The sequence below is a fragment of the Dasypus novemcinctus genome, chromosome 26 (genome assembly GCF_030445035.2).
Source record: "Dasypus novemcinctus isolate mDasNov1 chromosome 26, mDasNov1.1.hap2, whole genome shotgun sequence".
Lineage (NCBI taxonomy): Eukaryota > Metazoa > Chordata > Mammalia > Cingulata > Dasypodidae > Dasypus > Dasypus novemcinctus.
Window position 1 is genome coordinate 24,302,460 of NC_080698.1, and position 576,716 is coordinate 24,879,175.

The 576,716-nt window shown below is 40.1% G+C and overlaps 3 protein-coding genes and 2 pseudogenes across 4 annotated transcripts; 3 read left to right on the forward strand and 2 right to left on the reverse strand.

The window, feature by feature from the left end:
- Positions 1–11,670: 11,670 nt before the first annotated feature.
- Positions 11,671–359,079, forward strand: SYNPR (synaptoporin). Of its 2 annotated transcripts, XM_004482455.3 has the most exons (6): positions 11,671–12,472; positions 12,577–12,642; positions 227,337–227,461; positions 293,566–293,764; positions 351,052–351,243; positions 357,397–359,079. In XM_004482455.3, the coding sequence occupies exons 1-6, from the start codon at positions 12,455–12,457 to the stop codon at positions 357,652–357,654; spliced, it is 858 nt and encodes a 285-aa protein (XP_004482512.2). In that variant the 5' UTR covers positions 11,671–12,454; the 3' UTR covers positions 357,655–359,079. The 2 variants fall into 2 exon arrangements, with proteins under 2 accessions (XP_004482512.2, XP_004482513.1); XM_004482456.5 differs by lacking the exons at positions 11,671–12,472; positions 12,577–12,642 and adding an exon at positions 186,432–186,930.
- Positions 297,300–299,349, reverse strand: LOC139437649 (complement C1s subcomponent-like; annotated as a pseudogene).
- A 35,026-nt stretch (positions 359,080–394,105) lies between the features above and the next one.
- SNTN (sentan, cilia apical structure protein) lies at positions 394,106–410,361 on the forward strand. Its single transcript, XM_004482458.4, has 4 exons — positions 394,106–394,234; positions 396,168–396,202; positions 406,018–406,157; positions 410,153–410,361. Exons 1-4 carry the CDS (start codon positions 394,125–394,127, stop codon positions 410,309–410,311), a joined length of 444 nt encoding a protein of 147 aa, XP_004482515.1. The 5' UTR covers positions 394,106–394,124; the 3' UTR covers positions 410,312–410,361.
- Positions 410,362–467,980: 57,619 nt separating this feature from the next.
- Positions 467,981–468,079, forward strand: LOC111761642 (U6 spliceosomal RNA; annotated as a pseudogene).
- Positions 468,080–468,566: 487 nt separating this feature from the next.
- LOC101435925 (cadherin-related family member 3) lies at positions 468,567–575,776 on the reverse strand. The gene is made up of 19 exons (XM_058288236.1): positions 575,666–575,776; positions 564,753–564,949; positions 556,875–557,046; positions 552,729–552,817; positions 534,188–534,282; positions 531,730–531,837; positions 530,754–530,950; positions 528,654–528,831; positions 526,952–527,114; positions 515,360–515,462; positions 511,577–511,675; positions 504,649–504,881; positions 495,134–495,305; positions 493,653–493,897; positions 475,998–476,197; positions 474,540–474,559; positions 474,380–474,444; positions 473,896–473,944; positions 468,567–469,111 (listed from the first exon to the last, which is right to left on the reverse strand). The coding sequence occupies exons 1-19, from the start codon at positions 575,709–575,711 to the stop codon at positions 468,954–468,956; spliced, it is 2,589 nt and encodes an 862-aa protein (XP_058144219.1). The 5' UTR covers positions 575,712–575,776; the 3' UTR covers positions 468,567–468,953.
- Positions 575,777–576,716: the final 940 nt, after the last annotated feature.

Consider the following 576,716-nt stretch of genomic DNA (forward strand, 5'->3'; position numbering starts at 1 on the left):
CATACGAGGTCCCAGGTTCAATCCCCAGAACCTCCTAAAAAAAAAAGTTGGTGGATCTGGATATCTGGGTGGGGACCATGTTGGAGTTCTCTGTATGGGTTTTACATCATCTTTGCAACAATTTTGTAAATTTGAAATTGTTTCAAAATAAAAATTGCATTTTAAAAAAATTGATTTACAAAGCTATAGAGTATACTGAGCTCATTAAAAACCCATAGATATGAAAATGGAGCTCAAAATGTGCCCCCCCCCCCCACCATTGGAAAAAGTGAGCTGATGTCGAGCTCCATTCTGGGAAATGTGCTGGGCTTAGCTAGTGGTGGACAAGACAAAGGGGAGCTGGAAACTTTGGGTAACCTGCTCTCTCAGAGTTTGCTGTGAAGAACGATTCATGAGTTTTCCCCATGGACCACCTGTGGGCCACAGGTAAAGGAGCTGTGAAAGGGCCCTCTTTGTTCCCACTGTGTCTATAGGACCTCAACAGAAGGGAGCTGAGAGAACTGCCGGATTCCTAAGCAGCTGTAAAAGGAGGCAGTGGCCAGCTGAAGCAGAGGCACATTTACTGAGGTAAAGGAGATGCAGGTGAGTGTTTTCCAACAGTGGGAGTTGGGAAAGTCTTTCTGAAGAAGAAAATTCTTCCAGACACGAAGAGAATGAAACCAGTTTTTAACAGGATTGGTCAAGTAAGGGCTTCCCTTGCTCCAATGCTTCTTCTTTCCTCTCAGAAAGCTGCTAGCAAGGGGGAAAGGAGGCACATGGAAAGAAAAGAAGCAAACCACACCACCCTCTGCCATGCATAGGCTTTCTGGCTGGGGAATGAGATATTTCACTTTTAATCACTTTCACAATTTTGATTATTAGGAGGGACTAGGAATTATAAATATCCAATTTGAAATTGTATTTAAAAACTTAAATGACCTTAGAAATTTTTATTAAAGGAATTGATCCAAAAAGTCATATCTGAGGTTTCTTTCAGGGGCCTGGGAGAGATTTCCCCACTGAAAAAATTTTCAAGAAGACCACAGGAAACCAAGCCTACCTAAAGAAAAAAATAGCAATTTATTTCCATCAATTCACTAATTTCAGCAAAAATACTCTGAAATCCGAGTAATAATTTCAGAGATGGCTTCACAAATTCAGATTTCCCATCACTTGGAGAGTCCTCATTTCAGAATATGGAATAATTGCTTTTCATATAAACAAGCAAATAAAATGAGAACACAATTTAAAACATGATTCTACCTGCCAAGGCCCTTATGAGGGGGGAAATCCCTCCAGGACAGCCTTTATTAAAGAAGAAGGTGCAAGCCAAGGCTAGCATGTGATCAGACAGGTAAAGAAGGGCCCTGGGTGCTACTGAGGAAATGGCCATTTCATATTGTGGATCGATGATCAAACCAATCAGTCCATTCCTGAAATGTAGAGTGTGTTTGATTGTGATATTGTGTAACAGTATTCATGAAAGAGATGGAATATTTCAAAAATTTAGAGAACGTAATCTCACACCCATTTTAGCATGGAAGAGTTGAATGGAATTGTTTTAGTACTCAAAATGAATGTCCCAAATGTACTATTTTTGAAAATTTCTTCACTATGTCGATTTCTGTCAATTCCTACATAATTTCACTTGTATGAAATATTTGTGGGAAGTCTTTTGTATAGCTTTTATAATAATACTAAGAATAATAAACAACCAAGCCATTTGTATATTTAAGTATTCCAAATACATATATTTCCCAAATTATAATTTCCTAATAATGTAAGGATATGCTTTGCTTTGGGATTAGAAAATTTAAATGCTGGATTTTTCTTATAACAGCTTACCATGGAAAAATGGGGTTGAGGGTTCAAGTAGAAACTAAAATGCACATGATTGCTTTAAGGAGACCCATCTTAAACACTTTCTTTTCTGGATGCTATTTTTCACGACCAATAATCATTTCTAAGATATAAAAGATCTTAAAATATGTTTCTTAGTGGAAGCAATGCCAGATAAGCCTTCTGTCAGGCTGTTCTTGACCAAAACTATCTATCGACTGCCCTGTACAGAATTGATATTCCAAACATCGCATCCCATCTCATCCCACTCAAACCCAATCTGTTCCATTGTACATCCATTGGCCACCTAGTAGGTGCCAAACACTGAATTTAGCATGGAACAGGCTACAAATATGAGTAATCTAGTTTTCTACATTCAGGGGATCATTTATTCATCCCAAATAAATGCTGTGTGCTTATTATTGCCAAGTCTTTTATGGGGGTTGAAGATGCAGTTACCAAAAAGGCAGCTCAAGTTCTTTTCATGTGGAGCTTGTGCAGTAAGTGGGAAGATAAATATTGAAAAAGTAATGTTAAGCACAGTTGTTATGTAGAAGTACAGGGTGCTATGGAAATATATGACAGGGTCACCTAACTTAGTCTGGAACATTAGATAAGGTTTCTATGGTGAGAAACAAAAACTAAATTAAGATAACTGAAAATTAGAATATAAGTACCAAAAGAGACCTTTTCAAAGTACAAAGGACCAGTTCTGATAGCTTATAACCAAATCTAGAAGTTTTCCCAGAGCAGATACCATCTGATTTGGGCAATGTATTAGAGTACAGTCTAACATATTCTTAAAACAAAACCCAAACAAACCCCAAAACATGAACAAAGTACTACCTTGTAACAGACCGACTCTCTCATCCTCCAGGCATGACTTTCATCTCTGTCTCCAATGTGGCTGCTCCTGTTCCTGCCATTATATGTCAATTCCAGCCAGCAGGAAGAAAGGCAAAGGGAGCGCAGTCTCAACCTTTTAAGGGCATAGCACAGAAGACACTTCCCACAGATCAGAATCTATTATCGTTACGTGGTGAAACCTAACTGCAATGGAGATTAGACATTGTAGTATTTATCTGAGAAGCTACATGTCTGGATAAAACTCAGGATTTTATTATTAAGGAAAGAGAAGAATGAATACAAATAGACTAGTAGCAGTTTCTGTTACAAATATCATTCCTTAAAGAATGTATATACCAAAAAAAGGAACTGTCTCCCATGGAGAAACATGACATTGAATATTGGCACTTTCCATTTTTAAAATAACATTTATATTTTCAAACTTTTAAGTTAATTGTGCAATATAGAAAACTGAAAAACACAAGAAACAAAGAACATAAAAGACATCCAGAATCACAAGCAGTTTACAGTTTGACATATCTGTCTAGTGTCTCTGTGTGTATACACACAACTGAATATACATTTTTGTGTGGTTAAGATCACACAGAGTGTATCATGTTTTTTCACACATCATGAACATTTACCAATTCAAAGCCCCAAAGCCATGAGAGCACTTTTTGCATCCAGAAATTGTTTATGAAATTTGATGAGAATAAAGGTAGCCAAAGGCTATCTATCAAAATGTATTCTTTGACCCAATGAAATAATTCCACTTCTAGGAAATTACCTACAAAATCTTGCATGAGTGTAGACATATCTATATTTACAAGGATGTTCACTGCGACATGAAAATAGGTACAATCTCAAAGTATGACAACACAGGTTTGGTTAAGTATTATGGCCCATCTAAATAATGATGAAATACAGTGCCACAATTGAAAATAACGAGGGAAATTTGCATGTAATGACAGGGAAAAATGACCATGATATAATGTAAAGTTTTAAAAGCTGGTTGCATAAAAATATGTATAGTATTATCTTATATCTATAAAAATAGCATGCTATTTTGAATATATTTGATATATTTGTTTAACGTATATATGTGTGTTTATATGCACCTATGTGTGTGTCTACATATACACACACTTATCTCTACATAGGAAATTGGTTACCTCTAGGCAATGGAAGGAGGAGACAGGGAAAAAGGACTTTTACTTTAAACAGTTCAGTATTATTTGAAATTTTATATGTATTATTATAAATATTTAAAAAAATAAGTACAGCAGAAAGGATACCATAAAGTGTTAATGTGCTTATATTTTCTCCCCACAAACACAAACACATACACTCACTAAACCAAAAACCATTACCTTTTAATCTTTATATGAAGATAAAAAATCATGCAGAAGAAAATCACCTTTTCCTCTTGGTGAATTTATGAGTCAGGCTAAGGAAAAAATTAATCCAATATTCATCCTAGATGAAAAATTTCATCAATATGTTCCATTTATACCTTTGAGCATAATGGGTCCCTGGCTAGGGAAATAAGAGAACTAAGTAGTGATTAACATTTTATAATCATTTTTCCGTCACCTCATTAGTATGTAATGTTTTATAAAATTAAGGTAAGAAATATTTTAGATGATGATATCTGCTGACCATGCTCTAGGGAAAGGATTTTTCTTTCTTCCACCCCTCCCTCCTTTACTTCTTTCTCTTTCTCTTTTTTATTTAACTTGTCTCCTATTTCTGGCAAAGAATCTATGTAATTGTACCTTTCTTCTGGGTATTATTTGCCAAGCAGGTGTAAGAGTGCAATGCAATATAATTTAGTTAAAACCTAATTTTAGGCATTGGACTTGTGCTATCTCTATGCGCATGGATCTAGCAGCATCCTCACACAATCATCAAGCTGTGTGCAAGCACTTAGGCAGACAGAGAATATGACAATGGAGTACCAAGGGAGCCACTTTTTAGTGTCCTATATTTGAATTAATTTGAGACTTTTTTTTAACTTAAAGATTGTGATTAGGAACTAATAAGTAATAAGTACTTATAATTGGTGAACACGATCAGGTTTTTGCTTGACTTCATTCAGAGCAGACGCAAAAGTCATTCTGTCATACTGAAGCCCAAGGTCTAAAGACCATCTGGAGAATTTGATAAAGTGAAAAGCGTACAGTGAAATTTGAATTACATACTGTCATTAAAGATATGGTAGAGTGCATCTCATTGTTCCCACCTTGATCATCCATAAGTTTTTCATCCATAAATATTTCTGCTTTGACACAAGAATAAAATTGTTAGAGATTGTAAATGTTGTCAAGTAAAACTATCTTTAAGAAAATTAAAAAATCACTGCCAAAGCACTACTTATAAATATCGGAAAAATAAGGTCTATTACATTTTGTACTGTATTATCTTAGGAAATGTATGTGCATCTGGAAGTCTCCAAAAGGATGTTTTGAATGACCCTGAAGTCTCATAATATTCTTTCTAAACTCTCAGGAAAATACTCAAGACAAAGTAGGCAGGGGGACAGGAAGAAGGGAGAAGAAGAATTGAGGGGAAAAGAAATGAGAATTTTGGAAAGAAGTGGTAAGGGAAATAGAAGGAAATAATTTATTTTAAAATGTGTTTATTTTGAATATAGACTGTGTGATAACCACTTTGAGTGCTAAGACAGACCATCTCCTTAGTGTTTGTGTAAGTCATAGTTCTTGGCCTTTTAGTACATATCTAGAATAGCTTATCTGGTGCCAGATACTCTTCTGTGTACCTTACTTGTATTAACTCATTTATTCCTCCTTACAAAGTGCTGGGGGTGGTACAGTTAATATCTCCAGGGAAGCAGACTTGGCCCAGTGGTTAGGGCGTCCATCTACCACATGGGAGGTCCGTGGTTCAAACCCTGGGCCTCCTTGACCTGTGTGGAGCTGGCCCATGTGCAGTGCTGATGCGCGCAAGGAGTGCTGTGCCATGCAGGGGTGTCCCCCGTGTAGGGGAGTCCCATGCGCAGGGGGTGCTCCCTGTAGGGAGAGCCGCCCAGCGCGAGAGAAAGTGCAGCCTGCCCAGGAATGGTGCTGCACACACGGAGAGCTGACGCAACAAGATGACGCAACAAACAGAAACACAGATTCCTGTGCCACTGATGACAACAGAAGCAGACAAAGAAGAACACACAGCGAACAGACACAGAGAGCAGACAAGGGGGCAGGGGGGGATGGGGAGAGAAATAAACAAATAAATCTTTTTAAAAAAAAATCTCCATTTCACAGATAAGGAAACTGGGTGACCAGAGTTTAAGTGACTAGCCCAAGGTCACACAACTAGGACGTGACAGAACCAGGACATGAACTCAGGCAATCTGATGCCAGCGCTTGAGCCACCACCTAGTCTGCTAGACCCCTTCCCAGGGAAGACTTTAGGCAAGATATCTCCAATTTTGGGGTCTCATTTATCTCACTCAAAAATCAGAGTGGGTGGGGTGCTATTAACTCAAAGCTGTTCTGCTCCATGAGTCTATGAAAACATGGGAGTGATCCAAGGAGAACATCAAAAATAATGAGCATTTTGGAAAATACAGCTAATAATGAAAGACAAAAGTAATTCAAATGACTGAGCCTTTGGGAAGGGGAGGGCTTCTTCCAATTGCGTTCTAGTATGTTTAGGAATAATAGCAGCAGCAGTTTTAATAGTGCTAGAAAATGGCACCCATCTTTACTTCATTTCTCTAGTGAAATTTTGTTTATATTTCAGCAGGAAAAATATTTTGCCTAAAGCCTGTGACATTTTCAAATTTGCAATTGAAGCTGTGTTATCTTTTCCTTAGAAAGTTATGAGAGTGGGAGGAAAATTTTGACTCTGCTATTTACTACCCATAAAACTTTATTTGGAGGAACAGATGTTACTCAAGCGGTTGAGTGCCCGCCTCCCCCATGCGAGGTCCTGGATTCAGTTCCTGGTGCCTCCTAAAGAAAAAACAAACAGACGAGTAGACAATGAGCAGACAACAAGCAAAGAGATGAGGGAATGGGTGGGGGGGAGGGAAGAGGGGACCGACAGGAGGTGAGTAGATGGAAAAACGATAATAAAGATTGTTGTCCACTAAAAAAAAAAACTTTATCCATACTAAGGGGGCCATGCTAGGAGGAAGCCAAGCCATGCAGAGGAGCCCACACATGTAGGCATCCCATCTGCCATCTTGGTCTCTTAGTCACTCCAATCCAGTCACCAGAGTGAAGCTGTCGAGGACCTTCCAGTCACACTCATTCACCAGCAGAATACCTCTGAGTGACCTCAGTTCTTACCACAAAGAGCAAAAGAATTCCCCAGCAGAGCCTCAGGATCTGTGGGGATAACAAACGGGTTGTTTTAAACCCAAAACAAAAGAAAAACCAAATATTACCTTATCCAAGATTTTTTATTTCTTTGAGCCTATGTTCTTTTCCTCTGCACAATGGGATGAAGCACATACTTAAAAACTTGATGGAGGAGGCAGATGTGGCTCAAGTGATAGGGCTTCTGCCTGCCATATGGGAGGACCCAGGTTCGGTCCCTGGGGCCTCCTGGTGAAAAAGAAGAGAAAGTGTGCACACATGGCAAGCCGGTGCCCACAAGGCGGACCAGTTCCTGTACAAGTGAGTCACACAGCACAATTACGACACATCAAAAGAGAGAAAAGGGGAAAGTCAAGGTAAAGTGCAGCAGAAACCAGGAGGTGGCGCAAGTGACAGGGAACCTCTCTCACCATCAAAGGTCTCCAGAATCAAATCCTGGTGAATCCTAGAGGAGAGAAAATGAGAAGAAAAGACAACACAGACAGCAAAAACAGCAGGGTGGGAGAAGGGGAAGGGGGGGGGTGGGCAGTAAATAAAGAAATCTTAAAAAAAAAACTTGATGGAGAATTAAACAAATCATGCCTACAGAGACACTTAGCATTCTATGCAGCATCTATTTAATACTTAATGCATTGCAAGAGTTATTATTATGATTATTATTATTATTGTTCTTCTCTGGGGTCAATGGTGAACCCTTTGACATTATTTTTGGTCTTCCCGTTTGCATGCATACAAGCCTGGCCATATTTAGGCAGATGTCTTTGGTTTAAAACAAAGATAGAACTAGAGTTAGTGCATTAGAATTAGCATTTTGTGATGAGCATCCACATTCGCCATGATTGTTAATTAAGAATGATCCTATATGAATCTGAGGAATTCCCATGGGAAGCCTATGGAATTTTATTTTGTGATGAAGTTTTAAACCAAATGCACACACAAACACACATTTTATTGCGGCCTCCCAAGACAAAACATGAGAAAGTTATAATAGCTTTATTGATCTTTGGGTTGAGAGATCATGCTGTATTGTTGTAAAATTAGAGTTCTTGAAAATATTCCCATACTATCACCTCTCCTATGCAAAGCAAACACAAAAACAATTACACGTTATTGGCCTTTTATACTCACTCACTTGAGATTTGGAAGGTTCAGGAGAGCAGCATGAGCAGTGAGTTACACATATAATATTTTGACTGACTCCCACTCATTACTTATTTCCAGTATTTTAGATTTCAAAACATATGGGCAGTGTTTCCTCCTCGGTTAGGTTGCTATGGATAAATTTTTAAAGTACTTCTTCCTCTTTACCACAAGAGACAAGGGAAGGCAGAAACCAGGTGTCTATTTCATTGAGAACAATGAATAATGCAACCCTTTTTATTGCAGCCTTAGTACTTGGGTTTGTCATTTTGATTCAAGTTTACTTCTCTGAGGTTCAAAATGTTCGGTTTTTTTGAAACTCGATTTTTATTTGTTTTATTTCAGAAAGTATTGAACTGCAAGAAATTAGGCTTAAAGTATTTCACACTACAATGTATACTCTGAAGACATGAATCTTGCCAATCTGCTTACAGCCCATCACTAGTACCTAAGCAGGTGCTAGCACATACTGGGGACTCCATTCTTGTTCAGGATTTCTCAACATTAGCACTACTGACATTTTCCAGACAATTCTTTGCTGTGGGTTAGACTATTTTTCTGCATCACAGGATATTGGATGGCAAAACTGTCCTTTACCCATCAGACTCTAGGAGCAGATCCCTTCTATTCGTGACAATCAAAAATGTCTACAGACGTTCCCAAAGTCTCTGGGATGGCAGTGGCAGTGAGGGGGTGGGAAAGGTAAAGGGTCAAATCACCCTCTATTGAGCACCAGTAGAGTAAATGAATGAGCTATCTTGGCATGCCAGAAGAAATCTACATAGCTATGAGCCCCTGGCCCAATGCAAAAGAAAATTCAGAAGTTTTTTGAGTCACATAATCAACGAAGGCCTTTAAAATGGATCATTTATGCCCCAAGGAAGTCAACAGGAGCTATAAGCCCTTGAGACAGATTTTTATGGTAACATGGAAATGATCTTTTGTCATCTAAGTATAGAAGAGAAGGGATTACCTTCAGCCACTGATAGTGATCTTCTGACAGTGTCTACACCCTCTCCTACCCTTCCCAACTTAGTTCTTCAGGGAACCCAGAGTTATTTTCAAGTCTACAAAATACTTAACAATGCAAAAATGTGATATGGAACTCTGGGTTATTTTGGTGATGCAGCTGTTGGAAGCGCACACATTTCTGGAACATGAAAAGCATCCTCTGACAATGTGCAATTGTTGTCTAAACTATTGCATTGCCATTTGCCACAATTCTGGCTTCCTTCACATGGTGTTTGGAGAACTGGGGAAAAATGCCATGATATTAGGAAGAAGGAATGTTAGATGTGAGGAGGAACCTAAGGAAACAGGTTCAGGAATTACCCTTCATCTGTGCTGAGTTCTCAGCTCAAATGATATGCAAATGAACAATATTTTAAATAAATCATTTCTCTGCCTAAAGACATACAAATGTTTAAATGACCTTGGGCAATTTATTTAGCTGTTCTAAGCCTGGATACACTATCCATAGAATAGGAGATGTTGAAATGATATATGTAAAGTACTTAGCACAGTCCCTGGCATAGAGCAGGAACTCAACAGATATTAATTATCATCATTATCATCATTATTAAAATATGCAGAAGATGTTGTAACCCATAATCTAGTTGACTCTGATAAAAAGAGCAAGGAAGCAAGGACACTGAGGTCATATAGTCTCAGGGTAGAATCTTGGTTCCACCACTTACTAGAGAAGCAAACTCTTGTATCAGTCAGATTAGGTTTTTGTTTTGATCTAACAAAATAACCCCAAATCTCAGTAGCTTATAACCCAAAGTGCATTTCTTGCTCAGCACCAAGGCCACCACAGTGTGGTTGTAGCACTGCTCCATACCATCCTCATGCCAAGACTCGGGTTGACAGAGCAGCCTCTACACAGAGTCTTGCGTTTTTCATGGTAGAAGTAAACAAGGGAGATGGCAAATCATGTGCTGGTTCATAAAACTTCTGCCCCGAAACATACATATTAAATCTAGCCACATTTAATTGATCAAACCAAGTTGCACGGCAACTCCTGAGTTCAAAAGGGCAAGAAGGCAAAGGGAGGGCAGGTACTGTAGAGTGATGGGATGGTGATACAATCCACCACACCCCTGAGGGGGACCTCGGAGCCTTTGTCTTGACTTCTACAGAAATTTAAGAGTTGAGAAATGCACCTAATCCATGTTGAGAGACTCTAATGTGCCCAGGCTCTGTCCTAGATATTTCAGCTACAAAATTTCATTGAGTCCTCAAAACAACCAGCTAAGGTAGCTATTATTGGCACCATTTTACAGATAAAAAACTGAGGGCTTGAAGAGGTTAAGTAACGTCAGCCATAAGATCATAAGCTCACTTTCAGGGCATACATGAAGTGCTTGATAATGTTCGTTCTCTCCCCCTCCCCTTGTAGTTAAATAGTGGCATATTTTTTAAATTGTTCTAATTGTTTTTGACTCTCTGTACATATAGAAAGAGCAGTAGGAGCAAAACTGGCTGTCTGCAGATGGTGCAACTGGCCCCTCGGATTTCCTACTCACTAAATTTCTAGTTGTTCTCTAACAAAGTCCATGGGCAGGGACATCCTACACTGGAAGCTCTATTTCTTATCCAATTTTGATCTGCCTCCTGCCCCCGCCACCCCACCCCCCATCCACATTGCACACTGCTCTTTCCACCCTTCTCCCCTACTCCTAAATATTATACACACACACACACACACACACCCCACACACAAACTCCAAACCTTTTTGGCAAACCTTTGTAGTAAACAGATGGACTAGCTGTGTTGCTGGGAGACCACTTCATGCACGGAATTCAGTCCAAAGGGAGTGAGAAGGCAACACATCAACTACATGGTGTAGTGGCTGAAGACGCTGATTTTTTTTTCGGACTCCTTTTTAAATCCAATTCTGGCTTCATTATCTGCTAGCCGTGCAACCTTGAACAGGACACCTCTCTTCCAAAAGCCTCATTTTCTTCATCTCTAAAATGGGAATAATAATATTACCATCCTCTGGGGGTCTTGTTAGGGTTTAGTGAAATGATGTTTGTAAAGCACTTAGCACAGTTTCTGACTCATAGAAAGAACTCACTTGTTTTGTTGCTGTTATTATTATCATTTACTCCAAGGTTAGCAGACTAGGAGAGGAAAAATTATGAACCATGGTTCAGTAAGAGTCTGAGTAACTAAGTAAGAGTCTGCAGGTGGGGAGGGGGAGTCGGTGCTCTATTTATGAACCCTAATTTAATTTTATGAGGCTTAAATTAGAGTCCTGATTTAATTTGGGGAGCTCTGATCTTAGATGATCTCAGTAGAAAGAGCATGCGCTTTATAGGTGTCTGAATTGTAATCCCTGTTTAGCTCCTCGCCAGCTGTTTTACCTTGGCGAATTCAGCCTCACTAGATCTGTTTTCTACTTTTAAAATAGACATCATAACTTGCACCTGACAGTACACAGTGGCAGTGAGGATGCTCTGCCTGGCACATAGCCCCAGATTCAAGATTAATTTGTCTCTCCCTTTCCCCTCCAGAACCGTTACTCTCCGTCCTCATCCTCTCCAGGCTAAGTTGGATGTCCCTGCTGTGGGGCACACCTGCGCTCACCCGCTGTTACCCCTGTCCACCCCACCCCCGTTTGCCCCCTGGGAGAAAGCGCTGTGCTTATCCTGTTCTTTAACGTATCCCCAGCACCTGGCACTGCCTGGCCACGTGGAGGACGTTCCACAAAGGTTCGAGGACCCAGCAAGTCGACAAATACTCCTGCGGTGTTCAGAAGTCAACAGAACTCACGCACCTGCCGCATGTACGGTGCGGGGCCCTCTTCCTTATCTGGAACCCCCTTCTTCAGGGAAGGGGCTAGTCCGCTCTGCCCCAGCCCTCAGCCCCGAAGTTCCCCCGGAGCCCGAGCGCCCCGGGGCGCGCGCGGCCGAGCCTGCCCCACCGGCTGCCTGCTCTGCCTCGCCCACCCCTCGCCCTTCCCTCCGGAGCTCGCGCCCGGCCAATTGCAGCCTTCCCCTGGCGGCCTGGCTTTCTCCGCTCCCCGCTCGCCTCTCCCCTACCCCAATTCTTCCCTCCCCGCCCCCGGCTGGCTCCGCTCGCCTCGCCGGCGCGCTGGGCTCCCGGGGCGCAGAGCCGAGCGTGGCGGCGCTAGCGCCGGGCGGCTGCTCTCCCAGGCCGCGCGCCCTCGCCTTCCAGCTCCGCGGCCTCCCTCCTCGGGGCTGTTCCTGAAGGGGAGTCTGGACCTGAGGACGGCGACGGGGGGCAATCGAACTGCATTTAAAGGGAACGCGAGGGTGAAAAGACCGAGCGAGAAGGCGCTATGGACCCTGTGAGTCAGGTAGGACCGAACCGGAGGAGGCGGCTGAGGGGCTCGGCGGCTTCGGACGTGCGCCCCCAGCCCCTTCCTCACGCTTTTTCTTTCTCTCTCTTGTTTGTCCGAAGCTGGCCTCAGCGGGCTCCTTTCGGGCACTGAAGGAGCCCCTTGCCTTCCTGCGAGCCCTGGAATTGGTGAGTAGCCCTGGGTGTGAGGGGAGGGGGCCCGAGGCGACGAACGCCCGGGTGGGGAGAGGTCGGGTGGGGTGCTGGCTGTTCAGCTGAGCTCAGAGCCGGGGATCCAACCCCTCACTTCCATCCGCCCCACTCCCGGAGCCGAGATGCCGGGTCAAGGTGGCGGGGAAAGGATCGGGGATCCCGCGTGGAGGCGGGAGTGTGGACGAATTTTTGCAGGCGCGTAGACGAGGTGTTATCTCACCTCGCCGCTGCGAATGCGCAGGGGCCGTTGAAAGGAGCGTCCTCGGGGGGTGGGGAGGGGAGCAGATGGAGGATCGGTAGCCAGGCTGGGGCCCCCTCACCTGCGCCTTCGCGGGGCGGAGAGGGTGAGAGCTGGTACCCAGGGCTGAGCGCGGGAGCGGGAAGCGCCGGGCCACGCTCCGGGCGTAGGTAGCACTGGGACAGCTCCTCGCCGGGACGGGCACGCTGGAAGTGCTGGAGTCAACTACTCTGCTGGGACACGCTGGGAAGATTTTTAGAGATGTTTGGGATAGAGAAAACATCGCTGTTGTAGTTTCTCTTCTCTGACCACTCCTCCATGACTCTTCTAAACATCCCTAGAAGAACCCACCAGCCTTCCTTCTGTCGCTTTCTTCAGCGACTAAGATTTAGGCATCTATATTGTTCTGTTTTGTCCCTTTTTAAAAACCGCCCTGACAGGCCTATGCTAACTTGTCTCTGGGCAGAGGAATGAGGCACGAAATGGTTACTTCAAGCGGGTCAGCAGAGCGATGTCAGGGTTGTTGGCTTGGATGATGGTTATTCAGAGTGAAATCTGCAGGTCACACGATCCCTCTTGCTAGGAGCTCTGAAGGGCTAGCGAACCTATCTGAACAGAAAGTTTGAAGCCCGTCATGTAGCATTAATCACTGACCCTAACACTGACTAGCTGAGAAATTACGTAAGAGCGTGTTCTGAGCTTCCAGCTCTCAGCTCCAAGGGCTTGTAACTGTCTTTTGCTATACAACTGTGGCTTATGTTTACGTGGATGATCTACAGGATAATCACATTTCCCTCGTTTATAGGCCTGGGTAAAAATGCATCAATATATTGATTTGATACACAACAAGGTGGTGTTTGGAAGACTTGAACTAATGGTTCTGGGTTGCCTGTTCTGAAATTGTTTTCCTTGCAGCCAAATTAAACAGAGCAAGATGTACTCCCAGGAAATTTTCATTTGGTTTTCTCAGAATTCTGCCCACATTCATTCATGCCATCATTCAAGAAGTATTTTCTGTCAAAGGGTGGGTTTTTTAAATCAAAATAATATCGCCATTGCCCAACCATACTCTCTAAAAGCAAAGTTCAAAGATCTGACATCATCGTGTGACATAATCTCTTATTGATTCCCATTATTGCTCACCTGAAATATTAGTATATGTTCTCTTCAGTCCTGTTGCTAGCATTATTTCTTGCCACACTTGCCACACAGCCTCTATGGATATATTTCAAAGTGTGGTCAGCCGGAACCCATTTAAGTATGGACACCAAACAAGACTACCATATCAAAATATTGGGAAGGTGGGTGCCCATCAATCTGTGTTTTAAACACGATCCTTGGCTAATTCTTATGCACGTTCAATTTGGAGAACCACCAAACTAAATTCTGCCAGGTCTCCCCAAAACTCAAAAGTGCTTTTTTACCTTAATGCCTTTACTATTGTATGCTGTACAGATTGCCCTCATACTCCAAATCTAGAAAAACAGAAGTTTGTTTTTTAACCTCAGTTTAAATATTACTCAATGCAGACTTCTCTCATATTTACTCCTTCTCCTTTCCTCTACCCAAACTTTATTCACCCAATTATTTGGGATTCCATGTCATTTTATTCATTCTATGAGAATAGTATTTATCACATGGCATTATAGGTGCTTTTTTCTCAGTGTGTGTGTTGGGGTGGGGAATAAAAGGAAAGATTATTTTTTAAATATTTCTAATCTTTCCTCCCTTTTTTCTAAGCCTCTAAAGAAGAAAGAGTTTTTACTTGTAAATCAGTTATCAGATTCTCATTTGTGGAATAAAACCTGAATAATGGACAAAAATAACTTAAGCCAGAAAAACAAATTAGATTATCTACATTAAAAAGAGCAATGAAGCAGGGAGATAGAAGAAGGCTAATTGTTTAGAAAGTTTGAACTAGTGGAGAAAAGGAAAGAGAATATATTTTATATGCATATAATGGGTTGGGGAGCCACTCCCAGGTATTGTTCTCTGTAGCAGAGATTGACAGAGTGAAAGTGAGGATTTTTTAAAAAGGGATTTTAAAGAAGTTTTGTGGTATGTTAACAATACATTTTTTACCTTTAGAAATTTTCATGAAAACTAGAGAAATATTTGAATTCCTTTCTGTCATTTTTGTTGTTGGGCTGTTTCTTATCATGTAATTCCATGCTGGGATGCTGATATTGGACCACATGGGAATCTATATTTATACAGGTTACACTTGTACAGTGTTTGTACCACTCAGTTCTTGAGACAGGAAATTATATTTTTATCATTTTGTCTGTAGCACCTAGAAAAATTCCTAGCACATCTATCTACTCATGAATGTTATATGTACTGAACAAATTTCTGTCTTTAACATAATCACTAACCAATTTTTAATGCTTCAAAACTGAGGGATTCCTATACTGAAGTCAATTGGTCTTTGTCATGCTTTGGGTACAACCATTCCTCAAGTGTTAAAGTTCAACTCATTTTATATAATTTTTAAATATAGCTGCATCGGTATAACTCAAATGAAGAATTGAATAAGCATCCACTGATTGTTACTAGCATACAGTATATAATGAGGGAATATTGTCCTTATGATATTATCCAGGTTTCCCCTTTTTAGTCTTAGAAATTCTTTGGACATATATACCTACACACAATGAGATAGAAATCTCATTCATTCAAAAAGCATTCGTCAACACATAGTATCTTCCAGGCACTGAACTGTATTCTGTGTATACTATGGTGATCCAAAGTGACCTGGTCCTTGCCCTACAGAGCTTACAAACCTCCAGGTGAGAGGGAGAACTTCCCATGGTAGGTTTACCAAAAGGATTCTTTGGTTAGATATTTGAAAGTGATATTTTTAGTCTAGATTTTCTGGTTAATGGCCTCAGATAATAGCCATTGTTATCTTTTTTATATATAATAAAGAACTAAGACAGAGGCATTTTACTTTGATTTTTTAATATATTTTTCTACACTTTGCCATAGAACAGCTGAATTTGTAAAATTTTCAGAAAATTTCAGTAAGTACAGGTAGTAGTTTCAAGGAGGAAAGAGATGAAGAATAAGTTATATGGTAACGTCCACTGGCAGATCTTTTGGGGCAGGGGTTTGTGATGTGACAATGAGGGAATGGCTAAGTCCCTGATTTGTATTACTTTCAATACCGGCCCTTCAAGCTAAATTGCGAGTTTGATCTTCTAAGATCATGTCTTTAAACATGAAAGTTTATATAGAAATGAAATCACATGAGACTGTGATATAAAGAAACGTGTTTTACAAAACAGTTTTAGAGCTGAAGGGAAATGCTAGATTCAAACTCAACAAGCATACTAAGCAGCAACCTTGTATAAGACTTTTTAAGGCCCCTCGACAGCAACCCTTTCAGTTATCCTGTAATGTGGAACTGGTCAACCCCATCCTTCAGATGAGAAAAATGGAGCCCCAGAGAGAAGTTCCAGATCACAAGGCTAGCAAATGTAGAATTTAAAAATTGTGTTTCATAGGGACACTCCTAGTCTATTTTCCAATGCACAGTTCAACTGAGCCCAGAAGTTTCCTTTTATAGATGATGAAAATGAGACCTAAAGGGATTAAAGACTTATGTGAGTAGTAATTTTATTGACTGCCCCACTTTTGTTTCCTTTTCCTAACTTTCTCTAGACAAGTTTCAGGTCATAAAGGAACTTGAAGGCTTCTGTGAAGTCTTACTGAGTCTGTTTTTGATGGATATTCATTGATTCTGGCTATCATCTATGTCTCCACTTAAAATTAAGAATTTGACTGCTTAAAGCTAAGAATAAAAATTGATATACCATATATTCTAGAATGTGCTTTGAAACCAAAAGATACTTTCTTGACCTCAACTGCTCTTTAACTCCCTTTCTTAAATTGCATGTGATCATGGTTCACTGTTGAATTATATCTGAATTCTGAGTTCTTCCATAATTCCATGGGATATAATTCATTTCTGTGGCTAAAGGTGCCATGATTCTGGTATTTGGGGTTCTCTGCTTTAACTTATTCTAAATTTATCTATACTTTCAACATTAGAATAATCATGGAATAAAGCATGCTGAGTTTTTTGGATAGTGATAAATACTGCTTTTGGTCATTCTATGCAGAGGTAGTAGGATGACATGCACGTGTTTTGGGTAAAAGTATACTGGCTTCAGAAGTGTACAATATTCAGGTATATAAGAAGCTGTATGAATGGCATGAGATAGTCGGGCCTATTAAAAAAAATGACTGGAGTACTTGGCTGTATGTTATGTCTATATCTCCTTTAAGAGTGTGATTCCTTAGATGGCAAAACATCTGTCCTATTTATCTCTGTGTTCCCCCCTAGTGCCTATCATAGTGCTTGGTAAACAGTAGTGATCAGCAGAAATTTTAAATTGAGAGTGACAGAGTCCTAAAAATATCCTGATTTCTAACATTTTCAGGGAAGTTTTCCAAAGTAATAGAGAACGGCTTTGAAGTTGGTCTGGGTAAGGGTTTTAAGCTACAATCCTTTTTTTCAGTATTTATGCTATAGAAAGAAAAGTGTATGCTTAGATACATGTTCACAGATGTTTATTGTAACCTCATTTGTAGAGGAAAGAACTGGAAACATGTCCATTAGTAGAAAAATTGTTAAAGTGTGATTCATACCTATTAGGAAATACTATACTGCAACGAAAAAGAATAAGTTAAATTAATATGCATTGGCCTGAAGTACAAATACATGGAATGTTATTTAAGAAAATTATTATGTGGCAAATATTGATTTTCATTCTTTTAATCAGCATATGGAAATTTTTTCAGTTTTCTAAGTAAAATATAGAGTATAATACTATTTTGTATAAAAAGAAAAATATCTCTGCATGTGTGTGTATGTGTATTTGTATAAGCACAGAGTAAAGTATAGATATGCCACTGAGATGTTAAAATTGCTTTTTTAGAAGAGTATAATTTGAGGTGTGATGGGGAGAGTAGGGGAGAGGGTGAAGCAAAGTCACGGTATGCGTAAGGAACCACAGGCATGTCACTCACTCACCATTGTAGACATGAGGAATTCCTAAAAGTAACTCATATTTTAAGTTATTTCCTATGGACTGACCACACAAAACGATATTACCTCTAAAGGTATCTTCCACTTTTGAATATTACAGCTTTAAGGGGGGAAATGTACTTTATTTATGAGTTCTTGCCTCCAGAAGGACTCATGGGCACAGTAGATTTAAAGTCTAAGTCTCATAAAAGTAAAAGTCAAGCTTTAAGGGGAAATCTCTAGCCAATTTCAAGGACTTCCAGGCAAAACTCCCAAATTCTTAAGCTCTCCTTAAATGGGGTCAGGGTACTTTTTAGTATCTTTTGGGTCAAAACAGATATTCAGGGCATAGCACTGACTCTCGTGATTGGTTCCATTTATTCCCTGATAATATATGGCCAGCCAATCTCTTAAATCATCATTTGGAAATGGTGAAAAATATTGAGTTTACCACATTTCTCAGACTCTGTAATACTAAGTTGCTACAGTGCTCCAATCCATTGAGCTCTGATTGTTTCCTTCTGATATTGCTACTTCAGAACTTTCCTAGTGGGCCCTTGATTTGCTTTTCCTCTTTTTCTTAAAAAATTTTTTTTACCACATCCTTTCTTTTCTCCAATATGTACAAGGCTCTGGATTTATAACTGTGTGTATATTTATGAGTAATGGAGTGTGGGGGACCAGAATCAGGATTGGTACTGACATAAGGGCCTCAAAGGACTTAAACTGGAGAGTGGATTTTGCTCAAGTGGATGAGCACCTGCTTCTCATGTATGAAGTCCTGGGTTTGATCCCCAGCACCTCCTAAAAACAAAGCCAAACGAAAAAACAACTTTCACTGGGGAGCAGATGGCCCTCATTTATTGAGCGCCTGCTTCCCATGTATGAGGTCCTGGCTTTGATCCCTGGTATCTCCTAAAAACAAAACAAAAAAGGACTTAAACTACCCAAGATGATATTTGTTTGGCTTACATAATCCTCTAACACAAAACTGCAGGTCTAGGTCCTGCCCCTGGGGAATTACCTGCTTTGTCAAATTGCTGCCTCCTCTGATTCTGTTTCTTTGACATCCACCCGCAGTTTTGCTATTACCATTTCTACTATAAACCCAGGACTTCACATTTCTACCTGCCTTTCCTTTCTTCCTCTCTGTCTTTCCAAAGGAAGCCAGCCAGAGATGGCAATGTGTCTAACATGAATATAGGTCTCCTTGATTTAAATGGAGACTCTAGCATTTATATACTCTTCATTCCTGAATCTAAATTCCGAGCTGTTTCCCAAGTAAACATCATACTGCTTACTTGACATCCATGTTGTTGATAACAAAGCATTTCACTATAGTATCAATTAATAATAGTTACCATTTTCAACTCCTAATGAGAGAAGTAACGATTGCTGCCTTTGTCAAGCACTTTTCAGATGAAGCACTGTATTAAAATGCTTTCCATACATTGTGTTGAATCTCTATGGCTCTAACATCCCCATCTCACTACAAGGGTTAGAGATGTTAACTCACTTATCTAGGACAAAACTGTAGGAAGTGGCAAAGACAAGATTTGAATGGCCTCACTTCAACCTGCATTCTCTTAAATGCTACACTCTTCTTTCACCAATATTGTAGGCACTGTCATATCTTATCCCTTATCCTCAAAGAAACTTTAAAAGGCCAGTGTTATCCTTTTTTCAGTGTTTATCTCATCTAATAAATACATAGTTGAGGCTTTTTCTGAAAAATGCCAAAGAATGTTTGTATTTAGAGATGAGTTGAGTAGTCATCTGCTATCATCCAATATTCAGCTTTCTGTTAGTTATTAATTAACCGAGGTAGAGAGGTTCCAATTAAAAAACAGCATCTTTTCATTTAAAATATATAGAATAAGAGTTTTATTGTAAAGCCAGTTATTTCATTTAATATCATTTTATGATTTTTCACTTTTTTGTTAAAAAACACAGCTCTTTTTTTCCCCTAAGTATAAACAAGCCAGGGAATTCTAACATAAAATTTATTTAAATCATGAGTAGCAATCTTCCGTTGAGGGTCTGATGGAATTTCAAAGCTCCCTTAATGCAGGTTTAATTATAACTTTCTAGCCTCTTAATTAGTGACAAAAATCATATGCAATTGGAGTATGAATCAATAAATATACTTCTTGGAAAAGAGCGACTCCCCTGTGTGCTAATGGAGCCATCACTTACTGCTTTTCTGGGATTATTAAGCTAACTGATGCTTGGTTCCAAAATTACAGAAAAGAGGAAAGAAGTGTCTGGAATATTTCTTATGGAATTGAATCCAGATTTTATCCTTTACTACTTTGGTGACCTTGAGCAACCTCACCAGACTTCAACTTTCTCATCCATAAAATGGAGTTGACGACAGTTCCTAGTCATATGATTGCTGTAATGTTTAAACGAGATAATCCGTGTAAAGTACCTTGTACAGTACCTGGGCTCAGGATATGATTTTAAAAGTGAGGATAAGGATCTTGTTGACGTAGCAGGTGATTCGGGTGGTAATGAAAAAGGACAAAGTGAAAACCCATCAAGGAATAATTTAGAAAATTAAGGCTAACTTCTTTCAAGTTAGAGTTGTGGTGAAATGGTGAAGTAGACAATCTATATTTGTACTTGCTCAAACTTCTTTTCAGCCCTCTATCTCTACCCCCTATTGTGGAGGGTTGTCATACTGCCAGGGTTGTTTTTACCGTAGATGAGTGACTCTCCAACTAGTTGTTTCTTGGAGTATTCGTATTTCAATAAACGTCCTAGAGAGAGCAATGCTGAACCTAAAGGAGAAAGTCTAATGGAAGAAATGCACACTCTTGATCCTCAGGATTTTTTGTTGAGTGAGAAAAGAATTTTCCTGCCTTTCTCAAATCACAATTTAGAGACAATTGCTAACTCTTGAAAGGGTTACAGTTCTTCAGGGTGTAGGTTATGGTTCTCAGAGGGTCAATTGCAAGCATGCATTTACCTCATCCTAACACCCAGGGGCCCCTAGGAGTCTCCCCGCTAGGGATACAGAAAGAACACTGGACTCATGGCCAAGGATAGGCAACATCCTTGGTTCTTTGTCCCCCAGAGAATTCATCTCTCTCTCTCTCTCTCTCTGTGACTGAGGTATATGGGGTACAAAGAGAATCATATGTCAGTAGAAAAATAGTACTAGAATGTCTCTAAGGAATGTTTACACAGAACCATGATGTTCCTTCAAGTCTTCATCTTCTGCAGGCATGTATTAGGTCTTGCCAGTATTTGTCACCATTCTATGAACTTTGCTTTCCTTTGAGAATGTCAGTTTCTTCACCTGAAAATTGAAGATAATAGCCCTTGCCTACCTTTCCTAGTGTTGGAAATTTTAAGGGAGACCAAATATGTAAAAGCACTTGTAAACTACTCAGTGTCCTACAAAAGAAAAAACTAATTGTGATCATGATGATGGTCTAGGTGACTCAGGAAACATAGGTGTTTCTCTTGTCTAGAAGAGGGTAGAGTGAGGCATGCAGTAAGTATGCCTCAGCTCCTCAAGGGGCTGAATCCTCCTTCTCAGTAACTCCCCACTCTCTAGTCTCAGCCCCATTATCTTTGGCCTCTTTAGAACCTATGACAAAGAAGGTTCTCTCCAGCATAATGTAATGAATCTTTACCCCTTCTAACTCTCATACTGAAAGCCACTTTCTTACTCTTTACATGTTTCACATTTCCTTGGATGCTCTTGGGGCCTTGGGTAGTTTCTTCCTGGGTAGATGGACCTTTGCATAGGCTGCTTCCTCTGCTTAGAATAGTCTCCGTCCATCCTTTCCCCTAGCCCTGTTTAACTGGCTAATTCCTCTTCTCCCTTCAGGTGTCAGCTTAGATGCCATTTCTTCTGGGAGGATGTCCCTGAATAGGGAGGTCCCACTCAATGTGGTCAGCCTCCTGGTGGCCTCTAGAACATAGCCCGTAATGCCTTATTCACATGCTAGCTCTTCGACCAGACTTAAAGCTCCATTAGGACAGGGATCTTGTCTTGTTCATTGGCATTTTAGCATCTAACACAGTAGTTAGCATCTAGTAAGGGCCAGCGCTAGGCGTTCACAAGTCCCCCAAACAGCCAGGCAAAAGGTGCTTAGTGAGTATTTGGAAGTGAGGGGAAAAGGGTGGAAGGGAAGAGAATGAAGAATGAAACGAATCCTAGAGAATGCATTAGATGTGGTGTAAATTCCCCTTTCTGGTCCCCATTGAGAAGAGGTGTTATAAGGACTCCCTAAGAGACAATTGGTTACTCATTAGTCTTGGCTGTTGGCAGAGAAACTCACATGGGCTACCTCAAGTGTCAAAGAAGAGGACTCTTGTAGGGTTGCCAACAGCACAATAAAGAAGGTAAACTCTTACAGGAATAAAAGTGTAAGGACCGAAACAGATCCAGGCCACATGTCTTGGGGTTCAAGGCAGTGCTTAGAACTGCCTTAGCAAGAAGGCCACCGTTACTTTGTCTTGACCGTTGTTTTCCCTGCTTCTTTGTATGCTCTTCTGCTTCCCATGTGGCTTATTCCTTCCATGATTCTATTCTGACATCCTAAGAAAGAATGTGTTGGTTCACCTAAGAATTGTTTTAGTGTGGACACAACTATCAACCCTGTTATGTATCCATAGCCAAGTTATGGGACTGGCTGACCATGGATCAAATGCCCACTGCCAGTCCTATCACTTATGGCCTAAAGTAAAAGGTTCTTGAGATTCAAAACATGCCCCCTACTCTACTAATTCAGCTGGAGCTGTGGGAAGGAGAATCCTTAAAGTCACAGGCATGCCAGTACCATGCTAGGTAAACATATTTGGTGTAATAAAAATGATTTTTTCACCAGCACTTCTTTGATTAAGGAAAAACTAGTAATTGTCTCAAAGAGAAAATATTGTACTTTTGAGCTTTTAGGATCAGAATTTCTGGAATTTTCTCTGATTTGGTGATCATTTGATGGATTTTCACTGATAACTTTAGCTTAGGGTGTGCAGCATTGGCTCTGCAGTGCATGGCACTCTACTCACATGCACCTTCTTTGCCCATCAGCAGAAAAGTCTCTTCCTGAAGAATGGTGGGATTTTGCCGAATAAGACAGGCCACTTGAGAATAAAAATATATTGCCTCAAAACTGAATGTTTATTATTTGACTCAATTTATATTAACTCTAAATATGAATAGATTCATAGAGATGGAATTGGATTAGTAGATAGATATAGCAGGGGAGGAATAGAAGGATGAGAGGTGACTGCTGAGGGATAGGGGGCTTTTCTTTTTGGAGTGATATGTGCTCTAATATTGATTACGGTGATGAATCAGAACTCTGCGATTATACCAAAAGCCACTGAATGTACAGTTTAGATAGATTGCATGTATGTGAATATATTTCAGTAAAATTGCTTTTAAAAAGTCAAACTCACTCCAGGAACTGCCAAAGTGGATACAACCCCAGGTACTGGTTCTCTTTGAGGTCTACAGAGACCCACAGGGATCTGGTCATGGCAGATGGCTCTGGAGCTCAGTACCATGTCAGTGGGCCCTACTTTGGAATTTGGGTCCCTGAGTGTGATGGAGATGGACTCAGATATGACCTTTCTATACATGCCTCTTCTGTCACTTTTAATGAACTTTTGGTTGGTGCTAGCGTTGATGTATACCCAGGAGACTTGAATCTCTGGACTACTCATGTGCCAGCTGGGCCCTGAGCCTCAGCAGAGTTGCTCTCTGGTTCATTGGACTTGTGCAGATCAGCTAACAGGGAGGTGAAGATAGTCAGTCACCACACCAGGGAACTGAGAGTGCCTATAACTGCAAGCAGGAGAGTTGCATCCATCATCTATGTGGAATCTAAGCCCCCTCTCGATACAGAGATGGAGTGAACATCACTATCCCAGGGCCCACAGAATGGAGGAATAAAATATGGATTAGAGTGGGGAAAAAAACCATTTTACGGTAGTTCAGATTTTTTTCTATGCAGATTTATAAAATTGAATTTTACTATATATTATATTTGTTTTAATAACTGTATTGTTGAACATAATTCCCTGTTTATATTTCTACGTCATATTTTTAAGTGGCTATCCAATGTATGGATGTTTATTTAAGATCTGATTTATTTTGAAAAAAAAAATTCTCTGAAAAAAAACTATAGGCGTTGGACTTGGCCCAGTGATTAGGGCATCCGTCTACCACATGGGAGGTCCGCTGTTCAAACCGCAGGCCTCCTTGACCCGTGCGGAGCTGGCCCATGCGCAGTGCTGATGCGCGCAAGGAGTGCCGAGCCAGGCAGGGGTGTCCCCCGTGTAGGGGAGCCCCACACGCAAGGAGTGCGCCCCGTAAGGAGAGCTGCCCAGCGTGAAAGAAAGTGCAGCCTGCCCAGGAATGGCGCCGCACACACGAAGAGGTGACACAACAAGATGACACAATGAAAAGAAACACAGATTCCCAGTGCTGCTAATAAGGACAGAAGCGGTCACAGAAGAGCACACAGTGAATGGACAGAGAGAGCAGACAACTGGGGGGCGGGGGAAGAGGAGAGAAATAAATAAATAAATCTTTAAAAAATATATAGAAAACTACCTTTAGAAAAAAAATTATTTCAGTATCTCTGGGGATATTAAAAACACTATTTCAAAAAAAAGTCAAACTCATCTGACTAAAAAAACTGAATGCACTTCACCCTTGTTCATATATTGGTAGGCTAATTCAGCTCTGATTTTTAATGTTAGAAGAACTAAATTACTAGGTTTATTATGTTTTGTGTTTTTTAATTGTTAAAGATGATATCCACAAATACAATCATGCATTCATAAAATTTCTAACACAGTAGAAAAATGAGATTTGCTCAATACTGTTGTAGTTCTCTATTTTTAATTCTGTCTCCTCTTTTGGTAGGACATTGCGAGATCATCTTAAGTATATACAAGTAGTATTAATACTAATACTTAGAGACAACCTTTTCACTAAGAGCTATACGTAGATTGTTTCATTTAATATCACAATTACCTTGTGAAAGACTAAACAGTCTGTTTTTTTGTAGGTATGGAAATTGTAGCCTGTGAGGTCAAACTATTTGGTTTAGGTCACATAGCTAGTATGTGAGAGAGCCATGATTTGAACTCAGGCAATTAGATGCTAGACTCCATGCACTTATCATTTCTCTGCAATGCCTCTTGTTAATATTGATTACTCCTTACCCTTATAGGTCTTGGAGTTAAATGGCTTCTCCAGTGAAAACTGCAGAGACAATATATAATTTCTTCTTAAAATCATGTCTTCTCATTCCTAATTCAGTTCTCTTTCTACTATTTCATGCTGCTGAAGCACAAAGCAAAATTTAAATGCCCCCATAACAGTAGCGATGTCAGATCCTTCTCAGGGATCCTCTTAATACTCTTACAATTCCTTGAGATAATTTTACTGATCTATGTCTCTTTTCTAACAAAATTTTCATTCACTGGTCCATGTGTAAAGAAATGCAAGTCTAGGAACGTGCTTTTGAAAACATACCTATAAATAGATCTGTAGAGTTCAGGAAGGATCTGGATATTTAACAAGATTATAAACACTAAAATTCCTTTTAGATGCCTGGTAAATTACTTAAGACAGACAGGTCCTATCATGGATGCAGGAGAAGCAAATAAATTTTGTCTGCTCACTGTGTGTGTGTGTGTGTAGTATGTGTATGTAGCTGTTCTTTGATTTTTTTTTTTTAATTTTGAAGGATTAATGTGCCAAATAAGTAGACACATCCCCTGTGGTTTTAACAGGAAGGACTCATACAACCATCTGGTCTACTGTGAGACTGCCTGCCTGTGCTTTCATGCCCTGACTTCACCTGATAGTTTTGCTTGCACTTGACAGTTGGTTTTCCCCCTTCCCCCCCACACACAAATTCTTCTTGAAATTGGAATCCAGAAGAATTGAGAAAGTAGAGACTTAGATTGGAATAAGGAATTTTATCAGGAAATTATTAGGCATAAACCCATGCTCTGAAAGAAGATTGTAGATCCTGGGAGATGTTTAAACTAGAAAAGAGGTTAAACTGGATGAGTAGGGATTAGGACTGTAATTTAGAGCATGTTGACTGTGGAGTCATACATACTTGCGCTAACTGCTGACCTTGGAAATGTTCTTGAACAAATCAACCTCACTGAATCTCAAATTCCTCAGTGATTTTATCTATATCAAAGATGTGTTCAAATGATAAAAATGAATTAATGATTGAGAAACCTTGGAGAAATCCCTTTATCTCTCTGGCTCTCAGTTTCTTAAAACATAAAATGGAGATAATGTTATCTTCAACACAGAGTTGTGGAATAAAATGAGCTAAAGTACATTCTGGAGCCTTCTGGATTTCCCACCAGAAGGCTCAGTTAAATGTTGATGGTCTTGAATCTAGAAAACTGAATCTCAATTATCTGAGGAATCTTTCCTATAAATACAAAACCTGATGTGCTACCTTTAATATTCATCTGTAGCTGAAGACTATTTTCAGTTGTTTGGGAAAAGAAACTAGATATATTTTCATGTTTCATAATATCTACTAGAGTTTATTTAAGAACTTTGTCAGTCTCACTATTTATGAAGCAGATAAAGTTGAAGAATGATTATTATGCAATCACTACAATCATCCAGGATATTTATTTGAAATTTACTTGAAAGACATGTGCTTTGTTCGTTAACTTAAAAAACTGAATACTTGTGAAATTGTTAGTGACATTGAACTCTACCTATTTTGAGGAAAAGGCTATGTTTACCAGCAACAGTAGGAAAATTCAAAATGTTAACATTGCAGTTTTTCTATTTAAAATATTTTTTTAGATCACTGGCTGCTCTTTGTAAAACATTTTGCATTATTCACTATATTCCCACCATTTGATAATAGAATGTTTGCGTTTGACTGTCAGCTCTACTGCTACCAACAAGCTGTGTGATCTTGAGCATATTACTTAGCCTCTCTCAGTCTTTCACATTTATAAAGTGGGGATGATAACTAGCACACAGAACTATTGTTTTCCTTAAATGAAACATTTGCAAAGAGTGATGGCACAGAGAGAGTATTTATTATACACTTATTTCCTTTTTGTCCCCCCCCAACAGTTTTTACTTTAAGTGTATCAAAAAATTAATTGGAAAACACAAGATTTTTTTCTCTAGATGTTCTCTTCCTCTATTTTCTCTCTCTCCTATCTCTCCTTCCTTCCTTCCCTCTTCTTATTCTCTCTCTCTCTCTGAAAATCACACACACAAGTGCAGAGACACATGCATTCTTTGTCCTAAAGGTCATAAAGAGCAAGTCCACATACCCCAAATGAATTTGGGCATATTTAGGCAGGTCTTGTTGGCAAGGAGAGAATAGCTAGACTGAAGTGCCAAGTCCTAGATCAACGTCCCGGTCTGCCGGTAGGATTTGGCGAGGTGACCACAGATTTGTGAAGCTGTTTTCTAGGGAGACTAAAGTACTTTTATATTTTAGAAAAGACGAAACGCCCATAAATCGCGCATGTTTACTATAGTGGCTGTAATTTAGTAAGAGTTTGCCTGTTTTAATTTAGTAAGAGTTTGTTGGTGCTACCTACATTATATGCATGGTGTCATTCAAACTTTACCATGACCCTTGGGAGCTGCGTTTGCCCAAAGTTACACAGCTGGTAAGTGAGAAGGGTATGAATTTCAAACCACATCTGTCTGACCCAAAATCTCTGGTCTCAGTCTCTCCGACCTCCTTTCTTTCCAGGCCATGCTGACAAACATAGCGAGTATGTTTGTATTTGGGTGTGGGGTTTTTGGTCACGCTATTTAGTGCCATTTTTGTGTGTAAGTAATGTCTGCTTATTGTAAGAAAATGACAATAAAATAAGCAAAAATTAGTAAAAATTACCCAATGTCCTTTTACCAAGAGGTAACTAGCATTGATATTTTGTAAAATATACTTTCAGACATTTGTATGTGCATGAATCTTTTTTCTTGCAAAAATGGGTTTTTAGAATATAAGCTATTTTTTCACCTGTGTGACTTGTAATAAATTGTGAATGTATTTCCATGCCACTAAAACCAACTTTCTCTGTAATTTCAATGGCTGCATATTATTATACTATACATCTGTTCTGTAAATTATTTGCCTCTCCCTCTAATTTGGGTAGTTTTCAAATATATATTACAGTATTAAAAAAAAAAAACCTGTAAGGAACTCCTCCTAAAAGATAATGGTGACTCCACCACTATAATTACTTAGATAAGTTTCTAGAAGCAGAATCGCTGACTCAAAAGTTTATACCTTTTTAAGATATTTGAAACAATTGCCAAATTACCCTCCAAAGAGGTGGTATTGGTGTGGATGCTACCAGTTGAATGTTTTTCCAAATTAATATGTGGGAATGAAACCTTGACTGAATTTGTACTTCTTTAATTTTGTAATGAGATTCCACTATTTTCCTAAGATTGTTGATATTCTTATTTTAATTTGGAAATGTTTTAATGAACAGAATGAATTCATAAAGACATGGCTGCCAAACTCCTAATGCTGTTCACATGGACCTTTTATGTAAGCTACTGCCTTGATCTTTCTAGGTTATGTACTGCTTCACCATTTGGAAATTATTTAGATTGCTCTTCTCTAACTTGGGTAGAGAGGCAAATACTAAGTATTCTTTCTTCTGAATCATTGTATAAGAATAGACTTAGGTAAATTTTAAAATGCCCAAGGTAATTATTGTTTTAAGTCTTTATTAAATCATAATCATTTTCCCATTCTGTTTGTCTTTTATTTCTAACATTATATATTAAATTTATTTATCACAGATATCTTATTTTACTTTAAATAATACTCATATGTCTTGGTCCATATTCAGTGCCTTCCTGTAAAGTGAAGCTCATGTGTATATGTATGTAGAGACTTACGTATACAAATGTATACCTACTTCCAGAATGGACTTGAGACATTTGGAACTTTAATATTTCTTTTGAGGCATATCTGGCTTTTGATTATAGAACACTCTTATCTGTGATATAAAATGAGCAGCTGCCTGGTGCCAAGGGCATCTGTTCTCTTTCTTGGATCGCGTTCCTGACCATGCTTGCTCTTAAGAGAGATAACATGAATGCACTCTGCCTCTGCCTTACAAATTGCTATTTCGGGCTACATTTGCCTCTCTCTGAATTAAAATAGGAGTTGTTAACAGTCATTATAGAGTTACTGTACTGTGGGCCTTTGCTAAGTGTGTTCTTCATGTGATGCCATTTAATTCTAACGACTCTTTTAGAATGTATGCATCATATTTTTCTCCCTTTTAGGCAAGTAATCTGAGAAGGAATCTTAGAAAAATAAGGAATGTTTAAGTTTGTCCAGTTGATAATGGCAACCTTGAGATTTGAACTCAGGTCTACTGGGCTTTCAGGAGATCCCATGTGCCTAACCCTAGCAGTTGTTAAGAAAAAAATTGATTCACTGCCAGGGACCTGATCCCTATGTGACAAATCCCCCTAGCCAACCGGCCTGCTATCCATGGCTCTGAGTGTAACCAAGGCTGGTCCTGAGGGACACAGCGTAACCATTCAGTCAGACAACTGGTACCTGTCAGGGCAAAATCAACCAAGGTGGTGGTTTGGCCAAATCTATATTATTTGTTTCAACTATCTGACAAATTCTGTCACAATGATCTGCAAGCAGAGCAAAATTCTCAAGGTCTCTCTGCAGTTTTTCTTTAAAAATTTTTTATTATGAGTACATTTGAAAAAAAAGCAGTCAAAGCATAGTTTTGATTTTATTTGATCATATTTTATTTGAATAAATCAGAACCACAGTTGCCTCTGCAAACTATGGAAAGTTCTTAGGGCCATGGGATTGGATGTTCTCTGCTTTTTCTGTTTCAGTGAATTCTCTTGCATCCTTCACCTACCCCTCCCCATCTATACTTCTGAAAATGCAAAATTCTTGAGTTTGTGAAATTCTCCTTGCATTGTCTTGTTTTGGGAGACATTCCGCTTCCTCCCTGTATTGGTTACCCTGTTTTTGAAGACAACGCATAACAGGCCCAAGGCCACTGAGTGAGGAAACATTGGAACTAGAATGCAAACCCAGGTCTGCTGGGGGCCAGGCAGGTAAGACATGAGGAAGCAGGCCTCTAGAGGAGGTAATCCTAGAGTTAAGAGATAAGGCGCATTGGAGCATGGATTTCTGCCTATAGGAGGAGATGCTTCTCACTCCAGCCAGTTGTTACTGAGCAGCAACATAAGCTTGATGTGGTCATATGTTTCCACTTTTCTCCAGAAACAGAAATACAGATTTTGTGTTGATCTTGGGAGGTTTTTATACTAGAAACATTTTCAATGTTTCATACATTGCAGGGGCCCATTCTTTGCAGAATAAGCAAAGCATGGCTGAAATCTGGATATGGCCCACAGTCTCCAGCTTTATCTGGATGTACCACAGCCTCCTGCTACCTGGGGATTTGTCTCAGACCCCCAAGGACCTAGCCCAGTTCCCATGCACAGGAGGTCAGTGCATAGGAGCAGCCATTTGTCTGATGAATGAAAGAGAAATTTGGTGTTTGGAGATGAACCCTAGCTTGGTTTTTGAAATGATGCCTTCCTTCAGAAGAAGTACATTTTTTTTTCACTAGACATCTAGGAAGCATGAAATCATAGGGAGTATGTCTTGGGCCAACGTCCTCAATGGAAATAGAGACAAGGGCTCATATTGGGATGTGGAGTAAGTTAGGAACCCAGCTCCAGGTACCTGTTAAAGCAATGAGAAGAACTGAAGTTCTTAATCAGCCATTAACTAGACTATTAATTAGGCTATTAGACTATTAATCAGATTATTTAAGAACAATAGTCTGTTCTTAAAAACTACAGTTTTCTTCTTTGTAGTTTAAAGAAATAATATCATCGATGTGGAGACAGTGGCCACAGAAGGTGCTGAAGTCAGGGAGAGGGAAAAAGTATTGTGATATGGGGGCATTTCCAGGATTTGGATTTGAGCTGAATGACATTGCAATGATATATCCTGCCATAACATGCAGAATTGAGTAGGAGAGAGTATAAACTACAATGTAAACTATAATCCATGCTTAGTGGCAATGCTCCAAAATGTGTTCATCAACTGCAATGAATGTACCACACTCCTGAAAGAAGGTGTTAATGTGGGGAAAAGTGGGAGGTGTGGGGAGTGGGGCATATGAGAATCCCTTATTTTTTAATGTAACATTTTATATAATCTAAGTAACTTTTAAAAATAAATAAAAAATATATTTAAAAAAAGAATCAATAACTAAATGACTACTAATGGAGAGGGGAAAGGAGAGGAATCCTAAATATTTATCTAGCATAGCCCTACCCACAAGAAACACATTCTACAATAATCAAATATTCTCTTTCTATGCTGCCCAATATAGTAGCCAAAAGCCATATGTGGCTATTGAACACATGAAATGAGGCTAAAGTGACTGAGGAGTTGAATTTTTAAATTACTTATTTTTAATTAAGTTAAAATAGCTGGTGATTTTAATATTGAAGAGTGCAACTGTGAAGAATTGCCATGTCCATCTGACTTGTAAGGGGAGTATGCTGAATTTCTGGAAATAACTTAAATGGTGCCTAGCTACCATGTGATAGAAAATATTCATTGTATAGTTGCTCTGTTCTTCAGAACATTCACTTTTACAGCTTTGAAGTAATGAATGTCGAGAATGAATAAAATGATTTAAACAGAAGTTCAGTTTCTGCATTCTGCATTTATTTGTTCAACACACATTCCACAGGGTTGGTGACAGAGAGTTTTTCAAACCAACTGCTAGAAATGTATAGATCCAAGATTTTACAAAATTTACCTTTTTTTAAATTTACATTTTTATTTTATACGTGGAAGTAAAAAGATAAAACAAACTGATACCCTTTCCTATTTACCCCTGATATGAAGAGGTCAGTTATGAAAATTGGTACTAATTCATTAGCACAGGAATACTACGTAATAATAGTTTTTATTTTTTAATGATATGCATTTCATTTGGGAAGCACAGAAAAAGTAACAAAGATTGCTCAATGTAAAATAATACAAAGAAATTAGTTTTTTCAAGGTTTAGCTAAGCAACAAATCATGTTGAGACATTTATTTATTCTACGATTAGCAAGGTATTCTGGTAATGTTTTGACAGTAGCCACATGAGCAGTGCCATTAGCATGCAAATGCATATTCAAGGAGAATAAGAGAGAGTACTCGGAGTACAGAAAGCAATAGTGATACTGTTACATCGTAGTGCCAGTCATGAAGGAGACCTGGGAATGTGCAGTTCTAAGTGTATCCTCCATGTTTCAGATAGTCACAGATATTGTGGAATTTTAGGGATGGCTGAGTGTCCTAGTTATGCAGTATGTTGGTCTGGGTTCCCCTGAGAGTAAAACGTAAAAGCTTGTATTTTATTGGATAATTTATTGAGAGGTGATCCCAGAGAGGCAAGAGTGAGGAAGCCGAGAAGTGAAATGGGAAAGGAGGCAAGACCAGTACAAGGGTGAGGTGGTAGTTTAAGTTATATACCCCAATTTAGACATGTTCTTAACCTTAACCCATGTCCCTCTGGGGGTGAGCCCATTGTAAAGAACCTCCTGAAGACATATTCTTTAGTTCAGGTGTGGCCCAACTGAATGGGGGTGGGTCTTAATCTGGATTATTGGAGGCTTTATAAGGAGGTAGCCATAGGAAAGAGCCAGAAGCCTCCAGTCAGTGGGAATCTAGAAGAGAGAGGAGAGGACTTCACCATGTAATGCAAAGCAAGATGCAAGCTAAGGAACCGCAAAGATTGTTAGCAAGTCAGTATCAGAATGTTATAAACTTTGGAAAGAAAGCTTTGCCTGCTAATGCCTCAATTTAGGTCTTCTCCTAGCCTCAAAACTGTGATGCAGGAAGTGGCTCAAGCAATTGGGCTCCTGTCTACCATAGGAGGTCCAGGGTTCAATGCCCAGGGCCTCCTGGTGAAGGCAAACTGGCTCACATGGTGAGCTGGCCCATGCAGAGTGCTCCCCTGCACAGCAGAGAGCTGGCACAGCAAGATGATGCAACAAAAAGAGACACAAGGGAGAGACAATAAAGAATGCAGCAGATCAGGGCGCTGAAGTGGCACAAGAGAATGATTGCCTCTCTCCCACTCCGGAAGGTCCCAAGATCGGGTCCAGAGCCACCTAATGAGAACACAAGCAGACACAGAAGAACACGCAGCGAATGGACACAGAAAGCGGACAAGGGTGGGATGGGGGTGGGAGTCGAGAGAATAAATAAATAAATCTTTAAAAAAAAACTGTGATGCAATAAATTCACTTTAAGCCAACCCATTGTGTGGTATATGTCATAGCAGCCTAGCAAAGTAAGATTGGTGTGGTATGGAGTTGGTCACCATTGCGGGAAATAGATGGTCAAGCTTATGGATCCTCCTGAGCAGCCTTATGCAATGCACCTCAGAACTGTAGCACCAACAAAGTGTCTCTGTGGACAGTGATAGTCATTTAAGTGTTCGGGATGCTAATCTTCAGACTATCTCCTGTGCAGCAGGATGAGACTTTCCATATTTTGAATGCAGTATCATTGAATTCATTAATCATTAGAGGTGCTTGGTATTAAAATTAGCAGGAAATGAGTGTCCTTGATTGCAGAATCAGGATATGTTTTTAACTTGTACTAAAAAATGATTTGGATATGTTTTGATAACTGCTCCAAGTTTCCCTGCCACTTTCAAAAGAGCTCTTCACAGACTGGTGGGGGTGCAAATATGGGGATGGGGAAAAGGGAAGGACTATGGCTTGCCTCCAGATGATACCTTGGCTATTGATGTTTCTTAGATCCCTTTTCTCAAATGCTGCTTATGCTGCAAGTTGTGTGTATGAATTCTAGAAGACACATTTTATCCATCACTGATAAGGACCTGGTCTACCAGCTTCCCATCTGCACTCCAGCGCTTGCAATTGTGCCTGCTTCATGGTAGGCACTCAAATGTTTCTTGATGAATGAATGTATGAACAAATGAGTAATTTTCTCACCAAAAGTGCCAACCCTCACCAACAGCTTCTGTTTTGTAATTTTCCACCCTATTGAAATTTTACCAATGCTTCTAGAGCCATCTCAAACTCCCATGTTATTCCTCTACTTATTTGAGCTCTGATAAAAGAAATTCCTCCCTCTGCTTTGGGAGAGTCATGGTTTCCTTGTCTGCCTTCACAGATTAGGCTGGCATTTCCCAACATAAACTAGGCTGGCACTTGGAAACTGTTCCCATTCTCTATCAACCAGATGATTGGGAAGGAAACTAGACTTTTTAGAGCATTTTCTTCATGCCAGGCAGTACATAAAAGGTTTCAGGGTTTTTTTTTTCTCCTAGGTCATGTCTGTGATATTGCTATTATTTTATAGATTATGAAACTGAGTTCTGGAAATACCATTTTTATGGAGTGAGCTATTACAATCTGTGCATCATGGGATGACAGGTTCAGGGCACAACAGAGGCTTTCAGCAAATGATTCCTTTATTGCACGAACAAAAAGTCCAGAAGAGCAGAGCTGGGGAGGAAGTTCCATCACAGCCAGTCTCCTGGGGTGACCAAAAACTCCTCCAGGTTGAGGTCAATAGATGGCAGCTCCACCTGCCCCCTCAGCACTGGAGAAGAGACAGATCTCTACTGTTTGAGTGTGGTCCACAGGGAGGCTAGGGTGCCCTGCCACTGAGCATTCCAGTTCTATTAAGCATCCGGTATTGCTTGTTCTTGGTTTCCTGGTGTAAGGTCTGGCCAGGCTTTCTGTTAGGCTTACCGTCTCCCCAGGTTGTGGAATGGAACACAGTAGAAGAGGAGGTGGGGCTAGATGAGGACTGCGCCTTGAACGTCACAGGTGTCTTGCTTTCTTTAACAATGTTGTCCGAAGCCACACGGCTAAGAAGTTGGAGATCCAGGATTCACATGTTCGTGTGCCTGACTCCAAATTCAATATGCTCTCCTCCATAGCATTTTACTGCTAGGGCACTCAAATAATTTAGGTATATAATATATTCTTTAGTAAAAGAGAAAATTTTTATTTTAAAAATTATATATTTATATTCATGGTTGAAATAAAGCACAAATCATCCTGGCCACACTGAATAAATATACATTATTTATCATATTCTTTTAAAAATTTTATTTTCTCTTTCCTGAATACACATTAGCAATAAGCATAATCAAAAGTCATTTTCAGAAAAATGTATCTTAAGAGGTGATCTTCATTTTACAAATTTGTAAACACTTATGTGAAAATACTGGCTTTGGAAATATTCTAGAAAAATATCTGAGAATAAAGTGCTGTTTTATAACCTTATCCCTTCTAAACATCACTGCTATTTCCCTTGTGTCCTGTTTGCAAAGGTCCCTTTCAGACAGGCTGGTATAGAGGTGGGGGAATTGAGTCTGGATCAGAAGACCTTTGTCTGGGTCATACAACTCCCACTTACTAGCTGGTGAAATCCTGGGCAAACCACTTTCCAGGTCTGAGCTTCAGGTTGATCATCTGTAAAATGAGCACATTCATATCTGCTCAGTCTCTTCCCAGGTTCTGGAGGTCTAATAGGGTGCTAATGCCTAAGAAAGAGTAACTCATCATATGCACAGAAGGTGATATGGGGTCAGCCAGAAGTTTGAGCTCAACTACTTCTTATGTGGGCAAGTTAATTAATCTCATCTAAAAATTAGGATAGAAAGGCTTACCTCATAAATTTATCATGACCATGAAATTTTTAAATGTTTGTAAAATATTTAGGGTAAGACTGACTCTTAATCAGCACTCAGTAAAGGATAGCTCTTCCTCCTATGAAGAGTTCTGGAAGGCACTGAACATGGACTTCAGTTTCTTCTTTTCCCTTTTTTTAAAAATTTTTTATTATTCATGTTCACTTAATACACATAATCTGCAAGACTCTATCAGCAATTTGTGGTGAGATTTTTTAACAAGCGACATCATGGTTTGGTGTTACCTGATTTTCTCCCATGAAACAGAATGGTCCTGGGGAGCATATGTGGCTCAAGCAGTTGAGCACCCACCTTCTACATGGGCGGTCCCAGGTTCAGTTCCTGGTGCCTCCTAGGAAAAAAAAAGCAACCAGCAAAACAAACGAGGGGGCCAACTCAGGGGAGCTTATGCGGCTCAGTGGTTGAGTGCCAGCCTCCCACATATGAGGTCCCGGTACCTCAAAACAAAACAGAACAGTGGTCCTTTTGAGTTTTGCCAAGAGAGCTGAGTCATTCAGAGACACTGGCCATCACGAACCACTGTAGGTATTAAAAGCCACAGGGCACTGCCTGGTTGAGGTGCTGTGTCTTTAATGAAACTCTCCCAGGGGTTATTTTGGACAGTTGAGGACTCTTATCTCCAAGGGCTGTAGAATGGATACCCTCTAGCAGGTGGAGGTGAGGATGGAAGAGGGGGAGATATCTCTTCCTGGTAGGCTCAATGACATTATTATGAATACAAACCAGGTCTCTCTAATTTTGTTGAACAAATTATCCCTGTTTCATAGAATAAGTACTTGATATTAAGTGAAATGATGCCGGTTCTTGAACCTACTTCGATTTTTTTTGGTTAAACAGGTTACATAACTTTCCTTAAGTTTCAGTTTCCTCATTTAAGAAATGAATGCCAATTAAACCAGCACTGCCCACTTGCCTCATGAAAACAATCCCCTGGGGTGCTTGTTAAAGCCTGAGACAATGAGCCCTGTCTCCTGGGAAATTCAGATCCAGGAGGTCTGGAAACCAGTGGGAGAGAGGCATGAGAGAAAGGAGGATTTAATAAGACTTCTATGGGATTCTTACCTACAGGTAAGTTTGGAAAACACCTTCTTAGATGGTTTTGAGGACCTGCCCTGTTCCACCCCAGTTTTCAGAACCCAGATTTACCTGGGAACATCCGATGAATGCTTCAAGGAGAGCTTTTGGGTTTCCTTACCTCCTTTTTCTATTCTAGGACTGTTCAGAAATGCTGTTCATTTCCCTGTTAGTGATGACTTCGTAAAGGCAAATAAACCATTGGGTTAATTTTATGTGGTGTTGGAAATGGCTATCAGCAGATACTTTTCTGCAAGAGTTTCTCTTATAGGGGAAAACATTTGGGAACTAAAGTGAGAGAGAAAGACATCACTGAATGGAGAAAGAGCTGCCTAGACCAGCTCCAAAAGAAGTAAGACCTTCAATCACCTTGAAAATCAGGTGAGCAAGAAAAAGAAAAGTGTATGTGTGTGTGTAAAAGATATTTTAATCTACTGGTCATATGGATGTAGTTTTCCTCTTTTTAAAAATGTCTGAATTGCTGTGAGCATAGTTAAGACCAGGCCAGGAAAGTGGCATAACCTGAAGGAATTTATCCTCTAAATTGCAAGGTATGTTACAACCTTTCATTTCCTAGGAAAAGATTGGTCTTTCCCTCCCAGCATTTGAGTTGGAATTTTATGATATAAAAATAACACAAGTGAGAATCATATGAATGACTCATGCAAAAAAAATTTTTCTTTTTCTTGGGACTATCACAACCTTTTCTTTAAAAAATAAAACTAGGCGTGTCTCACTGGAAGAAAGGGAGAGAATTTGTGACGAAGTATGGCCTTTTTTAGAAATTCAATTGATATTTTTAAACTTTATTAATTTAATATTAAAATTAAATATAACATTAACTGTAAATTGTATTGTTTAGTGATTAGATAAACCTTGTGTCTCAGTAAATAAACATTTAATATAATACTTTGTATTCAATGCCTTTTATGAAGGAGACTAGCATGGTGGTTAAAAGGTTTTGCACAAGCTGAGGATAGGACCTCTGTGATTCTGCCAGGAGTTGCCTGTAGAACAATGGGAAATTGAGTCTTTCTGAGCCTTAGTTTCCAAATCTATGTATGAGTGCAGCCTGGGAAGGATATTATGTAGTAGATAACCAGCCCCATTTGAGCCTTGAGATGACTGGAGCCCAGCCAACAGCTTGGTTGCAACCTCTTGAGAGACCCTGGGCTAGAATCCCTCAGCTAGACTGCACTTGGATTCCTGATCCTCAGAAATTATGTGAGATGATAAATGATTGTTGTTTTAAGCATCTAAGTTTTGGGCTAATTTGTTATGCAATAGTTCATAATTAATATACATTATATTGCAGGAAAAAAGAGTTTATTCTTCATACCGTAACAGTTGAAGGCTTGTTGAATATTTAAGTGGTTAAGTTTATCAGATTTGCCTTTTAGATTTTTTTTCCTAATACAAACCTTTTGTTGTCTGCCAATTTTAAAACTATCTTGTAATGAATAAGCACCTGAAGACTTGTTTGAAAAGTAGACACTTGGATCCCATTGAAATTTAGTAAGTCAGGGGTAGGGCGCAGGCGTTTTTTATTTTTAACAAGTATCCTAGGGGATTGAGATGCAGGTGACCCACCCACACACCACCTCCCAGTCCATGAGCAGTGCTGATGTGCAAAGAGTGCCGTGCCACGCAGGGGTGTCCCCCGTGTAGTGGAGCCCCATGCGCAAGGAGTGCACCCCGTAAGGAGAGCTGCCCAGCAGTGGCGCCGCAGACAGGGAGAGCTGATGCAGTAAGATGACACAACAAAAAGAGACACAGATTCCTGTGCTGCTGACAAGAATAGAAGCGGACACAGAAGAACACACAGTGAATGGACACAGAGAGCAGACAACTGCGGGGGGGGGGGCGGTGGTGAGAGGGGGAAGAGAAATAAATAAAAAATAAATCTTTAAAAAAAAAAACTCCACCCTTGGCAAACTGAGCTGTTGGATACTCTCAGAAACAGTTCCAGCTCTTCTTGCATATATTTTAGGTTGATAGTGCATCCCACTTTTCCCTGGACTTTTCCAGTTTCAACACTGGAATTCCTGCATCCCAGGAAACCCTCAGTCCTGCACACTGGGATGGTTGATCATTCTAGTTTCTCTGTGTTCTATCTTCTGCAGCTTGAGTGCCCCCTTCCCCCAATCTCTGTATCTCCACCTGTGAAGTCTGCCTGGCCCTTCAAGGTGTGATTCAGATGCCTTCCAAATTCTCATCAATTAGCTTGAGAGCCTTTGGATTCTCAAAGCACCTTTTCTTTTACAGTATCTTTTAAGAGTAACATTTGTAGCTTCCTTATCCCTTGTAAATCCCTAGCCAGGAAGTCTGCTCTCTTAAGTCTTAACCATCTCATAATTGAATGTCAGGTGTTCAGACTTGAAGTATCGGTTCAAGTTCAGGTGCAGCCCGAGGAGCAAGCCTTTGGGGGAAGGAAAAAAGCAGCTCTCTTTCCTGTGGTTTCTCAATATGCTCCCTTTCAGCATGCTTGAATATAAAGCAATCATGTATTCCTCCTTCCCAAAACATTCAATGGCATGACCTCACTAAAGCTGGTGACTTCCTTTCTGATAGCTGATAGTTCCCCATTTACAGAGCGGGCTGAAAGGTTTCTAGGGACTTTTACCCCACCTCTGTCTATCAGATTTGTCAATGATGAAAAACAATACAAAATTAGTTTGTAGATGGCACATTAAAATTTACCAGAGTTCATTATAATGATAAAGATCAAAGGAACAAGGAACTTGATATGCTTAATTATGACTTCAAATGCAAAATTAGTCAAAACTCTCTCTCCCTCATCCCTGGAAAGGATTACAGTTTTCTTTGCCCAATTTCAGATAGATTCCATGCAAATGAAAAGCTTTGCACTGAGAGACATGTGATTTTAATCACAGGGTTAACATGAACTTGGTTTAGACTTGAGAAAGGCAGATGCATTCGGTTGTTCTAGGGAAGGGAGGGAGGGTTCTTTCAAAGTTCATCATTTAGAACAAAATATTCTAGTACCATGTATACAATCTAACATTTTTCCTTTTAACCGCATTCAAACATGTTATTCGATGTTGTTAATCATATTCACAATGTTGTGTTACCATTGCCACCATCCATCATTTTTATTGTGCTTGTTCTTCTAAATTTTAAAATTCACTCTTCATGGTATGGGCAGAATAACTGGAAGAAATTTCTGAGTAATAATAATAATGGTTGTCATATATTGAATACTTAGTCTATGTTAGGCCTTATGCTAAGTGGTTTACATGTATTATCCAACTTAATTTTTAAAGTAATCCAAACAAGGAGATGTTATTATTGCTTCCCTTTTTCCAACAAGGAATAGGAAACTTACAAAGAATTTAAGCTACTCATCCAGAATCACATAAAAGTTAAATGAATGAACCAGGGTTCAAACCCAGAGAGTCTGACTTCAGGTCCCAGGTACTTAATTACTGTATTATGTTCCCCCCAACCCCACCACTACCTTGAATAAGAGGCTTCTTTCTATTCAAACCATATTTCCTCTTGAAAAATCACTTTAAAAATGATTACTAATATATTAAAGTGTGGAGTTTAATTCTTTGCTCTTAATATGTTTCTTTCTCCAGCAGAAGTGTTCCCAAAATTTGTGTCCTAATATATTAATATTCCAACACAGACTGACATCATAATTTGAGAAATGTTTTTACCTTTCTCTCTCTTTGCCCTTTAATTAGAGCTTCTTCAGCCTCCAGCTGGCAGTTTTAATCTCTCCTTTTCCTGCCATCCCCTGGCCTCAGAATTTCCATCAAATAATCTTTTTGTTGTTTGAGTTGAAGGAGCCCTTCATGAAAGTCTTTTCTAATGCAGATAGTCAGCCTTTAATTTACAAGTTCCATAAATTTTGATTTTCATGTATTAAGTTTTCTTAAAAGAGGTCACACATTGAGATGAAGTGAGAAATCCTGTGTTGATAAGATTCCTAGGGGGAAGCTGATTTAGAAAGTTCACTTATAGGAAAAAAAAATTGATTCTGGTCTAATTACAGCTGGTACTAAAGGGCTAACAGAGATCTGATATCATCCTTGAGAAGGACAGAGTTCATAGCTTTTAATCTTGCCCACATTAGGGAAAAATAATGAATAAGGATTTTTACCAAAGTAAAGGACTTTGAAGGACAAAGTGAAAAGGAGTATTATCATACTGTTAGAAAATGTTAAAGAGGAGGGAAAAATAATGAATAAGGATTTTTACCAAAGTAAAGGACTTTGAAGGACAAGGTGAAAAGGAGTATTATCATACTGTTAGAAAATGTTAAAGAGGAGGGAAAAAGAGGGTCTGAGTAAGCAATAAATGCAAGAAAGAGTAGAACCGAATCCTTCATTTTGCTTTGGCATTAAAGTTGAGGGATAAGGAGAAACTTGACTATTTTTTGTTAGTTAATATGGTTTTTTAACTACTAAACTTTTCATTATGGTCTCATTTCATTGTGGTCTACAAGACATCCTAGGACAGGGATTATTCTAATTAGTGTTGATATCCTCAACACAGAAGATTTCAAACATACACTAGATATTCAAAAAATATTTCCTTAAGCAAATTTTATTTACTTACATAATATTTTTAACAACTTTTTGAGATATCACTGATGTATAATAAACCATGTAGTTATTTCCAGTGATCTTCATTCCTGTGCATAGATTCAAATTTCAATCGGATTTCATTTTCCTTCTGTGTGAAGGATTTGCTTAACATTCCCTTTTGTGCATATCTGCTGCTGATGAATTCCTTCAGATTTTCTATGTCTGAAAAAATCATTATATCATCTTCATTTTTTAGAAGAACCATTACATAACAGAGTTTTGCATATTTATCTCATAACTTACCACATTGCTGAATATATTTATTAGCTCTACTAGATTTGTTGTAGTGTTTCAGGACTTTGTATATACATAGGATCATGTCATCTGCAAATAGTAAAAGTTTTACTTCTTCCTTTCCAATTTGGATGCCTTTTATTTCTTTTTCTTGCCTAACTCCTCTGGCTAGAACGTCCAACACAATGTTGAATAACACTGGTGACAGTGGCCATTTTTATCTTGTTCCAGATTTTAGAGGGAAAGCTTTCTGTTTTTCATCATTGAATATGATATGAAATCTGGGTTTTTCATAGGTAACCTATATAATGTTTAGAAAGTTTCCTTCTATTCCTATTTTTCTAAGTTAACAAGAGAGGATGCTGGATTTTTCTAATGACTTTTCTGCATCAGTTGAGATTATCATGTGGTTTTCCCCCTTCATTTTTTTTTATTGTGATGCATTATGTTTATTTATTTTCTTATGTTAAACCATCCTTGCATATCTGGGATAAAACCTACTTGACTATGGCATATAATTCTTTTAATGTGCTGTAGGATTCAAGTTGCAAGTATTTTGTTAAGGATTTTTGCATCTTTATTCATAAAAGACTTTGGTCAGTAATTTTCTTTTCTTTAATATCTTTAGCTGGCTTTGATATTAAGGTGATGTTGACCTCATAGAATGTTTAGTATTTCCTTCTGTTCAATTTTTTGGAAGACTTTGAGCCAGATTGGTATTAATTCTTCAGATGTTTGGTGGAATTCACCTGTGACGCCACCTGGTCTTGGACTTTTCTTTGTAGGGAGGTGTGACAGTTTGAAATGATCTTATGAATACCAAAAAGAGAAAGGTTGTGTTTGTAAATTGATCTGTTCCTCTGGGTGTGATACCCTTTGATTGCATAGGATTCATCTGAAATGTCCTTGATTGGATTACCTATTAAAGATTAGGCTTTTAGATTTGACTACATCAGGTTGAGTCCCTGCCCCCTTGCTGTGTCTTATGTAAAACAGACACACACTCAAGAAGACAAACAGGAAGAGAGAGAGCTCTGTCATTTTTGATCCTGGGGCCCTGGGGAGAGATAGGCCATTTGCCTGATAGTTTGCAATTGAACTTGGGAAGAGAACAGAACAGCTGAGACTGATACAGGAGGTTTGGAAAAAAAAAAAAAATCTCTGCGCATATGTAGCTGAGAGAGAGGAAGCCCAGAGAGGAAGGTTGACCCCTTGCAGAGATCTCCCATCATCTTACTTCATCAGGTGACAGCTGACTTTGGTGAGAAAACACCTATTATGATACCTTGAGTTGGACTTTCCCCTGCCTTGGGACGATAAGCTTTTTACCCCAAATAAATATCCTTTATAAAAGCCAACAGATTTCTGGTACTTGAATCAGCATCCCTTTGACAGACTGATACAGGAGGTTTTTTGGTGACTGATTCAATCTCATTACTTATAATTGCTCTGTTGAGATCTTCTATTTCTTCTTGTGTTAGTGTAGGTTGTTTGTGTATTTCTAATAGTTTTTCCATTTCTTCTAGGTGTCTAATTTGTCGGCATATAGTTGTTCATATTAACCTCTGATCCTTTTTGTTTCTGTGTGGCCAATCCCCCACCCCCCATTTCTGGATTTGTCTTTTCTCTTTTTCACTTTGTCAGTCTAGCTCAAGGGTTCTCACATTTTTGTTGTTGTTGTTCCATGGACCCCTTTGCTGCTCAGGTGAAAACCACAGACCCCTTTTCAGAATGTAGCAGCAGATAGTTTTATGACACTCAACATCAGATGTCAGAGAAAATAAAGGTAATAAGTTGATTTTTTTTCAAATCAAGTTCATGGACCCCCTGAAATCTTTCCACTGACCCCTTGGGGTTCTGTGGACTTCTGGTTAAGGACCCCTGATCTAGCTAAAGGTTTGTCAAATTTATTGATTATTTCAAAGAACCAACTTTTGGATTTGTTGATTTTCTTTATTGTTTTTTAAAAATTCTCTATTTAATTTATTTCTGCTCTAATCTCTTATTTCTTTCCTTCTGCTTGCTTTGTTTACTTTGCTGTTCTTTTTCTATTTCTAACAGGTGTAGAGTTAAGTCTTTAATTTTAACTTGCTCTTTTTTTTTAATCTAAGCATTTAGAGCTATAAATTTCCTTCTCAGCACTGTCTTTACTGTATCTCATAAGCTTTGATATGTTGTATTTTCATTTTCATTTCTTCTCAAGATATTTATTGATTTCTCTTGTAATTCTTTCTTTGACCCACTGATTGTTTAAGAGTGTGTTATTTAACTTCCATATATGTGTGGATTTTCCAGGCCTCTGCTTGTTATTGATTTCCAGCTTCATTCTATTATGGTCAGAAAAGATGCTTTGTATATTTCAACCTTTTAAAATTTATTGAGGCTTGTTCTGTGATCCCCACTATGTTGTCTATCCTGTAGAACAAACCACTTGAGAAAAATGTATTCTGCTGTTTTGGGGTACAATGTTCTGTATGTTAAGTCAAATTCATTTATCATATTATTCAAATTCTCTGTTTCTTTATTGATCTTCTGTCATATGTTCTATCAATAAGAATGGTATATTGATGTCTCCAACTATTATTGTAGATATGTCTATTTCTCCCTTTAGTTTTCCCAGTGTTTGTCTCATGTATCTTGGGACCCCATGGTTAGGTGCATAAGTATTTATAACTGTTATTTCTTCTTGGTGGATTGCCCCTTTTATTTATATATAGTGTCCTTCTTTGTCTCTTATAACAGATTTTGACTTAGTCTATTTTGCCTGATATTAGTATATCTTCCCCAGCTCTTTATTGGTTACTATTTGTATGGTATATCTTTTTTCCATCCTTTCTCTTTCAACTTATTTGGGTCTAAGGTGAGTCTCTTGTAAATAACATATTGTTGGATCATGTTTTTTTTGTTCATTCTGCCAATCTGTGTCTTTTCATTGGGGACTTTAATACATTAACATTCAATATTATTACTATTATTATTACTATTCTTTTACTGTAAAGGCAACACTTCAACCATTTCTTCCTTTGGTTTTTATATGTCATGTATTTTATTTTTGTTTCTCTTTTCCTTTATTGCAACCTCCTTTTCTGTGTAATGATCTTTTGTGATGTATCTGATTGATCCCTTTCTCATTTGTTTCTGTATATTTTTCAAATGCTTTCTTCGTCATTATCCTGGGGTTTGTATTATCTTTAACCTGCTAATTTGAAAAGGTACCAACTTAGATTCAGTAGCCTACATGGTCTCTGCTTCTATGTCCCTCTTTATCCTCTCTTTTTGTTGTTTTTGTCCCACATTACCTGTTTATATTTAGCATGTCCATTATCAGGAAATATGCCTTTTTCTTGTTCAATTGTATTCTGACTCTTATAGGAATTAAAGAGTATGGTTGTATATTGAGGACACAGGACTATTGGGTTTTGCATTTACCCATTTAATTACCTTTACTGAAGATCTTCATTTTTCACAATATTCCAAGCCATTCCCTCCTGCCCTTTCAACCTGCAGAAAACCTTTTACTAATTCTTACAGGGCAGGTGTTCTGATGACAAATATTCACAGTTCCTGTTTATCTGTGAATATTTTAAACTCTCCCTCATTTTTGAAGGACAGTTTTGTTGGATAAAGAATTTGGGGCCGGCAGTTTTTCTCTTTCAGTACCTTAAATATATCATACCTCTGCCTTCTGGCCTCCATGGTTTCTGATGCGACATCGTCCCTTAGTCTTATTAGGGATCCCTTGATTAGTATGTGTCTCAGAGTAGGTCTACTAGGATTTATTCTGTTTGGAGTGTTGTGCTTCTTGGACTTGTATATGTATGTCTTTCATATGAGTAGAGAAGTTTTCAGCCATTATTTCCTCACATATTCTCTCTGCCCCTTTTCCCTTCTCTTTCCCTTCAGGGACACACATGATGTGTATGTTTGTGTGCTTCATGCTGTCACTCAAACTGGAAACAGTTTGATTCTTTTGGGTCTTGCCTTTAAGACATCTTAAGTAGGACCAGAGATGGGTTTAATCTGGTGTTAATTACTCCCCACTGAGTCAAGATCCTTCTGTCCTCGGTACAAGGGCCCCTGAATTAAAGGTTTTCCTTTCTGGTTGGTGAAACCAGGTACTGTTCCAGCCCTATGTGAGCATCGGACACTCTCCCCACTCTCCCTTCAAAAACTTTCAGTTGGTTCTTTCCTCCTCCTTGAATTATTTTCTCACATGCACGTAATGACTAATTCTCTGCTGAATAGCTCAAGGAGGTCCCTCTACAGCTCTCCCTCCAAGGGTTTCTGTGTGTGGTTCTCTCCTCTCCAGTCCTCTGTCCTACAAACTATAGGGTACTTGGTGTCTGTGGAATGTATGTGTGAAGCAAGTAAGTAAGCAGCCTTCTTCTCTCTGAGATGGTATTTGCATGAGAACAGAATTCATTAAACCCTTTCTCTGTACTCACTCTGTAGCCTTTGGGCCTGCTCTTATTAGTGAATGTTTTCTCAAGTAGAAGACCTGGTGGCTAGCCCTTTATGGGAGAGAGCTCTCCACACCTGCCACCTCTCCACTTCCCACTCCCCACTGTCTCACCCCCACAACCTCTCCCCTTAGAGCCTTCTTTTTGCCTTTGGGGTAGGCGAGGCAAAGTTAGCCTTGTCCCTTTCTCCATCTGTCCCTTTTTTTTGGTTTTGGTTTCTTCACAGCTGGCATCAGCATTGAAGAGAATAATAGACTCATTGTTCTAAGCAATTAAAAAATGCAAACCTGTTTATTAGAAAGGTTAATTTATTGGCTTATGTAACTGAGAAGTTCAGGCACAGAGCTGGCTTCAGGTCAGCAGTTCAACTCTTGGTCATGAGAATTGATTAGCTTGAATCATGTGAACTTATAGATACTTGACCATTTCTGACCTTCAAAAAATGAAAAGTTCATGCTTTTAACCTCGTTTTTCCTCTCTCTGTATCTTGGCTCAGCTTTCACCTGTGTTTCTTCCATTTTCCCAGATTCTTACCCATGTTGTCAAGATGGCTATTGCAGTCCCAGCCAAATTCTCCCAGGTCTTAGTCTAGTGGGAAAGAATGTCTCCTGTTGTTTCAAGGTGTTTGCAAAAGATTCAGCTGCCTTTTTGACTCTGACAGGCTCCTGTGTCCATCCCTGGGCCACTCCTGAGGCCAGTGTGGGGCACTTGTTGGCTTATGTCTGGGTCCAGGGATGGAACCCACTAAGCCATATAACGTGAAAGTAGGGAAGCCTGGTTCCCAACGAAATCAGAAAGGAGGGTGTGCACATGCTCAGACCATGGAAGTGTCTTCTCTGAATGTCTTGGATTAAAAACGTTCATGCCAGTGTATTATGAGGATACTGATGAGCTCCACCCTCAGTTCCTCCAGCTAGCTCAAAGTTATTCAGTATACACACAGATGTCAGTTAATGCATTTATCCTTCCCACCTTCTTTTCAGGAAATCACGAATGTAAGATTGAGTATGCAGGAGTGAACGCAATCCAAGAGAAGGTTGTAGTGTTTGTTTTGTATCATGTTGTTTAAAAAATCTCTTAGCTTTCCCTGTGTTTTTAATTAATTCTGGTTTTCCCTTTAACATCTTATTATACAAAGATATGAGATGCAGTTATATTTTATGAATCTCAATTGTCAGTTTGAAAAATTTTATTGTGCCGCTGACAATCACCACCTGGCAGTGGGGATAATGGTGATAAAGAAATCACCTGACTGATTTCTCCTTGGATATACCAGATGTTATATCTGTAAAAAGAGGCCATCTATGAGATAAAAGTAGATAATGTAGATAACTCAATCTAGACTTAAAACTGCTTTTACATATGTATGTGTATGTGCACACATATACCTATATACACATATGTATGTACATATATACCTATATAGCCATATACATACGTACTTTTAAGTATAGTCATCATACAGGATGTATCATTATTTTAAAAGTACCTTCAACACTCATGTTAAAGACAGTCTTCTATGGATTATTTTAAAGTTCATACTAAATCTGAACTCAACATAGCATTGAGAAAAGAACGTTGGATAGGAGTTAGGAGACCTAGGACATGACCCTTTTTAGCAGTTAAATCTGCATTAGACTTTATAAAAGAAACAAGCCCCTTTCTGGGCTCCAGTTTTCCCATCTGTAAAAGATGGTAGGATAAGATGGTCCCTTCCAGATCTTAGAATTCCCTAATTCTCTAAAACTCCCCATTGGTAATATGATATATTCTAGTGCTGTACAAATATGAAATTAATCTAGAAATAAAATAAGTCATACTAAATAATTCAACTAATACAGAAAAAGTATGGATCAAAAATCGTTCAAACCAGAAGGACCTACTCTTTGACATATTGTTGAATTTTTTCTAGACATCTCTTTATGCCTGTGTGCCCAAAGATGTATGCATATGATTTTCCACAAATAAGATTGATTGTACTTGCTGTTCTGTAACCTGCTAGTCGAAGGCTTAATTTGTGGTTATTAAAACTATAAATTTATAGCCTTGTACCTGCTGGGATTTAGATGCTCCCCAGTAATCTCTTAATCACCATGGCTGTTTTTTCTCTGCTGTTCTTCAGAGGGGCTATTTCAAGGTATCCCTCATTTCCTTAAGTTTCAGCCACATTCATCCTCCTTTCTTTATGAGCAGAGGCATGTATTTCCAGAGAAAAGAGAAGCCGCCTCCTTGACTTCCTGAGGCCAGACCAATTTATGTGATATACCTGCTTTCCTGACGTGATGGAAGGTGTTCCTTCTCTGCTCCTGACTGCCTCTGGGTTCCAGATCCCTGCCTCTCCCGCTGTGGCACGGCCCCACCCAACGCTTTTGTACTGAGCTCCTCAAAGCTCTCCCCAGGCCAATACCACCGCTAGCCCCACCTCAGTTCTATGAATTGACCTATCTCTTTCCTCCCTTAGGGTTCTTGTTCTTGACCCTCTTCCTGAAATGCTCCAGAGCTGCCTCCTTCTCATCCTACAGATAGTCATTTCAATATCCTTTCTTTGACAGTTCTTCTCTAACAGTTCCCATATGATGTTTCTTCACTTTGTTAGATTCTCCTTCAGCACCACACTTCTTTCATAGCATTTATCACAGTAGGTGAAATTCAATTCTTCGTTTGTTCCTTTGTTGATTGTCTGTCTTCCTAGTACTCTTGTAAACTGCTATGGTCAGAAACTCTGTTTAATCACAAGTATAATAGTACCTAACAACATACGAAATACTGTGACCGTTTATTGAATGGATGAATTAACTAATTTCTTCCTAGCTTGGATGGCCATTTCAGTTGAAGAAACCTTGACTTGATGAATTTGGGCCAACTGTTTAAATATTTATGGTTAAAACTGTGTAGTATTAACCCAAGGGCTTCACAATTCTAATCTGGGTCCTCTTGAATCATGTTCATTGAATTCTCATAGTCAACCAAATCAACAAGTTCATATGAATATTTTATATGAATTTCTTTCTTTTATTTGTGGTGAGTGGGAAAGTAATATGTAAGAATTCCACCACAATACAGACCAAATTTCATGGATATGGTATTACATTGGAAAATCATGCTGTCTGACATAAGGCTCTATAGACTCAAGATTTGTCACAGTCTGATATAAATGACATAAATATCAGATTTTCACAGGCATATGAATTTGGGGTTTGGAAAAATTTAAACTTGTAAGGCATGTTATTCCTGGTTTTCTTTTCTACTCTATTAAGGGCAATAAGGAAAAATGCATTTGAAAAACAATTGTTGATCAAATTTGGTGATTGCCAGATAAATACTGGCATTTAATTCCGCCACTGAATAAGAAAGAGTACATATACTTGCAATTTATATTTTATATAGCAGTCAAACTAGCACACAATAATGCAGTCATGCAAGCAATTATTGATGAGGTGTTGTCTAGCATTTAGTTGAGAAATTACAAAAAAGGTAAAAAGTTATGTCATCTATATTGTTGTTACAGAAATTTAGCTTTTACTCAATTAGCTTTTCTCATAGAAAGCAATTGTGTATAGTTCTTTGTTTAAACTTTCTATTTTCCAGATCACCAAAATGATACATGCTTGTTAAAATTTGGAAAATGCAGAAAAACAAAAAGCTGAAAATAAATACCACCCATAATTACAACACCCAAAGATAATAGCTGTTTTAAAACATACTGTGTATATAGGTTCTACATAATTGAAATTATTCTGTAAATACTATTTTATAATCTTCTCTTTTCCCTCAGTATATTGTAAACATTTTCCCATATTAATTTTTCTAAGACATGATTTTCACTAATTGCATAGTATTATGCCATATTGCTGTATGATAGTTTATTTAATCAGTCCCTTGTTATAGAGGAATTAGGTTTCTCACTTTTATCTTATAGATAATGCTATAGGGAACATCTTTGGAGATACATCTTTGTGAATTTTAAAAATTATTTCTTTACTGTAAATTCTTCAAGTGGAATTATGAGTCAATGGGAAGTCAGCACAACTAGACTTAGTTCTTTTAAAAGGACAAGAGAAATTAGAAGGTAAAGAATCATAGATTACCACCATATCTTTTGAAAATATTCCTATTCCTTCAAGTAGATATTGACAGCCTAAGCTGAGGGAAGCAGCATTCAATTTTCTGGTGAGCATCGTAATGAAGGCACACCTTGTTCATATTAAAGTAACTCAGTGTAGAGAACCTCAAGATCCAAAAACTTGTTCTGTGGTATACCACTATACCGGGAAGGCAGGGACCAGGTATAGTTCACTTGCTCTCAGGTCTGAAGAATTTAGGGAATTGCTGGGCACACAGCAGTAACTTAGGAGATATTTAGTGAATGAATGAACCATTATTAAATGACTACTGTTAAGAACTTTTAGATCCTAACAGCTCTTCCATGCATTTCAGGAGCTGTGCTTCCTAATTTGTTTACTGACTTTCTGCATAGAAATGGCACCATTCTGAGAAGCAGATGAAAATCTTAATCTTATTTTAGTTTTGTTATTTACTATGTGACCTACTTGTTCTCAGTTTCCTCCATAAAATGAGACTCTAGTAGTCAGTTTTTCTGAAATTCCTATATGCTCTTTCCTCCTCCTTTAAATCTATTAATAAAATAATAAACTAATACAAATTAATAAAATATGCTCTTTCCTCCTCCTTTAAGTAAATCTATTAATTTTGAAAGACAGAAACTTTAGCAGTGCTAGGAAAATGCATTTCAGGAAAGCCAGGGAGAACCAAGAGGCTTGCTTGGATAATAATCATGATAGATGTGGAATGGATTCTCAAGCCCAAATAACTTAATTATTTTGGCTATTCAAATGACAATTTTGAAGTTTCTATCCCCAAGATATTTTTTTCAAATAAAGATAAAAAAACATGTATTTTAGCACTTTTTTTGAAAATATCAATATTTTATTAAAGCATTTCATTTCCTCAAAATATGACTTCAAGGGGCTTAGTCCATTTCTGACCTTTAAATTCAATGCACTTTTTGTTTATCTCCTTAGTATAAAAAGTAAATTGTTTTTTATTGTAGAAAATGTGGATATTGGGGTAAAGTTCAAAGAAGAAAGTGTGTTTTTTTCTCTTCCCAATCTTGCTTTGTTGAGAACTGTGGGGGTCAAATATTTCCATAACAAGCCACTTCTATTTCTGGGAGAGTATTTATTGTGATCACTGTCTTACACGTTATATTTGGGCACAAAGAAGGAGCAATTAATTTTGATCCACTGAAGTATAGGTAGTATGTGTGTCAATATCCCTTGAGAGTCTGTTGGTTCCTTGAAAAAGGGGGCCATGTTTCATTTTCTCTGTTGTCTGAATGTCCACTTCATTGTTTAGTGCATAGTAGGTACTTATTCTTCAGCATTGCATCGGGGAGGAAAAAACTCTCCCTGCTCTCTTCTAGGAAGAAGAGTTTAAAAGGCTAGCCCCATGTATATGCACAGAAGTCTTTCCCTGTTTATAAATACCTCTCCACATGGGTAGCCAGTCTAAACACAAATTCCCCTGGAATAAAACTAGTCCTACATTCCTTGCCTCTCACATTGGAAAGCATCTTGGTGGGTATAGCTAAAACAGCAGCCATGTCAGGCTGGCTGGTAGGGAATTAGCAGCTCTCAGCTCTGAGGAGACGGAAATTGTGGCTGCTTATCTTTGGTGTTTACAGTCCGCCTGTCAACAAAGGAAGGCCAGTGTTTTTACAACCTAATTAGGTTTGTCACAACAGCCAGTGAGGAAAGTAGAATATCTTGCAGTGTCCTTGGTTGGCCAGAATGTTAGGAAAGTAGGAGAGTCTGCACTGTGTTTGGAGCAGTATACACTCTGCCTCCAGTCCTTAGAGCAGAGAGTTTTCACAATATCACTCCCATCATTTATGAGTATACTATTTGTAAAATTCAAAGCAGATGCTGGAGATATAAACATATAAACAGAGAAGGTGAACTTCTGAGGGGCACATATGGACTGGGTACTGTGCTAGGATGTTTACTTTCTCAAACTCCTTCATTTCCCATAGGTTTTCAGGGAACTGCTATTATTTCCCTTTACAGAGAAGGACACTAAGGCTCAAAGAGGTGTAGTCTCCTGACTGTGCTGGACCACTAGTCTGTACTGCTTCCACAAATACAAATTTAATAAAAGTAATACTGATTGTATGAAGGCTTTTATACAGAGATCTTTAGTCTTTAATCTTCACAATGATTTTTGGAGGAAGATGGACTTGTCCTTATTTTACAAATAAAAAAACTCAGGTAAGTGGCCGTGGCTCAACCAATTGAGCTCCCATTTACCATATGGGGGACCCAGTTCCATCCCCAGGACCTCCTGGTAAAAAAAAGAAAAATGGCATCCCAGGCAAAGTGACAAACCAAAAAAGACGATGACGCAACCAGATAGGAAAAAAACAAAACAAAACACAAAAAATTCAAGTGCCAAGAGAGAAAGTCCCTTGCTCAGTGTCTCTAAGCCTTTGAGTGGTAGAGCTTAGATCTGCATGGGACCAAGTGCCTCGCCCTTCACACTCAAGCCTGATGTCCCCCATGCCCTTTAGAACCTCATCTTTGAGATGAACGTAGACAGATGCAAAGAGATTTAGAAGTCCCCATCTGTAATAGCTTGAGATTATTTTTATGAATCCCAAAAAGATAAAGATTATGTTTGCAAACTAATCTATTCTTCTGGGTGTGATACCCTTTGATTGTACTAAATTCAGTAAGGGGCCTCAGATTAAGTTTACTTGACAAAATCAATTTAGGGCTTCTGATTGGGCTATGTCAGCAAGGTGTAACCCAGGTTGAGTTCCCGCCCCTTGGTGGACTGATATAAAAGGACACTCACTCAGGAAGACACACAGGAAGCCAGAGAGCTCTGTCATGTTTGGTTCTGGGGGCCCCGGGGAGAGATAAGCTATTTGCCTGAGAGCTTACAACTGATCTTGGGAAGAGTCGAGATTGATGTAGGAAACCCTGAAAGACAAGCCCTATGCCAGCCTACACCTGCGATCCAGAAGAAACTGAGCTCACAGAGTCTCAAGAGGAAAAGGAAGCCCAGAGGGGAAGGTTGAAACCCAGCAGAGATCATCGGTCATCTTGCTTCAACATGTGGCAACTGACTTTGGTGAGAAAGTAACCTTGAGTTGGACTCTTTAGGACCTTGTAACTGTAAGCTTTTGTCCCAAATAAATACCCTTTATAAATGTCAACAGATTTTTGGCACTTTGCATTGGCACCCCTTTGACAGACTAATACACCATCTAAGATTTCCATATTCATAAAAAGGGACATTTTATGGAAAGACTACAAAATCAACCAGAGAGCAGCCTCTAAGGGTATCTGTGCCATAGAGTATTATTGATACATATGCATTCCCTTGGGGATAATCCTGTGAGAGCTTCAACAGGTAGGCAAGGCAGAGATGGAACTAGAAGATAAGACCTTAAGCCCCAAAGAGGCCTCTTTTTTGAAAACCAGGAAAGGCTTGAAACAGAAGGACTGGCTTAAGCATATTGAAAAAGAATGACAAGTAGCAGGCTCTGGCTGTAGAGCACCTGTGGCATTTATCAGGGAAGAGCTATTGACATTTGCTTCTGGCTTGAGCGGTTTTGAAGCATCAACAATGCTTTCTCTTAAAGACAGAATGCTCAAAACTGGTCCCTGGGGGAAGAAAGAAAGGGCAATTGCAATCCTGGAAATGGATGCATCGCAACAGCCATGCTCACTTTCCAATGGACAGTCCAGCTTCCCTCACTTCACTTCATAGCTTCGGTTCCCAAACTTTGGGGCCCCTTGGCAAAAGAGGAATTGGATGATACTTAGTTACAGGAGCATTTATTGAGCTCCGGACTGTGGAGGTGATAGAAATATAAAATAGACTGAAATCCTGTCCTCAAACATAAATTAGTTGATGAGACCAAACATATGCACAGACCAGAATGTCTTCACTATTGGAAAGGTGCTCCTCTATACTCCCGGAGTAATTCTGAGAAATTGTTTCCTGCTGAGACATGGGGGAAGACTTCCTAAAGGAGGGAAATTTGAGTAGTTGAGCTGGTTTTAAAGACTGTAGAATCTGGAAAGTTGCAAATAGGAGAGGAAGGTGCATAGGGCAGTCCTGGAGTAGGAAAAAAAAAAAAAAGCAATGAAAAAATGTTCAAAAAGAGTTGGGCTCAGTATACTAAGTTTAGCACAAAAGAGAACAGGAGATAATACTCAGCTTTCCTTGAGTACTTTGTTCCAATAATTATGCTAAGTTTTTTTATAGGTATTCTCTCATTTAATATGCACAACATCCCTATCTTCATTTTACTGAGGAAAACATGACATCTAGAGTAATAACTTAATAACTTGCTTAAATCTTACAGCAATGGCAGAGTCAGAATTTAAACCGAAACAGTCTCATAGTGAAGCCTTAATGTTTAACCACTTTACATTAAAGTAGTCCACTGATATTGGAACATTAGCCAACAGTGGAAAACAAAGCTTAAAAAATGATTATTATAACTACTACCTACCTCTAGTGACTATTTTCAGTGCAAAATACTAGACAAATTGCTTTGATCAAACATAATCCCTATAACACTTGTGTAAGATATTATTAGTCCCATTTTAAGATGAGGAAATTGAGAGAGTAACTAAGTTGATATAAAGTTATTAAGTAAGTGGTAGAACTGAGGTTTGATCTAGTACCAGTGACCTCAATCTGCACTTCTCACCATGACTTTATATTGCTTCCCAAGACTGAGACCAGATGATAAAAAAGCCTTGAATGCCAAGCCAGGAAGTTGGCATTTATCCTGTAGCCAACAGGAAAACATTGAGGCTTTATGAGCTGGTGAGGGACAATAAGGGTTTATGATCTGGACTTTGGGATGATTAATCTGGAATTGGTATTGGATTGATTGCAAAATGGAAAATAAGACTAGTGAGACTGATTCTGGGACAGCTGCAACAGCCCATGTAAGACATCCAATCCAGGTGAGATGTGTCCAGGTGAGTGGTCCTGAAAGCCCAATATAGACTATGAGAAGGAGAGAAAGACAATGTATGGCACGGGGTTTATGATTACAAGAGTGCTCTTTGGTGCTTTGAAGTCTAGATCTCTTTCTAGAGGGGAAGGCTGTCTGTAGTGGAATTCCTGGCCAGGCAGCAACTTGAGCTAGCTATTTAGTATGTAGACAACCTGGAACTGTGATTACCAAGTACTGGCTGCAGCTGCAGCCACCAGAATTAGCCTGCCCAGATGGTGACTGGCTGTTCTCCACAGACCTCAAGAGAGAGTACAATAAATATCACAAGGGAGAGGCACATGGTTTCCCATGAACACTTCAGAAAATTTGTTTTCTGAGTTTGGTTCTCCCAAGGCATTTTCCTCTCATACTGCCTCAGTTACATTAGCAGATTGATAATGGTGAAGAATACTTAACGAAAATCATTTCTTTGGGGATGAGGCTAGCTGATGGGTTGTCTGCTTTTATATCTTAATATCTAAAAAGTCCTCCCAGTAATTTAGGAACTGCAAATTTCTCTGTTAATACAGTATTAGTCAAAACTATTTATAGCCTGGCAAAAGAGCTGTCGCAAATACAACTTAATTCTCAGCTGACAAGAGACAGGATGTTAATTAGATCTTCCAGATAATGATAATGACCATTTACTTGTACCAGGCATTTTCTCATATATAACAGTATGAATTCTCAAAATCACACTCTTGGGGTATACAAGAAACATAATCTTAATTATTTTCTTTAATAAAATAATTTGACTTTGATCGCATATTCTATCTAGCGGCCAGAATATATACTTCCAAGAAAGGCCCCAATTCAAAACATCCTTAGTCACTTTAGGTTTAGAATTCATTCATGTGCAGAGTCCCCCTCTCCACCTTATTCCTCTTTTCCACCCGGGGAAGATACTAAGCCCAGGAGGTCTTACTCGGGTGCCAACCAGGTAACAACAGGAATGGTTGTCCACTTTTCCATCTGGGCCCTCTGCTGGCCTCCTACATTCAGTGTAAATTCATCTAACACTTTGACACACCACTCAGTTGGGACTGGACAGTCTACCGGTTCTGTTTGGGCCCCATTAAACCCCTGGCTCTGCTACCCCAAGGAGGGGAATTTCAATTCTTCCCTCAACACAGCTGACGTCTGATACAAACCTCCTTGTCCCCACAACAGGACCCGCTGCAGCCCAAACTATTTCTCCTTCCCAGCTAAATTTTACTTCCCACTCAAGACTTGTGATGTTTTGGATACCCCTCCTCACAATGCTCCAATGCTCTGGGAGACTTGGGGATATAAAAAGTCCTTTGTCTCCACACCCGTGTGTGCCTGAGAAATTGTCATTTTTATTCATTGGTCCATTTCTGAAGAATCCCACCCCCAGGGCAAATGGCGAGCCCCTGTCTGTCCGCCTGAATGTGGGTGAGGTGGAGGAGAATAGAAGTAGACATTGGTAAATACCTCTAATTAGGATTCTGATGCACATGACATCTCATTTAATCTTCACAACACCTCTTTGGCAGTAGGAATGATTTGGTGAGAGAAAGACACTTAGAAATGTCAAGTGATGTTTTAAGAGACCCACTGGAGCCATTGGCAACACAGAAATTTGACCACCTCTGTGTGACCTCATAGCTCTTACCCATCACTCTACGGATAGCAGAGGCTGAAGCCGGCTTCTAGAGCCTCACTTAGAGTTCACTTTTCAGCCTACATTTTTGGCACTGTTTGTAAATCAAAATACCTTGCAACTGATCCATTTATTCTTCTATTACCAGCTATTGGGGACAATAGTTAAGCTGTGTCTCCCTCCTGGAGTTCTCCTTCATAGCATATGCAAGTATGCGGAGATACCAATAGGCATCACCATTTTTTTTGTATGGATTGGAAAGAATTCCAGAGGCCCACTGGTTGGATTCCCACTTTGTTTCTTCCAGATCCCTTGGTGGCCAGTCTTGCCCTGAAGGAGAGAGATTCTGTCATGATAAGCCCGGAAAGCTGGAGCCTAGACTCTGGTCTTTAGTCATCTACCTCATCACAGCCTTGCCCTGAAGTCAGTCCCTTCTCCATCTTCTGTTGATCTTCCCAGCTGTTAAGTAGCTTCAAGAAAGGGAGTTGCAGTTTTAGCTAAAGTTGAGATGTTCAGAAGAAAGCAAAAGTTACTGGCAAAGATTGGACTCAGTAGCTCTTGGTGTAACTGAAGAATTGTCCTTGCACTCCAAATGAAGTATACATTGAGCTATTTAGGCAATGTAATGTGGAAATAGCTCAACTTTAAATGACCATCAGATTTGTTTCCCTGATCCTAAATTTCACCAGGAAAATCAAAGTAATGTTTCCTCAACATGTTAGTAGATTAAATTACTTATAGAAATAAGAGGAACCGTTGACACTTTATTTTTAGATTTTTGTTTTATTTTTTCATTGGCTAGATGTTTATTAATTATTAGTCATGTTAAAGCTGGTCTCCTTAATGCATACTGGGAAGAAAAGTATGGTCTGTGGCTATGAAGAATATATAAGGTAGAATGGACAAAATGGTACCCATTATACGAGAAATGTGCTCCCACTAGAATTACTAAAATGAAAAAGATAATACCAAGTGATAGCAAGGATATAAAGCTACTAGAACTTACTTACACTGCTGGTAGAAGTGTGAATTGATAGAATTTTGAACAACTGCTTAGCAATACCTACTGAAGTGAATATATGTATCTGTTCACATGTAATATAACATGTAATATGTGTAATGTATAGTTATGTATAAATAACATATGCAAGGTATATATGTATGTATATGCTCAATCAATTCCACTCTTGGATATGTTTCTCAAGAGACATAAGTATGTTCATATCAGATTATTTGTAAAATCACAAATGCCCTTCAATAGTAGAATGGATAAATCCACTATGGTGTATTTATATAATGGACTACTATGTGGCAATGAGAATGAACAGTGAGTTCACCCAACATGGATAGACTTCACAAAAATATATTTATTGAACAAAAGAAAACATATGAAAGAGAGGATAGTGTATAATTCCATTTATTTAAAAATAGATTTTTAAAAATATGCTGTTAATAATCAGGATAGTAGTTAAGCTTTTGTAGGAAGAAGGTAGGAAGGGGCATCTGGGTACTGATAAATGTTCTGTTTCTTGATTTAGGTACTGAGCAGATAGGTGTGTTCACCCTGAAAATAGGTTGCTCTGTTTTGCACTTTTCTGTACATATGTAATACATCAAAATATTCACTTTAAAAATGGCAATATGTGAAAAGGATCAGGAGAGGCACAGATGGAAAAAGCAGGACAAACTAGATATTATTAACGAATTAATTGGACATAAATTATAAAATTATATTCAAATGAGGATTGCCACATGCGTTGAATCTAAAATCTGTCACAAGACCAGCTGTATCATCCAAGATGCCCATGACTATGTTTGCAGGTCACCCTCAGAAAAAAAACGTGATATAAACACAAGGAAAGTTCCTTCTCCCTTTTACTTTTACCCTCAGGTTTTAGAAGTTCAGAATCCTCATCTCATCTTCCTCTTTGGGGCTGTCCAGAATCTTTTATTCATGCTGCACAATTCACCACAATTAGGTGACCTGTTTGGCATTCTGAGCTTGAGTCAGCCCATTTCATATCAAATGGAACTGGTCTATATTTAAAAGAAGGAAATCATAATGTACCAGCATGATCTTGGAATTTAATCATTGGGTTGAGTGCTCCAGGCCCCTACTTTCCCTAACATGCCTGTTCTCCCTAGCTTTGACTCACAATCATGAGTTTTAAAAATGGACAAGGGAATGAGCATAAAAGCAAAATTACTGGTGACCAAGAATAGTAGCCAGCAGTCTGGGAAGAATGCAGTGCTCCAGGGCTCAGTGGGACAGCCCTGGATGCCTGGGACCTACGGCCATGTGAAATAAGCATTGGGTCAGAAGACAGATATGACCTCCAAAAATTTGGTGGGCACAGATTGGAGCTCGGCAGAACTGGTCTCTGAATCCACTGTGATTAAATGGACTTGCCACATTTGTTAGCGGCTTGTGTTCCGACACGAGTATTGCATGGTTTAGTAGTAGCAGTGTGCTGAGAACCAACTCAGCAATAGGTTTGCTTGAAGGGAAGGTGACGCAGAACTTACAGAAATAAAGGATAAAGAGAAACATGAGAGAGGAACCAAGGATGGGACCGGGGGCTCGTAGCTTCTGGAACTGAGAGCCTTGACCCTAGTTTCCACCTCGTATTTATTGGAAACTACCAAGCAGCTGTTTGCTATTAGAACTACAACATCATCTACAATAATAGGGAACAACTGCAACATCTAACAACTGCAACATCTACAATAGAACAGGTATAACATTTACAATAAGGAACAGGTAAGCCAGTTTCCCACAACAACAGTGACTTTACTTTTTTCTACCTTTTCTTTATTATGTCCATGAGAGGACAGGACCTGTTTTCTCAAGTTTACTGCCACGTCTCCAGCATTAATCAGAGAAGCTATATGCTTCTACACAATATATACTTGTTATTTGAATGGTTTAACTACAATCTATAATACACAACCAACCTGAACAGTCTTTGAATTCTCCGAGTTCTGAAAATAGGGGCAATCCTCAAGTCCTTAGAGAGTACATAAAGCAATAATTATTACCTGCGAGCCCAGGAAAATATACTGCCTGTTCAAGGAAACCAGTGCAAGTCTTGGACAATTCAGCAGACTGGCTTCAGAGCTCTCATTTTACAACCAGAGATGATTTAAATGTTATAAATAATAGCAATCATTAAGTACTTCCTCTGTATCAGCCCCTATGCTGGACACTTCACCTGCATTATAACTTAATTATCACAACAATCCAATGAAGTACCTACTCTTCTTAGCCCTATTTTACAGATGAGGAAACTGAGGCACAGAGAGGTTAAGTAACTTGCCCAAAGTGGTACAGCTGGTTTGGTGGTCGAGCCGGGATTTGAACGCTGCATTACAAGCTAGTGCTTTAACTTACCTGCTCTGCTATCCTTTTACCTAAGTCATCATGGTATAGTAATTATTATTGGAGAAAGTAGATGTGTTTGTTCCTAATCCATTGAACTTCCTGATTATTGACTAGAAATGAGCTGTCCAGGCATCTCTGGGTTTTATTCGCAAATGTGGTCCTTGCTTGGCTGAGCAGCCACCTCTGTTACCTGCCTCTGACTGGAGGCAGGAAGTAAGTGTCACAGCATGGTCTTCTAAAATCAGATGGCACACAGGAGTTCCCAGGACTCTGATCATCCCTGTAGATATTTTAGCATGCACTAGGGCTAGAGGCTAAAAACATCCTTTGATTCTGGTGTGTTTAGGCTTAGTTTTATCTGGTGTTATCAGGAAGTACAATCGCCCTTTCTAGTCTGAAAATTGTCTCTTAGCCCTCAGGAACCATTTACTCCATGAAAAAACAGTACTATAGCTAAGACAGTCCTGTGTTGGTTATGTCTTTGGTTATGCTGTTCTGGAACACATGATTTCATGGACAGAAATTCTTTATGGCAGTTCAACTTCCTTGTGGAATGTTTAGGGTCTTCCGATTGTGAGTTATCAAAAACTTAACTCAAAACTGGCTTGGGGAAAAAAAACAAATACCCTTAAAATCTAGGTTCAGGTTCTGCTTCAGGTATGGCTGGATCCAGGAATTCAAAGCATATCATTGAGGATCTATGTTTCTGTGCCCATCTTTTGGATTTTCCTTTTTCCTCTATTTGTAGAGGATGTTTCATCACATGACAGCCACAATGATCACAACCACATACAAACTTAGGTGATTTTTCATGGTTAGAATCTCAGAGAAAGATCCTTTCTCTCCTAGTGCACATTTTAGTCCTTAAACAAATACCCTAACTAGACTAAGGATAAAATACATACCCCTGGTTTAGAAGGTGGTAAACACTTAAAAAGTGTTTTCTATGTGCCTCTAACAGTTAAATGCTTTACATGTATTAATACCTTTAATATCCCCATGAACCCACTGAGAAAGGTATTATTATTATGGTGCCCATTTTACAAATGAGGAAACTGATGTACAGAGAGATTAAGTAACTTGTTCAAGGTCATGTAGCTCACAAATAGTGAGCTGATCTTTGAACCCAGAGGAAGTCTCTTTACGCTCTCAACCACCCCACTTTACCACAAAGTCATGGAACTGACAGCCCTCCAGATGGGAAAGAAGCAATTCTTTAAAACAAAACTGGGTAGCACACTCTTCCCACCTATCTTAGGAGGAAGTTGAAACTCAGAGAGGCTAAAAGACTTTTCTAAAGTCACACAGCTAGGAGGTAACAGAATTGGGTCTTGAACCTCAGACTTCTAACAACAAATCAATAAATACTGAGCTTTTCTGTGCCAGACTATTTGTCAGGAGCTGTGGGTTTGGAAGAGGTATAAACAGTGTGCCTATCCTGTATGTACATTGTAGTTGGCAAGACAGGACAAATATAAAACATTGATAGGTAGAAAGTAGTTGCTCCACGAATCCAGAAGTTACCTTTGGCTGGTGGGCAACTCTTTTTTTTTTTTTTTTTTTTGAGGTACTGGGGGTCGGGAACTGAGCCCAGGACCTTGTATGTGGAAAGCTGGTGCCACATCATCTTCCCTGAGTTGGTTTTCTCGTTTGTTCTTTGCTTTTGTTTTTTCAGGAGGCACCGGGAACTGAACCCAGGACCTCCTGTGTGGGAAGCAGGTGCTCAACTGCTTGAGCCACATCTGCTCCCTGATGGGGGCAACTCTTGAAGGTCCTGCTCCCACCTTCTTTAGGATGTGTTCTCTAACAAGACACACCGAGCATATAAATCTAGAATTAAAAGTTTCAAAACAAAGCTATGACCGGGGAGGAAGCGTGAGTTTTCTGATTGGACAGCATGAGCTCTCATGCTTCTTCCTACCTCAGAGATCAGGCTGGAGGTTCCCGGGTGTGGCTTTGCCTACCTCAGGCCTCTTCACATGCCCACTCTGACTCATCCTTCACCTTCAGTTCCACCCTCCCTCCCGCAGGAAAGTGCTCCCCGATGGTCCTCTCCCGCTGCGGGGCTTCAGGTTGGTCCTCCTGGCCTTACATGGCTCACAGCCCCACTGTGCTACACCAGCGACAAAGCTGATCTCTCCAGTCTCATGCTGGAATGTAAACTCCAGGAGGGGCTGAGCATGTCCATCCCTTGTACTGCTGCATCCCCAGCCCTTAGTTCCTTACTTTGCTCAGAGTTCCTATTCAGTGTATGTACTGCAAGAAGGGAGGGAGGCAGAGAAGAGAGAAGGGGGAGCATAGGCTGGGCTTTAATAATCACCAGAAAATTAGACCAGCTTGCATCTGTTGACTCTTCATGATGTCCCAGGCTTCTGATCTCCTTTGATCTTCATCACAACCCTGGAATATATGTTTAACGATCCCTGTTGACTACACGAGAGACCAAAGCCTGGAGAGCACCCAGAGGTTCAGTAACTTGCTCGAAGTCACTCAGCTACTGGGTAATACGTCAAGGATTTGAACTCTGTCTGTCTGGCTTCAAGGTTCTTTTTATACTCTGTTCCACCAAAGACATTTCAGGCTGCACAACCCTTCGTTGCAGGGGGCTGCCCGGGGCATTGCAGGATGTTTAACAGAATCCGTGGCCTCTACCCTCTAGATGCCAGTAGCACCCTCACCCGCAGTGTGAAAACCAAAAATGTCTCCAGAAGTTGCCAGATGTTCCTTGGGCAGCAAAATCATCCCTGGCTGAGAACCACTACCTTAGAGAAATAAGCCACAGCCTACAGAAAGCAGATTAAAATTTACCCCATCTGAAAAACAGGTTTTTTCTAATGCTTTGCTGAATTCAAATTACGACAACTTTCTAATCAGAGGCACTCTGTACTGACTGCCCTGAGGCTCTGGTTAGACTTTTCAGAAACTTGAATTAGTGAATTCCAACCACCCAGGCCCCCCTCCCCACAAGCCTGCTGTGGTCTCCAAATGATCCATTCACTCAGACTTTGAATCTGAAAAGCAAAGAGAATAGCCTTGATTTCAAGGGAAGGCAAACAGCAAAAATAATATCTCAGACTTAACAGGGGAATTTCTTATTGGATAGCAGGTTCTCCCAAGCAGTCACCAGCCCAAAGATAGTTCTCCAACTAAAGTTGTCTTTTCCATCTACTTCATTTTTTTCTCTACTTCATGAAAATAGGAAGTATCTTCTGTGCCATTTATTAAATGCAAAGGGGAGTTTTTAAACGCTGAAACATTTTACTGATGATTTTCTAAACAAACTATACTGAAAACAAAAAGACGGTCTAGAGTAATAAAGAAATTGGTGACACCTGGCGGTGGACCACATAATGCTTGTTACAGTTAAAACGGGTCGTTCTTAACGTTTTTGAGAATAATCTGTGCTATTTCAGTTAAGTACCATAAAGTATTTTTGGCTCACAGCTGTTTTAATGAGCAGGGCAGGAGTGTATAATTGCAAATGGTTTGGCTGTGGAATTCAGAATAGCTAATACATTTTTTTTTCAGCATGTAAAAAAAAAGTCTGTTGTAGACAGGAACAAGGAGCAATGGCAAATCCATATACTTATAGACCTCCATTAAGAACTGGCTTTGGCTCAAGACTTAAAATCAGAAATTAACCTTGGGTAGCTTTACAGAGTGGCCTACCTGGAGAGGGTGAGGCTGGGACCTGAGCTGCTGTAAGGGAGAGCCCTAAGCACTCGAACCTAGTGTGGTAAAGGATTTAGTTAAGAGAAACAGTTATACATAGTAACAGCCCTTGGCTAGCTACCACTGCTTCTTCCTCTGCTCAACCCTGAACTCTTCAGCAGTTGTCTCAATTGTGTGTGCACGTGCACAGATTATGTTGACTAGCGACAACATGGCTAGTCACAGCCACGCAGAATGCAAGCCGGCTGCCTCAGAGGAAAATGCTTCCCCTTGCTTTTTGAAACCCATTACTTGAATTTTGAGTCTTGGGCAGACAATTGATATTGCCCTGCCGTGTTGCAGCCTCTTTGCTGCTGAGCTTTTCCTTTGACTTTTGTAGCGTTGAAATGAGTTCTACTATGAGGATGCTTGTAAAACCTGCTTCTGGAAAATGGTCTAACTGAAAAACAGGAACTGAGCCCTTAGTACGTGCCTTGCACTGACCAAGTTCTATGATACAAGGTAATCAAGACACAATCTCTGGGGTACGAAGTCCAGGGGAGAGGCAATATGTTATTTAGGCGTTGGCTTTGGTGCTATGGAGACACGTGCAAAAGGCAAGAGGGGCATGAAGGGGGCAGGGCCAATCCATCTCACCGAACCTCAGAGCCCAGGAGAATTCCATTTTCCTTGGGCTTGTTTTAAACAGCGTGCTAGGATGACCATGCCTTTGGAAAACTGTCAATCTGAGAGCTGCTTCTTAACCAAGGTATCCTCCTTCACAGCAAGTTTCTCATCCCTCCTTTTCTGGTACCTTCTGTCTGGGCCTTTGTTCTCTATACCCATTGACCCTTTAGCTTGTCGGTCTTCTGGACATCTTTTAAGGTCACTTTCCTGACCCCACTGAACCACGACAGTGTTTTTCCTTATGTCTCATTTAGCAACCAGTAAAAAATATTTAATGTCTGACCACTGGGATCTGGGTAATTACACCACGCAATAATATGCAACAATCAAAAATGATGGCATAGAAAATTAAATTGGGAATTGTCTTGAAAAAACATTTAAATAGTTAGTTAAAGCCAGAAATTAGAATATAAAAGAGTATATATAATACTTCCCAGGGGTCACAACTATGAGTTCAGGATGAAACTAAAAATTGTATTATGGTAGTATAAGGTGTTGTGGGGGCAACATGCACAGTGATATCCCCAACAAATGCACACATGAAATAGAATGATGACATTTTCACCAATGTTAACAGTGGTCACCTCTGAGTAGTCATAAGCATGTATTATTTTAGAGCCTAAAAAAGCTTATTTATAAAACCTAGCCTTCAATAGACACTTTGAAGACTCTCTTCTGATCTTACACCATAGTGGCTCATCATTGCAGCTTCTCTTTCCCTGATCCATCTAGTGACCACACTTACAGAAGTATTCACAAGGAGGGAAAAGGCAAGTTCTAAGAGACGGGACGTCTACATGGGGTCTAGATGCCAGATACCCCAAAATACCAAGGAGGTACCTAGGCAGGAGTGCTTCGCTTTCTTGGTTATTACTCCTCTCTCTGTATTGCTCTCTTTTTTTTTCTAACATCTTCAGATAAAAATCAAGTTAATGGCATAAAAAATAAGTGTCCAAGTAGGAAATCTAACTGCTCTGGATTCAGATGCCTTCTGATGATTTTTCAGATTCTCCAGATGCAATCTCACCCTTGTCAACAGCATAGTGAAAAAGAGCCCATAGAGAGTGGTGGAGCCGGTTCTAATCTATGAATTATATTCACTTGTAGATCTTGTCATATATTCTGTTTTATAGCTGAGGAAAGCAGGGGCTCCAGGGGGTTGAGGAGTCTGCCCCAAGTGCACCCACCTCATGAGCTAGGATTCAAACTCACTCCACGCCAGGACACTCCAGAGACCTGTACTGCACGCACACATACACTCTGTTCAGACAGGCTTCTCAGAAGCAGAGACTTGTTTAGAATTGAGTGATCCCACCTCGTGTCTACAGGTTTACCTTGTCTCAACTCAATCTCAGTGAAGCCCCATTTCTGGCCAAAGTGAAGTGACCATGTTAGTGAATATTGGGATACCATACTCTATCCCCACAAAAAGTAGTACTGGTGTTTTAAGGTGAGTCAGACATTCCATATTCCAAGAACGAATCCCTGCCTGGTATTCCCACTTATAAATTCCTTGAAAATAATGGCATTTCTTAGATTCATCTTGATGACCTGGTAGACTGTCTGGTGCTTAGACTATACTTGTTAAACTTCAGTTTAATGAATGATTGAGTGAATGAATAAATGAATGAATGAATGAATGAATGAAATAATACCTCTGTCAGAGCAGTTATTTCCTGCTAACATGGGGCAGGCAACATTGATTCAACACATATCTACTGAGCACCTACCATATCCCAGGCATTATGATGGGGATTCAGCAGGGAACAAGTCAGACAAGGTCTCTGCTCACGTGGCACTTGCGTTCTAGTGGGAGGAGACACAGGATAAGCACATTAACAAATTATGTACTACTGCATTTACTTTTTTATTTATTGAAATTGTTATTGAGATAACTGTAGATTCTAATGTAGTGATAAGAAATAATACAGAGATATCCCATTTCTCCAGTGGTAACATCTTACAAACCTTTAGTACAAATCCCAACCAGGATAGTGACATTGATATAATCTACCAATTTTATTCCTACTTCCCCTCTTTTACTTGTATTCTGTGTATGTGCATGTGCACATGCTTAGTACTCTATACACTTTTATCATTTGTGTGAGATAGTGTATCCACGACCAAAATCAAGATACTGAACAGTTCCCATGAGGATCCCTTGTGGTGCCCTTTCATAACCTTCGCCACCTCAACCCCTCATCCCTAACTCCTGTCAATCACTAATCTGTCCCCCACTTCCATAATTTTGTCATTTTAAAAATGTTGTATAAATAGAGTCATACAGGACATAAAATTTGGTAACTGGCTTTTTTCCACACAGCATAATTCCCTTGAGCTTTATCCAAGTTGTTACCTGTATTGAAAGTTTGTCCCTTTTATTCCTGAGCAGGACACCTAGTGTGGCGGCACCACAGTTATTTTAACCATCACCTGTGGAAGGACAGCAAGGCTCTTTCAGGGTATAACTCTTATGGTTGACCCTGCTATGGACATTCACACAAAGATTTTTGTATGCATAAATTTTATTTCTCTGGAATAAATGCCCAAGAGTGCAGTTGCTGGGTCATATATAATTGCATACTTATTAGAAACTCCAAACTGTTTTCCCAAAGTGGCTGTATTTTTTGTTTGTTTGTTTTGTGTTAGGGTAGGCAAGAGAGTAAAGTTTATTAAGAAACAAGAAAGTGTGAGAAGTATACAGTCTGAGGCATGGACCGCAGGCATGCTACAGGCGTGCTGTGTTGTTTCACATTCCCACTCATACCAGCACTCTCTCCTTCAAAGTTGTCACGACTTTTTTTAGCTATTTTGATAGATAGGTAGAGGGATCTCATTGTGGATTTAATTTGCGTTTCCCTGATAGCTAATGATGTTGAAAAATTTTCCATGTTCTTTTTTGTCATCTGTAAATCCTCCAATTTGTGAATTTTTCCTAGAATGGATTAAAATTGTGGTGTCAAGTTTAAGAAGTCTTTAGCTCTAGATCTTGTTGATTTATGGTTTTTCCCCTAAGAATTTTATAATTTTACATTTAAGTCCATGTTCTATTTTGAGTTAATTTTTGTATAATGTGTAAGACTTAGGTCAAGATTCTTTTTTTTTTTTTTTGCCTATGGATATCTAATTGCACCATTTGTTGAAAAGACTGTCCTTTCTCTATTACATTGTTTTTGATATTTTCATCAGAAATTGGTTGAACATATTGAATGGATCCATTTCTAGATTTTCTATACTGTTCCAATGACTTATGTGTCTGTCTCTCCACCAATACCACAATATCTTGGTTATTGTAATTGATATTGGGTAGAGTGATTCCTTCCATTTTATTCTTCTTTGTAAAGATTGTTTCAGCTGTTATAGAGACTGTCCCTTCTCATATAAACTTTACAGTAGGTTTTGCCTAGGTCTACAAAAAGCCTTGCTTGGGATTTTATAGAAATTGCATTAAACCATTTGGGGGAGAATTGCCATCTTTACTATGTTCAGTCTTCCAATCCATGAACACAGTATGTCTTTTCATTTATTTGCATCTCCTTTGACTTCTTTCATTACCATTTTGCATCGTTCAGACTATGGATACTGTGCCTGTTGTGTTAAGTGTGTACTTAAGGATTTCATTTTATTTGGAGAGATCATCAACAGCATTGTGTTTTTTTTTCTTTTTTTTTCTCTATTTTTAAAATGTTACATTAAAAATATGAGGTCCCCATATACCCCCCACCCCCTTCACCCCATTCCTCCGCCCATAACAACAACCTCTTCCATCATCATGAGACATTCATTGCATTTGGTGAATACATCTCTGAGCACCGCTGTACCTCATGGACAATGGTCCACACCATAGCACACACTTTCCCACAGTCCACCCAGTGGGCCATGGGAGGACATACAATGTCTGGTAATTGTCCCTACAGCACCACCCAGGACAACTCCAACCCCAAAAATGCCCCCACATCACATCTCTTCCTCCCACTCCCTACCCCAAGCAGCCACCATGGCCACTTTCTCCACACCAATGCCACATTTTCTTCGATGACTAATCACAATAGTTCATGAATAGAATATCAGTAAGTCCACTCTAATCCATTCTCTATTCCTCCATCCTGTGGACCCTAGAATAGCTGTGTCCACTCCACATCTATATCAAGAAGGGGCTTAGATTCCACATGGATGCTGGATGCAATTCTCCTGCTTTCAGTTGTAGGCACTCTTGGCTCCCTGGTGTTGTGGTTGACTTTCTTCACCTCCATGTTAGCTGAGTGGGGTAAGTCCAATAAACCAGAGTGTAGGAGCTGCACATCTGTTGAGGCCCAGGGCCTGGCTATCACATGGTCAGTCCAGCGGTTCAGGTCCCCTGGGTATACATTAAATCCCAGCACCAACTACAGTTCCAGTAAAAGTAACAGGACAGGCTTGTGGACAAATATCACCTCTGAGTCCAGCTCCATCACACAGAAACACAAACTCCAAAGTAGGGCCAACTGACATGGCACTGAACTCCATCTGCCATGACCTTAGAACCTGTGGGTCTCTGCAGCCCTCAGAAGAACAAATACCTGGGGTTGCATCTACTTTTATCTGTCTCTGGAACTCTGCTCAGGTGTGCATAAGGGCAACCCCTCTGATAACCTCCTGGCTCTTTTTGGAGACTCACAGCCATATAAATTCATTTGTCCTTTCCATTTCCCCCTTTTATTCAGGTCAAAAGCATTTTGAACTTCTGGTACTATATGTAGACTGAGATATTCTGCTGGTCCGAGTTGACCCTTTTATTCAAGGTCATTTTCTAGTTACATCATCAGCTGGTACTTGATAGTAATCCCTCGGCGCCAGGGAGGCTCATCCCTGGGAGTCATGTCCCATGCTGGGGTGAAGGCAACACATTTACATGTTGAGTTTGGCTTCGAAACTGGCCACATTTGAGCAACACGGAGGCTCTCAGGAGGTAACTCTTAGGCACTCTGCAGCTCTAGGCCTTGTTCGTATTTCAGGTGCACAGGCTTACAAGTATAGTCATTAGTATCAAGGGCTCATTGTTGGACCTTCCTTCTTTTTTGGCTGTGCCATTGCACTTGGGGGATTGTTGCTCTTCTTTTAGGGACTGTGATAGAGCTCCCCTGGCTAGGAACTCAGCACTCCCTCAATTGTCATTTTTAATTGTAACCACTATGAAAATAGCCAAATATTTTTAAGTACCCTGGATATATGCCCTGGAGAACTCCCTGCCAACCATGTGTCCCCTGCCAATAACATCCCACACCAGTATTCCTCCCCTGCCATTAGGGCAGTTGAGCATATCAAGCCCTCAACACTGTTGCAAGTATCTCTGAACATGGCTCTTCAAGCAATGAAGATTGACTGTCACTGTGGGCCCTGAGGGGAAGGGGAAAGAGGTTTTGAGTAGATGGAATCAATGTAATTATGTGGGCAATAGAAGTGTTCACAAGATTATGCAAGGATGGATATAAGACATGTTAAATTACACCAAAAATGTATAGGAGCTGATAGGCTAAAATGTAAATCATAATGTAAAACATAAGATAACTAAAACTTTAGAAAATTGTATAGTCTAAAATATTAACCACACTGTAAACCCAAATGTTACCTTGTTTGAAAGCTATTATCTCAATATCTGTACATCAGTTTCAGTAAATATAGTATGAACACATAAAAAGATTATTGCTGTGGAAGGGAAAGGGGTTTTAGGTTGGATATGTGGGAGTACTGTATATTGTATATATAAATTACTGTGATCTAAAACTTCTGTGAAGATAAGCTTAATAATTAAGAAAAAAAAAAAAGAAAAAGAAAGGACGAACGCACTGAGAAAAAAACAGAAGAACTTGCCTTGCCAATTTGCATACAGGGCAACACTTATTGCAGTGATGGAAGGCAAAACATCAAAAACAAAGCTTTTGCATTTTAAAATTTTTTGATGCCCCAATTTATTTTTACCTTAATTTTTCTAAATTAATATGTATTCCATAGCATTGTGTTTTTCATTTTAGTTTCTGCATGTTCACTGTTAGTATATAAAAATGCAATTGAATTTTGCATGTCGACTATGTATCCTATAACCTAACTAAACTCACTAATTTCAAGAGTTTTTTGGTATATTCTGTGGGACTAACTGAAGCTAGAGAAGGGGCGGGAACCAAGGAATATGGGCCCTTTGGCTCTGGTAAGTAGCTCAGATGTTATTGAAAGTACAGTGGGGCATTGTTAGTTGGCTTAAACTAAGAATTATGTCTGGATGTATATTTATAAAAGATCACTGTGTGTTCACCAGTATCCATAGCAGCCTTATTCACAATAGCCAAAAGGTGGCAGTAGCCCAAATGTCCATTATGATTTGGAGCTATATGTACCCCAGAAAAGCATGTTCTTAAACGTAATCCATTCCTGTGGGTTTGAACCCATTGTAAGTTGGACCTTTTGAAGAGGTTAATCCTATTACTGCAGTCTTTTATAGCAGAAAGAAATTCAGACAGACAGAAAAGAAGCCACAGAGGGAGCAGTCAGAATCTGACCTTCAAAGGATCCCAGAAAAGAAGGAAGGGCCCAGTAGAGGCCACCGTGTGCATGCCATGTGGCAGAGGAGCCCGGGACCAACGATCGCTGGCAGCCAGCCCCTGCTCTCCTGCCTTCAGGAAGGAAGCATCACTTTGATGAGGCCTTTATTTGGACTTTTCTTTTAGCCTCAAAACGATGAGCTAATAAATTTCCAATGTGCTGAGCCATTGCATGGTATTTTAGGCTTCAGCAGCTAAAGAAACTAAAATATTCATCAACAGAAGAATGGAAACACTAAATGTGGTATATCCATACAGTGGATTTTATTCAGCCATAAAATGGAATGACATTCTGATACATGTTATAACATGGATGGACCTTGAAAACATGCTTAATAAGTAAGCCAGACACAAAACGGCAATTATTGTGTGGTTCCACTTCTACGAAATACCTAGAATTAGCAAATTCATAGAGACAGAAAGTAGGTTAGTGGTTACTAGGGGAGGAGGGAAGGGAATGGGGAGTTACTGCTTAATGCGAGCAGTGTTTCTGTTTGGAGTGATGACAAAGTTTTGGTAATGGATGAGGGAAACGGTAGCACATTGTGAAAATAATTGATGTCACTCAACTATACACTTGAAATGCTTAAAATGGTAATTTTACGTTTCCTACGTGCTACCACAATTTAAAAAAAACAACTCTGTGGCTGCGGTGTGGAGAATGGGTGGTGGAACAGCAAGAAGCAGGGGCCAAGTCATGAGCCTCTGGCAGTCTTCTCTGGGAGACCCTGCAGGAGTGGGCCCCAGGGGCAGGGGGCAGGGGGGAGATGTAAGCAGAGTCAGAACGTGCTCTGGGGGTTCTACTTGTGTCCGGGTTTTCCCTACTGGACTGAACTCTTACCGTTAGGGGCTAAGACCCCAGCCTTTTTCCTTAGGCTTACAGCATGGTCCCTTCTTTGCCAAATCATCTGAGATGCTAATGTTTAAATAAAGTTCAGACTATCCAAAATTCATCCCAGCTATATTTTGGCTTTTCTCCTATGTTACAAATTTCCCTAGATTTTCTTTTGTGAGGGCTGATGATTCGCTGCCCAGCTGTAGAGGGTTTTTGGAGAAGGCTTCGGCCATTTGCTTGATCCGGGGTTGAGGCCGTTGCTCACAGCGCTGAGAGGTAACCAGCGTACAGTTTAATGTGCTACAAATGTCGGGGATGGTGACTCAGGCTTCTGGCAGGAATCCAAGGCAGGAAACCTTGCTGTTGCAATTCGTATTCTCCGCGTCTATGCCGGAAAAGGCTCAAGCTGTAATTGCAGCGTTTATAGTGATGTAAATGCAGCCAAACCCCAAGTGAAGCCTCACAGATGTACATCATTAGAAGCGCCTCTTTCTATGCTGTGCAGAGGCGATTCATTTGTAATCAATTTCAAAGACTTTGTGGATGGGGAGAGTGTTCTTTTATATTGTGTAGCTCAGTTTAAAATCTGAACCTCTGACCTTTTGGTAAAAGTTAATAACCAACCCTCTTGTGTTCAGCAGAATGTGCTTAAAACAAAATCCTGGTATGAAAAGAAAAGAAAAGGGGAATGAAAGGGAAAGGGAAGAAGGAAAAGGGAAGGAAAGGGAGGGGAGAGGAAAAGGAAAGAGAGGAAAGGAATGGAAAGAGACACACACGAAGTCTCAACAGTCTTTCAGAACTGGATTCACCATGTTCCCTCTGACCCAGGGGTCCATGTAGCTTCTTTCTTCTGACATGTTTTATGTAACTTGAGCTCAGAAGCCAGGAAGCCCTGGGTGCAAGTTTCATCGTATATTCCCTAATGCGAAGGTCCAAAAAATTTTTCTGTTCTACTTAAATGTATGAACTTTTAGGAATGTAGAGGAAAGATAATTTAATGATTTATTTAATGTATTGGCATCCCGACTGGGAACAAGTACACACTCAAATGAGGATCCTTTTTAACAAAGGGATTATTAATGAAAGTGTAGGTTGAGGGCAGGTGAACCGTAAGGCTGGTCCGGTGAGCTGGAGTTGGAAGCAGCAGCCCTGGTACCACCTTGGGCTCCCAGGGACACTGGGAGGAGGCAGTTTGCTGGAACCCGGGAGGGAGGTGCTGTCACAGGAGTGTGGGCCTCCAGGGAGGGTGACCTTGTAGGGAGGGGCCTGGGGAACCAGAAGCCTGGCCTCTCCAACCCCTCCGCCATCCTCTGATCTGTTTGGCTTCCAGTGGCTGAATCCAACCCAAGCCAGAGGCCAGAACCCAGGTGCCTTCTGGAGAGAGGACAAGATCAGAAAGGGTGGAAAGTGGATCTGCAGGGACACATGCATCTATTAAGTGGTATATGCTGAAGTAATACATTTATTTTGGAATATTGCCTTTGTTTAATGTAGTACCTCCTGAAACTATTTTATTTGAATGCTTTTCATACATCAATTTCATTTTCATTGCTAGAACCACTTTTGAGTGGTACAGTGTAAAGAGCACTTTACTTTTTAAATACAGACATTTAAAAATCTTTCTGTGATCCCATTACTGGAATTTTCACCCAAGTCACAAATAAGCATTCATATTTATTATGACAGTTTTCTTTTTCTTTCAGATATATGTTTTATATGTAACTGTATAATTTCTTTGTGTATGTGTGTGTCAATATAATCAAATTTTATTCAGCAGTATATGTAAATGGATTATACCACTTCACAGCCACAAAGATGACCATATATATATATGTGTGTGTATATATATACATATACACACACTTTGTTTAAATCATGTAGTACATTTAATTATTTCATGCAATTGTGCCTTTTTTTTTTTTTCCACCATGGAACATTCATTGCATTTGGTAAATATGTTTTGGAGCACTGCTGCACCACATGGATAATGGTTTACATTATAGTTCATACTCTCCCCCAGTACACCCAGTGGGCCATGGCAAGACATACAATATCCAGCATCTGTCCCTGCAGTATCACCCAGGACAACTCCAAGTCCTGAAAATGCCCCCATATCACATCTCTTCTTCCCTCTCCCTACCCTCAGCAGCTACCGTGACCACTTCCTCCACATCAATGCTACAATTTCTTCCATTACTAATCACAATAGTTTCATAGTAGAATATCAGTAAGTTCACTCTAATCCATACTCTCTTCCTCCATCCTGTGGACCCTGAAATGGTTATGTCCACTCCACCTCTATATCGAGGGGGGCTTAGATTCCACATGGATGATGGATGCAATTCTCCTGCTTGCAGTTGTAGGAACTCTTGGTTCCCTGGTGTAGTGGTTGACCTTCACCTCCCTGTTAGCTGTCTGGGGTAAGTCCAATAAACCAGAGGGTAGGAGTTGCAAGTCTGCTGAGGCTCAGGGCCTGACTGTCACAAGGACAGTCCAGAGATTCAGGTCTCCTGAGTATATACCAACCCCAGTGCCAACCACAGATCCAGTAAAAGTGACAGAAGAGGTATGTGTAGAAAGGTCACATCTGAGTCCAACTCCATCACACTCAGGAACATAAAATCCAAAGTAGGGCCAAGTGAGGATGGCACTGAACTCCAGAGCCATCTGTTTTTACTTTAAAAGTGATTTAAAAGGGGGAAGTGGTTGTGGGTCAATCAGTTGGGCTCCCATCTACCATATAGGAGGCCCTGAGTTCACATGATGGGACCTCCTTGTGAAGGCAGGCTTGCCCGGCCCACAGATGCCATGGAGTGCTGCCTGACCCACAAATGCTGCAGAGAGCCAGCTCAGCAAGGTGACACAACAAAGAAGGGAGACAAGCAAAAAAACACAGAAGAGCGTGCAGCAAATGGACACAGAGAGCAGAGAGCAAGCAAGCAGCAAGGGGGGAGGGGAAACATAAATAAATACAGACACAGAAGAATACACAGTGAATGGGTACAGCAGACAGCACACAAAAAGCCACAAGGAGAGGTATTTTAAAAAGTGAGTTAAAAGGTTATGATAGGGAAATGGATGTGGCTCAAGTGATAAGTCCTCTGACGACCATAAGGGAGGACCCAGGTTTGATCCCTGGTGCCTCCTGGTGAAAAAAAAGAAGAGAAATTATGCCTGCATGGCGAGCCAGTGCCTGCGTGGCGAGCCAAGTGCCCATGTGGTGAGCTGAGGGCCCGTGCGTTTAGCCAAGTGCCCATGTGGATGCCTGTGCAGCAAGCCGAGTGCCCACATAGTGAGCCAAGTGATCATGTGAGTGCCCATGTGGCGAGCCGAGTGCCTGTGTGAGTGCCCGCATGGTGAGCCAGTGCCCATGTGGTGAGCCAGTGCCCGCATGGCAAGCTGAGTGCCTGCACAGTGAACCAAGCGCCCATGTGGTGAACCAGTGCCTGCACAAGTGAGTCACACAGCAATATGATGATGCAACAAAAAGAGACAAAGGGGAGAGTCAAGGTGAAGTGCAGCAGAGACCAGGAACTAAGGTGGCGTAATTAACAGGGAAACTCTCTCCACATTAGACGTCCCCAGGATTAAATCCCAGTGAATCATAGAGGAGAAAGATGAGAAGAGAGGGCAAATAAGAGAAACAGATACAGAAGATCACACAGCAAATGGACACAGACAGCAAAAACAGCAGGGAGGGGGAAGGAGAGAAAAAAAGATTATGATATTTGTAATCATCTTTGTAACTGAGAAGACATATTTATAGAAAGCATGAAGGGGAAGCGGATGTGGCTCAAGTAGCTGGGCACCCACCTACCACATGGGAGTTCCTGGGTTTGGTTCCTGGTGCCTCCTAAAGAAGATGAGCAAGACAGCAAGTTGACGTGATGGGCTGGTGCAGTGAGCTGATGCAACAAGATGACACAACGAGATGTTGCAACGAGAGACCCGACAAGCAGGGAGTGGATGTGATTCAAGCAATTAGGCACCTTCCTCCAACATGGGAGGTCCCAGGTTTGGTTCCTGGTTCCTCCTAAAAAGATGTGCAGACAGAGAGCACACAATGAACAGAAACAGAAAGCAGAGTGAGCACAAACTACAGGGCAGGGAGTGGAATAAATAAATTAAATCTTTTTTAAAAATAGCATGATGAAACATGTACTAAATTTCTCTGCCTCTCTTTTTACCAATTCTATTAGCTTACTTTAATAAGCATCTGAAAGTAGAATTGATTGAGGTTGCTTCAGAAATGTTGTGTCTTTCCCAAAAAGCACATTGAGATAGAGTACCCCATAATTTGAAAGACTGTGTAATGGCATGAATATAAGACCTTTTATTTCAAGGATAATTTTGTGGAGGGAAACATTCTTTTGTTCAGGCATATATTAGGCAAAAACTGTCTAGACTTTGGTTTCCTCATCTGTAGAATAAGAATAATACTAGTGATTACCTGACAGAATTATTGGGAAGAATTAACTATGGTATTTTAATTAGCACCATGTTGGGGACACGGTATTTGACTTTATTTTATGTTGATTATTTACAAAGTTTTTAATTGGCCCTAAATAATCCATTTTATTAAAGAACTATCTTAACTGATGATTACTCTTTTTTTTTTTTCAGATAGTAGGAAATAGGTTTATGTTATTATTTGGCAATAACAAAATGCAGTTCTAGTGGTTAAAAAGCATTTTTATCTGGTTGCTGTGACTAAATTCCAGTGTTTCCAGTTTGAATTTCATCAGGTGGCAGACTGATTTCTGGACCACTGGAGACTGTTTATGAAGGCCTATTTCTCTTTTGCCTGAATTCCACATTTAACCTTTTCCTTTTGTAAGCATGCTCTTGCTAAATCTATTCAGATCTTTTCTTGTTGGTTCAAGAACTGAGAGTTTCTGCATCATTTTGAGTATCAGTTCTCTTTGTCCAGTAGATGGCGAGAGTGTAGAAGATTCGGTGCACCTGTCCTGAGTACTAAACAATGCTGTTTTGACTTCATTTTAATTTTTGTTTTTGGTTTCATTTTCCTTTTTTTTCCTTTTGATCTTTTTCATAAAGGTAAAATGCAAACATTTAGATAGCTCACTGTGTTTGTCCAATTACATTAAGTTAGTCAGAGTTTGAGTATAATCTGTTCCTAACACTCTAAAACCCCAGTGTTTTATAGCATCCTATACTAAAACTGATAAGAGGGGCTGTCATGCCATGATTTTACATTTTGGCGTCCTATCCACCTCATTTAAGGAGAGGCTTCTTAGCCATGGAAATTACCTTCTGCATTTATAATTATACTTAGTATAGTTAAATATTAAGGGGATAGGGAATACATGCATATTAATCCCCTCCTACACATGCACCCCCACTCACAGGTACATGCACACAATTATTAACTTCTGAGTGAGGGGGGAGACTTTTTCTTATCTATATAGTATATATTAAAAAAAATGAATTAAAGGGAAACAGATGTGGCTCAAGCGATAAGGCTTCCACTTACCATATCGGAGGACCCAAGTTCGATCCCTGGGACCTCCTGGCGAAAAAGAAGAGAAAGTGTGCCTGCGTGGTGAACCAGTGCCTGCGCAGCAGACCAATGTCCATGTGGCAAGCCAAGTGCCTGCGCGGTGAGCCAAGTGCAGCAAGGTGATGACACAACAAAAGAGAAACGAAGGGGAGAGTCAAGGTAAAGCTCAGCAGAAACCAGGAACTGAGGTGGTGCAGCTGACAGGAACCTCTCACCACATCGGAGGTCCCCAAGATTGAATCATGGTGAATCCTAGAGGAGAAAAAATGAGAAGAGAGGACAAAAAGAGAAATAGATGTAGAAATCACACAGCGAATGGACACAGACAGCAAAAACAGCAGGGTGAAGGAGGAGGGGAAGGGAAAGGGGAAGGGGAAGGGCAGAAATAAAAATTTTAAAAAAATTTTAATGAATCATAAAAACCCAGGCAGCTAACAAACACTTGCTTCTCGTACTCACCGGACCACTGCAAGCCCTATGCTAGGGATGGGAGACAAGGAGTGAGGGAGCCCTGTCTTGTTTCTTGACAAGTGAGGGCTTCAGAGTATGTCATGATGGAGGGAGAAAGAAAAGGCATATTGCTAAAGCTGTGTGTGCGTGTGTGTACATGTGTTTGTACATGTGTGTGTGAAAAGGAGAGAGATTGCATCATTATACAGAACATCCCTAAGGGAGTCTGCAAGGGTGTAAACTCAAATGCCCGTAGGGGCCAAGCAAGTCAAGTCAATGCATGAAGCAGGCTGGCTGTTCTCTCATCGGTGTGCTGAGTGGAAATGCCACTTGCACTCAGAATCGACACCATATGCAGAAGTGAGCATGTGTGTATGGGAGACAGGCATGTGGGCTAGGGCGAACTGGGGAGCCCTGCTCCTTCTGATTAATAACATAACCAGCAGTATGGGGGTGAAACCATGCTGGTAACGTAAGTCTGCCCCAGAAGCCATCAGTCAGTGACTTGTTGACTTCTTGTTAAGGTGCACCTCCTTCGTGCTCACTTCTAAATCTCTCCCTCATTTTACCAATGAGGAATTTGGTCCCATAGGGGTTATATTTAAGTCACATCCTCATTCTCTTGTGCCCCTTTTGAGATACCATCCTCCCTTCTGTATATTTTTTCTGTACTTAGTCCTATTTATTACGTAGACTATCCTAAAGTAACTAGTTATCCTTGATCTTTATTGGTTTTATAAAAAGAAATGTGCTCAATGTCTCAAAAACTGGAATTCTGAGTGATCCGTCCACTTGCTACTAGTGAATCTAACCCTCGGAACAGGTGAGCACTGGGATCACTACTCTTTTATTTGTGGCAGGTCTTGCTCTTTTCATCTGCTTATTTCATCTGGTTTCAGGGATAACAGGACACTCCAAACTCTGTCTAATGCATTTGACAAGTTTTAGTTCAACTTGCAATATTACAAGCATCCAGTAGAGGGCATGTGCGCCTTTCAAATCGAATCTGCGTGTACCGTTAGAGGAAATCCTTTCAGCGAGCTTTCCCCTAATGCTGGAAGAAGCAAGAATTCTTGGTTACTTACTGCTTTAAGAAAATTTAGACCAGGTTTTCCTTAGCTGAGGGAAATTAAAGTAAAAATTATAGCTGTGCTGCTGCTTCTGCTGCTACTGATTCTCCGCCTCCTCCTCCTCCTCCACCACCTCCTTCTTGTTGTTGTTATTATTTACTCTTCCAGGAAATCAAAGTCAAATTTGGGGGCGATAGAGGATGGTGCTGAGGAAAGCATTATCTGATCAGACACATTTCTAAAAGTAAATGTGGCATTTTGGTTTTAATAATTTCAGACTGTTTTTAGACCTTTCTTATAGTGTTCAGTGTGTTCAATGGTTAACATTCACCCATTTCATTTATTCAGCATTATTTACTGAGAAGCTACTCTGGGACAAAGCCTGTCCCTCCTTTCATGGAACTTAAATTCTAAGTGAGGAGAGGTAATACAAGTAAACAAACAAATGAATGCTTCAGATATTAATAACTTCTAAGATGCTGTGGTAGAGAGTTGGGGTTGAGGGGCGATGAAGGACAGGTAATATGAAATGTGCCCTCTCTGCAGGGGGCATTGGAGCTACTGAGTGAAGGGAAGGGGGCAGCCATGTGAAGACCGGGGGGAGGGAGTTCCAGCCAGTGGGGACAGTAGGCAAAAAGGTCCTGGGATAGAAACAGGCAAAAAGGCTGTCGGTGAAGGTGAAGTGTGCTGAGCTGAGGGGAGATGGGAAATGAGAAGTGAAAGATGTGGCCAGGAGAGTAATCATTAAGACTTGAAGGCATTCGCAAGGAGCTCCTGTTTTTGTCTCATAAGATTGTAAAAAATTTAATGTTGGAAAGGACCTTGAAAATCATCCTGTCCAGGTGTTCGTAAAGCATACAAAAAAAAAAATCTTGTGAGGAGCTAGTAAAATATGAAAATTCTACCAGAAATTGTGGTCTAGGGTGAGGCCTATACATTCACAACTTCAAGCTTCATGATTCAGATGTGGGTAGTCCATGGACCGTATTTTGAGAAAATACTGATTTATCAGTTAGGGTTCTATGGTTGCAAGCAATAGAAGTCAACTCCAGTTACCTTAAGTACAAAGGAAATTTATTGAAAGGCAATTGGGGAACTAATGGAAGCAAAGAGGAAGTTGAACAGCAAGAACCAAAGAAGCTGCAGGAGTCTAGATTTACAGAAAATAGTGAAGAATGTTTTCAAGGCTCAGCAATCTAGAGATCAACTCCAACCCACGTTCTGTGTCTCCTGGTGTTGATCATTCACTCATTTCATTAAAGCATCATTTCTGGGCATGTAACAAGTGCCAGGTACTGTGCAAGGCAACATGGATTAATAAGAGAGACCTGCCTGATTGTGCCTTTAAAAAAACAAAAACAAAAAAACAAATGTATCATCCTTTCTCCAAATCCATTTATTTGTGTTTTTTCCCTGAGATGATTCCCTTGTCTGTTTGCTCCTTATTTTTGGCTCATTGGTTTTTGTTCCTTGTCTTTTTTTCTTTTTTTCTTTTTTTCTTTAAGAGGCACCAGGAACCAAACCCAGGACCTCCCATATGGGCTTGAGCCACATCTGCTTCCTGCTTTTTTTAAAATATTTTTTGCTCATTGTCTTGCTAATTGTTTACGTGTTGTTGTTGTGTGTTGTTTTTTTTCATTGAACCCAGGACGACTCATGTGGGAGGCGAGCGCTCAACTGCTTGAGCCACATCTGCTCCCTTATCTGCTTTTTGGGGAAATGTTTATCAGGTAACTACTGTGTACGATGCAGGCTGTGTACAAATAGAGAGGCACAAAACCATCTCAGGAAACTTGTGCTCTGGTAGGAAAGGAACAAATACAAAGTGATAGGAATTCAGAGGATTAAGAGGTTCCTATGAGCCCACAGGAGTCATCCTTATTCCTCCTGCCACGGCCAGGAAGGCTGTCTACAGTTAGAGATGCGACGGGCCACCTCCTGAAATGGCACCTCTGACTCCGGTTTTACACCTGTTGTGTCTTAAGTAGCACACTCTAGCTGATTCAACATCTGAATCATGCTTTACCCATGCACTCCTGAAGTGGAGACTTGGTCATTAGTCAGATAGTTGGATATAGACAGATCAGTGGGGTGATTCAGGTCCTCAGCGGTCACTGTCCTGCTTGACTCAAGTTTGACTCCAGTCCCCCTTGTCTAAGCTCCACTTGAAGCAAACTATCATAATTGAGACAGACTGCTTGATGCTGGGGGTCATGATGTGATGATAAGCCATGGATCTTCTTAGCATGAAGTTAATGCATTTTTGAATGAGAATTTTAATGCAAAAACTAGTTGTCAGATGCTTGTGTTGGTTTTTTTTTTTCACTTATTTGCTGTTAATGCTTTATGTTACATTTAGAAAGACTGACTATATATATTTTTTTAAGATTTATTTTTTATTTCTTTCTCCCTCCATCACCCCACCCCCATTTTCTGCTCTCTGTCATTCGCTGTGTGCTCTTCTGTGTCCACTTGTATTCTTGTCAGCAGCACCAGGAATCTGTGTTTCTTTTTGTTGCATCATCTTGCTGCGTCAGCTCTCCGAGTGCGCGGTGCCACTCCTGGGCAGGCTGCGCTTTTCTCACGTGGGGTGGCTCTCTTTGTGGGATGCGCTCCTTGCACATGGGGCTCCCTACGCAGGGGTCGCCCCTGTGTGGCACAGCACTTTGTGCCTATCAGCAGTGTGCATGGCCCAGCTCACCATACAGGTTAGGAGGCCCTGGGTTTGAACCCTGGACCTCTCATATGGTAGATGGATGCTCTATCAGTTGAGCCAAATCTGCTTCCCCCAACTGACTTTAAATTTGAAGAGCTTTACTTCTTTATAAGGCTGTATGTTAAGAGGTAAGAACGTGGATTCTGGAGCCAGATAATTGGAGTTCACATTCTGGCTCTGATCCTTATTAACTATGAGACCTGGGAAGTTGCTGAACCTCTCTAGGCACCAGTTTCCTCTTCTATATAGTGAGGACTAATAATGTAAGTACCTTTGGGGATGCATCAGTTAGCTACTGCAAACTGCTGCATAATGAGATTTCCTAAAACTCAGAGGTTTGAGCAATGATCATTTGCTATTGTTCACGTGCATATGAGTGAGCTGGGGACCAGTGGATCCAAGCTGAGGTGTGCTGGGATGGCTCTGCTCTCCACTTCAGGTTGGGGTTTGCTCCACGTGCCCTCGCCCTCCCTGGACCAGCATCCTAGCCAAGTAAGCTCTTCTCGTTGGGATGGCAAAGGCACAAAAAAGGCAAGTGGAAGCATGTGCTGTCTCGTAAGACCAAGGCTCAGAACGGGCACACCATCATTTCTGCCTTGTCCTGATGACCAATGCAAGTCTCATGACCAAGCCAAAGTTAAACGGCAGAGAAACATACTCTGCCCATTTAGTAAGAGTAACAACAAAATCACATGGCAGAGTGTTGGGGATTGAGTCATGTTGTCCACAAAAGACACGTTCAAGTTTAGTCCACATTCCTGTGGGTGTGAACCCATTTGTAAATAGGACTTTGGAAGATGTTATTATTTACTAAGGTACAGACTCGTTTGCGAATAGGATCATATTTAGATCATATTCAGATGAGGTCAAATCAAATCAGAGTGGCACTTAATCCACGTGACTGGAGTCCTTATAAGAAAGAGGAAACGTGGAGAAGCCAGAAAGAGAGACCTCTGCCGTCACCAGAACATGACAGACTTTGGAGAAAGCATGGCCTTGCTGACAGTTTAGTTTTGGACTTCCAGCCTCCAAAGCTGTGAACTAATACATTCCTGTTGTTGAAGCCAACAACATAGCAGCCCTGGCAAAACTGAGACACAAAGCGAATGAATACAGGGAGCAGTGAAGAATCAAGACAAATAATGCCACACGCCACAGGGGGTGACTGTGAGAGTTGAAACATTTATGTATGCAAAGTTGCTTAAGAAAGGTGCCTAGCACACAGTAAATGCGGTATCATTGTACTGCTATTACCATTATTTTTTTTCAGATGTCTTCTCAGTCTAGAAAATATTGCAGGAATGATCGTTAGTGCCATGAGACAGAATGGAGCCTGCTTTATAAGCTATCGACATGACTGTTTGTAATAACCACCATCAATATTTGTTGAGTGCTTTCATATCTATTATCTAATTTGATCCTTAAAGTGAAGCTAGGGAATGCCTTTTTGCTGGTGAGGAAATAAAAGCTTATAAATCCAGAGCGACTCACCCCAAGTCACAGGGCAAAAGATTCTGGGGCTTCACCCAAGGTGTGTCTATCTCATATCCTCCTGCAGGGAGATGAGCATCTATTGCAGGACCAGGTCCTTGCTTCCCTGCTCTTTCGAAATTCCAGACTTAGGACAATTGCCATGGGCAGTGGCTTCCCCACTGATTGTCCCACATGTTCACTTGCTCTACTTCCCGATATATTCAGCACTTACCAGTCAAGGCAATCCTTTAAAAATGCAATGTTGAACCTATTACTCTCTCATACAAAACCCCAAATAGCTCACAAAAGCTTTCAAGAATCTTAAGTTCTCAGCATGACCCTGATGTTCCAGGCCCCGTTTTCCTTTCCAATCTACATCCCCTCACAACACTCACACACATTTCCCTTTTCCCCTGCCTCTCCATGTTCTGGCCTCCCAGTGTCCACTCTGGCATGGAGCCTTTACAAATACTCTCCCCCATGCCTGGCCCCTCTCTGCCTCTTCCCCAAGGTCGCTGCCTTATTAAAGTTGACTTGTCTTCCGTGTCTAAGCTGGAAGATCACTTTCTCAGGAAAGGTCACTCTGACCTCCCTGAAGCTGGGTTCCTCATGGCAGGTATCTCTTTACATTGTTCACCAGCCTTAGCACCACTGCTGCTCTCTTTGTATTCCTGGCACTTCGCACAGTACCAAATGTAGAGACTAGGTTGGAGCTTGTTTAACCAAATGACACCATGATTACAAGGCAGCAAGGGTGTGCTAATTGCTCTGGTCTATTTGTCTAACTTCGGTGCTGTTGTTTGAATATTGTTTTAGTGTCACAGGCTGCTTAAAGCAGATACCATGAAATGGGTTGACTTAAACACATGGGATTTTATTAACTTAAAATTTGAGGCCAAAAAATGTCCAAACGAAGTTATCATGAAGGTGATGCTTTCTTCATGAAGACCGGCTGCCTGCAATCCTTGGCTTCTCTGCTACGTGGCAAGGCACATGCAGCAGCTGCTGGTCTCTCCCTTCTCTTCCTGGTTTCGCTGCTTTCAGCTTCTTGCTTCCATGCCTCCCTCCCTCCTTCTCTTCTTCCCTCTCTCTCTTTCTCTTCCTCTCTCTCTCTCCCCATTCCATTTATAAAGGACTCCAGTCACAGGATTAATACCCATCTTGATTGAGTTGGGCCACACCTTAACTAAAGTAGCCTCATCAAAAACTCAGACTTAAAAGGGTTTACACCCACTGGGATGGACTGGACTGGACTGAATAACATGCTTTCCTGCAGTACGTGCAGCTTCAAACCACCACGTAAGTCTTTGAGGAGTCCAGCAATAACAATAACGTGGCATTTGTTGGAAGCTTACTATGTGTCAGACATGATGCTACATGCTTTATAAACACTGTCTCATTTATCTTCACAATAACCTTAGGGTTCTGTTATCATTTTCTTTACTACAGATGCAGGAATAAACTCAGAGGGACAGGTTAAGTAATGTGCCCAAAGTCAGTAAGCAGTGGTGTGTTGCCTGAACCCCGAGTCTGGGCCAGTGACCTCCTTGGTGCTCCCAGGCAGCTCGTGACATTTTCACTGGCGTTACTGCTCTTCTCTACGAGTGGCCTCGCTCACCTTTCAAGCCTCCAGGTCTACATTCCTGTCACATATTAGGTACTCAATTTTTTTTTTTTTTTTAAAGATTTATTTATTTAATTTCCCCCCCTCCCCTGGTTGTCTGTTCTTGGTGTCTATTTGCTGTGTCTTGTTTCTTTGTCCGCTTCTGTTGTCGTCAGCGGCACGGGAAGTGTGGGCGGCGCCATTCCTGGGCAGGCTGCTCTTTCTTTTCACGCTGGGCGGCTTTCCTCACGGGCGCACTCCTTGCGTGTGGGGCTCCCCCACGCGGGGGACACCCTTGCGTGGCACGGCACTCCTTGCGCGCATCAGCACTGCGCATGGCCAGCTCCACACGGATCAAGGAGGCCCGGGGTTTGAACCGCGGACCTCCCATATGGTAGACGGACGCCCTAACCACTGGGCCAAAGTCCGTTTCCCCTCAATTTTTTTTTTTAAGATTTATTTATTTATTTATTTCTCTCCTCTTCCCCCCTCCACCCCAGTTGTCTGTTCTCTGCATCTATTTCCTGCGTTTTCTTTTTTTTTATCTTTATTTTTTTAATATTACATTAAAAAAATATGAGGTCCCCATATACCCCCCACCCCCCTTACCCCACTCCTCCCCACATAGCAACAACTTCCTCCATCATCATGAGACATTCATTGCATTTGGTGAATACATCTCTGAGCACCGCTGCACCTCATGGTCAATGGTCCACATCATAGCCCACACTCTCCCACGTTCCACCCAGTGGGCCATGGGAGGACATACAATGTCCGGTAACTGTCCCTGCAGCATCACCCAGGACAACTCCAAGTCCCGAAAATGCCTCCACATCTCATGTCTTCCTTCCATTCCCCGCCCCCAGAGCCAAGAGTGCCTACAACTGGATTTCATCCAGCATCCATGTGGAATCTAAGCCCCCTCTTGATATAGATGTGGAGTGGACACAACCATTCCAAGGTCTACAGGATGGAGGAATAGAATATGGATTAGAGTGGACTTACTGATATTCTATTCATGAACTATTGTGATTAGTAATCGAAGAAAATGTGGCATTGCTGCGTCTTCTTTGTCCACTTCTGTTGTCAGCAGCATGGAAATTGTGTTTCTTCTTGTTGCATCATCTTGCTGTGTCAGGTCTTCGTATGTGCGATGCCATTCCTGGGCAGGCTGCACTTTCTTTCACGCTGGGCGGCTCTCCTTACGGGGCGCACTTCTTGCGCATGGGGCTCCCCTATGCGGGGGACACCCCTGCGTGGCAGAGCACTCCTTGTGCACATCAGCACTGCACATGGGCCAGCTCCACACAGGTCAAGGAGGCCCAGGGTTTGAACCGCAGACCTCCCATGTGGTAGACGGATGCCCTAACCACTGGGCCAAAGTCTGCCTTCTTAGGTACTCAATTAATGCCTATTGATATGAGATATATTTGCCCTGATACAAACCCAAGAGCAGCTTTAGATATTTTCCAGACAGACCAAGCTCAATAAAACAAAGCAATGAAGTCAGCAGATATGAGCTGGAGCCAAGTGTTACAATGTAGAGGTTACTGGGCAGGCTCTAGAGCCAAAATATATCTGAGTTCTAATCTTGCCTCTTCCTCCTACCTGTGTGAATTTGGGTGAACTATATAAACTCTCTGTGCCTCTGATTCTCCATCTTAAAATACTTGGGAATAATAATAGTATCTCTACAACTCCTTAGGGTTGTTGTGACATTGAAAGGAGTTATGTAGAAAAAAATGCTTAGAAGAATGCTTTTTACATTAAAAGTGCCCTACAAACATTAGCTCTCATTTTTACAAATCTTTGTGTCTTGGCCCAAAAGCTCCGCATTAGTGCCCTAGTTTCTCATGTCTCTGGGATTAGAGTTGGCCCTCCTGGATTTGGCAGCATCCCCAGTGCCCTGCACTGTCGATGCTGAACCTGTGCTGAGCTGCCCCTCAGCTCTACTGCTGCCCCCATGCTCAGACCATTTCTACAAACTGGACCTGTGGGGAGGTGCTTTCTTGCCTGAGACCCAAAAACCCCTCCCACTTTATACTACCTCTGACCAACCGCTCCAAGGAATCTCCATTTGTATCCTGGAACCCGGCTTCTTTCTCTCAATCTTGTTTGCTCTTTTGAAGAGATTTTAATGTCCAGACACCAGGCTACTTTTGTATGAAACTACTTTTCTTCCCTTAAGATTCTCAGCCAGTCACAGGGCTTTCATTTCTCACTGTAGCTAGGGACATTATCTCCCCATGCCGTTCCCCTCCCTCACATCAGAGTCTTTGGACAACCAGGTGAAGCATTTCCCCACGGAGCTCCTTCTCACTAGAAAGCTTTTCAATCACCCACCGAGCCTCCGGAGCCTCATTCCCCACCATGCCGGCTTCTCATTTGGAGAGCACAGGAGGCTCACAGGCTCCAGGACTGGGGTCACTTAAGTGTGTAGGAGAATCACTTGGGAGCTTCCTAAAATATAGAGTCCTAGGCCCCACCCCCTGATATTCAGATTCAGTAAATCTAGTGTGGGGCCAGGAATCTGCATTTTAATTAGCATTTTAGGAGCTTATGATTAAGCTTTTTACAGGTGTGGCTAAATTTATTGACTCAGCTGTGCATCTTCACTTAGTTCTCCAACGTCCTTTATCCAGGGAAGGTGTAGCCATTAATTGAAATTATACAATAAAAATAAGTTTCACCTAAGGTACAGGAAGTCTTTTTTGTTTTGTTTTTACAAAGCAATTAGAATTGAGAGTTGAGGGGTAATTCATTTGCATGAAACTTCTGCTGTGACACCTCCACTGGGGTAGGGGGAAATCATATTCAACTATGAGCTATTGGAGATTGGGATTGGGTGTTGCTCATCTTAATATACCTAGGAAAAAATCAGCAAATGGCTATTGAATAATGTATTAGTTTCGTATGACTGCTGTAACAAATTAACACAAACTTGGTGGCTTAAAACAATACATTTATTATCTTAAAGTTTTGGAGGTCAGAAGTCCTAATTTAAAGTGTTGTTATCAAGACTGCATTCCTTCTAGGGTTCTAGGGTAGAATTCACTTTCTTGCCTTTTCAGCTTTTAGAGGCCGCCCGTAACCTTTGGCTCCAGTCTTTTCCTTGCTTCATTCCAAGCTCTACCTCCATCTTCTCGTCTCTTTCTCTGGCTCTAACCCTCCTTTCTCCCTCTTTTGAGGATCCTTGTGATTATATTGGGCCCACACAGATATTTCAGGATAATCTCTCCATCTCAAGATCCCTAAGTTAATCACATTTACAAAATCCCTTTTGCTCTAGAATATAAAAATTCACAGATTTCAGGATTTAGGATGCACCCATCATTGGGAAATCTCTATTCTGTTTACCACTAATAATAAATGAAGAAACAAAAATGCCTGAGAATGATGGGAGCAGATGTAGCTCAAGTGGCTGAGCACCTGCTTCCCATGTACGAGGTCGCAGGTTCCATTTCCAGTACCTCCAGTAAAAAAACAAACCAAAAAAACCCAACCAAATGAAAAAGCCACCTCTCATTGGGGAGCAGATGTAGCTCAGTGGTTGAGCATCTTACAAGGTCCTGGGTGCAATCTCTAGTACCTCCTGAAAAAAGAAAAAAAACTTGGGAATGAGAATACTTTTCAGTTACAGGGATGTACTGCAAGATTAATTAGAACTAAGATTTAATGAGAACATGCTATTTACCATTCTAGACTTTTTATGTGTAATCATCCATTTAATCCTCAAAACTGAACTCTCCAATAGGGTCTATTATTATCCCCATCTTACAGATGAGAAAATCGAATTCCAGTTGGGTTAAGGAACTCTCCTAACCTGGCATAGCTAGTTTGTAGCTGAGCTAATGGTAACCCAGGTTGTTTGACACTTGAAAGTACTTTAATATTTGTCAATATTAAATTGACAAATATTTGACAAATATTTAATATTTGTCAATATTAAATTGACAAATATTTGACAAATATTTAATATTTGTCCATTAGTTTTTGATGATACTAATCATTTTTTTAAAGATTTATTTTATTTATCCCCTTTCACCACTTGCACTTACTGTCTATTCTCTGTGTCCATTCATGCTCTCTCTATGTCCATTTGCTGTGTGTTCTTCTGTGTCTTCTTGTCTTCTCTTATCATCTTCTCTTTAAGAGGCACCAGGAGCCAATCCTGGGACCTTCTGACATGGGAGAGAGGCACCTAATTGCTTAAGCCACCTCAGCTCCCTGGTTTTTCATGTTGCTCGTTGTCTCTCCTCTGTGTCTCTTTTTCATTGCATTATCTTGCTGCGTCAGCTCTCCACCATGTGGGCCAGCTCACCTTCACCAGGAGGCCCCGGGAACCAAACCCAGAACCCTTCTTCTGGTAGACAGGAGCCCAATCACTTGAGCCACATCTGCTTCCCTTTTAAAACCTTCTATTTTTGTTAAGAAATTAAAATGTTTTCAATGCACTTTATTCAAAGTTACGTATTAAACTTCTCCTGTGTTGGAAGAGGCTGTGGCTCAATCGATTGGGCTCCCCTGTGCATGTGGGAGGCCCTGGGTTTGCATCCCAGGCCTCCTTGTGAAGGCAGGCTGGCCCATGCCCACAGAGAGCTGACAGCCCACGCCTGTGGAGAGCTGGCATAGCAAGATCATGCAACAAAGGGAGACAAGCAGACACAGAAGAATATGCAGTGAGTGGACATAGAGAGCAGACAGCAAGCAAGCCGCAGCGGGGGTGATAAATAAAATAAAAAATAAATCATTAAAAAAAAATTCTCCTGTGTACCAGGGCTCTGCTGGGCTCTGGGAGCACATGAGTGAGAAAGAGAAGCACCTCTTTCTTCTAGGCAATAAGCTAATAGGAGGCTGACCTTCAACAAGGGAATCTTCAGACTTATATTTCCTACTTCATGTAGATAAATCTGATCAGATTCTCCAGGCGAGTTTATCAGCCTCTGAGAAATTGAATATGATTAAATTTCTATACCTAGACACAGGATAACAGCTTTCCATCTCCTTGTCAACCTGAACATTCTACTGTTAAGAGATTGCACATTGCAACAGTGACTCGACGTGAAATTAGAGTTTGCTACTAAAAATGAAAAAGAAAACTCCCTGTTGCTGTAAGATACTTCCTGAAATTTCAGGCTGGTAATGGCTGGCTCTCCCAGGGAGATGCCCTTTTCTCCTTGAAGTTTGTGCCTCTCTCCTGACCATCCTTGCCACAATGAGGTCCTTTGAATAGCACCCCATGGCCCCAGGCCTTTGAAAACTTCTTGCCAAGGACACAAGGAAGGCAGGAGCTCTGTAATTTGCTGACTTTAGAAAGGTAGATATGGAGAAAGTGGCCACAGTAGCTGCTGAGGGTAAGGAGACTAAGAAGAGATATGATGTGGGGCATTTTCAGGACTTGGAGTTGTCCTGGGTGGTACTGCAGGGACAGATGCTGGACACTGTATGTTCTGCCATGGCCCATTGGGTAGACTGGGGGAGAGTGTAAACTACAATGTAAACCATTATCCATGTGGTATGGCAGTGCTCCAAAATATATTCACCAAATGCAATGAATGTCCCACGATGATGAAAGAGGTTGTTGATGTGGGAGGAGTGGGGTGAGGGGGTGGGGGGTATATGGGGACCTCTTATATTTTTTTAATGTAACATTTTTTAAAAAATAGAAAAAAAAAAAAAGACCCGACTTCAAGTCGCAGCTCTGCCCCTTATTCTCTTCGCAATTTTAGTCAGGTTTCTTAACGCCTCTGAACCTCAGTCTCCACATTTGTTGAATAGGGGTAATAATAGGATATATCAGGTCTTTGGTTGCAAGTAAAATAAATTTACTTGGGTAAATGTAAGTGGGTAAAAGGTGGAAAAATTATTGGAAAATTATGAGGTAGCTCATAGAGTCAATGAAACTCTAAGGAAAAAAAGTAATCTGAATCAAGCTCTGGGGATTTATAGAGGGGGAATTAATAAACTAGTCTTATCAGATTTAAATATAAATATCCCTGCTCCTACCCCTTCCCAGAAATCCAGATTCATATATCTATTACCCATGACCTCTCCACCTGGTTGTATAATGTGCATCCTAAACTTAATATTTAAGTTTATATGTACTTAATATTTAAACAATATTTAAGTAAACTTCTTAATCATCCCTCTATACCCCAGCAGTCCCTATCTTAGTAAATGTACCCTCTTTCACCTATTTACTCTAGCCTAATAATCTTGGATATATTTTTGTTCCACACCCCATATCCTTTCTATCAGCAAATTCTTAAAGTTGTACTTTCAGCTTCTATCCTTCTCATCTCCGACCCATCACCACAGATCAAGAAGCCTTCCTATCTTAACCCTGAACATTACAATGACCTCTTTTCTTCTTGCTTCAATTGTTGTCCCATCCCAATTATATTCTACACACAACTTCCAGATTCATTATTTTAAAAACAAAAAACATGCCAATCTTCATCAAACTCTCTAATGACTTTCCATTAAATCAATGTCTTAAACATAGCCTACAAGACACATTATTTGCTCACTGACCACATCTCAAAACTCACAATGTACATTCTTTTCCTTGCTTTCCACACTAGTTTCCTTAATATTCCTTGAATGGACTAAGGACACCACCATCTTAGGGTCTTGGTACTTGCTGTTTCCTCTTGGCTTAAAATGTTCTCCTAATTTTTGCATGGGTGACTCCCTCACTTCCATCTTATACCTCTGAAGAAGACGTTGCTGTCTATCCCTTGTGAAAGAGGCCTCCTACCTCTACTGTATTCTCTATCCTGTACCTTTTTGTTCCTAGAAATTATTGTTATCAAAGCCTGTACAGGATACATGCATGTGTTTGTAGTTTATTGTCTATTTACTCACTAGAATGTAAACTCCATGAAGGCAGGAACTATGTCTATTTGGTATACTGCTGAAATACCAGGTTTCTGGCACATAATGGACAATCAAAAAATACTAGGATAAATTAATGAGTATGGGGAAACGGACTTTGGCCCAGTGGTTAGGGCGTCCGTCTACCATATGGGAGGTCCATGGTTCAAACCCCGGACCTCCTTGACCCGTGTGGAGCTGGCCATGCGCAGCGCTGATGCGCGCAAGGAGTGCCGTGCCACGCAAGGGTGTCCCCTGTGTGGGGGAGCCCCACGCGCAAGGAGTGCACCCGTGAGGAAAGCCGCCCAGCGTGAAAAGAAAGTGCAGCCTGCCCAGGAATGGCGCCGCCCACACTTCCCGTGCCGCTGACGACAACAGAAGCGGACAAAGAAACAAGACGCAGCAAATAGACACCAAGAACAGACAACCAGGGGAGGGGGGGAATTAAATAAATAAATAAATCTTTAAAAAAAAAAATTAATGAGTATGTTAGAGTGCTACCACTGGGGTAAAGAGCTCTAACCACTTTTCCATCATGTATTATTCCACTCAAGTTTCAGATCTCCAAGAGAGTTCCCACAGCCTAACCTGGGGTCTTTTATCCATCCTGTGGGCAGCTTTGTTGTTCCCTGTAGATAATACTTGTCTTTTTGTTATCTGATAGAGCAATTTTATAAATTTGACTTGACACTGCATCTATATTTCAGTAGGAAATTTCAGCCTTTGACCTTCAGATATTTTACTATTTTTTTCCAGGGACTATTTGAAAGATACTACTAATAAAAATGCCTCATGTTTGGCTAGGAGTTTCTAAGACTTTTCCAAGGTAGGTAGCTGAACAAGGAAGCAAATTCAATTCTCCGTATAGCTTGGTTTAGCAGCAGATGAAGTGTCTTCATTACAGGCAGTTGGAATTCATGGGCATGTGTGTTACTCTGACATGGACTTTCTCTGTGATCTTAAGCAAGTCACTAAACTTCTCTGAGTCTCATTTTCTTCATCTGTAAGGTAGAATGATACCTCATGAGGGATGCTGTAGGAATTAAATGTGATGAGCTTCTCTGTATTCGTATGATAATTTATTTACTTATTCATTTAAATATATATGAACCCCACTCCATGCCAAATACTCTCTAGATCCTGAGAACACAGGGCTGAATAAGACAGTCTTTGCCTTTATGGAATGCCCAAACTAGTAGGTTAACAGTGATAGCAGTATAAGTGATAGCAGTATAAGGCTCACAGAATTGTATTTCCTCCTTCCAGGCTCTTTATAATGCCCTCCACAGACACATTGCCTGCTTTAATTAGGAAATCTGTGTGTGCTAATGAGGAAGAGCATTAAATATAAAAAGAAAATTTATCACCACTATCTTATTACTACCATTTCTATTACTCTCCGCAAAGATGTAGGTCCCTTGATTAAGAAGGATGAGAAAATATTAACAAATAGTAGAGACTAACAATAATATTAATATAATATTGAAATATTATAATAATATTGAAATATCAGCTCCAATTTTCACTTTTCTCTGTCAACTACAGTAATCACTGATCTAGATAGGTAAAACACACACATCCTTATCACAACTGATAGTATCCTCATACTGAAGCTCATGTAAATGAGGTATCAGAAATCTAAAATGAGTCCATTTTGTCCTGAATTTACTGACACCTTTATAAAAGATATTGAGAGAGATTCTCAATTTGATCGGATATTGGGATGCTTAGAAAAAGCAAGGAGGGGGAATAGCAGGGGAGTGGAGAGTACAAATGATAGGTTCAGGAGCTTAAAATCAGTTCAATGTCAAAGTCTAGGAAAGGTTATAAAATAGACAGATGGCTTGTGATCACTGAGAGTAAAGGGAGAAGACTCACTAAAAGCATCAACTTCACTGCCTCTTTTTAAAAAAATGGTTATATCAGAAAAATATTTTAAACAGATATGTCTGCAGAAAAATAAGTTTGATGAGGAGAGAGTCAGTGACTGCTTAATTGGTTGAACCATTGGGCATAAATTATGAATTAACGTCAACCAGAGTTCAGATGGCCTGTCTTTGGTCCTGACCTATTCACTCTACCAAACTCTTGTGATACGACTTCAGGGAGAGGTTCCCAAACATCTGAAACACTTGAGGGGACTTGGGGAAAATAGAGATGGTTGGATCTGCCACTGGACATTATGAGATGTGGCCTGAGATGCTCTGTTTTAAAAACATTATGCTCATCAGTTTTGTAAATGACATCAGGTTGCAGGGAAATGAATGCCTGTGGTGGTTGAATCATGTCTCAAGCAATCCAAATAAATGGAAATAAGGGCAGAGTTCAATGAAATAATATTTTCAGTGAGGATACATTTAAAGGTTTACTTTGAAAGGTCTGAAAAACATCTCTACAAATACATGTAAGGGGAGTGGTAGCTTGAGATCTGCAATTACAGAAAATGTTTAAGGGAGGTTATCTGATTGTAAAGTGAGCATGTGCCAGCAGAGGGCTGTGGCTTCCAACACAGCTACTGTGAACTGAAGCATAGGATATTTGCAAAGAGTAAGAGTTCAACTGTATAACTTATAATTTGCTCTGTAGATTCCACCAATGACACCATATCCTTGAGGGTCATGTTCAACAACCAGAATGCCACAGAGCTACAGAATTGAGGGTTTGGAAGAGCCCAGGAGACTATCTAGTCCAGAGATTCAAACAGGGCTCCGTGGATTACCTTGGTTCCACAGAAAGTCTTCCTGACTGGGAGTGGGAGGGAGTTTGGGGTGGGTAAGTGGGGCTCAGCACCCCCCCCAAAGGAAGCTTCTACCCAAGCATTCCTACTATTGTCTGTTTTACATTGTAAGGGTCCACACTGAGGTTCATGTGGAAAATTTTATTTTAAATTTGGTTGATTAAAATTAACATGGAGAGGAGAGCGAATGTAGCTCAGTGGTTGAGCACCTGCCTCCCATGTACGAGGTCCCTAGTTCAATCCCTGGTACCTCCTCAAAGGAAAAATTAAAAATAACATGGAGAATTAGAGCTGAAGAATTACTGACAAGTGGTCATCCTTACAATTTACTATCAAAATTATTACCAGTGTATATTTCCTCAAAAAAATGCTGAAATAGGAAATAAACATATACATTGTTCCTTTCATTAATTTGATGGAAAACTGTTACCCAGGCAAAAAGACCCTGTGTGTATGTGTGTATATATATACATATAATCAGAAAGAACCATTCTTTTATTATATTTTCTATTCCTCTGAAAAGCAATGAAAACATTTTTCCCCTTGGTACCACTTCAGAGTGATGAGTCTGTTCATATGAACATGCCTCATATCCTGATTATTTTTCACATAAAAATGGTGAACAAATGATCTGTGGGAAGATTTTGATGTTCTATTCCCTGATTTCCTTTGTTGCAGCAATACCTCCTTGCTATTTTACATGATACTGAACATTGTCTATGCAATTCATAAATATTTGCATTTAGTAATTATATCAATAAAAGCTTTGAAAGACTGAATTATGCAGAATCCATTTTATTTTCTGCAAAGGAGGCAGAATCTTAAATTAGCTTTACTTCTGGTCCTCATTAACCCATACGTAATCTGTGATTATGTATTGAATTCAAATAGAATCTAAATCTTTTCAAGGCTCTCTTGGGGCAAAAAGGAGGTTTTGTTGTTGTTGTTGTTGTTTTTTCTTATAGGTTTCTTTTCCTTCGAACCTGCTACTTTTCTCATGGGGAAAGAAGGGAGAGGAGGAATATTTATGATCAGAGATAAATTTAGAGAATCTATATCACTATAATTATAGGACTACAAGTGAGTAACTTCAATATGCTCTCAAAGGGAAAAGGCCAAGTAAAGTATAAACTAAAGGAAGGCCACTCTCAGGAACCTGGCTCACAACTTCAAGAAAGCATATCCACTGTTTTATATTACAGTGTTACCTGGTAATTCACCCATCATTATTTATTGAGCAAGCAAATACACAATGGTGTATTTATTGGTTTTTTTTTCTGTATGTTTGTTCATGTGAGAAAAACCAAGTAAATATAAGGCACAGCTCCTTCTTGCTGGCAGCTCATCAGTTTAGTTTAGGAAATGGGAGATGTGTACATTTTGGCACACTTAGGTAACCAAGCATTACAATCTATGTCAAAGAATAATTACTATTGTTGAGAACTTACTCTGTACTGGTGGTGTACTTTGTATGTATTATCACATTAAAACCTCACTACACCTCATTTTGAAAATAGAACTACTGGAGAAACAGAGCGATTAAGAAACTTCCTCAAGGTCAAACAGCCAATATATGGAGTGAGGATTAAACAAGCTAATACATGGAGTGAGGATTAAACAAGCAAGCAATAATCACAGTGCCTGGCATAGCAAGGGCTTCATCAGCATGAGCTGGTAAAGCTGTTTGTGGCAGTGGCAGTAGAAGTAGTATATGCCCATACTCTTCATAACAACCCCATGAGTAATTACTGATTTTAGTCTAATATTCTTATTAAAGAAGCAGTCCTAGAGAGGGTAAATGACTTGCCAGGGGATTCCAAACATTTAAGTGGCAAAGCAGGACTTCAAATCTACACTTTTCTGATAGCCTCCCCAGTTCTGGAGTTTGGACTCCACTTAAATGGACTCACTGAACTATTTCTGAAGAGGAGTGACAGTGATAAATGTGGTATTTAAAGCCTAGTGTTGCAGTATTTGGAAGACATGGGGTAGTGGGAGTCAAGTAAGGTAGAGATTAAAGGCTTCATTTTGGAGGTTATTACATCAATCCAAGAGTGATGTGATAGGCAATACGATTTGGGTTTTGACAGCAAAGAATTTTAGAAAAGAAGAAATGGGCTGAGAGAAGTTTAGAAGGAAGAATCTGTAGAATTTAGTGATGGGATATGGGGCATAAAAAAAAGAGTTCTCCTGGTCCCAGTGCAAGGCTAAAAACTGTGTTTTATTCACCTGGTCTCTTTATTGCTTAGCATAGAGTCTGGTTCCCAGGAGGGGCTCAGGAAATACTTATATAATAAATTTATAAATAACCAGAAATAACTCCAGCCTTGAGCCTGGGCATTCTGCCTTGAAGCAAAGGGAAGGCAAAGGAAAGGAGATTAGTTTGAGGGAAAGATGAAAGTGATTTTGTATGTACTCAGTTTGAGGTAAGATAATTGAAGGTGAAGAGCCAAGAGTTGGATGTAAGAGACCAAGTTCTGAAGCAGTTCAGGTCTGGAGATAGTCACTCAGGGCCACCTACATGAGAGGTAATGTGTAAATTAGTTAGGACAGAGGTTTTTTTTTTAAGGGAAATGAAACCAGCAGAGTGAGACTAGACCACTAATAATACCCAGAGATGAGCAAAAATAGGAGGGGCCAGAAAGGGACAACAAGAAGGAGCTTTACCAAGTGTAAAGTCATGGTCACAAAGGAAGAAGCTCATTTCCAAAAGAGGGCATTGATAACAGTATCTCGTGCTTCACACGAAACCAAAATAAATAGAATGGAGAAATGGTCCTTGAATTTGGCCAAAGGAGTTTATTGATAGCTTTGGAAAGAGCTCTTTTATTTATATGGTATAAATTCAAGTCAGATTGCAAACAGCTGATGAGACAATTGTGGTAAGAAAATGAAAACCATCTTTTGATAGATGTTCAAACATGACCTTAGCCACAGGGTTCCTCAGAGTTGAGAAGGAAGTCTTGTAGGAAGAAGCAATTATTTTCAGGATTAGGGAAAACAAATCATCTAGGCTTATGGTCAGTAAAGGGAGAGTAGGGGTAAGTGTGGGAAGTGGATTTACCAGTAACAGGGGAAATAGTCCTCAGAGGGAAAATACATATGCCAAAACAATAAAGTCAGTTGAGAAATTAAAACAATTAAATGCTTATTGACAAATAACCTAACCCATATGGCATTTCTTTTTTATTTTTCTCAAAATTTTCCAATGTTCATGGAATAAACCAAATCAAACATTAGTCCTAAAATTATCATATTAATGATATTCCAGTCCTTTGAAATTTGCATCCTGGTGTTCAAGATCCCTGAAATCTCACCTCTTTTTCTATTCGTCTGCCTTTTGTTGTTGTTATTTGATAAAATTCTACAGGGTGGTATGAAGGTGAGGAAGAGAGATGTTGCTTTCAAGGCCTTCTATGTCACTAGCTTTTACTTGATGGTAATTGAGATAATTGTGACATCTAATTCCATATTATGCTGATCTTTTAAAAATATTTTTAGACACCTTTCCTTTTGCTTTATCACTGAACTGGTTTGAGAAGACTGTGGTGGTTTAAAGCTGTGTGTTCTCCAGAAAAATATGTTTTAAAATCTAATCTCTGTGGATGTGAACCCATTTTAGGTAGGGCCTTTTGATGAGGTTACTTCAGTTAAGGTAAGATGTGACTTACCACACTCAGGGTAGATCTTAATCCCTTACTGGAGACCTTTACAAGAGAATTAAATTCAAATAAAGAGAGAGAAAGTCATGGAAGCAAGAAGCTGAAATCATTGAAACCTGGAAGAGAAAGGAGAGACCAGCATGTGCCTTGCCATGTGGCAGAGGAGCAAAGAATTGCTGGCAGTGGTCTTCAGGAAGAAAGCGTTGCCTTGATGATGTCTTGATTTGGACATTTTCCAGGACTCTGTAAGCAAATAAATTTCCTTTTTAAAGCAGAACCATTTCATGGTATCTGCCTTAAGCAGACTAGGAAACTAATACAGATTTTGCTACCGGAAGTAGGGTGCTGTTATTGCAAATTTCAAAAATATGGAAACAGCTTTGGAAGTGGATAATAGGTAAAGTCTGGAAAAATTGTGAGGTACTTGACAGGAAAGGCCTAGATTGCTTTAAAGAGAAGGTCAGTAGAAATATGGATGCTAAAGGTACTTCTAGTAAGGCCTTAGGTGGGAATGATAAGTGTATTATTAGAGACTGGAAGAAAAGCAATCCCTTCTTTAAAGTAGCAGAGAACTTGGGGAAAGTTGAGTTCTGATGATGGATGGAAGATAGAATTTGAGAGTGATGAACTGGGGTATTTGAGGAGATTTCTAAGCTAAGTATGGAGAGTGCAGCCTGGTTTCTCCTTGCAGCTTATAGTAAAATACAAGAGGAAAGGGATAAGCTGAGAACTGAACTCCTGGGCACAAAGAAACCAGAAATTGATGGTTTGGAAAATTCTGAGCTTCTTGAAAATAAGTCTCCAGAGAATAGTGCTCTAGGTGAGTGTTTAACTGAACATGAACCCAGTCAACTATTTCAGGGCAAGTCAGGACTGGAGGTACAGTTATCTGGGAAAGGTCTACAGACCTACCATCTGAGGGTTTAGACCCCTGTGTATGACATGCAAAATCAAGATGTGTATGAACTGAACCATTGCCAGCCTGGTCTAAAAGGGACAGAAAACGGTAAGACTGAAGGAAAAATCACTTCAAGAGTAGGACCATGGGAGCTAAGTTCTGGACCAAAGACAAATTCTTGGACCAAGAGAGCTGGCCCACCCATGTGTCTGGAAAGGGGATTGTGGAGAGCCTGGTTACCATCTCAATGCTAGAAGAGGGTAGAATCATCACCCAGTGTTTGGGGAGAGCAGACGACTGTGCAAGTGTGCAAGCACTTGGAAGGGAGGGGTCTTCCACTTCATTAGGCCTAGAGGACAAAATATCATTCCCTAGATGACTCTCAGACCTTGAAATCTAATGGAGTATGCCCTGCAGGGTTTCAGAATTGTTTGGGACCCGTAATCCGCATTTTCCTTCTAATTTCTCCCTATGGGAAGGGGAATATTTATCCATGCCTGTCACTCCTTTGTATATTGGAAGCAGGTAACTTGTTCTCTAGGTTTCACCAGTCCACAAGTTGGAGGGGAATTGTGCCCCAGGACAGACTATACCTATAACAGATTATGATGGAACTTTGTACTAAGCATTGTTTCATAAATTATTTAAGGCTTTTGAGATATCGTGATGGGACGAATGCATTTACATATAGAAAGAACATGTCTTTTGGGGATCCAGAGGGTGGAGTGTGGTGGTTTGAAGCTGTACTGTACCCCCAGAAAACCAGATTAAAGCTAATTCATTCCTGTGGTTGTGGACCCATCGTAAATAGGATCTTCTGATGAAGTCACAGCATTTAATGTATGACCCACATCATTCAGGATAGGTCTTACTGGAGTGCTTTATAAGAGAATGAAATTTAGACAGAGGGAGAGAAAGCCACTGAAGCAAGAAGCTGAAATCAGTGAGAAGGGAGAGACCAGTAGATGTCCCTATGTGCCTTGCCATGTGTCAAGGATCACTGGCAGCTGGTGGTCAGGAAGAAAGCATTTACTTGACAATGCCTTGATTGGGCATTTTCCTGGACACTAATCATAAGGGAATAAATTCCCATATATAAGTCAGCCTATTTCATGGTATCTGCTTTAAGAAGCCTAGGAAACTAAAACAAAGACTAAGGAGAATTTCATTTGTCATCTATGAAATACAAAGATTCAGAAAACTCAGAGCTTCTCCAGCCCCATTTTTTTTTTGTCTTTTTACCATTTTGTTGAAAGGATTTTAGATAAAACCCTTCAAATTAGCTCACTTGAATCTTAATATCTAATACAAAGAATAAAATTTAAGTAAAGGATATTTGCATGGCTCTGAACCCGTGGATTATCACATTGATTTTGCTCTTTGAAAGTCCACATATTCGGGAAGTAGCTAGAAAGAGATGTGTAAATGACTGACATATTTACAGATTTCTACATGAAGTAGATGTGTTAATCCCCCACTGTCCTCTAAAAGCTTCCTGAGTTCTCTGCCCTATGGAAGAAGCTTCCTCCAAATCTAACCCAAGATGGAAACAATGATATTTTACTATATTTGGCAAGATTTCATTTAGAAAGCCAGGGCCTTGGGAGCACTCTGAAAGAATTGACTCTGCTTCTAACTGGGATTTTTTTAATCCTTTGGTCCTTTAGGTGAATTTTAAAAACATATCGACAAACTGTCTAGTGTGCCAATAAAGAATCTATTAGATGTTTTCTTTTAGGAGAACTTCATAATCTCTCTTCTGTAGAAGTTTAAAGAATAGAATTTGTGCTCATCCAAAAAATTATACTGAAATTTACCTGTGGCAATTTCACACTCTGGTGTTTAATTTGGGCCAGATACCACCTGGCCTTTTGTATGTGATTTCTGGGCAAAGCTAGAAATTTCTAAGCCCAAGGAAAAATTTCAGGATGAACTTTTAGCTCTTTGTGGAGTTTAATATATGCATATTTCCTACTCTCCAGCAGTTTAAAAATTGTTGGGATACCATTTAGGCCTATTGTGGAAAGTAAAGAGGAATTTTATAATTTTTTTATTTATTACCTTGAGCTTTGAGTTAATAAGTAAGAACTTGTAAAAATTTAGGATGTTGAGTTGCAGAAAGAATCCTGAATGAACAGTACATTTAGAAGCTCAAAAAAATACCCTCTAAGCCCCATTGTTGAATTAGATCAAAGCACTTTTAGGCCCTTCCCGTTAAATCTTTCAGGGTTTCTAGTTGTACTTATGTGATATTTTTATTATAGTTTGTGAAAATGGAAGAGCCTACCATCAGTTTTGCTGAGGCCTTAGGTTTATAGTTAAATTCTATCCTGCCCAGGCTCCCTGAAATATCTATTATCATTCAAGTGATTTCATTTAGTCTCATTTAAAAATTGCTATCTGCATGACAGTATGTCCAAAATTCCCATCTCCAGGCTGGACTTTATGGTCCTGCTCCTCCAGGCAGATTTTTTAGGAAATGGCACCACCAACTACCCAACTAACAAATACACTTGTGGACACAGAACCTTGGAATACACAGTGGCTTCTCTCCATTCCAATTCATTAGTAAGTACTGTCAATACCACTTTTTTGGGGACATATCTCAAATCCATCTACTTTGCACCATTTTCTCTACTTCTACCCTAGTACAAAACATTATTGTCTCTCAAGAGGACTCTCTCAGTCTCTGAAAACCCCTCTAAATGCCCCTCTAAATCCATTCTCCATACAATTGCAAGAAATTCCTTTTTACAATTTCAATCAGTTCACATCATCTCTCGTCAAACTCTCTGACTTCCCCTTACTTGTAGGAAAAAATGCACTCTCTATGATGACCGAAAGGATCCCATATGATACAATCACTTGTCCATCTCTCCACTTCATTTTTGACGTTTCTCTGTCTTAGTGGCTATTCTTCCACCACCCTCAACTTCCTTCTGTTTCTGTTAAGGGGCAAAATTTCTTCCCACCCCAGTGCCTTTCCACCTACTGATTTCTTAGCCCAGAACAATCCCCGTCTTTTTCCTCATTCAGGAGATTGCTTCTTTTCCTCATTCAGACTTTAGCTCAGGTGCCAAATTATCAATCTCCTTTCTTGATCACCTTATCTAAAGTAGCAACATACATTACCTTCTCTCTATATACTTCACTCCTCACCCCTTTTTTTGTGATTCATGGCACAAGTTACTGTCTGAAATTATTTATTTATGTACTGGTTTGACTATCTTCCCTACTTCAATATAAATTTTTCAAAAACAAGGAACATTTACTATATAACATTCACTACTATATTCCTCATGAATAACTTTTGGTATATATTATAGTAAATGGTTAAATGAAGAGTCATGTCAGTTTTGTATTGTCATCATAGCGTTTTTCACAAAGTTATGCTTAGACTAATCTCCCTCATTAATATTCTCTCTGGGGGTATGGACTATGCAAATAGGAACCATTCTAAATAGAACTTTTTGAGGGTGTTATTTTTAGTTAAGGTGTGAAATGACCAGGATGTGTCTTAATATAGATTACTTCAGACCTTATAAGGAGAAAAGCGTGGGGAAGAGCTGGGAGCTGGAAGCTAAAAGTCAGTGGAACCCAGAAGAGAAAAGAGAGGACTTTGCCATAGGAAGCAAGGAAGAGATACAAGCCAAGCATATTAATCAGAGTTCTCTAGGGAAAAAGAACTGACAGGAGATATATGTAAATAGTACGAGATTTTATAAAATTGTTTCGCATGACTGTGGGGATGCATGAGTTCAAAATCTGTAGGGCAGGCTGCAAGCTTGGAACTTTGATAAAGGTTTTCAATGAATTCTCCAGGAGATGTTGGCTTTTTGACGTAGAGATAGAAATTCTTCTGACAGCTGAAATCACTTTTCTTTTTAAGGACTTCAACAGATTAAGACATCTGCCAATACCGAAGGCAAACTTTTCAGTTGATTATAGATATAATCAGCCATAGATACAATCAATTCACTGATGAGTTAAGTCTACACAATGTCCCCATAGTACAATCAGGTCAATGCTTGCTTGACTAGACAACTAGGCACCATTACCTGGCAAAGTTGACACTTGAACTTAACTGTGATCACTGAAGAATCCCAAAGATCACCAACAGTCAGCACCAGACAGTTACATAGTTTGGATGAAAACATCACTTGGCTGATGCCTTATTTGGACTTCTCCTAACCTCAAAACTGTGAGCCAATAAATTCCTGTTGTTTAAGCCAACCCAATTGTGTGATATTATAGCAACTCAGGAAAACTAAACATACCAAGTACAACTGACGTAGCTATGTAGGAGGTGAGGTGATGGTTTTCATTTTTAAATTGTTAAGAAAAAAAAGGTAAAAGAAAAATTCAGAACTGAAATAATGTAAATAGAGTTGATAGAGTTTGATGCCAATAATAGAGATAGCATTTATGAAACACATCTGATATTAAATGAGTTAAACATTTATTTAACCAACAGCATAAAAAATAAATATTCCATTTACTTTAAAGCAGCAGGGTAAAATATTTTCTATCAAAATATCTCAACAAGATGTGGCATTTTATTACCAGCTTTTTATTCAGTGGTTCTCAAGTCTCCTGAGGTTTAAATAGATTAAGTTTACAATTCTAGGTTTAAAAAGCAACTTACTCCTACGTTAGAAGCCATTTTCAGATAAGAAAATAAGCCTTTTCAAAATAAATATAATTATCTGGTTTAAGTGAAACTGACAGACTGTAAATCTACAACAAAATAGCTTCAGGACAATAGTGGACTTAGGAAAGCTAATGTCAACCTATCATCTTTAAGGAAATCACTGACTTTGAGATAAAGTCTTTGTTTTAGTATACTATAAAATAAAAGGTATAAAAAATCACTAAGAATAAAACAGTAAGGATGAAGCAAACCAAGTGAGATTCATTTTAGATGTTTTAAAAATCTGCTTCATGAAGACATAATGCTCCAGAAAATTATAATCTATGTTATTAAACAAAAACATTAATTATATGGTTTTATACTTAGCAGAGTAGTGTAGCATTATAATACAGAATGTTTTATGTTCCTTGACTTTCTTTCCTGCCAAATTGAATCTTTAATAAAGCAAGTATAATTGAAATTAGAGGACTATAAGAAACAAAGATTGTCAGACTATATGGGCATAAATTTTTTTTCACTAGGACATTAAACAGATTAACTCCACTAAGAAGTCTCATTTGTATTGGTTCAGAAAGTAGAAAATGAAAAATTGTTTTGATTTTTTAGAGTTGAACTGTGGATCCATATTGTATTTATTAAAGAGCACAAAATCAATGCTTTAGAATAAAGAATTGTACAATGCAGTGGAATTTTTTCAACAAAGAATAAATCCATAGGTACTTTTTGTATATAAATTATAGCTATTCACTATATTATTATTATAAGTTGATGGATGCTTACAGTTTATTTAATACAGCATTTCACAATGTTACTTTAAGTGGTCCAAGGTCACAAAATTAATAACATTAAATCATATAGTTCAACTTATTTCTCGCTTTAAAACACTTTATTATGGAAAGAGGGCATCATGGTAGGTAGACAGTACTTAAGTCTCTTAGAAAAACAATGAAGGAAGGGCAAGAGGCTGTCCAAGGGAGCTTCCCTCGGGATCTACAGATCAGGGCTGTGCTGCACATCCTCCAGGAGGATGAGGGACAGAGAGACGAATAAGCCAAAACAAAAATGGTGGGACTAGCCCCGATAACAGGGAATGGTATCCATCCCTAACCATCAAGGTGAACAGCCTGGATAAAACCCATGGCTCACTGCAGCCAACTGAGAGGGGAATGAACATCTTCCTCCCTGGGAAGAGGGAGGTTGTTGTAGAGGGTGAAAAGTGGTTTCGCTTCACTGACTTTGGCCAATAGAGCCTGCTTTGAATTTTGGTTCTAATGAGACCAGAATCATGGGCAAGTGGAAGTTGAAAGAGATACCTCCATGGAAAGATTCAGTGATTGGCACCATCTCCTGGTGGGCCTGGAAACTGCAAGGAGAAAAGCACTTTTTGGTATATCTTGTCCCACACACTTTTGATCAGATGTATGCCCCATTGAAAATCAAAGAACAGTCGTGAAACAAAACCATGGGCAAGAGAGAGATTGACCAGTAGAGTAAATTCACCAACATATTGAGATGAATAGACATCAGCAAAAAATTACAAGCTATACTAAAAAACAGGAATATATGACCTAGCCAACGGAACAAACCAAAAAAAAAAAAAAAAATAGATGAGGCACAGGATTTAAGACAACTTATCAACGATAATCACACAAATCTGCTAAATCAATTCAGGGAGTGAAGGAAAATATGTCTAAAGAGATAAAGAATATTAGGATGATACTGGGTGAGCATAAAGAACAATTTGAAAGCCAGCAAAGAAAAGTATCAGAGTAACAGACAAAATGGATGAGACTAAAAATACACTGAGGAAGGATGGGGACAAGATGGTGGCTGAATAGGGCATTCCAAGAGTCACCTTGTCCTACAGGGCAGTTAGCAATCTAAACAGAGCATCTAAAACACCCATTTGGGGAGCCCAGAAAACTGGAAGATCGTCATGCAACATCCTTGAAAGAATGGAAGGAAGAGACTGGTCACCTCCAATAAGGATTCATAAGTAAAGCACTCCATGCCCATCCTCCACTGGTGGCTCAAGCAGCCTCAGGAGCTGTTCTGTGTTTGGAGTTGGAAGCTTCATTTCCCAAAAATGGGGGAAGAAGAGGCAGTTGGGCACTGGCTTCAGCTACTGATAAGTAAGTTGGCTGGCTAAAGTATACCCCCAAGAATGGCTAAAATTTGAAACTGTCCAAGTCTAGAAGAAGCTGGTAGCTGACATTTTAACCCTGCCCCTGGCATGAGGGGAAATGGGGCTGATTGAAAATTACAGTGACTAGCTTCTTTCCACCCAGATCAGATTTCAGCCCTAGCCTAGGCTCCAGCCCCATCTCTGGCATGGAAGAAGCTGAGGGGACCTGCACCAATCTCTCCAGGCAACTGCAGGGGATTTCGGCCAGCATAGACTGCATAGTCAGATACCTGGGACTCCATCCTCACCCTCCAATAGGGTAGGGGGAGAGCTGTGTTTCCTCAGCCTCTCTGAGCAACTGCAGGCACTTTTGGCCTACATGAACTGGTTTGAGCGCCTTCAATTCCATCTCCACCCTCCCACCCCCATAGGATAGGAGGGGGCTGGGGTTTCTTCAGCCTCTCTGGGCAACTGCAGGCATTTTCAGCCTGCAAAGACTTATACTTGAACACCTGTAACTCCATCCCCCCACACACACACCCCAAAAGGATAGGAGGGGAGCCATGTTTCCTCAGCCTTTCCAGGCAACTGCAGGCATTCAACCCATGCAAACTGGTTGGGTGAGCCCCTTCAATTACACCTTCACCCTCATTTACCCCATAGGATAGGAGGGGCCTGGTGTGTCCTCAGCCTGTCTGGGCAAGTGCAGGTGCTTTTGGCCTGCATAAACTCGACTATTGGGTGCCTGAAGCTCCACCCCCAGCCCCAATAGGACAAGAGTGGGACTGCATTTCTCCAGCCTCTCTGGGTAACTGCAGGTGCTTTTTGAATAGTCAGATACCTGTAGCTCTATCCCTACGCCCAAGTAGGGTAGGAGGGTAACTGGGTTTCCTCAGTCTTTATGGGCAACAGCAGGCATTTTCAACCTGCATGGACTGAACTGTTGGGTGCATGTGAATTCACCCCCACCCCCAATAGGGTAAGAGGGGGCTGGTGTTTCTTCAGTTTCTGGGCAATGGCAGGCACTTTTGACATGCATGGATACCTGTTGGATACCTGTGGTTCCATCCCCACCCCCTAAAGGGTAAGAGGGACAGTACTCTCTCAGTCTCTCAGGGAAACTGCAGGCACATTCAACCCACATGGATTAGATTGTTGGGCCCTCCAGAGGGTCCATCCCCACCCCTGGTAGGGTAGGAGGGGGCCAGTGCTATATCAGTCTTCCTGGACAGCTGTGGTCATTTAGGACCCATATGGCATAGACTGCTATCTGCACCTGAAGCTCCATCCCTGCCCCAGTCAGGGGAGGAAGGGGCATGAAGCTTTAGCAGACTTTCAGGGCAACTACAGATAGTCTTGGCCTGCACATCTTAGTTTTTTGTTTTTTTTTAAATATTTATTTATTTATTTATTTATTTTTTCCTCTCCCCTTCCTGCCCCCCACCCCCGGTTGTCTGTTCTGTGTCTATTTGCTGTGTCTTCTTTGTCCGCTTCTGTTGTTGTCAGCGGCACAGGAATCTGTGTTTCCTTTTTTTTGTTGCGTCATCTTGTTTTGTCAGCTCTCCGTGTGTGCGGCACCATTCCTGGGCAGGCTGCACTTTCTTTCGCGCTGGGCGGCTCTCCTTATGGGGTGCACTCCTTGCGCGTGGGGCTCCGCTACATGGGGGACACCCCTGCGTGGCACGGCACTCCTTGCACACATCAGCACTGCACATGGGCCAGCTCCACACAGGTCAAGGAGACCTGGGGTTTGAACCGCAGACCTCCCATATGGTAGACGGATGCCCTAACCACTGGGCCAAGTCTGCCGCCCCCCACATCTTAAATTAATACACATGGCCATGGCTCTGTCCCTACCCCTGGCGGAGGAGAAAGGTGGGAGAAATTTTATCAGTTCCTGGGTCAACACTGGAAGCTTCAGCCTCCACAGCTCATAGTATTGACTATATCCTTGGCTCCTACTATGCATCCAGCAAAGGGAGAAAGGACAAGAAAGCCCTAAACTAAAAAGAGAAACTGCACCCAGAATAAATACATCTAGTAATCCAGATGCCAAGACACCAATAAAAAATTACAATCCATACTAAGAAACAGGAAGATATGGCCCAGTTAAAGGAACAAACAAGCCTCCAGATGACATAAAGGAGTTGAGACAACTAATCACAGATTTTCAAAACAAATTCTTTAATAAATTCAATGAGATGGCCAAAGAGATTAAGGATATTAAGAAGACACTGGGGGTGCACAGAGAAGAATTTGAAAGCATTCATAGAAAAATAGCAGCTCTTATTGGAATGGAAGACATAATAAATGTAATTTAAAATACAATGGAGGCATATATGGTATATCTGAGGAGGCAGAAGAAAGGATCAATGAGCTTGCAGATATGACCTCTGAAAGCAAACATACAAAAAACCAATGAAAATAATGGAAAAAAAATTGAACAGGGTTTCAGGGAACTAAATGACAACAAGATACATGAAAAACATATGTGTCCTGGGTGTCCCAGAAGAAGAGAAGGGAAAAGGGGCAGAAGGAATATTTGAAGAAACAATTGTAGAAAATTTCCCAACCCTGCTGAAAGACATACCTATCTGTGTCCAAGAAGCACAAAGTACTCCAATCTGAATAAATCTGAAAAGACAAACTCCAGAACACATACTAATCAGAATGTCAAATGTGAAGGACAAAGAGAGAATTCTGAGAGTAGCAATAGAAAGGCGATGTGTAACATACAAGTGAAACCCAATAGATTAAGTGCTAATTTCTCACTAGAAACCATGGAGACAAGAAGGCAGTGGTGTGATATATTTAAGATACTGCAAGAGAAAAACTGCCAGCCAAGAATCTTATATCTGCCAAGATAGTCTTTTAAAAATGAGGGCAAGTTTAGAATATTCACAGATAAACAGAAACTGAGAGAGTTTGTAGCAAAGGCTGGCTTTGCAGGAAATACTAAAGGAAGTGCCACAGCCTGAAAAGAAAGGACAGGAGAAAGAAGCTTGGAAGAGAGTCTAGAAATGACGATTATATCAGTAAAAGTAATTAAAGTCTCAAAAAGTAGTGAAAATAAAATATGACAGATAAAACTCAAAGGTCAAAATGAGTCAAGTAAGAACTGCCTTTACAGTGATAACATTGTTAATGGATTAAACTCCACAATCAAAAGACAGAGACTGGTGGAATAGGTAAGAAAATATGAGACATCTATATACTGTCTGCAAGAGAACTCACCTTAGACCCAAGGATACCAATAGATTGAAAATGAAAGGTTGACCTTTCTACACATGCCTCTTCTGTCACTTTTACCGGACTGTGGTTGGCACTGGGGTTGGTGTATACTCAGGAGACCTGAATCTCTGAACTGTCCATGTGACAGTCAGGCCCTGAGCCTCAGCAGACGTGCAACTCCTATCCTCTGGTTTATTGGACTTACCCCGGCCACCTAACAGGGAGATGAAGAAGGTTAACCACCACACCAGGGAGCCAAGAGTGCCTACAACTGCAAGCAGGAGAATTGCATCCATCATCCAAGTGAAATCTAAGCCCCCTCTTGATATAGAGGTGGAATAGACATAACCATCCCAGGGTCCACAGGATGGAGGAATAGAGTATGGATTAGAGTGGACTTACTGATATTCTACTATGGAACTATTGTGATTAGTAATGGAAGAAATTGTAGCATTGATGTGGAAAAAGTGGCCACGGTAGCTGCTGAGGGTAGGGAGAGGGAAGAAGTGATATGATGTGGGGGCATTTTCAGGACTTGGAGTTGTCCTGTGTGGTACTGTAGGAACAGATGCTGGACATTGTATGTTCTGCCTTGGCCTACTGGGTGTACTGGGGGAGAGTGTAAACTACAATGTAAACCATTATCCATGTGTTGTACCAGTGCTCCAAAATATACTCACCAAATGCAGTGAATGTCCCATGATGATGAAAGAGGTTGTTGATGTGGGAGGAGTGGGGTGAGGGGAGTGGGGGTATATGGGGACCTCTTGTATTTTTTTAATGTAACATTTTTTAAAAAATAGAGAGACAAAAAAAGAAAGGTTGGAAAAAGATATTCCATGCATGCACTAACCAAAGAAAAGGATGGAGTAGCTATACTTATATCAGATGAAATAGACTTTAAAAGCAAAACTGTTATTAGAGATAAGGAAGGACATTATATATTAATAAAAGGGAAAGTTCCCCAGGAAGAAATAACAATCATAAATGTATATGTACCTAACCAGGATGCCCCAAGATACATGAGGCAAACCCTGGCAAACCAGAATGGAGAATGAACTATCTCTGCAATAATAGTTGGAGACTTCAATACACTACTCTCACAATTAGATAGAACATTAGGTCAGAGGATCAATAAACAGAGCACTTGAATAATATGATAAATGTACTAAACTTAATAGGCATATAAAGAACATTGCACCCCTGTGATGGTTAGGCCAGGTAATTGTGCCCAGTTGTTTGGCCAAGGAAGCACTCAGCTAGCTGTAATACAAGGACATTTATGGGTTTAGTCATCAATGAGTTTACTGCATAGCTGGCTGATGACATCTACAATCAACAAGGGAGATTGCTGTCAGCAATGAGTGATGTTTTATCCAATGAGTTCAATGCCTTAAAATGGGAAGTGATTTCAGCATTCAGAGAGAATTTCCCAACTCATCTTTGGACAGCCAGTGTCTCCCAGAAACTCATCAAAGACCTTCATTGAACTTTCATTGGAGCCCCTGGTTTGTAGCCTGCCTGTAGAATCTGGACTTGTGCATCCCCATGGTCACATGAGAGAATCTTATAAAATCTCATACTATTTACAGATATCTCCTGTTGATTCTGTTTTCCTGGAGAACCCTGACTAATACAACCCCAAAACAGCAGGATATACGTTCTTCTCAATCGATTTTAGCTCTTTTTGTTTTTCCTATCAAGCATTCAAAGAAGATTTAATATTAATCTTACAGAAGCTCTTCCAAAAAATTGAACAAGAAGAAATACTACCAAACTTATTCTATGAGCCAATATCATCCAAAGCCAGATAAAGATATGAGAAAAAAAAATTATAGATGTTTTTTCCTAATGAATACAGATGGAAAAATCCTCAACAAAATATTTGCTAATTGCATCCAACAACACATTAAAAGAATTATTCACTCTCTGGTTTGATGGACTTACCCAGGTCAGCAAACAGGGAGGTAAGTATGGTCAACCACCAGACCAGGCAACTGAGAGAGTCTACAACTGCAAGCAGGAGAATCCCATCCATCAGCCATGTGGGATTTTAAGCCCCCTCTCAGTTTAGAGGTGGAGTGGACAGGGTCTTCAGGATGGAGGAATAAAATATGGATTAGAGTGGACTTACTGGTATTCTACTATAGAATTATTGTGACTCTAACAATGGAAGAAATGGTATCATGAATGTGGAGACAGTAGCCACAGGAGTTGTTGAGAGCAGGGAGAGGGAAGAAGAGATGTGATATGGGGGCATTTTGGGGACTTGGAGTTGTCCTGAATGATATTGCAGGGACAATATATATCCTGCCATAACCCACTGAATGGGCTGGGAGTGAGTGTAAACTACAGTATAAACTAAATCCATGCTGTGTAGTAGTGCTCCAAAATTATTCATCCAGTGCAATGAATGTGCCACACTGATGAAAGAGATTGTTGATGTGGGAGGAGTCCGTGGGGGGGGTGGAGTAGAGGTATATGGGAACGTCTTATATTTTTTAATGTAACATTTTGTGTGATCTATGTATCTTTTTTAAAACAAAATTTAAAAATGGGGGCAAGAATTATTCATCATGATCAAGTGGGTTTATACCAGGCATGCAAAGGCAAGAGAATCAATGCAATACAAAGCATTAATAAATCCAAGAAGAAAACTCACATGATCCTATTGATGGATGCAGAAAAGGCTTTTGAAAAAATGCAGCATCCTTTCTTGATAAAAATACTACAAAAGATAGAAATGGAAGGAAATTTTCTCAACATGATAAAGACCATATGTGAAAAACCCACAGCTAGCATTGTACACTATGGTGAAAGACTGAAAGCTTTCCCATTGAGATCAGGATGAAGACAAGTATGCCCACTGTCATCACTGTTGTTCAGTATAGTGCTAGAAGCTCTAGCTAGAGCAATCAGGCACGAAAAAGAAAGAAAAAGCATCCAAATGAAAAAAGAAGAAGTAAAACTGTCCCTATTCACAGATAATATTATCCTATACCTGCTAGAGTTAATAAATGATTTGTGTAGAGTGGCAGGATACAAGATCAATATGCAGAAATCAGTGGTGTTTCCAAAAGCATGAGAAACAAAAAACATGGATAAATGGGACCTCCTCAAACTTAAACATTTCTGGGATTCAAAGGACTTCATCAAGAAGGTGAAAAGGCAGCCCAGTCAATGGGAGAAAATATTTGGAAACCACTTATCTGATAAGGGTTTGATTTCCATTCTATATAAAGATATTATACAACTCAACAATAAAAGAGCAAGCAATCCAATTTAAAAATGGGCAAAAGATTTAAACAGACATTTCTCCAAAGAGGAAATACAAATGACCAAAAAGCACATGAAAAAATGTTCCATATCACTAGCATATTAAAGCAAATTAAAACAACAATGAAATATCATCTAACACCACATAGAATGGCCATTATTAAAAAAACAGACAACAATAAGTGCTGGAGAGGACATAGAGAAATAGGAACCCTCCTTCACTGTTGGTGGGAGTGTAAAATGGTGCAGCCTCTGTGGAAGACAGTTTGGCAGTTCCTCAAGAAGCTAAATATAGAACTGCCATATGATCCAACAATTCCTAGTATATACTAGGAATATATTCAGAAGAACTAAAAACTATGACACAGACATCTGCATACCAGTGTTCATAGTGGCATTGTTCACAATTGCCAAAAGATGGAAACAACCCAAGTGTCCATCCACCAATGAATGGATAAACAAAATGTTTTATATACGTTCAATGGAATACTATGCTGCAATAAGAAGAAATGAAATTGGGACACATGTGATAATATGGATGAGTCGTGAAGACATTATACTAAGTGAAGTAAGCCAGACACAAAAGGACAAATATTGCATGGCCTCATTAATATGAACTAAATATAAATAATAAACACATGGAATTAGAACCTAGAGTATAGGTTTTAAGGAGATAAGAGGAGGGTTGAGAAGAACTATAGATGCTTAATGTATGTAGAAGTTTTAATTAACTTGTCTATAAAAGTGTGGAGATGGATAGAGTTGATAGTAACACATTATAGTGAGTAACAACTGGTTTATAAATGGGATTGTGACTGAAAAAGGTAGTCTGGGGAAGTAAATGTCAATAGAAAGAAAGCTAAAGAATAATCTAGGGACTGAATAACACAGTGAAACCAGAGGCAGCTGAGAATTGTGGTTAAAGATACAAATGCAAGAGAGTCCTTCTGTGAGCAGATATACATCACTGTTGCAGGGTGATGGGAATATGGAGAAGCATGGGAAAACTATGATTGGTGTGACCTACAGACTGTGCTTAATAGCAATACTATAATATTCTTGCATTAATGCCAAGCTATACTGTGTTGATAATGGAGGTGTATGGAAAAAGTGTGCCAAATGTGTGCTATGGACCATGATTGGTGATAATAGTCTGATGATATTATTTTATAATCTGTAATAAATGTACCACCAGGGTGTGGAGTTGTATGGGAAATCTACACATCTGTATGATTGTTTTGCAAGTTCACAATATCTGTAACAAAAATACATTAAAAAAATAGTATGGGTTGGGAGAAAAATACACCAAATGTAAGATAACGACTATAGTTGGTAGAAATATTTTGACGATGCTCTTGCATAGTTTGTAACAAATGTTTCACACCAATGCAAAGAGCTGGTGGAGGGGTGATGTATGAGACCCCTGTGTGATGTTATGTATGTTTATTTTGTAAGTTCACAATCTTTACTATACACTTATTGTTTTTGTGTGTTCATGTATGAAAGATATACTTCAATAAAAAAACAGAGGTGTTTCTATATACTAGTATGCACAATCTGAGGAGGAAGTCAGGAAAAAAAATCCATTTACAATAGCTACTAAAATAATCAAGGATTTAGAAATAAGCTCAACCAAGGATTAAAGCACTTGTATTCAGAAAACTACAATGCATTGCCAAAAGAAATCTTAAAATACCAAAATAATTGGAAGAACATTCCATGCTCATGGATTGAAAGATTAAATATCATTAAGATATCAGTTCTACCCAAATTGATGTTACACAGATTCAATGCAATCCCAATAAAAATTCCATGAGCATTTTTTAAACAAATGGAAAACACAATTATAAAATTTATTTGGAAGGGTAAAGACCCCAAACCTATCTACATATAATAACATGACTTCGGGAAGCGGTTTGACCTAATGTAAGGGGGAAATGGAAAGGAGAAATGAGATTATAAGGCTGTGAGTCTCTAAAAAAGAGTCTGGAGGTTGTCAGAAGGAATACCTCTATGTACAACTGAACAGAGTCTAAGAGACAGATAAGGTAGATACAACCCCAGGTATTGGTTCTTTTGAGGGATAAAGAGACCCACGGGTTCTATGGTCATGGCAGAAGGGGTTCACTGCCATGACAGATGGCCCTTCTTTGGAGCTGGTGTTTCTGCGTGATGGAAATGGACTCAGAGGGGATCTCTTTTCACAAGACTTGCATGCTACTTTATTGGAATTGTAGTTGGTGCTGGGTTTAAGATATATGTAGGGGATTTGAATCTCTGGACTGATAATATGACACCCAGGCCCAGAGCCTCAACAGACTTCAGCTCCTACACTTTGACTTATTGGACTTACTCCACTCAGCTAACATGGAGTTGAAGAAGGTCAACCACCACAACATGGAGCCTAGAGTGTCTACAACTAGAAGCGGGAGGAGTGCATCCAGTACCCATGTGGAATCTAAGCCCTCACTTGACATAGGTGTGCAATGGACACAACCAATCCAATGTCCACAGAGAAAATGTGGAATGGGTGTGGGAACGGTAGCCATGGGGGCTGCTGGGTGTGGGGAACGGGAGGAAGAGATGAGATGTGGAGGCGTTTTCGGGACGTGGATTTGTCCTGGATAGTGCTTCACGGACAATTACGGGACACTGTAGATCCCCCCAGGGCCCACTGGATGGAATGTGAGAGAGTCTGGGCTATGATGTGAACCATTGACTATGGGGTGCAGTGATGCTCAGAGATGAACTTACCAGGTGCAATGGATGTATCACGATGATGGGAGAGAGTGTTGCTGTGGGGGGAGTGGGGGGCGGGGGCGGTGGGGTTGAATGGGACCTCATATATTTTTTTAATGTAATTAAAAAAATAATAATAATAATAAATAAATATTAAAAAAAAAAAAAAAAAGGAATGTGAAATTGTAGGACTTTCACTTCCGAACTTTAAATCATACTACCTAGCTATAGTAGAAAAATAAGCATGGTACTGGCATAAAGAAGAGACAAAAACCAATTGAACTGAAATGGTGGTTCAGAAACAGACCCTCACATCTATGGTCAAGTGATTTTTGGCCAGGCTGTCAATCCCACCCAGCTGGGGCAGAATAGTCTCTTTAACAAATGGTGCTGGGAGAACTGGATATCCATAGCCAAAAGAAAGAGGACCCCTATCACACACCTTATACAAAAAATAACTCAAAATTGATCAAAGACCTAAATATAAAAGCTAGAACCATGGAGCTCATAGAGGAAAATGTAGGAAAATATATTTTTAAAAGAATTTGTTTGTTTTTTAAAAAGGTATTTAGATTACAAATGTTAAATAAAAAATATAGGAGATTCTCATATGCTCTGCTCCCTACACTGCTCACATTTACCCACATTAACAATATCCTTCATTACTGTGGTACAATCATTGCAATTGATGAACACATTTTGGAGCATTGCCACTAAGCATGGATTATTGTTTACATCGTAGTTGGAAAATATTATAGTTGGTAGATGGTGGATTCTTAAATCTAACACTGAAAGCATGAGCAATGAAAGAAAACATAGATAAATGGGATCTCCTGAAACTTAAACACTTGTGGTTCAAAACAAGATGACACAACAAAAAGAGACACAGAGATAATAAGAGATGCAGCAGACCAGGGAGCTGAGGTGGCTCAAGAGAATGATCACCTCTCTCCCACTCCGGAAGGTCCCAGGATTGGTTCCCAGAGCCACCTAATGAGAATACAAGCAGACACAGAAGAACACACAACAAATGGACACAAAGAGCAGACAATGGAGGGAGGAGGGAGAAATTTGAAAAAGAAAAGACTTCATCAAGAATATGAAAAGGTAGCTTGCTCAGTGGGAGAAAATATTCAGAAACCACATATCTGACAAGGGTCTGATTTCTACTCTGTATAAAGAGATCATACAACCCAACAATAAAAGAGCAAGCAATCCAATCAAAACACAGGCAAAAGACTTAAATAGACATTTCTCCCAAGAAGAAATACAAATGGCCAAAAAGCATGTGAAAAAAAGTTCCATATCACTAGTTATTAGGGAAATGCAAATCAAAATGACAATGAGATATCATCTCACACTGCATAGAATAACTATTATTTTTAAAAAAACCAAACAGAAAGCAGTAAGTGCTGGAGTAGATGTGGAGAAATAGGAACACTCCTTCACTGTTGCTGGGAGTGTAAAATGGTGCAGCCTCTGTGGAAGACAGTTTGGCAGTTCCTCAGGAAACTAAATGTAGAACTACCATATGATCCGGCAATTTCTCTATTAGGAATGTATCCAAAAGAACTGAAAACTGTGGTGCAAACAGACATTTACATACCAATGTTCATAGCAGCATTATTCACAGTTGCCAAGAAATGGAAACAACCCAAGTATCCATCAACCAATGAATGGATAAACAAAATGAGATATATACATATGATGGAACACTACGCTGCAGTAAGAAGAAATTGGGACACATGATAACTTGGATGAATCTTGAAGTCATTATGCTAAGTGAAATAAGCCAGACACAAAAGGACAAATATTATGTCGTTTCACTAATATGAACTCAATATGAAGAATAAACACATTGAGTTAAAACCTAGAATATAGATTGTTAGGAGATGAGGAGGGCTGAGAAGGAGTACTGATGCTTAATGTATGTAGAAGTTTTAATTAACTGTAAAAGTGTGGAAATGGATAGAGTGATGGGAGCACATTATCGTGAGTAAAATTAATGCAGCTGGTTTATAAATGGGATTGTGGCTGAAAAGGGTAGTCTAGGAATATAAATTTCAATTGAAATAAAGCTTGACATAATCTAGGGACTGAATAACACAGCGAACCCAGAGGTGGATGAGAATTGTGGTTAACAGTACAAATGTAACTAGAACAGATGTACGTCACTATTGCAGAGTGCTGGGAACGTGAAGAAGTATGGGAAAAATACAATTAAAGTAACCTATAGATTATAGTTAACAGCATACTGTAATATTCTTGCACTGATGCCAAAGATATACTATGTTAATAGTAGGGAGTATGAAAAATATGCCAAATGTATACTATGGGCCATAGTGGTAATAGTCTGATGATATTAGCTCATAATCTGTAACAAATGTTCCACAAAGGTGTGGTGTGTTGGTGAAGGGGTGTTGCATGGGAATTCCACACGTGCATGATTGTTTTGTAAGTTCACAACTTCTGTAATAAAAATACATTTAAAAACCACTTTAGAAGCATTTAACAGCAGATTTGAGTTGATGGAAGCAGAATTAGTGAATGGGAGGAACAACTGGCTGGCTGAACTTGAAAAGAAAGGAGAACAGAAAGAGAGAAATTGGGGGAAAAAATGGAACAGGGTCTCAGGGAATTGTATGACAACATGGCACACAATCATATTCATTATCAGTGTCCCAGAAGGAGAAAAGGGGCAGAAAAAATACTTGAGGAAATAATGACGGAGAACTTCCCAAACCTTATGAGAGACATAGATGTCAATATCCAAGTACAACAAACTGCAAACAGAATAAATTTGAGTTAACCTACTGTGGGACACCTACTATTCAGAATGACAAATATCAGAGATAAAGAGAGGATTCTGAAAAAGCAAGAGAAAATCAATGCAACACATACAGGGGAACCTCAGTATCACTGATGTGGAGGTAGTGGCCACTGGAGGGCTAAAGGCAAGGAGAGGGAAAAACAGATATAATAGAGGGGCATTTTCGAGACTTGGGAATTGTCTTGAATGACATTGCAATGACAGATGCAGGCCATGGTATATCTTGCCATAACCTACAGAATTGGGTGGGAGAGAGCGAATACTACAATGTAAACTGTAATCCATGCTTAGTGGCAAAGCTCCAAAATGTGTTCATCATTTGCAATCAATGCACCTCACTAATGAAGAATGTTGTTAATGTGGGAAAATGTGTAGGTGTGGGGAGTGGGACATATGGGAATCCCCTATATTTTTTATGTGACATTTGTATAACCTAAGTATCTAATAAATAAATAAATGACTGAATAAGACTAAGTGCCAATCTCTTATCAGATACCATGAAGGTGAGAAGAAAGTGGCATGATGTATTTAAGGTACTAAAAGAGAAAAATGGCCAAACAAGAATTCTATTTACAGCAACATTGTCCTTCAAAAATGAGGGTGAGTTTAAAGTCTTCACAGACAAACAAAAACAGAGTATGTTACCAAAGGATCAGATTTATAAGAGATACTAAAGGGAGTATGACAAAAGACAAGGTGAGAAACTTGGAGAAGTGTGTAGAAATGAGGATTATTAATAACGGTAACTTAAAGGGTAAAAAGACAGAGAATAGGAAGATAACAAATGGGAAACCAAAGGATAAAATGAATAAAGTAATGCCTTTAGAGTAATAACATTGAACGTTAATGGATTGAATTCCCCAACTAAAAGCCATAGATTGACAGAATGGATAAAAAATATCAGCCATCTATATGCTGTCTACAAGAGACTCACCTTGGACACAAGTATACAATCAGGTTTAAAGTGAAAGGTTGGAAAAGATATTCCACGCAAATAGTAACCAAAAAGATTTGAAATAGCAATACTAATAGCAGACAAAATAGATTTGAAATGCAAAACTGTTATAAAAGATGAAGAGGTCATTATATATTAATAAAAGGGGAAAGTCATCAAGAAGAAATAGCTATAATAAATATTTATGCACATAACCTGGGTGCTCCAGGATACATGAGGCACATACTGGCAAATTGAAGGGAGAAAGAGATGTTTCAACAATAGTAGTTGGAGACTTCCATACACCACTCTCAGCATTGGATAGAACATCTGGACAGAAGATAAATAAGGAAACTGAGAAGTTGAATATTATGATAAATGAGTTAGACCTAACACACATTTATAGAGCATTACACTCCAAAACCACAGGATATACATTCTTTTCAATTGTGCATGGATCCTTCACCAGAATGGACCATATGTTGCCTCACAATACAGGTCTCAATGAATGTAAAAAGATTCGAATTATACAAAGCACTTTCTTTGATCATAATGGAATGAAGCTGGAAATCAATTACAGAAATGAAAGGGGTAAATTAACAAATATATATAGATTAAACAACACAAATAATCAGTTGGTCAAAGAAGAATGAAAACAAAAACACAACATATAAAAACCTATAGAGGAAAGCAGACATGGCTCAACTGATTAGGCTCCCATCTATCATATAGGAGGCTCTGGGTTTGCTTCCCAGGACCTCCTTGTGAAGATAAGCTGCCCCATGCCCATGGAGAGCTGATGGCCCATGCCCGTGGAGGGCTGTCACAACAAGGTAATGCAACAAAGGGAGACAAGCAGACACAGAAGACCATGCGGTAGATGGACACAGAGAGCAGATAGCAAGCAAGCAGCAGGGGGGAGGGGGTGTGGGGATAAATAAATAAAATAAATCTTTAAAAATACCTATCAGATACAGAAAAGGCAGTGCTGAGAGGGAAATGTATAGCTCTCAATGCTTACATTAAAAAAGAAGAGCTAAAATCAAAGGACTGGAAGAATTAGAAAAAGAACAGCAAACTAATCCCAAACCAAGCCAAAGGAAAGAAATAACAGTGATCATAGCAGGAATAAATGAAATTGAGGGGGGAAAAACAATGGAATTTTTTTTTTAAGTTGGTTCTTCAAGAGATCAAAAAAATTGACTAACCTTTACCTAGACTGACAGAAAAAAAGAGATAAGATGCAAGTAAATAAAATCAGAATGAAGAGTGGGGACAGTACTACTGAAACTGCAGAAATAAGAGATTATAAGAGGCTATTATGATCAACTGTACAACAAAATAGACAATGTAGAGAAAATGGACAAATTTCTAGAAACATACAATGAACACTGATCTTAGAAAAAATAAAAGACAGTAACTAATCACAAGTAAAGAAATTGAACTGTCATTAAAAAAAACTCCCCGAAATGAAAAGTCCAGGACCAGATGGTCTCACAGGTAAATTATACCAATCTTTCAAAGATGTTCTAATACCAAGCTTACTCAAGAACTTAAAAACAAAATGGAATAGGAAGGAATGCTACCAAATTCATTCTAGGAAGCCAATATCACCCTAATACCAAACCAGATAAAGATAATATGAAAAAAGAAAATTACAGACCAATTTATCTAATGAATATAGAGGCAAAAATCCTTAACAAAATACTTGCAAACCAAATCCAAAAGCACATTAAAAGAATTATATGGCATGATCAAGTGGGTTTTATCCAAGGTATGTAAGAGATGATCAATACAAGAAAATCAATTAGCCTGATAAACCACATTAATAAATTGAAGAAGAAAAATCACATAATTCTTTCTGGTGATGCAGAAAAGGCATTTGGGAAAATACAGCATCCTTTCTTGATAAAAAACATTTGAACAGGTAAAAATAGAAGAAAGCTCTCTCAACACGGTAAAGTAGAAATTTGAAAAACTCACAGCAAACATTGTACTCAATGGAGAAAGACAAAATTTTCCTGCTGAGATCAGGAAAAAGACAAGAATGCCCACTGTCACTACTGTTATCCAATATTTTGTTAGAAGTTCTAGCTAGAACAATTAGGCAAGAAAAAGAAATAAAATGCACCTAAATAGGAAAAGGAAGAAGTAAAACCTTACTTTTGCTAATGATATAGTCCTATATCTAGGAAATCCTGAAAAATCCACAACAAAGATACTAGAACTAATAGACTATTTCTTTAAAGTAGCAGGATACAAGATTAATATGCAAAAATCAGCAGCATTTCTATACACTACCAATGAAAAATCTGAGGAGGAGGTCAGGCAAAAAAATTCCATTTATAATAATGATTAAAAGAATCAAATATTTAGGAAAAAACTTAACCAAGGACATAAAGGACTTACATTCAAAAAACTACAAAGCATTGCTAAAAGAAACTGGAGGAAGACCTAAATAAATGGAAAGACATTCCATGTTCATGGATAGGAATTGAAAAAATGAATAATGGATTAAGATGTCAGTTCTTCCCAAACTGATTTACAGATTCAACACAATTCCAATAAAAATCATAACAGCCTTTTTTGCAGAAATTGAAGAGCACTCATCAAAATTATTTGGAAGGTAAGGGGTCCTGAGTAGCCAAAAATGTATTTAAAAAGAAGTACAAAGTTAGAGGACTTTCAGTTCCTGACTTTAAAGCATATTACTTAGCTACAGTGGTAAAAATAGCAAGGTACTCGCATAAAAATAGACAGATTGATCAATATAACTGAGTTGAGGACTCAGAAACAGACTCTCACATCTATGGTCAAATAATTTTTGACAAAGCTATCAAGTCCACCCAGCTGGGCCAGAAACAGTCTAATAAACAAATGGTGCTAGAAGAAGTAGATATCCATTTCCAAAGAAAGAAAGAGGACCCCTATCTCACATCTTAGAATAATTAACTCAAAATGGATCAAGTATCTAAATATAAAAGCTACAACCACAAAACTCCTAGAAGAAAATGAAGGGAAACATCCTCAAGATCTTGTAATAGGCAGTAGTTTCTTAAACCTTATACCCAAAGCATGAGCAATGAAAGAAAAAAATAGATAAATGAGACTCTCTCAAAATGAAATACTTTTGTTTTTCAAAAGACATTGTCAAGAAAGTAAAAAGGCAGCTTACTCTATGGGAGAAAATGTTTTTAAACCACATCTCTGATAAGGATTTAATATCCATGCTATATTAAGAGATCATAAAACCCAAACATAAAAAGACAGGCAATCCAATTAAAAAATGGGCAAAAGACTTGAATAGCCATTTTTCCAAAGAGAAAAACAAATGACCAAAAAGCACATGACAAAATGTTCAACATCACTAGCTATTAGGGAAATGCAGATTAAAACTACAATGATTTTGTGTGATCTATATATCTTTAAAAAAAAAAAAAAAAGGTAAGTCATCTAAAAAAAAAAAAACAGAACTACAATGAGATACCATTTCACACCCTATAGAATAGCTATTCTCAAAAAAACAAAACTACATGGGTTGGAGAGGATATGGAGATATAGGAACATGCCTTCACTGTTGGTAGGAATGTACAATGATGCAGGCTCTGTGGAAGACATTTTGGTAGTACCTCAACAAGCTGAATATAGAAGTGCCATATGATTCAGCAATCCCATTATTAGAATATTTTCAGAAGAACTGAAAGGAAAGACATAAAATGACGTTTGCATACCAGTGTTCATGGCAACATTAGTCACAATTGCTAAAATATGGAAACAGCCCAAGTGTCCTTCAGACAATGAATGGATAAACACAATGTAGTATATACATACAATGGAATACTATTAAGCTGTAAGAAGAAATAAAATTGGGATGCATATGGCATCATGAATGAAGCTTGAGAACATTATGTTGTGTAAAATAAGTCAGACACAAAAGGACAAATATACAGGCTCACTAATAGTAACTAAATACGATAAGTAAATTCACAGGGGTAAACTCTGGAGTATGAGTTACTAGACAATAGAATGTGGGTTGAGAATGGAAGCTAATGCTTAATGTATGTAGAGTTTTTTAAACAAGATTTCTTTATTTACTTTTTATTCTCCCAGATGATTTTCTCATTTCTCTGGTCATAGTTTGCTTGCTTTCTCCAGGAGGCACGAGGAACTGAACCCAGGACCTCCCACATGGGAGGTGAGTGCCTAACAGCCTAACCCACATCCACCCGCCATGGGCTGCAGCATTTGCTGGCTTGTAATGTCTAGCTTGTTGCAGTTTGGCATCTAGTTTGTGGTAGTGCTTGTGGTGTCTGCTCGTTGAGGTCGGTGCACCATTTAGCTCATTGTTCTGGGTGTGGTGACTTCTTTAGGAGGCACCAGGACCTGAACCTGGGACTTCCCCTGTGATAGGCAGTGCCCAACTAGTTGACCACATCCACTTTCCAGTTTGTAGAATTTTTAATAAGTTTTATTGGAAAAATGTGGAAATGAACAGAGTTGAAGGTAACATATTATAGTAGTACAGCTAACACAGCTGATTTGGAAATGTGGTTGTGGCTGAAAGGGGTAGTCTGTGGACATAAATGTCAACTGAAAGGAAGCTAGAGTTATAAGCTAGGAAATACATAATAGTGATTTTGTTGGTGGTGGATGAAGATTGTTGGTAATAGTAGAAATAAAAGGATGTTATTTTACAAATTAAGAATATGGTGATGCATAGGAAAATTACAACTAATGTTACTTATGGACACTCTTTAACAGTAATATTGTAATCTTTTTGCAGCAATGGCAAAGAAGATATCAGTTCTAAGGGACAACAATAGGGGAGTATAAGGGAATATGGGATTTTTTCTTTTGAAGTAATGAAAACGTTGTAAAATTGAAGTTATGACAGCACAACTCTGTGGTGAAAATGAGAGCCACTGAGTGTACACTTTGAATGGATTGCACAAAGCATGGGACTTTATAACAGGGAAAAAACTATTAAGGAATTTCGGAAGCATACACAAGTAGACAGAATAGAATAACAAACAACTATATACTAATCACCTATTTGAGGTTTATTTTGAGGCTTGTTTTTTTGCCTATGCCTATCAAATTACTTTGGCACCATTTGTTAAAAAGACTATCCTTTCTCTATTGCACTGCTTTTGCACCTTTGTCAAATTTCAGTTGATCATACTTGTTTGGATCTATTTCTGGGTGGTATGTTCTGCTGATCAATGTGTCTATCCCTCCACCAATATTGCACAGTCTTTTATTTTAGCTATATAACGTCTTGAGATCAGGTAGACACTTCCTTCCATTTTATCCTTCCTTTTCAAAATAGTTTTTTTAAAATTTTTTCTTTTTTAATTTGGCAATCCCAACTTTCTGGGATTTTGATAGAAGTTGTATTAAACGTATTGACAAATTAGGGGGGAAATGATATCTTCACTATGTTGAGTCTTCCAATCCATGAGCACAGTGTTTCTCTCCATTAATTCAGTTGTTCTTTGATTTGTTTCCTCAGAATTTTGTCGTTTTCAATATGAAGCACCTGTTTATGCTTTGATTGCTTAAACCTATGCAATTATTTTTATAGCAATTGTAAATTGAACTGTATTTTAAATTTTGGATCCATGTATTCATTACCAATATATGTAAATATATACTTTTATATGTTTATCTTGTACCCTGTGGCATTGCTGGATTTACTTATTAGTTCTTGGAATTTTATTGTAGAATCTTGTGGCTTTTTAAAAATAGTAAATCATTTCATCTGCAAATAGAGACAGTTGTGTCTCTTCCTTTCTGATCTGTGTGTCTTTTATTTCCTTTTCTTGCCTAATGGTGCTGGCTAAAATCTCCAGTACTAAGCTGAATAAGAGTGGTGAGAGTAGATATCCTTGCCTTGGTCTTGATCTTAAGGAGGAAAGCATTCAGACTTTCACCATTAAATATAATGTTAGTTGTAATTTTTGGAGAAGCTCTTTATCGAATTGAGAAAGTACCCCTCTAAGCCTATTTTTCTCAGAGTTTTTATCATGAATGGGTGTTGAATGTAGTCAAACGCTTTTAATACATCAATTGATATCATGTGATATTTCTTCTTTAGCCCATTAGTATGGTGATTTGCCTTGATTGATTTGCTAATATTGAACCAGCCTTGCATCCTTGGAGTAAATCTTATTTGTTCATAGGGTTTAATTCTTTTTATGTATTGCTGAAACCTTTGTTAATATTTTGTTAAGGACTTTTCAGTCTATGTTCTTGAGGAAAATTGGTCTTTAATTTTCTTTTTCTTTTTTCAGTACTGTCTTGTATGGTTTTGGTATCAGGGTAATATTAGTTTCACAAAATTAATTGGGAGGTGTTCCCTTCTCTTCTATTTTCTAGAAGAGTTTGGGTAGAATTGATGTTGATTATTCTTTAAACGTTTGGTAGAATTCTCCAGTGAAACCATCTGGGCCTGGAGATTTCTTTTGGGGGAGCTTTTTAATTATGAATTTAATCTTAATAGTTATAAAGGTATTCAAATGATCAATTTCACATTCATTGAGTTGTGGTAGTTTGTGCTATTCAAGAAATTGGTCCTTTTCAGTTTGGCTGTCTAAGTTGTATTTATGAAGCTGTTCATGGTATATTTTACTTATGCTTTTGGTATCTGTGAGGTCTCTAATGATACACTCTGCTTCATTCCTGACCTTTTTCATCTTGGTAGATATTTGTCAATTTTAATTATCTTTTCAAAGAACCAGCTTCTTGTTTCACTAATTTTCTCTATTATTTTCATCGATATTTGTTTTTATTTTTATATTCCCTTCCTTCTCTTTGCTTTGGGTTTATTTTGCTCTTCTTTTTTAGGTTCTTGAGATATATGAGGTTATATTATTGATTTGAGACTTTTAATATTTTTTGAAATAAGTATTTAGTTTTATAAATTTTCCTCTCAGCATTGCTTTTTCTGTGTCCCCCAACTTTTTATTAGGTTGTATTTTCATTTTCATCCAATTCAATACATTTTTTTTCCTCTTGAAACTTCCTCTTTCATAGACATTTCCCCCACTTTCTCTCAGAGTTAGCAGGTGTTATGGAGGTATTCAACACATGCTAGCAAGAAACTGAGACTTTCTCCTTAATGCAGGAGTTCTTAACAAGGGGTCTGTGAGCTTGAATTGAAATTGAAAAAAAAAAACATTCTTCTTGTGGGGAAATGTTGGTGCAGCTGTGATATTTATTAAATAATACACAGTATAGTGTGGACTTAGTAAGGGGTCCATAGTTTTCACCTGGCTGGCAAAGGGGTCGGTGGAACAAAAAAGGTTAAGAATCCCTGCCTTAATGCAATAAGAAATATTGAAAAATAATTGAAAAGGGCATCATTTTGCTGGTGTGATTCAATGTTATTTAGTATTGTATGTCACCTAAAATCACCTTTCTTTCTAAGTATGTGCCCCGCAATTTGAGAAACACTGCCTTCAACTCTTTGAGATTTAGTTTACTAATTTTTAAAATTGCTTGTACTGCCTAAAATGCAAGATTTTTTGTGAAAATCTAATAGAGGAATGGACATGAAAGTGATCAGTAAAATGCAAAGGTCCCTTGCCTCTCTGCTTTCTTAACTGAAGAAACATACTCATAGCTTGACTGTAACATTAACCAGCACCTCCATTTCTTCTCCATGCTACCACTAATTAAAATTTTTTCAAAGTCATCTAGAAAATGTTTTTAAATAATGTAGTGGTTGAGGACTAGGGGTATGTGGTTAGACTTATATGTGAACAAGTAAGAGAAAAATCCTCTATTGCAAATGGGGGGAAACACATGTGGTATTTTTTACATTTTCAATGATAGGGTCAGTCTATGTATTTTAAGCAGCATATGCTATATACTAGGCACTCGATACAGAATAAAACAGATATGGTTCCTAATCTCAGGAACCAAAATGTCTTCCATCAACTATCAAAGCCAAGAGACTCAAGACTAAGTGTTAGCCCTTTCAAGATCTTGGTGGATGAGCACTGACTTACATTTTGAGAATTGTGAGTAAGCAGATGTCCATTTACCTCTCCTTGATCTAGGCCAACACTTACAGGGCCCTTTAATATCTCAGGGGCCTGTAGTCCTAATTATTGTGAAAGCACACACAGCTAACATATACAGAGTGCTTACGACAAACGAGGCTCCAGGATGATGCCTTTGCAAACTCCTCACAGCGGTCTGTTATTAATTCCTAATTTACAGATAGGAAATGGAGGCACAGAGCATGTGTGGTAGATTGAATTACGTGCCCCAATTTAGACATGCTCTTGATCTTAATCCACATTCCTATAGGTGTGATCCATTGTAAATAGGACCTCTTGAAGATGTTATTTTTAATTAAAATGTGGCCCAAGTGAGTGAGAATGTGTCTTAATCCATATCCATATTACTGGAGGCTTTACAAAGAGAAGAAATCAGAAGCCAGAAGTCAGAAGAGCCATAGGGAGAAGCTGCAAGTCAGCAGACACCGGAAAGGCAGACACAAGGGAGGAAGAGACAACCACGTGACGGGAGGCAGAGATGCAAGGCAAAGAACCCAAGGATAGTCAGCAGCCACCACCAGAGACTACACACTCCAGGATAAAGCAAGCTGGGCGGGTGTCTTGATTTTGGCCATCTAGCCTCAAAACCTTCAGCCAAAAAATTCCCATTGTTTAGGACAACCCATTGTTTGGCATCTGTGATTGCCACTCTGGCCAACTAAGACAGCATGCATTTGCTAAGTAGAGGAGTGGGATTTGAACTCTATTCCAGCTGACTCCAAAGCCTGTGCTTTAACCACAAGGCTTATGGTCTCACTCTAGAAATAAATAAAAGAAATCAATTTCTCCTGCCCTGTAAGGAGTCCATGTGTTCCAATGCTGCCTGCCATCTTAGAAAGCACAGGGCAGTGCCGAGTTCTGGAGTAATGACAAGGTGTCTGCTTCCCCGTTAACAAGCTTTGTTTGAGCCGTTTAGATGGCATTCTTAATGTTCTTGAAACCTGCTTCGTGTTTGTTTAATTATAATATAGTCTGGCACTTTGACATTTAATTTTCTTGTTTGGTTGTAATTATCTTCCGTGAGACTAAGAGCAGAGTTAGATTATATTTACTTCCTTTCTTCCTTTCTTTTTCTTTCCGTGACTCATTGTGTTCCAATGAGCCTCAGTTCTGGGTGAGTGACCTCGGAGCAGCCTTAAGGGATGTGGCTCTGCCACCTATGGGGGCCAGCCTGGTGGGAGCCAGAGGCTGGTCATCACTTCAAGGAGTAGAACACGGCATCGTCTTGCTGGCAGTCAGCACATTAGGCTGTGGCAGAAAGTACACTGTCTCCTTTACTGGTCTATTGGTACACCATGGATCAGCAGGAAGTGTCACCAGGACAGCGGGGACCCAGCTAAGTCGTCTCTGCTCTTCTTCCCAGATAATTAGGATTTTTCAAAACAAATGGCTGTGGGCCCTCAAGACTTGAGTTATATTCGACCTGGTAGTCCTCTTAAGAAAGCTGCCATCTCTTTAAATTGTGACTACCCTTTAATAGATTGTGCAATGCTTCAAAGAGTATGACAAATGTCTTCTACCCACACAGAGTTTTTGTGCTTGCATAATGATCTGACTTGATCCCCACAATATCCCCATAAGAAAGTGTTTCTGTACTTCAGTTATTAGTCCAACACCCTTTGCAATTTTCGTGTCCATGGGCTACCTTATATCCAAACCCATGACATTTTTTCTTAAAATAACTATCTTGTTTAAATACCTATAAAATGTATCATACATTTATGTTAAACTCTACAATCTTTAGAGGACAGGGTTGTTTCATAGGTGAACTTCATATCTCTTTAATATTTGGGTCTTTCACTTGTCCTTATATTCAACTTGATATCTAAATCATTAGTCACCATTGCCCTCATCTCTTTCTACTTTTTGATCCTATGTTATTGGGCTAACTTGATATTTCATCCTATGTCTTCCTCTTCCCTCTAGCCAGCCAAAGAATCCTATTTCTAGGCCAGTTTTAGTGGGTAATGGGTACAGAAAAACAGAGTGAAGGAAGTTGAGAACACATAATCAGGAAGCAAAGTAGGACCACATAGCAAAGAGCTGGGCCAGGATGAGGAGTGGGGAAAGTTGGAAGAAAGACTGTATTGGGCTGGGGCTATTGAGAACGTTGGGAGGTTAGTGAAAAGGTTGTAGAGCAGATATGGCATGTGAGAGAATCAGGGGCAGGGAAATGCATTTGGGATGCCTGCTGTGGGTCACAAGTTGGGTTGCCAGGAAGCAGACACTGAGTCAGAGACTAGTTTCAGGAGGCTTATCAGGGCATGTTTGCATCAACCCTTGGGAAGAGGAAGGGACGGAAGTAGGATGGAGCAAAGGGAATGAACTACAGTGCAGGCAAATGAAAGATCTCAGCCATCCCTGTGGGAGTTCTGAAGGTGGCATTACTCTTCAGAGGTGTTCTGAGTCGGGATGAGAAGGCAAACCTATGTACCCCATCATCAATCACTGAATGCAGGTTGTCCCAGAAAGAGGACATGGCTTTGGGTGAAGGAGCCCTCTTCAGCTGAGGCAGACTCTAAAGGAGCTGGCAACCAAGGCCATGACCAGAAGCTGGGTTAATATGGCCGCTATTCCTGAAGGGGTGTCTGCACAGCATGCTGTGGCATCTACCACACTGCGGGTGAGGAACCGGCCCCCATGATATTTGTCATGTAAAGTTTGGAGTTAATTTTTAAACTACATGTATTTTTGAAGGTGGGCTGAGCATTTAAAGTGTGACTGTGCAAGGACTGAGAGCCACATGAGGGCCTGGGAATTATTAGGTCTATACCCAGAAATTTATTAATAACACAGTATTCCCCAAACCGTTTATATTGATAGCTGTTCATATGAAGCAAATTACCATAAATACAAAAAAGTGTGAGAAGGAAAAGCACCATTATTATGTTTTAAGAAGGCATTTAATAAAACCTTCAAAATTAGATCTTTTTGGCCTTTGCATGAAGAGATTTAGAATTTAGGCTACATCTGGGCTTTTATTTTTACCAAATTATGATCAACAAGAGTAATAGAGTGGTGGCCCCTTTGGAGTTGCTGTCAGAGAAATTAAGAATAACTGAATAGGCTTTATTGAACTCTCCCTGTATACAGTGCATTGTGAAACCTGTATTACAATGAATGGCATATGAGTTTGGGCTCCATTTTAGACAGGTATGTTTTGTTCCAAATAACCAAAACCTACCTTAAATGTAAAACAGGAGAGGGAAAGGGGGATCGTTACGCTCAACACAACTGCTACACAGTTCAAATGATACTATCATGTATGTTTCTTTGGGTTGTCTTCATTTTCAGGCAGGCTCTCAAAAAGATGGCATTGGTAGCCCTGGTCTGGGCTTACATCATCTCAGTTTCCCTGCCGAGTGGGAAGGCGGTCTCTCCTACCAGTAGCTCCAGACAACACTGTGAGCCTGATGTTCCTTGCCTATGACTGCTCACCTGGATCATATGCCAGTCCCTGAACCAATCACAGTGGTTGGGGGGTAGGTGTCCTCACCAGTCAGGCACCCACTCTGAAGCCAAGGCATCCCATCAGCCCTCTGGAAAGGTGTGGGTTGAGAGTGAGGAAGAGGAGCTCCCCCAAAGGAAAAACAGGATGCAACACCATTAAAAAAAAAAAAAAAAAAAAAGGATTAATGGATGCCATTCAGACAAAACACATGACACCAACTATCCTTTTAGACCAAAGTGAAAATTCTGCCTCTGCCACTTTTATTTGGCAAGCCACTTGTATTTGCTTTCCTTCAATGTTCTCGTATATAAAGTAGGGCTGATAATTCTGGCTTTGCAGAATTGTCATAAATGTCTACATAAAAGCTCTTTGGCTTATAGGAGGTGCTTGCTAATTAAGAACTATAGTTACAATTAATAGTGAGCCCACTCTGGGATCTATACTGGCATTTCCATGAGTACAATCTCACTTTCAATTATGAAGCTCTGAAAGCCTTTACATTGGACCAAGTGCTTATGATTTTGACCTTTTCATAGGATATTTAAAGCTTTGCTAGCACCATGAAGAGAAAAACGTGATATCTCAGCATTTTCCTCTCTGCAAAAAATTGGAAATGGGGAAATGGTTCTCTCTCTGAAGACCATGATAAAATAATTTTTAAAAAGTGTCTTATAGCCTAATTTTGAATCTTAATCAAAAGATTGAACCGAATTAGACAGAATTCCAGTCAGTTCCAATCAGAGTAGCAAGAATACACCCTCCAAATGTTACCCTGGTGGCTGTTAAATATATCAAAGGCAGGGAACCCAGGAAAGGATGACTGGAGCTATTTGATGAATATGATGTGGAGTTGGGATTCTGAAATTAAAGTGTGATGGGTTTTGATGTGAGTAACCATCAGATTAGAGGTAAATGAGATTGTTTACCTGAAAGAAAGGTATCCGGGCTGACCTTAAAAGAGGACAAGGTGCATCCCTGGTTCCTTCTTTGGGACATATGCCTTCTTTGTCTTGTAGGAACACAATGCCCAGCACTCCTCGAGAGGCAGTAGATCGTGTTCTTGAAACACATGAGTCTTGTGGCCAGATAGGCTAGGGAATGCATTCTCTTCCATGAACTTGGGCAAGATATTTTCTTATCCTGAACATCAGGTTCCTCATTCCTTCACATATCTCACTCATGCTCAGGTTTCAGCCTGTTTAATTCTTCTTTTATTTTATTTTTTAAACTCTCTTAAAGGGTTCTTCTTCCCAAGACCTTCTCCCAAATTGTTCCCTCTGCCTGGAATGCTCATCTCTGCCTTCTCCTGACTACTCAGCTAAGACCTCGTCCTTCTTGGAATCCGTGTCTTCTCCCCCAGGTTTTGTTGTGCTCCTGTAGCTTGTTGAAGTCCTCCATGGCCCTTGGCTATCACTGTGGGGCTTCCTCTTAGCCTGTAAGCCCGATGATGCCAGGAATCAAATGTACTGTGTTCCCAGTTGTTTGTCCAGTGCCAAGGATAGTATCTAGCCATAGTAAGTTCTTAATCTCTATTTATTGAATGAATGAATCATCAAAAGAGTGATTCTAGATTTCATCACAACCTAACTGCTGCTTCATAATAATAAGCTTTGGGGCCTGTTCATGGAGGAAGACATTCAAGAGCAGCTTTCCTAGAATTCTCTTTATCTCTAATCACCGTTCTACCTGCCTTTGAGAAAGGGTCATCTAACAGAGCTTCTTCCATCTCTCACTTATCCTCTCCAGTCCATCCCTAAGTAGGTCAATAAAACTTGCACCAGTGTATCCTTTGTGACTCTCAACTTCGTACAGGTATTTATTTTGACTTTCTGAGGACATTTTTATCTGTTAGTCAAGCAAATAACGGGCATTAACTGAGTATCTACTGTATGCTTCTCACTGGATGAAGAAATCTGACTTTCACCTTTGCCTGAATCTGAAAAATCCTCTTTCTGAAAGGCAATAGTATCAGTAGTACCATCAGTGTCCACTGTCATTTATTAGCACTTAATAGCTACCACATACATTAATAATAATTGCTAGCACCTATGAACATTTATGTGCCAGACACTTATGTGTATAATAAATACATATTAACTTAATTCTTGCAACAACCCTATAATATGGGTACAATTATTGACCTTTTATACAGATGAGAAAACTGAGGCAAAGAAAGATTAAGTAGCTTGTTCACAATTACACAGGATAGTGGCAGAGTTGAGATGTGAACCCAGATAGTCGGGTTCCAGAGTCGGCTTTCTTAACTCCTGTGCTAACCCCACCTTATAGATGAGGAAATTGAAAGCTTTTTTTTTTTTTTTCTAAAGATTTATTTATTTATTTAATTTCCCCCCCTCCCCTGGTTGTCTGTTCTTGGTGTCTATTTGCTGCATCTTGTTTCTTTGTCCGCTTCTGTTGTGGTCAGCGGCACGGGAAGTGTGGGCGGCGCCATTCCTGGGCAGGCTGCTTTTTCTTTTTCACGCTGGGCGGCTTTCCTCACGGGTGCACTCCTTGCTCATGGGGCTCCCCTACGCGGGGGACACCCCTGCATGGCAGGGCACTCCTTGCGCGCATCAGCACTGCGCATGGGCCAGCTCCACACGGGTCAAGGAGGCCCGGGGTTTGAACCACGTACCTCCCATATGGTAGACGGACGCCCTAACCACTGGGCCAAAGTCCGTTTTCCTTGAAAGCTTTTAGAGGTAATTTTACTTACCCCAAAGTCACATGGTTAGTAAATAGCAGAAGTAAAACTCTAATTCAGGTGTGCCTGATGCTAGTACTTCAGTACTTCAAGACTGCTCACTGCCGCTTCCTAAGCTGTGCAGCCTCTTCTCAGATGTGTGGTGAACAGGGCCTTCTAAGTGTGAGCTCATGTTACAAGTAATCTTCAGCTGTTAGTACTACCAACTCTTTGTCTAACTCAAATGCACTGTCAATAATTAGTATTTGTGTAATGACAAATTTATCATGGAGAAGAGAAGAAATACAAGTCAGTCTCAGAAATGGTACCACGCATCCTCCTCTTTCAAGGTCTTACATTAGTATAGTCTTTGTAGAAAATTAGATTGTCTAATTCCAGGCAGTCAAATTTGCATTTTCAGAAATGATACTGCTATCAGGTTGCAGAGGCAAAAATCAAATATATTCTTAGGTCACACCATTTTACACAAACTCTCCAAATTGCCATTTTCTCTCCCACACATTTGCCCAATCAGAATGATGACCATGTACACAAAGGACCCCTAACATAAGGCTAATCACCCTCCTTGAGGAAATGGCATTGTGTACATTTATTTGTATGTCTGGTTATAGAAACTTAGAAATCTCTCATCTTTCCTATCCTCTTGGGTATGATCTGGAGAGTAGCGCTGCATCCTCATAAAGCTGTTGTGAGAATTCAGTGAGTTAATGTATGGGGAAAGTACTTTGAAAACAGCAAAGTGCTGAACAAATGGGTAGTGTTATTATCATCATCATCCCAGGGATTCAGTTACATCCCAGCTGCCTGATGGTTCAACCATAATATCCAGCTCAAGGAGAAACTGACTTCCTTTTCTGGAAAGTGGTGATGATATTCATGTTCATAAGGGGGAATTCTCTCGCTTAGTAAGCAATTAATGATTTTTAATTACAAAAGTAACTTATAAATGGATTATTCTTGGGGAAAAAAACTATATATTAAATTATTATAAGTAAATTTCCAGTTTATCTTAACTCACACCTCAATTCCCACTTGCCCCACCTTTCCTCAGAAGTAAGCACTGTAGTGAGTGTACTGTGTATTTAGCTAAACATCTTTATACTTCGCCATACGTGCATATGGCCCACGAAAACTAAACTGTATGGTTGGGAGACTTTAACATAAATTATATCATTCTGCATACATTTTCCTGCAACTTAGTCTCAACCATTAATCACTGAAAAATGTGTCTTTCATGCTTATTCATTTGTTACATATAAAGTTAAATCACTCATTTGAAGAGTTGCATGATATTGCACAGGATCAATTACACCGAAATTTATTTTTGTTCTATTATTGCCGATTCATGTCTCCTTGTACATGTATGTAAGTGTTATTCTAGTAAAAATACTAAGAAGTGAAATTATTGAGTTACAGATTATACAGGTTCACTCTTAGTAGGTGGTGATACATTGATCTCTAAAATGGTTGCATATTTTATATTAGTTCCTTTCAGTAGTATTAGAAAGTGCCTCTTTCCCTACATCCTCACAAAACTATTACCAACCTTCTTCATGTTTGCTAATTCAATGAATAATAAATGGCATTCCATTGTTGCCTGTCAGTAGAGAGACTTCTCTATTCATATCTTTTGGATTTTTCTTTTTTCTTATTGATTTGTAGGAATTCTTTACATATTATGGCTATTAATTTCTTTGGTTTGTTATATGTATTACAAATATTTCCTTTATTTTTAAGATTTATTTATTTATTTCTCTCCCCACCCTGGTTGTCTGTTCTCTGTATCTATTTGCAGCTGCTGCTTTGTCCGCTTCTGTTGTTGTCATCGGCATGGAAATCTGTGTTTCTTTTTGTTGCGTCGTCTTGTTGTGTCAGCTTTCCATGTGTGCAGCACCATTCCTGGGCAGGCTGCACTTTCTTTCATGCTGGGCGGCTCTCCTTACGGGGTGCACTCCTTGAGCGTGGGGCTCCCCTACTTGGGGGACACCCCTGCATGGCACGGCACTCCTTGCGCACATCAGCACTGCACATGGGCCAACTCCACACGGGTCAAGGAGGCCCGGGGTTTGAACCACGGACCTCCCATGTGGTAGACGGATGCCCCAACCGCTGGGCCAAGTCCACCACCAATATTTTTAAAAGGCACAATTTACTATGATCTAAAATAAAAATAGAATTTTGGCACTATAATATAGGGGACATACTTCCTCTTTATCCTTTATGTCCCAGATCTGATCAGGTGCCTTGTTATACCCTGTCATAATACTCATAAACTGCATAATAAGGTGGTTTTCCTTCATTACATCCGACATAAGGCTAATTGATGATTTGCCTAATCATTAATTTTATATCTGTTTCTCCTGTCAGAATGTAAACTCCTGAAGGATAGAAATTGTTTAGTTTATCTACTACTTTATGCCCAGATCATAGCACTAACATATAATTTTCTGCTTGCTCTTTTTTTTTTCTCATGAAACTTCCATTTAATGAATTGTGCTAACCTTGGTATGTTAAATTTACATAAAAGTGCTTGGCTTCTATTTGTTTTTGTTTCGAGTTTTCATTTTATTTTATTTTATTTTATTTTTGTCTTTATTTATTTTTTTAATATTACATTAAAAAAATATACCCATATACCCCCTACCCCCTTCACCCCACTCCTCCCCCCATAACAACAATCTCCTCCATCATCATGAGACATTCACTGCATTTGGTGAATACATCTTTGGGCACCGCTGCACCTCATGGTCAATGGTCCACATCATAGCCCACACTCTCCCACATTCCACCCAGTGGGCCATGGGAGGACATACAATGTCTGGTAACTGTCCCTGCAGCACCACCCAGGACAACTCCAAGTCCTGAAAACACCCCCACATCTCATCTCTTCCTCCCACTCCCTACCCCCAGCAGCCACCATGGCCACTTTCTCCACACCAATGCCACATTTTCTTCAATTACTATCACAATAGTTCATGAACAGAATATCAGTAAGTTCACACTAATCCATACTCTATTCCTCCATCCTGTGGACCTTGGAATGGCTGTGTCCACTCCACATCTATATCAAGAGGGGGCTTAGATTCCACATGAATGCTGGATGCAATTCTCCTGCTTTCAGTTGTAGGCACTCTTGGCTCCCTGGTGTGATGGTTGACCTTCTTCACCTCCATGTTAGCTGAGTGGGGTAAGTCTAGTAAACCAGAGTGTAGGAGCTGAAGTCTGTTGAGGCTCAGGGCCTGGCTATCACATGGTCAGTCCAGAGATTCAGGTCCCCTGGGTATACATTAAACCCCAGCACCAACTACAGTTCCGGTAAAAGTAACAGGAGAGGCTTGTGAACAAAGATCACATCTGAGTCCAGCTCCATCACACAGAAACACAAACTCCAAAGTAGGGCCAACTGACATGGCACTGAACTCCATCTGCCATGACCATAGAACCTGTGGGTCTCTGTAGCCCTCAGAAGAACCAATACCTAGGGTTGTATCTACTTTATCTGTCTCTGGGATTCTGCTGAGGTGTGCATAAGGGCAACCCCTCTGATAACCTCCCGGCTCTTTTTGGAGACTCATAGCCATATAAACTCATTTGTCCTTTCCATTTCCCCCTTTTGTTCAGATCAAAAAGCATTTTTAACTCCTGGTATTATATGTAGATTGAGATATTCTGCTGGTCCGAGTTGACTCTTTTATTCAAGGTCATTTTCTAGTTACATCATCAGCTGCTACTTGGTAGTAATCCCTCGGTGCCAGGAAGGCTCATCCCCGGGAGTCATGTCCCATGGAAGGGAAGGCAACGCATTTACATGCTGAGTTTGGCTTCGAGACTGGCCACATTTGAACAAAATGGGGGCTCTCAGGAGGTAACTCTTAGGCACCCTGCAGCTCTAGGCCTTGTTCTTATTCCAGGTGCACAGGTTCACAAGCATAGTCGTTAGTATCAAGGGCTCATTGTTGGTTTATTATTTTTTTTAATGCAATGTTGAAACCTAATTTTAACCTACAATTTGGTGTGAATTAAATCTGGTTTTGATTCTGTCCAAAGGATTATTACTAGAAAAGCTGGAAATCCTCACTCATAATAAGGATCTGCTCATTTGGTCCCTAAGGGTAGCATCAACTGAGATTCTAAGTGTATTTAACTTTTTGGTTCTTCCTTTGTTAAAAATTGAGGAATTGCAGTCATGTTTTTTTTTTTTTTACTTCAACATGGCAGTCTCTTACCTTTCAAATAAATTACCCTCAGCTGCTCTGTGGCAGAGAAACCATTCTGCTTTCTTCCAAAAGGAAAATGCTCTCCAGGTTTCATTCTGCAGTAAATATGTTAAATTGCTATATTCCACACTGCTAGGATATAACAAACATTGGATCATTCTATTCAGAATAATTTCTCCAGAATTTTAACTCTGAGAGGATGGGAATATATTCAAAGAAGCAAAAAAAAAAAGCAATCATGCTTTTAAAAAAACAAAGAAATTACCAAAACTAAATATTTACCGTAAACTATTCTGGATCAAGTTTCATTTTATGGGGCAAAATTTATCTCTTAAAAATATTCAGTATAAAATTACCCACACCTCAAGATATGTTTATTAAGCATCTACTATTCTCTATCCACCATATGAAAAGTCGTGTGGTATTGGGACCCACATATGGTGAGTACTAATAGGTTTAAAAGCTTTAAAACAGCATTGCTTCAGTGACTGATCACAAATTATCAAATAACTCTGATGCTTATGGGGACAAAACATACTGGTTGCTGGTTTCTGGCTATAGTTTGCATGTTATTGGTATTTGGGGAGATAGGTATCGGATGACTGGGACACCACACTTCATTGTCTAAACCACAGGGTTAGTGGAGCTAATGCTACTGGAGGCAATTTGAATTTGCTTCTTGCTTCTGTTAGATTCTTTCCTTATAATAAATTTCCAAAAATGGATGTCAGCCTCTTTATGACTTTTGCTATGTGAATTTACCCTAGTGTTTTTCCAAAAGGGTCACACACGTTTTAAGTGCTGCTGGCAAATACAAACGTAATAATAACAACAGTAACACAAGTGCTGGCTTCTGTTTATCAAGTGTTTGGTGTGTGCCAGGTACTGTGCTAAACACTTTACACACCCTATCTTATCTGAACCTTACAACAACCCTGTGAGGTGGGTACCATAATTATGGTCGTTTTCAGATGGAGATGCTAAGATTCAGAGAGTCAGAGAGGTTAAGTAAGTTATGGGGAATGCTGTATCCCCATTACATGCAAAGTAACAATAGCAATAACTGGCAGCAACAGATTACAAGCATTAAATATTTAATATAAACTAAATATTGTACTAAGATATATATATATACACACACATTATCTCTTTCACTGTATGTTGCTTTATCACTTTAACTGCATTAGATATTTTACTTTAAATTTTCTTTCTTTTTTTCTTATGGTAAGGTCCAAAATCATCCTTTAGGATTTAAAAGAATATATGTCTTTTTGTTAATTGTGAAGATGAGCAATATCTATTTTACAACTTCAATCATTAAAATCCTAGAAAGGCAGTGAATCTATCTAAAGCCCAGCTCTCTTGTCTTAGTTAATCTCTCTGTGCTTCAATTTCTTCATAAATTGGAATTAAATGAGTGAAAACATGTCATGCATTCACAACAGCACTCAGCTCAGAGCATGTGGCTATGCTATTGTACTATCAAATAATAAAAAGACAAGCATAGCCAACCATTTCTAGTTAAACTCTTGCCCATAGATGCACACCCACCTTCTTGGGGTGATTACACCTGCATATGGGAGAGTCCCTTGAATGACATCAACTCCACAGTTAATTAATTCTGGAGTTAGCATGCCTTCTCTAAGAAAAACCCTCTAGTTGCTCTTCAATCAGTGATACATCCTTATCACAAGGTTTCTAAAGCTTTTTCTTCTAGGAAATGTTATTAGCCTAAAATGAAAATTTGAGAATACCATTTCTGACAAAACAATTTTACAGAAGTGAAGCCTGAGGATGAAAATTACAAAACCAACTCTGTGTCAATATTCCAAGTCTAGGGGAAGAGAGGGAGGGAGAAGTTCTCAATCACTCCTTTCTGAGACATCCTAAATCAGTATCTCTTTCAGAAACAAAATTGGTTCAGCTATTGCCCCGTTTGCAGCCAATACCTTCAGCTCCCAGATTGACAGCATCCCTCTTCTTTTTTTTTTTTTATTTTTTTATTTTTTTATTTTTTTTAATTTTTTTATTTTTTATTGACTTTGTAATAATATTACATTAAAAATATATATGTGAGGTCCCATTCAACCCCACCCCCCCACCCCCCCTCTCCCCCCCCAACAACACTCGTTCCCATCATCATGACACATCCATTGGATTTGGTAAGTACATCTTTGGGCACCTCTGCACCTCATATACATTGGTTCACATCATGGCCCATACTCTCCTCTATTCCATCAAGTGGGCCCTGTGAGGATTTACAATGTCCGGTGATTACCTCTGAAGCACCATCCAGGGCAGCTCCATGTCCCGAAGACGCCTCCACCTCTCATCTCTTCCTGCCTTTCCCCATACCCTTTGTCCATTATGTCCACTTTTCCCAATCCAATGCCACCTCTTCTATGTGGACATTGGATTGGTTGTGTCCATTGCACCTCTATGTCAAGAGGAGGGTCAGATTCCACCTGGATGCTGGATGCAATCCTCCCATTTTCAGTTGTAATCACTCTAGGCTCCATGGTGTGGTGGTTGTCCTTCTTCAACTCCATCTTAGCTGAGTGTGGTAAGTCCAATAAATCAGATTGTAGGTGCTGGAGTCTGTTGAGGCTCAGGATCTGGCTATCACATTGTCAGTCCAGAGATTCAAATCCCCTAAATATATCTTAAACCCCAACATTAACTGCACCTCCAGCACATTAGCATGAAAGTCTTATGAAGGGAGATCCCATCTGAGTCCAGATTCATCACACATAAACACCATTTCCAAAGAGGGGCCATCTGCCCTGGTAGTTAACCCCATCGGCCATGACCATAACTCCCATGGGTCTCTTTAGCCCTCAAAGGAACCAATATCTGGGGGTTGTATCTGCTTTATCTGTCTCTCTGACTCTGCTCAGTTGTGCATGAGGGCAAACCTTCTGCCAGCCTCCAGACTCTTTTTTAGAAACTCGTAGCCATATAAACTCATTTCTCCTTTCCATTTCCCCCTTACTTTAGGTCAAACAGCATTTTAAAGTCATGGTATTTTATGTAGACATGGATATTCTGCTGATCCGCATTGAACCTTCCGTATAAGGTCATTTTCCAGTTGCATCATCAGTTGGTAGTTGAGCATCCCTCTTCTTAACGCATCCGGAACCCTCCTGGGAAAGACTCCGAGCTGTCAGGTCTTTGGTTTGAAGGGATATGTGATGCTGGGCCATCAGTACTCCCGATCTGACAGTGAGGTAAACTGTCACATTTAAATATTTCATACCTGCTCTTTATTTTGGCTTGTTTCCTGTGAGAGCCCTCTGCCTATGACTTCAGGCTTCTCTAGTACTAGAATAAGGGGGGACAGCCTGAAGCCTTATGGACATTGACGTGGCCCTAGGAAATTTAAGGGTCACACACATTTTCAGTGTTACTGGCAAAATACATGCAGTATAGTTATAACAGAAACAAAAATACTAGCTTCTATTTATTGCGTTCTTATTATGTGCCAGACACTGTGCTAAACGCTATACATACATCATCTATCTGAACTCACAACACTAGAGAAAAGAAAGTACCCTAAGGGACCAACCACAAGGAATCTGGATTAGTTGCTGTTTACCTAGCCCTAAACCAACGACCTCACCTCTCTCCGGAATCACAGATACGGAAAATGATAGAGTTGATCCAAATTGGTGGTTTTCAAACTCTTTTTAATTCAAGACAACCCTTGAAAAAAAACTTAGTTTGAACTCTGTTATTAAACCACATAGAAATTGAGTTGCTCTGGTTAAAATAAAACTGAGGGAGCTTAGAGTGCTACCTCTTTGTCAACTGTTTCACTTATTCTTTCCCTTCTGTTTTCTTCTCCAATCTCTCCCCTAGTCTCCTCATTCTTTTTTTTTTTAATTGATACATCTATGGTAAATTGTTTGTTTTTTAAATTTAATTTGGTAAATTGTTTCTTTTTAAGCATTTAACTTTTTTGCTTTCTTCCCCTCCCCCTCCCCTGCCCTGCTGTTTTTGCTTTTGTGTCCATTCATTATGTGACCTTCTGTATCTATTTCTCTTTTTGTCTTCTCTTCTTGTCTTTCTCCTCTAGAATTCACCAGGTTTTGACTCCAGGGACCTCTGATGTGGAGAGAGGTTCCCTGTCGATTGCACCACCTTAGTTCCTGGTCTTTGCTGCACTTCACCTTGACTCTTCCCTTTGTTTATCTTTTGTTGCGTCATGATCTTGCTGCGTGACTCACTTGCACGGGTACTGGCTCACCATGTGGACACTCACGCAGGCACTCAGCTCACCACATGGGCACTCGGCTCATCATGTGGGCACTTGCACGGGCACTCGGCTCACCATGCGGGCACTTGCACGGGCACTCGGCTCACCATGCGGGCACTTGCACGGGCACTCGGCTCGCCACACAGGCACTGGCTTGCCCCACAGGCACGCTTTCTCTTCTTTTTCGCTGGGAGGACCCATATGGTAGGTGGAGGTCTTATCACTTGAGCCACATCTGCTTTCCCAGCCTCCTCATTCTGTAGGCTTGGAGGCTCCTCTGAGTAACTCTTGGGTCCAGAAGATAATGGTTTGCAAACCACTTTATTCAGTAATCCCTACACTCTTTTTAGCTCTGACATTCTATAATATCAGAAGCCAGGCCACATGGTATAGAAGAAAGACCATCAAGTTTGGAATTAGGCAGACTTGAGTTTTATTCCACGCTCAGCTATTAACTAGCTGTGTTTTTTCTCTACAGAAACCCTCTTCTCGTGTGAAAAATTGGAAAACTTCCTTAAAATATGAGATTGGCTCATGATCAAGTCTATTAATATTAAGTCTCTTCTCTTCAAAGAATTGTCTTTGAAGAAAATGAAAAGTAGCACTGAGATGCATTCAAATAGCACAGTAAAGAAATTGTTCTGGAGTACATAACATAAGGAAAAATGCAATCTCCACTTATCTTTTATAGATAGATACAGATAAGATTAGCTGTTTACTTCTCCAAGGAAGTGGGGGGAGAAATGCAGGTGAAGTTTTCTTAGAAAAACCTAGGATACAAAATGATCGCTTGACCTACTTGCTTTTGGGAACATGACTCACCCCAACTTTTTCTGTTTTACTTGCTCTTCTATAGAGGAAGTCAGTTCCCCCATCAAGGACTCTGCAGTATAAGAGTATTTGCATAACGCATGGGAGAAGTGTCTTAGTGACAGTGAATTAAAAATTTTTAGGATTTTGAGTTGGTAGAAAAGTAAATGGAATCTTAAGCTCTGTTAACAAAAGAATGGTACCTAGGACAAAGAGATATGCCTTCTTTCATTCTTTGCTACTTCAAACATGTATGGAGAACTGTATTCGAAGCTTATCACTTTAGACCAGGGGTTCTTAACCTTCTTTATAGATCCCTTCTCAGAATGAAGCAGTAGATAATTTTATGACACTCAATATCAGAAGTCAGAGAAAATAAAGATAAGTTGTTTTTTTTTTCAATTCAAGCTCACAGACCCCCTGAAATCTTTCCACAGACCCTTAGGTGTCTGTTGACCCCCAGTTAAGAACCCCTGCTTTAGACTATACTTTCAAGGGAATATATCCAGCTCAGAGCAATTAAATTAATGAGGGACTCAAGTCCACATAACATGAGAAACAGTTGAGGGGACTGGAGATGTTTAACTATACGAAGAGGGTAAAATCTGAGTTAAAACTGGCTTTAGATGTTGTATTAGTCAGGGTTCTCTGGGAAAACAGAACCAACAGGAGATATCTGTAAGTAGTATGAGATTTTATAAAATTTTCTCATGTGACAATGGTAATGCACAAGTCCAAATTCTGGCTGCAAACCAGGGTCTGCAATGAAGGTCTTTGATGTTCCCAGGAGACACTGGATGCCTGGTGTAGAGATGGTAATTCTCTCCCTGAATGCTGAAATCACTTCCCTTTTTAAGGCCTTCAACTGATTGGATGCAATGTCACTCCTTAGTTGATTGTAGATGTAATCAGCCATCTATGCAATCAACTCAGTGATGATTAAAATCCATGAAATGCCCTTGTATTGCAGTTAGCCTAGTGCTTGCTCCATCAGGCAAATGGGCACTACTACTTGGCCAAGATGACACATTAGCCTAACCATCACAATATGTCCAAATGTTGTCTAAATGATGTCTAAAGAGAAGCTGTAGCAGTTAGTAATCGCTTGATATAAGCAATAGAACTCACTCTGACTTAAGCAGAACATTTATTGGAAAGTTACCTCTAGCTCACAGAATCAACTGGCAGGATGGAGGTCCCTAGCTTAGAAGCAGGCAGAAATGAAAGCACGGCTCTGAATTAGGAAACAGGGACAAATGACTGCTATTGTCATAGGAAAAGCATCATCAGGACCTTCAGCTGGAATAAATGAAATTCCAAATGTTGGAAGAGAAGGTTTATCCAACCTTACACCATTCAGCTTAAGAGTCAGATCCCTGAAAGGATGTATCTGACTAGGTAAGCTTAGGTCATGTGCCTGCTGTGTTGAGGGTTAAGAAGGATCTGACTTGTGGTAGACTAGATTACTGTGTCAACTCTTCACTCCCTCCCAAGTAACAAAATTATACACGCACAGTCTTTGCTGTGTGATTTTTCAGTTCCTCCCACTAAAATACATTTTCTTGCATCTTGATTTTTTATTCAACTATGTAACTTGCTTTGGCCAATTGAATAAGATGGAAATTAAAGTGTGTCATTTCCTAACCAAAGCCTTTAAAAGGTTTGTATATTTCTAGCTTTTTTTGTGCCTGTCATTTCCATGAGAATAAAATGCCCAAACGAGCCTGTTGTTCAATGAAAATGAGAGTTAAATGAGGAAAGCCATGTAGCTAAGCCCAGTCTAAATGAACCAATCACCAACCAATTCTATAGATGAATGAGCAAGTTTAGCCAAGATCAGCAGAGGCATTCCAGCTTACCTAGACATATGAGAGGAAAAGACTACTAATATTTTATTCAAATAAGATTTTGTGGATCTTACATAGCAGTAGCTAACTGATACATGACTTTCTCTTTCTTGTTTTCATAGTGAGGTGCAGTGTATTAGTTATATATTGTTGCACAAATTACCCCAAAACTTAAAGACTTAAGACAGTAATAGGCATTTCTTATCTCACACAGTTTCTGTGGGTGAGGAATTCAAAAGCTGCTTAGCTGGGAGGAACTCACAGCATGAGACTATATTCAACATATAGCCTGGGTTGTATTCACTTTACTATCTAGATAACCCACTTCCACATTGGCTTACTCACATGGATGGCAAGTTGGAGCTGTCTGTTGGCAGACTCCCTCATTTCCTTGCCACATGGACTTTGCCAGCAGGCTGCCTGTGTGTCCTCATAACATGGCAGCTAGTTCTCCCCAGAGCAAGAGAGCCCCAAGGGAGAGGCTCAAGGAGGAAGCCACAGTGCCTTTTTTTTTTTTAGAGGTTCAATGTATTTTTAGTTTTGTATCAGATTGTAAAAGTAATATATTTACATATAGAAAATCCATAAAATTGTGTTACCCCTAATAATGTACATATTCTGAAGATTTTGGACTAAAACTATGCACAAAGCCTTTTTTGAGAGAGCCTGGAAAGTCACTCACCATCACCATCATGACATTCTATTCATTTGAACAGACACTAAGTTCAATCCACGCTTAAGGGAAGGAGAATTAGGCTCCACCATTTAAATGGAGTGTCAAAGAATTTGTGGAAATAATTTTAAACCAGCACAGACAATTACTAGATAAACTGATCATTGAGTTGAAAAAAGTGTGTGTGTGTTGGGGGGGGGGGGGGGATATCCCTAAAATAAAATAAGATGCTGTGGGAAGGGAAAGTGGAGGAAGAGCAATAAAAATCAAGATAAATAAGCCTAAATGGGGAAATGTCCACTTGAAGTGTCTTATAATGTGGGCTTAGACTCACTTGGTATGACCCAAAGAAAAGGACAAGGGCCAATGTACATAAGAACTATAGCAAGAGAGAACGGCTTGATAAATGGGATGAAAGATCCTCTGAAATTGTCCAGAGAGAAATCAAAATTGGCAGTAAAGCAACCAGTGGCATAGGCAAGGTAGGAACTAGATACAATGCATGATAAAGTTTTAATTATGATACTAAGAAGAGACCCTGTTGAGAGGGAGAGGGTTTATAAAACTTACAGTACTTCAAGACCAATAATGCAGGTGGTGAAAGGAAGAGAGGTAGGGGGGGTGGCATTCATGCACTCATAAAAGTATTATGAGGAAACCTATGAGGGGAGTCACAAGTGAAATGGCAAATCAAGCACCTGAGGAGATAATTAGATTTGCTGATGAAGGAGCTGTAGGTGTGCACACAGTAGATTTGCCACAAGGCAAATGCTTGCTTGAAGAGAACCGTTCGTTAAGAGCATGCCATTGTTATGGTCAGTTTACCTCCAAGTAGAACCATATTGAGATGAGGTAAGGAAAGTGCTACTGACTTCATGTGCCATCCATAGGTGATTAGGACTCACAATCTCTTACCATGTTGTTGGTGAAACTGACCTGAAGGCAAAGAGCAAAGAGGTAGGGAGAAAATGCAGTAAAGAATCGTCATCTGCAGACTGATTTATCCAGGTGGTCTGTGCAAAGTTTTGAATACCAATGACTGTGAGCTTTTTAGGAAAAAAAACATGCAACCCAGAGTAGAAAATAAACTCTAGAGCCAGGTTATTGACTGAAAAAAAGACATAACTACTCTGTCTAGAAAGGACTGCAAATACCTAGTGCTGTGTCTGTGTTCATGGTAAACATCACTAGTTGATTGCACTCTTTTTTTGCAGAAACTGAATGTGGCCTCTGGAGTGCTTATCAAAATGGTGCTCCAAGTAGCCACTATAAATCCACCAGAGTTGTAGTACAAATGAGTCCTATCTGCTAACCCTGGGATCAGCCTCTATGAGAGTTAAGGGATTCTTGGCCAGTAGGAGATGAAGAAAGCAGCCTCCATGGCCAGGCAGACACCTATAGAAAACGTTTTCACCAGTCTGGTCATCCTCAGAGACACACATTGCTCCCTTGAGACAAAGAGGCCCCTGCTGTTCATCCATAATTCCATATCTTCAAGTCTATATGCCCATAAATGAAGAGCACTATTGCAAAGAAAGACACTCTTACTGACTAGTTGAAGATGGAGTCAGAAGCAGGAATGGGTTAGAAGAAATTGAGGGGGAGGGAGTCACCCCCAGTTGAAAACGTCTGCACTAGATGATAAGATCGGAGGACAGAAACCCAGCATGAATTCCAGTTCCCATCCCCAAAACAAGTTAGTTTTTTTATAACTCCGGGTCCAGAATAATAAGAACCACGAAGGATTTGGGAAATACTGTCCCTTCTCTGTTTTATCTGTAGTAACCCTTCTTTGTCTCAAAACCTTGAAGGAAAACTGTCTAGCCTATTTGTGACTATGGGCAGAGACGGGGACATTCCTTCCTGTTCTGATAGCTCCGTGAACGGGTAAGCGGATGGGGGTGTGGATTGTGACATCTACTGAAGGAGAGCAAGCAGGCTGAGCCACAGGCTTAGCACACTCCCACTTTCAAGCCTTTGCTTTAGCTGTTCCCTATGCCTGGAGCCCTCTTTTCTCAGATTGATGTCTGGCCACAAACAGGGCTCCGTTCAAATGTCACTATTTCAGAGGCATTGCCAACCTAAGGTACTGCATCCCCTGAGTCATTCCTTTTTTTTTTTTTTAATACATTTTTTTTTTTTTAGAAAAAGATATTTAGATCACATAAATGTTACACAAAAATACAGGGGATTCCCATATGCCCCGTTCCCTACACCTCCCACATTTTCCCACATTAACAACATCCTTCATTAATGTGATACATTTGTTACAATTAATGAAAACATTTTGGAGCATTGCCACTAGGTGTGGATTATAGTTTACATTATAGGTTACACTCTCTCCTGCACAATTTTGTAGGCTATGACAAGATATGTAATGGCCTGTGTCTGTCATTATAATGTCATTCAGGACAATTCCCAAGTTCCCAAAATGCCCCCATATTCACCTGTTTTCCCCTCTCCCTGCCCTCAGAAACTCCAGTGGCCACAGCCTCCACATCAGTGATATAATTTCTTCCATTGCTAGAATCACAATGAGTCTAGAGTAAAATACCAGTAAGTCTACTTTAGTCCATAGTTTACTCCCCAATCCAGAGGATTCTGGGATGGTGATGTCCCCTCCACCTCTAATTGACAGAGGGCTTTGATCCCATGGGGCAGATGACGGGACTCTCTTGCTTGCAGTTGTAGACTCTCTCGGTTCCTTGGGATGTTGTTTGTCCATCATCATCTCCTTGTTAATTATTCTGGGTGATTGCAATAAACTGGAGAATAGGTGTTGCAACTCCTTTGATATTCAAGACCCAGCTGGCACATGGACAGCCCAAAGATTTAAGTCTCTTGGACACACACCTGTCAAACCTAATACTAATTATAGGTTCACATAGAAGGGTTAGAACAGACATGTTTAGGGAAACCACAACTGAGCTCAACTCTGTCACACGGGGGAGCATAAAGTCCAAAGTAGGGCACACTGGCAAGGCACCAAACTCCAGAGCTATCTGTCATGACTATAGTGTCTAGATGTTTCCAGACCTGAGTCATTCCTTATTCCATTATACTATTTATTATATTTCTTCATAATATTTACTGTCTGAATTTATTTTCTTAGTTTGATAATATACTTACTATATTCCTCCACGCACTCACCTGAATATGAGTCTAACTAGAGCAACAACCTTATTTTCATTCACTACTGTATCCCCAGTGCCTGGCATAGAGTCGTGACTCAAGAAATATTTTTTGCACAAATGAATAAAGCATTGTGCACTCAACTCAATCAGTACAAATGTAATGGGCAAGGGAGTACGGGAGCATACAGCATGGAGACCTAAACTGACCTGGAATGTGAAAGAAGACTTTCAAGAGAAAATGGCCTCAAAATGAGACTAGTGGTCACTGGCCAGGAGAAGAGACCATAAAGTACACATTTATTTCTTAAGCGTTTAATACATGCAAGGCACCATTATGAGTATTTTATATGTATCAGCACATTTAATTCTAACAATAGTCCAACAAGGTGGATACATTTGATACCATGATTATTTAACAGATGAGAAAACACAGGTATTCAGAGGCTAAGATAACTTACTCACAGTCATACTGCTTGTAACAGGGAGAGCTGAGATATGAAAGTTGGCATTCTAGTGTCAGAGCCTATAGCCCTAACCGTCACACTAATGGAGGAAGACAAAAGAGTAGCATGCTTATTGCCCCAGAGGTGAGAGAAAGCATGATGTTGGGCAGCTGGGAGGAGTCCAGGATGCATGATGTGGAGAGAACAAAGAAAAGGGTAGCAAGAGATGAAATAAGAAAGATGGAAAGGAGCCAGATTAGGGGACAAGTCAGAAAAAGGCTATGCGCTGGCAAACTTTGGGAGTCATCCTTGATTTACCATAGCAATCAGCAATCCTGTATATTATTGGATAGATTTCATCTCCTATGACCAAGTCCAATTTTATCAGTGAATAATATTTGGAAAGGTATTCACCATAGCTGTCCTATCTCCAACCACCATTTACAGGCAGAACAACAACAACAACAAAAAAACAACGTTTTTTTTAAACCTGTGCCCAGGTGTTTCTTATCTTGGTTTGTTTTATTTTTTGCAGAAAAGGCAACAGTGCATTAGTTTTTATCCTGGAATAGATGGTTTGTCCAGCTGTAGATGCTGTAGAAAGGAAGCTGAATGTTAATTAGATGTCAACAGTAATTATGGTGATTATGTTTTTTGAATAGCTATTGGGAATAGCTGGATCCACATCTAGAATGTGAAGTGAATGACATTTTAATAGTTTTTAAAAGAAACAGAGAGCAGCCTGTTACTAAGGAAATTACAGTGAATAGGATATAGTAAAATAGATCTCTTAACAAAGAACTGTAACAATGATAATAGTCCCACATGAAGTGCATAGCATATATTGAGGAAAATCATGGGGAAAAAATGAGCAGGACCCCTTATCTGAAAGAAAACCCATTTATTTTAAGTCTTTGCCTCAAGGTTTACTGGATTGTTCTAGGCTATATTTTTAATTTTCCTTAGAACTGGGTCAGATCACAGTTTTTATAAACCTATCATTTTAAGGATTTTTAAATTACATTCTTTTTACCTACTACAAGGTCCCAGGGCCTGCAATAACCTGTATGATCATTCACTCCATAAGACAATTTTTTTGAATTAATTTATGTTGGAAAAAAATCACAATTTGGTATATCACTATTTCATTGACACTTAATATTTAGTACCTTACATTAAGGTACTTATCATATTTTTATGTTGAAAGAATTTTCCTCTTTATAAAGAAATTGTTTCTTGATTCTTTTAAGCTACAGTATCTGCTTCAGGTATTTAACACATTTCACATAAATCTCATGGGTAAGGCAAGATTAACTCGTCCTTTCAAACCAGAATTTAAAATTATATAGAAGTGAGAAGCATTGCACTCACTTTTTAAAAATATATATTTTTAAAGATATTTATATTATATAAATATTACATAAAAATATCAGGGATTCCAATATGCCCACTTCCTACACCTCCCACATTTTCCCACATTAACAACTTCCTTCATTAGTGTGGTACATTCATTACAATTGATAAAAACATTTTGGAGCATTGTTTATAGTTTACATTGTAGTTTAACTCTCTCCTACACAATTTTGTGGTTATGGCAAGATATGTAATGGCCTGTATCTGTCATTGTGTTGTCATTCAGGACAATTCCCAAGTCCCAAAAATGCCTCCATATTTCACCTATTTTTCCCTCCCTTCTACCTTCAGAACCTCCAGTGGCCACAGCCTCCACATCAATGATAAAATTTTCTTCCATTGCTAAAATCACAGTAAGTCTATAGTATAATACCAGTAAGTCTACTTTAGTCCATTGTTCATTCCTCAGTCTGGAGGATTCTGGGATGGTGATTTCCACTCCACTTCTAATTAAGAGGGGGTTTCGATCCCATGGGGCAGATGATGGGATTCTCTTGCTTGCAGTTGTAGACTCTTTCGGTTCCTTGGGATGGTCATTGTCCATCATCACTTCCTTGTTAGTTGTCCTGGGCAAGTCCAATGAACTGGAGAATAGGTGTTGCAACTCCTTTGAGATTCAGGGCCCAGTTGGCACATGGACAGCCCAAAGATGTAAGTCTCTTGGATGTACACCTATCAACTCTAGTACTAATTATAGGTTCAAATAGAAGGACAGAAGAGCCATGTGCAGGGAAACCACAACTGGGTCTAACTCTACCACTCTGGGGAGCATAAAATCCAAAGGAGGGCCCACTTGCAAGGCATCAAACTCCTGAGCTTTCTGCCCTGATTATAGTGTCTGGATGTCTCCAGAGCCCTCATGAGCCCCACTATTTGAGATAGTATTTACTTTGGTAGTCAATGAGATCCTGCTGAGACATGCCTAAGCATAACCCCTGGAATGACCTCCCAACTCACTTTGAAGTCTCTTAGTCATATAAACTCATTTGTCTTTACTGTATCCCCCTTTGGATCAAGGTCTTTTTCTAGTTGCATTGCCAGTTGATGCTTGGTAGTAATTCCTCAGTGTCAGGGAGGCTCATCTCCACGAGTCATGCCCCATGATGTGGGAAAGGTAATGCTTTTATATGTTGAGTATTTAAGCAATAAGGAGGCTCTCAGGAGGCTAAGTTTCAACTTCCAGAGTAAAGGTTCGTAAGTACAGTCAGTGGACCATCCTCCTTCACTAGTCATTGTCCCTGTACTCAGGGGATTCTTGCTGTTCCATTAGAGAATGTAACAACAGTGCACTCACTCTTTGTAATCACAAATCACAAGCCAGCAGTCTAGATGAACATACAATCATTTATTTAATCATTCATTCAACTATTTGTTGAACACCTATCCCATGTCAGATATCATGAGAGTTGGGTGGATATAATAATCCACACCGTTATTTGGTGGCATTCCTAAGGAAAAGAATATAGGTCTTCAGTATTAGTGGCTCTTGACCTTACTCCACCCAAGAGGATTCCTCTCTCTCCATTTTCCCCCAGTTGAGAAACATGACTGATAAGCAGTAACAAACAAAATAGTCTCAGTTGGGTCCATAGCCATCTAACAAGTCTTAAGAATTCAGTGGGCAATTAGTACACAATATGACAAGTGGTCTAACAGAAGAAATGCTTGAAGCTATGAAAGCACATGGAAAGCATGCAACACAGGTAAGGGAAACCTCTGAAGAAACATCTTATAAATGGGTAGGAAGGTGGTACCAATATATCTAACAATGAATTTAATGTATGCATCGTATTCTTCCCACCTTATATAGAGAAAAGAAGATCAAAGAAGTTAATATCTTACCCAGAATCACATTACTAGTAGGTGGCAGAGTTGGGATTTGCACATAGGCAGTTGACTGCAGAACCCTTGTTCTTGCTGGAAATGACTGTTAGAGAACAAAAACTATATTAGTATAATGTCTGAGTCTTGAGGTATGTAGCAGAGTGTAGCTTTTTCCCACCAACACCCTGTGTACCTGTCAGGACCAATGTCTCTATATTTTTAGTGAGATCTGTTATTTTGCTATGGAGAAAATATAGGTTTGGGATAAGGAAGAGAAAAAGAAGAAATCAAGTAATTAATAGTATCACATGGACTATATATCCAGTACTTCTCCATACCAGGTTCTCATCTAGGTGCTTTACTTTTATTCCTCACTGTGCTAAGTGTAAACGATGTATTATTTTTGATATATCAAACCACTCTAGGAGGCAGGTGTATGAAAATAGAAACAGATTCAGAAGGGTCCAGCTTTATGTTTAAGGTCATTTGGTAAAGACAGGCCAGACCCAGACCAACTCTGATCTCTTTCCAGTGCACCCCACAACTTCTCAAGGAGGAAAGGAAGACAGCAATGTAGAAGACAGGTAGACATATAGGCAGAAAGAAATGAGGATGCACAAAGCAGGAAAAGGATGGAAAGCTCCACGGAGCATAGAGTTTAGAGCCAGGTGATCTTACAAGCAGGGTCTCGTTAGAAAGAAGTCGCCTGTCTTATATTGTTACCAAGTTCCTTGATAGCATAAAAGTGTTCTATTAACCTTGACCCACACTGATCTCTACCACAATTAGAAGTCAGAACCAGAACCTAAGTTCCAGTCTAGTTGTTTTTACTGTTGATAAAAAGGGTTTTGGTGCCCTTTGGACTGACACAGATCAGTTCATGTTGAATAATCAAGACTCCAAGGAATGTAAGCTCTCCTTTGAACTCTCTTGGAATAGATGACATCTGGGATTCATCGCTCCCCTGTGCCAGTCCTAGGACCTTATAATTGGAGGCTAGAAAATACCTAACAGGTATTTGCAATTTAAATGATTTATTTTCTCATCTGGGCTCACATATGTACCTGTGGTAAAGCTTGCTCAGAGTTATTTGCAATGTATCCTTATTTTTCATGGGGAAATAAATTACATGAACAGTTTCAGACTGTGGCAGTAATGAGCCACTGCAGCATACGGTGGGAGTGGCTTGAGGGGGTCAGACTGTGTCCTATTTATTTCGATACCCTGTGATTAACACAGAGCCTGATTTACATCAAGCTCTCAAAAATGTTTGAATGAATAACCAGAGTTACGGGCAAGTTATTCCTATAGGATAAAGGAACAGTGTTGCATAGTGATCAGGCCCTATAGATGCTGATTTCAGATAGTCTGGGTTTAATCATCTTAGCTTCATGTTTGAGTTTTTTGTTCTCTCAAGGTCAATTTTCTCATTTATAAAAGATCATACTGTTGCTCAATATTCTACTTAAAGTACTTAATAGGGCCTGACACATAGGAAATGCTCAGTATTAGCTGTTATTTATTTATTAGCATTAATAACCCACAAGTGAAATACCTTACTTTGTAATCTTATATCATTTATCAGAGATTTCCGCTCAAGAAAAAAAGCAATGCACTGTGAAGAAAGCATTTGAGAGGTGGATCTAGAAGTGCAGTCTGGTCTTGTTGGAGGGACAAAACAAATGGTGGCGTGGGTAGAAAGGGTACCATGATGTTAGACTATACCCTAGTGTGGGCATCTCCATTGAACTACCAAGTACAAGTGCTAGGGCTTTCTCTTCAACACCACCATGGATATCAACAGCCTGTCTTTCAGAAGATTAGAGTACCTGAGGCCCTTTGAAAGGAGTGATTTTGTCCAACTGGGTTGGGGCTCCACAAATGTAATGGACATATTTGGGAATACCTTTCTATTCACAGGTGTGTTTAGAAAGCCAGCTAACATGGCTCCTCAGTATGGTGACATGTAGTGCTCTCCAAAAGGCAATGGAAATCTGCAGGCTTTGGCTTGGCTGCCCCTTGGCTGCCCACAGAGCATCTTCAGAGTTTCCATGCTGACTCTGCCCTCCACTTCCCTGTCTCTCCTACCTGACCCCACCAGCCTCCCTCAGCCTTTTGAAGCCTCCTATTTTCTTCCCCCCTTACCTACCTGACCCTGCCTAGTGACATTTGTTTTGTCTCTCTACAGGTGGATCGCTGAAGCTTTCTTTCTTCTCTTTCCAGTATATGGTCATAGCATAAACCCTATGTCCCTCATTCATTCCCCAGGGCCTTCCATGTTAATCCTCAAAAGCCCTTTCTTCTTGAAACAAAACTCCTCATATACTAATAGCAAAAGCCATGACTTTCAGGACTATTGTTTCTAATGTGGGCTTCAAGAACGTATTTTGGAATTCAGAAAAACTAAACCAATTTTTTTCATTCTCTTTACATTCCTGCTATAACAACACTAGTTTTCCTTGAGGCAATGTGAAGCTTCTAACTGACAAGGGGAAGGGTCATAATCACGGACAAGAAGAAAAGAAAAGCCCAAAGATTGGCATGTCAAGATCATATCTTGTTCTACAATATCCATTCGCGGTGAGTCAGCTTTCTAGTTTCAACAAGTTGGCATGTGTCTTTGGCTCCCTGCCAACACTGACCTGACCCCTGGACCCTCCATCTTGCTCCTGTAAGATGCAAAGTGGAAACCAGGGTGGTAAAGTTCCCCTGAAATTCACACTCTTTCTTCATGTCACCATGCTCCTTATGAATTTTCCAAAGGTGAAATATTGCTTCTTAGATATTTATTAGGTGTTTACTGTCTGTGTCCCATTTAGTCTTCTTAATAGCCTATGAAATACGTGATGTTGTCCTGATTTTACAGATGCAGAATCTGAGATTCAGAAAAGTTGAGACTGTCACTACTGCTCTTCATCACATATTTCCCACTCTCCTTTTGACCACTGCTCTATCTCCTTGCAGTTAGGTGAGAGTAGGTATTGCCTTGACAAATGAAATATGAGTAGAAGTGCATATGTCACTTCTGAGTGGAAGGTCTAAAAGCCATTGCACAACTCACCATTCTCAGCCCCAGCCAATGTTCCAAACTGTGTAAGTTCCATTAGCTTGCATCCTGAATGAGGTGATCTTGATGGACAGATAGCAATGTGCAAGAGAAATTTTTGTTGATTTAAGCCATTGAGCTTTGAAGGTTGTTTAACCTAGCTCACCTGACTAATACAGAAATCATTCATTTATTCAATCATTTGTCCATTTATTCATTCAACAAATAATAATTGAGTATCTCTTCAATTCCAGGTCTGAGCTGGGTACTGCAAAAGAAGTCATGCTATTTGATTTTATCACCTCTGGTAACTTGCCCACCAATCCCATAATACTTAATTAAATGATGGAATTAGAATTCAAACTCAGTCTGTTGGATTCTAGAGTTTGTGCTCTGAAATACTGTGTTCAAATGAAGATTTCTTACATATTTTACAATTGGTTTTAAAAATATTCCAAGTTCTGAATCTGTTCTATCTCATACACATAGGCAAAATTCCTTATGAGGTGTCCGTTCATTTTTTTAAAAAATTAATTTATTGAAGTATATCACTCATACATAAACATACATAAACAATAAGTATATAATAATAGTTGTGGACTTTGAAAACAAATATATATATAACATACAGGACTCTCATAACTCATCCTACCACCAATAACTTGCATTGTTGTTAAACCTTTTTAACTAATGATTAAAGAGCATTGTCAAAATATTACTACTAGCCAAAGTATTTTTCCCCCAAATAACCCTATTATTATCTTTATATCATTTATATATGAACATACATAAACAAGTGTATAGTAAAAGTTGTGAACTTACAAAGCAAACATGTATAACATCATTCAGGTGTCCCATACATCAACCCTCCACCAACACCTTGCATTGTCGTGAGATATCTGTTACAAATTATGAACAAATATTGTCAAAATTGTACTACTAATTATAGTCCTTATCTTACATTTGGTGTGTTTTTCCTCAACCCACCCTATTATTATTTTTTAAATATATTTTTCTAACAGAAGTTGTAAACTTATGAAACGATCATGCACAAGTGCAGAATTCCCAAACCACACCCCTCCATCAACACACCACACTGTGATGGAACATTTACTACAGATAAGACAATATCATCTGATTGTTACCATGTACATAGTATATATTTGCCTCACATTTTCCATACTGCCTCATTATCAATCCAGTACATCTTTGGCATAGAAGCAAGAGTATTACATTATTACCGCTAACCACAGTCCATAGGTCACTCAGCTGGACTTTTCCCCTTCTTCTCCACATTCCTAACACCCTGAAATAGTGATGTACATTTGCATCTGTACCATCAACCACAATTCTCATACACCTCTTGGTTTACTGTGCTATTCAATTTCTAGATTATTCTCTAGCAGTCTGTCAATTGGCATTTACATACCTAGACTACCATTTTCAGTCATATCCCCATTTATAAACTAGCTGTTACTCACTATGTGTTACCATCTACTCTATACATTTCCACACTTTTACAGTAAAGCAAATACATTAAACATGTATTAAACATCAGTAGTTCATCTCAGTCCTCCTCTTATCCTCTTTAAGAATCCCCCACCTGCCACCAGGTCTTTAAGATATTTTCCTACAATTTCTTCTAGAAGTTTTATGTTTTTTTTATTTTTAGGTTTTTGATCCATTTTGAGTTAATTTTTGGATAAGGTGTGAGAAAGGGTCCCCTTTCCTTCTTTAGGTGATGGATATGCAATTCCTTCAGCACCATTTGTTGAATGAACTGTTCTGCCTGAGCTGTTTGGGTTTGACAGGCTAGTCAAAAATCACTCAACTGTACATGTGAGGGGCTGTTTCTGAACCATAAATTTGGTTCCATTGGTCTATATGTCTGTCTTTAGGCCAGTACCATGATTTTTCTACCACTATAGCTAGGTAATATGATTTAAAGTCTGGAGATGAGGGTTCGCCTTTCCTTTTTATATTTCTGGCTATTCAGGACCCTTTATCCTTTCAAATAAATTTGATGATGTTGTTTTCAATTTTTTTTTTAATGCTGGTGGAATTTTTATCAGGATTGCATTGAATCTGTATATCAATTTGATTAGAATTAACATCTTAATGATATTTAGTCTTCCAATCCATGAGCATGGAATGTTCTTTCAGTTATTTAGGACTTTTTTGATGTCTTTAATCATTGTGTTGCAGTTTTCTGAATACAAGTTCTTTACATCATTGGTTAAGTTTCTTCCTGACTTTTTGAGTTTTATCTGTCATATTTTATTTTCACTCTTTTGACACTTTAGTTACTTTTATTGATGTAATCTTCATTTCTAGACTCTCTTCCAGGCCTCTCTCTCTTGTCTTTTCTTTTCAGACTCCAGCACACACTTTAGTGTTTCCTGAAGTTCTGGTCTCTTGCTTAGAAATTCAGTTTCTGTTTATCTGCTAATATTCTAATCTTGCCCTCATTTTTGATAGACTGTCTTGCTGGGTATAAGATTCTTGGCTGGACATTTTTCTCTTGTAGTATCTTAAATATATCAAACCACTGTCTTCTTGCCTCCATGGTTTCTGGTGGGAAATAACTATGTAATCTTATTTGGTATCTCTTATATGTTATACATAGCTTTTATCTTGCTGTTCTCAGAATTCTCTCTTTGTCATTGGCATTTGACATTATAATAAGTATGTGTCTTGGAGTTGGTCTATTTGGATTTTTTCAGATGGGAGTACGTTTTGCTTCTTGGACATGGATATCTATGTCCTTTAATAGGGTTGGGAAATTTTCCACCATTATATTTTCATATATTCCTTCTGCCCCTTTTCCCTTCTCTTCTCCTTCTGGGACACCCATGGCATGTATGTTTGCATGCCTTTTGCTGTCATTTAGTTCCCTGAGACCTTGTTCAACTTTTTCCATTCTTCATCTGTTGTTTTGTATGTTCACTTTCAGAGGCCATTTCTTCAAGCTCACCAATCCTTTCTTCTGCCTCCTCAAATCTGCTATTACATGATTCCAATGTTTTTTTAAATTTCATTTATTGCACCTTTCATTCCCATAAGATCTGCTATTTTTCTATGTATGCTTTCAAATTCTTCTTTGTGCTCATCCAATGTCTTTTTAATATCCTTAAGCTCTTTTGCCATCTCATTGAATTTATTAAGGGCATTTGTTGGAGCATCTATGATTAGTTGTCTCAACTCCTTTATGTCATCTGTAGGCTTATCTTGTTCCTTTAACTGGGCCATAGCTTCCTGTTTCTTGGTGTGGATTGTAATTTTTGTTGGTGTTGGCATCTGGTTTACTAGAGTGTTTATTCTGGGTGCAGATTTTCTCTTTAGTTTAGGGCTTCCTGCTCTTTCTCCCTTGCTGGTTGTACAGTAGGAGCCAAGCATGTAGTTGGTACTGCAAGCTGTGTAGGCTCAAGCTGCCCTCATTGTACCTGGGATCGATGAAGCTTCTTCCAACTTTCTCCTTTGCCAGGGGTAGGGACAGAGTCACAGCTGTGTGGAATAGTCCAAGTTGTGCAAGCATAGACTGTAGTGACTGATGAAGCTTCACACCCCTCTCTCCCCTGCTTGGGGTAGGCATGGAGCTACAGGTGTGAGCAGCAATCTATGCAGTGAGGGTCCAAGATGACCACAGTTGCCCTGATAGACTTCTGATTATTCAGTTGGTGCCAACCAAAGTTACCTTCAGTTACCTGGATAGACTGGTGCAGGCCTGCCAGCCTCCTCCCTGCCAGAGGCAGGGCTGAAACCTAGGCTAGGGCTGCAGGCTGATCTGGGCGAAAGAAACCAGTTCCTACCATTACTGTGATTTTCCGTCAGCCCAGCTTCCCCTCAGGCTGGGAGCAGAGTCAAAATGGTAGCCACTAGCCCCTTTCTTGGCTTATTCACACCCCAGCTGTTCCCAGGATTATATCTTAACCAGCGAGTCTACCAATCAGTATCCAAAATCGGTAGCCAAGTGTCTCATCCTTCCCTGTTTTTGGGAAATGGAGCTTCCAATTCCAGCCACAGAATAGCTCCAGGGGTGACTCATGTCGCCAGAGTAGGATAATCACCAGCCTCTGCAGCTTGGCCGGTAATTTCCTAGAGAGGCTGGTGCAGGTCCCTGTAGTTCCTCCCTTCCAGAGGTGGGGCTGGGGCCTAAGCTAGAGTTGCAATCTGATCTGGATGGAAAAAAGCCAATCCCCATCAGCACTGGGATTTTCAGTCCTCCCTGCTTCCCCTCATGCCAGGTGCGGAGTTAAGATAGCGGCTCCTAGCCTCTTTCTGACCTGGAGAAGCTCAAACCTTAGCTGTTCTCAGGATTATACTTTAGCACGCTGAATTTACACATCAGTTATTGAAGTTGGTGCCCAACAGTCTCTTTCTCCCCTGTTTTTGGAAAGTGGAGCTTTTGATTCCAGCCATGGAACAGCATCCGAGGTGGCTTGTGCCTCCAGTGGAGGATGGGCCCTGGCCCCCAGGACATGGAGCCTCTACTCACAAGTCTTGTCTGCAAACAGGTATCTCCTCCTTCCACTCCCCCAAGGGTGTTGCAGGATGCTCTTCTGGCCTCCTGGAGCCCCTAAACAGGTGCTTCAGCTAGCTCCAGATAGGTCTGGGTGTTTGCTAACTGCCCTGTAGCAGGAGCTGAATCTAGGAACTCCTTATTCTGCAACCATCTTGCTGGTTCTCTGTCCATTCGTTTTTGAGAACAAAGGCTGCGGTTTTCTACCAAAGACAGATCAAACAAGATGTCAAAATTTTGGACATCATTTATGGAGTGAACATCAGTCCTGTTTTCTGACTGCCTAGCATCTGTTATATATCTGTTATGTTTGGGGAATTTTCTACTTGGTGGGTTCTACTTTCTCAAAGTGGGAACCTGAAAACTCACTTCCAATCCTTTTGCTGCTAGGATGCAGATGTGACCATAATTTACCAATCAGATTCACCTGGCTAGACTTCAGAAATAGCAACCTGAGGAAAAGGCTTATGTGGAATGCATTTAGCTGGTGAGGGGCAGCAGAAGCCCCTGTTTTGAGGAGATTAGTGATGGCAGATTTGAGTCCCTGGCATATAAATAACATTAGTGGTGGTGCTGTGGTATTTATAATAGCTATTCTGTAGTACCAGTGGTAGAAGCAGCAGCATTCTTTTCATCAGGCTAGTTTTAGAACACGATTTGGGGCATTATTCCTGGAAATTTGGCATTAAGTTTAGTTCTCTAAACCTTCCAATAATTCTATGAGATACTCGCTATCCTTTAATGAACCTCTTTTCTGCTTAATCAGCCGCAGTCAGCTTCTGCTTCTTGCAAGTGAAAACTCTGACTGATGCAATGTAGGAGTTGAGTCAGAAATAGTTTTGAGCCAGCTCCTGAGGAAAGAGAATAGCAAATGGCCAATGTAAAGGGGGTGGTGTGTGGGTGGGCAATAAAGTCAGAGAAAATCTGAGATTGAAGATGGTAAGGGCTGAAAACAAGTTGCGTATCATGTATGTCCACCTTGAACAAACTGGTTTGGGCAGCATCCTTGTGCAGTCCTATCTCTTCTTAATTCTGTTCATTTGGTCATTCAGCAAATATTTATAAAGCCCATATTGCATACCTGGCCCCAGGCTAGGTAATGGGGATATAGTAATGGATAAACCAAGCTTAATCCTAGTCCTCATGCTGTTAGTAATTTCATGTTTTTGGAAATATCATAATCCAGTAATCAAACTAATGGACTCACTAATATATAATTATAAACTGAGATAAGCACAATAAAAGAAAGCTACATCATGTTCTGAGTCATCTAATAAGAGTTGCCCACATGTGGGAGGTCAAGGAAGCCTTCCTGAGGAAGTGATTCTGCAGCTGAGATCTGAAGGGTAAAGAAAAAGCAGAGGGTAGGGAGAAATGAAAGAACATTCCAGGAAGTGTGACTAGTATGTGCAAAAGACCCTGGAACACACAGAGCATGGCACATATGAAGAACTGTAAGGCTGGTGAAACAGATTGGCCAGCGAAAGAGAGGAGATAATGTCTCTGGCCTTGTATATACTGATGGGATATCTTGTAACATTCAAGAGAAGATAACAAGTGGACAGTTGAATATGATGGTCCTGGGGTTCCATGTAGAGGTCCAAACTGCCAATATCTCTCTAATGAACTTAAAATCAGGACCTCTGAACCTAGGCTTTAGTCATATTGAAAAACTCAAGTTTGATTCATTCATCCATTTATTCAATGCAGTTTATTTGGTCATATACTTTTCACCAGCCTGATAGCCTTCCCTACCCATGGTACCTAGGGGTCATCAAAGCCCAGATTGCCTGTGCCAAGGACATTTATACCACCCACCTGGATGTGCCAGCAAGGTCATGGGCAAGACACCTACTCTACCTATGAACCCTGGGAGCACCCTCTGAGTTGGCTTGGTGGGAAGTGGGACAGGCAAGAGACCAGGGAGACTTGGGGAATGAAGAATGGTCTAAGTGGGGGGAATAAATGAGTAAAGAAAGAGCTACTAACTTCAAGGAGTTTATAGTCCATTTGAGAATTGGAAGTGTCAATACACAAACAAAATGTAAGTAATAAATTATGTACAAGATTCTTTTTTTAAAAAAGGCAGTTTTTAATTATTTTTATAGTTGGAACTTCTTTATTATTTTTTTCATTAAAACAGTTGTAGGTCTACAGAAAAATCATGCAGAAAGTACAGTTCCCATAAATTCAACCCACCCTACATACAGTTTTCCCTATTATTAACATTTTGTATTAGTGTGGTATGTTTGTTAAAACTGATGAAACAATATTATTAAAATTATATATAAAAAGGCAGATTTTATAGGCCAGATTTTAAGGTTCAGGTCCAGAAATGAGGTATGTTCTAATAAAGGAAGGAAGATACAAAGGCTCGTGCAAGTTGGGAAAGTACTCACTTCTTAGGAAATCGCTAATATTAAATATGGCAGAAGCAAGGGAGTTGGGGCATGGGGAGTAGAAGGAGATGAGGCTAGAGTTTTAGGTAGAAGGAGCTTATCAGCAATTCATTAAGCAGTTTGAACTTGAACCTGAATCATCTCCACCAGATTTGTGTTTTACATAGATGGATGACTTTTATAAGAGATCTGGTAAGTATCACTCAAAATCCAAGCTTGCTACCTGCCTTTTTAGTTGGTGGATTTTATATTTATCAGTGCCTTCAGTGTTCATTATCTCATTTGTAGCACCGAAATTGGAAAATGCTCCAAATCAGTGTACTTATATTTTATGCTTTTCATGGTTAAATTAGATAATGATCATAAAATGGCATTGGCTTGCTTACTTGTTAGAAGCCATAAAATAACTTTCCCCATTAAATAGCCATTTTCCTGTCACAAAGCAAATATAGAACAAGGTACACTGTGTCTTTAATCACTCTTTAATTGATGTACATTACCTTCCATCATATTCCTTGACTCACCATGTTTTGAATACAGGTGATTTGAACTTATAATGGACTCTTACCTTTTTGACCCAATGGGACCAATGGCCCAGAGGCCAGCAGTCAATGAGAATGTTAAGGTAAAAGGTTTTTTTGGTGGTTGTGTCTTCATTTAAATAATGATGAGTAATTGAGAAAGAATGCTAAGGAGTCCCTGAGGCTTATGTAATGGCTTATTTGGTCCACATATAAAGCAAAATATGAAATTAAATTTTGCTAGTTAGACTGAAGCTATTTTATTTTCTTTCATTAACATGGGTGAAGGGGACACAAATAGAGAAAAAGATCCTGGGACCAGATAGGCTCTCAAATACTGCTTCAGCAGAGAATAACTAGGCTAAGCTAGAACCTCAGACCGCAATGGTATGGATGCTTTCCAAATCACTATGAGGTATTGTTTCATTGTCTATTGCTACATGTACGGTGCTGGCAGCCATAACTGATTGTGACTGCTGCTTGGGAAAGAGGGACTAATAAGAAAGACAGCCCACCAACTGTGTTTTCTATGGTGCCCCGATACTAAAGACTCCACTGCCCTGGAAAGAAAATGGGAGAATTGAAAGTCAGCCAAATAAATGATCTTTTTAAAAAGTGAGGGGCTGCAAGATCATCAAATAAGGTGTGTTTCTCCATTTATTTTCTTAGTAATGACTCAGTGAGAATAAGAATCTCCATAAGAAAAAAAAATTTACATATTCCTGCACTAAAGACAAAGACACTTAGTTGTTTCTTTTTCAGGCAATGACTTGGTATCTTGATTGACAACCTCTGTTATGAAGTCAATATTGTGAATAAAATAATGATTCGTATGTGGGAAGTAAAGCAAAAAATGCTTACAGTGGTTTAATAACAGCTTTCTGCTGGCTAGATATCTGAAAACTTAAAATATAGTTGACAGTAATTAGTTTTGTGTTCCTTTTTCATGAAAACGTAAAACGTTAAATATCATTTTTTTTAAACCCACATACAATAGAGAACCATCTGATAAATTCCGTGCTCCTTAGAGTTTTATTAGACTGAATATTTCACCTCAGCCTGGGTTCTAAGTCTATTCAATTTGAAGAAATGTAAAAAGAGACTTTGAGCAACAAATTGGCAAAGTGCCTTCTTGAACATGGAAACGATAGTGAGATATCAACAATATGCTTTGAAAACCTCTGTCTCTTTTATTGTTGCAATTTAGAAATATTGTGAATATTCAAATTGCTCCAAAAAAATTCAAAACCAGTTCCACTGACTGGAAGATTTACCCACGAAATATTTTTAATCAGTCAAGATAAATCAACCTGTTACTGATTTCATTTTTCTTAAAGCTAAAAAAAAAATTTATTTGAGGGTGGAGCATATGTGAGTCTGATTGCCAGTTGTCTCAAGTACAAGCTTTTCAGCTTAGATAGATTCAAGCAACGTCGTTTGCATATACAATGGAGATAGTCAATATTTTCATGTTCAAATCTTCCCCTCAGGTATATATGCGTATTTTGAAGCTTACTACTTTCTAACTTAGAGTATAGTGGTCTTTGTACTTCCCTTCTATAAATAAACTGCAAAGTTTCCTAAACTAATGATGTCATACAGCAGGTTTGTACTGGCTCACAAGAACCAAATTGCTAAACTTTCAAGGATTTTGCAAGCAGTTGTACAAACATGGCCATTATTAAAAATTCACTTATATAACATAAATGAATAAGTAATGTTAAAGACAAGGATAATAAATACTCAACATTCATCACTTTCTAATTATTTTACATTTTACTATTATCTATGCTCTTAAGATTATTTGCATCTGTTTTATCTGCATGGTAAAAATACTATATAATGGTGTGTTACTGCACATCTCTTCCATGTTCAATGATGTCATGCTGGTAGTTTGAAATTTGTCATAGTAGATGTATTTACACCATGAAAATGGGCATGTGCTACAAAAGACTTTAATGTACTGTTTTGTTGCTCTCTAGACATACCAGAGATTGGAAGTATGGCCTGAGGACCAAAGTCTGTCCCAGTGAGCTAAGAATGTTTTTTAAATTTTTGAAGGATTGTAAAAAACAAAAACAAAAACAAAACCAAACGTGACAGAGAATGTAGGGGGCACATTTTTAAAATAAAGAGCTGGTGATAAATATCAGGTATTGAGGGCTAGAGAGTCTGTCACAAGTACTCAGTTCAGTGATGGGGATACAGAAGCAGTCATAGACAATACATAAACATATGGACATGACTGTGTTTCAATAAAACTTTATTTACAAAAACAACTGGAGGGCCTGATTTGGCCCACAGATGCATGGTAGTTTGCCAGCCCTGGGTCTAAGTAATAAATAAGAACAGCTTAGTCTATGTTCCTTAAGTGTCCTATCAGTAAATAACTCCAATAAAAATCTTTAGGTCTAGGCAGTGCCGTTATTGGATTAAAAGAATCAATGACATTTTCCTGCAGCAAATTGCGACATAGCTCACTTGAATCACATTTCCATTCCATTAAATGGAAAATTCTATCTCTGGAGGCTCTTTGGCCAATCATGTGATGGAAGTTGTGGATTGAAGCCTTGTGGTTTTAAAACCCTTTAAAGTTGCCTAATTTGCTAAGCCACACAGTTAATCCTCAAAAAACAATAGGTTACAAACTAGACACATCTATTCAACCCACTGATCTTTTAAATGATCTAAAGTCATATGCCCAGGATAAGTCACTTAGCTTTCTTGAGACCTGTTTGTGTTGGATCATTGAGTATTGCATTCCAGTTCACATGGCTGTATGTGTTAAGAGGGTTATTATATCGTATTCATACTTTTTTATATGAGTGTGTCTATATGCAGCCACACATACAAACCCATGCACAAAATACAGACCCATGTACAAGAGTGCTTAAGAAACAGATTTTATCTCTATGATCAAACTTTTCTTTCCTCCCAATAATGTGGGGGTTCTAGTCCCAACTGGTCACAGGGTAGGGATTGTAGGCCTATGAGCCACTAAGAATTAATAGGACATTTGGTTTAATAGAGCCTTAATGGTGTGTATGTGTTTTTTATTTCCTCTTGGAAGGTAACACGCAACTGTATGTGCTCCCCACTTTGTCTAGAATTTTTCTATTTCATCCTCAAAATGAAGAGTATCTCAATAGTATCTCACCTGCCAAATAAACTCTTATTTGAGGTCTTTTAGGAAGGATCACTATCTGTCCCTCAAAGGTTTTGCAAATTCATCAGACAGTGTAAAAATGGTAAATCTTCTGGATAGAGACTCGATCCACCTAAGTTCTAGGCCTAGTCTTGCTTGTAGCTCACTGTGTGAACCTGGGCTAGTAGCTTCCCAGCCTCTGCCTCAAAATTGCTACAACTCTCAAAAAAGAAATTGGACTATCCCTTCTAGCGCACACTTTGTGATATCAGATACTTAGAATTATAAAGTATGTCCCAAGAACAGCATTGCTGTCCTGCCCAACCTCATGGTTTAAAGGATTGTGGCCCTAGGGAGAGAAACTAACTCAGAAGACTGGTTACAGTGTTATCCCAAAGGTCAAAACTGGAAGCACTTTATCTCATGTCTTATCAGGTCTCAATCCTGCCTTATTTGCCCTACAGGACATTTCACATAAAATTTTGGATTCTCAACTTTTCTTGAAAAATGAAAAGATCTTACAAATATGGTAAATCTACACTGCCCCCCCCAACCCCAACCCCCAGCCCCACCCCCTGCCCAATTTTCCTATTGCACTGGATCTAGAGCTAGAGCTAAGTAGTAGCTTCCCCCATTAAGTGGCTCAGGGCAGTTCTAGAATATCCATACATTGAATACTAAGTGTAGAAGGTGACTTTCCATTAAAGGCACGTGTAACTTTCATGTGAGGGATGTCTTGATCACGATGAGGTCCACTTTTTAAACACAGATGGAAAAGAAAAAATATCATTTTAGATATAATTTCATAAGCAGTACTGGAATTAGGTTCATTTTCTTTGTTGAAAGTAGTTCATTTGGTGAGATTCCAATTTCTTCACATTATAACTTTCATAGGAAAATAGTTACGATAGTTTGCATAAAATTTTAAGATCATATCTACCTAGGAATAAATCTAACAAAGGAAGTACAAGATCTTTATGCAAAAAATTGCAAAATGTCATTAAGACATATAAAAGAAGACAAAAAATGTTAGATAAAATATGCTAATGGAAGACTCAATATTGTAAAAAATGTAGATTTTCCCAATTAATCTATAAATTCAATGCAGTTCTAAAAAGTACATCAATATATTTCAGGGATCTGGCAAAATTATTCTCAAATTTATGTAGAAGAGTAAAATCTAGGAATGGCCAAGATAATTCTAGAAGAGAAGACAAAAGAGGGAGAAATGTCATAACACACGTGATGATTATTTCAAGGATATTATCGTTAAAACAGCATGATATTGGTTTGGTAATTATCAACTACACTAGTAGATCAGACTAGAACACTGAAAAATATATCTATACATATGTGGGAATTCCTATATTCCCATTCTGAAAATCAATTGAGTAAGGACAATCTATTTGATATATAGAATTGATAAAATTGGCTTTCCTTATAGAACAAGCAATTATATCCCTACCTCACTCACACAAAAATAAACTCCAAAAGGATTAAAGGCCTAAATGTGAAAAACAAAATTCTAAAACAATGATGAAAATTTTAGGAAAATATCTTTATGACCTCAGGTCTGGCAGGGATTTCTTAAAACAAGTTAAAAAAAGAAAACATTGTTTTTTACAAAAGATAAATAGATTATATTAAAATTTAATTTATGACAGGATATCTTAAAGTTAAAAGGCAAGAGAAGACATTATCAATGCATACAGTAGGTAAAGGGTTTGTATTCACAGTATATAAAGAACACCTATCAGGAAGCAGACTTGGCCCAATGGATAGGGTGTCAACCTACCACATGGGAGGTCTGCGGTTCAAACCCTGGACCTCCTTGACCCGTGTGGTGCTGGCCCATGCTCAGTGCTGGTGCGCACTAGGAGTGCCCTGCCACGCAGGGGTGTCCCCCACATAGGGGAGCCCCACGTGCAAGGAGAGCTGCCCAGCATGAAAGAAAGTGCAGCCTGCCCAAGAATGGCACTGCACAGAAAGCTGACACAACAAGATGACGCAACAAAAAGAAACACAGATTCCTGGTGCCACTGATAAGGATAGAAGTGGTCACAGAAGAACACTCAGCAAAAGGACACAGAGAGCAGACAACTGGGGGGGGGCGGCAGAAGGGGAGAGAAATAAATAAAAATAAATCTTTTAAAAAAAAGAACACCTATGAATCAGTAGAGGGAAAAATGCAAATAAACAATAGAAAAATAGGCAAATGATACCGGTGTAATTTACAAGAGAGAAAAAGCAAATAGGCAATAAAATATGAAAAGATAATCTTACTAGTAATCAGGAAAATTCAAAATAAAATCAGAGAAATGAAAACATGTTCACACAAAAGCTTGCAGTTTTATTTGTAAAGCCAAGAAACGAAACCACCCAAATGTTCATCAACAGGTGAATTGATACATAAAATGTGGTATATCCATAAAGTAGATAAAAAGGGACTAAGCACTGATATATACAAAGACATGGATGAATCTCAAAATTCGGATGCTGATATGGAAAAAAGCCATAGAAGAAAGAATATGTACTGTATACTTCTGTTTATTTTGAGCATCTAGAAAATGCAAACTAGTCTATATTGAAAGAAAGCAGATTAGTGGCTGCCTGACGTAGTAGTTTTTTATTGTTATATAATAAATTATAACAAATTTAGAGACTTAAATGAAACAAATTTATTATTTCTGTTTCCATGGGTCTAACATCTGGGTAGAAGTTTATTCCTCCTCTCAGGTTCTCACCAGGCTGAAATCAAGATGTCTGCCTGAGCTGTAATTTTATCTTAGCCTTGAGTCCTCTTCCACACTCAGTAATTTTTGGCCAAATTCAGTATCTCGCAGCTGTAGGACTGAGGTCCTAACCTCCTATAGGCTGCTTGCCCTTCTCTGCTATCTGGTCCTCTCCACAACCCAAGCAGCTTGGGACTTCAAGGCCAGTAAGAAGAGAGTTTCAGCTATGTCAAATATTTGTGACTTCTCTGGCTTCTAGAACCTCCTTTAAAGGTCCCATCTGATCAGGTAAGGCATGCCCAGGAAAATCTCCCTTTTGATTCACTTGAAGTCAAATAATTAGGAATCTTAGTTACATTTGCAAAATCCCCCTACCTTTGCCACAACAAGATCATGGGAGTAATATCCCATCAGATTCACAAGTCCCATCCACACTCAAAGTGAGGAGATTATACAGGCTGTGTGTGCCAGGGAGTGGGAATCTTGGAGGCCATCCTAGAATTGTACCCACCACACCTGGGACTAGAAGTTGAGGGAGAGAAGGATTGCAAAGAAGCATGGCAATGATGGGGATATTCAATATCTTCACTATTAGTTTCACCGCTGTATACACCTGTCAAAACATTAGATCGTACACTTTAAATATGTGCAGTTTATTGTACAGTATATAAATTATACCTCAATAAAATAAATGATTAAATTTCATTATATTCACCCATTATACTGACAGATTTTTGGAAGTCTAAAAATGCTAGTAAGAAATGATGTAGTATAATGAAAATACACATGCACTGCAGGGGCAAGTGTATAAACTGAAGAGAAATTTGATCTTTTCTAGACAAATTGAATATGGTCATACCCTTATGATCAGGCAATTTCATTGCTAGATATATATTGTAGAGAAATTCACTCACCTGTCAAAGAATAAACACAAAGATATCCATTGTAACATTGATTCTATAACAAAAAAATTGAAAATAACCTAAATGTCCATCTTCAGACAAATAGAAAAGCATGGCATATTCATAAAATGGAACACCATACAAGACTTAAAATCAAGGAACTAAATCTGCAGTAGGAACATAGATAGATTTCAAAAATCTAATTTTATCTAAAGAAAGCAGGTTGCAGAACAATTGTTCAGTATGATAACATTCACATAATAAAGTGCAAAATATTGCTGCATGCTATTAATTGACAAATATATGCAGTAAATTTGTGTAAAAACATGGGTGGGGAGAATACATACAAAATTCAGAAACTGAGGAAAAAGGGGGATGAAACATGGAAGGACATATAGGAAATTTCAGTTTTATCATTTCTGTTTTTGATTTTAAAAATTCTGAAGTAAATGTGGCAAGGTATTAAGGTTCGTTCATTCTAAGCGGTGGGTGCGCATGAAGTTTTGTTTTATTTTTGAAACATAACCTTATTTAACCATGGGTGAAAGGTAGGACAAACCCAGATTGAAAGATATTCTACAGAACACCTGACCAGTGCTTCTCAAACTGTCAAGGTCATCAAATCAAGAAAGTCCTGACCAATTGCTGGAGTCAAGAAGAGCCTAAGGAGACAAAGGACTAAATGTAATGCGGTGGGATGGGATCCTGGATCAGAAAAAGGACATTAGGAAAAAACTAAGGAAGCCTGAATAAAGTTTGAAATTCAGTTAGTGATAATGTGTCAGTGTTGGTTCATTCATTGTGACAAATGTACCATAGTAATGCTAACAACAGGAAAACTATGTGCTGGGAATGCAGGAACTTTCTAATATCCTTGCAACTTTTCGGGAACTAAAAAACTATTCTACAGTAAAAAGTTCATTTTAAAAAGCATGTATCACCTATAGTTCCAGGGAAGCAGCTGTGTTGGGGTATAATGTAGAGAAATGCAGCTAAGAATACAGGCATGTCTACAGTGAAATCCTGGATCTAACAACCCACTGGCCTTGTCACCTTTGACAAGTCATGTAACTACTTCCAGTTTCCAATTCCTCTTTTGCAAAATGTGGACAATCTGAACCTTAAAGAATAATTGAATCATTAAATGAGACAATATATAAAGCATTTGGCACATAGTAACATCTCAAAAGCAATTATTATTCTAATTTTATTATAATTAGCATTATCATTAATACTTCAGAAATGTTTGTTTTCCTCAGATAAGAAGGCCAGGAAGTATGAAAAAACTTTATGGAAAGAAATTTTTTTCAAGCAGTTTGAATTGTTTGGTTTTATGATACACTAGGTGCCCTGGGATAGGTTGGCAATCCTCTATTAACAAGAAAATATACTCAGTGTTAGCAGCCTCTTTGACAAAATGGGGCAAGTTGTGTGGAGGGGTACCTAATAGTAAGTTAGACTGCATCTTAGGCTTAGGAAGGAGAATTCTCTCTCCTACTCTTCATAAGTCCAACCCAAATCTTAGATCACAGTACTCTCTAGCCCATGAGAGAAGAGAAGACCAAGTGTGGTGGTTTGGAGCTGTATGTAACCCAGAAAAACATGTTATTAAACGTAATCCATTCCTGTGGGTGTTAACCCATTGTAACTAGAACCTTGTGGTGAGGCTACTTCAGTCAAGGAGTGGCCCAATGGGTCTTAATCCTCTTACTGGAATCCTTTATTAGGAGAATGAAATTCAGAAAGATAGGAGCGAAAGCAATGCAAGCAAATAAACTTAAGTTCAGTGGAACCCAAAAGAGAGGGAAAGGCCAGGAGAGGCTGCCATGTTCATTGTCATGTGACAGAGGAGCCCAGAGCCAAAGATCACCAGCAGCCAGTCCCAGAGCTTCAGTCTGCAGAAGAAAGAATTGTCTTGATGACCCCTTGATTTGGACTTTTCTTTTAGCCTCAAAACCGTGAGCTAACAAATTCCCGTTGTTTAAGCCATTTCTTTGCATGGTATTCACTTGAACAGCGTAGGAAACTAAATACCAATAGATGTGTACACAGGATGGCAATTATCTTCCTCCTTCAGCCAAATTAGTGAGAGGGTCAAAGAGAAAGCAAGACCGCAGTGGGTAAGTTTCTAACACAACGCCCCTTTTTACCATTGTATATGCACTTTCATAATTATGTTAGATCCATCCTCTCAGGGAGTAGAAATGGAAAAGGGCAGATTCCTCCTACCTCTGTCCACAGTTTACCTATAAAATGAAATATTACACTGTTATGAAAATCATGTTTTCAGAGAATAATATGTAGAATGGGAAATCATGACAATTAAGAAAAAATTATTCCCTAGGGTGCCAGGGATTGCTAAAGCATTACAGCTCTGAGGTGTTGCTAGACCTGGTAATAGGCAGAGTGTGCAGAAGGGCTAAAAATAATCAGTTATCTCAAGACTAAGTTCCTTTTGAGCTCAAGGATTTCAGGTGCATCTCAGCCTACTTGACGCATTCTTTTTTTTTTTAGAGATTTATTTCATCTATTTCCCTCCCCTTCCCCACTGTTGTCCGCTGTCTGTGTCCATTTGCTGTGTGTTCTTCTGTGTCTGCTTGCATTCTTGTCATGCGGCACCAGGAAACTGTGTCACATTTTTGGTTGCATCATCTTGCTGCGTCAGCTCTCAGTGTGTAGTGCCACTCCTGGGCGGGCTGCACTTTTTTTGAATGGGGCAGTTCTCCTTGCAGGGCGCACTCCTCACATGTGGAGCTCCCCTATGCAGGGGACACCCCCACATGGCACAGCACTTTTTGCGTGCGGCAGCACTGCACGTGGGCCTGCTTATCACATGGGTCAGGAGGCCCTGGGGACCGAACCCTGGACCCTCCATATGGTAGGTGGATGCTCTATCAGTTGAGCCACAATCACTTCCCTTGATACATTCTTAATATGCTAAATCCTTAAAGGCAAGCCATGTGATGACAGTAGCTACAGTCTCAGCAGAGGATTTCTCATGCATGTATGTGCACAGAGTACTCCTTGGCCAGGGATGGTGTCAGCGCTGCCGTCTTTGAGCTCTTACTGTCAGCCAGGCACACCTCCAAACTCTTGACAGAGAATATCTTATTTACTCAGCAACCTCATGAAGACTCAGCACTCTAGCCTAGGTGTAACAAGTTTAGACTCTGGGATTAGCCTGCCTAGTTTCAGTCAGGCTTTAGCACTTATTACCTGTGTAACTTTGGGCATGTTATTTAACCTCTCTGAGTCTCAGTAGCCACCTATGTAAAATAGGGGTAATAATAGCACCTACATATTATTATAAAGTGCTAAATGAAATAATGGAAATAGGGAACTTAAATTTTCTTGACATAAAGTAAGTATTTGCTGTAATCACCCCCATTATGGATAAAGACATTAAAGCTTAAAGAAGCTAAGTCTTTTTCCAAGGTCACATGCTCTAAGCAGGGAAGCACTCTTTCTCTTCTCAAACTTCAGGCTTTTAATCATTATACATGGAATTGCTTCTATGGCTAAACAACATGTAGCTTATGACTTTAAAATTGACTGAGGTTAGAATTTTTCTTTTGGTCTCAATAAATAAGTTGCTCTAGTCTTGAATTCACTTTCAGAATCAATTTAAAATAATTTTTAAGCAATGCTTAATTTCAAACATTCTAGGTCTGATCAAATAAATATGCTTATTGGGTATGTCCATCTTAAATGGCTACATTTCTTAAAGAAATCGCATGACAGAGAAGGTCCCTTCCAAACATTGAACTTGGAAGAAAAAAAACTCGTGATATTTTTTTGAACGGATGAGTTATATAAAGTGGCAAGTTTTTCATTTAAACTGAAATGTATTACAAAGCCCCAAGGAGACAATAAAGTGTAAAAGAATCTGTTACCTTGATTTTATTTATTGCTTTTTTTGAAAGCTAACATTGAACTGTATATTGATATACAAGATAAACCATTTCTTGATATCCTTCAACTTGTATGAAAGTCAGTTACTTCGGTTACAGTTCAGAGGACAGGTTCTCACAAAGGAATAAAAGATATATTCACATTAATCATTTTATCTGCATATAAAGCATGTATCAACTAGGCTGAGGTAGAGGCTGGCACTGAGAAGAAACCTAAGTGCTTATAACAAGGGTCTCAGCAAGTCCTGACCCTTGACGAATTCAGGATCACTCTTCTGGTTGAAATCCATGTGGAATGTTGGCTTAGAAATCAGGACTAGTTCAAGCTTAGCCATTGACCCCTGAGGAACTTTGAGAGATTTACTTAATCTTTCTCATTCTTGGTCTCCCACTTGTAAAATGAGGCAGGGGCGTAGATAATAACATAGTGGTTTCCCAAACTGGCTGTGCATCAGAATCTCCAGGGGAAGATCTAGAAGTATACAGATTCTTGGGCCCAACTCCAGATATACTGAATCTGAATTTCTGGATACATGGCTGGAGATCAGTGTTCATTACCTGGTTCTTAAACAGCTCTCTTAGTTCTTATCCATTCACTGGTGTTTGGGAAGCAACAGGGTAATGACTTCTGATTTCCAAGGTCTAGTCCAAGTCTACTGTTGTAAACACTGATTCTTTCAGTGTCTCTCACCTCTAGAAACTGAAGTTTACTAAATCCATAATTACCAGTAAGCACTGGTTCCTTTGGATCTATTGTTGTCTGTCTGTACTTATGTGTATTTTATCTCATTCTGAAAATTGTTGGTGGTGCCTGTAGACCAAGTGGCACACTTTTAGAATGCAGTGCAGCAGTGTTTGCTCTTGTCTTTGAGCCAACAATGTCATACTTGGTAATTAATAAATAAATTACAACATTGTTTTTTCTTTAAATGGTATTGTCCATTTATTAATTAACTTCAATGTGTCAGATGATATACTGTTTGCCACATATCATCTTGAAAATTCACCACAGGGAAGTGTCATTATTCCCATTTCACAGATGAGGAAGGAAACAGGTTCATTAAGGTTAATTTGGCTAAATCCACAAAATTTGTTGGAAGAGCCAGGATTTGAAATCATTGTTAGGAGACAAATTACTTGCATTCATTGCACTGCGTCATTGCCTCTCCTAAATAACTATAGACAACTTAAATACCCAACAATAGGAGGAACATTTAAATAAATTTTGACAAATTGGATAGATATTTAAAAACGTGATTTAATGTAACAAAAACACCAGTATGTCAACAGTATGCGTACATATTACATTAACTGTTGCTCCATAACAGACCCCATAAAGCTCAGTACTTAGTGCTCATTGGTCCACAGGTCAATGAGTGGTTCTGCTGATGAGCACCCCTTGGCTGCATTCAGCTGGGCTTGTAGTCAGCTGTCGGGACAGATGCTAACTGGTCTAGGATGGTCTCACACACATGTTCAGGGATTGGCTGGCTGTTGGCTAGGATTAGGGGGAATGACTGAACCATGTGTCTTTTCAGTGCCATCCAGCAGCCTAGCCCAGGCTTATTCACAGGATAGCTTGGAAAATATCCAAGGGAGAGGGTGGAAGCTGACAGATAGCTTGAGGCCTAGGCTCAGAACAGCACAACCTCACTTTCACCCCATTCTCTTGGCCAGAGCAAATTAGGAGGTGAGCCCAGATTCACCGGGTGGAGGCATAGACTTCACGTCTTGCATAAGAAGATCTGCAAAGTCACATTGCAATGAGTATGGTACAGGAAAACAAATAATATCATATTTTGCAATCAGTATACCACACATGTGAACAAGAACTGGAAGGCATATAAAAAATGCAAAGAGCTGATGTTTTGGCAAGTGAGGACTGTGGGTGTTTTTCTTTTCCCTTCATATTGTTTCATGTAGATGGTTACAACATTGTTGGTGCAATTAGCATTTGAGAGCCAAAGGCTGTCAGGCAAGCCATAGTGAGAAAAAGATCAATAGCATCATTATTTACTATATTGAGAGGATTGTATCAGGAAAATGCATATCATAAACCAATATAGCCTTCTGCTCTCCAGAGCATGGAGGTGGGTAACAATGGCAAGAACCTCCAATAATCAAATCTAAGTAGAGCTCTAGGTTCACCTGACAGCCTTAGGCTCAAGTGGAACTTAGCCTTCAGATAACCAGTTATTCTTAGCCTTCTAGACACTCTGCCTATTACCAGGGCTAGCAACACCACAGAGCTGTAACGCTTTAGCAATCCCTGGAACCTTAGGGAACAATTCTTTCTTAAAAGTCATGATTTCCAATAGTTGAAGTTTTGCCCATTTAAGAACCAAAATTTCAGTGTTTTTTTTTTTGTTAAAAGAGTATAACTATTTTGAATAGAAATTGTTCTTTAAAGGTATTGTTCATATACTTGTTTTAAAATAGAGTTGATAGAAAACATTTTAACAGTTCTTGACAATATTGTTCTTTGCCATAAAGCAGTGACATTCTCTGAGCCCGTGGAGCAAGGCAGGGTTTCTTTGCCCTTACACAAAATATTCTGCAAATGCTGTTCTTTCAAAATCTCACTTATTCCTTTGTATTGTTTCTGTTCTTTCTCTTGCTCCCACGAGGCTCTGTGTGTGCCTGCCTCTGATGGGTTATTCCATTTTACTTGGCTTCTTCGAATATGTTGCCATCATAGGAAAAAAACAGGCTTAATTAGAATTATTTGTAAAGTAAGAGTAATCATGCTTTGAGTAAGAACCAGGGTGGAACCACTGCAAGAAGTACGACCTTTAGTGTACAGAAGCTGGGTGACATATCTTTTGGCCAACTATTTCCTGATTCTTGCGTATATTTGGAGATAGACAATAGCCAGATTGTTGGGAATCGAAAGCCTTGACGCATTAGCAGGTGTGAAGAGAGTGCAGACATGAGTGACCTGAATAAAGGAAGAACATTATAAAAGAACTGACTGTGCTCTTGGCGTCGGTTAGTTTTCAAATAAATAATGGGCTTATCAAAGCATTAAGTACTTTATTTTGTTTTTTTTTACATTTTATTTTAGGTTTACTCATTCTATACCTTCATTCATTAATTCATTCCCACACTGAGGATACGTGCACGCATGCACGCACACACACACACACACAAACATACAAGTGATGGAAACCCTGGAATCATGAAATTATATTCTTGTTTGAAGACTAGAAATATAGCTATGTAATTGTAAAATGTTACAATTTTCCGTAGTGGTCAGCCACTACGGAAAGTCAGAAAATGGGGCAGAAAAGGCCATTCTAGACCTCTGACCCGAGTCCCTGTAAAATGTGAATGATACTATCTAACTAACTTAGAGTTATTGTGAGGATTTATTAAGACACTGGATGAGGCCACATATACTCAAAAAAGTTAATTATGTAAAAGACGTGGTGAACAATGTGGACCAAAAGAAAGTTTGTATGATTTGGTGTTCAAGAGACCTGGATCCAAACCTTGATTTCACCACTTATTTGCTGTGTGTGCTTAGCCCCAGTTTCACTGTCTGGAAAAATGGGGCTAACTCCTGCCTTGCAGTATTTTTGGGAGAATAAAATAAAACAGAACAAGTAAAATGCCTCACATGGTTCCTGGTAAAGAGTAAGTGCTCCACAATCATCATTCTTTTCCCTTTTCCTCTTTCCAGAGGGGTTGATAAGTAAGCAGGGATTTGAAGAGTGAGTAGGAGTTCACAAACAAAATTACAAATCCTCACCATGGAAAGAGCTCTTTCAACAAAGCTGGATGTGGAGACTTGCTTCTGAAAATGTGGGATGATTTGTGAAGCTGCTGTCCCCGCCCAGCATAGCCAGCAGTGCTTTTCTATTTCTTTAATAATGTTGGCTCACTGACCTAGTAGATTTGTCAACTCACCTGCACAACCTCACTAATCAAACCTAAAATCAGAGGGAACTAGGAAGAAGCTTGAAACCTCTTTATTTAAAAGAGGTTTATCCACCCATTCGAAAGGCGTTCATTATTTTTCTATTAGCTCCTCCTCTTGCCTGATTGAGAGAGCATGCTCACTGAAAGAGGAAGCTCCAACGCGTGGAAGAAGTATGAGCAGGACTGGCCAACATGAGGCTCATTGACCAGCCTTCCATCCCCACGGCAAAGAGCCCAGCGGGTAGCCCTTCCCCATTTAGAGGAGACTCCCCTCTCTTTTCAGAGCCTTTGTTGAGGCTCCCCTCACAAAACAGATCTCCCCTTTTGTGACAAGCTGTGGTGGCCTTTTCAACTAGAACTTCATCCAAGTACTGGCCTCTGTCCCTGCAGAGGTTCCCTAAAACCCATGCCCTGCCAAATTTATGTTGAGAAAAGGGAGTTGGGAGAGTTGGTAAATTACAGATTTCTAAACTCCCCACCCTCCTGGCTTATGATTTGAGAAATCTGGGTTTGGAAGTGGTAATTCACCTTTTTTATAAGCCACCTGTGATTTGAACGTGCAGCCAGGTTTGAGAACCATGGTGCTAGTTGGCTTTGGTCCCCAAGATCCATATCTCAGGGCATTGTGGTATCATAACACAAAGGGTAGACATTAAATATAGGTATATTCTTTTTTTTCTGAGCAGAGTCTAAGGCTCCGTATACTGCAACTAGTGTCAGAACAAGCAGCATTACAGCCCTTTGCAGGGTGCTTCTGTCTCCACATTTTCACAGAGGAGAGGGGAAAGGTTGTTTTTAGCGTTGAGATAAGTGACATTCTGGAAATATCAGGATGTCCTATTCTTCAGATCTACTCCCTTAATTTTGTCATTTAAAGACTTGTGAATGGTTTAAGAGGGAGCTAACATTTTAAGGAGTCATTGCTAAAGCATTCAATTTAAAAATAGATGCACAGCTGAAGAAGAAAACTGGTTTTTCTCTGTGTGAGTGCACATGGCATTTTGAACTGTTCTAACCAGGACTGCAGTAATAAATAATCAACTATCAGAGGAGGAATAGTTTCAGCTTATGTTTATGGAGAAAGACACTGAGGCACAGAAACTAACAGTAACTCCATTTAGCATTGTACATTTTAGTTCTCAAAGTACTTTGACACAAGCTGTCTCATTTTAGTGTCACAGTCCCCGGGTGACATAGGCAGGGCCATGGCATCTATCTGTGTAGCCCTGAATTCAAGGGTTTGGGGAAAATGTAAATTAAGAATACAAGAGGCATCCCCCACATAAGAGGAATTTTTGTTTAGTAAAATTGTAGATTTTATTGGCTAAATGGAATGCTCATACCTCAGGAATCTAGAAACACTGTGTCAGCCTGAATCATTGAGCAAAAGACAGTTTTTACAATGATTTCAGAAACTTCAAAACAATGTCCTGTGTCCTACCAGTTCCATTCCCTTCCTGCACAGCATCATTACCATACAAATCCCTAAGACGGGTTGAAATGGTAGATGGGAGCAGAGTGGGGAGAACGCATTATGTTGAAATTGTAATCAAGTAGGCCCTTAATATGCTTTTTGGAGCTCCATGATCAAACTGAAATGCTATAAGATCTATGTTTTATAAAATACATGAGGGAAACAGACTTTCATCTTTTTCCCTACATTTGCCCTATTTTATTTAGACCTGTAATTTGGTCTGGATTCTAGAAGCATGTTTTCTTAACCAAGAGACTTTAACTCAATTTGCTGGGAAAGAAAAGAAAATAGGAAAGCCTTTTTGCAAGTGTTTGATTCACAAATATATCTTGTCTTAAGTGTTAGTGGAAAGAGAGACTGCACTTACGTCATTATAATGATCATAAGGCTTCTGTATGTTATTCATTTATAATTCAGCATTATCTTCCCATTTTACAGGTAAAGAAATTGAAGCTTAGAAAGGCTGTGCCATACAAGTGTACACAATTGACTATGACACCTCCTTACCTTCATGGGAAATTGTCAGTGAAAAAATCATGTAATTCAATCTTATTTGCTATTCATTTCTCAGTATACTGAGCAAGGTTATTGGAAATGGTCTCCATGTTTTTCTTTTCTCGCTCTTATTACAGTACTAACAAGATTCATGTAAAAACTGGACCTCTGGGATTTTTTCTGATACAAAGTCTTAATCCTTAATCATAGCAACAACTATTCATCTTCTGGTTCCACACCAAGCTTTAAAAAATATGTGTCAGGAACTGCCAAACTTGTAAGCCATCAATTTGCTGATACAGTTTTTCCTTTTATAAAAATGATAGAAGAAAAACAAAAAGATATGTCTTTGCTGTTTCTGATTAGAATTATGGATGTGGGCCTAAGAAAGGTCATTCATTTTCTCTTCATTATTAATGACTTAGTAGAGACTTATTTAGTACCCACTATGTGCAAAGCAATATTGAGGGCTATGAACGCTAGCAGGAAGAATGAGTCTACTGTACCATGGTTTATGGTAGGACCATTTTTAATCCCCTTCACTAGAAAAGTAGATGTAAACACCAGAAATTATGCGATCAAAATATAGTATTGCTTTTGCTTTCCAGTAAGTGTAAGTTCTAAAAAAGTGATCAGAGATGCAATGCCCAGCTGCCTAGCTTGTGTATGTTAAACCTGCACACATTAACAAGGTTGGGGGAAGCTGATTTGGCTCAACTGATAGAGCATCCACCTACCACATGGGAGGTCCAGGGTTCAAACCCCAGGCCTCCTGAGCCGTGTGGTGAGCTGGCCCATGCGCAGTCCTGATGCACACAAGGAGTGCCATTCCATGCAGGGGTGTCCCCCACGTAGGGGAGCCTCATGCACAAGGAGTGCTCCCTGTAAGGAGAGCCATCCTGCGTGAAAAAAACACAGACTGCCCAGGAGTAGCACCGCACACATGGAGAGCTGACGCAGCAAGAGGATGCAACAAGATGATGCAACAAAAGGAGACACAGATTTGGGTGCCGCTGACAAGAATCCAAGCAGACACAGAAGAACACACAGCAAATGGACACAGAGAGCAGACAATGGGTAGGAGAGAGAGGGGAAAGGGAGAGAAATAAATAAAAAATAAATCTTTAAAAAAAAACAATTTTGGGTAGTGTGAAAAGTTACAGTAAACTGGGCTGTGGCGTCAGAGTCAGCTTCCTCATTTATAAAATGATGATAATAATAGATTTTAGTTCATAGGGCTGAAAGATAATCAAATGAGATAATACATGAACAACGCTTAGACTAATACCCAGGAATAAATATCAGAATCATTAGTGGTATTGGACAGGTCCACAGCAGGAAATCACAACTGTCAAAGTCCTCTGTTAGATCAGTAGTTCTATTTTATTTAGGATGGAAACCTTCTGCTCAAATGTAATCATAATCAGGAGCCTGGGATATAAAGTGGAAAGCAGTGGTATGGGCTGGTTGAAACGGGAAAGGGGTATGAAGTCCTGTCTTCTTATCTGCTCCTTGTTCCTTCTTCCCACCTCCATTGTATGCCATGGAACATCTTCATGGAATTCCTGGTGTTTACTTAAAAGCTGTGATAGCAAGCAGATTGTAAGCTATTTGAACCTGGGTCCTCTTCTCTATATTTACATTTTGAAAATTGCAAGGGTAGGCCAATAAGAATTTGGAATTATACATCATAGTCATTCAGCATTAAAGGGGAGTACACTTAACTACACACATTCTTTCCCCAAATGATTCTATCAGTGTCTTATTCAGCATTATTCACTCACTCAACAAATATGTATTGAACATTATTTCAATACCAAGCCCCGGTAGGTTCCCAGTATATGCTGAAAACTCAGAAAGATTCTAAGTCCTTTTGGGCAGGGACCATGTTTATCTTTTTCATTACTGTATCCACAGAACTTAGCATCTTCTTGGCATATAGCACACATTCCATGAAGCATTTGTTCATCTGAAACTTGTAGGCTAATGAATGAGTGCCCCTTCACTTTGGAAGACTAAAAAGTTCTCATGGATTGGAGAATTGTTCTTTCCCATTAAGGACATGAACCCCAAAAAGCCTTTAGCAAAACCCTAATTTCTCCAGGGTACTAAAAGAGTTCCTAAAGGGATCCGAACCCCTCCATCAGCTTGAACTATTTCATTACAGCAGGAATGAAGGCAGGATGGTAACAGCATTTAATAGATCTGGAGTTACTGCCAGATGTCCAGGGCCCCATGGATGGTCATCAGGAAATCCACAAACTGCATCAGAAAGAAGTAACTTGCAACGGGCATATATTTGCAATATAGGTTGTACTGTGGGTATTCAGAAATGCCAATATTCACTTGAAGAAATATTTATTTGCCTTAAACCATATGACTCAGTGTCTTTTCTATACTCCTTGATACTCAAATGAAGGAAAAACTGCTAAAACAACCAGCTCTTTGCGCTAGAGGAGGAAGGAAAGAGCACATGCATTATCTCTATAAAGCAAACAGACCTGGCAAAGAGTGTCATTACCAAGATTATAACTATCACCAGTATTATTATTTCATTTCCAATGCTTGCTATGTACTTAGCACTTTGTATGCATTATTTTGCTAGTACTCAATTTTATCATTTAAGGGCATGTGGCAAGACGACATAGGTCATAAGGAGCAGAACTGGAACAGGAATCCACTTGTTTGTAAAGTCCAGGTCCAAGTAGGAAACCGCTGGCACAGTCAAACTGAATAATTGAGGAGAATTTGGTAATTGGAAAAATTAAAAAGGAGTAGCCAGGGTTTAAATAAAGCAAAAAAAGGGGTGGTGCAAGTGTTGTACTTTGGGATTAGTAACTGGAAGAAACTGTTTCTACCCCCAGGCCTGAAGAGTCAAGCAGAGAGAGAGAGAAGGGGACTGCGAGAAAGAAAGGACTGTATGGAGAAAGCAACTTCACAGTATTTCTGGCCTTTGCTAGAGGGACATAGCCAAATTAGGGACCCAGCAGGAGGGACCAAGGGATTAAATACCCTGATCAGTCTCCTGCAGCCGTCTGATCTCCCGGTATTACCTCCCATTGGCAGCACCTCCCATTGTGAAGCCTCAGGGAAAGCGAAACCATTGATGTGTTGATGTAGCTCATTTAGGCCAGGACGTAAAGTGGGCGGGAAAGTGGATCTAGAGGGACAAAAAGATGTCCAGTACAGATTAAAGGGGAGTACACTTAACTGAACATATTCTTTCTCCCAATGATTCTATCAGTGTCTCACTCAGCAGATATTTACACTACCCTTGAAGAGCTTGGTCTCATGATCTCTAGAGGATGTACTTGCACATTTTTTACTTGTTTGACTACCATTTTCTCTTGTTTTCTCTCCCAGGGATGGCTATATTTCCACTCAAGTAATCTAACTTTTCTCAACTCTTCTTTCACCATAATCCTTAGCTTCTCTTATTTCCACAAACGTATCCTCTACATTCAGCTTCAGGATAGAGTTGTTTTAAAAGCCAGGCTTGATCTCTGCTGAGAAAAGCTAATGATCTAATAAATGTTTGTATGCTAGTGATATTATTTGATCTCATTAGGTATTTGAAAAAGAAAAGAGCAGGAATTGGAGGAAAAACTATGAGAGGAATAAAAGACAGGAGACCAAGAAATTTCTTCCCTGACTCTATATATACCTGCCCACATCAGAATAAACCTCTAATTGCATTTCATTCTGCTGGAAGCTACACCGAGTCAGAGTAAGGAAGGCACACCATTAGAGATTTCAAGGTTGTTCCATAAATGGATGGAATATGAGTACTCTCGTTGCTATAGCTTAAAAGAGTTGAAATTGTTTTTGGAGCAAAATGGAAGAACCTTAGCTAACTCCCTTGGTCATTATTAGTATGGCCCAAACAGTATTCTTGGCTTTGATTGCCTCCCTTCCCTCATAACAATGGGGAGATCTGCAGGGCTCTGGAAGTTTCCTCTTAGTGTTTGCTAAATGCTTAGAAAGCTAGGCCTCCCACAGTCCAACCCTGAAGCAGGCAGTTCTGAAAGGACCCCTTGTGAGAGGCCAGCTGTTTGGAATTGGAAACTATAAAGGAAGGGAACAGTTGCCTTTACAGAAGTGTGTCCCACAAAGGGGAAATAAACTTCTCAGTACAGAGGGAAAAAAATTGTTGAGTTCCTTCTTCGTTTGAAGTTATCTGAAGTCCATGCTCAGTTGAAAGTTCAGATTTGAAGACATGACCATATTGAGAATTAGCATTGCTAATGAGGTTTTCAGAGAATCACAGATAATTTTAGTCTACTTAACCTTCTCTATAAATGCCTAACTTGGAAAACACTGTACTTCTATTTTTAATAGTCTAATAATGGATAAGTATTATCTTTAAGACAGTGGAAACAATGCTAATATCTTCCAAACAAGAACGATCAAACACTGACACATTGCTTTATTTTTGTCAGTTCCAATTGCATGTTAGCGAGTAGTAGCAAACTGTCTGACAAATGGGAAGGTGAGGACCATCTCAGGGCTGGCTGACAGGACCATTTGTGCTCCAGTGACAAATCAGGTATCCAAATACCAGCTGCTCTAAGTGGGCCTCAATGAACTACCTCCGGGCCTCAATGAACTACCTCCGGGTCCCAAGCCTCCAATAAACATCTGATCAATATGGTTCATAAAAGGAACTCTCCTCTATCTTTGGCATGGCTGACACTTAAATCAATGTGATGCTGAAATCTTCAGTCCCTCAAGAAGTTCCCTGAATGAGGAAATAAAAGCAATCTGTATCCATTGTATGGATGGATTAATCACCATTGTTCATCTGCCCTGGATCGTGGGGCTAGACTCATGTGATAAATGTAGGTTCCTTTACCTTTGTCTCAACCCTAACTTGTTCTTGTCTTGATTCATTGATTCATTTGTATATTCACCAAATATCTATTGGGTACCTACTGTAGTCAGATACTATCCTAAACACTGAGGATATAGTACTGGGCAAAACAAGCAACTTTCCTACTTTGATGGGCTTATCCCCTAGTGAAAGGGAATAATGAATAATTAAATAAACAATAAATAAGAATATATCAGGTAATAATAAGTGCAAAAAACATACACAGAGGAATGAGAAAGAGAGTGACAGGGGAGAGAAATTTTTTTTAGATTGGATCATCAGGAAAGAAGGACACTCACTCTAAAGAGCAGACAGCAAAAGTAAAGCTTGAATGACAAAGAAACAGCAGACACAGATCTGAGAGAAGGAATAGCAAGTGCAAAGGCATAGAAGGTGGCGTGGCTAAAGAGTAGGGAGGGAGGAGATTCAAATGAGAATAAGAAACAAAAAAGGTAGGTGGGAGCAGAATCCCATAAGACTTTGAAGAGCCCAAGAAAGACTTGGATTTTATTTTAAGGCCCCTGGGCAGCTAGTGAAATATTTTAATCGTATATTTTAATCATCTCTTTCTGGCACTCTATGGACAATGAGTTATAGGTATACGAGGGGAAGCAGAGAGACCAGCTTGGAGTCTCTACCAGTGGTCCAGGTGAGAGATAATGGGGGTAGGGTGGTAGCAGGGAGACACAGAGATTATTCATGCTTTATCTGGAACAAAATATGTGACAGGAAAAGCTAACCCAACCAGCAGGTTAGAACCTTGCTATGTCTTAGAACATTATCTAGTCAGAGTTGACCCACAAAGTCCTTTAGAGCCTGTTCAGTAGAAACCCTTCAATTTAAACATGAGACCAACTGAGGCATGGACAAATTAAGGGACACCCTCTTCATTGAATAGACCACTAGCAAACCCAAGATCAAGGCTCACACCTCCTATTTCCCAGGGTATTGAGTAACTTTCCCAAGTCCCTTCTCTGCTTGGTAGACCCTCAGTCTACACCAGGATTCCCAGTCTGTGGGGGTGAATTTGTGCAGTGTGAAGAGCTGGGGAGATACTGCAGAAGTCAGTGTATCCATATGCAAATTAGCCATTCCCTGAATAAATGCCATCATGTGACCTATAGAGCAGAGTGGTTAAGAACTCGGGCCCTGGCATCAGACCATGTTCAAATCTTGACTTTACCAACTATTAACTGAGTACCTATGGATAAGTAATTTGACTCTTTAGGCCTTGGTTTCCTCATCTGTAAAGAGGAATAAGAATGGTAACTCCTCATAGTTTCATAAGGTCCTAGTAAGATAATATATTTTAAAACATTTAATATGTTATTATTATGTGAATCTGTCAATAATATGTGAGCCTGACTTGAACTAGTCAAGCTCAAATCCTTCCTGCAGAATCTCATTTGTAGTACAATTCAAAAATGTTCACTATTATGTGGGAAGACAATTTTTTTTCTTGAAATGGGAGGTCTTAATATTCAAAACCACTGGAATTGCTTACTCTTAACCTTCAACCTAGGGAAACTACATCTCTCCTCTAGGCATATTGCTGGTAACAGCAACCTCTTTAACTCTGCTCAGAAATGGCGGACTTCGGCAGAGGGATGTAATTCAGTCAGCCAGCACTACGTTTATTCAACAAATACTGAGTGTTTACTAGAGAAGTTTGGTGGTTCTAAGCCTTTTCCTGCTTCCACTGACTTTAGTTGCTCGATTTACCCCCACGAGTAGCTTCTTTCATGGAAATGTAGTGATTTTTCAGCAGGGGCACCTCCCTGCAGAAAATAATGGGATCTACAGTTTGAAGAGTTAGTAAGTACCCAGAAAGTTTATACATAAGCTTTCGCATGGCCATTTTCCATTTGTTTCCCAATCCTTCCCACAAACAGTCCTAGGAGGTGTTATTATACCCATTTTACAGGGGCCAAATCAAGGCACCAGAGCTTTCAGGGGCCTCCCCAAATCACATGGCTAGTAAGTGGAGAGCCCAGACTAGGAACTCAGGTCATCTTACTCCTCACCATGTTTTGTTTTGTTTTGTGTTTTGTTTGTTTGGTCCCCCAACCTTCGCTACCTCCCCACTCCCCGGCTACCACTGAGAGTTGTTACTGTTATAGGAGAAGGAGAAAGTGAGTAAGAGAGATGGGGGGACGCGGACTGTATGTGGTGTGGCGTGTGTATTGGTGGTTGTAGGGGTATGTGAGGGTGTGTGTGTGTGTGTGTGAGAGAGAGAGAGAGACTCAAAGAAAGCCCCAGGACAGGTTAAGAATTAATAACCACCTATAAAAATCATGGCCACCCAAGATGAGTATCAGATGGACCATCTGTCACTTGGATCATCACCATCGGCACAAAAGATAAAGCAGAGACCCTCTGGGACAATCTAAGGCCAAAAGTTCCTGCACTGAGTGGGGCCTGAAGTGGGGAAAGTGAGGAAAGAGGTGTATCATTTTCTTTGCTTTTCTGCAACATAGATCCTGGGAGAAATTGCCCTTAGGAAGCCAGTGCTGGGGTGGAGGGCAGCATATCTAACCCGTGGACAGCACTTCTGTGAATTCAGTGCCAATACAAAAAAAAAAAAAAGTTGCCTCAGGGGGCCATGGTTTTTTTCCCTTGAACTGGTCAAGCTCAACTCCTTCCTGCAGAGGCTCATTTGTAGGAAAAGCAGATCCAGGTCATATTTAAACCTCTAAAATCTTTTCAGTTTGAGGTTTTGTAGGAAAGGAGTTTTAAGTAACACTCCTATAATGAATGAGTTGTAATTTGCCCCTTTCACAGTTGCCAGAATCCATAATGTCTGTCTTCCAGTATCATCACCTTAATTATTTATGGGCAGTGTATGAATTTCTCAAACATGGTTCAAGTATAACATCCTGGCATTTCCATAAAAATGAAGGCATTTTTTAAAGCAAGCATATAAATTTTACGTAATCTATGCAAACGTGTTAATAAGGGTTTTGTAAATCTATTGCTTTCCACCTGCACCCCCAACACACAAAACCCTGCCTTCTTTTGATTCCCCAGCTTGTTTTTAAGCACTGTGTTTGAGGGAGGAGGGGGCTTGTGGGGAGATGGTGTTCTCTAGATGCAGCCTGCTCGTGAAAAGCTGTTCTCCACTTAACAGTTGTGAGAAAAGATCCAAGTGAAAGGCTCACCATGCCAGTAACTATCTCCCTACAATACAGCCTTCACAAGAGGGAAGTATCAGATTCCTGCACTTGAGCTGTGGGTTGTCGCCGTCTAATATGAGCATTTTGCCATCTCTCTGCAAATAAGGCAGAAGCTGCTACCTGATTGGTATAACATCTCACTTTCCCTCCGCATTGATTTTCTTGCTCTCTTCCTTTGCTTCATAAAAAGAGGGACAAGTGGCTGGTGCTGTGGACACAGAAGCTTTATTTTTAGTATGAGACAACCTCTATTTTCTTTCAGGAGAGAGAAGTTGGATTATCAATTCTTTTGTAAATGTGTATGGTGATATTTGCTCCGGTAAGTTTATATCTATCTTGCTTTACAGCTGTGGGGATGTGTGTGTGTGTGTTTGCACAGGTGCACCTGGGCTATACTGTCACTTTTATTTCCAAATATTATTTTTGAAATTGCTTTCTTGTATTCGTATGTTTAAACTGAAGAGGCTGTGTGGTGAGATAGTGGAATGCTTTCTTAGCTGTTGAAGTAGATGTCCGGTTTCTTTTAACATAGTAAGGAAACTGTTTAGGCAAACTTATATTTGGCTTTATAAAAATGAAATGTCATTCCACGCCACCCCCCTTTGGTGTGCTTATTGTCTCAAGTACATTCATTGTGCTCCAAACTGCTTCCCATTTTAATTAAAGTTTCTTCGTTTCAGAGAATTTTTTTAAACTCCATGAATAACTATCAAATATTGTGTGCTGTGCCAAAGGGAGTGTGGTAATTTCATGAGGTCGTATCATAAGGTAGAATGAATGAGTCTCCTCTAAGATTAGGTACATGAACCATTAATATAGCTGTATTTATGAAAAGTATTCAGATCACTAAAGTAAATCTCTAGCAGGTTATCTCTTCATTCCATGAAAACCTATAATCGCAAGTGACTGTTGCTTCTCTTCTGTCTTTCTTTGCACTGTGCATTTGTGCAACCATCTGTCAAATGCCCAGCCCCAGTGCTCATGTTTCTCTCTCTGAAGCTGATCAAGACAAAAGTTGCTGTTATTAAATTCAAACTAGTGCAAAATGACTATTAAGGCCAGCCCTGCTAGTAATGTTTTTTAAAATGCGTTACCTGGTTAACTGCTTTTTTTTTTTCCTTCCGGAGAGTAAAAGCTGGTCTGAATTCTTTGTTGTTAATGCACAGATCTGGGAGGAAGTCTATTAATATAATTATCCTAGACTGAGATGATAAAATGATTAAGTAATTGCCTTAATGGAAACAAACTGATAGTTTAATCTCCTCTTTTAGTTATACAATCACTAAATCTGCATTGTCTTACTTTTGGTGAAACGAGCTAGGGAATAAATTATAGTGAAAGTTAAAGGCACAGTTTAATGAGAAGCAAGAGGAGGTCTGACCATATATTTTCAGAGATTTTGAAAGTAAAGTTATGACTATCACATATGCCTAGACTTCATAGGCATAGATTCTTTTTTCAAAATAGCAATTTTTCCAGATCCTAAAGTAGTCTTAGAGCAGCTCATGGAAATAGTACTGAGTTTGTGAATGCACCGATGCTCATGTCTACTCCCTTTCTGGTATTCCCTCTTTCACACACCCTTTGCAAGCTGGAGTCTGACTACTCACTCTGGTAAGCAGAGTGAATGCTGTTGAATCTAGCTCAGCCTCAAAAATAAACAAATTCTCCAAACCCACACGAATTTACATGAACTTGATAGGGATCGCAATAGGCATGTTCCTCTCAACAGCCTTAGGATGCCATAAACCCTGTGGGAACCGAGTGTTCCTTAGCAGGCAGTTTGTTCGTGGGAAAAAACCTTAATTAAAAAAAAAGGCAACACTTTCATCTTTGGGCTTTGGGCTCTTGACAGTTACTGCTAAGTGAACTTAACAGCAGTGAGTATCCCTCCCCCGACACATAACCAATCCCCCAACAAATATTCTCTTAACATTCTTCTTTCACAGCTATTGAAACAGGTTATACATATAGTCATTAGCTGTCAATGAAGTTTATCATCATCTCAAGCTATTTAGTAACATAAATTCATGCAGACGTGATGGGACAGCATCCTACGTGTTTAAGCATCTGTATCTTTTCCTGCAAGTTGCTGGTTTACAAGAATGTTAAGGTTCCAAGCTCCCCTGCACCTCTTGGTATGGGAAGAACAACAAGGCATAGGAATTTTAAAGAGGCCAGGACACTTGGTTTGAATTAGGGTGGGTGTGCACAGTCTTCAGAAGTATTGCGTTTAAAAGTATTCACTTCTGAAAAGTCCAGGTTGCGATAGCCAGAAAAACTGCTGTAATCTATACTGAGAAATAAAAATCTCTGCCATGTTGGGGGAAATAATAAAGGGATTTTTTTTCCTTATTTTACAATGAAATCATTCATCCTTTTTAGGAAATGAAGAACTAATTTCTCCTGAATTTTTAACTCCTTTAACAAGATCTTCTTTGAATGCATAAGTACTTGCCATTTAGTAAATATTTACTGTATGCCTCAATGAGCAGTTTACGTGGCTGAACTCCTTTAATCTTTGCAACCGCTCAGTGAGGTGGAGGATGTTGCCTCCCATTTTACAGATGAGAAAATGGAGACGTGGGGCGAATATGTAACTTGCTTGAGGGAACACAGGGATGGCGATGAGACTCCGGGCCAGGAAGGCTCCTGCCTCCTCTCTGTGAGCCGTTTCACTTCCTCAGAACAATCTACAACAAACTCCTAGGTTGGAGTGCTGTGCAGGGGGCTTCCAGGCAGGTATCACGTCTTGGTTACTGCTTTTCCCCCTTCCGACATCACATAACCTCCTTCCTCTCAGCCTGTGCCTTTGTGACTCCAAGCTAATTATGTGTTTGAAACTGGAGAATGTGTGTTTTATTTCCACTCAACTTATGCAGCTACAAAGATGTGGATGTGATGAAAATGAGCCAGCCTGGAGAGAGATATATACAGGGGTGGCTAAATTAAGGTAGTTTTTTTTAATGGGTTGGAAGAAAAATCTATTCCTTTGACTTTCAATCTTTTGAACATAAAATCAAAATAAAGATGCTGTGATAGCTCAGAAATATTTGAGGTGGAAGAGAAAAAAAAATTCCACCTGAATTGATTTATTTGTGGAGGACATTATAGAATTCTCATCTTCCTTTTACTCATCCCCTGCATGATTTTCTTTCTACTCTTTGACTGGCTGGAAAGGGCTGAGGTGGCACTTCAGGTAGAATATTGCAAACTCTCTGTACCCTCTGGATAATTAAAAAAATGAACACAGCTGCTGATAAGCATGCTGAGATGCATGACAAAGTAGAAATTCACAGTCCCCAAATGCATCCTTTTCCAACTGAACACTGCACTCCCCATTTGAAATCCATTTAGGCCAATAAAATTCAGATGCGTCTTGTAGGGGGGAAATGCAACTGACATAGAATCAATATGTTTGAAATTTCTCCTCAAGTGACAGCTTTTGGACTGGAGGCAGGGCACTCCAGCCGTGAGATGAGTCTGTGAAATGCTGCATTTTCTTTCTTCCTGTGGGAGAGAAAGGACTATGAGTGATAACAATGCTCCTGGAAGACAAAACCTAACTCAGGCACCCCTGCTATATTTTACTGAGAGAAAAAGAGGGGGTCTTAAAAACAAACCAACCAAAAGAGTCAAGTTTTGAAGTGTTAGCATAATATTGACTTGGTGTCATCTGCTGTGCCTAGCTTTAGAGACAACCTGGTATAGACACGCAGTTATTTTAAGAGTTCAGAGTGCAGTAAACAATAAAATGTTTCCCAAATGATAGTCATTTTTGTCAGGAGCAAGGTTGGTAACTCACTGACTCTACATTACCACTTTCTCTCGCTCTTAAAAAAAATAATTGAGTGGTTTAGTCAGAAAGTGTTGCACTAGAGCCAGTACTGATAAAGAAATTTAAATGTCTCCTTTTTCAACAGCATTTATGAAATCTCTAACTATACCAGGAGCCAAGAAAGGAATACTTGTACTTTGAATGAAATATATGGTGCCCAGTCACAATGCTCATCAAATATAGGCCATCTCTGAAAATTAATCTTAGAGACGATTTTATAAAGCTTATCACATTTCATTCCCCAGCTAGAAGATGCTATTTACTTCAAAGAGGTGACCAAATCCAAAATAAATAGCAATAGATGTATTTCATTTTGTCCATATTTCCTCCTACCCTTCTTTTGGCTATGGACATGTGTTCTTAAGCATGTCGATCATTAAATGCTTAAAAATATTCCACTAGGTATGGAGAAAGCAGCTGGTATGAAGACATAATGAGTGTTGCGCTAGTCTTGAATTTGTCAGCAAACATTCTAAGCTGGTGTACAAAGAGAGCAGGTGGTCCTGTTATAACTTGTATAAGAAATTGGAATCAGTTGTGTAATTTGAGTCTGAAACCAGCACATGAAATATGAAATCCTCTAGAAACTCTCTTGGTCATTAGTGCGAATTTAAATGTTTAAGGATTAACATGAGTTGAAAATGGGAATACCTCAGTCTCTCTATTCTGCAGACTAACGGATCTGCGTAATTCATGTATTTGACAGTGATCATTTTTTTAACACAGATTCTAGCCAAAACTACTAACAGAAAATTGTTCAGACACAACTCCAAACACATTCCGTTACAGTTTCTGGAAATCTTATTCCTAACGCAGAGTGATCAGTGCACTGTGAAGCTTTGGATTGACCAATATAAATTGATAATCATGTTGTTGTTACAGCTCTCTGTGGGAAGATATTTTGGACTTACAGGTTTCTATTGGTAGTCCCCATCTGACTTCTTTAGCCTGCTTACAGGATCGCTAAATCCTTTCAAATTACTATATATTGTCTCAGTGTAGACTTTCTAGCAAATATTTTAGGCTTATTTTATTTTTGGCAAAATGCGGCTTTAAGAACTTTTGTGTCCAATATGAATTATAATTGCAAGGACTTCTTAAGTTATCATGTTGACATCAACCTCTCAATGATAAACCCATATATCATTATCTGGCTTTGCATTTGTGTAAGGGAAGAAAATGGATACAATTTTTCAAAACCTATGACTTTCAAACTGCCTTCATATGAAATTGAATGGTTGAGACAAAAAAAAAATTTTTTTTAATTGGGCGCAGATTTGAAGGATGGTTTGGGATGTTGTCTTCACTGAGTTGTCCTTTCATTCAACAAATGTTTATGGATAGTCACCATGTGCCAGTATGAACAGGCATACAGTATCTGCACTCAGAACTAAATGCCTCCATTTGCCATTTTCTCACCTAAACTTGGTTCCTATTTCATGACCCAAGATGTGTCTTCTTAAAAGCAAATTGAACTGTTCTAGTAAGACATTTGCAGAAAATATGTGTTTTAGATCCTATCTGTTCATGCTCAGTTAAGGAACAAGGGTGAATCCACTTATTTACTGGTGTGATTAGTGCTGACTGTAAATGCAGTGGTTTTAAGCGGGGAGCTAGGAGAGGTCTTGCAGTGCTTCTGTCTTATAAGAATTATTTTTCACTTCTGTGCAGTCTCACATTTTATAGGCCAATCCCATTTGGAGATTGGGAGATAAAAGAAAGGAGAGAAGCTTTAACAGGGCAGAAAAGTAAAGAAGATATAAGAGTAAATGAAGAGGATGCACAAAATAAATAAGATTTTCACTGGCAATCTGAATCAGATGTAACCTGCATTATCTGGTTCTCTGTGGATAATTAATCACTCATCCATTTGTTCATCAAATATATAGTGGGTGTACTTTTTATGCCAAGTACTGTACTAGATGCTTGAGTACAAGATTAAACACAATATACTAGTCTTTGATCTCAAAGAGACCAGGGTTTCTCAATCTCAGCACTATTGACATGTTGACAATCCTTTGTTGAGGTGGGGGCTGTTTTATGTATTATAGGACGTTTAGCAGCATCCCCAGCCTCTACACACTAGGTATCAATTGCCCACTCCTGACCTTCCACTTGTGACAACTAAAAATGTCTGCAGACATTGCCCAGTTACCTCTGGTTAAGAATCACTGCAAGAGACTTGGTAATTACCACCAGTTTTGACTGAATATTCCCATGGTCTTCCTACTTTTTTCCCTTTAGGATACTCTGCTGCATTGTTTACCCCCTGAGTTTTTCAGTTTCTTTAACCAAATATTCTGTAGGACTTGCCTAACAAAGACAAGTAAGCCACTGCTAAGTTGTGTGTATTTTTTTTACTGTTATCCTTTACCTCTGTATAACACTTTATCACTTTCACTTAGTTTACATGATCTCATTTGATTCTAGCAATCAACAAAAAAAAGTGATTTTAAAATACTATACATTTGTATAAATGAGTAAATGAATATTTAGAATGATTGTAATATGCCCAAATTCTTGCAGCTAATACTAGATAGAAATTGAATGCACACTCACATTTCTTGATGCAATAAATCCCAGTGCTTTTTTACAAATTACAATATTTGTATTGTAATGTAAAAGAGAGAGGTATGTTTAAGCCACACCTTTTCTCTTTGAGGCTATTTTTTTTTATTTTTATTATTCATTTTTTAAAAATATTACATTCCAAAAATATGAGGTCCCATTCAACCCCACCGCCCCTACCCCACCACTCCCCCCACAGCAACACTCTCTCCCATCATCATGACACATCCATTGCATTTGGTAAGTACATCTCTGGGCATCGCTGCACCTCATGGTCAATGGTCCACATCATAGCCCATACTCTCCCACGTTCCATCCAGTGGGCCCTGGGGGGATCTACAATGTCTGGTAATTGTCCCTGAAGTACCACCCAGGACAACTCCAAGTCCCAAAAACGCCTCCACATCTCATCTCTTCCTTCCATTCCCCGCACCCAGCAGCCACCATGGCCACTTTTCCCACACCAATGCCACATTTTCTCTGTGGACCTTGGATTGGTTGTGTCCATTGCACTTCTATGTCAAGAGGGGGCTTAGATTCCACATGGATACTGAATGCAATCCTCCTGCTTTCAGTTGTAGGTACTCTAGGCTCCATGGTGTGGTGGTTGACATTCTTCAACTCCATGTTAGCTGAGTGGGGTAAGTCCAATAAATCAGAGTGTAGGAGTTAAAGTCTGTTGAGGTTCAGGGCCTGGCTATTACATTATCAGTTTGGACAATAAAGGGAGCAGAGTGATAGACGGAGGGTGACAAGCTTGGCTTTCTTACTCAGCACTGATTAGCTAGGTGGTTTTAGACACCACTTATATGCTCAGAACTTCTTCAGTAGTTCAAGTAACATAGAGTGATGCCCAAGCCACATGGAGCTTAGAGACTAGTCTAGAGGAATGGATGGAACACAGATTTTGAAGTTAGATGAATCCAGTATTTGAGGCAGTGTCCCAGAAAGAAAAAGATGATGCCCTCAAATTTTCTGACCTCCTGCTGATGACTGGAAAACATTCAAACTTTATTTAAGTTAGAAGACTGAAGTCCTCAGAGGTAAGGTGAGTTGTTCAAGGCCTTATAGTAAATTAGGTGTCAACAGCAGAGCTCAATGTCCTTCCAGCTCAATGGGCTGAAGTACCATTTCAAATAGAAGGTCAATTTATGGATCTGGCAAGTACCAGTAATGTATGCATTAATTGTTATAACTAGATGTCTAAGTGCCTATGATAGGTCACTGATTGTTAAATGGGACATACCCAAACATCTTTGGGATTAGTTTAACTAAATTCCAGCCTTATTACAGATCACAGAGTCCTGGGGCTCCTTGATGGATATTGGAAGAGAAATAGGCATGGAATACATTAAAGGCAGGTAGTGGTTTGCAATGGTACTCATCACAAGTGCTCCTGAGCTTGGATAAACAGGAGCTGGAGCTCACACTGTTCATCGGCCCATATCTTTGATCATCTGATGAGTTGGTAAAATGTATCCATTACTATCGAGACCCTTGGCACATTTGCCAAGATAAAAGCCCTTCCTAGCAGATGACTCTTGTAGAATACCCATTGAGAAAATTGTCTTCTGCCTGAATTGCCTTACAGCACTCAGCTTGGACTGAGATGAAATAGGTCCCAAACCTGTCTCTGCCAGTTATGAGTATGCACAGCCTTACGCAATCTATCTGTCCTCTCTGGGCCTCATCTCTTCAACTGTAAAATGGAAATAATGGACCCACTCCCCAGAGCTATGGAGAGGGTTCCTGTCATAGACGACACGGGAAAGGCCTCAGCAACAGTCTTATTGCTTCCTTCCCTCTATAGTCAAAGTCCATTTGGCTATCAGTTTTCATTCCATGCCCTTGATGAGTGCACGAGGTTAGGGGAAATGGTTTTCCCACTCTACCAGGAAAATGACTGTAGTTATGGGATGGGTCTAAAGTAGTCTGGAAATTCCTTGATGGGTAATTCCATCTCAAGGAGAGAGTTATATGCAATTATAAATTGCAGAGCATCATTATTGATGAATATCTATAATAAAACCAAATTCAATATGGATAACGCAATTCCCTACAATCAGCTCATCTTAAGGAATACTTCCCAATTTTTCTCCCTGCTTCCTCAGAACCCTCCCCCCCCCCCCCCCCAACAGTCTTGGCATAACCCACTTCTTAAAATCCAGGGAGGATATTGAAGCAACCTCTTACCTCAGCCCATCATATTCTAATACTGTGTGTCCTTAACCCTCTCCTCCGGTCTCAGGTTCTTAGAAGTTCCTCAGGGGAACGACAAATCATGATTTTTCTCCTCCCTTAGGACTGAAGCTCAGGGAAAGCATTGCATTGCTGGTCCTGGGTTCCTTATTATCCCTTGCTGCGGGAAATTCAGAGGTTTCTCATTTCTCATATTTTATTTACCTCAAAGCATCTTCTGACACATCTGATCAGAAAACTCAGTTAGCTCATATTTTTTCTAAGACCATTATCTGCTGGCAGCCCTCTCACAGACTCCTTCCCCTCAGCTCACCTCTTCTCTCTCTGACTGGTATTTACAAACTCATCATCTCAGACATTTGGAAGGCAGACCCCCTCCAAGCCTCTTTCTAGCCCAGTTGCCCAGTATTTTTTCTTCCTTTCCCGCTGCCTCTACTTTCTAAACAGTGATTCTCAAACTTTTTCTCTGTTGATCTCTTCAGGAAGGCAAGTATGTTCTCTCATTCATTCATTTGTTCATGCATCATTCTTTTATGCTTTCTACTGATATCTGAAATTTATTGAGCAGCTAAATTATGCTAAATTGTGCCAGGCACTGTTAAGCATTTGGGACATGGAGGTTACTAAAACAGATAAAATCTCATCTTTCCTAAGATTTGCAGTCTAATGGGGTAAAAGTCAATTTAAATAATCCCTCAAACATGATTTAATTATCATGGTAGTAAGTGCTAAAAGTAAGAGGTAAGCCATCTTGGGCACTAATTATGTGACAGAAATGGCTCCAAGTGTTTTATGCATATTAATTCATTTAATCCTTATAATAATCCTGTGAGGAAGTTAAAAGAGGAAAGAATTGAAGCCCATAAGATCCTGAAGAGGTTGAACTCCTCTAACAAATCCAGGAATAATTAGAATGATGGTCACACAACACGACAAGATGCTAAGAGTTCATGTAGATGACATTTATGCAGCACTTACTGTTTACCACATACTGTGCTCTACACCTCATATAGACTTGGACTTGGATCATGTAATCATCAGGACAGCACCATGAGGTATCACTATTGTTATTTTAAGGATGAGGAAAATGAGTCACTTGTAAGTGGTGGCTCTGAGATTGTGGACTGGGTGTGTGTGACCCATACCTGGGCTCTTAACTTCTATGTAACCTGTTAAAAGCTAATATGGAACATTTCTCATTCAGCTCATATCCAAGGAAGTGCTGGTAGGAGGGGAAGGTAAAGGACTGTTTTAATGTACATCTGAGTAAGAACCACACTGGTCTCTCCTGGAGTAAAATAGGGCTTTTGGGGGGTGTTGAATCCTTCACCTTGAAGCATTTTCCAAGGAAGACAGCGAGCATCTTCTGTAGCTTCCTATTGTAGGAGTGGGCCGAGGACCAGTAGATCAGCTTCACCTGGGAGCTTGTTAGAATTGCTCTCCTATTCCACCCCAGACCTATTGATTATCAGAATCTCCAATTTTAACAAGCCCCCAGGGGATTCATATGCACAGTTAAGTTTGAGAAACACAGATCTAGAACAAGTTAAAAGTCTGGGCTTCCAGCCCTGCTAGTGATGCTAATTGAACCAGTTTGACTTCTCTGGATTCTATTTGCTCTGCCTCTTCAATGGGAATGGTCTCTGCTCTCTCAGATGGAGTCAAGTCCTCATGCAAAAGAGCTCTGGGTGGTCAGAAAGAAAGATTTTATAGACACTTTTGTAAAAGTCTTTTATCTCCAGAATCATTTTCTCAGAGTGTGTCCCACCTACATCAGAATCACCCAGGGAGTTTATTTAAAATGATGCTTAGGAAGCAGATATGGCTCAAACAGATGAGTATCCAAATCCCACATGGGAGGTCCTGGGTTCAGTTCCTGGTACCTTCTAGAGAAGAAACAAGCAGACAACAAGCAAAAACAAACTAGCAGGGAGCAGGTAAGGCCCAAGCAGTTGAGTGCCCACCTCGCACATGGAAAGTCCCAGGTTCGGTTCCAGTGCCTACTAAAGAAAAACAGATAGACAAGGAGCAGACAACAAGCAAAAAATACTTAAAAACATTGAACTGTACACTTAAAATGTATGAATTACAAGGTTTATGAGCTATATGTCAATAAAATTATTTTTAAAATGATGTTCAAATTAAAAGATTTTTCAAGACAGCAACAAATGCCAATATACAGTATAATATTGTGTGTAATATATACAAGATCTATTGTAATAATGTCTTCAAAGCACTAAGAGAAAATGACTGTTGGTTTAGAATTGAATTATCCCTCCTAAGGTATTTTTCTGCAGCAAAGACATAATAAAGACATTATAAAACAAACATTAAGTTACACTTCATTTTTATGCTTAATGAATCCACTTTTGGAAGGAGCTATCACCATGGAATGTGTACTTTGGATACAGTCAGACTTTGGGTTCAAATTCCGACTCCACTAGCTGTGTGAATCTTATTTGAGTGATTTATGTTTTTGACTTGTTTTCTCATCTGTAAAATGAAGAAACAATTCTCACCATTGGCAAGAGAAAGGGACTCTTGTGAAGTTAATAATCTATGTAAGTATGTAGCACATAGTACTACATTAAAATCATAACTATTCTTAGTGGTTATTGAACAGAATGAAATTTCACAAAATCATCCATCTTAGTTTATCTATGACATAATAAGGGAACATTAATTAGTTGCTGTAAGCAGAAATTTACTTTGAATACTTTTGAAGTGATATTTAATTTAGTATATAGGTCTTGTCACTTCATTCATTTATTCACTCAACAAATGTGTATTAAGTTTCTATTAAGGTCCCAGAAATTTTCCATGCACTGGGAAGGCAGCAGTGTTGTATGCTATTGAGTGGGGAAGGGAATAATAAACAAACAAATACTAGAAAATAATGGATGGTGGTAAAAACTATGGAGAAATATAGACCAGATACAGGGGATAGGCCATTCTTTTAAAGCCATATAAGTTGAGTCAAACAGTAAGTTTATTAGCGGACACTTACATAAAAGTTTTATAGTCAGTTTTGGTATTTTCTCTATAGGTTTTCTCAGAATGAAGAGGCATTCTGTTTGGAAAAGTTTAAATTGGTGTGAAGCTCGATGACCAACTGCTAACACCCTTTCCATCTTTCCACAGAACAAGTGACTCTTGCAGGCTCATGATATTTAAGGCATGAAAAACATCCTTTGTTATTCAAGTGATCCTCACAATAATCCCCAAAAAACAGATTGATTGTTTCTCACATTTTGCCTCAAGTGAGAGAAATGTTGGCTTAGAATGGCCAGTTTCAGTTGACCAGAGTTGACCAATGGTAAGTGGTACTGCTGAGATGCAAACTCAGTCTTCTCTCTACAAATTCAATGGACTCTACCACAGGACCTCGACTTATTGGACAATTCCCAAAAGGCCTCCCGTGAAAAAAGGGCCAGGGCCCCAGGGGAATTCATAGCTCTGTGCAATGTTATTGTTCTGCTTTGTAAAGACTTAGTGAGACTATTTCAGGTTTAAGCTATCACTATTTTACAAATATGATAGTGTTGAAGATAAAAATGGAATAAATGATGTAAAATCAACTGGAATTTTTGAGGCATGGGTACAATTATAGATTCACAAAAAACCCACAAAACTGTTAGACTATTATGGAATTTTCCAAACTCAACTTTACTTAATTTTTAGAATGGTCTTTGTAAGTGTTTTACTTCGAGTAAGCACTGTCTTAATAGTTTCTGATTTAAATTTAGAAACAGTTTTATTCTTATTGGTTCAAAAAGAAATTATATTCCAGTGAATTCTACCAGCTAAGTGTCCAATAAGTACCTTGAACATGTATCATTCCTCTTTTTCACTTTTTTTTTTGCTAGTCCACAAACAATGCTACCATCTAATAATTGGAATATTAGAGGAAATAGGTTAAAAGATAACATATCAGAACTGGATCTAATTATTATGTTAACTCTTCTATCACAATTAGAACATGCTGGTTTCCAACTGAGCAGTGTCCACACCTGGACTCTAAGATGGCCACATTAATTTTCTGGAATTATTAGGTTGATGCTGTCTATTAGTAATAATAATGAGGTTTTCTACCATTACAATTGACCATGCCTTTGTTCCATTGCCTATGTGTGCATGTACATACACATAGACGACACTACATTATTTTTCTCTACCTACTTTTAGAATATGAAATTCAGGGAACAATAGGAAACACCCCAGAATGTTTGGCCATCCTTGATAGTGATACGAACAGCTAAAGAGGTAGGAACAACCGGGTAGATCTTCATCCAGAAGCCTCTCATCTCAAGTATAATTTAAGGTTGTTAGTTAAAAAGAAATTAGTTTATAAACAATCCGCATGATTGGAGGGCAGCCTTCCCCGTAATAATAACTTTAAGATGGTAACATTCTGAAAGCACCTTTCTTTAGCCTCATTCTTTCAGGTTCTCAAAGCTAAGAGCTGTTGTGTATCTCGGGTGAGCTGTGGTGTCTATCTCATGTGGATGGACTGGAGCTGGAAATAGGAACATTTCAAGAGTAGAGGGATCTAATGGAGTTAGAAAGTAATATTTTATAATCTGCAAACCTGACAGAAGCTCTTTAAAATTGTCCACTCAAAAAAAAAAAAGCACAGTTTTTTAGTCCCTCTATTAGAAACAAAACGACAACAACAAAACCAACTTTGTAATACCCACAGCATGTTGAACACTGGTAGAAGTTGGGCACAGCCAAGCCTACTGAATCCAGCAGTTGGGTCATGCTCCCATTGTCCCTGCTATTTTGCCTTTATACATAGGACTGTGTGTATATATCTTCACATGTTCTCAGTGTCTTTTATCCTGTTCCCATTCAATTGTCACCCTGAAATATACCTTGAGTATCAGGACCCTACTCTTTTGGCTTGGAATCCCCATTGTCTAAGACATGGTACTGGCATAGAATAGGCCTCCCCTAAATGTTTATTGAGTGAGTACATGACAACCATTTGAAATCTCAGAAAGCAGGAGCATTCTTGGATCAGTACCTTTAAGCCTCCTTAGGAATACTTGCTAGATGAAGAGTAAAAAGTTTGATGAAATTTGTCAGAGGGATATGAGAATAGGTTGGGAAAGATTGGAATAATAGCTTGCATTCTTTGAGCCCTTACTGTGGACCAGGCATAGCACAGAATAGGTTTAATACAGTGACTCACAACAGCCCTGTAATTTTGGGGATAACACTTTCATTTTATACTGAAGGAAACTGAAGGGTTGAGAGACGTAGGAATTTGTTCAAGGACGTAGAGCTAGAAGTGATGGTACAAGTTTTACTTCCAGGTCTGCTTGAATTCATAACCCTTGCTCTTTTTTTTTTTTTTTTTTTGTCTTTTTTTTTTTTGGTCTTTATTTATTTTTTTAGTGTTACATTAAAAAAATATGAGGTCCCCATATACCTGCCATCCCCCTCACCCCACTCCTCCCCCCATAGCAACAACCTCCTCCATCATCATGAGACATTCATTGCATTTGGCGAATACATCTCTGAGCACCGCTGCACCTCATGGTCAATGGTCCACATCATAGCCCACCCTCTCCCATAGTCCACCCAGTGGGCCATGGAAGGACACACAATGTCCAGTAACTGTCCCTGCAGCACCACCCAGGACAACTCCAAGTCCCGAAAATGCCCCCATATCACATCTCTTCCTCCCACTTCCTACCCCCAGCAGCCACCATGGCCACTTTCTCCACACCAATGTCACATTTCCTTTGATTACTGATCACAGTAGCATAACCCTTGCTCTTAACCACTGCACATATTATTTGAAAAGGAGCAGATCTGATTTATGATCATGGATCTTACCCTTGGTTCTTGCTTCTTCATCCCTCCTCTACTACATTCAGGTTCTCCTTGTTTGTTTCTTCCCTGAAGTCGTTCTGCTCAAATTCATCCTGAGACCCTTTCAGCCTTTCCTTGGTCTTTATAAAGTGGCCCACTTCATCCCAAACAAGAACATACAAAGAAACCAATAAAACTTTCGTTTTCATTTTCTGCCAGAGTCATCGGCCCCATAGAAGCTCACGTTTTTGTTGAGGGGCCCCTCAAATAATATGCTCCCCTGGATCTTAGCTTACTTCTCCCTACAAGGGGTCACCACCCTCCAAACTTAGAATACATTCTCTAGCTCACCTCTAAGTGTCTCTCCAGAAGTTTTCTGAGGCTATGACACAAGTTCATAGCTCTCTTGTTTTTCCTCTCGCAGGATAAGAAGTAGCTTTCTGGTGTACTATTCAGTTGTTTCTCTTTGAGTAAACTCTGACCTCCTGAGGATAGTTTTCAATTCCAGTCAGCTATGTTTTTTATTCTAGTAACTCATTCTATTGAATTCATATTTCTACTTGGAATGATCCTTTTATTAGTAGTAGTATTTTTTTGTTTTTGGTTTTTTTTTTCTCTTAAGGCCTTAACTGGTTATTGTTTTTTCTTCCGGACTTTATAGGACACCTAAGTCTCACCAATGGGCATAATAGAAAAAGCAAAGAAAGTTCCTTTCAATGAGCTCTTCAGCTCATTGAAGCAGTATCTGCTAAAATAAATTAGATCAAAACATGATTGAAGAGAACTTCCAGCACTTAACATCTAACAATCTGATTTTATTATCTATAAAACTGGAAGAGGGGAGTGGATGTGGATCAAGTGGTTGAATGCCTGTTTTCCCACATGGGAGGTGCTAGGTTCAGTTTGTGGTGCCTCCTGAAAATGGAAAAACAAACAAGCAGACAAACGAGGGACCCAGCTTAGGGAAGCCAGTGTGGCTTAGTGGTGAGTGCTGGCTTCCCACATATGAGGTCCTGGGTTCAATCCCCAGCCCTGGTATCTCAAAAAACAGACAGACAGACAAACTGGAAGAAGTGAAAAGAGCCTGCAGAATAGGAAAGTAATTAAACTGCTTTTAATAAAGGATCAGAAGATTCAGTGGAGCAAATTCTAATGTGGGTGACCCATGAAATAGGGAAGAGAACCTCTGAATATCTACCAGGTCCACAGAGCTCAAACTATATATGGACACATTGAATATTTAGGCATCCCTAGTCCAGGAATGGAGAAGACTCTACTGCCTGGACTGGGCTTCTACTTTGCAAGTTGAAGATCACATACGTACCTTACTTCTGGCTGATGCTCTGGGTATTACTGATAGGTTTAGACATGATGAATTTGATATTGATTTATTTATCTAAATGGTTGAATTTTCTAACCCACTTCTTATGAATCACTCTCTCTTTTCAAGACTCTTAATTAATTTTCTTCTTAACTTGTCTCCTCCCAATCCTAGTTACACATACACCATTGATGAAAATCTGGGTATTTGGGGGACTAAACCTTTATTTGCTTTCTATATATGGTAAGATAATTTTGAATTTTTTGAATGAATAAAGTCTAGTAAATCTACAAAGATCAATTATTCCTTGAATTTATGTGACTTACTTTACTAGCACTGTCCTGTACTTTTCTCTCTTGATGCTTTCTCTTAGAGTTGATATATCAGTTAGTTTTTGCTGCATAACAAACCACTCCAAAACTTAATAACAAAACTGTTTGTGTAACTTGTGATTCTGTAGGTCAGAAATTTGGGGTGGGTTCAGCTGGAGGTACTTCTGCTGAAGTTAGTTGGGCTCACTCATGTATCTGTGGTCACTTGCTGGTCAATAAATTGGCTCTGTTTCTGGGGGTTAGCTTGCTTTCATCTGGGACAAGGACAACTGGGCCAGATATTACTCATTATTTAGCAGGCTAACCTGGGTTAACATAGGGTTCCCAGACATTAAGTACAGAAGCTGCAAGGCTTATTTAGGCCTAGAATTGGAACTCACAGAATATCACTGTCATCACATTCTCTTGGTCAAAGCAAGTCCCAAGGGCAGCACAGGTTCAAGGGCTGAGGAAATAGGCTCCACCTCTTGATAGGAGTAGCTACCAAGTAATGTAATCTACCAGTACTCAACCATCATGTCTATGAATATATTCCTTAACTCTCAAGTCCAGTCTTCTTACCTCACTTTCAGAACATGCTCAGTTTATCTCAATTTCATATATAGTGAGACCTCTTCAACACAGGCATAACCAGTGTTTTCCTTTCCTCATGTCCCATTTCTGTCAAAGAAACTGTCATTTTCCCAGGGTCGTAAATGAAAGCCTTGCACTTACCTCACACTCTTTTCTCTCCCCTTTCATTATAGACAAAACTCTAACAAACTTTGTGAGAAGCCTTCTGAAGTGTCTCTCCAGATGTCCTTTCCCACCACTCAGATTTCTCCTTGATCTCCTTGCCTTCAATTTTTCTTCCATCCAAAATATTCACTGCATTCTCTCCCAACTAATTTTACCCATGTTTTCCCTCTTCTACTTCAGAATGTTCCATGGCTCCCCAAGATCAAGTACCCAAAGTTCAAGCTTCTCTGCCAGACATCACCTTGTGATTTTGCCCCAACTTCTCTGTCCAAATTTGCTTCCACTAGCCATCAATTTGGATCATACTTCAGTGAAATGAGGCACTTCTCTGGTCCCAAACACTGTATGGTTGCTTCAATTTCTTTATTCCGTTACGCTGTGTTTTTCCCCATCCTTTTTGCCTTTTAATATCTAATCCATTCTGCTAAACTCAAACCAAGTTCTCCTTCCTCCACAGAGCCAAAAGGGAATAGCCACAATGATTTCTTACTTCTTAATTTCCATTATCTATTTAGTGAACACTAAATATTTTTCCATGTAATTATATTTATTCTTAAGTATTTCCAGTATTCATCTGCAGTGGTGTTGCCTATCTCAGGTAAATGTGAACACTTGGAAAGTAAAGAAACCTATCACATCTTCCTTTTGTGTTCGTCAGTTCCATAGGACAGGGTATGAACAAATAAATATTCAATGAAAATTTATTGAATTGAATCTCTAATTTCATTTAATAACCTCTGTTGTGAAGATCATTTTATTCTCATTTCAAAAAACAGAAAGGATAGTGATTTATCAGGTTAACATTGCCTAATTCTTATGGGGCCAGGATGGAAACACATGTCCATAATCTCCGAACGAATCAGTGTTCTTTACATATACTCTACAGCCTCTCAATCCTGACAAAATGACTTCTACCAAGCCAAGATGCCATAGTTTGCTAGGGTTGCTATGATGAATGTCACAAACTGGATGGCTAAACAACAGGAAGTTATTGTCTCATGGTTTGGGAGACTAGAAGTGCAAAATCAAGGTCTCAACAAGCCGTGCTTTCTCTTGGAATCTACAGCATTATAGTGCTGGTTTGCAGCAATCTTTGTATCCCTTGGCTTACATCTCTGCCTCTGTCACATGGTGATCTGCTTCATTCTGTAGCTTCTGACTTCTGACTTCTTTTGACTGACGGCATCTGAATTTCACCTGCCATGTAAGAATTCTAGTCATATGGATTAAGGCCCGTCCCGATTCAATTTGTCTCATCTAAATAGGATCTCTGATGATCCTGTTCACCGATGAGTCTGTACATTAATAACATTTTCAAGGCTCCTGTTTATAAATGAGTTCACACCCATAGGAGTGCAGATTCAGATTAAGACTTAAACATACCTCTATGGGGGACATGATTCAATTTCCAACGCAAGGATATAAACTGCTATATTCTCTCATGCAACAAAGTCATCCTTGAAGTCTCCCTCACCCACCAACATCCAATTTAGCACTAAATCGTATTCATTTTGCCTCTAAAATATTCCTAAATCCATCTACTTCTCTCTACCTCCACTCTTACCTCCATCTTTCCTTGGACTATTATACCCTACCATAAAAGGTCCCATTGTTTTTCACTCTTCTACCCAACTACATCTTTCTCCAAGTTGTTTTCCACATCATAGAGTGATCTTTTCTATATTCAGATTTGTTCATCTGGCTCCTCTGCTTAAAATCCTCTAGTAAATTCCCATTGCTCTTAGGCAAGAGACCAAAATCTTTAACCAATCCCCATCAAAGCTACTTCTACACATCATCTTTTCCCATATCCCTTTATATTAACTGCTCCACCCAGCTCCTTTCCTCAAATACACTATGCTCCATCCTCCCACCAAGCCTTTAAACATATTATTCCCACTGCCCAGAACTTTCTTCCCACCCTAACTGCCCTTCACCCACTTTTACTTCTCCTTCAGTCAATTCAAATTATTTTGGTGGTTATTTAGTTAATGCCCTCTTTCAAATTATCAGCTTCTTGAAGTGAGGAAGCCTCTTTGCTTTTGTTCTTATTGTTGGGGTGCATATGAAGCACTAAATGAATAATAAATACTTGAATAAAAGGATGAATTTAATAAGTGAATGAATGAATAAATGAATGGACATATGTTTCTACCCTCAAGAGCTTGCACTCTTGGTAGGAGAGGCAGGTGAATAAATTGTTAAGTATACTGCGTTCAGTAGAAATGGAAGGACAGAGGGATCAATTTTACCTTGGGGTAAAGGGGAAAAAGGACAGGGAATGTATATTAGTACCTTATTGCTTTTTTAAACTACAAACTTACTGACTTAAAACAATATAAATTTATTATTTTATAGTTCTGGATGTCAGAAGTCCTGAAGTCAAACTGCCCACAGGGCTACCTTCCTTCTGTAGGCTCTATGGGAGAATCCATTTCCTTAATTTCCCAGCTTCTAGAGACCATCTGCATTCCTTGACTTATGGCTCCTTCTATTTTCAAAACCATCCATGGAGCATCTTCAAATCTCTCTCTCTGTTCCTGACCCTTCTTCTCCCTTTTTCATATTTAAGGATATCTGTGATTACACTGGACCCACCTGGATAATCCAGGATTCTCTCCCCATCTCAAGGTCCTTAATTTAATCCCATCTGCAGATTACCTTTTGTCATACAAGGTGACATATTTACAAGTTTCAGGGATTAGGACACAGACAGCTTTAAGATGCCAATTATTCTGTCTACCACAGATTAGTAAAGGAGTGACACAGAAATAGCTTCATGAAGAAAATGTCACCGGAACTGAGTCTTGAAACACAAAGATGGGGAAGGCACTGTAGGCAAAGACAACAAAATAGGTGAGGACGTGTAGGCAAAGTATGGCCAGGTTTGTTTAGAGAGGTTGTAAGTAATTTGTTATGGCTGAAACACATGAACTGAAGCCTGACTAGAGAGGCAGTGAAAGATGAGGCTAGAGAGCAAGGTAAGGATCTTGCATGCTATGCTAAGGAACTTTGACTTTATCTTATAGGCAGGAGAAAACCACTGAGTGGTGATAAGTAGTGAAGAAGAAATGTCCCAGTCAGACTTGCTTTCTGGAAAGACCATCCTTGCAGCAGTATGAAACATAGATTTCCTGGACAAGGCTGGAGGCAGGTATAGCTGATAGAGACCACACCAGCACTCTTGGCAAGTGATGATGGTAGCCTGAGCCAAGGTAGTAGCAGGTAAATCAAGAAGGGAACATAACTAAGAGCAATATTAAACATGGCAGACCAAGAAAGCTAGGTGACTGAATGCATGCGGTGAGAGCAACGGAGGAATGCAGGATGACTTTCAAGTGTTTGATTTTGATGATGAGATGGAAAGATGTACCATGGGCTGAAATAAGGCGTATCTCAAATCAGTCTCTTCACATGGATTTCTAGGAGACAGCCCAAAAGGAACACAGCTTTTAGATATTCACTAAGCCCAGTGTCTTAATGCCATACTAGGGTAGAAATTCTCAAGGTACTTGGCAAATGGGTTTGTTGTTTCATTTCCAATGTTTCATTGAGCTTGCAGCATTAAGAAATGAGAACACTATAATAACCATAATCATTAAAGAGATCCAATTCCTATGAAACATCTCTATATTACCCAGCTTTTTCTACTTCCCTCTGGCATTTGTCTACCAGTTCTTCCCAGGGGATATAAACATATCAACCACTAAAAACCAAATGCAGTGGCTTCTCCCTTTAACCTGTGCAAGTCTGACACCTTACATCTTTGTTTTGGTTTTTGGACTTGAGTCAAAACATCACCACTTCTAATCCTTTCCCCACAAACCATTGGTACTGTCAAAAATTTGGATCTCATCCCAGCATTGGCCCAAAACAATGGTGAGGCTGAGTGGGATCCAGAGGAGCCCAGGTCCCTCCAATTTCTCCTCAGAAAGCAGATTCTGCTTGTCTTTGAATGGTCCTTTGAGGTTATGGATGAAGTTCAAGAAAAGGAAGGCTTCTCTAGATTTGGCTAAGAGCTCAAGTCGGAGGGTCTAGAATTCAACTTCTGACTTTACCATGTGCTGACTGTATTTTAGAGAAGTTACCAAGTTATAAGCCTCAGTTTTCCCAACTGTGGAATGGATAATACTAATCTTGGAGGCCAGTTGACAAAATCATTTGAGACAATGCATTTAAGGCACTTTACTCAGGGTCTGGTGCATGGTAAATGCTCCCCAAAGGGTAGTTATTCTTTTAATTATAAGTATTTTATTATTAATAATTACTATAGAATGACTCATAAATAATAAGCAGATTTCATGTGATGAATCCAGGCTCCTTACAAGGACCTACCTGGTCTTGCCTCATGCCTCATCTCATACATTCTTCTCTTCAACCATTGCAGCTGCAATAGCTTCCTTTCATTCCCTCAGACATGCCTAGCTCTTTCTCTTCTTAAATTCTTCTGCTTGGGATTTTCCTTTCACCCATGTCCAACTCCTCCCAAGGCTAGTTCTTCAGTCTTTAGCACAGGACGTGTGCATGCCTTCTTCAAAGTTTTCCATGCTCTCCTTCTCTAAAAAGTCCCTACTTTTACCCCCTACCATTGTACCTACTCATTCCCTTAATTTCCTTTATCACAATTTTATATTTATGTATTTATTCATTTATTGCCATTATACCAGATTCTAATGTTCAAGGGAGCAGCCACCATATATATTACACACACACACACACAGCACCTACACAATATTGAGAATTAGTATGCAGTCAGGAAATATTTACATTTAGGAGTGTGGCAATTTGATATTATTTATGAATTCCAAAAAGAGATACAGATTATGTTTGTAAACTGGTCTGTTCCTCTAGGCATGATAACCCTCTGATTGTATTTAGCTGAGATGTCTGATTAAATTATGTTAAGATTGAGCATTGATTCAGCTTTGAGTCCTAGCCCCCTTGGTGGGTTGATAAAACAGACTCTCACACAGAAGTAGATACAACAGAAAAGATACACAGAGGATTCTGCAGCCCAAGAAGAGAGATGAGCCTGATAGTTTATAACTGACCTTGTGAAGAGACCAGAGCAGCTGAACTTGGAAAGAAATGAGCCCCAGCAAGAGAGATGACCCTTATACCAGCCTACAGCTGAGATCAGAAGAAGCTGGGCCCACAGAGCCTTAAGAGGAAGAAGGAAGGCTGTACCCTCACAGACATTGCCCGCCATCTCGCTTCAACACATGGCAACAGAGTTTGGTGAGAAAGTACCTCTTATGGTACCTTGAGTTGGGCCTTTCAGGGCCTTGTGACTGTAAGATTCTACCCTAAATGAATACCCTTTATAAAAACCAACAGATTTCTGGTACTTTGCATCAGCACCCCTTTGGCTGACTCATAAAAGGAGATATTTTTATTTTTATTTAAGAAGAAAGTCCACATACCCCTGATAAAATTGCATAAGGTAAAAGACAGTTCCAGGAACAGTCATATGTCAAATATAACCTTGAATTCAGTGATGTGAATTTCTTTTCATTAACCCATACTTTAGGTCACTGAGTTACACTTCACTCCAAGAGTACAGGGTGCCAGATTCTTAAAATCACTGACAACAGAGTCCACAATAGGTACCCTTCTTCAATGCCACACAGATAGAAAACGAGCTGAGACTTATTTCTTTCAAATGATAATATCTTCTCAGATCTATTATTACCGGGAAGAGATGGAAAACATTAGACTGGAAAATTGTTCTTTGCATACTTCATTGTGCACCCATTAAAATACGCATTTCCACCAGTCTCAACTAAGGAAGTCAAAACACCATAAGGTTTTGATGCTCTCAAATTGGCCTCTTGGGCATCACTTTCGGTTTCCTGTAAGGGAAAGTGTTCTGGTGGGCAGCATCCAGAATCAAGGCCATCAGGGAAATGAATGGAAGTTGAGTTCTTCCATTCCTGTCGGGCTCCTCTGCTCTGCAGACACACAAGTTCAGCTGCCACAGAGCTCCTTGGCTGCCACTAACCAAAGTCCTCAGAGACCTAGTTATTCCATTAGAAATCAATTCAGTGTCATAGGTAATTATTGAGGTCTTGCATGTGCCTGTGGGTTTCCCAGAAGATTCTGCTTCTGTCATCTGTAGTTGAGGGAACAAGCAAGATGAAGTCACTGGCTTTCTGCTTTACTACGAAGCATTTTATAGTTTACCTTTCAGTGAACTGATTTTCATTCCATTTAGGGCCCTTGTAAGAAGCAGCCTGACTCAGAAAATCTCGGTCCCTAGATTTTTGTTAGATGGAGTTTTGGTGCACGTGGGAATGAAACAAAAGGGTTTAAATAGCGACATAATTCCATGATTTATTGTAATCTGTGGACTCAGAAATGTAAGGGAGTTTAGACTTGAAGAGTGCCTTGGGAATAGTAATTACCCAATAACAGCTGTTAAATGAATATGAGGAATACGTCTTAGAGGGAGGCATGGTAGGCCATCACCAGCTGTGGCACCTGATAAACTGGGCAGTGGTTCTTAGCCTGGGGCCCTTAGGCTTCTGGGTGTGGTTTATTAAAGTGCTTCAAGGGGGCTCTGAATACCCTGGGTCTGTATGACAATTTTTAAACATACATGAAGGTGGGAATTTTTCTATGGAGTAAGTCTATAACTTATAGTAGCTTCCCAAAGGGTAAACTAAGGTAAAACACCAGCCTGCAGATATTCACCATGTCATCACATCAGGGCTTTCCGAGATGACCACTATCAAATTTTCCCTAAAACAAGTTCACCTTGTTCCAAACTTCCAAGATGACCTCACATTTTGGAAGCAAGTATTATAGCTCTTATTTATCTATTTTGCTATATTGTTTCTGATTCCTTTCCCTTATGTCTTTAAATTTTATATAGATGCCTTTTCTTCTAACATCTAGTTCTGTATTTATTTATTTTTGGACTCTTTTGAACCACCTTTGGTGGAATCCCTTAAGTATTTTGATATAATCTTGAGAGTTTCTGCCATGTTGGAGCTTGGGAGATGATGTATTTCCATTAATTCAAATCAATATTGAATGTCCACTTTGAGCCAATCTCTGTGCTTAACCTGAAGACGGTTCTGCCAGGTTCATCTCTACCATTATCAAAGTATTTTTCCTCTAATAGTTTAGCTTACTTCTGATGCCTGTCTGACTTAGGTCATCAAGGCTTACTCTGGGTGTACTTTCCTCATTGAGGAGATCATTCAATTTACAGACATGATGAAAGCATTCCCACAGTATGGGAGGTACAGTGATACCAGGATATTACCCCTGCCCTCAAAGAGCTTCCAATCAAGCAAGGAAAACAATTTAATGGCATCCATGCTTCCTTGTAATTCTTAATTGAGTCATCTTTAACTTATTTTCTTCCACCGCATCAGAAATTATTCTACTTTTTTCTACAAGTTCCTCAAATTACTAATCTCCATCAATTCTATTCATTCTTTGCTCTCACTTCTTAGTTTACTAAGATTAATACCATTCCCCATAGGCTTGCTCAACTTTCCTACTTTCCAATACAATATAACTCCTTGGAGCCTATCCAGTGCCTCCATCCTATCTCTTTGAGGAATAATTATCCCTCACATCCATCCAATACATGTTTACTGGTAAACTATTTGAAAAAAATACTTTTCACTTATGCTGCTATTCCCACGCCTTCCAATTTTCTCCAATGCGTGTAAATCTCTTCTTTTAGAATTATATCACTATTTTTCCATAGTTATTTTTGATTCTCATTAACAAGTCAGGTGACTCTGATAGTAACTTTTTTGCCTTTTTAAAAAATTTATTTATTTTAAAGAAATTTTAGATTATATAAATGTAACATAAAAAATATAGGGGATTTCCATATGCCCCAATACCTCCACCTCCCACAGTTTCCACATTAACAACATCCTTCTTTAGTGTGGTACATTTGTTACAATTGATGAACACATATTGAAGCATTGCCACTAACCATGGATTATAGTTTACGTTAGAGTTTACATTCTGTCCTATGCAATTTTGTAATTTATGACAAAATATATAATGGCCTGTATACATCATTGCAATGTCATGCAGTACAATTCCAGAGTCCCAAAATGCCCCCACATTACAGCTATTTTTCCCTCTCCCTACCCTCAGAACCTCCAGTGGCCACTGCCTACATATCAGTGATAAAAGATCTTCCACTGCTAGAATTACAGTAAGTCTATAGTAGAATAATAGTAAATCTACTTTAGTCGTGTGTTTAAAATGTGGTATAATTTAAATTTGGGAGCCAGAAGCTAACATTTTTAGAAAAGGTCACCTTGTATTTTAGTTACAAAATCATTAGTGGCTCCAAATTTGTAGACTCTTCTACAATGCTAGAAGGGATGGGACAGTTTTTATGTCTATGCTTATCAGTATGGTCTATATAAACTCCATTTAACAGTAGTCTTCAGAAACTAAAACCAGTATATTGATCATTAATTAATTTTATATATTTTATTATCTCTCATATGTAATCAATAGAAAGACATTATTGAAAGATGATGGGGGTCTTTCTGTCTTATTATCTAGGAAATAATATCCTTTACCTGGACTGTATAATCCTTTAAGCTATGATGATCTTTCATCCCATTAAAACTTAGTGAGAAAAGGCTGTTCCCCCATTAGGAGGCAGAACTAAATGGGTTCTTATAACAATTAACAGAAGATGATTACGAAAAGAGAACAGGGAAGCAGATGTGGCTCAAGGAGTTGGGTGCCCACCTACCACATGGGGGGTCCCAGGTTCAGTTCCCAGTTCCTTCTAAAGAAGACAAGCAAGACAGCAAGCTGATGCGACGGGCTGGCATGGTGAGCTAATGCAACAAGGAGACACAACAAAGAAACACAATGAGAGAAAAACCAAGCATGGAGTGAAGGTGGCTCAAGTGATTGGGTACCTCCCTCCCACATGGGAGGTTCCAGGACCAGTTCCAGGTACCTCCTAAAAATAAGACATGCAGACACAGAGAACAAACAATGAGCAGACACAGAGAGCAGACAGCAATGCAAACAACAGGGTAGGGAAGAAATAAATAAAATAAATCTTTTAAAAAAAATCTTAAAAAAGCAAAGAGAATCTATTTTTCCTCTAAGTCCTGTAGTATTGTAATAATAGAACACAGTGAGAATCCCTGCTTTTAAATTTTTATTAAGATTATTTTTGAATAACTTTTAAAAACATGAAATTGTTATGTATGTATTACATGAACAACTATATTGAATTTTATTTATATAGGTACTACATAGATTGGTTTATAGTATGATACCAATTTTTTTTAAAAATGACTAATGGAAAATTTCAAGATACATATATATATAAAATCTGAACATAGAACAATATAATGAACTCTCATTTCCTCATTACCTAGCTCCAACAATTATCAACTATTAGCCAATATTGTTCCTTTTCTATTTCCATCCTTATCTTCTCCCCAGGCATTGTATCATTTCTTTCATCAAAAAAAGTGGTGTGTATCTATATCTTTAAAACAAAAACACCACAATATCACATTAAAAATTAGCAATAGGCAAGCAGATGTGACTCAAGCAATTGGGTTTCCATCTAACATACGGAAGGACCGAGGTTCGATCCCCAGGGCCTCCTGGCAAAGGTGTGCCCATGCGTGAGCCAGTGCCTGCACAGTGAGCCATGCAGCAAGATGATGATGCAACAAAAACAAGAGAGACGAAGGGGAGAGTCAAGGAAAGACACAGTAGAAACCAGGAACTGAGGTGGCGCAAGTGATGGGGAACTTTTTGCCACATTGGAGGTGCCAGGATTGACTCCCAGTGAATCCTAGAGAAGAAAATGAGAAGAGAAGACAAAAAGAGAAATAGACACAGAAGATCACACAGCAAATGGACACAGACAGCAAAAACAGCAGGGTGGGGGGAAGGGGGAGAAAAAATTAGCAATAATTCTTCAATATCATCAAAAATCCACAAATTTCCAAAGGTCTCATTTAATCCTGTAATTTCATTTTTTACAGTTTACTTGAATCGAGATTTTTTAATTATACATATTGTTACTGATTGAAATGTCTCTTCAAATGGTGTTTATGTGTGATGAATCTGGACTCAGATGGGATCTCCCTTCATAAGACTTTCATGCTAATGTGCTGGAGGTGCAGTTAATGTTGGGGTTTAAGATATATTTAGGGGATTTGAATCTCTGGACTGACAATGTGATAGCCAGATCCTGAGCCTCAACAGACTCCAGCACCTACAATCTGATTTATTGGACTTACCACACTCAGCTAAGATGGAGGTGAAGAAGGACAACCACCACACCATGGAGCCTAGAGTGATTACAACTGAAAATGGGAGGATTGCATCCAGCATCCAGGTGGAATCTGAGCCTCCTCTTGACATAAAGGTGCAATGGACACAACCAATCCAGTGTCCACATAGAAGAGGTGGCATTGGATTGGGAAAAGTGGACATAATGGACAAAGGGTATGGGGAAAGGCAGGAAGAGATGAGAGGTGGAGGCATCTTCGGGACATGGAGCTGCCCTGGATGGTGCTTCAGAGGTAATCACCGGACATTGTAAATCCTCACAGGGCCTACATGATGGAATAGAGGAGAGTATGGGCCATGATGTGAACCAATGTATATGAGGTGCAGAGGTGCCCAAAGATGTACTTACCAAATCCAATGGATGTGTCATGATGATGGGAACGAGTGTTGTTGGGGGGGGGGGAGAGGGGGGGTGGGGGGGTGGGGTTGAATGGGACCTCACATATATATTTTTAATGTAATATTATTACAAAGTCAATAAAAAATAAAAAAATTAAAAAAAAAAAAAAAAAAGAAATGTCTCTTCAGACTTTTTTAATCTGTAAGATCCTCCCCCCTGCCCCACACACACACCCTCCTACCCTCTTTTTGTTATTTTTCATATATTTTTGTAGTGGTTGTTGCTGTTCCTGTTCTTGTTGAATAAACAATGTATTTTCCCCTGGACAGTTTCCAGGGTCTGGGTTTTGCCAACTTCATCCCTGAGGTGTTATTTAACTTATTCCTCTGTCTCCTGTATTTTTATTTTATTTTATTTTATTTTTTACTTACCTTTTTTTAAAGTTAATAGATCATACAAAAACCTGTGGTTTTTTGTTTTTTTTTGTAAATTGGTTGTTGGGCATATAGACGCAATCAGATTCAGAGTCTGACTTTTTTTTTTTTTGGTCAAAAATACTTCAAGATTGGTTTGGTACTCTTCTCTCAAAGCCACATAGTATCTAGTTGTCTCTTTGTGATATCAACCATCAATGCCTAGATGTATTAATTCATTAAGGATTAAAAAACAATGCTATTCTAATTCTAGCACTCCTTCCTTATTAGCTGGAATATTCTACAGAATATAGAAACTATCTCTTAACAGACTTTTTGGTCGCTTACTGGTAGCATTCATAAAGAAAAGGCAAGAAAAATGCTTGATTCTTTCCTTTTATTTACCAGCTTTCAAAATAATGAGTTTGTTTACTAGCATCCTCTCTAACAGTGACCAATTACATTTTTGTGTCTATTTGTTTATTTTAGTATAATTATGAGCTCAGGGATTTAAACTGTCATTTTCTATCTGTCCCATCATGGATGAGTCCCTCAGTCCCTCTAAACCACAGGTTTCTAGCTCTGAAGTGGGGATAGTGATGGCACCTATCTCACAAAGTTGTGAGATTTGAAGAGATGACGTCTGCTACGCACCTAGCACATTGCTTGATACAAATAGGAGCTCAAAAAGTGGCAGAAATTGTTATTACCATGATTGTAATTACCAGAAAATGTTACTTTAGAATATAGTTCAGACTCTTCTGCTAAAACTTCTACTGCAAACTCTTGTATTTTCAATGTATTTCAGTTTGAACGTTTAAACACAGGCTACCTTTTAACTCCCTATGTGGGATTCGCTTCTTTTCCATTACATAATCAAAATAATAGATTGTAGCGAGTGGCCTGTTGCCAGAGAGGTGATGTGATGGACATGGCATCACACTGAGAGGTTCAGACCCTCTTCTAGGTCAAGAATCTGAGTGATCAAAACTGCTCAACGTATGTCTTGAATTAAAGTATCAGCAGCATGGAGAATATAACTTGTAAGTTTCCATATTCAAAAAAACAGAATATGGAAAGACCTTTAAATCCTATACAGTTATTTACATATTTCAAAATTCTTCTGGCGATAACTGTTCTGTGACTAATTCTGTAGGGAACTGGGTGGCTGCACTTAGGTCATGAGCTTAACTATTATGCCTGCTTATACTCAAGTTTGTAGTTGGGAAGCCCTGGATATTATTCAACAAAGCACAAAAAGGACAAACAAACAAACAAAAAAACAACTCCTATGTTCTGATAACGGTACCCTGTTCTTGTCTTTCATCAAGGTGAAGCTGGATTTAAAAACAAATGTAAGGTAGGGGAGCAAATGAAATAAATGTCTCTGTTAATGGCCCCCTGTTGTTCAATGAAAAGATAATGATTTAATTTAGCCAGCTGATTCTGGACCAGTTTTTTTTTTCCCCAAAGTAATCCTGTGTTATTCTAATTGCTTTATGGGTATAAACTCGGTTCTATTATAGTTGATAAAATAATAAATGTTAATGAAGACTGAATTCAACGAGATTAGAATCTCAGCTTGAATTTTCTATCTATGCAGGGAACACTAGAGCTAGATTTCTGTGCCCTACCCTAAATAATGGAGTTTGAAAGTTGTTCCTCAACTTCAGTTTAGAAAATATCTAATCATTCTAACATTAACAGGAAAGCATGGCTTCTAGCAAGGAAGAGTTCATGGCGTATTCAATGCATATTATCGAACCATAGAACACTGGCTGTGTGTCATGAGCTTATCTAGCTCTAATTTTCATGGCATATTCAATGCATATTATTGAACCACAGAACAGTGGCTGTGTGTCATGAGCTTATCTAGCTCTAATATTCCTATCAGGCATAAGTGCATGGTTAAGATATCCAACAACAATGGTTTTCTTGCTTCTAGAAACAAGATGGTCTTGGTAGGGAAAAAAATTCAGGAAGTCCATATCACTAATTGTCCCAGGAAAAATGTCAAGTTCAAAAATACTACGATAGGTAAGAAACTAATTCAAATGACTCTTTCTAATCAAGTGTCAAGAAGTGGTGTCAATTCTAAATGAGAAACTCTGTTGAATTTTTATTTTAATTTCTTATTCCTTTATGACAGTTATGAGAGAATTGAGCTGACTCCTTTTTAAAAATTGCCCACATTTTAACTGATGAAAGATCAGTTGTACTTTTTACTCCACTAATGATTGGTGCTAAATTTGAGCCATATGCTCCCATGGCATATTTTGAAATATTTTTAATTCAGTTCCAAAAGAGTGACTTTGCCAAAATATTTTATTAAAGAAGCAGGTAAAAAAACTTTATTCCATTTATGTTCTCTGTCAGTGTAAAGATTTGAAAATACTATTAAAGATAATTTCAAATGGAGATGGTTTTTTATGACATTCCTGAATTTGCATTGCTCAGGTAACCAAGGGTTACCTAAATTTGCAATTTTAAGAAAAAATTTTTTTAGATTCAAAAGCAATACATGCTTATTGAAAGAAATTAAAATAATCTAAACACGTTTTTAAAATGTGGTTCTTACTCCAATTTCCACTCCTTAATGTTAAAGACTGATATTAGTTCAGTGTTTAATCTCTCTAGATCTTTTCAAGGTCTGTTAAAAAGTATCTGTGTGTGTGTGTGTGTGAACATTTCCTTTTACAAAAATGCAGCACATGTCTGTCTGTCTTCCTTTTTCTTTTTCTCTCCTCCCCCCTTTCACAAAAGATGTGGACATCTTTTTATAGTGCTGTTCATTCTTTTTGACAATTTCATAATATTCCACTAATTGAATACCTTCTAATTTTTTAATTACTCTATTTTATAGTCATGAAATTGTTTCCAATTTATTTTTACTATTTCAATCATACATTTTATTTTAAAGATTTCTGTCAGTTAGGCTTTGTGTGGAAAATAAAATTTAAGCAGAAATTAATATTTATGGCATTTAATCCATTTAACGTCAATTAAATGGATTTAAATTTAATCCATTGCATATAAAACTGAGGACTTTCTAGGTACCAACTAGGGGAAAGGAAATGACCAAATACCAAATGGATTTGATTATGCTGTCTTGCCTTTATAAAAAGCTTTGAATGTTTGCTTTGCTCCCACTCCCTCTCTCCCATTAGGTCCTATGGCAAACACTGTAGACTGGCTGACCCAACAACCCTTCCAACACTTGTCTCCTTGGCTACTTCTCCTGCAGAGCCTAGGAAAGTAAATTCTCACCTCTTAGACTCCCATGCAGCTGAGAGTGGCCATTGACATAGCAGCTATTTTGTGACCATGAGGCAGCTATCATAAGAACCAACCTGATGTTGGTCATCGATACCAGCAGCCACCTAGCTCTGGATTTCTCGATATGTGTGAAAAATAAATCCCTATTTGTTTACGCCCTATAGTTCAGGCTTTCTGTTACCTGCAGTGCAGTCAAATATTTTACCAATTGATGCAGTTCTCAGGACTTATCTGTCTGTAGGCCTTGAGAAAATGAAAATGAAATCTGCTTTTGCCACATAAATAATTTGGAGTTTTCCTTCTGCAGGGCCTGGCCAAAATTTTCAGGTGATGGTTGAAGTACCAATTATATAAGGCTTCTTTTTCTTGTGAAGGTTTCACACAAATCACAAAGCAGCTAGACTAGCACAGTATCTAATTTTTGACAGGTAGCATGAGATGGAATGCAGTGTGGAACTTACTGGAGCTGTTTAAGAACACAGGTAGTTATATACAATGGACAGGAAAAAACAAAGCTCTATGGGAGGAATTTTTTTGACAATAATTTTCAGTACCTCCAAATAAAATAAAATTAATACTGTTTTCCAGGGACAACTTGCGATTTTTACCTTCACGAAAAAGGCCCATCAGAGGTTTTAACAGGATTGTTCACAAAAGCCTTCTGGGTCAGAGTATAACACCTGTTCCAACAACCATAAACTAATAGCCAAGAAAGTACTCCATCCCTTTCCTTGGAAAATCCAATTATCAGCAGGAAATGGAGAACTGAAAGAAGAATTAGACAAGGATGACATAGAAATGCAACATTACGTTTTTGAGGCATTTATCAGTTTACTGAGGTCTCCTGTGTAGTGAATAGAGTGTGGAGTATAAGAAACTGCAGTTAATCAAAAGCTCTTTCTGTACTAGAAAATATCCTGACAATTTGCGTTCCTCACTTTCCCAGGGCCACTTGGAGGTAGTCAGCTCCAATAAATGCTGTGTTTCCAAAAATACTCTCAGGGGTACTGAGGACAAATGGCTCATCAAACCAAGACACAGTACGAAAGGAGAAAGGCCAAGAGGGGTCCGTTCAGAGAGGTTGGAAGGGGAGGGCTCGGGCCTCTTTAAGCCATAAACTGTTGAATGATGGAGCTGCATGAACGTGATCAACCCCCCACCCCCGCTGTGGGTGGCTGACAGTTAGGAGGAGGGACTTGTCAAGAGTAATTGGCATAACCTCCTCCCATCAAACTTTTCAAACGTTCCCCTCACACCAGACGCTGCCTCCCCTCCTCCTAATGGCCTGTGGTGCTGCAGAGTGAAAGCTTGTGTTGCTGAGGCAACTGCGTGAGCTACCACTAGCATCAAGTTGGATGATCAGAATTCGTCTTTTAGGAGCTTCATTTTGTCCCCACTTGATTTTCTGAGTCTTGATGTGACAGAGAAAGCCTTAACAAGCCCATAATTTAGATTTCCGTCTCAGTCTTTCCATAGGATTCTCTAACTGAGAGAAACCCCCTTCACACTCCTGGGAGAGTTGGGAAGAAAGAAGAAAATTTTAGAGATATGGAGCTCTGGGCCCAAATCATACCTCCTTCACTTACCCATAAACCACTTGACCTTGGACCTGTTGTTTAACCTCAGTTTCATTAGCTATAAAATGGAGGACTATATATTTTTTATGAAGGTTTTATTTTTGAGAGGATTAAGTGAGTTGATCTAGGTAATATACCTACTGAGGAGCGTTGCACATAGAACCCCATGTGGTTGTTTATTAGCACTATCATCATCTTCATCAATCTTCATTACAATGTGTATTGTTTTATTCAGTACCAAAATACCCTTTTCCAAGGTTTTTACCCTCTTATCCTCTCTTGACCATTCATTCATTCATGTAATAAAATTTATGGGCCACCTGCAATGTTTTGGCACAATGAATGATACAAAGTTGACTGAGACTTGGTCCTATTGGCAAACAGTTTGCAGATTGTGGGAAAGTAAGACACTTGCTCAGCCTCCAGTATCTAGTCCTGCAATCCACACGCTCCACTGCAACCAGGATGGCCTTTCCGAAATGCAAACTTGGTCGTGTCCTCCCTTATCGAAAACCCTCAGCTATTACCCCTCATAGTACCCACGTTCCTTAACGTTGGCAAACTCTGTATAGGGACAGAGAGTAAAAATGTTTGGTTTTGTGGTCCTTACAGTCTCTGTCACCAGTGCCCCGCTTTGCTCTTGCAGCGTGACAGCAGCCAGAGAGGATCCATAAACAAATAGATGTGACTGAGTATGGCCCAGGAGCCGTGGTTTCTGGGGCCCTGTCACACCATCCCTGCCACATGCCTTTCTGCCTCTTGGGTTGGATCATTCCCTTCTTCCCACCCAATAGTATACACCATAGTCATAGCAACTACATTGACCAAATGTGTTGTCTCCTTTGCTCACTGTGTCTTTGCCTTAGTGATCTCTCTGCCTAGAGCACTCTTCTTCTCCCACTTACCTGGGTAAATCTGATATGTTTTCTTGGTTTTGGCTTAGCTATACCTTCCTCCAGCAGCCATTCCTCATGTCCCTTCTCTTTGCCTGGAAATATCTACCATGTTTCCCTCGAACGTGCTCCTGTTACTGCCACCATAGTCTAACATTGCCATCGTGCCTGTTCCTTCATTGTCCTTATCCCCAAATAGTCTGCAGGTTCCCTGGATGGGGCAGGGGGAGTTCTTTATTTAGTAAAGTCAACAAGTATTAATGGAGCATCTACTTCCTGCCAGGCACCAAGCTAGGAACAAGAGATTCCTAAAAAAACGAAGAAGGTGTATTGCCTTTACTCAGGAAAGTGGTGAAGCAGAACATTAACAAATGAATAAATAATACCAAACTATTTTTTTAGTGTGCGGATGTAAAAATAGAACAAAACAAAATAAACAACAACAAAAAACAACAGGGAATAACAGGGGCCAACCTGGTGGTGGAGTACGGGCAGGATGCCTCCTTTAGAGAGTACAGTTGAAGAAGTCTTCCTATTTAAATAGAGGAAAGAAAGATGAGAAGGAGCCTGCTGTGCAAAGAGTGCAAGGAAGGAACCTCAGGCATAGGAGAGAGCCAGCACAAAGGCCCTGCAGCTGGAAGGAGTTCTGCTTATTCAACGGATTTGGAGAAAGTGGGAGAGATTCCAATGTGGGAAGCTGGAAGCAAAGAGGCACAAGATTAGGTGGACAGCACGGTATGATTTCCTTTTAATGTGTTCCTAGGGACCACTGGAGCTTCTGAGAAGCAACAGGTGCTTAGTATTTGATAACTGTCTTTGTTGTGTTTCCAAACAGCAGGTACTGAGACGAAAACTTGGGTTCGAGAAGTTTATTGGTAGAGTGTCTGGGGGGTTTCAGGAATGGATGGTAGTGATGTTGGCACAACATTGTGTATGTAATGAACACAACTGAGCCATGGATCTGAATGTGGTTAAAAGGGGAAATGTATATAATGATGTATACGTTAGTATATGTTAGTAAAATAAAAATTAAAAGAAAGAAGAGAAAGAAGGGAGGAAGGGAGAGAGCGAGGGAGAGAAGGAAAGAGGGAGGAAGTGATGATGCCAGGAAACACAAGGAGGAAGTGGGGAAATGAGGCGGGAGGGAGGAGAGTCGGCCAAGGGGAGCTGCCGAGCAGGTGGCTGCTGTGGCAGTGGGGACTTAACCCCGTGGGCACCCACCTCAAACTGTATTGACATTGTCCCCAGAGGGACAAGAGCACTGGCGTTTTCACTCACCACTTTCTTCTCCACACTCTTTGGAAATTAACCCCTGGGGAACTCCAGGCTGGCCCAGGCTCAGGCTGAGCACACGCATGTTGCTGGAGAAAGTCCTCAGCAGACAGACTCAGGAATTGAAGGAGGAAACCTATGGTGTGTCCAAGGACTGTCCTCCTGAAGCTGCAGGTGACCTCTAGGGTGGGCTAAAGGGATATGAGCAGTCTCAGCTGCAATCAGTAGCTAATTGGCAAAGTAGTTGAGTGGAAAAAGTAATGAAGGGATGAATAATTGTACCTGATAGAAGAGGAGAGACTCAGGGAAGTAAACCTAGGTGGCGCAGCTTCTTGCCCAGGGGAGCCTCAGGGGCAGCCCCTGGGAGCAGTGGTGTGCCGGATCCCAGCCCAATCCAAATTCAGGGCTATGATGTTGGTTGCTTGGCATTGGCCATGGTGGGAGTATTTAGACCATGGAAACTAGCAAACGCCATAAATAAGAGTTATAATCCCCTAGAGATCTGGTTGTCAGCACACACAATCTCCCAATCCTTTTCCTGCTCTTTGTGCTTGGGGTTGTGTATCTGGCCTTGGGAGATGCACGCTCTCTGACTTCCCTGCAGACTGCAGACCCCAAGAGGGCCATTAATCAGTCTGATTTCCTGTCCTCCTCCAACCGATTGCTTTGAACTATGCCCTACAAATTAACCAGAAGGATTAACAAGCAGCATTCATTGATAATCCTTGTGTAGTTCAATTAGTTCCAAGGAGGGAGCTGCTTGTCCTCCTTGGGGGGAAACCTGTGGTGTCATTAACGTGCAAAGCCATCATCCCTGCCCTGGGTAATTCTGGTTTATGGATGCTTACCAAGCCAGAAACTGCAAGGCAATTCTTTCTTTCACCTGAATGTGTTTCTAATCAGGCTGCACACAAGGGAAATCTCTGCTGGTTAATTTTGTCCATTTAAGGGTAATTTTTGTTGTTAGGAGCAGAGCTGTAGATCATCCAAGACAGTAGTGAAATAAGAGTTCATTGCAGGAGATTTATTTTGGTCTCCTGAACTCGAGGTCCAGTGGTTATGATATTGATTATCTTAGAATTTGTTAGGCAGTAGGTGTCTGCTTTGTTTGAGGAGAATTGGAAGCTTGAGGAAAGATAGGAACATGAGGTTTTAAAGTTTCATTGGTCGGGTAAATGGATGTTTGCCCCTGCCTCGAATGCTGAACTAGTACACTGCCTTAACCAGAAAGTAGGCACAGCTTTGCTCAAGAGGAACACACAGAATCAGAGTTTGGAGAAACACACACACACCCCATGCATGTCTACATCTCTCTTCCAGTTGTTTGCCATCATTACAGATGGAGATCTTTCTCTGGTTCCTTTATCATCTCTCTTTGCACTCCCGTACACATTATCCCCTCCGGCCTTCTCCTTCCTTATCTGAAAGGAGATGTCAGCTGTCTTAGGATTCGGCTGAAGTCCCTCAGGGTGGAGCATCTACAAGACACACAGACGTCCCCCTTGCTCTCATTAGCCGCCTCTCAGAGCACCAAGAACATCCTTAGTTAGCAAGCTGAGGAAGACTTGCTTTCTTTCCACTGTCTTAACGAAGGTCCTCCACCCCATCCAGGATGAGAAGAGGAAGGAAAGAAGGGGGAAGTGAGGACACGGTACCCATCCTGCCTTGCTAGTGAACTTGCAGATGTGTGTCTTTGAGAAACACCAAGAGAAACTCAGGCCTGTTGGGCATTTCTGAGCAAAACAGATTGGACCATTTGACAATCAACACCTTTCTCCCATGTGACCAAGAGTGGCTCTTCCTGTAGTTCTAGAGCTAATTAGAACACTGACTCAGGGAGTCTGGAAACCAGCATCCTAGGACCAACTCTGCCCCTACTTGAACTGGGGCAAGTGAATTTTCCTCTCTAGTTTTCAGTTTCCTTAACAGAGTAGCAATGGAGGAGGATACTGTAATGATTATTGAGGGTTATGAGCCTGATGCTTTCCCCATGTTCTCTCAGATAATATGAACAACAATCCTGTGAGGGAAATACTATTATTGTTAACCTCCTTCACCACCCAAACTCCTCCTCGGCCTTCCATTGGCTCATTGACCTTATCAAGCTTTTCCTTCCTTAGAACTTTCACATAAGCCATTCTCTCCATCCAGAGGACTCTGCTGCACTTTATTTTTTCGTGTTGTCACCAAAAATTTTATTCATTAAGTATCTGTAAACAAAAATATATGAACAGAATGAAAAATAAATAATTTTTATTCTCCAGAGAATAACAATCTAAAATAAAACTACATTGTTCTGGACAGATACATTGCCTGCCCCACTTTTTGTGAGGAATCTCCCTGTTCATTCTTAAGGTCTTAGCTTAAATGTGGCATCCTCAGGCCTAACTCTGTCCCCTCAGAACACTGAGCACTATTTATCACTATTTCATTTTTACTCCGTTTTGTGTACTCTCTCCCCCATCCAGGGCATTAAGCTCCGTGGGAATGGGGACCTTCTTCACCTTTGTCTTTTTTATGACTTCTTTACTTTTCTGTCCTCAACACCTGGTGCTTAGTAGGTTCCCCATTAATCGTCTGCTGAAGGGACCAATGAATTATTCCGGATTTAGTAGATGTGGGGACTAAAGTTTAGTGAAGTTAAGTTGAAGTGCTCAGGGTCACACAGCTCTAGGACTTGCAGTCAGACTCAGGTCTGCCTGTCTCCCGAAATCCTCTACTCTACTACTGAGGGTGGCGCAGTCTGGCAGAGTGCTGAGGATTTCCAAAGTTTCTTCCCATTCTACTTTTCTCTTGAACCTGAAGAGAAGTGGAACCTCCAGCCCGCTCTCCACAATGCGTCTTGGTATATTCTCATTACAGGGCCAGGCTCTGGCTGATATTCCCCAGAGGAGCTGGCATCACTCCCCCAAATACAGAATCACCCCTCCCTGGAATAAGTTTTTCACTCTGCAGGATTTGACTTTCAGTATAACACTTTCATTATCTGTTTAATCCTTACTACACCCATGTGAATTTGTTTTCGGTCACATAGTATGAGTTCCCTTTAATCAGTGAGGGCTGTGGAGAGGGGAGAGACTTAATCAGAAAGTCCACATTTAAGTCGAGTACAAGGTCTTGTGTTTTCAGAGCTCAAAATAATTTTTAAAAAAATTAATAGTGTAAGTGATTTTAAGTCTGATGCCTCTCTATGCATCTAACATTTTTAACTATTTAAGTACATACTGATCATTCCATCTCAAGTTCACTGCATAATATTAATAATACCTCATTGCATACAAAGCACTTTAATATAAGGTGAAAAGCCAACGGTAGTTTCTTTACAGTATTAAGCATTGAAATTAAGAGTTGTTTTATGCCCTTTAACTCTGGCTTGCTACATTTTAAATGTCACAAGGAGCTTTTTAAATGCAACTGTTTGAAGTCTCAGGCTATCCAGCCCTATCTTTAATATAGAAATATTAAGCTTCAAACACACACACACACCTCACAACATTGTTGTCAAGAGGAAATATGTTCACATATGCTGAGTGCTGGGCACAGTAACTAAACCACAGTCTACCACCACTCCTTACTTCACATGTTCAGGTGCTGAGCACACGCTTGGGACTCTTGTCTCAGAGAACTACATACATGTGACTACCGTGCAAACCTCTGCATGAATTGAGAGGGGGCAGTGCCTAGCTACATGCTGTCTTATTTAATTCTCTCAACCATTCAGGGAGATATAGGGATATCCCTATTTTACAGATGAGGAAACTTGGAGGAAGGGATATCTCCGTAGCCATAGCTCTCAGGCCTTTCCCTTCTAGCGTCTTCTGAGAGGAGGCTTACTAAGGAAGTTATCTTGAGATGGCACAAGGGACTAGAACATCCAGTGCTATATGATGAAACCTAAATGTAAGCATTGGGCAGCTGAAATCACTACCTCCCTTTTCCTACCTATATGGGGAACTGATAGGAAGAGAGCATTTGGTTGTAAGAAGTGAGCAAATCCTTGCCAAAGGGATCAAGACCAGGATCCCTTCAGCTCTGGAGTTCTATGCCTCATCCCCGCATTGCTGAGTGGACTGGAGTGGCTTCTAAATGCCTCTTCAGGTTACGTCAGTAAGGCAAAGTAGGAAGAGCAAACAAAGCAAAAAAAAAGTCAGTTTTCCTGGACTGCTTGGTTACTGGTTCACTGGGGCTGATGGTCATGTAGATTTAGGCAGAAATTGAGTCTAAATTTCCAATGTTATAGCCTGGAACATCTTACCAAGGAGTACATCCACATCTATTTACAGTAATAGTCATTACCACTTATCACATGCTTATCCTGTGCCAGGAGCTGTTCTAAACACTTCACACATATTAACACATTTTGTTCTGAGTACATCTACTGTATCTTTTGGTTAAATTGTTTCCATTTAAAAATATGAATTTTTAAAAAATAACTTAAAATTGCCACACAGACAAAAGAAGTGGTCAACAAACTATTCCTTTCCTTCTGAAGGTTTTACAATGCCTTATTGTTAATCAGTCTTTTCTGTTAAACTTAAATGACCTGTTGAGACCAACAGTTCTGAGACCATTCTTCCATCACTGATTAAGACTGGGATGGGGGGGTTATGGTACTCGTTTAGCCTTCTGAGCTTTCTGGGCAGGCTTGGTGACCTTGCCACCTCCAGCAGCCCTTCATCACTGCCTTGATGATTCTCTTAAAAACCGTTTGTATCAGATCATGAATAGCAAAATGAACCAGAGGAGTATTTATCAACACCATTTTACCAAAGAGGAAACCAAGGTGTGGGAAATTAAGCAACTTTCCCAAGATTATGTTCCAGAACCCATACACTTAACCTCTAAGCAGTAACCCTCCTCACTATACAAATGAGCTAGTGTTCCTAGTAGGAATTCCCAGATACTGCTGAACTCCAAAATTAAAATAAAATAAAATATTGCAGCATGTCTTAGTATTAAGTACATTTGATTGCCATTCTTTGGAAATTAGCAGGAAATTCTTTTGAATTTAGCCCAACTATAGAATGGGGCATTTGATGGCTTCACATTTCAGGGTGCCCCTCCCCACCATCCTTGGCCCCCCTCCCCTCCAAGTATGTCTTCCTTCTTGAAGAGTTCTCTGGGTTCTTGTTTCTAAATTTCAGTGCCTGGTTCCCCCCAGCACCATGTTTGGCAGCAGGATCGACTATGCTATTAACTGGTAACCAGCTGAATCTTTTAATAGTTGACTTAGAAATGGCAACTGGCTGAAAGATATTGAAATATTCTCTGATATAGTACTTCTCAATATCCCCCTACTCTTCCTCAACCCTTTTAGCTCTAGAATTCTCTGACTATGCCTTTTTAAAATTCTGTCTACCTTATTCCAAAGACATATTTCTTGCAAAAAAAAAATACAGGTAAATGAAAAGAATAAAGCAAGGAGACAGCCACCTGCAAATTACTTCCCACCGGCAGATACCTACTGTTAACCCTTGGTGCTTTGCCTTCCAGATCCTTTGACTATGAGATGACCTCTGTACCCCATGAGGCATGACAGCTCTTCACACCCTTGAACACAATTATTTTGTCCTTTTATTTAATTTTCTGCACACAGAATTCCTCTAGCTTGTCAGATTATCCTTTTAGGTACAACTTCCCCACTTCCCACCATCATTTTGCCCTTTATCCTCCAGACTGCACTAAACAAGGTGCTCCCAGATTTCCCTTCGCTGCTCTTCAGGAGGACATAATCACAACATTACGCTTTCCTTTAATATATCTTACTAGATCAACAGCATACTAATAGCTGTCTTCTCTTTGGTTTCTTTATTCTCCACAGCTTTTTGCAATCTTTGCATTTGCAACATGCGGTGGCTATTCCGGAGGCCTGCGGCTGAGTGTGGACTGTGTCAACAAGACGGAAAGTAATCTCAGCATTGACGTAGCGTTTGCCTACCCATTCAGGTAGGGAGCGAGAGCTCATGCTTGCCTACCTCAGGGGGAAGACTTTCTTCCTTCTGTGGTTTATTTAAAAAATACAGTCTGCTGGGGATTCCTGGGTAAATAGAAAGGATTCTTTCTGAGTCCACAAAACCCTCAAACAAGTAAAATGCCCATCCACCATACCAAAGCAGGGGGTTTAATGAATTGTATCTTCAAACCAGAATTTACTCATCCCCAAGGAAATGAGACAAATGGCCCGGTTTGTGGGTCGCAGTTGGTGGCCTAGTAATTTCTTCCTCTCCATCCACGTTTCCAATCTCAATGTCTCCCATATGTAACCTCTAATTTCATATTGACTGTGCAATCTGGCTAATAATGTGTTTAATAATGTTGGTGTATAAAATTATTTCCATATGCTGGGCACTGTGCTTAGCTATTTACCATTTAATCTCATTAAACTATCAAACCAACCCTGTGAGGCAAGTGATATTTCCATCACTATTTTACAAATGGAAACATTGAGTTGCAGATACATTGCCCATATTCCCTTGGCTGGGAAGTAATAGAGCCAGGGTTGAAGCCTAACTGGCCTGAGCCCAGAGTTCATGATCCCTATTGCTATACTTAAATTGCTTAAATAACTCTTTCAATCTCTTTATAAATTCAATATGAAGGATAATGTCTTTATCTGTGTCTGTGCCCTCTCTTTCAAGTGATGATTAGATGCCTTCCAGGGCCTGCCCCAAATGTGATCTCTTGTGATTCTGATCCATAGACCAAAAGTGGACTTGTTTAACTCAATTGTAAAATCATTTATTTCTGTAAAATTCCCAAATTTTGGCACCAAATAACTGGAGTAATTAAAAAAAAAACACTTTCTACATGATATTTTAGCATACTATTAACATGTTTTCTTGTCCCCTTCAATTTAACAAATGTTTATTGCATATTCACCTTGTGTCAGACACTGTGTTGGCTCTGAAATTACAGAAAAGAGTAAAAATTTGTTTCTACCATTTTTAAATAGACAAGTACAGTGTTTTCTAAAATACCTGTGGAGTCCTAGTAATTAATGCTACTAAACAAAAAAGGGAGGGAAGAAGAAAGGTGTAAGGAGAGAAGGAGGATATAAAGAATTACATGACCAAATAAATTCAGGAAATAATTCTTGGCAGCTTTTCCCTTCTAATACATATTTAAAATTGCCAAGAGAGACCCAATGTTTCCCAAATAAGTTTGACCACAGAAATCTATTTATTGAGTATCTTAGAGGATTTGTATATCGTGGAACACATATTTAATGTATTGGTTTAAAGAACTTTTTCAGTCCTACAACAAAAATGCCCCAGTTCATAGGCGGTGAATTATGGGAAAGCGATATTTGTAATAAAATTAATACAGGTCATTATACTGAAGGATTTCTAAGAGCAGAACTGACAAAAGTTACAAACACCCCCACTCAAGTAGATACTGTCCTAACTATCTAATAGGAGGTTCAAACCTCAGAGATATCAATCATATAATCTCTGTAATCTGGTAGATGCTTCCTGTGCTGGTGGAAATGGAAGTGAGGGGTCCTTGATACTTCTGTAAGTTCTGGATGGACTCTTTGTCATCAAGAAGGAAGTTGGCATGCCACTTTGTGCTCATTGATCAACTTGCAGGATCTAGGATAGGAAATAAGCATTGCCAATCCCAGGGTAGCAGGGTAGGTGGGAGATTTGTAGTAACATCAGCCATGAATCTAGTAAGGTTTTCATTGTCTTCTAAAATGACTTTCCACCAAGAAAGGTGGTTACACTAGGTGACTTGAAGGTCACCACTCAGCATATTCCCTAGACTGTCACCATTTCTGCCTACACTTCTTACTATAAGCCCTTTCTCTAGCCATAGGAACTTGTTTGTCAGGGCAGGCCATAAATGCTGGGCAGTTAAAAGTTCGCTGGAGTAGTCCTTGTCCAATGACAAATGGGAGTTGGAGGAAAAATACCCAATGTCTTCACCCAGGATGTGGTAAATTCTAAGGCATGGCATCTCCTAGCATTACCCAGCAGAGCCCAAGTTTCCCACAGAGGAAACCTGGTCATTAACACACCTTGTATTACCTTCTTTACCTTTCTTGCCTCACTTTCTGACTGCCTTCATGTTGTTTCCAGAAATGAACCATCCAAAAACAAGAGCATTCAAATCTTGTTCTCAAGATCTGCTTTTAGGAAATCCAACATAACACAATGGCATTTCTCAAGAGAATTACTCTCATTAAAGATGGATGGATGGGTGGATATGAATAGATGGATAGATAGCAATAGATTCCTATTTCTTCTCCCTCTAGATCATACTAACAGCTTGGTTGGAAATCAATACCTTCAGTTCAGAACATCCCCTGTTGAGGGATAACTTCAGGTCTCATAGAGGAAGCTACAGTTCATTTTCTCCATTCATGGTATTTTAGCATATATGGTAGATATTTTCCAAATGACAGTCATACTAGCAGGTACTTCAACTTCAGTTTCAGATTTTCTGAAAAATAGATGATTGCTCAGACTTGAAGGTGGTCTATGAGGTCTCCAAAATTAATTTGGGGTAAGATATAGTCTATATTTTAAGTAGGTCCATCCCAAATATATTTCCTAAATTTGACAATTAACCTCGTACTTTTTCTCATAGAGTAGCCAGGTAATAAAAACTAAATTATATTAATAGAGCCAAGTCATGGCGATTGCATCCAAATATTAAAGTATTTATTTATAGGTGGTAAGATTATGAGTGCATTGTATATTTTTATAGTTACCCACAATTTTCAAATTTTCTACGATAAAACTGCATTACTTTTTACACTGTCAATCTATTGTAGCAACCAAGTATGGAGTGGACCAAGAATGCCTGGGTTCAGATATCCACACGGCTATTACTAGGTTTGTGATATTGGGAAAATTGCCTAACATTTCTGTTTTTTAACTGTGGAATAGAGACAAAGCTACCTATTTCATGAGATGGTCATATTAAATGAGACATACGGAAAATGCTTAAAACAGGCATGGCATTCAGTATGTTCTTTTAGTATATTTGTTTTTACTTTCATAATCAAATGATAGAGAGCAGAAAAAGATCATTATTCTAGTTAATTAGCAACAATTATCCTTAAGGCAACAAAATTATTTTACCCAGAATGGATGCTTCCCTAACCCTCTCTCCCTCTGTGCAAACCTTAAAAGGTGTGTTACTTACGTAAGCGTCTCACATTTAATAAGTTGCTTTTGACTTACTGTTTTGGGTTTCTCTAGAAGGCATTATTATTATCAGGCCTGTATTTTTTTTCTCACTAAACTAATGGGAGAATGAAATCCTCCCACAGTGACAGTCTGGGAGCTCTCAGTGGCACCAGCGTCAAGGGGTACGAGAATGAGGCTCTGAGCCTCACCCCTGTGACTCTCGAAAGAGAACTCAGTAAGGAGCTGGGCCTGCTCAGCCGGGCACTGACGGAATAAGCCCCGTTCACCATTCTCCTCCTTTGACTCTAGCCACTTGCTCTTTGATTCTCCCACTGCTGTTTGGAACATGGGGACAGGAAAAAGTTGTGGCGTTTGATGCATTATCTAGCAATGCTAGCTCTGGTGGGGGGCAAAAGGATTTTCCCCCTAAAAGCCACACCCTAGAGCAGTGGTGATAATTTTTTTTTTCTGCCATAAGGGCCAAATTGGGGAAAATAAAAATGTGAGGGGCTGCGATTTTTTATGTCTTCTGTTCAGGAAACGCTACATTTGCAATTACATGTAAGCATTCATTTATTGTTTCTCAGTACTGAAGATAACTACAGTATCTTATTTTAATGTATCTTAAAATAAATGTTATATATGATAAGACCTGGTGGTTTTATGGAACAAAGAATACCAGGCTGCTGGCATGAAAGCGATTAAATGGGGGGAAAAAGACAAATCCATGTACTCCACACTTGAAGCCACACTGAACTCTTTTTTGCTGCAACATTTCTCAAAAGGTTAGTGGTGTGAGGAACTGGATAGAATGAGGGTCTTGGTGTGGGTCCTCCCAGAATCACACCCTGGGACAAGGAGTTGAGTGCAAGTCGTTTATTTGGGAGATGATCCCTAGAAGGACCAATAAGGAATGGGGAGGTGAGACAGAGAAGAGAAGAAAGTCAATAGAGTTGGGTTAATGGTCAAGGCACCACCACGGGCAACGGGAACTTCTAGGAAAGCATGGAGACTACCTCAGACACAATCCATCAGGGAGATGATGAAGGTGGGGTCATTATCCACCAACTCCTGCCCGTAATTGATCAAAAGCTGCTCCTGGGAGCATTAAATCCCTGGCACTGCATGCAGAACAAGCATGTGCCTGTAGTTCAAAAACCCCTTAGGCTAATACTCACAGATGCTTGTATTAGGAAGCCATCGTTGTGGATCTTTCCTAGATCTGTGAATGATCCAATGTCTCATTTACTCATTTGTTCAATAAATATTTATTGAGCACCTAAGTGACAGGGACCTAAACTACAGGCACATACTGATTGGTAAACTAAATCTAGCCCTTTCCCTCATGAAATTTACAATCATGTGAGGTTGGCAGGAAGACAGTAAAGAGGTAAGCAAAAAATATAAGAAATACATATATATGGCTGAAGCCAGGACCATGGAAAGAGGAGGTGTTCAGTAGTAGCAGGAACCGAGGAAGAGATGCAGCGACTGCTGGAGGTACTGTCCAAAGCAGCAAGAGAAAGAGGGGGCAAAATACCCTAATTTCTCCCTCCTCCTCTCCAAGTTCCCACAATGCTTCCCATTGGCTGAACCCGACTGGAAACCAGTCGGAAAAGAAACCAGGCCCCTGAGATGCAGAGCTGAGCAGGCGAGGACCAGGGCCTCGATTTGAGAACAAGCAGGTAATGACCAGCCCAGAGCCCCTCTCTGAACCTCAGTTCCCTCATCCACAAAATCAGACAGCTGGATTGATGATGTCTTGTATTAGTCAGCCAAAGGGGTGCTGATGCAAAATACCAGAAATCCATCAGGTCTCCCAACGAAGCCTACAGTTACCAGGCCATTAAGCATAAGTAACTTCCCTCACCAAAGTCTGTTGCCACGTGTTGGAGCAAGATGGCTGCCAAAGTGTGTATGCAAGGGCTGAGCCTTCCTCTTCCTCTTAAGGCTCCATGGTCCCAGCTTCTTCCAATCTCAGCCTTAGGCCAGAATAAGTTTCCTCTCTCTCTCCCAGGGCTTTCTTCTCTCTGGGCTCAGCTGCTCTGCTCTCTCCACAGGCCAGCTGTAAGCTATCAGGCAAACAACTTGTCTCTCTTCCCGGGGCCTCTGCCATATCTATTGGAACCTTCACATATCTACTTCTCTGTGTATGTACTTTCCAGGGTTCCAGCATCCAAAAACTCCAACTAACTCCTCTGCCATCTAGTTTCTCACCATCTTACTAATGTGGCCCAATCAAAGCTTTAATCATAATTTAATCAAGTAAAAATGAAACCGCTAAATCCAGTACAATTTAATATGCCCAGAAGAACAGACAAGTTCAGAAACATAATCCAACATCTATTTTGGGAATTCATAAACAATATCAAACTGCAACACTTCTTAAGAGAGAATTAGACCTCCAATTCAAAGAAAATGAAAGTATATCAATTTCCTCTTCAGGGAAGCAGAAGCACCTGACCTTGACTGGGTACCCTGGTAATGACCAAGCCGCTGCTACTTGAGAAAGAGCAGAAGGAAAAGTGAAAATTCAGTGGGATTATTTTATATAAGAATCTTTCTTTTCAACTTCCTAGGACTTGCTCTGATACTTGTCCTATTTAGGTAAAATCTGAGCAGGCTTTTAAAGACCAGACCTGGGGAGTTTATTGAAAATGATTGTAGGTTATGTAATCAAGGCGGTTGTTTCTGTTGAGCTCCCACAGGGAGGTGACAAGCGGCAGAGATTAAATCAGTGTATGCTGAGTGGGCCTTTTATGTCGTTTTCTGTCTCACTTTGTGTAATTTTCAGAGCAGGCATGGGGGATTGTGGTGGGCAGAACCTTACTACCTAGGAAAAGCTTTATACCCTAGAAGAATGCAAACATAGCTTTCCTCAAAGTTTTGACAATAACTTGTAGTTTTCTTTACATCTGTTTTCTTTCCTAGAATAGGAGAGAGAGAGACTTTGAGTTACCTAGAAAAGGACAAAGAAATTCAGCTACAGTGACAACCTAGGAAAGTCAGAAAAAATACCCCACTCTTGTATCTATATGTTATGACATGTCCCTTGGAAAGGTTAGGCGTCCCCTCCATGGTCCCATTAACCTCGATCTCTGCTTCCATCTCTTCTGCAACCACAGTATTGTTAGAACATTCTTTGCCTCCCCAGGAGCTTTCAAGCAGATGGCCTGGTGTCACACAATGTACTTTATTAGGTCAAGCTGGTGTCAATTGAGTGGTGGGGACCTATGCCCCTGCTCCTTCCTGTGCTCCCTCTCTTTCCCACCCATCCCTGAGAGAATGCACCTTGTAAGCCAGGAGATGAATTGGATTCTGTAGGAGTCATGGGGTCCAACAAAGAGGAGGCAGTTGTTCAAGCTGACTTACTTGCCAGATGCTCAGACAGCCAGAACTGAAAGCTCCTGGCATCAGGGCCCGGGGCATGGAGTCAGAACTGAAAGGTTGGTATTCGCATTCCTAGTTCCTCTCCCATGTTCAGGGAATTCAGAGGCAGGCACTGGTCATGAATAAGGATGTTAGGTTTTCTCTCAGTGTGAGGTTGACAGACCACCTGCCTATGTCTGTACCATGTAGAAAGCTTGTTAAAAAGGGAGATGCCAAGATCCTACCCCAGACCTACCAAATCAGCATCACGGCCAGTGAGGTCTGGGAATTGGCATTGTAACGAGTGATTCTTAGAAAGATGGAAATTTGAGAACTGCTGACCTAAAGGGAAATAGGTAGAGCTTCAATTTGCAATACCCTCAATTTTGTGTTTTAACAGTTATGGACTTTAAAAACAATATTTGGGATTGCATTTTGACTTAGGCAAACACTTGCCTTTATTTATTATACTTAGCACTATAAATAGAAAAAGTACTGTGAATAAGCAAAGGACATTTCTATTTTCTATTATTCTCAAATTTTCTGTATGAGGCATATTTCCCTCTTAGAATGAAAAACAGTGAACTTGGCAGAAAAGTAAATGGTAATTTGAATTTGGTAGTAATAGGCAAACTATAGCAATTTTACTGCCTCGTCATGTTCCTTTGAGTATATCCCCACAAAAGAGGCTGAAGGACTTCTTGCCTTTCTCTCCCAAACCAAGTAGAAATGAGGATAGAGACCAGAAGTGTTTATGTGTGTATACCATTATATATAATGATTGACATTTAGTATGGTCATCATAACAACACTGTAATGGAGGCAGAGCCTAATTGTTGTTATTTCTCTTTGATGGATCAGCCCATGGAGATGTAAAGCTTTATTCAAAGTCACACAGTTAGTAAGCACCAAATCTGGGAGCCTACCCAAATCATCTGAGTCCCGTGGTTATCTCAATGGAAATCATTTCCTTCCTCCCCAAACTCTCTTCCAGGAACATGGAATAATGATGAAGATGGTGATGATGATTATCAAATAAAAACAACGGGTTATTGACCTTTTTATGTATATGAGGAACTGTGCAAAGCACATCATATATAATACCATTTAGTCCTAACCACATCCTTATGAGATAGCTACCTGAACTCCACTTGATAGGCGAGAAAACAAAGGCTCAGTGAGGATGAATGGCTTGCGCCAGGTCACACAGCTACTAAGTGGCCAGGCTGGACTTTAATTATCTAGGTCAGGGGTTCCGAACCTTTTTTGTTCCATGGACCCCTTTACCAGCCAAGTGAAAACCATGGACCCCTTACTAGGTCCACACCATACTGTGTATTAGTTAATAAATAATCACACCTGCACAAACATGTCCCCACAAGGATAATGTGGTGGTGTTGTTTTAATTTCAATTCAAGCTCACGAATGCCTTGTTAAGAGCCCCTGATCTAGGCCAGCTTCCTCCGAAGACCATAGCCACCTCACTCTAAAGAGCAGCAGAGACGTGCTTGAGTTCATCGACCCCCACAGCTGCGGAGACGTCTGCCTCACTCCTAGATTGACAGCCTCCCACAGGCGGGCAAGCCAGGCAGGCAAGGGGAGCTGGGGGAATGGTCCTCAGGGGCACGGGGCTCCTGGGGACTCAGAGCTACTGGTATTTATTTTCCAGTTGATTTCCCAAGTTTAGGCATAAACTGCAGAGGGAAAACGACTCCAGGCTGGAGTTAAAATTATTACCCTTTTTCACTTTTGTAGCCAGCTAGCATCTGCAGTAAATGAGCTGTTGCTGATAGTTTGTAGAACTTCTTATTTCTCATTTTGAAAGATTCTATACCAAAGTAGCTCTGTCACTTGGAGACTGAGTGTTAAGGAGTCACATAAATGACAGGGTTTTCTAAGAACGGACTTATTAGTGCTATGGCAGATTCTCATTTCCCTGTCCAAGGGGTGGATTGTGGAGGGAAGCAGCAGTTGAGGAGCTGAGATACTAATCAGGGAACTTGACCATTTCGATTACGATGAAGGATCATTAGTTATCATGCTGCTTCAGCTTAGCATTGAGCTATCAGAAATAAGTGGAAAGTACAGAGAACTACTTCTCCTAAGTATATACTTGGGGCTTCTTCTGAGCTGTACTTGATTAGCTCTCAGCATCTTTAGAAATTAGCTGTGAATTATGCTCAATAATCTCTACATGCATATTTTATTTTAATATACCTGCCAGGAGTCCCATTTTTCATGCATCCCTCCAACACGGTACATCCAATCATCTAAAACATAGGTACACTTCCTCTTGCTTATAACCACACTTTAAAATATCTTTTTTTAATTAGAATAAGCAATTTACTTTTTCTAAACAAAAAATACTGTCTTATAGAAATGGATCAAGTGGAATATCAGAATTCTCCCTTCATGTAACTTCTTAAAGATAATCATTATCAAGTTTACATATATGTATGTTTATACTTATATATATTTTTTAAATTTTCAGACTTTTTCTCTCAATAAACTCATTTTTGATGCAAAGTGATTCTGGTATAGATACTATTTTGCAAATTAATGTTTATTTTAAAATAGCAATTGTAAACTTCTTTCCATCCCAGCACTTACAAATCTAGAACATTTTTGGCCTCATAGTTATACCATAATTTATTGTATAGCCCTACTATAATTTATTAAACCAATTACCTATTGATGGATTTTTAGGGTGCTTCAGGTTTTCACTATTACAAAAAGCTCAACAATGACACAGTTTTGCAACTTCATAAAATAAATTCCTACAAGTAGGATTGCTGGGGAAAAAGATATGCAACACTTTTAGTTTTTATAGTTTTTGCCATATTTCTCCCCAGAAAGCAATTGGTATAGCTTACAGTAGGACATGAAGAAGTCTGTTTCTCCATTTTCTTCCCAATATGGAATGCTATAACAGTTTAAACCACTGCAAATATTATATATATACAATATAGAGATACATATTTGGGCATGTATCATTGACTTATTTGTATCTATTTTCTTATTAGTGTTGCTGGACATCTGTATTCCTGCCAAAAATGTTGGACAGTTCATCCTTCTTTTTACCCAATGCTGGAATACCCACCTTATCCCTTGCCTCCCACACCAGTTACTTTATTAATTCAACATTCCTCAATGCACACCTATAAGGTTTATTAATTGATGTAACAGACTTTCATTATGGTGGCAGGCTATACTTGGTAATGAGGAGAATTTTAAAAATGAAAAGATTAGACTTTTTTTTCATGGAGCTTAATCTTTTTTAAGAATAGATTGACACTGATGAAATTAAGTTACATGGCTCACCGAGGACCGACAACAGGTCCTCACTTGTACAGAAATTTGCACCAATGTCCCTGAAGTCCTTACCCAATAGAACCATCAAATAAGTCAAAGTGCATATAATTAGAATTAAGACCCTGTTAGTCTTTACTAATGACAAGGAGGTATATAACAAATTACTTAATGAATTAACATTTACACGAGGTGATAGAACTTTTTGAGAATCATACATCAAATTGATTTACATCATAGCGCTCATCTTAACAACCCTCATTAAAGAGAGTCTGCCCAATAGCGGTTACAAAGAAAACTCAATTTTCAAATCCTGTTCCCTCACAGATATTTAAGTATCATGAAAGAATTTATCTTCAGGGTTAATTTTCAAGAATTTGTTATTCTTTATCTCTAGCTCTATTTATTGCTTGCCAAAATCAGGAGAAACTGGTTTTCTGACCTTTCAACAAGTCACCACCAGGCAGTTGTCAAGAATGAATGCCAGGGGTAATATATCACCAAGAAAGATTTTTTTTTTTTATCCTTTTAAGTCACTGTCTACACCTGACATAAACTTTATTTGTAAACCTGAAATTACTACTCTGATGTCTGTGGTCTTAAAAGATGGAATTTTGGTTCTTCTGCAGAGTGAATGTTTCTCAAAGAACAATTATGTTTTGTTTCCTTCATGCAGATTTAAAAAATAGTAAAGCATAAATATTTTGTATTAGAAGAAACAGTGCCATAGACAAAAATGAATGTAAATGCCTTATGATGTGCAAGACTAAATGAAAATGTCATATAAATTACTCTCTAGTTCAGATTCATCACTAGTGCCCAGATGACTGTTTATATGTCATTAGTACATCATTAGCACTTTTATGTTTGCTGGAAGAGAAATAGAGACAGTAGGTAACTAAAATAAAAAGCACACTCAGCTGTTCTTTCAAGTCCTACTGTACATCATCAGGAGCCCTTGAACTTCTGAGTCCTCCCCTTTCGTTCTTTGGTCATTAAATGTGTGCAGAATACATCACCGGAGGAGGGCAGGATGCTTACCCTCTGCCAGGTCCAGCCCAGAGGCAGCCTTGTTTGGGTCTGTTGGGCCTTGCCCACCCCAACCAATAGGCTGATAGGCTGATAGGTGGACTCTGATGTATTAGTTGGTCAACATTCAATGAATGGCTACAGGCTCAAAGAGACACTCATGTGCTCCTTTAACACAATTTAAAAGTATCTACTGTGTGCCAGGCTGTGTTCTTGGTGCTGGGGATCCCGTGGGGAAGAAGACAACTGGGTCCTTCCCACAGGACTCAACACTGTAGTAAGGGGAAGAAACGGAGAAAGTAAACAAGAAAACAAGCACAAGACCAAGGTGCGTCATTAACAATAGCCACACTGACAAAAATTAAACAGACTGATGTGATGGAGGATACTGGAGAGGGGGTAGTTCTAGAGGTCCCCTTTGGAAGGGCCTTTGGAGCTGAGACCTGAAGAGTGAGGATGAACCATATGAAGGTCTGGAGAAGAGAGTCTGTGTAGACGGAACAGCAAGTGCCAAGGCAGGGAGGGGGCTGGTGCAGTAAAAGAAGGAAAGGAGGAGTGTGTGGCCAGAACAGGTGGGGAAGGGGAATATGGGGGTGCACCGAGGCAGGCCACGGCCAGATCAGATGGGGGCCTCATAGATCAGGTTAGGTAGTTGAATTTTATTCTACGTATAATGGGAATCCTTAGCTTAAAACTAGGGGAGTGACATGGTCTGATTTACATATTTTAATGATCATTTTAGTTGCTGTGTGAAAAATATTTTTTTTCAGGGCACAAGGAAACCTGTTCCAAGCTTAGGATAGTTGATCTAGACAAGAGATGATCTTAGATCATCTTAGATCAGGATTTTTGTGGTTTGGAGAGAGAAAACTGGAAAGATTTTGGATCTATTTAACAGATAGTCTGTAGAGCTGACTGATAGAAAGGGGAGAAGGTGAGGCAAAGAAGGAATCAGGGCTTGGGGCTCAAGAACTGAGAGGATGGTGGGAGGAGGGGGGTGGGACCTGGGCCAACTGTAATTTGGACATGTAAATTTGAGATACCTCTTAGACTCAACACATTTTTTTTTCAATAAATTAATGAATGATCTGTTACAGAAAGCTGAGCGAGAGCAATCAAATTCCATTTTTCGGGAGTTTGAACTAAGAAGCTGGAGGGAGAGAGGTAGGGAAGGAGAAAGGGAGACAGCGAGCTGCAGAAGGTCACTGAAGAGATAGAGCCTAGGCCCACAAGGCCATGAAGAGCACCATGGGAGCCAGAATTACTAGGAAGCAGAGACTGAGTCAACAAAGAGTATCAGCAAAAACACCTCAAGAAACCATCAGGGTATGTGTGTGTCCAAATAGGAGGTGAGTTGTTTATCCCTAGAGCTGACTCTTTCTTCCCTTCTAGTTCCTGTCCATTGGTATTCTTCCAAAAATATGCTCCTTTCTTGATGTAACTTGAGTGGGTGTCTCTTTTTTATAAAGTATCCTAATTGATGACTAAAAAGATGAGTAAGACAAAGTCATTGTATTCAAGAAGTTCATAGCTCAGTGAAGACAAAAAGGACTTATGTAAAATACAAATGAGATGCTAAGAGTGTTAAAACACTATTTGCCATTGGGATTACATGTTCTTTTGTAAGCAAACAAAAAAATTAGAACATATAACTTGTCCTTTAGAATCTGCATTAGTAATAGCAAGTTTCTATTAGATAATATGCAGCATTATAGAAGGTAGAGTTTCCTAAATTTTGGTCTTGGTTTTTACCATGTCCACATAGCATCTATACTGTTATTTACTTAATATTTCCATTTTATTAAACTCACTTTTGTAACTTAATTACAAAGTTTAGCCTCATCCTAAGCAATAGCACCCTTGAAATAACAGTTTGTTGCAGTGTTCTTTTTTTTTTCTTTCTAATAACCTTAAAAAATAAACACAGAGTGTGAAATAAAGAGCAGGTGTCCTTGTACCTAAAATCATCTCATAACCACCCGGGCTTCGTGTACCAGATACTTGAAACATGGACGTGGTGGAAAGAGTGCCAGACACAGAAAGTTCTAAGATCTCATTTTGAACTTGGCTCCTTCACCTAGCAGCTATGGGGTGCCGGGTGACTCAATCTTTAGCAATAAAATGAGTATAATACCTGCCCTCCCCACCTTTCAAGGTGATTATAAGGATCAAATAGGATAAAGAATGTCAAAATGTGTTGTAAAAGAAAAAGTGCCCTACAAATGGCTGTTGATTATAAATGCAAGTTGTGGATTGCAGTGATCATTTATGTGCATTCCTAATAGGAGCAACCCTGGGGAGATACTGGCTTTCAGAAGGCAAAAAGAACGTCTTCTCTAAGCTGTGTTCCCAAAATGCTTCACTTTTTTCTAATCTTCTCTAAATTTGACTTCACTTATTATCAGAACCACACAATTTGAACAATGTTCGTTCATGGCTTTTGTGGTGTTTTTTCAATGATTTTTTAAAAGCAAGCATCATCTTCCGAAGTTTATTAGGTAGTATACTGAAGAAGGTGCCTTCTTTTGTCAAATGAGATCATTATAGACTACATACTATAGTATATAGCATGGTGTGAGTAAGGATTTAGTGCCACTTATTGACTAGAGTTTTTGTACAAGGTAATTAATCTCTCTGAATCTATTTCTTAATTTGGAAAATGGAACTAATAGTGCCTATCTTACAAGCTTTTTGTGATTTCTAATGAAATAATGAGTTAATTGCTTAACACAGTGCATGGCCAATAGCAAGCCCTAAATAAATATTAGCCATTATTATTGCATGTGGGATGAGAATTATTATTCACATTGGTGATATATCTGTATTGGGAGTCTATGATTCTAAATATCATAGCACCCACCTCAAAGGATTGTTGTGGGAGTTAAATGCGTTCACATATGTAAATAGTGCCTGGCATATGGTAAGTGAGCCATAAATTAGCCGTTGTACTCATCATCTGCTTTTGTTATCTCAGTGTTTATTATTGTAGAGCTTATTATTGTGTTATGGTTTTTATTACTGGAATAAGTGGTGATGACTTTAAGAAATCTTAGTTGTAGAAAATTCTTCCATTGAATCAATTTATTTTCTAGGTTGTTGTCTATGTTCTGTTGTCCTAAATACTATAAGAATATAGTATAATGTTAGAAAATAATAGACACTCAAAAGATCTAACTTGATGAATTGGAGAGATTACCATTCAATTTGATTTGAATAAGTAAAGCTCCTTGTTGGTAAGAATCTAGACCTGGGCTATTACACATGGACCTTGTGGTTACTGAGCACTTGAAATGTGACTAGTGAGTGTAAAGTACGCACAAGATTTCAAAGACAGCATAAAGAGAGGAATATAAAAAAATGTATTAATGTTTTATTATTAATTACACATTGACATGGTAATATTTTTGATATATTGGTTTAAGATAGTGTATTAGTCAGTGTTCTCTAGGGAAGCAGAATCAACAAGGGATATCTGTCAACAGTAAGAGGTTTATCAGAGTCTCTCATGCAGCCATGGGGATGCACAAGTCCAGGTTCCACAGGCAGGCTGCAACCAGGAGCTCTGATGAAAGTCCAATGAAGATTCTTGACGAATTCTGGAAGATGTTGGCTGTCCAAAGATGAGCTGGGAAATTCTCTCTCAATGCTGGAATCACTTCCCTCTTAAGGGATTCAACTAATTGGGTTAAGCATCACTCATTGCTAGTGGCAATCTCTCTGATTGATGTCATTATCAACAGCTATCTATGATTTACCAATGCAGTAAAGTCAATGATGACTAAAGTCCATATATGCCCTTGTATTACAATTAGCCCAGTGCTTACTTGACCAAACAACTGGGCACAATTACCTGGCCAAGTTGACACAATAGCCTAACCATCACAGATAGATATATTATTAAAATTAATTTCACTTGTATCTTTTCACTTTTTTAATGTGACTACTAGAAAATTTTAAATTATACATTAGGCTCCCAATTGTGACTCCCATTATATTTTTATTGAGAAGCATTGATCCAGACCATTACCTAGTTCAATTGTTGACAAAATACTCTCTCATCTCATAATTTTACAATATCAAGTGACCCATTTGAACTGAGAGCAGTAGCAAAGTCCTTTTCAGAATTTTAATCTCAACTTTTGTCTTTTGAAGCCACTTTCCAAACTTATTGTTTTGTAGCACATCATAATTTTAAGAGAGTAGAGATTGGTCATCTATTTCAGCTTTATTATTTGTTTATATCATATTCTATTAAAAATTTCTGGGAAGCGGATGTGGCTCAGGCATCTGGGCTCCTGCCTACCACAGGAGGTTGCTGGTTCGGATCTCAGTCCCTCCTAAAGAACGCAGTGAGCTGACGTGACAGGTAGGCATAGTGAGTTGACACAACAAAATGGCACAACGAGATGTGGGGAGGAAAAACAGAATGAGAGATACAACAAAAGCAGGGAGTGGAGGTGGCCCAAGTGATTAGACACCTCTCTCCCACATTGGAGGTCCAAGGTTCGGCTCCCAATGCCTCCTAAAGAAACAAGAAAGACGAACAGACTCAGCAAGTAAAAAACAACAAGGGAGTGGAGAGAAATGAATAAAGTAAATTTTTTAAAAAAATATAAATTTCTACTGTAACATTAAAAACTTGGACAGTTGTTTCCACTGAATTAAAGAGTATAGAAGAGCGAAGGTTAGCTGAAATTAGATAAAAACTGCTTTGCTTCATGGAGATCCTGCAAACAATGTTCCAAAATCTTTCTGGCTCCCCAAATAACTTTCTATAGAGAACTATAATGTGCTTTAATTTTGGATTGGTACTTCACAAAATGGAACAAACAAAACAGTGCTTTTTCTGTAATCCCCTCACCTCCACCTTTCTGCTTTACTTTGCGTATTTCTAACAACCTTTCCACCTCCAAATTTCAAAGGAATTGTTTTTCCAAAGTTCATCTGCAGGTCCGTTATTTGCCTCTTGGAGTGCAGTGCATGTTAGATTCCACAGCGGGCCCTCACAAGCTCCAAGCAAAGCTAAGGTGGTATGCATTTACAATGGACAGCGGGAATGCAACGTGATCAGTTAAAAGCAAGTGCAACAAAACCAACTCTAATTTTTAAAATGTCTCTTGAAGATCCATGCTTGATGAAAAACAGTTTCTAATTATCAACTGAAAAGAAGATAGGGGCAGACATCAGTGAACATTCTGAATGCTGTTTTAAGAACTTCCAGGGCCTGTAGAAGTTGGGTGCAAAGGTTCTCCATAGAACCTCATAATAGGTCCAAACGCTGGCTGTCTTATCACTGGCAAAGGTACATCACCCCGCTGCTCTACACTTAGTCGCCATGTGGAGTCTTCTTTAAGGTTCACGTGGACAGAAGAGGGTGGAAGGGACAGGAAGAACTGGACAGAGTAAAGAGAGCTGTGAAATGATTAAGAAGTGAAAGATAGAAAATGAAGCATATTAAAGAGTTTGTATGTCTGCATGAAAGACAATAACTGAACCGGGAACTGAAGGAGGAAGAGCGAATGTGTGGACATACTCTAAGTCAGGGGTTCTTAACCTTTATTATTCCATGGACCCTTTTGCCAGTCAGGTGAAAGCCATGGGCCCTTTACTAAGTCCACACTATATTATGTGTTATTTAATAACTATTTCACACCTGCACCAACACGTCCCCACAAGAATGACATGGTTTTTTTTTTTTTAATTTCAATTCAAACTCATGGATCCCCTTGTGGAAAACCCCTACAAATGATCAATAATACCTGCTTCCTTTTATTGAACTCCCACTACATGCAAGGTCTATTCCTAGTGCGTTACATGTATTTAATTTTCACAATCTAAGACAATATTAGTCTCATTTATAAATGAGAAGACTGAAGCTCAGAAAGGTTACATGTAAGGTTGAACTATATGGAATTTCCTTTTTTATAGATCAAAACCACAGGAAAACTGGCAATTTTATATGGCTCAACCTAATTGTGCCAGGACACAGAACAGTAAGTTTTCGAATGAGGATTCAAATGAACCCATAGCTGGCTCCTAAACACTAATTCTTTCTCTGCTCCACACTGCTGCTTCTGCACAACAGTATTGGAGAGAAGAGGAAACGTGCTGTGGAAGAAGTTTGTGTCAGACAGGACCCCATGCTGGCATAGAGGTGGCGCCATCAGGGAAGGAAGGAGAGTAGGATACACAGCAAAATTGATCGTTTGAATGCAGGGTTATAGCTTCTGTTCATAACTTGGAAATTATCTATATTAAATACTTTATGAGTTGCTTTTTAAGTTAATTGATACAGTGCAGGCCTTTTCTACAACAGCATGCTTACACTGTAATGCGATTTGAATTTAAGGTAGACATTTTATCTCCCCTCACCCTACCAAAGCATGGTTTTACCTGTTACCAATACCTAGCATATTTCTGCAAATTACTCCATTCCAATTGGCTGTAAATTTCAGGAAAGAACAGATAAATGAGTTTAATCAATGACACTGATGTCTTGTGAAGGGCTTTCTTTGCAGAGCTTTTTACCATTTTAAAATTTTCAGGTCCCCTAAAATTTCATCCCTGGGATGAAACCTTTACCCATCAGTAAATGTCTCCATCTGTTGTTCTGAGCTTAACTGTCATTCTTTCTGGATATCGAAGCAGCACAGAGATTATTCCTGTACACATTATTGTCACTCAAACTTAGAACCATGCCTTGCCTGCCTGCCTGCCTGCCTGCCTCCCTCCCTCCCTCCCTCCCTTCCTTCCTTTCTTCCTACCTTCCTTCCTTCCTTTCTCTTCCTGATTTAGCCATGTTGAGTAAATCTGTGAGAGGAATTGCTGATTGAACATGATTCCCAGCTACCTGAATAAGCAATGGGAACGGCCTGAGGTGGCTGGTGGAGAACACCTGCTTCTCTCGATGTTTTCAATTCCTACTTCTTAGCAGTGCACTTGACATTTTTTAAAAAATTAATTGCATGTTACAACATTTCCCTAATGTCCTTTCTCAAATATTTTGAGAGAAACTGTACTGTCCCCACCAGGTGGATGAGTTAGGTCAGTGATCCCCAAGGTGTTTTTGAGGAACATTAGTCCTGTGAAATGCTCTTCAAAGAAAGAATTCAAATATTGTGGAGAAACACTGTTTGCTGGCCCCCTTCCATGAAGAATCACAATGTACACTGGTATAGTAAAGACAATGAGAATTCCTGCAGTAGAGAAATCTGTTTATTCTTGTTTAACCTAGCATTTCCTTTTTTAAAATACAGCATCTATTAACATTATGTAACTAGCCTTCTATAAAACATGTTTAGAAATGCTGGGTTAGACAATAGCAAATTTTCATTCTAACTGCAAAAGAAGAGCTGTACTCCTTAATGGGATCACTTTAAAATAAAATTTAAAACCTCATTTCTCCCCAAGACACATAATCTTTCCAATTTATGAGACTGTCTCTGAGTACCAGGTGATGTTTTATGGGTTAACACATTCAAGTCCATTACATCCATTCACCAGTTAACGCACATATACTGAGCACTGTGGTGGCCTGACTTAATAGCAATGATGAGAGAAGGATATAGATCTGAGAGCTCTAGAGTGCCTCGTGTGACAGAAGTATTGATCAAGTGGAAATAGAAGCAGAGGAAAGGGTCAAGAATGACTCCTGGATTTTTACAGGGAGCCACTAAGTAATTAGCAGGTTATAAATTAGAGTTGAATCTAATCAGGCTTTAATTGCCTTGATTGTAGATGGATCATCCATACGTATGTGGCCAGACAAAATTTACTAATGAGTGGAGTTCACGGACTTATGTCCCAGCACCTCACTCATGAGAAAGCACCAGGCATTACCTACTTTGCTTGGTCCCTCCCCCTTCTCTCTAAGGAGAGAAAGTAAAGAATTTGATTGGTGATCAAGATGGTGTTGACATAAAAACATGGATGAGCTTGAGATCTTCTGATGCAATCAAGTAAATGTCTCCCAAGGAAAAGAAATGGCGATGTTAATCAGAGTTGCTGTTCTGAACCTCATTAAAACATTAGAGAGACTCATGTGTGATAATTGGGATTCCAAATAAGCCATGCTCCTTTAAATCTGATAGACCCTGGGGGCTGGGCTATAAAAGTCCCTGCTTTACTCATATAAAAATATATAACTGTGCTTTTTGAGGCAGTGTTAAAGAGGATGCAAACTCAAACAAGGCCAAAATCCCAAAATTGCTTCAGTAACCATAAATGCAGAAACTCAATTTAATAATGAAAAAGGACTGCACAAAGTGTTTTAGTTGGCCAAAGGGCTGCCAGTGCAAAGTACCAGAAATGGGTTGGCTTTTATAAAGGGGATTTTATTTGGGATAAAGTTTATAGTTCCAAGGCCATGAAATATCCAAATTAAGGCATCAACAGAGATGCTTTCTCACCAAATTCGGGGCCCACGTGGTGAGGCAAGATGGCTGCCATCTCTGCCGGGTCTCTGCCTTCCCCTCCAGAAGCTACCGTTCTTGGAGCTCAGCTGTGGGCAACTAAGCTGAGGGTTTGTCTCTTTTCAGGCCTCCTCTATCAGTCTCCACTGCTCTTCTTCCTTCCCGAGTTCAGCTGCAAGCTATCAGGCATATGGCCCATCTCTCCCTTTTCATTCAGGAAATGAAAAGAAATGATGGAATCAAGAGACTAACACAGTACTGACATACAGAAATATAATATTAGCCATGAATGTGAGCTACATATTTAATTTTTAATTTTCTAGTAACCAAAGTAAAAAACAGGTGAAATTAATCTTTTTTTAAGCTCAATGTCCAAATTTTGATCATTTCAACATGTAATCAATATCAAAATATTAATGAGATCTTTTACAATCAATTTTTTGTACTAAGTCTTTAAAATCTTGTCTCAGTTTAGACTGACTATTTTCCAAGTGCTAGGTAACCCCATGTGGCTGGTAACTGCTATATTGAACAGCATACTCCATCCCCATCAAGAAACATTCTCTATGCATCCTTAATGTCTTTCTTATGAGGAAGTTATCCTTACCTACTAAAAAGGCCACCTCTCATTAATTCATTCATTTATGAGCATTTATATGTTCCAGGCATTCGTCTATGAACAAGACTGACAAAAATTCCTAACTTTTTGGAGCTCATATTCTCAAGAGGGAGCGATTGACATAAACAGTAGCTAAAGTAAACGAATAAATTACATAGCATGTTATACATGGTAAGAACCATGGGGTGTAGTAGAGAGCAGACTTAGGTGGCTCAGACATGCTGGGGATGGCACTGCAACCTCAGATACTGAAGTCTCATTGAGAAACTGACATTTGAGCAAAGACTTGAAGGTAGAGATACACATCTCCCTAATTCACTGCCGGAGAAAAAAGTGGATTCCTCCCAGCTCTAATAAGAAAAATTCTGGGCAAGAAATCTGACTCAGAGGGTTTGGATCATGTGACCTTGTCCTGACCAATCACCAATCACCTGGCCTGAAGGGTAGCAAATAATGATTGACCATGCTGGGCCACTCATCAACCAATCACATAGATGAAGATGGAAGCTGTCATTTGAGGCAGAGGGAAGAAAAACTCACCACCCCTCTCATCCCTTAAAAGGGATACGCTGGGAAGCAGATATGGCTCAAGCAATTGGGCCTCTGTCTATCATATGGGAGGACCTGGGTTTGATCCCCAGGGTCTCCTGGTAAAGGCGGGCCCACGTGGCAAGCCAGGCCTGCACCGAGAATCAGGAAGAGATGCAACAGAAAACAGGAACTGAGGGGGTGCAAGTGACAGGGAACCTCTCTTCATATCAGAGGTCCCTGGGATAGAATCCTGGTGAAACCTAGAGGAGAAAACGAGAAGAGAAGACAAAAAGAAACAGACATAGAAGATCATGCAGCAAATGGATGCAAACAGCAAAAACAGCAGGGTGGGGGCCGGGAGAGAAAAGAAAAAAGCGAAATGCTATTCCCAGAAGAAAGGAGATGAAGCTTGACTAGACCAATCAATAAAATATCCATTCAGAACTTCTTTGGAATTTTAAAAGAGACACCTGTTTCTAGTGTTTTGTGACATACTGCATAAATTCCATGTTTACACTATTCTTAACTTTATATACTTTTAACAGGTAGTAAAGTAAATGGGAAGAAAAGAGAATATCTGGCTAGATTGTCCTGGATTAGAGACTGGCTCTTCCAAGGCCAGCTGTGTGGCCTCAAATAAATCATATACCTTTTATCCTTAGATGACATATTTGTCAAATGACAGTAGGAGTTCTTGGATTATAAGTATCTAATTAAATAAGATAATGTAGGAGAAAAGACATATACATAAAACTCTTCTTTTAGATTCAAAAATATGTCAAAAATAAATCTCTCATATGGAAGTTCTTATATCCCCTTAACATGTGGCTGCCTTTTTCTGAACACATTTTACAATTTCTCTGAATATTCCTTGCTTTTGTTCATTAAGATATCCAGGTTACTCAGAAAAGAAAGGGAAAAAAAAAAAATACACACTCCCAGCTAACACAATCTCAGCTCCTCTGTTATGATACCAAAGGAAAAGTATCAGTCTATTCAGAAATGCTAATAAAAATGAAAACCAATTTTTAAGTTCTGCTTGAATTGATATTTCCAAGAAAGATAACTTTTGGGTGGAAGAAGGTAAAAAGACTATTAAATTTTGAAAACTATATAACAATCTGAAGCAAAAACTTATCATGATATGTGTGAAATCATCTTTCCTAGAAAGGTATTTTTATTAAAACTTACACGTTTTTTTTTCTTTTAAAATGACAACTCTATTATAAAGAAGTTTTCACATGGACTATCTCATTTAATTTTTACTAGTACTATGTAAGACGGGATTTCTTCTTTCTTCTTTTATCCCTTTTTTCCTTCTTTCCTTTTTCCTTATGTCAACTTGTGGTAAATACAGTTCTTTTTTTTAATTAATTAATTTATTTTTAATGTTACATTAAAAATATACGAGGTCCCCATATACCCCCACCCCCCTCACCCCACTCCTCCCATAACCACAACCTCCTCCATCATCATGGGACATTCATTGCTAAATACAGTTCTTGTCACTCTAAACACTGCAGTAAACAAAGTTCTTGCTCTCTTGGGGCTGACATTTAAGGGAGGAGTTGATGGTGGGCTGGGTGGCAGATAGTGAAGAACAAAAACAAGGGAGGGGAACAAAATTAAAGTAATTTAAAAGGATTATGTAATAAAGAGTGGCTGAGCATAATGGTGGGACGACTGTTTCACAGAAGAGGAAACTTCTGCTCCAGTTAGCAAAGTCAATGGTTGTAGTGTAGAAGAACTGAAAAAGGCTTAAAAAGAGGACCCTATGGCAATGCTATGGTTTTTTCTATTCTTCAGTTTCAACATACACTTCTGAAATGGAGGGAACAGTGGGAAAGGAAAAACCATGCTCTTCTTTCGCTTATTTGATACTTAAAAGGGCTAAGTCCAATTCGGCCACAGACTGCTACACTTGACTGCCATTTTCAATGGCAGGTTTGAAGGAGGCAATAACATTGTGAACCACCAGCTTTCCCACTAAACAAAGCAGAAATATGAATGAGCTATCTTGTGATGACAAGAATGTCCTGGCAAAAAATAGAGGGTTTCAAAATTATGCAGCCTACTACAGTTTCTCCACATAAGTTCAGAAAGATTTGATCAATAAAGTTTGACTTCTCTCCCTGAAATTTGAATCATTATCTACAGTCAAATGAATTTAACAAGTTTAAAAATTGATTACTTCTCTCGAGAGGATTGTGAATGTATTTTACTCTCCTTTTCATGTAGTGTGCAATTCTTTGTGTGTTTTTAAAATCATCTGATCAATAATATTTACTCATCTAAATACTTCTCAATCTCTTTTTTGTCACTGTTTATTTTTTAAAAGATACTTCGATTACATAAATGTTACAGAGAGTATATAGGGGATCCCCATATGCCCCGCTCCCCACACCTCCCACATTTTCCCACATTAGCAACATCTTTCATCAGTGTGGTACATTCATTGCAATTGTTAAACACATTTTGGAGCATTGCCACTAAGCATGGATCATAGTTTACATTGTAGTTTATACTCTCTCCCATTCGACTCTGTAGGTTATGGCCAGATATGTAATGGACTGTGCCTGTTGTAATGTCATTCAGGAGATTCCCAAGTCCTGAAAATGTCCCCTTATTACACCTGTATTTCCCTCTCCCTGACCCCAGAACATCCATGGATCACTGCCTCCACAACAATGGTATTTCTTCCATTGCTAGAATTACAAAAAGTCTGTAGTAGAATACTGGTAAGTTTATTTTAGTCTATAGTTTGTTTCCCAATCCTTAGGACTCTAGGATTCTAGCATGGTGATGCCCACGCCACCATTAATTCGATCCCACACCTCCGGTAGATAGGACTCTCTTGCTTGTAGTTGTAGGTACTCTTGGTTCCTTGGTATGTTATTTGTCCATCATCCCATCCCTGTTAGTTGTTCTGGGTGAGTCCATTGAACTGGAGTGTAGATGTTACAACTCCATTGAGATTCAGGGCTCAGCTGGCACAGGGACAGCCCAAAGACTTAAGTCTCTTGGATGTACACCACCACTTTAGTAGTAATTATAGGTTCAAACAGGAGAACAGTAGAGTTATGCATAGGGAAACCACTGCTAAATCTAACTCTGTCACACTGAGGGGCATAAAGACCAGATTAGGGCCCACTGACAAGGGGCCAAATTCCTGAGGTCTTTGCCCTGACTACAGTGTCTGGATGTCTCCATATCCCCAAGGAGCTTCGCTATTTGAGGTAGTATCTACTTTGGCTGTCAGCGAGATCCTGTTGATCAATCTCAATTCTTTATACAAGAAAAGAGTGGAGGCTGGAAATAGGTATGTAATCCTGCACTTCTGTTTTTCAAATTCTGTGATATCTTAAACAAGTTAAAAGGTAGAAGGTAAATCAGAAAGTATGTGACTTTTGCTGTTCTGCAAGTGTGGTCTCTGCATCTAAATAGTGGAGGTGGGATGGGTGCTTGTTGGAATCCAGATTCCTGGGACCAATTCTCCCAGATCAAGGGAGGTGGGCCCAGATCTGCTGATTCCAAATCTTTGGGAGTGGACCCTGGGAATCTGCGTGGCTCCTGAGTGATTCTTATGCCCTTTGGGTATTGAGAACCCTGGACAGTGCCCTGGACCAGAAAGGCCTGACTTGAAATGCCCATGCGCCTGCTCACTGGCTGGGTGCCTAGGGGCCCTTTCTGAGTAAGTGACATTGAGCTGCCCTTGCATGTTGGTGGGGTCTCTGTCTATCAGGCCTTGTAACAAAGAGAGGATGAAGGACATTGGATCCAGCAAACTGTGACCACCACACCTAGTCCAGCAGAATTCTTCAAAGCTCTTAATGATGACATTTTTAAAAACTCTTCTGTTCCCATTTTTTAATGCAGTTGAAGTGGAGCCTGCTTCAGTGTCTTTGTTTTGCAAAAGAGAATGCAGGCATTTGTTTCAGCTCCTTTTCTTTTAACTTGGATCCTTCTAATGCCCTTATTTATAGTCCAGGGAGATAAGAAAGAGAAGCAGGACAAAGTTGTGCTTTTAAGGCCTGCCTTGAGGAACAGGACATGAAGATGCCAGCCTGACAAGGATGAGCCGGCGGGTTCTTTGTCTCCCTGAACACGGGTCTTTTATCATCCACCGACCCATCTAAATAGGTTTTCTTAAAGCATGAAATGTGTTATCAAAGCCTAAGTAACAACTTGTAATTATTGGCTCCAGAGTGGACCTGGGTGCTATTTAAAAGCATCAAATGAAAGAGAAACTGATGAGGTTTTTGCTTCTTAGGTTGGACCTCAGAGCACGAGAGAAATTTACTTTTTATGCTATGTCTCTATTTTTCCTTAATTTCCAAAATTACAAAACAATACATTGTACAATATTCAAAACAAAATATATATATTTTGTCCAAACTGAAAGCCACCCCACACCACCTTCCCTGATTCTATTCCCTGATACTTGGGGTCTGCCCCGAGGAGTGACAAAGTAGACCAATTGTTAGCAAGAATTGGTTCAGCCAAAACCTGCAGGTCCCTAAATTAGCATTTTTTATTTTAGCCTTTCCTCTGAGGTCCTCATGAATATTACCTGGCAGTCTTAGGATGCCTGAAACTTGCTCTCTCCATAGCCTCTGATGTACTCGTTTTCTCATTTAAATTGGATGATGGGGCAGGAACGTGACTGTCCTCTCAGGCTTCCCCCAAGACCATCTGTGATGTATGTTTAATGCTTTTCCTCTGCTACAGAGATAAATGTCAGTAATTCTGAGTGACAGGCCCAATGTTTAAGGCTTTTGGAATTATGTGAGTCTCAGGGTCACAGGAATTTTTCTACGTTCAAATATTTGCAAACTATTGTGGAATGAATGAATGATGTGGGGTTCTAGAAACAGTATATTTTTGTTAAATTTTCCAGCAGCTTTCCCTTCCTCCATGTCTGCTTTCATCATTCTTTTTTTTTCCCCTTCTCTCTCTTTTCCAACTAAGATTTTTACTTTCTGCCCGCACGAACTCTATGAGCTTATGAGATCTCAGAATTCGCGCTAAATTTCTCGTATGGGCACTCTTGTTACTGCCCCTCAGTTGTTTTCATCTCCTCAGTAACTGAAGCCCTCCTCATGCTTCTTAGATTAAATCCCCCCTCTCCTTGCTGTCCTCCTGGCTTTCCTTAATTAGGTAATTTCTGAGACAGCTTTGAAGACACTAGGTGCCATCGCCAGGCTAAGTGGGATTGTTATAATTATCATCTTGAAGCTCCACATCACCTTCGTCAGCTTCTTCTCTCTTATTCTTTCCTCTCTCCTAGTTAGCTGTGTATGAATAATGAAAGCAGTCTTTCCTTGAATGGAAAAATTGAAATTCAGCTTCATTTTTTCCCCCAAATTACCTGTTAATGGAAACTGAGGCATATCCGTGCGTATTTTTTTGCCCTGGAAAAGGAAAAGGTTAAAACATGGCAATGCATGTGCATATTGTGAATGATCATGGTCTTTGATTTTTCTGATTTCCCTTTAAGTGACCCCTATTTTTATTACCAAACCAACACAAAGAATTTGGATAATACAGAAAAGTGCACAGATGAAAATATATATCACCTGTATTTCCACCTTCCAAATCATGTGCATGTGTAGTTCATAGTAATCTTCTTTTCACATGTGAAAAGAGGTCAACCTTGAGCAGACTTAGACTTAATGTACTATGGTCATCTCAATTAAATTTTCTTCACATCCTCATGGCCACAGGGCACCCTGTTACACAGATGGACTGTAATTTTGCCAGTCCCCTATAGGAGAACAATTCGTTGGTTTCTAATAAACAGTTAGATGGTTTCTAATGTAAGCAATACTCCTGACATCCTTTATTCGTGGCCCTAACAGTTATTTCCTCCCCCTCCATGGCTCCCTCATCTGTCTGCTCACTGTTTCTGCTCACTGTGTCTGCTCATTGTGTCCGCTCATTGTCTACTCATCTTCTCCCAGGACCTGCCATGTGGGAGGCAGGTGCCCAACTTTTTGAGCCACATCTGCTTGTTGCATCTGCTCATTGTGTCAGCTCGTTGTGTCTGCTAACTACATCTGCTTATCTTCTTTAGGAGGCATCAAGAACTGAACCCAAGATCTCCCATGTGGGAAGTGGGCACCCAACTACTCAAGTCACATCTGCTACTGACAATTATTTTTAAAGAGTTTTTTTTTTTTTTAAGAAAAAATTATAAAGTTAGATTTGCTGGTTCAAAGAGTTTTAGTGAGCATTGGGCATTTAGAAAGACACTCAAAGGTTGTACTGAATCCTGCCCATCTTAGTTTTAATTAGAAAAGGATACTCTGTCAGGGAGTCTACCAGTGTTTGCTTGTCCTGTACAACAAACATATAGCATCGGCCCTCTTTCTAGCTGGACATGCTTTGGATTCTCAGTTATTCTAAAGAATGTTTATATTCTGATGTTCATTGAGGCTGGTCATTCAAGTCCTGTATCCCTGGGAGATCAGTTTTAACAGAAGCAAGTTCACGTTTAAAGAAATGACCACTCTAAACAATTTATTCCAAATCAGCAGGGAACGCTAACAAAGGAAGAAAGAAAATTAATGCTTATTAATTAATGCCTGCATTTTATCCTCTCAACCATTTTGTGTGATAGATGAGGTCTCACCTTCATTTTTTATGAACATATTGAGCCACAAGGTAGCTGGGGCATAGCAGAATCAAGTCTCAAACCTGAGGCCAGAGCCTTTCCTCCCCTCTATAGTTTGGTTATACTGTGTGACTTCTTAGAACAAAGTTCTGAAGCCATGCAGAACCTGTGTCTAACTTAGCTATATTTATCATGTCAGTTTTTCCTTTCTTTTCTAATATCAGTTTGGTGTATATTTGCCTTTTCAAGTATTAGAAAACAACTGTTACTTTGCTTTACATATGGTTCATGTTTTCATTAGTCCTTAGCGTATTAAAGTTTTCTTCTCTCCTTTTATCTACAAGTTTACTATATATTCATGAGGGCTTTCAATAGTGTTGTATCTGAGATGTCATTTAACCTGCCTCACAAAGTCTATTTTATATAAAAGCAAGGCCTGTTTGTTCACTGAAGTTAACATTCTCACTCAAAAGGAACATAACCTGCTGGCCTCAGAGTGATCTATCTACATGTGGAAGTGGCTCAATTCTTGAGAATTCTGTAATCTCCAGACCTGGATGTATTGTGGCAGGGGACTGAGTGAGGTTATGTCCACTCACTGAGAAGAAGGACAATATAAAATATGGGTTATAATACAGATGGCTTTGGAACCAATCTTAACTCTAAAATAGAAAGGAAAGCAAATAAATGCAGTGCAGTATGGTAAGGGCAACCATAAGTGTATGTTCTGGAAGGAATGAGTTCATCAGATGCAGGGGAGGGGCAGCAAAGATCACGAGAACAGTTCCTACTTAGGTTGATTTCACAAGTGCAGCAGTGGCCTCTGGGTCTGTGGAAACTTAGGAGATGTTATGGTCCAAGTGGCATATGCTACAGCAAAGTCAAAGTTGTAGATCAAAGGTAATGCAAACAATCATGTCCTTTCACACAAAATCCATTGCCCTCATCCATATAAGAGATTGGGAAGGGGAGCTGGTATAGGTGAATGGAAACTTATCTGTGCTTGCTAAGTTTTATCTCATCCATCATAGCATATAAAGTCTGTGATACCCCATGTCAAACCTTAAAATTCCTGAATTCTTGATTCTAAATATACAGTGGAGGAAACAGACATGCTTTACTTCTCCCATCTACAGCCTTGTTCAAAGAGGGTTCAAACTGTACCTCAGGCCAGGTAGCCTGCTTGTTCAGCAAAGGGATTCTGACAAGCAATGGAAGGTGCTAAAAAAGTGTCCTGGCCATTCAAAGCTAGATTGAGATTGGGAGCAAAATTAGAGATTTCTGCCTCTTCCAAACCCATTGCTAGCACTGAACAAGGGAGAAAGGGACACCCAGATAAATCAGATGTGGAGCCAGTCTTCAGAGTAGGGCAGGAGGTGGGGAGGGATGACAGGCAGAGAAAGAACTGTACCGCAAGGTAAAGAGAGCTACCCTTCATTAGAAGGTGAAGGTAATGGGCTGTGGTAGAATAGAGATGAGAGAGAGTGCTTCTAGTTGGAATGATCTTAGAAGACTTTCTGAAGGAGGTGTCCTTCCTTGAAAGACATAGAGAATCTGGACTCAGGTATGGTAAAGCAGAAAGAGTGAATGGCATGCCAGCTATGCAGAAAATAGCTGGAGAGCAGCATATGATTAAAGGGGCTTCACAAAGATTTGTTTTTATAAGGTAAAATAAACAGGGAATAAATCAAATCAACATTTCTGACCTCATTTCTTCTATTCGCCTCTGATTCAAAATTCCTCCAATACTTCTAACTTTAATACAGCCTCAGGGCCTTTGCACTTGCCATTCCCTCTGATATGAACACTTTGCCAAGATCTTTGCTTGACTGACTCTGTTTTGTCTTTTAAATCTCCGTTCAAATAACCCCTCTCAAGGGAGTCTTTCCCAGACCTCTCTGTTGAAGTTGCCCTTCCTCGCCACCCGACTTGTGCTGCCCTATCCCACACACACCTACACCTGCTCACCAATTACTAAGGCAGCATCCCTGTTTGTTTGCTTTTCATAGCACTTAACATGCTCTATGCCTGGTACGTAATGGGCTCAATGCATGTTTGTTGAATGGCTGAATGACAGGAGGCTCCTAGTCTTTAAAATTAATCCTGGCTTTACACTGGCATGACCACGTAATTGTGAAAACATGAGGGAGCCACTCAACCTTCTTCTCCCCCGCTACATGGGATAGCATGATAACGATGAACTTACAGGATTGTAGAAAGGATTGAAGGAGACAAAGTTTGTGAAGTACTTAGCATGTAATAAGTACTCCGCAAATGTGATGTCTCCTTTTATTCCCTGGGTCCTCTTTTTTGTGAGCCAGGTCGACCTTGCTCAGAGCTGTGCCCCTTGTCCCTTCACCTCACCTAATCCATAGCCATTTTCAAGCCCTCCTCTCCCCTGAGCCAGGCCTCGGCAAGCCTGCTCCTCTCTTGTCTTCTCTTGGTTGGACCCATGCTCTCTGACACTATATCACACATCAAAGATTATTGCCCAAATACCTATAGGGGATATTTTGTTTGTACAACTGCATTGCACTATTTCCCTTTTCCTCCTACTTGACTTAGCATCAGTCAAGTGGGAATAAATTAATTTATGATGAATTGAATATAATGTATCCCAAAATAGAGGGCACTTTTTAATAACATTTTGTATTACAAAGATTGAAACATAAGAATTATAGAAAATTTAGGAAAACTCTGATAAGCAAAAAATAAAGTTTTAAATTTACCCATAGCACCACCACCCAGAGAAAAAATAGTCACTTCTAAAATTTTGTCATACCATTTTGAATACCTTTTAAAATCACTTTTCTTGGGTAAAGTTTATATATGTATCTAGATAATGTAAATACATGTACATATTTATGCACAAGACTGGAAACATATGGCATGTTCTATTTTAACCTGCTTTTTTCACAGAATATCATCTATGTCATTAAGTTTTGTTTTGCCATGTGATTTTAATGTATGATCTGGCTTAGGTCATACTTACAACTCATAAAATGTTAGGCCCTTTCCCCTATTATTAGACAATAGGCAGTTTTTTATTTTTTATTTTTTTAGGAAGTACTGGGGATCCAACTCAGGACCTCACACATGGGAAGCGGGCGCTCAGCCACTTTAGCTATATCTGCCCCCCAAGGTTTTGATATATGTTTTTAAAGATTTATTTATTTCTCTCCCCTCCCTACCCCCACCCCAGTTGTCTGTTCTCTGTGTCTATTTGCTGCGTCGTCTTTGTCCGCTTCTGTTGTTGGCAGCAGCATAGGAATCTGTGTTTCTTTTTGTTGCGTCATCTTGCTGTGTCAGCTCTCCGTGTGGGTGGCGCCATTCCTGGGCAGGCTGCATTTTGTTTCGTGCTGAGCGGCTCTCCTTACGGGGCGCACTCCTTGCACGTGGGGCTCCCCTACGCAGGGGACACTCCTGCTTGGCAGGGCACTCCTTGCGCGCATCAGCACTGAGCATGGGCCAGCTCCACACGGGTCAAGGAGGCCCGGGGTTTGAACCGCGGACCTCCCATGTGGTAGACGGACGCCCTAACCACTGGGCCAAGTCCGCCGCCCCAAGGTTTTGATATTTTAACATAAACAGTACTGCAGTGATACATCAAGGGGCTAAGCTGAGGTCTTAGTCATGGAATTCCTGGGTCCCAGACAACAATTTCAATCCACATTGTCAAACGGCCCTCCAGGGCACTCCACCAAGTACACCATCATCAGGGTGATCATCTGCAGCCCCACCCCCCCACCCCCATGACGGCTCTCAGCCCTTCAATAGGCATGAAGTGGCCACATGGCTGGTGAGAGGCAAGGCCTCTCTGGCATTTTTTTGTTGGTTAAAGACCAGTTTTTTGATGGTTAAAGGCCAAATATTTGAACTTATGTGTCGATTTGCATGGGAGTCTGTCAACACCGTCAAAGCCGAAAGAAACCAGGGAGTGGCGGGAGGGAAGAGAATATGCCAGTGTTCTGCTTGGAAAGGTGACGCTCCGCTGAACTTCCCCACTCCTGCTGTATCTACTCCCTCCCTACCCCAGCTTTCTAGAGCGGCTAGACCCCTTTAAGGCAGTGCTTCTTCCAGGGGATTCAGGTACCAACTCTCAGAACCAACTGGGCATCCCCAGCTCTTTAAAATGTAGATTCATGGGACCACTTCATACCCATCAAACTGGATTCTGGGATGACTCCTTGGAAATGTATTGATTGACCTCAGCAAGTGATCACAACATTGTAAGAACCACTGTTTAAAATCCAATGTCTAGGAAAGGGCCTGAGTATTTTTCTGGATCCCAATTCCACAATGGCATGAAAAGACTTGCTAACTTTTACTGAGCCAAGTACTATTATAAACAATTTCACAAATATTAACTCATTGGATGTGCGTGACAGTTCAGTCACCTAGGTGCTGATTCTCTCTCCATTTTAAGGAAAGGTACACAATTCATAGGTGGAAAGTGATAAAGCCAGGTTTGGACCCAAACAGCCTGGACTTGAACCGCTTATGTTAAGCATTTTCTTGAATCTCTGAGGAAGTGCTTCTGCAGGCAACAGGCTGGAAGCACAGTCTAGGAAACCTAGTTTGGACCAGGCTTTGCTCTCTCCACCTGCCACTGCATTAGTCAGGGCCCCGGCAGGAAACCCTTGGCAAACTCCAATTGGGAAACTTAAGGATAATTTAATAAGGGGACTGTTAACAGACGTGTGGACAGGATGTAGAGAAACCTCAAGAATTTCCCTACTGGTATCTGCCGCAGCTCCTTTATCACCCCAAGGCCTCTGACCAGTGCTGCCAATTAGCCAAAGGTAGCCAGAGAATCCAGAGAGCTCAGAGGTTATGGGGGAGCCCACTGGAGCCGTCCAAACCAGGCAGCCTACAGGATAAAGGACAGAGTGGCTCTGGAAGACAAAGGACATGTTCCTTAAGCTCTCTAACTTTTATTATCTGCATATTTAACTTGGAACAAGTTAAACAATGATCCTACATGCATTAGTTGGTTATAAAAGAAATGAGAGGATGACTGTGAAGTGCTTAGCACAGAGCAGGGCACATAGTGAGTGAGCCATAAACATCAGTTACTGTTGTCATTATTATGAACAACATTTGCTCTCAAAAAGCATTTAGGTGAAAATGTAGAACATACTCTTTTATTCCAGTTTCATCACTTCCTAGGTCTTGCTTTATCCAAGGAATTCCCTTCTCACTGAGCCTCAATTTCAGGATGATAATATATTACAAAAAAATTAAAGGACGATGTGATGGGGGCTCTACCTTAGATTGTGAAGTCAGTAAAAACATCTCTGAAGAAATGGTGTTAAATTGAGGCCTGAATGATGAGAAGGTGCCAGCCCTGCAAAAATCAGGGGGTGAGGGCAGAATATGTTTCAAACAGCCGGGGTAGCGTGTGCAAGGGCCCTGAGGCAGAACTGGCACTGACAGTTCAGGGCTCAGCAAGGAAGCCCCTGACTGTGGATGGAACATACTGAGGGAGGGTGGGTGGTCAGGGAGGAAGTCTGAGAGGTGGGCAGAGATAGATCATGTAGGGCCTTGGGGGTCATGGTAAGGAGTCTGGATTTTACTCTAAGAAGGGTGGGATTCCCTTGGTGGAACTTAGAAGGGGAGTGATGACATCGGAGCTATGCTCTAAAAGACCATTCTAGGGAAACGGACTTTGGCCCAGTGGTTAGGGCGTCCGTCTACCACATGGGAGGTCCGCGGTTCAAACCCCGGGCCTCCTTGACCCGTGTGGAGCTAGCCCATGTGCAGTGCTGATGCACGCAAGGAGTGCCGTGCCACACAGGGGTGTCCCCCGCGTAGGGGAGCCCCACGTGCAAGGAGTGCACCCGTAAGGAGAGCCGCCCAGCGCGAAAGAGAGTGTAGCCTGCCCAGGAATGGCGCCGCCCACACTTCCTGTGCTGCTGACGACAACAGAAGCGGACAAAGAAACAAGACAGCAGCAAAAGACACAGAAAAAAAATAGACAACCAGGGGAGGGGAGGGGAATTAAATAAATTTTAAAAATCTTAAAAAAAAAAAAAAAGACCATTCTAGCTGTAATGTGCAAAGCGGCTATGGGAGAGCAAGAGGAGGCAGTTGACAAGAGTCCAGAAAGCAACGGCATCAATGTACAGTCAGGGTGTAGCAGAGAAATAGGAGTGCGCAGAAGCAGGATCTGTTCTGAAGGTTGGAAGACACTGGCAAGTAGGGGAAACAAGAGTAACCTGGGGCTCCGACACATGTGCCGTGGAGCAGGGCTGCTCTCCGTGAGAAATCCATCCCTCTGGCTGAGCGGGAAGCTTCAGGGCAGAGTTACTCAAAACTGAAAAGAGGAATTGCGCTAGGTGCCTTTTCTTTGTCCCTCCAAGGCTTCTCTCCACCCTTCTTGCCTTGTGCCCTGGGAGGCTTTTACCTCTGCCTTCCTGTTGTCTTTGGCTAGTGGAGAACACAGTCAGGACAGAAAAGGGCTGCAGAGAGTGCGTTAAGGTATCCCAGCTCCTCCATGCAGGGTCACTGAGGGCTGGCCGCCTTCCCAAAGAGAGAGCACAGCTCCTGCCCCTTCCCTGACCCCCGGTGCTAGGAACCCCTCCCTTCTTGGCCCTAAGCACCAGGGCTGGTAACATCGGAGCCCTGGCCTGTGCAACACTGGCGCTCCCAGCTAGACCTACCTCACGCTCAGGGTGGCCCACCCTCAGGGGTGCTGTGATGGGAGCCACCAACTCTTCCTTGGAGAGTCGGCAAAGCAAGGGCTATTTCACCTCTGTCTCTTCCAGGCAAAGGGAAGAGTCTTTTTGCTAATATTTGGGGAGAAGGGGGGAAGGAAGGGCCTTAGAATTTAAAAGCGTTGCCCCTGCTCACCATTTTATAATGCACTGCAAGGTGCTTTAGGTTCCTATTGAGGGGACAGTAGTTAGGTGAAGAGCCAGGTAAGAGGGCATGACCGTGGACTCTGCCCTCCTCTTACTGTCATTTACAGTGGACTTCACTTTCCCCACTTGTAAAATGGGAGTTTTTCTGGACTATGTTTCCCACATACCAGTCCATCATGTACCACCTTCCTGATACCTACTTCATCGCTAAATGACTCACTATTGAACTCAATCCCTTGTTAAAGGAACCTTCCAATCACTGCCATGAGTGGAAAGGCAGTATTACTCACTCGCAATAAAAGATGACAGCACCAACAAAAAATCTAAAACTCTACCAAAAGGTAGCAGAATACCACCAATCTCACAAACTGCTCTTTGAGAAACACTGTACTGATGATCTCTAAAAGATTAAGAACACAGCACATCTGCAGGACACATGCTGAACACGTCCCCTGCGACAGTGTCCTTCTCCGAAGGAGGAAATTGGCTGGGTCAGGGGTGTGGATGCGACAAACAATCTCATCATTTATTTTAAATAATCAGCAACTAACTTGAAGCCCAGCATGCTGGACTCCATTTTTGTCTCCTGATGTCTCAGGGTGACTCTGGGCTCTAATTGCTAATTGATGGAGACGTCCCTTTCACCCTCAACCCCTTTCAAACCCTCCATCTGATTAGCAGGCAGAGAAAGCCATCTGCAATCACAGAGGAGTGGGGCTCTCAGCAGCCCCCCCCCACCCCCAAGGTTTTTAGGGTCTTGTTCAGAATGTCCAAAGAGGCTGCTTTTTAAAAAAATTTGTTTTAAGGCTTTTAAATGTCAATATCCATTGCCTTCCTGCTTCTTCCTCCCAGCAGATTACTGGTATGGAGTCCAGAATCTATCCAAATGGAATCATGTATGTGTGCATGTGTTGCCAGCTAATATTTAATTAGATGTGCTGCTTTTGTTGACTGGAGTTGTGCTATATAGGAAGAGGAAGAGGGCAGTAACGTAGCATCCGGGGCTTTGAAGTTAGAAGCTAGGAGTTCTTCCAGATTCCAACGCTAGTGGGACCACAGATGGGTTTGGTAAAATGGACACAGCAGGGCTACTGTGTGGCCTGGAAACACATGGTGGGGACAGATAAATAGGGACAAGCAGTGGTGAAGCAAGCTAGTAATATAGGGAATTAATAGACGAATCTGGAACCTGGCAAAATGTCCACATGGACATCAGTAACCCCCAAGATGGCTGCTGGAAGACCCCCGCCCACAGGATTCTGCTCTCCAGAACAAAGACTTCTTCTGGGAGTGAGGAAAAGCCCCGGATATTCCCAAGGACTTTATCATTGAGTCCTCACTGGGGGATTGATAGGTGGGGTGATGAATCAAAACAGCAAACAGCTGGAACCCCTCCCCTGCCATTAGCAAAGGGGTGGAATAATTAATATAGTTTATAAAGCAAACTACACGGTGCATGCTCCACTCTCTTTCCTCTGGACCCGTTCCTGCCCTCTGCGGGCCGCTCTCACCATTTTTTCCTCCGCTATGTGGTCACACAAGTAAACCTGAAGATTGATAACCTATAATGGGGAATTGTAGTCTGTAAATCAGCACTCTTTATCCCTTTTCAGTCCCTTTCTCTCTATGCGGGACCCCTGCTCTGTTATTTTCTCCCATTTCTCTTCCCTCCCTACCTGAATAAATTACTGGCCTAACTCACCCGACATGCTCTTGAAATTCATTTCTACAGCATAGTCAAAGAACCTAAATGAAATCTGGTAACAGTGGTCCCCCCTCACACTCTAAGGAACTGGTTCCTATTCCATGCCCACCCAGGTAGCAACATCATGTCTGAATACCAGTTTTCATGTGATCTTGGAACATTTAAACCCTTGATTTCCCCTCTGTAAAACTGGAGGTGAAAATGCTTTCCTTCCTTGCAGCTTCCTTTCAAGCAGTGGTTCTCACGTTAGAATCACCTGTGAAGCTTTTACAACCACAGCTGCCCAGGCCTTGCTTCACACCAATTAAGTCAGAATCTCTGCAGGGGGGTGGGGGGTGCAGGCAGGCACAGTGCCCTGAGTAGTTCCCCACGTGCAGCCCAGATTAAGAACCAATGCTTTCGAAGAGGAGTGAGAAGGCATTCGCCTTCCCTCGTATTTCCCTTCCCTGCTTCATGGAAGTCTACTGGCATTTACTGAGCCTCAGCTGTGCTCAGAGCTGTGGAGGGGTAAATGTGATTTAGAATCCAGGCCCATCTTCAAAGGGCTCACGGAGAGGGTCGTCAAGGGAGTAGAAATCAGTCTGCAAGCAATGCTGTAAGAAAGATCCAAGGAGGCCGGAGGAGAGCAGCATTGGTTCCAGAAAGACAATCAGCAACTCCTCCTCTAAAGAAAAGACATTGGAATAGGACCTTGAAGAATGGGAGCCAGGGAGCCAGACAGAGGGGTGATTGGCGAGGCCAGGCAGTGTAGTAGCAACAGATAATTTTAGGAAATGAGACCACAGGATACTGGAAATAATATATGGCCTTGCAGGGAAAACTCATACAGCACTTCCTTTCTGCCTGCTCTCATCTGTCTTTGCAGAGCATCATCAAAACCAGGGGCTCTTAACCTTTTGTGTTCCACGGTCCCCTTGGCCTGTCAGGTGAAAACCACAGACCCCTTACTAAGTGCACGCTGTGCTGTGTGTTATTTAATAAATATATCATACCTGTACCAACATGGTCCCACAAGAATAATGTTTTTTTGAATTTCAGTTCAAGCTCACGGACCCCTGGTTCAGAACCCCTGCTCTAAAAGGTACTGCCAGTGAAAACATCCATGTCCACACGAAAAGTAGCTTCGGGGAGGTATCTCTGTTTCCAAATAATGAACCCCAAATCCTCCCTTTTCTTTGCAGAAGGAAAATATCTGGAAAACCCTCTGCTGTCATTTTCATTGTAAACGCACGAACAGCAATCAATCACTGCCCTGTATTTGCATAAAAGGGATAACTATCCTGGACAAAAACCACTGAGAGTCGGGGGTGGCATTGCTTGCCAGGAATTGCTTCCTCTCCGTCAGCACCAGGAAACCCTTAATGAAGTCCTTCATCTCAAGGGAGAAGACTGTCCTTGACGTAAGGTCTCCCCTAACAGCCTAGTGCACAAGCCTCCCCACGCCGCCCATCACAGGAGCCCCCTGAGGGGTAATGCATGTCCTCTGCATGGCCTTCTCCTGCTCCTTGGCAATACCCGTGTCTCTCTGTGTCAAACTCCTAATTTGAGCATCCATTTTTTAAAAGTTGGCATAATTGAATCTGCTTCAGAATTAATGTCCTACTTAATTTTATCAAAGGTCTTTGTCTTAAGTGACAGCATGGAATGAAAGATTCAAGGAAGGACTTTATGATATTAAATATTGCACAGAGAAATGAACTTCTCTTCTCAGTGGTTCCAAAGCTCCCCCTGGTCCCTCGCTCCCTTCCCACAGGCTAATAACTGATTTTGAAAAAGTTCCCTCTTGGAAGATAACTACAGGAAAGAAAGGATTTCTCACTCTCTTTTTCAGTGAATCAAAAAACAATCCTTGGAGTGAGTCTCCCCGTTGATCCCTCTTGGTCATTAACATCTCATTTTAAATCAAAGCATGTTTCACCAAATGTTAATGGCTGTTATGCAACCTCAATTAGGGTCAAATGAACTCTAGGGAAAACTGAGTTAAACCAAAGTTAAAAAGGTGTATTTACTGAGGGCATGCCCAAGCTTTTAATAGGTGGCTCTGCACTGTTAATATTCAAGAGGGGTATATAGGATGCAGCATTTACCAACTTCATTTTTCCACAGAACTCTTATTTGATGTAGTTTCTTGAGGGATGTGAGTTCACCAACCTTAACCTAGCAGAAAGAGGCCTATCTCTGGAACAAATGTTCCCGTGTCCCCCTAAAATTGCAACTTCCAGGGCACTTACCATTGTCTCCTGAAAAATTCCTAGGCTTGTAACATGAGACTATGGCATAAGTCAGCATTTATTCACTCTAACTCCCCTCTCAGTTTTTATGTGAGAAGCAGCAATCTTTGACTTGCACATGTAGGAAAATTCAGGCCATAGTTCTATTTATTTATATATTTTCATTGAAAATATTAATTCTCACAGCAAGAGAATACCTTTACCAGCCAATATAAGGAAAGCTTTATAGTTTTATTTATTACCGCTTTACCTTGTTTTCCAGGACTGGAGTAGCTGTGGCCCACCCTGCTCAAAGTTCCTGCCCTTACCCCGACAAGGTTATGACCAGAGGCCTCCGCAGGGAGGGGCTGCCCAGGGTTTGGAGTGTCTCTTTTCCCCTCTAGAGCTGAATTACAAGATTTTGACCTCATTTGCACTTTGGGATAGCTGGGGGGTATCAGTCATTACTCGTCTAACAATTGGAGAAGTAACTGACCCACAGAATTGACACCCAAACCAAAGTACCAGCTTTGTTCATGGTAAAGCTGGACTGAGAGGCACATGGCTGCCGTCCACAGCTGCACCCCGGCAGACTGGCCTGCCCAGGATGGCAAACATGAGTTTTGACCACAGGTTTGTTGGGCTCCAGTACCTGTATATTTAATCAGGACATTATTCCGCTACCCTTGTACATACATGGGCTTACACATAGAAAAACTTCTAAAATATTTGTTGAACTAAATGAAGTTCAGAGTATTTGAGGTTTCTTCAGGCTCTGGTGCTGCAGAAACCAAATGACCCTTGAACATGAAAAGTCAGAAGAGATAAGCAAATTCCACTGGAATCTAATCGCAATCCATAGGAATTGAAGCCTTGCCCGATAGCATATAAAAGAGAACTCAAAGTGGAATACATCAGTAGATGGATTTGTTAAAATACATAAAAAAGGATTAGGTAAGGATTTAAACTCAAGGTTTCAGTTTGGGAAACCAACTGTATTTTGAGGGACATGAACTAGGTGACCCCTATGGGCACAAGCTTTCTTTTCTTCAGCATGGCAGTCTAGGCATAAAACGGGAGCCCTGCACATCTGCAGCTCCCAGCCCAGGCACCCCAAACATTAGGGCAAGAAGTCGCAGAGATTTGGAGGACTGTCGGTCCTTCATGGGTTGGGATGGTACAGTGGGAACCAGAGATGCCTGGCTCACTTTCTGGCACAGTTAATAGGTCCTGTAGCTGCAGGGAGGGGAAACCAGGAGCCAAGTCATGGGACAGGTACCTGGCAGCTCTGAGGGTCTGCCCTTGCCCAGCACATCATCCTGTGCACGAGGGAGCTTGGCATTAAATAGCACATAAAAACGTTTTCCCTGCTTTTTGAACATGGGGCTCCATGTTTGCATTTCACGCTAGACCCAGCAAATTCTGTAGCAGATCCTGCCTTTTTTGCTCCTTCACATGGTGGGCGGGTGACTTGCCTCCCAGGAGACAAGGGATGGGGGAGAAGGAGTGTGGGGCACCTGGCAGTTTGTGGGTCGTGTTACCCAAGGAAGGAGCTGCTGCGTGTGGCCACTATCCTCCTGCTCTCCTGCTTCTCCTCCCGGAACTGGGAATTGTGCTTAATTTGGACACAAATTGCGGGAAAGTAGGTCTCCCCGCAGTCTCCAATCTAACTTCACTTCAGTTCTCTCAGCTGTCTGTTGGGGAGTAACAATTCCTATCTGGCAGGAATGTTGATAGTATTGCTGTGTTGACTAAGTTTGTGAAAGTGCAGAAGGGAAGCATGCCCTCAACAGTAGCTGTCTTCTAGGGCAGCTCTTCTCCAACTTTCCTGTGCATACAAACCTCAGGGGAGCTTGTTACAATGCAGAATCTGACTTAGTAGGTCTGGGCTGGGGCCTGAGAGTCTGCATTTCTAATAAGCGCCCATGTGACCCCCTCATGATCTTATTCTCCCTGTCGGAGCACCAAACATTGAGAAGCAATCCACTAGGGGATACAAAAAAGAAAAAAAACACCATCTCTACTTCTTAAAAGTTCAAGTATATGGAGATAAACTAGTCATGTAGTCAGCTAACTAACTCTAATAAATGGACAAGCCAAATACCGGCACAAACTGCTTTGGAAGAGAAAATTATTCTTGCTCACCCAGGCTCTCTGGGGAAGTTTTCACTTGAGACGACTTTGAGTGAAGAACAGACTTTCAGCAGGCCCAGAATCCTGGGTTCTGGTCCTGGCTGTGGGAAAGCACATGATAAATTGACGCTAGGAGTCCTAGGGAGCATAAGGTAGGGAGATGACTGGGAGGCAGGTGTATGGTGCGCCATGAACTAGGAAGTCGGTTCCACCAGTGTTAACTCAGCATCACAGCACAGTCTTGGATAGTTTTAAGCAAATGTATATGCACCCATTGGGTCTAAGCAATCCCCTACGTCCTGTCAGATGGACTTCAGACGTGGTCTTTCCCCATTGAGCCCTGGGAGTAGTTGAAGGGCCATTGGTCTGGAGGCCCTCAGTCTTCTCTGCCATCTCTAAAGTCACCCTTCCCAACTATGCGAAGGGTCTTGAGGACATGCTAGAGGTCACTGAACCAGGACACAGATGGTGGGGGAATGAGGGCAGCACTGAGGTTCCCAGTAAAGCCTTCTCTTCTTTTCCTACCTCTTTCTATAGGAACGTTAGGTCATTCCCAGGGAGCTTCTGGGAATGCGAGCCCCACCAGGTTCCTCCCGAATGTGCTCACATGGCTGGATTCAATGAAATGATGACTTACAGGGTTTTCTTCCCAGTTCTATAAGAAGAGTGGCCTTCCATTCTCCCGCCTTTTCTCTTGCCCAGTGGAACACTAATGAAAACTCTGTCTATAACGTGAATTTTATAGGTTGGTGGAAAGGAGTATTGGACTACTTATTTTATAAAACTAAGCAATCCTCTTGAAAACCTGGAACTTTATAAAAATACATGGCTTTCTCCTTTTCAATTCTATGCTCTCTGGCTAGATAAATGAATTCATTGTCACCTAAGTAGACAACATTATGTGTTCTAAATAACACTGCTTCCTAATGTCTTAGAAGCTATCAGCATGAAATAATAAGTTTTCAAATCAACTGTCAGACTGATTATCCATCCCAGCTTAATTCAGATCATTCTTTCTCTGCTAAAATGAAGAAGAAAGTTGGGAAGCGGACTTGCCTCAACAGATAGAGAGCATCCACCTACCACATGGGAGGTCTGCGGTTCAAACCCAGGGCCTCCTTAACCCCTGTGGAGCTGGCCCACGTGCAGTGCTGATGCACGCAAGGAGTGCCCTGCCACACAGGGGTGTCCCCCATGTAGGGGAGCCCCATGCACAAGGAGTATGCCCTATAAGAAGAGCTGCCCAGTGCAAAACAAAGTTCAGCCTGCCCAGGAGTGGCACTGCACATACAGAGAGCTGACGCAGCAAGATGACACAACAAAGAGACACAGATTCCTGGGCAGCTAACAAGAATAGAAGTGGACACAGAAGAACACACAGTGAATGGACACAGAGAGCAGACAACTGGGGAGAGGGAGGGGAGAGAAATTTTAAAAAATAAATCTTAAAAAAAAAAAAAGAAGAAAGTTGGCCACCTCATGTGGGCAGAAGGAGGGAAGGTGTAGAAATAAAAGAACATGAAGTGAATATCTGTTTTCACGACAGCTGAGCAAGTTGCAAAATTTGTCCTTGCTGCTGTCTCCATTTGGGGAAAATAGGTGCAAGCAGCTAGTCGAAGCTGGTAGTTAATTTTAAACTAGATTTAAAAACTGCTAAGAAACACATAGGCCCCAGTTCAGGCAATGGTCAGCTGTCTTTAAGTCTCACTAACTTCCAAAAGATGCAAATAGCAGGCCCCAGAGACCTTTGGCAGAGACCAGCAAGGTTTGACATCCTTGTTTTCTCAGGCCTGTCCTAAGCAATTTGGTTCATTGCCCAAGAAAGGGTAAGTCTTGGAAACTGTAATATACCATTCTAAGAGAAAATAAACTGCCCTCTACAGGTCAGGCTTCATTTTCTAAACTCCATTTCCTCGAGTTAATTGGCCACAAGAGGATTAGTCGCCTCGAAGTTTCATCACCTCCCCTGAAATCTTCCCCAACCCTTCCAGCCATAGCACTTTATCTGTACCTCAAATATAACACTTACTATAATCTCTCTGGCATTACCATTATTTTTTAGTATTTATCTCCCTTACTAGACTCCAGGCTCTGAAACTCTGTCCTGGTAATCTTTGTATTTCTAATATCTAGTTCAGGATATGTTTTATGCTCAGTAACTTTTTATTGGAGAACTGAAGGATAGAAATTAAAGAAGAGTTTTGTGGTTTTCTCTCCTATTATCAAATGTCACAGACTGCTGTTATGCAAGTTCTCAATCAAATCCTTCATAAAATAATTCTGGAACACTTAAATTCTGGAGTTTAAAAGGAATAGGAGAATTTCAAGAGAACTTAGAGGTGAGCCTTTTAAAAGATTAAAGGAGCTGACAAATAAGTACATATTTTAAGTAACCCTACTTGTTTTTGAGAGTCTGAGCGTGGGAAGGGGTGGAAGAAGACTGTATCACTAAGTCTTCTTGAGGTTACAAGTAACAGAAATTGCCTTTGGGTAACAAAAGAGGAGAAGGAATTTATTGGAAGTATATGTGTAAATTCACCAATCAAAAGAAGGCTGAAAACCTGGACCCAAGAATACGGGAGCTGGGAAAGCTCATGCCATATATACGGTAGAAACTAAGGAATGGTTTCAACTCATTCAGTCCAGGCATTGTTACAGGGATGCTGCAGCTCAACCACTCATCCCATCCTTGCATCATGCCACCCAAGGTTCAAAATCCAAAACAAAAAAAAATCTAGTTGGTCATATGCCCACTCCTTGTCTTGAGAATGACCTTTCAATGAAAGAGATACAATTCTCCAAAAGGAAATGAAGGTGCTTTTAACAAAAGAAGGGAGAACAAGGGCTTGGTGACCAAAACAGCTAATGTCCTCTATAATCTTATCTTAGGAAAATCCAAATTAGAAAACGACTTTAAGGAATAAAACTCATATAACTAATGGCAAATATGAGACCCTGGAAAACTTTTTATTAGATAGATTGGACTAGAAGTTCAAGTACAACACACTGGACAAGTGCTATCAAATAGTTTGTCCACCATTCATGATGCCCATATATTTTTTACTGAATTAAATTGCTTAGGAAGCCATATTTTTAATGGAAAAATTATGATAATTATTAAATCTGAAATGAGATAATGAGGACATTGAGGTAACTGAATTTCTGTCAACATTTTTGTACCTTCTCATGTGGGTATGGAACCAAGCTACAGGTGGGAGGAAAGCTGAACAAACACAGTTTATTGAGTGAAATAAAAAGCTGGGAATTACATTATTGTCAATTTCCAGTTTCTCATTTTAATTAACACATTAAAAACAAAATTTAAAACTTTTGTAATTGAAAGAAATTATCAGGAAATTGAAAAGATAACCTACAGAACAAGAGAAAGTAGTTTCAAACCATATATCAGCGAAGTGTTTAATATTCAGAATATATAAAGAACTCCCAACCTCAATAACAAAAGACAGACAACTCAATTAAAAAATGGACAAAGGACCTAAATAGACCTTTCTTCAAAGATATACAAATGGCTAATAAACGCATAAACAGATGCTCAACATCATAAACTATCAGGGAAACGCAAATCAAATCTACAATGAGATACCACATCACATCCACTAAAATGGCTATTTTTTAAAAAGAGAGAGAGAGAATAAATTTTGGTGAGTATGCAGAGAAATAAGAAACCTACTACATTATTTGTGGGAATGTAAAATGGTGCAGTACTGTGAAAAACAATGTGGCTGTTCCTTAAACAGATAAACATAGAACAACCATATGACCCAACAATCCCAATTCTAGGTATATACCCAAGAGAAATGAAAATATATGTCCACACAAAAGTCCTATACACAGATGTTCTTAACAGCATTATCCATAATAGCTAAAAAGTGGAAACAACCCAGATTTCCATGATCAAATGAATAAACAAAAAGTGGTATATCCATACAATGGAATGTTATTCAGCTATAAAAAACACAATGAAATACTGATAACATGCTGCAGCATGGATGAACTTTGAGAACATTAATTATGCTAAGCGAAAGAAGCCACTCACAAAAGACCACATATTGTATGATTCCATTTATATGAAACGTCCAGAATACACACATCCATAGGAACAGAAAATAGCTTAGTGGATGCCAGGGGCTGGCGGGAGGAAAGTGATGAAAATGTTCTCAAATTAGATAGTAGTGATGGGTGTACTACTCTATGAATATACTAAAAACCACTGAATTGTACATTTTAAAAAGGTGAGTTTTATGGTATGTGAATTAAATCTCAATAAAACCATTGTTCAAAAGAAAACCAGGGCCAGTTGTCTGAGATGGTAAATTTGTGGAACGACTTATGGTTACCCAAACTTACTATTTTCAGACATTTCTGTAATTGTGCATACATACTATCCTTTGCCTAAAACCTCCTACCCATTTTCCCATTCCCCACCCTTTTCTGTCTTGCAAATTTCTTATTCCTCCTTCCTGGGTTGGCTTAAACTTCAGTTCTACTGGGTAGTCTTCCTCTATTCCCAGATGAACCTAGAGCTGCATTTATCTGAAAGCCCAGTTCTTTATATACATACATTGTCATTCCAGCACAATCATACTCCATGGTAATTATCTATTTGTGTCTCTTTCCCCACTAATATGTACTCCTTGAGACATTTCTGTTTGTGTTTTAAGGTCTGGCACAGTGCTGAATGAATGAATGAATGAACGAATGAATGAATGAATGAATGAACAAATGAATAAAGGAATGTTTAAGACAGTAAGCTAAACAAAAGGAATGTCTCCTATTTGAAAGATTCTAGGATAGAGTATTTTTTTCATCATAGAAAGTGTCTTGGATTTAAACTTTAAATACTTTTGTATACTGAATTCAGATGACCTGTGGAATTCAATGCTATAATGAAATGATATTTGCCTTCTAAATGTGAAATTCTAATTCAGTCTGCAGGCATCCCAGAATAAGCTGTACTTCCTAAAAGGAGCAAGAAATTCTTCTTCCCATGTGGAATTTCTTGCAATATTAATCAACTATGTTGCAAGATCATTAAACATTTCACTGCAGTCATCTAGCTTTGGTTGTCAGTAAACCCAAGATATGTTAAGCATTGGACCATGAGCCTGTTGAGGACTGGAAATAGAGCCTCTAGCAAATTTTATCCTGATGACTATCCTCCAAAAAAAAATAGTCCCCTGATGTACAACTCAAGCATGGTTTAAAACATCTAAAGAATATGGCAAAGATAAAAAGTCTTAAGAATTTACAATGAATTTTGATCAAGAAAATATTTTGATGCACAAATCCAAATATGTAAGTAGCTGATGGCATTCTAAAGATGAGAAACTATCAGTAAATAAAGTAGATTAAAAAGTTGTCTTCATAGATTTTACATTATAGCAGGTGGTGAGATATAAGGGAAAATAACTCCAGGCAGAGAAAATAAGTAGTGTAGAGGTGGGCATAAGGTGAATTGAAAAAGGAGAGGCATAGTGAACTCACAGCAATATGATAATCAGTGGTATTCCCTGTGCCCAAGAATTATTGGTCCCAATTCTTCAGCCCCACCCCTGGTAGTACTTTGCAAAACAAGTCACCTTTGCCATGGACTCATAGGGAGGAGATATGTTTATTTCCTTGCCCCACTGATGTTGAGTTTGGCAGGTGAAAGTGAGCAGAGGTGATAGAATGCTGTTTCCCAGATGAGGTCTTTAGAGACATCTCGAGTTCCTGCTTCCCTCCTACGCCTCTGCCATCGCCAGAAGAAAACCTTCTCCATGAGAAGGGCTCACCATGAGAAGGTCTTTCTCCAGGTAAATGTACCCCTTCATCCTTGGCCGCAGAATGAACCTGTGTGAAGCATAGCCAACCTGTACACCCAAGAGCAAGAACAGTGGGTTGTAGTTTTAAACTACAACCCTCTGTTTAAGCTGCAGTTTGAAGGTGGTTTATTATGCAGCATTATCATGACAATAGTTAAATGAACATTCTCCAATGCTAAATTTACACATTATTAGTATATCTGCCTATTTTTCATGTTTTAAAACACATTATTGCACATCAATCTATAGTTGCCATACAATTTCTGGAAACTGATGGACTGTTTATAAATCCTAAATAAAACAAACATGAGGCTAGCTATCTATATTTGAAAGAAGTAAATCTCCTCTGACCAGAATCCTGATTTTTTTTAGCCATTTGTTCAGTTAAAGGAAAGAAAAGACCCTTTCTCTCTTTCCCACTTCTGTTTCCACCTCAGCACCAGGATGTCTATTGTTTAAGTTTGAAACAATTCCATGGTTTGAAGTTTTTGCATCCCTTCCCCGCTCCCCCTCCCCCCACCCCAATATACAACTCTGTAGCCCATGTGCTTCTGTTTTGGCATCTAAATGTGTTAATACTAGTCATTCAATAGATGGGTGATTCCTCAACAAAGTAAAACTCACCAAGGGAAGTATGAGGTTACTTTTATAAATAAACCCAATTTATGTCTCATTTTCACAAGTTCTAATTCCTAGGCTAAATTTTCCAAAAGGAGTTGAGGCTTTATGCATATGTGTCCCAAACTTTAACTTGAACCCAAGAGAAATGCAAATAGAAAATTAATCTCATCAGCGATGGCGAGAAATACCACAGGACTTTCTTTTCTACACTCTAAAAACTAAAGATTTTCTTAAAATATACCAGTTAGTCAGAAAGTAGCTGTTGGGCATAGGTCCATGAAACATGTCAAGCAATATAGAACTATAAAAAAAACAAAATGAGTTTATTCTGAGAAGTGAGTCTAACAATTGAATTTTTTTGAGGGCCTGTCTTAAATTGGGTTGACCCCAAAGCAGACCTTAAGACATCATCTTGAGCACAGGTAGCTTTTATTGGAGGTGATGCCAGGAGGCACAGGCAAAGAAGTAGGAAAAGCGAGATTGGGAAGAGAGAAAAGCCAATAAAGTTTGTCTTAATGATCAGGTTACCTGGAACAACTGGAGCTCAGTGTTGCTGGGGATCCTCTGAGGAACTATGTGGAACATACTTCAGAATCCTACAACTAGAGAACAGGCATTATCACTGCCTACCACCCCACAGTGTTTGAGAGTGACTTGCATCCAAGAGTGCTAACTACCCTATGCTTCCAGTTGGACCTACTGGCAGCAGAGCAAGCTTCCTCGGTGCAGAGAAAGGCCCCCCAGACAGAGAAGAGAGGGACAGGAGTTTAAGGTAGAGGGATCATCAACATTTATGGCAGCTGCCTGACCTCAAGTGGGCTGAGGAAATATGGCACAGGATATCACCCACGTCTACCACAGGAGCAGAGTTGTTTATTTAATCAGTTTTAACAGTAGTTCATATTTACTGAGTACTTAATATGTGCCAGGAACTAGGCTATGCTTTTTGCAGACCTCACCTTATTTAGTCCTCACAAGAACCCTATCAGGTCTATATTGTTATCATCCTCTACAGATAAGGGAAATTAAGTCACAGAGAATTTAAGAAATTTTTCAAGGTAACATAGCAAGTAAGTGTGGGGAATTGAACATGGGCAGTCTGACTGACTGTAGAGTCATGGTCTAAACCATATTTTGCTAATGAAGGGCAAAATGCAGAAAACAAGTGCACTGCTCTTTAAAAGATGTGGAGAATGATGAGGCATGAAATCCTCAGGGAAGGCTTCATGGAAGAGACAGACTTGAGTACTTTTAAGATTGATTAAGTGGAAAAGTGCAGAAAAAGAAATGAGCCTACATGTGATCAAGATGAGGAACAAAGAAGGTGGAAAGGGGCTCTTAACATAATGGGCATGAATTCAGCACCATACTCACATGGGAGGGTACACAGAGGTGGTCTTATTATGGAATCAGGCATATATAATGTGAGATGTACCTCTATGTTTGTTTATTCAACAACTATATATTATGCATCTTTTTCCATTGAGGCATTAGCATTACAGGGCTGCAAAAGATTCTGACATGATCTTCTAGAGGGGAGACTCTTACAGTTCTAGTACTGAAACTCTTCTTTTCAGTAAAGAAACCATTCAGTGAGGTTCATGTGGCACCCCACTGTCTCTTACCCCTCCACCCACATTCACACACCCACACTGGGTACCTGACCACAGCCTGGCCAATGAGAATACCCAATTCTCTGGGCTCAGTGATTGTGTTAGAGATGGAAACGTGACCTAATTTGGATTGTTCTGTGGAAATTGGGAGGGAAGTTGGCCTCTGATGGTCAGAGCTACTGAGCTGGTATAATGTGGGTATGGGCTACCATATTGTCCACATATGAAGAAAGAGTAAAGCCAAACAGAGGTAACAGGATTTGAGGAATGGAGAGTCAGTGTCCCACCAACTTTTTGGAGCTCTTGGGCTCCATCTTGACAGTAAATAGGAGAAAAATATTATCTCCAACTTCTCAGAAGAAACCCTTCAATTGTACATGGAGGGAGGAAGGTATTTTGGTTGGGTAAACTTCTCTTGCAAAATTCTACCAGCCAAAGATGCTGAGTTACAACCCATTTTCCTAGTCAGTCCATAGTCTTTTCAACTAACCTGAATCATCACAATCAGACCTTCTTTATGTAGGTGGGACTCTGAAATTGTTATATAGATTTCAGATGGAAATTTGAACTTCAGATTAGTTTTTTCTTGAAAGAAGAAGCCAAATCTATTGAGTACTAAATACTGATAATCATATTTCTCCTTTTATAAAACTTTCCTCTTCCCACTCACTCCCCTAATCTACTTTGGTTCATATTCCTTGGCTCAAGATACAGACTATGAATGTTGGCATCGGTTGGCCATGTGAAATTCACTTTATAAGATTTAGGAGCTCAGGGAAGCTAAAGATAGAAATGCAAGGTGAAAAATACTTTCAGCAAAGAATACATTTGGCTCATACAACATATCCAGTGCCTTGATATAAAACAACTACCTTCTCATGAGGACACTTAGAAAATAAAACGCTAGAAACGTGATACAAGGTAGCAGCAAAGAGAGAGTAAATAGAAGGGAGAAAAAAAATGGACTTTATCAAACTTTAAGGTGCCAAGAGAGATTTCAGCAGCTGATGCCTGCTCAAGATAAAGGACTAAATGGGCTTCTGTCTTTAATGTAGATGTTCTAGTCACTTGTAAAGAAGCTACTTTAAACTCAGTTGTCTCAATAAGCATTTTTGATTACGTGGTGTTAGAGGATTGCAATAATTAACAAGCTGTAGCTCAGTTTCCCCTGATATGCACTGAGGAAAGGCTAACCCCATCCCCCATAAGGCTACGTATCCAAGGGCATGGCACTTCCCCACAGGTTAAACAAAGAAACCACATAGAGATGAGAATAAAGGAAAATGGAAACCTTCCCTACCTGCATATCAGAGGGAGATAAAATCCCTACAGATCAAAGAAACATCTGCTCCTGCGGCATTCCAAGAAACCATAACTCCCTAACCCACTATCTCCTAGTCACTATCAGGGAAAAATTTTCACCACTAGGGCTTCCTATTGGCCCCTGCACCTCACTTGGACCCTCAATCCCCTCCCACCAACTATCATTTCCCCACCTAGGAAAGTTCTATATAAATTCAAATACCCCCTTCCAGGAGGGGGCTGAAGTCTCTCTTCACACCCCCACCATGCTGGTGGGGGGACTGAAGTCTGTTCTTCAGACCCCTCCGTTGGGAGAGCTTCTCAATAAATTCTTTCTTTGTCTATAGTCATATCAGTCTCCATGTCACAGTAAGTGCCATATTTTTCTCTATCACCTGATATGTGCCAGGCCCTGTGCTAGGTAATAAGGACACAGTAAGGATCTAGAATCTCTCTCCCTTTCTCTCTCTGTCTCTCTCTGTCTCTTTCCATGTTTTCCTCTGGGCTGGCCTCATTATCCTGGAGTTGAATCCCATATATTTGTCTTAGATCTTTAAGCCTCATGGTGAAATATGATATTTGATCAGGTCTAAATCTCACAGTCAAACCTGACAACCAAAGAACTGTTTGAAAAAGGAACAATGGATGCCAAGTAAGCAAAAACAGCAGGTGTTGTTACTAAGATGACAGTTATTAAGATAAATAACATTTGGTCCCATGTTGCAAATGTCCCCAATTTAGGCCTCAGTCTGGGACTCCACTTCAGAGATAAGATGATGAATGGGGAGATAACAATATGTTGGATAATTATCACAGTGGATCTCCTAACTTTGGCCTTTCTTTTCCTAGCTCTAGCCTGAGAAATTTTGAAATGTGAAATGGTCAAAGACTCACCCTTTCTGAGTCAGGCTTGGACAACCAGCTGGATGGAAAAGATCTAAATAGTGATGTCTACAGTTTGGAAACAAAAGCCCTTTGTTCAATATTTGCTGAGAACAGGGAGATGGTACCCCTCCTTGGTTGATGACAATGAAAGCTATTGCTTAGCATGATGGCTTGCATGTAGTAGGCACTTAATAAATATTTGCTGAATGAAATGAAAGTCTATATAAAACAGTGAATCAGGCCATCCATACCGTATTACCTGAATTGCAAAACCTGAGGATAAGAAAAATGAAATAATTTGGGGTGAGCTCGGGGATGAGCCTCCCTGGCACCGAGGGATCACTACCACATACCAGCTGAAGATGCAACTAGAAAATGACCTTGAATTAAAGGTTCAATGCGGATCAGCAGAATATCCCTGTCTACATGTAATAACATGACTTCAAAATGCTGTTTGACCTAATGTAAGGGGGAAATGGAAAGGAGAAATGAGTTTATAAGGCTACGAGTCTCTAAAAAAGAGTCTGGAGGTTGTCAGAAGGAATGCCCTTATGCACAACTGAGCAGAATCTAAGAGACAGATAAAGTAGATACAACCCCAGGTATTGGTTCTTTTGAGGGATAAAGAGACCCACGAGTTCTATGGTCATGGCAGATGGGGTTCACTGCCATGTCAGATGGCCCTTCTTTGGAGCTGGTGTTTCTGCGTGATGGAACTGGACTCAGAGGGGATCTATTTTCACAAGACTCGCATGCTACTTTACTGGAATTGTAGTTGGTGCTGGGGTTTGAGATATATTTGGGGGACTTGAATCTCTGGAGTGACAATATGATGCCCGGGTCCAGAGCCTCAACAGACTGCAGCTCCTACACTCTGATTTATTGGACTTACCCCACTCAGCTAACATGGAGTTGAAGAAGGTCAACCACCACACCATGGAGCCTAGAATGTCTACAACTGAAAGCAGGAGGAGTGCATCCAGTATCCATGTGGAATCTAAGCCCCCACTTGACATAGATTTGCAATGGACACAACCAATCCAATGTCCACAGAGAAAATGTGGCATAGGAAGGGGAAGGGTGGCCATGGTGGCTGCTGGGTGCGGGGAGTGGGAGGAAGAGATGAGATGGGGAGGCGTTTTCAGAACATGGAGTTGTCCTGGGTGGTGCTTCACGGTCAATTAGGGGACATTGTAGATCCCCCCAGGGCCCACTGGATAGATCGGGTGAGAGTGTGGGCTATGATGTGGACCATTGACTATGGGGTGCAGTGATGCTCAGAGATGTACTTACCAGGTGCAATGGATGTGTCATGATGATGGGAGAGAGTGTTGCTGTGGGGGGAGTGGGGGTTGGGGGCAGTGGGGTTGAATGGGACCTCATATTTTTTGAATGTAATATTTTTTTTAAAAATGAAAAAAAAAATTTGGGGTGAGTTAAAAATCATCATCAAGAGCAGCAATTCTCAAACATTAAGTCTCAGAAGTCCTCTACATTCTTAAATATTATTGAAGACCTCAAAGAGTTTTTTATTTATGTGGACTAGCTCTATGGATATTTACCACATTAGAAATCAAAACTGAGAAACTTATAAAACATAAAAACCTACAAGTACACATTAGCCATCAAAACAATGGCAGTGTCCTATATCATGTAGCTTCTGGAAAATTCCACAGTACTCTTGTGAGAGAATGAAAGTGAAAATGACAAATAACATCTTAGTATGGTTACAAAAATAGTTTTGATTTGTGGGCCCCCTGGAAAGGTTAGAGGTCTCCAAACCATACTTTGAGAATCTCTGATCTAGAGTATTCAGAAAGAATAAGTATTTCTGGGAAGCTAAAGAAATAATTGAATATTAATTCTTGCAAGATATTTGTAGCCTCTGCTCACATGGTTTGGACCTTGGTTTTTATTTATCAGAGGAGAAAGCTGGATTTACCTTTTTTTGTCTTCCTTTAAACACCTTATGATTCAAGAAGAAAAATACTAATAGAAGAGAGCCCTTGACCTATAATGAAAGTAGGTTTTCTTTAGACCTTTCCTATGATTAAATACAAATTTCCCTTGTAAAGACCTCTTTGCCCCATCTTTGAATAAGTAATATGTGTCACTGACCTCATTGAAAAATCTCAGGTCTTTCCAATCAAAGTCCTTGCTGGGCATTGTATAAAAGTGCCTTTCACTGAAGAAGGGTCCCAATAGGGTGATTTATTTATTTATTTATTTAATTCATTTTTAAAAATATTACATTCAAGAAATATGAGGTCCCATTCAACCCCACCGCCCCCACCCCACCACTCCCCCCACAGCAGCACTCTCTGCCATCATCATGACACATCCATTGCATTTGGTAAGTATATCTCTGGGCATCGCTGCACCTCATGGTCAATGGTCCACATCATAGCCCATACTCTCCCACGTTCCATCCAGTGGGCCCTGGGAGGATCTACAATGTCCGGTAATTGTCCCTGAAGCACCACCCAGGACAACTCCAAGTCCCAAAAACGCCTCCGCATCTCATCTCTTCCTCCCATTCCCCTCACCCAGCAGCCACAATGGCCACTTTTCCCACACCAATGCCACATTTTCTCTGTGGACCTTGGATTGGTCGTGTCCATTGCACATCTATGTCAAGAGGAGGCTTAGATTCCACATGGATACTGCATGCAATCCTCCTGCTTTCAGTTGTAGGCACTCTAGGCTCCATGGTGTGGTGATTGATATTCTTCAACTCCATGTTAGCTGAGTGGGGTAAGTCCAATAAATCAGAGTGTAGGAGCTGAAGTCTGTTGAGGCTCAGGGCCTGGCTATCATATTATCAGTCCAGAGATTCAAATCCCCTAGATATATCTTAAACCCCAGCACCAACTACAATTCCAGTAAAGTAGCATGAAAGTCTTGTGAAAAGAGATCCCATCTGTGTCCAGCTCCATCACGCAGAAACACCAGCTCCAAAGAAGGGCCAACTGGGACATGGCAGTGAACCCCATCTGCCATGACCATAGAACCTATGGGTCTCTTTAGCCCTCAAAAGAACCAATACCTGGGGTTGTATCTATTTTATCTGTCTCTGAGACTCTGCTCAGGTGTGCATAAGGGCAATCCTTCTGACAACCTCCAGACTCTTTTTTAGAGACTCATAGCCATATAAACTCATTTCTCCTTTCCATTTCCCCCTTACATTAGGTCAAACAGCATTTTAAACTCCTGTTATTATATGTAGACAGGGATATTCTGCTGATCCGCGTTGAACCTTTAATTCAAGGTCATTTTCTAGTTGCATCATCAGCTGGTACTTGGTAGTGATCCCTCGGTGCCAGGGAGACTCATCCCCGGGTGTCATGTCCCACGCTGGGAAGAATGCATTGCATTTACATGCTGAGTTTGGCTTTGAGACTGGCCACATTTGAGTAACATGAAGGCTGTCAGGAGGAAACTCCTAGGCACAATGCTGCTCTAGGCCTTGTTCTTATTTCAGGCATATAGGCTCACAAGCATAGTCATTAGTATCAGGGGCTCACTGTTGGACCCTCATTCCTTCCTGGTCCTTACCGTTGCACCTGGGGGACTGCCGCTGCTCCCCTAGGGACCACGACAGAGCACCCCCAGCCAGTAACCCAGTACCCCCCCAGCTGTTGTTTTTAATTGTTGCCACTATGAGTATATCCAAACATTACCATGCACCCTGGACCTATGCCCTGTATAACTCCCTGTCAACCATATATCACCTGTCAATAACATTCAATAGGGTGATTTATATGGGGAGAGAAGTTCAGAACTTTGGTTTGAATATGTAGGAAGCAGTTGAGGTGGACATAATGGAAGATTGCCTGAGATCACAAACATGGAGACTTTGGGACAGGTGAAGGAAGAAAGCTACCTCATTGCTTCTCCTCGGTAGCTTAAAGAGCAAAGCAAGTCTCATTCTCAATGACTAGGTTGCCAAAGCAGAACTCTGGGAGGCGGTGATATTTGAGCTAAACCTGAATGAAGAAATAAAGCTGGACACAAGCCATACATGGTGTGGCAGTTTGACATTGTTTATGAATTTAAAAAATAGACATTGGATTATGTTTGTAAACTGGTCTGTTCCTCTGGGGTGATTAAATTATGATTAGGGTTTTGATTGGGCCACATCAGTAGGATGTTGAGTTCCCACCCCCTTGGTGGGTGGGGACCCACAGAAAAACCACCTCAGAGAAAGGAGGTTGGAATTTTGAGCTCGAGCCCATGAAGTAAATACATGGGAGAAGGCAGAGCAGCTAAGCCAGGAGAGAAATGAGGCCCAGGGAGAGAGGAACCCAGGAAGCTTGAACCCTTGCAGACATCGGCAGACATCTTGCTCTAACACATGGCAACAGACTTTGGTGAGGGAAGTAACATTTATTTATGGCCTGGTAACTGTAAGCTTCTGCCCCAAATAAATACCCTTTATAAATGCAAACAGATTTCTGGTATCATCCCTTTGGCTGACTAATACATATGGGATAGCTCAAAGGCCCCGAGGGGGACCTTTAGGAAGAGAAAGAAAGAAGTGGGCAAAATGGTAACAAACAAATGGGCAAGAGTCAGGTGGTGTTGGACCTTCTGGGCCACAATAAGGGGTTTAGATAGGGCTCTGAGTGTGAGGAAGAGCCACTGGAGGAAGGTTTTAAGCAGGAAAGTGGTATGTCTGATTTATATTTTTAAAAGATATCTGGTTACTGTGCAGAAAATGGATTCCAACATGTCATGTTGCAAATGCTTCTGAAAATAGTATGATTAATCCCCTGGTGACTGGCAAAGCATTAGAAGCATGGGTGGCATTATATTTGCTTGCAACAAAGAGCACTTTTTCTATTCTGAACTGATAAATGTATTGAACAAACTGCTCCTAGTTAACTAAAATGAACAATGTTTCCTTGTTTCTTAGACATTTTTTCAAAAAAGGATTTTTGTATTTATGGTGATACTAATAGCCAAAATAATTGGAAATTTATAATTCCATAGCCTCTTGACAGGGCAATAGCTTTTTGATGATTTAAAGGAGATTGCATGTTGTTCTATATGCATAAGTGATTACTGTTTATTTCATTAGAATCTGGAAGATGTATTGAATTTTCCAGCCAGCAAGGGTTCTGCTAGTTTCCCTAGCCTGAACCTTCAATAAGGCCAGTTATTATGTGAAGAAAGAAATGACAGCAACAACAGAAAATGACCAAATAACTGCTTGGTATGGTGGCTTTCTGACAGAGCAATATTTTAATAGAACTTTCCATGTTTCCAGGTCTTTAAAATCTACTCTTTGAAAGCATTTGAGATTTTTTGGAAATCAACTTTAGTAGATTTGAACCTTGAATTTAGAGCTTTTGAAACTTTACAAGTCGCATCATAATAGTAACTATAATGGCTAATTACATGTGAGCACTGTGAATAGTGCAATATATTCCATTATCTCATAAAAACCCCTGTGAGGTATATGTGCATACATTTCTTGAATTTTGCATGTGAGAAAGCTGAGGCTCTAAAAGACTTGTCTGAGGTCATATAGCTAGTGATGGTGGAAGCGCTCTATTTTGTCTTTTAATTGGAAAAAAAATAAGTTAAAGTATAGTATTCCACTGGGCACAAAATGTAGAAAAATAGAAGCTGGGCTAGGGCTGGAGATGTCTTGGAAGTAGCATCTCATTGACTGGACTAAATGTTCCTCCAGACCTGAGAGCAATTCAAGTAAGTAATGGATATGGGTTGTCACTGGTTTTATTCATAGTGGACAAATTGTGGGCCCAAGAAATAGTTTGAATGAAAGCTATAGAACTCAGCTGTTATTGTCATTTTCATCACTGGGTCGCCAAAGTGATCAAGTTTAGTGAATCAATCTTTTTTGGAGTCAGGAAACTGATCAAGACTCTGTAACAAGAACCAGGAAAATGAATATGCAACATAAACACACACACACACACCTACCTCTCTCTCTCTCTAAATATATATATATCATTATGTATTTACATTACTACATGTATATGTATGTATGTGTGTGTATATATATATATATATATACTTTGAGGCTCTTTATCATGGACCCCCTAAGAACCCTTAAACTAGCTCAACCCTCTCATTTTAAATTTGACGATACTGAGTACATACCTAGGTCCAAAAATCTAAGTGTCTTCACTTTTAATAGTTTTAGTTCTGTGCTCTAGAATCTGAGAACTATTCCATTTGAAATGACTGACATTCAGTCTGAAACTTCGTCTTCTTTTAGGGTGTTGATATGTCTTTTCTTTTATGAAATGTTGTTGATAATAATTAACATTGTTAATTTTAGTTTTATACCTGGCTACATAAAAAATTCAAAATTCTCTTCTAGTCCCAATATACTGTGGAAAATTGTACTGACCCAAGAAATCTAAACCTCTGGGAATCAATGCCCTAACCACGGGCCTCTGCATGTCCTCTTAGCTGCCACCTAGAACAGGGCTGCACACCCAACAGGAACACCAGGTCTACCCTTGAATCTGATGTTGAAGAGAAATGAGAGGGCTCTACAGAACCTGGTTCCTCCTTCAAATTCATTGCAAAGGGAGAAAGGGAGGAAGAGCTTGAGGGTTAAAAGAGCCCTAAAGGACATATCAGTAAGATGCAATGTATTGATGTCTTTGAATTCTGAGCAAGTAAACCTGCTTAAAAATATGTATTAGACAATAAGGAAAGTGTGAACCCTGAGTAGGTAATTGATGATAATAAGAAATTACTGTTTTTATTTTTTCGGTGTGCATAGTAGAGTTGGAGTTATAGGTTTGGTTTTGGTTTTTAGTTGTAATCTTTGAGAAATACATCCTGAAATATTTATAGATGAAATTGTATAATGTCTGTGGTTTGTTGAAAAACAATCCAGTAGCTAAGAAGTGGAAGTCATGGGGTAAGGGTAGAGATGAAAAAGGACTGGTCATGGGTTGATTATAGATAGTGAGGAACAGATACATGGAAATTCATCATTGGCTTCTCTTTATTTTATATAGGTTTGAAATTTTCTTACTAAAAAGGTTTTTAAGAAGAAGAAGAAAAATAAAAAACAAGAGAGACAACTCCCCCTTCTCCCCCCATGCACTGTTAGTGGGAATGCAAATTACTACAACCTTTTAGCAGGAGCTTTTGGCAATACAAATCAAGACTTAAAAACTATGATACCACTTAATCCAACAATTCTAATTCTTGAAAATTATAGAAATTTGCCATGCACGTGTCCATAGATATAAATTGAAAGCATAGTTTTAACAATGAAAGATGAAACAATCAAAATGTCCATCAGTGGGGGACCATTTTGAAAATTATTGTGCAACCTATACTGTTTCACTATACAGAACATCCTGTCCTGTATGATAAGTCATACATCCTGTCCATCTGTAATATAAATGTTGAAAAGAATAAGGGCAATCTTACTAAAAAGTTAAGGCATGCATTGGTCATATTATTAGGTAAAAACACCAGATGGAAGAACCTGTTTGATTCCAATTTTTTTTAAGTTATTAATACTGGGATGGAATTATGAGTGACCATTCATTTTCCTCCTTTCAACATTTCTATATTGATTGGATATTTACAAATAGCATATTTTAACAAAATTAATGAATCAAATCAATTTGTCCTAAATTCTAAACAATAGGTCAGCTCAGACAGATTTCCGCTGTTCTCCCCCACACTCTGTGTTAGTTTTTGAAGGTCATAAATATTTCTTTTCATCAAATCTTTTAAATTTTTATTCATGAACATTTCTATACTAAACAAATAAAATGGATGGATAATCAGATATCAGTTGGACAGTCAGGGTTTAAAAAAAATCTCTGGAACTGTTTTCGTTTTGTAATCCATTTGGGACGTTCAGGGAAGACAAACGAGAGGAAAAAGGGATTAGCTGTTTCTCATTTCAAGAGAATAGCCTCATTATCTATTTTAATTTGACAACGTAGAAGTAGTCTGAGTTCTCTGTGGCTGAAAATTCAATTTGAAGAAACTCAAGTTAATAAATCATAGCTTAGTGAGTACAGCAATGCCTGGTTTGTTATACAGGTTTTCTAAAGTTTTTCTTCTCTCAGTTCCACTCCCTGCCCTGGCCTCCGCTGACCCATTCCTTTTTAATCATCTTGGAGTCCACCTTTTCCTGTTGACTTGGGGGGGGGGGGGGCGGTGAGGAGTGGAATGTGAAACAGCACAATGCACTTTCAGTATATTGGATAGCTATCTTTCTGGCATATCCAGATGGGAGTCTCATGCTGGGGTGGCAGGAGGAACAGTGATTTTCCAGCCTTGTCCCCAAACACACCAGTACAAGTTATTGTATAGAAACGAGTATTATTTACAGTAATCTTGATTGCATTTTCCAATCTGTAACTCAGTTCCCTCTGCTTAACATTTATTATTACACTTTTTTAAAAAAAAAATCAGCTTCTCTAATAGAAAGGACAAAAAGTAGTGGAAAGGTCCTCCTACGGAGACGAATAAACTTGAATACCTTTAATACATAACCAAATCAGGGAGAAAATGCCCCAATTGTGTTTGAGTGAAAGTACAGCATTATATCTTTCACTTGTTTTTTTCTTTCTTTAAAAGACAATAATTTTAGTAAATGCACACTGCTGTTAAAAGTCTTGGGGATGAAGCTGTTTTTGACTCAACCAAAGTTAGAGAAGAAATGTCTGGAAATTTTATTTTGGCTGCCTAAATAATGCCATTTACCTGAAGATAAGAAAGCTGAAGGCCATCATTTGGGTCTAGTGGATGGGAAAGGAAGGGCCATCTCAGTGTCCACTTATCTTCCTGGAAACAAACAGCATCATTCAAATCCCCGGGGCACCCCTAGAAGAATGTTTGCATACTGGAGTATTTTATATTTCTGCTTGCTAGAAATATAAAGTCTAGTAATTACCATTTTTGTAAACAGGCATTACAACTGCACTGGTCCTTTGACCTCCAGTCAGAATCTTGCATTTCAAAAAAAACTCACTCCATTCTCCTTTGCACACCTGAAGACTTCAAACACATTTCCAACTCCAGGAACCTGAGTCCAATCGTTAGAACCTTCTCTCAGTTTTCTCCATCCTCTGAATGCCTCTGTCTTTTCAATCCCAAGAGATCCTGAAACTTAGGCTCTGTGAAGATACACTCTCTTCTCAGATTTTGACCATAGTGAAAATGTGCCTTGTGAGGTCCTGGTGGCATAAAGGAAAACCTTGCTCTGATCAATGATTGAGTTTTTAGAACCAGTTTGAAATCATCCACAAGCTAGGGAAGGAATGGTCCCCATATGTTCATCCCACAACCACTCTCCTTTTGAAATATGACTGAAAGTCCCAAGTGGGAGAGTCAGCCACAAGAAGCCATCAGAAAAGGCAGCTATGGCACAAGAAGTCACTAAATACGTGATTGACTTAAAAAATTATTAGCATTATTTGTATTTTCCATATGAGTGATTGAGCAAATACTTTGGGGTCAGATAACACTCCTTCTCAAGTCCCTTACTTTGAGTCCCTTAACCACACTGGATCTCAGTTTCACATTTTAAAAGTTAGGTGAGAAAGTAAGTGAAAGCACCTGGTATGGTGTGTGGCCGAGATGTGCTCAATAAATGTCAATCAGTGGATGGCAGCCAGGAGTAGTATTAATACAAGTGGAACCACCACCATCATCCTGACTAACAAGCCCAGTGTCATGCCTCAGGTGGAGTAAGCAAACCAGGGCAAGGGGCTTAAACGGGGTGAGGAGGGATTGTGCTTTTCAACCTCCTAGATAAACTCTTCATCCTCATTCCCCAAAATGCATGGTCTTAGCATCTTAGCTTCTCTAAGAACTAGCACGTGGAGCTCAATAAATACCTATTAAATGAACGAAGGATTGGAACATCATAAAGAATTCCAAGGTATGGAAAACTTAGAAGCAGAAGCTGGGTCATGAGTCAGAAAACTTAGCGCAGCAAATCAGAAAACCTTATCCCTGTCAACTGAATGACCTTTGACAATTCTTTCGAGATGACTGCTCCAACTTCCTCATCTGTTAACTGGGGAAAGTGGCCTCGGAAGAAAAAAATAAGATGCGCTTGAATGTGTTTTGTATACGCTCAGGGATTTATATGAGCAAGAGGTGTGTGAATACACACACACTTTATTATGGTTAACAAAAAAGGTCTGTCTAAAAGTTTAAAACCAGACAAATGCCCAAGGTTCATATTTGGAAGAGAAAGGGAAAAAGGAGCAAGAGGATTAAAGTCTCTGTCAACTGGTGAAAAGGATTGAAACAGGATCTGTAGATAATGATGAAGTTAAGAGGAAACGTGCCCAGCACCACAATCCGCCAGTGGCCCTCTGATCTTCTCTTGGCTCTTACAAATTCAGCAGCAGCAGCAGCTCCCCGTCACATTTACTCCTGGACCAGGTCACAGCCCTTCTCATTACCATCTTGCACTCAGCCACCCCCAGGTGTATTGTTAGGAGCTTTAGTCCGATTTTCTTCCACATATGGTGGCAGAGACAGTTAATGATTTCAAAAGTCTTGTTACCAGATACACATAACGGTACAGTGCTACCAAAAGATGAATCTGTGCGATACTTTGCCAAATGACTCACTTTCTATAAAGAACCACACTGTCATGATCCCAATTTCAGTACCCAATGTACTCAGGTTCATTTGTCTTCTACTTCCTTCTGAGGCAAATACTAGGATAACCTGTGACAGAATTTCGAAACTAGGAAACTTTTAATGACTTTCTGTTGACTGGTCTAGAGATTCAATGCATCACCGTTGGGTATCTTATATAATGCCTAAGTCAAACACTTCCTCAAGGAAGTAGCAGAACAAAAACTGACTTAGAATCCTGCTTTGTGTAAACTCTTTCTTTAGTCTATCATTAGACTAGATTCTATGGGAAAGCTGAGTTGGTCATTTTTATACAAATATTCAATTAGATATCTAACGGTGCTTTAACTTTTTAAAAATTATTAGAGATATTGCACATCTTTAGAAAAATCATGCACAGCGTACAGCATCCCCATATACTACCCTATTATTAACACTTTGCAGTAGTGCAGTAGATTTGTTACGATTCATCACAATTGTACTGTTAAAACAGAAAGACAAAAATGTACAGTAGTTATTAGTGTCGGTTCCTCCAAATCTGCTTGCATTCTAGACTCATCTCTGCCATCTACCAGCCACAGGCTCTCAGGCAAACTCACTCCCCAGCCCAAGACTTGGTTTCCTCGTCATCTGTAAACAGTGATAGCAATAGCACCTACCTAAGAAAGGTGTTTTGAGCATTAAATGAGATACAGGTAAGTAAAGAACTTAGCACAATGCCTGGAGGTTAAAAAATGTTGGTGATCGCTATTATAAATATTTTTATTAATAAATCAACACCAATTTGCCTTTCTCCAATTCCTTGGAAGGATAGTTACATTTAATATTTTTCTGGCTCCTACAAACATGACTACAAACTGGGCACTCACTCAACGTTTCCTTTAGTGCAGCAATGAAATGTTTTAAAGGATCTGTTTAAGCGTTAGTGGAAAAAACCCACAAATATAGAGGTTCTTCACCGACAGTCACAGTGCAGTAAAAGCCGATGAAAGTCACTTACCCCTTGATTGACTCAGGCCAGTCCGGGAGGGAATTATACATTTGAAACAACAAATTGAATTTAGTACTTTTATGCACCTTCAGCAATTGTTTCCTGACAAAATCAGAGGTGACTGATGACATGTCAATTGATATACTCTATCTATACAGAACATCTTTTTTCCTTGTTTAGGTCCTAAATGAATAATATTTGCTTCCAAAATTATTACAGCTGCTAAACACATTCTGAACAGGAAATCACCTCTAATCAGCTATGTCTCTACATATATAAATGTGTAAAAGAAACTTTTCATTTATATGTATACATATATATAGGTTTTGTAATACATACTGTCATACAGCTTTCAAAATAACTATATGAATTATTATACTCAGACTATTGGGAACTGACATGATTTTCCTTTCTAAATTATCCCTCACTCCCTTCCATGGAATAGGCACTAGCTTTGCGCTCCACTCCCCACTGCCCTCCACCAAACCCACAAAGAATGCAGACACCATTTTGTTAGGTGATAGAACTGATGTGTTAGAGCATGGCTGATCCTAAGGTGCAACCTGGTATAGTGAAAACTAGTGTGCGTGTCTCTAAACAGGTGTGGCCGGTGATGTGATCTTGCCTGTTTCTGTTTTACATATTGTTTGCCACAGGAAAATCTTTCCAATTGTGGGGGAACCCGTGGCTACATCTCTATCTAATCTTGCTCCACCCACCCCCTTTCTTGTTATGCTCCTGAGTCATAAGCCACACTGCATTTTCTCCCAGGTGCTACACTCCTTGCCTATTCAGGGTCTTTTCCATGCTCTTTCCTACCTTTCTTTTTCAACAGCTTTATTGTAGTATAATTCACATACCATGCAATTCACCCTTGTAAAGTATACAATTTAGTGGCTTTATTATATTCTCAGAGTTGTACATCCATTACCACCACCAATTTTAGATTATTTTCATTTCTCCAAAAAGAAATCCCATGCCCCTTAGGCATCACCCCAATCCTCTCCTTCCTCCTTTCAGCCCCAGTAATCATCAATCTATTTTCTGTCTTTATAGATTTGCCTAATGTAGACATTTCATATACATGGAATCATGTAATAGATGGTCCTTTGTAACTAGCTTCTTTCACTCAGCATGTTTTCAAGACCCATCTGTGTTGTAGTATGTATCAGTATGTCATTTCTTTTTATTGCCAAATATATTCCATTGTATGGATATACCATGGTTTGCTTATTCATTCATCCATTATGGTGAATAGTGCTGCTATAAGCATGCATGACTTTGTTTGAGTACCTGTTTTCAATTCTTATGGCTATATACGCAATAATGACTTTTTAACTCTATTTCATAGTTTCAGCATTCCTATAGACCATACTTTTGACAAATATTTTAACATCTCTGGTTCATCTTTGTGAGCGATGCTCAGTATTCACAAGCAAAATCAAATGGAGTTTGTAAACTGTTCTCTCCTAAGTCAAACAGAAGATAACAAAGCACAGGGTTTATTGTGAAATAAGGAACTTTGGGGCACTGGAATTTCCTGCTTTGGCTGTCAACACAGCAATACCTCTAGAGATTTAGGTTCAGTGGGTCTGGCTCCAGTCCTGGAATAAACATTTCTTTAACAAATCTATTTTATTCATACATATTAGTAAAGCATAAATCCATCCAAAGTGTACAATCAATGGTATTTGGTGTAATCACATATTTGTGCATTCATCACTTCAGTCATTCTTAGAGTACTTTCATTATTCCAATAATAACAAACAAAAAATAAACAATCAAAACTCATTACCACTCAGTCTCTCTCTGCCTCGCCTGGTGTACATAGCTACTATGATGTTTCCTTCTCTCTAGTATATTTGTATTCATATTTTGCAGAAACAGTCATATATGTAATATCACCTACATTGGTGTTTTACAGAGGTTTTACTATCTTACATAGTTCCATGTTATAATTTTTAGCTTTCCTTCAGTAATGTACATGACCTTAGACTTTCTCTTTCAACCACTGTCATAACCATACAATAGCTCTGCTAGTTACAAATACCATGACATGCTGTAACCATTTCTATTCATTTCCAAAGATTTACAATGTTTTTAACAATTCTGCACAGATTAACCCTCAGTTTCCATTCTCTGCCCTCCTTCTATTTTCTGATGACCTATATTCCAATTATTAACTCCATGAGATTACATGATATATTTATTTCATAATAGCACAATCATACTGTATTTGTCCTTTTGTGTCTGGCTTGCTTCACTCAACATAATATCCTCCAGGTTCATCCATGTTGTCATATGCTTCATGATTGATTCCACTTCTTACTGCTATGTAGCATTCCATCATGTGTATAATAATTTGTTTACCCACTTATCAGTTGATGGACACCTGGTTTGTTTCCAACTTTTGGCAACCGTGTATAATGCTGCTATGAACATGGGTGTACAGATGTCTGTTCATGTCCCTGCTCTCAGTTCTTCTGGGTATATACCTAGTAATAGTATTGCCAGGTCACATGACAAATCTATGGAATATACATTTTTATCAAGACCCCCAGTGGTGCTGCTACTACTGGTCCACGGGCTTCACTTTGAGAAAACACTTACCCTGGTTAATGTTTTCATTATTTAACATAAACAGGTTAATGCAGAGGTTAAAAATTCAGACTCTGGAGTCAGACACTGATTTAAATGCCTGGCCTGGCATTGGTTGACTATCTTAGGACAAATTATTTGATCTTCCTAGGCCTCATTTTCCTCATCTGTAAGGGGAGGGGGACAATAAAAGTGCCTACATCATTGGTTTGTCCTGAGCATTAAATTAAATAATGCATACAAACATTTAACACAATGTCTGACACATAGGGAATGCTCCAGTATAGTAGTTGTTAGTAGTATTGTGATTTTGTCATCATCATTATTATCTAAATTGCAATAGGAAGTGCACAGTGAATCTGTTTTAAAAGAACTCAGTTCTTAGTAAGTAAATTACTTTCTGAACATAAGTTGGGAATTTACTAGGTTTGTAAATAGTTTTGTAATTTTTGCTACTTTCATAATTTTCAAGTAATAGTTCATTGACATAAATAGGTTTTTTTGCATATCTATTTCCAAGGGCTTCCTTATCTTCAAGGAGTAACTTAATTGCTTCAAGAAGAGGAATTGGGCTCCTTTATTAAATTACAATTCACCACTCAGTTCTAGTTCACACCATGAGCTACTATACCAGATATATCTATAACACTTCTTTCTTAGGCATCATTTACTGAGCATAAAGTATTGCCCAAACTCCTCATTTTTCTCTATCAAGCAATATATTGAGCCTGGCTGCTGCCCTGATAGAAACTTACTCTCTAAGATAGAAGTTCCAAAAGCACAATCAAGTTAGGGTCTGTGAGTCATCTTCCAGAATCAGGACTATCAATTTATTTAAACAAGAAATGTTTACTGAGTGTCTAACAAGTGTCAAACATTCATGATACAAAGAGAAAGAGGAAGCCAAGACCCCCATATCAAGGGAGCTTGTTGCTGGGCAACAGTGGAGACAGAGAAAATCAAGGAATCAAATACATCCCCAAGAGAATTTTGGCTGGTGATGAGTGCTACGAATGACATTGAGCAGAGTGATGTGATAGAAGATGTCTAATGGAAAGGAGCTACTTTAGTGATCAGGCTCTACCAGGAGATGAGGTTTAAGCTGGAGCCTGAATCCCAAGAAGGAGCCAGCCATGGGAGTGTCAGAGGGCAGAGGTCTAGGAAGAGGGGACGGCCAGTGAAAAGACCCTAAGACAGGACTGCGCATGGCCTAACAGAATCAGAAAGCAAGCCGGGGTGGTTGAAACTGGGTGAGGGAAAGCAGAGCAGTAGGGGAAGAGGCTGGAGGCATAGAGGGGACATACGATGTAAGGCCTGCCCGGCCATAATAAGGTGCTGGGGTTTTATTCCCAGCTCGGTGGGAAAGCACTGGAGAATTTAAGCAGGGGGATGCTGTAGTCCAACATACCGTTACTTCAAGTTCCGTTTGTCCTCCCCTCCTCCCATTTCTCCAAGGTGACTAGCAATTATTAAACCCAATTTAAAGATGCTAAACTGAAATAGTTATTCCACCTCCAGTTATCACTAATTATTTCTTTAATGAACTTGTAGCATAAGCCTTCCATAAAACTCCTGAAGCACTTGTCCATTTTGCTTTAGAAGACTTAAGTATGTGGAGTCTGGTATTTCTCTCCATAGCATTTTTAAGAGTGTCTTCTTAAATCTGGCGGTTTAGGTTGCACCAGGTGACTTTCGAGGTGCCTACCTGCGTGGGAAAGGGACGGCAGAAGCTGGCCTTGATTGGTGACTTCTCATCTTCAGCAGAATTCTTCGTCACCATCGCTGTCTTCGCCTTCCTCTACTCCTTGGCTGCCACTGTCGTTTACATTTTCTTCCAGAACAAGTATCGGGAAAACAACCGGGGGCCACTCATTGTAAGTGATTTTCTTTCTGAAATAACTTTTTCCATGCCTTCTGTTTTCTTTTTCTAATGCTTGATGGGCCTTGGAGTTACATGAAGCCTTAGGGGAAGGTAGTTTATAGGAAATCACATCCTTTTGCACCCAAATCTCTTGGATCTACAACAAAAGCATGAGATCTGTCATTTTCTTGTGCCCTTCCTGTGCTGGAAAAGTATCAAAAAGACTTGAAGGAAACCCCTCTGAAACAAATGGCTAGAAATCGCATGAGATCAAGGAAAAAGTACCAAGGATTGCTGCCGATTTATTTAACTCAGGATTATAGAGTTAATCATTTTTCTCACTCATTATTAGACAGTGTGACTTGAGCTTATCTGAAATGTGCTATTCCCTTAGTATACAATACACTGTGAAAAGAACTGTTTAGTTTGAAGGTAGAGTTCTCCATCTCAAGATCTCACACTCTCGTGCTCTCATCCCACCTTTTTTTTTCCTTACACAATGTTTCAAAGTAAAGTCAATGCAGACCAGCATATCCCAACAGAGTTATACATACATTTAGGGGTACACAAAAACTTTCTAAGGAGTACATGGACATGGATACTTTTAAAGAAATAAAATTTAAATTCATCAACCTTCACATTTACATGTACATGGCCTAAAATTTATCTTCCTGTTTATGTCTTGCATCTCAAAATATCTCGCTGTCTTCTGTATTAATCACCTACTGCCGTTTTGTAAAAGAAAAGTATGCCTCTTTTTCCATCCCCAATCTTACTACATAGTACGTTGCCCCAGATGAAAAACCCATGGGGCACTAAAGAAAAGGATCATTTTAAATATTGGTGTCAGTGTGAAACAAGTGAGTATAATGCCTGAATAAGGTGTTCTTTTGGGTAGTTTACATTTATTGAAAAGCAATTTTTTGCTTTCAATAAAATTGAAAGTCGTACTCTACTTGTCAGCTGATCATTAAAAAAAGTTTTGATGACAAATCACTGTGTGATCTGGAACATAACACTCTGAAGAAATGTAAAAAAATGAATGACATTGCCATAATGAAACTGTACCCATTCCCATCTGCTCATTTATGCAGACAAGGCTTCTCAGCACTTATATCCATAAAACAAAAAATAGGAATGGAATTCATGCTGAATCATGTCCAATTCTAGAAATAAATGTGTGTCCAAAATATACAAACATATAAAGAATAAAACAACCCTGTCCTTCTAAGAAATATAAATTTCCAATAAAATTTTTACTTTTTACATTCAGTAATTATCAAACTTCATAATAATGTATATTGTCTTGGGCAATTGTGTGTTAATACTACTTGAAATAGCACAATCCAAAAGAAATTTTTACTTCTTAAAGCATTAAGATCACAGGTAATTAAAAAGTAATTTAAATTGGGGAGAGATGTAGCTCAAATAGCTGCACACCTGCCTCCCCCATGGGAGGTCCCAGCTTTGATTCCCTGTCCCTCCTAAAGAAAAAACAGACAATGAGCAGACAACAAGCAAAAAAAACAAAACCCAAAAACAACTAGCAAACAGACGAGGGAGGGAGCCATCTCAGGGGAGTAGGGAAGAGTAATTTAAATTTATGTATGTATTTTTGTTACAAAGAAATATAACAGTGTGACCGAAAAATGTTTTCTGGTATAAAAATTATATTAGGATATAATTCTGTGACTGCAAATTCTGTAATGGAAATACAAGTTCAACAAGAACAAAAGGGAAAATGTAAAAATCCAACAGTTAAAGGACTATTCATTAATTTTCTAATGAATAATAGTATCAAATAACTGTTCCATTGGTTACATTTAAAAGACAGATATAAAGGTTATCTTTTTAAAATATCAATATTTAAAATATACCAAAATTACATTCTTTGCAGCTGTTTAAACTTTAAATAAAAATATTTAAATGTCAACTTTAAAATATACAAATAGGAACACAGTTTTTCAAAATAATTGTAGGGAGTATGTAAACAAATTTAATCTTACAGCCCTCTATTATAATTTATGTATTTGCAGAGACCTGTACCTTAAATATATTTTGAAGGGTACCTAGGAGAAATCCTTATTTGTAGAACTCAGTGTTTGAGTTTGAAGGGCAGAAAGAAATTCAGATTTGCAGCACTTTATTATATTAACTTTGAAAAAGAAGATTAATGCAGCAGAACCTGAACCACTGAGCAGGTGCTACCTGCCTCCCAACCCCCAAATTGAGGCTGATGGTCTTTAAGGTATAAAATACCTTTAAGAGTCACCTATCCTGAGCTCATGTCTCTCATTATGTCCATAAGGGTACCCAAAAGAGATTGCCATGCACTATGAAACTAACACCCATACATCCATACCTCCACTCCTGAATACAAAAGATACATCCATACATAGACACTCTCATAGAATTCGAAAGTCCAAAGAAATATCAAAATATCCTGACTTCCAGGCAGAAGTTGATACAGCTAGTTTGCCCATAAATCAGGAAAGATCAATTTTGTTATATAAAGCACCTTCTACTCATATGACACAATCTTATGAAGACATGCCATTTCATCTCTGTGTAAATAGTCTCTCCCATCAAGCAGGGTGTAATGAAATCCTGAATTGTGTGATACACTGGGAGGGTCTGTTTATTACATTGTGGAGATGGTGGGGCATGAGGTAGAATGTGATAATTCTAGTAATAAAAAAGGATAGGCCTTAGATGAAACTTCTGTGATATTAAAAAACTGATGTGCTCATTACTTAGCAGATAAAAGTTAATTTGAAAATGAGACTGAGTCGTAAGAGTCTGGGAGGCAGATAAATGTAGATGACTTTCTGCTAACGAAAGGCCTTTATCAATTCAAACCCCACCATGATAAGGCAAATAAGGGTGGGCTATTAAACCAATTGTGAAGAGTGGGTTTAAGCAAATTCACAGTGTGAACAAGATCTCCAGAGGGTGGCTTATCCTTAAGAAAACATGTCATTTGTTCATATGTTAACAAAAATTGTATGAGTTGTACATTAATCCTGTTTATTCAGAAGGATGACTACTGAACCTACTTGGTTCATTTTGTTCTTGTTACCATCTAGTTTTCTGGGTGAAGGTGGTTGTAACCATGCTTTATTGTAACTAGATAGTGGACACTGAGATTTATAAAGTAAATAGACTTGTGAAAAAAAGCATCCCCAACAGTTAATTTCAGAGTCAGACTGTACAACTAGGCAATCTTCAGGAAAGGGGATTCCCTATGGAATCATGTGCCCTTCCCATGTAGTTATCTATAGAAGGAATTCAGGGTAGAGGACCCCACAGATTCAGATCCCCCTGAATGACCAACCCAATGCCATGAGCAAATGCTACTTCCATCCAGGTATCCCAACAATCAAGTTCTATTTAAATCATACTCCCATGTCTTCTCTCCAAGTAGTCAGGATGAAATAATGGTAATATTGTGAGGAACTGAGGAGACTGGTATTCCCTGTGGAGAGGCTAGCCATATGTGGATAGATGATTCCTTCTGGAGGTGCTGTGTTCCTGCACAGTCTTCAATATCAATCAATGTAGTTCTTCAGCTGCATGTAGATCCATAGGTCCTACACTGAGGACCCCAGGACACCAGGCCAGCTACATAAAATTTGGGCTTGTCTTCACTCAGGTCCAGTAGAGGAAGGCCCCCCCCCCACTGTCCCCACTATAGCTATCAACCCCTGTTTCTCCCTCAGCACAGATTATGTTCTTGTTGAAAACACAGCTATGTGCATCCACTTTGGAATTCTTCGGTTTCACCTCCCTGTACTTTACAAAGGAGGTTATGGGTAACCTCCACCCCTCTGAGTTTGAAAACATTATCTTTTCTCTAGCCTGAGATCATTCCCAGATCTCCGTTTGAGGGGTTATATGCTGGGATGGTGCCTGGAAGGCAAATGGGAGAGAAATTGGGCCCCATTTTCACTGGGTTTGTAAGTTGCACCAGTACAATGTCATTGTCAAAATTCCTTTGTGTGTCTGGGACATCCAGGATTTCCCAACCTGGATGAATAATCACATGCTCAGCTATGAGCATCTGGGCCTTGTTCAGAACTGAGGTGCACACTAAGGTGGACCCAACATACATTGTGGGGTTAAGGTTTCCCTCCATGACATCTACAGCTATCAGCATCCAACACTCACCAGTGAGTGCCCCACCATCTCTTGGGTGTGAAAAGAAGGTTTGCCAGGGGAAATATTGAGTATCACCTTAATTCCTCCAAATATCCTCTGTTTCTCAGGAAAGGGCTCACTGGGGACTCCACAGACTAGAACATAGTTCGGGAGCTCTGCACCCAGCTCCTCATTCACCCATCTCCCATTGCCACACAGTGATACTCCCCTGGAACAGCACAAGGGACACCGGACACAATCACCACCGTGTCTTCTCTCTTCCATTCCCTTCTTCATTCAAAGTCTGTTGTCACGTCATTTTGCACTTAGTAATATGGCTCCTCATAAGTGTAGTGAGTGACAGAACCAAATAAAGGGTTTCTGCTTAACATTCAGAATGTGATCAGGAGAGCCACCGTCCACAGGTTGACATTTTAGTTTGGAATTACTCCATTTTTTGGTGTTATCACATGTAAGGTAGAAAGATTTTGAGCCAACACTTCCTTCCGCAACTTCAAATCCATCAGACAGATTATTTCACCACATCTGTAGACACATATTTTGCCTTCTTAGGCTCACAAACAGGACAGGGAATTGGATCTCCATAGCAATGAAGTTTCCGGCCTTTTTTGTTTTTTGGTCCTGTTTGGTCAGTTTGGAAGCTGATATCAAGAGCATACTCTTGGTTTCATTGTTTAGCAGCCCAGGGAATCCATTACCACAGTAAAGACCAAATTGCCCGGCACAAGCTAAACTTCCAGGGCCATTCCCCATAGAACCAACTGGTTCCACATCACAATCTTCTTTCCACATAGTCACCACCACTTGGAAACCCTCCTCTAACAAGATCTGGTATTCACACCTTAAGTTCTCTGGGTTATGGACTGGGATAATCGAGATTTGTGGTCTCCCCAGTCAGTGTGACTACCTCTCCACTGCAGTTGACTCTGCAATTCCTCATAGTGCCATGAAGGCAGTATTCTCGGTAGGCAGGAGTGGAAATAGCCATTGATAAAGTTGTTGCAGAAGTGGCTGCAAGGGGCGTCTTCAAACTCCATGCAGCTGTTTACATCTACAGCAACCATAGTATGCTGCAAAGCCAGTGAAATGCTCTTCCTTGGAGAAGGCCACTTGATTGTCATCTGGAGTTCATTGTATGGAACTTGGAACTTTTCCACAATTGGGAGTCAGGATTTTTTCTGGATTCTTGCTCTCCAGAGTATCCCTTCTTCAAGGCCCCCTGGTATTATCTGCACTTAGTCATACATGCAGTTCTCTGACAGCTCTATATTCAGATGGGTGAAGTAGAGGGGAATCCTGTACCCTTCAGGAACTTCTGTGTCCCAAGATCAATCTATGTCATTGGGGTATGCCTGGAGATATTTGGGGGCAGAATCTCCCCACTCATGGTAGGCTCAGCATAACCCATTCCAAGAGGGAAAACAGGACAATACACCACATCTCTAGCAATGTGTCCATCCCTGGTGAGCAGCATGATTCTTGGTCCTCACTCTCTGCATCTCCAGACTTTGGAGCTAAAGTCATAGCAGCCCTCATTGGATTTGTATGACAAATGCAGGCACCTGCTTTGGGGGTAAGGAGTCACCTGGAATCAGAAGGCAGGTTCAAGTCCTAGCTCTGCCACTTACCAGTGCTGAGACTTTAGGCATCTTCTTTCATAGATTCTTCAAGTATTAAATAGAGGTAATATCAGTTCTTCCTACCCTACAAGGCTATCAGGAGGAGTTAGTACAACAATGAGAGTGAAAGAGATTTGCAAACTATGCTGCCAAATAAATGTGCATATTAGGGAGTGAATTATGAGCCTCTAACAGTCCCTGAAGTCAGGTTCTGGGTCTGATTCATCTTTACACTCTCCACCATGCCTAGCAATGTCATACATATGGTACATGTATGTAGGATCATTTGTCATTCTTTTTGGCTGCCCAGCATTTGAACCCCTTTACTACATTTGGTAAGTGCCTCACTGTATCAATCTTGGGAACAGATCCCACCTCACAGGAGAGAAGGTGCAAGTGCAGGAAGCTTGTCCCCACCTCTCTAACAGCTCTGGAACAGACACTTGGGTACCCGTATTCCATTCATCAGAGGCTCTAAATCCACAGGTAGTATCATCAGAAGCCAGGATCACAGATGCCCTGGGAGCAGTAATGGTTTCAGCAAGTTGGAGGAGGGTGTGGAGCTTGCAGCAGCACCCAGGTCCATCCCCAGTGACTGAAAGTATGGCAAGCTGAAGCGTCTAGAGCAGGCAAAGGCCATGGCAGTGGCAGAGGCAGCAGCAATGTTCTGAACGGTGGTTCTTGCTATGAATCTTCTACACTTGGCCTTCCAGCTATCCTGGCATTCCTGAGTGATCCATGGTCCCTTTAAGAGCCTCCTTTTCTGCTCAAGTTAACCAGAGGTGGTTTCTGTTGCTTGCAACTAAGAACAAGGGCTGAAAATGCTTGGTGAATACCATATGGGGATCCTCCTATGCAGAACTTTTTAATTCCCACCCCATCCCCCTTGAGCCCCAAGTTCCTGGCACTCCAGTGCTGCCCTGGAGAGTGAGCTCTACCTCTTTATACAGCCTTCACAATGTAATATGAATTTAATCATGTGCTTCAGTGGCTTCTGCCACTACTTTGTTGATGGAATCACTCAGACCTAGAAGCCATCTATTCTTTTGTTTTCTTTTGTTTTTAACAATGCACATTTTAAAAAATTCTATAATTTAAGATTCTCTGAGTCAAATGAACTTTTAGTCTGAAACAGCAAAGCTATCATATTTTGCTGACACAAACTAATTCAAACAGTTCAAAACAGTCTTCTAAACTTCCTTCTAAGCTTGTTCACATCCCCAAGATTAACAAATTTCATCTTGCTTTATAGTCCTCTAGGGTATGATGTTATACATCAGGCACAAATAAGATCAACCTGTAGCAAAGTGGTGGTGATGATGATGATGATGATATTGACTGATATTGATTGTGCTTTTACTGTGTGTTGGGCTGATGTAATACAACAACCCTAGCTTATATTATTATTCACATTTATGGATGAGGATAGGGAGGCTTGGAGAGATTATTCAGCTCTCCCAGGTCATACACATAACAAGGGAAAGTCCAAACTTTGAACCCAGTTCTCTCCAAATCCAGGATTCAATTTCATAACCACAATGCAAGGAGGTTCAAGTTCCTTATAGGCAACATGCTACAAAGTTAGAGGGGTGACATGGGTAAGACAAATTGGTTTATACACTTGGGAAGCTGCTATATTGTCTTGCTCTGTAAATGGAGAAACCATCCCTCAAAACCCCTGGGCTACTTTGCCTATATGATATTGTACAGGGTTTTTTATTTGCCTTCAAAATCCATTCAGAGATATGAAACAACTGCCATAAATCTATAGAGAGCTCTACTTATGCTGCCCTTTATCTCTATTGCACATAGAAGATGCCAACAATACAAAACAAGCTTTAAAAGTGTCCAGGCTCCGGTATTTCTGCCAATATGTATGGTCCTTTAGGGGCTCTTAAAATACTTTGTTTCTGAAGTTAGGTAGATTTTGTTTTACTGTATCAAGGTCCTACCTGGTATATCCCATAGGCATATTTAAAATTTGCTAGCTATTCTGAGAAGACGTCAAAGCACAAATTCATTGTCAAAGGTTCTTCCATTTTGTAATCAAAGGAAGCAGCTTGCAGGGAAGAACAAGAATTAGTCATGCCCCCTCCACCAACCCTCCACCCCGGGAAAATCAACAGCCAGCTCTTGTGCTGGAAACCTAAACCCCAAGTGTGTAGATCTATTATAATTTCTCTACTTTGATGAGTAAGGGCATCTCTTCTACTTGAGCAAATTCATGGTGTCTGGGCCAATATCCTTTCCCTGTGTTTCACTGTCTTCTGTGATTGTGATTTTCCTTTGGCTCATTTCTGGTCTGTCAGAGTAACCAGCAGTGCAGAGTATAAAACAAATGCTTTATTTTATAGAGAAATCTGGGAAGCTGTGGACCTCTGAGTAATGCTGTTTGCTTTTCTCACAGTTTCCTTTTGCTTCTCTAAATGCTATAGAAAATAAGGGTGCCTGCAAAGAAACTATTGCTTTAATACTGCTGCAGAAGACCTCTGCTTTATAAGAATAAAACATTATAGCTAGGGGAAGATAATGTTCTTTATGTAAAGATTTAAAAATAGACTCAGTTTATAGAGTTACATAACATGTGATCTCTCTTCATTTCAAACAAGTTGTGAAGCTACCAAAATAAAAGTTAATATATAATTTAAAAAAAATTTTCAATGTCCAGGATCAAAGTAGATTGTAAAACAGAAACTACCAGGGCTGATTCCTGTACTTTGGCAAGTTGTTGTGAGTACCTTCCAGCAGACTGGGACTAAGCTCATCAATGGTCATTTTTAAAATATCTTTTTCTACTGAGTATGCTTGACAAATTTACCCTCCTTTAAGTAAAATGAGAATCTGAAAGGCTTTAGAAATAATGTAATTGTTAATGAGGCTGAAAAACACAGTGAGGAGAAAATCTGGCCAAAGGAATCAGCCAGCTACTGTACCTCATTATAGTAAGTACCTTTTTAAAATAGATGAATAAATATCAGTTCTTGGAAGCAGAAATGGCCACCTGAATGGTGTGTGATTGTGGAATTGAAATGTCTCATCTGGTTATATCATTTTGACATGTTTCTTAGAGTACATCTTTAAAGTCAATCTCGTGCCTAGGTTTCTGTGACGGAATGTTCTGAGCCATTTTCAGACCTCGCGTCAAATAGTCACATTGTAAGGCTTTAGTGGTTTTTTTTCCATCTTAATGTAAAGTAGGTTTAAAAAATAACTTTTCTTACAAGGCTTAAAGAGTGCATTGGAAATGAGCATATAAAGAAACACCATCCTATGTTTTGGTGAAACCTTTCTGCAAGCACTTTAAAGTAATTACTTTAGGAGTTAAGGAGAATCTGAATATCCATGTTTTTTTAGAAAAGGAAGGGGCTACATTACTCAAACTCTCCTTTTCCCCTAAGGGAGATCAAGTTGACCAAAAGCTGTTTATGAGACTAGAAGTGGTTCTGCATTGCAGGCAGGTAGTATTAATCATAGCTCACATTTGTTCCATGCCCAGTGCATTCCAAAGTATTTTCATATTTTCACACCCATGTGGCCTCAAAACAATCCTGAGAAAGAAGTAGAGCAATTAAAATTAGCCCCATATTACAGAGTCAATTGAATTCCTATTTACCGACCATGTCCTATGCACCAAACATTGGAAAATGAATCCCTGGGAGATTAGAAACCTCTCTCTCATCTCTCTCTCTCTCTCATACACACACACACATCACGTTAGATCTGCTTCATGTCTAGGTTTACCTAATTTTAATAGATACTATGTATTTTTCAGTGGGCCATGTGTATATATGAATTAATTAAAAGCATCCTTTAAAAAATAATAATTGGGAAACGGACTTAGTCCAATGAATAGGGCATCTGCCTACCACATGGGGAGTCCCCAGTTCAAACCCGGGGCCTCCTTGACCTGTGTGGAGCTTGCCCATGAGCAGTGCTGATGCGCGCAAGGAGTGCCATGCCATGCAGGGGTGTCCCCCCCCGTGTAGGGGAGTCCCACGCACAAGGAGGGCGCCTCATAAAGAGAGCCACCCAGCGCGAAAGAGAGTGCAACCTGCCCGGGAATGGTGCCACACGCATGGAGAGCTGACACAACAAGATGATGCAACAAAAAGAAACACAGATTTCCCGTGCCGCTGATAAGGATAGAAGTGGCCATAGAAGAACACATGGCGAATGGACACTGAGAGCAGACAACTGGGGGGGAAGGGAAAGAAAGAAATAAAAAATAAATCTTTTAAAAAAATAATAATTAAAAGTATCCAGTCTGGTGAAGAAAGTAACTTAATAATTTAATAAAAGTAATGATTCAATAATAGTAACTCATATAAATGATCTGTTGGAGCTATGTAAAGAGGCTTTGATAACTAAAGAGGAAACGTAATTCTGCCTAGGAGTGAGGTGGACTAATTTTAACGTCAACTCTAGAGCATCTGGAGGCTGGTGAGTAGGCTAAATGGAGTAGATTGTTTTTGAAGCTCTGTCCCAGATACAATGCATTTGATACCAAAAATAATAACATCATTTGATGCCCCAAAGTTGGTATCTTATTATCATAGTTTAATCTGATGCTGTTAATCAGAGTGTCAGGAACTGAGACTCTGGTTTATGGTGTGTGTGTATGTGTGTTTTCTACCACCCTCTCTCTTTGAAACAAGAAGTGTTGACAATACAAAAGACTATGGACCTAGCCTTCAACAAAATCAATCTAAACTACTGTAAATTTTGCATCAGCAAATACGTTTTTCCAAAATTGGCATTTAACATTTTCCCAGCACACCATTTACATATTTTATCAGATTTTACTTCACAGCTCTTTTCCAGCTTCCTTGTGATTAGTGAATTCTTAATTACAATTTAAATGAGGGTTAATTCCCACTCTGTTTGGTACCATGTTTCTTCATTTAACTAAACAGAGAGATGAACTGTCGTCAGTCACCTTAATAAAGGCAGTGAACTGCATAGTGAATTAGTGTGAGTCTTCAGAGACTACAGCTCCTCTATTCCTGTGTTGTGCCTTCAGAGCGTAGAGGAAAATCTTTGTCCATACTCAATCCATTTTTGTCACACTTTGTCTTATCCCAGGGAACTCCTAATTCAATTAGAAAATCAGGACCTAGCAGAAATTTGACTGTCCTGTGTTTTTCCTGTGTTTTTCTTCTTTCTTTTTTTTTCATTTAATACAAAATGAAATATGAAATGTGTCTACTCCATAGCCCTGAAGAACTGACACCCCCAGAGGAAGCCATGTTTCCTTTCTTAAACAGACCAGTGGTTCTCAATTGGTGGAGATGGGGGGGAGGTTACACCTCCCACTCCTCCTCCCAGGGACTTTTGGCAATGTCTGGAAACATTTTTGATTGTGATACCTGGGGGGCTATTACTGGCATCTAGTGGGTAGAAGCCAGGAAAGCTGCTAAACAGCTACAGTGCACAGGAGAGCACCCACAACTAAGAATTCTCCAGCCCAAAATGGCAATGGTGTTGAAGTTGAAAATCCCTGATTACAGCAGCTGTTGAGCACCTACTATGTACAAGACACTTTCCACATGTCTTCTCCTTAAAGCTAACTTTTTTTCTTTTTTTGTATTTTTTTTAATTACAGAAGTTGTGAGTTTACAAAACAATCATGTGCACAATACAGGACTACCATGTATTATCCCACCAATAATACCTTGCATTGGTATGGAACACTTGTTACAATTAATGACAATACCTTTTTATAATTGAACTGTTAATTAAAGTCCATGGTTTAACTTAGGCTTCATTGTTTATGTAGTATAGTTCCATGGATTTTTTAAAAATTGTATTGTTAATGTATTAGCCAAAGGGGTGCTGATACAAAATACCAGAAATTGGTTGGTTTTCTAAAAGGGTATTTATTTGGAGTAGGATCTTACAGATACCAGGCCATAAAGCATAAGTTATTTCCCTCACTAAAGTCTATTTGGAGCAAGATGGCTGCCGACATCTGTGAGGATTCAGGCTTCCTGGTTCTTATGTTCCTGGGGCTTGCTTTTCTCTGGGTTCAAGGTTCCTTTCTTCCTGGGGCTGGATTCTCTTTCCTCTGCATGCTGACTTCCTGGAGTTCTAGCTTAAGTCTTCAGCATCCAAATCCAACATCAGAAAACCCTCAACTCTGTTCTTTGCCATGACTTTTATCTGTGAGTCCCTACCCACCAAGGGGTGGAGACTCAACTCCCTAATCATAACTCAGTCATGCCCAGGTACAGATCAGATTACAAATTTAATCCAATATTTCCTTTTGGAATTCATCAATTATATCAAACTGCTACAGTTACCATCTATACAATCTAACATTTCCCCCTATTCATCACATTCAGATATATATTCTAGTCCTGTTAATTGCATTCACAATGTTGTGCTACCATCTCCACCATCCACTACAAAATATTTGCATCATTCCAAATAGGACACTGTACATTTTAAGCCTTAATTACCCATTCCCTATCTCCACCCCATCCCCTGGTAACCTATACTCTGGATTTTGACTCTGAGTTTGCTTATTCCAGTTGTTTCAAATCATGAGATCATACAATATTTGTCTTTTTTGTCTGGTTTATTTCACACAACAAGATGTCTTCACGTTTCATCCATGTTGTCATGCGTATCAAGACTTCATTCCTAAAAGAGCTGAATAATATTCTATTGTATATATATATATCACATTTTATATATCCATTAATCAATGGTCGATGGACACTTAGGTTGCTTCCATCTTTTGGTAATTGTGAATAATGCCACTATGAACATTGGTGTGCAAATATCTGTTCAAGTCCCTGCTTTCCATTCTGCATAGCTTTCTGAGGAACTACCAAATAGTCTTCCACAGTAGCTGCACCATTTTACATTGCCACCAGCAATAAATGAACATTCATATTTCCCCATGTCCTCTCCAATACTTTCTATTTTCTTTTAATAGCAGCCATTCTAATGGGTATGAAATGGTATCTAACTGTGGTTTTGATTTGCATTTCCCTGTAGCTAATGATGTGAAGCATCTTTTAAGGTGTTTTCTGTATATCTTTTTTGGAGAAAAGACTATTCAAGTCTTTTGCCCATTTTTAATTGTGTTGTCTTTTTGTTGTTAATTTGAAGGATTTCCTTATGTACACTAGATATTAATCCTTTGTCAGATATGTGCTTTTCAAATATTTTCTCCCACGTAGGGTGCTATTTTACTTTCATGATAAAGTCTTTTGAAAAATAAAAATTTGCATTTGTTTTTGTTTTTTAAATTTTTAATGAGGTCCTATTTATCTATTTTTTACTTTGTTGCTTGTGCTTTGGGTATAAAGTTTAAGAGACCATTGTTTAACATAAGGTCTTGTAGCTGCTTTCCTATGCTTTTTTCTAGGAGTTTGATAATTCTGTGTTGTATATGGTGAGGTAGGGGATCTCCTCCTTTTTCTGCAAATGAAGATCCAATTTTCCCAGTACCATTTGCTGAGAAGACTATTCTTTCCCAATTGAGTGATCTTTGCCACCTTGTCAAAAACCATTTGACTATAAATGTGAGGGTTGATTTCTGAGCTTTCAATTTTATTCCATTGATCTATATGTCTGTCCTTGTGCCAGTTCAATGCTGTTTTGATTACTGTGACTTTGTAATAACTTTTAAAAACAGGAAATGTGAGTACTCCAAATTCATTCTTTTTAAAGGTGGCTTTACCCTTCCATACAAATTCAATGATTGACTTTTCCATTTCTGCACAAGAAGGTTATTGGAATTTTGATTGGGACGGTATTGAATCTATAAATTACTTTGGGTAATATTGACATCTTAATGATATTTAGTCTTCCAATCAATGAAAATGGAATAGCCTTCCATTTATTTAGGTCTTCTTCAACTTCTTTTAGAAATTTTTGTAGCTTTCTGTGAAGAAATCCTTTACATCCTTGGTTAGATTTATTCCTAGATATTTCATTCTTTTAGTTGCTAATGTGAATGGGACTTTTTTTCTTGATTTTTTCTTCCAATATTTCATTGCTTGTACATAGAAATACTATTAATTTGGGGATGTTGATCTTGTACCTTGCTACTTTGCTGAATTCATTTATTAACTCTAGGATCTTTGTTGTGGATTTTTCAGAATTTTCTGTATATAGGTTCATATTATCTACAAATAAGGAATGTTTTACTTTTTCCTTTCTCATTTAGATGCCTTCTATTTCTTTTTCTTGCTTAGTTGCTCTGGCAGGAACTTCCACTGCAATGTTGAATAATAGTGGTGACAGTGGGCATCCTTGTCTTGTTTCTGATCTTAGAGGGACCACTTTCAGTCTTTCACCATAAGTGGGATGTTAGCTGTGGACTTTTCATATATGCCCTTTATCATAGTGAGGAAGTTTCCTTCTCTTCCTAAGTGTTCTAAGTGTTTTTATCAAGAAAGAGTACTGTATTTTGTTAAATGCCTTTTCTGTATCGATTGAGATCATCATGTGTTTTTTTCCTTCTTTCTGTTAATGTGGCATAGTACATTAATTGATTTTTTTATGTTGAACCAACTTTGCATAGCAGGGATAAATCTCACTTGATCATGGTGTATAATTCTCTTAATATGCTGTTGGATTCAGTTTGCTAGTATTTTATTGAGGATTTTTGCATCTATACTCATCAGATATATCAGTCTGTAGTTTCTTGTGATACCTTTATCTGACTTTGGTATAAGAAGGGTGTTGGCCTTGTAGAATGAGTTAGGTAGTATTCCCTCATCTTCAATTTTTTTTGGAAGAGTTTGAGCAGAAACGGAGTTAAGTCTTCTTGGAATGTTTGGTAGAATTCCCCTCTGAAGCCATCTGATCCTGGGCTTTCCTTGTTTTGGAGGTGTTTGATTACTGATTCAATCTCTTTACTAGTAATTGGTTTGTTGAGCTCTTCTATTTATTGTTTGGTCATTGTAGGTACTTTGCGTGTTTCTAAGAATTTCTCCATTTCATCCATGTTATTTTGTTTATTGGCATAGATTTGTTAATAGCATCCATTTATAGTACTTTTTGTTTCAGCGGGGTCAGTATTAATGTTCCCCTGTTCATTTCTGATTTTCGTTATTTGTGTCCTCTTTTTTCTTTGTCAGTCAACCTAAAGGCTTGTCAATTTTGTTTGTCTTTTCTAAGAACCAATTTTGACTATATTGATTTTATTGTTTTGTTTTATTTTGTTAATTTCTGTTTCTTTTATCCCCACTCTAATGTTTGTTATTTCCTTCCTTCTACTTGCCTTTTGTTCAGTTTGCTCTTCTTTTTCTAGTTCTTCCATTTTGAGTTTTGGTCTCTGATTTGAAGTATTTCTTCTTTTTTAAAGTAAGCATTAGAGCTAAAAATTTCTCTCTCAGCACTGCCTTCACCATAGCCCATAAATTTTGGTATGTTTTATTTTCATTTCCATTTACCTCAAGTTATTTCCTAATTTTACTACTGATTTCCTCTTTAATTCATTGGTTGTTTAAGAGTTTGTTGTTAATTTCCACATGTGAATTTTCCCTTTCTCTCTCTGTTATTGATTTCTAGCTTCATTCTTTTGTGGTCAGAGAATATACATTTTATGGTTTCATTATTTTTTTAAATTTACTGAGACTTATTATGGTCTATCCTGGCAGAGATCCGTGTGCATTTGAGAAGAATGTTTTTGTTGGGTGCAGTGTTCTATATATGTCTGTTTGGTCCGGTTGGTTTAGTGTATCATTCAAGTCCTGTACTTCCTTATAGATATTCTGACTTCATGTTCTATCCATTGATAGTGGTGTGTTAAAGTCTCCCACTCTTAATACAGAACCATCAATTTCTCCCTTCAAATCTGTCAGTATTTGCTTCATATATTTATAGTTATATTTTGTAAAATTTATTACATTATATAAAATTCTTGGCTGGCAGTTGTTTTGGGTTTTTTTTTTTTTCAGCACTTTAAGTATTTCAACCCATTGCCTTCTTGCCTCCATGGTTTCTGATGAGAAATAGGGACTCAGTCCTATTGGACCTCCCTTGTATGTAACACATTGCTTTTCTTTAACAGCTTTCAGAATTCTTTCCTTGTCCTTTGCATTTACTAGAGTAATCAATATATGATGGGGTATATTTTTCTGCAGGTTTATCCTAGTAGGTGTTCTCTGAGCTTCTTGGATGTGCATATTCTCATCTTTGTCACATTTGAGAAGTTCTCTGTCATTTTTTCTTTTTTCTTTGTTATTCCTTCTGCCTCTTCCTCTCTCTCTTCTCCTTCTGGGACTCCCATAAGGCATGTATAGGTGCATTTGATGGTGTCCCAGAGGTTTGTCAGGGTATTTTAGCTTTTAATATTTCTTTTTTCTTTCTGTTCCTCAGCCTGACTGAGTCAAGTATCTTATCTTCAGATTCATTGATTGTTTCTTCTGCCAGCTCCAATCTGCTCTTAAAACCCCATGGACATTTTTTTTCATTCCAGTTATTGTGCTCTTCAACTCCAGTAGTCCTGTTTGCTTCCTTTTTAAATTTTACATCTCTTTACTTTGATTCTCATATTGTTCATTCATTGTTTTCCTATATCCTATAGTTCTTTCACAGTACTTTCCTTCATCTGCTTGAGTTTTTTTAAAGACTTTCTTCAATATGTCCACATTCTTGTCTTCTTCACTTGTTTTAAATGCTAACTTTGGGATTAATTCCCTGGGGTATCTGTTTTATGGTTTTGTAACCAGTCAGTGATAAGACTGAGATTTTCTTAAGCTTAAGTCCTTTTAACAGGCAGGTCTGCCCAAGGTGAATATAATGTGCAGGATTTCCCATGTCTTACTGAACCTCTGTGTTGTTCTGGGTTTTTTCTTATTAGTTGTTTTGGAATTCCTCTTTTTACAGGAGTTTGGTTGTTCCCTCTGTCTCCCAGGGACAGACCTCCCTCTCCCAGGTAAATGAAGCCAGCAGGCCTTTGTCCCAGACTTTTAGCCTATATAGGTTTTTATATTCCTTTTGTTGTCTCATGCCTCTTTTGCCTAAAGGGCAAATTCTGGGAGGAGGGTCACCCAGGGGAGAACTTTCCCAATTTGGTCTTTTCCCCCAAAACAAGTCCAGAGATCCATGAAGAGAGCACAAACCTGCTCCAAAGTCCCCTCTGGAGGGGATCATGAAGGGCGTCAAAAACTTTTCCAATGGCTCACCAAAGCTTAGCTTTCTTAGCCTTCCCAGCAAATGCAGCCCTTCAACTACATTTCCCCCATAGCCCTGAGGAAGCACTGTGTCTTTAAATCTCCATTGCCACCATCCCTGTCCAAGGAGGGTTGAAACAATGTCTGTCACTGCCTTTGCAATGGTGGGGTTGAAACAATAGCTGCCACCACCTTTGTCCAGGGTAAGTTGAAATAATAGCTGCCTCAGAGCTGTGACCCAGCAATTCAAATTCACTAATCAAAAGCTGTGATTAGTGAGAGGCCATACACACCCCTGTTTTTGTGGAAGAGGATGTTTATGTCCTTTTCTGTCAGCAGCAGCTACCCAGTGAAAGTGGGAGATGGGTGCTGGTAGCTGCTACGCAGAGAGAGCATTTACAGTTCTTTACAATAATTTATCAGCATCTTCCTCCTACCCTTCCCTGGATGCTATATAGTGTTCTTCTGGCCTCTGGAGTTTCAAAATAGTTGTTTCAGAAAGTTCCTGCCTGTTTAATAGTTGTTTTGGTAGAAGTACTGAATCCTGGAGCTTCCTACTCCACCATCTTCCCCAGATGTTCTCTCTTTTCTCTAAGATAATCTTTTGAGTTTAGTAGTATAATTCCCATTATTGAGATGCAGAAACTGAGACTTAGAAAGTATAAGGGACTTGCTCCAGGCCTCTTGTCACGGTGCAATTTTGGTCCATCCTTCCTCACCTCAGAAGTTGCTTCATTTTTCTTTGAACACATCCATTTATGGAGAACTCTCTCTTCCTCACTGTGTCCATTTCTCTTGGTCCATGAACCTCACTACATACTACACGCACTATCTTTTTGTGTTTTTCTCCAAACTTCTGCCTTCTTATCTACTTGGCACCCTAGAAAGGAAGTGGTACCAACCACATTTCCATGCCCAATTTTGGTTGTTACCCCTGAAAGGACTCTTGTATCTTCCCAGAAGTCAATAGGAAGTCCTGCTCCTGACTGCATCCCTAAATCTGGAATTGGAACCAGTTCAATACTTCTAAGCAACTTGTGGTGCTAGTTTAACCTCATGAGGACTACTAGTAGTTTTGATGAGACTCCCAATATAGTATAGAGTTGGGAACAAAAAGGGGAAAAATATTTCCCTATTCAATTGATATTCAATTCCCTATTCATGTTTTTAATAATTTGCTTTTCATTTGTTTGTCCTTATAGTATACTCAGACACTTCTCTTTAATCAAACAAAAATGCATTTACTGGTTTGTGGATTTCTCGTTGTTTGTTTTGTTTTTTTTTAGAAAATGAACCCAGGACTTGTACATGGGAAGGAGGCACTCAGCCACTGAGCTATATCCGCTCCCCTGTACCCTTGTTTTTGATAACAAGACAAAGCTCTTTCTTAGACTCAAGAGTAATGGCCATGGTTATTTAGTCCCCAGTGGGCCCCAGCCCCTGTGCTGAGCACCAGGGACATATAGCAGAATAAGGCCCCATTCTTGGCCTCAAGCTACCTACTTTTACTTCTATTATCCTTGAGGACAAAATCTATCCTGGGGAGGTAACGAGAGGGGGTAGGGGAAGACTTAAGAATTCAGGCTCTGGAGCCAGGCTGCCTGTGCTCAAAACTCAGCACAGCAATCTACCATTTGTGTGACCTAGGGCAGGCTATTGAACCTCTCTGTGCTGCAGTCTCTTGATCTGTGAAATGGAGATAACCATGATTCCTAATTAATGGAGTTGCTGGTCAGATCAAATGAGTGCTATTATTCAAAAAGCAGTTACAACAGCACCAGGCACACAGCAAGCCCTGATTAATTTAAGCCATTATTGCCATCAGTATTATTATTATCTACCCTGGGGTCCACACTGTGTTTCCTATGTAGCTGGTGTTTATTAAATCTCAACGGATTGACTGGCTGAAAAACTAGTGAATGAGGAGAAACTCCACTGACTTCATTGCAAGAAATGCTTTAGAAGGCTTCTCGTTGCCCTGATGGCATCACCCCCTCTTTCATATTAGTTTTTATTCTTCGAGTCTCCAAACTCAGCATAAGCTTCTAGAGAGACAAATGCAGTCAACCTGAGACGAAGTTTCACACTGTCCCTCACTGCTCCATTCCATGCCCTTTGACCATCTCACCCCCATCCCTGCACTCAGATGTTATGCTTTTGGGAAAGAACAGGACTCCAGAGGACAGGAACTTGAACCCATTATCAGCTGGCAAGTCTGAAAATATCAGGGGAGTAGGAAGAGCACAGTTATAGTATAATAGGAAGAAACTTGGAAAACTTGATTGTTTAGGTGAATCCAGCTGAGAAACTGGGCTCAGAATTTCACTCTCTTCCTATTATTTTTTTTAAGTTGGTGAAATCCTTCCCACCCCTTTTAAGATGGCAAAATTACCCTGCTATTTGCTAAGTTTATTTCTTTGATTCTAGAACAAGCACATACTCACACACCCTACATTGGATTCTCTGGGGGCTCTCAGCAGTTTAAGAATGTCTTGCTCTAATACCCATGGTTCATTAGACTTTCAAATAACTGGCACCAAGACCAGAGCTTGGATTTTTTGCAGCCCTCTTAGCCTTTTCTCTCAGCTGGGTATCTTCATTTCCATTGCTTATTAGTAGGCCCCCAGTCAAAGCCAAAAATGCTTTGTGAAATGCTTCAAAACTAGCCCTGAGAACATATAGGAAGTGACTCAAAGTGAGATGGGCTTGGATCCCTTGTGAAGGATGTGACTATTGAAAATACCTGAGAGCCTGGTCAAGGCATGATTTTCCCTTTATTGTACCACCTATCTAAGACCTACAACTTAAAATCCTCCTCTGTGTTCTATGTTGTTCTTACTTGTTCTAAGAGACATCTAATAGATTCATATGCTGTCTCAAGAAAGAAACAGCTAATTCTGAATTGTACAGATTTTCATTTGTGGCCTACTATATCTGCTAATCAATCAAATAGCCACAGCTATGGGCAGAGCAATATGTAGACTTTTGAAAATTCAGAAATTACAAGACCAAAAAAAATGTGAAATTATTACAGTGGAAAAAGAACTTGGAAGAATTAGAGTTGAAGCTGGAAAAAGTGGGTTTAAATACCATTGTGTCGGCTTCCATTTACTTTTTATTTCTTTCTACATATCAGGAATTAAATTCATATTTACTTCTCCAAAGACTTTTAGGCAAGTATTATTATTCCCATTGTAAAAGAAAAAAAATTGCACCATACAATGTGGAACAGGCAAGGATGGCTTTATTCATAGCCACCGTGGTGGGGGGAAGGAGTTGAGTTTTGCTCCATTAAAACAAAGGACAGGAAGCTTTATAAAGCTGGGAGTAGAGTGGGGGACTTAGGAGACTGATCACTGGGAGGGGTGATTGATTTACTGAAGTCCCAATTGTGACCAGTTGGTTTGGAATGTTTTCCTTTTGAGGTAATTAAGCCATGGGGAATCTGTAAGGGTCTGAAGAGAGAAGCAGGAGATTAGGAACAACCTAGCTAAGGGCTTCTCAGGTGCCTGGATGGTGTAAGGGCCTGGGTGAGAAGGATCAGGGGCCTAGAGTCAGGGAAGTTTAGTCAAGCTAAAGAGAAGCTAAGGCCATCTTGGTCACCATTTTACAAGTGATTCATTAGGTTTACCAAGGTCAAATAACTGGTACAGTGATACACAGTGAGAAAAACTCCTGAGATATGTTCTCACCACTGTGTTGTACTGTCACCCCATTCTTATCTGGAAGGAGGAAAATGGAAAGTCAAGAATAAGTCTATCCTCAGCAGTGGTTTCCCTATGCATGACTCTTCTGTCCTTCTATTTGAACCTATAATTAGTACTAGAGTTGGTAGGTATACATCCAAGAGACTTCAATCTTTGGACTGTCATGTGCCAGCTGGGACCTGACTCTCAACGGAGTTACAACTCCTACTCTCCAGTTCAATGGACTCAGCCAGGACAACTAAGGGGAGGAGATGATGGACAAACAACATACCAAGGAAATGAGAGTGCCTATAACTGCAAGCAAGAGAGTCCCATCCATCAGATGTTTGGGATTGAAGCCCCCCTCAATTAATGGTGGAGTGGCCATCACCATCCCAGAGTCCTCAGGATTGGGTAACAAACTATGGACAAAAATAAACTTTACTAGTATTCTACTATAGACTTATTGTGATTCTAGCAATGGAAGAAATACCATTGTTGCAGAGGCAGTGACTATGGATGTTCTGGGGTGACAGAGAGGGGAAAACAGGTATAATAGGAGGCATTTTCAGGACTTGGGAATCATCCTGAATGACATTACAACAACAGATATGTTAAATATCTGGCCATAACCTACCGAGTTGAACGGGAGAGTATAAACTACAATTTAAACTATAATCCATGCTTAGTGGCAATGTCCAAAATGTGTTTATCAATTGCAGTGAATGTACCACACTGATGAAAGAGGTTGCTAATGTGGGAAAATGTGGGAGGAGTGGGGAGCGGCACATGTGGGAATCCCCTATATATTCTCTGTAACATTTATGTAATCCAAGTATCTTTTAAAAAATAAAGGAAGTGGAAAAAAAAAAAGCCAAACAAGTGGCAGGAGTCTGTTTTACATATATATTTGTATATAATATATGTAGCATTTATATATTTTTTATGTATATATTCTTTTTATATCTTTGCTAAAAACAAATGAATGAATAAACAAATAAAGCAAGTAGCCTGGGGTTACCCAGCTAGTAAATGCCAATGTACGTATTGTAACTGAAAAAAAAAAAAAAGAAGAAGAAACCTATTGACTTCTTTGGCACCTGCTGTGTGAGTACATGTAGGGAAGGCTGTGGCATAAAACACACAAGCCCTCACCACCCTGGAACTGACAGTCAAGTCAGCAAGACAGGTAGCAGTACATATCAGGATAAAATTCCAAGGGACATGTGTTTTATAATTACCAGTGATAGAGCAGGATTCAATAGGAAAGAGCACATGCCATTCACTTAGGTTGTCATTCAAGGCTATAAGAAGTAGGTGAACCTTAAGGAAAAACAGAAATGGATGGAAGAGATGCATTTCTGGAGGGGGGCAGCTTGGCCTAGCAAGCTTCCTCCCTTGGGGGAACAAGCCCCAGACCCAATCTGTCCAAAGAGCTGTGGACAGGAAATCATGGTGCTTTACCCCATACCATAAGATGCTCAGGGCACTCAAGCAGGCAATCACAGTTTCCTCTGGGGTTCATCTATGGAATGAAGTTCTTCTTCCTCTGGAGTTACCAAGTAAAAAGATGTGAATCCGATTGCTGGTGGCAACTTTGTGCACAATGTGGAAGGAATCTGTCTGAAAATAAAGCTGAATGGATATAAGCAGGTACTGGAGATGGAAAGAAAGGTAGATTGAGAAAGGGAAAGAGAGATGTAGCCAAAAAATTGAGCCCCTAGAATCGGCCAGACCTGAGGTCATTCCAGTTGTGTGAGCTATGATTTTCCTTTTTTGCTAGTAGCTTGATTTTGATTCCTGCTCTTGTGAAACGAAAGAATCTTGATACATGCATAATATCTGCCTCTTTTGTCAAGTAGTTATAAGAACCTATATATCAAAATGTTATTGTGAAAATTAAATAGCAAATGCCTAGCACAGTACTTAAGAGCTAAACATATAGCAGGTGCTTAATAACAGCTTATTCATTTATGCATAGGATTAAGAAAGCATAAAGTAAAATGACTCTGGTAGTACTTTTGTTATTCATTATTAAACTCTAGTTGTTTCCATTTGAAATAGCTGCATAATATTCCATTATGTTGAGATATCATAAATCATTCAGCTAACCTATTGTTGGAAAATTGCATGCTTTCGATTTTTTTCTCTCAGAGACAATGTTGTCATGATCTGCCTTGCACTTAAATCCTTACACAAATTTGAAATAGTTTCTTCAGGATAAAAACTCAGAAAGAAATTGTGTTTCTGATTTTTCAGCAAAAAAAAGTTCATGTAAAACACATTCCTAGCAAATTATCTCTGATCTGAAAGAAAAATTTGGATTGGAGCAGAGTTACCCCTAAGAAGATCTACAAAGAGAATTTTCTTTTGAGGGAGGTAAAAAAGGGGGAAAAATTGTTTTAAGGAAGTTACTACTGAAACATTTCCTTTGAAATTTGTGATACTAAGGGGAGATCAAAAATTCAAAATTCAAACCATGTTTAAGTATGCAGAAGCTCAGGCTTTAATTACAAGTAAGAAATCCCCAAGACTGGCATTAATCTGCATGGCAATGAAAGCTTAGGCCCAGTGCTGGGCTCTGTATGCCCTTAGTTTTGGCAGTATCCTTTCTCACCAAGGCCCCTCTGGCCAAAAATGAAAGGAAAAAACAACAGAAATTCCTTGTGTTGATTTTTTAAAAACTAATGGAGTGCTTTAAAAATTTCATCCTGGACGGTCTAAAATGCCTGCTGTTCTGGATATGGCAACCCAGCAGATGGTCAGGGAACAGCCTGATCTGTAGGGGTCTTTACCCAGCCCTGCCTGCAGCAGTGGGCCTCTGGGGAGCTGCATAAATCTAGTGGCTCCTTTCAAACCTCCAATTAAGCCATCTCCCACAGTCCCCCTTGACTTTTTTTTCACTGGTTCTGTAAACTGTTGACTCAGGACAAGAGGGCTTAAAAAAAAAACACAAGACTTCAAACTATTGGGATCAGCGTCTCTGATTAGAAGATCCGGCTGCTTGTGAGCCTGCTCTGGGTTTTATAAACCCTCACACCTTAAGGCTTGGCACACAAATAGAGCACAGGGTAGCAAGAGGCCATGGAAAACAGAGAATTGGCTCATACTAGGTCATATCTATGGAGATTTTCTATGCCATGGTGTCCCCTCCTCTTGTTTGCCATTCTTCCAGTCCATCCCTCCAAGTGTGGCTGGGCTCATGCATTGACCATCTCTGGCTTATACAAATAAAAACTCACTCCAACATGCTCCGAAGAAGCCGTGACCTATGCTTTCAGAACCAGCTTCTACTATTCCCTACATTTCATGTTTTAACCAAACTGGACTACTTACCTTTTCCTAAACATGCTCTATCCATCTCCATTTCTGCATATTTATTGAACTTCTACCTGCGACCTGGAAGGTCTTCCTCCCCCCACCCCCACCCCCATCTCAAATTTGACTCATCCTCAAAGGCCCCTCTCAAATGCCATCCCTTCCATGAAGTGTATGTTCACTGTCTACATCCTTATGCCCAAAGATATGAGTTTTCCCTCCTCTGAACCTCCATGACAGTGTGAAAATCATTCTAGTAGTTCCATTACTACCTTTTACGTTAGTTCAATGTGATTTGTCTGATTCCCCCTATTAGAAATTAGTATCTAGTGGGCAAGACCTGTTTCTAACACAGCTATAGTTCCCTAAAGTCAGGAGGTATTAAAAATGAAATAAATACACTTCCAAGCTGGTCATCAAAGATAGGGTCTGAGTTATAAGCACCCATTCAACACACATTTATTGAGTTCCTACTGTGCCCCAGAAACTGTGGTTGACACTAGATGCAAACAGCAAATATATATTCCAAGGGAAACATGAAAAAGGACTCCCCAAAATATAGAATATATGCTGTCTAGAATCTAGGTCTATAGATGTCAGAGGTGTCCCTCAGGACTGCTATGCTTTAAGGGTCAGGATTTTGAAAATCCCAATAAGCATTAATGTTATTAAGGCAATGACTCATCTCAGGAGAGACTGAGCCTGTTATTTCAAAATGGTGGACGCTAATCCTCCCTACACCCTGCAGATTACAATGTACTCTGCCAAACCACGGGGTCTTCTGGTCTCTCTGATTAATCATTATGTTTTAATTCCATTTCCCTCTTACCTATACACAAAGCATCCCTACAGTCTTTGTTCCTTTCTGAGAATGTGAAATTTGGCCTTCACTCATAACTTTCTATTTAAAGGAGGTATTTATAATTGTGCTTCACGGAGTTCATGAAGATATATTCAGATTTATAAACCTCTGAAGCATCCTTTCAGCCACTGGCTACTAACATCTATCTCTTTTCTGGTTATTGGAGGTCACTTGGTATATGTATGGTCAGAAAATAAAGAATTACTCTTGCATAAGAACCATCCTTTAAAGAGTTGGGTATGAATTTCCCCCAAAGAGAAGTGAAGAAACTGGTAAAAATCTGCTTTCAAAATTCAGATAGTTTCCAAATGCATGTTAAAGAAGAGAAACCTATTTTCCTGCCTAAGAAAATAAAGCTAAGTCACCAAGACTTTATACTCTTGCTTATGGTAGGTGATCTGATAACAAACTGTTACAAAAAGCTCCCTGGTGTGGGTAGCAGTTGAGTTATCTTATTTCATGAAAACGAGTGAAATTTTCCTGGACAAGGCGAGGTTCTGTTGTCCCTCCCAGATCTGTGTCCCTAGGACAATGCCGCATTTTCAGTGACACGTGTTAGTTTCCTATGCCGGAAAATGAGCTCCTGGAAGACAGGATGGATTTATCTCTAGAACAGAGTCCAGAACAGTGCAGACATGTGCTAAATGCTTATGAAAGGAGAGAGCCCCAAGCTCCAATTTGTGTGAACATGGCTCTTTATCTGGAATTCAGATCTCCATACCCCCTTGACTTTCAGTTTAAAGCCATCACATATTTATCTGACTGTTATTCATGCTACCATATGTTCTGGGATGGCAAAACAAGCAGCACTCTTTCCATTGTTGCTCAACTCTAAATTTTCCAGTTGATTCTATTTATTGAGACAAATTTCTCTAACTGGCTTTTATTTTCATCAGAAGTCCACTTCTAACTATGCCTTTTTGTACGCCCTCACAATTACTGCTTTTGCATGAGATTATTCAATCTTCTTTACGGTCTTCAGCATTATTCTTGCAACAAAGATTGACACCTGCTGGCTTTGAGTAAGGTATTATGCTAGGCATAGTGACCTAAACCTGAGTCTCTCCATCTTCTGCTGCCCTCTAACTTAATAGTTTATCTCTCCGAAGCAGAAATACTTTGCTTCCCCAAGGCTCTTGAATTAGAGAAGAAGCTCAGAAATTAAATGCTATCTCATCACTCTTGTTTTGAAATACAGAATCCTACTGGTTTGAGAAAGTCAGAAATAGGAACCCATTTTCCCCACCTAAAATTGAACAACAGTTAAGTAGAAGAGAAAGGATAAATTTAAATTAGAAAGGCTATATTAAATCAGCTCAAATCAAAGCCGATTTTATTCAGGTACTGTATGCATGAAAAGGTGTAATTATGATAACTTGATATTCTCCTGCCTTTATGCATATTCACTTTATGAACTTAGACCTCCAGAAGCCTCCTAGGACCTCTTCCTCATTTTTAATAAGGATTGAGAATGAGGTGATTCCTGGAGGAATTAAAGGAGGAGAGGATTTATTTTTAAGTTTAGCAGCAAGGTTAAAACAAAGAAGCAGCTACCCTGCTGGAGTTTGTGTGTGCCTTAAGAATGCTGTAAATTAAATGAACCCCTTAGGAGTCAGCAAAGAAATGATGGTTTGGCACTTAGTGGGACAAGATCCATCAGGAAAAGAAAAAAATCTTATTATTAATTGCAACTTCTAAATAACACCAGTAGGTCTCTGTGCAGTTGCTGTGAATATTTATCTTGGGAAAGGAAGGGGTTTCAGAAAATTAACAGAAGATTCTGTAACCCAAAGCCCAGGGCTGCCAGCCAGGTCATGTTTCGGTCAATGGGGTGCCACAGTGAGCAACACAAAGTGGGCCAGGTGAGGGGAGAGTTGGCAATTAGCTCAGATCAAGCAGGTAATCATACCCATTCATTCTACCTGGCTGCCAGCCTCAAAGCTCTGATCACCCTCAAGAAGCCTATTAAAGAAAGACATCAGGAATGTTGAGAGGCTGACTTTTGTATGCTACTTCCCCCCACCCCAAAAGTAAGATTTAACGCTGTTCACCCCTCATTTCCATGAATCTTTAAAGGCATACAACCGCTCACAATTAAGCAGGTCAAGGAATCACAGCAAGTGCTGTGGGCAGCTTTTTCGACATCCTGTGTTTTACCAGTGGGGCCCAGAGAAGTTGTCACTCCCAAGGTCACAGACGCCTCCATTATGGCTCAGCATGTGCATGTCCTCAAAGCCAAGGCAGCTTGTGGGTCAGGTTCGCCTTGCCAGTTAGCTCTGCCTTCCCATTATTCTATCTCAGATTGGTTCTGGGCAGAGAAATTCATGAAAGGAATATATAGGTTGTATTGTGAATTTTCTTGTCATCCTTTACATCAAAACAATAGCCAACTTGGGGACAGGATGCCTTCATCAAAGTTGGGACAGATTTAACTACCTTTTGTAAAAGGTCCCTCCGTGGAGCAATTGCTTCCCAAGATGCACTAGGCTTGAAGTTACCAGGTGGGTGCACCAGTGGCAAATCCATTAGTCGGATGTCAGGGTTCCCGCTCCCTCTTGGTATCTAGGCGCTGTTCTTTCCCTGCTGAGGATGATGGAATCTAAAATATTTATGTGCCTTTATAATGGCTATTTAGCATTTTTATGCACCTGGTATTTGCCAAAGTGCTCAACAATCGGTGTTTATTAACAGGAAAATAACTTCTAGTCAATATGCCCCGTGATATTTGGGAAGCAAGTCCCTTCGGAAGCACAGAGTGTTTCTGGGATTAATGTTGGGGCCAATGAGTCAGAGTGAAATTCATTTGCCGATTTTTGCCTAAGCCCTCGTATTTAAATTTCCCCCTGGTTTGCTAACTTCATCACAAGAATCCCAAAGGTAGCGTGATTATTGGGCATTTCATTCACTCTTCAAGCACTTACTAAGTATTCACTAGGTTTTGAGGATGATGGATTAATTAGACTCTGCCCAAGCCTGGATTAGGTACTTCTCCCATGGCACCCTGTATCTAAACTCAGTGTAGCCAGTGGTTCTCAATTCAGATGGCGAGGGCATTTGGCAGTGTCCGGAGACATTTTTGATTGTTCCTACTGGAGGGGCTGCTACTGCATCTACTGGGTAGAGGCTAGAGGAGATAAACATCCTACAATGCACAGGACAGCCCCCCACAAAATGCAAGTATGGTCAGTGGTGACAAGATGGAGGAACCCTATTGGAACCCTTATCTCTCTGGCTTATAATTTTTTTGGTTACACACCACCTGACCCCATTATGCTGTAAGATCCCTGAGTGCAGAGACCATTCCTTATTCTTCACTGTATGCCCAAACCTAACACACATAATACAGAACTCCATATATAAAGTTGAATGAAGAGATGAAAATGTAAACTTTCTCTTAGGAAGCCCACAGTTTCAGAGGTGAAGATAGTGAGGTAACAGGCAATTTGGGGATAAAATGTGGTTAATTTTCAAAGTAATAGATAAGCCCTATTTTGTGGGACTTTATAACTTCTCATCCAAACTGATGCACGTTTAAAAGTTAATGTGAGCACTTTCAAATAATTAAGGCAGGGCAACAGGTGAATCTCTGTCACCCTTGCTACAGCCCATATATTCCTCAGCAGTTCCACAAACATGAGTACTTACAGAGAATTCTATGAGCTGGATAATTGTACATTATACAGCACATAGCAAAGAGTTAATGAAAGTAAACAAATAAAACCTCATTAGATGGCTTGGTCTTCTTTCCAGGCCCCATTTCATGCCCACCCTCTGCAGTGCTCTAGAGCAAGTGACTTTCTCATTTACTTTTTCCAACTACCCTCCAGCACTAGCCTCTCTGAAGTTCCACATTTCCCATCCATGATCTCCTGTCCCTTCTGAATTGCAATGATTTAGCACTCTCTCAGCTTTCATCCCCTGTCATGACCCCTGCTTGGGACCCAGCTAGAGATTATAAATGATAAAAACCTTTCCCAAACATGATTCTCAGAGTCCCCAAGCTATGGCCATGGTATCTACAATACTGGGTTTCACACAGAAGGGCAGGACAACCCTACATGGGATTGTGGGGGAAAGCTTTATAGAGGAAATAATGCTCAAATACACTCTGCTGTTACTTACTTCAGAGGAAATTTAATCAAAGTTCTGGGTCTCATGTTTTCTGTATGGGTGGAGTTTCTTCCCCAGCAAGCATACTTTGATGGAGGTCAGTCATAAAAATCTTATGTGGAAAATTGCTATTTTCCTATTTACTCTATTTCAGTTAAAAAAAAATCAATCATTTATAGTCTTCAATGCACTTATAGAGAAAGTGAATAACTACTTCATGATCCTTTGTTTCAAAGTTGTGTTATGAGTAAATAATAGGGACAATAAGCTTACTCTCATTAACTACAAGTAAATTAATTTCCTTTGTTCTGTAATCCCATCTAACACAACTATTGCTGCAGGGAAATCTCCAGTTGAGATTTAGCAATATATACCACCTCTTTCTAAGCTAGATTTAAGAATATCCCCATCAACAACATCAATGGCATCCTACCCCCTTGTGTAGAGGTAAAGATTTCACAACTTTATATGTGAGTGTGTTTGATATCAAATGAGCCCTTCTCGATAAATGTTACTGGTATTTGATATACTCTATTCCATTTGGCTTTCTGTAAGTACATGAAACAAATAACAGATGGTAATTTGCATACGGATAAGGGAATTGGTGCTAATTTTAGAAAGTTCTTAGCCATTTCTCTCACCCCGAGTTAGGAAGGGTATTCTCAGTTGGAATGATTTTCCAACTTTCAAGAAGCAGCTGCCTGATTTTCTTAAAAATCATGCCATCATTCTGCTTAACAGTAAGTCAAGACAGACCACAGTATTCCATGCACAGAAACATGTTTTGATGGTTAGTCTAATGTGTCAACTTGGCCTGGTAATGGTGCCCAATTGTTTAGTCAAGCAAGCACTGGGATAATTGTAATTATCTGGGCACTTCATGGACTTTAATCATCGGAGAATTAATTGATGGCATAGATGGCTGGTTACATCTACAATTAACTGAGATTGCTCTCAGCATTGAGTTGGACTCATCCAATCAGCTGAAGGCCTTAAAAGGGTAGCGTTGAGAGAGAGAATTCCTATCTTGACTTCAGACTGCGTCTTCGGGGAACTAAGCAAGGACCTTCATTGGAGCCCCTGGTTCACAGTCTGTCCTGTGGAATTGGAACTTGTGCATCCCCACGGTCACATGAGACCATTTTATAAAATCTCATACTTTTTATAGATATCTCCAGTTGGTTCTGTTTCCCTAGAGAATCATGACTAATACATATGTTATCTAAATCTTTGTCCCAAACATTGGTGAGCACATCGACCAGGACAAAGGTGGGTGGGAAATCTGTGACCCTTGACAATCCATTTCCACATTAGTCATACCCCTAAACACCACCATTTCTAGCTACATTCAGAGAGTCAAACTGGTTGACCAGTTTTCAATCTTTGGTATAAACTGTCAGGTGGTAAACCTCAATTAGAGACTCACTGGTAATTGTAAGGTGTAGTCATGCAATTACTAGGCAAATCTGGGCTTGCTGGCAATTTGCAAAACAGATGGCTATGCAAATACAGTTCTCACACTTGGTTGTAAGGTAAACTGTGAAAACAGGGAGCAGCAGGTGGCTGGGTAAACGCAATGCTTAAGTGCTGTCTGCATGTTTACATTTAGAGCTTAGAGACTGAAATCTTTCTAATTGAATTCAACAAACAGTTATTGAGAAATCATTGTGTACAAAATACTACCCTAGGCTCAGAGGCCAGACAAAGTTGAATTATAGAAAGTTGAATTATAGAAATTATAGAGAGCCATTTGGCTCTTCATGCCTAGGGCCATATTCAAATCACAGCAAATGGCTGTCTGGGAAGAAAGTGAGAGCAAGAAATGGATTGATTCCAACTACGGGAACTCAGGAACTTTTTTTTTGGAAGAAGAGAAGGTAGAGAAGGAAGAAGTCAAATGTGAGAACAAAGGTTGTGTTTTTATGGGCAAGTACAGGTTTAGGGAGAGAAATATTGAGTCCATGTGGAGCTACGAACAGGAGTGATGGATTGGCAGCAGAAGAGGGCAGAAGGGAGTGTGTAAGGGTGTGAGTGTGAGGGTGCATTTTTGTGAGTGTGTATGTATGAATGCATGTGTGTAAGAGTTTGTGAGAAAGAACAGGAATGTGTGTGAGGGTGAGTGTGATTAAGGATGGAAGACTTAGGAGAGGAGGCTATAAAATTAGGATGGCATGAGATCTAAGCCCCTTCTCAATCGGAAACAGAGTGGGCATCACTACTACTGATGTAATCTCATCAAAGGTCCTCAACTCAAGTGATCTAATCAAAAGGTCCCATCTCCAATCAGGTTCACACCAACAGGAACAGATTAGCTCTAAGGACATGATTTTTTATGGCATATGTACAGTCTCAAACTACTACAGAGGGCTATAAACAAGTCTGTGTTTTAAAAAAGCTTATTTGACCAATTAAATAACATGCTAATAATAGAGATGGGGGATGATTAGGAGGGGATTGTAATTGTCAAAAGAGAAAACTAATAAGGGTTTAATCATAATGCCAATTCTTTTTTGAACACTTGCTACATGCTAGGCATTGAACCAAGAGTTTTACATACATTATTTCATTAAAAACTCACAGAAATCCTATGAGTTAATTGTTTTCACTCCCATTTAAGTGAGGCTCAAGGTAAGTAATGTGGCTGGTTAGGAGCTGAGCCAGAAAGCAAACCAGATCTGTCTGATCTGGGGCCTGAGCCCTTGTACCATCCCAAAGGCAGGCAGTGAAAGTGGTGATAGGGAGGACACTTGCAAAGGACACCAGAGTGTCAGCATGAGGCCTGAGATTGTTATCAGTAAAGCTGATACACCTGGAAGGAGGAGTAGGCTTTTTCAGACACATTAAATTGGAACAGCTGGTAGTACTGATCATCAGAGCATTTCCTGTGTAAAAAGATAGTGAAATGAATTTTTCCTTTAGCCATCCATAACCAAGAAAAAAAAAAGATTTAGAAATATTGTAATACTTTTTTGCATGTGTTTTTTAACTGCTTAAATAGAACCCTAGACCTGAATCTTAATGAAATAGCCTTCCAGGAGCCTGACCTACCCGTACACCTTGAATTTTCTGAGTTCAGAGAAGCAGTTCAACCAATCCAACATGCTTAGCTTGTAGAATTTTCTGCTATGTGTCCTGGAATCACAGATTCTCATAGTTGTATCCCCCCAAAATGAAATGACCATCTCTCCAGCCGTTAAAGCCACAATTTTGGGTGTTTTCAATGAGATCTTTTCTCTACCAATGAATAAAATACCTCACCAAACCCCATTAAATCCATATCCTTATTATCCCTTCCTTGAATCCAACTGCCACTTCCCTAATCTAGGCTATTGATGCCTCTTATATAAAACATAACCACCATCTCCCACTCATCTCCCATCCTTCCATCAAATCCAATTTCCCTGGGGCAATATATGTACAGTTTGTTATCATATTCTATAAAGGGTCTTTTACCCTAAAAATGAAGAACCACTAATCAAGACAATTTAGGAAACTAATTAAGACCTTCTTATTTCTATATTGCTAAGCCCCCTGGGCTCACTCTCTTCTCAGAGCCCTTGCTCCTGCTCTTGCCTCCTCCAGGAAGGCCATTCCCCAATTAACTAGCCACATGCCTGGCTCCCTCATGTGCTTCATGTGCTTCAGTCTCACTTCCAGAAAGGCTCCATCCATCTGTGATCAAAACCCAAATTCTTACTAGGGCTTCCCTGGTCACCTTATCTAGAATTTCTCTACCCACTTCCTCGACATACCCAGTTCACATCCTTCTCTGCATTATTTTTTCTCCTTAACATTACCACTATCCAAGAACTACACGTACTTTATTTATTTATGTTGTTCATTGTCTGTCTTCTCTATGAGAAAGTACATTCTGCAAGGGCAGGGAATTTTATGTTTTGAAAATTGTACTTGATACTGGTAGTGAATGAATGAGCAAAGGTGTTTACTGATTGTTTCTTTTGGTGCTTTTTTAATGTCCTGGATTATCATGCTAATGTCTCCAGTTCTCACGTGAAGTGTGCAGACCCAGCATAAGTAATTTCAAATTACTTTTCTGGTTGGGTCCCTATCTCTAGCTACAAAAGAAACTCTCGCCTGTCATTTCATGAAAGGACATTCTAATTCTAGTTTCTCCTTAGTTTTGAGCACCAGGCATTTGGACGAAGTGGACTGTTCTATTTTAAAGGTATTAAAAATGAATTATGAATTTTCATTTGAAAGGTTTTTCATCCATGCTTATAAATAGGTATTATATGATTCAATGGAGTTAGGAGTTCTCTGATGACTAAGGTGAAATTAATCTTCACAGCCATTTCATATTGAGAGTCAAAATTGGTGAATTTTAGAAAAAGAAAGCTCACTATTTCATTAATTTATGAGCAAAGTTCATCAAAACCTTTTTAAAATAGAACTCACAGTTTTAAGAAAGCCCTGCTTGTCTTGCAGAAAATATATGTGTATTGATAAAATGTGGTTGATTGAGCAAACACAACAGTATGTGTGGGAAAGATTGCATTTCTTTGCCAAAATGTATAGAAGTAAGTGCTCTGGGTCAGGTAAAAATGTGACTCAGAAAAATATTTTAATAATTATTCTTTGATCACAGCAATACAAATCTGAAATCAGATACAGCCTGTGGAAATTAAAGTGGCAGTGTAGATCTCAGAATAAGGTGGAAAGAAATACCAACCAAATCTAGGCATACAACACAGTACAGATGTTCTCAAAGGGACAAATTCAGCTGAACATTTGCTGCTTTGCTTCCAAGAAGCTGTAGCATTAACTGCGGCGGCTTGCTGGGTCGGTAGAGGTGGGGTCTGGCTGCGGAGGAGGGGTCGGTCCCGCTTGGGATGAGGGGTCGGTCCTGCTTGGGACGAGGGGTCGGTCCCACTTGGGACGAGGGGTCGGTCCGGCAGCAGACGAGGGATCGGTCTCACAAGGGGTTGCGCGGTTCAGCTGACGGGGTCGCCTGGCGAAGCCGGCGACGAAGGGGTCGCCCAGAGAAGCAGGAGACGAACTGGGGACAAGGGAGGCCAGGCCCTTGTCGGGGGCTCTCAGAACTGGAGGGCACACGGCAGAAGAACTACCACGGAGACAAGGTAAACACGCAAGTCCACTTTATTGAGGGAGAGGCAACAGTTTTATAGGGGCTGGGGAAGGCTGATTGGTCAAAGCCACGCCCTGTTCTGATTGGTTGCCGGCGAAAGGTCAGTGGGCGGTACTAGACGGGGGAGGGGTGGTGATTAGGGATTGGCTGTCGCTGTTGCTGGGGGAAGGGGCAGGGTTTAGGGATTGGTGGCTGCTGTTGCTGGGGTGGAGGGCAGACTTGAGTTTCCTGCCCACGCCTGGCTGTTGCTGCTGTCGGGGGAAGGGAAAGGGCAGACTGGATTTTTCCGCCCACGCCTGGCTGTTGCTGCTGTCGGGGGAGGGGAAAAGGGCAGACTGGAATTTTCCGCCCTGCGCCTGCGCAGGGAGAAAGAAGAAGAAGGGTGCCGCCCCACAGGCATCGTGTGGCGCCATCCGGGAGGAGGGGCGGCCGCGGAAGCATGGCTGCCGAGAAGGGGAGACCCGAGGGCACTCAGCGCCCATGCCGAGCTCCCTTCAGGGGTGGCGGTGAGTCCGACCAGCCACCCTATTATGGGGGCAGCGGCTTGGCCTGCCGCGGCCGCTCCCCTGCCAGGCCAGCAAACCACACTTCAGCCCGAGGGGTGACCGCATTTCCCCCTTCTTTTCAAATAAGGGCCAGGATGGCAGCAGCAACAAGTAGCCGAGGCCCAAGAGGCAGTAAGCAATGAGGGAAGCGGGGCTGAAGAGGGAGGTGAGAATGACGGGGATATAAATGTACCATTTGGGGGGCGGTATCTTGCCGTTGCAAACAAGGGTGGCCAATGTCCAATTCTCGTTAATCTCGGTGGCTATAAGGTCCATCTGCTGTTAAAAGTCCAGGGTGACAGCCCGTTACAGGTAGTTGATCTCTCCTTGGCAGCAAATAGCGGCAGAGGCAGACTGTGTGATGGTCTGGAGGATCGCAGCTGTGAGGACAAGTCGCGTCAGGGCACCAGCAGTGGTGGTGGCGGCAGCGTCGGGAGTGGTGGAGACGTAGGCGAGGACAACAAGAAGGCCAAAGTCTCCGGGAGGCCAGGAGAGGCAGAGGCATTGTTTGGAGCTGCTGGGTTGAGATGAAGTGTCTTCACTAGGCGAAGTTGGAAAGGCTGAGTCACCTTTAGTTGAGATATGATGTCTTCTTGGTGTTGGTTGTCATGGTGATAGGGGCCTCTTCTGGACTATTGGACGAGCTGTAAAAGAAAAGAGGGAGTTTTTCTCAGGGGGAGATTATCCCCCTGGAAGGGTTAGTTTGTGGTTGAAGGAGTGGGGGATTGCAATGTTTTATCAATCTTTCTGGTAGCCAGCGAGGGCCATTTCCTTGTTGGTCATATATGTAGGCAGAGCCTCGTCCCCAGATGATTACGGGGTCAGGCCCATTCCATCGTGCTGTTAGAGGGTCACGCCGCATAACAATAGCTTGTTGCGTTTGTGTGGCAGGATGCCAGTGCCTGTCGGCTGCAGATTGCCTATTCATATCCAGGATAAGGAAATTGAGGACAAAGAGAGCATGAGGTAGAAGGTCTCGTGGTCGCTGTTTAGAAAGACCAAGAGAACTTTCAGCTAAGCGACTTAAAGTGTTTTTTAGGGTGCGGTGGGCACGTTCTATGATGCCTTGGCTTTGAGAAAGAACAAAAATTTTTAACTTTGCATCAGCATACTACCCAACACCAAAGCCTGTAAAGTTTTATAGATAGACCCATTAAATTTTATTTAACTGTAAAAATTCCGTGTCCACTAATCTTCTGCAGTTTCAGCATTCACTCAGGTTCCGTCCTATACTCTACTCTTTCCAATAGTCAATTATTTTATTTCAGGACAAAATTATTTTCTGTTTCTTTAATAAATAAAACAAATTCCATATAGCCTACATACAAAGTTGTTAAGCAACTTCTTATAACAATACTGTGAACACTAAACAAGCTTGTTAAAATAATGAATTTTTCTTTAAATACTTGGTAGCATGCAATATTAGAAACCGTTTCCTAAAAGCAAGTTGGCAGGGGAGGTTGGTTGCTGTTAATCTTTCCTGTTATAAAATTACCTTTTATTATTATTATCATCAATTCAGTTTTATATATATATATTTAAGAATGACCTTTTGGAATTAGCCATTTAATACCTTAATGTAAACAATGCTTTATTAAACCTTTTATTATTATTTATAACCATATAGACTATTGAAGATAAATTTTATCTTTACAGAACACATTCCCTTACGTAAAGTTATCACAATACCTTTTACACTTGCCGCATGCAAATTAAGTTTCAAGAGTTTATGAAAAATTAGCCATCTTACTTTAGGACAAAATACGTCTTTTTGCAAAACTTATTACATTTCCGTTAGCATTTTTACAAACTTTTAACCTTTTTAATATTCATATAAGTTTTACATTCTTTATATTATCCTGTAAAGAAAAATAAGTTATTCATTTTAATCTAGGCAAGAACAACTTTTTATGAAGACGTACAGTTAATTTTGTTAAGACTTACAATTTTTTTTAATTGTAGATATCTTATTAACATTTAAACTTATGTATTAATATAATAAACTTAAGTATTAATATAAGCGCTTATTTAATTTTTGGCCATTTGAATAGAGCTCTTTTAAAGATTTCTAGTCATTTATATTTACCATCCGGAGGTATCACAATATATGTTGACATAGAACGAACAGACAGACAAACACAGAACAATTACAACACATTAACAGAAATATATAATTTATTTACAGTTGACTCATAATTCTTACTTTCTGGTATAGCTGCTTTTAAATCCTTTTTTATATAGCATATCATAGATTATACCCTTCAAGATTTCTTCTGGACTTCATGTTGCCTGTAATAAGCCAGGAGGGAATCTTTTACCTTCCTGCTCCACAGCAAAAGTGACCCTATCTATAAGGCGAGTATAGGTGTCCAGGTCCCAAAGCTGACACGTGGTAAGCCACGGATTAAAGGGGAGAAGAAGGTCCCAATATACTTGAAGCTGTTTGAAAGAGATCTTACACCGGTGAGTGTCTAGGAGACCGGCGAGGGCCCGAACTTGTGGGGCTTGCTTAGCAGATAGGATGTTACCCATTGCTAATGGCCTTTGGGAGCCGATAAGAAAAGGGGCCCTTACCTTGAGAGCGTGGCGATGGGAGCCGAGGTGCGTGGTGAGACGAGGGGTTGGAGCCAATGGGACTCCGACAGTGGTCGCGGGCCAAGAGAAGGCCCCGACGAGGGGAGGGCGGAACGATGAGCAGTGGAGCAAGGCAAAGGGGAGCAAGCACGGAGGGGAGGAGGCAGAGGTGAAGGCAGGGGTGGAGGTGCTCAGGCACGCGCTCCTGAGAGTTTTATTGGTGCCTCTTAATCATAGCGGGTCGGTATAAGCCCCCGACATGGAAGGAGAAAGCCATCCAGCGATTCTCCCAGACCGCCGTGGATCATATGAGGTCACCAAGGTTCAGGAGCAGCAATGCAGAGCGAAAAGATAGGGGTGAGAAGAGAGGAGGGCGTAGGGCTGTGGTAGGGTTGCTTCAGACGTGCAAGCGCGCGCTCCCGAGAAATCCAAGGCTCCTCTTAATCATAGCGGGTCGGTATAAGCCCCCGACATGGAAGGAGAAAGCCATCCAGCAATTCTCCCAGACCGCCGTGGATCATATGAGGTAGCCAAGGCTCAGGTAGCAGCAATGTTGCACGAGAGAAGTTCCACGGTGAGAAGAGAGGAGTGGGGGGGGCCGCCAGGTTATGGAGTGAGGCTGTGGTGGAGTTGCCTTGCCCCACATTGTGCTGTGGTGGGGTTGCTTTGCCCCACGTTGGGCGCCAACTGTGGCGGCTTGCTCGGTCGGTAGAGGTGGGGTCTGGCTGCGGACGAGGGGTCGGTCCAGCTCTGGACAAGGGGTCGGTCCCGCTTGGGACGAGGGGTCGGTCCCACTTGGGACGAGGGGTCGGTCTCACAAGGGGTTGCGCGGTTCAGCTGACGGGGTCGCCTGGCGAAGCCGGCGATGAAGGGGTCGCCCAGAGAAGCAGGAGACGAACTGGGGACAAGGGAGGCCAGGCCCTTGTCGGGGGCTCTCAGGACTGGAGGGCACACGGCAGAAGAACTACCACGGAGACAAGGTAAACACGCAAGTCCACTTTATTGAGGGAGAGGCAACAGTTTTATAGGGGCTGGGGAAGGCTGATTGGTCAAAGCCACGCCCTGTTCTGATTGGTTGCGGCGAAAGGTCAGTGGGCGGTACTAGACGGGGGAGGGGTGGTGATTAGGGATTGGCTGTCGCTGTTGCTGGGGGAAGGGGCAGGGTTTAGGGATTGGTGGCTGCTGTTGCTGGGGTGGAGGGCAGACTTGAGTTTCCCGCCCACGCCTGGCTGTTGCTGCTGTCGGGGGAAGGGAAAGGGCAGACTGGATTTTTCCGCCCACGCCTGGCTGTTGCTGCTGTCGGGGGAGGGGAAAAGGGCAGACTGGAATTTTCCACCCTGCGCCTGCGCAGGGAGAAAGAAGAAGAAGGGTGCCGCCCCACAGGCATCGTGTGGCGCCATCCAGGAGGAGGGGCGGCCGCGGAAGCATGGCTGCCGAGAAGGGGAGACCCGAGGGCACTCTGCGCCCATGCCAAGCTCCCTTCAGGGGTGGCGGTGAGTCCAACCAGCCACCCTATTATGGGGGCAGCGGCTTGGCCTGCCGCGGCCGCTCCCCTGCCAGGCCAGCAAACCACACTTCAGCCCGAGGGGTGACCGCAATTAACTTAATGCATACTTCAGTTCTTATTAACATGGTGTCAAACCTAGTTAGATTTTGTTACCACTCAGTTAATTTCTGCCCTGAAATTAATGGGTTTCTCACTCTAGTCAAATGGGTTAGTATCCAGCATACACACTCTCACTTCCAGAAAGGTTTCATCTCTGTCACCAGTGATCTGCTCTGGGAATTCATTCTTGTCTGACAATTAAGTCTTGTTAAACTATTCTGACCTGTATCTAGTATACTCAGAAATAATAATACTAACATTTTATATCTATTGAATGTTTACTACATGTCAGGCAGGTAAAGAGTATTTCATATGTAACATTTCACTTAATCTTCACAACAGTTTTATGAGATAGGTCATAGTATTGTCCCCCCACTTTACTAATGGGGGACAGAGACTAAGAGGGTTTAGGCATCTTGGCTAAAGTCATAAAATGAATAAGTGATGAGGAATCCAGACTGACATCAGAAATTAACTCCTATGCTATACTGCCCCTCTAAATTGAGAAACCGAAGAGTTAGGAAAATGATAAAGAAGTAATACCCAAAGGGTATTTTCTACCATGGTCCAGAAAAGCTACATCCTAAATCAGATTTCATCTAGCCTCCATCCCAAACTGACATTTCAAAAATTGCTCAAGATATATTAATAATTAGGTTGAGAAGCATTATTCTGAAACCTTGGGGTGGGGGTGAGAATGGGGTGTCACTAAAACCAAGCCAGGGTAGCAGAGGTAGCTCAAATGGCTGAGCACCTGCTTCCCATGTACAAGGTTCTGAGTTTTATCCCCAGTACCACCTAAAAATATATATAAAGATAAATAAAAATAAAAATGAACCAAACCAAACCAAAAAATCTTATGGCTACCTCAAACCAGTAGCATAGTGGGGCACATTGTATGTACATTCAACATAGGATCATTGAATTATATCCCCTGTGGACACTTATAGTGAGTGTATCTCCCTGAACTGACACTATTCTAGTATTCCAATGTGTGTATATTTCATACAGCATATCCCCTAAACACAAGCAGCAGCTTTATACACACACAAAGCCCAGGACACTTCATTATGGGAAACTTCAAAAGGTTTATCAAAGATGATTTTGTCTCTTAGTGGCTTTCACACTACACACTTTAGAATCTATCTCCACTCATGTAAGATTCAACTCTCCCATATTTCCAATATATTTTATAAGTTACTTGTTATTACAAGTACTGATTTCTTTTCTTTTTTTTTTAATTTCTCTTCCCCGCTGCTCGCCCAGTTGTCTGCTTTCTGGCTGTGTGTTCTTCTGTGTCCGCTTGCATTCTTATCAGTGGCAGTGGGAATCTGTGTCTCTTTTTGTTGCACCATCTTGCTGCGTCAGCTCTCCATATGTGTGGCACTATTCCTGGGCAGATTGCACTTTTTTCACGCTGGGCGGCTCTCCTTACAGGGTGCACTTCTTGCACGCGGGGTTCCCCAATGCAGGGGACACCCCTGCATGGCACAGCACTCCTTGTGTGCTTCAGCACTGTGTGTGGGCCAGCTTGTCACGTGGGTCAGGAAGCCCTGGGTTTGAACTTTGGACCTCCCATGTGGTAGACAGACGCCCTATCCATTGGGCCAAATCCGATTTCTTTTTAACTTAAGCTAAGCATTATTAGTTTAACAGGTACAATAGTTAGGCTTTCAAATTCTCTTAAAATCATTAAAACAAAGTAATCAATTCTTATTATTTGTGGTACTTATGTTCTATGAAATTACCATGGACATGAGTTAGAAAATACTGAACCATTGTGCCTAGAGGATACACAGGGATAGGTTTCTGTGAGCCTCTGGTCACAACATTCTAATCAACTGATCAATACATAACTGTGTTTTATGTGTGTTTCTGCTTAAAGGAACCTTACTTAATATGTGTTGTTGATTCACTAACATTGAACTCATGGCCAATAGCACTGTAACTCACGTCTGAACAAAGCTAATCTAACACACCTATTTTCTCTATAAAAAGAAAACAAACTTATTGCACTTAGGAATACTAGACAGCACTTCAGTGCTATACTTGGAGGCCATTTTATATAGCAGACTCACCAACAAAAGGACAATAATACAAAAAACATGGCAATAAACATTCTGCAAAAGGAGATGCATGAGAGCTAAAACAAGAAGGTAGACCTAGAACAGGAAGGTTGTCTTTTCCAACCTCAACTGGGGCTGTGAGCATCAAGTGACTCCAATTTTTTGTTGCTCTGAGCATGTTCACTGTATTAGCCAGGGTTCTCTAGGGAAACAGAATCAACGAGAGATATATCTCATAGTATGCATTTTTTTAAAGAGTCTCTCATATGACTGTGGGGATGCACAAGTTCAAGTTCTGCAGGCAGGCTGCAACCAGGGGCTCCGATGAAAGTCCAATAAAGGTTCTTAATGAGTTCTGCGAGACATTGACTGTCCAAAGACAAGCTGGGAAATTCTCACTCAATGCTGGAATCACTTTCCCTTTTAAGGCATTCAACTGATTGGATAAAGTGTCACCCATTGCTGATGGCAATGTCCCTGATTGGTGTAACTGTAATCAGCTAGCTATGATTTATCACTGCAGTAAATTCAATGGTGACTGAAATCCATAAATGCCCTTGTATTACAGTTAGCCCAGTGCTTCCTTGACCAAACAACTGGGCACAATTACCTGGCCAAGTTGACACAATAGCCTAACCATCATATCTACAAATGGCCATGAAAGTTCCACAAGTATTGATTTGGGAGTTACAAATAAATTTTAGTGAGTAGATGAATTCAGAAATACAGAATCCATGAATAATGAGAATCAATTGCATTTGCAAAGTGTTTGATTCCCAGATATTTTCCCATAAGTTCAATACCGTTTTCCTTGGGACTTAAGCTGAATGAGGGTGGTTCCTGAAATATGGAGCCAAACCATTACATACTTATTACAGAACAGGGTGCCCCTTTCTTTGTGCTCTGAAAAACACCCTTTCTAGTATTATCTTAGTAACAATGAAAAAGATAAAAAATAGAATGAGAATATTGGCACCACTTAACAGCAGCAGGTCTGCAAACAGTTTCAAGATTATTGCATCTTCAGCTAATTTCTGCAAATTTGTGTGGAATCAGAGTTCCCTCTGTGACTAGGAATATTTTATGTAGAACCTTCACTTTTTTAATAGCTCATTTTTTCCTCCCATCAACAGGACATAATTTGGCATATAATGTAACCTCATTATCACAGATTTTAATATACCATAGGTCAAATGGTGCCCCATAGCATAACTTCTCAGATCCAGATTCTAATAATATGCAGTTTAGCCAGTGCATATTATTAGACTTTCATCTGATAATGTTAGACGTAATCCCTTGATAGTTCCACAGGTTTCATTAAGCAACCAGTTAGGGAAAAAAAGCGGGGGGAAAGAAAGAAAGGTGAAAAAAATAAACACAGCAGCATATTCTTATTTCTTCTTTATTTGTACAAAAAAATTTCACCCTGTCTGCTTATATCTATTAGATGTATCACTGGAGTAAGTGTTGTGGGATGCACTCTCAGGAAGTCATAACCAGAGCAAAGTCCTAAAGGTGGAGTAAAACTGAGTCTGTGTTCCGGTTCCACCACTTGCTAAACCTGTCCATTTATGTAACCTCTCTGTGCCTCAGTATCCTTGTCTGTTAATTAATAAGAATAATAGTACCTACCCTATTAATCAGTGATAGTGGGAATTAAATGAGGTTAATTTATGTAAGTACTTAGCACAGCACCTGATATTTAGAAATCACTTAATAGATATCAGAAGAGAGAAAGTAAGAAGAGAGTTATCTTAAAAGTGAATTGACAAGTTGAGACGTACCTCTGTGAAAATGAGACAAAATGGAAATGTATGCAAAATGATATAGTAAAGTTCTTTGTGTGTGGGGTAAGGTAGAGTAGTAGATGCTGGGGTAGACTGGGAAGTTTTATGGAGGAAGGTTCCTCATGGGCTAGGACCTTGCTTCTCAAAGTGGAACAAGCAATGCTAGCAGTGCTTGGAAGCTTGTAAGAAATGCAGAATTTCAAACCCTAGTCCAGACCTACTGAATTTCAAGAAGATGTCCAGGAAATCCATGGTGCATAAAGCTGAGAAGCCTTCTCTAGGACACATTTTGCTTCTCAAAACTTTCAGGCCTGCTCTTGTCTCCTATCACACACAGAAGCACTTACGAAAGAATAACATAAGGGAGGGAAACACCATACTCCCAAAAACTCCTAGTGCAAAAAAAAGGAAAGAAAAGAAAAACACTGTGAATGTTAAATTCCAACATTTACATGTTGGAAATATGATAGAACTGACAAAAATGACTAGAATCAGCTAAATAAGGCATGAAACATAAGTTATGATTCAATTAATATTTATGCCAAGACAGGATAAAAATAAAAAATATTTAGTTCATCCAGACTGAAAATGAAAACCAAGAAAGCATATGATCACTCTCTCTGGGAGGCTGGGCAGCCCGGGTACCCCCAGGCCTATGAAAAGCACACATGATCCTTAGTGGGCAATGACGTTTGGATTGCATATATCTCCCTGCCCATGCCCCTCACCCTCCACCACCACCACCATCACGTTCTGGTGAGTACCCCCTGCCCACACACCCCAGCCCACGCACACCTCTCCACTTTCTCCTGCCTGTCTACCTTCTGCTCCTTAGACACCTGCTCAAATCTTAATCAATCTTTGTGTGGAAATAAACTTACAGAAAATGAGAAAGAAGAGAATGGGGGAAACCAACAAGGAAAATAGTGATAGCCATCATTTATGAGGTGCCTGTTTATATTAGATGTTGGGTCACACATTTTTCATGCTTTCATGATCTCGTTTTGATTCTTCCATTAACCTCCTAAGACAGACTATTAATTCTCTGTTACTTTATTTGAGGAAATGGAGGCCTACAGAGGTCAAATAATTTGCCAAAGGCCATATGGCTACGAAGTAACACAACTGAGACTTGAACCCAGGTCTATCTTCTCCTCTCCAGCTAACGGAGTAAAGACAATGTCTATGAATCTTGTAGTCATCTTCTTGAGAAATGGCTTCTTATTTGTAATTCAAATGTAATATTTTTCCTTGCTTTCACATTGTATGGTGAAGGGGGAAGTGGCAATGGAATATTTTGAAGGCAGACTGAATTTGAGCTATGGATGGTGAAGCACAGGATAATTTCCTTCTTGGTATTTTAGAAGTTCTTCGTTTTAACCATCTGTTGAAGGTTGACAGATGGGTTGATATATGACAGAATAATGGGTCTTCAATTCTAAAAAGGCATAAGGCAGGCTTGAAAAATAGCAGCTCTTTTCATGAACCTGTGTTAATGCCGCTTGCTCACTTGCAAAAGATAGGAGGGAAGTGTGAAATATAATCATAATCATTTCCCTAAACAGAAAGTTTCCCACAATTGCCAAAGGTCAAATCCAGTAATACATGCCTATTCTAAAATCACACCAAATTCAAATTATTTAAAAGGGTATACAGGGGGGAAAAAGAGGGGAGGGTGGAGCGGGAGTATTCATTTAAAAATGAATAAACAAAATGACAACAAAACTTTCTTCCACCCCAACCCCTAGCCATTTGATTCTCTTTTATTTTGAAAGCAACCGGTGTTACTAGTTTCTTATATCTTTGAGGTAATTTAGCAAACATGCAGATTTTTAAGTGATTTTCGTTTAAACATCTCTGCAAAATGTGAAATCTCTTTCCTTTCTGCAGCATCCAATGGATATACATGAGCACTTGCTACATGCCCAGACATTCGACTAGGCCTTAACTAGATGGTTAAGAGAGTCATATCCCCAAGGCACTTACAGTCCATTGAACTAGACCAGAGTGTAAACAGAATTTAAATAGCACATACTGTGTGCTTTCTGCCAGTTCAGCAATGTCATCCAGGAGTCCATTGATCCTATCAGGGTTCACTCTCGGAGGCAGAACTTCTTCAAATGGCCTCATATGTCTTTACACAATTATCAGAATTCTTTTCCAATTATATATAGTAATCAGATGCAATATTCACATACACACAAACACTTTTGATGCCTAGTTATTGCCAAAGAGATTTGAAGCTCTCCCTACAAAGAACCACTGGCTCATCCCTTTAGATTGGTGGGCAAAATTTTGACCATACAGATTTCAACTCAGTAGAGCGATTTATTATCTTTTCAAAAGAATGTCAGAATCAGTTTGGGGGGGTGGAAATCAAGGCATTACAAATGAATTTACAGTCAAATAAATATCAATGACCATGACCAAAGCAGACCATGTCACTTGAAGATGAAATCATCACCACCACCATCATCCCAGCCATTAATGCAATAATTAAAACATTCCAGTCCATGCTAAGAACTTTTAGTTAATTTTAATCCTCTCAACCACTCTAGAAGGCAGGTACTCCTATTTCATTTTATTGATGAATACTGAAACCCAGAGAATTTGAAAATCCATTATCAGGTTAGCTTTATCATACTGTTTGCAGCCATGCATATCAACTCTTCCACATTCTATCTGGGGGATAGTAGCAGTGTAGAATATCAAGTAAATAATAGGATTATGGTTTCTAATTAGTATTTGAGAGCCTGAGTTTTTCTCTCAAAGTCCCTTCCCCTCCAATATTATGTAATTTGGAGGAGAAAGGTGTGCATTTTCCCCCAGTTTCAGGGAAAGTGATGGCAATAGGACATAGAGCAGGGTTCAGAGCGGAGCTAATTTGGATCAGAAGGAGGCATCTGAAAGGCCCACCAACGTTCTCTGAGTCAAAACTTTTCTATTTAGCTTATTAGAAATGAGATCCCATAGAATATCCATTTTCAATATGCATTAGGGTAGGGGGTGGCAAGAAAATGTAGAATAAGAAATTACTTTGGATTAGCTGATATTCTAACTACCCATGCCTCTCCTCATGCCTCTATCCTCTGCCATTGTGTGGAGAAAAAAAAGATAGTTGTGTCTCACACACACGCACATACATACACACACACAAATGATAGTGTAATTCACAGAATGAGGGAAAATCGTGGCCCAGTATGCACGTGACAGCTGAAGCTCAAATCTGGCTGTTCTGGCTCCAAACCTCCCGCCAGGCCTCCTGCATGCTACACTTTCTCCAGATGTTTCATCTACATGCTGCTTGACATCTGGTGCTTTCTAGATATATTTATAGTACCCAGATATTTTATGTCAAGTAGACAAAGATGGTGGCTAATTGCCTAAATCTTAGCATTTTCATCTGGCTGGTTCAATGGCAGCCCCAAAATACTTTCGAAGTGTTAAAAAAAAAATACATAAAAGTAAAAAAGATTGATATGTTGGTCAATAAACATCCTCAAATTTCCAGATTCATCTTTGACTAACTTTACAAATGTGATTTTTTTCTAGTTATTTTTAAAACATCCATAAAAATAAATCTTTAAAAAAATAAAAATAAATAAAAACATCCAGACTCATCTTGGCAGTTGCCTCACCTTTTGACTAGGATCCTGGACTTGTTTGCTTGTTCCTGTGCTTATTGATAGATGTGTGAAAACCAATAGCCAATTATTTGGGAATGGGGTAGAGTCCTGTATAACCTAGAAACTCACCTGGAAACACTTAACAGCCCTGGTTGCTTCCCTGGCCTTGCAAACTGCTATGGTACTAAGGTCAAGAAAGGCAAGAATTCTCTTCTGCCAAAATTTAATCTGTGAACAGATCCAACCCAAATCTCCATGACCCACCTTGTTTATTACTTAGCTTTGTAAGAGGGCAAGGGTTGCAGGTACACAAGTGCAGAAGGCTGATAACCTCAGCCATCATGTGGGCCATCAAGATCACCAAGAAAGTCTTCACCTTCTCACTCCAAAATCTGCCTGCTAGCACTCATAGCCCAATAATGCACAATACTGGTACACTGTAAGCACTAAGTCAATAGTAGCTATTAATAGTAATACTATTACTATTAATTTCTTTTGAACAGTTATTGATTTAGTAATATTGCTATTAACTTATTTTGAAAGTTTCATGCTATGTTTTTGAGAAGTATTTCTAACCTGATTTACAGTATCACTGCTCAAAGCTGGTGAAGGCTTTGTATCCATTCTGAGGTCGTCAAACAGCCAGGAGTACCTCCCTTTTGCACCAAGATTATGAAATCAACTGTCTATGACTGAACTAAAAGGAGAGATGCAGAGGATCTTTAAAAAATCTTCATTGATAAAGTTCTCTAAGAACAGATTAGAGGAGAAAAGTGTAGTATGTCAATCACGATTAACTTTAACTTAAAGTAAAAAGAATGAAATCCCACACTGATTCACAAGCATAAGCCAGATTCTTCACACATGAAACAAGATGATTGATGATTGCCTAGCCCTTGTAATGGGAGAACATGGGCAGCTATTACATCTCACTTTTTGCAAAATCCTGGTTAATCGACAGTGTGACAATAGTATATCTTACAGTAATAACAGAACACAACCCAGGAGGTGAGTTGGGTGGAAAGATGCCAACCACTTGAGGGTTGAGGACAGAGAGTGGACTGAGCCCCCTTCCCTCCCCTCCATCTTTGGAACAGTGCCCCTCCTGTAAGGGAAGTTAATAAATGTTTGACAGATGACTGGACAAAGGGCCAGAGAAAGCAATGGACAAATAAACATATCAATGGACTTCTGCATCAAATAAACGTCTTCCTCTACACACTCAACTCCTCTAAGCCTCACCTTCTTCATTTGTAAAACAGAAAACCTAACAGCTACAGCTACTTACAGGGTTGGTTGAAGGTGCTGTGCCAGGCACACGGTAGACCCCCATTTAAGCTGGCTTTAACTCTAATAAGATTTACCTTCCAGTGAGGGCTGCAGACTTTGGAACTTGGCAAAGCTTAGTTGCAACCAAACCTTAGCAACTTAGTAACCGTGAGACCTCCAGCAAATCAGTTAACCCTTCTGATCCTTGATTCCATCCATCTGTAAAGTGAGGTTAATAATAGGCACCTCAAAGTAATGTTTTTGTGTGGATTAAATGAATAATGTATGTGATGAATAGTGTCTGGTATATAGTAACTGCTCTGTCAATGATAAGTGTTAAGAATTATTATCATTTATTATCATAAGAATTACAAAATTATTAGAATTTTTGGGAAGAACCAATAAAAATTGTGTGCCTTTAAGGGGCAATAGAGTGCAGTAGTTAAGAACACAGGTTCTGAAGTGAAACTACCTGGGTACAAATCTTGGCTCTGCATCTTTCAAGCTGGGGTTAAGTATCTGATCCTATCTGTAAAATGGGATAATAATAGTACCTACTCTACAAAGTTGCTGGGAGATTAAACAAGCAAATAATAAGCAGCATTATATTCATCTTCTTAAAGGATTACAAAACCTACTCCTTAGAATTGTTTACCTCCAAAATTAAAGGCAACAAAAAATGAATCAATTTAGAAGTTTCTTCTAGCAACAAATGGCATTGGAAAAAATAGGCAGCCTGATTTTTCTGTCTCTTAGCTCCTTTGTGGGCCTCTTGCCTACACAGAGCTCTGGCCAAGTTCAGAGGAGTGTTAGAAAGAAGTACTGAGGTGGGATGTGAAGCAGAGCTAATTTGGGATGGATTTTCCAAACAAGGGGCTATGCAAATGAAGCATCTGGTACCCACATACCTGGCCTTTGCTCAAGGTATTGGTCCAATAAAGAGGGTAGGAAGTTCTCCCCGAAAATCTAAGGACAATGATTAACATCCAAAGTTCTGTGGGACTGATCATTTGGCTGTGATTAGAGAGACCGGCCCTCACGTTTCTCCTCCCTAATGAGGATGAACAGAATTGTTGCCTTGGCCCCCCTTATCCCAGGCCAGTTTGCCTGGTCTCCAAGTCTTGACTTTCTGTGGGGCTAGTACACACCCAAAAGACTTAAGGCACTTCACCAGAGAGTTTGTCATTAAAGATTCTAACACCTAAGGGAGCAATGGGATTTTCCAGGCATATTCAATGTCAGAGAGAAAAAGGTCTGGTCTGCTGGGCTTGAAGACTCCAAACTGCCCTTATTTACCTCTGGACACATGGTTTTCTTTTCTTCATTGGTAAGATAGGAATAAAAATAATACCTGCCTCATCGAGGTGTTGTAAAGCAAGTAGCTAGTACATGATAAATGCTTGATGGCAGTAGACTCTCTGTATCTTCTAGTCCTCTCCTTCTTCTTTCTCCCTTTTCCCCGCCTTGGGCACTGATTCTCTCTCCTCTTCCACTGTCTCCTCCTCCTCCCTGCTTCTTCCCCCTCCTCTTTCCTCACCCCCCTTGTCTTTCCCCCTCCTCCTTCTCCTTTCCGTTTTCTCCTATCACCTAGGCCACAGCTTATTTAATATTCTTCCTTAAATTAAGTTACTTTTTTTAACTTAGATAAAACATGCTTGCAGAAAACCTTGTACCACTATTTCATATAGAAATCCAGCATTATTTGACATAATAAGAAGATAAACATAGAAATGAATCAATGGAAAATGCACAGTGCTGTTAAAGGCTCTGAGCCTGGGGCAAGTTATCTTCAATAAAAAAAGAGAGACTAGCTCTTGTTAAATAGGTGTTGGAGAGAGATTAGCACCCAACTGAGACATTCGCCTTTTCAACTCCTTTTGAAAGAGAATTGCAAAAGAAAATGCTTAGTCTCCCTGTGTAGCTCAGTGTTACTTCATGTTGTGTCTGTGCTTCCACCTTGCATCCCCCACTTTAGAAATCCATCATGCTCTGAACACCTGAGAAAAACCACTTAGGAAACATGAAGCCCAATGCCCTGAATTCAAATTTCAGTTACTTGTGACAACTTGGATACCACATGTAAATTCTCTGAGCCTAGTTTCCTCATCTGCAAAATGGCTCTTCATCCTCACACAACTATTGACAATAAAATGAAAATTAGACCAATCTGGGATAGTGTGTTGAAAATTGTAGGCACTTTCCCAAAATCATATATTATTATTATTACTTTAGATAAAATAATGAAACAAGCCATGAGTAGCAGACAGTTATTCCATCCAGTCACTGCTTAGCTCTTCTCTCTTCCAAGACAAGTCCAAAGTTCTGCCTTTAGCTAAGCCACCGTCTTTGCTGTTTGGCTACTCTGTTCCCTGATTCACAGCTATATTCTGGAATTCCTAGAAGCCCCATTAGCAAAGTGACTCTTACACTGAGAGTGAGGGTGACTTTTGGGACTGCCCAGTTTCTGACGTAGGCTCTAGATATAGGTGTCAACAACCAAAAAAATAACAAAACTGTTAAGTAGGCAAAACAGATAATAAAGTCATTGGAGCTGAATTATTAAGAGGATTTTCCAGTAGACAGAAATGAATTACCAACATCCAGTGGAGCTGTAAGTGCCACTATCAGAGAGAGATGGGACTGGTTTACCTGGTTCTGAAATAACAATTTTCTGTCACCAAGGATGACTCCCTCTGATAAGTACCAGAGTGATTTAGGTTCAGTGTCCACATTATATTAAATAGCATTCTAGTAAAATTATGTTTGGGAGCAGCAACTTAAGAGAAGTAGGGACAACAAAACACACTACACAAAACTAAATGGAAACAAACAACCCAACTAATATTAAGCCAGGCTGCTGCCTCAGCAGAGGGAGCTATTTCTTGGCTCACTGAACAGATGCTTAAAACATATTGCAGAAACACAACCAGATTGCATGTCAAAGTTCTTTAGGTTCAGAATGAGACCAATAGTTCAGCACATATTTGATGAACCATTTAATGAACCATGGGCAAATCTCGTAGCCCTCTTGGCCACAGTTTCTTCATCTATATCATAGGGGTGATAATGCCTCCTCTGACAACTTCTCAGGGTTTTCTGAGGACCACATAGATCACAAAGGTGCAAGCACTTTGGAAACGTTAATGCACCTTCCAAATGACAGCCTCTTCACTCTACAGGAATAAATAGCACAAGCAAAGCTGGCAGGATATGTCTTCAAAGGGGTAATGTATGTGCCATGATAACCTTGCAAATTTATTATTTGAATTTCTTCCATGCACACTGTGTCTCTGTTAGACATGCAAGAGGTAGTATGTGTAAACAAATGAGTTCTTCTCTGCACCTGCAGAAGGAAATCATTTCCCAGGTGTGGGGCATTGGCCTCCCCTGATACATGAATGAGAGAGTTATTCCATATTCAGTTTAATTTCAAGCCTTACGATTAGATCATGATGGTATTTCTTTAAAATCCCTTTAACACTTGTTAATCTCCCTGTTTAATAAAGACCCCAGGCTTTAAAGCCTTGTACAGGCATCTCCAGCTGGAATTGAAGGTATTTTGCTTTCACTGTATAGCATTTATATTTGCACTTTCATCTGCAGCAAGTTGTATTGGCTTAGCATTTATAGTGTACATATAGTTTCCTTCTCAAGTAATCTTATTTATGTAAAAAGGATAATTTGATTTAAATGTAATATTAAATAGCACAGGAGGTATGTGGATAAAATCAAAATTGTTTAGGTAGTAAGAAAGTGACTAAAACTTGGAGATCATTAGTTAAGGTAATCAGCCATAAAAAATACACAAAAGAACATCTTTCCCCTACCAATTTTTGGAAATCTAATAATAGGCTGCAGTTGTCTATGCTTCAGTTTCCTCCAAAGCATTAATAAAATAGGGCTAGCATAGGTGCCTATATTGTAAAGTTGGTGGTATCTGTAAGTGCTGAGCAGAGTGCCTGCCATGTAGGAAGTGCTCAGTAAATGGCAGCAGCAGCCGTCGCCACTGCTCCTAATACAGCCACTAGTCCAGGATGGCTTCTGATCTGTTGGCTGCCACGCTCTGTGCCTAGGAGGTGGCCTGCATGGTTCTGGATCACATCAGTGGGTTCCTACCCTCTGGCTTCCTGTGGGGCTTGGCCAATGGGAGCCTCAGCAGGAGATTGGAGGATGAAAAGAAAATCAGGCCAGGCTATTTGCTCCTCAGCCACCCTCCCTGCAAGGTAGCCTCAAACTCAGGCTTATGCCTGACACCAAAAAATAAAGTTTATGCTAATATATTCTTTGGCTAGAATTGTTGACATAGTTTCCTCATCTTCACCCTGCTTAATTATAGAAAACCTGGCTTGAGGCTGTTTTCCAAAACTTCTGATGCAAAACTCTCCATTCTAATGACATTTATCAGATCTAATTATAAATTGTGATGCTCTAAGAATAAATAGGACTATCTGAAGAAGTTCTGTCTGGGAGACCGTCAATATGATCAATCAATGCCTTGACCACATGGTCATATTGTTTCTATTTGGTCTAATTATAAAAGAATATATGTTTAGAAATACACAAGCTTCTATAAAACAACTAAAAATCATCTAACCCTACCATTACCACTTGGTAAATTCTTGTCCAATGTTATATAGAGAAATACATATTTTTGAAAAAATTGGGATCTTTTTATAGATTCATTCATTCATTCTCTTACCTAACAAGCATTGATGGTACCTCCTCTACCAGAACCCAGCAATGAACAAGATAGACAAAATCCTTCCCTCATTGAGCTGACATTTTATTGGGAGAAACAAGCAAAAAACCATATTTTCAAATTATGAGAAGTGCCAGGCAAAGAATAAGGAGATAGAGATAAGGGGGTACATTTTAGAAGGAAGCCTCTTGGGGAAGTGACCATTAACAGCAAGCTGAACAAGGACATAAAGCAAGTCATGCCACGATTGGGGTTCGGGGGTGCATTCTGGGTAGAGGGAACAAGAGTGCAAAGGCCCTGAGGCAGGAATGTGTCTGACCTGTGTGCACAGGTTTCAATCTTGATATTTCTATCAGAAATATTTCCTCTTTCACTCATTCATTCGAGGAATATTTATTGAGCACTGTGTCTGGCACCATTCTGTGTACTGGGCAGACAGCAATGATCATGGACATTTGGCCCCTGAGGCATTTACATTCTAGTTGGGGGACAGAGAGATAATGGGAAAAAAAATAAGCACATGTATAAGTACCAAATGGTAAAAGCGAAACTGAGAAAATAAAAGAGGAAATGGAGAATATAGAATTTAGCTGGTGAGACAGAGGGATTGTTATTTATATATGGTAGACAAGGAAACATACAGAGATGATGAACTGTGAGCAGAAACCTGAAGGAAGAAAGTGAATCGTGTGAGTATTTAGGGAGAGGGTGCATAGACTAGGGAGTCCAGGTGGAGGAGTGGAGGTGAGCGCAGAATGGGCCAGGAATTGAGGCTGGAGAGCTAGTAAGAGCGGCCAGATCATGATCGCTCATGGACCTCTGTATGGCCCTTGGCTTTTATTCTCAGGACGGTGGGAACCATGGGCAGCTGAGGAGAGGAGTGTACACACAGGATCCACCTTACATTAAAGGGCTCACTCTGTGTTGGAAATAGATGAGTGTCAACAAAAAATGTTCTACAGCATTATCTTTTTCCCTTTATTTTGTTTATTTTAAAAAAATATTAGAGAAGTTGTATGTTTAGAGCAATCATATATAAAATACAGGACTCCCATATACCACCCTATTAGTAACACCTTGCATTGGTGTGGTACATTTTTTACAACTGATGAAAGCACATTTTTAAAATAGTCCATGGTTAAACGTAGAGTTTACTGTGTAGTACAGTTCCAGGGATTTCATTTAGTTTCTATTACCATCTATACAACCTAACATTTCCCCTTTTAAACCACATTCAGATATATATTTCAGTGCTGTCAATTATATTCATAATGTTATGCTACCATCACCACCATCCATTACTACATTTCCATTGCTCCAAATAGGAACCCTGTACATTTTAAGCCTTAATGTCCCATACTCTATCCCCACCCAGTCCCCAGAATCTAGAATCTATATTCTTGATTCTGATTCTTTGAGTTTGCATATTTTCGTTATTTCACATCAGTGAGATCACGCAATATTTGTCCTTTTTTGTCTGACTTATTTCATTCAATATGATGTTTTGAGGGTTCGTTCATGTTGTTACATGTCTCAGAGTCACTCCACACCCATTAGAATGGCTATTTTAAAAAAAACAAAAGCAAGAACTACAAGTGTTGGAGAGGAGGAACACTCATTCATTGTCAGTGTCTAGTAAATTGGTGCAGCCACTATGGAAGACTGTTTGGTGGTTCCTCAGAAAGTTAAGTATAGAATTGCCATATGACCTAGCAATCCCACTACTAGGCATATACCTACCAAAGAATGAAAGCAAGGGACTCAACTGATGAATGGATACACAAAATGTAAATACAGCATGATTTTTAAACGCTGCTCCATAATTTCCCTCTTGCCAGACTTATAGTTGGTTTCTGATTTTTCTATTACTTAAAAATGCTGCCATTTACAACCTAGTTCAAAATCTGTCTTTCCACTTCCATACTTGTAAGCCATTAGAGCAGACATAAGAGCACATAAGTTCCTACTCCAAAGTATAATACCATTTCTATTATTGCTCTTGCTTATTTTTGTAACTTTTATTGTTGTTATTAAAGTTTATAGTGTATTAGCCACCCAGTTTGCCAGGCATTTTGCTAAATGTTTTATTTATATTATTTTATCCTCACATCCAACCTATGAGACAGATACCATTATTATTCCACTTTACAGAGAGGTAAACTGAGGCTTCAGGCAGTCCATCAAATTGCCCAAGGCCACAAAGCTAGAAAGTGGTAGAGTGAAGTTCAAACCCAGGTCTGTCTGATTGCAGAATCTTGAGTTTTTAACTCATACTGTATACTGATTCCTTTACAGGATGGTGCTAAGAGAGAAAGGTTAGATTGGCAAAATACCATATTCACTCAAGGACACAGATCCATGACTTCAATTGTGAAGCTTTTTCTAGAAAAGGATTCTTCACTATTTTTCATATATGAATTCAGCAGGACCTCAAGTTGATTTTTTTTTTTTCATTTTTGTAGTGTATTTGTTTTAATGAGAAGACCAGCATTCCCTGAAGCAGACATGACAGATAGTAGGGACTAGTCAAGCTCACAGGCCCTGGAAGCAGATGGCTTGACTTAGAACCCCAGCTCCTCCACTTACTAACTCACGGTTTTGAACAATTTGTTTAACTTCTTCATGCCTCAGATTCCTCATCTGCAAAATGCAGAAAGATTGTCATCTATTTCATAGTGCTGTTGTCAGGATTAAACGAATTAATACATGAAAACTTGGAACAACATCTGACACATAAGAAGTGCTCACAATATATTAGGTATTTGTTATTTTAACAAATAAATCTAAAAGTTCTGACATGATTTTCTCCACTTTCCAAATGAAAGGTCTTTACGTGACTGTCCTTTCCTTAAGTATTCCCCATTCTAATGGCCTTTTTACAAACCTATTTCTAATAATGATGATGACCATAAATGACAGCAGTCACTGTCTCATAGTTGGAATTCCCAGGATATCTCTGGCACCTACCAAGTATCAAAAGAACAGAGTCCATATTTTGCATTTTTTTAAATCTACCATAAGACCTTGCTCCATACCTGGCACATTATCAAAAAGTGCTATTTGAATGAATGCATGAATGAATGAAATAAGGTACCAGATTGAAGGAGGGCAAGTAGTTGTGATTTAACACCATCCCCTGACTGTCTTAGTTTGCCTGATCTGCTATCACAAATACCGCACAATGGGTTGGCTTACACAATGGGAATGTACTCTCTCACAGATCAGAGGCTGGAAGGCTTGCCTCTTCCCTGGGTTGGTAGCATTCTGGGACTGGCGGCAGACAATCCTTGGGGTTCCTAGGTTTTCCCGTCATATGGCAATGTCTTCTCCTTTCTTCCTGATCTTCCAGTTTCCCCTAACTTCTGGCATCTGTCTCTTTATAAGGCCTCCAGTAATCTAAATTCAGACCTACCCTTACTTAGTTGGGTCACACCTTAACTAAAAATAACATCTTTAAGGGATCCTTTTTATAATGGGTTCACACCACAGGAATGAAGATTAAGATTAAGAACCTGTGTCAATTGGGAATGTAATTCAATCTACCATACTAATTTACTTATTTGTAACTGTTCCTATTTCTAATTCAAAGTCAAACACTGCCAAGGTTCAATATATTTTTATTCCAAATGTTCTTATTAGTGTTGAATCAGTTGTTATATTTGTTTACTTGTTACTCATCCAGAAAGTACTTCAGATGGTTGACAAGGATATATGAACTTCAAGATGGATGTAATGAAAAATGAGAAGGAAAGAAGGGAAACAAGGATGGGAGTATAAAACATTAGGAATATTGTTAAAATGCCCATGCCATAAAAGCCCTGTGAGTGGGTCACAAAATGGCACTCAGTTTTTTAGAGCTGACATGCAGAGGTAAACTGATGAGTTACATAATCTATAGCAGCCACTGGATGAAAAGAGGACCCAATTGCCCAAAAGATTCAGCCATTCAGTAATGAGACCCTACAGAACTTTCTCCATAAAAGTCACACCTATCAAATGTCAGTTGCAATGGCATTTTTAGAGTGTGAGACTTCTCAATGTAGCTCATGGGATCTTGACAAAAAGAAATTCAGTCATACCATGTGGGCAAGTCAAACGTGCCATGCCCCTGAATAGGAAAGAAACTCATGCCAAGGTTTCTACTTGAGTTTATTATTTAGAATAAGAGAAAATCCTATTTCAGTTGGGGTATAAAATTTATTCTGTTCCTTTCTAGATCAGTGTTTTTAATATTTTAGATGAGCCACACCTGACATTTTTACAGTAGTCAAGCATAAATGTAAATTGTAAAAATTGTCCTACTGTGTTAAACATTGTCTATTTAAGTCTTACACTTCTTTTCCTCACTCACTCTGAGTCATGGGGGAGACTACAGAGGTTTAGAGATGTTTCTTTAAAATAGTCAAGTTCCTCTTATATCATTAAGATTGTATTTGATACAATCTTTAATAAAAAAGCTTCTTTCCACTGCATGCAAAGCAGGTAGTTTGCAGAATCAGACAAACCTGGACTTGAATCCTAGTTCTGCCACTTTCCATTCTATTAACTCACATCCCTCCTCTGGGCCTTAGTTTCCTCATCTTTAAAATGGACATGAAAAATACTGTCTAAGAGGATTATTGTAGGGATAATTTTATATTAAACCTCTTGCCCATCCTAGTCACTCAGAACAACGTAGCTGTTATTGTCTCCCACTTAACAATCCCAGGCACTGGGACGAGATACCACGTAGGTTTGTTAAGTAGAAATTAATGAATAGTGAATGAATGAATCTTACCATTCAGGAGTCTCCAATAATCTGCAAATGTCTCTAAATTTGAAATCCTTATAGTAGGATGGTTAAGAGCACAGGTCAGTAATTGGGCTGTCTGGATTTGAATTCTGACTCCAGCACTGGTTATCTGTGGAATCTCAGACAAGTGGTTTTTCTCTGTCTTAATTTGTGATAGTCAAATACGATGATACTCGTAAATTCCTTTCGAGGCTGTTATAGGAACAAAGAGATGATAGTTATGAAGTACTCAGTATCATGCCTGGGACACAGTAAGCGCTCAAAAAATATTACTATTTTTTGTTTTTTTTAAAATGGAGACCTATCTATGTAATACCACAACATTTTCTCTATTTGTATAGGACTTCATCGTCACAGTAGTCTTTTCATTCTTGTGGTTGGTGGGTTCATCAGCTTGGGCAAAAGGACTGTCTGACGTCAAAGTTGCAACAGATCCCAAAGAAGTCTTGTTACTGATGTCAGCTTGCAAGCAGCCGTCCAACAAATGCATGGCTGTACACAGCCCTGTTATGTCCAGCTTAAACACGTCCGTGGTAAGTGTATTTTCGTCTATGCTTTACCTTCCAAATGTTTGTTTGCCAGTCAGATGAATAAGAAAAACGTCTCATAAGTCATCTTAGAAGTTAGAGCAAATCAAAAAGGTGGTATTTCACTCCACGTGCAAAATGATCTTTTGGCCTTCAAATTTTCTGTCTTCAGAATCCATATACTTTAATGCTGCCAATTACAGAGTTCTTAATAAGAACCCAGCAGGTATTAGCAGTTGCTGCTTAGATGACAGTAAGGCAAAAATCATAAGCCAGAAACAGAAAAGTTAAAAGGACATTTCATGACATAGAGGTTTCCTGGGAAGGAAACATTGTTCAAACCACACATAGTTAAAATACATCCAAATGCTTGCAGAAAATATGCAGATTTAGTAGGGTACAAAAGGAAATACATAGTATAGAAAGTACTTATAACAGTTATGGTAATTTTTTAAATCTCTGTGCTTCTGGTTTAGTTGCTAGATAACTTCAGAAAAGCTGAACCGTATTAGTTGAACAAAGTCAAATATTATCATCAAGTGTGTGGCTCTTACAAGAAGACAGAAAATCTGACAGTAGTTACATTCTTTGAAAATGTAAGAACTTGGTGTTATTCCGAAGAAAGAAGCTATGAATGAGAAAAGACATAAGCCATAATAGCAGCAAAAAGCAGCAGTTATCAAAGAATAGAAGGCTCAATACTGTTCGTTTAAGGAACAACACTCTCTAGCAGCCCCTAAAAAAATTATCTTCGCTTCAAGGTTAACTTGTATTTCTATAGCTTTCTGAAATTCAATCTGGAAGGCATTTAAGGAGGAGGAAAGGTTTGCTAAACTGCTCCTGGTGATTTGACTGTGAATCTTGCTCTGGTGAGATAGTAACCATGGAAATAAACTGTATTCGGGTCATTTATTGCTGGCCACACCTGTAGGTGAAGACTGTGACATGTCCACTAACATATATTCCATTGCTTCTATAGTTGGTTTACAGGCAGTATTTAATGAACGTTATCGTAATCATTGTCTCAAAATCTGAGAGAGCAAACAAAAAAATTGTTCGCTGTGTCTATTAGCTTAAAATTCAGTCTCCTAATAAATTACAACATCCAGCAACGTCCTTTTAATAATTCCACTTCTGGTGTCTCTAGTAAGTTTTAAACTAGGCCATAAGAATTATGAATGAGAAGCAATGCATCTCTTAAAAACAGAAAGAGGAACAGATTGAAGCCAAATAATGTGGGTGTAAGAGAGCACAGGCCCAATGCTGTGGTGGTCGTAAATCCGTATCAGTTAGGAGTCCTCCAGTTTGTAGTGACAGAAAACTCAACTCAAACCAGCTACAACAAAATGATCATTTCCCTGAAGACTGTTCTTTGCACTGCACCTCTGGAACCAATTTCTCTAGGTGTTATAATATTGGGGTTGCAAGTAATAGAAACTGCCTCTAACTTCACCATGAAAAGAAAATATCGGGAAGGATGTCAAGTAACTCATAAGTTAGATGACTCATGGAGAAACAGGTTTTACTTTTTTAAAATTTTTAACTAGCGTTTCCTTTTTATTTATATCTATATATTGATTCCATTTTTCTAATACCATCTACTAAAAATTCAACTTTTTCCTTTCTGAACAATCTGTTTGCCATAGCTATATTTGTTGGCTTTGTGCATTAATATTGTACTTTTTTATTACCATAACCCTGATGCGTATTAAATATTTACAGGGAAACTCCAGCCTCTTTGCTATGAATTTCAAACTTGGCTTTGAAATCTATAAATATTTTTCCATGTAAATTATCAAATATGTTTATAAAATTTCTAAATACATATTGCTGGATTATTTTTGGAATTACATTGATTTACAGATGAATTTGAAACAATAACTTATGCCTTTATGACATTAATCATTACTTTCAATAGCATGAAGTGACTTTCCATTTATTCCAATCATATACTATTTATTCTTTTAGATTTGTTTAAAATGTCATTTCTGGATAAGTTACTTCCTCAATATTTATGGTTTTGTTGCAATTGGGAGTTTTTTTTTATTATTATATGTTTGAATTAGCTATGTTTTGGTGTAAACACTAGTATTGAATTATAAGGTAGTAAGTTGCTAAAATCAATCATTTCTAAAAGGTATGTTGATTTTATTGTTTTATAGATTATATCATTGATAAAAATAAAAGGGCAGGACCTAGGGAAAGACTAGGGTTCTAGAGGTCAGATGCCAAAGAATGGACTCTTCAAGTTGCCATTAGTGGGAAAGTTTATCCAACATCATATCACTCCGCTCACGAGTTAGTTCTAGGAGAGTTCAAGCCACTTGGCTGCAACTTGGCTCTGCAAAGGAAATCAGATTTCTATTACCAAAGCTAAGTAAAGAAATATTGGTTAACCAAAATTCAACAATTTATTCTATTACCAACTTATCTAACTTCACATCATATTGAGCTAGCTTATCCAAAATAATAATAATAGCAGTAATTGGAGAGGAACTAAGAAAATTAATAAAACTGAAGGGCAGAATCCAGGACCAGAAACTATAAGACTGTCTGGAGACTGGATAGTTTACACCTTCTATCCCTCGTCTCGTTCTCTTTCTGCATGTCTGCTACCTTATTCCCCCGATGGAATTTCATCTCTTTTTCCTGTACACACAGTAGAAGACAGCCACCCTGCAGTTTCTGCGTTTATATTTCTCTTTCAAGGAAACAGCTTGGACTGAACTAGAATCACTCAGGCTCAGTTCCAAATTTTTGGTGGAAAGAATCTAATTGGCCCATCTTGGGCTAGGTGTCCCCTTCTGTCTCAACACTTCAGGCGCCGTGTTGCAGTACAAATCGTGTGGTAGAAACATGACTCATAGGATACACTCTACTGAGCAAGTGTAGGTTTCAGAGAAGGAGCCAGACACATACCACAATAAGTGGCCTCGACAAGTAAATGGTTCAAGTAATAATAATATTTTCTGCCTGGGTGACAAATTTACTTTCTTTAAAGCATTCTGGCTTCTATCATTTCACAATAATACTAAAAGGTGGGGGAGCTATCCACATTTTCAAACTCAGGGACATAAGGTTTCCCAAGTAGTTGTAACAATGCCAGAAGGAAAGTCAAGCTCTCCTAATGTACTGCCCCTCAAAATTGTTAAGGACATAGTTTTTGAGTCAGTCTGCCTGGGCATGACCCCTGGTTCCACTTGTCAATAACTGAGTGCCCTTAGACAAATAAATGAAACTCTTAAACCTTAGTTTCATCATCTGTAAAATGGGAATATTTCCAGAACAGTCCTCAAAAGACTGTTGAAAGGATTCAGTGAGATAGTCCATGAAAAATATGTAGCATGTTGTCCAGCATGTGGCAAATGCTCTGTGTCAATTACTGATGCTACTTATTTGCGTTCATTGTCTTAAATGCCACATTGTGCTTGAACCCAAAGAGGAAAAACAAAAGACTTTTCTTATTTTCTCAATTTTTCTTTCCATTCTTCACCTCCCCACAGGCAATATTTTTTAATGTATTTTTTAAAGGTACTTAGATTATGCAAAACATTACACAAAAAAATATATAAGGGGTTCCTATATGCCCCACTCCACATGTCTTCTGCCCTTTCCCACATTAACAACTTCTTTCATTAGTGTGGTATATTCATTGCAATTGATGAATTTGGAGCATTGCCACTAAGCACGGATTATAGTTTACGTGTAGTTTACACTCTCTCCCACATGGTTCTGTAGGTTATGGCAGGATATATAATGGCCTGTATCTGTCATCCCAGGCAATCTTGTTATTTGAATAATCTCCCCATTCTTTCTCATGCTATGCACTGTGCCTTTTGAACACTCTGCTGCCCCCACATCTGAGCTTGAATCAAAATCCTTACCCCAATTTCAGTTGTGGCAAAATGACCAGAAAGGATTCGATGGTCTGTGTGCCCCTAAAATGTTCCCCTCAAGAGATCAGTGGTGCATCTGTACCCACCATGGAGTGGGAAACTGTGCTCCTAAAATTTGCCCATGGGAAGGCCTTGTTTGTGTTCTTATTTTTAAATTTTATTTTCCTGAGTTCTAGTTCTTTGTGAATATTCCTTTTTCAAAACTAAGTCACAGCAGGAAAGGGAGAGATCAAGGGATTGGAGACAGATAAAATTGGAAACGTGGGCACATCCATCCCTTCATATCTGGAAAGATTCCTTGATAATTTTTCTACCAATACATTGACACACATTTAAAAACGTACAATTCAACCAAGATCTCCTTTTGGTGGAAAGTATCCTCATTATTGTATACATGGTTAGAAGGTCCTCTATGTAAATACGTTTGTCAGTGATTGCCCAGTTCATTTTGATGAAGCAACTATTACATTTTAAGTGCCTTATTTATCTTTTGTATCTCCCTTAGCAAGTGGCCTAGAACATTGCACAACATAGGTTCTCAATTACCGATAAATGAAGGAAAGAAAAGAGAGGAGTAGAGAAAGAACAAGTGGAGGGAGGGAAGGAAGACAGTCTAGATAAACCAGTCTTCCATTAGATCAGTGAGGGTCTAGGTATTCTGTTTTAGCTTTTGACATCTCTCAAGAAAATCGCCTCACTATCAAAGCCCCACCATTCATGGAGATATTTGAGAAAATGTTTCAGAACATAGCAACTACTCACTGAATACTTACTACACATCTGGCATAGTCTAACTGCTTTACACATGTAAACTTTAATCCTCACAATAATCCCTGGAGGAAAGAACTGTAGTCCTCATTCCTTATTAAAAAAAAGAAAAAAGAAAAAAGAAGAGTCCAGAGGCTGAATGCAAGGAAGTGCAGAGCCCAGGCAATTCTGAGGCCAAAGCCCATGGGGATTACTCCAAACTAATGTTAAGCCAGAGCACTCTGATCCACCTGCTGTTAAACAGTGAAATGCCTGGCAAATAGCCCCTGCTTCAAGTCCCCTAGAGTGCCCCAGCTCCTAAACCTGCTAGCTCCTCCCTGGCACCCTGTACCACATGACCCTGCTGCAACCAAAGGATTAATTTTAGCACCGCAAGGGATTTCCAGCACCCTAAAGAGCTGTGGCCACTGCCAGAGTCGTTTTGCTTGATCAGTGTCACGTTGGAGTGGTTACTAAATATATTTTAATGGCATCACAACTTTGCACCAAGCTATTGTATTTGTCTCCATGAGGGGATTGTTGAAACAGCTTGCCCTGTGGTTAACTCTCACGCCTACAACCAGCCTTGGGATAGAGCCCAGGTGATGAGGACTCCTGCTAAGCACATTTTGCAGTAGCACCTGGGTCAGCATCCATCAAGCACTTAGGCCCTGCGGAGATAGCAGCCTCTCCACTGACTCACCACCTCCATTCTGGAGAGTAAGCAGAATTTCCATGGGAAAGTCTCACATCCACTTCTTGAGAAAATATTCCAAACCCCCTTGAAAGCTACGCTTCATTCATAGTCTGGTTTCAGCTCCTAATACTTCTGAAAGTGAGAGGCACAGAGAGTAAAACTGTTTAAAAGAAAATGTCGACCTCTCTGTATTAAGTCATGCGTGTACATGTTCATTTTCATTTTTACCTTATCTGCATGTGACCTATATAATTGGTTGCTTCATACTCTTTCTTTAAATTGACTAACTTTATTTATCTCACTACAATAAGTGGAAAAGCAATATCTCTTGCCATAAAGAGAAGGTAACCTTAAAATTAATGCACTATTATTAAAATAAAAATACTCAGTCCTATAGCACCTGACAGTATCTGACAAACTCTCAAGACTGATAAAGGCAAAGGCTATGGAATCAGACAGAACAGAATTTGAATCCCAGATCCACAACCTACTAAGTCATGTGGCCTTGGACAAGATGCCTATCCTCACTGAACCTCAGTTTCCACATCTTTAATATGGGCACCTTCCTCTTAGACTGATTGTCCATACTATGCACATCAATACACAAAAAAGCCCTTTATGCAGTGCCTGACCAGTAGTAAGCCATTCAATAAGGTCAGATGTTCTAAATGTAGTGGTTTCAAGTAAAAATTGGACGAGGCCTCAACACTGAAGTGGAAAGTGACCTCTGATATTGTGAAGGATTTTTCCAAAATTGAGATTTTTCTGGGGCGTCTTCATAGTCTATCAATCAACTCATTTGCTCTGATTCTCCTTCAGGTCTTCGGATTCTTGAACTTTATTCTCTGGGCTGGAAACATATGGTTTGTTTTCAAGGAGACTGGCTGGCACTCCTCAGGGCAGAGATATCTGTCAGACCCAATGGAGAAGCATTCCAGCAGCTATAACCAAGGCGGGTACAATCAAGACAGCTATGGATCAAGCAGTGGGTACAGCCAGCAGGCAAGTTTGGGGCCATCCTCCGACGAGTTTGGGCAACAGCCCAGTGGTCCCGCTTCCTTTACCAATCAGATTTAACAGCGTAGCATTTGCAATAGCCTCACTATCTTCCATTTCAGTGGCAGAAGAGTTTTTTAAGAGTTTCAATCAATTATTAATGCACAGTGTTCAGTATGAATCAGATCTCTAGTCCTCATTACAGTGGAAAGGCCTGGGTGGTGATGGATGGTACTTAGAGATGAGATAACATGACGAGATATATTATTCATCACAAATGGCTAATTGGAGAGCATCTCGTTATACACACAGATACTTTTATGGTCGTTTTGTATGTGTGTTGAGATAGTATAAGCATTTTGTAGCTTAAAGTCTCTAGAATGTAATATGCATAAAGTAAGTTAAATAGCACTGAGTTTTCCTACACATTTTGATGCAAAAGATGTTTTAATTATTTCCATAGACAATTTGGTGTTTCACAATGTGCATGTATAATTTTTGAATTGTAGGCCCTATAGGACTGTGACTCTCTAAGTCATCGTTTCAGACAATTGCTCTGCTCTGTCTTATTTTGTTTTTACTTGATGAATTGGTGTTCATATGATTTAGTGCATGAATAAGCATTTTCTCACTAAATGAACATTTGAACTGTACTTACTAAAATTTTCCAGTTTGCACCCTGACTTTGTTATATGGACGTTTCAAGAAATGTATTCACTACTTTGTATACTTTGCAAATTTGTCTCTCTGGTTTTACCCAAGTTGTGATTGCAATGTAACTAAATTGGGTTTTTTCCTATTAATAGACACCCAGTGTTATATATGGTAACTACTTAATATTTATTCTATTTACTTAACTAAATATTTACATTCTTGTAACTTTCTATGGTGTTTTGTGGCTCTTATCCTGTAGACCATGAAAAATAAGGACCAATATCTGTATTGTGTTTGTTTATAGTGTGTTGTTTCCTTAGAATAACAGAGACACAGATATCAGATACCACAGACAAGAAGCGGTCATGCAAAGTATTAATTTATAAAGGATATTCTGTAAAACATATACTCGCAACTAAACTTCTAAATCCTACTTATTTATAAAGTTAATGTGCTCCTCAACGTAATTATTAAAGATCTGCAACTCACTAATTACTAATTCTGATTTGTGTTGTTCCCCTTAAATTAAAAATGGCTTCCATGTGCCTCTTTCAGAGGTTTCTCATGAAATATTCCTAGAATGTATTCATTATCCAAAAAAATGCCAAGCTTCATCTCTCTGTCTTAACACAATTGAAACCCCAGGGCCCAAAAGTGGGGACAAGCTGAACATCTGTATTTCCAGATAAAAGTCATTATTATAGTATAAGCTCGTGTCATCTGTGATGTGGGAAGCATTTATCATGAAATAACCTTGATGTCTTAGATGATATCTGTAACCAGTTTCTGGATCCTGTTGGATAAATCTGTATCGTGATATCTATTTGACCTTAATAAAGTTATTGCATACAATGCTGGCTGGGTAATGGAGAATTACAACCATAGAACAGGACTGTCTTTCACGATGAAAGAGCTAGTGTTAAATGTGCAGTATTTCCAATCTCTCTCCCCTTTTCCTTGTTTCATGAGCCCAGTTTATTCACTCGTTCCACCGTTTGAGGACCTACTATACACCCATCACTGTAGACGGCACTGGAAATATGACAGTGAGCAAAAGCAGAAACAGACCCTGTCTTGGGAAGTTTACTCTCTATTAGGCCCGAAGGAGACATTAAAATAATCAAGCCGCCGTTATCACGTGCAACAAAGCAAGGCACCTGATTCCAGGAGAACCTTTATCAGAGGCATTTGAGCTAGTTGGGGAGGTCAACGAGGGCTTCCCTGAGGAAGCAACAATTGAGCTCAAGATGGGAAGACCGCAGGGGTGTGACTGGACACAAGATGGGAGGGGGCACTCCAGGCATGGAAGAGCCTCGCAGAGCTCCCCAATGGGAGGAGGCGGGCATCTGCAGAGCTGGCAGCCTCGAAAGAGCAAAGGGGCCCTGGTGGGAGATGTGGTTGCTGATGGGTGCATGGGTAAAACCCTGCTTGGAAGGAATTCTGACTTCATCCTAAAGAAGCTAAGGAGATGCATTGGAAGATTTTAAGCAGAGGGCCATGAGGAGATTAGCAATTTGAGAGGATTGCAGTGGGGGAAGGGTAGAGAATAGAGGGGAGGAGGGCAAAAGTGAAGGACAACCTGGGGGTAAGGAAATAAGTCTTGATTCCCAGCATCTAGTAGGCAGTGGGCTGGGGGTAGGGGTGGGCGTGGGGAACTGGCATGAGGCCTACCCCACCCCCTCCCACCCCCATTCCCAGGTCAGCGGTTAAATTTAACTATTTCCCCCAGCACTGTTCAAGAGGAGAGAATAGCCTCTATTTCATAAGCTGTTGTGAACTCTCCAAAGAAGAAAAAAAACCACCCAGCTTTAGCAATTACAAAGTACATTCCTGGCTCTGATAAATGGACAGCACTACCCGCCGTGGTGGAGATAGAGCCATGCTTCCCTAGTCCACTGCAGATGCACAGTAAAATAAAAGGCAGCTAAAGAATCCGACAGGATTTCCCTAAACTGGTGTTGTTCCTTCTGCTCTCAAGCAAAGTGAGGTAGAGCGGGCCTTTAAAAAGGGGAATCATCAGTGTAGCAAGAGAGCCTCGATCTGGATGTTCAGTAGACCTCATCTGGAATCACAGCTTCACCACTCACTAGCTGTGTTTCAAGATGTGCCTTGGGAAGTGGATTTCGTTCAATGGACAGGGCATCCGCCTACCACATGGGAGGTCCAGGGTTCAAACCCAGCGCCTCCTGACCTGTGTGGTGAGCTGGCCCATGTGCAGTGCTGATGAGCGCAAGGAGTGCCCTGCCACGCAGGGTTGTCCCCCACGTAGGAGAGCCCTACGTGCAAGGAGTGCGCCCCGTATGGAGTGCGCCCCACATGAAAAAAGTGCAGCCTGCCCAGGAGTGGCATCGCACTCACAGAGAGCTGATGGAGCAAGATGATGCAACAAAGAGACAGATGCCCAGTGCCACTGACAAGAATACAAGTGGACACAGAAGAACACACAGCGAATGGACACAGCAGACAACTGGGGGTGGGGAGGAAGAGGGAAGGGGAGAGTAATTTTTTTAAAAAAAAGATGTGCCTTAACCTTCCTGAGCCTTTGTTTGCTTGATAGGGGGAAATTGTACAAGTAAAAAGGGTTGGTTCTGAGGTCCAGTATCTTGGGACAGAATCTCTGCCCTGCCATTTACTTGGTGGTGCTCCTTGTTTTCCCTCAATGCCCTCTCTAAAGCCTAGACCTTTTCTGAAGCCAGCACATACAAGCAAGCACAACCTGGAAATGTGGGGGAGTCAACACCCTGGGACAACTCTCAACTAATGGGGAATGGGGCAAGTGGATAAATGCCTTTGGCAACATACCTTCTCATTCAGCCAGTCACCCCGTCCCCATAAAGGAGGTAACAGTAATATCTGCCTGATAGTAGGATGAAAAGGATAATCTATGTAAAAGAATTATAACAGTTTCTTTTTTTTTTTTTTTAAAGATTTATTTTTTTATTTATTTAATTTCCCCCCCTCTCCTGGTTGTCTGTTCTTGGTGTCTATTTGCTGCATCTTGTTTCTCTTGTCCGCTTCTGTTGTTGTCAGCGGCACAGGAAGTGTGGGTGGCGCCATTCCTGGGCAGGCTGCTCTTTCTTTTCACGCTGGGCGGCTTTCCTCACGGGCGCACTCCTTGCGCGTGGGGCTCCCCCACGCGGGGGACACCCTTGCGTGGCACGGCGCTCCTTGCATGGATCAGCGCTGTGCATGGGTCAGCTCCACATGGGTCAAGGAGGCCCGGGGTTTGAACCGCGGACCTCCCATATGGTAGACGGACGCCCTAACCACTGAGCCAAAGTCCGTTTCCCATATAACAGTTTCTGACACACAGTAGGCACTGAGTTTTGGTTCCCCTGAAAGCAAAGCCTGAGACAAGAACTTGGGTGCAGGCAGTTTGTTGGGAGATGATTCCAGAAAGCCAAAGGGAGGGAGTGGGAAGAGCGAGGAAGAGAAGGAGGAAAAGCCCATAATAGGGTGCATTAGTGGTGTTGCTGGAGAAAGCAGCAGGAGCTCAGTTCTGCCTGGATCTCCGAGTAGTATTTAGAAAGCTCCTGCAATTGTCCATCCAAGGGACAGGAGCCCAAGTGCTCATCTAACAACCTTCAAACCCCATCAGTTTAGAGTTGACCATGGGATTGGTAACTTCCCCATGTTACCAGTAGAAACTATAGGCTGAGCAGGTTCCTATGGCCCAGAGAAGTAAGCCTTGACTCCTACCATCTATCTGGCAGTGGGCTGGGGAGGAAGGGAAGGGAAACTGACTTGAGATTTACTGCCCACCTCTTCCCCATTCCTGGGGACAGTGGCCTTGAGGAAGGGTGAAGGGGAGTGAGCCCTGGAAGGTCCATGCCTGAGGGGGTCAGAACTACCTTTCATAGCTGCGGGTGAAATCAGAGGGTGGCCAAGGGAAAGCAGCATGGGCCGCCCAAGTCACCTGCTGCAGTGGTCCATAAACGTTAGCTACCATCACTTAGCCTATAAAATGGGGCCACAGATTATCCCACTGCATACATAAGGTGGTGGCAGAATTGACCTGGTGACGTGTGGAAAAGCTTGGTGAAGAGCATTCTACAAGTGTTCCTTGGGCATTGACTCTTGAGGCACAAATCTCCACACTTATATAAGCCTGAGCTTTTGTAAGTCAAACTTCTGATTGTACTGAGGGGAGCAAAACACAGGCCCTGGCATCTTGGAGCATACATTCAAGCTCGGAATGCTCGAATAATAAACAAGTGGACAAACCAAATATGTGAGAAAAAATGTTTAATTGTGACATAAAGGAAACAGTGGTACAGGGTGGGGAGCGAAGCTCTACTTGGAATGAAGTAAATGAAGACCCCACTAAGGAGGCACATTTGGGCTAAGACAAGAAAATGGGAAAAATGGGAAGGAGTCAGTCATGGGCAGAATATTTCAGGCAGAGACATGAACACAATTGGGAAACCACCCAGGGCCTTTAAAGGACTGGCAAGAAAAAAGCTCATGAGGCTGGGACACATAGGGGCAGAGTCAGGAGCTGGGGCTGCAGAGTTTGGAAGCATCAACTTGCTATGGGCCTTATAGGACATGGCAAACAGGCTTTATTCTAAGTGAAGTGGAAGGGCAGTTAAGCAGTGCAAGGATGTGATCTGATTTTTACTTTGAAAAAAAACCCCTCTATCAATTTCCAGGTTTTGATATTGCTCTACAGTTATATAATGTCAACACTGGGGAAAGCTGGGAGGGACCCTGTATTATTTTTGCTACTTCCTATTAATGCAGATGCTGAGAATGGATTAATTAATTCATCAATTCATTTAACAGCTATTTATTAAGCATCTACCATGTGCCAAATTCTATGCTGGATGATGGAGATACATACTTAAAGATAGACATTATCCCTGTGCCCATGGATTTTACAGACCAGTGACAGGCAGAGAATACATTCAGACAAAGAAATAAGATCAATTCTAATAGTAATAAATGTTAAGAAGGAGGTGAAACAGGGTAAGAGAAGCGCAATAGAGTTTGAGGAAGATAGAGGATGGCACAATATGAGATGCAAGAGACCCTGGAATGAGAACATGGTGGTCTCAGTTAGGTTGGCAATTCCATAAATCTTCAGTCACAGCATGGGCTGGTTCTTGGGTCTTACGTATTCATGTGGGGAAATCTTAAATAGTGGCAGAAAGTAATAAGTCTTTGCTATGTAGAGTACTTTGTGCTCTTCAGCGGCCATAACCCTCATGGTTTCATTTGATCCTCTCAACAGCCTAGTGAAAAAAGTAGATGCCATTCTCCCCAACTGCAAGTGGGTGTCTTAAGTGGGGTTCTCCTACAAGCAGACCCTGAGGCAAGATTCAAGTGCAAGTAGGGGATTAGGGAAATGAACCAAGGAAGAGAAGGAAGCCAGTAGATCATGCATTATAGAGAACGTTACTGCTGAGGGCAAGTAGGGCTCAACCCCACACGGTGTAGAACATTTCTCACAGTTATTCCAACCAAGAGTCACAGGAGCTGGGGCATTAATCCACCACCTCCTGTCAGTCATTGAAGTGGGCCTCTCCTGAAGGGTGATAACACCCCTGCACTTCCAGACCACCCCAAGCCTGGCCACATGGCTGTAACAGCCAAGGAAGCCTTCCAGCAGCATCACAGTTGCTGCCAGTTGAGCCATTAGGTTGCCGTGCACTGCAGCAGGGAGCTCTGGGAGGATATGGGCAGGCCACCAATAGTGTCTGCCACACTGTCACTGAGGTTCAGTCATTTAAAATGAGTCGACCAGCTTAATGCCAGGAGAGAAAGACTGGAACTTAAGCTCCTCTCCTTTAAAAAATGTTTTCCTGTTAACGCCCTAGTCCACCCAACATATAAATATGACTTTAACCCCAATATGCCCAGTGATTTCCTCGAGGTGTCCATGATAATATTTAATAAAACACTGGCTTAATAACGGTTATTGAGCACTTGCAATGTGCCAGCCCCTGAGCTAAGCGCCTGACGTTTAACCACTGCAAGACTGAGAGAAAGGTGCTAGCCTTACTCCTACATAACAGTTCAGGAAACCAAGGTCCAGAGAGGTTGGATAGTGACAATAGACTTGTGAACCCCTTCACTAATAAAAATAGTCTTAAATGGCTACTATTTACTGAGCATCTGCTCTGTACAGAGAACTATGCCACATACTTTATATCCATTTTCCCATTTAATCCTCACAGAAAATACGAGATAAAATACTGCTTCAAACCCATTAAACAGATAAAAAAGTAAGGTTCATAAAGATTAGGTAACCCGCCCAAGGTGACTGAGCTGGAATTGGGCAGAATCCAAAATCAAAGCCAGTTCTCTACATCCTAAACCCCTCGCTCTAAACTCCCTCACCAGACTGCCAAGGTGCTACCCCATACTTCAAATGCAATTAAAGCCAGTTGTGCTTTTCTTTTTTTTTGGTACCAAGAACTTTTTATTTATTCATTGTATTTTCCCAGGAGAGAGAAAAGAATGGTCAGCAATGTGTTACAATATGATAGCAGAAGAGAAAGAAATACTAGTACGACAATATCAACAATCAAATAAACTCATCCCAGTGATGGGATCACCAAAGCCACAGGAGATTCAGTTTCCTGCAGTGCAGTAATGAGAGGAAGGAAACAGGGAAAGAAAAGACAGGTTCCTGCTTTCCTACACTTCCTTTCTCCCCCAGAAAGTCCAGATTTCACACAAATCTTTGATTTCCAGAAGTAAGCATGGACTTACATCCTATCATCTTCTATTATACAATCTTGTGGCCATGTTGACATAAGTTTCTTGCCCCTGCTTAAAACTTCTGAGTGACTTGGATATACACTCATCTTCCATTGTTTCATCTCCCACCACCACTTCTACATGAAGCCCCTCCCCCACCCCCCATTGCCTCCCTTAACCCTAGGATTGGGAGATTAAGTATGTTTGGTCCTTCCAAAACAGCAGTAACTGCTTGGCATGGATCATGTCAAAGAATGGTCTTGACTCAGGAGGTTGGGAATGAGGGATGGCATGGCCCTAGATTCTTCAGGTTTTAGGCACAAGTAGTTCAGGAGTTGTGGAGACACCCCAAGACATAAATATGTTTGGGGTACTGTGAAAGAAGAGCTGGGGAGGGGAATTATGGTGATAGTCAAGTTTTTACGACAGAAGGCCTAGTTCAAAATAGGAAATAGGGGAAGGGTAACACAAAAGAAAGGACGGCTTAAGATCCCCACTTCAAGAAAAAGGACTGCCAAGCATATGTTTTGCATCCTTTCCCCGGTACAAAATATTCTGTCAAAGATACTTTGGTTATTTTTATTTCAATATTAAAAAAAAGAAGTTGTAATCAATTAAAGGACCCCAAAAGAACAAGGAAAAGACCGACACAAATTTATTTATACAAACTAGATCCCCAACAATCATCAAATTATAGACACATGCAGTTCAGCAAAACCCAGACAAATACAATAACTAGAGAGAGGCAGCATTTGGAAGAGAAAAGAATCCAGGATCAAACACACATCACCCAATGTGTCGTATTGCATTTGCCCCCTTTCAATCCAGTGAGGTAATGTGCAGAGTTCTCACAGCATGTAAATGAAACCTCCTTTCTCTTTAGCTACCAGGACACTATAATCACTGCTGCCAGCAGGGCAGGACACTGGCTCCGGGCACCCCATGGAAGCCTTCACTTACAGTCTTTCTGGAAGTCAACCAGGAAGAATCGAGAGTTTTGAAAGGTTAAGGATATTAGTCTTTTCTTCATACCTCCATCCCTGGACACACACAATTGTACATCGTAGGCCTAGCCTAATCCAGTGCAGAATGGATCTGGTACGCCAAGCAAGTCCCAAGCTCTAGGACTAAGAAGTTTGCAACAGGACGCACTTATTACATGGCTAGATAACGCTCACCTAACCTTGACTTCCTCTCCCAGCCTTTAACCTGGCCCAGCCTCTCCTAACCCCTGTATCACCATCCTGTTTAGACTAATTTCCGATCTTCCAGTAGAAGGAGATCAAGCCGGGGGTGGGGGGCTCAATTAAAACCTAGTCTACTTAGGAAGCAGATGTGGCTCGAGTGATTGGGCTTCCACCTACTACCATATGGGAAGACCAGGGTTCGATCCCTGGGGCCTCCTATTAAAAAAAAGAAGAAGAAGAGAAAATGTGCCCACATGGTGAGCCAGGGCCCATGCAAGTGAGTCACACAGCAAGATGATGACACAAGAAAAGTGAGACGAAGGGGAATGTCAAGTAAAGCACAGCAGAGACCAGGAACTGAGGTGGCACAATTGACAGGGAACATCTCTCCACATCAGAGGTCCCCAGGATGGAATCCAGGTGAATCTTAGAGGAGAAATACGAGAAGAGAAACAAAAAGAGAAATAGATACAAAAGATCACACAGCAAATGGACACAGACAGCAAAAAACAGCCGGGTGGGGGAGGGGGGATGGCAAGGAAAAAAAACCTAGTTTCCCAATGAAACACTTTCAAGGTGTAGGGATTTCAAGAGAAAGCTACGGCAGAAAAGTCGGCTTTAATTGGCAAAAATGAGATCATGCAATCAGCTACACACTCCAAATAGTTGTTGTTTATGTTAATAGAATAACAGCAAAAAAGTATTCCTACTGTGCAGACCTAGAGCTGCTGCCAACTTATCCCTGAGATTGCTCACGTACCTGAGAACACAGTGCAGAAATGAGGGCCTTAAATGAAAATAGACAAAAACACAAAATCAGAATATTTATATTATGGAACAAAAGCTAAAATGCACATGTTATATCATTCACACACAGCTACTAAAGTTGGCATCCTGGAGAAAGGAGAATCCAAGGGAGCAAATAAATAAAATTGTATTGGCCCGAAGGGGTAGGAGTGAGCCTAGGAGCAGCAGGCTTGCTGTTGTCCCACCAAATACCCCTTTTGTCTATCATCACAATCCACTATGTGGGACAATTTCCAGTACCCTGTCCCAAGAAGAGACAAGACATGGAAAAACCCTGCCCTATTCCTGAGAAATCCCTTCCCACGGAATGTGCTCCTGGGTTGGGTCCATCAGTCTGCTCTCATGCTTAAACTTCTCACTCCAGCACAGGAAATATTATATGGCCTTCTTTAAAAGGAAAACCATGTCCCTTTCTAGGCACTGTCTAAAAGCTGGAGATTCTAGGGGTGGAGCCTCAGATAAAGCACACAGGTTCTAGGGATATTTCTCCCAAGAGTCCTCGCTTGTATTTGAAGAGAGCATGGCTGGTGTTCCTTTACCTTGCCCTTTTGCCCCCCACCAAGAGGGAAGAGGGGGTGATGCTGCGGACCCCAGCCTGAAATGCACAGCAGTGCTAGCTGCCCCCTACCCACCCTATCCCACTTTTCCCATTCTGCTAATTGATGCCATGGGGCCACCATCTGGCTGATGTTCTGGCAGAAGAGGCACAGCCAGCATCTGTCTCCTTTTGATCTATGCTTCTGCATGTTCTTGCTCTTTGGCTGCCTCTCCCTCCCACCAGGTCCAGTGATACAGAGAATTCCAGGCCCTTGGCAGACTTCTTAAAGGTGAACTCCACTTCCTTGCCCTCCTCGTGTTCCAGAAGTCCTCCATGTGCAGCTTACTCTGATGCACAAAGACATACATAGGGGAGGCAAGCAGGACCCGGCATGGGTGATCACAGACAGGAAGCCAAAACCAACGTGCCCGTTGAACCTCTTCTGATGCTGGCATTGGGCAGCAGCTGCAGCTCCTCTGTGGCATCCTCCAGCGCTTTCTCCACTGCCTTGGCACGACCACCTGCAAACTGCTGGTTGGACACGGAGCCCATGGTCATTGACTGAGCCCCAGAGAAGTCTGGGGGAGCCAAGCAAGATGTGCTTTGTCCAGCCTGGGTGCAATCAACAGAGATCCAGACCATCAAGTGTTTCATAGGGATGCAAAGTCCCTAATATTTGGAAGGAAAGCTTTAGTCAGAATGCCAACATGAATAAAGTCACTGAATAAGTTCAGTCATTAAGACTGCTAAAGGTCTAGCAGTTAAGCCAAGAATGATTTCTTAAGATGCTTGACTTGAAATTGGAGGCTTGCTGGGTTTTAGGACTTAGCTGAAATGCTCTTCAGAACCTGTTGGCAGCAAATACTTCTAAGAATGACCCTGGCTCCTCCAGTCCCACTGGAAAATCACCCTCATGTACCTAAAAGGGCCAAGATGAGAATAGAGTGAACTTTAGTTATTTTCCTAGAATTCTTTCTTTCTGTGGGAAATATTTTACATTTAGTTCAATATTTCCTGGTTTATTGAACAAAACACTTGAGGGAGGTTGTAATAAGTCTAATAGGTTCCCCAGTGGCTAAGAAAGAGCTCGCTTTTGAGTCTGCTATTTTATTCATATTTTGATTACTTGACCTCTTGTAGCTTAAGTCGGTCTCATTGGCTTGTGCTGTGAATTAGACTCGCTGGTTCACAGGAAATTAAAGTTATCTCCCTACTCACTAGAAGCAATTTCATGTGGCAAGTTACCTGCTCTCATGCCTCCTTGATGAACACAAGAAAAGCAAAATATAAACTGAACAGTTTCTCTTATTTCAAATGTTTTCCCTTCTTTTTTTGTGAATCTAACATTTCTTCTGGATATTTTCTCATCTGGTCTTTTCAGAGAGTCAGGTCTCTTCTGATTGCTCTCCACTGCCATATTATTTCTAAAATCGGATCCATTCTGCAGCCGACACATTGCCCCAAGCATATTGCCCTTTTTACAATTCCTTTGTTAATCTTGCTCTCCCAACGCTCTTGGGTCTTCTAGCAGAGTTTCACAGTTAGTAGTGACATATATGCTTCCACACAATTTAGCAGCTTGGTGCAACATCCACTTACAAGAAACACGTTTTTCACACACCTTGCTGTTCAAAGAGACCTGAGATCTACAGAAAGTAAGATTTTATCTTTGGGTATTTGTGGATATCATTAGTTTTACCAACTTAAATCGATACTGTCAATTCCTAGCAGCAGAGTGTGAGCATTGGCTTGGAGACAGATAGACCCAGATTCAAATCCTAGTTGTAGTAATGGCCCCAGGCTGTTTGATCTTAGGAAGGTGCATTAACATATCTGAGCAACAAATTCCTCATCATAAAATGAAGGATACTGTTATCTACCTATGTTAGTTTTCTTTGGCTGCCGTAACAAATTGCCACACATTTAGCAGGCTAAACAATGCCGGTGTATTATCTTACAGTTCTCATATGATAGGAGTCCAACACAGTATCACTGGGCCAAAATCAAGGCAGTGGCAGATGATGCTTCTGGAGGCTCTAGGGACGAATCCTTTTTCTTTGCCATTTCCGACCTCTAGGGGCCATTCACATTTCTTGGCTTGTGGCCCCCTTCTTCCACCATCAGAGCCAGCAACAGTCAGTCTAATTCTTCTCACTTAGCATCATTCCAGTCTCCTCTTCTGCCTCCTTCTTCCACAAGATCCTGTGATTCCACTGGGCCCACTGGGATAATCCAGGAAAATCTCCCTGTTGAAAGGTCAGCTGGTCATCAATCTTAATTCCGTCCATGACCTTAACTTCCCTTTGCCATGTACCTTAATAGACGCCCAGGATCTGGGGATTAGGATGAGGACAGCTTTGGGAGCATTGTTCAGTTTACCGCCCTGCCCCTCTGGTAAAGGATAAAGTGATGTAATGTAAGTAAATTTCTCAGCAGTTTTGCCTCAGTAGCGGATAACAAAGATCAGTGGACATTCCAGCAATAGGACTAAGTTCCTGTTAGAGAATGACAAAGCCTCCTGCACTAAAGTGGGGCAGCGGATGGCTGCTCAGGGACCAAATATTGTGACAACAACTTTGCTGACTCCCAGTCAGGTTTATGGAGGGCCATGCTTGTGGAGGGACAGACTAGTCAATTCCCCGAACTCTAGAAAGTTAAAATGCATTGTTTATAGATGGGAACCTTGAGGTACCAAACGTTCATCCCGCCCAGCACAGGGCTGAAGAGACGACAAGGTAAACATGACATATTCTTACAGTGTGTCGTACAGTCCAATGGGAGAGATTGTGTAGGGCCCTGAAGTTACATTACATATCCATTTACTTGTCCTTTATGTCTTTTCCACTCAAATATAAAGTCCATGAACAGTTGGCACCAAACTGGACTGTGAGTGCCTATATCCCCAGCACCCAGGACAATGCCTGGAATAGATTAGGTACCCAAGAAGTATTTGTTGAATAAATACATGATATATTACACAAGATATGATATTATAGGTTATTCATAAACTATGCCAAGTATTATGATAAAGATAATATAACCTATTGATTAGATTTTGGAAAGTTTTCAAAACATTTACAAATAGCTCCCTGTGTGCCACGCATCCCCCGAAGTCCAAACCTGTGCCATCAGTTAAGGACTATTCACTTGTATCCACCCTCCCTCTCTGCACTGCACCCCCAAAAAGTAATACCTGAGCTGATTTCAGATAATGAGACTCTGTGGAGAATATGAGGAAGGGGAATGTACTTGATGGGGCAAGGGTTACACAGAAGCCACAATCGCGTAAGGCTCAGCCCAAGTGCTAGGGTCGTCACTGAACCAAGTCAGAGCACTCTCAACACGAGAGAGATTTTGAATGTGCCCCACTACACGTGGAGAACGATATTCAAAGTTTCTCAAAGCGTGTTTTCTCTTTACCACATGGAATGCCATCTGTTTTCTACAGCACTTGATTCTATTCCATTCCATTACCTTTCTCTCTCTCTCTCTCTCTTTTTAATGCTGTCCCCACCCTCTGAATTGATTCACATGCACTATGACCTGGCCCAGAGCAAGCCCAGCTCTCACTGACACACACAGCAGTTTTGATATCAAAGCAGAGGTGTAGTTTAGTGAAGAGCAAAGCGAAGAACCTAGAAGATTCTCCTCCTCTTTCTACCAGTTCTTTCTGCCCTCATTCCCTTTCCCCAAAATGCACTGTTGGATCCAACAGTCTTCACTTGTTTGGAAACGTGGAATAAATGGGAAATGTGTGTGTGGTTCACGGTAATGACCTTGCAGGGGCTTTCTGGGTTCAGAAGTGAGGACAGCAAAGGTAAAAAATCTATTTCTTTAGAGAAGTGGATTTGGCTCAACTGATAGAGCATCCTCCTACCACATGGGAGGTGCAGTGTTCAAACCCAGGGCCTCCTGACCCACGTGATGAGCTGGCCCACGCACAGTGCTAATGTGCACAAGGAGTGCCCTGCCACACAGGGGTGCTCCCTGCGTAGGGGAGCCCCACACCCAAGGAGTGTGCCCCGAAAGGAGAGCAGCCCTGTGTGAAAAAAGCGCAGCCTGCCCAGGAGTGGCGCCACACACACAGAGAGCTGACGCAGCAAGATGATGCAACAAAAAGAAACACAGCTGACAAGAAACAAGGGCAGGTGACAAGAATACAAACGGACACAGAGGAAGACACGGCAAATGGACACAGAGAGCAGACAACTGGGGTGCGAGGGTGGGGGGGAAGGGGAGAGAAATAAATAAAAAATCGATTTCTTTCTTCCAATTTTGAGTTGTTGCTGGGGAGCAGAGAATCTCGGACAGCCTCTTGTGTGGACAAGGGATGGGCCCCTGCAGCTGGGTGATCGGGCCTCCCCGGTGCAGGCAGTGGCTGCCTCCTCCTCCTCTCTGGGCTTCCGGGGACTGGCGGGCTCGTAGCGCCCCTGTACAGGGCCAGCAGACACAGGCGCCTGCCGGGCCTCTCCCCCTTCACAAGACCGTTATTTGTTTCAGCACCTCAGGGGCCTTTATTTGTTTGGTTTTCTCCCCTCCTTTTTCTGTAAAAAGTAATATAATCACTGAGTTCTTCCACTTCTGACCCTCCAAGACCACAATTGGAGAAGCACCTGTTCTCAATTTCTTATAGAGCCTTCCAGAGATGGCTCATGAAGATGTAAGTATGTATTTATATATATATATATATATATATATATATATATATTCCATGAATTCTCTGTGGAGGCGATATTGTCCCCAAGAGGGTGAAATTAGCCTTGGCGGGACAAGGGGATCTTATTCTTTTTATGTATAAAGCACAGATATACATATAGTTTATAAACAGATATACTATATATCTGCAATATTAAAATTGGGGGACAATTGGAAAATAAAAATGTCTAAAAAGGTGACTTAGAGGAAGTGATCATGAAAAAGAGGTTGAGAAACACTGATATGGTCCCACTTTTTAATACACATAAATAGTATCATACTGTCCTGGGACAGGCTGTCCTGGAAGGCAGCACATGGTAGGGTGGTGAGCTCGGTCTTAGGTTTCAAATCATGGTTTGAATCCTGGCTCCACCACTTATGAATTGTGGGAAGTTGACCAAGTTACATAATGTCACTGTGCTTTAGTTTCTCAGTTCTAAGAAAGGGGTAATAGTAATAATAGCTACCTCATAGAGTCACTGTGAATATTAATAAGATAATACATGTAAAGCACTTAGGACAGTGCCTGGCAGGTGGTAGGTATTCTACAGGTACTTGCTGCTCCTTGCTGTTTGCACCTAACTATACACCTTAGAAATTGTTTCATAATCCCTTTACTGGCTACATAGTATTCCCTTGTAAAGAAGTACCATAATTAATTAAGACCAGGTGTCAGGAAACTACTGCCTGAGGGCCATGTCCAGTCAGCCACCTGTTTTTGTAAAGTTTTATTGGCACATGGACATGTCCCTTCATTTATGTACTATCCATGGCTACTTTCTCTCTAAAATGGCAGCATTGAATAGTCACCAGAGGCTGTGTTGCCCACACTGCTTAAAATATTTATTATCTGGTCCCTTATAGAAAAAGTTTGCCAACATTCGATTTACTCAATCCTCTATTAAAATGCACAGAGACTGTCTGTTGGATCAATCTTGTGCAACAATAAAAATCACAGCAAGGAACATTCTCGAATATGCATCTTTGAGCACATTAGCAAATATATCTAAAAGATAAATTCCTACAAGTGGTTTTCTTGGGTCAAAAGATATGTGCATTCTTAACTTTGGCTCATATTGCTAATTCCTTCCCTGGAGATTATACCTATTTACCCTCCCTCTGGCAGTATACAGGAGTGCCTGTTACCCTCCTCACCAACTTAGTTTGTTACCTAATTTTTTGTTTTTGCCAGTCTGATAGATGAAAAAGAAATCACAGCCTTTTTGCTCAAATGCATTTATTTTATGAGATGACTACGTCTTTATATTTTTAATGAATGTCTTTCTTTAAAAGTAAACAAATCCAACAGTACCTCGAAAATACTGCATCAACAGTATTGCAACAAATCCTTGCAACAATCCATGTGAACTAGGCAGCTCTACCCCTATTTTACAGCTTTTCTTTGAGAGAACAACTCCAAATCATGTTTTTATTTATACAAAAAGGGACGGGTTTATTTAGCAAAAGGCACACTGAGAAAAGAGTTGCTATGGCCCAGGAGTCAGGGCTAGGAGGTGACAGGCCATCTAGGCCCTGCTGGGGGAGAAGGGGGACAGGTTCAAGGTGGTGAGAAGCGCAGGGGAAGTGCCAGTGGCACCCAGGAAGGAGCTAGCTCAAAGCTGTTCGCGGGTCACGCTTTCGGGTGGCCTCACTGCTAACTATTGCAGGGGCCCCAGCTAGTGCTGCTCAATGGAGTGAGGGTGCCTGCTGGTCCCTGGAGGGCACCCACCAGGGGACAAAGGACCGGAAGCCTGGGATGGGAAGTACAACTGGAGGTGAAGGCCAGCAGGAAGCAGGTGCTCTGCAGGGGGCAGGAAAGGCACAGAGGAGGTAAGAAAACTTGGCAAAACTCCAATGGCATGGGAGGACTGTGCTTGAGAAAACTGTACCTTGCGGCCAGACTGCCCGTGTTTGAATCCCAACTCTGCACAAGTATTAGCTGGGTGACCTTGAGAAAATAATCTCGCTCCTCTATGCCTCAGTTTCCTTTCCTGTTTAAGGACAGTAATATAGTACTCACCTCGTGGTTAGATTTTGGGAAATAAATGAGAGTTTTGATATATATATGCTATCAGTTTTAAACAGTAAAACCACAGTTCAGATCCAGACTGTTCTGACCTGGAATAGAAACTCTTAAACACTTAAGTGATTTCTTCACTTAGTGGCATGATTAGTAAGCATTTTGTATTCGTGTGATGAATGCTATGCCTGTTGTCATTCTTGAAAGCTTTCAGGAAGAGCGCCAATGCTATCTATTACCTCTCTGCAAGCCTACATGTACAGATCTGTGGCCCAAGCCTGAGCATGTCTTGATTTGCTTAGTCAAACTGTTGGAAAATTCTGAAACATGAAACTGTTCAGGGTAGATACAGCCAAGGAAACATGGAAGCTATTTAACCCTTCAAGTGTTTCAGATCATCTCCATCTGAAATAACAGCTTCTACAGAATTACCTTTTGGAAAGACATGCATAAAGTAGATTTTAAGATATTTTCTATCTACACATTAATATACTACTTCAGTTTTTTGGTGTTTTTTTTTAAGTACCAGGAGCCGGGGATTGAACCCAGGTAGGAAGCTGGCACTCAGCCACTGAGCCACACTGGCTTCCCCGAGTTGGTTTTTTCATTTGTCTTTTGCTTGTTGTTTGTTTTTGTTTTTTTTCATGACACTGACAACTGAACCTGGGGCCTCCCATGTGGGAGGTAGGCATGCAACCACTTGAGTCACATCTCCTCCCTTCAGTTCATTTTTTAATGAACCTGGCTCTTCATCGAAGAACGCTCTCTCAGCCAACTAAACAATCACTCAACCAGTGTTTATTGAGCACCTTCTATGTGCCTGGTAGCCACAATACAGCAATGAACAAAGTTGTCACATTCTTCATTCATAGGATCTTTAAAGTCTTGTGCAACGATCTCATAGAAATTTCTATAATGACAAAAATGTTCTATATCCACACTGTCCAAAATGGTAACCACTATCCACTTGTGGCTATTAATCACTTAAAATGTGAGGGACTGAATTTTTAAATTTTCCTTCATGTAAATTGTATTTTTTGTAAATTGTAAATTGTATTCATGTAAATTGTTCATGTAAATTGAATTTTAAATAGCCACTGGTGACTAGGAGCTATCATTTTGGGCTGCACACCTTTAACAAGCCAACCTAGATTTTCTGCACATTTTCAAAGGAGTTGAAAAGAACACTGCAGCATAGACAGTGGCTATTCATTCAACACCTGTGGAAATGAATGGCTGTGTTCTGGTGCTCCTGAAAGTGTTACCTGGTAACCGGTAGCTTAGTTGAATTTAACCAGGTTGTAACTAGGTCAAAGCAGCCCCTATACAATAGTGCAATGGTTGCCAATTAGCAGCCCAGAGTTATTCCACTGTCTCCTGCCATCTCTGGGCAAGTCCTTGAGGCCCTTCTACCTCCACTTGCCCACCCACCACCTCCTCTTTGCCTCCCCACCTCTCGGCAAGCCTGCTGCCCCTCCTGTTTTTCCATCCCTAGAAATGCCCAAGCACTTCTAACAATTCCACAGTTACCCAAGCCAGCAACCTGGCGGTCATGGTTGTCCCTGCCTCTCCCTCATCCCCCCATCTCAGGATCTACCTCTTTACTATGCGCCAATTTGTCTCCCCCACTTCCCCAGCATTCCTGGTACTACTGCCTCGTTTCTGATCCTCATCATGGGTCCATTATTTCAAGTCCCCAACCTTGAATCCCCACCTGTTCTCACACCACCCTGATCCACTTTTACCCTGGTCCTTTCTCTGCTTTCTAACATACTAAACCACTTCACAACTCCCCCTTGCCCTCAGGATGAATCCCAACCTGCCAAGTATAGCAGGGAAGGCCCACCATCTTGGTCACTCTTCTCCAGCCTCACTGGCCTCCTTTCCAAGCCTCACAGCATTGCACCAGCAATTGCCTCTGCCTGGGCTGCTCCTCCCGTGAACATCGCATGGCTGACTCTTTCATGGTTTAGGGCTCAGCTCAGATGTCATCAGAGAGGCCTTCCCTAATCCCCACCTGAACTTTTCACCCCATGCTACCTTGTGATTATGTGCCAGATTCCTTTGTCAAAACCAGTCATTCTCACGTTTATTCATTGCCTGTCTCCCCCACTAAAATGTAAGGGTCATCAAGGGGAGGACCTTATCTCTACCCCCAAGCCCATGGCACAGTACCTGGTGCACAGTTGGCACTCAACCTGAGTTGCCTATTGAATGCCAACTCATGAATGACTCATGAATGAATGGACAGATGAATGGCTGAATGAAAGAATGGATGGATGGGTGAATGGATTGATGGGTGAATGGATGGATGAATATAAAAAGCAAAATTTGGAGAATCTGTTCTAACTCATACAACTCTGAAAAAGTGGTTCCAAAATGTGTTTCAGTATCTCCCCTTAAAAATAGCACTGGGGTTTTTTTTTAAATATATTTTTTATATTTTTTTAAATACATAGAGCACACAAAATGTTACATTTGAAAAATACAGGAAATTCCCATATGCCCCACTCCCCATACCTACCAGTTTTTCCACACCAACAATTTCTTTCATTAGTGTGGTATGTTCATTGCATTTGATGAACATAATTTTGGATTTAATTTACACATACCCCATTCAATGGGTTATGGCAGGAAATATAATGTCCTGCATCTGTCCCTACAATATCATTCAGGGCAACTCCAAGTCCCAAAAATGACCCAATATTATACCTCTTTTTCCCTCTTCCTGCCTTCAGGAACTCCAGTGGCCATTGTTTCCATAAATGATATAATTTCTTCCATTGCTAGAGTCACAATAATTCTATAGTAAAATACCAGTAAATCCACTCTAGTCCATATTTTATTCCCCAATCCTGAGGACTGTGCGATGGTGATGCCCACTCCACCTCGTAATTAAGAGGGGGCTTCAATCCCACATGGCTGATGAATGGGACTCTCCTGCTGGCAGTTGTAGACTCTCTCAGTTCCTTGGTGTGGTGGTTGTCCATCCTCAACTCCTTGTTAACTGACCTGGGTTAAGTTCAGTGAATTGGAGAGTAGGTGTTGCAACTCCACTGAGGCTCAGGGCCCAGCTGGTGCATGGACAGCCCATAGATTCACGTGTCCTGGACATACACTGACCCCTGTCCTGACCACAGGTTCAATAAAAGGGACATAAGAGGCACATGTAGAGAAGTCACATCTGAGTCCAATTCCATCACACTCAGGAGCATGAATTCCAAAGTAGGGCCCACTGGCAAGATACCAAACTCCGGAGCCATCTGCCATGACTGTGGGACCTGGGTGTCTCCATATCCCTCAGGAGCACCACTACCTGGGGTAGTATCTTCTTTGGCTGTCTATGAGATCCTGCTGAGACATGCATAAGCGTGACCCTTCTGATAACCTCCCAGATCATTCTGAAGTCTCTTAGCCATATAAACTCATTGTCTTTACCATTTCCCCCTTTTATTCAAGGTCTTTTTCCAGTTGCAAGCACTGGTTCTAAATTAGATATTTGAAAAGAAGACCTCCCAGAGTATATAAAGAAACGGAAATTCTTGCTGATCAGTGGTGTCAGTGATAGTCAGGTACAGGTAATCAAAGTACCAATAAATATTTGGGTGTTATTTTTAGGTACTCTGTACTCATTGAAACCTATAAAAACTTAAAATTGGTAGTGGGATTTGCTGAAATAGATGTACCATGTAACAATTTATCATCATGACAGGTGCTGAGGAGTTCAAGGGGACTTGCTGATGCCCTGCTTTCCCCAAGCCAGATCTCAAGAGGAAATACAGGGAAGCAGACTTGGCCCAATGGATAGGGCATCTGCCTACCACATGGGAGGTCCGCAGTTCACACCCCGGACCTCCTTGACCCGTGTAATGGTGCCGCACACACGGAGAGATGACACAACAAGATGACGCAACAAAAAGAGACACAGATTCTCGGTGCCGCTGATAAGAATAGAAGCGGTCACAGAAGAACACACAGTGAATGGACCCAGAGAGCAGACAACCGGGGAGGGTGGAGGGGGGTGGGGTGGAAGGGGAAAGAAATAAATAAAAAAGAAATCTTTTTTTGGTAAAAAAAGAGGAAATACATTTTTGTTAGGGAAATTAGAATCCTCTTAATAGATTCTTCAGTGTATTTATATCTCTGCTGGCCTCAAGATCAGATATTTCTGTTTGCAGCTCAGTTATCTTTATTTGTATCTGTCCAATTTCAAATATGCCACAAGGAAGACATATTGCCAGCCGTTTCAAGTTTTAAAGGTACAATTTTATAAACACATTTTTTTAAACCCTGTGTGCACAGTATGGTGGAAACATGATCCCTAATAGAATAATACAAAAGCACCAAAGCAAAAAGATCTTGCTGGTATTCTGGGAATTCAAACCTTTCCAGGTAAACCACATTCCCTCCAACCCAGAAGCACCAGTGGAGATTTAGATCGTACTGTAGTTTACTTCTTCAGTGCTGATTACTCTCAAACTCTGACACCAGCAAATAAAGAGCTTCCCCTGGGTTTGAAAATTCATGTGCTGGAGACACAAACTGACAGCAATAAAGATCCGAGTGAAGACAGAGCAGTTCAGCTCCCCGGGGGGAAGTCAGGGGTAGAGAAGGGTGGACATGTGACAGGGTTACAAGGAAAGGGCTCCTTGTCGAGTCAGAGCAGGGACCACCAATAATTCCACCAGGACCATTGCAAAGGCTGAAAACAGCCCGATTATCAAGCTAAGCGCTGCTATAGCTTCTCCCACTCTCAGAAACACAGCAAGTGGCTCCTTAAAAATCAGCCACACAGTCTCTAAAGGGCCACAGTCAGGGTGGGGTGGGCTGTGAGGACAACTGCTGTCTTGTGACCACATTGGATGCCTGGTTTTGTTGTTTGGATTTATGTTTTCATTTATCCTGTGACTTCAAGACACTTTTGCTTCTGTATGAAAACAATGCATGATATTTTCTTGACCAAAAAACAACAAAACAAAACAGAATTTTAAATGAAGATGTTTATTCCTGGGGAGAGAAAGGAACTAGGGGGAATGGGGCACAGGAGTAAGAAGGAGATTTTGTTCCCTGCCTACCTTTTAATATGTTTGCTATTTAAAAATAAGCCCTTTCTCCACATAAGCCACCATTTCAGGAAAATATAAGTGGGCTTTCCTTGTCAGGATGAACAAATCCTGTGGTCTTTCAGTCAAACCTCTAAACATATTTTGTCAAGCTGAACATTCTCGCCCGATTTCCTCACCCTGTGGATGTTAAAATCCTAAATTAACAACCCATGGATCAAGCAAAGTGATTCCAGACCCTCGTATTGAGTGGTGGATGACTAACAATAACACAGCCTAAAATCATGTTTAATTTTCTGCAGTAATTGATGGGATAATAAGCATTGATTATGCACATATCGGTGGGTTGCCTGCGTCACTGCAATTACATGGTATGTTTTATTCATGAGAGAGGCACCAGAATGCTCCAGTATTCATCAGAACCAGTTTCTCACTCTCAAAAGAGCAAAGGAAGGTCTACGTAATGGCAGTCACCAATGGAAAAGTAAAGGCTCCTCTCCCCACCCCTATCCACTGTAAGAAAATTAAACCCCAGGCCAATAAAATGTTGATGATCCTTATTTAGAAATTTAATTTCCAGTACATCAGAGAGGAGCTAAATGCTTTAGGCCATCTGCTGGCAACTTCTCTGCAGAGAGGGCGGGGGTGGTGCCCGACAATGCCAATGCCCAAGCAAAGAGAAGAAAAGGGCCTGGAAAGTGGACCCTCTGCATTATGATGAGAGGCTTGCGGCCAAGGGGCTGCTGGCTTCATTAAAAACAAACAAACAAAAAACATGTTGCGTAAATCAAGTTCTAGTCCTGTTTCCATGTAGCCTGATTCTCTGCCCATCTGTGGGGCTGTGCTAGCTGTCAGTGCAGGAGTTAACAGTGAGGCCCAAGAAAAAGATGAGACCATCCCAGTGCAAATGTCAGTGACACTGTAATAACACTGACATACAGCCAGGAGTCAGCAGAGTGTGGATATAAAACTTGATTGAGAGCGGGGCGAGGGAGGGAGAAGGAAGGGAGGAAGGCAGGGAGGGAAGAAGGGAAAAAGTCAGGACTTGCTTACATGGTGCATGAAGAAAATTGAGATAGTGACAGGAACATAGTCTTCCATAAATGTGGGTATTTTTATTGGCAAAGAAGCATGGTGAAATCATACAAGCCGCAAGGTGTCAGGTCAGAAAATAGGCTGTTGAGTAAGTTATTCAACTTCTCTGAGCCGTTCATGAATATATGGAAGGTATTTAAATGAGCTAATATTTCTAAAATTACATAGGGACCTCCATTTCCAGAAATATGGAGTAGACATATTTTCCCTATTCTTCCTCCTAAGTACAACTAAAACCCTGGACATTATACATAAAAAATAAGTCTAAAAGGTGGAGAAAATTTGACCATGAGCAGGATTATCAGGACTCAGAGAAAGACACAGCAGTGAGTTTTCTGGAGTTTCTTTTTGCCCCATATATCCAAAACTGGGTACTGAAGAAGTGGCAGCCTAAAACATAAATGGGTACAGAAAAAATTCTGAAAAAAAGAAAGAAAAACACAAAAGGCTGCTCTCTCTAGCCAAAGGAGGAGAAAAGGTACAGTCTAGCTAGACAAAGCTCTAGAAAACAACCACTCTACTGCAGCCACTGCAAACAACTATAACCCACCCCCTCCATGCCAGCAAAAACCAAGTGGGGAGCCCAGACTTGCACCCTTTCCAGGCTGTAATGAGGGGTCCCAAGCACCACTTCGTGCTGGTGTCCAAGAGGAGGAAACCAGGCTTTCATCCTCCACAGAGAGTAACTAGCGTACACCCTACCTGTCATAGTGTCAACTGAGATCATGGCAGGAGCGTGGACTTCCATTCCCACCCAGAAGTAATGAGGTACCCCACCCCTTCCCAGCCAGAGAGGCATCATTCGAGGCCTAGAAGAAAGGCAGAACTCTCACCCTCAATCAGGAGTAAGAAGGAACTCCTCTTCAGGTGTCAAGAGTCCAACTGGGAAGCTTGAATTTCTACCCATACCTGGCAATAGTGAGGTACTGAAGCAGTAGCAGAGGAAGCCAGATAAACAAAAAAGTTTAAATAAGATTAATATTCTCACAACATAATACCCAAAATATCCAGGTTTCAAATGAAAATCACTTGTCATATCAAGAACCAGAAATATGTCAAACTAGATGAAAATAGGCAATTAATATATACAAACAGCTAGGTCACACAGATGTGAAAATTGTCTGACAAAGACTTCTGAGCAGTCATCACAAAAATGTTTTATAAGCAATTATGAATATGCGTGAAACAAATGAAAAATAGAGTCTCAGCAGAGAAAGTCTCATCAAAGAAATAGAAGCATAAGGAGAACCAAATAGAATTTTAGAGCTTAAAAGTACAATAATCAAATAAAAAATCTCAAAGTATGGACTTGACAACAGAATGAAGAAGCAGAGAAAAAAAAATCAGTGAACTTAAAACGAAAAACATGCGAATTATGCAATCTAAACAAGAGAAAGAAAATAGGCCTAAAATAATAAACAGAGCCTTGGGGCACTTGAGACTATAACAAATGATCTAGCATTCATGTCATCATAGTATGGAAGGAGAAAAGAAAAGAGGTGGGCTGAAAATGTCCCAAATTTGGCAAGAGACATAAAATTCCAGTTTCCAAAATCTAAACAAAGTCCAAACAGGTTAAACTTAAAGAAATTTACACCAGGACAATTTGTAGTCAAACTTTTGAAAACTAAAGACAAAGGAAAAAAATCTTAAAAATAGCGAGAAACAACACCTTACTTGTAGAGGAAAATTCACAGAATGAAAGTGGATTTCTCATCAGAAACCATGAAATCCAGAAGGACATGGAACAACATGTTTCAAGTAATGAAAGAAAAGAACTGTTAACCCAAAATTCTATATTAAGCAAAATATCCTTCAAGAATGAGGGAAAAGTCTACATAAAATACCAGGAGTTAAAAATGCTTTTTGACCTGAGTAAAAGGGGGAAATGGAAAGGACAAATGAGTTTATATGGCTGAGTCTTCAAAAAGAGCCGGGAGGTTATCAGAGGGGTTGCCCTTATGCACACCTGAGCAGAGTCCTAGAGACAGATAAAGTAGATACAACCTCAGGTATTGGTTCTCCTGAGGGCTACAGAGACCCACAGGTTCTATGGTCATGGCAAATGGAGTTCAGTGCCATGTCAGTTGGCCCTACTTTGGAGTTTGTCTTTCTGTGTGATGGAGCTGGACTCAGATGTGATCTTTGTTCACAAGCCTCTCCTGTTACTTTTGCCGAATCTGTAGTTGGTGCTGGAGTTTAGTGTATACCCAGCGGACCTGAATCTCTGGACTGACCATGTGATAGCCAGGCCCTGAGTCTCAACAGACTAGCAACTCCCACACTCTGGTTTATTGGACCCACTCAGCTAACATGGAGGTGAAGAAGGTCAACCACCACACCAGGGAGCCAAGAGTGCCTACAACTGAAAGCAGGAGAATTGCATCCAGCATCCACGTGGAATCTAAGCCCTCTCTTGATATAGATGTAGAGTGGATACAACCATTCCAGAGTCCACAGGATGGAGGAATAGAGAATGGATTAGAGTGGACTTACTGATATTTTATTCATGAACTATTATGATTAGTAACCAAAGAAAATGTGGCATTGGTGTGGAGAAAGTGGCCATGGTGGCTGCTGGGGGTAGAGAGTGGGAGGAAGAGATATGATGTAGGGGCATTTTTGGGACTTGGAGTTGTACTGGGTGGTGCTGCGGGGACAGTTACCAGACATTGTATGTCCTCCCATGGCCCCGTGGGTGGATGTGGGAGAGTGTGGGCTATGGTGTGGACCATTGACAATGAGGTGCAGCAGTGCTCAGAGATGTATTCACCAAGTGCAATGAATGTCTCATGGTGATGGAGGGGGTTGTTGTTATGGGGGGAGGAGTGGGGTAAGGGGGTTGGGGAGTATATAGGGACCTCATATTTTTTTAATGTGCATTATGTTTAATGTTTAATGTAACATTAAAAAAATAGACAAAAAATATATTAAAAAAAAGAATGAGGGAGAAATCAAGGCATTCTTAGATGAAGGAAAACTAAGAGAATTTGTTGCAAGCAGAGCTACCCTAAAAGAATGTCTAAAGGGAAGTCTCTAAACATAAAGGAAATTATGATAGGAGGAATTCCCTAACTTCAGGAAGGAAGCAAAAGCATGATAAGCAAAGCTGTGGATAAATACAATAGGCTTTCCTTCTCTTTTTGAGTCTTTTAAATTATTTTTGATGGTCAAAGCAAAATTTACAGCAGTATCTGATGTGGTTCTAAATGTATGTATTTAGAATTATTTAGGAAAAATTTAAGACAAATTTTACATTATAAATAGGGGAAAAAAAGTAAAAGAACATAAAGTGAGGTAAAATTTCTTTGCTTCACTAAAACTGTTAAAATAATGTCACCAATAGATTGTAATAAGTTACATGTATATAATATATAGAATAGGCACATAAAAGCTACATGAAAATCACTCAAAAATATTACTAAAAAATCAAAATGAAATTCCAAAAGGTATTTAAGAAACCTACATTCCTGTGGATAGGTAAAAGAAAACAGAAGTGAAAACTAGAGAAAACAAAGAGAAAACAAAACAAAACAAAAAAAAATGAAAGGCTTAAGTCCTAGCTTATCAATAATTACTTTAAATATAAATGGTTTAACCACATCAATTAAAAGACAAAAATGGCAGAGGAGATTACAAAACATGACCCAGCTACACTCAGTCTATAAGAAACTCACTTCAAATATAATGATACAGGTAGGTTGAAAGTAAATGACTGGGAAAATATGCATCATGCCAATATTAAACAAAATATTAAACAGAAGTGGCTATATTAATATCAAAAAAAGTATGCATCAGAGCAAAAAGATTTTACATGATTTTAAAAAAAGATTTTACATGATTTAAAAAAAAATCAATTTACAAGATGACAGCAATCCTGAAGTGTATGTGCCAAATAACAGAGTAAGAACTATGTTAAGCAAAAATTGATAGAGATGAAAGGAGAAATAGACAAATCCATAGTTATAACTGAATATTTCAACATCTATCAACTGTGGATAGACAACTAGAAAGGAAACCAGCAAGGATATAGAAAAATGTAACAACCACCTCAACAGTATCAAATCACCTCTACCCACAACAAATATACACTCTTTTCAAGTGCCACAGAACATACACCAATATAGACCATGTAATTGGTTGACTAGTATTCCCCGAAAATTCATTTCTACCTAGAACCTCAAAATGTAACCTTCATTGGAAATAAGATTGTTGTAAGTGTAAGTAGTTAAGGGTATACTGGATTTAGGGTGGGCCCTAAATCCAATGACTGGTATTCTTATAAGAAAAAGCCCATGTGAAAATAGAGGCAGAGGCTGGAGTTTTACTGCTGCAAGCCAAGGAACACATGGGGCCACCAGAAGCTACGAGGAAAGGAAGGATTCTTCCCTAGAGGCTTCAGTGGGAGCATAGCCCCTAATGACATCTTTTTTTTTTAAAGATTTTTTTTTTTTAATTTATTTCTCTCTCCTTCTGTCCCCGGCCCCGGTTGTCTGTTCTCTGTGTCCATCCACTGCGTGTTCCTCTTTTATCCGCACGGGAATCTGCATCTCTTTTTGTTGCGTCATCTTGCTGCGTCAGCTCTCCGTGTGTGCGGCGTCATTCCTGGGCAGGCTGCACTTTCTTTCGTGCTGGGCGGCTCTCCTTATGGGGTGTACCCCCACGAGTAGGGCTCCCCTACTTGAGGGCACCCCTGCATGGCAGGGCACTCCTTGCGTGCATCAGCGCTGCGCATGGGCCAGCTCCACACGGGTCAAGGAGGCCGGGGGTTTGAACCATGGACCTCCCATGTGGTAGGCGGACGCTCTATCCACTGGGCCTAGTTCACTTCCTGACATCTTGATTTTGGACTTCTCGCATCTAGAACTGTGAAAGAATAAATTTCTGTTATTTTATGGCACCTAATTTATGGTACTTTGTTATAGTAGCCCTAGAAAGCTAATGCAAATCACATCCTCGCCAATAAAACAAACCGTACACATTCAAAAGAACTGAAATCATACACTGTGTTCTCTGGCTACAATGGAATAAAGCTAGAAATCAGTAACAGAAAGATAACAGGAACCTCCCCCCCCCCAAAAAAAAAACTTAGAAACTAATTAACACACTTCTAAATAATCTGTGGGTCAAAGGATGTCTTAAGGGAATCAAAAAATACATTGAACTGAATGAAAATTAAAATACAGGGAAACGAACTTTGGCCCAGTGGTTAGGGCGTCCGTCTACCATATGGGAGGTCCGCGGTTCAAACCCCGGGCCTCCTTGACCCGTGTGGAGCTGGCCCATGCGCAGTGCTGATGCGCGCAAGGAGTGCCCTGCCACGCAAGGGTGTCCCCCGCGTGGGGGAGCCCCACGTGCAAGGAGTGCGCCTGTGAGGAAAGCCGCCCAGCGTGAAAAGAAAGTGCAGCCTGCCCAGGAAAGGCGCCGCCCACACTTCCCGTGCCGCTGATGACAACAGAAGCGGACAAAGAAACAAGACGCAGCAAATAGACACCAAGAACAGACAACCAAGGGAGGGGGGGAATTAAATAAATAAATAAATCTTTAAAAAATATAAAAAAATAAAAAATAAAAAATAAATAAAATACAACATAACATTTGTGAGACACAGTTAATGCAGTTCAGACAGGGAAATTTATAGTACATATTAGAAAAGAGGAAAATTCTCAAATCAATAATATAAGTTCCCACCTTAAACCTAGAAAAAGAAGAACAAAATAACACTCAAAGTCAGCAGAGCAAAACAAAACTAAAGCCAGCAAAAGGAAGGAAATAATAAAGATGAGCAGAAATCAATGAAATTGAAAACAGAAAATCAAAGAAAATTCATGAAACAAATAGCTGGTTCTTTGAAAATATCTATAAAATTGACAGACCTCTAGCAGAACTAACAAAGGAAAAAAGAGAATAGATACAAATAATCAGTGTTAGTAATAAAACTGGAGCTATCACATCAGACCCTGCAGACATCAAAAAGATAATAAGAGTGTACTACCCTAAACACATAAATTTAACAACACATGAAATAAATCAACTCCACAAAAAACCCAAACTATCACAATTCAGACCACATGAAAAAGTTCATTTGAATAGCCTTATAACAATTAAGGAAATTAAATTTATTTTAAAACGCCCCCAAAAAGAAATTTCCAGGCCAGTTGATTTCCCTGCAGAATTCTACAAGTGTTTAAAAAAGAATTCTACATAATTTACACCAATTTCTACACAATTTCTTCCATAAAATAGAAGAGAGGAGAATACTTTCCAATTTATTTTACAAACCTAGTATTACCCTAATGCCAATAATAGGCTGTAGAGTACAAAGTACGAAAACTACAGACTGATAGCCCTCATGAATATAAGAACAAAAGTCTTTGACACAATATTAGCAAATAGAATTTATCCCAGAGAAATGAAAATTCATGTTCCCTCAAAAACCCGTTCATGATGAATCTTTATAGTAGCCTTCTTTTTAATAAACAAAAATGGAAAACTGCCCAGATGTCCTTCAATGGGTGAAGAGTTAAACAATAGCAGTGCATCCATACCATGGAATACTACTTGGTGTTAAAAAAGGAAAAAATACACAATAGCCAGGATTAGTCTGAATGAAAAAAGCCAATCCCAAAAGGTGGCGTACTATATGATTCCATTATATAACATTCTCAAAATGACATCATGGTAGAAATTAAGAAGAGATAGATGGTTGCCAGAGGTTAAGGAGGATGCCAGAGGTTAAAGAAGTATGTGGAACTACGAAAAGTCAACATGAGGGAGCCTGCCCTTGACTGTAAAAATGTCAATATCTTAGTTGTGATATTGGGGCCTAAGTGTTGTAGGATGTTACCATTGGAGGAAACTGGGTAAAGGACATGTGAATCTATAATTATCTCCAAGTAAAATGTTTAATTTGAAAAATTATATAGAACACTTGCTGAAAATAAATAGCAGTAACAACAGTGGTTATAAGAATAATCATTATCATATTATTTCCATTATCATTATCTGGAGCCAGAGAGATGCACATTTCAGACTTTTTCCATTTTTAATTCATTATCTGGAAAGCTCTTCCCTCAGATACCCACATGCCCCTTTTCCTTTCTTTCTTCAGGTTTTCACTCAGTTATCATCTCCATGAGACCGTTCTTGCCCAACATGTTTGAAGTTGCAGCCTCCACCTTCTCTCGCCATTTCGTACCCTGCTTTGCTACTCTATTTCTTCTCCTTTACCACTCCTCACCTCTAATGTATTGTATATTTTACCAGTTTATTTTGTTTATTGGGTGTCTCCCTATGAGAATGCTTGCTCTAATTCACCATTTTATACCCATTGCTTTTAACAGTGTCTGACATATCGTAAATGCTTAATATTGTTTAGTGATTGAAAGACAGGTTAATTTCTCTATGTATGTTCCAGGTTCCTCAGCTGTAGAGTTGAGTTAATGATACTTCCATTCCACATGACTAGGAGGATTAAATGAAGTAATGTTCAAAAACACAACTGGCACCATATCTATGACACATTAAAGGCCCAATAAGTGGCAGATTACAAGGGTAGAATGTGAAGTTTATATCAGAATGACCTGGTTTCTTGCATATAATTATGGCTAAGTAAAGAAGATCTAGTTATGTAAGTAGGCCTCATTGTTCTTTCTCACCAGCTTCCCAACTTGGCAAGACCAACCAAGAAAATGGGAGTGAAAGGGACCCAGAGCCATTGCCAGTGGCTGCAGTGATGCTACCATCTAAAGTTAGACTACAATTGCCTAGCTCCATAAGGTACTGCTCAGGAGGAAAGAAAGTAAGATTCTGGTCCAACTTCACTGCAGAAAAAGAACAGAACTGGCAGTAGAGTAACAGAATTAGATTCGGCCTCAGAAAAAGATCAATGCAAGTCATCCCAATGCCTACAGCACAACCTTGTAGTTTATTCAACTGAATTTGTGGCAAAAAAAAAACAAAACTGAAAAAGAACTCAGCAAATTAAATTATTCCTATCAGGCTGCCATCAGAAAGGAAAGGCACATCTTTAGTAACATAATTGAGGATATATTTAGTTGGAGAAAGTTCCTGAGACTAAGGAGTGGATTTAGGGGTACAATCTTGCCTTGTAGAAGGAAGGACAAAGACAAGATTCAACTACTCAGTGAGTAGGGCTGTGATCTCCCCTTAGCTGGGAAGCCATGGTGAGGTTTGCATGGAGAGCATGAGCAACCCCTTCATTGATAGTGGCTTCAAATGGAGGTCATCCAAGCCTTCCTTAAATACCTTGTTAAAATGAATGTATTTGGCAAAAACTTTAGTAAAACCTCACTGAAGTAAAATTTGTTTGCGTAGGAAAGCAGATGTGGCTCAACTGATAGAGCATCTGTCTACTATATGGAGGGACAGGTGTTCAATACCCAGGGCCTCCTGACCCGTGTGGTGGACTGGCCCACATGCAGTGCTGCCCCACACATCGAGTGCGGTGCCACTCAGGGGTGTCCCATAAGGAGAGTCGCCCCATGTGAAAAAAGTGCAGCCTGCCCAGGAGTGGCACCACACACACAGAGAGCTGACACAGCAAGATGATGCAACCAAAAAGAAACACAGTTTCCCAGTGCCACCAGATAATACAAGCAGACACAGAAGAACACAAAACAAATGGACACAGAGAACAGACAACAGGGGGGAAAGGGAGAGAAATAAATAAGTCTTAAAAAAGAAATTTTGCTTACATAAATATATGCCCATGTGATCAAGAATCATCAGACCAAAACATAAAACATTTCATTAGCCCAGAAATTACCCTCATGCTACTTCACAATGTCCCCTCCAGAGGTGACCACTGTCCTGACTTCTATCACCATAGATTAGTTTTACCTATTCTTGAACTCCATACAAGTGGAATCATACGGCATGTATTTTTGTGTGTCTGGGTTTGCGGTTTATTCATATTGTTGAGTATATCTGTAGTTTATTTTTTTATATTGCTGAGAAATATTCCAAAGAAGATAACACATCAGCCGGTAAGCATATGAAAAGATACTTAATATCACTAGCTATTGAGGAAATGCAAATCCAAACCACAGTTATACCAGAATGAATTAAGTTTTTAAACAAAATTGGTCTTCTCATCTGTACAAGGCACCTACACAACACAAACAATAATAATAATAATAGTGCCCACCCAAGAGCATTTTAGGAATCGAATGAGAGGATGCATGTGAAGTACATAGTGCAATGCTGAGTTTTTAATAGGTTTGAAATCAATGTTGTTTGTTTGTTTATTTTCACCCTCTAATAAGGAGAGAAGGCAAATCATACTAATTATAAATATAAGCAGATGATTAGAAGTGCTAAATTAGAGGTAAAATGTTCCTTGGGGATATGGAGGTTAATTTTGGTGAGAGAATTCTGGTAAGGCTTCTCATAGGATTTATAGAAAGTAGTAATGTGTCAGCCTAGGATAAAAGAACCACAACTCTAATTTTCATGAAAAATTATACAATAGGAGGCAACATGATATAATAAAAAGAGCACCAAGTTTGAAGTTCCACAGTCTTAAGTTTGAATCTAGACTCATCTACTTATTAGCCATAGGATCTTGGACAAGTAATCTCCCGACGCTTCAATTTAATCATTTGTAAATGATGACAATGGTTGTTGTGAAGATTAAAATAAATATGTATAAACCACTGCAATAACTTCTGACACCAAGTACAGTGCAATTTTGATTCTAGCTACCCAGAGTCAAGCCATACTCTACAGGTTAAGGGCACAGTCCTCTACAAGACTGCCCTCTCTCCAGAGACCAAGCGCAAGTTCAGGGGTTCCCAAGGCACCCACACTTCTGACCACCTGGCTAAAATTTGGCACTTCTCACCACCCCCTCGGATTCAATCAAGGCTAGAAAGACAAAGAAGCCAAGAAAGTCCTATACTTTTATTACACTTTATTATAGTGAAAAGGACACAAATAAGAGGAGGTGCAAAGGGCAAGGTCTGGGAAGGTCTCAAACACAAAACTTCCCTGACCTTTCTTGGTGGAGTCAGAATGTGTCACCCTCCTAGCACAGCAATATGCATTACCAATTGTGGGCACTCTCCTGAGTATCCAGAGTTTTTATGGTTTGTTGTTTTTTTTTAAATAGGCATAATTGATTAAATCAATGCCCATGTGGTTGAGTTTGGTCTCCAGGCCCCCTCCCCTTCCCAGAGGTCCAACTGATATGAGGTGGCTCAAAACCCCAAGCCCCCTAATCACATGGTTGGTCTTTCTGGTGTGGCCAGCCCCACCCTAAAACGACTGGTGATTCTGGCCCCATCCAGAGTCATGTCCTTAGTATAAACTATCAGATGTGGTTCAGGGCCCAGCTTGGACAACAAAAGACATGCCTATCATGGGAAATTCCAAGGGTGTAGAGATTACCCACTCCCAGGAACCTTAACAAAGGCCAGACCTTTTTTCGGAGGCCACATTCTTTATTGTATAAACACCTAGCATAATATTGATTATTTAATACATACATACATATATATATATGTATTTTAGGAGGTACTGGAATTGAACCTAGGACCTCCTACATTGTAGCAGACACTCAACCACTTGAGGTGTATCTGCTCCCAAATGCATACATTTAGCAATCTTATAAACTGAGTAAGAAACTAAGTGTCCGCACACTCTCAGCCTCTTGGTTTGGAGGTGGGATGAGTTCTTTTCTAAAAAGAATATGATGACCAACCTGATGGCATTTGCCCACAACAATGACTCCTACAGTGGTGACAGGATGTTCAGAACAAGATGTTCTGAAACCCACACCCACCCCCAAAAAATTATTGATGAAATCCCTGAGCTTCCTGAACCCCCAGCAAAGAACTTAGCAGCTGAGAAAGAAAGAAACCAAACCATCAAAGGCAAGTGTCTTAGAACCTCACTCCTATTACCTGCTATTTAATTACTACTGATTAGGAAGGGGGGAAGTAGACTGAAGTACGAGTATGAACCTGATAAAAACTTCTCTGAGACGGCGTTTTTTTCTCACTCAAATAATTCACCAAACCTTAAGCATCATTAATACCATGCTACCATCATACCTGCACGAGAAGAAGGTTATCATTCAAACCTCAGATTCCCAATATTTTGCTTCCATCATCATCATCATTGTCATCATCATCATCACGGTCTTGCCCATTTGCCCACCCCTCCAGTCCATTCCATACTCTGTTTCTCTTTGTGCCCAGGAGGCTCATTACTACAGACTCCATATCCAGTACCCCTTGCTGCTGGTTTCCATATGGGCTTTAGCAACAAAGGCACAGGCTGGATGGAGATCAGAGCATGGGATATGTATTAGTCAGCCAAAGGGGTGCTGATACCAGAAATCTGTTGGCTTTTATAAAGGGTATTTATTTGGGGTAAAAACTTACAGTTACCAGGCCATAAAGCATAAGTTACTTCCCTCACCAGAATCTATTGTCATGTGCTGGGGCAAGATGACTGCCAACATCTGCCAAGAGTTCAGGCCTCTTGAGTTTCTCTCTTCCCAGGGCTCCATTTCTCTCTGGGCTCAGCTGCCATGCTCTCTCCACAAGGCCAGCTATAGACTATCAGGGGAATGGCTCTGTCTCTCACCCTGGGGCTTCTGCCATGTCTAAGGAACCATCTCTATTCCTCTGTGTTCTTCTCCTGTGTGTTCACTTCCCAGACTCCAGCTCAAAAACTCCAGCATCAAACTTCAAACATCAAAACTCCAACTAACTCCTCTGCTCTGCCCTGTAGTTTTATCTTCCTACTGGTGTGGTCCAATCAAAGCCCTAATCATAATTTAATTCCATCCAAGAACAGACCAGTTTACAAACATAATCCAATATCTATTTCTGGAATGCATAAACCATATCAAACTGGTACAGGGTATTTCTCCCACTCCCTTCTGCTCTGCCAACATGTCTAGCAGGAGCTGCCCTCCTCCAGTTGCAGCTTCTGTCAAGTGGTCCCTGCTCCAAGAATCTAGTTCTCTGTGGGTTCTAAAATACTTCCTCCCCTCCTTGGTCCTTCAGGACCAAGGGAGGTAACAGCTTCCCATTGTTACCATCTCTGGGGGCCTCAGCAGTCATGTTTAGTTTTCTAACCCTGCCCACCCGTTCTGAATTAGTCTCTGGTGCAGCTCTCTCTGAGCTGAATTTCCTGTATCCTGCCAGGACCCCGATGACACAGTCATCTCTAACATCATCTTCTAGGCCTTAGATTGACTTATTATTTATTGATTGCTCACTATGAATCAGGCTCTGTGCTGAGGGCCTCACCAACATTTATTCATTCCATCTTCACAATAAGTCCAAAGTACTATTTTATAGGTGAGAAAATAAGCCTAGCAATATTAAAGATCTTTACCTCAGTGGCAGAGTCAGACTCTGAGCTCAGGTCTTTCTCCTCCAGAGCCTCTCTCTATACCCACTACCAACAATTACCCAATACAGTTGCTATCAGAATCACCAGGAGTGAATGTTAAAAACTCAGATTCTGGGAAATCTACCCTCAAGCTCCCCACAGTGAGTTTGGCTCAGGGCTGTCACCCTGACTCAAAGGAGGTCATTTTATAGGTTGACAACCTTTGGGGTGGTTTGGCACTGTGACCGTCCCGTCGGAACTACGGTAATTAACTGGGCTAATCAAAATCTCTCTCCCAAATTTGGAGGCAAAATGCTAAGGAAATTGGTCAGGGGGGTAGAAGGAAGTGAGAAGAGCAAGCCCACATGGTGGCCAGAGTATATGGAAGAAGAGTGGTGGGAAGCAGGCAGTGAGGCAGTGGCGTGGTCATGCTGATGGTGAATCAAGGTGGTGATGGTGATGGTGATCAGCAGTAAGATGATGGTATCCCAGGCGGCCAACTGTTAGCCTGAACAAGGCTGTTCTTGACTTCCCTTGAAATTTCCATCTCCTCTCCCCCATCAACTCACCAGCAACTTAAGCAATAAGCAATCTTTGGGTATGTCTTTCCTGAAACACTCTCATCTGACTGAGTCAATTTGTCCTCCAGTTGTCATAGAAAGAACTCTTAGCCTTTTTACCACTCTCGCTGCATTTATTCTGTTCACCTTACCAGCCATTATTCACACTGAAGCCAGAGTTAAAATGAATTCTATTAAGCTCCAGGCTTAAAATCCACAAATGGTGCCCCATTTTTTGAGATAGAGTGGAAACTCCCTACCATGTCCTGCAAATTTTTGCATCATCTACCCACCCTGCTTCCTCCTCTTCAGCCTCAGCTTGAACCGCCACTCCTTCGCTCTCTGGTCCAGCCACACTGGCCCTCTTTCCATCTCTCGTGTCCAGCACGCTCCCTTTTGCTGCAAAGTTTAGCAGAGGGATTCCTTCTGCCTACAGTAAGGGTCTCTTCATCTTCCACCTAGTTAGCTCTTACTCATCTTCGAGTATCACTTCCCCGCAGATGCCACCCCGAACTTCATGGCTAATGCTAATCTCTTATCACCCCCCTTTCATAGTTCTGTTCACAGAGGCAATTTTTGTGTGATTGACCGATTAATATCAGTCACCGCCTGGAAGGTCCCTAAAAGCATCTGACTTTGCTCACTATTGTGTCCCCAGTACCCTACAGTGCTTTGCCCAAAGCAGGCACTCAAATATTTGTTGAATGAATGAATGATTTAATGTGTACAAACAATGACACTGAAGAAAGCTTATTCTAAAACTTCTGTTGTCTGGTTGTCATGGAATGAATGACAATAGTAACAGTGGGCAAGTGACTGTTGCTAAGGAAAGGTGAACACACAGCAGGAGTGCAGAGTATGTGCGGCTGTAGACACAGTACCCAGGCCCAAGTGCTCCACTCAGAAGGGGAACCCCAGCCTTCTGCAGCCCCAACAGCCACCTTAGCACCTAGGAAAATGCCCAGAAGGTCAGTGGCACTTGGCTTTCTTTTACTGAGTTTCACTTAAGCTTGCTGATGTATTTCAAAGAGTTTATATCAGCAGCCTGATAGACAAGATATTGCAAGATATTAAAAATATTAAAGTTCAGCTTTAAACTGAATTGGAAAGACAAAGGGAGCTAACTTGCAGCTATGACTGCGAACTGAAAAGATGATGTGATTAAGCAAACATATTTGATTGCCTCTTGAGAATCATTTGTAAATCAAAGTTAGTATTGATGTTAACAGTATAGCATAATTCTTTCAAATTATCCACAAAAGAGGGAAATTGTTTCGTATCATTCAGAAATGTAAAATTAGGGCTATTAAGTCATAAACATTCTTTCCCATGTAACTCTTTTTAAAGGGCCTATTTTAATTTAAAAACTTTTTATTTTTTTAGACACTTAAAAGTACAAGTCTTCTACGAGGCTGGGGTGGGAGATATGGGATAAACTGCATAGCTCTCACTCTCAAGGGCCTCATGGACTAAGGTGAAAAACAGAAAATAGGTAATGTCAAGAAAAACTAGCATATACCATGTTGCAAGGGCACATGTGCAAAAAGCAAATATGTCAAAGAGGCAGAGGAATCCATCCTATGAAGGAGATGATAATGGTGCTAAGTTTTAGAAACTGAAGAGGAATTCACCAGGAAGCCTGAGAGGTGTCCATCATCACAGTCTAGCTTCTTAATTTTACAGATGAGGAAAAGGAGACCACCAAAGCGGTTGATCCCCCAGCTAGTCAGGCCCAAACCGAAAGTTCCATTTAGGAAGCTGTCAAACGTATGACCAGGTTCTGTGGCTTTTATTGGCTTTCTCAAAAACCACCCCAGCCATGGGGTATTGAAATATCAAGCAAACTTCTATTTGCTTTTCTAAGGAGGCAAGATTCATCTCCCTGCCTCTAATCTGGCCTTTGTCCAATCTATTTCTGACATAGCAGGTGAAATAATTTTCCAAAAAGCAAATCTGATCATGTCATTCTCTTACCTCCTACTGTCTTTAGAATTAGAGCCTGAGTCCTCCATAAAACTTCCAAGCCATGCTCTGGCCTTCGCCATCTTGTGTCATATCTCTGTCCTTCTCCAGTTCCAGCCAACCTGCACTTCCTTTGGTTTTCCAATCATGCCATGCTTTCTCCCTTTGCTTGTAACAATTTTCCTCTTTCTTCCTCTACCAATTCATTAGGTTCAGATAAAATGTCATTACCCTGATGTGTAGATGAGATTAGTCCTTCTCTCTCCTCTCCATGTGCTCTGCCAGCACTCCTTACTGAATTACCTGTCTGATATCAGTCTTCTGCACACGACTGCCATTCTCTGATGCTTCCCCACCCCCAGCATAGTACCTAGATTCTCAGGTAGGTAGGGTAAGTTGCTGGAACAAATAAACTTCAAAACCTCAGTGGTTTGAAGAGCAAGAAGCTTTTGTTTCTTCCTCATGTGACAGTACAGAGCGGGGTATCGGGTCTGTGGCAGCTCTACTCCTTGCAGCCTTATGAGGACGTAGACTGATGGAGGCACTGCCATCTTCACTGTGTGGCTTCCAAAGTCTACCTGATCATGTCCATCTCATTCACCTGGAAGTAGGAGGGAGCATGGAGGAACTTACATGGAGGGTGCTCACTTCCTTTGTACTTCCATTCTACTGCAGGAATCTAATCACATGGTCATATAGTTGCAAGGAGGGTTGGGATATGTGGGCTAGCTGGCCAGCCATCGGTCAGGCATTTCTTTACCATGTGACAAGGGGAGAAAGGATTTTGTTAGATAGTTGGCTGCTCTACTAAAATGCTCAATGGATATTTTTTGAATGCAAGAATAAAGTAATTTTTAATCACTATATTGCATTAGTTTAGAAGCTGATATCAGTCCCCAGACTCCCAGAATCATTTTATTTCTTTGATTTTCTTGGCAGCATTTCAATGTCCAAACAGCTGGCTTCAATAAAAGGTAAGGCATGGGTTGACTGAGATGTGTGTGCTTCCCCTGTAGTATGAGGGCATGTCAAGATTTAAAAATAATGGGACATCAAAGAATGCCATGGATGTAAGGGAACTTGTGGATAAATCATCTAACATTCAAGATGTTCTTTTTAAAGATTTTGGAGGTAAGGTCCAGCAATAAGAATAAGTTTGTCCAAACTAAGAGAGTCCACTAAAGGCAGAGCTAAGATGAGAGTGTGGTTCCTCCTACTCCTAATTCAGTGTCCCTCCCATGGGACTCTGTTGCCTGTCTACGGGCAGCATTCTCAGAGCAAAACCATGAGTATCTGACACATGAGTGTTTAGTGGAACTCAAGATGTAATCAGTTCCCAATGGCCTCTGTTGATTTAGTGGACACACTGTGTGACCGACTACCAAAGTGTAAATATCTGCCCCCAGAATTCAATTTGATAGATAAAATACCTTTAAAGTTAATAGCATTGCCATAGAAATAGCAATATAAGGGAAAAAATCCATTCATATACTTGGAATGTTTACAGAGTAATGAGCAGAGGCTGCTGTCCATTTTCCAAAAACACTCAGCAGGACATTACTGTTTTGCAGTTGTTTATCCTCTTAGATAGCCCAGTGAACTCCCCAAAAGAGATACTTTAAGATACTTTATACTTTTATTTCAGAAAGTCTCCATCTTGAAGAAAATATCACTTTTATACTATCACCCCACAGTGATAGTATTTCTACTTCACAATAACCACAATTAGCGTTTACTTTTGATAATGGCTCCATCACATTTCCAACTCAACTTTTCCCCTCTGTATAGTTGAGGGAGGATTTTAACATCTTTTTGCCCCAACATACAGACATACCATTCTTAGCACCAGATTCTGTAAATTAGGCTATTAAGGAACCACAGGCTAAACAAAGCTTATCCTCCCACAATGAGTTTTATTCAATGGTAAGCAATTATGAATATTATTAATATTTAAATTAATATTAACTGAAGTTAGGCATGAATAGATCTTGGAGTAGAAGTCAATATGAACACATTTTCTTTGCCAGCTGCTAGAGATAATGCCCTTGACACACTGTGGAGTAAGGATGCCCCACTGGGGGGTAAGGACACATGTTCACCTCTACCATTCAGAGTAGATTTACAGTGGAAACATTGAGAGGTACTGGAGTATTGGGAAAATCATCAGTCTAGAAAGAAGAGAGCAATGACTTAGAGTTTAGCTCTTCCATATGTGACCTAGATGAGCTTGGGCAAACCACTTCTCTCCTCTAGGCCTTCATTTTTTTCATTTGTAAAACTAACTGATATTCAGAAATGTTCTAAAATGAGGTGATTCTGGCAACCTGCTGTACTGAGTGTTGTATTTTGATTTCAATGAAGTGTCAGGATCTCAACAGATCAAGGCTTTCGTCATTGGTGTTGCCCTGTCCCAGGGCAGGTGAGGAAGAAGAGACAGTTATTCTGAAGTTCAAATCAGCTCTGTTCAATATTTATATACTGAGGCCCATGAGATGCCAGGGCCTGAGAAAGAATGCAAAAATAAATAAGATACAGTAACTGGCCTCAGACAATATACAGTCTAGAACACACTGTCCAATATCGTAGCCACTAGCCACGTCTAGCTATTGAGCACTTAGAAAAGTGGTTAGTTCAAATCGGGAAACGGACTTTGGCCCAGTGGTTAGGGCGTCCGTCTACCATATGGGAGGTCCGCGGTTCACACCCCGGGCCTCCTTGACCCATGTGGAGCTGGCCATGCGCAGCGCTGATGCGCGCAAGGAGTGCCGTGCCACGCAAGGGTGTCCCCCGCGTGGGGGAGCCCCACGCGCAAGGAGTGCGCCCGTGAGGAAAGCCGCCCAGCGTGAAAAGAAAGTGCAGCCTGCCCAGGAATGGCGCCGCCCACACTTTCCGTGCCGCTGAGACAACAGAAGCGGACAAAGAAACAAGACGCAGCAAAAAGACACCAAGAACAGACAACCAGGGGAGGGGGGGAATTAAATAAATAAATAAATCTTTTAAAAAAAAAAATTGAAAGGCAAAGTGTAAAATATAGGGAAACAGATGTGGCTCAACCAATTGGGCTCCCATCTACCATATAGGAGGTCCAGGGTTTGATGCCCAGGGCCTCCTGGTGAGGGGAAGTGGGCCCACGCGTAGTGCCAGCCCATGTGGGAATGCAGCCCTGCTCAGGAGTGTGGCATTGTGTGGGAATGCCTTTCCACACAGGAAAGCCACCCCACATAGTAGTACCGTCTAACACGGAGAGCTGGCGCAGCAAGATGACACAACAAGAGACACAGAAGAGAGAAAATAAGAAGCAGCAGAACAGGGAGCTAAGGTGATGCCAGCGAGTAATCGCCTCTCTCCCATTCCGGAAGGCCCCAGGATTGGTTCCTGGAGCCACCTAATGAGAATACAGGCAGACACAGAACAACACACAGCGAATGGACACAGAGAGCAGACAACGGGGGGAATAGGAGGAATGGGGAGGGGGGAAATAAATAAAATAAATCTTTTTAAAAAGTGTAAAATATATATCTTATTTAAAAGTCTTAGTAGAGGAAAAAAGAATACAAAATAGCTCAATGTTTATATTCATCACATATTGAAATGATAATTTTTTTTTTTTAAAGATTTATTTATTTATTTAATTCCCCCCCTCCCCTGGTTGTCTGTTCTTGGTGTCTATTTGCTGTGTCTTGTTTCTTTGTCCGCTTCTGTTGTCGTCAGCGGCACGGGAAGTGTGGGCGGCGCCATTCCTGGGCAGGCTGCTCTTTCTTTTCATGCTGGGCGGCTTTCCTCACGGGCGCACTCCTTGCGCGTGGGGCTCCCCCACGCGGGGGACACCCTTGCGTGGCACGGCACTCCTTGCGCGCATCAGCACTGCGCATGGCCAGCTCCACATGGGTCAAGGAGGCCCGGGGTGTGAACCGCGGACCTCCCATATGGTAGACGGACGCCCTAACCACTGGGCCAAAGTCCGTTTCCCCAATAATATTTTTATATATTGGGTTAAATAAAATACATTATTAAAATATATGCTTAACCTTTTTGTTTCATAGACCCCTTTACCATTCAGGTGAAAACCACAGACCCCTTAGTAAGTCTCCACTATACTGTCTATTATTTAATAAATACATCACACCCACACCAAACACATCCCCACAAGAATAAAGTTTTCTTGAGTTTCAATTCAAACTCATGAACCCCTTGTTAAGAACCCCAGTATTAAAATTAGTTTCACTTGTTTTGTTATTTTTCTCTTTTACAATGTGGCTACAAGAAAATGACCACTGTGGCTCACATTATACTTCTTTGGACAGCACTGATCTAAAAGGTAATTTAGACAAAGCAAGCAAAGTATTTCAATGAGGAGGTTATAGTAGGGTTTTGTTCAGCATATTACAGAAGGGCAAGGGGGGAACATGTAGCCCCTAGGGGTTCAGGAAAGAGTTCTGCAAAATGTACTGCCTGAAAAACAACAGCAAGAAGCAGTGTGCAGATAAATTGAGCAAGCTACTTAATCTCTCTGGACCTCAGTCTCCTCATCTATGAAACACAGCTGACACTAGTACCCACCTCAGAAAGTCACCTATCGCTGCCATGGCATATGGAGTAAGCTCCCTCATCATTCATCACTGTTGTCCACCAGAACAAAAGCTCCACAAAAGAGGGATTACTCTCCTTGGTATTGTTCACTCTTCTGTCCTCCGAACTAGAACAGGGCCTGGCATTAAATACTTACCAATAAATACTTGTTGAATGAATAGAGTGTGTAGGAAACATCACCCAATTCCATATTAATAAAGTAAAAAGTGAGCTAAGGCATAGCAGGAGGGAGAAATATGAAGAGGCACGGTTAACTGCTTTCTCTTCCACCCCCACACCCCAGGCAAGAGAGCCAATAAAAAACACCAAAGGAGAAACATCAATCCCTTGAATTTTTAATAGCACTTAGCCCTTATAATATGCTTTAAAATACTCACTCCTAGCTCTGTGAGGCAGAGAGGGCAAGAGTTAAGAGACAACATGCTGGGTTTATTAAGGGAAGAATCCAACCATAAAAACAGGAAACCAAAAGTTCTCACAAAATGTCACCAGTGTTGGTAGGATAACCAGAGGTCCCTGTTATCTTTTATTTTTAATGATTCCTATTTCTGTTTTTATCATGAGCATATGCTATCTTACTCTAAAAAAATGTATGCTATTTTTTCAAAGAAAAAAGGAGAAGGAAGGGAAAGTGGCTAGTCCAGATGGATGGGGATCCAGAGTGCAGCCAGACCCAAACTTCATCAGAGGGTTGGAAAAATGTCTGGATTCCAAGCTTCCATACAGATGCCCTTGCAAGGAATTTCCATAGTGGCAGATCTTTGAGGTCAGACAGAACTTCAAAGCCTTCCTCTGCCACTTCTAGCAATGTGACCTTAAGGTTCTTAATCTCTCCATGCATCAGTTTCCAATATGTAGAAGGGAAACACAAATAGTTCCTGCCTCTACCAATTTTACTAACAAATAAGATTATGATTGAAAGGTTCCTGGCACATAGTAAACAAGGAAGGTGTCTAGCATTATTTTCAAGTTACTCACAGTTGAAAATCCACTCCTTCCTCACCAGCAGGGGATACCCAGGTGAGCAAATAATTAGTGACTGCCATGAAAAATCTTATATCCAGTAGATCCACTTATTCAAGAGCCCTAGCTAATTATTCTTTACTATTAATTATTAAATCAATAGTAAAAATGACAGAAGGCATATCTGATTTCTAAGGAACTAATTTTGCCTTTTCCAAGCAATCTGCTTCTTAAAAACAAAATTATTTGTAAACAGAAGTTATTCTTCAGTCTCTTAAAAATCAAAACTACTGCAAAAAACATAAAAATAAAACACACTGAGGCACAACACCCCACCTCCTCAAACACACCCTCTCCACCCCAACCCCCTGCCCCATCCCCAGGAAAGGTAGAACAAAGCTAAAAGAAATGTGCCCATCTTCTTGTGGTGTCATGAGCCAAAAAATGTTAGTCAATTAAGAGCAGTCCCAGCTCTAAATATCAGTTCCTTTGGTATGGCAGAAGTAGAGGGAAGTGGTGGCTAAGTACTGGGGGGAAAGAAGCTAAAAAGAATCAGGGAATTTTCTAAGACCAGAGGTCTAGGCTGGATGAAGGGTCAGTCACTGTAAGTGTTTAGAAGTTGTAAACATAAGGCCCTAGTCAAAGGCCAGGATGAGGCTGGGAATCAGAACAAAGGAGAAAAGCAGAAAATAAGACATTAAGAACACAGGTTTTAAAGCCATTCATTCAACAAATATTTGTTCAACACTTACCATGTGCTAGGCACTATTCTAAGTGCAGAGGATTCAACAGAAAACAAGACAGGCAAAAAAATCCATGTCTTCATGACACTTATGTTTTTGACATAGATTCAAATCCAAGCTCTTCCACTTCCATTTACTAGTTGTTTGTCTTCAGCAAGATCATATACTGTATTCATGTATAAAACAGTATAATAATAGAGGGACAAACTATGTTCATGGATTGGAAGACTCAACATAGAGAAGATGTAATTCTTCCCAAACTGATTTATAGATTTAAAATAATTCCTATCAAAATCTCAGCAAAGAATAAGCTTGTCTGTCTACAAACCATGAATTACAGAAAGGGAAAAGTCCCTATAAGAGCCAAAACAATTTTGAAAAAAGAAAGTGGCAGGAATCATTCTCCCTGATATTAAGGCTTATTATATAGCTGCAGTAATCAAGACAGTATGGTATTGGTGGAGAGATACACACATAGATATGGAACAGAATAAAGAAACCAAAATAGACCTCACAAATATGTCCAACTGATTGTTGACAAAGGTGTAAAAGCAATTCAGTGAGGGAAGATAGCCTCTTCAACAAATAGTGCTTGGGCAGTCATCCATAGGCAAAACACACACACACACAAACACAAATGCAAAAACCTCTGCCTAAGCCCTAAATCTCACACTTTATACAAAAATTAACTCAAAATGGATGACAGGCTTAAATGTAAAACATTAAAACTTTTAGGAAAAAATTTGGACTTCATCAAAATTTAAAACTTTTCCTCTGCAGAAGATCCTGTTGAGAGGATGAAAAGACAATTCAGAGACTGGGAGAAAATATTTATAAATTTATAAAATTTACAAAGGAGGTATACAAGAATATACGAATTTTGGTAATAGAAGGTGATGATAGTAGCACAAGATTGTGAATGTAATTAACATCCCTGAAATACATATAGTTATTTTCAGCATTGAATTGTGGTTAGAAGGGGAAATGTCAGGTTGTATATATGGTACTAGAATACAATTTTTAAAAAATTATCCATGGAACTGCACAACACTGAATCCTAAGTTAAACAATGAACTATACTTAATAGTGCTATTATGAAAATATGCTTTCATCAATTTTAACAAATGTACCACACCAATCCAAAATGTTAATATGGTATATGGGAATCCAGTATCTTATGCATGATTGTTCCGTAAACCCACAACTTCTCTAAAAAATAATTAAGAATATATAAACCTAACATTTGAAAAAACTCCAATTGGAAAATTGGCAACAGACATTAACAAATGTATACATTTCATGAAAGAAGATTTACAGATGACAAATAAGCACATGAAAAGATTTCAACATTAGCCATTAGTATATACAAACTAAAACCACATTGGGATATCCCTACACACCTATCAGAATGGCTAAAAATTAAAAATAAAATAAAATAAAAAACACTTGACCACACCAAATGCTGGCAAGGATGGAGAATACCTGAATCACTCATGCATTGCTGATGGAATGGAAATGGTACAGGCATGGTACAGGCAGCATGGAAAACAGTTGTTTCAGTTTTTCTTAAAAAACTAAAAATAGACTTAACATATAACCCAGCAATTGTACTCTTTGGCATTTATTCCAAAAATGAAAAATTATCTTTATAACAAATGTTTATGGCAGCCTTATTCATAATAGCCAAAAACTGAGACAACCCAGATGTCCTATAATAGGTGAATGATTAAACAAATGTGGTACATCCATATCATGGAATACTCAGCAATAAAAAGGAAAAAATTATCCATATACAATACACACAACAACTTAGATGAACTTCAAGGGCATTAGGCTGAATGGGAAAAAAAGCAATCTCAAAAATTTCATATTGTGATTCCATTTATATGAAATCCATGAAATAACATAATCATAGAGATGGAGACTAGTGATCTCCAGGGACTGGGGATGGGAGCAGGGAAAAGGGTTCATGTAGCTATAAAGGGGTAGCACAAGGGAGTTTTGTCGTGATGGTACAAATCTGTATCTCTTAATTTAGTGTTAGTTGCTCAAAACTACATGTGATAAAATTCTATAAAAATACACACATACATGCACAAATGAGTAAAATCTGAACAAGCTCTATGGACTCTTTATCAATGTCAATTTCCTGACTTCTATATTGTATTCTAGTTAAGCAAGATGTCAGCATAGGGTAGGGTGCACAGGATCCCCTTGTACACTTCTTTGCAACTTCCTGTGAATCTATAATTATTTCAAAATAATTTTAAAAGTACAATAAAAATTTGAATGGTATTATAATTCCCTTTGTTATTATGAGAAGCAAATATGCAATTTATGTAAAGTTTCTGGCACATAATAGATGCTTTTCCAGCCAGGCTTCTCCTTACACATATGTCTTCACTTGCTTTAGGTTAGAAATGATGAGCAGATTCTGAGGAGCCTGGAAAAGGGTCGTCCAGATGGGCAAGACAAGAGAGTCCTAACGATTTAAGCTTCAGGCTAGTTGGAGAGGAATATGGCCTCAGGGAATGGGGAGGGCACACATGTCCTCACACAGCAGGGAGGGATGCCAAGACATTGACGAGAATGCTTTGCCTGGTGTTTGTATACACAAAAATTATAATGTCACAATTTAATCTGGGCCCTGCTCCCAGAGATAGTGAGGGTTGAAGAAACCCACTTATTTCCTCCCTTCATTCATTCCTACTTTTCTCTTAACCCTTGTCCTTACCTCTCACCTTTAATTGACAAATTGGAAAGCTAAAACCCTTCAATGCTTTCTTTACACTTTGGAGGAAATCCAAATTCCTTTCCATGGCCTACAAACCCTGTACCATAGGGGCCTGCTTGCCTTTCCTATACCCTTCCAGCTTGTAATCCCAGCCCGCTCTCTTTTTCAAGCTCCTTCCCATCTCAGATTCCTCACGTCAGCTGCTCCCTGAGCCTAGAATACATATGGAGGAATAATTACAAATAATAGATGTACACACACACCCATATATAAGTCTCTTGATTATTTATCTCGCCACTTGATTGTAAGGTATATGAGGACAAGATGGTATCTATTTTTGCCCCCGCTGTGTGCTGAGATCCTCAGGAGAATACCAGGAACACAGTTAGTGCTCAATAAAAAAATTCATTTTGCTCTGACTCATCATCATTCTTTGAAACTGTGACTGTTACGTGTGACCTAGGCTGAAAGCCATAGGACTGTATTTTTCTTTCATTTGTATTCATTCAGTTTTTTTCCTAAGATTTATTTTTATTTCTTTATCCCCACCTCCCCGACCCCCACCCCCCCATTGTTTGCATTCGCTGTCTGCTCTCTATGTCCATCTGCTGTGTGCTCTCTGTGACTGTTCATGTTCTCTTTAGGAGGCACCAGGAACCAAACCTGGGACCTCCCATGTGGGAAAGAGGCATTCAATCACTTGAGTCACCTCAGCTCCCTGCTTTGCTTTGTCTCTCATTGTCTTTCCCCTTTGTGTCTCCTTGTTGCACCTGCCCATCACGTCAGCTCACTGTCTGCTCACCTTATCCAGGAGGCATTGGGAACTGAACCTGGGACCTTCCATGTAGTAGGCAGGAGCTCAATTGCTTGAGCCACATCCTCTTCCCATATGCATTCATTTAACAGGAACTATGAGCATCTCTTCTGTATCGGATATTTGTGCTGGGCCCTGGGAGTACGGTGATAAGAAAGATAAGATAAAAAGACATGATCCTTGACTTCATGGAGCTTGCCTTCTAGTTGGAGAGAAAGACAGCTAAATGCATAGCACCTGCAAAGTGTGTTAAGTTCTTTAGTAGGGGAAGGATTGGGTTCTAAGAAAACATGAGTGTAAGAATTTCCTTTACTGTGCCTTGTGCCAGTCTCTGTGTTCACTGGGTACTACCCACCACAAGGAATGAATCTAGCACAGCCCTTTCAAGGAGTTTAAGCCAGAGAAACTGGCTGGGAGTCACTGTGTTTGCAGCCACAGATCAAGGAGATACTTTAACCATCATTTGATGTGAAAGCTTCTTCTGGATCTCTTTCTGCCTAGGTGATGCTATGATGGACATAGAATATAAACTCCACAAGAGCAGAGCTTTTTTTTTTTCAGTAAGGTATCCCCAATGCCAGGACTGGGTCTAACACATAGCTGATGTTCCATAAATATTTGTGAATGAAATTACAGATTAGAAAACCAAGGCTTAGAGAGGTGGGATCTTTGGCAAAGGTTACAAGGCAAGCAGGAGATAAATCTCACCCCAATCCTCCCACTTCTAATTGCTATGAAAGGAACTTTTGTTGTTGTTTAAAGAGCCAGGATCAGATACTCGCATGCCCCACTCCCAGGTAGGAGCAAAGAGCCCAAGGACAGGCTGCACTGACATACACCTTCCAAACCTGTTCCCTACAGGCCCCGTTGGAAGATCCAGGCCCATGTCTGAAAAGGGGTTATTTATAACCTAGGATGCATTTTTCTATATTTCTGTTCTCATAGCTCTGGGGAAGGGCTCAGATCTGGAAAAGGCCATGGTCACCATCGCTCTGATTTTCAGAAACTTTTCTGACCCTGATGGAAAACTTGGAAAAGGCACTGCCAAAAATCTGCTGCAAACCCAATTTAGGAAGTTCACTGAGGTAAGGAGACTACCGTGTATGAAGAAACAGGTCCATGCCATAATGGCAGGCCCAGGGGGCCAGCAAATCCAGCTAAAAATCACCATCCTGTTTCATTCAATAAACACTTATTAAGCACCTACCCTAGTCCAGACGGTGAGTTGCCACAGGGGTTAATACAGTGTACAAACTAATAATGAAGTAGGGAAAACAAAACAGATATTCTGAGAATGTAATTAGAAATATTCAAAGGACTGCAAAAAGTAGATTATGAGTGAGAGAGTATAAAAGAGAGACTATCCTGGGGGGTCAAATATGAACCCCTGGGAAATTAATGTATAGCTGTGATCTGAAGAATGGGCAGGAGTTGGTAAGGCAAGGAGAGCAAGGAAAATTAAATTTCAAGCAAAGGGAATGGCATGTTCCAAGGTCCTGAGGCTGGTATGGCCAAAGACTTAGGAAGCCAGTGGCAAGCAAGAGGGGAACAGCCCTGGAAAGTGACAGGAGATGAAGCTGGGAAGGTGGGCAGAAGCCAGATCTTATGGAGGCATAGCTTAAAGGCAGGAGAAAACCAGGAATGGTTTCTAAAATCCAGATTAATACCTTACACCAGCTGCAGTGTGGACAATGGACTGGGGTGGGTAACTGTGGCTAAGCAATCCGAACAAAAGAGGACAAAGGCTCAGGCTCAGGTAGAGAAGACCGAGGGAAACAAATACGAGAAACATTTGGTGGGTAGAATGAACAGAATTTGATCTTAGATTAGCTGTGACAGCTGATGGTCATGAGAGAGTGAAGAGTGATCCCTTCGTTTCTGGCCTGGGAAAGATGATGGGTGGGTCCCCTTCCCAAAGAAGAGAAAGACTGGGGTAAGAACATTCAGGGTGTGGCAGGAGTGGGGAGAAGATGATGAGTTCAAATAGGAGGTATCAATTTTAAGTTGTCCATGAAACAGTCAAGGGGAGACACAGACAACAATAGGATATATGAATTGGAAGGTCAGAATAGAAATCTGTGTTTGAAATATAGACTTGAGAGTTAACAGTACGTAAATAATCACTGACCTGAAGAGAGTGACTGAGATCACTTCGAGATAAATTTCTCACACTCGAGTCATTTGGGTACCGTATTAAATATTTTCTCCATATCTGCCTACAGCCAGTACTATCATTTTTAAAGTTAATGCTGTACTTAAATAAATTTATTTCTTAAGTACATTTTATCACTGTTATAAATGTAAATTCAGTTGGCTAAAGTGGAAACCAATAGTAAAAATAATGAAAAGATGACTTCATTTTTAATATCTATTCTTGTATCACCTAAAATTGTATTACATTCTACCCCAGCAGTATGTGTTCTTACTTTGGGAAATACTGGCCTAGAGAAAATGTGTAAGAAGAAAAGAGGTCTCATGCAGAGCTTAGAAATACCAATGTTTACTGGCAGGTAGAACAAAAAAACAAAATGTAAAAGGAGACAGAAATTAAGGTTCCATGTGTGTTCTGAGGTTTAAAAAGACAACTATATTAATTTCCTGTGTGTATGTGTGTGGGGGGCTATGGTGTGAAACATGGAAAAATAACTAGAAAGAGATGTAAACAATAGTTAGCTATTTTGGGGTGATGAGATAAAGGGTTATTTTTACAATCTTTTTAAAAAATTTTTTTCTTAATATTTTATATTAAGCATACTACTTTTGAAATAATTCTTTAAGGAAAGCTGTATTTTTCAAGCACACTTATCAGGAAGAACTTGACAGGAGATAAAAACCTGTGGGGAGTCTTCAAAGAAAGAGTGCGTGAATAGATCTAATAAAATTTACCTGCATCATCAGAGGCCAAAAGAAATGACATATCCCAGAAAGGAAATAGACCCCTTACCTGGTGGCCTGGCAAATCCTCAGTGAGACTTAACAAGTATGAACATGAGGTCCTAGAGGATGAATCATCCTCATTTATTTCATCTTCCATAACACGAGAGTAAAAAATATTAAAACCAATCTTGAGTAAAAACACCTGGTCTGCGACCTTAAGTGCAGGCTAACCCCAAGAAAGGCAGCCAGTTTCCAAATCTCTCTATCAGCAGATGGACCCAGGCTTCAGAGTACTGCTGCCCTCCTCTCTAGATGAGAGACACAAGAAAGCAGAGCCACCCTTCACGGGACATGAAGGGGCTGCTCATCCCAGAGCGTTCTTGGTATCAGTGGTGATAGTTTAACTTCACTCAGCAAACATGGCTGAATGCTACCGTTGACCAGATGCCAGGTTCTGCAAGATTCCCTAAGGCAGGTGCATGCACTTGAGTCAATGGATAGGACAGCAGGGGTTCACTTCACTGCTAACTGGGCTTTCTCCTAAAACCCCACTGAAGAATTCTGTGGGAAACTGGGCTGGATCTTTTGGCTGAAGCCTGGGTTCTAAGGGGAACGTCTCCTTTCCCATAAGCCCAAAGATAATTCTTGGTATCTCAACATTCTATAACCAGTCTGTTGTAATAAGGTGGAGCCTAAAGGCACTACTAAGAAGATACAAAAACAAGATGGCTGGCATGGCCCAAAAGACTGAAACTGGATTCGTTCCCTGAGCTTATAATACACAGATAGGAGGAATAGGAGAAAGACCTACACCTATCTCTGACCTTTGAGCAAACATTGGCCCATTCTGCTGGCAAGTGGTTTGATCATTGTCTTAGAATCTGGCCCTTTCATACAGCATTTGGCTCCCTTGCAGAGAGAAGTGGAAAACTCCCTTCTCCTTCACTTGGATTTTGACCTTTGAAGAGAGCCAGCCTAGAGAAACAAAAATGGGTCTGAGCCTATAAGAGGAATGTCTCATCATTCCAAAATGCCTTAGTCATTGCCATGATGGTGTTTTTTGTTTTTACAGCTAGCACATGGGGGATTATTTTTGGCTTAACTAGCTGAATATAACAATGAATCAAATGACCTTAATGTTTTTAATGCCACTTGGAAAGCTACTTCTCAAGCTCTGGTTTGACACTGAAAAGCTTCTCCAATTTTATACTATTGGCATTTTTACCCTTAGTCTGACTGTTTATGAGGACTATGAATTTGGGTTTGATTTATGATCAAGCTGTATGCCAAATCAATCTTCCCAAGCACACATTTTCTTTTTGGTATTTTATTCCATATTTCTGGATAATCTTATTGTTCAGGTAAACACATAATGGACAACTCCTATAAGAAAGAGATTAAATTTTGAAAATCTGGGAAGTGGATTTGGCCCAACTGATAGAGCATCCATCTACCACATGGGAGGTTCAGGGTTCAAACTCAGGGCCTCCTGACCCGTGTGGAGCTGACCCATGCGCAGTGCTAAATGTGCACAAGCAGTGCTGTGCCACACAGAAGTGTCCCCGCATAGGGGAGCCCCACGTGCAAGGAGTACGCCCCTCAAGGAGAGCCACCCCATGCAAAAAAAGCACAGGCTGCCCAGGAGTGGCGCCACACACATGGAGAGCTGATGCAGCAAGATGACACAACAAAAAGAGACACAGATTCCCGGTGCCGCTGACAAGAATGCAGGCGGACAAAGAAGAACACACAGCAAGTGGACACAGAGAGCAGACAATGGGAATGGGGGGAGAAATAAATAAAAATCTTTAAAAACTATTTTTTTTGAAAATCTGGAAACACAACAATATCTGCGTTCACAGAGAGGGAGAAAGCGTAGCACTTAAGAGCATGGGTTCTAGAATCAGATAGACTAGGCTTTGAATCCTGGTTCCATACTGAAAGCTGCCCAACTAGGGGCAAGTTACCTAATTCTCACTGAGTTTTTGACATTGCATTTGTAAAATGGGGATAGTGAAGTACATATTCAATAAGGTTACTGCAAGGATTAAAGGAAATGACCCATGAAAATATTTAACACAGTGCTTGACTGGTAGTAACTTGACATGTTATTGTTAATAATACATTTACTATATCTTCTTATCTATAGACCCAAGGTGGTACAATAAATGCAATTTTCACTAGTTCTTCTTTATTCTCCCAGGGACAAGAAACCAAACCAAAATACAGAGAGCTCCTTTCTGAACTCGATGAACACACAGGAAATAAGCTCGATTTCGAGGACTTCATGATCTTGCTCTTAAGCATCACTGTAATGTCAGATCTGCTACAAAATATATGGAGTGTAAAAATTATGAAATAACAGCTTTAAAAATACAGTTAAATGAAATAAAGGCAAGAGACACTGTTAAATGATTAGAGGTTTTTTTTTCCATCGTATTTTTAACTAATTGGACACACTGTTCAAGCAACTGGGATTACCAGGTTTGGTTCAGATTTCTAATATTCAGACCCAATATTATTCTAAATGCTTACTCATATTCTTCAGGAATATTTGAAAAATATGGTCTCTGGTTGCTTTGCAATATGATAGGTTTTATACCACTGATTGTCAGATTGCTTTTGCAGAGTCAATAGTGACTTAGAACACTCACTCATTCACTAAATGATACTTGTTGAGCACTTAATTTATGAAGGACAATACTGGGGATAAAGTGATGAACTGGCCAGACAGTTCCTGTCCTCATGGATCTTACAGTCTAGCAGAAGAGATGGATATCGAATGCCTTATTATATAAGGCATATATAATTAATTAGAATAAAGGCTACAGAATCCTAAAGGAGTGTATCACCTGACCTGGGCTCAAAGGTCAAAGATGCTCTTACTGACATTCTGTGAAAGGCAAAATCATAGAGAAAAATGAAAAAACAGATTAGTGGTTTCTAGGCTATGGGTGGGCAGTAGGCTGTCAACAAATGGGCATAAGGAAACTCTTAGAGGGGATGGAAATGTTCTCTATCTCGATTGTCATAGTGGTTACATGCATTTGTTAAACTCTTAGGACTGTATACTAAAAAGGGTGAATTTTACTGCCTGTAAATTATACTTAAATGAATCTGACTTTTAAAAAAATAAAACCCTTGTAAATCCTACCAACTATTGTACAGAGACAGATTAATCAGCAGAATTCTCAATTTTATCAGTCAGTATCCACATCTTGGGAATCAAAATACTAGTCAATACCTGAAATTTTGGAACAGACTTTCACAAAGGTTTTTGTTTACTGTAAAAGTGTTATAACTTCCCAAGTCCCCTCTCTCATCTCCTATTTTATTCTGAGCCCAGCACTATAAGTCTCTCATCTCTATGAGAGATGAGATACTTACCTTTGCTAAGTATTAGCAAATGTCTCTTGGAAGTATTAGCTCATGTAGTGTTCCAAATACCCTAAGACCCAAATCTTTGGGGCTCTTGTGACAGTTTGAAATTCTTTTATGTATGTTTGTGTGTGTATGTTTTTGAACTAATCCTTTCCTATGGGTATGAGACTCTTGACTGGACACATCAGGAGTCAGGTGTGACTCAGGTTGAGTCTCTCCCCTCTTGCTGGGTCTGATATAAATGGAAACAGAGAGACAGAAGACAGAAAAAGGGAGCTTTGCCATATTTGATGCAGCCATATGAGAAAAAAGACTCCAGGTTCGTCCACAACTTTTGGAAAGCAGAGAAGCCTGGAAAGCCTGAGCGAGGAAGCCCAGAAAGAGAGAAGCCCTAAGCCTGGTTGCCCACAGGTGAGCCCCGGGAGGCGCTGGAGTCTGGAGGGGAAGGCAGGGACCTCAGCAGAGACCAGCTGCCGGCTCCGCCACGTGGCCTCAGGACTGTAAGCTTTTACCCCAAATAAAATTCCATTATAAAGCCAACCTATTTTTGGTACTTTGCATCAGCAGCCTTTGAGGAACTAAGATACCTCCCTTTTGCCAAACCTCAGAAATTCTAAATCCAAGAGTTTACATGCAATGTAAGAGAAAGTGTCACATTTTATCCTCTATCACCATTCGAACAGGAAGCAGGTATGTTTAATAGAGGCATTTCAAACTCAATTATCTTACAAAAGAAAAAAGGGATTAAAGGACTATCTAGCTTTAAAAGCCTTGTTGCTTTGATCTCTTTCCTAGAGGTGAGTGAAAGCAGAAAGAATACAGCAAAGTTCCTTTCTTTACTTTTCTTTTTTTCCACAAAGGGCTCATAGCATGTGCCAGGCACAGTTCCAGGGCTTTACAAATATTAACTCATTTAACCCCCATGACACCCCTATAAGGTAGGAACTGTTATTATTACCACCTTTCAGATGAGGAAACTTAAGCACAAAGAGGCTTCGATTTTCCCAATGTCACACAACTAGCTGGTTTGAGAGATTTCTGCCCTCCCCGAGGGCATTGTTAATTTTGTTTTAATATTAGATTTGGTTGTGAGCAATAATATTATAACTCAACAAAAATAGCTGCACACATTTCAGACACAGTGCGAAAGAGAGCAGTACCAGCTGGGTCCTGGAGAACCATTTGGCATTCCTTAAATAGAACTCTGTGGGCTGCTCCCCCTCAAGGCCCCTTGTGTCTCAGTAGCAAGTAGCTGAATATGGCAACCTTGGTGACCAATGAAAAGATCAGATTCACACCTTGTACAGAAGGAAAAAGGAGATCCTGGCAAATGGTGTGGTGAGAAATCTTGGAGCCATTCCTACCCTCTGGGCTTCCAGTAAAACTTTCAAAAAACCCATCCCAGATGGAAAGGCACGATCCTCTGAGAGGGATATCAATTAATAGAATCTATTTTAGCGTGATGCAAAGAGTGAAAAGAGCAAAAGCACATGTACATATTGAAGCATAAGTGACAGATAAATCCGTGCCCATGATACTAACACCCTAGATCACAGAAGCCCCAGTTCTTGGTTCTAGTCCCAGGGCTTTGACCTGCACTCTTAAATCAAAGGCACCATCTTGAAAATGTTGCTAATGATCATAAATGTCCCAGAGTTAGGCCAGGGTAGGTGTGTAATCCTTCTCTAGATTGCCCACATTTCAGGTAGCAGTCACAAGTTCAGGGGCTTCCCAGGCCATCTTCATTCTGACCACCTGGCTACAAAATCAGGGTTTCCAGTAACCCCTCAGTTTCAATAATTCACTAGAATGACTCACAGAAGTCAGGAAAGTACTATACTTATGATTATAGGTTTTTTTAATTTAAACTTTATTTCAAATTCAAAAAAGCGAAATAAAAGGATTATAGTTTTATTGCAGCAAAAAGAACACACATTAGGAGGAGCCAAAAGAAGAGACTCAAAGGGCAAGTTCTGGAAGGTCTCTACCATGAAGCTTGTGGTGTTCCTTCCCTGTAGAGTCACTCTCTGTTTATGACCAACCAGAGAAGCTCGCCAAAGGAAACGTCAGTGTCCAGAGCTTTTATTTCGTTCATTACATGGGCATGATTGATTTAAATACTGCTCATGTGGTTAAACTCAATCCCTAAACCCCCTCCCTTCCAAGGAGATCAGGTAGGGCATGGCTCAAAGCCCCAACGGTCTAATGATGTGGTTGGTTTTCCTGGCTCAGCCAACCCCCATCAAAAGACTACAGAAATGGCCACCCCCACCCTGAGTCATCTCATTAGCATGGTGGTTGGGGGTGGGGTGGGGGATGACACTCCTACCACTTGGGAACTTCCAAGTGTTTACTTTACCATACACACACACTTAACACCACCACCCCCCATTCACTTACCTACCCCCACACACTTCCTGGGAACCAGGACAAGTGCCAGCCAAATTCACATTGGTATCCCCTGACTGCAAAGAACAAAACCAATCAAATTATGTACATACACACACTAAGGAAAAAGGGAAGGGTTTTATTCATCAACAAGGTGCATATGATGAAGTGGAAGGGCAGAGAACGCAATTAATGTTCACACGAAAAAACTGGAAGCAGTAATTGAGAAACCAAGGCCTGAAAGATCTGTTGTGCCAGTATCCTCTCCTCTAATTTAGTCTGGGGGTGGCGGTGGGATTGTTGGTACAATTTTGAAATAATCAAATTCTGGAGGTGGCAGGGCATAAAGCAGAAGTTTTGAGCATGTCCTCCTGCCTTAGTTTCCCAGCTGCTAAAACAAATACCATACAGTGGGTTGGCTTAACAACTGGAATTTATTGACTTAGGTTTCCAGAGGCTGGAAGGTATGCTTCCTCTCAGAATCTGTATCTTCTGGCTGGCAGGAAATCTTTGGGCTTCCTTGGCCTTTCCATCATATGGCAATGCACATGGCTACATCTTCTCCTTTCTTTTCTGGGTTCTACTGATTTCAAGCTTATAGCTGCTCCCCATGGCTTCTCCTCTGTGTCCAATTTCATTTGCTTATAGGGATTTCAGTAATCCCGATTAAAGTCCAACCTGATTCAACTGGGCCACACCTTAACTGAAGTAACATCTTCAAGAAATCCTATTTATAATGGATCTACACTTACCAGATGGCTTAAGACTAAGAACATGTTTTTTCTGGGGCACGTAATTCAATCTACCATATTTCCATTCCAGCGTACTTGAGGAATATCACACATTCATGTTACAAGTTCTCAGTACCTTATCCATAATTCCCAATCTAAAAAGCACTGACCATTGAAAATTTTCATACTCATTGGGTGACAAACATAAACTATAACTAACAGGAGGCAATTTGTGGTCTTTATTTCTTCCATTTAGGCAAGTATTCAGAGAGTCTAGCTGGGAGATCTACATCCCTGGGGAAAAGTGCTGGCCCAGACCATGGACTAGACAGAGGACATGAATGCTGGGCCCAGAACCACCACCATCAGCTGGGTGGCTTTAGGAAGGCCCTCTACCTTTCTCGAGTGAGCCTTGCTGTTTTCAAATATAAATTTGGGACCGGAATGCTGCCTGCTTTCTTAAAGAAGTTGCTGTGAGACTTAAAGAGACAAATCCGAGAGCACGGGGGCTTTATTCCCAGCTGTGGTCCTGCTCCCTGCTTGTCCAGGCCTCGGCTTCCTCAGACTCTACTCCCCTCTTGTCCAGATTCTAAGATTCAGGCCTCAGAGCTCCGTTACTAGAAGTTCCCTAAAACAGTCTTTTGTGCAAACCAAGATTTTTACGAAGAAAAGTGTAACAAGATGCCAGTGTGCATGTGTGCATATCATGATCACTTAAAAACCTCTTTACCTTTACACCTCTTAGTAGCACTTTGACCTTGGCCGTCTGTGGCATAAAGCTAATACACAAAGGGTTGGATATTAGTAAGCAGAAGAGGGCCCTTAAAAAAACAAGAAGAGAAGAAAGAAAAGCTGACATTTCTCAACGCTTATTAGATTAAAAACATGGAGATAGGCTTTCATATGTGTTTTGCAAGTGCCACTGAGGTCACACAATTCTTGTGGCCATTCATCTGTCAGATCATTAAAGGCAGGAAGCCCGCCTGTTTTGTACAGTATCCTCCACCCTTAGAACAGTGCCTTGTATACAGCAGGGACTTGAGGAATACTAAGTGAACAACTGAATGAATTAATGAGTCCTCTTAGAATAGAAGAGGTGGAAAGGAGAATATTAACACACTGTGCTCGGATGTGAGTCAATGTCACGCTGGGGGTACAAAAGCAACACAGGTTTTGTCCTCATTCGATACAAGGATGAGGCAGGTCTGATCACAAAGGCAGACTTCCTTTTTGTTTTTTTTTAACAGGTCAATTTTGTTGCTACATATTAATAAAGCAAACAATTCATCCAAAGTGTACAATCAATGGTATTTGCTATAATGGCCTAGTATTAAGAATTGGTGAGAATGAAGATTTAGCCTCCGCTGAAGATTATCATTTTGGTTTAACTCAGAATACTTTCAAGGTCACAGACATAGGAGAGCGCAGGGCTGCCATTGTTCAGGGGCCAATGAAGTTCAGACAGAGTGGGGACTCCACTGGTCGAGGAGCCCAGAGCCCAGAGCCACCAGCCAGCTGTGACTATCTGCAGGAAGAGCAGCATGAGTGCTTGAGGCGTCTCCTGTTTCTTACTGCTTTGGGAGCCAGTCCAGCCATTTTCAGAGCACATGTTCTTTATACGATGAAGGCATTTCAAAATTTAACCATTTATCTTTATGTACCAAGTTAATTCATTAGCCTCATCTGCTTCTCATTCCAGTTTCTTGCCCTTTTATTTAAAGGTATACCTTGACTTCAAACAGAACTGCAGCACGTGGAGGAACATATTAATTCTGGGGAATCTTTGGACCTTTCACCTGGAGAGACAGAGGCATTGGGCTCAGGACAATGGATAGTGACAATGGGTTTAGGACAATGGGTAGTGAGGCTGCCGCATCTCCCACAGCCTGCAAATGCTTGGAACTAGCTGCTTTCTCAAACTCTTGCTTTGAAGGAAAAAAACACTAGGTACTCTGGGGGCTTCGGAAGACTTAATGAAAATCAATAATGAAATTAAAAGTGGGAAAAGGAAAACCAGAGGAGGTTTCTAAAGGATCTTCGATTTCTCTGACACTTTGGTCTTCAAGGAAAGAGTTCTGATATCCCCTGAAAAGCATGTGTGCAAGATCAAAGTCTTTCACTAGCATAGAAATTTGATTCATGGCTCATCACCAGAGTCCCCTCCACCCAGCAACTTCTCAGAAATCAGGATGGGAGGGGAGGAGAAGGATGGAAATCGCTTCTCATCCTGGGAGCCCTGTCTGGAATCACCTGAGGTTTCTTACCTCTTGGAGCCCTTTTGCAATTAAGCTAGAGACAGGTGGTTTGGCTCAGAAAACTGGGAAGCTTTTATCTGTACTCTGCAGTTATAAACAAAGCCAACTCGTTTATAATATTGTCTCTGATCTTTATTTTAACCATCCTGTGCTGATCTGGGGCTGATGCTAAAAGCTCTGGGAGAGCATATCATCACAACAACTTCCGTTGCTCTTGGAGAATCCCAGTCTGAGAACTGTGAGCCTTCTTCACCTCGTGTCCTTAGGAGGACTCATAGTCACCAGACAGGCCACACCAAATGGTCACAACCAGCACCTAATCTGATTGGTCTGTGCCCAGGCTAGGCAAGTTGTTTTATATTACAATTGTCACTTCTGTAGTTGCTGGTGCCCAGTGCTTATCTTCTCAGTCCACCTGAGCTCATCTGTAACCAAGCAAGCTATTTCTAGCACATTGACAACTTCCTATCTCATGTGCATGTATGTGTCTCTCTTCTCTGGAACACAGGAGCTTGCTCTGCAGCAGGCAGGCACAGCCTGCATGTGCAAAGAGTTAAACCCCTCCAGGGGCAATGCTCAATTATGGGGGAAGGGGTGTCAGCAGCTACACCCTCCAGCTTTCTGACCCTGTGACTATGAGGCAAGTCCACCATGGTTTCTCAGAGCGTCCCCAGTGAGGCTGAACTCCAGCCGCCCACAGAGGTACCTGCTCTTTAAAACATACCTCTGTTGTCTTTTTCCTTTCCCTGATTTATTTCCCAAAATATCCACTTCGGTTTCTTAGGTCACCTCCCAATAAAACTTCTTGCATCTAAGTCCTTATCTCAGCATCAGCTTTGGGAGGAACCTGAACAGAAAAACCCCTGCTCCCTAGTACTGAGAAGAGATTTTCACATATCAAAAGGTTAAAAAAGTGCTTGTGGATGTCTGAGGGAAACCCACCTAATGGTAATTCCAGCTAATCTTTGGACTCCTTTGGGAAATGATTCACAGTTATAGATCATAAAACAGAGATGGAAAAGTCCCTTTCTTCCAAGAAGAAGGAACAGCATATATGTGAAGGCAGAGCCTGCACAGTAAACGCAGGGGAAGGTGGTAGCTCTGTGTGCCTAGGACTCAGGAGGGTAGAGGACAAGAGAGGAAATAAGTATCTGTCAATTCTCCCTTCCATTGTCTCACAGCAGCCAAACCTCTAGCAAGGTAGGCACTTAGGGGTCTAGCTCCAGGCTGTCTGATAACCCACCTTCCTCGGGAGCCTGGACTGAAGCTCAAGCCCAAAGGAGCTTGTCTCTTGCTCCCAAGAAACTGCTCACAAAGGCTACCCGAAGCCTTCATCCTTCCATCCTCACAGTCAACAGATTCTCCTGAGCTCTTGTGCCCTGGGTTCTGGAGATACAGTGGGGTGGGGGCGAGGTAAAGCGGGCACAGTCCTTGTGCTTACAGAGCTACATGGTGTGAAGGGAATGTCACACACTTGCGCTGCAAATTCTACAGTTCAGTAAGTGCCTTGACGAGAACACCACAGTGTGGTTCACAAGCACCCAGCAGAAACACCTAAATGCTGTTTTTTCTGGATGACTTCCCAGAGGACATGATGTTTCATCTAAAGCCTGAAAGACAAGTAGGAGATTGGCAAGGCAAAGAGGAAAGAGAATAACATCATTAAAGAGCATGGCAGGTCCAAGAAACCAAAAAAAATGTTTGATATGACCCCAGTGTAGCATTAAGGCAAAAGTGGGAGATGTGAGAAATTAGGCTGGCAAGTGAGATAAAGGCCAGATCATAAAAGTTTTCAGGTTGAAGTGGGTTTCTAAGTCCATTGACTCTGAACGCATCGAGCTTGCCCTGCAGGCTGCCAACTGTGCTCCCTGGGCCAGAAGAAAAAACAAAACCAGAGCCAAGAGCCCAGGGCAAGGGGCCACCGGTGGTTACTGTAAGCAGAGTGTGGACAGGATATGGCAGTGCTTGAGCAGCGTCTGCTACGATAGGCTAACGTGGTTTCTGAAGCTCCAAGAGGGCAGGTAAATTTGTATATTTCCCAAATAAATTTGACCACAGGCTCCTCTCCGTAAAGCAGCCAGAATGAGTATTGTTCCATAATACACTTGGGGAGTTTCTTGTCTAGGTCAGTGTTCAGCAAACTTTGTCTATAAAGGGCCAGATAGTGAGTATTTTCAGCCTTGCAGGCCATTCACTCTGTGTGGCAACTACTCACCTCTGGTGTTGTGAAGACAGCTACAGATAATATGTAAATGAGCGAGCGAGGCTGAGTTCCCATAAAACTTGACAAAAGCTGTTGTTTGCTGACCCCTGACTTAGGTTATACAGCTCCATCCAACTCTTAGACACGAGGACACGTTTGTGGTTGTCCTGCCCGGCAGAGAGGGCAGACCCAGCCATCTTAGCAGACTTGGTTCCCTCCACCCATCGTGGCTCCAAAGTAAATGTGCTCCAGATGGATGTGCCTAGTGTCTCTGGAGCCCCATTCCAACCAGTCCCCTGCGGCAGCCTGTTCATCCCGTTTTGCCCACAGACGCTCTGCTGGGGAAAAACAGCGGGGCCTAAATTTAATTATTCTGCTGGGGAAATAAAAATAGTGTCGCCCCAAGGCTCCCTGATGCCAAGAATTGTTGGTGTCACGGGAAGAGAAAAATAAACGGTGGCTCAAAATAAACAAGCCCTGCCCACACTACATCGGGTGTCAGCAGGGCCCTAGAGAGAAGTGAAGACTGCGAGGAGCGGAGAAGGGGGTCAGCTGATAAGAGCTTTGTGTTTGAGCTTGATGACATAAGGAAAACAGTTACCCCAATGTGCCCATTTAGCCTGCCTTTATTGCCTACCTATTGAATGCCTGCTCTATGCCAAGCACTTTGTGCTCTGGATTAGACAGGACTGGCTGTATAATTTGTGGGGCCCTGTGCCGAGGGCACACACCCATGAAGCCGGCCCTGGGGCCAGATGTTGGTGTCACAAAGACATACATGGCAGCCCTGGCCCTAGAGAAGCTTACTATCCAGGAAGAGAGAGAAGATGTGTAATAAAAGACACTATCTGTGCTTTTAGCCCAACCCCTTTTCCACTTTCATCCACTTTAGATTCCAGTGAACTGCTGACACTCAACAGCCAGTACCTGCATGTTTGTTGGCAGCTGTCCACAGGCTGCTGGAACCACTTTGCCTGCGAGCTCAGAGAACCAGAATTCCTGCACCAATCACTGCCCATGTGGGGGGACTCTTAGTCCAAAACACCATCACCCCTGCCCCTGATTGGGTCAACTCTGGTGTGAAATGTGACCTGCCTCCAGACCTCCCCTTTGGCACTGAATTGCCCCGAGCTTGACTTCCTTCTTGCCCTGCCCCTACCAGCTCTTCCTGGGAATACTGCCTAATAGATCACCGTGACACAAATTCTCATTTCAGGATCCACTTTTGGAGAACCCAAACTAAGACATGCATATAAACAACGGGGGCATCGGGAAGTGGACGTGGCCCACTGGTTAGGGCATCCTGTCTACCACATGGGAGGTCTGCAGTTCAAACCCCGGGCCTCCTTGACCCGTGTGGAGCTGGCCCATGCGCAGTGCTGATGCGCACAAGGAGTGCCCTGCCATGCAGGGGTGTCCCCCGCGTAGGGGAGCCCCACGTGCAAGGAGTGCACCCCATAAGGAGAGCAGCCCAGCGCCAAAGAAAGTGCAGCCTGCCCAGGAATGGTGCCGCACACACGGAGAGCTGACACAACAAGGTGATGCAACAAAAAGAAAAGAGATTCCCGTGCCGCTGACAACAACAGAAGCAGACAAAGAACACGCAGCAAATAGACACAGAGAACAGACAACTGGGGCAGGGGGAGAAGGGGAGAGAAATAAATAAATAAATAAATCTTAAAAAAAAAAAATGGGGGTGTAAGGTACGAAATGAGAAGTACCAGCCCTGAGAAAGTAGCACGCAAATTCTGAAATGGGAAAAAGTGCTTCCAGCTGGAAGTTAATGAGTGGAAGTGTTGTGGAATTTAAGAGAAGTTTAATTATTTGAGTATAGAGAGGCCAGGACTCAGGAATGATTTTGAGAAGGAAAAATGGTTTATTGACAGCCGGCCGGACTCGGGAGCTTTTTGTTTGAATCCCGAGCCCGGAACAAGATTTTTAAACGTCTCTTATACAGAGAGGAAAGGCCAAATGGTCCCTTTGTTTCAGTTCTCAATAGGCTTCAATTAGCATATATCTCTTTCACATCTTAGGTAAGCTTTTAGCAAGGACTCCAGACATTTTAGATAAGCCTTGGTTTTTGCATTTCTCTTAAATACTTAAAGTTTATAGCTCTTGCTTTGTTAAACATTTCCTGGGACTGGAGCCTGCTGGTCCCTAAGAGCAGGACTGCAGCCTCTTACCGTTTCACACCTACAAGTCAAACAACTTAGTTATCTCTGAAGAGACAAAGAGCCTTCCACTCATAGCCCACATCAGAAGAGGTGAGAGAAAGCTTGGATGAGGAGGCATTTATGCTGGGTCTTGAATAATGGATATTACTGCAAAGGGTTGAGATGACTGGTAGAACTAGGGAGTAAGTAATGTGCTGGATATTCTGTTTGTCCCTCCAGATCTTCTCTTCACTCTTCTCCCCTGCTCTTGCCTGGGATGGCTGACCTGGGTGGACTGTATCAAGAGATTCCCTGCCTCCCAGCTTGTTGGATTAGACCAGTGACTTGGCAGGCAATAGCAGGACAGAGGAGCATGAGCCCTATGGCCTTCAGCAGGGAGCTGCTTTGTCTGCATTCTGAAGCCACTCCTTCCTTTGCCCCTTCAGGTCTAGGGGTGGGGATGGCCCCTCACCCTTGTCAGTGGTGGGGTGCTATACTACCTCAGGTAGGTTTCCCTAAACCTTGCCCACATCTATGTAACCTGTCTCTTTGTTCATGCTTCCCAAATACCGAGTTTGGATGTACCATCTGGGCCCTGCTAGGACTCTGACTTCCAGAGCTAGGAAAGGGAGGGAGGCCATCCAGGCCTGCAGCCCAGGCCTGAGGATGTGCAAGTGAGGAGGGAGCAGGAACTGCACAGAGAGGAGAGGAGGATTTTAAACCACGGGGTTAGGTTGAGGGCAAAATGTCAACTGCCTTGAATGGCAGCCGAAGAAGTTGAGACTTTGAACCCTGGCATGTCTGAACAGAGCGGGGGTGTGATCAGAGATGTGTTTGGAGGAGGTGGCCTGACCAAAAGGAAGGAGGAAATGGAAGATTTCTGAGGGTAAACTAGAGACAGCTTGTTCAGTTTAGTGACTATTGCAGTGATTTAGTCAGAGCCCGATAAAGGGCAGGACATCTGAACAAGATGGGAAAGGAGAGAAAGAGAAAGCTGCCTGGGCAGGTCCCCACCTCGGTGCACCCTTCCACCTTCACCAGGCAAAGTCCTTCTCATCTCCAGGCTTCACCTTGACCACATCATTTCTCCTGGGAAACCTTTGCTGACCCTCCCTTTCGGACAATCTTAGGTCCCCTTTTTTTTTTTTTTTTTTAAAGATTTATTTATTTATTTAATTTCCCCCCCTCCCCTGGTTGTCTGTTCTTGGTGTCTATTTGCTGCGTCTTGTTTCTTTGTCCGCTTCTGTTGTCGTCAGTGGCACGGGAAGTGTGGGCGGCGCCATTCCTCGGCAGGCTGCACTTTCTTTCACGCTGGGCGGCTTTCCTCACGGGCACACTCCTTGCGAGTGGGGCTCCCCCACGCGGGGGACACCCTTGCGTGGCACGGCACTCCTTGCGCATATCAGCACTGCGCATAGCCAGCTCCACACGGGTCAAGGAGAACACAGTGTCCCTACATTTTTAGAATTTAGCGTGGTGCAACTCTATTCATTTTACATTCGACTTGCCCCTTTGGGCCATAAACTTCATGAAGGCAAAGACTGTGTCAGTCTTAGCATTTTCTCTTTAGAGCCCAGCCTAACCCCTAGCGCTCAATGAATACATAATGAATGGAGGGATCAAAGGAAGGAGGGATGCATGGAATCAGTGGCCTCTGAATGTTGCTGCGAGGAAAGGTGTCTGGACCTTGACTTTCTAGTATATATTTGGTTAGAATAATTTTAGAATAATGTTTGCATCCTCCTGTGGTATTCTCATGTTCTTATTTAGTTCTACAGTGAGTTTCAGCAGTCCCATTTCAAAGGATAATTAATAGAGTCACATTTCTTCTGAGGAAGTTGGAATCACTGAGCTCTTTATGTCCTTGGCACAAAAGTGGATGCTGACAGGATGCAGTCAAGAAAGAAAAGGAAATTATGAAAAGCATTTTGAAAAGTAAACATCATTAGGGGGAGGAAATGATGAAGCTAAAAGAAATGTTTCTGGTTGAAGCCTACTTTGTATTACAAATCAAGAGGCTCGAATGGCTAGCCCGTTGGGGACAAATAGCCTGCAATTCATTTCTATCTCCTGCTGACTCTTGCACAACATGCTGCAAAATTCATCTAACTGATATTTGACAGTCCCTTCCTGCATGCTGGTAGAAGATGAGGCAGGGTACCCAGAGAAACATCTGGTTTACTGGGACCGATTCTACTGCACATTACCCCCAATTGTATATGCTGTTTACTAGTCAAGGTCCCCACATGACATAGTTAACACACTCAGATGGGCTGATGGAAAAGATCTTCACAAAGGGAACATGTGCAAATGTATGGACAGGATAAGAGAAGCCAACAAGGGGTGATGACCTAGCAGCGGGGGGATCCAATTGGTACCAATTCTAGAGCAGACAGGAATATATACATTTTATAACTGGAGTTGACTTTCCCACCCAGATGATCTAGGGGAGGCTCAAATAAGAAAATGAAAGTGACAGCACATGGAAAAATAACATTCTCTGAAAATGTTACTGTACACTGCCTTCCCCAACTCATTGTCCCTGTATCTCCTCCAATGCATTCTGCCCTCTTGCTATATGTTTATTGTCCCTCAAACAAAATGTACTTTTATTGCTCCATGGTTTTGAACACTAATTCTAGAAGCTTTCACTGGCCCCCTGCTCGCCATGCCAGGTGTGTATATCTGCTGTTTTGCTTGCCTGGAGTCTACTCCCTTCATGACTAGACTGGGTGGTCCATCAGGACCAGGTGGGCTTCCCATGCTCCCTGATTCTGAGGTAGGCCCACACTCACAGTGATTGGTTACCGATTAGGGCACATACCTTATTCAGGTCAAAGAATCAGTGCTAAAATGTTGCTGTTACTATTGAGGAAAAGGTCTTCTCTTTCTGCAAGGGCTTTCAGTCAGTGGAATAGATACCTGGAGAGAGCTGCCTGACAATGAAAGAACACAAAAGAAATCCCAGCTGAGTGATGCAGAGAAATGGATTCATTGTGACATTGTATGAGCACCTGGCTCTAGCCTTGCCCAGGAGCAGCAATTCATGATGCAAGACTCCCTCTATATCTCTCCATGATGTGAGGCTGGCAGTGGCTTTTGTGACTTGAGCCAGCTGAAGCCAGCCTTAAGTCCTGCTCTCCCAGACTCTCCCAGACCCTGAGCCCATCTCTACAGTGCTATTTATCACTCTGTATAGTTTGATTTTTTTGTCGGTCTCTTCCATTACACTCCTGGAGTGTCTCTTTACCCCTGGCACAAATTAGTTAGTGCTTAATAAATATGGGGGAAAAAAGAAATAAAGAGTCAAGGTTCCCAGGATAACATAGCTCAGTAAAAGTAGTCCCAGTTTCTTAATAATAGTAATAATAATAATAAGAATGATGGTGATGATGATGGTGAGATGATAATGATGGTGATGATGATAATGATGACAATGGTGGTGGTGATGATGATAGCCACCATTTATTGAGCGCTGCACCTTTTAAGGGCTTTAGATCCTCAGAACCAGCACTGCAAGTAGTTATGCTAAATCACATTGCTTATGAGAAAACACAAGTTTCAAGTAACCTGCCCAGAGTCACACAGATAGAAGTGGCAGACACAAGATCTCCACCAGCCTCTGGCTCCAAAGTTCATGCCCTTGTCTATTATATGATAGCCTCCAAGCCTTTCTTTCTACTTCTCCAACTTTCCTGAATGAAACCCCTATATTGACCTGCCACTCTTGATTCTGCCTTGCTTGAACTCTATCAGATCAAGAAAATAGTAATAAACTTAATTCCCTGCCCTGCCTCCCCATGCCAGGCCTGGCCCAGGATGGCCCTTGTGGCTGCATGCCAGGCAGGCAGAGAAGCATCTACCCTAGTTCAGAATCCTTTTGGGGAAACTGAGAAATACCAGTCATGGAATTCAGATCCAAGAGTTCATGGAGGGTCAAAAGCTTTCCTCCACGTGGAACAGGAGCTTGCTGCAGGTGAAGAGCAAGTTCCAGCTGCCGGATGGTGGTAGTCTGTCCATCAGACTCCAGGACGGGCACCTGCAGTGCTGCACAAGTCAGGCATCATGCTTGTGATAACGAATGGATTTCTTCATCAAGAATTGAAAATCAAGGAAAATTTTAAAGCACTACACACTTCCCTCCTCAGTTTCCAGCTGGTGCCTGATCAGGAGCAGCTCTGGGCTGTGAGTGTAGGGGGCAGTGAGGCAGGCATCTAGCTCATGAGGGACCTCAGCCAGCCCTTCAGTGGGTCTAATATGGCCTATGCATAAATTCAAACTTATTCTATATCCAAGTATGCCTGGTTCCCGGAAAGCCAATTAAGTGATATAGGCTCTATAGGCTTTGGATATACAGGGAGGATGCAGACTATATGTGTTAATTCAAGCTTACACATATGGGGGATATGTGTTAATTCAAGACCTATCTGATAAACACTTAACACTCAAAAAAAACTAAAAAAGAAAGTCCTTAACACTTAACACTCAAAAAAACTAAAAAAGAAAGTCCTTTTGCATAAAAGCACCATTTGAATCCCCATTCCTACATCCTGTGTATAAAAGGGACCCAAAAATCCATTTGGGGCTTGGTTTTTATTAGGACAGAAGTCCACCTAGCCCGGCCGCTATTAATAAATCCTCCTCCTCAGATTCTTGCGTCCTGACCTTCAATACCACGTTCACCCAACATTTCTCTGCCACAACAGGTTCAGCTGCAGGGCTGCTCCAAGATCAGGTACATGATCAGAGTGAGGAAGGAGATCTGTGTGGAGCGGGTCACAGGGAAAATCCAAAGAGAAACCTACTAGATCGATGCAGAGGGGAAACCATGGAAAAGGAGCTGGTGGCCCACGTGGACGCCGTGATGACCCTCGGCAGAGGAAAGACACGAGATACCTGTTGACTGGGTCAGGCAGAAAGGAAGGGAAGATTGCCAACTGGAAAGTCGAATAAACATGGGTAAAACAGGAAGGAAGGAGGGAAGGAGGGAAGGAGGGAAGGAGGGAAGGAGGGAGGAAGGGAAGGTGGAAGGAAAAGACTTACTCCAATTGTGGGTCAAGTCAATTCCCCAAATATCTAGTTTTTCCTTGGGGTCCAGAAGCAACCAAGAGCAGCATTTGAGTCAAATCCACTCGGGACTGAATTCCAGCTCTGTCACAACCTAATGACCTTGGACAAAGAGAATTGGTAAAGTTCCCCAGAAGTCTACACTTCTACTCCCTATTGCTCGCCATATATACATACATTTGTAGATCTTTATCTTTTTCAGTTGTCTCTTCCAGGAAGCCTTCCATCCCTCCTGCCCCCACTGGTGTTACACATAGAGTTGCCAGGTATAACAAATAAAAATACAGGGCACCCAATGAAATTTGAATTTCAGAAAAATAACAAAAACTTTTTTGGGTACAAGTGTATCCCATACAATATTTTGGGCATACTTAGACTGAAAAATTATTAGTTTTCTGAAATCCAAATTTAACTGAATATAACTGGCAATCCTAGTTACATATCCCTCTCTGAGGAAGGGCAATCTCTCCTTTGCAGAGTTTTCCTCCCCTACTATAATTGCTCTATGTCCAGGTTGACACCTATAACATCTGTGCTAACAGGTAACTTTAAGATCCTCTGAAGTTAAAGAAATACTATTAAGTTTGTAAGCAGTGATAACGATACATGGTTAATTTTTAAGAGCTTTTGTCTTTTAGGATGCACACTGAAATATGTGCTGCAAAAATGGAAAAATTTGATTAAACGATTTCTATAAAAATCTCTGAAGCCCAGAGAAGCAAATTGGGATATTTCCAACATTTGTTAGGTTAAGTTATCTGTATATTGCCTCAACTTTCCCCTATCCCTCACTGTCACATGAAAGAGACTGCCCTCGGCATCTGCCCCACATTTGAGTCAGAAGGGACCATAATTAGATTTTGTGTCCTGCTTGGATGAACTTCAGTGAGAGAGTGACCCGAAGCCCATAGTCACCAAGAAGCTGCCCTCTCCTTTACCACACACTGAAAGGTCACATCTGTGTGTAGCCTACACTGAGGAGGTCTTCCCTTCCTATTTCATTTCATCTCTGAGGGAGGAGGGTAATGGGGGACGGGACTCCCTTTTCATTTAACTTTTAGACTTCGTGTTTGCAGTGTGTTAACCTTCAACCTCCCTTCAAAGCCCCTGGTGGCAGTTCCCAAGATTAAAGTTCTGCTGTGAACCAAAGAGGCTCTTTCTCCTTGTCCTTAAAAGGGCAGTCAATGGAGAAAGAGGTCCAGAAGAGAGGAAGAAAAAGAGAAGAGTGACATTTGGAAACTCCATCTAGGAAGCAATCTAGCTAATAGTGGTTGTCAGGTTTTTCCCTAACATCTTTACGGCTTTTGAGAAAGAAAGAGAGAGAAGGAGGGAAGGAAGGAGAAAGGGGAGAAGGAAGGAGGGGAGGGAGGGAGGGAAGGACGGAGGGAAGGAGGGAAGGGAAAACGTACTCATAACAGAAAATTCAAGCAAAAATAGAAAAGCACAAAATCATTACAATCATTATCAATCCTGCAATTATGTCTTTGATAGAAGTCTCCATCACTTGCATCTGGAGATAAAGAATCTAGAGAAGCTCTAAGTAACCAGGGCATCTGGGAGAAATGGCTGATTTCAGGATGGGTCCAAGAACATCTTTTTTTGTGCCAGAAAGAAGGGAAGTGCTAAAATAATAATAATAATAGTAATGGGGCATTTCACAGGAACCAGCCTGGAGAGGCTCTTACTGACCAAATCTGAGAAAATTGATATCATAATAATAAAGATTAGTAATGAATTATAAATTATTGAAAATAGGAAGGCATGAGTTCCTACTTAAGTTGATTAAAAAAAAGTTTAAATGGGGTGAAAAAAGGAGCTCTTGTTTATAGTAATTCCCAGTGCCAACTGGTAAATATGAAGAGAGTGCTGGAGCGAAGTTCCCACAGATAAATTGCAAGAGAAAGAGTAGAAGATATTCAGTGGAGAAACCAGACAATGCCTTGACCTAGCGAGCAAAATTAGTATCACAGGTGAGGGACAGATGGATATCACATGTCTCCAGATGTACTGCTCCAGAGAGACACAATATCACTTATTCAGTATTCTAGCCAAGACTGCATAATCCAATCATGAGGGAACACTGGTGTGGAGAAAGTGGCCATGGTGGCTGCTGAGGGTAGGGAGTAGGAGGGAGAGATGTGATGTGGGGACATTTTCAGGGGTTGGAGTTGTCCTGGGTGGTGCTGCAGGGACAGTTACTGGACACTGTATGTCCTCCCATGGCCCACTGGTAGACTGTGGGAGAGTGTAGGCTATGGGGTGGACCATTGACCATGAGGTGCAGCCGGTGCTCAGAGATGTATTAACCAAGTGCAATGAATGTCTCATGCTGATGGAGGAGGTTGTTGTTATGGGGGGAGGAGTGGGGTGAGGGAGGTGGGGGGTATATGGGGACCTCATTTTTTTAATGTAACATTAAAAAAATAAAGACAAAAAAAAGTCAATGCAATAAAAGACAAAGAAAGACTGTGAAAATATTCCAGATTAAAGGAGACAAAAGAGGCATTTCAACTAAATGCAGGGTCTTAATCCTAGACTGGGTTCTGTATTGAGGGAAAACAAATGTAAAGGACATTAATAGGACAATTGTCAAAAATGTAATATGGACAATGGGTTAAATAAAAGTCATACATCAGTGTCAAATTTCCTGAAATTTTAACTCTGCGATGATATTGGAAGAGAATGTTCTTCTGAGCAAATACACTTTGAAATATTTAGGGATAAAGGGACATGGTATATGCAACTTGCAAAGAATTTGGAAAAAATAGAGAAACATATTGAAGATCTAAACTATGGCTGGAGCAATGACAGCTCATTGACTGATAGACTCACTCATTCATTCATTCCTTCCACGAACATTCACTGAATCTGTCCTAGCACCCAGCACTAATTATGCAGATATGAATAAGACACAGTGTCCCTTTCAAAGGAGTTTATTTTAGTGACAAGGCAGGAGAGGCCATGTACTGACAGCCAGAAAATTGACTAGGCTAGGGAAGAATTATACCTTTTACCTAATTTTATGTTTACTGTGCCATATTTATTTAAAGCAATGCTCTTACAATTTCTTGCAGTAAAAACAAACAAAAAGGTCATAACTTCTCTAACTTTAATGTTTTTAAAAGAGATTTTGCCTCTTTCTATAAATATCCATGATTAACTCAAAAAAAGTCGATTCAAAGACTTGCGGATTTTAATAGTCCCATCATCATAAGGGAAAAAATGGGGACCTAGCAACTTACACAGGAGGACCCTCTTGTCTCTAGTTACCTGGTGTATCTCTGGCCATCTCATTGAATATCTGAGTTCCCAAAATTTCCTCAGGGGACACGAGACTCCGTTTTTATAGTTTTCCAAAATTCAGGGTTCAGTTTTCCCTAGCCCTCTCTGCTTTGACCACTCCGGCGATTCTCAGCTGGGGGCAATCCCCTTCCCCCAGGGGACATTTAGTAATACCTGGAGACATTTTTGGTTCTCTTCACTGAGGGGAGGCAAAGTTTGCTACTGACATCTAGTAGGTAGAAGCTAGGGAAGCTGCACAACATAGCCCCTCACAGCAATGCCTTCTCCAGCTCAACATGTCCACACTGCTGAAGAAGAGAAACACTGAATTAATCTCCTAAAATTTGGAGCAGTCCAGCTGGACAGGAAGGATGCGGAGGGGGAAGGATGGAAAGGAGAAGGGTGGGAAGGGGGTATATCAGTTATAAATAGGTTCAATTGCAAGCAAGACAATCAATCAATCAATAAAGCTTAAACAAGATAGATGTTTCTCTTTCTTTTAAGGAAGCCTACTGTTCAGAAGGCCAGGGCTGGCACAGCAGCCCCACTGTCATCAGGAGGCCAGACTGTCTTTTCGGTCTGCCATCAGCTACAGATGGCTTCCTTCTTATAGTCCAGGTTGACTCCTTGAGCTCCAACCATCATTATCTTCATTCTAGCCAGCAGGAAGGGGGAGGGCAGAGGGGAAAAATATGCCCCTCCATTGAAGAACGCATCCATGAATCCGTACCCAGGATGTTTCCTAATGCCCATTGGGCAGGGCTTATCACACGGCCTCCCTGAATTGCAAAGGAGGACGGGAAATATAATTGTTATCCCAGGAAGCAGTAAGTCTAATTAAACAGCCAGGGGATGAATGGGTGCTGAAAGACAGCTCACAGTCTCTGCCCCAGATACACAACCTGGATGTTTTCTTTAGGATTTTAAAAATATTTTGTCACTCATCTATTTTTCTAATATTCTTCCACTGCACTTGATCTTTGTAACTGTTAAGCAGAAAGTGCCATTTCATAAATCTGCAAATAAGTAAAGAGCAATCTTCTTCAGGGAAAGGTGGCAGGGAGACTTTGCATTGTTTCCAAGAAGGAAACCTTCAAATTCAGTAAAATTAGGAGACATGCACAGAAATCTGAGCACAGGAAAATAAGACCACAAAATTCCTAAAGGCCCACACAGCTCCCCAAATTAGACAGTTAACTAAGGAAACCAATTAAAACCAATTAAAAACTAAATCCTGGTGGAGGGATACACACACACACACACACACATTCAATCAAATGCCTGAAATGATAACAGCTTTCAACAAAATCTATCCCCATTTGTTAAGGGTTGTTTTTTATATAGCTTGTCACTCTAATATTCAGCAAATTTTAGATTATTCTCACATTACTCTGTTTTTAACAATGACTTTCCTACTTCATCAAATAGTCTGTTAAGCTATCAACGGATTGGTAAAGAGTCTGTTCTTCAAATTGTGCTTTTCTCAAAGTTATTCTTCAACCCTAGGATTCTGTGCTTCATGGTTGCTGAAATAGTCCCTAGAATTTCTGGGAAGGGCCAGCTGCTTCCTTAATCACCCACTTATTGTCCCATGCTCTCTGATTAAATGCTGCCATCTGACTTTATCCTCGAGACCTCAACCAGCTGAGTGTATAGCTGAGTTTATATGTAGATTTGTTGTCAAGAACGTCTAGCAAATTAAACATGTTCAAGTGTCAACAGCCTCATATAGAATGGCAAACAACTCTGGTTTCATTGGGTGCATGGGAGGGTCCAAATCTAATCTGAGGCTATAGAATAGAATTCACCCACTGTTTTTCTATTTAGCAATTATGCAAGCTTTTTTCCTTGGAGGTGGGAGACTGGTTATGGAAATCAGATTTTTGCCTCTTTTAAATATGCAGACTCATACACCAAATCTCTCATTTGTGATTCTATAATAAAGAGAAAAATAGCTGAGAAGAAAGAAGACAACATCCTCACTTTTGAACTGATTTGGATCTGGTTTAACTCAGCCAAAACCACATATAAGAATAAAAGCAACTTCCCATTAGGTGCCAACTGGAATAACTCACTTATGAAGATGGGATAGACGTTGGGAGAAATTTGATTACTGAAAAGCAATGAGTTATTACAGGTCAGTCTTTCAGGTAGGAACTGCTAACCCCTTGAAATTTTGGACAAAATTTTTTCTATCTGTACACATAATAACAATAGCTGACATGAAGAGTTTGCTACATGCCAGACACAGTGCTAATCCTTTAACAGTGCTCTAATTTAGGAAACTCCATGAATTTCATTTTACAGATTAAAAAGCAGAGACTCAGAGAAGTTACATAACTTGGCCAGATCACAGAGCTGTTAAATGGCTGGACTGTGATTCAAACTCAGCCTGATTCACTTATGTTTTCTTTCTTTCTTTTTTTTTTTTAGAAATCTTTAACCCATGTGAAACAAAGACAAGGATATTTTGTTTCCTAGAAATAAAACCAATTGGCCCATCACAATTTAAAATGGTGTTTTGTGAGGTTTTTTTTTTTTAACAATTTAATGACATGGGGAAATGTTCATAATATATTAAGTGCAGCAAAAAGAGAACACTACGCTACATACACAAATAAGTAAAGAGTATATGTATGGCCATTGATTTGGTATCTATTATGGAGCTACATGGAAGACTAACCCCAGGTTGTATTAAAGAGCCTGAGATCTGGTGGTAGACTGCATGGTGGGCTTTACTCCCTCTGGGTGATCTTGTGCCCAGATCTTCATCTGTAAAATGTGGATAATAATATTACCTATATCTTGAGGTAGCCGAAAGGATTAAGTAAACTGATCCAAGCAAATCAATTAGCATAATGCTTGGCACTTTAAAAACACTACTCATTTAAGCATATCAAATGTATTAGCAGTTGTTATAACTGAACGGTATAATTACATGTATCTTAATCTTTTTATTAAAATGGTCTCCATTTATCAAATTATCTACAAACTTGTTTTGTTTGTTTCGATATTTACACTCAGAAAATAAAAAGTTAAGATTTTAAAAGTTTGGGTCTTAGGTGTTCCATGAATGCCAAGATATCCTAAAACCAAAAACTAAGTCCTTTACAAATTCCATTTTGAGATGCGCCTTCACTAGAACCCCTCTGTCTCCCTCTTGGAAAACGAGCTCCTCATTTCCATAAGCTGATAGCACAGGGAGCATTGGAACAAGGATTCAGTGAGAAATAGAATCCTGACTAACAATTTGGAAGTATTTGGCATTATGGAAACAAGAAACAACGAATGTAAATAACTCCCAAGTAAATGATCTCTGTAAGTCCCCGAGGTGCTGTGGGTATTGGGAATATGTAATATTGCATTATAATTTATAATTGGATCTTGAAGTCTGTTCAGTAGTGGGTCTAGTAACAGGGCTGGGAATTAATCCTCAATCCACATGGAGTTACATTGCTGGGAATATCACGGAGCCGGACGCCACATGAGGCAGACTTTGATGCATATAAATAAGGGGATCGAGCCAGAGGACTGTATTCCAGATACTTTCTAATACATGGGGAAATGTTGAGACAGTAAGCTGATTATTCAAAACAGCGCAGTTCCCTTACTAAACTTCCCCAGGCTTCAGATGAAGCTAATGAAGCAGAGATTTATCTGTCTTTCTTCTGAGGTGATTGATGAAGAAATCTGCTGCAAATAACTAGGAAAACAATTGGAGGGTGGGGAGAGTTTAATTTGTTTCCTGCAACTGGGGGTCTGTCACAGTCATATACTTGCTAATGTTCAAAAATTCAACATGTGGAAGAAAAGGCAAGGAGACTAGTCCTAGGAGCCTGTTATTCTTCTGGGAAATGAATGGCTAAACATTTCTGCCAGGCACCCCTCTTTCACTTAGGCTTTAGAAGGCTGAGAAAAATAAATGGTAGCTGTGTGAACTCAGTAGTTTCTGGACCTCGCTGAACTTTATTTTCTCCATATCTCTAATAAGGATACCTGTGGGGACACCAGTTAAATCATATAAAGTGCTTAGATTGAACCTGGCCCTTACTGGGTGCACAGGACGTGAAACGTTTTGTAAAAATTTTTTTTGTAATGTGCTGCTAGGTTTTTATGGTTGTTTTTTTGTTTTTTTGGTGGTTTTTTGTGGTTTTTTTTTTTTGAAGAGAAGAGTGGTACCATATGTTGCAAGAAGTCAAACTGGACTTTTTGGGGACTACTTAATTTGCCTTTAATCTTATTATTCTCAATTTTGGAATCAAAGCATGAAAATCTGCACAAATACAATGTTTACAAGAACTGGTTGATTCTAAGAGGCATCTGCTACAGTCTCTTTTTATATGGATATGTACATGTCCTAATCTATAGAAACAATTAAAGATAAAAATGTGCTTGTATCCTACTGCTAATTTACCTGTCAAATCTGGTGTTTCATCATATTAAAGGCAATAAATCACTAGTTGATAATCTTAAAAAAAATTTTTTTTCAAGAACCTAGGAAGGGTATTTGGGTCACCTACTCACCCAATTATTTTGCTAATGTGTGAATTCCTTTAATTGGAGAATAGTTTTTTATTCCACAATTATAGATAAGGCTTAACTGCAAATAGTGAGAGGGAGAACAACTGACTTAAAATCATACTAAATTGCAAATGATCCATACCAGCTTATACCCCTGAAGGGCTAGAAGGGAGAGAGCAAAGATTTGCCTGCTCATTCAGTAAGCTTTTATTTGCACCAACTATGTGCCAGGTGTACACTAATTCCCAGGGAGCAGAAGGGAGTCAAGCCTGTAGATTTGAAAATGAAAGGCTCTTTTCTCAGCCTGAAACAAACTGGCTTATGGTTCTCATCCTTCAGAGCTCAACTCAGGGGCACTTCTTGGAGTTTGTGCCCCGGTTCTGCGCTATACTGTAAGACTGTCGTGCTACAACAGAACGCTCCATAGAACTGACAGCGTTAGTCGCAGCCACCGCACCCGGATGTGCAAGAAATGGCCATTTTGTGGTTTACATTAAATTCAACTCAAATCAGGTACCAAGTCTCATCCCCACCAGGCTGGGTAGAAATTCCATTTTAGTCACCAATGTGCCCCTCCCTGCCTTGTAGTCGCTTCAGAATTCCGGGAGATTTTTGTAGTGCCCAGAGACAGAAGAAGGGCCCCTGACTTCCCATCTACGGTCATCCCTGACCCATCTTTGTCGGAGCTTGCAGTTCGTGGTTGAGTCAGAAGGAGTGCGGAAGCTTTGCTGAGATCTCCTTACTCAGGGAGGTACTGCCTGCAAGGGCCCCGTCTCTCACCCTCCAACTCTGATCTCTTTTGTGAGTCCAGGCAACTGCTCTTCCATACCAGGGATGATCAAACATTTTCTCTAAGGGGCCAGAGAGTAAATAGTTTAGATTTTGCAGGCCAAGAAATGCCGGTTGGAACTAATCTCTTTGATGAGCGAAGACTTTGGGAAAATATAGTACAAAAATATCCATAGGCACCACATAGATGAAGGAGTGTGGCTATGTTCCAATAACACTTTATTTATGGACACCCAAATTTTATTTTCATGAAACTTTCATCTGTCACAAAATATTATTCTCCTTTTGATTTTTAAAAAACATTCTTAGCAAGCAGGTCATACAAAAACAGGTAGCTAGCTGGATTTGGATCATGGCTAGTAGTTTGGCAACCCCTGCTCTATCTGCTTGGTGTTCTCAGAGAGACTTGGTCTGATCTCTTCCATGAGCGAAGACTTTGGGAAAATATAAGCCGTTTATTCACGCATTCAATTGTCTAACATATCCTTGTAGGATGACCAACAGAGCCATTGTGCCTGTGACAGAGGAGTTTCCCAGGATCTGGAATTTTCATTACTAAAGCTGGGAGAGTCCCTGGAAACTGGGACAGTTGACCACCCAACAGATTAGGTGCCAGGCAACGAAACTTGAGGAGTAAATAAGACAAAGTCTTTGTCCTTCTGAAGCTAGCATGGAAGGAAAGTGCCTTGCAGACAACTCTTGTTCTTGGCTTGGGATACACACTTCCTCCACTCTCTAGCACCTGATCCTCATGACAGAGGATGCACGAGATGCTTGGAGGAAAAAGCCTAAATGATCATCTCAACAGATTGTATGTATTGATTCTCAGGGTCAAGTTCTGGCAGCAAGAACCAACCCCTAACCACAACTACCCCCGAGGATAAAACCAGCGCAGGAAGTAGAGTAAAAAGCAGGGCATCCAGAGTGGTCCAAGCCCCTTTCACATTTAAAGACTCCTTGTCTTATTAGAACATGAAAATAGCCCAACCACGCTATAAAAATTGTAGGCTATCTTACCTGTTAGATTCTGTTAGCCCAGCTCTTCGACTGTATTTGTAAGTCCAAATTGGAATTAACGAGAAAAGTCTAAATTGAAGGTCCTTTGGAAATGTGAGGACCAGGTGAAAAAGATCTCTCCTCCACACCCACCCGCTCGCCTGCAACCACTCTAGGAGCACAAGACTCCACCACAGAATGGGGAGTGATGCACAGACCAACCTCAGTCCCCACTTGGCCCCTCTGTCATTCAGTTTTGTGCAGTTCATAGCTTGGCACCCTGAGACACCTGGTCCTCACGAAAGAAATCAGATCTTTCGCCTAAGGTTGGAGGAATAAAGGAGAGGGCAAATCCAACTGCACAAGAAGGGCTGGGCCTCATCCTGCCCTGTGTTCTGGTTACTGGGACCCACGCTATTTGCCTGTGACCCCAAGGCACCAGGTTGCTCCTTCAGGAAGTGATTTCCGGCCTCCCAATCACTGGTATTTCTGACAAGTGGCTGTTTCTCACCTACGTGACTTCCTGTCAGTTCTGTTTGCAGAATGTGACTGCAAAGGATGGGCTGAAAGCAAGAGCTGGGAAAGCTTTTGAAAGCCAGTCAGGCAGAAACTTCCAGACAAAAGGTCTTGGAACAGATATTATCTGCATCCCTGAGTTAAGTAATTGCCGGGAGTGGGAGAGATAATAAGAACACACCCTAAATTATGCTTCAAAGAGAGACTTGCTTGGTTTGGCTGAGGGGGTGGTTGAAGGAGCCCTAGAGGAGGAGTTCTTAGCCTTTTCTGTTCCACGGACCCCTTGCCAGTCATAGTGTAAGAGTACTATACTGTGTATTATTTAATAAATACCAACGTATCCCCACAAGAATAATGTTTTTTTGTATTTCAGTTCAAGCTCAGGGACCCCTGGTTAAGAATCCCTGCCCCAGGGCAAACACTTTAATACAGCCCCCCTACCCCCCACCCCAGTGAGAATTGTTAATCTGGTACAGGTGATAAAAGTTCCCTAAATGGGCAACCTGACAACACTCGTCAACAGGAGGGGACCTTCTGGGGCTTGATTACCTCATTACCAAGTTCACTGACTGAGTACTCTTAGCTGTGGGAAAAAATAAGGAACAGGTATGTGACTTCCAGTCCAGGCTTCTTCCCTGGGAGCTAGAATTATTTTGACCCCCCGGGGGGAAATTGGGAGGCTGCAAAGGCATCCAGAGTCTGGGGTGTAGATGGCAGGAGCCAGGAGATGAACCATCCTGTTTTACTGACAGGGAAATTAGCATGGAGTGTCTATTAGATGTCTGAAACTCTGCTAGAAAATATACAGATTTTATTTTATTGTGTTTTATTTTGTTTTTCTCACAACCATTCTTCAAGATTGATATTAGATTGTCTGTTTTACAGATGAGCCAAGAGAGGCTAAAGGGTCCATCAGCAGTGCAATGGTCTAACTGCATGAGAGTAAGTACATAAAATGGTTTATTATGCAGAACGTCAAAGTCGTATTTTGGAAATATATTTCATGATATACTCTCAATATAATGTGAAGGGGGAGGAAGTAGAAGGCAAAACTACAAAATATGTCCTATCCAAATGTTTAAATATGCAAGATGATTAATAAATATCCATGCAAGCAAAAGTATGGTGAATAAAATACAAAATGATAACATTAGTTGTATCTAGGGTTACAACTTGTCACAGATTGAATTGTGTCCTTCACAAAGATACAGTGTAGTCCTAACCCCCTGGACACCAGAATGGGGCCTTATTTGGAAATAGCATCTTGCAGATGTAATTAGTTAAGTTCAAAGGCGGTCATACTGGATAGGGTGGGCTCTTAATGCAATATGACTGTAGTCCTTAGAAGAAGAGAAGACACACAGAGCTAGACACACAGCCACGTAAAGACAGAGCTTGAAATGATGAATCCACCAGCCAAGGAACACTAAGGATTGCTGGTAAATCCCAGAAGCCAGAGGAGGCAAGGAAGGATTCTCCCCTACAGGGGGAGCACTGTCCTCCTGACATCATGAGTTTGGACTCTAACCTCCAAAAGAAATAACAAATTTCTATCATTTTAAGCCACCAAGTTTGTGGTGCTTTGTTAAGCAGCCTATGAAACTGAGTGATTTTTGTTGTTGTTGTTTATTGTCTTTCTAATCTTTATCAGATTTTTCTAAAGGTTCTACAATGAACTAGTGTTATTTCTAACAATGGATAAATATGTGATTTTAGAAAGGAAAAATAAATTGATTTTCAGAAAGGAGAGGAAATGTCCCTGAAGTAACCCAGATAGAAAATAACTGCCTTAGAATTAAACCCAAATCTTCCAGATGTTAATTCCTACATTTTTTCCTGGCCTAAATCTTTAAGGGAATTTAACTGCTTAGATACTGAAAGAAATGCAAACTTGTGTTGAGGAAGTTACATGAGGTAATCACACTAGTAAGGAAAAACCTGCCCTTATCTGGATCTACTCTGATTCCCTCTCCCCGGTTTGCTGGCTATAGCCAGGTAATAAAATGGGTGGATTAGGAACAAGTAGCTTGTCCAGTCCATCTCAGGACATCTTCCTGTGCTCCAAAAGCAAACAAATTTGCAAGGGACTGACTTAGAAATGGCTGGTCCACAGCCAGGAGTCTGGCCTTTCCCCAACTTCACCACTTTTCCCAGTGCCAAGTGCCCCTCACCCATAACCCATAATCCTCATTCAGGCCAGCTTTCTTTCAGGGATCACCTTAAAACTATATAGTTAAATCTTTTTTTAGGAGGTACCGGGAATTGACCCCAGGACCTCATACATGGGAAGCAGGTGCTCAACCACTTGAGCTGCATACGCTCCCCTCCTTAAGTTTTGAATAGCTGGTAAGTTTTTAGGTGTAATCACATTTTCAGGAAATTTGAATTCAAACAAAAGATAATGATAAACGCCTAATTTGGTTTTTAGGGGGAGGATTCCCACATACCTTCAAGGAACTGAGGAGCACTATGGACCATCTACCCAGGGGAAGAAATGCACACAAATAGGCTTGTTACTATTATGGAGTCCACAGATGCTAGGCCAAGGCCTCTGACTAATGGCAGATGTGTGATATCAGTTACAAGTCTGGATGTAGAAGGATATTTGAGGTCAGAGGAGATGTTTTGTGTACTTTATAAAACTAGTTCTACTGATAAGAGTATCTGTGTTCAGTGTAGCTCACTTCTGATTTATTTGTGGTTAACAAAAGATGGTACCTAGACACCATTGTGAATGAAGTTGCTTAGAATTGGGCAGCGTGGCAGAACTGTATATGGAAAAGTGAAAATCCACAGATAGTTCACAAATTCTACTTAGGCAAAGCTGCCCCTTCTTCTACTGCCAACTATTTTCCCACCATGAACCATGCAAACACCGCAAAGGGCAAATTGGATATTTTCTCTCTCTCATCCTGATGGAAGATCAAAAATAAGGATGAACAAAGCATCAGAAACCACTTGCTGGATTAGTAACCATTGAGAGTTACTTGAAATTCCACTTCCAATACGGAAAAATAAGCTCCAAACAAACTAACCTCCCATAGATAATACCTTTAAACTTTGGGCAAAATAATAAAACAGTTACCCAAAGCCTCTGGAGAGTGAACACAAAAAATTAGGCAGATTTTAGAGGGAAGTCAACCTTGAAAACAGCTATGGAGTGAGATTCACATTTTTATGGCTTTAGGCTGAAGGCAGGCTGCAGTTGTGTCATGCGTGGTTTGGAGTGGTTAAAATTTCAGTAAAATATCCACTGACTTTCTGGCCTGAAGAATCAGAGGACAAAACTTGGGGGCATGTTCTCTCTCTGCTCAGAAGAGCCCACACCAAATCTTGTTGTGTATTTTTGTCTTTTTCTCCCATTTGTCAGCAAGCTCTGTTCTTTCCCCCATCTCCCAAATAAATACTTTTTTAAAAAAAATTTTTATTTTTATTGTCTTTTTTTTTTAAAGATACATAGATCACCAAAAAATGTTACATTGAAAAATATAAGAGGTTTCCATATACCCCACACCCTACCCCACCCCACTCCTCCCACATCAACAACCCCTTTCATCATTGTGGCACTTTCACTGCATTTGGTGAATACATTTTGGAGCACTGCTGCACTACATGGATTATAGTTTACATTGTAGTTTACACTCCCTGAGTCCATTCAATGGTAGGATATATAATGTCCTGTATCTGTCCCTGCAATATCATTCAGGAAAACTCCAAGTCCCAAAAATGTCCCACATCACCTCTTCTTCCCTCTCCCTTCCCTCAGCAACTCCCGTGGCCACTGTCCCCACATCAATCATACAATTTCTTCCATTGCTAGAGTCATAATAGTTCTATAGTAGAATAACAGTAAGTTTACCTTAACCCATGTTTTATTCCTCCATCCTGTGGATGCTGGGATGGTGAGGTCTACTCCACCTCTCAACTGAGAGGGGGCTTAGATCCCACTTGGTTGATGTATGTGATTCTCCTGCTTGCAGTTGTAGACACTCTTGGTTCCCTGGTGTGGTGGTTGACCATCTTCACCTCCCTGTGAACTGGAGAGTAGGTGTTACAACTCTGCTGAGGCTCAGGGCCCAGCTGGCCCATGGACAGTCCAGAGATTCAAGTCTCTTAGTATACACCAACCCCATTGCCAACTACAGGTTCAGTAAAAGTGACAGAAGAGGCATGTGTAGAAAGGTCACATCTGGGAAACGGACTTGGCCCAGTGGTTAGGGCATCTGTCCACCACATGGGAGGTCCACGGTTCAAACCCCAGGCCTCCTTGACCCATGTGGAGCTGGCCCATGCGCAGTGCTGATGCACGCAAGGAGTGCCGCGCCACGCAGGGGTGTCCCCCATGTAGGGGAGCCCCACGTGCAAGGAGTGCACCCGTAAGGAGAGCCGCCCAGCATGAAAGAAAGTGCAGCCTGCCCAGGTATGGCGCCGCCCACACTTACCGTGCCGCTGACGACAACAGAAGCGGACAAAGAAACAAGACGCAGCAAATAGACAAAGAGAGCAGATAACCAGGGGAGGGGAGGGGTATTAAATAAATCTTTTAAAAAAATTTTTTAAAAAGGTCACATCTGAGTCCAACTCCATCAAACTCAGGAGCACAAATTCCAAAGTAGGGACCACTGGCAAGGCACTGAACTCCAGAGTCATCTGCCATGACCATAAAACCTGTGTGTCTCTCCCCAGTACCTGGGGTTGTATCTACTTTGGCTTTCTCTGGGATCCTGCTGAGACATGTACAAGCACAACACCTCTGATGACCTCACAACTCATTTTGAAGTCTCTTAGCCATATAAACTCATTTGTCTTTACCATTTCCCCTTTTTCATTCCAGGTCTTTTTCTAGTTGCATCACCAGCTGGATTGGTAGTAATCCCTCAGAGCCAGGGAGGCTCATCCCTGGGAGCCATGTACCATGCTGGGGAGAAGGTAATGCATTTACATGCTGAATTTGGCTTAGAGAGTGGCCATATTTGAGCAACATGGAGGCTCTCAGGAGGTAAATCTTAGACACCCTACAGCTCTAGGCCTAGTTGGAATTTCAAGAACACAGGCTCATAAGTCATCAATATCAAGGGCTCATCATTGGACCATCCAGATAAATATTTTTACTGGCCTAACTAAGAAAAAACAAAAATATAAAACAAAACAAAAAATTGGTGGCAATAATAGCTGCTAGAAAATGATAGGGTAATCCTGGAAAAAGAGAAGGGAATCACCGAATTCTGTATAAAAGCACTCCTCAAGTCTCTGGTGAATCCATAAATCATGCATGTGGGGCAAATACAAAAGTTTGCCGTGAAAGCTAAAAAATAAACTCTACTTACACATGAACCACTGCCCACTGCAAGGGAGACAGAATTTGCATTTTGAGTCTAACCAAGTAAATTACTTTCTAGAACAACAACAATACTCTTCAGAGAAAAATAACAGCATTCAGAGTCTCTATGATATAATATTCACAGTGTCCAGCATTTAATCAAAATTACTCAGCATATGAAGAATCAGGAGAATGAGACCGATTATCCTGGGAAAAGACAATTAACAGAGGTCAATCCTGAGATTATCTTGATGTTAGGACTAGTATAACTATGTTCAATGAGATAAAGGAAATATATGCTTATAATGAATGAAAAAATTAGGAAATGTCAGCAGAGAAATAGAAACAAAACCAAATCAAAATTCTAGAAAGAAAAATACAGTATCTGAAAAATTCACTGGGAATAGCAGAACTGAAATGACAGAAGAACATGTCAGAGACCTCTTATCCAAACTGAATAAAAGAGAGAAAAATGGGAGAAAGAATAATCCATCCTCAGGGACTTATGGGACAATATCAAAAAGTCTAACCTGTGTGTAAATGGAGTCCCTGGTAGATGGGAGAGAGAGAATGGGCCCTTAAAATTATCTGAAGAAATATTCACCAAAAATTCCAAAATTTGGTGAAAGACATAAATTTACAGGGGCCAGAAGCTCAGCAAACTATGAATAGGATAAATATAAGGAAACCATGCCCAAATACATCATAGTCAAACTGCTGAAAACAAAAGATCAGGTGAAATTTTTGAAGAAGAGAAAAATACCAAAATATTAATATATGCAAGAAAACTATTTGAATGCCAGAGAAAAACAGCATATCACATACAAAAGAACAGCCATTCAAAACCAAGAATTTCTCACCAGGAACTATGGAGGCCAGAAAACAGTGTAATGACATTTTTAAAGGACTGAAACAAAAAACCTGACAATTCAGAGTTCTATATCCAGAGAAAATATCCTTCTAGAATAAAAGCAAAAGAAATCTATTGTCAAAAAGAAAACTTACTGATGTCCAATAGATTTTCTCCCTGTACCATGTTTTATCATTTTTCAAATCATGCATTTCTGTAAGTACCATGGTTGCAAATAAAATGGGTCACAGAAATCAGGAAGGAAGGAAGGAAGGGAGGGAGGGAGGGAAGGGAAAAGAAGAGAGAGAGAAAAGAAAATTTGCTAACAGACTCACATTACAAGAAATGCTGAAGGAAATTATTCAGGCTAAAGGGAAATAATATCAATATGAACCATAGAGTATCAAAAATGGTAAAAAATGGGGAAAAATAAAAACAGTAAATGCTTAGGTAAATATAAAACATGATTTTTTATTTAAATTATAAATGGTTATTTAAAGAAAAGTTATAAAAATATTTTATGATGCTCATAATGTATAATATATAATAAATATAACAACCATAATGCAGACAATGGTAGGGGAGAGGTAAATGGAGCCACGCAATGAAAGTTTCTATATTTTAAGTAAAGTGATATAATATTAACTTTAAGTAGACTATGAAAAGTTAAAATGTTTATTGTAATCCCTAGATTAGCCACTAAAAATTGCAAAGAGGTATAGGTAAAAATCTAGTAGATAAGTTAAAATGGAATTCTAACAAATATTCAAATAATTCAAAATAAGGCAGTAAATGGGAAACAGAACCCAAAAAAAAAAAAACAGCTAGAAATTGAAATTTTCAATAATTACATTAAACATTAATTATCTACATTGGCCCATTTTCCTTGTCAAGACTTTATTTTTATCTTACTAATATTTCACAGCAACTCTTACAGGAATAGGTCTCTTTAACTCCATTTTAAAGATGCAGAAGTCAAAGCTCAGAAAGATTGTTAATAATAAGTACATGTGCATGCATTTATTGAGCTTATATTCTATCCAGCCTGTACTGAATCCTTCCCATACCTTAAATTTTTAATGGTCTAAATATTACAATTAAATGGCAGAGATTATCAGAATAAGTGAAAAGTAACCCAACTATATGCTGCCTATAAGAGATATACTTTAAATATAAAGACACATATAGATTAGGATGGAAATATATATACAATACAAATAATAGCATAAGAAGGCTAGAGTGACTATATAACCATCAGATAAAATAGACTTCAAAATAAAGAATATTACCAGAGATAAAGAGGGATACTTCATAATGATGATGAAAGGATCATTTCATTAGGAAGATGTATTAATCAGGGCTCTCTAGGGAACAGAATCAGCAAGAGATATCTGTCAATAGTGAGAGATTTTATCAGAGTATCTCACATGACTGTGGGGATGCACAAGTCCAGGTTCAAAAGGCAGGCTGCAACCAGGGGCTCCAATAAAGTCCAGTGAAGATTCTTGATGAGTTCTGGGAGATGCTGGCTGTCCAAAGCTGACCCGGGAAAATTCCAATGTTGGAATCACTTTCCCTTTTAAGTCATTCAACTGATTGGGTTAAACATCACACATTGCTAATGGCAATCGCCCAATTGATGTAATCATAACCAGCTAACTATGATTTACCACTGCAGTAAAGTCAATGGTGACTAAATCCATAAATAGCCTTGTATTACAGTTAGCCCAGTGCTTGCTTGACCAAACAACGGGGCACAATTACCTGGCCAAATTGACACAATAGCCTAACCATCACAGAAGATATAATAATTACAAATATGTGCCTAGCAACAAAGCTTCAAAAATCAAGAAAAGGAGACAAAATTAAGTATATGAATCCACAATTCTACAATCATATTAGGAGATTTTAATATGCCCTCTCAGAAACTGATAAACTACAAATGAAAAAAATAATCAGAAAAGATATAGGTGATTTGCATAACATTACCAACCAACTTGACCTAATATTTATAGAACATGCACCCCCCATACTGCAGAATACACATTCTTTTTAAGGGCATATTTACCAAGATGGACCATATTTTGGGCTACAAACAAATTTCAATGTTTTCTGACTACAATGGAATCAAATTAGAAATCAATAGCAATAAAAGATTAAGGAAACCACAAATATTTGCATATTAAGCAATATATGTCTAAATAATCCATAGGTCAAAGAAGAAATCACAGTAGGAATTGGCAAGTATTTCAAACTGAATGACAAAGAAAATACAACATATCAAAATTTGTTGGATGCAGCTAAAACAGTTCTTTTAAGGAAATTTATAGTTTTAAACACTTATATTAGAAAACAAGCAGGATAAAGAGAAGCAAAGAAACACAAAGTAAGCAAAATAAAGAAAATAGAAAAAAGAGCAGAAATCAATGTAACAGAAAACAAACAGAGTAAAGTAACAAGGCTAAAAGTTGGTTCTTTGAAAGTTTCAACAAAGTTAAAAAATCTTAGCTAGACTGATTAAGGAAGAGAAAGAGAATACACAAATCACTATAATCAAGAATGAATGAGAATATGCAATTTCCTATAGACATCAAAAGAATAATGAGACAATATTATGAACAACTTTATGCCAACAAATATGACAACTAAATTTAGGAACCACTTCCCCAAAAGACCAAATTCCCATTGTCTGAGACAGGGACACAGGTACTACAATGAGGGTTGTTTATGGAAGACTCCTAGAGACACAGCCAAGGTTTCACATAGGAATCCCATTCCAGGAAAGCTTCCAAATTGATAGGAGACCACGCTATGCTGAAGATTAGCCTTTCAGCTTATTGAGGATGGGTCAGAAAAAGTGGAAAAGTGATGAGGTATAAGCAAGTTACATGCTTCTTTCCTTTCTGTGATAAAATAACAGCTGCAAGACTCCCTTCACTCTAAGTGGTGAGCTAGAGTTTGGTCTTGGTGTATGTTCTGCAGAAAAAGACCCTGAGACAAAGATTTGAGCACAAGTGGTTTATTGGGAAAATAGTCCCAGAAATGTGGGTAAGAGAATGGGCAAGCATGACAAGGATTGGAAGGAAACCAATATAGGAAGTGTCATCAAGCAAGTTTTAGTGTGAGCAACTGGAACTTAGTCCTGCTGGGGAGCCATAGGAAACAGTGTAAAGGACGTCTCAGAGCTATCCCAGCTGAGGAGGGAGGGAGCTGGGGGTTTTACCCACCAGCTCCCTGTCCATCATTGATTGAGAAATGCTTCAGCTAGCATCAGCTCAGTGGTGCTGCTGGCTTGCTCAGGACATGTACAAGAATGCTCCTAAAACCAGGTAAAAAATCCTGAGGCAGAAATTGCAGATTCTCTCAGTAAGCATCTTTATGTGTGTAGAGGTGAGTGCTGAGAAGTTATGAGTGAGCTGCCCATGCCTTTGCTACAACTTTAAGGAAAGAACAGGATTCTGATAAGCAGAAAGAAGCGAAGGTAAGAGAACTTGCTTTTAAAAAAAACAAACCTTCATTAGGAGTGCAAAGTGTCTAGATAAATCTCATTATTCATTTTTGAATCAATATGTTTCCTTGTTATATATTTCTAAATATGAGTATCTTATTCTGGACCCCACAGTGAAACGATCTCTTGAAGAGGACAGTTCATTAGTCCTCGCCTCCAGGTCACCTTTAGGTTTTTTGCTTCAGGTAGAGTTAGGCAATCTGCTTAAATCTCGAGTGAACTCCAAACTAACCTGGCATAGTCACACAGCCTTCTAAGCCTCAGTTTCTGTACATGCAAAATGGTAATAATAACACCTGCATACCATCTTCCTCTATGTGAACATAGAGCTTTTCCCATGCCACACACTCAGATGACAAACTGGAGTCTTTGGAGAGTTTTAGGGGAAAAAAATTAAGATCACAACATTGCCTGGGCAGCAGGGAAGATGGACTGGTAGAGAGCAGTCCCCAGGTCCTGGGAGGCAGATGGAAGGCACTGATGCTGTTCAGGCGACTGTTCAAATGGGCCTGATCTGGGGAAGGACAGAGGTGATGGAGAAGAGAGAAAATATCTAAGCGATATTTGTAAGGTAAAATTGTTATAACTACGTTGAGTGGCAGGGACTGGGTGAAGGTAAGGGCTTGAGGAAAATGCCAGATTTCTGTTGGGGCAGCCTGCTTATATGAAAGCAGATCTGCTCAATGGAAATGAATTGGCAGGTAGAAACGCATGCTGCTGTTCATTAAGTTCCATGACACTCACAAAACTTGCATTTCCCATGAAATTTAAAAACACAGATAAATAGTTATTTCCCAAAGCACACCCCAAAATCCTCAAAAGCCATTGACACTATTTCGTGGACACAAATTGCTAGAAATGTGGTGTGTTGAATCAACAATGCCTGTGGCATTTGAGGTGCCTGTGGGACAGGGTAGAGGGGTGGGGAAGCCCTATGGAGCTATGCTTCAATCACAAGAGTGAGGTCAGGGCTAGAGATGAAGGTCAGGTAGCCATCAGTGTACCAGTAGAAATTGAAGCCATGGAAGAAAAAGATGAGAGGGCCAGGTATTTATTTATTATGACTGTAACAAATTACAACAATCTTGGTGGATTAAAACAACACAAATTTATTGTCTTACAGTTATAGAGGCTAAAAGTCCAAACTGGGCCCTCCGGGGCTAAAGTCAAGGTGTGGGCTGGGCTGCGTTCCTTTTGGAATTCTAGGGAAGAATCAGCTCTTGTCTTTTCCAGCCTCCTTCCTTTGTTTGTGGCCTCCTTCCATGAAGGGTTTTGGTTGTCACATCTCCTTATCTGGCTCTGACCCTCCTGCTTCCCTCTTTAACTTATAAAGACCCTCTGACTGCATTGGGCCCACTCAGATAATAGGGAAATCTCCCCGTCTCAAGAAACTTAATCACTTCTGCAAAGTTTCTTTTGCTAGACAAGGTAACAGATTAAGGCATGGGCATCTTTGGGGGGACCATTATTCTGTCTACACAGTCAGGGACTAAGCCCTGGAAAACAGTACCTCGTATGGGACAGACAAACCTCTCAACAAGATAGATAACGAATTAAAGACAGGGCTGATTCCCAGGCAGTTACCAGTGACATTTTCATTTCCAAGAGTAGCTCTAGTTACAGCGCTACCCTACGTTGAGAAGTGAGGCTTGGCTTTTTTTCCTTCCTGCCTGCCAGTGATCTACTTCACCAGCTCTTGAGGAAGAAGCTATTTTGGGTGGAATAAAAGCCCTTTAGGCACAGGGATACGCATAAGGAAGCACTGCAGGGTGGGAATAATATTACAATTACTTTTGCAGTTACTTCTCTTCAGAGGGAAATAGCGCTCTGCGGAAGGGCTTGTCTCCCTCACTGAAAGGGCTGTGGCCCCAGGAGGTTGTTCCTAGTGGTGGGATAAATTCTGGCATGGACTCCCAGAATCCCTTGCAGCTCTCTAGCCCAGTCTCTCCTTGCCTTTGAGAGTTCACTTCTCCATCTCTAATTGCAGACTTCGTGGCTCTATGATGAACCCGGGAAAGCTGGGGATGTCACACTCTCCTAACTCATGGTGGAAATAAGTAGCCTCACCCCCACGGTGTTCCTGAAAGATGACTGGCTTCAGAAGTTTTGTGGTTCCCTGGATAATGTACTGAAATGTCAAAGTCGACCCTGCGTTTTCCCCTCCGCCTCATCCCACGAGGAGTCTGGACTTTGGCTTTCCTTGCCACAAGGATTTTCTGTCATTTGTGAAAGCATTAACTCAATGATGAGACCATGCCAGGGTCTTGGAGTGTGTGCTAGTCTCAGAGTATGGAATTCCCCAGAAGCAAACCCCGAGACAAGGATTCATTTGCAAGTGATTTATTAAGGAAGTACTCCCAGGAGACCTCCTGAGGGAGAAGTGGGAGGTGAAACAGGGAAGGGGAAAGGGCAATATCAAGCCAAGTTGGAGTCACAGCCTGTCCTGTGGGGAACTTTAGAGGGTAAATTACACTTCGGAGTCCGTCACAGCTGAAAGCAAAGGAGCTGGGCTTTCTAACCCTGCACTAGTCAGGCATTGGCTAAGAGTGGCCTCAGGAGGAAGCACACAGCCCGGCGCTTCAGCTCTCTGTACATGTACACTGAACACAAAAGAGCGGCTGGGCAGAGAAGGTGCTCAGTATTTGTTGGATTCATTAATCAATATTATGTTTATCATCATCAGCTTTTTATTGTTGCTGTTGCCACATTAAATAAGATGTGTAATATGTGAAGCCCCTAGGCCAGTGGCTGGCTCTCCAGGCCATTCGAGCAGCTGTGCATCAGTCCCTCCACTGTGAATGTGAGCAGGTGCATTGCGTGGGTGCCCGAGGCATAATCACAATGTAAATGTTTGTTTTTGTGCAAATATATGAAACAGGTGCTGCCCACTCCAGCAGTATACCAATGTTTTTACTACCAGGCCTCCGCAGCACAGCACAGGTGAACAAGGAAAAGAACAGCTACAAAACTGGGCATCCTATATTGGAGTTTTCCTGAAAAAGAAGAGTGTGGTCCAAAAAGGGAATTGAGAGACCCTAAAAATAACTTGGCCTATTTGCACAAGATGGTTATTGCTTGTCAATTGCCTTAGAAATAGAGTTCAGCCCTGAAATCAGCCAGGCCTGTGTTGAAATGACAGCTCCAGCTTTTCTTATTTGGGTATCCTTAAGTGAGTGGCTTAACTCTTCTAGGGCTTCGTTTCCTCATTTGTAAAATGGGGGTAATAACAGCACTCTTCTCCTAGGGTTTTCTGAGGAATGAATGACTTAGTGGTTGAAGATAGGCTTTTACCACTCATTGCAGAGTGTTTGTGGGAGACTGAAGTATGTGCCCCTCAAAAGACATGTTCTTAACTTTAATTCACACTCCTGAGGGTGTGATCCATTTACACATAGAACCTTTTGAATATGGTATTTTCAGTTAAGGTATGGCCCAATTGAATCAGGGTGGGCTTTGATAAAGGTCTAGAGACCTTTATAAGCAGAAGAAATTCAGACACAATCAGAAGAAAGCCACTGGAAGTCAGTGACTGGAAGTCAGAAGAAATCAGAAGAGAGAGACAAGGAGAGGGATGGCCGTGAGATGGAAAGCAGAAGCACAAGCCAAGGAGCCCCGAGGGTTAGGGCAAGCCAGCACTAGACCGCTACTGCCTTTGGGAGGAAAGCAAGACTTCCCACCCGTGTCTTGATTTTGGACTTCTATCTTCAAAACCATGAGCCAACAAATGCTTGTTGTTTATTAAGCCAGCCCATTGTATGGTATTTGTCATAGCACCCTGGCAAACTAAGACAATACTCAATCATCATTATTGTTATTGATGTTGTTGTTTGGCTTATAGTCCCTCCACGTTCTTCCCTCTGCCCAATTCATTTGTTCACTCAATATTCATTGAACGCTAACTCAATGCCATGTCACATACTGGAAGAGGCCAAGGAAATGCAATAGAAAATAAGACAAATATTTAACAGATTAGCACAGACTGAACATTTATTGAGCATTTACTATAGGCCAGCTTCTATTCCAAATACTTTATACATATATTATCACATTTAATTTTCTCACAACCTTGTGAGAAAAATTTTGTCATCCCTGTTGTACAACCTAGGAGTACAGAGGTTAAAACACTTGTACCAGATATCACAGCCTAGTGGTACAGCCAGGATTTGAACCCAGGTGCCCTGAGTCTAGAGCTACTCTGCTTAGTCACAAGGACATATGTTGCCCCTAACATCCTGGCAACCCAGTGTGTTTTGAGGCCTTTCAGGAGATAACAGATTCTTCTCCTGCCAGACCAAAGTTGTAACAAATCTAATTGAAAGTTGGAAGCCGCCTGATTGCTTGTGATTTGCCCAGGATGAATGGCACTGTTTGTCTTGATTTGAAAAAGCATTGCTTCCTGTCTGTGACCCGGCCCCAGAAAGCCCATATTCTTTCCTCAGAAAATTGGCAAAAACTAATTTCCAAAATATTTCCAACAGTCTTCCAACCCACAAGCCCAGCCAAATGAAATTAAATTCCACCTTGTCAAAAGTGGTTTTTTTTAAGTGTGAGCTGTAGACTGGTGTTTTATTTCAAATCCCCAATCATTGAAGCTATTGATCTTGATAAATATAGAGATTGCTATATCTGAAGAGGTTATATAAGAGAAATATCCAGGCAATTGCAAGTAACAGCTAATAAAGAAACACGATAAATTTTTAATAAGTTGAAGGAACTAATAACACAGAAGAAACTGAGAAGAGTCAGAAGATCAGGATCTGTGTGTGTATATATTTACACATATATATGTATATGTGTGCATATATAGTACATGTAAGTATGTGTACATATATACATGCATGTGTGTGCACATGTGTGGAGAGAGAGATTATTACTTTGAGAAAACTACTTTCTCAATTTATATTCTTATCAAGGCAGAGGACCAGTCCAGTTCTCTCCCCAGAATCTTTTTGTTCATACCTAGAAATTCAGGTATATAATGAGAAGTAAAGATGAAACACCTGGATTTGCAGTAAGGAGCTGGCAATGTGTTATCAAGATGAAAGAGGGAAGTGGATATGGCTCAAGTATCACCATATAGGATATCCAGGGTTCAATATCTGGGGCCTCCTGGTGAAGGCAAGCTAGCCCATGTGGTGAGCTGGCCCAAGCATAGAGCTGGCCCACATAGAGTGCTGCCCTGTGCAGGAATGCTGGCCCATGTGGAGAGCTGGCACAGCAAGATGACACAACAAAAAGAGACACAGAGGAGAGATAATAAGAGATGCAGCAGACCAGGGAGCTGAGGTGGCACAAGAGAATAAGTGCCTCTCTCCCACTCCAGAAGGTCCCAGGATCGGTTCCTGGAGCTGCCCAATGAGAATATAAGCAGACACAGAAAAACACACAGCGGTAGGACGCAAAAAGCACACAAGGCAGGGGTGGGGAGGAGAGAGAATAAATAAATAAAATCTTTTAAAAAAGATGAAAATACCATTCTAGAATATCTGGGGAATGAGAAATGGTGAGACAAAAATCAAGAGTTAGATTTGATGTTTACACCACAGCCCAGAGCTAAACTGAAGGCAGACCTTCAAAAAAATTCTAATTCTAATATTGAGAGAAAAGCCTTTCCCCTGCAGCTTTTCCTAGATTCTGGTATGGCACCGTCCTCTCTATAAAAATGGCCTGTGTATCATAGGGAGGCAGAAAGAAATGAGTTGATAGGTGTGAGATACTTAAAAGAGTGCCAGGCACCTAATAAGTGCTATAGGCCTTATTGGGGCTTTTAAACAGGAGCGCAGCACATAAAGATCTGCATTTTAATAAGGTCATTTGGGCTGTGGCATGGATGAAGAAGGGTTTGGGGGGATGAAAATGAAGGCAGGAGATCTATAGGAAAGCTGTTAGAGGAATTCAGAAAAAAGGAGAAGATGGTACCCTGGCCTAGCTGCTGCCCTGGAGCTAGAGAGGAGAAAAATTCTGATGACAGCAGGAAGGAGAAGTGACAGGTCACAGCAGTAGGTTGGCTGTGAGTATAGAAGTAAATGGAGGGAAGTGGACTTGGTCCTATGGATAGGGCATCTGCCTATAACATGGGAGGTCCATGGTTCAAACCCCAGGCCTCCTTGACCCATGTGGAGCTGGCCCATGTGCAGCGCTGATGCACACAAGGAGTGCCCTGCCACGCAGGGGTGTCCCCACATAGGGAAGCCCCATGCACAAGGAGTGCACTCCATAAGGAGAGTCGACCAGCACGAAAGAAAGTGCAGCCTGCCCAAGAATGGCACCGCACACGAAGAGCTGACACAACAAGATGATGCAGCAAAAAGAAACACAGGGAAGCACACTTGGCCCAGTGGTTAGGGTGTCTGTCTAGCACGTGGGAGGTCTGCGGTTCAAACCCCAGACCTCCTTAACCTGTGTGGAGCTGGCCCACGCGCAATGCTGATGCGCGCAAGGAGTGCCGTGCCACGCAGGGGTGTCCCCACGCAAGGGAGCCCCACGCGCAAGGAGTGCGCCCCGTAAGGAGAGCCACCCAGCACGAAAGAAAGTTCAGCCTGCCCAGGAATGGCGCTGCACACACAGAGAGCTGACATAACAAAATGACGCAACAAAAAGAAACAGATTCCCATGCCACTGACAACAACAGAAGCGGACAAAGAACACGCAGCAAATAGACACAAAGAACGGACAACTGGGGCGGAGGGGAGAGGGAGAGAGAAATAAATAAATAAATAAATCTTTAAAAAAAAAACAGAAAAAAGAAACACAGATTCCCAGTGCTGCAGATAAGGATAGAAGGGGTCACAGAAGAACACACAGTGAATGAACACAGAGAGCAGACAACTGGAGGTGGGGGGGGGGAAGGGGAGAGAAATAAAAAATAAATCTTTAAAAAAAAAAAGTAAATGGAGAGGTCATGGGTAAGTCCTAGTTTGTCTGGGCAAATGAGAGAAGTGTGTTGTCATTTACTAAGTTGGGACAAATGGAAAAGAAGTGGATTGGTTGGAAAATTAAGGCCTTATGCTTCCCCCTCCTTCAACTATTTTTTTTTTTAAAGATTTATTTATTTATTTAATTTCCCCCCCTCCCCTGGTTGTCTGTTCTTGGTGTCTATTTGCTGCGTCTTGTTGCTTTGTCCGCTTCTGTTGTCGTCAGCGGCACAGGAAGCGTGGGTGGCACCATTCCTGGGCAGGCTGCTCTTTCTTTTCACGCTGGGCGGCTTTTCCTCGGGCGCACTCCTTGCGCGTGGGGCTCCCCCACGCGGGGGACACCCTTGCGTGGCACGGCACTCCTTGCGCGCATCAGCACTGCGCATGGCCAGCTCCACACGGGTCAAGGAGGCCCGGGGTTTGAACCGCGGACCTCCCATATGGTAGACGGACGCCCTAACCACTGGGCCAAAGTCCGTTTCCCTCAACTATTTTTCATGTCACATGGTTTCCACCTAGTCTCAGAGCAAAGATTTGGAACGTGGGCTCTGAAATCAGTGAGCGTGTTTTCAAATTATGGCCCTGCCATTTACTCTCTATGTCTGTATTAGTCAGCCAAAGGGATACTGATGCAAAATACCAGACACGGATTGGTTTCTATAAAGAGTATTTTTTTGGGGTTGGACCTTAACAGATACCAGGCTATAAAGCATAAATTACATCCCTTGCCAAAGTCTGTTTCCACATATTGGGGCAAGATGGCTGCTGACATTTGCCAGAGTTCAGGCTTCCTGGGTTCCAATCTGCCAAGGCCTTGCTTCTCTCTGGGCTCAGGTCCTCTGTTTTCTCCCCAAAGTCAGCTGTAGACTATGAGGCCAATAGCTCTGTTTCTCTCTCTGGGGTTTCTGCCATGTCTAAGGAGTTGTCTTTATTCTTCTGCATTCTTCTCCTGGCTCAGGTCCCTTCTTCCCAGGGCTTGCTTCTCTTTCCTCTGTATGCTTATTTCCCAGGGCACCAACTCAAGATGCCAGCATCAAACTCCAAGTCAAAACTCCAACATCAAAATCTTCAACTGTCTTCTTTCATCAGGATACCAAGGGGAGACTCAACACTCTACTGATGTGGCCCAATCAAAGCCCTAATCATAATTTAATCATGCCAAGGTACAACTGTTTACAAACATAATCCAATATCTATTTTTGGAGTTCATAACTATATCAAACTGCTACAGTGTCCTTGGATAAGTTTTGAACATCTCTGTAACTCATTTCCTCATCTATAAAATGGGGATAATAATAGGAATTTGATTCATAGACTTATATGGATTTAATGAAATACTTTACAGAAGGCATTTAAGTCATTGGGCACATTGAAATGTTCTCAATAGATTTTGATCCTTAGTATTATTACATTATTATTACTTACAAAATGAAATGTATAATGAATATCTGATTTACTCTCCTATGAATAGACTCAGTTAGTCTAAGTCCTTCTTAAATTATTGAACCCATGACAGACCAGACCATACACTGGGCAAAGACAAGCACTTCCACTTTTGCAGTGAGTATACCATTCACATCTCCTGGCCTTATCTATTCCTTCTTGTTGGAACATTCTTTTCACCCCACTTGCCTCTCTCATCTCAACTTAAATGGTACTTCCTCTGGGAAGTTCATCCTAAACACCCACAGCCCCACACTCTAGGTGAGGAACCTCTGCTCTGATGAGCCTATGATACTCTGATCTTCTTTGTAGCATTATCACAAACATAATTAAATACATATCTGTATAATAATTTAATATCCTTCTTCCCAAACTAGACTCTAATCTTCATGAGACCTGCTCCAGTGCCTGATCCAGGGTTTGGCACACACCTAAGGCTCAGTCAATGCTGGTGGGATGAAGAATAGTGCTTAAAGTATGGTCTGAAGTCTATTCTGAAGGGTCCTCTCCCTCCCAAACATACATGAACTTCTTCTCTCAGTTGTCATGTCCTGTCCATTCTCCTAGTGAAGAATTGAGGCCTCTGGCCCCCGGGCACACAGAATGCTATCTGTGGGAGGCAAAATAAGGCCCCCCAAAGATGTCTATGAACTAATCCTTAGGATCTGTGAATATGCGAGGTTACATGGAATTGGGGAATGGAGGTTGCTAATCAGCTGACTTTGAGGTGAGAAGATTATCCTGGCTTATCCAGATCAGCCCAATGTAATCACAAGGGTCCTCATGAGTGGAAGGCAGAGCTAGAAGAGAGAGAACCAGAGAGAGGACTGCAAGCCTGAGGAAGACTCTGCCCAACATTGCTGGTTTTGAAGATGGAGGAAGGGGCCATAACTCAGGGAATGAGGCAGCCTATAGAAACTGGAAAAGGCAAGAAAATAGATTCTCCCCCCAGGGGCTCCAGAAGGAATACAGCCAGGCCGACAGGTTGTTTTTAGCCTCTTTGGAGCTATCCTTTTCCAGAAGAGCATTCTGAAATCCCACCCTCAGTCCAATTTAAACACTCCTAAATTCTACCTATTCTACAAGTTCTATTCAAATACCACCTCATCCATGAGACAAAGCCTGAGGTCCTTCAGCTATCTGATGTGGCAGCAGGTCAGTGGTGGAACAATGGCTACAGCTCCAAAGAGCTGCTCATCCATACCTAGGTACCTCATTTGGCCATGGCATGTGGATCAGAAGGCCTGGTTTAAATCCCACAAGAATGGCTTTACCTTCTAAAAACACACATCTTTCTCTTCCTCTGTTTTTGTATTGGGAAAAGGGAGACGTTTGTTTCACTTCATTTCGCCAATTTCATTCTTTCTACTCTGCCCACTGAAATGGACCTTACCAAGTTTCCTGACATTTACTTTTTACCCCTGTCCTCAGGCTCTTTGTTGGGTAGCTGGGCAGAGCATCCAACAAGACTGTGTATGCCGAAGGTCATGATAATGCCAAGGGCATTGTGACAGTGATAAATGAATTTAAACTCAAAAGAAAAGAAGACAGAAAACAAACCACATTTTCCAGTGTGATTTATAGAAAGTCACTTATGATAAGACATTTCAGGGCAAACTGACCACATTGTAGGTGTGTTTCTCTCATAGCAATTCAACCACCAAGGAAGGAAAGATAGATTTTACACAGGAGGCCCCCAGACACATGCCAACTATTCCTTCTGGTATTAAATCAAGTAACAGGAAACTCCTCCAAAACTAGAAAGGAAAATAATAACTTTACAGCTTTTTGCCCTTACTGAGAGACTACAGAACATACATCCTTAAAGTTGTAGTTTGAGCACTTTATTGATTTAAAGGATTTTTCAAAGGTAATTTTGACTTTACATAATTTTGCCTTATGTTGCTTTTATTATTTTTTGTCTTTCTTATTTTTTTTCCTTCTTTGTTTATGTTGCTTTAAACACTAACTCCCAAACAAGATGGGACGCTATTGTTAATTCCTTTAGCCCTTAGGGCCTTGAGAATCATTCATATTGCATGAGTTTCTTAAAAGGCTCTCTGATTCTGATTGAAAGTGGCCGCTCTAAATCCTAGTATTCATGTTTGCTTTTAAACAACTCACACCTTGAGTTAATGTGCCGGAGCCTTCCCCGGTCTCACTTCAGCTGCTTGCAGCATCATGCCCTTAGCACCGAGGAGCTTAGGGTCAGATGGGCTTTGTGGTTTAATTATTAAAAAGCAATTATACAACCGAGAAAGTGAAATTGAAAATGAATCCAGCAGCCTATGGTGGAGTGAGTTGGAGAGGAGTCTTGGGGCCTGTAAGGACAGAAAGCCACATACACAACAAAGCGATTAAACTAGGGTTTACATAACCAGATGAGAAGTAACACAAGGGGCTTTAGGAAATAACAACTGTCTTTATCATTTCCACCTTCTTATCAAAAAACATTTTCTTATTCTAAACCGTTGCCTGGCTTTTAGGGGTATGATATGACCCTAGAAAGAAGGAGACCTCAGCTCCTGACTTCATCTTTCAGTTCAGCAAATGGACTGTGGCAAGTCACTTCTCTTTCTCGCCTTGTTTTTCTATCTGAAAAGACAAGAGAGTTTTCCCAAAGTGTGCTCCATGGAACACTTGACCTGAAAAGAGCCCTGTATGTAAAAAGATTCTGCAGTCAAATAAGTTTAGACTTGCAAGTTCACCTTTCCATATTCTCTTCTTGGAAACTCACAATGCACATGAGTGTATTAAAGGCTCTTAGAAAACTCACAGTAAAGAAACCTTGCTTAAACTATTTCCCAAACATTTTTGAGCATGATACTTTTTTTTTTTTCCTGGTGAAACATCTATTAACATATGTTCTGGGGTTCACACTTTGAGAAACCTGTACTAGTTTGTGTAAGCTTTGTGAAGGTAAAGACCATGTCGATTTGTAGACTACTATACTCGGTATAGAGTAAATGAGGATTTGGCAAAATATGGCCTGTGTGCCAAACCTGACCCACAAGGTAAGGATGGTGTTTACATTTTTGAACGGTTAAAAAAAATTGAAAAGAAGAATAAAATTTCAGGACCTGTGGAATGTATATGAAATTAAAATTTCAGTGTCTATAAATAATCTTTTCGGAACTTAGCCATACCCATTTATTAACATACCATCTACAGCTGTTTTTGAACCACAACAGTAGAGTTAAGTATTAGTGACAAAGACCATAATGTCCCCAAAGCCTAAAATATTTACTGCCTGGTCCTTTATAGAAAAAGTTTGCCAATCCCTGGAGTAGACTCTCAATTAAATTATGCAAGTAAATGAATGAAAGTCTTCATAATTCACTGCTCTTACCACTCACCATACCAAGCTGACTCAATGAGGCCATCCTTTATTAAATTGGTCTTAATTATCTTCTATTTTATGGTCTCAACTGTAGCTCAGCCAAGCAACAATCTGAACTCAGCAACTGCTTAAATTTCAGGTTTTCTATCCTCACCATAAAATTTCCCTAGTTGGCTTCATAAGAGTCTTTCCCAAATTACATATATTGAGATGACAATGTCAAGTGAACAAAGGAGAAAGAGATAGGAAAAAAGGAAAAGGAATTAAAATTTGGATGTTTAGGCAGCGGACTTGGCCCAGTGGTTAGGACATCCGCCTACCACATGGGAGGTCTGCGGTTCAAACCCCGGGCCTCCTTGACCCGTGTGGAGCTGGCCCATACGCAGTGCTGATGCGCACAAGGAGTGCTGTGCCACGCAGGGGTGTCCCCCGCGTAGGGGAGCCCCACGCACAAGGAGTGTGCCCTGTAAGGAAAGCCGCCCAGGGCGAAAGAAAGTACAGCCTGCCCAGGAATGGCGCTGCACACATGTAGAGCTGACACAACAAGATGACGCAACAAAAAGAAACGCAGATTCCCGTGCCGCTGACAACAACAGACGCGGACAAAGAAGACGCAGCAAATAGACACAGAGAACAGACAGCCAGGGTGGGGTGGGGAGGGGAGAGAAATAAATAAATAAGTAAATCTTAAAAAAAAATTTGGATGTTTACAAAAGCATCACGCACTATTTTTTAATGCGGAAAGGAAAGGATTACATGGTTTCTTTGTCCACTCAGAAAAGACCTGGAACATGGATTCTCAATACTCTGTGGCAAACCAAAGTAGCAGCACTGGGCACTGGAGTCAGAAAGAGGATGGCTTGAGTCCTGGCCCTCCCACTTTTCAGGGGAACATTAGGCAACAAAATTACTTCACCTGGAAAAGGGACCAAACTGTCATGGTGAGAATTAAATAAGATTATCTGTTTTTATTTAGTTACAAGTATTATCTCTTTTAAATCTCTCCATATCCCTGAAGAAGAAACTACTCTTGTCATTCTTGTTTTTTAGATGGGAAGACTGAGACAGAGAGGTCAAGTGGCAGAGCTCAGATTCAAACCTAGGTAGCCTGGCTCCAGCAAATGTGCTCATAACCACTGTACATTGTGAAGTATCAGGAAAGGCCCTGACCATACGAACTAGCACATGTTAAATACATGATACATGTCCATTTTTACATATCTCTTAACATTTAAAGAAATATTTTTAAAACACATGTTATTAGACTATTATTCCCCAATAATGTGTGTGAAGATCAAGACCACTTGAGTCAGACCAAACTTGATTGAAATTCTCAGTCCACCATTTACTATCAGGACTCAGTGAACAGTTATATGAAGGTTAGGCATATTACTTAATCCCCAAATTGCCCTATCCTCTGTAAAATGAAGATAGAGGTGGCTATATTACAGGGTTGTTTAAAGATTGAGAAATGCCTAAAGAGCTCCAACAGAGTATCTGGAACATAACAACAAACTATCTCTTATGCTATAACCTAGAACATCATTTTCTAGAACATCCTGCAGTCTTTTCTGCCCAGGAGATTCTGTTCATTCTTCCAGACCCATTTCAAATCCACCTCCTGGGAGAAGGTTCCTCTTGGCCCTCTTGCTAGAATTTGATCTCCCTTGTATTACGGAGGTAGCTTGAATCTGTCTCCCCCACTACATGGCAAGTCCTGAGGTCAGAGACGACACCTTCACCATGTTGTCTTAAAAAAAGCTGCCTTGAAAATACCACAGATCACCTATCCAGTGTCTCAGGGAAGAAGGCCCCACATGATCCTTGCTCTCTGTTAGTCCCATGTCATGCCAGTCACCAAATCCTGGTTATTCGATCTCCATAAGCATTCATGGATTTCATTCACTTCTCTCCAGTTCTCCTTCTACCACCTAGTCCAAGCTACCTGTACTACCAAGAGATAACTGGGACTCTCCACTTCTCTAATGACCCTGCCGCATTCTGCAGCCGGAACAATTTGACTTTGTTTTTTAATGTTTGGATACCATGTCAATTCATCTGCTCATCCCTCCTAATCAATCCTCAGGATCAAGTCCCCAAGTCCTTACCATGCCCCAGTGGACCTCACCTGCCTCTGCCTGCCCTCTACCCTCACCTCTCGGTACTCCAGCCATGCCAGCCTTCTCTTCCTCTAACTTGCCAACTCATATTGGCTGTTCTTTTTGCCTGAAAGCCCTTCCCTTCCAGCACCTGACCTCACTCTTCACCTGGCTCACTCTTCCTTTTCCTTCAGGGAACCCTAATGACAAGATCAGATGCTCCCCCTGGGTGCCCTCAGATCATCCTGTCCTTCATAGAACTTTGCACAACTCTTGCTATATAACTGCTTGGCTACGTTGCATTTATTGCCTATCACCCCTCAGACCAGCTCTGTCCACCAGAACTTTAATATGCAGAATTTTAAATGTTCTAGCAGCCACATTGAGAAAAAAAAAAAAGCTGATGAAATTAACTTCAATAAGATATTTTATTTAACATAATACCCAAAATAAAACCATTTCAACACGTTAATATAAAAATTATTAATGAGGTTTTCACAGTTAGTCTTCACAATCCCATATTTACTGTACACTTACACTCTCAGTTCCCACCAACCACATTTCAAGTGCTCAATAACCACAAGTGCCTGGTAGCTACCATATTGGACAGCTGAGTTCTAGACTGTAAGCTCCCCGAGGGCACAACAGTGTTGGTGCTGTCTTCAGCACCCAAACTATGCTTAGCACAAAGTTAAGAGCCAAATAAATACTGGGTTAAAAAACAAACAAGCAAACAAAAAAAACAGGTTGGTCCAGAGGAAGAAATGAAAGACCAGAGAGAGGAAATAATTTGCTCAAGATCACACGACTAATTAGTGGTAAACCCCTGCTAGTCCCCAATCACCAACTTGGAAGCCCAGCCGTGTAGCACCCAGTGTCTCCAAGGAACTTGTAGGCATCTCTCGAGTCAGTCTACCACTCTGCTGGATGCAAAAGCGTTCCCAAAGATTGGCCCAAGGTATCTTTATTAAAAGCCTTCCTTGAAAGATAGGAAAAGTTTGGTTTTATGAGAAAAGTTTTCTTTCCATTACCTCGTAAATCCTATAGATTGATTGGTATTATGTAAGCAGTATTAACGTACTGTGGCCTAACCGCTGCAAGATGTTATTTTGAAGCTCTCCACACGGCTATTGCATTATCAGCGGAGATTTCCTTCCGGATTCAGTCTTCAATTTCTCCAGCAAAGCTACGAAGTGAGTCAGAGTTAGCACTGTACCCCAGGGGAGAGGTGGAGGGGGGAGGCGGGGTGTGGGCGCCTGTAGTTGCCTGTGAGTCAGCAAGGAAAGCCATCAGAATATCTCCTATTCCCAGACTTTATTTACTCCCTTCCAAAAGGACTTAGGTTCATCATAAGAAAAATCTTTTGTCATTTTGTAAGACTAATGCAAATGTTTTTAACTGACAAAGAAAACTGAATGTGAAAGGATTGATCACACACTAAGTTCTGAATTAACTGGCATCCTCAAAGTTCCAAATAAATGTCTAAAAATTTGTCATTTTGTGCAGACTCTGACAGTTCACAGAATCATAGCATGTAAGAGTTGGATGGAAACTTGGGCATCCTGTATTTCAAATACCTTGTCTATGTGGGAACTAAGGCTCAAGAAAAGAAAGTAATCTGCGTTCATTAGCATTAGCATTCTGAAGAAAAACCAAGATTGACTTACAATTCAATTGTGAAGATTAACAATAAAAGTACATAAGCAGTTTCCTTATATGGTCATCTTTCTGCTCAAGCAATTATATCTTACTTTGATACATTTGAAATACAGGCAGTTATAACAGTGATTTCCTCAGTCCAGTTCTATGTCACATCCTACCAAAATGCAGAGCAAAAAATTATTGCCTGAATTTTCCAACTCCAACAAATATTAAAAGTAAAAGAGAATATTATTGATAATGACTAGTATGGAAAGGAGGGAGGAGAAAAATCTACCTACCATGCCTCAGAGGCTTTTTATTGTAAATGAAATGATAGTAATCACCAAAAACAGAAGAAGTTGATGCAAAAAATTTAGGCTCAGCCTACACTTGAAATTGAACAAAGAGAATTGCACAACAATATCACAATATGATCTTTTTGGTTATAAAATGCATATCTCACATATGTATAGGAAAGAGCACCAAAAGATTACATTTCAAAGTATTAATTATAGTTATCCTTAGGTGGTAAAATTGTGACTGGTTTTTATTTTCTCTACTCTTAGCTGGTCTAGAGTTATGAATTTTCTTCAAGCGCATATGTATTGTCTATAAAAAGATAACAAGTGAGAAATTTTAAAGTAAATATGTCCGTACACACATACATACACTCACATATGATCCCATATGTCCCAACAATTTTTAACTGCCAATGTATTTTGGGAATTTCCCACAAAACCCATTGTTCCTTTAGCTTTTAAGTAGGGAGCTTTGTCTCCCTTCAGGCTCTAAATAGCCCCAAGGACAGAAAGCCAGCCCTCAGAGCTCGCAAGTGCAGGTGGAATGCCACCTCTCTGGAGTGTGTAAACAGAAACCACCACCCACCTGCAGCCTTCCCAGGGAAGGAGGTGTGGGAGGCAGAGGCTAGGCCTCAGAGAGAGCACAGCTGTCAGCAGCCTAGTTAGGAATTCAATCCAGCGAACTAGAAAACTGGGGCATCCGTTTGGCTGCCAAACGAGATGTTAAACGGGCATCTCAACCTGTCTTCTGTTGGTGATGGTTAATTCCAGGAGCCCCTGTCCCTTCTACTGAGAAGAGCTCAGACTCGGGATCTAGGCCCAGAGAGAAGCTGTGCTTCAGAACGTGCCAAGGGTGTAGCACCCCTTACCTGGAGCCTGCCCCCTCAGGCAGAACCCTTAGACCAGCGGTTCTCACTAGGGTAGATTCTGTCCCCAGGGAGCATTTGGCAATCGCTGGAGATATTTTGGTTGTCAAAACTGGGTCTCAGAGGCCAGGGGTACTGTCCAACATCCTACAATACATCCAATGGCCCCTCCCTAAACAAAGGATTATCTGGCCCAAAATGTCAATAGGGCTGAAGTTGAAAAACCCTTAGAAAATGAAGGAAATTATCTGGATGCTTTGAAGGAGGCCATACTCTTTTCCTGAAATGAGTCAGATCTCTAATACCTACTTATATTCTCTCTGGCCAGCCAACCAAAAGAGAGTTTGGTCTTGTCTATATTTAGGAATTATTTGACTGTTGAAAGTGCCTTCATTACACCACTATCAGTGAGCACTCCCCTTAAGAAAGGCATGGAAAAAAATGGGTTTTATTCTGCATGTCCGTTCTAATCCATTGGTAGCAACTGCCAGATTGGATTCTTGGGAAGCAGACCTAGAGTTGGAGTTTTGGGTGTGTGAGGTGATCCACATTCACTTAGTAAGTATCTGCTATGTGCTATGTGCATGTAGGGTTCCAAGGTTGATGGAACATGACAGAGAACAGTGAGCCATATGCAATGGATGATTTCAGACCTCAGATCTTCAGCTTTGCACTTCTTGGTTTGGTGGATGTTAGACTTTTACCTAACTAATTATGTTTGTGCAATTAGCCCTTGGCCTTCTTCAGTCTTTACACCCCTAGGTAGGAGACTTTGGGGTTCCACCTGACTCCCTTCACTAAACCTCCGCTAGCTTTGACTTTGGCCATCAGGCAAGAGGGTTCATTGCCATAGTTACTTTATCTCTGTGGACTAGACTAAAGCAACCAATTCTGTCTGGGAAGGAGAGAATGAATGTGATGTTGGGGAAGAGTTTGAGGATCCAGCATATTGGTGTGAGGAGTTAGAAACTCACATAGGTAATACCAGTAATAGTAGTAATAGAAGTAATTATTATAATAAATATAATTGGTAGCTTTTCTCAAATACATGGGTGTTTATATAAATTGATATAAATTGATTATTGACTTAAAACTGACTTAAAATTAAAAGGATGAGAAGATAAAAAGCTCAATTGATAGTCTTTGTCCTCTAGACTTACCTACAAGCAGATAAGTTGGTGCTTAATATACTGCATAATGTTAAAGAAGGAACTGTTTAAACCTAATGTTATTGTTCACTACAATAAGCACAAATTAAATTTACTTTAGGTCTAATGGAGTCTTTGAATTGGCCCTAAAGCCATATGTCCTAGTGGCAATGTTTGCAGTATATCAAGAACACAATAAAACTGCCAATTTTTCCTACTTAAAGCCATCCACAGAGGTCTTAAATGATGAGCTAACAAAATGAGATGCTGTAAAATGCATTCCCAGGTAATTTTGATCCAAAAGTGACCATTTTGCTTTTTCCAACTGTAAGTAAATCATTTATTATAGATGAAGGAGTATAATTTTGGAGTTGGATGAAATATAAGGTTGCAATACTGACAGGGAGCTATTATGCAGATCCTCTTGTCCACCTTAACTTGTTTATCAGCTCATGAAAATATGCCTGTTGGGCTGAAGGAGGTTTCTTAATGAAGAAAAACATCCTGTTTTTGACTTATTTAACACAGATTTCACACTGTCAACTAGATCTCCCCCTTTGCCTCAATAAGAAGCACTTTCTATTCATTATTGTTCTTCCACAAAGGAAAGAGCTTGCCTGGCAGGTAGTGAGTTTCCCATCGTGAAGACATTTAAGCAGGCCTAGAATCAACACTGGAAAGGATGTAAGGGAAATTCATCTAAATTAATCTATCAGATAAAGATGTGACAAGGAACATTTCAAAGGTAATTTATTTAGAAAATGTCTATTGGGCCTTTTTCTTTGGGCCAGGCTTTTGGTAGGTCATAGCTCCTATCTTCAAGCAAAACACAGTCTGGTAAGCCCTCCTGGCTCTGAGATTCTACAACTTCTTCTTGGTGAAATTTTCTCAGCTCTCTTTTTCACCTTTTAATTTTTTACTTTGGGCTCAAGTTTTTAAAATAACACTTGTGTAAGTTTTTCTTTTAATATAGAGAAATAAAGGAAGCTTTCTTCCTGCTATCAGTTAGCTACTACTGCATAACAAACCACCTCAAAGCTCAGCGACTTAGAACAGCAGTCAGTGATGGTTCTAGTTCCCATGTATATGGACCAGTTGGAGTCTGGCTGATTTAGGCTGAGATCATCTGGGCAGTTCTGCTGAACTTGGCTAGACTCATTCACCTGCAGGCTCACTGGGGGGTTTTGCTGTAGGTCAGGCTTGGCTGGTAGTTTGGCTGGGTAGTTATGCTCCACATTCTTCTTTCTCATTCTCCTCTTGGGCCACTGGGCTAGCCTAGGCATATCTCCTGGCAATGCAAGCAACCAGAAACAAGGCTTCTTTGGACCTATACTCAGAATTGAGTTGCCATAACTTCCACCTCATTCTTTTAAGCAAAGCAAATCATAGGGTTGAACCCACAGCCAAGAAGTGCGGATATATATTCTGCTTTTCTGAGAAACACTTCCAAGTCACATGGCAAAGGGTATACATACTGGGAGGGGTAAAAATTGGGCCAACTAATACAATCTACTTCCCTTCACTTCAGCTGATAAATAGGTAGGGCCTGGCAGGAGTGGTTGAAAAGCTGCAAAGATTTTCTCCCCTCTGAACCAGAGTAGAACCATTGTCTACATTCGAAAGTAGGGTCTCACTCTTTGAGTTTAAACTAACTGGACACACACACACACACCCTGCTCCAGAGAGAATAAGATATTAGTCCATAAAGGAATGCCAAAGACCTGACCCCAAAGACCTGCAGGGGCATTGAAAGGATATGGGATGGGGTTTCTCTGACCTAGAATTGAGAAAGAGAAGAACCAATACCATGGCACATCTGCTGTGTCAAAAGCCCACATAGGGGGAGAGCAGTACCCCCACCAAGTCTGTAAAAGGTCCATGGCAACCGGGCCTTATCTTAGTGAACAGACAGAGGAAAATGACAAGAAACTCAAGGGCCCCAAATAGAACCAAGGAAGAACAGATAAAATATTCAGAATAGGTCTCTCTACTGAAAGGAACTATAAAAGAAAATAAGGTGACTGTTACATACCTTGTACACACATACACACACACACACCATCCCTTCTTGGAACTAAAAATATTTTAAAACTTGAAAAATCAGTAGATGAGTGGAAATTGAGAGTGGTTATTGTTGAGTCTTGAGTGAGTGGCCCAGAAGATGGAGCAGAAGAGAGCTCTCAAATGACAGAGTAACAGTTCATTGGGTTGGAGAACATGAAAGAAAAGGAAGAGATTTAGCTAATAAATACTGCAGAGCCCAAATGAGACTATTCACAGGAGAAAAAGAAACAGATGGGAGAGCAACAATAATCATATAAATCAAGGAAGAAAATATCCCAAGCAGAAGAAGGACCTGAACCTAGTTTCCAGTTGATTTGAAAGAAAAGCTCAAACCTCTTAGAAAATTCCTTAACTTCAGGAATAAAGTGTAAAATAGAAAATAGTGCCCTATATTCTCACCACCAGTTAATCCCTATTTATGTTATTTTTTTAAATTAATATAATGCACATACAAAGTTAGAAAATTCAATGATTCATAAAACTAAAAGGATGCTCTCTACAAAAAGTATTCACTGTTGTAAATTCCTTGGGATTCATTGTCGCCTCATAAAATTCATCCATATACCAACATGTGCTTTAATATATACATATGTTCACTTTTATTTATTTTTATCAATTAAAATTCTATAGTTTACCAAGCAAACTTAATATACCTTTCCATATAAACACATTTTAATAGGCATATTGAAGATTCCATCATAGGGACATGAGTGATTTTCCAACCAATCCCTTATAATGGATACTTTGATTTTATTCCTGGTGTTTTTATCCTACAAACAATGATACCATGAGCAACTGCCTAAATAAACCTTGAAGATCTTTGGTAAGCAAATACATGGGGAAATTCCAAGCAGTAAAATTGCCAAGTCAAAGGCATTTACATTTTTCTTGATTAAACTAAGCCTTGAAAAATGCCTGCTATATATTAGGCACTCAATAAATATTTGCTAAATGAAATTAAATGGTCCCATATTGCTTCTCAGAAAGATTGAAAAAATTATACCCCATATTAAAATATTTTAAAATCATTGTAGCACACCGAACGGTAGTCCTGAAAAAGACAGATCCGATCTTAATTCCCAGAATATGTGAAGGGTACCTGATGTAGGAAAAGGTCTTTACAAGTGTAACTAAGGTAAAGCTCTTGAGATGAGGAGATTATCCTAGATTATCTGAGTGGGACCTAAATCCAAGTATCCCCATAGGAGTGAGGCAGAGGGAGATCCTACACAGACACAGGGGAGAAGGCGATGTGAAGTTAAGGGTGGGAAGGAAGTGATGCAGCCACCAGAAGCTGGGAGGGACAAAGGCTGAATTCTCCCCAACCGTCAAGCCTCCGGAGGAAGAGCAGCTCTGCTGGACTTCAGACGTCTAGCCTTCAGAACTATGAGAGAATAAATTTCTGTTATTTTAAGCCACCAATTTGTGGTAATTTGTTATGACAGCCTCACCCGATTCAGACTCTGAAAGGAAAGTTCATAATCTCTTATTTTTTTTCTTAAAAGTTGAAGTGGTAGCAGATGGAGACTCTCACATTTACAACCATCTAATCATAATTGATCCAGCGAGAGTCTCACTGGAGAGGGGAGAGCATTTTCCCAGGCAATCTTTGGTGTGTCCCCTGGTAAAGAATTACCATGCCATCTGGAAGAGGGCATGATAGAAGTTGTGAAGCTCACAGAAGTTGTGAAGCTCATTACCAACCATATTCTAACTTAGATTGGCATGAACCATGGAATGACCACATCATTTTCTGTATTCCCATGACCCAAGCCATTTAGTTCTCTCTCTGCAACAAAATTTTGACCTAATTAAACTAATTCTATTTTCTACTTCGTGCTTACAGTTTAAAAGGCCCTGACAAATATAGAAACTCAATTGCATTATGTTGTTTCTCACAACAAAGCTATGAGATAGAAATGGAGAGGACATTATTATATACATTTTCTCAAAGAATAAGCTGAATTTCAGAGAGGCTAAGTGACTTGTCCAAGCCCTATACTTCAAATCCAGTGACATCCTCCACATAATACCTATCTGAGCTAGGCATAAATAATGAGCCTGTATATTTTTAGACTGGGAGAAGAGGTATATCTGGGCTGAAAAGGACTCATTTGTGTGTACACATGCAAAAGAGGACGAATATCAAGGAATTTCTGATCATTCAAGCCCCCAGAATCCTCTGATTCAATTATTAGTTCATTGCTCATGTTGTGTTTCACTTTGGATGAGATTCATTAAAGCAATATTGTCATCCTTGCTTTGGTGGCCCATATACTCCATTTGGAACAATACAGAGATTACCATGGCCTCTGCCAAAGATCACATGCAAATTTGTGAAGTGTTCTATATTTTTAATAACAGTATATGGGACTCCTGTATTTTTACAGAAGTTTTTTCTGTAACCCACAACTTCTCTAATCAAAACAAAACAATATTATCCCCAAGCTGAACTCTGTTTTGTGCTAAGTATGTATTTAACCTCTTAGCCTCTACCGTGAATCCTGCAGATCTCCAGCTGGGGGTCCTCTGATATCCAAAGAGGGAGATAATCAGAAAGGCTATATCTGTTTTAAGACTTGTCTACCATCATAATTCTCAAAAGACTTGATTTCAACATTTCTTTGGCAAACCATTAATAAATAAAGTTTTCAGGTCATCATTCTCCACAGTGCTATAAAAAGAAAATTAAAAGCAAGATCAATTGTGCTTTGTAAAAACACTGAAAAAATCCTGCATTTTTTATGACAACCAGAAACCAAAAATGTTCTTTTCTAAAGATAATTCCCATTTCTGCTCCTTGGGTCATAGAAGCAATATGAATCAATAGCAAGAGACCCAGATTCAGATATTCCAATTCATTTATTCAGCAATTATATATGGAGGGCCCACTATGTGCCAGGCACATGCTGGGCTGTAGCAGCGAGCAGAACAAAGACTGTGATCTTAAGAGGCACACATTCTACTAGGAAAAGTCCAGACAAGGAACAAGTGTCAAATCAGTACTCTTGTTTGCAGCAAAAGATTGTCAGACTCCAGTTTGACTACTCCAACCTACTGCCTGCTGCCCTCACCTAGACACCCTGAACAAGTAGATGACAAAAAGAAGCTATAAACAAGCCAAAGTAACTGGCCTCATGCCTACAACTTAATTTTAGATAGCTAAAATAAAAACTGCCCATGGCAGGCACATACATGAAATAGTAAACCTTCCGAAGCTCTGGAAAACGCTATTTTGGCATAGGAATTTTTAAGGACGTGGACTTTTGAGAGGAGTGGGCTTCTGAGAGGGAGGACATGTTCGTCAAAGCTTCCTCCTGGCTCCAGGGGGGCTTCTTCCACTTTCTTGCTCCTGTTCTGCTGTTATATTCATAGACATTTCCAGAGACTATGGGGAGGAAAGCACAAAACAGAGAGGAAGTGAACCCCAATGAACTCACAAAGCATTTAGTCACTATTTGCTTTATACACAGCACTGTGACCAATCGCTTGTCTTCTCAAGTCTTGCTCTTTTACCAAAGGAAAATCTAGAAGCAAAACTTTAAGCAACATGTGATTTCACATGCATTAAAAACTGCTGTGTTAGCAAGAAGGAATTCTTTTTTGGTGATGGAATAATTCTGTATCTTAACTATGGTAGTGGTTATACAAATCTATATAGGTGATTAAATATCATAACTATACACACAGAATGGAAATACATACATGTATATATGAGTACAAGCAAACACTGGTGAAAACTGAGTAAAATCTGTAGTCTAGTTAATTGTATTATGCTAATGTCTATTCCCTGCTTTGGGTTATATACTATAGGTACTTAAGAATGTTACCATTTAGCCATGTTCAGCAGTGAGCTGTTTAAATCCATGTTGGTAAACCTCCATCATTTCAGCTTATAAACTTTTTAAGACCTTTCTGGATTATTATGTACATGTGACTTGAGTGGTGGTGTCAATGTTTTGTAAATATTTACTATGTTTTTCTATTTAACTTAATGCTAACAATTTTGTGCCTTAATAAAATGTTCTAAACATTGAAAAAAATAAAAGATGTTACCATTGAGTAATGGGTACATAGATGGCTCTATACTTCTTTTTTGCAATTCCTTGTGAGTATACAATTATTATTATTTTTTTTTTTAAGATTTATTTTATTTATTTAATTTCCCCCCCTCCCCTGGTTGTCTGTTCTCGGTGTCTATTTGCTGCGTCTTGTTTCTTTATCCACTTCTGTTGTCGTCAGCAGCACGGGAAGTGTGGGCGGCGCCATTCCTGGGCAGGCTGCACTTTCTTTCACGCTGGGTGGCTCTCCTTACAGGGCGCACTCCTTGCGTGTGGGGCTCCCCTACGCGGGGGACACCCCTGCGTGGCACAGCACTCCTTGCGCGCATCAGCACTGCGCATGGGCCAGCTCCACACGGGTCAAGGAGGCCCGGGGTTTGAACCGCGGACCTCCCATATGGTAGACGGACGCCCTAACCACTGGGCCAAAGTCCGTTTCCCTACAATTATTTTTAAATTTTACATAATTAAGTAAAAGATCCTGCCAAATGTTTTTCAAAATATTTTGGCCCCAAAGAGTGTGAAGTTAAATCTGCCCGCCCTTCATGGAAACAATAATGAAGTAAGAGTAGTATGCAACAGAAAAGAAAAAGGATAAATAGGGGCTGAATTATAGTAGGAGTTCAACCAATTGTTTATTAAGTGACTTAAATGTAATTAATAAATTGAAAAAATTACAACAGTAATAGCTGACTCCTACAGTATTTACTATATACTAGAATCTGTTTTCCTATAACTCATTTAATCCACTCAACATCCTTGTGAGGTAGGTACGTATTATTAGCATCCATTTTACAGGTGAGGAAACCAAGGCTCAGAGATGTTAAGTAACTTGCCAAGGTCACATCATTTGTAAGTGGTAGACCGAGGTTTGAGCCCAGCGAGTCCAGCCACAGAGCCCCCAGCACTAGGTAGTTGATGGGGACCACATCCTATTTCACTTTGCTTGGACCTCCATAATTAAAACCAAGCTTCCACACTACAATCTAGGTTCAACAGAACACTTGATAAACAATGGTGTGTCCTAACACATATAGCTAACCCTAGATTATATTTTACAATATTTCTTTTCTTTAGGTGTCATATGAAACTTCAATATGTTGAGTCAGTCCTCAAAAATCCATTAGTTAAAAGGCAAATCTTCTGCCAGGGGTTGCTGTTGGGGTAGACAGTGTACTTCTCTGACACCCATCTTCCCCCACCAAACAAATCTATACCATCAGTCAATAGAACATGTTAGGCTTGAAAAGGAATTGCTGAATCATTTATCTCACATCCAGTTTCAAAATAAGACAAGTGCATCAGTGCAAATACACTGTAACTAGGCCCTAGGTATTGAGAAGGCCAAAGGCTGAATTGACAAAAGTGATTGCCATTGCTGGTTGTCTTTATTAGACCATGTCTACTCCTTTTGTTTTCGAATGGAGACCCAGGTCTGGTCTACTGTGATGCACTGGTTTTAGCAGGTCAGTGAGTGGAAAGGTCCTGGATAGGGTGAGGGCTTCAGTGTCAGTCTGCCCGGCTTCTAATTCTGGCTTTTTTCTCTCACTAACCTGTAAAAAGCCAAGTTATCCTGTCTTTTTGTACCTTACTTTTCTCATTTAGAAAGTGGGAGTAAGAATAACAGTGCATAAGTAATAGTGAGAATTAACAATCCATGTAAAAGCATTTTGACCATTGAAGTAAGAATTCAATCAGTATCTGCTATGATTACATGTTAGCAATGCCTTTAAAAATCTTGTAATAAGTCCGCAACTTCATAAAACTTTCATTTTTCTAGAAATAATAATGTTAAATTGGTTAATAAAGTATTTAGAACAAGGCTGGCACATGGCAAGGGCTAATTAAGTGTGTACTAAATACACATTTAACACAAATTTAGGGGGACACAAGAAATGGAGTGCAGTACTTTTTACCATTTCCAATAAGAGCAGTAAAGCAGAAGTAGAATTGGGCAACAGGCCTGGAGGTCTGCTGCAGCCCATGATCTTTCACCAAGAGGTCTGGTACAAAACAATTCCCCACTGCAGCATAACAGCATTCGCATTGATCTTGTATCCAGAGTACCTACTGCCCCCTATAAAGTCTACTCAAAGGAGCGTGATTGCATTATATATATATATATACACATTTTTTTAAAGAGGTACCAGGAATTGAACCCAGGACCTTGTACATAGGAAGCAGCAGGTGCTCAACCACTACGTTATATCCATTCGCTGCATGAAATATTTTTAAGAGGAGAGGCTCTCTTTAGAGGAAGCTTGGAGTCAATAATAAAACATCACTAATTTCGTGCAAGTCATCCAGAGCAAACAGGGTTTAATTTGCAGTCGAGGGTCACAAGCCATCATAATGCCAATGAGTCTTTTGTGATCAAGACCTGATATTTACATGCATTACGTTCATGTTTGAGACTCTTAGTCACCCCATAGAACAGCCACAGCACCCAAGTCGTGTCCATTTCTCAGCTAGGGAGAGGGAGATTCAGGGAGGTGAAGTGCTTTGACCCTATTCACATAGAGAGTTAGTGGCCGTTTCAAGACGCAAACCCAAATCTTAGCTCCAACTCTTCTGGCAACTTCCTTTCTCTTGCCCCTTCTTCTTGAGAAGAAATGCACAGATAGAAGAAAGGTTTCTGAAATGTTTTATAAAATGGAGACATGGTCCCTTATGCAATTCCAGTGTCCATAACAGAGAAACCAAACTAGGAATTGCAAATCCAAGACCCACTGGACCTAAAGATGTTCTTGCAGATTAAAGATGGCCGCAAACTGTTTAATTTTCTTCCCTTGAGAGGTGGGGCATATGCTTTGACCATAGAATAGGGACAGAAGTGACTCTATGCCTGTTTCCAGGCACAGGTCTAAGAAACTGGCAATCTCTACTTCCTATCTTAGATTCCTGGAGCTACTATAACAAAGTACCAGAACATGGGTGGCTTCAAAAACAGAGATGTATCATCTCACAGTCTGGAAAACTAGAAGTAGGAAACCAAAGTGTCAGCAGAGCTGTGCTTCCTTTGAAGTCTGTAGGGGAGACTCCTTCCCCGCCTCTTCCTAACTTCTGATGTTTGCCGGCAATCCTTGGTGCTCCTTAGCTGGAAGAACATATCACTCTGCCTCCCCCATCTTCCATGACCTTCTCTCCTGTGTCTCCTCTCCCCTTCTTATAAGGATGCCAGTCATATTGGATTAAGGGCCCATTCCACCTAGTATGACCTCGTTTTAAGTTAACTAATTACATCTGCCACCACCGTATTTCCAAGGGTCACATTTTGAGGTACTGGGGTTAGGACTTCGACATTCAGGGAGGGACACAATTCAACCCATAACACTATGTGCCGGAGCTTTCTCTGGGAGGCCTAAACTGCCCTGTAAGAGGTCCAACTACCCTGCTGTGAAGAGGCCCTGAGACTGCATGGAGACAAAGAAGGACCCAGCTGAGCCCAGCCCTGAAGCTGTCCCCGCCAAGATGTCAGGCACATGCGTGAAACCACCTTGGACTCGCTAGCCCAGCCCAGCTGCCAACTGAAAACCATGGAGTGACCATTTTTGATACCACATAAAGCACAAGAATTGTCCAGGTGAGACCTACACAAATTCTTGACCCATGAAATTGTGAGATATACTAAAATGGCTTTTGTTCTAAGCCAGTAAATTTGGAGGTAGTTCATTATACCACACTCTGTAACCAAGGGAGGAAAGTGCTTTATCTGGCCTGCACAGTGGAATTTGATTTAGCTGGATTACTTGGTTACATTTAAAAACAGGTAGATTGCATGAAACAATTTGGTTCCCCAATATCTTTTAAAGCAACAGAATTCTGTCAGCCCCAGGCCTTATTGCCATGTTGGCAATAATTTTCCTAGAGCTGAGTAATAGCCATCCCTCTAGAAATATGCACTCTATACAATTTGTCATGGTCTCCCCCACTCCTTATTATTCCCCCATTTATTTATTTTATATTCCTATTCATTTATTTTACATGCCTGGCCCTTATTTTAGGCCGGGGTCTCATTATACAAAGCATAGTGCCTAAGTAATCCATTCATACAGTTTAGCATTCAAATAGGCAAAATGAGTTCAACTCAAAAGATATTTAAGCACCATACCTGGATCAATGGCTTCTCCATCAAATACAGTCTCATACACCATGGTTTCCTTTTATGAAAGCATAAAATGTAAGCTTGATGAAATTAGTTTTCACATGTATTGAATACTTTGAGCAGATTACTTTTTATAAATTACCTCATTTTTCTAATGTATAGAGGCCTAGTCACCTAGGGTCCCAAAACTTCCAGCTATTCTTATTTCCTCCTGATCCCAACTCCTACATCAGTCTACTTGCCATACCCTTCATTGACTCAGCTCTTTTTCTTAATGCCAAGTTTTCTTAACTCAAATTCTTAGGTTCTAGTTTCATAATCCACAGAAATTCAGCAGAAACAGATAAATTGAAATTATTTTCTCTTTCCTTTCTATGATTCTTGAGTAGCTTTCCATAATTTTTATAAGGAAGGACTTTTCATTGAGCAATAATTAAAGAGAAAATGTAGTCCTCATTCTTCTGTAGAGGAATCAAAAAAACATACTTACTGTTAATACTTCTAACTTTTCATTTCTGTTTCCTTTAACAATCTTTTCCTTTTGATTTTTATCTCCTATTCAAAAAAAGAAGTCAGGTATCTGATGAATGACAAAAAAAAGTCACACAATTTAAGCATAATCATGTGACAATTATCAATCGGTCTCTTACCTGCAATATACTTCATTCCTCTGTATGAAAAAAAATGAACAAAATATCAGCTTCATTATGCAACTGCACGGCAAAAAAATTTTTTCATTTTTTTGCAAGACAGGCTATTAATACATCTCCCACCACAAGAAAAATAATGCTGTATGGGGAATAATAAAGTGGTCTTCATTAACCATTACCCCCTCTCCCTGCACTATAAATAAACTCTGTTAGTTAATGAAAATTCATATCCAACTCTGTTTTTGAAGCCAAGATATTCTGTACCCTCAAGAACTATTTTTGGGTGGTGATGAAAGCAAATGCATTTGCTATCTACTTCTTCAGCCTCCCTTCCCAGCCTCATATAGATATAAAACCAGGCAGAGAGTTGCAGTACCTACTCTCCGGTTCATTGGACTCACCCAGAACAACCAACAAGAACAAGACGATGGACGATGCCCATCCCAAAGAACAGAGAGTGTCTGCAAAGCAAGATAGCTCCATCCATCTGCCTCATGGGATCTAAACCTTCTCTCAATTAGAAGCAGTGTGGGCATCACCATCCCAAAATCCTCAAGATTGGGGAATGAACAATGGACTAAAGTAGACTTATTATTATTCCACTATAGACTTACTTAATAATGTTCTAGCAACGGAAGGACTCTTATCGTTGATAAAAAGGCAGCGTGCACCAGGGGTTCTGAGGGATGGGAGAGGGAAGAATAAGTGTAATATGGGGGCATTTTCGGGACATTGGAATTGTCCTTCATGATATTGCAGTGATGGATACAGGCCATTGTATAGTTTGTCATAATTTACAAAATTGTACAGGACAAAGTGTAAACTATAATGTAAACTGTAGTCCATGGTTAGTGGCAATGCTTCAATATGGGTTCATCCATTGTAACAAATGTACTACACTAATAAAGGATATCGTTAATGTTAGAAAATTTGGGAGAGGAGGGGAGTAGGACATATGGGAATCCCTTATATTTTTCACATAACATTTATGTAATCTAAAGTTTCTTTAAAAAGGAAGACAAATTAATTATTTGAAAAAAGAAAAAAGCCAGTCAGATGTACACAAGAGTGCCTGGGTTTATCATCTGTCCTTGGGCTAGTTCACAGAGGTTGCCAAACATCCATCCATGAAACTGCTTGCATTAAAATAATATGAGCGGTTGTTTGCTGTTTGTTTATAAATGTATTTGTTTAAAACATCTGCTATAGAGGAACTGTTTCAGATGTTCTGAAGTAGTAAGTAACCCAAATTATGTTGTTTTTTTAAAGAAAGCTCCCCAACTCCTTCTGAGATGGAGCAGATTTTGGAGCAATGCTGAAAGGGAACATCAAGCTTTAAAAATTCCACCTATTTTCCTCTGTGCTCCTCAAAAGCAAATTTAGAAGCCCTCAGAGTAAGATCAACAAATCCCAAATGATTTCAGCTCTTTATATCAAAAACTTAGAAAAAGAACATACTTGGGTTTGGGCTTGGAGACTTCCTTGGCCATTTGCTGACCACATTTCTTAATGTTGCCATATCTCCAAAGCAGGAAGCACAGCCAGGCAACCAACCCAGCAAAGAAAACAGCCATTAGAGTGAAGATGAAAGGAATGTACCAGTCACTGGATTTGTATGTGTTGACAGCTGTGTAGACGATGGTCAGACCTTTTCTTTGCTGGGAAATATTATTTCAAAGGAAACAGAGAATTAGCATATGTTTTTAGAAAGTGTCTGTTTACATATCAGTATAGAAGAGTAGCCCTATACAGATGGTGAGCGATTGATACAGACGTATGTATTTTTAAACACCCAGGTGATATATAGGAAGATGCTAGTATAGAGAAGAAGGCACTGACTTAGGGACCAGACGACTTGAATTGTGTGCAATGACTTTTCTGTGATCTTGCACAAATCATTTCTCTTCTCTGCCCTCAGTTTTCGTATCTGAAAATCAAGGGGTTGAACTTGATGGTAGCTGAGGTCCTCTCAGGCTGGTATGCCTCTATAATCTGCTCCACACACAATAAGCCTGATTGTAATACCTGAGAAAACAGTGTGTTCTCAAAATTAAAATATTCTGGTGGAAAGATTTACCATATATATTGTAAAAAATGCTCCTATTTCAAAGGATATAATAAAATAAAATACACTAACCATGAAATCTACTGAATAGACTTTATCCCTGGGTGACTGAGAAGCCAATCTGAAATTTTGCAAAACCTTTGCTTATCTGTTTTTGAAATAAAATATTAAAGGGTCTGCTAACCGTTAAAGGACTGGATTGAAGATTAGATGAAATGATGAATATATGCCAAGTAGTACAGTGTCTGGCACTTAGTAGGTGTACATCATTATGAAAAGCATGGGTACTAGAGAATATTGCTCAAAATGCCAATTTGTAAAGATTTGTAATTGATAGATTTAAGTAAAATAAAATGGCTCTCTGCACTGGGCATTACCAGGAAAGAAATTTACAAAGATGAGGGGGAGCAAGACAGCGTCAGAGTAAGAGCACCCAAATCATCGCTCCTGAGTGGGGACAAAATCGTGCCTGAGTGAGCTGTTTGGGGAACCCACAAAGCAGGAGGCTGCTGGATATAGATCCAGAGAGAGAGCGGCAAAAAGAGTGAGAGCTCACTGTAAAACTGCCGGTGGCGGCTTTCCCCAACCTCGCAGGTCACACAGCAACCAGAGGAGAAAATCTCCCAGAGTGGGAGGGTACTGGTTAAGGGTGGAGAGGGGTCCTACTGTTGTGGAATTTAAGAGAAGTTCAATTATTTGAATATAGAGAGGCTAGGACTCAGGAATGATTTTGAGAAGGAAAAATGGTTTATTGACGGCTGGCCGGACTCGGGAGCTTTCAGGTTGAATCTCGAGCCCTGAACAAGATTTTTAAACGTCTTTTATACAGAGAGGAAAGGCTAAATGGTCTTTTTGTTTCAGTTCTCAATAGGCTTTAATTAGCATGTATCTCTTTTACATTTTAGGTAAGCTTTTAGCAAGGACTCTAGACATTTTAGATAAGCTTTGGTTTTTGCATTTCTCTTAAATACTTAAAGTTTATAGCTTTTGCTTTGTTAAACAATTTCTGGGACTGGAGCTTGCTGTCACTATTTTTAAGGGCAGGACTGCAGCCTCTTACTGTTTTACACTCACAAGTTAAACAACTTAGTTATTTTTGAAGAGACACAAGTCAAACAGCTTAGTTATTTTTGAAGAGACAAAGAGCCTTCCACCTATAGCCCACATCATTTTTTTTTTTTTGCCAAAGATTAACTTGCTAAGCTTTGGCATAATTATTGTTGGAGCTATGAGGTGGATGGCTGTTTGTTGTCTTGACTGATTATTTATCAGTCTTTAGTACAGCATCTAGGACTGTTTTTAGAGGTTTAGAGCTTTTTATTCTGGACAGCAGAATCTTGGGCAGGGGCCTCTCGCAGTTATTCTGCTGCCACTGGCACTCACGTGGATTTTTAGTTAGGTTTTAGATCTATCTATTACTTTTATTTTACTCTTAAAGAGTTTACACTTTTAATTTAAAAGGGGTGCTGAAGGGAGACGATCTCTTTTTTGTAACTGCTTTTTGCTGGCCATGGGCTGTAGTCATTGCTTAATAAGGTGTAAAACTTTTAATTTATTTTAACTGGAGGAAGATGGATTTGGCATTCTGTACGAAGTTGGATGAAGTTTTTATATGGTTAATAAGATGTTTACTTTGAAAGAAACAAACTTAATTAAAATTTTGGAATACTTGTTTTTAAAAGAGGACACATTGGATTACAGAGGTAGACAAGGTTAGGTGCTTATAAAGATGGCATTCTTTAAAAGCTGGTGGGAACAGCATATATATTTTTTTTTAAGTTATCTATCTTTAGAGAGACATTGCAACAGACACTTAGCTTTGTCTGAAGACACATTTTAAGCTGTTCAATGATTGACACTCATTTGCTCTGTTAGATGCTCTTGGTGAACTGGCACTCTTTGGGCAACTGGCTTCACTCAGGATTAGAACACTAATTTGGAAATACTCTTAGTTTTTACTTGTGGGAGTGATCAGAACTACAGAATAAAGATTTTTACACTTTGGTTTTCATCGTACAATTTTTAGCAATTTTGACTTGTTTAATAGGTGACTCACTATCAGCAAGCAAGCTTCACTTTTGCTAACACAGCAGAGTACAGCAGAATATAGAAGTTGACTGAGACTGGCTGAGACTGCTACTTTATTTTATAGACATGTTATTAACTGTTTAGAAAATGATTTTACTAGGAATTTAACATGTCTAATATACTTCTGCACTTGATTTAAAATAGAAAAGATAACATTACAATTATTAGGCATATATTTAGTACAGGATAAAAGTACAGCACTTAATATTAACTAATGTATTACTTAATGCATAAGGATTCAGAGTTGCCATTATTAGTTTTGAGTTTCAGGTTTGTAATATTTTACATGTTATCTCTCTATGAGAGCAGGCTATAATGCTAATTGTGTTTAAGTTTTACTTACAGTCTCCTGGTATCATGGCTCTACTTAGCATGTTTTTCAACGCAGTGAGCAAGTTGCAGCATTTTTCTAGTATTCTAGAGATTTTTTAGTATTTTACTAGTTTGGTGCATAGTGCTCTCTGGCACCATGGAACAGTGCCAGTCTGGAGGCGATATCTATTGTACACTTGGCTGTACTGAGTCATTATTGGCTGCAGGAGCTTGAAACTGCAATATAGTTTTTATCGACTTCAGGAGCAGAACTAGAGACTGATATAGCACATATTTTTAATTGAGGGGTCAGTGACCAGCTTAGCTAATAACTTACATGGAGAGGCCACCTGTAATGTATACAAGGCCTGGTTCGAATGCACAAGAGTTTGACAATGTTAAAGTTTATTTTTTGTTTTATATATATTTTAAACAACTTAACGCAATACATATATTAAATGACTATTTACTTACACAATTTTACTATGAAGATAACAGTAGGTACTTTACTTTAGTAATAGAGGAAAAATATTATTTTTCTTTTTTTTTTTTTTTTAAAAGATTTATTTATTTATTTAATTTCCCCCCCTCCCCCGGTTGTCTGTTCTTGGTGTCTATTTGCTGCGTCTTGTTTCTTTGTCCGCTTCTGTTGTCGTCAGCGGCATGGGAAGTGTGGGCGGCACCATTCCTGGGCAGGCTGCTCTTTCTTTTCATGCTGGGCGGCTCTCCTCACGGGCGCACTCCTTGCTCGTGGGGCTCCCCCACGCGGGGGACACCCCTGCGTGGCACGGCACTCCTTGCACGCATCAGCACTGCGCATGGCCAGCTCCACACGGGTCAGGGAGGCCCGGGGTTTGAACCGCGGACCTCCCATGTGGTAGACGGACGCCCTAACCACTGGGCCAAAGTCCGTTTCCCTTATTTTTTCATTGTTAGAATGAAAACAGAATATTTTTAATAGAATCAAGACAACTTTTTATTACCATTTACTTAAATGTGTATTTTGCAGTGGCTTTCAGACAGGTTTATTATTATGAAGTTATTTCTGCTACTAATACTAATCTAAGTTTTTTTAGTTAACAATGACTTTTACAACTAGAACTATTTAAACATTTTCAGTTTGGAAGATGTTTTACAAACTCTTTATAATTGACTATAACTACATTGACTAGCCACTTCATGTTTAAATAAACTTACTAAATTACAATTACTAATGAAAGAAATTTACTCTTTATTTAAGAGAGCATATTTACATTTTTTTTAGCTTAATTTCACTAATGTGAACTTACAATTTTCATTACTGTAAAGATTTTGTACATATGTTAATTTAGTTTATAAATTAACTATGGGAGATTACACTCAAGTTAAATAAAATTGAAACTATAATAGTTTATGCAAGGAATGTTCTCTTTTTTTTTTACAGGAAGCTAAAAACTTCTTTTTTTTAAGTTATGAAAATTATTAAATTAAAAGCATACTGACTACCAGGTTTTAAAACACATGCACACTGACTACTAGGTTTTAAAACACATGCATACTGACTACTAGGTTTTAAAACACATTACACAATTACTTAATTTTTTAAAATTATAACTCAGGAAAGATCTCTCTATAGTTTTTATGGACTTTCTTTTACTTAGTGAAATTTGTTAATAGAGCTACTAATTACTTTATTTTGTTGGAAAGAAATCTTCTGGAAGAAAATAAGGCTCACTAGATTGTGGAGAAGAAAATAATTTATTTTCAATCTTGCAAGAAGGGGTGCAGAGCTAGATATGGCTGGTGCCTTGAACAAAGAAAAATGACACAATTTATACTTTTAAGCTTAGCATGCAAGCTCTTCCTCTGTTTTTCTATAGATTGGATACTTTAGAAGTTACAGCTTATCTGAGATTTAACTTTCTCACGCAAAAGTTTGATTTAACTGCTTCTTCTATCACATTCTAACTATTTTAGTTTTTACTTGCTCCCCTTTTTTTCAAATAAGGAATAGAATTTAGTGCTGAAATGGCACCGACTTAGTTAGCTCTTTTTTGGGCATCTTTTTACTGCCCATAGGACTGGCTTAATCTGGTTTCTTCTACTGCGGTCCAACCCGGGAGTGGGAGACTGAGGCAGCAGGCCGCCGGGTTACATTAACATTTTCTTTATGTGAAAATTAACGTAATTTTTGGGTTTTTTTTTTTTTTCAATTTATGGCTGACAAAGGTTTAAACTGGGAAATTACCAGGCAAACTGATTTTTAATTCCCTAGCTTAGTAGATAGGTTTAATCTGCCACACCTAGTTTTGCTTTAAAAGCTCTTGCAAAGAGGAGGCTTTTTTTTAATTGTTTCTATAATCAGATTTTTATGACTTTTTCATCTTGCTTAGTTTAATTTGGGCTTTAAGAATATTTATAAATATAACTGCATATTTAATTTTTAACAACTTGAATAGACTTTTTTTAAGAATTTTTATTTGTTAATTTGATATTATCTTGATGTATGAAGACATACATTGAGCTTTTTTTTAAAAATGGGCAGACACAAAGAGTTAGACACAAACACAACTCATTGATATTACTTGTAATTTGCATTATTTTATATACTGTTTAACTTAATTAATTAGGGGTCTAGAAATACATATTACTTATATAACTGCATATTTAACTTTAACAATTTGAGCAAATAGGCAGACATGAATAGTTTGACACAACAACATGACTTTAGTTACTTTAAACTTTTCAAAGACTTTTGAAACTCTTCTTAATTTGCACTATGACTATGCAGTTTACTACAAGAATTTTTTTTCTTACTTAATGGATTGTAATAACTAAAATGTTTTCAATGCCTTAGCACCATTTTGTTTTAGAACTTTATATTTTACTTTGAAATTAGCAGAATTTTGGATAAGCTACAAGATTAACTTTATATATATTTACTGAGGCTATTTGAAGCCTCAGGGAGACAGACTGCTTTTTCTCATGAATTGCTACTCTTAGGAACACTGACTGTTAAGGCAGGAGACTTTTTCCCTTCTACCCTTCTTTTTGATTTTGGAGATAATAAAACTCTAGTGGCTATTTAACTTTATTTTATCAGGCAGCAATTTATTTAGTTTACACTTGAATTCATGAGAGAAAGGGTTACTAATACTAGAAGAGGAGACAGTGATGTCTCAGCTCTTCTCAATTATGAAATAACTACAGGCAAAGGCAAAGGGCGAGGTTAGGCCTGAAGCAACTATAAACAAAGGAAAGGTTAGTGTAGAATTTACACTTAAATAATAGTTTCAGGCTAAATTTACTCAGCTATAATCTCAGTTATTGTCTTTCTACTATTTTACAATATAAATGCATTTATAAATGATTTTAACTCTTAGTTACAGTTTTTATTAATTTTTTAAAACTTATTAATTTTATAACACTTTTAAATACTTTTCATTTAACTTATAACATATTAAATGAACTTAACTATTACTTTAATTTTTTTTTTAAAGTGAAAGAATAAATCTCTTGCAGTTAGTTTGAAATAAAAGGCTACTTTTCAGGATTTGATTTCTAGAACATAAAATGTTCTTTTAAAAGAGGTAAGACTCTTTTTCAAACATTGAGGATATGATGAGGTTAAAGCACAAGAAGCTATTGATAAATGATTTTCTTTATATATTGATCTTACTCAATTTAATCATAAAAATTTCTCTTTTACAAACTTTTTACACTTTCAGTATTCATTCAGGTTCTGTCTCACACTCTACTCTTTTTAATAATCAATCATTTTATTTTAGGACAAAATCATCTTTTGTTTTTTTAACAATAAAAACACACTCTATATATCTCACATACTAAGTTACTAGGCAAACTTCTTACAACATATAATTGCCATTAATACTAAACAAGTTTGTTAAAATAATGAACTTTTCTTCACTTTAAATACTTAGTAGCATGTAATACTAGAAACAGTTTTTTTGGAAGTAAGTTGGCAGGGGAGATTGGCTGCCAAATAAGTTTGTTATAAAATTGCTTTTTATTATTATTATTATTAATTCAGTTTTGTTAAATAATGACTTTCTGCAATTAGCTACTTAAATACTTTAAACAATGCTTTGTAAAACTTTTATATTTATACTTTTAAGACAGATTTTACTTTCACAGAACATTTTCTTACTTAAGGTTACTACAATACTTTCTAAGAACTTGAGCAGAATGCAAACGTATTTTGGCTTTGACACCCTAAGGAGGGAAATTTACTGCATTTATTTTGACTCTGCTTTTTACTTCTTTTAATTCCCCCCCTTTTCAGGCAGTCGGGTGCACAACAAACAGGAATGCGGCTTATGAATAGAAGGGTGGACTCACTGGAAAGGGGCAAGCCGCTCCCCGATTTCTAGCTTTTAGCCAAAATGGGCAGACAGAACTTACTCAAATTTGGCAACTCTCTCAGGAACCCAGCCGCCCCGACTGGGACATTCTTAACAAACTTGGGTGCTTGGCGCGGACACAGATGGCTTCTAAGCCCCGGCAAAGGGCCAGACCAGAGACAAGACAGCAGAGCATGCACAAACATCTAGACTCTTCAGCTTTTGCCCTAGAATCATTTTACCCCCTTGCCAATGGCAAGGGAGGGCTCCAGCTCAGCTGTGATTTTACTTTATGTAAGGACACAACTCTAACACTAACATTGAGCTGACACAGACAGAAGCACAAAGGTCACTAATCTGACTTACAAGTTTATATATTTATTTTCACCACGGCTGCTCTCACAGCTATCACAAACTTCAGAACACTTAACATTTGGTATAAAGCAAATTCATTTATAAATTAGCACTATAACAAAAGATTTCAGCTAGACTTTTTTACTGTTTAAACTTTACACCCAGACTAAGCTCCACTAGAAAAGCCGATTTATTTTTCTGTAACTAAGTTTTGTTTTCTTTAATCTAGACCAATTTCCAGGACATTAGCACTCGAACTTATAAATACTTTTTTTATTAAAATCGAGACTCCACTCCTTTAGTGGATATAAGACCAGTACCAGATTTTAACATGCAGTTAGACAAACTCAAAACACCAGGGCTTTTCTCCGGTTTTCCTCTTTTTCTCAAGCCTAGAGAGAACGGCTTCTTCCCAGCCTTCTGGGGCTACTAGGGTTCTCTCGGGAGGTGATCAGCCTCCCCTTCTTAGCAATTAAAGCTAGGGCTTTCTAGACTCTGCTCACCCGGGGAGTCTTACCTTCTTCCATGTTCGGAGTTTTTTTTCGTTCTTAGAATCTTTTTTTTCAGACTTTCTATTGCCCCTCGATTTTGTCGGGAAGATTCTGGTGGAGCCCACATCTTTTCTGGATTAAATTTAATCCAGGGGCGCCCAGATTTGGGGTTCACCCGAGTCTTCCCGGCTTCCTCGGGGATTTGGAAGGGGCAGCAAAATGCTACTGTCTCTGGCTTTCATTTATTGTCCCTTCGTGGTCGCCATTAATGTTGTGGAATTTAAGAGAAGTTCAATTATTTGAGTATAGAGAGGCTAGGACTCAGGAATGATTTTGAGAATGAAAAATGGTTTATTGACGGCCGGCCGGACTCGGGAGCTTTCAGGTTGAATCCCGAGCCCTGAACAAGATTTTCAAACGTCTTTTATACAGAGAGGAAAGGCCAAATGGTCCTTTTGTTTCAGTTCTCAATAGGCTTCAATTAGCATGTATCTCTTCTACATCTTAGGTAAGCTTTTAGCAAGGACTCTAGACATTCTAGGTAAGCTTTGGTTTTTGCATTTCTCTTAAATACTTAAAGTTTATAGCCCTTGCTTTGTTAAACAATTCCTGGGACTGGAGCTTGCTGTCACTATCCCTAAGGGCAGGACTGCAGCCTCTTACTGTTCCACACCCACAAGTCAAACAACTTAGTTATTTTTGAAGAGACACAAGTCAAACAGCTTAGTTATTTTTGAAGAGACAAAGAGCCTTCCACCCATAGCCCACATCACTACGAGTGCAGGTTCAACTGTCTGGACTCCCCTTTTTGAGCTTTGAGGAGCATACCAGCTAGCTTGAGGAGAAACCAGGAAAAGGGGAGAGGCAAATCTGCTGAGACAGCCCGATTTACCTAACCTCTCTGGGTTACATCTGGGAGAAGGTGCAGCCAGGCAATTAACTAATCCTGTGCAGCACACCTAAGGAAGGCAGACAGAAGGAAGTGCTTGGTAGGCTTCCAAGAGCATATTTAGGGTTCCAGCAAGGTCTGGGTGCTCTCTCTCAAAGAGCCTGAGAGACGTTATTCTCTGTGGTGATTTGGTTCTCCAGGATCCCATTTGAATTTCAGAGGGGAGCTTGCACGTGGGCTTCCTGCTGCCCTGGGAAAGAGGGAAGGGAGAAAGGGAGAAAGGGGGAAGAGCAGATTCCTAATCAGTTCATTCAATAGTAGAGTCTATCCTGCCCCTGGAAGGGGACTTTTTTTGAGGAGCAGGTTGACCCTGAAGGAAGGTTTGGCTGGGTTTCAGCCTTGAATGTGCAACTGGTTCAGTTCCTGGCTCCTTTTAGAGCAGTGATCCACTGGGATATTAGCTGATACTCTGAGACAAGGAAAACATAGATAATATCCTTGTATTAGCTTCCCTTGGGTCTTTTATTTTCCCTAACTAAGAGCTTAAGAGGGCAGTCTGGTTTTTTTATTGTTTGGTTGACTCCTTGCTTGAGGGCTTGTGTTTGTTTTTTTTTCTTCATATCTTGTCTTTCCTTCCTCTTTATCCCCCAGCCCTTTTTTTTCTTTCTTTCCTTCTTTCTTTCTTTTTTTTCCCCTTTTCTCAGTTAGGTGCTGCCAGCTTGGTTATTGTTTGCTGTGTTTCCTCATCCTCAACCTCCTCTTTTCTGTGTGTACTGATTTTGGCTACCAAAGCTATCTCTTTTCCTTCCTACATCTTTCTACATTCCGTCTTCTGTTGTTGCTCCCTCTCTTTGTTTAGCCCCCAATTTTTCTGGCTTTTTGTTTCTCACACTTCTATTCTGTTTTCTATCTTTTATTAACTCTTTATCTTGTTGTCCTTTCTTTTCTCTTTCCCTCTCTCCTGATCATGCTAGCCTTTTTAAATTCATACTATATTCTTCTCCATATCCAATTTCCCATTTCATTTTAGGTACTCCACTTTCTTATTCCTATAATTACACACTGTTTACATTTACTACCACTACTACTACTATTATACTTTGTCTTTTCTTACTTCTTTTGCTTTCCCTGGCCTTAATCTTTTTCATTCAAGGTAACTTAGACAACTACAAGGTAATAGAATAAGAAGAAAGTGTCAAAAAGAAAAATTAACACACACACAAAACCAGCACCTAAAAAACCACTGTGACTAGAGGGAGAAGCTAATCAAGAACAAACCCACAAAGATAAAATGATGACCAGACAGCAACAAAAAAGTAAAATCAAACCAATAATCAGGAAGACATGGCCCAGTCCAATGAACAAATTAAAAACCAGGAAGAGTAGCAGAACATCAAATAACTAATCAAAGCTCTCCAATTAAATAGCATGGACCAACTTAATGAAGTGAAGGAAGAGATTAAGGATATTAAGAAAACACTTGGACAGCACACTGAGGAAATTTAAACATACACAAAAAGATAATGGATATGATGGTGATGAATGGCACCATTCAAGAAATAAAAAATACACTCTCAGCAAATAACAGTAGATTTGAAGAAGCAGAGGAAAGAATTACTGATATGGAAGACAGTACATCTGAAATCAAACAGATTGTAGAATTGGTAGATAAAAAGATGGAAAAAAATCCATCAGGGACTTAGGAACTTGAATGACAAGACAAAACACACAAACATATGCATTATAGGCATCCCAGAAAGAGAAGAGAAGGGAAAAGGGACAGAAGGGGTATTGGAGGAAATAATTGCTGAAAACTTCCCAAACCTATTGACGGAGATGGATGTACATGTCCAAGAAGCACAGTGCACCCCAAACAGTATAAATCCCAACAGGCCTACTGCAAGACATATACTTGTCAAATTATCCAATGCTCAAGATAGAGAGAAAATACTGAAGGCAGCAAAAGAAAAGAGAATTACATATAGGGGAAGCTCAATAAGGTTAAGTGCTGATTTCTCATCTGAAACCATGGAGGCAAGAAGGCAGTGATATGACATAGTCAAGGTACTAAAAGAAAAAAATTTCCAACCAAAAATGCTCTATCCAGCCAGTCAAAATCTCACTATTTGCAGATGACATGATCCTGTACATAGAAAGCCCTGAGAAATCTACAACAAAACTTCTAGAACTTATAAATGAGTTCAGTAAAGTCTCATATAAAATCAATGCATAAAAATCAGTAGTATTTCTGTACACCAATAAGCAACCCAAGGAGGACATTAAGAAAAAAAAATACCATTTACAATAATAAATTAAAAAATCAAATACCTAGGAATAAATTTAACTAAAGATATAAAACACTAATACACAGAAAACTACACAACACTGTTAAAGGAAATCAAAGAAGACAAATAAAAAGAATATTCCCTGTTCATGGATAGGAAGACTAAATATTAAGATGTCTATCATACCCAAACTGATCTACACATTTAATGCAATCCCAAAAAAATCAAAACAGCATTTTTTTACTGAACTGGAAAAACTAGCTAGGAAATTTATTTGGAAAGGAAAGAGGCCCCAAATAGGCAAAGACATGTCAAAACAGAAAAATGAAATCAGAGGAATCACACCACCTGACTTTAAAACATGCTACAAAGCTATAGTGGTCAAAATAGCATGCTATTGGCACAAGGAGAGACACACTGACCAATGGAACCGAATTGAGAGTTCAGATATAGATCCTTGCATATATAGTCATCTGATATTCAACAAGGCCACAAAGCCACTCAACCAGGAGAGAATGGCCTCTTCAACAAATGGTGCTTGGAGACCTGGATATCCATGTGCAAAAGAATGAGAGAGGATTACCATCTCACACCTTACACAAAAATCAACTCAAGATGGACCAAAGATCTAAATATAAGAGCCAAGACCATAAAGACATTGGAAGACAATGTAGGAATGCATGTACAGGACCTTGTAATAGGAAATGGCTTCATGAACTTCACACCCAAAGCACAAGCAGCAAAAGAAAAAAATAGATAGATGGGACTGCCTCAAAATTAAAGCCTTTTGTCCCTCAAAGGAGTTTATCAAGAAAATCAAAAGACAGCCTACCCAATGAGAGAAAATATTTGGTAACCATATATCTGATAGGAGCTTAATATCCTATCTTTTTTCTATATCTTGAAAATAAAAAGACAAACAGCCATTCAAAAAATGGGCAAGAGATTTGAATGCTTCTCCAAAGAAGAAGTACAAATGGCTAAAAAGTATATGAAAAGATGCTCAACATCACTAGCTGTCAGGAAAATGAAAATCAAAATTACAATGACATACCATCTTATATCCATTAGACTGGTGGCTATGAAAAAAATAGAGGACTACAAGTGTTGGAGAGGATGCAGAGGAATGGGAACACTTATCCACTGCTGGTGGGAATGTAGAAGATCGAGATATTCTGGAGGACAATTTGGCGGTTCCTAAAAAAACTAGCTATAGATTTACCATATGACCCAGCAATTCTGCTGCTGGGTATGTACCCTGGAGAACTGAAAACAAGGACACAGACTGATATATGCACACCAATGTTCATAGCAGCATTATTCACTATTGCCAAAAGTTGGAATCAACCCAAATGTCCATCAACAGATGAATGGATAAACAAAATGTGGTATATACACACAAATGGAATACTACTCAGCTGTAAGAAGGAATACAGTACTAACACACAGGATAACATGGATGAATCTTGAGGGCCTTATGTTGAGTGAAGCAAGCCAGGCATTAAAGGACAAATACTACTTGACCTCTCTGACATGAATTCAGCAAATCAAGCTGTCTCAGAAAGCTAGAGACTGGATGATAGGCTTACAGGAAATAGTGAGGGGAGAAGAAGGTTGTAAAGCTGATGCCTACTGGGCGAAATCTATGATAAAGTGGAGGTAAATAGTAGGGCAGTGAAGGGATAAGACAGGGGCATAGCGATACTATTGGGTAGGGCTTTGCAGGCTTGAGGGGGGCTAGGGTTGGGAGGATGGGTCAGATGGTCCATGGAATAGGGGGGAGGGTTTGGCATGAGCAGATGAACATGGGAGATTGTCAGGTATGTGGTTGAAACTATAATGTTGAGAAAACTCTTTAGAAAATATAATAGAGAAGGGTTAATTGTTTAAGGTGTTTGACGGGGGTCATCTGGCACAGTGTTCGCCTGGGGCAGGCTTCTAGAGATTGTGTAAGAACTCATCTTGTCATATTGTGTTGTATCAGTGGGTGGAGACGCATGCCATGAGCTTGAAAATATTGTACCCCCATCCTGGGGCAGACTGATATTCTCAGAAGAGATTGTGCCTCTCGAGAACATGGGTGGTTCCCAATGGGGAAGGACAGACTAGAGTGTCAAGCCCTCAGCATTGTTGTAAGTATCTATGACTCTTGTCCTTCAAGCAGTGAAGCTTGGTTGTCACTGTGGGCTCTGAAGGGAGGGGGAGAGAGGAAGAGAATAGATGGAAGTGGGAGTAACCGAGGGGCAATGGAAGTGTTCCACAAGATTGTGCAACAATGGATATAAGCCATGTTAAATTTCACCAAAAATTTATAAAAGTGTATAGTCTAAAATATAAACCATAATGTAACCAAAAATTTAGAAAAGTGTACAGTCTAAAAGATAAACCATAATGTAAGCCATAATGGAATCATGGTTGGTAGCTATGTTTCAATATCTGTACATGAACTGTAGCAAATATAACATCCACATGTAAAAAGAGCACTGCCGGGGAAGTGGGGAAAGGATTTGATGTTGGGTATATGGGAGTCTCCAATTTTGTATATGTGACTTTACTATGATCTAAAACTTTTAAGAAGACAAAATAAAAAAAAAAAGGATGTAGACACTGAGGAAGGAATGGAGGAGATTGCCTTGCCACTGTACATGCAGGGCAACAACTATTACTGTGATGAAAGGAAAAATGTCAAAAACAAAGTTTTATGATATATTTCATTTTTTAATTCCCCAATTTGTTTTTTACTTTATTTTCATTTTTTTAATTATTATGTATTCTATTTTCTAATCTTTAAACCTGTCAATACTATTTCATTTTCCCACTAATTGAATTGGGCAATATATTAGGTTGCATTTTTAAAGAAGTTTCGGATCACAGAGGGGTTCAACTATGTCAGGGGAGGAGCACTGGTGTGGGGTGTCATTGATGAGGGATGCATGGTTGGGAGGGAGTTCTCCAGGGCATGCATATAGGGTATATAGATAGGTTCAGATGTTTGTTGGGTATTGTCATAGTGGATAGAGTTACATATGACAACTGAGGGAGTGCTGAATTCCCATCCTGGGAACTCTGTTGCATTCCCCATTGGAACAGCAACAACCCCCTGAGTGCAAGGACAAAGACCAGTGAAGAAGGATGGTCCAATGATGTGCCCTTCATACTGATGACTATGCTGATGAGCCTGTGTGCTTGAATTTCAACTAGGCCTAGAGCTGCAGGGTGCCTAAGAGTTACCTCCTGAGAGCCTCCATGTTGCTCAAATGTGGCCACTCCCTAAGCCAAACTCAGCATGTACATGCATTACCTTCCCCCCAGTGTGGGACATGACTCCCTGGGATAAACCTCCCTGGAACCAAGGGATTACACCATCACCAGCTGGTGATGCAACTAGAAAAAGAGCTAGAATAAAAGGGGGAAATAGTAAAGACAAAAGAGTTTATATGGCTAAGAGACTTCAAAATGAGTTGGGAGGTCATCAGAGGGGTCGGACTTATGCACATCTCAGCAGGATCCCAGAGACAACAAAGTAGATACAACCCCAGGTAGTGGTGTTCCTAAGGGCTACAAAGACACACATGACAGATGTCTCTGGAGTTCAGTGCCTTGCCAGTGGGCTCTACTTTGGAATTTGTGCTCCTGAATGTGATGGAGTTGAACTCACATGTGGCCTTTCTACATATGCCTCTTCTGTCACTTTTACTGAACCTGTGACTGGTACTAGAGTTTGTGTATGCTCAGGAGACTTGAATCTCTGAATTGTCCAGGGGCCAGCTGGGCCCTGAGCCTCAGCAGAGTTGTAACACCTACTCCCTGGTTGGTTGGACTTTCTCAGGTCATCTGACAGGGAGGTGAGAATGGTCAACCACCACACCAGGGAACCGAGAGTGTCCACAACTGCAAGCAGGAGAATCACATCTATCAGCCATGTGGGATCTAAACCCCCTTTCACTTAGAGGTGGAGTGGACATCGCCATCCCTGGGTCCACAGGATAGAGGAATATAATATGGATTGGAGTGGACTTGCTGATATTCTACTGTAGAACTGCTGTGACTCTAACAATGGAAGTTATTGTATCATTGATGTGGAGGCGGTGACCATAGGAGTTGCTGAGGGCAGGGAGAGGGAGGAAGAGGAATGATATGGGGCATTTGCGGGACTTGGAGTTGTCCTGAGTGATACTGCAGGTACAGATGCAGGGCATTATATATCTGCCATAGCCCACTGGATGGACTGGGGGCAAGTGTGAACTACAATGTAAACTATGGTCCATGCAGTGTGGGAGTGCTCCAGGGTGTATTCACCAAATGCAATAAATGCAATGAATGTGCCTTACTGATGAAAGGGGATGTTGATGTGGGAGGAGCGGGGAGGAGGGGAGTAGGGGAGAGTGAGGTATATGGAAACCTCTTACGTTTTTTAATGTAACATTTTGTGTGATCCACTTATCTTTTTTAAAAAAGGCAATATTAAAAAATACATACATACATACATAAACAAGAAGATGTCCATTGGGCTAGCCTATGGAAAAGATGGTTCCCCATATAGCCCTGAAGAGAAGAAATCACCTGTCTATAAATGACTCTCAGGCTGTGAAATCTAATAGAGTATGTCTTACAGATGTTCAGAACTCTGAGACCTGTGGCACCTGTTTTCCTTCCAATTTTCCCTATGGTAACGCAGATGTTTATTCTATGCCTATCCCTCTTTTGTGTATTGGAAACAGATAACTTGTTTTTTAAGTCTCACAGGTGTACAGCCAGAGGGACTTTGCCCCAAGACAAACTGCATGCCTGTAATTGATTTTTATGAGACCTTGTACTTAGCATTACTACTGAAATGATTTAAGGCTTTTGAAATATTAAGATGTAATTAATATATTTTGCATATGGAAAGAATATGTCTTTTTGGGATTCAGAGAGTGTAGTGTGACAGAGTGAAGTTCTTTGATGAATCCCAAAAAGAAAAAGTTTTTTTTTAAAACTATTCCATTCCCATGTGTGTGAGACCCTTTTTTATAGGACTGCATCAGTGAGGCATCACTCAGGTTGAGTCTACCCTTTTGCTGGGTCTGATATAAATGGAGACATAGACAGAAAGGAGGCTGCCATTTTTATCCTGCTATGTGAGAGAGGACTCCAGGATCACTAATAGCCAAAACTTAAGCATAAAGCTCCCAAGAGGCTGGGTCCCCGGACCAGCCCACAACTGAAGAGATGAGCCCTGCCATACGCTTGATAATCAATCACTGACTTTGGTGAGAAAGCATCTCTGATGGTTCTTTGATTTGGACATTTCGTGGCCTGGAACTGTAAGCTTTTACCCCAAATAAATTCCTTTTATAAAATCTAACACATTTCTGATACTTTTCATTAGCAGACCTGTGGCAAACTAAGACAGAAATTGTTAACTCTGTAGAACTCTGAGTATAAGTAATGGCTAAAACAACTCTAGGAGGAGTAAAAACAATAAGGAGGAACCAGCATGCACATAGGTTAGAGAGAACCCACATGTGTCTCTCCCAGAAGGAGACAATAAAAATAGAGATGCTTGACAACAACAACAAAAAAAGAAATTTACAAAGACAAAAACAATTGTCCCCTGCAGGGACTTTTCAAGAAAATAAAATAATGGAAAGCATCTACAGAACTACAGACAAGCAACACCTGGTGATGAACCAGTTTGGGTCCAGTAAAGCTAGCTTCTCAGAACAGACAAGCATACCAGTATATACCTGCTCCCCAATTTGTAAGACCCCCCCCTACATAAAATGGAAACTTAACATCAACCATCCAGAATATTTCCTCGCTTGCTTATGTGTTTGACCTTTACAAGCTGCCCTTCTCCACCCCAACAGTGGAGCTCTTTCCCACACATGGTTTGGATGCTGCCCAAAGCATGAATCATAAACTTCTCAAATAAACTCCCATAACTAATATCTAATATTTTTTAATATCTAATACTTTTAACAGACTTCATGGAGTAGTGGATCTTTCTGATGTCTAGGTAGGCAGGACTTTCAGATCATTCAGACATAGCAAGTTACATGGAGGTCCTCTATGATCTGCCTGTCATAAGCACACATTCGTGTGCTTTCTCATCAACACAGATGTCTATTCAAAGGGGCATACTCTAAAATGAAGCATGGTGGCTGGAAGGGGTCTATGCCAAGTGGAAAGGCATGTAGGTGGACCTGCTAACCTGAGTAGTCTTTTAGTCTTCCTAGATGAAACTTGAATTTATAGTAGAATATTTCCCTCACACAGACCCAAATTAAATTCCATAACTGTTTACCTCAGAATTGGTGGTTGGAGGAGGTGGCGTGTTGGCCCTTGTCACATAAATATCTATAATAGCAGTGCCTGTCCTAGGCTTGGTGGCTTTGCCATATTTCAGGTTGTCATCAATTATGTGCACTACAAGATGGTACTGCCGCCGCAGTTCAGCTCCAGTTTCAAAGTTGAAAGGATTTTTCACGATTAATTTTGGAATATTTGAACCTCGAGTTGGGTCAAATCCAAAATGGTTGTTCTCATTTCCTTTAAAAGAGATAATTTAAAAATTAGAATCATTTTAAGATATATTAAAAGGTTTTCTCTAGCTACCTTAAATTGATATTGAAAAATGGTGGGTGTAAATAAACAAAATTTCTATTGTACTCAGAATTCCTACATATATATATATATATGTGGCTTATTATAAAATTGAGATGAAGTAAACAATAAATTCCATTGGTTAGGAGTGAAAAAGTAAAGCTAAGATATTGGTCTGATCCCCTTCTGTGGCCAGCAAACTTAGCACTATTATCAAATTATTCTGCCTACTTGCTTTCCTTTACTCTACCTCCCACTCAGAGCAATCTGAGTCCCATACTCACTTGGTCCAGCCTAGATCAATATTGAATGGGTCTGTCAGACCATAAATATCTATTGAGCCCCACTAAGTTTTCAGGTCCTTTCCATGGCCCTGGAAACACTGTTGTCAACAAGATGCACATAGTCCCTGCCCTTATGGAGATTAATATTTTAAAGGAGAAGAAGACATTGAACTAGTCTTTATTATTGTTAATGTGTTTACTGATTTGATTTCCATACTCCTATTCTTTCAGATATATGACAGCAAGTCTGAACGCCACACTCTACATGGGTCTCCTTGTTATACTGTCTCATGATACCCAGAAGTTTTCCTTTGTATAACTTATCACCATTTATAATTTTTGGTGTTACTACTAGCTTAATGGAAAATGAGCTCCTTGAATAGAAGATTCACATCTGTCTTGTACACCATTGAAGAGCTATCTCCAAACACTCTTCCTAAAACACATTTGGTCTCCAATAATTGTTTTCCCTAGTCACAAGATGAGAAGTAAAGTTGATATGGATTTGTATAAATCCAACAATAATACAGTTCAAAACACCTGCCCCAGTGAATCTGTATTAACATCGTTAGGTGGAAATGTGGCTACTATTTTAGGCTAGCACCATGGACAGCAGATCACATCCCACTTAACCTTCAGTGTTCCATAAGTAAATGCAAATATCTCTTCATTGTCAAAGCATTCCTGTGAAATCACTGATAGCTCTACTACAGGAGGAATTAGACTGGACACATGGAAGTGAAAAGGAACTCTAAGGAAACTTAAAGCTAATGATATGAAATATTGATATGATCTTTATAAACATAATCATTTCTTAAGTGATATCACATTTAAGAGAGTATAACAAATGTCAAATTGACACATGCTCATGATTAAAAGAAAATATAAAAGCATCCACCAGAAACAATCTCAAAGCGCATTTCAAAATCTTGTGAGTCTCTGTCGTGGCAGTTTAGTTTGAAGCCATTGACGTTTGTCCCAGCAACAACATTGTCAAAAATGACTGCTTTGTGTAGAGAAGGTATGCAGACAGGTGCCTCATCATTCTCATCTTCGATGTCAACAGTGACCTGTCAGTGATGGAGGAGGAAGAAACATCATACTCGCATCTTTTGACTATTTATATACAAAATCAGAAATAAGCATCTGGGTAGAGACAGAGCATTTGGAATTATTAAATTAAAAGTCTAGAATTTTGAGTTTGAAGAAAATGTTCCTGCAGATTTGGGTTCTGGCTGTCAATCAAATAGTCAGTTGGTTTATTATTCTTGGGTCAACTGTGACATTTGGTGTGGTTGTTAGGGAGCTCTTTGGGCTCATTAAAGAAACCTGTGGAAAGCTTACAAATTAGTAAATGACAAGAAAGAAACAAGAATGATGCTTCTAAAAATTATAATCTCTTGAATCTTTAAATATTCATACTTAATGGCAAACATATCTTGAATTTTCTTCCTCTTTCTTAACTTAGGGTCTTCATTTTCAACGTTCTCTGAAGCACTATAGATTTGTTGGTAACTATATGATTACTTCAAAGTATGCTCTGACCTTAATTAGGGGCTGCTGACAACCTTTTATTAATTAAAATACCATAAACCAGGAAACTGTGATGATTTACATAGAAAAAGATCAAAATATCAAGGATTTATAAATGTCAATGATTGAATGCCAGTCTTCCTAAAAAGGTCATCTGCCCACCTCTTAGACGAGTAGTTTGTCTCTCAACAACATTTGCGCAAGAATCCCTAGTGTGCCCATATCTGCAAGTATTATTTAAAAAGTGCTTTCTGTAATATTGTAACAACACAGCTAAATTCTTGGGGAATAGTGCATTCTTTAATACTATCTCTGTAGACGGAATATAGTTATGTGTTCTATTTAAAATGTAAGATATTCTTATAAGTGAATCGATTTTAGGGAGATTGCTATGATATAATAGAAACAGCACTGACTTGGAATCAGAAATCTTTGTTAAAGCCCTGGGCCTCCCACTTGCTAACTCCGTGACTTAGCATTGCTCTACTCATCATAAAAAGGAGATAAATTCATCCATTCAGTGAATATTTATTGAGCACGTTCCAAGCATTCTTGTGGAAGAAGAAGACTTCTAGACAAGGAAGAAATGGCAGTGAACCAAAGAAGGTCCCTATCTTAATGCAGTTTATATTCTAAATATTCTAGACAATGTCGTGTAAGTAATTGCTACTCTGTAGGTTAAGGAGATAGGAATGGCTAATGGAACTATTTTGATAGGGATTTCAGAGAAGTCCTTTCTTTTTTGACCCACACTTTTTGTTCCCTTATCCCATATTTGATATATGTCTGTAAGAATATATCCTCATGGAATATGTAGTATTTGGTCATATGATTTCAATTTTCATAAATGATATTGATCTTTCCCATTTCCTACTTTTCTCACACAGAAACATTTTTTTCTGCTCTTTCCATCTTGCTGTTTGTACACTAGCTTGCTACTTTTAAAATTCAAATTTCCACTGTCACGCATAATGGAAAGACTTTTGTTAGTGGTTTCATTTGGACAGAGATGTGATTAAAGTGAGAATGTTAGCCACAGTCTTAGGCACACATTCTGGGGTGCAAACATTTTTGATATGTTGGAGAAATAGCAAGAAACTGAAGTAGCTGGATTGGCGTAGAGTTGAAAACAGAGATAGCCAGGACCAGATGACACAGGGCATTGTGGACCTCAGGAAGGACACTGGATTGTTTTTCGCTAAGTGATGGGAAGTCATTGAGAGCTTTAAGAAAGGAGGCAATTTGTCTTTTTAAAGAATCACTCCAGGTACTATGTGAAAAGAAGATTGTAAAGGGCACTTAAACAAGGGTGGATCTAGATAGGAGGCTGATGTACTAGATCAGATAAGGCATGACAGTGATACAACCAGGGGTTAACAGTGGATGGGTAAAAAGTGGAAGGATTCAGACTATATTTTGAAAGTAGAGATGACAGGATTTGCTGATGGATTGGAAAGATAACTTGAGGTACATGATAGTGCTTAAGTGCCCAGACTTAATCCTTCTATCTCTTTCTAGCTGGGTAACATTGGATAATTTACTTAACTTGGAATTGAAATTCTTCCATCTGAAAAAGAGGTGTTGGTAACTATATCATGGGACAGGATTGAAGACTAAATGAGATTATTAAGGGCAATTGATAGTTCTCAACAAAATGTGGTTTCTGGTGATGATGGATTCCTAAACTTTAGAAGTCCAAAGATTCGTTTCCCTTTTCTGAACTTTTATATCAGGTTTAAATCTATAGCATCAATATGGCATTTGTTTAACTTCTACTTTGTTAAAAAGCTCCCTGACATCACTATTGATGTCTTGCACTGCTTTGTCACCCAGGATACTTCTCTGAACTCCCTATCAAAATAGTTCAGCAAAACAAATTATTTTTATAAAAATAGAGTCATTTAAAGCTTATGTCAAAAAATCTACTGCCCCTCTTCTCATTTCTTTTTTTAAAATCAATTTTATTAATACATATTAATAAAGCATACAATCCATCCAAAGTATAGAATCAGTGGTAACTTGGTATAATCACATAGTTGTGCATTCATCACTTTGATCATTATTAGAGCATTTTCATTATTCCAATAATAATAAACAAAAAACAAGAAAGCTTTACCCCTTAATAACCACCTCTCAATCTCTCTATGCTTCCCCTGCTGTATATAGCTGCTACTCTGTTTCTGTCTTTCTAATTTATTTGTATTTATATTTTGTATAGATGGAGTCAAACAATATGTAGTACTTTTTGTCTAATTTCTTTCACTTAGTATAATTCCTTGTTTTACCCTTAATGAAAGATTATTAATATATTACTATAGGAAGCAGACTTGGCTCAATGGATAGAGCATCTGCCTACCACATAGGAGGTCCAGGATTCAAACTCAGGGCCTCCTGACCCATGTGATGAGCTGGCCCACGTGCAATGCTGATGCACGCAAGGAGTGCCATGCCATGTAGAGGTGTCCCCTGTGTAGAAGAGCCCCACATGCAAGGAGTGCGCCCCGTAAGGAGAGCCGCCCAGCGCGAAAGAACGTTCAGCCTGCCGAGGAATGGCACCGCACACACAGAGAGCTGACACAGCAAGATGATGCAACAAAAAAAGACACAGATTCCTGGTGCCGCTGACAAGAATGCAAGCAGACACAGAAGAACATGCAGCGAATGGACACAGAGAACAGACAACTGGGGCAGGGAGGGGGGGAAGGGGAGAGAAATAAATCTAAAATATATATATATATGTATATATATTACTATATACTACTGTCCATATTTTGCTTTGATTGTATTTTTGCCTGATATCAACATCTTGCAACATTAATGTACATTTATTCAGTTTCAAAGAAAAAGTCTTAAAAATGCATTAACCATATTCATATTTTACACGAGGTTTTGCTGTGCTATACAGTCCCATCTTACATTTTTTAGCTTTTCTTCTTGTAGTATACATGACCTTACACTTTCCCTCTCAACCACTATCACACCCATATATTAGCATTGCTAGTTACAAACACTATGATGTGCTTTAAGCATTTCTATTCATTTCCAAAGATTTATAAACAATCTTTCTACCAATTCTGTACAGATTAGCCCTCCGATTTCCATTCTCTAACTTCATTCTATTTTCTGGTAACCTATATTCTAGTTTTTAACTCCATGAGTTCACACTATATATTTAGTTCATAATAGTACAGTCCTACAGTATTTGTCCTTCTGTGTCTAACTTGCTTCACTCAACATAATGTCCTCCAGGTTCACCCATATTGTCATAGGCTTACTTCACTTCTTACAGCTGCCTATGTATACACCACAATTTGTTTATCCATTCATTGTTTGATGGACACCTGAGCTGTTTCCATCTTGTGGCAAATGTAAGTAACACTGCTATGAACATCAATGTAGCAGGTTGATATTGTTTATTAATTCCAAAAATAGAGAGTTTGGATTATGTTTGTAAACTGATTTGTTTCTCTGGGCATATTAGATTATATTGGATTCAGAGGTTTCACTTTTACTTGATTAAATAACAATTAAGGCTTTGATTGGGCCATGTCAGGGGGCTGTTGAGTCTGTTGGGTGGAGACTTACAGAGAAACCTCACCATAGAGAAGGGAGGTGAGAGTTTTTATCCTGGAGCCCAGGAAGTAAACACACAGAGAAGCAGATACATGAGGAAGGATACAAAGCTCCATTAGACACAGAAGAGGCCCCTAGAAGAGAGACAAACTGTTCACCTGATAGTCTACAGCTGGCCCTGTGGAGAGAGCAGAGCAGCTGTGTCCAGAGAAAAATGAACCCCTGGAAGAGGAGAACCCAGGAAGCCTGACCCTTGCAGATGTCGGCAGCCACCATGTTTCAACACATGGCAACAGAGTTTGGTAAGGGAAGTAATTTATGCTTTATGGCCTGGTAACTATAAGCTTCTACCCCAAGTAAATGCTCTTCATAAAAGCCACCAGATTTCTGTATTTTGCATCAGCATCCCTTTGCCTGACTAATGCAGTCAGTCTGCACATGTCTGTTCGTGTCACTGCTCTCAGTTCTTCTGAGTAATTGTATTGCTGGGTCACATGACAAATCTATATTCAACTTCCTTTGAATTCAACTTCCTTTGAATTGCCAAACAGTGGCTGTACCATTCTACATTTCCACCAACAGTGAATAAGCATTCCTATCTATCCACAGCCTATCCAACACTTGTAGGTTTCCTTCTTTTTAGTAGAGGCCATTCTATTAGGCATGAAATGATATCTCATTGTACCTTTGATTTGCATTTCTGAAATTGCTAGTATGAACTTTTTTCATGTGGCTTCTTTGGTTGTTGTTGTTGTTTGTATTTCTTCTTTGGATAATTCTATTTAAGTCTTTTGTCCATTTTTTAATTGGATAGTTTGTCTTTTTATAGTTGAGTTGCAGCATCTCTTTATACATCATGGATATTAAACCTTTTATTAGATATGTGATTTATAAATTTTCTCCCATTGAGTTGGCTGCCTTTTTACCATTTTGACAAAGGCTATTGAGGCGCAAAAGTTTAATTCTGAGGAGGTCCCATTTATCTATTTTTTTCTTTTGTGCCTCATGCTTTGGGTATAAAGTCCAAGAAATCAGCACCTACCACAAGATCTTGAAGATGTTTTCCTACATTGTCTACTAGTAGTTTTTATGGCCTTGGTTTTTATATTTAGGTATTTTATCCATTTTGAGTTGATTCTTTTACAGGTAGTAAAATAAGGCTCCTCTCTTATTCTTTTGTTTATGGACATCCAGTTCTCCCTTCACTATTTATTGAAAAAACTGTTTTGCTCCAGTAGTGTGGACTGGGTAGGTTTGTCAAAAAACAGCTGGCTGTAGAGGCCAGGAATGTCAATTCCATTTCACTGATCAAAGTGTCTAACTTTATGCCAATACCATGCTCTATTGACCATTGTAGCTTTGTAATATGTTTCAAGGTCAGGCAGTGAGAGTCTTCTCACAAGACTCTTCTTTTTTAGGATGTTCTGGGATATTTGGGTGCTCTTTCCCTTCAAAATGAATTTGGTGATTGCCTTTTCTATTTTTGAAAAGTAGACTATTGGAATTTTGTCATATCTTATTTTCGTCTGTCTTTTTACTCTTTAGGTTATCCTTTCTGATAGTCTTCCCTTCTATACTCTCCTCCAAGCCTCTCTCTCCTGTATTTTCTTTCAGGCCATAAGTCTCCCTTTAATACTTCCTGCAAAGCCAGATTCTTTTTTACAAATTCTCTTAGTTTCTGTTTATTTTTTAATATTTTAAAATCACCTTCTTATTTGAAGGACAATTTTTCTGGATAAATAATTCTCAGCTGGCAATTTTTCTCTTTCAGAATCTTAATTAAGTCATACCACATCTCACCTCCATGATCTCTGATGCGGAATCTGCACTAAGTCTTACTGTGCACCCCTTGTACATGATCGTTTGCCTCTCCCTTGCTGCTTTCAGAATTTCTCTTAATTTTTGGTGTTTGACATACAGAATAGACCATGTCTTAGAGTAGGTCTATTCAGATTTATTCTGATTGGGGCACACTGTACTTCTTGGACATGTAAATTCATTTCTTTCATGAGAGTTGGGAAATTTTAAACCATCATTTCTTCAAATCCTTTCCTCCCCTCCCTATTCCCTTCTCTTTTCCCTCTGGAACTCCCATGACACATATGCTGTTGCACTTCAGGTTATCATTCAACTCCCTGAACCCCTGCTCAATTTTTTCCATTCTTTTCTCTCCGTGTTCTTCTCTCTCTCTTCAATTTCAGCTGTTCTGTTTTCTGCATCACTAATTCTGTCTTCTCTCATTTTGAATCTGCTTTTGTATTCCTCTAAGCTCTGTTAGTTTTCCATTCAGGTTTTTAAATTCTTCTTTGTGCTTGCCCAGTGTCCTCTTGATGTCCTTTGTTTCTTTAGCCATATTGTCTTTCAACTCATTTATTTTATTTAGGAGATTTGTATCAACCTTCTTGATTAGTTGTCTCAAATCCCGTGTCTCATCTGGGGCTTTGTTATATTCCTTTGCTTGGGCTATATCTTCCATTTTCTAAGTACAGATTGTAACTTTTTTCTGATGTCTACACATCTGATTATGGTGGTAAGTTTATTCCTATGCTCAATTATTCTCTCTTGTGTAGGGATTTAGTGGTGGGAGCCTGCGTGTTACTGCCATTCTTTGATTCTTGGTTCAACCTGTTCTAGTTCTTTAGGATTATTCCTGTTTACTTGCTCAAATCTGGGCCATTGGCCCAGGAAAGGGTTGCAGACCCACTTCTAAGGACCTTGGGGAGGGTGCTATTAATGCCCTAAAAATTCCTCTCACTTATTTACATTTAATTTCCTACATGCACTTCCTTGGTCCACCAGCAGATGGTACTCTTCAGCAGACCTCTCAGTTGAAAAACCTGGTTGGATTGTGTTCACTGGACACCAGCTACAACAATGTGACAGAGGATGCTGCCTCAGGCCTATTCAGAGCTTTGCAAATCAAACTTTTTCAGAGGCTGCTCTCCAACCTTTGCCAGCAACCCCCTCCCTTTTTCTGGGTAGAAAATAATTCCACTACCCTCTACATCAACAACCAGGCTCAGTCAGTAGAGAGGGTACTTGTGAGAGTTGGATATCTTTAGCCCCCTGCCAGCTCCCAGGTCACACACGGGTATGGCCCCACATGGCCTGGAAGGAATTGTGGAACACAGCAAACCAATTTTGTTGGCCAAAGCTGAATCAGCAGTAAGCTGCATCCCTCTGACTATAGCTCCTTCTAACTATAGCTTCTTCTGACTATAGCTACTGGCAGAGGTCAGATAATTTAGAGCTGTTTGCTCTGAGTAGGTGCTGGCAGTTGCAGCTGCAGCTTTTACTCAAAGGGTTTTCCTGTGGAGAAATTTTTTTCCTTTGCCCCTCTCTCTACTGGGTGGTATCCAGCCTTCCCCTTATGCCCTAAATCCCAAAACATTTTTTCAGGCCATTTCTACCTGTCCTCTAGGTCTTTTTCTGGGAGAGAGATGAGTCCTGTGTCGCTCTAATCCTCCATATTCCTGCAAGTCCCACTTGGTCCCCTCATCATTTCTAACAGAAGGATGATAATTCCAAGTGGTACCCTTACTATTTTGGGGAGTTCACAAATGTCTACAGGAAAATCTGCCTCAGGTACTTAGTTGTAAGAGTCATGTTCACAAATATCTTCCTGAGATGTCCAGGCCACCCAATCCTTTCATCATGACTAACTCACTCCCTACGTAAGTCATTCTTCTCCATTGATGTGATTAGGCCTGTTATCTTCCTCATAATGATGCACTCTTAGGAAACCTAATAACCACAAGGACAGCAAGCCAGGGTTTTCATCCAGTATGAGGAAATTCACCATGACTCATCAAACTGGATGTAATCTTAATATTCTTCATTCCTGCTTCTGCCTTTTCTCCAATGATAAAACATTTTAGTCATTAATTACACACATCACATCATCAACACAGGAGTATTCTCTCCACTGATGTCTTTAAAGAGTTCTTTGACATTGCTAAAATAATGTAAGGGCCCACATCTTCCCCCCACTTCAGTCCCCCAAAAACATACCTTCATCAACTATCTTTATGGTAAGCATCAAATCTTGAGGAGAGGAACTTAGGTTTAAATCCTGTCCCACCCACTTTCTGAGTGACCTCAGGTAAGTTTCCTAAACTCAGTGCCTTGATTTCCTCATCTGTGAAATGGAAATGACAATAGTATTGCCTATCTCAAAGGTAGAAGGTGAGGGCTAACTATGTCAATACATATAATGACTCTAGAACAGGGACTGGCACGTGGTAAACACTAGATGTGTATTAGTTGTTATAATCTTTTAAATAAATCAATTTTATTGATACATATTTAAAAAACGTAAATCCATCCAAAGTGTAAAATCAATGGTATTCAGTGTAGTCACATATCTGTGCATGTCAATCATTCTTAGAGTACTTTTATTATTCCAGTAATAATAAAAAACAGGGAAGCGGTCTTGGCCCAATGGATAGGGCGTCTGCCTACCACACGGGAGGTCTGCGGTTCAAATCCTGGGCCTCCTTGACCGTGTGGAACTGGCCCATGTGCAGTGCTGATGCGCACAAGGAGTGCCGTGCCACGCAGGAGTCTCCCCCCAATAGGGAAGCCCCATGCGCAAGGAGTGCGCCCCATAAGGAGAGCCGCCCAGCACGAAAGAAATGCAGTCTGCCCAAGAATGGCACCACATACATGGAGACCTGACACAACAAGATGATGCAACAAAAAGAAACACAGATTCCCAGTGCTGCTGATAAGGATAGAAGCTGTCACAGAAGAACACACAGTGAATGGACACAGAGAGCAGACAACTAGGGGTGGGGGTGGGGGGGAGAGAAATAAATAAATAAATCTTAAAAAAATAATAATGAAAAACAAACAAACTCATCACCTCTCAATCTCTCTATGGTTCCCCTGCCTTACATAGCTGCTATTCTTTTCCTTCTCTCTAGTATTTTTGTATTTATATTTTATAAAAATAGTCTTATATATAAAATATCATACATATTTGCATTTTACATGAGATTTTACTATCTCATGCTACAGTTTTTAGTTTTCCTTCTAGTAATATACATGGCCTTTGACTTTTCCTTTCTCATGAGAAAGCGAGGGGTTCACAGGTTCTTCTTCATTCTCAGTCAAGCCTCAGATACCCAAGATTTTAAACATGCAAAATTTATGGAGCTCCTGGAAAGCAGTAGGAAGTTGTAAGCCTCTCCATTCTCCACTGTTATTGTTTGACCATTCCAATTATGATAAATTAGAATGTAATAGAATTATTGTCATAATCACGATCCTCTCAGATAATATAAAAATCTGGGACTCTGTACTTACCATGGCTAACGCAGTGCGAGCATGAAATCTGTCACAGTCCACGGCTTCCACGGTAAGGTTATATTGTTTCACAGACTCATAGTCTGGTTGTGTCATGAGTTCAATCATTCCAGAGAGAGGATGAATCCAGAATCTTTGTATAACCTGGATGTCTCCACTGGCTATTTTGTAAGTCACACAGTTTGGTGGGTAGTCTTCATCAATGGCAGTGACTCTTCCAACTTTGTAAAAAGCTGCCAATAACATTTTATAAGGTCATTCTTGTCAAGCAGACACACAACTCTAAAAAGCTTAATATGTCTTTGCCTTCCAAATAGTTTGATACTTTCTCAAACCATCAAACTGAACCCTTTTGGACAATGAAATGTGTTTGGAGACCCCAACGCCACATGATGGAAAATGGATTAAAATACACTTTACTTTAAACACATGGCATGAACCCTTTTTTTTTAAAGCAGGCAATATGCTAAGATTAGCATCAGATATTAGATAATGGTTCACAGCACAGACTGTGAAACCAGATAGCCTAGATTTCAAATCTCAGTTCTGCCACTTATTAGCTGTATTTCCTTGAGGAATTTTATAATTTCTCTGGGCCTCATATTCTTTATCCATAAAATAGGAATAATAATTCTATCTACCATATAGAGTTGTGATTATTAAATGAGTTAAAAGATAAAAAGCACTTAGAACAGTGCATGTGTATAGCAAATGCTACATGAGAATTAGCTATTATTTATATGCTTTTTCTCATTGAAGTTTCACAACACCCTTATGATACATGTCCTATTACAGTCCCCATTTTACAGATAAGGAACCTGTGGTTCCTTGGGTAAGTTACTTACCCAAGGTCACAGAGCTTATAATGGTAGAGTTGGGGTTCAATTCTAACCTGAATTGGTTAGAGTTGGGGTGTCTGCTGAATCTAAAGCCCACATTTTTTAATTCTAACCTGAATTGGTTAGAGTTGGGGTGTCTGCTGAATCTAAAGCCCACATTTTTTAATCCCTTTGTACTAAGTCCAACATATAATAACCCCAAATCTTTTAAAAGAAAGATGCATGTGCTAGATTGTTTGTATTAATAATCCCAATTCTTCACTCCTCCCCACTTTCGTGCTCTTTGCCACATACCCTTTTAGTGCCCTCCCACTCTAATTTTGAGCTCCGCCACAAAGCTTGTTTTAGTAAATGAGATGTTAGCAAATATGATGTAAGCAGATTCTTGAAAAGCATTTGTGTGATTAAGCTTGCCTTGGCTCACTCTTGTACCTCTCCCTTTGTCCTGAGAGCATGTTTGGGCTAGCCTGTTGAGGTTGAGGGAGGAGCCAAGTCATTCCTGTTACCCCTGCCAAAGCCAGACTACATCAACTGAAAGCCAGCCATTTCCCACAATTTTGAGCCCAGCCAAGACCAGAAGGGCAGTCCAGCCAACACTCAGCCTTATGGACTAAATAAATGTGTATTGTACTACGTAAGTTTTTTTCTTGCTTTTATTACACAGCATACTTGCGGCAATAGATAACTGATACAATGGGTTTACCCCCAATCATTTTCTGCCTGGATTTTAAACTCCATGTCAGATGCCTTACCTCTTCCATGTAGTGAAATATCACCATACAAAGAACAGATACACCAGCATGTATATAGGTCATTGTGGTTGCTAATAATCAAGAGATAAAATTGTAACAAAGAGATCATTTCATGTTCTGTCCCACCACCTTCAACCTCATAAGGATTTCTTTCTCTGTTTGCATTCTCCTTTTACCAAGGTTCATCGGTCTCTGGTAATGTACTATTAAGCAGGTAATGAACACAACTCATTATATCAAGAACAAAGAAACCTCATTAATGAACAAGAACATAATGTTCCATTACTGTGAATCCAGAATACAAAGAAGCCAACCTATTGCCTGCATGAAAGCATCATTATAGAAGAAAGGTATCTCAACAGTTACAAGACCACATAAAATAGATTAAGGAAAAATTGCCTTCTCTATCATTCAGTCCTAGACAGAGATGGTGCCATTTTCACATTTAACACCTGGTTAAGTATGATGAGAAGCTTATATTCTCCTAAAGGCATAAAATTAACATTTCAGTAAAACTAAAAGCTATCCCAAGTATCTTTAGTTGAAGTTTAAAATAAAGAAATTTTAAAACTCTGAAAGTCTGCCAAATTTCCTAATCAGAAATTATTGGAAATGAAACCTGTGTTCTCTTGTGACTTGTGGTACAGTGTGACATAATTTTCGTGTACCTTCTTCTAAATCATTTCTGATAAAGGATTTTTTTTTTGTCTATACCCATCTTCCTCCAGAAGCTTTTTGTCGTGAGAGATTTAATTACTCAACACATACCATCAGAAAAAAGTTACTTTATACATTATAGACTCCCATAATTTTATTAGGGGAAAAAAATCCTCATGCAGACAACAAGACACAACTCATATCCTCTGTACTAATCAAAACTGCCTGAAAAAGACTTTTACATTAGTGGATTTTTAAAATGTCCTCAAGGTCTATAGGCTGAAAGTTTGATATTCTGAGGGAAGTTTGTTTACCCCGAAGTTTTAATTTTCAATTTCCTCCTTTTAAGCAAATTGTAAGAAAGATTTTTTTCCTCTCCCCTTCCCCCTCTTCCCCCGCTCCCTCAGTTGTCTACTCTCTGTGTCCATTTGCTGTGTGTTCTTGTCTGCTTCTGTTGTCAGCGACACGGGAATCTCTGTTTCTTTTTGTTGCGTCATCTTGCTGTGTCAGCTCTCCTTGTGTGCGGCACCATTCCTGGACAGGCTGGACTTCCTTTTGCACTGGGTGGCTTTCCTTACAGGGCGCACTCCTTGCACATGGGACTCCCCTATGCAGGGGACACCCCTGCGTGGCAATGCACTCCTTGTGCACATCAGCACTGCACGTGGGCCAGCTCCACACGGGTCAAGGAGGTCCTGGATTTGAACTGCGGCCCTCCCATGTGGTAAGTGGACGCTCTATCTGTTGAGCCAAGTCCACTTCCCATAAGAAAGATTTTATCTGTTCTGAGGACATCTCCTCAAAACACCTACCCTCCCCTAATTTCATTCAGTTCATTTATTCGGTAGGGAATAGCTAAGAATGGTTTTAAAAAGCAAGGAAAGAGTTCTGGCACACTGTAGTCACTCAATAAATGTTAGTGGTTCTTATTATCACTGGCAATGGCACCACAACTATTGTTACGTGCCACAGAGTTAACATAAATACTATTATCATATAATCCTCATCTCATCTCTATGGCATAGTTATTGTAATATCCATTTTACAGATGAGAACTCAAAGGCACATAGAGTTATATGACTTGCATAAGGTCATATAGCAGTGATAGAGACAGAATTTGAAACCAGTTCTGTTTAACTATGCTGATATTCAATCTGCTACCTCATGGTGCTACCTCTTAAAGACCTAAAAGTCTTCTCACTGGACAACTGAGTCACTAGTCAACTATTTAGTGAATAGTTCATGTAACAATGACCTGCCTAGCTCTTTGAACTTCTCAGAACTTATTTTCAGACTTCCGTAACTTCAGTCATCAAAATCCATCCAAGGAAAGCAGGCTGCAATCCTGAACAGAGAACTGTACTGGTAGTTTAGAGGTTTACATTTAGCCATCATCTCTGCCACTTACCAGCTGTGTGACTTTGAGTAAACCCATTTTTCTCTGACCCCAATCTTCTCATAGTAAAATAAAGAGATTGACTATTTCCAGCCCTACCAAATCGACAGTTCTGTGATTGAAAATTCTAAACCATTCCTCTAAGCCATTAAATGATGCTTTTTTTAAAACCAGAGAAGTGTTCAATACATTTAAAGAGTTTACCTTCAAAACATAAAATTACATTTCAGGACAATTTCATTTATTTGGAAAGGGCACTGACATGAAACATGAAACACCTGATTCTCATAAAATGCCATATTAAAAAATGCCACTCTCTACCTTAATATCTAGACAGGTTGTTGTTAATTATTGGGGTCAGGGAATCTCTTTGAAAATATGATGAAGTCTATGAGTCTTTTCCCACCTTGAAGCCAATAGTAAGACCCTTCACTGCAGGTTAATAATTTATAAACTGGGGAAGCAGATGTGGCTCAAGCAGTTGGGCTCCCATCTACCATATAGGAGGTCCAGGATTCAATTCCTGGGGCCTCCTGGTGAAGGCAAGCTGGCCTGCATGGTGAGCTGGCCAGAGCAGAGAGTTGGCCCATGTGGAGGGCTGGCCCGCAAAGAGTGCTGGCCCAAACGGAGAGCTGGCGCTGCAAAATGATTCAATGAGAAGAAACAAGAGGAAAGGCAATAAGAGATGCAGCAGACCCAGCACCTGAGGTGGCACAAGAGATTGCGCACCTCTCTTCCACTCCGGAAGGTCCCAGGATCAGTTTCCAGTGCCACCTAAAGAGAAGACAAGCAGATACAGAAGAACACACAGCGAATGCACACAGAAAGCAGTGCAAAATAACAAGTGAGGGAGAGGTAAACAAATAAATCTTTTAAAAAATAATAATAATTCATAAGCTAGAAAATGATTAGGCAATTGTGAATTATTAACTTCTATACAAAGGCTCATCATAATGCTCCTTTAAGTCTGGAACTAATAGAGCTAGAAGCTTACACTATTAGCCATCTCAGAGACCTGAGAGAATATACAAAAATCAATATTGGGGACTTTTGAAATAATATAAGCCAAAATTATATTATGTGGGTACAAGAGCTTGTTTATAACAGTTTAATTTATATGCAACTTTCCAGGAATTGTTTAGTCATATAGTGCAAACTCCAACTATGTTATGTTCCAGGACCAAGATTTATATATGTGTGTATTTACTTTACAGAGAGGTTCAGAATGTACCCAAAGTTGCAAAAGAAGAATGAAATCCAAATATGAGGACTTTCAGTTTCCTTGTCTCTTGTTGACTGTAGATGTCTACCAAGGAAATAAGCTAGTTTCAAGTAGTATGGTTTCTATTCAGTGGTATAATAGCAACTGTTTAACATCAGTTCTCAAAAATAAAAAATAAAAACCTGTGTATGTCCACATAAATAGATATGTTTATTAGAAATTTTACTGATATAAAAGATGTATAGCATGAAATTTACCAATAATAAAAATATACACTACACCCTTTACTGTAAATTCCCACATAACCAATGGATTCTCACAGAATATTTTCATTGCTTGTTGCCAAACTCTCCTATCCATAGCAGACTATGATGACAATTGACATTGCAAATAGTGCAAATAGTTTCAACATGAATGTTGGTGTTTTACATTTTGGTTAAAGAGTACAGCAAAAGAGAAACACTCATAACTTCACTAGTTTGTCAACTTCATTGCTGAATTAAATAATAATTTTGTTTTTTATTTTTTATTTTTTTATTTTCTTCTTTTTGAATAATAATTTTTGATTACTGGAGGAATATTTCCAGTTTTTGTTCTATTCACAATATAATAGCCTCAGACACAACAGACTTTTAAATTTAATTTGCATTATTAATATTTTCTCCATCAGTTTCTTAAGTCCAGGCAATCAAGTACTGATATGTAATGTTTGCCTTTTTCCATGGTGTAAACACTCCCTCCATTGCCAATTTCAAGCTACCAACGTGACATCCCTGAATGTGGAGTTGTATAGAGGAGCAGAGTAGCATACCATTATGTAGAATTTCCATGATGCAAATATAATAGATGAAAACCTCAAACCATAGATAATAGTAAAATGTAGTCACATCAATACAAATGTTGTTCTGAGTATTTATTAACTGTTTTAAATACATTTATGTAACTGTAAATTTATATAATTTCCTTTTTTAATAATTGTTATTAACAATCAGGTAATAAAATGCCTGAAAATTTAATAATTGCACCCATGAGTCAGTATGATCCAGTACTAGCACACCACTGGTTCCATCCCTTGAAGTAGTCAAGCCAAGCCTGGAGGACCACCTGACAGAGATGTTGAGGAAAGGACGTGTTTCTTTCTTGGATGACAGAAGATATAAGTACTGCCTCTGTTGACCCTTCCAAATGTAATGTTCTTTGGTTTATTCCTTTTTTTTTAAAGATTTATTTTATTTATTTCTCTCCCTTTCCTCCCCTCCCCCCTCCCCCCCGCCCCGCCCCAGTTGTCTGTTCTCTGTGTCCATTTGCTGCATGTTCTTCTTTTTGTCTGCTTCTGTTGTTGTCAGCAACATGGGAATCTGTGTTTCTTTCTGTTGTGTCATCTTGCTGTGTCAGCTCTCCGTGTGTGGCACCATTCTTGGGCAGGTTGCACTTTCTTTTGCACTGGGCGGCTCTCCTTACGGGGCACACTCCTTGCGCATGGGGCTCCCCTACGTGGGGGACACCCCTGCGTGGCACGGCACTCCTTGCTTGCATCAGCACTGCATGTGGGCCAGCTCCACACAGGTCAAGGAGGCCTGGGGTTTGAACCGCGGACCTCCCATGTGGTAGACAGACGCCCTATTCACCAGGCCAAGTCTGCTTCCCTTCTTTGGCGTATTCTAAGAAATATGCCCTAATCCATATCTAATTCATGACTGAGGTAGGACCCTGACCCCAGATGTTCACAGGATTTAAATTGCATGGACAATGACCACTTGACCCTACCTTTACATTTGGGCCTAATTCAGAGGCAAAGTAGAAGAGAATCAGAATAAAATTAATATCATGTGCATTTGTCCATTACAAGAACCCTTGATATGACAACTTTTAAGTAAGCCTTTGGGGGAGTCATCAGGATGCTGTACTGAGAACATGACCTGTTCTCTGACAGTCTGGACCCCCACAGTTCTACCTCATTTTCTTGGTTTGAGACCTGGTAGTTGTTTGCTTCTGCGTGCTCTAATAAGGTAGATGTGGGGGCTCTCATGCTTTACTAAGATAGATGCAAGGGCTCTCTTACCTCCTGACGTTTCTGGAACAGAGAATGAGTAGTGAGGAGGTTTAAATACAGGACTGAAATCATTGGCAGGAACAACTTCCACAATGATCATCACAGTTACTGTAAATCGAACAGTGAATATACATTTTATTGTTGTAGTTTCATTCTATAAATAAGCTAAATGTGCCACCAGGAATAGACTTAGCAGAAGACTTTGAAACTACAACCAGATTCTCTCTGCTCCCAAATGTTTCCTTTTCCCAAGTAGTGTGCTCTCAAGGAATGCAAATGAATCTGGGTGCTAGCCAAAGTAATTTAGTCAAAGATATATAATATATTCCATGTCATATTTCATATTTTATATGGTGATGTTACATATGTATATATCATATATAAAATATAATTTATATTCTACAGAAGAGAGTTTATTGAATTTTTCATGGGTACATTCTCCACCACTACAGAGTTTGCTAGAATGCCATTCTCATCCCAATTTATGGCCTTCTAAATTCTTCTCTTAATATATATCTTGGAAGATATATATTAGAAGACAGAATTGGAAGAGGTTCAAAAAATCCGTATTCAAGGCTCAGTTTCAATATACACTCTGTGGCCTTGAGCTACCGGAATCTCTCTGAGGCCCAAATTCCTCAACTATAAAAGGGGAATAATATCATTTCCAATCTCCTACATCACAGTGTAGATCTAAGGACAAAATGAGATCATGCCCAAGAAAGTGTTTTCAAACTATCAAAAGCTAAATAAAAAGTAGCCATTATGTGGTTTTCATCTCAGAGATTTTTTTGGAAAAGGAATTCTATATTTCAGACCAGCAAGTTCAAACTAGCATATTAGAAAGAGTTACCAAAAAGAAGGAATTTTATGCTCAAGCATAAAAACAAGCAACTTGTAAACAGGATAACTTCTTTTTAATAAAAGTAGAATATTAATTAACATTTATTGTGCAAAGAACTGACATTTTATAAACATTAGCATTGCTCCTCACCATAAGTAAGCATTGTTGTCCCAACTTTACAGACAAGGAAACTGAGGTTCACAGAGTCAAGTTCTGGCCAAAGGTCATAAAGCTAGTCACTGAGTAGACATTGGACCAACCTGTGTCTGCCCACATCTTCCAAAATGTCTTCTATGAGATGCTAATGCACCAAATGCAAAATGATAAGTTAAACAAAGATAAAAAAGTTCCTTTATGGCAAGACTTCTATGATAGGTTCATGTGTCAACTTGGCTAGATAACGGTGCCCCAGTTGTTTGGGCAAGTAAGCACTGGCCTGATTGTTACTTTGAGGACATTTCACGGAACTATTCATCAGTAAGTTGGTTGTACCTATGGCTGATCACATCTACAATCAGCTAAGGAGATTGTCTGCAGCAGTGAGAGATGTCTCACCCAATCAGCTAGAGGCTTTAAAAGGAGAAGTGATAATTTTGGAAGCTAGTAGAGAGGATTTTCATCTTTACTTCAGTCAACCAGCTTCTCCTGGGGAATTCACCAAAAATCTTGATTAGAGTTCCCAGCTGGCAGCCTGCCCTACGGAATTTTGACTCATGCATTCCCACAGTCACATTAGACAATTTTGTAAAATCTCATAATATTTACAGATAGCGCTCCTGTTGGTTCTGTTTCCCTAGAAAACCTTGATTAATACAACTTCTTAAGGTTTCTAATGCACCAATGTGTATTTTGAATCTACAGATATACATTGTTCTCCAGACTTATTGAACATGGAATCCTTCTTTAGTGGATTATCTTGCAGGATTTGTGTCCTGAAGAATGCTGATACATTACCTCTCCCAAAAACATATGACATATGTTGTCAAATAGGAAGACTTAATTTGGATCCAATGAGACTTTCCTTCCTCTGGTCTGGGGCATGCTTTATATTTTTGGTATATATTATTATGTGCATTTTTCTGGGGCTGGGGTCTACAGCTTTCATCAGAACCTCAAAGGTGTCCCTGATCCCCAAGAAAGGGTAAGAAGTACTGTTATACAGAGATAGGTGATTTATGTCAACGCCTCCATACTACCATCTATAAATTCCATTTGTGTGCAATTAGAACAGGTGCCATTTAGAGCTCTGCCATACTACGATTTTTATTACATCCATAAAAACTCAAAATTGTGCTAATTAGCTGGCCTATAAAAATAGACTGAAGCATGTGTGGGGTGTTACAAGCATTCTTTATGAGGAGTTGCTGCGAATACGTTGGGATATGAGGACTAGATAGGATGAGGATTTATTACTATGAGAGTATCTTTCCCTCCCTTTTGGGGAATGACTCAAGTCTGGTGAAAGGAGCAGATTCTTATTTTAGTTAGTTAAGGCATCAGGATGAGTAGTTGCAAGAAAAAGCTTCCTTCCTGAAAGATCAGTTGGTCTATGTTAACAGGCTTTGGTGAATGTTATCAAGCTTGGCATCCAGTCCCCTACACATCACCTTGCTACATAGTTGGGTCACTTTGCATATCATTTATAAATTTAGCACCATTTAGACTCATATCAGTGAGTCAGGAGGAATTCAAAGAGTTCTAGATCCGCTGCTAAAAGCTTAGTATTGAATACAGTTTGGGTTGCAAATATATAGATACATGCCATCATTCTACCCTACTATATCCATGGCAGACAAAGCATTCTTTTCAACATCAGAATCCTTTTAAACCCAATAATCCAACAAAAAACCATCAAAGGACCAGAGTTGGCACAAAAATTTAAATGTTACTCCTGTTCTAGACTCTCTCTTTTCAAGCATACATTCTATTGCTAAACCTGTCTTCTCCACAGAAACACCTATAGCTTCCCAGGCATCTTCAATGCCAGTCACCTGCTGAATCAGTTTTTATCATACTTTCCAGGTACAATAGACACTTGACATTAATGACAGATGAATCTAGAAACCTTTGTGAATCCCCATTTTCACAAATACTTCCATAGCCAATAAATTCACCCTTACACTGAAGTGTAAACGTTCATATTTGGGAAACAATGTGTGTTTACATGTATACTAGAATCAGCAGAGAGAAGTAGTGTCAGGCAACAGGCTAAGCTCACTTATTCTGCTCCAGTTCCACAGTGCACAATTCAAATCTGTGCCTCAGAGTGTTTAGCAATGAGTAGAACCATGTCTGTTAAATCCACATCAATATTCTGACCATGCAAACTAGCTGGACTTAATCTCATTGCACCAAAGGTCCATTCTAGCAGAGACGACCCAAAATGGTGGCATGGTTATGAGGAAACCAAATGTCAGTGATGACCATTCTCTGCACCTTCATGGAAGGAATGAGCTCTAAAACTTGCAAGTGTCTCATGGTTTGCATTAATAATGGCTCTATCTGTATCATGTAAAATAATTCAAATAAAATATCAGGGAAAAAAAGCACCCAATTACCCATACGTATGAATATGTTGCTCTACAATGGGATCTTTCCAAATAAGAGGTGTTTAGCATTACTTAGCATAAAGTCATCCAAGGATCAAACCTCTACACATCTCCTGCCACTTCTAGCTCCAAGGATCTCTAGCTGGAGCTATACCTAAGAATTGAATATATTGCTTCAGGTACTACTAAGAGGTGAAAAAGACTAAGGTGATGGTCCTGCCTTCTTCCCAGATCTAATGAAAACTTCCAGCATGAATCTACCTAATTCACCCCTTCCTCCTTTGCCTAACTTAACAAAACTGTCCCAAATGTTTTTAAAATCTTTACATTTTAAAATCTAAGGTGAAGAGTCCAAAAAAAGAGAGACTTAGTGCTCCTTGAAAAATGTATTGACCTTACCTGTATGGGAGGGATGTAGGTCATCAAATACTGAAATCATCATTTCATAGATATGTCCAGCTGCAACCATCTCTGGATTTTCATAATCCAAGTCTTTGGTGACCTAATATCATGGCATGGTAGAAGAAAAACATGGGTTCATATGCTGCCTTCATTGCATGCTAATTCTGTGACCTTAGATAAAACATTTGAAAAGAGAAAATATTTTGAAAATACTTTGTAAGTGATGAATCACTATAATATATGCTATTCCTAATATAAGTCACTCATCATTTCAAAACTATTTATTGAATTCTAATTAGGTTCCAGACACAATTGTAGGCAATAGGAATATAGTAGCAATCAAGATGATCCAGAGCATAGACTTGAAGACAATTCTACTTTAATAGCATTGCCATAAATCTGAGTTGGTGTTAAATGGAATGGGTCAATATGACACCAAGGATCCAGGTGTTTGGGAACAACTGCATTTTTTAAAAATTTAGTTTCTGATTCACCACCCCCACTTCATTAAAGTATGTTGAGCATTCACTATGCACCAAGCACAATGCAAGGTTTGGTACACAAAAGCGAACCACTCAGAAATGTGTAAGACTTACAGTTTAATGAGAGAGACCAACAGTTACCTAGACAGTGATAAAGGAGTGCCATAAGTGTTTTGACAAGGGAAGTAGAATTTATAATGCAAGCTCCTAACAGAGAGAGATAAGCAATTTATGGTGTCATTGAAAGCTCAGAGGAATAAATGGCATTTAAGACCTAAAGGAGGGAAGTAGACTTGGCTCAATGGATAGAGCGTCTATCTACCACATGGGAGGTCTGCAGTTCAAACCAGGTCCTCCTTGACCCGTGTGGAGCTGGCCCACGTGCAGTGCTGATGTGCACAAGGAGTGCGGTGCCATGCAGGGGTGTCCCCCACGTAGGGGTGCCCCACACACAAGGAGTGCACCCAGTAAGGAGAGCTGCCCAGTGGGAAAGAAAGTCCAGCCTGCCCAGGAGTGATGCCACACTCACGGAGAGCTGATGCAGCAAGATGACGCAACAACAACAAAAAGAGACACAGATTCCCAGTGCCACTGACAAGAGTACAAGTGGACACAGAACACACAGTGAATGGACACGGAGAACAGACAACTGGGGTGGGGGTTGGAGGAAAGAGGAGAGAAATAAGTAAAAAAATAAATCTTTAAAAAATATGTAACGGATAATTATGAAGATTATTGATTAAAATTCAATTATAATGGGAAGCAGATGTGGCTCAAGCAATTGGGCTCCTGTCTACCATATGGGAGGTCCAGGGTTCAATCACCAGGACCTCCTGGTGAAGGCAAGCTGGCACATGCAGCAAGCTGGTCCAAGTGTACAGCTGGCCTACGTGGAGTACTGGCCCATGCAGCAAGCTGGCCTGAATGGAGATATGGCACAGCAAGATGATGCATTAAGAAAAGTCAGGACTTCCGGCAAGATGGTGGCTGAGTGAGCTTGCCTTGCCGTCTCTCCTGGGAAGAGGCAGCTGGGCACCGCTGGAGGTTCTCCGGGACCAGGCTTTTTCAGGATTTTTTCAGGGCAGGAAGTGTCTGGACATCGATTTGGTGGGAAGGTAACGGAAAGGACTGGTCTATAAGATATAATTTGGGACTTTTCAGGAGGGGGAGGCAAGATGGCGGCTGAGTGAACTTCCCGGTTACTAGCTCCTGGGGGGAATCGGCTGGGAGGCGTCGGAGACTCTTTGGGACCGGCTGTTTCAGGATTTTTCCTGGTCTGGAGGTGTCTGGACATCGATTTGGAGGGAAGGTAACAGAGAGGATCCATCTGTGAAATATACACGGAGATCCCAGCTACGTGTGGAGGACTCCCTCCTTGGGTAGGCGGAGCCGAGGCAGCTAGCACCGCGGCGGGTGGCGGGCGGGAGAGCCGAGCCGCGCTGTGCCGCGGCAGGCGGCAGGCGAAGGAGACAAGCCCAGCCGAGCCTAGCCTAGCCGTGCCGCGGCGGGCGGCGGGCGGGAGAGCCGAGCCGTGCTGCGCCGCGGCGGCGGGCGGTGGGCGGGGAAGCCAAGTCCGGCCGAGTCCGGCCGAGCCCAGCTGAGCCGCAGCGGGCGGGGGGGCCAAGCCCAGCCACGCCGCGCCGGGCGGCGGGCGGGAAAGCCGAGCTCAGCCGAGCCCAGCCGAGCCGCAGCGGGCGGCGGGCGGGGGACCGGAGCCCAGCTGAGCCCAGCCGAGCCTGGCGGCGGGGTTTCTGTTCTTTGTTTTTTTTATTTTTTTTATTTTTTTTTTATTTTTTATTTTTTGTTGTGGTTGTTGTTCTTGTTGTTCTTTTTTTTTTTTTTCAATCCTCTCTTTCTTGTCCCCAATATTCTTCTTATACTATTTTACCTTAACAATACAATAGGTCCTACAGGAAATACCTCACATTTGCTGGGTTTCCTCACCCTCCACTGCCTCATTTCTCTGTGAATAGATTTAGCCTATCTACACTATCCCCTTTCCCCTACAACTTGATAGCCTCCACCATCTGCTATCTCTCCTATATTCCATCTCCCTTTCTTTGATCCACAAAGTGTCTAACTCTTAATTTCTAATACCTTTGTTTAGTTTTCCATCTGGTATTCGTCCCTGAAACTATTACCTTTCTTTTCTCTTTCCCTCTCTCATGAAAACAATAGCCTCTTAGTACGTACCACATTCCTCCCATATTCAGTCGTCTACCTCATTATAGGTACTTTCCTACTACTATAACTCTACACAATTTACATGATCTAACCTCCATCCTCCCAGAACTCATATTGTTGCTTTGTAAACATATATCACCAATACTACTTCACACTTTTTCCTTCCTTACACAATTGACTTTCCCCAGCACTAATACTTTCCTTTAAAGTGAGCTTAACTAGCAATAAGAAATTGGAATAAGAAGAACAAAGTGACAAAGAGAAGATATAACACTTACGCAAAAACAACAGCTAATTAATCTCCAAGACTAGACAAAGAAGCTAAGGAATTGATTAAACCTGTCAAGAAAAAATGTTGACAAGACAGCAACAAAAATCTACAAACCAAACCAGTAATCAGGAAAACATGGCTGAATCCAATCAACAAACTGAAAATCAGGAAGGGGGGCAGGACTTCGCACAAGCAATGAAAGATCTCAGAACATTTATCACCGACAAATTTGATGAAGTAATGAAAGAGGTTAACAGCGTGAAGACAACACTTGGAGGGGAAATTGCAGACATGCGCAAAAAAATAACAGATATGATGGAAATGAACACCACAATTCAAGAAATCAAAAATACACTTGCAGCAAATATCAGCAGACTAGAAGAGGCAGAGCAGAGAATTAGTGATGTGGAAGACAGTGCATTGGAAATCAAACAGATAGTAGAAGTGGTCAATAAAAAGGTAGAAAAAATCCAGATAGGACTTAGGGACCTGAATGATAACGCAAAACGCTCAAACATACGTATTATAGGCATTCCAGAAGGAGAAGAGAAGGGAAAGGGGTCAGAAGGAGTGTTGCAGGAAATAATGAATGAAAACTTCCCAAATCTACTGAAAGAGACAGATGTACATATCCAAGAAGCACAGCGCACTCCACTGGTCATAAACCCCAACAGGCCCACCCCAAGACATATACTTGTCAAATTATCCAATGCTCAAGACAAAGAAAAAATTCTAAAAACAGCAAGAGAAAAGAAAACCATCACATACAAGGGAAACTCCATAAGATTAAGTGCTGATTTCTCATCTGAAACGATGGAGGCAAGAAGGCAGTGGTATGATATAGTCAAGGTACTAAAGGAAAAAAATCTCCAACCAAGAATACTCTATCCAGCTAAACTAGCATTCAAAAATGATGGAGAGTTCAAAATATTCACAGATAAACAGAAACTGAAAGAGTATATCAACAAGAAACCTCCCCTTCAAGAAATTCTTAAGGGAATTCTGCAGGAAGAAAGGAAAAAACAGGACAGTCAGAGATGGAGGAGAGTGTAAAAGCAACAAGAAAGACAAAAATAGAAGGGGAAAATAAAATAATACAAACAAAATATAACAAACACAAATCCAACCAAAATATGGCTACCATAAATAACTCTCTAAACGTAATAACACTGAATGTCAACGGATTAAACTCACCTATCAAAAGATTCAGACTGGGACACTGGATAAGGAAATACGACCCATCTATATGCTGCCTACAAGAGACACATCTTAGACCCAGAGACTCATGGAGGTTGAAAGTGAATGGCTGGAAAACAATCATACAAGCAAACAACAACCAAAAAAAGGCAGGAGTAGCTATATTAATATCAGACAAAATAGACTTTAAATGCGAAACAATTGTGAGAGACAGAGAAGGATACTATATTTTAGTGAAAGGGACAATTTGTCAAGAAGATCGAACAATCATAAATATTTATGCTCCTAACAAGGGCGCCTCTAAATATGTGAGGCAAACGCTGGAAAAACTAAGTGAAAGAATAGATGCATCTACAATTATAGTGGGGGATTTTAATACACCACTATCAACTCTGGACAGAACATCTCAAAAGAGAATCACTAAAGAAACAAAACATTTGAACAGTATATTAGAAGAGCTGGATCTAATAGACATATATAGATCATTACACCCAAACACAGCAGGATATACATTTTTCTCAAGCGCACATGGAACATTCTCCAAGATTGACCATATGCTAGGCCACAAAGAAAGGCTTAATGAATTCAGAAAGATCGAAATCATACAAAACAATATCTCTGACCACAGTGGAGTCAAGCTGGAAATTTGCAAGGGACAGAGACCCAGACTTCACACGACAATTTGGAAATTAAACAGCACACTCTTAGAAAAACAGTGGGTCAAAGAGGAAATCTCAAAAGAAATCAATGACTACCTTGAAACAAATGATAATGATAACACAACATACCAAAATTTATGGGATGCAGCAAAAGCGGTACTGAGAGGGAAATTTATAGCCATAAATTCATATATCAAAAAAGAAGAAAGAGCAGAAATTGAAGAATTAACTGCACATTTGAAGGAATTAGAAAAACAACAACAAAGTAACCCAACAGGAAGAAGAAGGAAGGAAATAACAAAGATAAGAGCAGAACTAAATGAAATAGAAAATAAGAAAGCACTTGAAAAAATAAACAAGACCAAGAGCTGGTTTTTTGAGAAGATCAACAAAATTGACAAACCTTTAGCGAGACTAACAAAGAAAAAAAGAGAAAAGATGCAAATACACAAAATAAGAAATGAGAAAGGTGATATCACCACTGACCCCACAGAAATAAAGACTATCATAAGAGGATACTTTGAAAAACTATATTCCAACAAAAATGACAATTTAGAGGAAATGGACAAATTCCTAGAAATACATAAGCAGCCCATACTGACGAAAGAAGAAATTGATGATCTTAACAAACCAATCACAAGCAAAGAGATAGAATCAGTCATTAAAAATCTCCCAACTAAGAAGAGCCCAGGGCCAGACGGCTTCACAGGTGAATTCTACAAAACATTCCGGAAAGAACTAACACCAATCCTGTTGAAACTATTCCAAAAAATCGAAACAGAAGGAACACTGCCTAATTCCTTCTATGATGCCAACATTACCCTAGTACCAAAGCCAAACAAAGACACCACAAGAAAGGAAAATTACAGACCAATTTCTCTAATGAACCTAGACGCAAAAATACTTAACAAAATACTTGCTAATCGTATTCAACAACACATTAAATGAATTATACACCATGACCAAGTGGGATTTATCCCAGGTATGCAAGGATGGTTCAACATAAGAAAATCAATCAATGTAATACACCATATAAACAGATTGAGAGAAAAAAACCACATGATTATATCTATAGATGCAGAAAAGGCATTTGACAAAATACAGCACCCCTTCCTGATAAAAACACTCCAAAAGATCGGAATACAAGGAAACTTTTTGAACATGATAAAGAGTATATATGAAAAACCTAAAGCCAACATTGTTTACAATGGCGAAGTCCTGAAATCCTTCCCTCTAAAATCAGGAACAAGACAAGGATGCCCATTGTCTCCGCTCCTATTTAACATTGTCTTGGAAGTACTGGCTCGAGCACTGAGACAAGAACCAGATATAAAAGGCATTCAAATTGGAAGGGAAGAAGTCAAAATTTCATTATTTGCAGATGACATGATCCTATATATAGAAAACCCTGAGAGATCTTCAACAAAGCTCCTAGAACTCATAAATGAGTTTAGCAAAGTCGCAGGTTATAAGATCAATGCGCAAAAATCAGTAGCATTTCTATACACCAATAATGAGCAAGATCAGGAGGAAATCAAGAAACAAATACCATTCACAATAGTAAATAAAAAAATCAAATACTTAGGAATAAATTTAACTAAAGAGGTAAAAAACTTATACATCGAGAACTATACAAGATTGTTCAAGGAAATCAAAGAAGACCTAAATAAATGGAAGAATATTCCCTGTTCATGGATAGGAAGACTGAATATTATTAAGATGTCTATCCTACCAAAACTGATCTACACATTCAATGCAATCCCAATAAAAATCAACACAGCCTTCTTTAAGGAACTAGAAAAACTAACTATGAAATTTATTTGGAATAAAAAGAGGCCCCGAATAGCCAAAGACATATTGAAAAAGAAAAACGAAATAGGAGGAATCACACTTCCTGACTTCAAAACATACTACAAAGCTACAGTAGTGAAAACAGCATGGTACTGGCATAAGGAGAGACACACAGACCAATGGAATCGAATTGAAAGTTCAGATATAGAACCTCATGTATATAGCCATATAATATTCGATAAAGCCACCAAACCCTCTCAACTGGGAGAGAATGGCCTATTCAACAAATGGTGCCTGGAGAACTGGATAGCCATATGTAGAAGAATGAAAGAGGATTACCATCTCACACCTTATACAAAGATCAACTCTAGATGGATCAAAGACCTAAATATAAGAGCCAAGACCATAAAGACCTTAGAAAGCAGTGTAGGGAAACATCTACAGGACCTTGTAATAGGAAATGGCTTCATGAATATCACACCAAAAGCACGAGCAGCAAAAGAACAAATAGATAAATGGGACTACCTCAAAATTAAAGCCTTCTGCACCTCAAAGGAGTTTGTCAAGAAAGTAAAAAGGGAACCCACACAATGGGAGAAAATATTTGGCAACCATATATCTGATAAGAGACTTATAACTTGCATATATAAAGAACTCATATATCTCGAAAACAAAAAGATAAACAACCCATTTAAAAAATGGGAAAAAGATTTAAACAGACACTTCTCCAAAGAAGAAATACAAATGGCTAAAAAGCACATGAAAAAATGCTCCAAATCCCTAGCTATCAGGGAAATGCAAATCAAAACTACAATGAGATACCATCTTACTCCCATAAGATTGGCAGCCATGAAAAAAACAGTAGAATACAAATGCTGGAGAGGATGTGAAGAAAGGGGAACACTCATCCATTGCTGGTGGGAATGCAGAAGGATCCAACCATTCTGGAGGACAGTTTGGCAGTTTCTCAAAAAATTATCCATAGATTTGCCATATGACCCAGCAATACCACTGCTGGGTATATACCCATCAGATCTGAAAACAAGGACACAAACCGATATATGTACACCAATGTTCATAGCAGCATTGTTCACCATCGCCAAAAGTTGGAATCAATCCAAAAGTCCATCAACAGATGAGTGGATCAATAAAATGTGGTATATACACACAATGGAATACTACTCAGCTGTAAGAACCAATACACTACAATCGCACGTGATAACATGGATGAACCTTGAGAATCTTATGTTAAGTGAAGCAACCCAGGCATTGAAGGACAAATACTATATGACCTCAATGATATGAAATAAGTTAACTGCCTCAGAGAGCTAGAGTCTGGAAAAGTGGCTTACTGGAAATCGGGGGGTGGAGGAAGGATGTGAGTTAATGTCTGTAGGGGTGGAATCTGTGATGAGCTGGGGGTAAGTATGAGCACAAAGAAGGGACAAAATGGGGGCAAGGGGTTACCTTCGGGTGGGGTTTTCTGGGTTTGAGGGGGGCTGGGGATGGGAAGAGGGGTAATATGGTCCAAGAAATAGGTGGGAGGGAGGGGCAACATACAAACATGGGAGAGTGCCAGAAGTTTGTTGAGAACTAAATGTTGAGTAAAACGTATCAAAGTATAAGTAGGAGGGTCACCTGGTTAGGACGCTCAGGGGGTATGGTCTGATGCAGGACGGACTCCGGAGGGAATAGCTGAAGGCTCATTTTGCCAAGGTGCGTTCTACCATTGGGTGGGGTGGACCCATATCCTGGGGAAGACTAATGCCGTCGAATAGAGAGAACTGTATCTCTCGTGAGAAAGGACGGCTCCCAGGGCATTAGATTGGCAGGCGTTGTGGGCCCTAAGGGGAGGGGAAAATGGACGTGCAATGGATAGAACAAAGGTAAATAAGGGGGCAAAAGAGGAGTTATGTGAGAGTACACGAGGATGAATATAAAACAGCTAATATTACACCAAAAACATATAGGGGACGACAGACTAATAATGAAAACCATAAGACAAAACATAGGATAACTAAAAAATTTAGAAAACTGTACAACCTAAAGTATGGACCACATAGTAAGCACAAATGTTACCTTGTTTGAAAACTATAGTTTCGGAATCTGTACATCAGTTTCAGGAAATATGATATGAATAAGTTAAAAGATTATTGCTGTGGAAGGGAAAAGGTTTTATGGTGGATCTGGGGAAATACTGTATATTGTATATACGAATTTTGGTGATCTAAGACTCTTCTTAAGCTGACATTATGTTGGGATTCACTTTACGGGAAGTTTTGGATCACAGAGTGGTTCAACAATGGCAGCGGAGGAATACTGATATGGGATGTTATTGACAGGATATATATGGTTGACAGGGAGTTATACAGGGCATATGCCCAGGGTATATGGTAATGTCTATATATACTCATAGTGGAAACAATTAAAAACAACAGCTGGGGGGGTACTGGGCTCCTGGCCGTGGGGTCACTGTTGTGGGCCCTGGGAGAGCAGCGGCAATCCTCCAGGTGCAACGGCAAGAACCAGGAAGGAAGGAGGGCCCAACAGTGGGCCCTTGATACTAATGGCTACACTTTTGAGCCTATGCACCTGCAATAAGAACAAGGCCTAGAGTAGCATTGTGCCTGGGGGTTTCCTCCTGACAGCCTTCATGTTACTCAAATGTGGCCACTCTCACAGCCAAACTCAGCGTGTAGATGTGATGCATTCCCCCCAGTGTGGGACACGACACCCAGGGATGAGCCTCCCTGGCACCGAGGGATCACTACCACATACCAGCTGAAGAAGCAACTAGAAAATGACCTTGAATTAAAGATTCAATGCGGAACAGCAGAATATACCTGTCTACATATAATAACATGACTTCGGGAAGCGGTTTGACCTAATGTAAGGGGGAAATGGAAAGGAGAAATGAGATTATAAGGCTGTGAGTCTCTAAAAAAGAGTCTGGAGGTTGTCAGAAGGAATACCTCTATGTACAACTGAACAGAGTCTAAGAGACAGATAAGGTAGATACAACCCCAGGTATTGGTTCTTTTGAGGGATAAAGAGACCCACGGGTTCTATGGTCATGGCAGAAGGGGTTCACTGCCATGACAGATGGCCCTTCTTTGGAGCTGGTGTTTCTGCGTGATGGAAATGGACTCAGAGGGGATCTCTTTTCACAAGACTTGCATGCTACTTTATTGGAATTGTATTTGGTGCTGAGTTTAAGATATATGTAGGGGATTTGAATCTCTGGACTGATAATATGACACCCAGGCCCAGAGCCTCAACAGACTTCAGCTCCTACACTTTGACTTATTGGACTTACTCCACTCAGCTAACATGGAGTTGAAGAAGGTCAACCACCACAACATGGAGCCTAGAGTGTCTACAACTAGAAGCGGGAAGAGTGCATCCAGTACCCATGTGGAATCTAAGCCCTCACTTGACATAGGTGTGCAATGGACACAACCAATCCAATGTCCACAGAGGAAATGTGAAATGGGTGTGGGAACGGTAGCCATGGGGGCTGCTGGGTGTGGGGAACGGGAGGAAGAGATGAGATGTGGAGGCGTTTTCGGGACGTGGAGTTGTCCTGGATACTGCTTCACGGACAATTACGGGACACTGTAGATCCCCCCAGGGCCCACTGGATGGAACGTGAGAGAGTCTGGGCTATGATGTGGACCATTGACTATGGGGTGCAGTGATGCTCAGAGATGAACTTACCAGGTGCAATGGATGTATCACGATGATGGGAGAGAGTGTTGCTGTGGGGGGAGTGGGGGGCGGGGGCGGTGGGGTTGAATGGGACCTCATATATATTTTTTAATGTAATTAAAAAATAATAATAATAAATAAATATTTAAAAAAAAAAAAAAAAAAGAAAAGTCACAAAGAAGAGACAATAAGGGATGCAGCAGACTAGGGAGCTGAGGTGGTGCAAGGGATTGAGTACCCCTCTCCCACTGTGGAATGTCCCAGGATCAGTCCCCAGTGCTGCCTAAAGAGAAGACAAGCACACACAGAAGAACACATAGCAAATGGACACAGAGAGCAGACAATGGGGGATGGGAGGATAAATATATAAATAAATCTTTTTTAAAAATTCATTTGCAATGATCGTTAATGTTTACCATTTATGAATTTGTTATTGATTATATAATTAAAATAATTAAGCATATGTGAGGGCCTAAATATTAGTTTTTATCATGTTTACAAAACCTCTACCTTTACTCAAGCTCCAATTTTAAAAATAACTATTTGTCATAGCATTTCAAAATAAGAGTCAATCCAGGCCTTTTACCTCTTGGCTCAGTGTATAAGCTTCCAAAATTAATAATGTATGCAAAAACTCAACTTGTAATTTGTGGAGTTTCTCAACAAACATTGGGGTTAGGGCCAGAGAAGTAGAGGTCAGCAATGGCTTCCTCAGCCTTATCTTCTGGTTAAGTAGGCATGCCTGGTGATGTCTGGGGTAAGGAACAATGGTGCCAAGCTAACGGGGATTAGCACTTTGAAACAAAGACCTGCAGAAATTAATAGTTAGAAGGAGGGATTTCTTCCAAGACAAAACCCCATCTGGGAAAGGAAAAATAAATTGACTGTGCCCATCCTCTGCTGATGGAAAGTTTAGAATCTAACAGAGGATGAAGAGAGGAGTAGCTGATCAATCACTTCCAATGCCAAGAGAATGTGCCATCATCGCACATGTAGTCACACAGACTTATCTCTAAGGAAATTAGCATGCTTTATAGCTTCTGATTCATTTCCCCAGCTAATAGGGATCAAATTATTTTGTCCTCATTATGAAAAGAGGAAAATGAAGGTTGGCAGCAAGACAGTAATGAAAACTTGCCCAGATGCCTTCCATCAAGTCACCAGAAGAGCCCAGAACTCATCTCTGCTGTGGCAGAGCTTCTCTTGCTGAATTTACTAGCAACATCACAACTGTGGCCATGACATGGTTCCAGCTCCTTAAAAAAAATTACCTGGATATACAGCAACTGGTTCTCACCTGGATGGAATTTTCAGCTCCTGGCACTTGCTCAAAGAGTTGTCCAGGACCAATTGGCCCCAAGCTAGGAACGAAGTAGAGTGTATCAGGAGGCCTATCGAGGTCATGGCACAAGAGTTTTGCAACAACTGTATCTCTTGCAATCAATTCTTTGCCTGTGTACCTGTTTTTTTAAGAAGAAAAAGCATTTTAGATGGATATCTTTAAAAATGTGGTGCTTTAGCCCTGCCCCATGCAGATGGCAGAGACACTTCAGGGTTGTGTCTCCCCACAAAGCTTTGAACAGCCAACAAGATTGGGTAGAAGCAGGTTTCTCAGCTCCAGAAGACAGTTAAAGACTGCAGTAACAGTGTGAGTGCCAAATCAAGAAAATGACTACTTAAAAGTAGGATATTGTGTCCTGGCTGGCCACTCCTTCACATCTCACGAGCCTGGCACAGAGCTGGCCCACATTCCCAGTGTGAATCCTTGGTCTCAGTTCTGGAAAGAGCAGAGTAACCCTGAGGCACATGCTAGGAGCATGTGTGTCTGGCTCAATCTGTCTGGTGGTGGCCTGAGGGACTCACTGTCTCAGAACTAGCCCTAAATGTAGACGGCAACTCGCAGTTTTCCTACAGAATGCTGTGGAAAAGCAGTAAAGTGGCTGCCTGGAGCAAAGTATTGCTAGCTCTAGGATACGAAGTACAGTGCCCAGGACTCTGAGGGAAAGTTTCCTGAGGAAAGAGGGGATATTCATCCATGTAAACGGGGGAATTTCTAGGATCACAAGCACATGCCCAAGATAAGACACAAGTATATAATGCACCAAAGAAGCCCCTATGCTTTAGCCTGGAGCTATTTTCTAAACTCATTGTATGGATAAGATCTGAAGAAGAACAGTTGCACAGATCAATCAGCAAAGACTGGGAAAGGTGTTTTCTTTTTTCCTTCAAGGAAAACTCTGTCATAATGCTAGCTGTATACAAGCATAAAGAACAGATGCCTCAGAGTCTAAATTCCAACAACAGCACATTAAAACATCAAAAATGTCCAGGTTTCAATAAAAGATTACAATACATACAAAGAAACATGAAGCAATGGCCCAGGCAAAGGAGAAGATTAAAGCATTAGAAACCATCCATGAGGAGGAGCAGACATGAGAAATTCCTGACAAATACCTTAAAAAATGGCCCTAAATATTCTCAAAGACCTAAAGGAAAACATGTTCAAAGAACTAAAGAAAATCAGTAAAACAATAGATGAACACAAAGAGAAAATCAATAGAGAGATGGGAGTTGTGAAAAGGAACCAAACAGAGCTGAAGACTGCAGTGCTCAGAATTTCATCTAAGTTTTCCTCTTATTCTTCTGGCCACCCTAAAATGTAAGTATTATTGTTCTACCAGTTCATAAAGAAAGAAACTGAAGCTCGAAGAGCTTAATGAATTACCCTAGGTCACACAGCTAGTAAGTGATAGAACGAGGATTCCTGTCCACATCTGCGACTCCAAATCCCAAGCTTTTAATCACATAGAATCAGATTCAGAAAACCCAGCTTTCACACATGAACAGTTCAAACAGACCTTTTCTGAGAACCAGGATATGCAGCTGAATAAAAGTCAGTATGATCATCAGCCACATGTCCAGGTGGGCCGATAAACATGCCAATACCTCTGCTCTTGGCTGCTCAGCATTCTTGCCCTGCCCACCCCATCTCAGCTCACCTTATCAGATACTGATCACAGAAAGGTGCGTTGTCATTAATGCCACGGATATAGGCAGTCACTGGAATTGTTGCACACAGCTGGTCATGGTCACAAGCCTTAATGGAGAAGGACTGAACGCTTACAAACCCAGCTCTCTCCACGTCAAGGCGAGCAGCAGTAATCACAGTCCCATGCTCTGTGACAAAACAACATATTTTGCTGCAAATTGGTCATGCTGTCATTTTGAAAATTACTTTATTACATATATAGTGATGGAAAAGATAAAGTTTAAATTAACCCCCATTCATTAGAGTTAAGAATGCAGGCATGGGTGTATAATTATTTATCACCATAATACACACATTAATCAGATTAGCGTGGAGCAAAAGCAAAATTGGTTTTGGTTTAGGGGAACAGAGAAGACTTTCTAGAAGAGGTCTTTTTTTTTAGGCCTTGAAGGATATGTAGGATAAGGAAAAGAAGGGAAAGAGATTGGGGAGAGGAGTTTATTTCCAGTAAATAAAAACCACGTATTGGCATTTGCATAGTGACTTAGTACACCTCCTTTCACCCATCCAAACAAGCATTCATTCAACAAACATTTATTGAGTGCCAACTTTGTGCCAGGAGCTGTGCTAAGTACCATATGTAGAGCAATGAAGTCCCTGCCTTCATGGAATTTATAATCTGGACCAGAGATAAACACTAAACAAGTGTAGAAAAGCAAATAAGATAAATAATGGCAAATAGGCATACAATTAAAAAAATGAAAATTGTGATGTGATTAGAATAAGCTCTAATGGTCAGGCCCTGAAAAATGCCAGGGCAGGAAGCCTAGTGGTTTGGCTGCACTGTTATGAACAAGGGGAGCCATGGAACAGGATGAGGTTGGAAAGAAAGGCAAGGGCCAGAGAAATAGTACAGAGAAAATAGTACTTGTGGGGCAATTAAGCAGTCCGAATTGCATTCCAAGTACAACGCAAAATCCCTGGAGTGTGATTCCTTCCACAAGGGAGGAATAGGATCTAATCTGACTTTTTTGAAACCCTTACATTTTAGTTGCTCTAAAGAGACAATTGGAAGGGGAAGAAATAAAGAACAAGTCCAGTAAAGAGATCTGTGCATTAATTCACGTAGGAAATATGGTAGCTAAGTTAGGGTTCTCCCTTAGAAGCAGAACCTGAGATGAGGACCTGATTACACGTAGTTTATTTAAGAGGTGTATCAGGGCCACTGCATTAGGGACACGACCTAGGGAAGGTAAGGCAGGCAAGGGAAGACTGCCAATAAAAAAGTGCCTTATCACGCAAGTTTCCACCGTGGGCAACTGGAGCTTAATCCCACTGGAAACTCTGGAAGCCAGTGTAGAACACACACTCAAAATTATCCCATGCCCGGGGCAAGATGCTAGAGTATTTTTATACATCAACCTCCTTCACATATTGGTTGAGAGCTCCTGGGAGCTCTCTAACACTTGTAGCCTGCTTAGTAGGGGTAGGGGATTGGAATATATCTCATACGCCAAATAAAGCAGCAAGCAAAGAAATGCAGAAGTGGGCAGCTGGAGGTCAGGCATGGTGCATTGAAATGATAAGGCCAAAGGAGAAAAGGTTGGATACTGACAGCATCTGCTACAGTGGCTTAAACCTGTAGATATGCTAAAGATGACCATGATTTCCTACTCAACCGTAGAAGAAGAAATCTTATACACTACCTGATGCTTCCCACCTCCAGCTTCACCCACAGCCAGTTGGATAAAGAATGACTGACTGACTCTAAAAACAACCAATTGGATTCTCTCTCACAAAAATTTGTACCGGAAGAAAGTCTGAGAAGATGAGCTAGAGGGACATACAGAGTAGAGAACTAAGACTGCATTTCGTAGCAGCCATGAAGAGCCACATGCTAGTCCATGAAAAAACAGAGTACTGAGTCTTACAGAAAAAGAGTGTGGTTTAAGAGCTATTTACCAAGCATCTAACATGTGCTTCCTGTTCCAGCTGTGGACATGAAGAAGACCTGATACATACCCTCAGGAAATTCAGTTTTGTGAAGAAGACATAAACATAACCAGATGACCATAAAATAGTATATGATGAGATAAAATTCTCAACCTACCTTTGTCAACCGCAAAGTAAACATTCCCTGGATCTAGTTCAAAGGTTAGCTCTCCCAAGTTATCTTCATCAGTCGCCTGACACACTCCAATGGTTTTCCCAATTGGAATTTCTTCATCCAGTGTGATGTTGCCATCATTGTGCAGAGTTGAGTTTATAGAAGTAGCACTCAGGACAGCATTTTCAATACTGAATAAACTTATTTTTAAAGAAAAGATTATTAGATTATTGGCATTTGCTTATTGTGTATTCTTTCCTATGCCTGATGGTGGTAAAGTGGCAGTGATATGGAGGTCATAATGATGAAAGTGGGGATTCTGACAATGGTGTGAATAGCTACCCCATTTTTTGAGCACTTACCTATGCTAAGCACTTTTTATTTGTAATCTCTTTTATTCCTCAGTAGCCATTTTTACCTCAGGAAATAGGTACCATTTCCACATTTTACAGATGTAGAAACTGAGCCTTTAAGGAAATAAATAACTTTCAAAAGTAAATGTCAAGGTGGATGAGAGAGGATTTGACTCCAAACCTGTCTATCACCTGTGTTCTTAACCATAAGTTCTAATCCCTCTATAGTAAAAGCCAGTTTCTTAATATTGCTGGCCTTCAAAATGTTTTTATAAACTCCCTAGTGAAAATATTTATCAGAATTATCCTTGAAGATAGTGAGAGAGAATCCAGCACATTAGACACAAAGAACATATTGCACTAAAGACTTATTCTGCTGCAATTTCAACACATTTTATGCTTTGAGATTTCTGAAGTTTTAAAGAAAACCTTTTCTTCTAAATTACATCTTAAGTGCTTATTTATATCTTACTTGGTAATTTTCCTTCTCAGTAAAAACCAAGACAAAAACAAACAAAACCCACAAAAACCCATTCCAGCCCAATAGAAATTTAGCTAATGAATTTCAGAGACTACAATTTTCAAGGTCAAATTAAAATAATGTAATTTATATTGTATTTTCTGACCTGCAGGTGAGAATGGGGTCCTTATTGTTGACATTGATGAGGAAAATCTTTAGATTTCCAGCAGTAAAAAGTCCTCCAGGATCAACCACTCTAATAACTAGTGAAAAACTGAAAACACAGACACAGGAAAGACAGCTAAGATTTCATAGTAGAATTTACTAGGGCTTAACTGACTGGTTGAAACAGTTGATCCATTTAGTGAAAAAGTCAGTCAAACCAGTTAATTTAACAGTTAGAAATGGCTGGATTTTTGTTATGAACCAAATTTAGTCATTAGTCAAATCAGTTGAAAAAACAGGCAGGAACTTAGAAAAGTGTGTTAATCCCCATAACCAAAAAGGAAGGGAATTCCTAAACAGGAAGGGAATGGTGCAGCAAACCAAGTTTATGGTAGTGGGTTCTTGCCCTTCAAATATTTACTCTTCAATACTGAAAACTGATTGACAAATTCAAAGGAGAAGGTGTTAAGAACACTTCAAAACAACTTAATGACCATGGGGAAATACTAGAATGGTCAGATGATCAACAGGTTTCGATTCTAGCAGAGACGTGTATGGGTTTGGGACATGAGAATACTTGAAGTGGGGAAACGGAATGGATCTTAATGGAAAGATGAAAGTTTGCCTCCCCAAATTGCCATCTAGGCTTACCAACCATCCCTTTTGCTGAGGCTTGTCCCAGTCCCAGCTTTAGCACTGAGAGTTCCACATCCTGGGAAATCTCTCAGTCCTGGACAAACCAGGACAGTTGGTTTTTCTTTCAGGGAAAAATTCTATATTTTAACTTGGCATGTACCAATAATTGAGGATAACATGACTATTTTCCTTCTACTTATCCTAAAGATGAAACCAATCCTCAGTTTCTCATTTTGTTCTTAACTTTTCCTAAAGAAGGTTACTACTCATGAGATAACACTCGTCAAAACCCACAAAGCCAATTCACTTTTTCAAATAAAGACATTTCCTTAATAAGTCTGGGGAATCTTAAGTACATGAATGGAGGGAATGAGGTGTGGCACCATGCCGGCGCCTTAAAGAGCTCAAATCACATTTGGTCTAGCGGAATGCTGGACAGCTGGCTGCAAGGGAGAAAGGAAGCAATAACACTTTCTAACTCTTTCATCAGAATCTGAACAGGCAATTTCATGCCCCCTCTATCTCCCTTGAAGGGAAGTAATTGATAAGAATCAATGAGGCATTCCAAATTTTTCCCTCATTCTCACTTAAAGGTCTGTTTGTTAATCCTAGAAGCTGCTAAGGAATTGTGTGCTCTCTGTAGAACTTTAGTGATAATTCAGTGCTAATTATTAGCCAAATAATTATTTATTCAAATTCTGCAAATAGAACCTTAGCTTTCGGTGTCAGCTCTTCTGACCTCAAAGAAAACAGAAAAAAAAATCTGTCATTTATTCACTTATCAAAAAAATAGTTATTTTCTTAAACTCTCTTTAATGACTTTTACTTCCATTTGTTAACGAAGCTTAACATTTATATAGCTCTTGATCTCTCTCTCTATATATATCGCTTTTCCATGAGGTATACCCAGTCGAAAAATATATAATGTGATAGGCATTATCCATAATTACCGGAACTATTTATGAGACCAGAAAATTCAAAGAATTATTAGACATTGTTCTATGGGCAGAAGGGTTTAGAATTTATAGAAAAATGCATAGAGATATTGGTGATTTCCACCCAAAAATTATATAAAAATAACACAAAGTTAGGAGAACCTTTCTCCTGCCAACTTTACTCTCTGAAGTTGGCAAGAAACAGTACATCCCATTTTTCAATCGTGCATCTCTTTGGTGTGTTGAAAGGTGACTTTATATGTGGTGCTGTGCCTAATCTCTACTGGGGTTTAGCTTCCTAAAGATGCTAACCATTAGGATATGTCCTGTCCTCAATTTTCTTAATAGGGAAGAATTTCATTTTTATGAGATTCATGAGCAAATTGATAGGAATGGCTTAAAGATCCATTTCCTTTTCCTATGAAGCTTTTCGATGCAGAACATATGACTGACAGGGGTTGTCATAAAAATCACAATAAAATTAATAACTATGAATGAATGGCTACCCATTTGGCAGATGTGAAGGAAATAGGAAGAAAACCTCAGTCCATTAACTTTCTCAAAGTTGCTGGATTATATTATGAATGAATTCTGTTTCACAGCTATTCAGAGAGAAGTCCTTACCCATTTTCGCTGGAGGATGCAAACAACACCACTCAAATAATCTTGATGTTTGACTCTGAAAAAGGCCAAAATAGCCAAGTTGCACCTAAACCAGCAATTGTGCAACTATAGTTTAAGTGATGATTTTATTGTAAAGGCAATGCCAAAAGCATTTACATTGTGGGAACATACTAAGGCCAGATGAGAGAAAATAGTCCTGAAGAGGGAAATACGAACCACAGAACTGACATTTCTAGTGAATAAAAACCCCGTAGTAGTATTTACCTTCTGGCCTCACTCTCAAAATCAAAAACTGCTGCTGTAGAAATTGTTCCGATGCTGTCGATCGTGAAGCCAGAGCTCTCCGGTGAAATGAAGTACTGTGTATTGGACAGTAAAGAGAAAGCAAAGAATTGCAGAGACACCAACTGGCTCTCCAACAAGATTATGTGTGCCTCCAAGAACCAAGCCTGAAATTTCTTTGTGCTCTGTGCCCCACACATGACCGGTGCATATTAAAGGTTTGCCAGTAGGAGAAAATGCCCCAAAGGACATTATTGAGAAACATTGAAAAAATTGGAATGTAGATTTATATCAATGTTAAATTTTCTAAAATTGGTAGCTGCAATTAAGGTGTGTGCCCTTATTCTCAGGAATTGTGCTTGGAGGTGCTAAGTGTCAGGAAAACATTTTCTAAATGTGAGACTAGGAACGTAACCTATTCTCACATTTTAAAAATGTTGATAGAGGATATAGATAATAGAAGGAAGGGAGGGAAGGAAGGAGAGAAAGAAAGAAAAAGAAAGAAAAGAAAAAAGAAAAGAAAAGAAAGAGACTGCAAATGTGGCAAATTCTTAAATTGGTGGATCTGGGTATCTGGGGGTATGGGGTATACTGGAGTTCTCTGCATGAAGTTTGTATTATTTTTCCAAATGTCCTGTAGGTCTGAAATTGTTTCAAAATAAAAAGTTTAAAAAAAAAAAAAAGAATAAAGATACTATCCATGAGAAAGATCAGATCTGTGACATTCCTGACAGAGACTTTTAAAGAATGGTCCTAAATACGTTCAAAGAGCTAAAGAAAAACATGGAAAAACACCTAAAGGAAATGAGGAAAGCAATAGATAACACAAATAGAATATCAATAGAGAGATGAAAATAAAGACAAGGAACCAAACAGAGCTGAAGACCACAGTAGCAGAAATTGAAAATTCCCTAGAAGCGTTCAAAAGCAGATTGGAGCTGGCAGCAGAAAGAGTCAGTGAACTTGATAAACAAAAGCTGAAGGAATTTGTCACCACTAGATGGGCCCTAAAAGAGAGGATAAAGAGAATTCTGCAAGTTGAAGAAAAGGACAGTACACAATAGATACAAGCCTCTTGAAGAAATAAAGATCTCTAATAAAAGTAACCACAGCAGTAAATATAAATGCAGTACTGCTCTATTTTTGGTTTGTTGCTCCACTTTTCTCATCCTCCAGGATCTATAAGACAAATGCATAAAATGTAATAATACTTCAGTGGTTTTGAATTCATAATGTATAAACATGTACTTTTGAACAAGAACTACATAAAGGTGGCAGATGGAGGGGTACAGGAACATAATTTGTAAATACTATTGAAGTTAAGTTGGTATCAACAGTAAACAAGATTGTTAGAGATTTAGGATGTGAAATTTAAGCCCCATGGTACCTACAAAGAAAATATCAGAGAATACGCAAGTTCACAGAGACAGATTAGTAGAGTACAAGTTGTTAAAGGCATGAGTTGGAATAGGGAGTTAATATAAAACGGGTTTCTGTTTGGGGAGATGGAAAGTTTTAATAATGGAAGGTGGTAAGGGTATCATAACGTAGTGAATGTGACTAATCCCACTTAATGACAGGCTTAGGAGTAGTTGAGATGGGGACGTTCATATTGGATATGAGAAGGAGAATGAGAAGGAAGAAGCCGGAGAGGAGGAAGAGGAGGAGGTGAAGGAGGAGGAGGAGGAAAGAACAACCAAAGAGACCATGACAGTTAAAGGCAATACACGATCCAGGACGGGCGTTAACAAGGGAGGAGAGAGGCCCGAAAGGACATTATTGGGACATAAGCAAAACTTTAGAATATAGACTTTAAGCTTTATATCAATGTTAAGTTTCTTGAACTTGAAAATTGCACTAAAGGCAGATTCGTAAGTGAATATCCTTGTTCTTAGGTCATGCACATGCCATTATTAACTGTTCAAGGACCATGATATATATAACCTACATTCAAGTATCCAGAAACTGGGTTGATAAATAGATAGACAGACGGGCAGATAGACTGATAGATTGAAGGATACATAGATGTATGTGGCTAAATGTTAAAATTGGTGGATCTTGGTATTCAGGGGGATAGGGGTATGTCAGAATTCTCCTTATGGTATGTGTATTATAGTTGTAACAACCCTTTAATTTTCAAAGTATCTCAAGATAAAAAGGTTAAAATCATTATGTATGATGAATTTTCCTAATCTCTTACATTCAGTGTTACCTGAACATTTCTCACTTACTACACCTTAACCAAAGATAAATTAAATAGAAAGAAGTTACATTTAGAGAAGCATGTAGATTGTTTGATGACAACTCAGGGATCTTTTTTCTTTGTCTGTTGGTATTGACAGGGATGAAATTTTTTGAGGGGCAGATGGGAGGAAGGAGTGTAAACAGGAAAAAACTGAGACTCTGGGACATTTGTGCATCTCACATTGGTATAGAGGCACAGGCACTACTTTATAAAGTTGTTTTTCTTAATGTCTCATTTACTTTCACTCATACTACCTTCCAGGTATTCTGTTAAATGCTTCATAAAAATTATCTTTTAATTCTTGCAAAAACTCTATGTCATAGGTGCTGTTATTGTTCCCATTTCACAGATAGGAATGCTGAGGCTTAGAAAATTCAAGCGGCTTACTTTCATTCTAAGAGATGAGCTTTAAGTAACTTTATATAATGGCTCTCCACTCACCACATTGCACCCCTAAGTCAAGGTTCTAACTCGCATTTGACGAAGGGAGCAGGTGAGATCAGGGTTTGTTTGCCTTTTTTGTCTAGATGAGAATCAAATGATTATAAAAGGTTGGTACAAAAATACATGAGAGGATTAATATCCAGAGTTAATTATATAGATAATTATACAGACTTAATAACTATGTAAACCCAGAAATAATTTAATAGAGAAAATTAAACCCAGAAGGATTGCAAAGCAACCTAAAAGTCATTTGGAGAAATTAGTGACCTTTTAATTTATCAATTTTCTGATGAGTCATCATGTTTTAATTAATTTTAATTTACACCATCCATTTCTCCACAAATAAATAAGACAGAATTGATTTCTGCTCTTTCCGTAGAACAATATTATAGGATATTAGCATTCAGGAACTTCTTGCAAATCAATCACTAATTTACTTACAGAGGAAGCACAGGAATAATAACCCTGTTTCATGGCAGAGAGATGGAGGATGGTTGCTTCTTAAGTTACCTGAGAGTGCTCTGAAGCATTAGGTCTGGCTATGTATAAATATATATAAATTTTTAAAGACACCCACCTTTTTGTTTATAGCCACTCAAAACTTCCCAATTCCAAATTCAATTTCAGTGTGACATGGTTGTCAACAATTGTTTGGGAACCATGTATATTAGAAAGCTACATGTTTATGAGGTTTAATGTTTCATAAAATGAGATACTTTTTTTTAACAAATTATTGATGGCATTGATAGGAACAACTCCTGCCTTTATGCAGGGAAGGTTTGGAGATTGTGGTTGCTAGGCAGCCAGGGCCATTGCTGAGAAAGCCACCTAAATGAATGAGCCCCTGAACAGAAAGGCTGTCCAAGGAATGGGAAATTAACTCTCTATGGGTCCAAGCAATTTAGGTTCGTTCCTCCCCTCCCCCATTTTATCTGTAACGATACCATCAACTAGTAAAGAACTATCCAAGCCCTGAAAGTAACAATGGCAGCCCCAGTCCAGGTTTCCAAGGCAGGAGAACAGATTACAGAAGAGAATGTGTGGCAAGGACAGCCTTCCCTTCCTTCTGGATGGGCTTATCCTCAGAATCCAATCTATCCCCTTCTCTGAAAGGCTTGTTCATGATTGCATATATTGGCAAATTTGTAAGACCCACCAAAATAATTACCTCTCGTGTGATTTTCTGTGTTGCATGATGATTTAGCATTGACATGGCCACTGGCTAACGTAGGTTATACACTTGTATGCCATCTTGTGGATAGTGGTACAAGTTGTGGAATTATGAAGTAAATTCTCCCCCCAAAAGATTTATCATAAACGTTATTGTGGTTTTTTTCCTAAACATCTGACTTTCATGTGGAGAATTAAAAATACATATTTTCTAGATAATTAAAGCTTTTCTTAAAATCACTTTTTCCTCAATTATATAGTTATTTCAAGCAAAATCAGCTTTTAGCTTGAATAACTCAGATAATTGCCTCAATTCTCAAATCCATTTGGCTAGTGTATGCCTAAATTAAATATTTCATCACATACCAAACTTTGTCATATTGTGTGACTCAAACCTTTGCGCTCTTTTTCTTGGTGTCACAGGAAGGTGCTATTTTAAGGTGAGGTAGGGTGGAAGGCTAGGCCACTTGGGTCAACTCAGAAATCAAGCTTTTCAAGTGACTCAGCAAAATTTCCTGAGTCAAGAAGTACAAGGCCCACTGCCTACGGTGAAGGAAAGACACAAACAAAGATAATACAACTTCATAAGAGCATTGCTATGTCTATCCAACCACAAACCAATTAGGTAAAAGCAAATCATTCCCTTGCAATGTTAATTAATATCCAGGAACCAAACGAGGTTTTCTACTAGGTGCAAAAAGTTTCTTTTTTAACGAATTCAGCAAACTGATTTGTGTAGGTAGCCACTACCCAAGTGAAGTAGAGTTCATTTCTAATAATTTTTAAAACATGAATATGAGACGTTTTTGTTTTGTCTTTTCTTGTAGGACCTAAAACATGGCTGTTGACTTCAAACAGGCTAACCATTGCTAAACTGTCATTTTCCTTGGGTGAACAGACTTCAGCTATTGAGAGCTGAATAGTGGCTTCTGGGGTGGTTGCCCCTCCCCCACCGCTTCTCCCTCTTGACGTCACAGCAGTTTTAAGGTTGGCTCGAAGAAATCCTCCTGCCCTCAGCAAGATTGCCTGCCCCAGTCTCTCCTCAGTGACAATGCCTGCGTCAACTATAGAAACTATATAAAATTATACGAAATAAAAGACCAGTCTCAAGCAGTTGTCAACACAGATTATCCACCCTCTGCCCCCATTAAGAGATGTTCAGTACACGTCCAGTTCTGCGTCACAGACCTCAGTCACCCTGAGAAGTTCAGCTCTCATCATCAGGATAATCTCTCATCCCACTCCATGTCCCCACATCCTCCCAATGTGGCCTTTCGAATTCACAATCCTCAGGTAAAATCCTCCACCTTTTCTCTGAAAGTTCCCTTCACCGTCCTTATTTCTCTAGACCACTCTCACGCTTGTGTTGGCAATGAATGCATGCAGTCTGTCTTTCCTCAAGCCTCCCGCATTCCCTACCACCCCCTTCCTCCCCCACACTCTGCTCCTAGGACAGTTTCTCATTTCACCGAGAAAGTAGAAGAATCAAAAGAAAATAACCACTGGCTACTCTAAAATTGTTTTAAAAATTGCAAATGACTCTCCTGTAGGATTTCTTATTCACTTGCCTGCTTTATTTTCATTCATAACACCTGGCAGCATTTGATATACAAATACTGAGAGAGAGAGAGAGAGAGAGAGAGAGAGAGAGAGAGAGAGAGAGAGAAAGAGAGAGAGAAAGAGAAAGAGAGAGAGAGATTGAGTCTCTCTTCCCACCATTAGAATATAAACTCCCTGAGGACCTGAGGACGGGAACTTCCATCTGTTTTTTCTTCACTGCTAGAGTCTCACTTCCTTGAACACTGCTTGGCATGAGAAAAAGCTCAATAGATAATTGATGAATAGGTACGAGAATGAAAGAGGGAAAAATAATGAAAACCTAGAAGCAGATTTCTGTCAGTAAATGTTATATTTTTTCTCTTTCAAAGGTTGCAATGGATCTTTCAGAAATTATTCTTTATTGGAGTTCTTAATATCTTTCCAAGTAATTAGATTTTCTATATAATTGACTATTTCCTTAGCACAAAGGAAAATAAGAGTTTATTAATGGCGGCGGTGGACTTGGCCCAGTGGTTAGGGCATCCGTCTACCACATGGGAGGTCAGCGGTTCAAACCCTGGGCCTGCTTGACCTGTGTGGAGCTGGCCCATGCGCAGTGCTGATGCACGCAAGGAATGCCCTGCCATGCAGGAGTGTCCCCGCGTAGGGGGGCCCCATGCGCAAGGAGTGCGCCTGGTAAGGAGAGCCGCCCAGCATGAAAGAAAGTGCAGCCTGCCCAGGAATGGCGCCACCCACACAGAGAAATGACACAACAAGGTGACGCAGCAAAAAGAAACACAGATTCCTGTGCCGCTGACAACAACAGAAGCAGACAAAGAAGACGCAGCAAATAGACACAGAGAACAGACAATGGGGGGAGGAGGGGAGAGAAATAAATCTCTTTTAAAAAAAAAGAGTTTATTAACGGAATGCCAAAATATATTCTAAGGATTGTTTTAACCTATGGATACCTTGAGTGGGGGAGTTTACCTTGAAATGGAGGCATCAAACTTTGTTTCATGAAAATAGCCCCCATCAAACTCTCATTGCTCCTATCCTGCACCCCATGCTTATCCCTCTCTTTTGCCCCCTCCTGCTGCTTATCCCAAAGCCTGGGCTTATTTTCACAAGGTGCTGGTTAACTGTTTTGATGGATACACTGAAGCAAAACAAGTATAACTTTTAAGAAATAGATTGCATTGCACCAATAGGAAAGGAAAAGACAGAATAAATGTTGAGCAAGATAATTTTACCCCTCCTTCTCCACTTCTTGTTTGTAACAGTCAAAGGCATGGTACATCTTTCTCTATGCCTTTACTTTTAAACTATATTCATTATATTTAAGGTAGGTTTCTTGTAGACAACATATAGTTGTACTGTGGTTGTGGGGTTTTTTTTTTTTCTTTATTAGAAAAGTTGTGGGTTTACAGAACAATCATGCTTAAAATACAGGATTCCCATACACATACTATTATTAACACCTTGCAATGGTGTGAAACATTATTATAATTGGATGATAGCACATTTTCATAATTGTACTCTTAACTATAGTCCATGGTTTAACTTATGGGTCACAGTTCATATAGTGTAGATCCATGGATTTTAAAAATATTTTTACTCTGTTACCATATACACAATCTAACATTTCTCCTTTGAATCACATCAGATACATATTTCATTGCTGTTAATTATATTCACAATGTTGTGCTACCATCACCACCACCCATTACCAAAACATTTCCATCGTTCCACATAGGAACTCTATACATTTTAAGTCACCATTTCCCATTCACTATCCCTGCCCTGTCTCCTGATAACCTATATTCTAGATTCTTACTCTACGAGTTTGCTTAATTCTCATTGTTTCAAACCAGTGGATCATATAATACTTGTCCTTTTGTATTGGGCTTATTTCACACAACATGATGTCTTCAAGATTCATCCATTTTGTTGCATGTACCAGGACTTCATTCCTTTTTACAGTTGATTAATATTCCATTATACAGCATGTATATATCACGTTTTATTTATCCATTCATCTGTTAATGGACACTTGGGTTGCTTCCATCTTTTGAATAATGCAGCTATGAACATCAGTGAGCAAATATCTGTTTAAGTCCTTGTTTTCCTTTTTTTGGGGTATATACCTAGTAGTGGAGTTACCAGGTCATATTGTAGTTCTATAGTTAGCTTTCTGAGGAAACACCAAACCATTTTCTGCAGCAGTTGCCCTATATTTTCACTGCCAGTAGTGAAGAGTGAGTGTTCCTATTTCTCCACAACATCTTCAACACTTGGTTTCTTTTTTATTAAAGATTTATTTTTTATTTATTTCTCTCCCCTTCCGCCCCCCCTCCCCCCGCCGCGCAGTTGTTCGCTCTCTGTGTCCTTTCGCTGTGTGTTCTTCTGTGACCATTTCTATCCTTATCAGCAGCACCAGGAATATGTGTTTCTTTTTGTTGCGTCATCTTGTTGTGTCAGCTCTCCGTGTGTGCAGCACCATTCTTGGGCAGGTTGCACTTTCTTTCGTGCTGGGTGGTTCTCCTTAACAGGGTGCACTCCTTGCACACATCAGCACTGCACATGGGCCAGCTCCACACCACAGGTCAAGGAGGCCCAGGGTTTGAACCACGGACCTCCCATGTGGTAGGCGGACGCCCTATCCATTGGGCCAAGTCCACTTCCCTCTTTTATTTTTAAATAGCAACCATTCTAACAGGTGTGAAATAGTATCTCATTGTGCTTTTGATTGACATTTTCCTGATGGCTAATGATATTGAGCATCTTTTCATGTGCTTTCTGGCCATTTGTTTATCTTCTTTGGAGAGATATCTATTCAAGTCTTTTGCCCATTTTTTAATTGGGTTGTTTTTGTTGTTACATTGAAGGGTTTCTTCAGATATTCTGGATCTTTATCAGATATGTGGTTTCCAAATATTTTCTCCCATTGTATAGGTTGTCATTTTACTTTCATGATAATGTCCTTTGAGTCCCATCTATCTGTTTTCTTTTGTTCCTTGTGCTTTGGGAATGAAGTATAAGAAACCATTGCCTAACAGAAGGTCCAAAAGATGCTTCCCTATGTTTTCTTCTATGATTTTGATAGTTCTGGCTCTTATATTTAGATCTTTGATCCATTTAGAGTTGGATTTTGTATAAGGAGTGATGTAGGGGCCCTCTCCCCTTCCCCTCCCTTTTCTTTTTTTTTTTTTTCCTTTTTATGTAAATGGAGATCCTGTTTTCCCAATACCATTTGTCAAAGAGACTATTCTTTCCCAATTGAATGGTCTTTGCCTCCTTTGCAAAAATCAGTTGGCTATAAATGCAGTAGTTGACTTTTGAGCTATTAGATTCCATTGGTCTATATGGCTGTCCTTGTGCCAGTACCATGCTGTTTTGATTACTGGGGCTTTGTGATAAGTTTTAAGATTGGAACGTGTGAGTTCTCCAGCTTCACTCCTCTTTTTCAAATGGCATTATCTATTCAGGGGCCCTTACTCTTCCAAATAAATTTGATGATTGGCTTTTCCATTTCAGCAAAGAAGGTTGATGGATTTTTAATTAGGATTGCATTGAAGGTATAAATTGCTTTGCATAGGATTGACATCTTAGTGATACTTAGTCTTCCCATCCATGCACACAGAACGTCCTTCCATTTATTTAGTTCTCCTTTGAATTCTTTTAGCAACATTTTGTAGTTTTTGGTATACACGTCCTTTATATCCTTGCCTAGATTTATTCCTAAATATTTGATTCTTTAGTTACTATTGTGAATGGAATTTTTTTTCTTGATTTCTTTTTCTGATTGTTCTTTCCTTAGGTATAGAAACACTACTGATTTTTTGGTGTTGGTCTTGTACCCCATCACTTTGCTGAATTCATTTATTAACTCTAGGAGCTTTGTTGTGGATTTTACAAGATTTTCTGTATTTAGGTTCATATCATCTACAAATAAGGAAAGTTTTGCTTCTTCCTTTCCAATTTAGATGCTTATTATTTCTTTTTCTTGTTTAATTGCTTTGGCAAAATTCTAGTATAATGTTGATAACAGTAGTGACAGCGGGCATCCTTGTCTTCTTGCTCCTGATCTTAGAGGGAAAGTTTTCAGTTTTTCACCATTAACTAGCATGTTAGCTGTGAGTTTTTCATACATGCCCCATGATGGTTTGACAGTGTATGTACCCCAGAAAATCATGTTCTTAAAGCGAATCCATTTATTTGGGTAAAAACCTAGTGTAAATAAGAGCTATTGATTAGGTTACTTCAGTTAAGGCATGGCTCAGGGTCTCAATCCTCTTACTGAAGTCATTTATAAGAGAATGAAATTCAGACAAAGAGAGAAAGTCAAAGAAGCAAGAAGCTGAAAGCAGTGAAACCCAGAAGAAACGGTAGAGACCAGCAGGGCACCACCATGTACTTTGCCATGTAACAGAGGAATCCAGGATTGCTGATAATTAGTTCCTGGAAGAAGACATCACCTCATAATGCCTTGATTTGGACATTTTTCTCAACCTCAAAACTGTAGCTTGTAAGCTAATAAATTCCCTTTGTTAAAAGCCAACCCATTTTATGATATTTGCTTTTGGCAGCAAAGCAAACTAAAATATGCCCTTTACCATGTTGAAGAAATGTCCTTATATTCCTAGTGTTCTAAATGTTATATCAAGAAAGGATGCTGGATTTTGGCAAATGCCTTTTCTGCTTCAATTGAGATGGTTGTGTGGTTTTTTCCCCTTCATTGCATTAATGGTGGATTACATTAATTGATTTTCTTATGTTGAACTGCCTTGCATAACAGGGATAAAGCCCACCTGATCATGGTATATAATTTTTTAATACGCCGTTGGATTTGGTTTGTTAGTATTTTGCTGAGGATTTTTGCATCTATATTCATAAGAGATCTTGGGCTGCAGTTTTATTTTCTTATGGTATCTTTATCTGGTTTTGGTATAAAGGTGATGTTGGCCTCATAGAAATTTGCACCTTGGTTTTTTTATTCACCCTGACAATAGCTCTCTTTTAATTGGTGTGCTTAGATCACTTACATTAGTTGCATTAATATTTACTATGTTTCTATTTTCTATTTATTGCATTTTTTCTTTGTTTCTTTTTTCCCTCTTACTCCATTTTAATAGCATTTTTATGATTCCACTTTTTCTCTTCCCTTAGCATATCAATTATACTTATTTTAAATTGAACAATTAAAATTTAATAGTACCATTTTAAAAATTATTTTAGCTATTGCCTTGGAGTTTCCAACATACATTTAAAACTAATTCATGTCTACTTTCAAGTGACAGTATACAACTTCAAAGGTAGTGAAGGTACTTTATAACAGAGTATTCGTATTCTCAGTTCTTCCCTCCAGTATCTTATGACATGGATGCCATTCATTTCACTTATTCATATGCTATAATCACCAAATATATTTTTACTATTAAAATCATATTTTAGGTCAATTAAAAGTAATAAAAATAATAAAATTTAATTTACCTTCATTTATTCCTTCTGTTACTCTTCTTTATGTAGATCCATGTTTCTGACCTATATCATTTTTCTTCTCTCTGATGAATTTCTTTTAATATTTCTTACAAGACAGGGATGCTGGTGAAGAATTCCCTTGGTTTTTGTTTGTCTGAGAAAGTCTTTATTTCTCCTTCACGTTTAATGAATGCTTTTACTGGATATAGAATTCTAGGTTGGAGGGGTTTTCCCCCAACACCTTAAGTATTACATACCACTCTATTCTTGGTTGCATGCTTAGGTTCCTAGCTGTTATGTCAAATAACACACAGTGGGTTGGCTTAAACAATAGAATTTATTGTCTCATGGTTTTGAAGTCTGGAAGGCTTGTTTCTTCTCAAAGTCAGTGGCATTATGGCAGGCTGACAAGGCTTGGGGTTCTTTGGCTTTCCTGTCACATGAGATGTCCTTATCTTTATTTTCTGGGTTCCACTGACTCTAGCTTCTACTACTCCACATGACTTTCTCCTCATAAAACTCCCAGTAATAGGATTGCTGCCCAACCTCATTCAATTGGCCAATACCTTAATTAAAAACATTTTCAAAAGGTCTTATTTACAGACCGATAGGAGTGGATTAAGAGCATGTTTTCAGTTTTGTTTTTGTTTAGTACACAATTCAACCTACCACACATGGTTTCTGATGAGAAGTCTATTGTAATTTCTATCCTTATTCCTCTATAGGCTAGTTGTTTTCTTCCTCTTTCAAGATTTTCTTTTTTGGTTTTCCACAGTTTGTGTTATATATACATTTTTTTTTTAATTTTTCTATATTTTTATATATACATATATGTGTGTGTATATATATATATATATTTGTATATATCTCTTATTTGATGTTCTTTGAGTTTCCTGAATCTATTGTTTAATGTCTGTCATTAATTTGGGAAAGTTTATGGCCATTATTACTTTACATATTTCTTTTGCTCTGGTGCTCTCTTTCTTCTCCTTCTGGTATTGCAGTTACATGTATGTTACATCTTTTCACATTGTCCCACTGTTCTTGGATAGTCTGTTATGGCATTTTATTATTATTATTCTTTTCTCTTTGTCAGTTTAGGAAATTTTGTTCACCTATCTTCAAGCTCACTAATTCTTTCCTTGGCCATGTCAGGTATACTGATGAGCCAATCAAAGGCATTCTTCATTTCTTTTACAATGTATTTTATTTCTAGCATTGATTCACTCTTAGAGTCATAATCTCTGCGTTACATTGCCATCTGTTCTCTTTCTTTTTTAAGATTTTAAAATTTTATTTTATTTCTTTATTTCTCCCCACCCCCTCATTGTTTGCACTTGCTGTGTCTGTTCACCTTCCTTGTTTCTCTGGGAGGCACTGGGAACTGAACCCAGGACCTCCAGTGTGGGAGAGAGGAGCCTAATCATTCAGGTGATCTCCATTCCTTGTTTTGTTGTCTCTCATTATGTTTTTCTTCTCGTGTCTCTTGTTGCATCATGCTGCTTCAGCTCACTGCACCTGCCCATTGCACCAGCCCATTGTCTTGTCTTCTTTAGGATGCACCAGGAACCTCTGCTCCTTGCTTTTTTTGTTGTGTCTCTCATTATGTTTTTCTTCTTGTGTCTCTTGCTGCATCATCTTGCTGCATCAGCCTGCTATACCTACCCATCACACCAGCTCACTGTCTTCTTTAGGAGGCAAAGGGAACCAAATCAGGGACCTCCAATATGGTAGGCAGGAGCCCAATCACTTGGACCACATCCAATTCCCTATCATCTGTTCTTGTACATTGTCTACTTTTCCATTAAAGTCCTTACCATATCAATCACAGTTATTTTAAGTTCTCCTTCTGATAATTTGTGTCACAGCTGAGTTTTGTTTTGATGCTTACAATTGTCTCTTTAGACTGCATTTTGCCTTGTCTTTTGGTATACCTTGTAATTTTTTGTTGGAAGCCAGACACATTGTATCAGGCCATAGGAACCAAAGATTTATGTTAATTAGGCTAGAATCTGGGCTATGTTAATGTTTGCTGTACCTAAAGGTAACACAGACTCCAGTCTTTCTCTTATCCTTATGTTTATTACCCCTCTCAACTTTAGGCTTCCCTAAATACTCCTTCACAGAAAGAGTCTGTGTTTTGCAGCTCTTTTAGCTATAGTCCACCATTATTATAAAGGAGCCTTGTTAGTGTGGTGGTTGGGAGTGACAGAGAGGATGTGTTCACTAATCTTATGATGAAATATTAGTCTTTCACTAGCTCTGTGTCTCTGGGCTGTGACCTTCATATGTATAGTATTTTCTTCCCTTTACCTGACAGGAAGACCAGAGTTTGAAGGAATGTACTTTTCCAGATGGGATAAGGCTTGGGCAAAGTTTTTCCCCTGTAGAGTAGGAAACTCTGGGCTTATTTCACAATGAATCTCTCCCCACTCCTTCTCTCAGAACCACAAGGTAATCCTTCTTGGATATTCACCATGAGAACCAGATGGAGTTCCTAGGGGTAAAACCCATGAAAGTATGAGGGTCCTTATAAAACTGTGGCCACCAGAAGTTCTTCATTCTCACACTAGCCAACACTCAGCCTCTAGCAATTCATCAAAATTACTATTTAATTCTTCCTAAAGGTTTATGGCTGCAGCAGCTTCTGTTCCAGATGAGTAAATCTCAGTTGTGACTCTCTAGATTCACTTGTCTCTGCAGACATTGGGGTGGAATTTGCCCTGCAACTTCAGTTATGTGATGCATCCAAGAAGAGTCACTGATTTTCAGTTCGTTCAGCTTTTCTTTGTTGAAAGGATAGGCCCCACTTTTTCTATAGTTCAGAATACCCCTGAACCACAGTGTGTGGGATCTTTAACATGTACAACATTAATAATGGTACAGCATGAAACACCCAGGCCATGGACTTAGGTAGGTCTAGGCATGGGTGAAACCCACCCTCTTACCCTGCAACAAGGCCCTGAATTAGAACTTCATCTTTCTTCATTATAACAACCCCAAAGATAGATCACATTTTATCGATTAGTTTTGTCACTCTGTAGAACACTATTATAGTTAAGCAATACATGATATGTTAACAAGTGTCTTGAACAAATAATAACAACAAGTAGAGAACTCGTCAGGACATTTCATTTGCTCTGTATTGTGAATTCAAGGGAGATACATTGACATGATTTCCCAAAATTATTTGATCACATGATCTTTTATTTTTCCCACAGACTATCTGGTGGAATATACTTTGGGAATTGTTGGTGTGATAGAAACTACAGACTTTAGAGCAAAACTGACTTAGGTTTGAATCCCAACTCCACTGCTAATTAGCCTCTCCTTCCTCATCTATAAATTAAAGACTCACTCTGTTCTATCAGTCCATTAGGTAATAGCATAGTAGCACCTCCTTCAGGGGTTAACATGATGAGTCAATGATATAAAGTATGTGCCTGTCACATAACAAACACTTAAAAGTTACTGTTATTATTATCATAACACAGAAGTCCCCAAAACAATGGTGAGCTACTCCCCATAACGGAAACAGTTTTTGTCTGAATCAGTATGAAGCCTCACAAAAATGAAGGTTGTTGCCCAGCTATGTGTACTTGAATAGCACATCTGGTCTGATCTACTGTGTCAGAAGGATGTGTGTAGGAGTATGTCTAAATGTAAGTTTCCACAGCCTATGTCACCACTGAAATGTCATTCCTCGTTTGGTAAAAATCACAGAGAACATTGCATGGGTCTTCCAAATATCGTCCTGGAAACAACTGTCTTCTGAGAAAAGTATAGGGCCAAGACCAGAAGCATTTAATCTGTATGAGCAAGCACTTAGGAATCCTTCATTTGAAACAAATTACTTGTGTTAATTGGCTAGTAAGTCATTTTGATTGCATGTTAGAGTCACATCTAAACCCTATTGGATTGCAATGGATTTTCCACCCTAAAATGTCAACATGGTGGGTGGTTGGAATAAGTTGGGTAGTGACTGCCTAGGGCTGGGCTGGGAATGAGGAGTGACAGTATATGGCCATGAGGTTTCAAAAATTAGATTGGGTGATGGTTGTAAAATACTGTAAAAATAATAAAATTCATCAAATTGTATACTTAAAAAAAAAACATGGTGGGTGATCTGCCATGGAGAACACCAAAGGAATAACTGCAATGTGATACCTGATTTCCATGTGACTGGAGCTGCTGAATACTACATTCAAAACTATAATCTTGAACATGTTGATTTGGAGCAATATGCATGATCAGGAGGCTTAATTGCATGTTATAAAGGAAGCTATGACCTTTCCAGTCCCATCTTGGATGTGGTATTACATTATTTAGAGAAGGATGAGGTAAGTGTGTGGGGGGGAGCTTGACAGTAGCAGCATTCCTTTCTGTAACTCCTCAAGTGAATTCAGTCCTTTCAAAAATCATATGGACAAAAAGGCAAACCACAGAAGAGGAGAAGATATTTGGAAAGCATATATCTGATAAGGGTTTCATATCTAGACTATATAAACAATACCTACAACTCAAAAACAAAAAGACCAAAAACCTAGTTTTTAAAAAATGGGTAAAGGAGTTCAATAGATATTTCTTCAAAGAAACTATACAAATGGCCAATAAGTAGATGAATAGATGTTTAACATCATTTGTCATTAGGGAAATGCCAATCAAAACCACAATGAGAGGGAGCAGATGTGGTTCGGGTAGTTGGGCCTCCCACGTGGGAGGTCCCAGGTTCAGCTCCTGATGCCTCCTAAAGAAGACAAACAATAAGCAGACAATGAGCAGACATTGAACAAAAACAATGAACAGTGAGAAAAAACTATAAGCAAAACTCAACGGGCAAGAAAAAGAGCAAACAATGAGCAGACAGCAAGCAAAAACAAAAAACGAGCAGGGAACAGATCTGGCTGAAGTAGTTGAGGGCCCACCTCCCACTTGGGAGGTCCTGGGTTCAGTTCTTGGTACCTCCTAAAGAAAAGGCAAAGAGACAATGAGCAAACAAGCAGCCAATGAGAAAAAAAACAAGAGCAAACAGATGAGGGAGCCATGGTGGGTGGGGTAGGAAACAATGAAATACCACTTCACACCCAATAGGACGACTATCATTTAAAAAAGAAGAAATAGGGAAACGGACTTTGGCCCAGTGGTTAGGGCGTCCGTCTACCACATGGGAGGTCCACGGTTCAAGCCCCGGGCCTCCTTGACCCGTGTGGAGCTGGCCCATGCGCAGTGCTGATGCGCGTAAGGAGTGCTGTGCTACACAGGGGTGTCCCCCACGTAGGGGAGCCCCACGCGCAAGGAGTGCGCCCTGTAAGGAGAGCAGCCCAGTGCGAAGGAGGGAGCAGCCTGCCGAGGAATGGCGCCGCCCACACTTCCCGTGCCGCTAACGACAACAGAAGCGGACAGAGAAACAAGACGCAGCAAAAAGACACAGAAAACAGACAACCGGGGGAGGGGAGGGGAATTAAATAAATAAAAATAAATCTTTAATAAAAAATAAAAATAAAAAAGAAGAAATAAGTGTTGGCCAAGGATGTGGGAAAATTGGAACCCTTATACATTGCTGCTAAGAATATAAAGTGGTGTAGCCCATGTGGAAAACAGTTTGGTTGTTTCTCAAAAAGAATTACCATATGGCACAGCAATTCTACTGAAATAACTGAAAGCAGAGACTCGAGCAGGTATCTGTACAGGAATGCTCATAGCAGAATTATTCCCGGTAGTCAAAAGGTGGAAACAATCCAAGTGTCCATCAACAGATGGAGAGATAACAAAATGTAGTATATCATCCATGCAGTGGAACACTACCCAGTCATAAAAAGGAAAGAAGTTTTGATATATGCCACACCATGCATAAGCTTTGAAATCATTATGCTCAGTGAAATAAGCCAGATGAAAAAGGACAACTAGTATTTGATTCCACTTACATGAAATATCTAGAATATGCAAATTCATAGAGACATAAAGGAGATATAGGTTACCTGGATCTGAGGGGAAGGGGAAAAGGGAGCGAGTGCTTAGTGAGTACAGAGTTTCTGCTTTGAGTAAGACAAAGCTTTTAGCAATGAATGGTGTTGATGGTAGCACAGCATTGTAAATGTAATTAAAGCCACTGAATTGTAGGCTTAAAGTGGTTAAAATAGTAAATTTTATATTTTATGTATATATTATTAGCGCAATTTTAAAATGCAGACAATGCTTCAGGTATTAGTGACTGTCTATTGTTCAAACTTAATTTTGTAAAACTTAAGTTGCCTTGATAGAGGATCCAATAGCATTATCAGTAAATTGTAAATGTTGAGGATAGAGCATGAACATGTACAATGCTCTGATTTTGGGCCAATTTGAGAAAGTAATACACATTAAAAATTAGAGATATGATAGTCTAGTCTAGAATCCATTAGCTCAAAATACCATAGCTTAATAAGGTCATAATCATTCAACATGGCATTGAAAATTAAGACAGCAGTATACCTTCTGTCATTTGCAGAATGTTTTACAATTTACAAACTACTTTCGCATTCATTTTTATATTTGATTATAATGTGAGAGAAGATAATATGAGAGAAGACAAAGAAGGTACCCTTTTCCTAATTTTACAGTTGAACCAGAAAAGCAGAAGTGTTCAATGACCCATAGTAGTGAAGTTAGAACTTTAACCCACATCTCTTGTCGCTAAGCCTGTAGTTTCCTCCCCTTCTCATGGTGTCTGTATTAGTCAGCCAAAGGGGTTCTGATGCAAAACCCCAGAAATCTGTTGGCTTTTGTAAAGGGCATTTATTTGGGGTAGGAGCTTACAGTTACCAGGCCATAAAGCATAAGTTAGCAGTAGACTATCAGGCGAACAGCTCTGTCTCTCTCCCTGGGGTTTCTGCCGTGTCTAAGGAGCCATCTCTATTCCTCTCTGTTTTTCTCCTGGCTCAGGTCCTCTCTTCCTGGTTCTGGCTTCTCTTTCCTCTGTGTGCTTACTTCCTGGGACTCCATCTTAAGACTTCAGCATCAAACTCCAGCACCAAAACTCCAACATCAAAAACCCCCAACTCTGTTAGTTGCCATGCCTTTTATGAGTCCCCACCAAGAGATGGGAACTCAGTGCCCTAATGGCATGGCCCAATCAAAGCCCTAATCATAACTCAATCACGAGGAGGAACAGAACAGATTACAAACATAATCCAGTATCTATTTTTGGAATTCATAACCATATCAAACTGCTACAGTGTCTGTGACTGGAAGATGCCTATTCTGAAAATGAGGTCTATTCCTGGGGCATCATAAAGCCTTAGCACAAGACCTTGAGTTCTGAAATACAAATTAATTCTCCTGGAAAGCTAGTTTCTATACAGTATTTGCAGTCAAGATCCCAAGAACGAAACAAAATGGCTTGGCATCTTTTGTCAACAGTTACCTAAGGATTAAATGGGGCCTGCCTGCACAGGATGGAATGCATTAGAAAGGAAGCAATTACCTGTACAATACAATCCTCCATCATTTTCACCTGAAATGTCCTGATAATTGAGGTAGGAATGTATATTTGGAACCAAAATTGAGGGTATAATTGACCTGATTGTCTCCATAGCTTTATATGTGAACGCAGACACACATAAAACCACTGGGCACTAGTATTCTCTCTCCCAAACCATAAATTACCGCCAAAACAGAGTCCTCGGGGTCCTTGGCTGCTGCTTTGTAAATGACAGTGCCCGGGGCCGTGTCTTCTAGGATATAAATCTCAGTAACTGCCAGAAAAACATACAATAAATGTGTTTAAAATGAGTGCCGCCACCATAAGGCAAAAAAAAACCTTCATCCAAACATAAATTTTAGATAAAACTTCTAGGCATTTTCCTTGCTCAGCACAGATGTTTTTTTATAGGGTGATTCTCATTAAGCCACTACTACTACTACTACTACTACTACTAATAGGCACCATTTACCAAGTATCTATCATGTGTCAAAGCAAAGAGATTTGCAAGTTTAGACGATAATAATATTGAACATTTTGAGTGCTTATTAATTGCTAAGCACAATACATTGGTGGTTTTATTATTTTCATTTTACTGATGAGGAAAATGAGGTGTAGAAAGGGTGAGTAACTGGCTCAGGGTTCACATAGCCAAAGCATTTATTTCTATTTTATTAATATCTGTCTTCTCCTCAAACTTGCCCTCTTTCCATCACTTTTTAAAGGTTTTTCTTTTAAGAGTCATGAAATAATTCTAAATTTTTACGTGATGAATGCACAACATTGTGATTATCCTAAAAGTCATTGATTATACGCTCTAGCTAGAGCATACGGTATGTGACTATATCTCAATAAAACTGCTTAAAAAAAAATAAATAATTGTGCAAGAATAGCCAGAAAGGCCGGGGGGTCACTGTTGTGGGCCCTGGGAGAGCAGCGGCAATCCTCCAGGTGCAACGGCAAGAACCAGGAAGGAAGGAGGGCCCAACAGTGGGCTCTTGATACTAATGGCTACACTTTTGAGCCTATGCACCTGCAATAAGAACAAGGCCTAGAGTAGCATTGTGCCTGGGGGTTTCCTCCTGACAGCCTTCATGTTACTCAAATGTGGCCACTCTCACAGCCAAACTCAGCGTGTAGATGTGATGCATTCCCCCCAGCGTGGGACACGACACCCGGGGATGAGACCCCCTGGCACCGAGGGATCACTACCACATACCAGCTGAAGAAGCAACTAGAAAATGACCTTGAATTAAAGATTCAATGCGGAACAGCAGAATATACCTGTCTACATATAATAACATGACTTCGGGAAGCGGTTTGACCTAATGTAAGGGGGAAATGGAAAGGAGAAATGAGATTATAAGGCTGTGAATCTCTAAAAAAGAGTCTGGAGGTTGTCAGAAGGAATACCCCTATGTACAACTGAACAGAGTCTAAGAGACAGATAAGGTAGATACAACCCCAGGTATTGGTTCTTTTGAGGGATAAAGAGACCCACGGGTTCTATGGTCATGGCAGAAGGGGTTCACTGCCATGACAGATGGCCCTTCTTTGGAGCTGGTGTTTCTGCGTGATGGAAATGGACTCAGAGGGGATCTCTTTTCACAAGACTTGCATGCTACTTTATTGGAACTGTAGTTGGTGCTGAGTTTAAGATATATGTAGGGGATTTGAATCTCTGGACTGATAATATGACACCCAGGCCCAGAGCCTCAACAGACTTCAGCTCCTACACTTTGACTTATTGGACTTACTCCACTCAGCTAACATGGAGTTGAAGAAGGTCAACCACCACAACATGGAGCCTAGAGTGTCTACAACTAGAAGCGGGAAGAGTGCATCCAGTACCCATGTGGAATCTAAGCCCTCACTTGACATAGGTGTGCAATGGACACAACCAATCCAATGTCCACAGAGGAAATGTGAAATGGGTGTGGGAACGGTAGCCATGGGGGCTGCTGGGTGTGGGGAACGGGAGGAAGAGATGAGATGTGGAGGCGTTTTCGGGACGTGGAGTTGTCCTGGATAGTGCTTCACGGACAATTACGGGACACTGTAGATCCCCCCAGGGCCCACTGGATGGAACGTGAGAGAGTCTGGGCTATGATGTGGACCATTGACTCAGAGATGAACTTACCGGGTGCAATGGATGTATCACGATGATGGGAGAGAGTGTTGCTGTGGGTTGCTGTGGGGGGAGTGGGGGGCGGGGGCGGTGGGGTTGAATGGGACCTCATATATATATTTTTTAATGTAATTAAAAAATAATAATAATAAATAAATATTTAAAAAAAAAAAAAAAAAAAAAAAAGAATAGCCAGAAATAGCAGCTATGGAGAGCAAGGGAAACAGAGAGAGATTGAGAAGGGAAGTATTTTCTTGTTTGTTTTTTGTTGATTATTATCATTGAAATAATGAAAATGCTCTAATAAGGATTGAAGTGATAAATGCACATCTATGTGATTGTACCAAATACCACTGATTGCACACCTTTGGATGAATTGTGTGCTTTATTGGTATGTACCAATAAAATTGATTTGTTTAAAAAACAACAACAGTGGGGACCACACCCTTGTGGATGCACTGGTCAAACCACTCTCTTGGAAATCTGGAACACAGTGCGGGACAGAGGCCCTCATGTACCTGAGAGGAGGACCCACTCCCACAAGCAGCTGCAGCACCGTTTTTTTCAGTGGGCTGGGCTGAGGGCAGCAAAGGGTCCACAGCTCTACCGGCCCCAGCCAGGAGACTGACCCATCCGCCATACAAGGAGCAAGAGCTCTTGGAGTGTCCACAGCCCCCTGGCTTTGGGCTCACTGTTTTAGAAGTAGAAGAGCATAATCTGACTGTCCTGGAAGAGTTTATCATCTTCTTGGGGAAGGGAAAGGAGGAAGACTAACATTTATTAAGCATCTACTGTATGCCTGGCACTGTGCTTGGCACTTTAAAATAGTAGGTCAAGGTGAACCTCATCACCTTGATGAGGAGACTAACATCTTGGTTGAGCCAATGAGGAAACTGAGGCTCAGAGAGGCTAAGCAACTTTCCCAGACCACATAGCTAGTAGCCACCCCAATCTCTGAACCCCAGATGTTTATGTTGATAATATAGAACATGGATTATCCACAAATAGATATTAAATATTTGACTACAAGGAGACAGAGATGAGAAAGAGAGAGATGAGCATCAAAAAGAGAGAGAGAGAGATTTATGGTGAAAAACAAATATTGAGAGTAAAAAAAGACATGGTCCCTGCAAGTGTGGCAGTTTGAGATTATTTATGAATTCCAAAAATAGAGATTACGTTTGTACACTGGTCTGTTCCTCTGGGTGTGATCCCCTTTGATTGTACTAGATTCAGCTGAGATGACTTTGATTAAATTATGTTAAGATTAGGGCTTTGATTCAACCACATCAGTAGGGTACAACTCATTTTAAGTCCCCACCCTCTTGGTGGGCTATATAAATGAACAGTCACTCAAGGAGACACAGAAGAAGGCACAGGAAGAAATAGAGCTCCATGGCCACAGAAGAGGAGAGAACTTGGTCATTTCAGTCCTGCCATGTGACAGAAAGGAGAAGGCTCAAACAGCTAAAGCCCTGGGAGGAGCTGAGCCATTCGCCTGATAGTTTGCCACTGAAGAGACCAGAGCCCTGAGCAGCTGAGAAGGCCTGGAAAGAAATGAGCCCTCCAGCCTGAAGCTGAGATCCAAAGAGGCTGGGCCCACGGAGCTTTTAGAGGAAGGCAGAACCCTCACAGAGGTCTGCAACCATCCTGCTTCAATTCGGGGCAACAGAATTTAGTGAGAAAATACCTCTTATGTGGTACCTTCAGTTGGACTCTTTAGGACCTTGTAATTGTAAACTTTTACCCTAAATAAATTTTTATAAAAGCCAAAAGATTTCTGGTGCTTTGCTTCAGTACCCCTCATAGCTGACTAATAGAGCAAGCTTCTAGTTTAGTGACAAGGACACACTGTCATCTAAATGATCTCACAAATAGGAGAGTAATTTTCTCAATAATTGCACAACAAAATGAATCACTTTTAACCTTGAGCAAGTCACTTCACCTTTTTAAGTCTCTTACCTCATCTGTACAATGAGAATAAAAAATAGAATCTACCCCCAGTGCTGTAATCATTAAACAAATCCATCTGAAGCTGTTAAGACAGGACCTGGTACATAGTTAGTGCCCAGGAAATGCCAGCCACTTGTCAGTATTTTTATCATTGTTATTCTTATCCTCCTCATCACTCTTAGAGCCATGATACTAGGAGACCACGTATATGCCCACTGGAGCCTCTCCCTTCCAGGGAAGAGCTCTGTACCTTGGTCTGCCTGAGCAAGGGAGCCAATGAAGACAGGGGGCTCATTCACATCTGCAATCTGGATTAAAATGGTCTGGGAGGCCGTTGTCCCTTGGTTGTCTTTGGCATAGATGATCAGGGAGTAGTGAGTCACCATCTCAAAGTCCAGCTTGGGCACGCCAGTGGTAAGTAGCTAAATTTAGAAAAAAAAGTTCAGAATAATATAGCAAATGATTGGGTTCCTAGCAATTCACAAGACTGAATGAATATTTTCAATCTATAATCCTCAATATGAATCAGCTTTTTAAAAAAAAAAACCATAAAATTCTATACTTAAAACGTAGAAGCAAGGTGATCTGATTTACTCAAAATCTCAGGGAACAAACATTTCACTCATGTTATATCAAATGGCTTCCCTCTCATCTTTCCCATCTTTCCATGTTATTCTTCCTATCAAGAAAGTTAACCATTTATTGAGTGCCTCCCCAAACACCCATTTGTCAGGGATTATCCTGAACAGTTTACGAGCATCACATTCTATCCTTGCAATAGCCCTCTGAACTCTGAAATGGGTACAATTACTGGGTATATTTTACAGATGCAGAAATTGAGGCCTGTAGAGGTTAAGCATCTTGGCCAAGTTCACAAAGATAGAAAGAATGAATCTTGACTCCTTCTGACTTCCATGCTGATGCCCTTAACCATGAGCCTAAACTGCCCAGCGCCCAAAAATGGATGAGCAGTGTCCTATAGCCTGTTTTTAAGGCTACAGGGTTTTCAGGCTATGATTACGCACAGCCTTGCCCCCAATACCTAAGAAGGATAGCCCTGGCTCAGGCTGGCCCTTCTGGGTATGGTCCCTCTGACTCGCTACAGGGGCAGCAGCTGGTTCCACCTTGCTCTCTAGCACCTTCCATAGTGTCAGGCCTCACAACAGTTTTCAGTAAATATTTACTGAACTTCTAAAGAAATGAATACTTAGTCTTTATACTCACAGAGGAAGGAAGGTTGGATTAATCCCTCTCTGGCTGATCACTCCCAACCAAGGAATAGGAAATGTGCACACAAAAGGTAACTTGGGTTCATTTCCCATCCTGTCTATGGAACCCCATTTATATTGCTCAATGACAGGTAGCAATTTGAAGATTACATAACTGGAGCATACCTTGTCTCATTTCCACTGATTCCTCTATATAATCAGCTCACTTCAAGCTTTGCTATTGTTTTTCCAGGAGTCTAATTTTATTTGGGGGGGATTGGGGGTCTTGACAGCCTTCCCAGTCACCCCTCCTAAACTCAGTCATTTGCAAACCAAACAAGCATACATCCTGTGAGGAAGAAAGTTCAACAAAGGATAATGATATGCTAAACTCCAAATAGAGCAGTATATGCCTTTTTATACTGTAACATTATAGAGGCAGATACTAACTCCTTTAGTTTAGCCTTTATCTGCAAGTGTGTTTCCATGCTGGTAAACTGTTTCATAATTGAATTGTTTCTAAAGCTGTCTATGATAGAGCTGCATCCTTCATACAGATAATATGGCCATCATTCTCAAAGTTTTTGAATATCTTTAATCTGGTTACAATCGTACTGAGTATCGAAGTATAAATATATATTTTTATAGTAGCAGTTGCCATGTGTTAACTGCTTGCTATTTCCCAAACACTAAGATGGCATTTTGCATACAATATTTCACTGGACCCCTTACCAAACTCTGAGTGAAGTGGTATTATTATTGTTATTATTATTATTAACATTAATTAAACAGAAAAGAAAATCCAGGCATTGACATTACAGTAACTTACCCAAGTCACATAGCCACTAACTGGAGGGCCAGCCCCCAAACCTGTGCTTAGAACATTTATACTTCTGTGCATAACCAAAAAAAAAAACCAGAAAGATTATTAACTACTGAACACTCTGCTGACATTTTGATGCTACTTAGACTTATTAAGAAAATCTAATTAAGAACAAGCATGAGATATTTGAGGGTTTTTGGGGTTTTTTTATTTTTATTTTTATTGTTCTTTTGAGGTACTGAGGCCAGGGATTGAACATGGGACCTCTCATGTGGGAAGCAGGTGCTCAAACACTTGAGCCACATTCGTTCCCCGAGACAGCATTTTATTCCTCACTGACCTTGGAAACAAATTAAAAAGTCTGACAACACCAAGGTTGGGCAAGGATATTCAATAGCTTCTTGATAGGTCTCCCTTGCCCTCTGAAGTCTATTCTCGCAGCAGCTAGCATGGTCTTCTTAAAATGTAAGCAAATCATGCCACTTTCCTGCATGAAATGGTTTCTTAGATATGGGAAAAGGATTTACTGTCTCCAGTTCTTTACCTCCCTTATATTCATGCCCTTTGCCATAAGCTTTTTTTTGTTATCATACAATTCTTTTTTTTAAAAAAACATAAGAGGTTCCCATATACCCCACTCCCTACCTCCCTACCCCATCATTTTTTTTATCGTATTTTTTTGAAGATACATAGATCACAAAAAATGTTACATTAAAAAATATAAGAGGTTCCCATATACCCCCACCCCACTCCTCCCACATCGACAACCTCTTTCATCATTGTGGTACATTCATTGCATTTGGTGAATACATTTTGGAGCACTGCTGCACCACATGAATAATAGTTTACATTGTAGTTCACACTCTCCCCCAGTACATTCAGTGGGTTATGGCAGGATATATAATGTCCAGCATCTGTCCCTGCAATATCATTTAGGACAATTCCAAGTCCTGAAAATGTCCCATATCACATCTCTTCTTCCCTCTCCCTGCCCTCAGCAACTACCATGGCCACTTTCTCCCATCAGTGCTACAAAAGATTTTGCAGTTCCTCTCACTAAAAGCAGGGAAGTGAATTTGGCCTAATGGATAGGACGTCCGCCTACCACATGGGAGGTCAGCGGTTCAAACCCCGGGCCTCCTTGGCCCGTGTGGAGCTGGCCCATTTACAATGCTGATGCACTCAAGGAGTGCCCTGCCACGCAGGGGTGTCCCCCATGTAGAGGAGCCTTAAGTGCAAGGAGTGCGCCTCGTAAGGAGAGCCGCCCAGCGTGAAAGAAAGCACAGCCTGTCCAAAAATGGTGCTGCACACACGAAGAGCTGACACAACAAGATGATGCAACAAAAAAAAAACTCAGATTCCCGGTGCCACTGATAAGGATAGAAGTGGTTACAGAAGAACACACAGCGAATGGACATAGAGAGCAGACAACTGGGGGGAGGCGGAAGGGGAGAGAAATAAATAATAAAACTTAAAAAAAAAAAAAAGCAGGATATATTGCTCCACTGCATGGCTTGGTCATGGGACTTACTTTAGCCAATGGGATGCAAGCAAACCTGGGACTTTAAATGTACATGGGTTGGACTTGTTCTCTAGTTCTCCTGTCTTTGCTGAGAAAAGAATGTGGTTCTGCTAGTCAGCATTCCTAGGACGGTGAGAGGCAAGGGAAACAGATCTGCCAAACCAGGCGACATCAGTTAAACACCAGCCAACCCACAGATTCATAAGCAGGAAATAAATGCTATTGTTGCATACTCCTGAGTTTTGAGGTGGTTTGCAGCTATTGGTTAATAATACCCTGCCTAGTCCTTACTCAGAAGACATCTAAAATCCTAGTCAACCACCAAGAACAATTCTCCTACCATTTTCCTCTTGCTCACACCACTCAGCCACACAAACTTCCAGCTGTTTTTTTCAACACCAAGCATGAGCATTGAAGCCCAACCTCGATGAATAAAAAATATTATAAAAATTATACAGATAGGCACACTGCTGCAAGCTTTGCAAACCATCTTAATGTGCTTTACAAAGTATTTTACATAATTTGGCCCTCAATGAAATTATGAAGGAATATGATATTACTATCCCATTTTGTATATGTGAAAACTACAGGTCCAAATCTTGCAGAGGGAGCTACAATTATTTAGTGAAAGCATTAGGGCCAGGAATTTGTCCAGTAATCTTTTAATTTTTCCATAGGGTTTTATCCTAATTTTAATAGTACATAAAAAACAATATTCTAATTGATGGTTTTTTAAAAATCAAAGTGGGGATGCACTGTGCCTCTATATATAAATTGGTCCAACCATTAACTGATGGTGCAATAGCTTTTGGTGTTGTTAGCTTGGTCACCAGAGTTGAACCAGTGTATCATCCCCAACACTGTCTGACAGTCATGTTTCTTCACATCCCTACAACACTAAGTATTATTAAACTTCATTAACTTTGCCAGTTTGTTAGGCAAAAAGTTATTCTTATTAAATCCAAAATGGTTTCTTCCCATTCTATATTTATTTACAACTTTCAGTGATTTTCAGTGTTGACAGGACAGTGTCTAATCCACTTAGCAAAACATTAATTTAGGGAAACGGACTTTGGCCCAGTGGTTAGGGCGTCCGTCTACCATATGGGAGGTCCGCGGTTCAAACCCCGGGCCTCCTTGACCCGTGTGGAGCTGGCCATGCGCAGTGCTGATGCGCGCAAGGAGTGCCGTGCCACGCAAGGGTGTCCCCCGCGTGGGGGAGCCCCACGCGCAAGGAGTGCGCCCGTGAGGAAAAGCCGCCCAGCGTGAAAGGAGAGAGCAGCCTGCCGAGGAATGGCGCTGCCCACACTTCCCGTGCCGCTGACGACAACAGAAGCGGACAAAGCAACAAGACGCAGCAAATAGACACCAAGAACAGACAACCAGGGGAGGGGGGGAAATTAAATAAATAAATAAAATCTTAAAAAAAAAAAAAAAAACATTAATTTACTTGCTAAAATTTTATTGAGTACTTACTATGTGTCGGCTACTGTGATAGGCTGGACACACAAAAGTCAGTAAGACTGGGCTCTTGACCTCAAGGAGCCTACAGTCTATATGAGAAAGAGACAAATACCTGAACAGCTAATTGTAATATCATATAAAAAGGGTGTGATAAAGAGTCTGTGGTGGACATTCATCCATGATCCTTTCCCTTGCCCTTACTGCATCGGTCCCAGTTTTTATGTGAGATTCCTCCTCTCGCCCATTGGTTATGTTGGTGGGGCTATGCTCCCAGCAAGGGTGGAAAGTAGGTGAGACAAGTTTAAGCCAATCTTCACATCTCATTATACTGGCCTTAATCATTGGTCCTGCATAAACACATGGTCCAAGCCAAGCTAATCAGACTGAATGTCAGATTTTTGAATGGAATATTGGGAAATGAACCTGGAGGATATAGCCCTCGATGTTGCTGGCAGCCATCTTGCAATCATGTGGAGCTCCAGAGAATACAACTATTAAAAGAGAAAGAGAGAGAAACCCAGTCCTTATCTTATTAGTTGAATCATAGATCATGCTGCACCTAAAGTGACATTTGATCTACTTTCTTAGAGCATTCAGATTTAAAAATTGGCTTCAACTTTGGTTGGGTTTCTACTACTTTCAACTGGGAAAATCCTAACCAATTGACAGAGGAAAAGAAGCTATCACTGACTGTAGATTTTAGGGATGGCTAACTGGAGAAGCAGAAGCCCCAGATGAATCTTAAACCGTGGGAAGTAAAGGCAAAGAGAATCAGATACCCCAAGCCTAGGAGACAGAGTTTTGGAGAAGCTGCTCATGGGAAGGCAAGGTTTCAGATGCACTGACGCTTTCCAGGGAAATGGAGCAAAAGAAGAAGCACACCTTCCGCAAGTTCATCTAGGGGACCTCAATCAGCTGCTGGACATATCCTATGAGTAGCTGATGCAGCTGTACAGCATTGCAGCAGAGGCAGCCTGCAGAGGAAGCAGCACTTGCTGCTGAAGCAGCTACACAAGACCAAGAAGGAGGTGCTGCCCGTGGAGAAGCCAGAGATGGTGAAGGTGCATCTGCATGACTTGATCATCCTGCCCGAGATGGTGGGCAGCATGGTGGGCGTCTACAATGGCAAGACGTTCAACCAGGTGGAAATCAAGCCCGAGGTGATTGGTCACTACCTGGGTAAGTTCTCCATCACCTATAAGCACAGCCGGCCCACCATCAGGGCCACCCACTCCTCCCACTTCATCCCTCTCAAGTGCCTTGTCCGGCCAATAAAGGCATAGACTTATCAAAGATTTATTTATTTTTATTTATTTCTCCACCCCCATTGTTTGTACTTGCTGTGGCTGTCTTCCTTGAGGCACCAGGAACTGAACTTGGGACCTCCAATGTGGGAGGGAGGCACCTAATCATTTGAGCCACCTCCAGTTCCTGCTTTGTTGTATCTCTCATTATGTTTTTCTTCTTGTGTCTCTTGTTGCATCAGCTTGCCGTGCCTACCCATCAAGCCAGCTCACTGTCTTCTTTAGGAGGCACCAGGAACCGAACCAGGGACCTCCCATATGGTTGGCAGGAACTCATTTGAGTCACATCCACTTCCTGTCGCAGACTTTTCAAAAAAATGCACTGATCTCTTCAGAGCATGGCCCCACCTACGTTTCCTCAACTCACTTCTGGCCATTTCCTCCCTAATACTTTTCTAGTCACAATGGTCTTTATGGGACAGTATGTTCTTAAGCCTCCAGGTTTTTGCCAGTGCTGTTTCCTCTGACATAATGCACTCCTTGACAAATCCTCTTCCAGCTTTCCCAGTTTGTATTTCTCCTCTGCTCTTTGGGCCAACCTCTATCTTAGCCTGGATGATCTTTTTATGTATATAACTAACATTGATATAGGATTAACTGAATACCAGGCCCTGTTCTAAGCACAAATATTGAGATTACATTTTACAGTTTTGTGGATTAGACTTTCCATACTGAGACAACAAACCTATGTGGCAGCTATTATTCTTATCCCCATTTTATAGATCAGAGAGGGTAAATAATTTGTGCAAAGTAATACACACAAAACAAAGATTTATACTGAGGCAGTTTGGCTCCAAGATCCAGGTTCTTAGCCGCTATTTCATACTGCTGCTCCAGATGCATTCTGACTGGTCATTTAGGCAGGCTGTCTAACCCTAACATTTTCAGAACCTCTTAAAATAGTAACCAGTTCAGATTCTCCTACATAAGCCCCTTTGTTGGAAACCACCCATTGCTCTTAGGTTTCATGCTCACATCAGTTCCACGTGTTTCCCAAGTGAAACACAGAAGGGCCCAGGTGGATGCTGTGCATACAGTAGGCTTGCATCATTTTTGAGGTACCCTGAGCTCAGGAAACTCAAATCTTTTAGAAGGAGCAATAAGCTTGCTGGAACTTGCCCCAGAGGGAGAAATCAACTTTGTTATACTGAATAGTTAAAAAAAAAAAAAAAAAAAAAAATTCCTAACAGGGCTCAGAAGCCCTACAGGCTCTGCTCCAGACAACCCTCCTTTACATTCTAATTTCTCACCATGCTCCTACCACACTGGTGTCCTCTCATTTCCCTCTCCTCACCATGCTGCTTCTTACCCCAGGGTCTTTACACCTACTGTTCCCTCTACCTGCAGTGCTCTTCTCTCCTTTTTCATCTATTTAATTCCTATGCCATTCTGCAGATTGCTACTCAAGTGGCTCTTCCTCAGGGAAGCCTGACTAAGTCAAATGTTCCCATTTGGTACTCTCACCAACCTGTGTAGTTATCTTATTGCATTTACAATTTTATACTTGTTTGTGTAGTCACTTTATTAAAATATCTCCCTATGTACCAATAATGCAATAAAGACAAGGATTACTTTCCACCATGATAGCTCCAGTGCCCTGCCCTGTGCCTGAGCAGGTCCTCAGTAGATATCTATGAAACAATGAATCTTGAAGTCCTCAAGGATTTTAGAGTGTCTGGCACATAATAGGATCCCAACAAGTGGGTGCTAAATTAACAGTATATAGGAGAACATAAGAAGGGAGAGGATGATCGTTTAATTTTAGAACGCTGTTGTACCATGTGAAGACACTGTTTGCCTTACTTACTTCCCATAGATGTGCAGTTCTACGAGACAGCACAAATGGATGGACCATAGGATTCGCATTAATAACAACAGGATCTCCAACTAGAGAAGCGTGAGATGAGACAGACACAGTGATGATGGCAACCAGTGTATGTTCAGTGGCATTTTCTGGAAGAGGGCTGGCGTTCTCAATGGCAAGATTTAGAAAAGCTAGAACATCTTGGAGAAAACACAACATGTTACCATTTTACAAAGATTTTAACAATGCTCTCCAATCTCTTGCTTGTTTTAAAACCACAAAGGATAAGTGCAATAAATGCTTAAAACTCATTTATTATTACAAGCCTTAAAATCAGTTAGTTGGCTTGGTAGAGGTATCAAGATCTGTGAAGTGTCTGACAGCTTACCCTACTTGTAGAAAAGCAAGTTAACCTGCCACAGTTTCATGGATGCTGTTCTTTTCCCTCCCCTTCCCTCCCCTCCCCTCCCCTTCCCTCCTCTTTCCTTCCCTTCCCTACTTCTCTCTTTCTCTCTTTCTTTCTCTCTTTCTCTCTCTCTTCTTTCTTTTGTAAACATTTTTAGATACGTGTAGCAGATGTTCAGTGCCCTGCCCACATTGCCTTCATACTCTCATACTCACCTTTACACCTCTACATACAGAAGACTACTGACTGAGAACATTTATACTTCTCCCCAAGAGTCAAGGGAACATCTCAGCTTGCACACATGGCAAAACAAAGTGCCAAAGAGTTTAACACCTCAGTGTGGGTGACTCTGAGGTAATACTACTGCATCGGATCCCTGACTTCCCCAGTGGGACTGAGCTCCCTTTGTCCTCTCCTACAATATGCTTGATAACATATCCTTTATTGGCTGCCTTCTCTTCATTGTCTTACTTCCTTATCCCCCTGCTGGTGATTTCTGGGATCCCAAATAAATTATTTGCACTGGAACCCTTCTCTTGGAGTCTGTTTCCAGTAGAATCTAAACTAAGGCAATGTGAAATAATCATTTTTCACAATGTACAACAGAACAAAGAATATTGCAATGGCCAGTCACCATAGAAAAAGAGCCTCAGGGAAATCAGGTCACTACAACTCTGTTTAACACTGAAGTTTGGAAAGACCTCTGGTCCTGTCAGATCTGATCCCTGCTCACCTCACTGGACTCTTCATACTCTTTGTTCCAATTATCCTGATTTGGATAATTAGCTGTTATTCAATAAAGATCTGCCATCCATTCTTATTAGGAAATGTAGGATTTCTTTTTACATCAATTCATTATGTTTTATTAGACATGATACATGAAATATGGATAAAAATACTTCCTAAATGACATTTTTCCGTACAACTTCTGCCTAACCCTGCAGGGTCAGGAAATTACCCAATGCGAGAAGCCACATTGCATTCAGAGACAAAAGTCATTGTATGCTCTACTGAGTTGGCCTACTTTGATTCTGTTCATCTCTGTCCTCCTTTCTCTCTCTTTCATTTGTTCTCTGCTTCCCTTAATTTCACCTGAACCTTTTCTTTATGGTGAAGGTTTTAGCTAAGCAAGACTAAGGCTAGACTCTTGGAACTTCTTTGGAAAAAAGCAAAGAGTTAAGATAATGCCCTGAATTCTAGTCCTATTGTCTCTCCATTCTCAAATTGAAACTTTGTTCCAATTTAGTTGTTCAAGCATTTACTGAGTGCTGAGGTGAGCTAAGCATTGTGTAGGACTTAAGAAATAGGCAAAACAATGCTGAATAGGGCCTGTACCTGCTGCTCCTCTCCCACAGCAGGCACTCACAGTATAATAGGAGGGAAATTGTATCCAGATGTTTAAGGCAGAACCCTGCCCATATTCCTTCAGTTCTTACCATTTCAGTGCCTACAAGTCCAATTCCAGATGCCAGCACCTGTGCTTTTTGTCAGATGGCATCTGCTGGCACCCAAGGCTGAAGAATCAATACTCCTGGGACTGGCTCTCAGTGAATAGCAGGTGGGAATTCACGTGTAAATGCTCCAGCTACCTTGCCCTGGATGGGATTCCTCTGAAGTACATGTCATACACCAGCTCTGAATTCTCCAATGGAATTAAACTACAGTTGCTCACAGAGGTACACACTCTTTATTGGCTGCCTTCTACTTGTCTCACCTCTTTACTCTCCTGCTTCTTGAACTTGAATCCTTGTCTCAGGGAAGCTCCGGAAGAAACCAGATAAAGACAAGAGCTAAGATTTATTTGGTGACCTACTATGTGTCTGGCACTTTTCTGATTATCTAAGCCCCATGAAAGTACTACTTATCTCATTTTAAAGATATAGAGTTCTAGCTAGCACTTGCCCAAGGTATTATAGCAAGTGGCTGGCAGAGGTGGGGTATTGAATTTAAAAGTATTCTTCTGGCCAATTAAAGTCCTCTATGTACTTCTATACCTGCCTTCAATTTTTTAAAAAATGATGATATGACACATGCAAGCATCTTCCCCCTCAAATATCCTGACTTGAATCAGGGAAAAGGTCTATTTAAATGCAATATGAGTATGAAGGGTTGGATAGTGTTTGGAGACAAGTAGATGAATATAGTATGGTGTTTATAAGCTTGGGTTCAAGTTTGAAAGTCAAAGGCCTGAGTCTCAGCTCTGTTACTCACTAGATGTGTGACCCCAATCCTGTGATTTAACATTTCTTTGACTGAGGATAATAATAGTCCCTGCTCCAATGGTTTGTTCTGAAAATTAAAAGCGAAAAACTTAAGGTCCGAGTACAGTGACTATACTTGATAGGTGCTCAGTGAAAGTTTGCCATTTCGTAATCATAGATCCATCTTTTATTGAAAACTTTTATTTGGAATTATATAAATTTTGTTTGCTTATGAACCTTTATGTGACCAACTTACACGTACAAAACTTTCCTCATGGGCAAAAAAGCTACTCTACTCACAACCAACAGAGGGCAATGCTGGTCCCTTGCGCGGCTCGGTATAGGATTAAGAACATGGACTAACCTGCTGGTAGGCTGGAAAAGCTTCCAGACTGCTCAGAGACCCCAAAATATTTCTATTTTTGTAGTGCTAATAGTTCCTTACTCCTTCTGTGTGTCTCTACCAAAAGAACCTTCCTTGACTCTCATTTACTTTGTGAATCTGCTTCTAAAGACAAAAAAGACCTGTCATAGGTGTTTTCACTGTCCTCTTACCTGAAACCACACATTCTCTTTGGCTTCCAAACATGTGCCTCTATATTCAGACATACCCTAATTGTTTAAGAAATGATCTGAAAATGTCTGAACCACAAGATTTGAAAATGGAAGATTTAAATTTCTGCTAATTGATTTCTCCCCAGAATAGCATTTCAAAACTTAATCAGAGATTTTTTTCTATGTGGATGAAATTTTCATTCTCCGAGGGGTATGTGTATAGGTTGGGGAAGGGTACTGTGACCATATGGCAAAGTAATGATGCTTGGGAGTTGTGATAGAGAGAAAAATAGCACCACCCAAAGGTGTCCACATCCTAAACGTCAGCACCTGTGACTATGTTACCATACATGGCAAATGGGATTTTGTAGATGCTTTCAGGTGGAAAATTATCCTGAATTATCAAGGTGGGCTCAATATAATTACAAGAGTCCTTAAAAGTGAAAGAGCCCCAAATAATGGAAAACAGGTATCAAGAAAATACACATGATAGCACGATAGGTCATAGCACCACTAATCACAATAGTCAAAAGATGAAAACAACCTGAATGTCCAACCCAAATGTGAGATACATACAATGACTTATTATTCAGTCATAAAAAGAATGAAATACTGACCCCTCCTACAACATGAATGAATCTACAAAACATTATGCTAAGTTAAAGAAGCTGGCACAAAAGTTCACATATTATATAATTGCATTTATATGACATATCCAGAATTAGTCAGTTCACAGAGACAGAAAACGGATTGGTGGTTGCCACGGGCTGCTGCTGGGGTTGAGGATGGATTGAGGATTAATTGCCTAATGGGCTTGGGGTTTTATTTGAAGGTGATGAATATGCTTTGGAACTAGGTAGAGGTGATGGCTGCACAACATTATGAATGTACATTTTAAAATGGTTAATTCTATGTCGTGAGAATTTCACATCAGTTTTAAAAAGAAAAAGAAAAGAATGGAGGAAGGGGGAAAAGAGGACACACAGTCCCTTTTTAAGAACATGTCCCTAAAAAAGATGGAAGAATAATGAAAGATATTGTTAATGGGGGAAGCGGTGGAGGCATATGGGAATCCCCTATATTTTTTTATGTAACATTCATGTCCTCTAAAGCTTCTTTAAAAATAAAAGTTAAAAAGGTGGAAGAGGGAGGCAGAAGAAAAGAGTCAGCAGGAGAGGTAAGAAAGTCAGAGAAATGCGACATTGCTGACTCTGAAGATAGAGGAAGGCGGCCATCAGCCAAGAAATATGGGTGGTTTCTAGAAGCTGGAGAAAACATAGGAAATTGATTTGGCCTGAGAGCCTCCAGAAGGGAATGCTGACCTGCCTTCAACTTGATTTTAGCCCAGTGAGATCCATGTTGGACTTCTAACCTTCAGTAAGATCATAAATGTATATTCGTTTAAGCCACTGAGTTTGTGGTAATTCGTTACAGCAGCAATAGAAAATATTGATATTACTTGAGAAAATATCGATAAATACATTTTACATGATTGAACTTCCATGGTGGAGCTGACAACATGCTAAAACCTAACTCACTCACATAACATCCCTACTTTTCTTGGCATCTTCTAACAGTTTCTTACCTCACACCAAGTAAAAGCACCAGTTCATCGGATGGCATCATGGCCCCACAGGACAAGTCCCCTTCATCTACCTACCTTCGTTTTCTACCACTCTCCCCCTCACTCCCTCTGCTCCAGCTACATGAGCCTTCCTGTTCTCAAGCACATCAGCCAGGTCCTGCCTTAAAGGGCCTTTGTCCTTTTCATATGCTCTGTCCAAAATGCATCTTCCCTGGATATCTTCACTAGCTATCCTTTAGGTCACTGATAGAATATCACTGTATCAGAGCAGTCTTCCCAGGGCAACCTTATTTCAAATATCAACACTTCCCACCTCTGTGGCTACTTTCTAGCTCCCAAAATTTCATATATTCTTTCTTACCTGACTCCCAGTCCCCTCAAATATAAACTTCATGGAACTGGGAACTTTTATCTATTTGTTCCCTGCTATATCACTAGTCCCAAGTACAGAATCTGACATAGAGTAGGCATTTTTAAAACATTTGTCTAGTGAATAGTGAATGAGTAAATTACTGAATAAAATAATTTTTCATTGTTGTTAATGGAAGTAGGTCCTATTGGCCTATTTGTCAAGACCTTATTGTTTTATGACATTTGAAAACTTGCAATTACAGGCCATTTCATTAGTTCATATTCTCTATTTGTTTCTGCAAGTTGGCCATGTCAATATAAATTTATTTCTGAATTTGATGATGCCTTGTTACCATTACATTAAAGAATGGATTGATTTAAGCTTTTCTTCAATATATTTTTATATGCTAAGAAACTTTGGGATAACTTGGCTCCTCACTAAAGATTTTTCTGAAAAAGAGCTCAATATCTTGAACATATAATCTCTAGAAAAGAGGATAATAATTTTCAGAGCATATCAACTCATCTACCATAAGTAGAGTTGATATTTTATTATGAATTTCCTGTCAGAAGAGCTTAATACATTTCAAAAAGAATTAACACCAATCCTGTTCAAACTCTTCCAAAAAAACTGAAGAGGACAGAAAATTACCCAACACATTTTATGAGCCAGCATTACTCTAATACCAAAGCCAGTAAAGATACTACAAAAAAAGAAAATTACAGACCAGTCTCTGTAATGAACATAGATGTAAAAATTCTCAACAGAATACTTGCAAACTGAATCCAACAGCATATATTAGAAGACTTACACATCATGACCAAATGGGATTTATTCCTGGTATGCAAGGATGGTTCAACATAAGAAAATCAATGAACATAACACACCACATGAAGAAACTGAAGGGAAAAAATCACATGATAATCTCAATTGACACAGAAAAGCCGTTTGACAAAATCCACCATCCTTTTTTGAGAAAAAAAAAAACATTTCAAAAGACAGGAATAAAAGGGAAATGCCTCAATATGATAAAAGACATATATGAAAACCACATAGCCAACATATACTCAATGGGGAAAAGTTGAAAGCTTTCCCTCTAAGATTGGGAACAAGAAAGGATTTCCACTGTCACCATTATATTCAATATCGTACTAGAAGTTCTAGCTAGGGCAATTAGACAAGAAAAAAATTAAAGGCATCAAAATAGGAAAAGAGGAAGTAAAACTCTCTTTGTGGATGACATGATCCTGTACTTAGAAAATCCTGAAGTATCCACTACAAAGCTACTTGAGCTAATAAATGAGTTTAGCAAAGTGGCAGGATACAAGATCAACAAGCAAAAATCAGTAATGTTTTTGTACACTGGCACTGAACAATCTGAGGAAGAAATCAGGGGGGAAATTCCATTTTCAATAGCAACCAAAAAACTCAAATACCTAGGAATTAATTTAACCAAAATATAGTACCTATATACAGAAAACTACAAAACAATGATAAAAGAAATTTTACAAGACCTAAACAAATGGAAAGACATTCCATGTTCAAGGATTGGAAGAATAAATAGCGTGAAGATGTCAATCTTACCCAAACTGATTTATAGATCCAATGCAATACCAATCAAAATCTCAACAGCTTACTTTACAGAATTAGAAAAGGCAATTACCAAATTCATTTGGAAGGGAAAGTGCACCCAAATAGCCAAAAGCATTCTTAAAAAGAAGAGTGACATAAAAGGAATTTCACTGCCTGACCTTGAAACATACTACAAAGCCACAGTGGTCAAAACAACATGGTACTGGTATAATGACAGACACAACAATCAGTGAAACAGAATTGAGAACCCAGAAACAAATTCTCACCTCTACAGCCAACTGGTTTTTGACAAACCTACCAAGTCAATGCTAACAGGACAAAACAGTCTTTTCAACAAATGGTACTGGGACAACAATATCTATAACCAAAAGAATGAAAAGGAACCCTATCTCACTCCCTATATAAGAATCAACTCAAAATGGATCAAAAACCTAAATATAAAAGCCAGAACTATAAAACTACTAGAAGAAAGTGTAGGGAAACATCTTCAAGACCTTGTAGGTCGTGGTTTCTTGGACCTTACACCGAGTGCACATGCAACAAAAGGAAAAAAAGATAAATGCAACCTCCTAAAAATTAAACACTTTTGCACCTCACAGGACTTTGTCAAAAGGGTGAAAAGGCAGCCCACTCAATGAGAGAAAATATTTGATAATCACATATCTGATAAGGGTTTATTTTCTAGGATATATACAGAGATGTTACAACTCAACAATAAAAAGACAAACGACCCAATTAAAGATGGGCAAAAGACCTGAGTAGACATTTGTCCAAAGAAGAAATACAAATGGCAAAAAAACACATGAAGAAATGCTCAACATCACTAAAGATTAGGGAAATGTAAATCAAAACTACAATGAGATATCATGTCACACCTACCAGAATAGCCACTATTAAAAAGACAGAGAACTTCAAGTGTTAGAGAGGATGTGGAGAGAGAGGAACACTTGTTCACTGTTGGTGGGAATGCAGAACAGTAGAGCCACTATGGAGGACTGTTTGGCAGTTCCTAAAGAAGTTGAATATAGACTTGCCACATGACCCCACAATGCCACTACTGGGTATATACCCAGAAGAACTGAGAGCAGTGACATGAACAGACATTTGCACACCAATGTACATAGTGATATTATTCATGACTGCCAAATTTGGAAACAACCCAGGTGTCCATCAACAGATGAATGGATAAACAAACTGTGATCCATTCACACGATGGAATATTATGCAGCTGTAAGAAGAAACAAAGCTGTAAAGCATATGACAACATGAATGAACCTGAAGGATATTATATTGAGTGAAGCAAGCCAGATACAAAAGGACAAATACTGTATGATTGCATTTCTATAAACCAAACATATTGTTGCATATTGTATGATTTTTTAAAAAAGTGTATGTATCTAGTTAAAAAAAAATACTTCATAATAAACTCTCTGCTTTCCTAAATTAAGGATAAAAATGATAGTAGGCCCACAGCTGGATCATAGGAAGAAATTGTGAAAAAATATTCAAGCTATGTTAAAATGCTGTCACATGAATTCATAGAAAGACAGAGATTGAGCAGCCATGTCTTTTTACCCAAGAAGAGGAGACGTGAAAAATGAGTTGAACTCCTTTAATGGGGATTGTAAAATAATGCCTGACAGCTGGGTATAGGGCATCAGGGAATGATAGGGATTATGGTGAAACTGAAAATTTATTCTCATCTAAAGGAGGCAGCCACTACATGCCCTTGTGGAAATGTGGGCCAAGTTGCCAGATGTTCTAATTTTTATGAGGAGCCAGAAATGGAGATTTTTGTGTGTAATCTGATACTTAGAATACCATGTAGCCCAAATGCATCTAAGAGTCTCCAGTTTGTGACCCAAGGTTTCAGCCTAAATTTTCTCCCATGTATGAGGAAAAAAACGTAGAACAAATTAAATTAAAGCAAAATCATTCTTAGATATCATTATATCCTTCCTAAATATCCTATCTGTGGAGTTAATGTGATCAAGTTGCCTGTTATTTCAATTTCAAAAAGACGGGTGTATTTACAAAATAGGAGCAGTTACATTCAAGCAGAATTTACCATACCTTACCTTAGAAAACAAGTCAATATATAGAATTTGTAGGAATATAGAACAGTCCTGCCCAATATATAATTTTACGTTTTCTGATAGTCACACTAAAGAAAATGTTTTAAAAAAATAATGAGGGAAATGGACTTTGGCCCAGTGGTTAGGGCGTCCGTCTACCATATGGGAGGTCCACGGTTCAAACCCCGGGCCTCCTCGCCCCGTGTGGAGCTGGCCATGCGCAGTGCTGATGCGCGCAAGGAGTGCCGTGCCACGCAAGGGTGTCCCCCGCGTGGGGGAGCCCCACGCGCAAGGAGTGCGCCCGTGAGGAGAGCCGCCCAGCGTGAAAAGAAAGTGCAGCCTGCCCAGGAATGGCGCCGCCCACACTTCCTGTGCCGCTGATGACAACAGAAGCGGACAAAGAAACAAAAGCAGACAAAGAAACAAGACGCAACAAATAGACACCAAGAACAGACAACCAGGGGAGGGGGGAAATTAAATAAATAAATAAATCTTTAAAAAAAAAAATAAATGAAATGTAAAAAGTTTTAAACATAGTAATTCTATTCTTATTTATTTTTTTGGAGATATCGGGGATTGTACCCAGGTCCTCATATATGGGAAGCAGGAGCTCAAATCTCTGAGCTATACCCACCCCCCTAAAATCAATTTTAATGTTATATTTTATTTAACACAATATAACCAAAATATTGTTTCAACATGTAATCAACATTAAAAAGTATTAATAAGATATTTCACATTTTACACTAGATCTTTAAAATTTAATGTGTATTTTACACATTCAAGTGCTTAATAACAACATGTGGCTAGTGGTTAACATATTGCACAGTACAGCTATAAGTTGACTGTTGTTCTTGCAAATATTATCATTTATTTTTATTGGAAATACCAAAGTTAGAAGTTATCTTAGAGGTTTTTTTCCTTCTTTTTTTTTTTCAGTTTTAAGCTACCCATTATTAATTCCTAGAAAAATTTGTTTTTGTGTGGCATTTTTTTGGCCATTTGACAGTTTGGCTATTACTCAATACTTAAAGTAACTGATTCTAAAGCAAATGGTTAAATCCATTAACTGAGTTATTTTAAGAAATCAATCCATGCAACAGGGAGAAAAAAAATCACTTAAACCAGGACTTCTTTAATCTTTTTTGTTCCATGTACCCCTTTACCAGTCAAGCAAAAACCATGGATCCCTTCCTAAGTCCACACTACACTGTGTATTATTTAATAAATATATCATACCTGCACCAATATGTCCCCGGAAGAATAATGTTTTTTTGAATTTCAATTCAAGCTTACCGGCCCTTTGTTAAGAACCCCTGACTTAAAACAATGTCTTGCATTATGTATTATGTATCCAAAATTGGGGTAATTTAATTTTTGAATTTTAGGACTTGCTTTTTTCATTACGAATAAAATGCATACCCATTATTTTATTTTATTTTTTTACAAAAAACAAACAATATAAAGGGAAAAAAAATTTTAAGTCTCCTTATTCCTCCTTACTCCTGCTGTCTTACCACTTCCAGCCCCAATCTATTAAAAAAAAAAAAATCCGCTGTTAAATTCCTTGGTATATCCTTCCAGAAATTTCTATGTGTGTTTCCGTGTGAATGTAGATAGATTTTTTTTAAAGGGCGATCCTCTCATGTTCATAGTTTTAAGACATCCTGTCCCTACTCCATGGATTACTGCCTCAAAACACACAGATCTGCCTTCTTCTTTTAATGGCTCCAATAGCCATAGCATATACGTAGTGCTGTTTATTTAACCAGCCCTCTACTGATGGGCAAATAGTTGTCTCTAGCTTTTGTTATTATAAATAAATCTACATATATCCTTAAGTCATTGTGTGATAATTGTTATTGCGTAGAGTTCCAGAGGTGGAAGGCTGGCTCTGAGAGTGTGCAGATTTCCAGTGCTGGGAGATACTGTCAAATTGCCCTCCAAAGAATTTAACACCAGTTCACTGATTCACATATCAGCTGCATATAAGAGAACATTTTAATTGCAAAGTAGACTTTCCAATGCCTGATGGTACTGTTGGCACAGGCACAGACCACCGGACAGCTTCCAAGACCAACATGGAGAAGTCCACCAAATGCTACATAGCCAAAGCTACAGATAGGAGTCTAAAGTTACACATACTGACCTGTGGCTGCAAGCAACAAAAACAGCAAATGGAAAGAAGTCATCATTTGCTTGAAAGCCTCTTGCCTTCTCGGAGAAGCTTTGACTGCACTAGCCAAACCTTTACTGGCTTCTGGGGATTGGCACCCTCTTGGTAAGGAGTCATCTCGGGGAGAAACATTCTGTCTCCAGGTGCCCTATGTACACTTTCCCATGACACAATTCTTGATACAAGGTCTGTAAAGTGACACCTCCTTCTCTCAAAAGGATAAAAACTTCAGCAAGGGGATTTACTTGAGCAAGGTGGAAAAGCCTCCAATGCACATTCCTCCATTTGCAAAGATCTCCCAAATCCTGGTAAATAAATCTGGGATGCCCAGAATTAGCGGGAATTCTTCAGGAAATGGGCAGCTTATTAGACTCACTCATTTTAAAAAAAGGATTCCATTTTAAAATGACTTCAGGTCTCTAAGGCACATTGTCCTCTTGTTCTTTGTGTTTATCACACCCAGACTTGGAATAAGACCCAGAGTCTCTGTTTACCAAGTTTGCAGAGGGTTTATAAATTGCTAGGTGAGGCTAATACGCAACTAGATAAAATACACACACACAAAAATAATAATAATCATGGCCAAAAGCCAATGGGATGCAAGTTAATAAGTTAAATAAAAAACTTGGGAGAAAATCAGCTTTAGGACCACAGGTGGGAGAGACCTGGCTAAATGGATAGTATACATAAAAATATCTCTGGCGGCAGCAAATAGGTGACCCACAGGCTAAAGATGGCCTGTAGATCACATTTTTACAATGAACAAGACTTCTAAAAATTTGAAGTTCAATAGCATTTGATTTGTCCAACACTACTGTTTACCAGTTCCCAGCCCTCCCTATAAAACCCAGTGCTTCTCACATTTACCCACCCAGCTCCTGCAGGCACTGGTGTTTGTAATCCCTGACTTAGAGATTCCAATCAATTGCTATCACCATAGGAGTCAACTGCTGTTATGGTTATCTAAATAGGATTATGGAATTTCTGGCAGATTCAATAGGAGGAGAATGCTGGGAACAAGGGC

Bases quoted from the DNA above. Each gene is read 5' to 3' on its own strand.
- LOC101435925 (XM_058288236.1), bottom strand. From the start codon at position 575,711: ATGATGACTTCTTTCCATTTGCTGTTTTTGTTGCTTGCAGCCACAG. The intron at 527,115-528,653 runs GTGAGCTGAGAT...TTAAAAAAACAG, and splicing joins TGTGATCAGTATCTGATAAG to GTACACAGGCAAAGAATTGA. The intron at 474,560-475,997 runs GTATGTTCTTTT...TTTTTCATACAG, and splicing joins GTCTCCAAGCCCAAACCCAA to AGGAATGAAGTATATTGCAG.
- SYNPR (XM_004482455.3), top strand. The intron at 12,643-227,336 runs GTGAGTAGCCCT...TATTCTCCACAG, and splicing joins TCCTGCGAGCCCTGGAATTG to CTTTTTGCAATCTTTGCATT. The intron at 293,765-351,051 runs GTAAGTGATTTT...CTATTTGTATAG, and splicing joins ACAACCGGGGGCCACTCATT to GACTTCATCGTCACAGTAGT.
- SNTN (XM_004482458.4), top strand. From the start codon at position 394,125: ATGTGCGGCTGTAGACACAGTACCCAGGCCCAAGTGCTCCACTCAGAA. The intron at 394,235-396,167 runs GTCAGTGGCACT...TTTTCTTGGCAG, and splicing joins CCTAGGAAAATGCCCAGAAG to CATTTCAATGTCCAAACAGC. The intron at 396,203-406,017 runs GTAAGGCATGGG...CTGTTCTCATAG, and splicing joins ACAGCTGGCTTCAATAAAAG to CTCTGGGGAAGGGCTCAGAT.